Source organism: Scyliorhinus canicula, chromosome 18, assembly GCF_902713615.1.
Source record: "Scyliorhinus canicula chromosome 18, sScyCan1.1, whole genome shotgun sequence".
Lineage (NCBI taxonomy): Eukaryota > Metazoa > Chordata > Chondrichthyes > Carcharhiniformes > Scyliorhinidae > Scyliorhinus > Scyliorhinus canicula.
Genome location: NC_052163.1, coordinates 33580082 through 34156797, shown reverse-complemented (window position 1 = coordinate 34156797; position 576716 = coordinate 33580082). Strand labels below are relative to the sequence as shown.

At 44.8% G+C, this 576716-nt stretch overlaps 3 protein-coding genes across 9 annotated transcripts in view; 2 read left to right on the top strand and 1 right to left on the bottom strand.

Annotated features, from left to right (window-relative positions):
- Positions 1-53110, top strand: part of LOC119953757 (alpha-1,6-mannosylglycoprotein 6-beta-N-acetylglucosaminyltransferase B-like) — a 1231367-nt gene extending 1178257 nt beyond the window's left edge. For all 3 annotated transcript variants that reach the window (XM_038778343.1, XM_038778342.1, XM_038778344.1), the window contains 5 exons: positions 3396-3542; positions 21976-22092; positions 38167-38241; positions 48848-49125; positions 51953-53110. In XM_038778343.1, coding sequence (XP_038634271.1) covers positions 3396-3542; positions 21976-22092; positions 38167-38241; positions 48848-49125; positions 51953-52151 — 816 coding nt within the window. In that variant the 3' untranslated portion in view covers positions 52152-53110. The remainder of the gene's footprint in view (positions 1-3395; positions 3543-21975; positions 22093-38166; positions 38242-48847; positions 49126-51952) is intronic.
- A 46855-nt stretch (positions 53111-99965) lies between these two features.
- Positions 99966-350833, top strand: ntn1a (netrin 1a). Of its 3 annotated transcripts, none has more exons than XM_038777495.1 (7): positions 99966-100065; positions 110594-111658; positions 218883-219071; positions 273177-273326; positions 275400-275453; positions 312432-312506; positions 348517-350833. In XM_038777495.1, the coding sequence occupies exons 2-7, from the start codon at positions 110641-110643 to the stop codon at positions 348843-348845; spliced, it is 1815 nt and encodes a 604-aa protein (XP_038633423.1). In that variant the 5' UTR covers positions 99966-100065; positions 110594-110640; the 3' UTR covers positions 348846-350833. The 3 variants fall into 3 exon arrangements, with proteins under 3 accessions (XP_038633423.1, XP_038633424.1, XP_038633422.1); XM_038777496.1 differs by lacking the exon at positions 99966-100065 and adding an exon at positions 109850-109901; XM_038777494.1 differs by lacking the exon at positions 99966-100065 and adding an exon at positions 110109-110442.
- A 4886-nt stretch (positions 350834-355719) lies between these two features.
- On the bottom strand, positions 355720-536080 carry stx8 (syntaxin 8). 3 transcript variants are annotated; one of them, XM_038776794.1, is made up of 8 exons: positions 535975-536080; positions 524255-524354; positions 506580-506674; positions 505576-505686; positions 494552-494676; positions 491001-491093; positions 402419-402520; positions 355720-356782 (listed from the first exon to the last, which is right to left on the bottom strand). In XM_038776794.1, the coding sequence occupies exons 1-8, from the start codon at positions 535989-535991 to the stop codon at positions 356715-356717; spliced, it is 711 nt and encodes a 236-aa protein (XP_038632722.1). In that variant the 5' UTR covers positions 535992-536080; the 3' UTR covers positions 355720-356714. The 3 variants fall into 3 exon arrangements, with proteins under 3 accessions (XP_038632722.1, XP_038632723.1, XP_038632721.1); XM_038776793.1 differs by lacking the exon at positions 355720-356782 and adding an exon at positions 395898-396013; XM_038776795.1 differs by lacking the exon at positions 402419-402520.
- Positions 536081-576716: the final 40636 nt, after the last annotated feature.

The window sequence follows — 576716 nt, the reverse complement described above, 5'->3', positions numbered from 1 at the left end:
AACCCATCCTCTGCTGGTAGAAACAAGGTTTAATCTAACAAGGTTCCCTTTCCCTTGGATATCTTTTCCAGACTCGATAGAGCCAATTTAACCAGCCTTTCTTGAGTTAAGAGGGAGGGGTTCCATTGTCCCTTAGAGAAACACCCTGCAGCCATTCCTGTTAATTGTAGATTCTCAGCCATCTTCGGAGTTTGTCCATTTTTAAATATAAAACTCAGGTCTTTTTAAAGTCCAATATTTGTATGTATAATTCCATGTTTTCTTTCTCCATCGTCTCAACACCCCCATAACCCTTGGCTCCCTTGTTCATCAAAAATATGTCTATCGCAACCTTAAATATATTCAGTGATCCAGCCTTCTGTGTAAGAACATTTCAAAGACTAACAACACACTTGAGAAAAAAACGCCCCTTTTTAAACTCGGCTCCATGCTTTCAGATTCCCCCATGAGGGGATAAATCCCTCAAGCATCTACCTTATCAAACCATCTCAGAATCCAACATGTTTCCACAAGACCCACCTCTCATTCTACATTTCAATGACTATAGGCCAAACGTGCTCAATGTTTCCTCGTAATTCCAGGAATCCGTCTGGTGAACCTTCACTGAACCCTGTCCAATGCAAGTAAATCCTCCATTAAGTAGAGAGAATAAAACTGCACACAGTTGGCTGCATTCTCTCTCCATTTAAATAATATTCAGTTTTTCTATTGTTCCTGTCAAGGTAGACAACTTCATATTTTTCCACATTGTACTCCATCTGCCAATTTTGTGCCCACTCACTTAACCTATCTTTATCACTTTGCAGACTCAAATTGCATTCTCCATACAACTTGCTTTCCCACCTACTTTTGTAACATCAGCAAACTTGGCTACAACAGATTCTGTCCCTTCATCAAAGTCATGAATATAGAACTTAAATAGTTGGGGCCCCAACACTGATCCCCGTGTCACTCCACCTGTTACAATTTACCAAGTGGAAAATTACCCATTTATCGCCACTCTCTGTTCCTCGCTTGTTAGCAATTCTCTATCCACAATATTATATCACCTCCAACATCATGAACATGGTGTAGTAATCTTAGTGAAATCTTATCAAATGCCTTTTGGAAATCTCAATACACTACAGTTACTGATTTGCAATATCCACCTTCTTGTTTTTTAACATTTGTTCATGGGATGTGAGCATCACTGGCTGGGGCAATTTTTAGTACCCATCCCTAAGGGCATTAAGAGTTAACCACGTCTGCAAGGAATTCTAATAAATTTGTCAAACATTACTTCCCTTTCACAATGCCATGTTGACTCTATCTGTTTGTATTCTAATTTTCTATGTGTCCTCCTTAATAATGGATTCTAAGGACACCATAGTGGCCAGTGGTTAGCACTGCTGCCTACGGCGCTGAGGACCCGGGTTCGATCCCAGCCCCGGGTCACTGTCTGTGTGGAGTTTGCATATTCTCCCCGTGTCTGCGTGGGTTTCACACCCACAACCCAAAGATGTGCAGAGTAGGTGGATTGGCCACACTAAATTGCCCCTTAATTGGAAAAAAAATAATTGGGTTTTATAAAAATAAATAAATTAAGTAATTAATTAATTAATTAATTAATGGATTCTAGTATTTTCCCCAATGGTAAATGTTAGGCTAATTGGCTTATAGTTTCTTAATATATGTCTAGAAATTGTAGCGTGTAATATTGCTAAAACAAAACACACCATCAGGACACCACTCATTGGAGGCAAACCCACAACATTGTTGAGAAGCAAATGGGACAGAAAGGCCTGGCACCACATCCTCAGCATCAAAACATTTTTCTGCCATGTTCCTCTCACAAACTGTCTCCATGACCAGCCATCCACCCGTTGTTCACTCTGCCACAGATGGTAGACAGTGCAGCTTGGAGCTCCAGTAATTTCTCCATTTTGCTGCTTTTGTACCATCGCTGAGAGAAAGATTTATAAATTATCTGAAAGCAGGGACAGAGTGCAACATAGCAACATTTGCAGATTATACTAAAATAGGTGTAAAAACAGGCAGTGAAGAGGAAAGAACGATTTCACAGACTAATATAGATAGACTAGGAGATTGGGCCAAAATTTGGCAGATTGAGTTTAATGTAGATAAGTGTGAGGTTATCCATTTTGGCCAAAAAAATAGGCAAATTACTATCTAAATGGAAAGGAGATTCAAGACCCAGCGGGATCTGGGTTTCTTTGTTTTTGAATCGCAGAAAGTCAGTATGCAGGTACAGCGTGTAATTAAAAAGGCAAATGGATTGTGAGTGCTTATCGCAAAAGGACTGGAGTATAAGAGTAGAGACGTGTTGTTGCAATTGTTTAGGGTGTTGGTGAGGCCACATCTGGAGTATTGTGTCCAGTTTTGGTCTCCTTATTTGAAGAAAGGTGTGGTGGCATTGGAGGCAGTTGTAAGCCTACTTGTGACACTAATAAAGATTATTATTATACATTAACCCTGCAATGAAGTTACTGTGAAAAATCCCCTAGCCGCCACATTCCGGCGCCTGTTTGGGTACACTGAGGGAGAATTCAGTGTGTCCAATTCATCTAACAAGCCCGTTTTTTGGGACTTCCAAGATTTCTGCACTCCTCCAAATCTGGGTCTGAGCATCCCTGATCATAATTCCTCCATCACAATAAATAAATAAATAGATAGGTAGATACTAGGTAGATGATAGATAGATGATAGATAGATAGATGATATAGATAGAATGATATTTAGATAGAATTATAGATAGATAGACAGACAGACACACCACCGGTGGCTGTCCCTTTAGTCTCTGTGGCTCTAAACCCTGGACTTTCCTCCTTTAAGCCACTCCTTAAAACCAACGGCCTAGACAAAACCTTTGATCATCTGCCCTAATATGTCCCTATGTGAAGTAGGTGTTTTGGGAAGTTGTAATGTATTAACGGCAGGGGTGGCGCGGTGGTGCAGTGGTTAGCAAAGCTGCCTCACAGCGCCGAGGACCTCCGTTTGATCCCGGCACCGGGTCACTGTCCGTGTAGAGTTTGCACATTCTCCCCGTGTTTGCATGGGTCTCACCCCCCACAACCCAAAGATGTGCAGGGTAGGCGGTTGGCCAGGCTAAATTGCCCCTTAATTGGGAAAAAAATGAATTGGGTACTTTAAATTTTTTTTAAATACATTAAAGATGCTTTATAAATGCAAAGTGTTGAGGCTAAAGTCAACCACGTTGACCTCAATAGGCTTGGACTAGGACACCTATAGTACCCGAGCCTTCACTACACTACCCCAGTCATTTGCCTGCATGAAACTTGGTCCCTTCTCATCATGGTCTCTTCCGGCTTGAGTACCGTCATGTCAGTCTTTCTTCCTAATTATCTTAATTCTTTACCTTTGATTTTATTCTCCAGCTCTTCATCGGATTGGGATTCCCTTACGAAGGACCAGCCCCTCTGGAAGCCATTGCCAATGGATGTATTTTCTTGCAGCCTCGATTCAACCCGCCCCACAACTCAAAAAACAACGAGTTCTTCAGAGGAAAACCCACATCAAGAGAGGCAAGTTGGAGCATTCAGATCAATCGTATTCCCCTACGTGTGCTAATCGCACAAGCAAAGCTTGTCAAAGAAATTCCTGAAACAAAAGATACTTTTTGGTGCTGTAGGTGCTAAAGAAAGGTCCTTAGCACAAAAATTACTAATCAGCTTTGAATATCTGGCATCTTCCAGCATCGTCAACACAATAGAAAACTGATTGAATGGGTCTTAATTTAAAATGCTTCGGCCTTACAATTATAGATTGGAATGCTAGTTTACGAACAGTTAATGTCAAGTTCTGAAATCACAGTCTCTTAATCTGTTTTTTTAATCCAGATTATACCTACGCTAAAATAGCAGAAAATGTCAAATTGACACATTAGACACTCATATGTTTCATCCCACAACATGGTCCTTTAGGTTTTAAAGTTTACATTCATTTATGAGCTGTTCATTGTTTGAACAGGAATTGAAAGCCTGTTCCGCATGCAGTAAAAGGCAGCTTCACACATGGCTTTGTACTGTTCTCAGTCGGCGAACTGATGTACATTTTGGCCAGAGATTAAATTGTTGGGGAGGAAATCTAATAATAATAATCTTTATTGGTGTCACAAGTTGGCTTACATTAACATTGCAGTGAAGCCACTGTGAAAATCCCCTAGTCACCATACTCTGGCGCCCATTCGGGCATATTGAGAAAACTCAGAACTTCCAATTGACCTAACATTCTCCCCAGTTTTCAACAAGTTAATAATGTATAATAAATCGCAACACTGGACGAACTGACAGAGAAATTTCACCTAGCCAAGGGGAACGAGCTAAGGTATCTGCAGCTTAAAAACCTACGAAAGGAGACAGGGACGTACCCACAACCGCCACGACAGACACTACTGGAAGAACTACTGGACGCAAGCATACTAGACAAGGGAAACTGTAGTGACATGTATGACCAACTGACAGAAAGGGCCGACACCGTACTGGACGCAACAAGAAAGAAATGGGAGGAGGACTGGGGATTGAGATAGGGTGGGGACTCTGGAGCGAAGCACTGCATAGGGTCAACTCCACCGCCACATGCGCAAGGCTCAGCCTGACGCAGCTAAAAGTGGTACATAGAGCCCACTTAACAAGAACCCTTATGAGTAGGTTCTTCCCGGAGGTGGAGGATAGATGCGAACGATGCCTAGTAGGCCCGGCCAACCACGCCCACATGTTCGGGTCTTGCCCCAGACTTGTGGAGAACTGGACAGCCTTCTTTGAGGCAATGTCCAAAGCGGTGGGGGTGAGGGTGGAGCCATGCCCGAAAGTGACGGTCTTCGGGGTCTCGGACCAGCCAGATCTATTCCTGGGGAGGAGGGCGGACGCCCTTGCCTTTGCCTCCCTGATCGCCCGCCGTAGAATCCTGTTTGGCTGGCGGTCAGCAGCACCACCCAGAGCTGCAGACTGGCTGTCCGACCTCTCGGAATCTCTCCAAATGGAGAAAATCAAATTCACCATCCGAGGGTCAGACGACGGCTTCCACAGAACGTGGGAGCCATTCACGCGACTGTTCCGGGACCTGTTTGTGGCCAACGAACAAGAGGAAGAATAGCCAGGTAGCCAAGAATCTGGGGAACATAATCAAGAATCAGGGGAAAGTAGCCAAGGCATGAAGGGGAGAGATAGACTGGGAGGGAGGGAGGGAGGGGGGGGGGGGGGGGGGGGGGGGGGAGAGACAGCTAAACCTGAGGAAAGAAAGTCGAAATGCGGAGGGGGGGATCAAGAGAGGAGAACCAGCGAGGTGGGAGCGGGGCGTGGGGGGGGAGGAATGAGAGCCGGAAGGAAGGCACGGGATACCAAAACATGCATGACATCTCCAGGAGCGGGGAATGAGGAAAATAAAGATGGAGGACGGGAGGAGCAGCAGAAGCAGAGGCGAGCGTGGGACGGTAGCGAGATCCGTCCGGGAGAAGCAGGCGACAAAAATGCGAAACACAGCCAAGTATCGCACATTGTAATTATCTCTCCAGCACCCAGATGTATATTTGCCTCCCCAACACCCCCCCTTCCCCCCCCCCCCCGCAAACAGTCGCCTACTTACGTGGTGTAAATAATTTTGCCAGGTGTACAGAGCTGCCACTGTCGAGCTGGTGCACAATACCCCACCAGTTATTCTATTTCATATTTTATTGGTGTTTTTTTTCTATGTACCATTTCCTTCGCCTTGGTATGTTGGGGTGTGCCCTTCTCTTCTAGATAGGTGTATATATATATATATGTTTCTTATCCTGTGTACATAACGGTAATTATACCTTGTTCAAAAACCCAATAAAAAACATTTATAAAAAAAAACAATGTATAATAAGCCATGCAAGTAAACTGGGTGGAAAGTGTTTTGGCCTGTTTTACATCATCAAAATGCCTTTCCCGGGTTCTCCTGCACTTTTAGTGGTCTCCATACCAAGTTTCCAGTGACCTCTTTGGCCTCTGTGAGAGTGAAGGCCAGTGGTATCGTAGCTGTTTGTTTCATTTGTTTGCTCTCCTGATGTAATCTATATAACCTGGAGCAAGATACATGAAGTGCAGCAACTTCCAGGATCAGTTGGTTATGGCAGAGGTTAAGATTCTCAGTTGGCTGGATGGTTGGTTCATGATGCGGAGTGACACCAAAAGCGAGCGCGGGTTCAAATCCCATACCAGCTGAGGTCATTAATAAAAAACCTTCTCAACCTTGTCCCTCACCTTTGATGTGGTGACCTCAGGTCAAATCACCGCCAATCAGCTCTTGAAGAGAATAGCCTATAGTCCTCTGGGACTGAAGCAACATTTACATACCTCCATTGGAGAAACTGCACCGCAGGTCTTATGAGGAACGTACTGAGGAACTATGCATCGGTAGAAAACAAAACAGCAAAGGCACAATGACAAATCCTTGACCTGTTGCAGAAAGCTATGTTTATCGTCCCACTCTGTTCTGTTAATGGTTATGAAATGTTCTCTGTCCCAAATTTCTATGGCAAGAGGTCATTTCAAGTAGCAACAGTGAACCTATGAGCCAAGCAGGAGTAGAGGCACAAACCCATTGTGCCCTAAAGGGGAGCAGGTCAATTCAACACCTTTGGCATTACAGGAAGGTGGCCATGAAATAAAACCATATTGAGTGAAGTTCTCCATTTGAGAGAGTAAGAGCATGATCTAACTCCCGCCTCGTGCCCGATGTGGATCTGTGCAAGCCGGCTGGATCGCTGGAGAGGCCAAAATCGGGATCCACGCCAAGCTCCAATCAGCTTCTGATTTAACCGGCCCGCTCTTGTTGGCGGTTCCTGATCCTAGAAGTGACAAGAAACCAATTGAGGCCCATCTCCATTCGTTAACAGGGTGGACCCCCTGTCTAATGTCTCCAGTGTTCTAACTGGCTCCCTAGCAAGCGGCCATGGGAGCACCATTTAGCACACCTATTTAAAAATGTGAAGCTAGAATAATGGCTGCTGAGGGTATCGGAGGAAGTGAGTAGCCATCTTCGAAGTCGGACATTCAGACTGGGAGCTCGGGAGCAGCTGTCCCAGTGCTCAGGGGGAGCCTGTTGGCCGGGGGGGGGGGGGGGGGGGGGGGGGGGGGAGACGGCCCAGTTAGAGGCTGGTTTCCATTGGTGAGGTGTTGCCCCTCGGCTGGGGGGCAAGGGGCTCAGTGCCTGCGGGTCCAACAGGCCATCCCCTAGATTGTGTATACCCATAACAGATGCAACTTCAGCTGCTGCCTGTCCGTCCCACCAAATACCCCCAGTACAGAGCCCTGTCCTCTGACTGTGGCAGCCTCTAGCTGCATAGCTGGAGGCTATTGCTGACAGCGAATTGGTATTGTTAGTTACACGAGCACTTCACTGCTCTCAAGTGGATTCCCGTGGATAGAAGTGCCATGTCACAGGCGAGTGTGACTGCCTAGCATTCCAATCATGAGGCCTGGACACTTTGCCTGAACACTGGAAGTGTCAACACCACAGAGGCAGCGGTCAACAATCAAACACAACTGTGCCTCTTCTCTGGGGATATCCCTGAGCCCAGAAGCTGATTGTGTGGATCCGGCAGGGAACTGGGATCTGGGATCTGGGATCTGGGATCCAATACCCACGCGCTCCTGCTGCGGCTGGAGGTGCTTGTGCAACGCAGAGTCCCAAACACAATTGGCTCATTGGATGGCACTCTGAGAGAAGGCGGGGAATGTAAGAGTAGGGAGGCTTGGGGAACTCGATGGTCCCAGGGTGGTAGCCATAACTGACTGTCGGGCTCTCATCCTCTCCAATTCCTTACAGATATCACATTATGGATGGTATTACGGACCCCGCAGCAGCTACCCCCCACATTGCTGATGACATTTCAGGCAGCCAGGCGCTGGAGAAGACAGCAACAGTAGCGCCAACGGAGGCTCGAGGCGGAAGCCCATGCACAGGGGCCCGCCCCACATCCTGAAGGCCCGGCCACCCTTCAGTCTGGAGAGGGACCAGTTGTTGGTCGTTTGAGGAGATGTTGGACTGCATGTGCCGCAGGAGACTCCATCTCGACAAGGGCATGGTGCGGCACTTGTGCCATACCCTTGCGGACTTGGTACACTTGGAGCAAGAGGTACACCTGGACCTGTTTTCCTGGTCCTCCACGTTTGCTTGCAGTGTCTTACACATATCCCCCAGGATCACCATCTCTGCATCCAGAGTCACAATCTAATCACTCTGGTCAGACACCACCTTCTCCACCTCCTGAATCATCACCCACTGCACCTCCAGGCTCTTCTCCACCCATTCCAGAGTCCCATGAAAAGGTGCCACTGCCCCCTCAATTGCCTTCGACCAGCCACTCTGCATTTCCTTACGCTATTGCGAAATTTGTCCTTAATGAAGCTCATCAACTGCTCCATTGGCAGTTTTCTATCAACAACTACCCTTCCCTCTCCACCATTTTAGCAATTGATGCTGCACCTTAAGTCTCCTCCATTTCCTTAGCCAGGACTCTCACTGTCTTCTGTCGAGTTTGCTAACCCACAGACATGCCAATCCGGGCGAGAACTAGTCCCCCTCCACTCTGTGCACAACCTTTCTGCCAAAATTTCCCAAAGTTTGGGTAAAAGGGGACAAAACCAATGCCTTCAAGCCGGAGCCACCCTGTGTGCGACCACTCACTCCATGGCCGCCACCGGACGTCAACCTTCATAAGTATTAAAGACACATGTCTGTTATATACACAAGTTGCAAAGGGAAGCAGGATTAGACTATTGAGTTGGATGATCAGCCATGATTGTGATGAAATGCAGAGCAGGCTTGAACCTGACTCAGCCCATAACAGCCTGATGAATTAGTTCATCATTGGAGTTTAATGACAGCGAAGTATTACCCATTTGGAGCTCTGATTGAATTAATTCTCTATTCTTCTCTGACTTGATGCCAATGGCCCACTGTCTTGTTGGTGCTTAATTTTGTCATTTTAGACAGGCATGCAGAGAAGTTATGAGAGTGAAATTAGAGAGCTTTGGGCTGTTCTTTTCTTACCTGTTTGTCCTTAAGCTGCTGCCAAAGTGTGCAGGTTGGACAATGATTCTAATGTCTATAGATGGGTTCCCATGCACTTCAACTCCTGTTTTACATAGATTGTAAACCATGCTGTTATGGGGCCAGGGTTTAGAGAACCCCAAAGTGTATCATGGAGTTCACCTGACCCACAACTTTCAATAGATTGTGGTATGGGGAGCACACGGCCCACTCTACAGGTCTGGTACAGCAGAAATGGAAAAATATTTTTTAAAGCAAAACAATGTTTATTCTATGAACACAAGTTAACCTTTTTAAAACATACAGTGAACATCTTAGCAACTATCAGTTCAAATACAACTCCCAAAGAAAACAACACTAAGTAATCCTTAATAACTTTCCAAACAACATCCAAAAGACAAAAGAAACACCTTTTAACAGAAGCACATCAGGTTTACAATCACTACTGAGAACAATTATAATTCTGAATTCACCAAATTATCAAGAGATAGTCTTTTCATGGCAGAGAGATCAATAGTACACCTACTTTGTCTGGCTTCAGCTCCAACACTGAAAAAGAAACCAAACAAACACAGACACACCCAAGCTTTTCTCAAAGTGAAACTAAAAAGCAGAGCCAGAGCTCAGCTCCACCCACACTCTGGCATCACTGCAGTAACATGAGCAGCCAAACATTTCTTAAAGCAACATTCTCATGACAATGCAAACAAGCAGACCCAGAAAACCTACGTGTAGCTTTCTCTATGGTTACATCTTCTAAAGCAATATGACTCACCTCGAGGAAACACAAGCCCCCATGTCATCTAAGCAGAAAATTGATCGAAACAATAATCGCAGATTTAAAATGATCACTCGTCACCTCAAAAGGTGATACTTTTCTTGTCTAAAGGCTGCTTCACTGTGGCTCACCTGCCTACTTCTGCTTATGAAATCGTAATCCTCATTCCGTTTAGGAATCGGTATGCATCCTGTGCAAATCACAGTTTCACTGTCAGACCCATTTTTTAATGTTTGCCTGGTCATAAACTCAAATTGATAATGGCCACATTAAAAGGATGATTGTGGCTTGAGTTAGCCATTATTAAAATAATAGGTAATATGCGTTTGTGGTTCTGTTGTCATCACATTTTATAATACAGATCCATTAATGGTAGCATATTTGGGTTTTCATAAATATATTAGCTGTCTGCACAAGATTTCAATGATTGACGAGAAGCTCTACTATGAGTTAGCTCAGTCATTTAGTTTTGATTATAGCACAAGGTACTCTGATATCAGTTTGTGCAGCCAGCAGCTGCAGGGAACAGATTTGCTTTTTATGGGATGCATTACTTTGCAGTAATCTGAAATGGCTCTCAGTGTATAAACTGGGTTTCTGTTTCATTGAGACGCAGAATCACAGGCCTGCAGATTCTCCTGGCTTTCTTTCAAAATAATTGAAGTTAACTTGTTGTCATGGTGTCTTACGGAATACTAGGGGTGAAATTGATCTTGAGCTGTCGGACAAGTCCGGCAATAGCAGATTACTGACCAATTTTACACTGTGACAAGACAAATTGACTGGTAAATTGGCCTTTTTGCGTGAAGGGGGAGGGGGAGGGGAGGCCAATGGTGGGCAAAATCTGTGAATGGGCCAGTTCCTCTTTTCCAATCACTTTTCCTGGTCAACTACATAGGACCAACTACTTTCCTTGCTCTTCTGCTTTTCCCACTTCGTCACTGATGCACTATCAATTACAACGAGACGAGAATAGAATGTAATCGAGGCTTTATTACACAGAGATGTGTGGCCTCCTACAGCAGCTGGCGAAATGGCTGCTGTACGGGGAGCACACACATTTATACTCCGCCTACTGGGTGGAGCCAGCAGGCAGGGATCTACCCCCGTACCTGTAGTACTGGGCCCTTACCGTAATACCAATATATACGGGGCAGCAGGGTAGCATGGTGGTTAGCATAAATGCTTCACAGCTCCAGGGTCCCAGGTTCGATTCCCGGCTGGATCACTGTCTGTGTGGAGTCTGCACGTCCTCCCCCTGTGTGCGTGGGTTTCCTTCGGGTGCTCCGGTTTCCTCCCACAGTCCAAAGATATGCGGGTTAGGTGGATTGGCCATGCTAAATTGCCCGTAGTGTCCTAATAAAAGTAAGGTTATGGGGGGGGGGGGGGGTTGTTGGGTTATGGTATAGGGTGGATATGTGGGTTTGAGTAGGGTGATCATGGCTCGGCACAACATTGAGGGCCGAAGGGCCTGTTCTGTGCTGTACTGTTCTATATACAATATAATACATAAAATCTCATTCCCCTTTGTTTTTCCTTCTTGTTCCTCCAATTCATCTCAATCTATCTCTCTCCCCATGTTGTCTCCCCTCTTTGAATCCCTCCCTCAAATGAGCCGCCCGATGATCTCAGAGCAATGCACTGCGGCAAAATAGCTACTAACTTCAGGTGCTTAGATGCACTCCCTACATGTTGTACAATAGGTTTCATGGCACATCTTCTCTTGCTATTTAACCTTCAGCACCAGCACTGGACCTGCAAGTTAGGATTGCTTTAAAATCTCTGGAAAAAATGATGGACGCACCCGCGCGCTCCTACGCCTCCCCGCCACCTCACCTATCATTGGTTAATGCAAAACTGGAATAACAAAATGCCACTGTTGTTTAATTCTGAATTTGTGACTTTAAGATGGATGTGGTGGTTGAAATCCAAACTGTTAATTGCTTTGCTGCAGCAGAAATATGTGAGACAGTAATTGAGAGGACATAGCAAAGCATATTCCTTCTGTTTAATGAAGCTGATCCAAAAGGTTTACACAAATAAAATAGCAATATTCCTGATGCTTTATTTTACCATGCAGTAAAGAGATCAGATTTTATGCATGATAATGTATTCGGCGGCGCTACAATTAATAAGATGCAGATATTATGTATGATACAGTGACATCCTTGTCACATGCCATCAGTTACTTCATTTCTTTCTGTGAAAAATTAGATAGTTCTGTCTGGAGCACTCAGTCTCTCTTATTATTCAGTTTATAGTGGTTATGCGGCTTTGTGTCTCTGTTATCAGTCTGCTTATATAGGAGACACACTTGGCACGAAGGCAGCTTCAACTGTTAATGTTTCACCAACCTGAAATAAGCTCCAGTATTGTTCGACATACAACATCAGAAAACAGTGCCAGAGGCAGAGTCGGACTAGAAGGAAAGCTGCGTGAATAAACCTTGCCCAATAATATAAAATATACTGCATCAGATGCAAATAGTCCACAAGCCAAATTGTCAGAATACTTTTGTGCCCTCATTTATTTCTCTTAAATCTGCAGTGCAAATATAATGCATTGTTAATAAAAGGGGATTATTAACAGGCAATTTGCTTTGACATTGGAGTACATAAGTAAGGCAAGTGATTTGGTGGCATGTCAATAATTTCTACACTGGCTCTCCTGAGCACAGGTACTGCGATTCTGCCCAGAGGCAGTGAAAATGCGAATTGCTGAGTGAATCTGAACAATAGCAAGTCACTTGGAATGATAGATCCTTTCGGTATCCATGTCCTTGAGTTCAGGTTTGTTGTCAGCACTGGCTTTTATGCTGGTGCAAAAACAAACATAGCAACTGTGGTACCAATCACAAAAAAAAGTGATTAAACGTGCAAAGAGATGGGACTCACGGCTGTAACAATATGTAAGTTGTAGTTTGCATAACTTACAATGCATCTACATATTATCCCTTTCATGTTCTCTCTGGAGCACCGTGTTGGCATGACCACAGATGTATAGGCAAGTACTGTACAAATCCCATCCTAATTTAGTACCATTTTTGCATTTATGTAAAAAGATACATAACCAATGCCATCTGGACCCACTCATCTCTCATCAGAGACCAGGATCCTTTTTTGATGGGCAAAGTGATTTTTTTTTTTGCTCAATGCCATCTCTTAGGCAATAATTGCAGAAAAAGGAATAAGTTCTGTTTTGGATGATTGACAGACCACCCACCATGCGGACCAATTCATTTACATACACTTTACCCAGCATCACTAATCATGAGAGAAGTAGAAGGTAGGCTTTTTGAGACTGATTAAAAAGTTATAAAATCACATATTCCTGTAGAAGTTGTACCTTTTGCACCCAGTCTGTGGTTGTAAATCAGTCACAATTAGGTCCAGCTTTAACTTGACATTGTGTGACCTGAATTTGGGTTTGACCATCTTCCAAGCACTACATTTCTTATTTATGTAACTGAGGAAGGCCAGCACGGTGGTGTAGTGGTTAGCACTGCTGCCTCACGACGCCGACGTCCCAGGTTCAAATCCGGCTCTGGGTCACTGTCCATGTGGAGTTTGCACATTCTCCCTGTGTTTGCGTGGGTTTCGCCCCCACAACCCAAATATGTGCAGGCGAGGTGGATTGGCCACATTAAAATTGCCTCTCAATTGGAAAAAATGAATTGAGTACTCTAAATTTAATTTTAAAAAGTAACTGAGGAGCCTGAAGGCTATTTTAGGTCATCTTACCGAAATCGGTCTGCAATGATTGGAGCAGGCATCAGGTTTGTCCTGATTCAACCACTGCAACCTTAGAACAACAAGAGGCACTGCATGACGGGATGAAGCTAATAAAAAGCCATTTTTTTAATTCTCTTTCCGTGGAACCAAGAGAAGTAGGAGTTCTTCCCTAAAGTCACAGCCTTCACAATCACTCATCACTCTGTTAGCTCCATTTCTTTCCAGAGTAACTTTGGACCAGAGTAGAAATTTGCACACCATTCGAATGGGTAAAGTGGAAGAGTTGCATGTGAGGATGTGATAGGTGGCAGCAGCTCACCCAAATTAGGCAAATGAGGCCCAAGAACCTCAAGAAATATCAAGGACATCTCTTTGGGACAAATGCCATGTACACCCCATTGGTTACAAGCCCCAAAACAGCCCATAACCAATTTAGACACCATTGTATCACTAAATGCACTCTAAATTGAACTGATCGCACAGGAAAACAAAAGGGGAAAGGCAATTAGAGCAATTTGCCTGTTATATCCACCCCCGTGTTCTTCTTTCAGTTTGTGCTCTGGATATGACTTTGGTAATACTGCATTTATTACCCATCCTTAGTTGCCCTTAGAAATGGCACTGGCCTTTCTTTGAAGTGCTCATGGGGATGGTGCTCTTAGTAAATTCCTTAAATCAGAAAATGTTCCAGATGTAAATTGCGTGAATATCCAAGTGTTATAAGAACATAAGAAGTAGGAGCAGAAGTAGGCCAGTGAGCCACTTGAGCTTCCTCTCCCGTTCAATAAGATCATGGTTGATCTGATTGTGACCTTAACTCCACTTACCTACCCGCCTGCCATAACCTTGTACGTCAAAAACCTGTTTACTTCAGCTGAATATATGTAATGACCCAGCCTCCACTGCCCTCTTGGGTAGAGCATTCCAAAGATTAACGAACTTCTGAGAGAGAAAATTCCTTCTCATCTCTGCCTTAAACAGGAGGCCCTTTATTTTGAAACTGTGACCCCTAGTTCAAGATTTCCCCAAAGGGGAAATATTTCTTTAGCATCTACCCTATCAAGACCCCTCAGAATCCTCTACATTTCATTGAGATCACTTCTCGTTGTGCGATCAGACCTGGAATCATATTTGCAAGTCATATGATCGCAATATATGATACAAGTTCTATGGCCCCATGGATGACATTTTCAACTTAAATGTGAATGGCACAAATATCTGTGCCAGAGGGGGAAAAGGTCTAAGTTTGGACAACAATAGTTATGGGGTGCAATTCAACTAAATGGGAACAAAGTCCCATAACGAGTGTATTTAGCTGCACATTTCCTGGCGCTTGAAGCGCTGAGAAATAGATGGCTATACAACACCACTCGCATTAAATAAGGGAACACGTGACCGAGGCCGCACATAGTCCCGTTTTCTACACCGATCCTATTTAACCCTTGTCCCAGAAATAACATAGCTGGAGAAGGGATTCTGGTCAACCCTCTTCAATGTATTAAAGAGTCTGTTAGGTCCGAGTCCAATAGGTTCCACAGTGCCCAACTGAATTTGAATAACTAATACTCAACCTATCAGATCTCCAATATTGTACCCTGATTGAAAGTTCGGATGTATAATTGTGTGTCTAGAAAGAATAATGGCCCAGAAATTGCTCTGATAGGCCATCGAGTGACATCTGCTGACTTAACCTGGACCATTTAATGTCAACAACATTTTGCTCTATACGAGTATGGGGAGAAGGCAAGCCGCATGCTGGCGCACCAGCTGCGGAGCGAGGCTGCGTCCAGGGAAATATTGAAGATCCGACTGAGGCTGGGGATGTGGTGTCAGAGCCAGGGAAGGTAAATGAGGCATTTAGAGAGTATTACCAGGGACTTTATGAGGCAGACCCAGGAGGAGAGGAGGGGGACATGGGGTGGTTCTGAACAAGCTGGAATTTCCCCAGGCGGAGGAAGCAAAGAGGCAGGCATTGGAGAAACCCCTGGGGCTGGGAGAGGTGCTGGATAGTATCAGGGGTATGAAGTCGGGGAACGCCCCTGGGCCGGATGGGTACCCGGCAGAATTTGCAGTGGACCTGGCACCACATCTTCATTTAATGAAGCACTGGAGAAGAGGGAGTTTCCGGAGACGGTGAAGCAGGCAGTAATCACACTAATCCCAAAAAAAGGGAAGGATCCGGTGGTGTTCACTATTGAACAGGGATGTGAAAGTATTGGCTAAGTTGTTGGTGGGGAGGATGGAGGATTGTGTCTCAGGAGTGGATGCAGAAGATCAAACAGGCTTCGTGAAGGGCAGACAGCTCGCGAGTAATATAAGACGGCTGTTGAATGTGGTGATGAATCCATCGAGAGCTGTGGTACCGAAGGTGGTGGTGCCCATGGACGCGGAGAAAGCATTTGATCGGGTGGAGTGGCGGCACTTGTTTGAAGTTTTGGGAAGGTTTGGGTTTGAGTGAGATTTGTGGCATGGGTGCGGTTGCTGTGTGTGGTGCCAAGAGCGAGGGTGAGGACGAATGATATGAGCTGACGAAGCTTTGACTTACACAGGGGTACGAGGCAGGGGTGCCCGCTGTTGCCGCTGCTGTTTGCGCTGGCCATAGAGCCATTGGCAATGGCTCTCAGGGGGTCGGCAGAGTGGCAGGGGATAATGAGGGGACAGAGGGAGCATCGGGTGTCGCTCTATGCCGATGACCTTTTGCTGTATGTTTCGGATCCGTTGGAGAGTATGGGAAGGATTATGGGCCTGTTGGGGAGGTTTGGAGGGTTCTCGGGATACACGCTGAATGTAGGGAAAAGCGAGGTATTCCCGGTGAATGAGCTGGCACAGCAGGCAAATTTAGGGGGGATGCCATTTACGGTAGCGAGTGATAAGTTTAGGTACTTGGGGATTCAGGTAGCGAGGGAATGGACAGGGCTCCATAAGTGGAACTTAACAAAGCTGGTGGAAACAGAACCAGAGAGGATTAACAAAACCTTCAAGGCCTTCTACCAAGAGCTGTACACCTCAGAGCCCCCAACGGGGAAGGCTGGGATGAACCGGTTCCATGATGGACTGGTCATACCAGTCGTGGGAGAGGGAAGGAAACGGGACCTGGAAGCACCACTAGCACTGGGAGAGATCATGGACAGTATCAGCTCCATGCAGACGGGGAAGGCGCCGGGACCGGACGGATTCCCGGCGGACTTCTACAAAAAATTTGCGACAGCGCTGGCCCCGCACCTGCGGGAGATGTTCACAGACTCGCTAGCTAGGGGCACACTGCCACCCACGTTAGCACAGGCCTCAATCTCGATGATACCTAAGAAAGACAAAGACCCAACGGAATGTGGGTCATACAGACCCATATCTCTGCTGAACGCAGACGCCAAAATACTGGCCAAAATCCTAGCCAAAAGGCTAGAAGACTGTGTACCTGAGGTGGTCACAGAGGACCAGACGGGCTTCATCAAAGGTAGACAGCTCACCTCAAACATCAGGCGCCTGCTGAACGTGATAATGAGCCCCTCCGGGGAGAGAACACAAGAGGTGATCGTCTCCCTGGACGCAGAAAAGGCCTTTGACAGAGTCGAATGGAAATACCTCATAGAGGTACTGGAGCGGTTCGGGCTTGGAACAGGGTTCACCGCGTGGGTAAAACTCCTATACAACGCCCCCATGGCGAGTGTACGGACCAACAATACCAACTCCCAATACTTCCAGCTGCACAGGGGCACCAGACAAGGATGCCCACTGTCCCCACTGCTGTTCGCACTAGCAATCGAACCGCTAGCAATTGCGCTCAGGGCAGCAAAAAATTGGAGGGGGATCCGAAGGGGAGGCAGAGAGCACAGAGTCTCACTCTATGCAGACGATCTGCTCCTCTACATCTCGGACCCACAAAGCAGCATGGACGGAATCATCGCGCTCCTGAAAGAGTTTGGAGCCTTCTCGGGCTACAAACTTAACATGAGCAAAAGCGAGATCTTCCCAGTACACCAGCAAGGGGGGGGGGGGGGGGGGGGGGGGGGCAGCACTAAAGGGGCTGCCGTTCAAACAAGCCCGACATAAATTCCGCTACCTGGGGATCCAAATAGCCCATGACTGGAAAGGGATCCACAAATGGAACCTCACCAGCCTGGCGGTGGAAGTAAAAAAGGACCTGCAAAGATGGAACACACTCCCACTCTCCCTCGCAGGAAGAGTCCAGACGATCAAAATGAACGTATTGCCCAGGTTCCTCTTACTGTTTAGATCCATTCCGATCTACATCCCCAAGGCCTTCTTCATAGCGCTGGACAAACTTATCATGGCGTTCGCATGGGGGGGGGGGGTAAAAATGCTAGGATCCCAAAGAAGGTCCTACAGAAAACAAAATCCAGGGGGGGGCTAGCCCTCCCGAATCTACAATTCTACCACTGGGCGGCAACAGCCGAGCGAGTAAGGGGATGGATCCAGGAGCCAGAAGCCGAGTGGGTGCGTGCGGAGGAGGCCTCCTGCATGGGGGCCTCCCTCCGGGCCCTCGCCACGGCAGCACTCCCATCCCCACCCAAAAAACACTCCAGCAGCCCAGTGGTGACAGCCACCCTCCAATCCTGGAACCAACTGCGGCAGCAATTTGGCCTGAACAAAATGTCGGACAAGGCTCCCATCTGCAACAACCATAGGTTCAAACCAGCACTGACTGACGCCACCTTCAAAAGGTGGAGACAGGACGGGGGGACACTGACAGTCAGGGACCTATACACGGACGACAGGATCGCAACACTGGACGAACTGACAGAGAAATTTCAGCTAGCTGGGGGGAACGAGCTACGGTACCTGCAGCTCAAAAACTTCCTACGAAAGGAGACAAGGACGTACCCACAACCGCCACGACAGACACTACTGGAAGACCTACTGGACGCAAGTATCCTAGAGAAAGGGAACTGTAGTGACATGTATGGCCGACTGGTAGATAGGGACGACACCGTACTGGACGCAACAAGAAGGAAATGGGAGGACGACCTGGGGATGGAGATAGGGTGGGGACTCTGGAGCGAAGCACTGCATAGGGTCAACTCCACCTCCACGTGCGCAAGGCTCAGCCTGACGCAACTAAAAGTGGTACATAGAGCCCACTTAACGAGAAACCGTATGAGTAGGTTCTTCCCGGAGGTGGAGGACAGATGTGAGCGGTGCCAAAGAGGCCCGGCCAACCACGCCCACATGTTCTGGTCTTGCCCCAGACTTGTGGAGTACTGGACAGCCTTCTTCGAGGCTATGTCCAAAGTGGTGGGGGTGAGGGTGGAGCCATGCCCGATAGTGGCGGTCTTCGGGGTTTCAGACCAGCCACATCTATTCCTGGGAGGAGGGCGGACGCCCTTGCCTTTGCCTCCCTGATCGCCCGCCGTAGAATCCTGTTTGGCTGGCGGTCAGCAGCACCGCCCAGAGCTGCAGACTGGCTGTCCGACCTCTCGGATTCTCTCCAAATGGAGAAAATCAAATTCGCCATCCGAGGGTCGGACGACGGCTTCCACAGAACGTGGGAGCCATTCATGCAATTGTTCCGGGACCTGTTTGTGGCCAACGTACAAGAGGAAGAATAGTCGGGGGAAGGTAGCCGGCGGGGAGGGGGGGGGGGGCTACGGGCTCGTTACGGGGGTTTGATGGCTAGCTAAGGCCCAAAACCAAACTAAATAAATGCCAATAAACATGCTGGGGAATGTAAAATATGTATGCCGGCAAAGAGGGGGAGGCCACAGTTATTACTACGAAGATGCTCACCTGTAAATATATATGTTAATTTTTGCGTGTTTTTTTTTCACTCTCTAACAATTTGTAATTTGTTCAATATAAAACATGAAAACTGAATAAAAAACATTTATTAAAAAAAACAAAGCTGGTGGAGGAGGCCAGGGAGGACTTTAATAGGTGGGATACACTGCACTTAACGTTAGCGGGAGGGTCCAAGTGGTGAAAATGAATATTTTGCCGAGGTTCTTGTTTATCTTTCAGGCTCTCCCGATCTCTATACCAAAGGCCTTTTTTCGGAAAGTGGACACAATCATCTCTGACTTTGAATGGGCGGGAAAGGTGCCCAGGGTGGGGAGGACCCTGCTACAGAGGCAGAGGCAGCAAGGGGGATTGGCGTTGCCATTCTTGCTTCATTAATATTGGGCAGCGAATGTGGACAAGGTGCGGCGGTGGTGGGTAGGAGAAGGGGTAGAGTGGGTTAGGATGGAGGAGGAATCTTGTAAGGGGTCTAGTTTGAGGGCTATGTGATGGCAGCATTACCAATGGTTCTGAGTAGGTATTCAGGGAGCCCAGTGGTGCAGTCCACAGTGAAGATATAGAATCAGCTGAGGAGGCATTTTAAGGTGGAAGGGATGTCAGTGCTAATGCCGCTATGAGAGAATCATGGGTTTGAGCCGGGGGGGATGAATAGTGTATACAGGAGGTGGAGGGAAGTGGGGCTGGTCAAGGTGATGGATTTATATTTGGAGGAAGGGTTCGTCAGTCTGGAGGAGCTAAGGGAGAGAGTAGAGCTGTCGAGGGGCAGTGAGTTCAGGTATCTACAGGTTAGGGACTTTGCATGAAAGGTCTGGAAGGGGTTCCTAGATTGCCGGGATACACCCTGCTGGAGCGTCTGCTGCTTCCGGATGTGGAAGGGGAGGGAAGAATTGGGGATATATATATATAAGTGGCTGAGGGAGCAGGGAGGCGAGCGGGTGGTGAAGATCAAGGAGAAATGGGAAGCGGAGTTGAAAATGGAGATCAATTGGGGAGTGTGGAGTGAGGCACTGCGAAGGGTAAACAAGCTCTCCTCTTGTGCAAGGATGAGCCTGATACAGTTTAAGGTGGTGCACAGAGTGCATATGACTCGGGGCGAGAATGAGTGGGTTCTTTCAGGGGGTAGCAGGTGAGTGTGAGAGGTGTGGGTGGGGGCCAGAGAATCATGCACCCATGTTTTGGGGTTGTGAAAATTGGGAAGATTCTAGGCGGGAGTGTTCACGATCTTAGCCAGGATAGTGGAGGAGGGAGTGTACCCGGACCCTTTGGTGGCGATATTTGGGGTTTCAGAGAAGCCGGAGCTCATGGAGAGGAGGAAGGCCGAGATCTTGGCCTTCGCCTCTCTGATTGCATGGCGACGAATTTTGCTGGAGTGGTGGTCGGAATCGCCACCGGGGGCAGCAGCATGGTTGGGTGACCTGTATGACTTCCTGCGGTTAGAAAAGATAAAGTATGAGTTAAGGGGCTCAGCAGGGGAGTTTGAGAAAAGGTGGGGGATGTTTGTGACTGTGTTTGAGGAGCTGTTCGTCGCAGGGTGGGGTGGGGGAGTGGGTGATGAGGAGGTGGGGGTGAAAAAGGAGAAAAATCTGTACAAACTGTATAGTTGATTGTTGGGAAGAATGTTTCCTGGGGTGTTTATTTGCTGTAACCTACTTTGATACAAGTTTGAATAAAATGCGTTTTTTTTTTAAAACAAGTTTGCTCTGCAAATCGCTGGAGATGGGATAGTGCAGAGCCCTGTGCAGGGCATCAGGAAATTGAGGGATCAGAGCTAACAACTGTGTGTCTCCTCAGACAATTAGATTGAAGGATTCTCAATTTAACGGCATAGATACTGACAAAGAAATATGGGTCAATTCAATGTCAAATTAAATACAGAAAGAGAAAAAAAGAGAAGGAAAGAATGATTGAATTAAGCGAGTGGAAAAAAGAGATTGTGTCATTTTGTTATTTTATATGTTTCCAATCATTATTAAAACGTGATGGAATGAGATTCCACAATTGTAATAGTTAATCTTCAGTGCCAGGGAGGTTGACAGGTGGTAATTAACACTAATCAAGTTGTTAAAAGGGTGCCTGGCTTAACTGACTGGGACAAGTTTACTTTGTACCTCCTGGGCAAGGACTGGAACTTCAGCTGCTCAATCCAATTGAATGGGAAGCCAGACACCAAATGCCATTTTCATGATGTTATCAGCAGAGAGGCAGACCTTTCACAGCAATTTTCATGGTTAATTGTGTGGTTGCCCTTTGCCTGAAGTTGATATGGTACAGGCGGCACTGTAGCACAGTGGTTATCACTGTTGCTTCACAGCGTCAGAGACCTGGGTTCAATTCCCGGCTTGGGTCAGTCTGTGCGGAGTCTGCACGTTCTCCCCGTGTCTGCGGGGGTCTCCTCCAAGTGCTCCAGTTTCCTCCCAAAAATCCCAAAAGACGTGCTTGTTAGGTGAATTGGACATTCTGAATTCTCCCTCAGTGCACCCAAACAGGGGCCGGAGTGTGGTGACAAGCGGATTTTCACAGTAACTTCATTGCAGTGTTAATGTAAGCCAAGTTGTGACACTAATAAAGATTATTATTATTACTTGCATGTAAGTAATAGGAAGCACTATTAGCTTCATTGTTATTTTGAAATCAATTTTTGGGAAAGCATTTGCTGAATCTATTATTTCCCTTTAGGTCTCTTCACAGCACCCATACACTGAGTATTTCATTGGGAAGCCGCATGTATGGACGGTAGATTTCAACAATACAGAGGAACTGGCGTCGGTTGTCAGGACAATTTCAACAACAAAGGTATGATTATATTCCAGAACAATAGGAAGAAAGAAAATGATTTGCATTTATATAGTGCCTTTTCCAACAACCAGGCATCCCAAACGGCTTTACAGCCAATGACGTACTTTTGAAGTGTGGTCATAAGCGGCAGTGTGATAACGACCAAATAATCTGTTCTTGTGATGGTGATTGAGGGAGAAATATTGGCTTGGGCATCAGGGATACCTCATTTAATGAGGTACTGTGATTAGTGACTCACTCCTGTGGCTTTGTGGTATAGGTCAATTACAGACATAGAGCAATGCTTTGGAGTCGTTGGTTCAAATCCCACTATGGCAGATAGTATAATTGTCCTGTGATAGGCATGGGTGAGCTAAAAGATTTGACATCAACCTGTAATTTGAAAGCAGAAAGGGTAGATGATAAGCAATGCACTTTGAGGTTATGCTTTGCTTTGAAATTGTTAATTAAAATGTGCAGAACTTCATATTTTACATCAAGATCAATAGCAACTCGAAGTCAGTAACTGTGGGGGCAGCATGGTGAATCACTGGTTAGCACTGCTGCCTCACGACGCCGAGGACAAGGGTTCGATCCCGGCCCCGGGTCATTGTCCGTGTGTGGTTTGCACATTGTCCCCGTGTCTGCGTGGGTCTCACCCCCACAACCCAAAGATGTGCAGGATAGGTGAATGGGGCCACGCTAAATTGTCCCTTAATTGGAAAAAAAGAATTGGGTACTCTAAATTCATTTTAAAGTTTGAAAAAAAAGGAAGTAATGTGAGAAAAAATGTCTTTGTTTTGAGGTTTGAAATAAAAGATACACTGAGCAGAATTTACAAAGAACAAAGAAAAGTACAGCACAGGAACAGGCCCTTCGGCCCTCCAAGCCTGTGCCGATTATCATAATATCCACTCATGTATATCAAGAGATGCAGACAGGCAGTGATTGACACACAGGATAACCAATGAACACACACGACACAGAACAACCAATCACCAGACAGGACACCACCACTATAAAGCCCACAGGGCATTAAGACTCTCGCTCTCTCACAGGATACGGTTAGAGAGATAGTCGCAGTGCACAGGCCAATGAACAACATCACCATGTGATAGAGAGCTAGTCTGGTCAAGCCAGTAGGAGGTTATCAATTAGGTTAATAGAGTGTCAACCCACAGCAGATTATGTACAGCAATCAACAGGTTCAATAAAACAGTGTTGGACCATCTCCTGTGTCGGAAACCTGTTTCTCGTTTTACTGCATCCAGTTACAGTCGATGTTAGACCAACACAGATAACACGTCACAGCCCATGCTGCCCGTCTGAACTAAAATCTTCTGCACTTCCTGGGTCCGTATCCCTCTATTCCCATCCTATTCTTGTATTTGTCAAGATGCCCCTTAAATGTCACTATCGTCCCTGCTTCCACGATCTCCTCCGGCAGCGAGTTCCAGGCACCCACTACCCTCTGTGTAAAAAAACTTGCCTCATACATCTCCTCTAAACCTTGCACCTTAAACCTATGTCCCCTAGTAATTGACCCCTCTACCCTGGGGAAAAGCCTCTGACTATCCACTCTGTCTATACCCCTCATAATTTTGTAGACCTCTATCAGGTCGCCCCTCAACCTCCGTCGTTCCAGTGAGAACAAACCGAGTTTATTCAACCTCTCCTCATAGCTGATGCCCTCCATACCAGGCAACATCTTGGTAAATTTAACATGACCCCTTTCCTTTGGTGAAGAGCTCACATCTTTGTCTACCACACGCGCTGTCACTGAAATGCAGCAGAGAAAATCCTACAGGGAGAAATATACCAGAAGGTCATTATTTTACATTTCTAAGTCTCTCTGAGTGGAAAATAGTCATGGAAAACTTCATGAATCAGAGAATGAAAACTAAAAGTGGAATTTTCCACTCCCCGCTACGGCAGCTATAATGGCGGGCAGGGAGGGGCGGAGCAACAAAATCAGTTGCCTAACGCGTTTACATCTTTTCTGAAATAGGGAGACCAGTACGATGCACAGTACTCCAAATCTGGTGTCACCAATGGCCTGTACAACCAAAGCATAAGCTCTCTATTTTTGGAACCAACTCCCCTCACAATAAATAATAATATTCTATTAACTTTCCAAATTACTTTCGAGGTGGCACAGTGGTTAGCACTGCTGTCTCTTGGCGCCAGGGACCCAGGTTCAATTCCAGCCTTGGGTGACTGTGTGGAGTTTGCATGTTCTCCCCGTGTCTGCGAAGGTTTCCTCCGGGTGCTCCAGTTTTCTCCCACAGTCCAAAGATGTGCAGCTTGGATTGATAGGCCATGCTAAATTTCCCTTTGGTGTTCAAAGGTTAGGTGGGGTTACGAGGATTGGGCAGGGGAGTGGGCCTACGTAAGATGCTCTTTCAGGAGGTTGGTGCAAACACGATGGGCCGAATGGCTTCATTCTGCACTGTAAGGATTCTATGATTCTTCTATAATACTTGCTGTACCTGCATACTCACCTTTTGTGATTCATGCACCAGAACATCCAGACCCCTCCGAATCTCAGAGGCCTGCAGTATCTCACCACATAGACTTACATCCTCTATTGTGAAGCAAAATACAAGTTCTACTGATCTCCCATTTCCTTATTTTCCATTATTAATTTCCCAGACTCATTTTCTGCAGGACCAACTTTGTTAGCTCTTTTCTTACTTAAATATCTATAGAAACTCTTTCTGTTTTCACATTTCTAGCTCGCTTTCTCTTTTGCTCTAATTTTCCTTCCTTATCAATCTTTTGGACATTCTTTGTGTTCTTTATATTCTGTCCAATCATCTGACCTGCCACCAATCGTTGCACAATTATATGTGTTTTCTTTACGTTTGATACTACCTGTAAGTTAACCATCTGTTGAACTTACCTGCATCTCCACACACCCCTGAATACCCAACCTCCATGCAGCATCTTGAGATTTCCACCTCGAGGCTCTGCACAGTTTTGAGCAGCCATGGTTATTGTTAGCTTCCATGTTGAGGCTGCGGTTTGATAAATCTTTCTTAAACCTGCATTCCCTACCACTTCTAGGCTTTTGAGTAAACCACGGGTTGTGGATCTGGAATTTTTCTTTACTTTGCAATGTATCTATTCTGGGCACAAAATTCTGAAATATCCCTTCAAATGTCCGCCACTGATTCTCTATTGACCCATCCATTAATCTCATTTGCCAAGATGGATGAATTCTGGGGGGTTTTCGGTGATAGGAAGAGATTATGAAGTTAAAGGGGATAGTGGGAGCCAGTAGAGTGGGGGAATAAGGTGAGAGTTAGATGATGGTGGGTGAAGGTATGCTGAGGGTTGTTGGAAGGGCTATGGAGAGGTGGATTCTGAGGGTCCGCAGAGTGAGGGGACCAGATATTTTGTCACAGGGTGGGCTCTTTGGGAAGGTGGGGATATGGACATTCAACTGCATGAGATAGAGGGTCATGGGGGCGGATTGAAGGTCAAATGCTGCACCTGGGGTCGTCGGTGGTTATTGGGGGGATGGTGTGGGTCATGGGGTAAAGGTATTTGACTCTGTGTGTCATACATTAACAATTATAGTGCACCTGTGCAACCCTAGCAAAAGCAAAACTTTTGTTCCTTCCCACTTTTTCCAGGTGCTCTCTCAATATCTGCAGTAGGGGTGGAGGCAGCCTGTTGTCTTGGATGACCTTGGCAGGCCTCTCGAGATCCAAGGTCTGGAGGGCATTGGCTGACTTTGGCTGTCCTGCTGTGGGTCACAGGGGTTGGAGCTGAAGTTGTCTCAGGCAATGGGAATTCCAAAATGATGGACACCCATCAGAGAGTCCTGACTGGCGATCCTGGGGGTGTTTGACAGCCGCTCCTTCCCCGTTTGGGTGACCGAGATAACCTGCCTGACTCATTGATGAGAAAGGGCATCTGGAGGGAGGTCAAGGAGCCCCATACCCTTCTTGCATAGCCACAGCAATAATTAATTTATGGCAGAAACTGGGCGTTCTCTGAACCAGGTTCTCCATCCCTTCATCAGAGAGCAGGCGGATGAACTCTTCTGCCTCATGTGCCATTCTGTTGAGGGCTGATAAACTGCTGGACAGGGCTTCCTCTTGTTCCCTTTCCATCTTCCTACTGGTACCTGTAAGTGAGAGAGGAGAGAGCAAATGACTGCATGAACTTCCGCCGACATTGAGGAAAGCTTGACCTTTCGGTTTCTATGTGACAGACATGGATCCTTACTGGATAGAAGCCTCTGGCCGACAAAGCTTGGACTGATTCCTCCCCAACCAACTGGGTTGCCTGTTCCTCAAAGTTGGTGAGGTTTTTTTGAGGTCAGGCTGACCCCCTTACCATCTTCTCTCTCTCTCTCCTGTTGTGCCTCAACTTTTCCTGTGCAAAGAGACAAGATGGAGTTAAGAGAAATTGGGTTTCAGCAGGTATCTTTCTCCTGCTTCCACTTTGATAAGTAACCCACTGGATTGGGTGCCATATAATTGGTGCACTGCAGGTTATCCAGACGGTTCTGGGTCAGGACGGTTAGTCCAGAGTTATCAGCCCTTGCACTGCCTCCAGCAACCAACGCCACCAGCTCCCCCACTACCACCCCACCCAAGATCAGACAACCCTTCCTCCCTACCGGAATTGGGAGCAACCCCATCCACCACACACAACAAGACATCCACAGACTCACTAGCTGGGTTCCTGGGAGTGACCGCCTCCAGGGATGTGCCTGCCCAACCAGGAACGCAGCCTGCCAAAAAGGAAAGGTTGTGGAGTTCTTGCTAGATAAAATGCCTCCCCTTTGCTCAAATATCTGCCCAGTAAAATGCTGGGTCATTGAGTCTGAATTCTGAACCGTGAGCATATTTTACACAGTTTTTGCAAAATAAATTCCTTGACCTCAAGCCCAAGATTCTGGGGGGTTTTCAGCAAACCTATGTGTATGTATATCTCTTCTGTGGTTTCTATTACTCTGCTAGGCATAATCTAAGAAATACACATGAAACAATCTTGATTTAAGGCCATTGATTATTTTGTAAAGTGATGGCGGGAAACGATATATCCTGGTTACTGAGAAGTGAAATTCAACTGAAACGGGTGAAATGGGTGATGGCAGATTAGTAGGCAATCTTACAACCTGCTCGATTATCCTGAGCATTCACTTCAATGGAAATCAAATTCAAGCAGGGTGAGGAATGGGCTGCCAATTCATTAACACCCATTTTGCAGTAATGCCAAGTTACATTTCAACTTGGTTCCCTCCGGAGGTCAGTTCTGGGGCATGTTATTCATGTTCCCCTGGGTCTGGAAGCCACGGAACTCATTGTTCATCCTGCATTTGAAGTGTTTCTGGTGAAAGCATGAGGTACATTAATGACATGCGTGTATGCAATTTGTGCTGTTGTTCAGTAATTAGCACAACAAATCATGGGCGCACTTGAACATATTCAGAGGTTGGCACAGAAGCATTGAAATGCAATAAGAGGTGAAGTCAGAAGACAAGCACAGCTTGAGTGTGACTGCACGGGCATAGCACCAACTTTTAGAAAATGGAGTCTGGTGCTGAGAAATTATGCTTTTTACTCTGGGTAACTCTTGTATTACAAACTTGCTGAATTAATGCAAATGCAGCCATGGCCCACTGGTAAATAATGTTAACCAGCTCTTGAATGAAAACCATTGTTTTCCCTGTTGCAGTATCCTTTCTGACATAAGGGCGGGGGATGGGGTGGGTGGGGGGGGTGAGAAAAATTGTCTTGTCAGGATGTTCTTCATCAGGCGTTGTTCATTAGGAGGCTGCTCAAGTAGCAGAGACTGAGGTCAGACGTTGAAAGGATTCTAATGGAAAGAGGAAATTTCATATAAAATGCATCCACCTTCGCGTTAAAAGTGCTAACACGAATTAGCCCTCTCTCAGTTAATGAAGAATAGTGGTTTTCCAAGAAAAAAATAAGTGGCTAGAGATGAGGCTGTATTTGATGTCTTGCAAAACTAGCAACTCCAGTATCCCTGCATCTTCTTTCAGTTGTGTTTAGTTTTCAGAGTGTAAATTAGAGACATGCAGATGTGTTTTTTTAATGACTACGTTATGCAGCATGTAACAGACCAGGGCAATGCCATCTGCTTTCTTCACAGTAGATTGTAGAGCTCACTTAGTGTCTAATTATGTCCCTGCATCTCTGCTAGGAGTTGCGGAGAAGTATCTTAAGTCATTTCTTTTCCTCAGTGGGTCTCTCATATCTCTGAGGAAACAATGATCAGACTTCCCTTTGTCCTGGAATAAGTGGAGATCAATGATTACCGTTCAGAAATAGGAGCATTTCCAAGGAACTGCATTGACAGGTATAATGATTTGGCAGTGGTCACAAGCAATCTGAACATTTGTTATTGTTGAGCACCCTGGGACGTTGCACGAGTGCTTGAATGGCAGTTGTCCTCCATGGGGAGTGCTAAATATTTTGAAAAACCCTGCCAGTATCTCCTGTCACTGCATGCCAGGGGTAATCTTAATGTGTTCACCAACATCCAAAATAGGGCATCTATGTTGTGGGTAAAATCGCCAATGAACCTCAAACTGTCTGATCCAAGGAAAATTTCCTGCCAGCTGGTTGAAACAAAATAATTGTTAGTGTTACTCTTATCACATTGGCAGCATAGGACTATTGTTGCTGTTTCAGTACAGCGAAATGACATTGGATTAATCAGTTGCTTCCTTGATGAGTCAAGTGGGGCGGGGGTTTCTGGTCCCACCCACCTGAGGGCAGAAGATTCCGGCCCAAAGTCAACGGACTTTTTAACGATCTGTTAAATTGTCCTTCCCGCCTGCAAAGATTCTCCTGGCAGGCACAGGATCGGAAACGTTACCCAGTTTGAGTCTGGGCACCACTCTTCAGAAAAGATGTGAAGACAATGGAGAGGTTGCACAAAAGATTTACGGCAATGCTTCCGGGAATGAGAGACTGTTACATGGATAGATTGGCAAAGCTGGGACTGTCCTCCTCAGAGAGTAGAAGGTTGAGAGGAGATTTGATGGAGGTGTTCAAAATCATGAGGTGCCTGGGTTGAGTGGACAGGCAGAAACCATTCCCATTCGCAGCGGGCACCGGTTTAGGTGATTGGCAAAAGAACCAGAGGCAGCATGAGGAAAATATTCTCAGACAGCTAGTGGTTAGGATCTGGAATGCATTGCCTGAGAGTGTGCTGGAGGCAGATTGAGTTGCGAGTTTCGAAAGGGAATTGGACTGTGACTAGCTTGAGTTTCTCGTACAGAGATCTGGCACAATAAGCTAACTGGTCACCTTCTGTGCTGTAACCATGTTTTGATTCTAGCCTATGATTTTGGGGAGCAGCTTGTCATGTTGTTGTGCCTGGGTATATTGAATTGCCTGAGCACTGAACATACAGGAAAATCGGTTCAAGGGGTCACATGCCTTGATTAGAACCTATCCAATTTTCTGTCTTATATTTTTATTCATTCAGGGAATGTGGTTGTCGCTGGCTGGGCCAGCATTTATTACCCACCCCTAATTGCTCCTGAGTGTTTGCTGGACCATTTCAGACAACAGTTAAGAGTCAACTAAATTGCTGTGGGCCTGGAGTCACATGTAGGCCAGACGGGGTCAGGGTAACAGATTTTCTTCCCTGAAACACACTCGGGTTTTTATCATTAACAATCGATGATAATTTCAGCAATTCAAATTGCACCACCTGCCATGGTGGGATTCGAACCCCAGCCCCCACAGCATTGCTCTGGGTCTCTGGATTACTAGTCCAATGACAATACAACTACACCACCACCTCCCCAAAGTGAATCGACAGAAAACCAAGCAGCATCCATTATGACCATGTGAACATCCCACTGCTGATTTTTCTCTTATACGCAGTGCTCTGTTGCAACAGCAGGATCTGCCACACGGTCTCTCCTAGTGCATTCTCATTTATCAAATTGCGAGCTCTGTCATTCCAGATAGGCACGTTGTCTGGGCAGTGAAGACTGATACTGTTATTATACTCTTATATACCATTCACCATGCTCCACTCCTCATGTTTCCTTCTTCTTCTCCTCTCACTCTTCATCACAAAGTATGGTACACGCTGATGAATAAATTTAAAAATTTAAGACACTGGAGTGAAAAGTCGGGATGAAGTTTGATTGGGTGATGGTACTGTAGTCTACTCTGGAGAGCAAACTAACCTGCTTCATTTTGTTCTCTTCTCCCTTCTGGACTCTCCAAATGGTCCCCCATTTCTCCAGTCTCCCATACCCCTCCCTGTTCCTGCATGATGACAGAACATGGGACAGTCAGCGTGAATTCTGTGGAAAGCTGCCCTGATTGATAATGATTGTGGAAGAGATAAATCTATGTCTACATAAAAACACTTTCAGTTTTCTTGGCTAGAAGTAGCGAACCCTTAGATTCGCTAATGCCTCCATACAGCCGTGTGATGTGATGCAGTTGAATCTTCCCTTAGAAGGGGCTGGTTTAGCACACAGCTAAATCGCTGGCTTTGAAAGCAGACCATAGTAGGCCAGCAGCATGGTTCAATTCCCGTACTAGCCTCCCCGGACAGGCGCCGGAATGTGGCGACTAGGGGCTTTTCACAGTAACTTCATTGAAGCCTACTTGTGACAATAAGCGATTTTCATTTTTCATGTCCCTTGCTGAGAGCTCTGTAGGAGGAAGATGTGCACGGGGTAGCTCCCGCTGAAGGACTAAACTTTCAGGGGGTTTTTTTTGTTTTGTTTGTCTGGTCCCGGGGGTATTTTTATTCTTGTTTTTTTTATATATTAAAAAAAAAGAAAGAACCCACGCAGCACTCCCCCAAAGGTACGAACAGGAGGAACAAAACCGCGAGAAATAAGTGTGCGAGAGGAGCCGGGGAATATAAAAAAAAGGTGGAGGAGGAACCAGAGCCGGAGGCTCAGAAGCGGCCGAGGAGAGTCGCGTCCCCGAACAGAACTAGCGCCCAAGAGCGCGAACCTGCGAGCCTGCCCGACCGACCCCCCCCCCCCCCCCCCCCCCCCCGCCACACAGCAGAATGTGGGTGGCAGAAGAGAAGCGGCAGCCCAGACCGTGAAGCCAGAGACTCAAGCGCTCAGGGGCGGAGCCAGCAGGGTCAACAAGCAGGAGAGAGAGAGAGAGAGGGATCCCCCACCCCGCAACGGACCGGCAGCGACCACGTGGTGAGCGGCGAGACAAAGAGGGACTCCGGTCCAGACCAGGAAACATCTCTCCCAAACCCTCCTGACCCAGTGAGAAGGAAGGGAAAAAAAGAGAAGGAGAAGGGGGGAAAATAAAAGTTTATAAATAAATAAATAAAGAGACAAGGAAAGAGAGAAAGGAAGGAACGGAGGAAGGTAACCAACCACAACCCCTCCCCCCCCCCCAACAAAAAAAAGGGAAACCCGTAGCCAGAGGCAGACCCAGCAGGAGCAGAGGAGCGAGGGAAGTGAGAGCAACCCCAGGGTAAGGAACAGCAGCGGGGAAAGAAAGAGAGGCAGACAGCTGGCTGGTGGAAAGAAAAACACCAAAGTGGAGGGACAGCGAGACGCAAGCAGCAGCAGCGAGGGGAAGGTGCCTGAGTGGCGGACGCGCAGGCAGGCGGCCCCACAAGACGAAACGGAGGTACCGGTGAGCCTGGAAGGGAAAGCGATGGCGGACCAAGCAGCGGAGCGTGAGCAGAACGCAGTGACCAGCATAAAGGAGGCGCTCTGGTCGGTGTCCAAGCAATGATGAAGGAGACGACGCACAAAACGCAGCAGACAATCGAAGGCCTGGAAAGGGAAGTGAAGGCGCAGAAAAACTGATTCTGGAGTTGGAGAGAGCCGCCTCGGACCAGAGAGACAGGGTGATAACCCTAGAAGCTGAGGTGAAGAGGTTAGTCACGACCCAGGGGAGCCTAAGAGGGAAAGTGGAGGACCAGGAAAATAGGTCTAGACGGCAGAACATTAAAATAGTGGGTCTGCCAGAGGGGATAGAGGGCAGAGACCCAACAGGCTACATCACCCAAATGATGGGCAAGCTAGTGGGAAAGGAGGTATTCCCAAGCCCACCAGAAATAGACAGGGGGCACAGGTCGCTCCGACCCAAGCCCAAAGCCGGGGACCAGCCCAGGGCAGTTATTGCGAAGCCAATACAAGACCAGGAAAGAATCCTAAAGTGGCAGGGCCGGCTCAAGGCACCGGCAACTCGGGCAGTCGCCCGGGGCGCCATGTGCTAGGGGGCGCCAGAGACTCGGGTCCCGCGCATGCGCAGTTGGGCCGGTGCCAACCAGCGCATGCGCGGTGGCCACCCTCCCCCAGGGGCTCGGTCCGCCCCCCCGCTCGGTCCGCCCCCCCCCCCCGCCCCCCCCTCGTCCGCCCCCCCCGGTCCGCCCCCCCCCGCTCGGTCCGCCCCCCCCCGCGGTCCGCCTCCCCCTCGGCCCCTCCCCCGGCCCCTTCCCCGCCCCCCCGCCCCGCCCCTAGGGGGGGGGAGAACGCAGGGGTGGGGACAAAGAAACAGGGGCTAGGGAAGGGGAGAGGAGTCTGGGGGAGAACACAGAACAAAAGAGAAGCAAAGAGAAGGGTGAGATAGTGAAGCAGTACAGACATAGGCCTCGGCGGGCATGGAGCAGGGTAAGGAACCAAGAGGGCGCCGCAAACAGCCACTCGAGAGGGCATCAGATTGGAGGGAGACCCCGGAGCGAAGAGGCGCACCCCTGTGCCATACACACAGCTGGTGGCATCTTTGGGTGCCCCCTGGGCAAAGGGAAACCCCTGAGCGCTGGGGCCCGACCCCATGGTGAGAGCGGTGACCCTGGCCATTTTGGACGGCCCCCTAGCAAAGGGAAAACCCGGAGTGCAGAGGCACGTCCACCAGGTAAGTATGGGTGATGCCGCAGGACCGGGGGGTCAGAATCCCCCCACCAGGATTGTTACCTGGAATGTAAGGGGATTCAACGGCCCAGTGAAAAGATCCAGAGTGTTCGCCCATCTACGAAGCCTAAAAGCAGACATAATCTACCTACAAGAGACGCACCTGAGGGAGAAGGACTGACTGATGGGCTTTAGATTGGTTTCACAAGTCGGCGCAACATTGAGGGCCGAAGGGCCTGAACTGCACTGTAATGTTCTATGTTCTATGCTGGTAAGGAAGGGCTGGGTGGGACAGATGTACCACTCACGCTACGGGACGAGGGTTAGCAATATTAATTAGCAGAAGGACGAGGTTTATGGGAACTAATGTCCATACAGACCCAGGGGGAAATTACGTCATTGTCAGCGGTGTCCTGGAAGGGGCAACTGTCGTACTGGTAAATGTGTACGCTCCCAACTGGGACGACTCAGAATTCATAAAGAAGAACATGGCGGAAATCCTCGACCTTGACACAGACCGACTGATTATGGGGGGGGCGACTTTAACTGCGTGCAGGACCCACTGACCGACTGATCAAACCCCAGAATGGGGAAAGCGTCTGGCATGGCTAGGGAGCTCGGGACCTTCATGGAGCAGATGGGGGTGGTGGACTCATGGAGGTTCCTGCATCTGGGAGAATAGGAGATCTCATTCTTTTCGCAGGTGCACAAGGTATACACCCGTATTGACTTCTTTGCAGTGAGGAAATCTGTGCTTCCAGGGATCACGGGAACGGACTACTCCGCGATCGTTATCTCCGACCACGCTCCACATTATATGGATGTGAGGTTGGAGACAGGCCGGGCCCACCACCCCACATGGAGGCTGGACACGGACATCCTGGCTGACAAGGCTTTCTGCCAAAAAATATCGCAGGCTATGGGCGATTACGTTAATAACAACCAAAACGGGGAGGTCTCGCCCTCCTCATTTTGGGAGGCACTGAAGGCCGTGATCAGAGGAGAGATCATAGCCTACAAGGCAAGTAGAGATAGGGAAGAGAGGGTGGCCAGGCAACGGCTAGTGGACTCCATTCTGGAAGTCGATAGAAAGTACTCCGAGACCCCGACCGTAGAGCTGCTGGCAGAGAGGAAAAAGCTGCAAATGGACTTTAACCTGCTACTCATTAGGAAAGCAGTGTACCAACTCTGCCAGACACGGGGGACCTTCTACGAACACGGAGACAAGACTGGCCGCCTATTGGCTCACCAGCTGAGAAAGCAGGCAGCCATGAGGGAAATTGCGCAGGTTAAGGATAGCAAAGGCAGACGGGTAACAGAGCCAAAGGAGGTCAATCGGGCATTCAAGACCTTCTACCGGAGTCTGTACACCTCCGAACCCCCGACGGGGATGCGGGAATGAAACAGTTCCTAGACAGATTGGAACTACCAGTGGTGGGGGAAGACAGACGGGTGGGAGCTAGAAGCACCAATCGACCTGGGAGAAATCATGGAAAGCATCAGCCCCCTGCAGGCGGAGACAGGCTTTGTCAAGGCTAGACAGCTCACAACGAACATGAGGCGGCTGCTGAACGTGATAATGACCCCCACTCCCGGGGAGAGAACACCAGAGGTGATCGTCTCCCTGGATGCAGAAAAGGCCTTTGACAGAGCCGAATGGAGCTACTTCCTCGAGGTACTGGAACGGTTTGGGCTAGGAGCGGAATTCACCGCCTGGGTGAGCTCCTGTACAACGCCCCCAAAGCGAGTGTTCGAACTCACACCACCAGCTCTGAATACTTCCAGCGACAGAGAGGAACAAGACAGGGCTGCTCCCTGTCCCCACTCTTGTTCGCACTTGCGCTCGTACCCCTGGCATTAGTCCTGTGGGACGCAAAAAGCTGGAAGGGCATCCGGAGAGGAGACAGAGAGCACAGAGTTTTACTCTATGCAGATGACCTGCTCCTCTATGTCTCAAAGCCACAGGAGGGACTGAAGGCAATACTTCAAATACTGAAAGAGTTTGGAACCTTCTCGGGCTACAAGCTTAACCTGGGCAAAAGCGAGACATTCACAGTGAACACAAAAGTGGGAGGGACAGAGCGGAAGGGGCTCCCGTTCAAAATGGCCCAGAGCATATTCCGTTACCTGGGGATCCAAATAGCTAGAGACTGGACACAGATCCACAAGTGGAAGCTGACCAGCCTGGTGGAGGAAGTAAGAAAAGACCTTCAACGGTGGGGCTCACTCCCACTCTTCCTCACGGGAAGAATACAGATGAGCAAGATGAACGTACTGCCAAGGTTCCTCTTCCTGTTTAGATCCATCCCGCTCTTCATCCCCAAGGCCTTTTTCCAAAACATAGACAGGTTAATCATGGTGTTTGTGTGGGGGGCAAGAACCCGACAATTCCCAAATCGACACTGCAAAGAGGGAAAGTCAGAGGGGGCCTGGCTCTACCGAACCTACAATACTACCACTGGGCAGCAACGGCAGAAAAACTGAGGGGATGGGTACAAGAACCTGACACAGATTGGGCACAAATGGAGGAGGCATCCTGTAAAGGAACCACCCACCGGGCCCTGGCCACAGCAGCACTCCCATCCTCCTCAACAAGGTACACAACGAGCCCAGTAGTAGCGGCCATGCTGAGAATGTGGACCCAGTTGAGACGGCACTTCGGGATAACCAAAATGTCCCTTATGGCCCCCATCTGCGGCAATCACAGATTCCCCCCAGCCATGCTGGATACCACCTTCAAAGGATGGAGGCGGGACGGGGGCACACTGACGGTCGGGGACTTCTACGTAGGGCGCAGAGTGGCGACACTGGATGAACTGACAAGGAGGTGAAAACTAGCACGAGGACAGGAATTGAGACACCTTCAAATAAAGCACTTACTCCACAAAGAGACAATAGGGTACCCCGGGGCTACAGAAAGCACACTACTAGAGGACCTGATCGGCACAAGCAGGGAGAAGCGGGGGCGGCTATGTGGGAAAATATACGGACAGCTACTGGACAGAGCCCGAACACCACTGGACGGGACCAGACAAAAATGGGAGGGTGAACTGGGGACAGAGGTAGGATGGGGTCTCTGGAGCAAAGCACTGAGCAGAGTGAGCTCCACCTCCCCCTGCACACGGGTAAGTCTAATGTAGCTCAAAGTAGTGCACAGAGCGCACCTGACCAGAACCCGAATGAGCAGGTTCTTCCCGGAGGTGGAGGACAAATGTGAGCAGTGCCAGTGGGGCCCGGCCAACCACACCCACATCTTTGGGGCTTGCCCCAAGCTTGCTGGGTTCTGGACAGCCTTCTCCGAAGCAACGTCCAAGGTTGTGGGGGTGAGGGTGAAGCCGAGCCCAATAGTGGCAATCTTCGGGGTATCGGAGCAGCCAGAGCTACACATGGGGAAGGGGGCCGTGGCGACTAAGGGCTTTTCACAGTAACTTCATTTGAAGCCTACTTGTGACAATAAGCGATTTTCATTTCATTTCATTTCATTTCAATGCCCTTGCTTTCGCTTCTCTAATCGCACGCCGGAGAATCCTGCTTGGCTGGCGATCGGCAGCACCACCCAAAGCTGCAGACCGGCTCGCTGACCTCTCGGAATTTCTCCACCTGGAGAAGATTAAGTACGCCATCCGAGGGTCAGAGGAAGGCTTCCTGGATACTTGGGGGCAGTTCGTCGGCCTGTTCCAAAACCTGCTCGAAGCCAGCAGCGAGGAATAAGCCAGGAAAAAAAAAAGATGAAGAACCAAAGGACTGTGCAAATGGGGGGGGGGGGGGGGGGGGGGGGGGGGGAGAGAAGGCGGGGGGGGGGGGGGGGGGGAGAGAAGGCGGGGGGGGGGGGGGGGGGGGAGAGAAGGCGGGGGGGGGGGGAAGGGAAACCACAAGAGAAGGGAAGGGTGCTGAAACCAATGGGGGGGGGGGGGGGGGGGGAGATATCATAGACCAGTCCAGAGGGCAGCAAAATGTACGTACAGTTAATCAAATGAAGGACAAAACAAACCTCTCTGTAAAATAAAGCAAATTAGCGCGGGCAAGAAAAATGTTATGTATATAAGTAACAACTGTTTATAAATATGAGAAAAGCCAATAAAAAGATTTTCAAAAAAAGAATGTGTCCCTTGCTGTGCTTCATTCTGGACTCCTGCTAATTCTCTCCACTACATAAGTGTTACCTTTAAAATAGGTGTCAGTGTTATGAATGTTTGAACCTGAGCTTGAGGAAATTTGCCATTGACCAGGAACTAACCAAAAACAACAACCATTGTCGGAAATGCCTACTTATGTAATTCAGTCATGTTTGACCCCAGGGAAAGTACCTGGAGCCTGGCTACGATGGACTAAGGTGCCATCGCACCAAATTACAGTATGTTAACGCACATTTAATTTGTACGTTAGCTCTCGTGCACAGGGCATTTTATCCCCTGTCAGTCATTAAGAAAAATATACGGTCGCCTTGAAACACTTTTGTCTTAAATATTGGTGAATGGTAATGCAGTCAAGTGAAGAAATAAAGTTGTTTCCTTCTTTACCTGAAAAATATTCTGCAATAAAGGATGGATGAGCGTTACATAAATTGAAGGAATTTCTAATTAAGCGTCTCCAGGAGACTGTAAGAAATTCAAGCATCGTTGGACAGATTTTCAGCAGCAAGCTACAATATCTCAGTGCCAGATCAGCATATTGCCATCGCTTTATAGTCCAAACATTCCTTATTCTTTCTTAATTATAAAAAATACTGATATTTAAAAGATTTGTAGCATATCCTTGCATACTAACTCACCAATAAATATTCAGGTGGTTGTAATAAAGCTACATAATGCCAGCTAAAAGTCAAAGAACTCAAGGCAACCACATTTAATTTAAGGAAATCTAATTCATTCTGGTTTGGCACAGCAGCCATTATGGATCTGTCTGATGGAGTTAGGAAGGAATGATGTGACGAAGCTTGCTGCCTGGAGTATTGAAGTGAAAAGTGTTCATTATATTTCACTCAAATATCCTGTCCATAATTGAGAACTCCCTATTTCAGGATATGCTTCAATTATCAACAAATATCGAAAGCAGACACAGGGAAAAATCTTAATTGCGCCGAGCAAATTCATTCACACATTGCAGTGGAATGTTTATATATGTGGCGCAAGCTGTAAGTTAGGAAATTAATTACATATTGTAGTAATAAATTTAGTGAATGTAAAAATATTATTCATCCCATTGTTTGTATTTGTAATATATTATTTTATGCTCATTAGGTTGAACCTTACCTTCCATATGAATTTACTTGTGAAGGGATGCTGGAGCGTGTCCATGCTTACATCCAACATCAGGTCTGTCAATCAAGTTTTCTCTCTTTCCTGGCAGGTCACTCATCTCATGTTATTTTATCAAGTGCTGTCTTCTTCTAGTCCTGCCAGTGGCTTTGTTTTCAGCTTACACGCAGCCCAGTGTATAATAATGGGAAGGTTTTCTCCACACAAGTAAAATGCTTAGCATGCAAAAAGTACTTTGCCTAACACCTTGAACTAGAAATTACAAAGGAAGGAATTTTTATAAGCATTTGCTAGTGTTCAAAATATCACGAGAAATTTCTGGAACACATCGCAGATTATGCAAGAGAAAAATAATTGTGATATTCGATTTCTTCAAAATCCTTCAAGGAAAAAAAACAAGCATATGTAAATGTGCGTATATAGCTCCCACCATTGCTGACTTGCTTTTTCAGCCCTCCTTAACCTTCCCCCACCCCTTAACCCTCCCCCACCCACTTCCCGTCCATGCCCACACACTTCCCTTCAGAAAGGGCAAAGATGCCAATTGCTGTAGGCCTCTGATAATGCAGTTCTTAATATGACTGCGAGGCGGGTGCATGCATGTGACATAGGCTGGCAGTCAACCACTGCGTCATGTCTCTGGAGCGACTCCCCAATGCACTTCTCTTACCAAAATGTCAAATGAAATTTGGTGAGCATATTGTTTTGCATAAAATGGGGAGGGGGGGGAAGAATGTTGTACAAAAGAAACTCCCCCCAGCTCCCCGCTTCAAACTTGTCTTCTCCTTTAAGTTCTGCTTCTTTGTCATACAGCCCAAGGGAAATAAAACTGTATCATATTGTTCGGGTGCTTGTCCTTCATCCTTTACTTTTCTATTGGAAAATTGCACAAAATGGATATTTATGTTCTAAATAATTTCTCCAAACAAGGTTCCACTGCTTTACTTAACGCAGAGTCAAATGTCTTCTGTGACACCCATAACCTACATCTATATTTGGATTCAGCACAGATGCTTTGTTCAATGCATTGAAAAATGGCAGAAGCATCAGAAGGTGTTAGAATGCCTGGAGCTAAAAACCTGGCAGACTCCAATTCCCGGACGACAGGTTGTTCCATGAAATAGAGCACCACCTTCCTTTCGATTTGGAAAATAGCATTTGTATAAGAGTGACATCTGTCTCGTGTAAGCGGAGTAACCTGCAACTTTCTGAAGCCATGACTGGATTCAGCTGATCCAAGTTTGAATCTCCCTCTGGAAACACCACTCAGGCTGATAGGCAATAAATTTTACAGATGTTGAAACATATATCACATTGGACAGGTCATGGGTTTTATACTGATTGTGTACGTTCAATTGCAGAGAAAATTCAATAAATTTAATTTTAAAAGCATTGCAGGAAAATATAAAGTGACGGGTGAAGTAATTTGTGAAAAGTTACCTGTTCCCTGAAATCAATAAGAATGGTAAACCTGATTAACAACAGATGCAGCAACAACCATTTGCATTCATGCAGCACCTTTAGCATAATAAAATGTCCCAATGTGCTTCACAGAAGTGTTATTGCACAAGATTTGACACCAAGCCACACTAGGAGAAAAATTATGCCAGCTTATTAAAATCTTAGTGTATCTTGTAGGTTTAGGGAGTGAATAGATAGCCAATACTGGACAGACAATTCTGTCAGAGATCAGGGGCCGGATTCTCCATTAGCTGACGACGAAATCGCGAAACGCGATTGGGCAGAGAATAGATTGCGAATCCAAAATCGCGGCGGCCGCAGATTTGACGCCAAATTGCAATTTCTCCGTCACCACAACAGCAGCATCAATGCGGTCCAGAATGTATGTACAGTAAATACCGTTTGCATGTCATTAGCAGGCCCAACCCGGTATTCTCCGGTGCCTCCGCGATGCTCCATCTCCAATGGGCCGGGTTCCCAACGGCACTTGTGCTTTTAAAAACTGTGAAACCGGTATCGTGGCTGCTGAGGGAGAAGAAGGGGATACAGAAAGTGCCCAGCATCGCCATAGTTTGCTGACAGTTGTGCTGCTGGCTGGGGGGCTTCTGCCAGGACCGGAGTGGGAGTAGCCAGGAGGTGGTCTGTGGGATCTGGGTGGATGGGCATGGAACACCATCTCCGCAGCCAGCATGGCAGCCATGCAGCTGCGCCCGCCGCTAACAGCCCACTGTGAACTTAAGGCCATGGATGGAATAGGTGTCCTCCCAGGCCACCCCCTTAGGTGCCCTCTGACCCCAGCCGTCCCATCAGCTGTACGTGTGTGCTCCAGCACAACCAGTGCCATCTTGTTGGCTGGGATGAGTGTGTGTGAGGATTGTAATGTGTATATGCAGCTGCAGCTTGTCAACCTCCCGAGTGCCAATCACGGACCCGGCGAATCCTGCAACATTTTTCAATGGAATCGATTGTGTTCCACATGGCGCTAGTGCTAGCTAACTCCACAGTCGCTGAATCGATCCAGGTTCGGCGCCAGTTTTACTGTTGTGAAAGTCCACGAATTCTGCCCCGACGTTAACATTAGCCTCAGAAACGGAGAATCCCGTCCCAGAACAAAAGGGGCAAGAAATTTTGGAGGGTTGTAGTTTTGGCTGAGGTTACAGAAATTGGAAGGGGGGTATTTGAAAACAACAATAAGACTTATTATTTTTTAAAGGCCTCGCAGGATGGAAGACAATGTAGGCCAAGAGCAGAGGTGATGGGTGAAATAAAGGAACAAGCCAGCATTTATTGCCCATCCCTAATTGCACCTGGGAAGGTGGTAGTAAGCTGCCTTCCTAAACATCTCCAGTCCGTGAAGGGACACCCGCAGTGCTTTCAGGGATTTTGACAATGAATTGGAATGGAGATCAATTTCTGAATCAGGATGGTGTGTGACTAGGAGGGAAACTTGTAGGTGATGGCATTCCCATTGTCTACTACCCTTGTCCTTTTAGGCCATAGAGATAGTGGTTTGGGAGCATCTGGCGAATAAATCTTGGAGAGTTGCTGCAATGCATCTTGTAGGTTATACTCACTGCAGCTATGCTGCACAGGTGGTGTAGGAAATGAATCTTTAAGGTGGTGGATGGGATGCCGATCATGCGGATTGCTTTGTCCTGGATGGTGTTGAGTTTCGTGAGTGTTATTGATCCTGCACTCAACCAAGCATGTGGAGAATATTCCATCACGTTCCTAAATTGTGTCTTGTAGATCGTGGAAAGGGTTTGGGGAGTCAGGAGATGCCACTTGCCACAGAATACCCAGCCCTGGCCTTCTCTTACAGTAACAATGTTTATGTGGTGTGTCCAGTTCACTTTCCGATCAATGGTAACCCAAGATGGTGGGGATTCAGCAGTAGTAATCCATTGAATGTCAAGGCCTCTCTCTGTTGCAGATGAGCATCCATGAAGAGAGGAACATCATGAAGAAAGTTAACTTTTCCAGTCCAATATGATTCTTCTTCAAAACGACCCTTCGGAAGAGTCATGTTGTACTGTAACAGTTAGCTCTGTTTTTCTTTCCGCAGGTGCTGCCTGGCCTGTTGAGTTTTTCCAGCACTTTCTGTTTTTATACCACTTTCATCACTTTGCTTATGATAGAGAGCAGAGAGGTCAAAAAAGACAGTCTGTGTGGCACAGTGGTTAGCATTGCTGCCTACGGCGCTGAGGACCTGGGTTCGAATCCCGACCCTGGATCACTGTCCATGTGGAGTGTGCACATTCTCCTCGTGTCTGTGTGGGTTTCGCCCCCACAACCCAAAGATGTGCAGGTTTGGTGAATTGGCTATGCTAAATTGCCCCTTAATTGGAAAAAATAATTGGGTACTCTAAATTTTAAAAAAAAGACCGTCTGTAAAGAAGAGAAACTGTGAATTATGATTGCATTCTGTGGTGACCCTGGAATAGCGAGCAGTTTTGGCAGAGGAGATGAGGTCTCAATGGAACGTTTTATGTGGTGCATTTCTGGTGATGAATGACTAAACCAGTTCAAGCCTGCAACTCTTGGATTTAAGGGAGCAAAGAAGTGGACCATATCAGAGGAAAAAACAAGGGTTGGTTTTACTGGGGACATGGACGCCACAGGTGGAGAGTGTTATATCAGTAACTGTAGAAGTGCCATGGTACATTGAGGACCAAAAACCAGAACCATTGGGAATTTGTAAATGCAGCTGTAAAGTGAAATTGGGAGGGGAGATATAAGATACATTGATGTGATCAGAGATGACATGGTGGGAGTAGAAAGGAGGATGGGGGGCAGCACGGTGGCTCAGTGGGTTAGCACTGTAGTCTCACGACGCCGAGGTCCCAGGTTCAATCCTGGCTCTGGGTCACTGTCTGTGTGGAGTTTGCACATTCTCCCCATGTTTGCGTGGGTTTCGCCCCCACAACCCAAAGATGTGCAAGGTAGGTGGATTGAACACGCTAAATTGCCCCTTAATTGGAAAAATGAATTGGGTACTCTAAATTTTTTTTTTTTAAAAGAAAGGAGGATGGGTAAGGAAGTTTATATAGGAGAAAATAAAGGAGAATAAGATCCCAGGGAACTTAGGAAAGAGAACATAATGAGCTGACCCAGTTTGAAGTCACTGAGGACGCAAAGTCATTAGTTCAGAGGAGGAAAGTCATGAGGATGTTGCTTGGTGATAAGAGGCAGATGGCAAGGTAATTGATGGAAGGGAATGCCAGGAGCGGAGACTTCATTGGATGGGAAGGTGTCATCAGCACCAGCCTAAGTTTCTAACAAAACCATGATGTCAATGTAGACATCCACCATAAGCTCACGGAGGTCAAAAACTTCTTCACAAGAGAACAGACATTCAGGAGGGAGATGAGGAGAAGGATGGCAATAATCAATCCTCTAGCACAGACCTCTGGGTCTGCACGACTGGCAGGGCTGAGTGGGACAGGTGGGAGAGCGGCAAAATTAACCCCCAGCAGGTGTACCGCATGTACAGGAATCTCAGTCAGGAAATCAGGTGGGGGGGGATTTGGGAATTTTAGCTTGTAAGGATGCAACAACAAATGCCTCAATAGACCCTTTGGAGAATGCCATGAGAGGCACGAGGGAGGCTGCAGGATTAATCAAGAGGGAGTCATAGCAGGCGAATAGGAAGGTTGAGGAGTGCTTGGAATAGGAATTTGGGGGGAGGAGTACCCAAGAGGAGAGAAATGACAGAGGGCATGAGGAGAGGAAAGAAGGGGCTAGAGAGATGAAAGAGAAAAGAAGAAAGCAAGGAGAGGACAAGGGGATGGGCTCAGGATCTGGGATGACTGCCAAAACACACAAACAAATGGATATCGGAAAATCAAGTTATGTAGGTGTGAATAGGATACATATGTCCTGGTATTAAACAAAAATAGAGATGAGACAATAAGGGGGATTCCAGCATTAATGTTGCATGTGGTGAATTCATACTGTATTGTAATTTACACTGTATTGCATTGCATTGTATTATGCCCTTGTGGGCTCTGTATGTGAGCCGTTGCGTGGTTCTGCCCATAGGGGGAGATGAGGAGCTTGTACAGGGCTCCACCCTTGGACCACCCATGACCCTCCCACTACCGGAAGTATAAAGTGCTGCAGCCATGAGCCTGCTCTCAGTTCCTCTGGTCACAGGCAGGCTCAGTTGTAAGACTAGTAAAACCACAGTTTACTTCCAATCGTGTCTCTAGTGAATTGATGGTCACATCAATTTAATAGTCTTAGAAAACTTGAAGAAAACTACTATGGAATCAGCCCTCAAACTTGATCGACTAGAACTCGACTCGCAGGCTGCAGACGCGAAGGAAATCTTCCTACACTGGTTTCGATGTTTCAAGGCCTACCTGGCTAAATCAAGCACATCCGAGACTACAGAGGAGCAGAAACTCAGCCTACTGCACGCACGGGTGAGCCATCGTATCTCTACGCAACTCAATTGTACCACCTCATATACTGAGGCCCTGGCTATGCTCGACCGATTGTATGTGTGGCCGATTAATGAGGTCTACGCGTGGCACATTTTCATGACCCGCTGCCAGCGCCCTGCAGAGTCAGTAGACGACTTTCTGCGCGATTTAAAAGCCCTTGCTCGGGACTGCAATTTTCAGGCTGTAACAGCCTCCCAGCATATGGAACTCGTTGTACGTGATGTATACGTTGCAGGGCTCAGGTCTAACTATGTGCGCCAACGATTACTTGAAAAAGGGGCCCAGAACTTGGAGGACACGGTACAGTTAGCTACGACTATGTAGGTCGCATTCCGCAGTCTGAACTCATTCCCCGCGGACCAAGCAACCCCATCGTGGGCCCCTGACCAGCGACTGTCCCAGGCCTGCGCCGCGCGGCCACCCACCCACTATGGAGCGTCAGCGTGCCATTTTTGTGGCCAGCCCCAACACCCACGGCAGCACTGCCCGGCCCGCAACGCGACCTGCAGCAGCTGCGGTCGCAAAGGACACTATGCCAGAGTATGCCTGGCAAAATCGAAACTTTGTTACTCCCCCGCAGCCCAGAGCATTCGCCTCCCAAACTCACAGGCCCACAGACCCCGTAATGCTGCAGCCTGTCTGCCGACTCCACCTCCACCCGACATGTGCGACTCATGGGGGCCGCCATCTTGGCAATCCTCCTCCACGCAGCCGGCCACGTGCGAGTCATGGGGGCCACCATCTTGAATGCCATCTTCCTCGCTGCCCGCCACGTGCGATCCACGGGGGCCACCATCGTGGATGCCATCTTCGTCGCTGCCCGCCACGTGCGATCCATGGGGGCCACCATCGTGGAAGCCATCTTCCTCGCCGCCCGCCACGTGCGATCAACGGGGCCGCCATCTTGGCCATCAACCAAACCGAACCTCGACGACTACGACCTCAGCGGACAGTCATCACGGGGCCACTCCAGCACAGCTGATCGAGCCGCCGACTACCCGCAACTCAACGCAGTCACGTTGGACCAATCGCGTCCGAAGCACGGGCAGTCATCACAGGGCTACTCCAGCACAACTGATCGAGCCACCGACTACCCGCAACTCAACGCAGTCACGTAGAACCAGTCGCGTCCGAAGCACCTCCAGAGCTCGATGATGTCCGTTAAAATCAACGGGTACAGGACACCGTGCCTCTTCGACTCCGGGAGCACCAAGAGCTTCGTACATCCTGACCTGGTAAGACGCTGTTCGCTCCCTATCTTCCCTGCACGGCAAACTATCTCCCTCGCCTCGGGCTCGCACTCAGTCCACATACAAGGGCGCACCGTCGCGACCCTAATGATTCAGGGCGCCAGCTACTCTAATTTCCAGCTGTACGTACTCCCCGACCTCTGCGCCCCACTCTTACTCGGGCTCAATTTCCAATGTAATCTCAAGACCCTCACACTCAGCTTCGGCGGACCCCTACCTCCACTCACTTCTGCAGTCTAGCGACACTAAAATTCGACCCCTCTCCACTCTTCGCTACTCTCACTGCTAACTGCAAACCCGTAGCCACTCGCAGCAAGCGGTATAGCAGGACAGGGTATTTATCAGAGCCGAAGTCCAGCGACACCTACGTGAGGGAGTCATAGAGGCCAGTAATAGCCCCTGGAGAGCTCAGGTGGTGGTCGTCAAGACCGGGGAAAAGTTCCGAATGGTGGTTGATTATAGCCAAACCATTAACCGGTTCACGCACCTCGATGCGTACCCCCTCCCCAGAATTGCAGACATGTTTAATCAGATCGCCCAGTACCGCATAATCTCCACGGTGGATCTGAAGTCTGCATACCACCAGCTTCTAATCCGCCCGGAGGACCGCCACTACACGGCGTTCGAGGCAGATGGCCGCCTCTTCCATTTCCTCCGGGTCCCCTTTGGCGTCACGAATGGGGTCTCGGTGTTCCAACGAACAATGGACCGAATGGTGGACCAGTACGGGCTGCGGGTCACGTTTCCGTACTTGGACAATGTCACCATCTGCGGCCATGATCAGCAGGACCACGACGCCAATCTCCACCGATTTCTCCAAACCGCCCAGAAACTCAACCTCACCTATAATACGGAAAAATGTGTTTTCCGCACTACCAGACTAGCCATCCTCGGCTATGTCGTGGATAATGGTGTCCTGGGCCCCGACCCGGACCGTATGCCCCCTCTTACAACTCCCTCTCTCTCATTGTCCCAGGGCCCTCAAGAGGTGCCTGGGATTTTACTCTTATTATGCCCAGTGGGTCCCCCAGTATGCGGACAAAGCCCGCCCACTATTTAAGACCACACTCTTCCCACTGTCAGCTGAGACCCGCCAGGCCTTCAACTGCATTAAGGAGGACATCGCCAAAGCCGCCATGCGGGCGGTGGATGAATCCGTCCCCTTTCATGTGGAGAGCGACGCCTCAGAGATCGCTCTCGCCGCCACTCTGTATCAGGCAGGGAGACCAGTCGCCTTCTTCTCCCGAACCCTCTCCGCTTCGGAACTTCGACACTCCTCAGTCGAAAAGGAAACTCAAGCCATTGTGGAAGCCGTATGGCACTGGAGGCACTACCTCGTAGGTAGGAGGTTTACCCTCATCACCGACCAAAGATCGCTTGCCTTCATGTTTGACAACTCGTAAAGGGGCAAAATTTTAAACGATAAAATCTTGCGGTGGAGTATCGAACTCTCCACCTATAATTACGATATCATATATCGACCGGGGAAGCTCAACGAGCCCCCAGATGCCCTGTCCCGCGGCACGTGCACCAGCGCGCAAGACAACCGCCTGAAGGCTATCCACAACGACCTCTGCCACCCAGGGGTCACCCGGCTCGCCCACTACGTCAAAGCCCGAAATCTGCCTTTCTCCACCGAGGAGGTAAAAGCCATCACCAGGGATTGCCCGATCTGCGCGGAGTGCAAGCCGCACTTCTATAGACCAGACAAGGCCCACCTGGTAAAGGCTTCCCGGCCCGTTGAACGCCTGAGCATCGATTGCAAAGGGCCACTCCCCTCGACCAATCGAAATGTGTCCTTTCTTAACGTCATCGATGAATTCTCCCGCTTCCCGTTTGCCATCCCATGCCCCGATATGACCTCACACACGGTTATCAGAGCCCTACACAGTATCTTCACCCTGTTTGGTTTCCCCAGCTACGTACACAGCGACAGGGGTTCGTCCTTCATGAGCGACGAGCTGCGTCAGTACCTGCGCGGCAAGGGCATCGCCTCGAGCAGGACTACCAGCTGCAACCCCAGGGGGAACGGGCAGGTGGAGAGGGAGAACGCGACGGCCTGGAAGACCATCCTGCTGACCCTCCGGTCCAGGAATCTCCCAACCTCCCATTGGCAGGAGGTCCTCCCCGACGCACTCCATGCAATTAGGTCTCTCTTATGCACCGCCACCAACCACACCCCTCACAAACGACTATTTGTTTTCTCTAGGGGCACTACCACGGGGGCTTCGCTCCCATCCTGGTTGAGGACACCGGGCCCGGTTCTCCTCCGGAAGCACGTCTGGACACACAAAACAGACCCGCTAGTAAAGAGAGTGCTACTGCTTCATTCGAACCCCCAATACGCCTTTATTGAATACCCCGACGGCTGTCAGGACACCATTTCCCTCCGGGACCTGGCGCCTGCAGGATTCAACTCCACCACCACTACCGACGAAGTACCCCTCACACTACACCCCACCCAACCCTCCACGCCCTGCGCCCCCGCGCCTATAGGTTCCCTGCCCACGCTCGGCGCCCCCGCGCCTATAGGTTTCCTGCGTCCCCCGTCGCCCCTAGCACCGGTCAGGAATGAAGCTCGGACCGAAACACTCCCAGAGTACACCCTCATACCCACACTGATTGTCACCACCCAGCCACCCGAAGAGGCTGCAACCCCGGTGCTCCGCCGATCCCAAAGGACAACTCGGCCACCGGACCGGCTCAACTTGTAGACCCGTCACTCCCGCCGGATTTGATTTTTTTACAGGGGGTGAATGTGGTGAATTCATACTGTATTGTAATTCACACTGTATTGCATTGCATTGTATTATGTCCTTGTGGGCTCTGTATGTGAGCCGTTGCGCGATTCTGCCCATAGGAGGAGATGAGGAGCTTGTACAGGGCTCCACCCTTGGCTCCACCCATGGCTCCGCCCATGGCCCCTCCCACTACCGGAAGTATAAAGTGCTGCAGCCGTGAGCCTGCTCTCAGTTCCTCTGGTCGCAGGCAGGCTCAGTTGTAAGACTATTAAAACCACAGTTTACTTCCAATCGTGTCTCTAGTGAATTGATGGTCACATCATTGCAGTTCCCACAGTGAGATACAATTGACAGGGAAGGGTGCAGACAGCTTGGAGCATCATTGAATTGATGTTCAGAGTGGGAGACTGAGTGAGTCCAGAAGCTATTCGAAGGGGTGAGTACCGGAGGAAAAAGTGTTGCTTCAGCATCAGTCATTGTCGCTATCATTCAACAAACAACCTACAAAGGGATTTATAATAATATACATGACAGGACTTTATAATGGAATCACTTCAATGTTTATATTGCCTTTTGTGTTTTGTATGTGATGCACAATGTCCCTCCATTTCCTTGACAAGATGTGTATTGCTACCTCAAGCTCCGTCCTCACCAATGCAGAATTTTATGATTACATCTTAACGCCCAGTTTAGTTTTCAAGTGAAAGGTATCAAACTGAAAACACTTGTACCCATGCCATCTTTTTCTTCTGTCTTCTAACAGGATCTCTGTGACACAGTATTTCTGTCATGGCCTCAGAATGATGTGGGGCATTTCCCACCCTCACCTAATGCCACAAACCTATTCCCGTTTCCTCAAAATGTCACTGGGCTTTTCAGGTCTCCAAATGTGACCAAGCTGCTCACTTGGCCTCCCGTAAGCTCGATGCAATTCCAAGTATCAACAACCGCACAATCTTGTACCGATGCCTGTCAAGAGCATGACCTCGTCTGTGAACCAACATTCTTCCAGTTTGTCAACAATAAGGCCATCTTTGAGCAGTAAGATTGTTTTTCCTTTTCCACTAATTAAGTCTGAGATTTAGAATTTTTGATTAATTAAGATTAGTAATGCTTTTCACTGAAAACTTCATCATCGACCTGATGCTAACTATGATGTGGAGATGACGGTATTGGATTGGGGTGGGCACAGTAAGAAGTCTTACACCAGGTTAACGTTCAACAGGTTTGTTTCGAATCACTAGCTTTCGGAGCGCAGCTCTTTCCTCAGGTGAATGAAGAGGTGGGTTCCAGAAACACATATATAGACAAAGTCAATGATGCAAGATTTTTAATGTGAGTCTTTGCAGATAATTAAGTCTTTACAGGTCCAAACGGAGCGACTGGAGAGAGGGGTAATCACAGGTGTGAATTGTCTCAAGCCAGGACAGTTGGTAGGATTTTGCAAGTCCAGGCCAGAAGGTGGGGCGTGAATCTAATGCGACATGAATCCGGTTGAGGCCGTACTCACGTGCGGAACTTGGCTATCAGTTTCTGCTCGGTGATTCTGCGTTGTCGTGCATCCTGAAGGCCGCCTTGGAGAACGCTTACCCAAAGATCAGAGGCTGAATGCCCTTGACTGTTAAAATGTTCCCCGACTGGAAGGGAACATGCCTGCCTGGCGATTCAGCCTCTGATCTTCGGGTAAGCGTTCTCCAAGGCAGCCTTCAGGACCCGCGACAACGCAAAATCGCCAAGTTCCGCAAACGAGTACGGCCTCAACCGGGACCATGGATTCATGTTGCGTTACATTCACCCCCCACCATCTGGCCAGGGCTTGCAAAATCCTACCAACTGTCCTGGCTTGAGACAATTCACACCTCTTTAACCTGGGATTACCCCTCTCCGTTTGGACCTATAAAGACTTAATTACCTGCAAAGACTCACATTCAAAGTATCGTCTTGCGTGATTGACTTTGTCTATATATGTGTTTCTGGAAACCACGTCTTCACTCACCTAACGAAGGAGCTGCGCTCCGAAAGTCAATAATTCGAAACAAACCTGTTGGACTTGAACCTGGTGTTGTAAGACTTCTTACTTATGCTCACTGTTTAGGATTGATTTATAAAAGTAAATGAAAAATGCCAAAGAGGTGAATTATTTTTCTATATTTGTCTGTTTCGGTTTTATCCCCAATGACAGTACGTGAGACAGACCCGGGGCTTGATCTGCAGTTTGGGCTGCGTTAGTTCATCACAGCCAAGGCTTACATTTCAGCTGCTCACCATCTCTGGTGCCCTGCGGCAGAAAGCAGGAAAGTGTTACTTGGTTGCTAGGCTTGCTCACTTTCCAATTGTTCTTGATGGCAAGTGTCCTACTCCCTGCTGTCTGCTCCCACTGTCAACCTCTCGATGATCTGAGTAAGGTACAAAGGGGCTGCTGTTGTCCATAGCACTATACCCCAGCAAGAATCTGCACCTTCTACAGAAGAAAGGAAATTGACTTTGCAATCAATCGATGGATGTGAGCTTTGTGGATATTTTGGAGAGAAATGTAAAGAGTATTTGAAAAATGGTTGAGGGTGTTCAGTACTTGGAGTGTTAAAAGGCTGAGTGGCTTTAGAGCTAAGTATATTTTTTTTAAAGACTTGTATTTATATAGGGCTTATCATAACCGCTGGAATCTTAAAGCACTTTACAGCCAGCGAAGCACTTTTGAATGGGAGTCCTCATAGTTATGTTGGATAACCAGCAGCAAGGGAAAATGGCTAGTGAATAGGTGGGTTAAGGTGTGTTAAAGGGTTTGGAATAGGAATTTGGAGGGGTGGGAGGAGCACCCAAGACGAGATAAATGACACGGGGCATGAGGCGAGGAGAGAAGAGGCTGGAGAGGTTAAAGAGAAAAGAAGAGGGAAAGAGGAGGTCAAAGTGATGCACTTGTGCACAGCAAACTCCTACATCAGTAATGTGACAATGACCACATTTTTTTTCTCTTTGTGCTGTTAATTGAGGGGCAAATATTAGCCAGGATACCTGGGACAACTCCCTGGCTTTTCTTTATAATGGTGGTATGGGGGGATCGTTTGCATCCACCTAAGCAAGCAGATGAGGCCTCAGCTTCATGATCCGCCTGAAAGACGGCACCTCTGCCAGTGCAGCACTCCTCTGGTACGGCGGCAGATCGTCAACCTTGGTTTCATGTTCAAGGTTTGGAGACTTGAACCCAGATCTGGTAACTCAGAGGTAAAATGTACGACCAACTGGGCCACCGCTGACACAATGGAATAAACAAAAAGAAATCAGATGCAGTGTCTGGACCAAAGTGCTAAAGGTGGATGAGAAGTGACCAATGACTGAGTACTAGAACCGAGCTGGGTTGGTAATACGATTGGCAGATGCTTGGCGCACTAGCCAACACTGGAAACATCGCTAGCATGAAGACCTGAGGGAAAATCTTACTGGAGCGTCTGGAAATCTGAGTAGAATAGATTTGCTTTCACCAGATTCATGGCGTACATTTGGAAATAAGAGTGCATTAAGATTGCAGATATTTATAAGTGTAAATAATTAATTATGCAGCGTTCAGCAGATTTCAATATGTTAACTTTTTAATTCTATTTTTATCATGTCAACCAATGTGCCAAGATCAAAATCATTTTCAGAACTTTGTTTTGGTGGGTACTATTCTATTTTATTGGCAATGTCAACACCCTTCAGATGTCCCTCATTGGTCATGAGATGGGAAATCGAATATTTGATACATTAACAGTGATTTTGCTTAAAATAACACTTATGCCTACATGAAATAGATTTTTAAATGAATTATCATGACCGGTGTCAAAATCTTGAACGTGAAGATTGTTTTTTGTTGTTGCTTTGAACTCAATAGATTTAAGTTTGTCTGCGACAGTGTTGAGTCCGAAGCTAACCATCTCTATCCCGCCTTTGAGGAAATCGCTCAGGACTGTTACCTTCAGAAGCAGGTCCTGCTGTTCAGCTGCGCGGGCCATCACCCAAAATACAGACGGTTGTGCCCCTGCCGGGACTTCCGCAAGGAACAAGTGGCACTCTGTAAAGGGTGTTTGTGAGCTTTCAAGCGGAATGGGCATGAAGACTGGTGTGGGGGGGCAAAATAGAAATTCAACTATCCAGATGATGTAGAGGTCCATCAGTGCTTCCACATGATACAAAATCCACATGATGGACACACTGCTTCACCTTCGAGCAAAGTATTGAAGAAACTGAGGAAAACCTCCAAGAATATTCCCACAAGAGCATACTTTGTTGTAAGAAAGGGCAAAGTAACAGGCAATATCCACGCTGTGAACCATTTTACGTTTCTTTAAGTGTTTGCCTTTGTTGCATGCAAATGAGAGATCTTTGTGAACTTGTTTTTAACTTCAGTTTAAATAGTGTTTCAGACCACTCCTGTGACGGTCAGTGATTCAGAATCGATATTTGTATCAAGAATCAACGATCCTGGAATTAATGGACGGATACTTTAATATAAGGATTGAAACTGTAAATTAGAAGGTCCTTCCTATTCAATTTTTGTTATACTTGTTACATGCATAATGTTACAGAACATGATGAGACCAATGGTAACATTTATTTTTTTAGATTGAGTGCAAAAATGCAACTGTGTTCCTCAAGGATCCAGTTCATCGAAATTTGCTTTGTCTTCTGCACATATCTTTCGCTAGGGCAAATGATTGGATGCGGCATACAAATCTTACAAATTCCAAAATTTATGAAGTTCAGAGTGATTTGATGCCCAATTCCTGCAATTTTACAGTAACAGCCCTAGAAGCAGTCAAAAATGCCAGTCTCTGAATAAATCTGAGTGGCAACAAAATACTTTGCACAATCAATCAATTGTTGGAACAAAACGTGAGCGGAAAAATGTTTGGAAGAAGTGATCAAAACTGACGGTTCCAATGAGCTAACTGCAACTTTGTCTGTGCCATGTTCTCACTAAGAATTCCACGGCAAATATTCATAAACATGAAATAAATGTGATAAAAGCTCAAAGATGGGCGGATGTTTATCTCTGACCTGTTTGAAATGCATAAATGCTCTCGCTGAGTGTACGTCATTCATATGTGTCGCCCATGGAAAGAATATCTTTGTGTCAGATTGTGAAGTAGCTTGTTGTATTGAGGTGATAATCTCTGTGAATTTAAAATCGTGCTGTTGAATACATACAAATGGCCATCTGAGGTTCCTAACTCTGTTGTTTTAGTAACAGTGGTAACCCATTTGCCTCAACTAAAATAGCAGACAGAGGTGTTTCAGACAAATGCACAAGGCAATCATATCTATTAGCCCCCAACACAATTTCAAGGCCTGTGATTTTGATCGTTTTTCTCATGGGGGAAGCTCGTTGATTGAGAAGTTTCCATTCAGCTAATCTCGGAAATGGGAATTACAATATTTAATGTCACTCATGTTCCTAATCTAATTAGCAGTAGTAAAGTTAATTTTATGGAAGCATTTTATTTAAATAGGACACAAGATGCGCAAATGTTTGATTTTAAAAATTGCTCCGTTCCTTTGCCAGACGCGGTGTGTGAAACGTTGCTTTTGATGTTAGCTTACTGACGAACAAAGGAGCAATCATTTTGTAAACCGCAGTGAGGTCCTGCTGAAATATCGCTCCCACTCTCAGTCAGTCCGACTCAAGAGAAATAAATCTGTGCACAGCAGAGCCCACTCGTTTTCTTGCATCTGGCGGGAAAGGGAAACACAAATTTTAATGTGATCATACAGAAGTTGTTAAACTAGCCCAAATGATGAAGGATCTGCTTCAATTGAAGTGCAGAATGTTGTCACTGAACCTCACTGTGTTGTCATGTGCTTGGTGCAGCCAAATGCTAGCATATGTTAAACTTTAAAGCTTTTTTTTTAAATTTAGAGTACCCAATTCATTTTTTCCAATTAAGGGGCAATTTAGCATGACCAATCCACCTACTCTGCACATCTTTGGGTTGTGGGGGCGAAACCCACGCAGACACGGGGAGAATGTGCAAACTCCACACGGACAGTGACCCAGAGCCGGGATTGAACCTGGGACCTCGGCGGCGTGAGGCAGCAGTGCTAACCCACTGCGCCACCGTGTTGCCCCAACTTTAAAGCACTTTTAACCCCTTCTGCAGTGAAAACTCTGATGTGCATATCATTTTCAATTATTTCTCAATCAAGGTATCAGCTAATGGCAAAGTTAAGAAGATTTTGGATGACAGTAGATTTATTGCTCAATGTATTAAATGACCTTGACGCAGAGGTAAATGAAACATTGAACTAGTTTAAATAAGTCGAGTGCGATTTAACGGCCTCGTCGCGCCCGACTTGGAATCTTGCGATAGGCCGCTCATGAGATTTGCGATGCTCGAAATGCTTCGCGAGATTTAACGGAGCCTCTCGAGGTGTCACAATCTGGATTTCACCCTCACTGGGCGTGATCGAGATCAACATGTATAAATAAGCCATTAGGCTCATTAAAATATTTGTTTGCAGGATTTTCCCCGTGCCCAGGGCCTAACGGCCATACCTGGGAGACCTCCCAGGGCACTGTTTAATACTGGTTTCCACAAACATGGATCAGTCTTAATGGTACCTGCAGGGGTCTCCTCGGCCATAGGGGACCCCTTGGTGGTCGGGAAAGGGCATGGTGGTATGCTGGCACCCAGGCATTCTGGCACTTCCAGCCTGCCACTTGGGCGCTGGCAGGGTGGTAGTACCAAGTTGGCACTGTCAGGGATCGGGCCTTACCAGGTGGAGTGGGATGGGTTTTCCCAGGGGGATCCCCAAAGTTGGGGGGGGGAGATAGGGGGGGCCAGAAACGGGGGTGGGGGGGGGACTGAAACGGGGGGCGATTAGGCCAGCCAGACAAAATGGCATCGCCATCAGGAAATGACTCTCAGTGCGGCGCCAACGTAAAGAAACTCCCCGAGGCCAAAGGAAACGGCAAAGTGGCGTTGAATAGCGGGGTGTTTCTCACTGCTACTGCTGCCAATAAACACCCCACTAAACGCGCCCAAAACCAGTTAAAGTGTGCCTGTAGTGTGTAAATTGGAAGACATGCTGACATTAAACTGTGGTCTGATCAGAATTTTGTTTCAGGATATAATTTGGTGACCGGATGCACAAAGCCTGTCCCATTGCAAATACTACAGGTTTGTGTTCCACAGTATTTCCAGCAAATGTCACTGGGACGTGGGGAAAACTGGCATCTCAAACAGGTAGGTACTTCATTTCCATATTCATTGGGGTTGTACCAAGCCTCTATCCCAATTTTATCAACAACTTTTACTCAGGCTTTTTTTTCCTTGATAATTTCCAAGATCATATTCATCCATGAATGTAAATTACTTATTTTTCGACCTGACATGTGCAAGTTACATTCACGCCACACAAGTACCAGGCAATGACCATCTCCTACAAGAGAGGATCTAACCATCGCCCTTTGACATTCAATGGCATTATCATCGCTGAATCTCCCACAATCAACATTCTGGGGGTTACCATTGATCAGAAACTGAACTGGACTAGCCACATTAATACTGCAGCTACCAGGGCAGATCAAAGGCTAGGAATCCTATCGCAAGTAACTCACCTCCTGATCCCCCAAAGCCTGTCCACCATCTACAATGCACAAGCCAGGAAATTGAAAAATTGAAAATCGCTTATTGTCACAAGTAGGCTTCAAATTAAGTTACTATGAAAAGCCCCTAGTCGCCACATTCCAGCGCCTGTTCGGGGAGGCTGGTACGGGAACACTCCCGTGTAATGGAATACTCTCCACTTGCCTGGATGAGCTCCAACAACACTCAAGAAGCTTGACTCCATCCAGGGCAAAGCAGCTTACTTGACTGCTCCTCCTTCCACAAACATTCAAACCCTCCACCATCGACGAACAGTGGCAGCCATGTGTATCATCTACAAGATGCACTTCAGTAGCTTACCAAGGTTCCTTAGATAGCACCTTCAAAACCCATGACCTCTAACTCTAGAAGGACAAGAGCAGTAGATACCTGAGAACCCCACGACCCAGAGTTTTCCCTCTAAGTCGCTCACCACCCCGACTTGGAACTATATCGCCGTAACTTCACTGTCGCTAGGGCAAAATCCTGGAACTCCGTCCCTAACAGCATAGTAGGTGTACCTACAGCTGAAGGACTGCAGAGGTTCAAGAAGGCAACTCACCACCACCTTCTGAAGGGCTATTAGGGATGGGCAATAAATGCTGGGCTAACCAGCGATGCGCACATCCCGTAAATGAATAAAAAATAACTACCAGCATCAATGATTTCACAATGGACCTTCCTCTATCCAATATGCCTGCAAAATGCAGATCTATGGAGGGAGGCCAGGCTAATATGTTACATAAATGATGTTCTGTGCCCACTAATTTACTCATTAGATCTCTTCAAATGGCTCCATAATCTGAGCAACACGCTCTATAATCTTGGTATAACTTGCACCATTTTAACATTTACAAGTTTGCATTAGAATAGCTTCTGACTCTCTCACATGCAATAATCTGATGAAATGCTGGGCAGAAACAGCGATTACAATGTAGAAAATCCCACAGATTATTCCTCAGTATCTTTCATTTTTGGCATTTGTTCCTTTCAACAAAAAAACAAATGTTTATTAACCTTTTGTAAAAGCTTTTGAAATGTTAATGTCTTATTTTTAAAATAATGGTTAAATGGGTCCTGTAAGTCTACACGTCATGGAATCTACCCCACAACAACAGGTCCTTCAGCCCAACTGCTTTATGCTGGTGTTCATATTTTACCAGGTCTCCTCTTACTCTCTTTCCTCCCACACTTCCCCACTTCCTTCAAATTCCTTTTCCTTCGTGTAGGAATCAATCCTACCTTTAAATGCCTCAATGCTGTCTACTTCAAACTATCTATTACATTCACACCACTCCTATCTGTATAGAAATTTCTACGAAATAAGTTATTTTATTGCTTAGTGTTTCTATTTAAGCCTGTTGCTGTGGATCCACCGTTGAGTGGAAACAGCACCCACTATGAAAGGCGTCATATGTTGCTGACCTCTATCAAGTCATCACTTGGTCTCTTTTCCAAGGGAAAAGAACCCTGACTGCTGAATCTTTCCCAATTGATACATTCTCTCATTTCTGGTAGCCCTCCTTGGTCAATTTTGTCTGCAATTTCTCCAATGCTTCAATATCCTTTTTGTTGTACAGAAACAAGGGGCGGGATTCATCATCGGCTGATGCCAGAATCGGGAGGATCGTTTCGGAAGCCAAAATCGTGGCCGGCCCCGGTTTCACGCTAAATTGCAATTCTCCGATGCCTCGACCGTGGCGTCAATACATTCACTCCGCACTTACAGTAAATGCCGTTGGCATATCATTAGTGGGCCTGACCCGTTATTCTTTGGGGCCACCGCGATTCTTCGCATCCATTTGGGTGAATTCCCAACAGTGAGGTTCACTTGTGCTTTTAAAAATCGTGAAACAGGTGGCGTGGCTGCTGAGGGAGAGAGGGGGGATACAGAAAGTGTCCGACATCACCATAGTTTACTGACAGTCATGCCACTGCCCCAGCCGTGGAGGGGGCTTCTGCCAGGGCTGGGCGGAGTACCGAGGGGTGGACAGGAGGTAGGCTGTTGGGCTGGGATGCAGCGGCACAGAGTACCATTGCCAAGGCGACAAAGGTTGCGCAAACCGCTGACTGACCACTGTGAACTTAGGGCTACAGATCGAATGGATCTCCCCCCCCCCCCCCCCCCCCCCCCCCCCCAGTGCACCCCCCTAGGTGCCTTCTGGCCCCAACTGAACCACCAGCAGGATGGACGTGCTCTAGTTCAACTAGTGCATCTTATTAGCCGGTATGAGTGTGTGGGGGGATTGTAATGTTTATATGCGGCTCTCAGCTTGTCAGCCTCCCGAGTGCCAATCACGAATCCGGCGAATTCCGCACCGTTTTTCACTGAAATCGATGGCATTCCACATGGCGCCGGTGCTACCCCCTCCACGGTCACTAAATCAGTCCAGAACTGGTGCCAGTTTTGCTGTCGTGGTAGTCCACGAATCCTGCCCCAACGTCAACACTTAGTCTGAGGAACAGAGAACCTCCTGTTAAACTCTGCACAATATTCTAAGTATGTTCTAACCAATATTCAATATAAATGTAACATTACCTCACTGCTTTTGTATTCTATTACTCCAGAAATGAACTGTGGTGCTTTGTCTGTACGCTTTATTGATATATGCTGCTACTTTTCATCATTTGTATATCTGAATTCCCAAATCTCTTTGCTCCTCTCCCCCATTTGGATCCTTACCTTCCAAAGACTAAACCTCCTCCTTATTTCTCCAACCAGAATGAAGGTCCTCATACTTTGTAATATTGAATATCATTTGCCACTTATCCACCCACTTTGCAAACCTGCCTTCCTGTATTCTGTTGCAATCCTCCACATTATTAAACTTTACCCCAGGTTTTGTATGCAGATATTGTTCAACTTTAATACCATACCTCCAGTTCCTGTCCAAATCATTTGCGTAACATGGGAACCAAACAGCAATCCCAGCACAAATACCGAAGGATATCACATCCCGCTTTCTGCCAGTGTGAGACGCTGCCCTTGACACTCTCAGTCTATTCATTTTGTAGCCATCATTCGATCCATGCTCCATGACCCCCAACTCTACATGCCCCCTGACCTTTGATGTTAGTCTCTTAAGTGGCACCTTATCAACATTCTTCCAGAAGTCTATATTTTATCACGTATACCACATTGCTTTTGTCTATTCTATGTTACTTCTTCAAATAATGTAATAATATTGATGAAATATGACCTTCCTTTGAGAAACCCATGCTGGAAATTTTTATTATAATTTCTGTCCTTAGGTGTGTAGTTATCTCATCTTTCAGCAAAGATTTGAGCATTTTCTGATGTTAAACCAGCCAATTCGCAGTTCCCTGAATTAGGCTTATCTCCCTTTTTGAAGTGATTAATTACATTTGTGATCTTCCAGTCTGCTGGCTCTATTAATTTTTCTGCTGCATTTTTACATTTGGATATCAGTGCGTGTGCTCTCTCTTCCATAATCTATTTTAATATCCATGGGTGCAATCCATCTGGACCCAAGTTTTATCAAAGCGAATGCGAGAAAATTAAAACTTGGGACTTGTCAAAATGAAGCATAAATTGATTTAATCGCCTGTTTGGATCTTAACACACATAGACACACAGATTCACACATTCATTTCACTGTCATGTCCTTTAATAAATAATTGAAAATATGTATAAATTGCTTGTGACATGGCTTACAGTCAGTTGCTGAAAGTTTTTTTTTAAAAGTACAAATTGGCGATCTGGTTAGGGGAGACCACCATCTAGTGTTCGTTACAGGGAACTGCATACCCAGGATTTCCGGTCCAAGTCCAGTTTTGATACTAAGCACTGACATAAAAGAATGACTAAAAATTATGAAAACAGGAAATTGATGAATACACAGTTTCTTTGTATGTGTATACATTTCCTGCAAAATGGCTTGTGAGGTTGGTACGGTGGTGCAGTGGTTAGCACTGCTGTCTATGGCGCCGAGGTCCCAGGTTTGATCCCGGCCCTGGATCACTGTCTGTGTGGAGTTTGCACATTCTCCCGTGCCTGCGTGGGTTTCACCCCCGCAACCCAAAGATATGCAGGTTAGGTGGATTGACAATGCAAAATTGTCTCTTAATTGGGAAAAAATAATTGGGTACTCTAAATTTATTTTTTAAAAAGAAAAAAAAATCCTGTTATCACAATCTTTGTTCATTTTGTATATGTAAATGAAATATCAGCAATAAATTCTCGAACACATTGCTTCATATACGTAAGCTCATTTTTTCATGAATGTATAAATTTGATATATTCATGTTATTACAAGGCTTATTTCCAGCACTTGCAACTGAGGGAAACTGCAAGATGAAAAAGTAGTTTCAAAAGATATATGGAGGAAAATTATGGATTCCCAAATTTTGTTTTTTGTTAGCTTTTTTCAAATGGTCATTCAGGGCTGGTTGGTTCCATATGCCCTGAAAGATCTTTTTTGGAAGTTTCTGTATCCACTTTGCAGCCGTTTGACAGATGCTTATCTTTCCAGTTAAGTTGTCATTTGTTGCCATTTCATCCACTTTAAATTTTACTTGTACATTTGCAGACATACAGAAATTTGCATGTGAACAGTAGGGGGTTGGGGAATGGGCTGTTATACCCAAATGCACACTGGGCTTGATGAGAGAGATCTGGAAGACTCCCATGCAAGAGGAACGGCCACAACCAATGCCCAGACCCTGTCATATTTCTGTGAGCCTACCACTGGGAGGCAGGATTCCATCCCTCCACCCCTATCCCCCGCCCCGACCCCATCGACATGTCAGGTCTTGTTCATTCATTTACGGGATGTGGGTGTCACTGGTTAGGCCAGCATTTATTGCCCATACCTAGTTGCACTTAAGAAGGTAGTGATGAGTTGCCTTCTTTTTTTTTATAAATTTAGATTACCCAATTATTTTTTCCAATTAAGGGGCAATTTAGCGTGTCCAATCCACCTTCTCTGCACATTTTTGGGTTGTGGGGGCGAAACCCACGCAGACACGGGGAGAATGTGCAAACTCCACACGGACAGTGACCCAGAGCCGGGATCGAACCTGGGACCTCAGCGCCGTGAGGCGGTTGTGCTAACCAGTAGGCCACCGTGCTGCCACGAGTTGCCTTCTTGAACCGCTGCAGTGCTTGAGGTGTAGGTATACCCACTATGATGTTAGGGAGGGAATTCCAGGATATCGACCCAGCGGCAGTGAAGGAACTGCGTGCAATATATTTCCAAGTCAGGGTGGTGCGTGACTTGGAGGGGAACCTCCAGGTGGTGGAGTTCTCAGGTACCTGCTGCTCTTGTCCATCACAAGATGATAGTGGGTTTCAAAGGTGCTGTCTAAGGAACCTTGGTGAGTTATTGCAGTGCATCTTGTAGATGGTACACATGGCTGCTATTATTTGTTGGTGGTGGAGTTTTTAAATGTTTGTGGAAGGGGGAGAAATCAAGCAGGCTGCTTTGTCCTGGATGGTATCAAGCTTCTTGAGTGTTGTTTGAGCTACACTCATCCAGGCAAGTGGAGAGTATTCCATTACACTCCTGACTTGTGCCTTGTAGATGGTGGACAGGCTTTAGGGGGTCAGGAGGTGAGTTACTCACCATTGGATACCTAGCCTTTGACCTGCCCTGGTACCAGCAGTATTAATATGGCTAATCCAGTTCAGTTTCCGATCAATGGTAACCCCCCAGGATATTGATCGTGGGGGATTCAGCAATGGTAATGCCATTGAATTTCAAGGGGTTATGGTTAGATCCCCTCTTGTTGGAGATGGTCATTGCCTGGCACTTGTGTGGCGTGAATGTAACTTGCCACTTGTCAGCCCAAGCCTGGATATTGCCCAGGTCTTGCTGCATTTGGACATATACTGCTTCATTATCTGAATTGGGACCATATGATCTACAAAGGACCATGATTGTCCTTTTAGGACTCAGCTGGCTGTGGTGCTCTGCATAACTTCCACACAATTCGGTTGGTGCTCCAGACAATGATGAACCCAAAAGAGTACATTTTAATTTGCTTTTCTGAGATCAGGAGGAGCTGGATCAAAACAACATTGGCCGTTGATGCTTCCTTTGTCGAGAAATGGATCCTTTCCCTCAAACCAAACTTTTTCTGGTCCAGGGGCCAGCCAAATATTGCATCGCTTCATTCTAAGAGGCATTTGTCAGCTGTATATGAATGAGACTTGATCTTCAAAATAGACTTGGTCTCCCCTCAGTGACTTTTGGACAGTTGGTTGACACTCTTAGCCAACCGACACCCCAAACACTGCAAAATCGAATCCAACCTTTTTATTTCTCCTTAAAGTTTTAAAGTAATTTTTATTGTCACAAGTAGGCTTAGATTAACACTGCAATTAAGTTACTGTGAAAAGCCCGTAGTCGCCACATTCCAGCGCCTGTTCGGGTACACTGAATGAGAATTCAGAATGTCCAAATTACTTAACAGCACGTCTTTCAGGACTTGTGGGAGGAAACCGGAGCACCCGGAGGAAACCCACGCAGACACGGGGAGAACGTGCAGACTCCACACAGACAGTGACCCAAGCTGGGAATCGAACCTGGTACCCTGGAGCTGTGAAGCCACAGTGTAACCATGCTGCCCATCCTATCACATTGCCTGTGGTAAATGAAAGGATGTTCTGTTCTATAAGAGCAGGAACATTATACCAGCAATCACAATTAATTATTCGGCCGCTAAAGTTTAAGCAAGTGTCCTTTAAGGTTATTAATTCTAATTGATGCTAAGTAAATGCAGCAAAGTTAAATCTAAGGTTAATTGCTTTTCATGTTGCAGACGAGAACCAATTTTTTGTTTTTGGAAAAGTCAATTAAGAACCTGAAGTCATTGAGGCTTTAGTATTTTCTGTTCCTGTAGAATTTCTTTGTACTTTGCATGTGATTACTTTTGTTTCTTTATATTGCTTTGAAGTGCGCGGAGTTTGAGATGTGAGGCAGCCTAAATTATGATGGATAGAGAATGTGCGCTGATGTAAGGCTTTCATGATGTTAGAGATGGATCTTCACTCTCAAAAGAATGCAGCTCTTCAAGTGCAATCTACTTCACAATTGACCTGTACCTCACTTAGTCGGAGTAACTTTCTGACCACGCTGCTGGGAAGGAGATTCTCCCACTTCAACATCCTTTGGAAATGTGGGCATACGCTTCCCGTTAATGAACACAGTGCATTCCCTAGTTTCCACTGGGACAAGCTCCCTAGCAGGAATGCAAGGTTGGAAAAACGCCCCTAATATCACTTCATTTTATGTTTGATTTGATCCTCTGGTCAATTTCCCAGGTCGTAATCTATTTCTGACAGACAAGTCAGCTTGACTGGTAAACAAGCTGTGACACGGGTTTGATTTCAGCAGCAACTAATGACTATCGAGGACCCTCAGAAAATCACAGATGAGCCACCAGAGATTTTCCAAAACTTGCTAGTGTGAAATAAATTACCCTATCACAGGCAAACATTCTCCAAATCCATCCTGAAAGGTAGGAGTCCAGAATCTACTTTTATAATGGCATCTTTGGGATAAAAACTAGCTTAAATATAACTATTTAAATATTAGATATAAGGCTCTGGTCAGACCCCATTTAGAGTATTGTGAGCAGTTTGGGCTCCGTATCGAAGGAAGGATGTGCTGGCCTTGGAAAGGGTCCAGAGGAGGTTCACAAGAATGATCCCTGGAATGAAGAGCTTGTCATGTGAGGAACGGTTGAGGACTCTGGGTCTGTACTCGTTGGAGTTTAGAAGGATGAGGGGGGATCTTATTGAAACTTACCAAGATACTGCGTGACCTGGATAGAGTGGATGTGGAGAGGATGATTCCACTTGTAGGAAAAACTAGAAGCCGAGGACACAATCTCAGACTAAAGGGACGATCCTTTAAAACAGAGATGAGGATGAATTTCTTCAGCCAGAGAGTGGTGAATCTGTGGAACTCTTTGCCGCAGAAGGCTGTGGAGGCCAAATCACGGGGTGTCTTTAAGACACAGATAGATAGGTTTTTGATAAATAAGGGGATCTGGGGTTATGGGGAGAAGACAGGAGAATGGGGATGAGAAAAATATCAGCCATGATTGAATGGCGGGGCAGACTCGATAGGCCGAGTGGCCTAATTCTGCTCCTATGTCTTATGGTCTTAAATAAATAAACCAGACTCAGGGTGACACAGTGGCACAGTGGTTAGCACTGCTGCTTCACAGTGCCGAGGACCTGGGTTTGATCCCGGTTCTGGGTCACTGTCCGCGTGGAGTTTGCACATTCTCCCTTTGCGTGGGTCTCACCCCCAAAACCCAAAGATGTGCAGAGTAGGTGGACTGGTCACGCTAAATTGCCTCTTAATTGGAAAAAAAGAATTGGGTACTCCTAATTAATTTTTTTAATAAATAAACCAGTCTTAGAGCTGCACATCCTATTTTGCCTGAATGAGAGTTCCCTTTCTCAGTTTATTCTCAACTAATTTTAAAGATCTGTTGATCAGTAAGATTCATCTGCTACGTGTAGTATTGACCCACTTGCTGGTTTGTCTCACAAGATCCACTCTGAGGAAGATTGGAGAAAAGTATTTGATCCCAGTATAGTATCCAGTTCACATAATAAGGGGTTTTATTGTTGCAAACCCTAGGTTTTGCTGTTATGGGAACAGATAATAGACTCAAACAGAAAATCCCCACAATTACCTTGACACAAAAAGTTTCTATTTCCTATCTGTACATCCAGGAGGTGGTTGCAGAGTGGATCGTTTTGCCCTCTTACGGAGATGGTTGTAGATATCATGCGTAAGTTGCAAACAGAGACAATCGGAAAATAATTCTGGCATAAACTACTCATGACCTCCTATTTTAAAAATTCTGAAACAACCTTTAAACAACAACAACTGCTTGTATTCATACAGCGCCTTAAACATAGGGGAAAATCCCAGGTCTCTTCGCAGGAGCATTACAAAATAAAATTTGACTCCGAGACACACAGATATTTTGGGCACATGGCCAAAAGAATCATCATAGGGTTAGTTTTCAAGGATGTCATAAAGGAGGCAGAGCGACGGAGCGGTTTAGTCAGAGAATTCCAGGCTGTCAAGGTCCTAGAATCGAAAGAATCTTAGAAAAATTAGCAATCCCCAAATATGTTTTGCCTTAACATTCATGAGGTTTTTTACCTCAAGATGTTGGTTGAAATTCTCTGGTCGTCAGTATTCTCTTTACGCATCGGCGGCACTCCTCCACCTTTGGCGAGGGGTGGTTTCAATGGGAAATCCCATTGACAAGCGGCGGGAATAGAGAAACGGTGCGCCACCAAGAAACACATGGCTGAGGGACGGGAGAATCCAGATTGTTGTCCATGTCAGCAAAATGAATCATAGAATTATCATAGAATTTACAGTGCAGAAGGAGGCCATTCAGCCCATCGAGTCTGCACCGGCTCTTGGAAAGAGCACCCCACTCAAGGTCAACACCTCCACCCTATCCCCATAACCCAGGAACCCCACCCAACACTAAGGGCAATTTTGGACACTAAGGGCAATTTAGCATAGCCAATCCACCTAACCTGCACATCTTTGGACTGTGGGAGGAAACCGGAGCACCCGGAGGAAACCCACTCAGACACAGGGAGGACGTGCAGACTCCGCACAGACAGAGACCCAAGCCAGAATCGAACCTGGGACCCTGGAGCTGTGAAGCAGTTGTGCTATCCACAATGCTACCGTACCGTACCACAATCAAGCGTACAATTCAAAAAAATAAGGTCAGTAAAGTTAGTACCTTTTGTATGGCTCAGTGTAAATAGGTACTTCTTATTGATTTAAGATGGGGTTTTTCTCTCACGCTTCCACTCAATCCAATACACGTCAAGCCCAGTGGCGGTAGCAATGCTCAAAACATAGAACCAGATGAGACAACACTTCGGCTTAACTGAGATGTCCACTATCGCCCCCAATGCGGTAACCACAAATTCCCACCAGCCATGCTTGACAACATTTTTAAGAGGTGGAGACAGGACGGGGGAATGCTAGTGATCAGGGACTTCTACATGGGGGACACACTTGCAACCCTGGACGAGCTGACAGGGAGACTGGAGCTACTGAACGGACGAGAGCTTCGGCATTTACAAATCATAAACTTTCTCCGCAAGGAACCGACGAGGTACCCTCGGGCCCCGAGAAGCATAATGCTGGAGGAACTGCTGGACGCGGACAGTATGGAGAAAGGGAACAGGAGGGACATTTAAGGACAACTTTTAGAAAGGGCGAGAACACCACTAGATGGAGCAAGACAGAAATGGGAAGATGAACTAGGGACAGAAGTAGGGTGGGGACTCTGGAGCAAAGCACTAAGTAGGGCCAACTCCACCTCCTCCAGCACAAAACTAAGCCTCATACGGTTTAAAGTGGTGCACGGAGCGCACCAAACCAGATCCCGAATGAGCAGGTTCTTCCCGGAGGTGGAGGATAAATGTGAACGGTGCCAGGGAGGCTCGGCCAACCACGGCCACATGTTCTGGGCCTACCCCACACTTGTCCGCTTCTGGATAGCCTTGTTTGAGGTGATGTCCAAGGTTGTGTGGGGTGAGGGTGGCGCTGTGCCCGAGAGTGGCAGTCTTCGGGGTATCGGACCAGCCAGAGATACATATGGGGAACAGTTCCGATGCCCTTGCTTTTGCTTCCTTAATCGCAGGCCGGAGAATCCTGCTTGGCTGGCGATCAGCAACACCACCCACAGTTGCGGACTGGCTTGCAGCTCTGTCTGAATTTCTTCACTTGGAGAATATTAAATACACCATCTGAGGGTCGAACGAGTGATTCCACAAAACATGGGGGCTATTCATCATCCTGTTCCAAGACCTGTTCGAGGCCAATAATGGATAGAAAGAGAGGGGGACGCAGGAACCAATAGGTGCCAACAGGACCACACAAAACAGACAGGAGCAAGGGAGGAACCCAGGGACATATCAGGCGGGGACAAGGGAAAAGAGAAAAGACAAATCCATGGGGGCAACAACAACAAATACAAGATGAAAGACAGACTATAACATCAATGGCGGAAGAAAGGGCCTAGGGCGGAGCCCAAATAACAAAAAGGGAGGGGGAAAAGGGGGGAAGGGGGAGCAAGGAAGGGGATCAAGGAAAGGAAGGGAGGGCCGATGAAAGAAAAACATGTAAATTGTACATAATAACCATCTGAATCACCTCCTGTATAGTGTACGAATGTGCAATTCAATAAAAATATTTCACCAAAAAAGTTTCCTCTCAATCCAATCTGCATACACCTGAGCATAAAATCTGCAATTGAATAATGTTTCAAACTTTTTTAAATTAATTGCTGATTTTTTTAATGTTCCTGCTGCATTTAAGGGTGGTAGCTTGGTGAAGCTTTATAAATGCATTTGAAAATCAATTTATACATTTTTTTAATTCTGCATTTTTAACCCAACCTCCAGTTCTCCACCTGGGAGTAACCCGATTTTAAATAAAGTCCCGCCTTTCACTTTGAATCCAAACGACCGGAGAATTCCGACCAACATCTTTACGTTAAAAAGCCTCATGAATGTTAAGGCAAAACATATTCGGGGATTGATCATTTTTCTCAGATGTTTTCATTTCTAGGACGTTGACAGCCTGGAATTCTCTGACTGCACCTTCGCCCACCACATGAGCAATTGTTCACTTATTCGTATTTACTCCCATCCCTCCTCTTTTCCCAAGGAGACCATTTGCTGGTCACGTTAATATACAACAGTCAGTTTCATAGTAAATTATACAGATATATTTATTTCAAAAGCTTTTATTAAGTTCCAATAGAGTGCAATCCTTTTTAAACTAATGCAAAAGATCAGAGAAACTCAATTTGTGCTGTACATTCTGCCAGCTTTTGCACTGCATTGGCCAAATTCAGACAGATTGTGATGAAAAGAGAATAGCGCAACCTAGTGGAAACTCCAGGACTGGGATTCTGGCGGTATTTGTCAAATTTTCTGCAAAGGCTTCACAGGCTAAGTTGAAAACATTGAACTATCTCTGACTTGTGGTTTACTTTGGATTTGAATTGGTGCAATATGCATCTTGTGACATACAGGAATGCATCATTACATCAGAATGGCATCTCTGTAGATACAAAAATACACCCCTCTTCTCCTGCTGCCCCCACTTCAGAGGGGCAAAAGCAGATAAGTGACAAACCACTCAAATATTAAACAGACCAATGATTGGACAATTGTTGTACAATATTATTAGAATGTGAAGAAAGAATTCAATTCTTCCTGCAGTGAAAGGTTTGCCTGAAAGTTTTCTTAGAGCTGTCTCAAGCCCGAATGTATCATTTAACTACCAAACTTCTGAAGTGCACTAATGCTAGCTGCAGATGAAAATTGTCCAATGTGTGCATAAAGTGACATTTTAATAATTTACGAGGTCGGTGTTGCTTATTGACCAAAAATATGGTCACTCTCTCTTTGTGCAATTGTCTGTCTGCTCATTTTTCATTTTTTTATTCTTTGCTCCCTCACTCTTCCTATATTTCTATTTGCTCTATTTTCACTGTTCTCCCATTATCTGACTATGAGACGTTAGTTTAGAGCTTACACTCCTTGCCAACTGTTCTTTCAGCATAAGCAAGAGATCAGGACATAGTTCTATTGTGCTGGAACTCTGCCCCCTTCTTTGTTGCTACTCTTTGATCTGCAGGAAACACGTGATTTATTTTATTCCGTTTCTTTTCTTTCACTAATGAGTTCAGCTTGCTGGACGGTACTTCCCCAAAGTACGATCTCTCCCTCCTCAATATGCCAACATTCCCCCAGTCTTTATTGCTACCACCATTGAAGTAACTTTGCTGTATCTCAGATGTGCGATCTGGCAAAGGGAGAGTTGCAATTGGTCCAGAGAGCAGAGAGTACAGAATAGAGTGGGAGATGGAGATGAAGTTAAATGCGTGGCAGTGATTGGAGTGATCGTGGGGAAAACATAGAACATTACAGCGCAGTACAGGCCCTTCGGCCCTTGATGTTGCGCCGACCTGTGAAACCCCTCTAAAGCCCATCTACACTTTTCCCTTATCGTCGTTATGCCTATCCAATGACCATTTGAATGCATTTAGTGTTGGCGAGTCCACTACTGTTGGAGGCAGGGCATTCTACTCCCTTACTACTCTCTGAGTAAAGAACCTACCTCTGGCATCTGTCCTATATCTATCTCCCCTCAATTTAAAGGTGTATTATTGTTAGCGTGGCAACAGTGTGAGGGAGGGAGTAACTTATTTTTATTCGTTCAGCGGATATGGGTGTCACATTTATTGTCCATCCCTGAGGACATCTAAGAAATGTAATGAAAATCGCTTATTGTCACAAGTAGGCTTCAATGAAATTACTATGAAAAGCCCCTAGTCGCCACATTCCGGCGCCTGTTCGGGGAGGCTGGTACGGGAATTGAACTGTGCTGCTGGCTGCCTTTAAAAGCCAGCGATTTAGCCCAGTGTGCTAAACCAGCCCCTTTGAGTCAACCACATTGCTTTTTTAAAATAAATTTAGAGTACCCAATTCATTTTTCCAATTAAGGGCAATTTAGTGTGGCCAGTCCGCCTAGCCTGCACATCTTCGGGGAGAATGTGCAAACTCCACATGGACAGTGACCAAGAGCCAGGATCAAACCTGGGATCTCGGCGCCATGAGGCAGCAGTGCAAACCACTGTACCACGCCCACCTTAGTCAACCACATTGCTGTGAGTCTGGACTCACATGCAGACCAGGAAAGGATGACAGATTTCCTTCCCTAAAAGGACATTAGTGAACCAGGTAGGTTTTTAACAACATTCAGTGGTTTCATGGTTATCATTAATTCCAGATTTTGTTTTTACACTATCCATGTGGAGTTTGCACATTCTCCTTGAAGATCCGTGGGTCTCATGCCCACAACCCAAAGATGTGCAGGGTAGGCAGATTGGCCACGCTAAATTGGATTTTTTATTTTAAATTAATTCCAGATTTTTATTGAATTCAAATGTCACCATCTGCAGTGATTGGATTTGAACCCAGGTCCCCAGAGAATTACCCTGGGTCTCTGGATTATTAGTCCTGTGACAATACCATTACACCACTGCCTGATGGTGAGAGAATTATTGCCAGGTAATTTACACACTAAGATCAGTGTGCGCCACAAACCCACCTCTACTTTCTCAGCAAATTCTGGGGCAACAGGTGGTGCAAAATGATTTTTGCATCTCTCTTGTGTCTTTTTTCAATTTATTATTGAAGCAATGTGCAACCTGACATGTGCAGGTTATTTTCTTTATAATACCTGAGGTTAAATCATATTGAACAACAGTCAGTTATAACACAGAAAAGAATTCCGATTTTACGCATTATTTACAATACTTGAAGTTAAGATTGGCACAGACCCAACTAACAGAATGCAAGACATGAATAAACCATCTGCATTTAACCAGCGAGTATAGAAATTGTACAGGTGGATAGTAATGTAACGAGAGTAAATAGATCCCCCCTTTCTGGAGGTTTAGCTATAAGAAACAAATAATCAATAAGCTTGCTGGTATAAATGAGACAGTGTTGAATGGCATTTAGAATGTCATAAAATCAATTTTCAGGTGCAGTAGTTCACGATACCTGCTGTCTGACAGAAAGATAGTTCTGGCATTTTAAGTATAATATGAGCATTCACCTGAATTCAAGTGACATTTCCTGTGAGAAATAGCTTAAACTATATCTTATACTCTGTTAAATGCTGGACCAAACCAAATAAGACATCAGTCAAATAAAAAATAGCTGCAGAGTAAAGACACTGCAGTGCTTCTCTCTCGGGATTCTCCCGCAATTGGCGGGATGGCCCGACAGTGACGCCAAGAACGGCGCGAACCACTCCGGCATCGGGCCAAAGGAAGTTGCGGAATCCTCCGCACTTCCGTGGGCTATGCCGGTGCCGGAAGGGTTGGCGCCGCGCCAGCCAGTGCCAAAGGGCTGGCACGAGTTGCCGCATGCGCAGAACCGCCGTCGTGGTTCCTTGCATGCGCAGACCAGCTGGCTTGTTTCCTGCGCATGCGCAAGGGGGTTCTTCTCCGCGTCGGCCATGGCGGAGCTCTACAGAGGCCGGCGGGGAAGGAAGGAGTGCCCCCACGGTACAGGCCCGCCCGCAGATCGGTGGGCCCCGATTGCGGGTCAGGCCACCGTGCCCCCCCCCCCCCCCACCCCCCGGAGCGGCGGGGCAGGATTCACACCGCCCCCCCGGGGATTCTCCGACCCCACGGGGGTTCAGAGAATCCCGCCACTGTAGTGGATAAATATTTGATGCAGAAGTCTACTTGCATTTCAAACTTGTACAATGACCTTACTGCTTCATTTGTGAACTTAAAATTCAAACAAGGTTTTTATGATGATAGACTATAAAATCCAATTACTAATTTTTCACCTCATTTTTTCTTCTACACTAAGTTACGCTTTGAGAAAATATGCCCAGAATGTGCTTCATAAATTTACATTCACAGCTCTTCCTCCCTAACATGGTTGCATCCCCCAACTGACCCCACAATTGGACGCCCTCCTGTGATCACATTCCACCGTCCCCCCACCTCACCACTAACCCAGTCACTCCCACCCATTCACAACTCTTCCCCCACCCATTGGATCGACCAGTTCTCAGCCCAGCTCAGGTGCAACCTTGTGTTGCAGTCTTTCCTGCCGGACTAGCAGGCTGGTGGTGGCTGGGAAACCGACTGAAAGATGTTGGAACAGGGCAGCACGGTGGCGCAGTGGGTTAGCACTGCGGCCTCATGGAGCTGAGGTCCCAGGTTCGATCCCGGCTCTGGGTCACTATCTGTGTGGAGTTTGCACATTCTCCCCGTGTTTGCGTGGGTTTTGCGCCCACAAGGTGCAAGCTAGGTGGATTGGCCATGCTAAATTGCCCCTTAATTGGAAAAAATGAATTGGGAATCTAAATTTTAAAAAAAGAAAGGTGTCGGAAAACCCATGCTACCATGTTTCCCGATCTCAAAACAATCACCCTGACCCATTCCCATCTCGGAACCAATGAGAAACATAGAAACTAGGATCGGGAGTAGGCCATTTTTCCATTCGAGCCTGCCCACCGTTCAATATGATCATGGCTAATCCTCTCTCTCAATGCCATATTCCCGCCTTCTCCCATGCTCCTTGATGCTGTCTCTTTCTCAAAAACATTCAGTGACTTGGCTTCCACAGCCTTCTATGGTAGAGAATTCCGCAGGTTCACTACCATTTGAGTGAAGAATTGTTTCCTCATCTCAGTCCTAAGTGGTTCACCCTGTATCCTGAGTCTGTGTCCCTTCGTTCTAGATTCCCCAACCAGTGAAAACATCCTGCCTGCATCGAGTCCAGAATTTTATGTGTTTCAATCAGATCTCCTCTCATCCTTCTAAACTCGAGTGAATGCAATGGGTAAAAGGAATGGAGGATATACTGACAGGGTTAGATGAAGAGGGATAGGAGGACTCTCATGAGGAGTGTAAACACCAACATAGACCAGTCTCTGCGTTGTATATTCACTTAATTCTATGAATAAGGCAGATTTTAGGGATTGGATGGAAACATGTAAAAGAAAATCAAGGAAACACCCACATAAAATTCTGTTTCTATCACATTCTGTTCCATATTGTACGTGAAGATATATAACATCCAGGTTGAGTGAACAGTGAGTTTATAATTTATCTTCTCCCGCTGGAGATAAATTGCCACTGATTTATGCTCATGCTTGGAGGGGCGCACAGAGATGATTCACTACCCCTTACCATGCAAATTTATGCATGGTGGGGCTTGCGAGGAATTCCCTCACAAATCCCGCTATTGAGCTGCCATTTTGAGCGGGAGGCCAAATAGCGAGATCCGGTGGCTGGCGCCAATCCTACCCACCCCACCCCCCACCCTCCCACCCCCACAATGCAATTCGACCCCCCCCCACAACCACCACAGGATTTGTTGGGTCACACCGCACTCCTCCCCCCCGAAGTACAAGGGTGCCCCAACCACCACCAAAAAAAAACACCCCTCAGTGATCCCCCCCATAACAGCTTCCCCCACCAGAAACCCCCTATATGAGAGCTGCCCCTATTACAGAGACTCCTACCTGGAAGCTGGAGAGCAGTCCAGACAGAGACAGTGAAAATACTCACTCCTTTGAAACTCACCTGTCCCCTACACCTGCTGCTTGCAGCAGAGAAAGCAGCAGCTGTAAATTCCTAGAAAGCGAAAACAACATCTCCAGGATTTAAACCCCCTCAGACCTTTGATCTGCAAGGCTTTCATTCACATGAATGAGAAATTGCTTGAACTGGGTTGTGACTGACAGCTTGCTTCCCATCAGCCAGCTGCCTGAATTGTTTAATTTAATTTCCCTTCGTGCTTCAATGGATCTCAGGGCGGTACTGTGGTGCAGTGGTTAGCACTGCTGCCTCACAGCACCAAGGACCTGGGTTCGATCCCAGCACTAGGTCAATGTCCATGTGGAGTTTGCACATTCTCCCCGTGTCTGTGTAGGCCTCACCTCCACAACCCAAAGGTGTGCAGCGTAGGTGGATTGACCATGCTAAATTGCCCCTTAATTGGATAAAAAAGAATTGGGTACTCTATTTTTTTTTAATGCTTGAATGGATCTCATGTAGCCTGCTGTAAAGCTAATCATAATGTTTATAAACATCAAACTATGATTGACAGCTATTTACCACATCAAAAGCAGTTAAGTGCTTTCTGCAGAGCAAAAGAGAAATTGAGAATATGATGTGGTCTCTGGTGAGGTCTCTGTTATTGGGGATCTCTGATGGGAGCTCTGTTATGGCGGTCCCTGGTTAGGGGTATCTGGTGGAGGTGGGGTGGGCAAGATTTGCATTGTGGGGGGAGGGGGACCCTCTGATGGACTTTGAAGGCACTTATCTTCAGTTTTTATTTTCCTTGCTTTCTTGACTTAAGTAAAATTTGGATATTTACACTTGGCCCACCGCGAGGTCAACCGCACCAAGGCCACAATGTCAAATACCTGCACCAATCCACGCCCATGTGACTCTCCCGTCACCCGGAGTGCCGGGAAACCCCACGCTATTGAATGGGGCTCCGATCCCATTCGGGTAAATTGGGGGCCTCAAAGGACCGGAGAATCATGGAGGTGTGGAGAATCAGTGTCCAGCACGTTAATAGAAGGAAAATGGATCAATTTGACCAATTTGCATCCTCCCGCTGGCACGGGGCATGAACCTCGATTCTGCCTGTGGCGGACCAGAGCATTGAGACTATTTCCTTGGGTGGATGTAGCTGTTACAAGGGGGCATAACTATAAGATTCAGAGTGGGAGATATAGGAGAGATGTCCGAGGTAGGTTCTTTACTTAGAGAGTGGTTAGGGTGTGGAATGGACTGCCTGCTGTGATAGTGGAGTCGGACACTTCAGGAACTTTCAGGCGGTTATTGGATAGGCACATGGAGCACACCAGAATGACAGGGAGCGGGATAGCTTGAACTTGGTTTCGGACAAGGCTCGGCACAATATCGAGGGCCGAAGGGCCTGGTCTGTGCTGTACTGTTCTATGTTCTATCCCCGTTACCCAGTAACTCCACCTAATCGTTTGGACATTGCCAATCCTCCTAATCTGCACATCTTTGGACTGTGGGAGGAAACTGGAGGAAACCACGCAGACATGGGGAGGAAGTGCAAACTCCACACAGACAGTCACCCGAGGCCGGAATTGAACCCGGGACCCTGGAGCTGTGATGCAGCAGTGCTAACCGCTGTGCCATCATGCCGCCCACAATTGTAGTTATTTGTTAAGTACAATTCTTTAGGAGCGACAGGGGAATGATTTCCCTGTGTACTTTTTGTATACCTTTTTAGTCGGACAGATTATGATTTTGTCGTACATAATGTGTGGACAAAATTCTCTCAACATGGTGAGGCAAAATTAGAGAAATGCAACCAGGAAGTAGTACAATACATTATTGATCCCTCATTATATTCCCAATTTCTATCCGCTGGAGGCCAGGCCTTGAAATTACACCCAGAATCACATGAAACTCCGAGAGTCAGTAATTTATTATAGGCATTAACCCATTTGTTTCATCCCATTATTTTTAAATTAAAATGGCAAGCAGAAGAATTTCGCATCAAATGTTTGCTATTCAAATGTTAATATCACAATGCAATTTAAAGGTGTAAGTAACTCTCCAGCGGAAGGGAGACAAATTGAGAAGGCGCGCCATTCCTGGATTACTCTCGCGTGCTCCCTGCCGTCCGCACACCAGGAAATCAGGGAGAAAGGAAATTATCTAAAGAACCTTGTTTTAATGTACAGAAACAAGTAAACGTTATTAGTTCACAGTAATCATAGAATGGTTACAGCACAGAAGTAGGCCATTTGGCCCATCACGTCCCTGCTGTCTCTTTCCTAGTGGCGCTCCCCTTGCCTTTTTCCCCAGAACCCTGCAAATCTTTCCATTTCATATCATTTTGGATTAAAAAGTACTTTGTCCTGAGTTTGAAGAAACAGGTAAGCGGTCCCTGCATCTGGCTTTTCACAACCCTTGACCGTCAGAATTTTGAAATAACCTTAGATTCTCAGACTTTTTCACGGGGCAGAATAATCAATTCGATTTGTCAGAGGCGATTTCATAAAGAAGGGAAACTGGGTGGACTGATCTGAATGTGATTGTAGTAAAGGAATATCCATCGCACAACATCACTTCAATCGTTTATTTCAGTGTCAATATCCAAGTTTTACTTAAGTCAAGAAAGCAGTGAAATTAAAAACTGGCTGGCCCACAACATGCTGGAAGTGTTTGAGGTTTTAACACCTAGATTCCACCACTAGAGGACCTCATTGACATAGCTGGCATAATATGGATGTGTGAAAGCTTTTCATCTTGCTTAGGTCGCAAAGATGTGTACCATAGAGCCTCTGAAGTTCATATATATACTTACCATTATAGAGCACCTTCTACTGTCTCAGAAGATCCCAAATTCTTGCAGCCAACACGATACTTTTGGAGTGAGGCCACTGCTGTGAGGTAGGAAATGCGGCAGACAATTTGTGGGTAAGCACTAATGCTGTCCTGACAAGATTTGTTTCCCTCTCTGGTTGAGGGATGAATGTTAACCAGGACACCGGGGGCGGGGGGCTCACCTTTTCTTCTTCAAAATAGTGCTGCGGGATATTTTATATCCACCTGAGAGGGCGTCTGAAGGTTGGGTTTGATGTCTGATGTGAAAGACGGCACTTCTGACAATGCAGCACTCCCATAATGCTGCACTGATGTGGCAGGTTTTTTTTTTCAAATTTAGAGTACCCAATTCATTTTTTCCAATTAAGGGGCAAATTAGCACGGCCAATCCACCTACCCTGCACATCTTTTGGGTTGTGGGGGCGAAACCCACGCAAACACGGGGAGAATGTACAAACTCCACACGGACAGTTACCCAGAGCGGTGATGGAGCCTGGGACCTCAGCGCCGTGAGGCAGCAATGCTAACCACTGAGCCACCGTGCTGCCCTATGATGTGTCAGCTTTGATCATGTACTCAAATCTCTGGGTTGGGACCAAAATCCCCCCCCCCCCCATCTGACTCAGAGGTGAGAATGCTACCACGGAGCCATGGCTACCAGGTCACAGTTTTCTCATTTATAAACACTTCGCTACAAATTAACAGCAGATCTCAAACCTTCCGACACTTTACATTTCGATAGGAACGCAAACACATTCCTGTTGGATGTGCTGCCTGTGGTATCAAACCAGTTGTACATTTAGGGATTGGAATTATTTTTTATTAGGTGGATTATTTAGGTGGGTAATGAGGTGCACGCAGGGCAATGTAGGTATTTCTTGTTCATTTTTTTATGGGACGTGGACCTTGTTGATTAGGCCAGCATTTTTATTGTCCATCCCTAATTGCCCTTGAGAAGGTGGTGGTGAGCTACCTTCTCGAACCGCTGCAGTCTGTGTGGTGTAGATACACCCACAGTGCTGTTGGGGGGGGGGGGGGGGGGCCAGGATTTTAACCCAGCGTCAGTGACTTAAGTGACACTTTGAGCCCTCAGCAAACTTGTCATCTCCGCCAGGTTTGGTGCTCTCTCATCCTGCTTCACGTGGGGAATGTGTTGCAGGTACTTCTCATGGTGTAGAGTCTCGGTGATCTCCCTGACACAGCAGTGGACTGAGAAGTGTGATACGTTGCTGATCGTACAGCTGCAACCTGAACCCCTGAGTTTGACAACCAGGTGTCTTGTTGTCCGTGCCCCGGTGCAGTACTTGAGCTGTGGCTCTAGCAGGTGACATGGGTCTGTGACACCCTCCCTTGTGAAGTGAAGGTGCCTCATACATTGCTCGGCATAGATGTTCATTATAATATTCACAGTCTTCCCAAGAAGGATTTAAACCTGAAGGTTTATTACTTAAATGCAAGGCCAGAAAGCACTGGGCAGTACATCCAGTCTCATCCGAGACCATCCGAAAATGCTCGTTCCAATCCGGGCCGGCTTTTATCGATTTAATGAGCCTCGTTGTTCGGACTATGCCCCTCAGCGGGGGAGCTCGTATTCCATGAGTCCCACGGGTCTATCAATTGGGTCGTCCCTGTGGGTCTAATGGGGGTTATTACATCACTCCCGAAGTCCACAATTCCCTCTGTCACAGAGGGTGAAGGAGATTTCCTGGGTGCTGTCAATGGTCTCTCCCTGGTTAAACTGTTGACCGAGATTATGGGTGCTTCTGTCTCCATGTCTTCCGTCTCGCGCATCTCTATGCCCTGGGCCTTGGGGATTGTTACCCCTTGGTCACTGGGTGATGGGCAGAAGGGACGGAGAGCTGACTCATCAGTGCATCCGTCTGCTGTGGCATTCTTTCTCAAAATCCTGTCTTCTCTCCACCTTCCCGCCAATATTAGGGAATGTCAAGCGAAGGTGGGTCCTCAGTGTTCGGCCCATCAGTAATTCTGGCAGCGCCACTCCAATAGTTATATGAGATGTGGTCCGATAGCTCATCAGGAATGATGCCAACTCTGTCTCCATGGACCCCCTGGCCTGTTTCTTTATGCCGTTCTGGAAGGTTTGTACCACCTGCTCAGCCAGGCTATTTGAAGAGGAATGGCACCAGGGCAGTCCGAATGTGTTTTACACCGTCCAACTTCATGAAATGCAAGAATTCCTTGCTAGTAAAAGGGCTGCCAGTATCAGTAACAAACACTCAGGGATGCCATGGATACTAAATGAATGATGTAACTTCTCAAATGGTAGCCTTTGAAGTGGTGGATGGCATCCAATAGACACCTAATCATTTTGAATGGGTGTCAACAAGTAGCAGGAACATCGATCCTTGAAAGGGTCCGGCGAAATCGGCATGCAACTGCACCCAGGGTTGCCCTGGCTTCTCACAGGGGTGAAGCGATGTTATTGGTTGAAGCCTTTGATGCTCCTGACAAGCGATGCTTGGCTGCACCAACCTCTCGATGTCACCATCAAGTCCCGGCCACCACACATAGCTTCGGGTAAGCATCTTCATCAGTGGGTGTCCATTGTGCAGGTCCTGCAGTATGGCTTTCCTGCCTTGGCTTGGGTCCAGGACATGAGCTCCCCACAGGACAATGCTGTCCTCCACACTAAGCTCTTGTTGCTTATTTGTGAAAACCCGCAGCTCCTCAGGAGGTTTTACCTGCTATCCCCCATGCAGGACAATGTGGTGTAACTTTGCTAAGGTCGGGTCCTTTTGGGTCCACTCACGAACCTGCGAAGATGTGACCGGAAAGGTGTCCATAAAATTCAGCGCCAACGCGACTTTGTCTGCCACTGAGGGGGACTTGGGGGGGGGGGGGCATGTCGGCAATGGGAGCCGGCTCAAGTCATCTGCGTGCCCAGGCGATACTCATATGCCACGAATAATAGTGCTCAACGCTGTATTCGGGCGGGCGCTATCGGTGGGTCCGTCTTTTCTCCCTGAGTAGGCCAAGCAATGGTTTGTGGTTTGTTATGATCGTAAAGCGCCGCCAATAAATGTACTGGTGGATATGCTTGTCCGCAAAATTACAGCCAGCCCTTTCTTTTCGATCTGAGTGTATCCATGCTCTTCATCGGCCAAATTCCTTGATGGATCGGCTCTTCCCATCGTTCATGATGGGACAACTCCGCCTCAAAGATGGGGAGGCATCACATGTGACCAGCAGTGGTCTGCAAGGGTCGTAGTGCCTTAGCAGCCTGGAGGCGACAGCTATCGCTTTACCTAGGCAAGCACCTCTTCTTGCAGCACCCTCCATGCCCAGTCCTGATGGTGTTTTAGGAGTGCATGTAGCGGTTGCCACATTCGGGATGAATTTGTCACAATAATTTACAAGTCTAAGAAACAACCGTAGTTCAGTTGTAATCTCAGGCATGGGGACCTGTTTGATGGCTCGTACCTTCTCCTCAATCGGGCGCACGCCGTCCTTGTTGATCCTGTACCAATCTCTTTTGCATGAAGTACAGACATGGCTTTTTAGGCGGACGGCTACCTCAGAGAACCGGCGTAGGACTTCCTCTGAATTATCCAGGTGTTCCTTTTCAGTGGCTCTGGTGATGAGCACATCGTCCAAGTAAACTGCCACCTTTGGAATTCCCTGGAGGAAGCTTTCCATGACCTTCTGAAAAGTAACACAGGCGGACGATACCCGAATGGAAGTCTGGTGTATTCGTAAAGACCACTGTGGGTCTCCTATCTCCTGGACCCTGCGCCTAGCTCCAACTAGAGGTCTGCTCGGCTCATGTCTAATGTCGGCCCAGCCATCGTTGCATAGAAATCCTCCATGCATAGCATCGCGTGCCCATCCAACCAAGACGCCTTGTTCACCATCAACTTGTAATCGCCACACAAGCGGAAGATTTTATCCAGCTTCAGCACTGGGACTACAGGAGCTGCCCACTCCACAAACTGCATGAACGGATGGATAATTCACAGGTTTTCCAGCCGGCTGAGTTCGTCGTCCACCTTCAACCAAAGGGGCTGATTTTGCACAGAGGGCTAAATAGCTGGCTTGTAAAGCAGACCAAGGCCAGCAGCGCGGGTTCAATTCCCGTTCCAGCCTCCCCGAACAGGCGCCGGAATGTGGCGACTAGGGGCTTTTCACTGAAACTTAATTTGTAGCCTACTTGTGACAATTAGCGAATTTCATTTCATTTCATTTTCATTACAACAGGGCACAGGAAATTGGATGTGCCCTAAAATAGTTTGCTTGGTTTCTGGAGCTACTTCAATTTTGGTCATGGCTCCCTTTATTTTCCCCAGGCCATGCTGGAAAACATCCGGGTATTTCCCTAGGACCTCGCATAATCCCCCAGTGCAAAAAATCTGCTGCCAGTCCAGGTTGAGCCTCTGCAGTCAGTTGCGGCCCAACAGACTGGGTCCAGTTCCTCGCACTACTATCAATGGAAAACAAACTGATTGCTGCCCGTAGGCAACCGGAGTTGCCAAACGTGCCTTAGGTCCGGGTGTTGGATTCCTATACGGACTTTCCAGTTCATTTACTGCCCAGTGACCGAGATAGCAGCCCCTGTGTCAATTTTCATTCAAGCAGGTAGCCATTAACCGAGACGGTGATTCTGATGGGGGCTATTCTTGGTACTGCAATGCAGTTTAGCTGCATGCACTCGTCCTCATCAGGCTGAGCTAGGTGTAAAGCCCTGGCTCTGAATGGTCATGTCCCCTGACCACGGCGGCGCGCTTGCTGGCAGTTCTGGTGTTCCTGATCCCCATGGTTTCTCCGACTGTAGGTGCAGCATCACTGTGAGTCCTCCTCCTGGGGCTCAGGGGAGATGTCTCACTGGCTAGATAGGCCTTTGGCCAATGGGTCTGGCCCCGAAGTTGCTCGGGCCAGGGCTGGGTTTCACCAGCCTTATTCCGAGGGGCGTTGGTCACCTGAATAGAGGGGGTGTCCAACGTCATTCATCTCCACAGCTAGCTGGCCCTGGAGCTCCTGGACTCCCTCCTTTGCATTTTCATGCAAGAGAGACAACTCAATGGCCCTTTTCAAGTCCAAAGAAGGTGCAGCCAGCAACTTACACTGAGTCGCCATGTTGTTTATGATGCACACAAGGTGGTCCCTCAGCGTCTACAGAAGGATAGCCCATAATGGCAATGCTCAGCCAGCTTGCATAAGCGCATCAAGAATTCCATGACTGACTCGCCGGTGTTCTCCCAGCTATGGTCAACTTGTGTCTTTGTACAATTACTGACGGTTTGGGGTCATAATGGTGTACCACAAGTGCTACCAATTTGTCAAACGTTTTGGAATCAGGGGCCGCAGAGTAGATCAAGCTTTTGATGGTGCTAAAAGTAGGGGCCCCAAAAGCGGTCAGGAGTATGACCTTTTGGCGGTGGTCTCCTATAATGGAATTCAAGTGAAAAAAGTACGCTCAATGTTCTGAGTCCAATCTTCTACGCTCACGTAAATAGCATCGAGCCTCACGAAGAGCAGCATTTTAAAATTTGTTCTGACCTTTCTCCCTTGTAGTGAAATTCAACCATGGTCCGGATCTCCAGAATCGGAGCCTGCTCACGAAGAGCAGCATTTTAAAATTTGTTCTGACCTTTCTCCCTTGTAGTGAAATTCAACCATGATCAACCATGATCTCCAGAATCGGAGCCTGTGTCTCCATTTTTCCTCATCGCCGGTATATTATTCACAGGAGGTTTCTTAAATAAATAAAGGTTAGGTTCAAAGTGGCAGGCAGTACCCCCAGTCCCAGTCGGGACGACCCAAATATGTTGGTTCCTACCCTGGCCGGCTTTCATCAGTGCATTAGAACGAGCCCCGCTGTTAGGCCTCCGCCGCTCAGTGGGGGAGTTTGTTTTCCATGAGCCCCACAGGGAGATCAATCGGGCCATCCCGTGGTCTCCTGGGGGTTGGTTACATTCATGTAGGCTAAGTACACCCTAAACATGTCCACTGCTTCCCAAGCAGAGCTCTCTTCCTCCCTCTTGTTGCAGCTGCTCCTATTCACTGGTGCCTTGCTCGCTCATCCCCATCAATCTTCAGCTCAGAAAACAGGGCATACAACTGCAGTTAAACAATTTAGAAGTCAGCCAGGAAACACAACATCAGCAAAATCCTCTGAGCAGTTAATCGGAACTTTCCAGAGCCAGAATTCAAGCTTAAAACAAATGGCTAGAAGCAATCTGGAATGACAAACCAGAAAGTACAAATGGGATTTCCCAGCCCCTCCCCTGCAATGGCAGAGGCAGCTAGCCATTTGCTGCTGGCAGCATCTTCTGGTCCCGCCAATGTCTGCAGCGTTTTGCACAGCTCGTCTGTCCCGCTGCCTGGGAACTGGCCGCGGGGTTTGCCTTCAGCGGGACCAGGAGCACCGCTGGCAGGAAGAGCCGTAAAGTCTCCCCTGACTTTCAAGTACTACATGAGTCCTCCAACAAGTGTAGCATCCTTATTTACATCACTTAGCCATTGAATTCAATCATGTTGGAATGCACGTTAGATACCTTGACAAGCTCAATCCAATCTGGTGGAAACCCCACTTGTGGCTTCTGATAAGTGCATGCAAAATTAGCACCGCCCAATCAAATCTTTAAGCCAATAAACTGCTCCATTCTGACGTACGAATATTCATTCACCTCTTAAACCCAACATGTTGGCTGACCTTTGTAAAATTACCAGTTGGTGCTTTATATTGGCATAAACATTAAATGCTGCTGTTGGTTTCACATCAGCCACAGTTGCGAGAGCAAGTGATCTGGGTCTGACTAGATCTGCTCTATATCACGTTTTAGAAGGCAGCTCGCCACCATTTTCTCAAGACCATTTAGGGATGGACAATTAATAATGGTCAAACCAACAATGCCCACATCGCATTAATGAATGTTATAAAACACCTGGAGCGCTATGGAGTATTGTTCATCTGCAAGTTCATATTAGCTTTTATGCGGTCATAGATCCAGATGAAGACATAATCTGATTACACAAAGATGAATCTTCTCCACTTGCATTACCTCTCCATCATCCTTTCCATCTCTGTTCCACTGATCATCAACATCCAGCACTCATACGTTACTCATATGACTCCAGTGGTGTCAAAGTATATGGGGGAGGGTGATCTTGTATGGCATTGAGATACAGGATCAGCCATGATAATGGTGAATGGCGGAGCAGGCTCAAAGGGCGAAATGGACTACTCACACTCTTATTTTCTATTTTTCTATATTACACTTTAGAAATGGCCTTTCAAAATGTTGGCTGAAACAACACTACATGTGCTTGACAAATATTTATTCTTGACATGTCCTCTGCAAAGCTCGGGTAACATTGGGATACATTTTCAACTTGCTCTTCAAGTGATGCAAAAGCAATAGAAACCGTCCAACTGTTGTTCCTGCATTTCACCAGGAGTAAAGATTGGATGGTTTTAGAACCAAAGATAGGTTGCAACACAGAAAGAATCCATTGAGCTCACCGTACCTGTGCCGGCCAAAAATTAGAAAGAAAAACAAAGTAGCCGTTCATTTTAATCCCATGCTCCAGCATCTTGCATGTTACAGCACTTCAGGGGCAGATCCAGGTACCTTTTAAGTGATTTGAGTGTTTCTACGTTTTATAATGGGTGGCTGATTCACCACATCCATTTTACTGGGAGGCCAGTTGGAAATTCCCCCCATTGCTTGATTGCAACAATTGACAGCAACAATTCAAATGAGTTTGCATTCTCAGACTTCAACAACCTGCTTTAACAAGGTAGGATGTTTGCTAGTGCACCCATTCTTTTGTTAATACCATTGAGGAATTAATGAAATTTCTCTAAATGCTTTTGTTTTCCTACATAATGTATGGTATGTGTGCTGATACCAAAAGCAGATTGTTGGCTCACTGGCAGCTGATGCTTCATCCAGAGCTGATTTCTTGCCAGTTTTTGTCAGCGTACGGCGCACACAGAATTTTAAAAAAAATAAATTTAGAGTACCCAATTCATTTTTTCCAATCAAGGGGCAATTTAGCATGGCCAATCCAAATAGCTTGCACATCTTTGGGTTGTGGGGACTAAACCCACGCAGACATGGGGAGAATGTGCAAACAGTGACCCAGAGCCAGGATCGAACCTGGGACCTCGGCGCCGTGAGGCAGCAGTGCCAACCACTAAACCACCGTGCTGCCTTACACAAAAGTATTTTGAAACAACATTCTTTCGAGCAGTCTGAGAGCTGCAATGAAACAATATGCAAATGCAAGTCTTCCCTTCTACATTCTTAACGTGTGATAAATTTCCACAAAGTTTAAGATTTTTTTAAACTTGGAGCCTTCAAGAAAGTATTGGCTAATAACAGGAGATTCAGTTTCAAAACTATAGAATCTATCCCACTGTGGTTTCATCACAAAAGTCAGGGAACTATGTTATATGGTACAAAAGGCCTGCTTTTTCTCCCCTCTTTCAGATATAGTCAGCAAATTCTTGACCTCCAAGTCTTCCCAGTTGTCTTGATCCATCTTTTCAAAAGAAATGAAACATGTTACTCTGAAACACTGAACAACTTGAGGGATTTTAGCAGAACAATATAACATGTGGGACTGCTAAACACTCAGGAATTAGTATTTCTAGGGATTACATGGTTTATGAATCAATGACAGAAAACAAAGATTAACAAGTGACCTAGTGTGCATTCCATCCCCATCCTTTGAGTTCTGTCAATAATGTAAATCTGCTTCAAAAGCAGCATGGAATGAGAAGTATAAACTACGGGACAAGAAAGAAAGAGAAACATTGGTGACATTTTTTTAAATTTTAGAATACCCAATTATTTTGGTTTCCAATTAAGGGGCAATTTAGAGTGGTCAATCCACCTATCCTGCACATGTTTTTGATTTGTTGGGATGAAACCCACGCAGACACGAGGAGAATGTGCAAATTCCACACGGACAGTTATCGAGGGCCGCGATGGAACCCGGGTCCTCGGCACCATGAGGCAGCAGTGCTAACCATTGCACCACCGTGCTGCCCTAACATTGGTGAAATTTTTAAGATTTATTCATGGGGGGGTTCACCAATTCTAAAATAAATGTTTCAATTTTACTGCATACTACATATTTTACGAAACACCACGCCTTTGGATTATTTTGAGGTACAAAAAGCACTGGGTCGAGAAACACTGTGTGACATAGCTTCTAAACATCAATGCCTTTGCAAAGCACAAAGCTTCTGTTGGCCAGCAGGATGGGCCAGTTGAATGGATTTTTATCTAACCTCGCTGACTGGTGAGGCACCACAACTCAAACAACAAACATGGTTTTTTTTTAAACAAATGTAGATAATATAATACCACTTGCAAACAGCATAAAATAAGTCAGTTGCCATCGCTTTCAAATCTTGTATAAAATTGAGTTTGTTGAAAGAAAAATTATTATTCCAGTGCAATGACATTCTTTACTTTTTCGAATCACGGGACAAACAAGTCTGCAGTACATCAAAGTAAGTTGAAACAATTAGCTTCCACATAGCTTTATAACTTTTGTGAGCAGCACGGTATCATAGTAGTATCATAGGGGCAGCAGGGTAGCATGGTGGGGCAGCAGGGTAGCATGGTGGTTAGCATAAATGCTTCACAGCTCCAGGGTCCCAGGTTCGATTCCCGGCTGGGTCACTGTCTGTGTGGAGTCTGCACGTCCTCCCCCGTGTGCTTGGGTTTCCTCCGGGTGCTCCGGTTTCCTCCCACAGTCCAAAGATGTGCGGGTTAGGTGGATTGGCCATGCTAAATTGCCCGTAGTGTCCTAATAAAAGTAAGGTTAAGGGGGGGGTTGTTGGGTTACGGGTATAGGGTGGATACGTGGGTTTGAGTAGGGTGATCATGGCTCGGCACAACATTGAGGGCCGAAGGGCCTGTTCTGTGCTGTACTGTTCTATGTTCTATAGTGGTTAATACAGTTGTTTCACCGCTCCAGTGTCCCAGGTTCGATTCCCAGCTGGGTCATTGTCTGTGCGGAGTCTGCACATTCTCTCTGTGTCTGCGTGGGTTTCCTCCCACAGTCCAAAGACGTGCGGGTTAGGTGGATTGACCATGCTAAATTGCCCTTGGTGTCCAAAAAACATGTTAAGTGGGGGTTACTGGGTTATGGGGATAGGGGAGATACGCGGGCTTCAGTAGGGTGCTCTTTGTAAGGGTCAGTGCAGACTCGATGGGCTGAATGGCCTCCTTCTGCACTGTAAATTCTATGATTCTATGATCAGTACAAGTCGTGTGCCCCTACAAATATCTGTGTAATCTTAAGGTTCAGTTCCAACAAAAAGAACTCAACAGCATGAGACAAAATTTGATGATATCACAGGAAAGGCAAACAGACAAGACACAATCAATAATTTGTGTGCATGTGAGTCTGTATATGGAGGGAAGGATAGAGGGAGAGAGAAGTGCCTCTAACTGTAATTAATAAGCTTATTGGAAATCGTATTGGTCATTTTCATTCTAACTTGCCTCAGATCAAACCTGATTTGAATTTTGCAATCTATTTTTCCATAGTCAATTCTGATTAGCAAAACCAGTGAGGTTTTTTGACACCTGCTCCCAACGCTATTACTTTTAATAAGAAGATGAATTCTGCTTCATTGCGATTTTAACAGTCCACGGATTGGTCTGGCTTAATCTATCACTGTGGTTGGAATGTCAGTCTTTATAAGATCATGGCGAGACAGTCACAGGAATTACAAATATTTAAGCCTGACCTCTGTGGTTATGCCAAGAATACTGCAGCTGTTGCAGCTGCACCTCACTCTTCAGTGTCAATCCAAAATGTCCGCGCGGAGCATCAACAGCACCAACACTTCTCACATTTCTCCTGTCTGAGAAGCTCACTCTTAAGTCAGTCTCTTCTAAACCGCTCTCCCGCGTCTCGAGGTACTCAAGCCCAGTTCTCACCATCACTTGCTGAAGGAAGAACCCCGACTTTAACTCAGGGTGAACAGGGGATGAGGCAGGTGCCAATCTGGCCCAGCATGAGGGGCGCAGGTTTTTAACGCTGCGGCCCTCCAGCCAGTTTCCGCAGTGGGAACCAGCAGCAGGCGTGTGGGCTGGAGGACGGTGCCAGGGCGGCTGGAGGTCGCTGCCAGGGCGGAAGCCACTGGCACTCAGGTACGATGCTGGGAGGAAATTTAAGTCAAGGTTCATGATCATGCATGGGAAGTATAAAAGCTCAGGAAGCCCGAGAAGGTAAGTTCAAACAAAGTCTAGTTCAACAGCAAAAGCAAAGGCTACAACACGGTTACAGTCCAATGGTCCCAACCGGGTCTACCAATCACACTGGTCCCAGTCAGGGCCGGCTTTTATGAGGTGATTTTACAAGCCCCAACTGATGAGTCTCCGCCCACTAGCGGGGGGAGCTCATATTCCACTCGAACCTTGGGAGTGTAATTATAGGAAGCTCGGGCAGGGGAGGCCTGCATCACTCCTACACCATGAGGCCCTGGAAGAAAAGTAAAATAAAATAAAAAGGCTTTCCTTTTTTGGGGTTCCTTGTCCTCACTGCTCTTCTCACTATGTAGGCATGGCAGGAAAGCCACCGTGGCTGGACTGCATATTTAAAGAAGGACCCCACTAATTTCTGGTGGGTTGTCCTTCACACCTGCTCAAACATCAGGATGAAATAATGATTTGTGGGATATGTCCAAATGAGTCCCATGGTCAGGTTTAACTGCCCATTCACTCAGTTTGCACAGGATTAGTGGGGCTAAAATTGGCCCTAGGATTTCTAAATGAAGCAACATGCCACGAAAAGGAATTGGGTTAGAACAAACAAAGAACAAAGAAAAGTACAGCATAGGAACAGGCCCTTCGGCCCTCCAAGCCTGTGCCAACCATGCTGCCCGTCTAAACTAAAATATTCTACACTTTGGCAACACATTGAGCATTAATTTAGGCAATAATGCCAAATTAGCATTTTTTGCGCTGCAGGCCTATATCCATTGGGAATTGCAATGAGGCTAAGAAAATTAATTTCACACAGGATAGATAGCTAGCAGACAGATGCTTCTATCCCATCCGCTGATGTGAAACTTAAAGCCAGTGTCTAACCCAGTGCACTGTGCAGTTCCTTTGCAAATATGTTCTTGTCAGAAACAATCCCAGGAATCAACAGCCTATTTTTTCTTCAAATATATCTTGGGTCGTTAACATATTCCTGAGCAGACAGATGGGGTGTCATTTATGATCTTGTATAAATGAAGAAATGCTACCATTTTGTCCTTCATTTTCCTGTTGAAACAGCCAAGGATGATCAGGCCAAGGATATTTCCTTGAGGACGGCTGCGATAATGTCCTGGGCTGCAATGATTGGCCTCTGACAACCATAACCATCTTCCTTTGTGACAGATGTGTCTTTGGCAGCTGGGGATTTTCCCCTTTAACCGTCTTTCTGCAAGAAACACATGATATAATTGGAAACTACTATTGTTAGTATAATGGATATTTAGCTAAAAATTGACTTATTTGATTCTGAACCAGTAAAATCATCTCAAAATTGGCTTCTTCATTTTCAGATACACAATAAGTTACCTTTTTCAAATACTTTAGGTTGCCATTGTCATTGTACAAAGCAGATATCATGACCATTATGGTTTATAATCCAGGACAAAATAGCTCACTTGACTGGTACCCCATCTACCAACATTCACTCCCTCCACCATCGACACAGTAGCAGCCGTGTGTACCATCTACAGATGAACTGCAAGAATTCACCCAGGCTCCTTAGGCCGGACCTTCCAAACCCATGGCTGCTACTATCTACAAGGAGAAGGGCAGCCGTCTCTCCGTCCCTAACAGCACAGTGAGTATACCTACACCACATGGACTGCAGCGGTTCAAGGAGGCAGCTCACCACCAGCTCTCAAGGGTAATTAGTGATGGGCAATAGTGCTGGTCCAGCCAGTGATGCCCACATCCTATGATTTAATAAAAGAAATTCAATGAATGTTACAATAACAAGTCTGAATTTGACTAGCTAAATAAATATTGGGTGTGATTTCCAGGCATCGTTGCTCTCTCGCTCAAGTGGAACAAGGCTGGTGAATAGCGAGAGAGATGAAAATGAGAACAGCGCCAGGCGTCAAACAGTTCGCGATGCAACCGGCCCGCTCACGTGTGTGAAATCGGGATCTCGCCTGCCAAGAAACCAATTATCACCACTTAAGCCCTATTTCCATACAATTAATGGAAGCAACCCTATATCCAACAGCCTCCCGTCATTTACGGCCTCCCAGCAAGTGCTCACCCTGGCGCCGATTAGTACTTCTTTTTTAAAACGTGAACCTGGAGGAAGGGCTTTGAGCGGGGATCTGTGTGGCATCTCATGGGCCGCAGCTCACAGGTCATCCAACAGCTAATGGATGCCCTGTTTGCCTGGGCAGAAAACTACATCAGCTTTGACCAAGCCCAGCTAGGTGCCCAGGCAGCAGGTTTCTCCACCATTGCCAGGTCCAGGGGGTAATATATGGCACGCATGTTGCCTTGTGCTCACCGGGCCAGCTGGGAGTGCCAGACATTAACAGGAAGGGGTTTCACTCCCTTAACATACAGCTTGTGTGCAAGCCCCACACAAAGATAATGCACGTGTGTGCACACTTCCCGGGGAGCGTCCACAACAGCGAGATCCTGGGGCAGCCAGTCATCCCTGGCCTCTTTGACGACCACCCCAGGATGGGCAGTTGACTCTTGATGGGATAAGGGATACCCGCTAAGAACCTGGCTAATGATGCCTGTCCGGAGACCGAAGTGGAAACCCAGTACAATGAGGCCCATGCGACCACGCAGGCTGTGATTGACCGGTGCATCGGACTCCTCAAGGTGGGGTCCAATGCAGAGTAGGAGGCAGCGGCGAGGTTCGGCCAGCCCAGAGGATCAGGGTGGCTCTCATACCCGTCCAATTAACTTAGGATGTGGCTTGGTCCATTATCGCTAACACTAACCCTTACCCACCCTTCACCCCCATTTCCCACCTGGGTCCATGGTGCTGTGAGGCAGAAGTGTTAACCACTGGTCCACCATGGTGCCCCATCAGGCTATTTTTGATCATCAACAAAGTGATGGAAGGTGTCATCAACGGTGTTATCAAGCAATGTCCTCAATAATATTACCATCCTACGAAAAGTGGTACATAGAGCCCACTTAACAAGAAAGCGTATGAGTTGGCTCTTCCAGAGGTGGAGGATAGATGTGAACGGTGCCAAGGAGGCCCGGCCAACCACGTCCACATGTTCTGGTCTTGCCCCAGACTTGTGGAGTACTGGACAGCCTTCTTCGAGGCAATGTCCAAAGTGGTGGGGGTGAGGGTGGTGCCATGCCCGAAAGTAGCGGTCTTCAGGGTTTCAGACCAGCCAAATCTATTCCTGGGGAGGAGAGCCTTTTTGCATCCCTGATCACCCGCCATAGAATCCTGTTCGGCTGGCGGTCAGCAACACCAGCCAAAGCTGCAGACTGGCTGCCACCCTCTCGGAATCTCTCCAAATGGAGAAATGAAATTCGCCATCCGAGTGTCAGACGACGGCTTCCACAGAACGTGGGAACTATTCACCCAATTGTTCCAGGACCTGTTTGTGGCCAACGAACAAGCAGAAGAATAGCCAGGTAGCCAAGAACCAGGGGAAAGTAGCCAACGCATGAGAGGGAGTGATAGGCCGGGAGAGGGGGGGAGGGGGACAGCTAAATCTAAGAGGAAGGAAAGGTGAACCACAGGGGGGGGGGGGGGGGGGGGGGGGGAGAGGGAAGAGACAGGGAACAATAGAGGAGAGCCAGGGAGGTTGGGGGGGATGCAGGGAAACGTTAACAAACTTGGCATCCACAGGAAAGAGAAAAAGGAGAACACAGGCGGAGGACGGGAGGGCCAGCTGAAGCGGAAGTGAGCATGAGTTGACAACGGCAGTGAAATCTGTCCGGGAGAAGCAAGGGACAGCACCAGACCCATTTGAGTATTGCCCTCTGCAATTGTCTCTCCGGCACCCAAATGTATATCTACCCCCCACCCCGCCCCCAGTCTCCGCGCTCCCCCACTACAAACAGATGCCCACTTATGTGTGTAAATAATTTTGCCAAGTGTACACAGTTGCTGTTGTTGGGCGGGTGCATAATACCCTACCAGTTGCACTATTTGTTTTTCTATTTCTCTCATGTTGTTACTTTTTTTTCTCTCCCTTTGTGATTTCTATATGTGTGCCGCTCTCTTCTCTATATTATCTCATGTCCTGTGTACATAACGGCAAATATACTTTGTTCAAAAACCCAATAAAAAACATTTATAAATAAATAAATAACATTACCATCTTTAAAATCCAGGGTGTTATCATTGACTACAAACTTAACTGGACCAGCCATATAAATACTGTGGCTGCAAGAGGAGGTCAGAGGCTGAGAATTCTGCAGCAAATAACTTGCCTCCTGGCTCCCTGTGGCCCAGCCACCATCTACAAGGCACAAATCAGGAGTGTAGAGGAATACCTTTTAATTGCCTGGATGAGTACAGCTCCAACAACACTCAAGAGGTTTGATGGTATCCAGTTCAAAGCAGTCCGCTTGATCGGCACTCTAAATATTCACTGCCTCCACCACCAAAGCGCAGTAACAACAATGTGCACCATCTGCAAGATGCACTGAAGTAACTCACCAAGCCTCCTTCAACAGCACCTTTCAAACCCACAACCCTTGTCTGCAACTTGGAATGACAAGTGCAGCAGGTGCATGGGAACACCATCACCGGCAAGTTCCCCTCCAAGTCACTCACCGTCCTGATTTGGAAATCTATCGCCGTTCCTTCACTGTGGCAGGGTCAAAATCCTGGAACTTCTTCCCTGACAGCTCTGTGGGTGCACCTACACCGCAATGATTCAAGAAGAGAGCTCACCACCACCTTCTCAAGGGCAATTAGGGATGGGCAAACAAATACTGCCTTAACCAGCAATGCCCGCACACCGTGAACTAATTTTTTTTTTAAAAATACAGCCCCACACAATGAGTTCAGGTTGGCAGTACTGAATATTTGCACGCTGGTGGGTTTGTGACTGTTGTTGGTATACTATGCAAGCATTCGGATAAATGTAGAATGTTTCAGCAGTTTTAAGGTGTTTACGGAGATTTGTGTCAGGAATAGCAACTCTTTTGTGTGCTGCACACAGTGTTGTGGAAGACAGAATGAAGCCTAGACACTGTCACCATATAAATCCCAGATACTGAAATTAAAGCTGATGCATCTGCTGCTTAGGGGGGATTGGCATTTCACCCTGTCCTCTCAGGACAGCATGGTGACACAGTGGTTAGCACAACATCAGAGTCCTGGGTTCGATTCCCGCTTGGGTCACTGTCTGCATCTTCTCCCCGTGTGTGCGTGGGTTTCATCCAGGTGCTCTGGTTTCCTCCCACAAGTCCCCAAAGACGTACTTGTTAGGTGAATTGGACATTCTGTATTCTCCCTCAGTGTACCCGAACAGGCGGAGTGTGGCAACTAGGGGATTTTCAGAGTAACTTCATTGTAGTATTACTGTAAGCCTACTTGTGACACTAATTTTTTTTTTAATTTAGTGTACCCAATTCATTTTTTTTTCCAATTAAGGGGCAATTTAGCGTATTCAATCCACCTACCTTGCACATCTTTGGGTTGTGGAGGTGAAACCCATGCAAGCATGGGGAGAATATGCAAACTCCACACGGACAGTGACCCAGAGTCGGGATCGAACCTGGGACCTCGGCGCCATAAGGCAGCAGGGCTAACCCACTGTGCCACCGTGCTGCCCTTTGTGACACTAATAAAGATTATTATTAGGATGAAGTCTAGGGGAGCATTCTTTCTGAGAAAACGGTGTCAGACCCAAATTTACTGAACCTCAATGAAGTGGCTTCTTCAATCCCTCCGTCGGTGCACAAGTACAATAAACGACGTCACCCTAATTTATTCGAGATCTGACAGTGGCGCGTCCCGCAACACCTTTATAAAAACTCGAGCAATTTCAAGTTCGATTGGATTTATTGGGGTTCAAAGGACTTTAAGATGTCGCCTAAAATTTGCTGTCGAACCTTTTCTGACTGTGTGTCTTCCCACTCGTCTGACTTTCAAATTTACCTTTTGGGACAGGTTTTACGACGCGGGCCACAACTTAAAAGAAGTTAAGTTGTCAACAAGCAAAGTAACTGATTCGACTGCATTGACCCCAACAACTAGCGCCAATGTTTATATTTAAATGTATGTGTTGTTTAGAAATCCGCCCGTTTAAAAAAAATTGTTTTCACACCTCCAGAGGGAAATAAATAAGAGAGAGATTGGACACTGCCACCTGGGTAAACACTCACACGTCCCTCTCACAGGGCAATGGGGAGACAGCCAAACAGTGGCACCAACAAATATCGGAGATTGTTACATTTCTCGTTCAAGGGAAAGGAAACGAAGTCGATTGCAAATCTTCTTGTGGGTAATCGATGTGTGAGATGTCTAAACAGACTGTTAAAATGCCAGAGGCTTGTTGATACGCCATATACAACACGATATTAAATTGAAGGCTTGATCCCAGATTAGAGACACGGCTCCTTTCATAGGAAGTATCAAAGTCAACAAAAAAAAGAAACAAGAAAAAAGAGGAAAGGCTCCCGTCCTGCCTTTGTGCTGGTGCCAAACCGCAGATTGAATGGATTTGCGGTTCCCCCGCCCTCCATAAAGCAGCCTAATGAGAGTCTTTGTAGAGAAAGGTAGTTCACAGTCATGCTACTGACATCCATCCAACTCCCAGCACTCCTGCTCCCAACTTTAAACACTTGCTCTGGATGGGAGCTGGTTGATGGCTTGACCAGTTTCTCGCTCACACTAACAGCAAGTGATGTCTCGGCCATGGTTTGAGGACAGTTTAAACAGCGGGGCCGGGAAAAGCTGGTAAAATGAGGGACATGTCAGAAGCGTTTAGTCACACCTTTGACATTCTGCTGTGCGCTCTGTGGTTGAAGATAAAAGTGGCAAAAGATAAAACAAAGTGAACTTTTGATCTTTCCTGTCCAACAAGTAGCTGTTTAAAAGTTTATTCTATAAGCATGACAGCATCTCACAAGCTGACACTTTTCCCGTTTCAACTGCGCCATTTTGGGGAACGGACGATTGTAACACATATTCTGCACATTACAGATTAACACCCTATCAATTTCTGCTGCATTAACTGGACTGTTGTCAATTTATAGACTCGAGAATCTTCCCTCGTTCATTTAGATGCTACTGTGTACCTGAGCTGGCTGTACAGAATTAAATGTGTTTTTTTAATAATTTAATTTCAGAACCCGCATTAAAAGTTTGAGGTCTGGGGCAGCACGGTGGCGCAGTGGTTAGCACTGCTGCCTCAGGGCGCCGAGGTCCCAGGTTCGATCCTGGCTCTGGGCACTGTCCGTGTGGAGTTTGCACATTCTCCCCGTGTTTGCGTGGGTTTCCTCACAACCCAAAGATGCGCGGGTTAGGTGGATTGGCCATGCTAAATTCCCCCTTCATTGGAAAAAATGAATTGGGTACTCTAAATTTATTTTTTTTAAGTCCTAGGTCTGTCCTCTTACCATCCCTGAGGTCTGTCACAGTGCGCACATTTTTTATCCTTACCGAATCGATTTTTGTCACCTTATCTTACATTAAAACTCCTGAAAGGTTTTTCTAACCTGCAATTCTCTCTTTCACTCAATGTGGCTTCAGTTGTAAGTGCAGCACCCACACAACGCACCCACAAACTTTCCATCGCAATAACTTTCACATCTTCTCACATCAGCTCTCAGGACAATAAGGTTCTTTTAATAATTAATTAGCTCTAACGCCACTGCCACTACCTTCACCTGCACATTTAATAAATAGTTCATAGTCCTCGAGGTCAATTAAGTGTCACATAATTAAGGCCACACTGGTGTCTGAAACGTGGGGTTGTTGAGGATTGCGTTTTGGTGACTGGTTCACAAGGAACCCGTGCTCTCTTGCGCTGGGGGTACCTATTTCTCTCGGAAGAGCATCACCCGGGTTTACAAGGGGTCTGGTGCTGTTTGGTATCGGGGCAGTTGGAATAAAACATCTAGAGTGACAGAAACTTCCACTGCAGTTTAGTTGAAAACAATGAGTTTTCAGGTGCTCGTGGGTGTACAGTTTCTCGGAATTAGAAAGGAAAACCAGTGCAATTCTTCCGAAAACGTCGATTTTTTTTGTTGCGGCTCACGAAGTTCCTGGTGTTTATTTTATGAATGGTAATTATGAACGTGAATTTGAGTTTCAGCCCTCGGCCCTGATAGGCAAAGAGACTGAAGCGTTTGCCGCGAGCACCTTCTCCCCAGTTCGCCAAAAGATAACTTAGATTATCAATAACAAAAATACAAGTAAACTGGAATTGATGTTCAGGGAGCTTTCATGTTCTACCTGTCCTGATAAAGCCGGCGCAAACCTTCACCTTTATCTCCTTCTTTTCGGATCTTTTGTTCGCTGAGCTAGACTCAGCGACTAACGAACAGAAATGCATTCTCTGCCCCCCTCAAAGTGTAACCCAGGCCGGCCTGTCAGAAGAAACTTGACCATCTACAATGCTGCCTCTGATCTGCACTGTCAACTTTAGCCTCTCACTCATCTACCCCAACCCACCCCCGCCCGAAACTTGCGGGTTAAAGTTCTCGATTCACAAAGTGAGGTTGGCGGCCGGGGGTATTATTAACCTCTTTCTTCCCCGAGTATACAGCCCCCGGAACAGGCAACACCATCCTTCTCAAACTCCCCCTCTCGTTTATCTGGTCATATCTATGGGGAGCCTTGAGCTGATGTGTTTCGTGTACTAATCGAGCTTAGCATTAACGCCTCCTTGCTGGCGATGTATCTTAAAAATAATGCGAATTGCTCGAGTCTAGAATTTTTACTGAAAAGAGATTGGGATTGAAAATCCGATTGAGGCTGAGGAATGTATCAGGAGGTGGCGCCATTGTGCTCTGCAAACTGCGCAGTGAGGTTTGGAACGATTAGCACCCCTTCCTTCCCAAATCTATGGAGAAAATGCTTTCTCTTGCCCCCAGTGCGTTGCTTGCCACACATTTCCCGCACCCTCAGTTGCTCATAAACTTGGCGTTTGTTATAAAGGGGATAGTCTCCCACTCCCCCGACCCTCGCGATAAGCAACGCCACGGGCGGTGCCTCAGTTCGTTGGCGAATCCTCAGAAGCTCGGAGAGCTTTAGAAAGTTTTCCCCCACGTCAACCTTCTCTTCCCTTCAACGAAATGCTGTAGAAATCAGGCAAATGTGTTTAGCTCCCACAGTGAAACGTGTCGATTTCAGAAGATGTTAATTAAGAGACGCCGTTGAGGGGTTTCTATGTTATTAATCCTCACACCCAAGAGGTTGTGGTTTAGTCGCGCATGAATATTTAAAATGCAGGCTTGGTGCGCAACGTTGCAAAGCGAATTTCGAGTAAATGTGTAGCTTTTATTGCACCGTTTAGTGAAACGCTGATGGTTTGGGTGTAGCTGAGAGAGCGCAGCACAGTCACCCCCATCAGGTCGCCTGGAGCCTGTGTTTGGCCTCGAAAAGCCTTCTGCAGCTAACGGACATCCAGACCTTTAGAGCCGCACCTCACACCTTCTGTTGCTCCTGAGGTGCCAGTGTCATCAGACCATGCAACAGAAAATAACCCCAATATAAACCATTCTTTCAGGATAATGCACACAACATTGGTGCATCGGGTGCTGATGATAGAATCGGTAACAGCACAGACCCCCAGCTCAGTTCAACAGCTGCCCACCATGGATGGAATTGTGATTCGGGATGTCCCAGGTCAAAAAGATTCGCCGGGAGGAATTCCCCGAAGAAAATCCTGAACGGGTCCAGGTTTTATCCTCTGCTCTATGAGGCAGCAAGTCCCACACAATTGTCAATAAGGGATTTGAGCTTTTCTGAGCAGTCGCTTGTTCAGATAGTGGTCACGGGTTTTTTTTATTTGCGTTCCAAAACTTTCAGTGGGACCATTCGGCCCATCGAACCTGCTCCTGGCAACAGGCAGCAACTGGGGAGGAGGAGGAAAGGGTTAACTGTTAACCGTTCAAACGCGGCTCAGCCCTGAGATAAATCGGGTTGACTATTCTTGGTGGTGCGGTGGAGTCCATCTCCAATCAAGGCCACAAGAATTAGGTTCTACCTCAGGCGGTGAAACAGGTCTCACAGGCAGGCCATGTGATGGAAGCGCTCCTTTGTGGAATTGATGCTTGAAATCACAAACGGGGGAAGTAAAATGAAGGGAGTTAATATTCCGAATCGGCATATTCTCTATTTGGGGCGCTTCATTGTATTTTGTTTCTTTCCTTTGTGAAGACAAGGCCAAACAGAGCCTCTGATTCCCTATCAACCTCCTCCCCAACATCCCGCTCTTTAATGTTTCTTTTTCCCTGATTCAAGCTGCCTGTTCTCTACATCGTGCCGAAAGGAACAAAATTAAACTCTGATATTTCCCTGACTCCTGTCGAATGACAACTGCAAGTCTCTGCCTGGCGGACACACACAATAACTACATTTTGAAATGGTCCGCTCAAACTGTTTAAAGGCTGGCCGTGGAGCGTCCGGCTTGCCCGCCCTGGGGTTCATCGGCTGCTCACAAAACATGCCCCCCGTACTTTCATACCGAGGGTTGAAACGTGTGCAGCAACTGGGGAAAATCCTTAACTCTGCGCGTCCCTGGATTCTTTGATTCCCCAGGCCTTTGTCCTGTTGCATCTTTTAAATGACCGAGTTAATGCGTTTCGGCTAATTTGAGATGCCAGGTTATTTACCATCAGTAACTTTTGTTCTTCAAAAACCATAAACCAATGGCAGATATTTGTTCCTGGGCTGGTGAGGCTTGAGCCTTTAAATGTTTTTTTAATGTATTGTAGTGGTTATTTCGTTAAATTAGTTTTACCAGAGGGCGGCACAACCCCCACAACCCAAAGATGTGGAGGGGAGGTGGATTGGACACGCTAAATTGCTCCTTAATTGGGAAAAAAATAATTGGGTACCCTAATTTTTTTTCAAATTAGATTTACCAATGGTTTCTTACCGGTCGCTGAAAATACAAATGAATCATTTTAAACAAAAATTAACAACACAAGCGTGATGTTTTTTTATTTCAAATCTTATTCCCCCAAAAAATGTACAAAACTTATACCTTTCCCCGCCAGAATGGGAGGCATTTTGAGACTGTAAAAGTGGTCCTTATCAATTGAAAAATTCCGACCAAAGACCATCACAAGGTGGAAACAGATGGGGTTGATGGCCAGATAAATTGTCTCAAATAATATTAAATATATAAGTCAATTCGATGTTGGAAAAGTGAGTGGCAATTTTAATATTCTGCATGGCTTTTGTTTTAGGGGATATCGTTTATCAATGCCAATGGTGACTGGTAAGGCAGCAACATTCACGAAAGCAAAGCAGCGCAATTCTTTGGCGTTGTGATTTCTGGAGGTGCACTGATTCTCAGACACACAAATTGCACAGATAGGAAAATTAGACTTGCATTTCTATGGCGCCTTTCACGACGCGGGAAGTCCTAAAGTGCTTTACAACTAATGACGTACATTTAAAGTTTGATCACTAGTGTCGGGAAAAGGGCAGCCAATTTGGGCACAGCAAGCCCCCACACACATGGTGATAATGACCAGAGTGTCTGGATTTCTGATTTTTGATCGAGGGACAAATATTGGACAGAGCGCCTGGATAATCCTCCAGCTCTTAGATTGCACATCACACAATTACCCGCGCATACACAAATTCTCATACATGTACACAATTACCAGCGCATACACAAATTCCCACACATAAACAATTACGCACAGATACACAATTACCTGCGCATATACAAATTCCCACACATACACAATTACACACGCACATATACACAATTACCTGCGCATACGCAAATTTCCACACATACACAATTACACACACTCATATACACAAATACCTGCGCATACACAAATACCTAGACATACCCACATACACAATTACCCACGCATGCACACATACGCAATTACCCGCGCATACCGGCATACACAATTACCTACACACATATACACAATTGCGCACACATACACAATTACGCACACATACACAGTTACACATGCACGGTTACACACACAATTACACCCACACTTACACAATTATACTCACACAATTACACACAGACACAATTACACACACACAATTATACACAGTTACACACATAGGCAGTAACACAACCACAATTTCACCCATACTTACACAACTATACACACAATTAGACATATAATTAGACAAATACACAATTGCACACACACAATTACACCCACACTTACACAATTTTACACAATTACTCGCACACTTGCGCAATTATACACATAATTACACACACAGTTACACCAACACACACAATTATACACACACAATTATATCTACACAATTACACCAACACACAATTACACACACGTGTAATTGTACACACACAAGGACACATACAATTACGCACGCAATCACATACACAATTACACATAAACACAATTTCATACACAATTACGCACACATATAAAATTATACATGCATATATCACACATATGCAATTTCAATTACACACGCACATCACAAATACGTACACACACATCACACATAAACAATCACACGCAGACACAATTCCATTAACACATATGTGTGCTCTTACTGAGGTCCAAACTCAAGATTCATTCACCAGTTAGTTCAGCTTCCAGATGTTATTTTTTTCTTTCTACGCAGGTGCATATGGATTTAACAGAACAAGAACCCCGCTAACGTGGCGCGAGTTGACGTTTTGCTGCTTAAACGGGTTAAGGCAGTCTGCCTTGTCCGTTATTACAAGAGGGGAAACCGTGGTCCCATCTGCTTCTGAAATCATTGCAATAGAGGCGAGGAACCTGCGCGATGCTTTCACTAACTGATTTAAATTCACCCAGCAGGTATTCACGCAGCAGTTTGAATTATTTCTAATGATTATTTTTGAAACGTTGCGGGCAGCAACATCGTACACTCGAGCGAAATATGCATTTGATAAGGACTAAACTTGTTTTGCAACGTTAACGTTTGCGCATTTTCCGCCTGGGAAAAGTTTCAGAGAGGAATAAAGGCTCGAGGAAGTCGAATTGAAGTTTCGTTCCGGTTGATTTCAACTTGTTCCCCGGGATGCAGCCCCTCCCTTCTATTAAAATTAAATTATTAGTAAAAACATCGTGCCTGTTGACTTTGGCAGGGTTTATAAAGGAGCGCGAAACCACACAAAGACTTGTTGCCAACCCTGCTCGAGGAAGGTTACCCCTGTGGTGGGGTTTCTTTTCCCTTTCCAGGGAGGATAGCTGTGGGATTGTGTCCTGAGTATAACTCTGGTGTTGGCTGCACATCTCAGGTCAGTAAAGCGCCTGCTTTTCAATCCGTGTGGGAGGCAGGGTAGAGTTTTTAGCCAAGGTAAGGGGGGCAGTGGATATTGCAAGTCATAAACTGGGGACGATGGTCGGCAGCTTTTAGGAGGTTTTTTTTGGGGGGGGGGGGGGGGGTGTGTGTTGTGTGTGGCCTAACCACAACTTTACCAAGTTTAAAGTGTGAAGAGTGTGCAGCTATCAAAGGACCAGTCGAGAAAAGAATGCAAAAGTGTGTACAATATGGAGCAGAATGCTAAATTATTCAAAGTGCTCAGGCTGTAATCTATGTACCGACTGGTATCTCGACAGCTTTGAAAGTTTAGCAGTGGCTGTTCTTTTTTTTTAGGGTGGCGGGGGCGTGTTTGTTTAAATCTTTCCTCAAACACATGATTTCACACCGAAGCGTTCTCGCAAGGCGGACCCTTGCACAGAAGCAGTCCCTCGTAATTAATTTGGCGTTTCAGAATAGAGACGGGGCTGAATAATGCCCGCATTCATCCCGACAGACTCATCTGAGAGAGAAAAAAATCTCGAAGAAAAGCTTTCACAAAAAAAAGGCCAGAAAATACCATTCCGTTACTGTTCAAAGGAACTGTCAGTCCGCGGAATAAATCGCCGCCGATTACTCGCTGCTTATTTAAACAAGGCCTTGGTGGATTTCCATAACCCTACAATTACTGAGCAGAAGTTTTTTTTGTGTGTGCGTGGGTCGGAGGGAGGGAGGGGGATGTGAGGGGGGGGGGGGGGGGGGAGGGCGGTGGGGGCTGGTTGGGTTTCACACAAGGGTGCATTGCAATGTGGTCGAGATTGGTCTGCAGGGGAAATAGAATGGGGAAACTGACTTTGCATCTGGGTCTTAACTACACATCTCTGGAGAGAAGTAACCCTCCGCCTCCTGGTCCCAGGGGAATGACAACATAGCGGGAGTGCTGATGTCCCAAAGTGCACTCGACTCCACAGCTTGCAATTTCATGCAGATGTTAAACGTATGTTTCAACAGATCTCTTATATTTAAAAAAAAAGATGCCTGGATTTACTCTCACCTCTTACATATTTTATTTTGCAGACTCCTCCTGCTCAGTGTGTGAGAGAGGGGGGAGAGAGAGAAAGAGAAAGAGTGAGATCGCCCCGACACAGAGTGAAATTCACTTCTGACACGATTCACTGCGCATTTTCTGAGATCTAATTCTTAAAATCTGTCTCATCATGTTCTGTGCCGAATTGAAGTTCAGCCTGTCAGGATCAGCTCTTGCTATTTATTCCCTTCGACTGGAAGTTCGCGCTTTTTTTTAAAAAACGAGGTAAAACTTTCCAACAAACTTATCACCGAACACAGATTTCATCCTGATGGCTTCAGCTTTGAAATCTTCAATAATCGCCCCTTAAAACTGATACAGGGAGAGGGGGGGGGGGGGGGGTGCTTACCCCGGAGCCGGTTTATTGCCGTCCAGGGCAGGTCACCTTTGTTTTGCGATTAGCAGCGTCTACTTTGAGGAACACTGCTTGGCCATTCTTCATTTTTGTTTGTAAAAGCGGGGTTGGCATTAATTTCTAGTTAACGCTGAGGCTAAATTCGGGCGAAAAGTAAAGCGGACGAAAAGTAAAAGCGATCGAAAAGTGACGTTAGCATCACTTCCCTCAACCTCTCTCTGTTTTGCGCCCCCCGACCCCATACTGATTTGCATCCAACTTTCCGAGTTTGTCAAAGTGACGATTCCATTCGGAGCTCACACCTGTCCAGAATCCACAACACTGGCAAGAAAACGTACCGAGCAATTTCAATGAGTGTAAAAGTGAAATATGGTTTATTGAACTGTGCCCTGATAGCTTCTCTAACCTATTCACTGACCCGTGAAATGTGATCGCAGATTAGAGTTCACCACAATAGTATCTCTTTAAACATTCTAGAAGAGTCTGACCATCATACTTCCCAAATTCAGGTCAAATCATCTTTCCCAAAGTTCGAGGGAATGAAAACAGCGGAGATTGTTAAAATATTGCTGTCGGCAGTTCGATTAGCTGCGACCTATTAATTAATCGATCATGTTTGTAAGTGTTGTAAACTACAGCGCAATGGACCGGGTGCGGGAAGGTGGGATTGGAAAGGGCATGTGCTTGTCCTTGGGCTGGCATGGATGAGATGGGCCGAACGGCCTCCTTCTGTGTTGTACCGTGTCTATGATTCTATGACAGCCATTTTCAAGGAACGCTTTTCGCTAAAAATATGTTATTACACATTTTGATTAAGTAACAAAACGGTAAGTGATTTACAGGCCGCCTTTTCAAAGGTGGGATCTATGGGGGGGGGGGGGATTTATTGAAAAAAGTGCACCACTCTCTCTCCTCTCTCCCTCCCCCAACCCCCTCTCCCCGCCCGTTACCTTTCCAAAATTGTGGGGAGTTTGCAACCTGGAACCCGGGGTCTTGGCTGCCTCCAACCTGTGGGTTTCAGCGCCCGGGCCAACCAGTGTCCCCCCCCCCCCCCCCCCCCGGGTTCATTTAATGTCCCAAATGGATATGCAACTATTCCATTCTTCTCCATCGTTTTTTCAATCACAACACCGGGAATAAAGGCATTCGGAGGATGAGTTGATTGTTCCGTTTTTAGCCTCAGTGTTAACTAGAAATTAATGCCAACCCCGCTTTTACAAACAAAAATGAAGAATGGCCAAGCAGTGTTTCTCAAAGTAGACGCTGCTAATCGTAAAACAAAGGTGACCCCCCCCCCCCCCCCCCCCTCCCTGTATCAGTTTAAGGAGCGATTATTGAAGATTTCAAAGCTGAAGCCATCAGGATGAAATCTGTGGTCGGTGATAAGTTTGTTGGAAAGTCGTGCTTATTTCTAAAGAACAGGTTGTGTGTTACATAACAGGTACACAGAGATGGCCATGAGTTCGGTAGTAAACTGCCGTTTTAACCAAGTGTAATAAATGAAGTGGGGGAATGATAAGACACGATTGCAGTTTGGTATTAGAGTCAGTGAATGGAACGCTTTTCAGGATCCATATTCTAATTAACTGAAGTTGAATAGAATCACTTCTGTTGTGCTCTTGCTTTTGTTCCGCATAAGATTGGAACATCTTTGAAACTCTTCAGTGGTCTTATCATTTACATTAACTCTGTGCGGTTCCTGGGGCTTTTTTTTAAAGAAAAACACGAGGCTGGCCCGCTTTCTCCAGCAAAGCTAATGTTTTGCTGATTGTCTTCGATTGCAACAACGTGCGAGCCTGGGATAGAGTGCTCCAAATTATTCTGTGTTTGGACAAGCCAAACATTGTTCTTGCCATCAACAAACTGGAGAGGGGTCATCTGGCTCGTTCCCCCTACCCCCACCTCAACCCCAACCCCGTGCTAAACTCACTCTGTGCCTCTGAGACCAGATACAGCTGATGTGAGAAGCATCCGCTTTGACCGACGGATACAAAGTAATAGACACTAGAGAACACATCAACACACCCAGCTACCACATCATTGGGACAGCATTGTCCCAATACCAATGGTGTGAAATGACTTTTCTAATCGCCTGAAAAGATGCCCCCAAACGTCTCCACGCTATTCACAACCCTACCTTAATGAATCCAATAATTCCCAACTGCTGTAACCCATTGACTATCGCAGCCAATCTGATACAGTCGCATAGGAAGATGCCAGCCCTTTGATGAATTGCAGTTCGATTTTTCAGGCCATCCATTTCCTCTGAGGTGAGAACTACTTGTTTGGTAGTAAACAAGGTTCCCTTCCCCCTGACCGGCGTTTAGACTGGAGGTTCACTGAATGTTCAATTAGCGAACACAAGTTCGATTCGTTCTAGCATGGGGCTGAATTTCTACCCGGAGTGGGGACAAATCATTCATAAAGAATTAATTTGTAAAACCTGTGGGGTTTCAAAAAAGGGGGGGGGGGTGAACCGACAAACAAGCTCAGTCAACAGACGCTGAAAGATGGCAACAAGTTTGAGGATTCAACCCCTTTGTTTAAAATGGAACAAGGAGATGAAACTAATTGGAAAGAAATATAGAGTACCCTTTTCTAAATCACGATATGGGCCAGGTTAATCACGCAACTCTTCCCCAGCGAACGGGTTAGCATCTTGAGCATAAGCCTAACCATTTACTTTTAAGTCACTTTAAAGTTCGTTCAAAATGTGTGTATTTAACCCAATAATTAACCAGTGAGTTCCAACAATTGCAAAATGTGTGCTAAAATATGTACGAGATTTTAATATACTTTAAAACGTTTCAACCTTTAACGGAATTGCAAAATCTATAATGCAACTACGGAAGATCGGGACGGCTGAATTCCACCAAATTTAAACAAAGAATTAAAAGGGAGCAATTAATTCAAAATAAGATTTTTTAAATGTCCCATGTGGTCCAGACTCTGCCGGTTTTAATCTTTCCAAGATAGTGTCCAGTTACTTTAAAGCAACAACCGAAGGCTGAGCTCGATATTAATGATTGCTGTGTGTTCGATTACTGTCACAAGAGTATTTTTCAGATTGGCGCAGTTAAATATATATTTTTTAATGTTTTCGCTGATCGCCAAATAACGTCTCGTTTATAAGTTGCTAATTGAAGGTATTGAAGAATACTTGGAATGTTTAAATAATTAACTGCCGATGTTTCCAATCTGAATCTTCTTTTTCCACCCCAGAAATCGAATCCAGAAGTGCCTCGGAAACAGTTTGCCCCGGAGTTTAAACTGGGCTAATCCGTTTCACGAAATGATTAATTTTATCAGATTGGCATTAACGGTTTATAAACTATTCAATACAAAATGCTCTCCTCTAATTGGGATGTGATATAACGATGGTCAAATATGCAGAGATATTGAGTTGGTTAAACTTCTAGCGGGCACAAATTTGACTTGGGTGGAGGGGGGTGGGGGAGAGAACTTTGAAAAGATCAATAGAATGGACGTGTTTATCATGCAAAGCAAATCAACCTCTTCCAAAAAATGCCCCCCAGTCATAGGTGACTATTATTAGTTGCAATGATTTGTCTGCCTCCTAATTGGGATCTAGGTAGCGACCCCAATGAGTCCGGGGTGACGGTGTTGTAAAAACGATTTGGGTTAGGTATTATGGGCTATTTCACGGTGAACAGTTAACAAATCCCACAGCCTGCTGACAGGGAACCGGCCGGGGCTGCTGAGCCGGGCTGTCCTGCCAGGCCAACGGCTGGAATCCCAAAGCCACCCCACTGAGAGAGCAGGACTGAGGCGAGATTAATCAGGGACTAATTCAATTTACAACAGCCCATTTATTCAGCCTCCCTTTTCAAGCAGAAGCATTGTGGAAGCACATTTGCATAGTCTAAATCTGCAGTTGTGCTGAACTGTGATTGCCACTATAACACGTTCTTGATTCCCTACTTTGCAACCACGATCATTAGGTTGACAACAATATACATTCAAACCGGGTTGGCTAGGTTTATTAGATACAGAAAAGCTGCTACTTTTCACACACACACAATTTTCAAACTACAAAGTACGGCTGGATTCGCCCAGCAGATCATTTCTGACACCCTTTTCGAGCCTTTTTTTGTTAAGGGCGGTCTGCCTTGCACATGCCCCTCTAGAAAGAGTTTATTTTTCATGTGTTTTTTTTTTGTCTGGGTGAGCATCTTTTTATCAGCAACTTTTGCGGTGGAGCGGTGGAAGCGAATTTCCATCGGCTCCAAGTTTAAACAATTTCATTTCGGTGTCAATTGTGGTTTACATGTGAATTTGTGGCAGTCATTTGTGTTGTAACAAAACTGCTGCGGAATATCTTCCCCACCATTTACAACACATTCATGAGTGAATTGCACTTTTTTAAAAAGGTGTATCTTGATGTCTGTTTAAATTCTGCACCGACCAATTGTGCTTAAAAATCGCATCGGGTTTCCCCCTATGGCTATTCTGTGCGGCCCCCTCACCACTCGGGAGAGGGGGCGATCCTCGGGCGCTGTTATGTTTCAGGGGAGAAGGACGGTTCAAGCAGCGACAGGTGTCTCCTGGAATCAAACCATTTGTAGCACCTTCCTGTAAAATGCCATGCTCCCCCCTACCCCAAACAGTCCCTCACCCACTCACCCCCCCACTCCACTCACCCCCCCCCCCACCCGCCACTCACACCCCCCCCCACCAGCCATTCCCCCCCCCCCCCCACTAGCCACTCACCCCCCCCCCCCCCCCCCCACCAATCACTCACTCTCCACCACCGGCCACTCACCCCCCACCGGCCACTCACCCCCCCCCCACCAGCCACTCATCGCCCCACCAGCCACTCACCCCTCCCCCCACCAGCCACTCACCCCCCCCCCACTAGCCACTGACCCCCCCACCAATCACTCACCCCCCCACCACCGACCACTCACCCCCCCCCCCACGAGTCACTCACCCCCGCCCACCAGCCACTCACCCCCCACCACTGCGCCCACACCCCACCAGCCACTCACCCCCCCACCAGCCACTCACCCACTCCCCCCCATCAGCCACTCACCCCCTTCCCACCAGCCACTCACACCCCCCCACCAGCCACTCAGTACCACCCGCCAGCCACTCTCCCCGCCCACCAACCACTCACCCACTCACCCCCATCAGCCACTCACCCCACCCCCCCCCCCAGCCACTCACCCCCCTCACCAACCACTCACCCCCCCCCCCACCAGCCACTCACCCCCCTCCTACCACTGGCAATTCACCCACCCCACTAGCCACTCACCCCCCCCCCCCCCCACCAGCCACTCACCCCCCTCCCACCACTGGCAATTCACCCACCCCACTAGCCACTCACCCCGCCCACCAACCACTCACCCCCCTCACCACCGACCAATCACACCCCCCCCCCCACCACCGGCCACTCCCCTCCCCCCCACTAGTCACTCACCCCCCCACCAGCCACTCACCCCCCACCGCTGCACACACACACCACCAGCCACTCACCCCCCTACCTGCTACTCACCCCCCCCCCCCCACCAGCTACTCACACCCAAACCAGGCACTCACCCCCCCATCCCTGCACACACACACCCGACCAGCCACTCACCCCCCCACCAGCCACTCACCCCCCACCAGCTACTCTCCCCACCCCCATCAGCCACTCACCTCCCACGAGCCACTAACCCCACCCCCAACAGCCACTCGCCTCCCACGAGCCACTCACCACCCCCACCAGCCACTCACCCCCCACCACCAGCCATTCGCCTCCCACGAGCCACTCACCCCCCCCCCCCCCACCCCACCAGCCACTCACCACCATCCACCAGCCACTCACCCCGCCCCAACCAGGCACTCACCCCCCCACCAGGCACTCACCCCCCCCCCCACCGGCCATTCACCTCCCCACCAGCCACTCACTCACCCCCCACCATCGGCCACTCACTCCCCCCCACCATCGGCCACTCACCCACCCCACCATCGGCCACTCACCCACCCCACCACCGGCCACCCACCCCCCCCACCAGCCACTCACCCCCACCCACTAGTCATGTACCCCTTCCACTGGCCACTCACCCCCCCCCCAACCAGCCACTCACCCCCCTCCATCACTGCACACAAACCCCACCAGCCACTCACCCCCCTACCTGCTACTCATCCCTCCCACCAGGTACTCATCCCCCCCCAAATCAGGCACCCACCCACCCCATCCCTGCACACACACCACAGCAGCCACTCACCCCCCCCCACCAGTCACTCACCCCCCCCCATGAGCCACCCCCCCCCCCCCCCACCGCCCCACGAGCCACACACCCCCAACCAGCCACTCACTCCCCCCCACCATCGGCCACTCACCCACCCCACCACCGGCCACCCACCCCCCCCCCACCAGCCACTCACCCCCACCCACTAGCCACGTACCCCTTCCACCGGCCACTCACCCCCCCCCCCACCAGCCACTCTCCCCCCTCCATCACTGCACACAAACCCCACCAGCTACTCACCCCCCTACCTGCTACTCATCCCTCCCACCAGGTACTCATCCCCCCCCCCCCCAAATCAGGCACCCACCCACCCTATCCCTGCACACACACCACACCAGCCACTCACCCCCCCCACCAGTCACTCACCCCCCCCCCCCCCACCGCCCCACGAGCCACACACCCCCAACCAGCCACTCACTCCCCACCAGCCTGGGGCTGGGTTAGCTCACTGAGCTAAATCGCTGGCTTTGAAAGCAGAACAAGCAGCACGGTTCGATTCCCGTACCAGCCTCCCCGGACAGGCGCCGGAATGTGGCGACTAGGGGCTTTTCACAGTAACTTCATTGAAGCCTACTCGTGACAATAAGCTAATTTCATTTCATTTAATTTTATTCACCCCCCCCCCACCAGCCACTCATCCCGCCCCCCACCAGCCACTCAACCCCCACCAGCCCCTCACCCCCCCAACAGCCACTCACACCCCCACCAGCAACTCACCCCCACCCACTAGCCACTCACCCCCACCACCAGCCACTCACCTTCTCACCAGTCACTCACCCCGCCACTAAAGACTCACCCCCACTAGCCACTCACCCCCCGCCAACCAATCACCCCCCGCCAACCACTCACACCCCCGCCAGCCACTCACCCCCCACCAGCCACACCACCACCCCCCCCACCAGCCACTCACCCACCCCCCAACAGCCACTCACCCCCCCCCCCACCAGCCACTCACCTCCCCACCAGCCACTCACCCCCCCACCAGCCACACCACCACCACCCCCACCAGCCACTCACCCCCCCGCCAACCACTCACCCCCCGCCAACCACTCACCCCCGCCAACCACTCACACCTCTGCCAGCCACTCACCCCCCACCAGCCACACCACCACCCCCCCACCAGCCACTCACCCCCCCACCAGCCACTCACCCCCCCCACCAGCCACTCACCCCCCCACCAGCCACTCACCTCCCCACCAGTCACTCACCCCCCACCAGACACACCACCGCCCCCCCCCCACCAGCCACTCACCCCGCTAGCCACTCAACCCCCACTAACCACTCACCCCCACCCCTGCACACACACAAACTATCGCAGAGATAATTTGAATATGTATATGTCGTCTGATCCCCTGCAAAGCCATCAAACGGTTGCAAAAAATGAGGACGAATGGCACAGTGGTTAGCACTGCTCCCTCACAGCACCTGGGTTCAGTCCCGGTCTCTGTGTGGAGTTTACACTTTCCCCCGTGTCTGCGTGGGTTTCCTCCGGGTGCACCGGTTTCCTCCAAAGGTGTGCAGGTTAGGGGGATTGGCCATGCTAAATTGTTCCTCCAAAGTTTAGGTGGGGTTACAGATGTGCGGGGGAGTGCTCTTTCAGAGGGTTGGTACAGACTCGGTGGGCCGAATGGCCTCCTTCTGCACTGTGGGGATTCCACGAATTCGAGTTTTCACAAGGTGAGAAAAAGTAGGACAACTGAAAGTGCAAAGTGTACACTCAACAAATGCTGAAGTTGGATGATGCGTTACTGCTAATTGTATATAACCCCCCACCCTCCCCGCACACACACACACACACACAATGTCTCGTCTATACGTTTAGCACCAAGAACAGCATTTTGTTTTTCATGGTATTGTCGACACAGATTTCAGGGCACCCCCCACCCCCCAAAAAAACGCAAATTATGGACGTGGCTATGCGAATAAATGGTAAAAATATGAATTGACCGGCCGTGTTGATGAGAAACTCGAGAGAGAGAGATGAACTCACACAATCCAGCGCAATGAAGCTGGAGGGTGCGGGGAGGAATGACAGGGTTAATTACAGAGCAACTACCTGCCCATTCACTGTTATTTCCCGCCGCACCGAAAAACTCCACTACACCAGAGCTGCACATGTTTGGGAATAGAATTGCACGGTAGTTTATTTAAATATATATTTCATTCCCTCCGTGCAATCCCTGTTGTCGCACATATGGAAGTTCTTTTCTGAAAGATTTCTCTCCTGTGAACCGCGCACTATAGAATCAGGCTGGAAGAGTTTGAAGGGGACCGTGTTAAACGATTGCCGAGGCTGTAAACAGTCTAATTGGGCTCGTTCTGTGGCTGGCCCTCCATGTGAAAGGGTGCCTGCTTGCTATTGATAAACTACCAGTGGATGTCGTTGTTTTGCTCCCTGTGTGTGTGTGGAATGACACTCTCCGTCAGGGCACAGGATGACCTCCAGCTCGCAGGAGTTGTGCACGTCATTCAGTTTCTCCACAGACACAAGGCGCAGAGACAGAGTCCCAAAAGGCAAGGGAGACTCTTCACTGCTGGGGCACAGGAATGACTGATGCACAGTACAGGCAGCGGTCTCCCAGCTAAAGAAAAAAGGGGGCACCGGTTTTTTTTTTGTGTGTGTTTGTTGTTGCATTGTTCTGCATTCAACCCAAGCGGGGGATTTGTTGTCATTCACAGGTAACGCTCTCCATAGGCACGGGGAAAGAATGTCAGGCAGGACGTCTGCAAACTTTATTTTGACCAGGTTTGCTGAAGTTTTTTTTTTGTTCTTTCGCTGCTCTAATTGCTGATCACTCCGTGTGTGTGTGTTTTTTTTTTCACCAACTAGGATCCTTCGTGGTGAGGAGCGAGGCTGCATTGTGAAGGCAGAACAAAATGCTGGTGAGTTTCTGGGAGTTTGTGTGCGTTTTTGTGGGTCTGAGCTGCCTGGTGGAAGGAGTCCGCGGGGGTTACGGCATGAGCATGTTTGCAGCCCAGCAAACCCCGCCAGACCCCTGCTACGACGAGAGTAGCAACCCGCGGCGCTGTATCCCCGACTTCGTCAACTCGGCGTTCGGTAAGGAAGTCAAAGTGTCCAGCACTTGTGGCAGAGCCCCGACCAGGTACTGTGTGGTCACCGAAAAGGCAGAGGAGCGCTTCAGGAGCTGCCAGCTGTGCGATAACATGGACCCCAGGAAAGCTCACCCCCCAGCCTACCTGACCGACCTCAACAACCCCCACAACCTGACCTGCTGGCAATCGGAGAACTACATCCAGTACCCTCAAAACGTCACCCTCACCCTCTCCCTGGGCAAGAAATTCGAAGTCACCTATGTCAGCCTCCAGTTCTGCTCGCCGCGCCCGGAATCGATGGTCATCTACAAATCCATGGACTACGGCAAATCCTGGATGCCCTTTCAGTTCTACTCGACCCAGTGTCGGAAAATGTACAACAAGCCCAGCAAGGCGGTGATCACCAAGCAGAATGAGCAGGAGGCCATCTGCACCGACTCGCACACCGACATGCATCCCTTCACTGGGGGCTTGATCGCTTTCAGCACCTTGGACGGTCGCCCCTCGGCTCACGATTTCGACAACAGCCCTGTCCTCCAGGACTGGGTCACCGCCACAGACATCAAAGTGGCCTTCAGCCGCCTCCACACCTTCGGCGATGAGAACGAAGACGACTCGGAGCTCGCCCGGGAGTCCTATTACTATGCCGTGTCCGACCTGCAGGTCGGGGGCCGCTGTAAATGCAATGGCCACGCGTCCAGGTGCATCAAGGACCGGGACGGCAACCTGGTCTGTGACTGCAAACATAACACCGCCGGCCCCGAGTGTGACCGATGCAAACCTTTCCACTACGACCGACCCTGGCAGAGAGCCACGGCCAGAGAGTCCAACGAGTGTGTGGGTAAGAGGAAACTTCCATCTTTTATTTTTCAAACCGAGATCTTTGTATCGTCCTGGGGGGGGAGGGGGGGGGTAATTTAGCTGGGAGAATCTATGTGCAAAAGGGAAAGCTTAAAGAGTTTGAGCCTTAAGCAGCTGGACTGAAAACTTAACCTAGTCAGGGAAAAAAAAACTGCGAGCATGTGGGTCATCGAGAATCTTTACAGTCTCCCAGTGACATTTAGCTTTGCTCTCTTCACCGGCCCGGGCAGAAGATTGGACCATTTGAAGTACACATTCATTCCTTTTATGTGTCTGCATATTGTGGCGCTACCGTGTTCCTACACCTTGCAGCAACAGTGTGAATGAGAATGTTGTTCATTATCTACTCAGAACTCCACTGTTTGATATTTGTTTTATATTCATTGACTTTATCAGAGGCCCAGATATTTTATGTACCAAAGGCCATTGAGCCTCTCATTGCACGTTGCCCACAATCACCCAGACAGCCGCCGCCTGCTGCTCTCTGTTACCAACAGGTTAACGATCTTGTTGAAAGTCACACGCCGTAGATGTTCAATCGCATTGAAATCCAAGTTAAAGCTGGCGGTTTGTAAGATTTGTGGCCTGCGACAGTAATAATTATTAAGGATTGGTGTAGAGAGTGGCAAATCCCATCACAAATATTTCACAAAGAAAATTGGAAACCGATCTAATAATAAATATGTCAGTTAAACTGAATAATCTCCAGTTAAACTGAATACCAATAAGAGGCATAGATTCAAAGGCCGAACAATCAATATCTATCAGCCACACAGATTATTCTGCACAGCCTTGTTTAGATATAACCTCAATAAACTAATCTATCCCCAAAATGGACCTGTTGCTATTTATAGATTTGTATTCACGTCGCACTTGAGATAATCGGGCCAGATGTTCAGAGGTGAAAGCTTGCAGTGATAAAATCTAACACCGCAGACAAGGAAAGCACTCCACTGCAGCGCAAGCTAATTGCGTTGAGGGTTACTCCCGAGACTGCGGCTCAAATCCTCAACCAGCAATGGCTGGAGAAATTGTTGCTTCACAATCCGTCTGATGGAAAATTCAGCTCCCAGTTTTCAGCCTGTGTGGCGCAGGGTTGATTCAGGGTTGTGCCCCTGCGTGGGGCAACTCTGAAAGAAAAAGCTGTCCAAAATTCAGCAGTCGACCCCCCCCCCCCCCCCCCCCCCCCCTCCAAATTTGCAATCCGGGGAGATTGGAGAGATTCTGCCACCGAGTAGTTCAACTCAAACCGCCACAAATTCTGCCATCCAGAGGGAGATTCAGACCCACCCTGCCATTTACTGCCGCCCTCTATCATGAAAAGGTTTATATTTTTACTGCCACTCTCCAATAAACCTCGCGTCTTTGATGTCTCTTCTAACCCGATCGGTTTTACGGCCCCCAGCCCAATAAAAACGGGCCAATCTCGCTGTTGTTTCCCTGCGATCGTATTGACTTATTTATTTTTGGGGTAGAGAGTTACCCATCGAATTGGAGTTTCGACCTGAATCTGCCAGTTTGTCCCAGGCAATTAAGCTGTATTTTAATTAATTAATGCTGACATGGATTTATCTATCCGAGTAAAAGCGAGACGATAACGTTTTAAAAGTGATTGGGTGGAGGAAGAACCGCGGCTTCGGGCCCTCAAGGAAGCCTCCTAATTCCCAGGAACGTGTCCTTAAACCTCATGAAAGCGGGAAATAGGTAGTGATAATAATATAATAATAATCCTTATTGTCACAAGTAGGCTTATATTAACACTGCAATTAAGTTACTGTGAAAACCCCTAGTCGCCACACTCCGTAGTTATTGAAGTATTTTGAGACGATAACTTCTCAGCCTCTTTGTTTTGCCATTACATTAATTACAAATCATTAATAGATAGTCACTGAGCGCTCCTGACAAAACTGCAAGACACCACAGACGATACCTGTCTGTTAAAAGTGTGCAGGACTGAGAAATCGTCTGCTCGCCTGACTGGTAACCGAAAGGGAATTTGTCCCCAACGCGCCTGGCTATTAGTTTGAAATCATGTGAGGGCCATGGGGTGGCTAAGATGCCATGTCACAAAAAGAGCAAAGCGAACTGGGTTCGTGAAGTAACGGGGTTAGGGGGAGAGATAGCGCCCAGCACAACACTTCACGGTGTTCTTCACAGATGCTGCTAGACCAACTGAACATTCCAACACTTTCTGTTCATATTTCACCTCTCCAGCACTCACGATATTTTGTTTTTTGTTTAATTTAAAGAACACGGGGGACAAAATAAGAGGGTAAAGCATGAATGTGCTTTAAGTGTCAACGTGTCTGCCGGCTGAATGGGTTGAGGTCTGACCTCCTGACCAGTCTGGGGAATATTGGGGAACTGTCCCACTTGTGTGCAATGTGCTTCCTTCACACCAATGCACATTGGCGGCTTTTAGGACAGGCCCTTACTGGGGCGCGGAGCTGTGGGTTCTCTGTGGGGGACACACAAGCGAACAGATCCATCGATCGTGCAGCCAGCCACGTTTAACCTTTAGATCACTCTGCAGCCAGGAATAGTGCTGCCTCTTCCTACGCCACATCATTCCTCTGTGAGTAAGAGGCATGAGACTGTATGTGAGGACATCTTCAATCGGTTAATGTAACAAATACATGCCCCCAACTGCCATCGTTTCAACTCTCCCTCAACCGCTGTTAAAACTATTCATTATGACAAGTGAATCGAGCCGTAAAACCAGGAATCATACCATAATCGTGTTGACTGTAACATTTAATATTTCACATTTATTCTGATTTCAGTCTGGTAGGCTGTGTTCATGAAGAATGTTAACCCGTCCATTTACTGCAGAATGTGTTTAGTGGCTGGAGTGAACACATTTTTTATTTCGACAGATTTAATGGGGGAGGGTGTTTGATGGGGGCTCGTCAAGAGTTTGAATCGAGTTGCTCAAGTGTCCATTCAAAGTCCAGCTGCATAAAAAAGGCAATACTCCGGTTATTCTCAACCTCAGTGGAAGGGATAATCCCACGGCTTTAGCCACAGGCAGAGAGAGAGAGGGGGACCTTGGTGGTTGCATATTAACACCTCTAGTCAGGCTCGGAAAAGTGATTGGAATCTGGAATATCCAGTGCCCAGGTGCAGTGAGCAATGGGTTGAAATGACAGCCCGGCCGAGAATTGAGGAGGGGTTTAAGGCTGGGTTTAAGTTTCGCAGTTCCCGCTGCTGGTTAAAGCTCTTGCGGTGCTCCGTAACAAAGGCGGTGGCGGGCAGAAAATAGCTTCAGCAAAAGGAAAGGGCACTGGAGCACAAAGTGGTGGCTGGTTGCTTTTTACAGCTTTCACTCCCTCCTTTAGTGGCTCTGACAAGTTGCGCACGGTCCACGGGCGAGTGGCTGAAATCTGAGAATAGGAGGAGGGGCAGGGCACACACACACACAGAGAGAGAGAGAGAGATGTGTAAAGTGCCTCGAGTTTGCTTGCCCGCCAGCTTCTTCAATCCTTTTCAGAGGAAGAGAATTACAAAAAAAAGTATTGGCCCAAGAACTGCAATGCCTCTCAGATAGTCAGGGTGAGGGTTCTTGGAGCAGGTGCGCCCACATATCAGCATTCCTGCCAGTGCGTGTGGTCTTCCTGGAACCGGGGCAGATAATCAGAGCTGGGTCTACCAGCCCCACCTCCTCCCCATTTAAATACATCTCTTTTTTTATCGTTCATGGGACGTGGCATCGCAGGCTGTGCCAGCATTTATTGCCCATCCCTAATTGCCCTTGAGGAGGCAGATAAGAGTCAACCACATTTTATGGGTCTGGCGTCACATGTAGGCCAGACCAGACAAGGACAGCAGATTTCCTTCTCTAAAGGACATTCGTGAACCAGATGGGTTTTCCCGACAATGGTTTCATGGTAGGGGCAGCACGGTGGCGCAGTGGATAGCACTGCTGCCTCACGGCGCGGAGGTCCCAGGTTCGATCCCGGCTCAGGTCACTGTCCATGTGGAGTTTGCACATTCTCCCCGTGTTTGCGTGGGTTTCACCCCCACAGGATAGGTGGATTGGCCATGCTAAATTGCCCCTTAATTGGAAAAAATGAATTGGGTACTCTAAATTTATTAAAACAAAGGCAATGGTTTCATGGTCATCGTTAGACTTTTTCATTCTAGATATTTTATTGGGTGTAAATTCCATTACCTTGTTGGGATTCGAACCTTTAAAAAAAAGTGAACAATATAAAAACACAGAAGATTAGCAAGCTGGTTCACTGCCCTGTGTTGCTATCAGGAATCAGCATTTTTTGTCCCCAAATTCAGCATTAACATTTCATAATTCAACATTTCTTTTTTTTTAAATAAATTTAGAGTACCCAATTCATTTTTTCCAATTAAGGGGCAATTTAGCATGGCCAATCCATCTAGCCTGCACATCTTTAGGTTGTGGAGGCGAAACCCATGCAAACACAGGGAGAATGTGCAAACTCCACACAGAGAGTGACCCAGACCGGGATCAAACCTGGGACTCAGCGCCGTGAGACAACAGTGCTAACCACTGCACCATCGTGCTGCCCTAAACCTTTCTATTCATTTATTCACTGGTCGGAGTAGCAGCAGCTACATATTTATTGGAATGTGGGTGTTGCTGCCAAGGCCAGCATTCGATACCCATCCTAATTGCCCTTGAGTGGCTTACAAGACCATTTCAGAGGGCTGTTTAGAATCAACTACATTATTGCAGGTTTTGAGTCACATGTAGGCCAGGCCAGTTAAGTACAGAACATTCATAGAATCCCTAGTCTGTAGAAGGAGGACATTTGGCCTATTGAGTCTGCACCAACCCTCGGAAAGCATGCCCCAACTAGGCCCACACCCCTACCCTATCCCTGCAACCACAGATCTATAGAATTCCTAAAGTGCAGAAGGAGGCCATTTGGCCCATCAGGTCGGCACCGATCCTCTGAATGAGCACCCCACCTAGGCCCACTTCTCCACCCTATCCCCATAACCCCAACTAACCTGCACTTCTTTTGAAACTAAGGGGCAATTTAGCATGGCCAATCCACCTACACCTAACCAGCACATGTTTGGGCAGTGGGCGGAATCCGGAGCACCGGACGAAACCCACGCAGATATGGGAAGAACTTGCTAACCCTAACCCTAGCCCTAACCCTAACCCTGGTTTAGCTCACTCAGCTAAATTGCTGGCTTTTAAAGCAGGCCAGCAGCACGGTTCAATTCCCGTACCAGCCTCCCCGGACAGGCGCCAGAATGTGGCGACTAGGGGCTTTTCACAGTAACTTCATTGAAGCCTACTCGTGACAATAAGCAATTTCCATTTCATAAACTCCACACAGACAGCCACCCAAGGCCGGAATTGAACCGGGTCCCTGGACTTGGGGCAGCAGTGCTAACCACTGTGCCACCGTGCTGCCCAAATTCCTTTCCTCAAGGACATTTGTCACAACTGTGATATTTTCACAGTCACCATTACTGAGACCAGTTTTCAATTCCAATTTTTAAAAAATGAAGTCAAATTCTACCAGATGCCTTTGTGGGATTTGAACCCATGTCCCAGTGCATTAACCAGGGAATCTAGATTACAGGCCAGTGAAATTACCATGACATAATAATTACTGCGAAACATAATAGATGTTAAGTCATCACCAAGTTCCAGTGCATCTAGTTTTAGTGAAAAGGAATTCATTAGATTAACTGGGATTTATCTTTGCCCTTTCAGGATGTGACTCTGGGCAGCTAACCTACACTTCCAAAACGTACTGTCCCCCATGGGGTTAATCATTGATACACAAATGGAATGGAATTCCATTCTGGCGTCCCAGATTCGAGTCAGACCTTGGCAGATGGTGAAATTTGAATTCAATAAAAAATCTTGTATTAGAAGTCTAATTAAGACCGTGAAAGCATTGTCAATTGTCATAAAGATCCATCTGGTTCACTATTGTCCTTTACGTAATGAAAGGAAATGAAATGAAAATCGCTTATTGTCATGAGTAGGCTTCAAATAAAGTTACTGTGAAAAGCCCCTAGTTGCCTATTCTGGACAACATGTAACTCCAGATCCATAGCAATGTGGCTGACTACTAAATGATCTCAAAATTGGTCTAGCAGGCCATTCAGTTCAAGGGCGATCGGGGATAGAACATAGAACAGTACAGCACAGAACAGGCCCTTCGGCCCTCGATGTTGTGCCGAGCCATGATCACCCTACTCAAACCCACGTATCACCCTATGCCCGTAACCCAACAACCCCCCACCCCTTAACCTTACTTTTTAGGACACTACGGGCAATTTATCACGGCCAATCCACCTAACCACGGCCAATCCACCTTGGGCAACAAATGCTGACCCAGCTAACGATACCCACGTTGTATGAGTTGATACATTTTTTAAATGTCAGGACCTAATCTTTCAGTAACATTGAGCATTGCCGTCTTCACTGTAAAAAATGTTACATTTTTGCAGAATTTTACTGCTCAGTAATTGAAGGGATGTTGGCAATTTAAGAAAACTCTGTTTCTAACTGCTTCAACCAAAACTATTGGTAGCTCTTACAGTCCATGAACAGCATGCTTACTTTCCATGCCGCCTTCTGAAATATGTGTTTAATACACTTGTTGAAATAATAGAGAATGTACTATACATAGCGTCTTATCAAGTTCCGCGAGACATCCCATCTATAATTGATGACGTGGATCTGCAGTTCCTGCTGTTAATTGAGCAAATTCAGCAGTCATATTGCACATAGAGGATCACAACAAAACAGAGACACATATGCAGTTAATTGTTTTGCGGGCAGTGATGAGTTTTTCACGGATGAGGAATAAAGTATCTCCTCATGTCACCTCTGGTTCTTCTGCCAATCATTTTAAATTTGTGTCTTATGGTTACCAATGGTTCGGCCACTGAAATCAGTTTCTTGTTAGTTACTTTATACAAATTGTTCATGATTTTTCCCAACTCTACCAAAGTTCGTCTTTCCCTTCTCTGCTCCAAGCAAAGAAACACTAGTCTCTCCACATAACTGAATGCCCATTCTAACAAATCTCTCCTGCACCTTGTGTAAACCCTTCAAATCCTGCCTTAAGTGCATGACACCTGTAAATCAGCTGAATACTCCAGCTGAGGTCCAACCAGTATTTTACAATTTTACCATAAAAAAGCCAAAGGTCCCATATGGTTTTTTAAAGTAGGTTTCTCAACTTGTTCTGCCATCTTCAAAACATTTTTATACATACACCCAAGTTCCCTCCATTTCCACACTCCATTAACATTGCAACATTTAGTTTATATTGCTTTGCCTCATTTTTCCTGCGAAGTGCACCTTTGCATTAAATGTCATCTGCTATATATATGTCCCTTTGTTTCAGGCTATGTACCCCTGGAATCTATTATTGACTGCCTAATTTCCAGGTTTTCTGTCATTTACAATCTTTGAAATTACATACTGCATGGATCTAAGTCCAGATCAATGCTAATATGTTTGGATGGTGGGTGATGTTGTTCTCATCATAACCTGTATGTATGCACATTTAACAATGGAGGTTACCAAAGAACAATCAAGAGGAGTTGCCATGGGTGATTGTTCTCCTTCACCCATGAATGCTCATTATTTTACCCTACACTAGCCTTGCTAAGATAAGCTCAGTTAGGACTGGTGGATGGCACAGTGGTTAGCACTGCTACCTCACAGTGCCAAGGACCCTGGTACAATCCTGGCCCTGGGTCACGGTCCGTGTGGAATTTGCATATTCTCCCCATGTCTGCATGGGTCTCACCCCCAAACACAAAAAGCTGTGCAGGGTAGGTGAATTGGCCATGCTAAATTGTCCCTTAATTGGGGAAAAAAAGAATTGGACACTCTAAGTTTATTTTTTTTAAAGCACTAGTGGGAGATAATATCTGTGACTCTGCTGATACTGTGGGTCGGTACCACAGTAGCTGTTGCATTTACTCAGATTCATCAGGAGTCCTAGATGCATTGCTTTCATAATTAGGTTATGCTAGAATGATTGCAATGGGAAACTAAATAAACTAAAGAATCATGTCCAGGAGGTGCATGCATAATCTCAAGTAGATATTTTCATCTATATGAAATTTTTAAGTATAACATTTATCAAGAATAGTGTGGTCACTACTAACTATTACAGAGTTGTTGCTTCTGATTACAAATATAATGAAAAAGACAAGTGATCATAGTATGATATCAGGCACAGCACTGATGAATCCCAAGTCTGTATTCTTCTCATGAGTAGTCAGAAATCTTAATTTAATGGACATGAAGGTCATTTCGCAGTAGGGTACGAAATGACATTTTACTGTCTGCAGTTAAATTATATCTTTAACGAAATGGCTGCATTAATGTTATGGCAGGTTTCTAATGACACATAAAGTAGCTTTGCTGCTTCAGGTTTTATAATTCGGAACAGAATCTGGTGACCATTTGTTTAGATGCTGACAACATAAACAGAATTTGTAGTAAATAGGTTAGTATTTCACAGGAAAGCTCATGAATCTGCTAATGGTCAATTCTAAGTTCATTCTCATCAATAAAATATAAATAGCCATTTCAGGGTTTTCCGAGGACATTCTTTATGACCATCCTGACCTACTGGGGGAAATAAAGTCATGACCTTGCCACACTTTTCTAAAATGCTAATTAGCTACAAGCTCTCAGCAAGGGCTAAATGACTATACATAATTCAGATTTTAATGATTATCTTGCTTGGGCTATGAATAGAATATGTAAAAAGTGTGCTTAATGATCAATCATAATGACAGATAGTGATGTACAGTGGCAAGAAATGATTCCAATAGTTTACAAATTGAAAAATCCACCGAGCGACTGCTAATTATTGCAGAGTTGCAGAAATTATTTCAGTGGTCCAGGATAGATCCTTGTGACAAAGTTCAGCACTCGTTGCATCCATCATGTTGTCATTGCAGTTGCCTTTGCTATGCATTCCTTTCATGTTATGTGAGCAATGTTACCACACACACATCACAAAACATTTGCTTGCTGTGCTTTCCAATGTAAACAATGATCTAAGGAAGCCCAATTTAGACTGAGTTAATGAGATGCTTCATATGTTTATCAAAGGAAGACATTAATGTTTTACCTGTATTAATCTTGCAGTAAGATTTGAATTTGTAATAGATCATTCCTTTCAATGTTTGGCTGCAGTCTTGTAATTAGTGTCAGTGTGAAAATTTTGACGATGGAATTTCTACGAGTGCGCGAACACAATTGGTCATTAAAATAGAGGCAATGATTTTGACAACTGTTAGTATTTACTAATTGATAGATGTTTATAACCCAAATGATTTCTCAGATAATTTGCTTTAAGGGATTTGAGTTGCTTGAAATTGTGGGGAAGTTTGAACTACACGTGAAATTGTTCAAAGTCTGTCTTTTGAAAGAATTTTGCAGATTTATTCAGTGGCTATTGCGAATGTGGACTAATTGGACCAACATCAAAGATGTCAGCATCTTAGATAACCACAGCCCAGATAACTACAGCAGATTCCAGAGGCTATTAGCATAATTGTCCACATTAATGCAGGCTAATGTATCATCCACTGCCAATCATCACCAGTTGCCACTTGTGGACAGAATGCTTACTGAGGCTCGGTTACCAAAATGGCTGCATTGGTTTCAAACATAAATTGTTGCATATTTTCTGAACTGTAAGTTATTTGAAATGTTACCTCAGGAATTCAAACTGAAGGGCGGCACGGTGATTAGCACTGCTGCCTCACGGCGGCAAGGGCCCGGGTTCGATCCCAGCCCCGGGTCACTGTCCATGTGTACTTTGCACATTTTCCCCATGTCTGTGTGGGTCTCACCCCCACAGTCCAAAGATGTGCAGGGTAGGTGGATTGGCCATGCTAAATTGCCTCTTAATTGGAAAACAATAATAGGTATTCAAACTGAATTACATAGGCAGTGATCTTCCAGCTGTTCGCATTGGCGAGATCTTCCGGAACTGCCAAGCCACACCCCACCATGCGTTTCCCAGCGGTGAGAGGTGGATTCAATGGGAAATCCCACTGACACTGGCAGGAACAGAAGATTCCACCACCGGCCAACAGTGTGCCACCTCCCATCGCTGAGACGCACACCGCGCGTGGAGAGGCCAGAGAACCTCGCCCATAGTGCTTTCAAACCTAGTTATGTAAAATGTAGGCTGGATTTGAATGGATATTTTTCAGGTCATAACAGTGTCAGACTGGCCTGGGATTCTTTGGCATTCTTATGGGGAAAAGGATGGATTAATAATCCAGCATTAGGAAACTTTTCAAGAGGTGGGGTCCTTGGAGAAACCTCTTGTATGGCCAGTCTGCACCATTTGTTAACAGCAAGAACATGAAAATTCTTTACATTGCCACAACACCCAATTGACTTGATCTTCTCATTTTGTTTAACTCTACTGAATGTCCAGTGTAAAAAACATTGATGATGTGACACATGACCATGGGTGGCTCAATGGCAGTAATCTTGCTGCTGAGTCAGATAGTCAATGCCCACCTCCTCACCCTCTCACAGAGGCATGAGTCTAGGCTAATCTAGGCTAATCAAGCAGCACCACTGCAACAACATATTTTTTAGGACATATCTCTCACTATTGTTTAAGAGGCCTTCCTGAGTGCAGGTTGGCTACTGTGTCTGCCTACATGACAGCAGTCACTGAACTTCACAATACCTCGCTGGTTTTGTAGGACTTTGGGACACCCCAAAAATGTGGGAAGGTGTTAAGTACCCGAACAGGTGCCAGAATGTGGCGACTGGGGACTTTTCACAGTAATTTCATTGCAGTGTTAATGTAAACCTACTTGTGACAATCAAAAGATTATATTATATATAAATATACAAACGCATGAAAAATTACATGTTTCTGGATAAAACCTTATGGAGTGGGGTGTTCCTCATTCATGCACTATTTTTCCAGAGACCTCAATTGGGAGACTGGGACAGCTGGGACTCAGTTTTTTTAATCCTCTACAGATTAGATTTTTTTTCCCCCTCAGCTTCGTTGCTCTTCATTTGCCTCCCAGTTGGATTAGAATGCACAGGCAGGACCAGGAACCATTCATGGCACATACATGCCCGTTCACTGATTCATTTCCCTTCTCACAGCTCTCTGTTATTATTGATGCTTAAAACACTTGCCCACTCAGCAGGACGCAATGCAGATTCTCAGTGACATCTTGAAGTGATCAAATGAAAGCTGGCTTGAAGCACACTGTTGGTAAATACTTGAACCCATCCCATCAGCAGCTGAGGAAAGAAATGGCAAGGGCAACTGTGACTTCTCCCAGCTCCTCCCACTGACAATCCTGCTCAGTGAATCCATGAAAAGGTAATTCTCCACACCCTGCAGCCCACCATTGTTAACTACTTTACTGGAAACCTTTGCCCATCTGTTGTCGCTCGCTCCCTCAGCATCTCCCCCTGCCACCTTCCTTCAAAATCTCCTTAAGGTGATCTTTCTCAGCAGTACTTCAGCAACCTCCTTCTCTTTTCCCTCCAATATAAGTTAATCATGTTCTCCCAAGCCAACCTGTGGTTCACTATTAAATAATATACCAAGCAGAAGGGAAAATATATCAAATAAATGTGTCTTCAGTCACAATTCTTATTTGATCCTTCCAAGCATTGTCACTGATGGTCATCTTAAATAGATATAGATTTTAATTTAATTTATTGATACTAACTGTTCAAAGTAATAACAAAAGAATGGAGCTGACGTCCGAACTCATGAGTAGTAAAATCACAGGTTCATTATGCTGCTTGTATTCACTGTATAGTGCATCCTATATCAGTCACGGAGTAATCATTATTAGAACAGCTTTTATAATAAAGGGGCAATTAGGGGCTGGTTTAGCACAATGGGCTAAGACAGCTGGCTTGTAATGCAGAACAAGACCAGCAGCACAAGTTCAATTCCCGTTCCAGCCTCCCTGAACAGGTGCCGGAATGTGGCGACTCGGGGCTTTTCACAGTAACTTCATTGAAGCCTATTTGTGACAATAAGTGATTATTATTATTAATTAGCATGGCCAATCCATCTACCCTGCACATCTTTGGGTTGTGGGGGTGGGACCCACGCAGACAATGTGCAAACTCCTGGGATTGAACCCGGATCCTTGGTGTCATGAAGCAGCAGTGCTAACTACTGCGCCACCATGCCGCCCCAGCTTTTTAATGTTTTAATGAACTGCAGGGGTAATAAAGTTAAAAGGTTTGATACATAATTAGGGGATGTCATCATGAAATGTGTTTGCCTTTAATGAAGGTGGCACATGGTTAGCACTGCTACCTAACAGTTCCAGGATCCCGGGAATGCACAAGTTAGGTGGATTGGCCATGCTAAATTTCTCCTTAGTGTCCAACAGATTAGGTCGGGTTTTGAGTTACAGGGATAGGGTGGAGGCATGGGCTTAAGTAGGATGCTCTGTCCAAGGGCCAGTGCAGACTTGATGGGCCGAATGGCCTCCTTCTGCACTGTAAATTCTATGAAGGTGATGTTATCACACCGAGAGTGGTAGATCTGCACAACTCCATATTTGTGGCAAAAATCTGTATTCTTTATACATTGGTATATGCTTTCTGGCAAAAAAATCCCAAATATTTTTCTTTCTTTTTAAAAAATTTTTTTAAATTTAGAGTATGCAATTTTTTTTTTCCATTTAAGGGGCAATTTCACTTGGCCAATTCACCTAATCTGCACATCTTTGGGTTTTGGGGGTGAAACCCACGCAAGCAGAAGGAGAATGTGCAAACTCCACACAGTGAACCCAGGTCCTCAGTGCTGTAGGCAGCAATGCTAACCATTGTGCCTCCATGCCGCCCAAAACGTCCCAAATATTGACAATTTGATATATTACCCAACAAAAATCAATCATGTAGTGTACCTTTTAGCTAATTTGGCTGGACAGCTGCTTCGTGATGCAGAGCAAAATTAGCAGCGTGGGTTCAATTCTCAAACCGGCTGAGGTTATTCATGAAGGCCCCGCATTCTCAAACTTACCCCTTGCCTGAGGTGTGGTGATCCTCAGATTCAACATCGCGTACCTGTGTAGTGCCTTAAATAATAAAACATTCCAAATTGTTTCACGTGAGCATTATAGAACTAGATCTGACACTTAAGTCACATGAGAAGACATTAGGGCGAATGGTCAAAACAAGACATCTTAAAGAGAGTGCCTTAAAAGAGAATAGAGAGGTGGAGAGTTGTCGGGGGGGAATTCCAGAATTTAGAATCTTGGCAGTGGAAGGTGCAGCCACTAACTGGGGGAACAATTGAAATTGGATTTGTTGAAGAGACCAGTGTTTGAGGAGAGTAGATATTTCTGAGGAGTTTGGGGTTGTAGGTGGTGAGGCCATGGATGTATATGATAACAGAAAGATTAAAATTGAGGAGGTGCACCTAGGAACCAATGTAGGCAGCAAGCACAGGGATCTTGGAATGTGTTGGTGCTTTCCAAATTTGTGCCCATTTTCTCCAGAATTCCATGTTTGAATCTCTCCAAACAGGTTTCAAATACAAATTATCCCACCACAAGAGTCTTTTTTAATAAATTTAGAGTATCCAATTATTTTTTTCCAAATAAGGTGGCCAATCCACCTACCCTGCACATCTTTTGGTTTGTGAGGCGGCGGCGGCGGGGGGGGGGGGGGGGGGGGGGGGGGGGGGGGGACACGGATGGTGAACGGGGGCCGGGATCGAACCCGGGTCATCGGTGGAATCAGGCAGCAGTGCTAACCACTGTGCCGCCCCTCTCCCATCTCAAAGTTTGGCATGATCTCAAGTGTATGAAGATTTTTTGAGGCTGGCCAGGAATATATTGGATAGTCAATTATAGAATAAACAAAGGCCTGGATGAGCTGCTGAGAGGAGGGGGAGGGGGTGGTGGGATAAGTCGGGCAGTGTTACAGAGGTGTGAATAGGCACTCTTAGTGATGCCGCAGAAACTCAGCTTGGGGTCAGACAGGCCACTGAGGTTGTGAGCAGTCTGATTCAGCGTCAGAAAGTTACCAGGACAAGGGAAGGAGTTGATGACTAGGGAACAGGGTTTATGGCAGCAAATAAAGACAATGGCCCAATTTCTGCCAAGCCAAGGCAACTTGGGAGCCCTGTGGCAGCACGGTGGCGCATGCGGTTAGCACTGCTGCCTCATGGCGCCGATGTCCCAGGTTCGATCCCGGCTCTAGGTCACTGTCCGTGTGGAGTTTGCATATTCTCCCCGTGTTTGCGTGGGTTTCGCCCCCACAACCCAAAGATGTACAGGCTAGGTGGATTGACCACGTTAAATTGCTACTTAATTGGAAAAAAATGAATTGGGCAGTCTAAATTTATAAAACAATGGAAGATGGATCCGGATTTGGGTTGTGGGGCGAAACCCACGCAGACACGGGAAGAATGTGTAAACTCCACATGGACAGTGACCCAGGGCCGGGAATCTAACCTGGCTAAGAGTGTGGGTCGCCTGCCTCTGGGCAGAACTTCAACTCTTGCTGGCTCCAATGAAGGGGTGGGCAGTGCAAACTACACTCCATACACCACCCCCTCCTTCACCCCCAACCTGCAAACTGTAATGTTTGTGGAGTTGGGCCTTTTCTCTCAGAATATATGGTTCACAGTTCCTCAGAGAAGTTGTGTATGATGGGGATTTTCTGCCCCAATCAGGGAATCAAACAATCCAGATCCTGGAATTTTTGCATTTGCAACCTTTGAAACACAGAACAAAATCTGTTCTTTCAGTTTCAATAGTTCAAAGCAATATTGTAAGTTAGATGTGGTTTTACTCCAACGATGAGCTCTGTACCCTGTCTTTGCTAGCCCCCATCTACAATAACCGTCTTTTTCTCCCTGCGGGTTTGGACTCGACATTTAAGTCATGGGAGGGGAAGGGCCTGGAGAGGTTTGGAGACCTCTTCATGGAGGGGAGGTTTGCTAGCTTTTAGAGGTTAGCGGAGAAAAATCATCTGCCTGGTTCCAGCCTATTCAGGTATTTTCAGATTGCCGATTTTTCGCACAAGGCTTTCTCCTTCTTTCCCTTGACACCACACTCTTCTTCCCTGTTGAAGAAGATTTTGTCTTTTGTATGTTTTATTGCAAAAGTATATCAAAAACGTTACAACACAAAAAGACCCTGGGAAATATTCTGCCAACAATCAACTATACAGCTTGTGCAATGTTCCCCCCATTTTCACTCACCACCCCCCCCCCCCCTCCCCCCATGACGAACAACTTCTCAAACATGGTCAGAAACCTCCCCACCTTATCTCAAACACCTCAGCTGAGCCCCTTAGCTCATACTCTATCTTTTCCAGCTGCAGGAAGTTGCACAGGTCACTCAACCAGGCTGCCACCTCCCGGTGGTGAAGCTGACCGCCACTCCAGTAAGATTCGTCGCTGGGAAATCAGAGAGGTGAAGGCCACAACATCGGTCTTCCTCCTCTCCATGAGCCCCGACTTTCCCGAAACCCCAAATTTCATCATGAAAGGATCTGGGTCCACCTCATCCCCCACTACCCTGGCTAAGACTGCGAACACTCCCGCCCAGAATTTCTCCAACTTTTTACAACACCAGAACGTGCGCATGTGATTCGCTGGCCCCCGCCCACACCTCTCACACTCATTTGTCACCTCCTGGAAGAACCCACTCATTCTTGCCCCAGTCGTATCTACCTTAAACTGCATCCGGCTCATCCTTGCGTACAAGGAGGTTGCGTTTACCATACACAATGCCTCACTCCATACTCCCCAACTGATCTCCACGCCCAACTCCCCTTCCCATTTTCCTTGATCTTCACCACCCGCTCACCTCCCTGCTCTCCCAGCCACCTATATGTATCTCCAATTCTGCCTTCCCCTTCCACATCCGGAAACAGCAGTCACTCCAGCAGGGTGTATCCCGGCAACCTAGGGAACTCCTTCCAGACCTTTCGCGCAAAGTCCCTAACCTGCAGGTACCTGAACTCCCTCTCGGCAGCTCTACCCTCTCCCTCAGCTGCTCCAGACTGGCAAACCCTTCCCTCAATTACAAATCCCCACCTTGACCAGCCTCACTTCCCGACACATGCTATCCCCCCCCCCCACCGGCTCAAATCCATGATTCTCACACAATGGCGTTAACACCGACATCCGCTCCATCATAAAATGCCACTGCACCTGGTCAAATGCCTTCCCCGCGTCCATGGACACCACGACCTCCAGTACCAGGGCTCCCGACAGATTCATGACTACATTCAACAACCTTCTTATATTCCTCAAGAGCCTTTTATGAAGCTCATTTGATCCTCTGCAATCATCCCCGGGACATAATCCTCCATCCTTCCTGCCAACAACTTAGCCAATACTTTCACATCAGTATTCAACAATGATTTGGGCCTGCACAACTCACATTCCACCGGGTTCTTCCCTGTTTCGGGATTGCCGTAATCACTGCCTGCATCATCGTCTCTGGCAGCTGCCCCCTTCTCCAACGCCTCATTAAACCCCCAAAAGATGTGGTGCCAGGTCCGTCGCAAACACCTTATAAAACTCTGCTGGATATTCATACGGCCCAGGGGCTTTCCCCAACTTCATACCCCTGATACTATCCAGCACCTCATTCAGCCCCTTTGCCATTCGTAGGAGCTCCTCCAGTGCCTGCCTCTTTACTTCCTCCAACTGGGAAAACTCCAGCTCGTCCAAACACCGTTCCATGTCCCCCCCTCTCCCCCAGGCCCGCCTTGTACAATCCCTGGTAATATGCCCTAAACACCTCCTTTATCTTCCCGGCTCCAACACTACATCCCCAGCCCCAGTCCGTATCCTCAATATTTCCCTGGACACAACCTGCCTCCGTAGTTGATGTGCTAATATTCGACGCGCGTTCTCCCCATACTCATATTGACTCCTCTTGCCCAAAGCAGCTGTCCTACCACTGCCCCATTGTCAGTCCGTCAAATTCTCCTGAAACGTTTTCCTCCTCGCCAATTCCTCCATGGTGGGCACCCTCGAATACTCCCTATCCACCTCCTCTATCGCGCTCATTAGGCGGTCATATTCCTCCCGCCTATCCCTACCGCATCAGCCTTGAATGAGATAATTTCCCCCCGCCCACTGCCTTCAGCGCTTCCCAAAAAATGGACGCCGACACCCCCCCATTTTGATTCACCTCCACATAATCCTTAATCGCTGCCCGCACCTTTACACAAAAGCCTCCAACCGCCAACCACCCTGAATAAATATTCCACCTCGGCCTTTGCTCTCATCCCGGTCCGAAATAACTATCCCCACGTACTCTGCCCTCTAACCCCAATCAAAATCTCCCGGTTCACCACAACATAATCAATGCTTGAATACACCTTATAAACATGTGAAAAAAGGAATACTCTTTTCTCCCCAGAGTTCTTAAAGCGCCACAGATCCACCATACCCATCGTTTCCATAAATCCATCCAGCTCCTTTGCCATTCGTGCTCTGCGCATCAACCTGAGGATTGGCCTATCCACCAGCTCTCGGATACGGTTAAAATCCCCTCCCATAATTACCTGCTCCCTGGCCAAGTTCGGGATTGCTGCCAGAAGCCCCCCATAAAACCTACATCATCCCAATTTGAGGCATACACTTTTACAAACAGCACCGGCACCCCTTCCAATACCCGACTCACAATCACATATCTCCCACCCGGTTCCCTCACTTCCTTCGCACTCACAGACCCCGTTCTCTTGCTCATTAGAATTGCCACACCCCGCGAATTTGGATCAAATTCCGAGCGGAAAACTTGCCCGACCCACCCCTTCCTTAACCTAGCCTGGTCCTTTATGCAGAGGTGTGTCTCCTGCAGAAAGACCATCTCCGCTTTCAAGCTCCTGAGGTTCTTTTTGGATGCAAAGTTAAGCAGTTTAGTATTGTGTTTGTAATGAAGATTTGATTTAGAAATATCAAAGCCTTATTTTTTCATGCAATCACTCCTGGAGCGAATTATTCTTTCCACAGTCTTAATATAAACTAAAATATTGGGGTTTCGATCCAGTATCCTGGCCAACGTTGGGGTCTGGTCTGGAATCATAATGCAGGACATTCACTACACAATGATTATGGAAAAAGCAAAATGAATAGAATACTTAATTCAAAACAAGAAGACAGCATTTGAAATGTTTTACATTTGTGTACATCCTTACTACTGCTTTCCAGGGGACAGGCAGACACTAAATAAAGGCGATTGAAATTGCCTGGAGGAAGTAGCCTCATTAAATTTTATTATTTTTTTTAATTTAGAGAACCCAATTATTTTTTCCAATTAAGGGACAACTTAGCATGGCCAACCCACCTACCCTGCACATCTTTTTGGGTTGTGGGGATGAAACCCACGAAGACGCGGGGAGAATGTGCAAACTCCACCCAGACAGTGACCGGGGCCGGGGATCGAACCTGGGTCCTCAGCGCTCTAGGCAGCAGTGCTAACCACTGCGCCATCCTGTCACCCCATTCCATTTTATTCTGACATCAGATTTACACTCCAAGTTTAAAATGGTGAAACAGATTTGTATGACTACTGAAATTGTAGTGTGAGACCAACAGTAAAGGTCCATGGACAGGGCAGCACGGTGGCACAGTGGGTTAGTACTGTGGCCTCACGGCGCCGAGGTTCCAGGTTTGATCCTGGCTCTCGGTCATTGTCCGTGTGGAGTTTGCACATTCTCCCCGTGTTTGCGTGGGTTTCGCCCCCACAACCTAAAAATGTGCAAGCTAGGTGGATTGGCTAAATTGCCCCTTAATTGGAAAAATGAATTAGGTACTCTAAATTTATATTTAAAAAAGTCCATTGGCAACACAGTTAAAATAAGCTGCAGTGGGTAGCACTGCTGCCCCACGGCGCCAAGGTCCCATGCTTATCCCGGCTCTGGGTCACTGTCCGTGTGGAGTTTGCACATTCTCCCCGTGTTTGCATCCAAAGATGAGAAGGCTAGGTGCATTGGCCACACTAAATTACCCCTTAATTGGAAAAAAATAATTGTGTCCTCCAAATTTCTTTTTTTTTAAATAAGCTACATCAATCATTCAGATCAGAACACCAAGGATGTACAATTTAATTTGTGAGACAGTTATGTATTGCTATTATCTATTTCATATGCCATGTATTTAGTGTCTTATTCTATAATGGAGATCAGTGAAATAATACAGTTAACAAAATATATCTGTTATACCTGGCTGGCAATATGTAATTTACTGAACAATAAAAGCCTGGATAATTGGAGAATATTTTATTATTGTATCCGGAGCTGTACACAATGAGGGTTAAGGATTAAATGATAGTTTTGTCCAGAAATCGACCATACTTTCCAATAGAAGATCCCAAATATCTTTGAATTTTGCCCTCAGAAATGCTTCTAACTGTCTGCACAACCGTTGTTAGTCCAATCTAACATTGCATTAACATTACATTTCACAAGGGAGCATTATTGGTGCATTATACAGCAGAGAATTATGGAAACATTTTGACAAGCTGGGTTTCTGGGGTTAATGAGTTAACATGTCGGTTTATTTTGTTTACATGGTGGAATAAATGTTTTACAAGCTGGTTAAAATGATCTAGTTCAGATGCTGATTTTTAATGTTTTTGTAAAATATATTGAAGTTGTGTCATGTGAAAGCGGCAGCGTAACCATTGTCGCACTCAGAATTATTTTTGAAAAGGTACACAAGGTCTGGCTCTTCAACACAAGTTAACATTTAAATCAGAACATGTATTAAACCTGATCAATTTCTGATGAATAGTTTCTCTGGTGGTGAGGTTGTAAATAAAATTCTCAGTGTCAGAAAATGAAACGGGGATTCTTAATCCCGATGATTTCTCAAATTGTGGACATTTGTGTCTTGTGCATCTCAACTTCACGGTTGGATAGACTCAAATGGAAGTTAAAATGGAAAGGAAGTAATAAGAATAAAAACAAAGACCTTTTAAATGACACTGTGTGAATATGAGTATACAAGCACTTCACACATCCATATGACTTCTTGTTGTCTGCCACTTTAATGGATGTGCTAACTCCTTTTAAATAAAATAGTGACAAAGGAATCTCATAGGAATGTGTTAAACATACATGTATATTTGCACAACATAATTTCAAGGTCTAAAAGCAATTAAAGGAGTGAGTAGTTAAAACATAAAACATTTATGTTTTTGAACATTTTAATCCAGTTTTGTAAATTAATTTGCCTTCCCCACATTTTTCCCAAAATGTGACAGGCAACCAACAGCTTGCATTTATATTTTGGTTTCAACACAGTAAAACGTCCCAAGGCACTTAAATAACCTATTTCCAGGTCGTAGGTATTCCAGGGATAAATAGAGATGAAAATGCCATTTAGTATGGGTGCAAATCAGCGACCCCGTTGCACCTGGCATGGACCCATGCACAGCAGGTGAACCGCACACGAGCCCCAAATCAGGCACCGCGCTGGGCACGAAACCTAACTTGCTCTGCCCGGCTCATTTAAAGTCACAGATGCACCGGATTCACCTGGCACCTGGTACTCACCTGCCGTGCCTGAGAGACCTCGCCAGGTGCCGTTTGGTACTGGTCCAGACGTGGACCAGTGTAATGGACCTGCCGCTTGCCAGGGACACTGACATTACAAAGTTTCACTGACTACACTGACACAAGAATCACTAACATTACAAAGTTTGAAGCTGAAAAGCCGGGTTGCTCGTTCAGACACTGAGAACTATCTCCATCCCCTGAATATCTTCTTTGTGCTTCAGTTCCCAGAATTGAACACAGTGCTACTCAAATGACCAGTACACTCACTCTTGCAGCATAATGTCCTCTGACTTGTTTTCCACTGTTTTGGCTGTATAGTTTGGCATTCTATTTGTTTCGCTGATTGCTACTTCAACTGGGGTATGTGCATAAGAGCATGGTGCATATCTTCATTCAAATTTCTCATTTTCCCTCAACAGTGTTTCCGCTTCTTGATGCTTTCAACAGAAAGTTTATCTAATCTGAAAGTTACTATGCCAGAAGTTAAGAGAATAAACCATCTCTGTGGCAGAACATGCTGGCATCTCATCTGTATCATTGGAAGACGAGCTTTATCAAAAATTTCTAATCATATACATAAATAAATAATCTTTTTATTGTCACAAGTAGGCTTACATTAACACTGCAATGAAGTTACTGTGAAAAGCCCCTAGACGCCACATTCCAGCGCCTGTTCGGGTACACAGAGGGAGAATTCAGAATTATTCTGTTTTTAGGGCAGCACGGTGGCGCAGTGGGTTAGCCCTGCTGCCTCATGGCGCCGAGGTCCCAGGTTCGATGCCGGCTCTGGGTCACTGTCTGTGTGGAGTTTGCACATTCTCCCCGTGTTTGCGTGGGTTTCGCCCCCACAACCCAAAGATGTGCAGGCTAGGTGGATTGGCCACACTAAATTGCCCCTTAATTGAAAAAAATTAATTGGATACACTAAATTTATAAAAACAAATTTTAAAAAAATAATTCTTTTTTTTTCCAATTAAGGGGCAATTTAGCATGGCCAATCCACCTAGCCTGCACATCAATCCATGCAAACATGGGGAGAATGTGCAAACTCCACACAGACAGTGACCCAGAGCCGGGATTGAACCTGGGACCTCGGCACCATGAGGCTGCTGTGCTAACCTACTGCGCCACCGTGCTGCCCTGAATTCAGAATTCCCAGCTGGTACGGGAATTAAACCCGTGCTGCTGGCCTTGTTCTGCATCACAAACCAGCTGTCAAGCCCACTGAGCTAAACCAGCCATCTGACATTACTGATGTTTCAGTGGACTGCCATTCAACCTAATATGATTTTATTTATGATCCGACATAGTCCCTTTCCCATTTCATCAGACACATTATTTTTTCTTAAATTTTAGAGTGTCCAATTCTTTTTTTTCCAATGAAGGGGCTAATTAGCGTGGACAATCCACCTACACTGCACATCCTTTTTTGGGCTGTGAAGGTGAGCCCCACACAGACACAGGGAAAATGTGCAAACTCCACACGGACAGTGACCCGGAGCAGGAACCCAGGTCCTTGGCTCTGTGAGGCAGCTGTGCTAACCACCGGTCCACTCTAACAGACACATTTCTTGAGTACAAATCGGAACATCGGTATATAGGAACAGGAGTAGGCCATTCAGCCCCTCGAGTCTGGCACCACCATTCAATGAGATCATGGCTGATCAGTGGCCCAACTCCATTTACCTGCCGCATAATATCTTTGCTTAACGAAAATCTATTAATCTCAGATTTTAAATAATCCACTGTGCCTAACCTCTTTCCATTTAGAAAACACGCTGATCTATCCTTTTTTGGTCCAAAATGGATAACCTCACGCTTGCTTAAATTGAATTCCATCTGCCACAATTGTGCCCATTCACCTTGTCTATCAAATGCATACATTTTCACAACAAAAGCCTAAAGTTGCACTTTGTTGATTAGAAATACTGTATTTCATTAAAATTAAGAGATACCATTTCTGAGCTATTAATTATCGATCTAATAGTAGCTCCCAAAAAATTACATTTAAAAGATAAAACACGGTCAGAAAGTTAAACTATGAGGCAGTTAGCATTAACAATGAGCAGCGTTACCTCATAATTCATTCATGTTCTAAAGGAATGAGGTGATAATTAAATTCCACACCGCCTCTTTGGTGCATAATCTTTTTGGGTGATGGTTGAGTGGCACTTGCATTGATGAGGAAGGACAGGAATCTTATTAGTGAGTTCCTACACAAGGAAATAGGAGAGATTTAATAGACGGAGAGAAGCAAGGCTTCCCAATGTACACTGACAGCACTAAAATATCTGCTCACAAAAATATTGGTCTATAAATATTTGCTTCCAACATGGAACATTGCCTCATACAAACAAAGCGCTGAAAACAAATATTTTACATACACTCCTGTAATCAGTTTCAATAAAACTGCTGAACTGGAACACTAAAATGTAGGCGATTTGTGTTTGGGAAAAATTCCCCAGTCTGTATTTCAGCTAAAAGGTTATTCTGTATTTTTGGAATGTATTTTAAACATTCCAAATTTGTTATCGAAGTATGTAGATAAATACACCAGTCAAGGGAACGATTGCAATGAGTTGTTATTGTCTGCATTTGCAAAAATATGACAATCTATTAGGGACTGAATTTGGAATTATTCCCATGTATATCTAGGCCTGAATGTTGGCACAAGCTGCCTCAGCAAATCTTGAGGTATTGTTTTTGTGTATTTTATTCAGCATGATAAAGTTTCTCCTTATGTTTCTGAACATGGTAAACAGGATTATGATTTTCACTCCACCGTTTGCACTGGTATTCCAGAATTTTAGAAAACCTCAGGGAGGAAATGGCTTTCAACAGAACAGCATTATTCCGGAGACCATTTCCCCTCTTTGATTCAAATTCACTTTGCATAAAACTTAACGAGCTGTTAATTTGAGACTTTTACTTACAACACCGGGCAGATTTAATTTTATTGCAGCGTAAGCACAAAATATTGCACACATGTGTCACTGATAGTAGCGCTCTTTGATGGTTGATTTCAGTGCCCCTGGAATAAGTATGGGGATGCTTAGGCTGATTTACTGTCCAGTGATTCCTGCTGGAAAGTATACATGATGGTATGGGTCAAGGCACAATCAATCTGTTGATATTTTATATCTGGGGCCATACACTTGAATGAAGTATCGATCACCATTGTAGCAGTGGAACTGTATTCTAATGCGTGTCAATGGCTGAATTTTGCGGCCAGTGCTGAGGCAGAGATCAGAGGATTATATAAGGTGGACAGTGAGAGCCTTTTTCCTCGGATGGTGATGTCTGGCACGAGGGGACATAGCTTTAAATTGAGGGGAGATAGATATAGGACAGATGTCAGGGGTAGGTTCTTTACTTAGAGAGTAGTAAGAGCATGGAATGCCCTGCCTGCAACAGTAGTGGACTCGCCAACACTAAGGGCATTCAAATGGTCATTGGATAGACATATGGACGATAAGGGAATAGTGTAGATGGGCTGTAGAGTGGTTTCACAGGTCAGCGCAACATCGAGGGCTGAAGGGCCTGTACTGCGCTGTAATGTTCTCTGTTCTATGTTCTAACACGGTTTACCGCTGACCTCAAAGAAAACTGCCCACAAAGATCTGGCGGTTTCTGTGGCATGGATTTCCGCATTCTTAATGTCTTTTTAAAAAATTTAGTGAACACAATTCATTTTTTCCAATTAAGGGGAAATTTTTTACTTTGGCCAATCCGCCTATCCTGCACATCTTTGGATTGTCGGGGTGAAACCCATGCCAACACGGGGAGAATGTGCAAACTCTACACAGATAGGGAATGTTAACATACATTTTAAAGGGTTTTTCCCCCATGAAAGATTTTGGGTGCATTTATATTCATTGGGATTTCAAAACCAAAGCCCAGCAACATTTTACCATTGTATATAATAGTGCACAATTATTGCTGTTAGGCATTTGGTAATATTGAATTGTGCATTGCTGAAAAAAGGGACACAGCTTTTCATTGTACACTCATCTGGAGAGATGCAAGAATGTCAAATTTCAAAGGAAACAACAATTTATACTGAATGGCTTGACATTCTGGTTGAAAAACTTATGAAAGTGCTCTCTACTACTGTCCACAGCAAACCTACCTTCACTGTCAATATACATGTTGGGATTCCTACATCTCCACATGCTTCAAGATTGGCCTTATAGGCAATTTTTGTAGATAGGGCCCACCCCATTTGCGCATTGTGCAAGCTTGATGCTGAAATAGGATCATTACTCACTGTTTATCGTGCATACTCAAGAATTTTGCCTGAGGACCCAAAAAGTGCCCAGACTACAAAACAGGGTGGCATGATAGCACAGTGGTTAGCACTGCTGCCTCACAGTGTCAGGGACCGAGGTTCAATTCCGGCCTTGGTGACTCTGCAGAGTTTGCACGTTCTCCTTTTGTCTGCATGGGTTTTTTCCGGCAGCTGCAGTTTCCTCCAACAGTCCAAGATGTGCAGGTTAGGTGTATTGTCCATGGTAAATTGCTCCTTAGTGTCCAAAGGTTAGGTGGGTTACGGGGATAGAACGGGGGAGTGGACCGATCTCGGGTGCGCTTTTGGAGGGTCGGTGCAGACTCAATGGGCTGAATGGCCTCCTTCTGCGCCTTAGGGATTCTATGGTTCTATGGTACCTCAAATTACACAGGAAGAGTGAAGTATCACAAAACTCTGAGCAATGGTTGGAGTTTAGCATTTCATGCTGCAACTACACAGCAGCACAACCCAAATCCGGATCCTTCTTCCATAAATTTAGACTGCCCAATTCACTTTTTCCAATTAAGAAGCAATTTAACGTGGTCAATCCACCTACCCTGCACATCTTTGGGTTGTGAGGGCGAAACCCACGCAAACACGGGGAGAATGTGCAAACTCCGCAGGGACAGTGACCCAGAGCCGGGATTGAACCTGGGACCTTGGCGCTGTGAGATTGCAGGGCTAACCCACTGCGCCACTGTGCTGCCCCAACACTTTCGTAATGTCAATTTGAGTGTGCTGACGAGTCAAGGTGATCTCCAGGTGTCCAGCAACAATTAAACTGCATTTGCCTGTAGCTCACTAACAGGAACTGATCATTGCTGTCTTGAACTTATCCCATCTTTGAAACAAAAGGAACTCTTTCTCTCTCTCTCGATCTGCCTCCATTTTTATGTCAAAAGAGCACTTTGCTATTCCTGACTTTACAGCACTGCATTTCATAGGTTTAGAGTGCTGCGATGCCACAGTGTACACACACAGTAAGGATAACAAACATGGGGGCAGCACGGTGGCGCAGTGGTAGCACTGCAGTCTCACTGCGTCGAGGTCGCAGGTTCGATCCCAGCTCTGGGTCACTGTCTGTGTGGAGTTTGCATATTCTCCCCGTGTTTGCATGGGTTTCGCCCCCACAACCCAAAGATGTGCAGGGTAGGTGGATTGAACATGCTAAATTGCCCCTTAATTGGAAAAAATAATGAATTGGGTACTCTAAATTAAAAAAAAAAGGATAAATCCTGTCCAGAGCATTATTAGGATACGGAATAATTGTTCCCCGTGGATGATTGCATGACATTACAGTACTTAAGTTTTTTGTGGGGGGGTAGTTCGAATAATATCTCAGAACACAGGGATGTTCTTGTACTGGGTTTAATCACATGGAACGCACAATTACAGCTTTTCTACATGTACTTTCATATTGATGATTTAAAAATGTCATTTGTTATCATTTCAGAGAATTTATTTGATTTTCCTCGTGTTCTCCTGACTGTTAATATATCACCTTGTCAGTAAATCCCACTTGGTTTTCATGGTAAATTAAGCTTGTTGGTCCACCACCTGTTATTCCGATTGACAGCGATTATCAACTGACCTCTACAGGGCCATATGTGGAGCTTTTTATTTCAGTGTGTGGTTGAGGAGCAGTTTCCATAAGTTCTTCACCTGACCGACTCTTTCTAAAAATAAACCTTGCAATTTTGAGTAGGCCTTGGGGCGACACGGTGGCGCAGTGGTGAGCACTGCTGCCTCGCGGCGCCGAAGACCCAGGTGTGATCCCGGCCCTGGGTCACTGTCCGTGCGGAGTTTGCACATTCTCCCTGTGCCTTCATGTGTCTCACCCCCACAAAACTCAAAAGATGTGCAGGGTAAGTAGATTGGCTGTGCTAAATTGCCCCCTAATTGGTAAAAAAAATGAATTGGGTACTCTAAATTTATATTAAAATAAACTTTGAGTAGGTCTTAACACATTTTCACTTCTTTTGATGTCTGGGATTCTCCAATATTCCCCAACATTACAGACATAACTTTAATTCTAATGCTCAGAGATTCATCTGTGTAATCTCAGAGTCTGTGGAGGTCTTTTCCACCCCCGGTGTCAACAGGATATAGCTGACGATTGCTTCTAAGTTGTAAAGGAATGAACTAAGCTGGTGCTTCTGTTCCTTTGTATGCAGGCCTGATGTTGCTCAATACCAGATGTGTCTTCCAAAACTCCCACTTCTTGTCTTCATGGGGTCCTTGAGACTTTTGAATGGGCAGGGTGGGAGCAATGACTGCTCGCCGGGCACTGACATAATTTAAAAAAATAAATTTAGAGTACCCATTTATTTTTTTTCCAATTAAGGGCAATTCATTGTGGCCAACCCACCTACCCTGCACATCTTTGGGTTGTGGGCGCGAGACCCACGCAAACACAGGGAGAATGTGCAAACTCCACACAGGAAGTGACCCGGGGTGGGATCGAACCCGGGTCCTCGGTGTCATGAGGCAGCAGTGCCAACCATTGTGCCACCATGCCACCCATCATTAACAGTATCCAGTTTGCCCCTTGCTGTGGGTGTTTGTCGATGGCAACAACTATTTTTTGGATTGGTGTCACCACCGCTGCTACCATGTTTTATATGCTGTTTGCATGGCCTATTTTATCCTGGGTCACTGTGGTCTGACTCAAATAGTTAAATAGTTCTTCCAACTGGTCTATTAACATTATATAGAAGATAGGATACAGAGTAAGTATGTCTCTCATGAGTACAGACTGTTCCATCCTCTCCATCGAGTCTGTAACACATGACTACTAAGGTCACCGATATATCATGATCTGACCATTAATACATCATGATCTGATCACTAATACATTAGCAAAGCTATTCTTTTAATCCATTATACTATAGGTCTGTTCCCAAGGTTTGATCCTGCATTGGTCTTGACAACACATGATGTTCACTATGGCCTGGGCTTAGGCAAAAGAAATCCACCCATCATTTAATTCGCCACTGTTCTTTTGTTGCCATACTTTAATGGTACAGCTGGGATCAATAAGTTATGTATGAATTTACAGCCATAAACTCAACTGTAACATTTGGCAATGTACTGATTCACGTACAGGCCCTTTACATAATACATTTTTATCTATGAAATGTTAAATCTACTGCCATGTAACAAGAAGCAAGCAAGTTCAAGATGTTTTGTTTGGCCCTGCGCCTATATCACTAATTTGAAGTTAATGTTGGTTTAATAATGCACAGTGATGTGTGTTATGTATTATGTTGTTTTACTGAGAGTTCCCACAATTAACCAGCTAGGCTCCAAACTAATTAGATTCATTTCATTAATAAAAAATAGATGGTTGTCTGATTATAATAGCTCGCAGTATCTTCTTCTGCTCTCTTTTAAAATGTTTACTACATGCTTCAGCTTTGGATGTCAGTTCTTTCAACAGTTTTATTTATTTTTTGTTTCCACACCCAGGTTCAAGCACAGTGAACCTCAATAGTAAACAGACACACAATCAAACACAGAACAACTAAACACTGCAATGTTGATCCTCAACATCTGTCCTTTATCTGCCCCCACCCCATTCCACTTCCCCAGTTGACTGTTGTCTTATGCCCGAGACTCACACTGATCTGCTGGCCACAAACTTGTGAGAAACACCACACTTACTGCCCTTGGTTGATGAGGATCAACATTGTCGTGTTCAGTTGTTCTGTGTTTGATTGTGTGTCTGTTTACTATTGAGGTTCACTGTGCTTGAACCTGGGTGTGGAAACAAAAAATAAATAAAACTGTTGAAAGAACTGGCATCCAAAGCTGAAGCATGTAGTAAACATTTTAAAAAGCACTCCAAATAAAAGTTATGACATACATAGAAACTAGTGTCATAATTGAATTGATCAAAGATATAAAATATACGACAAATGCCTTGGGTATGTTATGTGATTCTGTGTGGTCACTTATGATTCCTTCATGAGGCACTGTTTATAATGTAAATTGCGACTATGTGAATACACACCGCAACAAAGAGGCTTTTTACTCCTATGTTAAAGCATCCAAAGTTGGAGTGAAAATGTATTACATAATACTATAATGTGAAAATGTTCTATTAAATTCTTCTGGTTGATTTAATGGGGTTGCAAACATGCTAAAAAAAATCCACTAAACAGCGAACAAAATAAACTTCATGCAACTGTATTGGTATCACACAGTGCAATTCCATTCCAACAGTTACTGCAGTGTATTAATTTGAGTATTGTTGAAGAAAGAGACATGCCATTGAAGATTTTTATCTGCACTTACAAGGACAGATGCAAAAATACCAAATTTCAATGGGAACACCCATTTATACTACATGAGAAAAGGGAAGGGGAAAGGTGATTGTTTAATAAGTTGGCTCTGATTGGTAAAATCAGTGTAATGGTGAATACAACAGGGAGCTATTGACCTTCAATCTTTTATTTACTCAAAAAAATGCAATGCCTGGATGCCTGCTTCGGATTATATTTCCTAGAGTTCAGAAGAATGAGTGGGGAGCTCATAGAAACCCATAAAATTCTAACATGACTGGACAGGGTAGACGCAGGAAGGATGTTCCCGATGGCAGGGGAGTCCAGACCCAGGGGTCACTGTCTGAGGATACTGGATAGACCATTTAGGACTAAGATGAGGAGAAATTTCTTCATCCATAGAGTGGTGAGCCAATGGATTTCACTGCAACAGAAAGTAGTTGAGCTCAAAATATTGTATGTTTGCAAGAAGGAGTGAGATATAGCTCTTGGGGCAAAAGGATATGGGGAAGGTCTGAACAGGCGATTTAGTTGGATGAATGGCAGAACAGGCTCAAAGAGCCAAATGGCCTACTCCTGTTCCTATTATCTATGTTTCTATATTCATTTTTTTTAAAATTTAGAATACCCAATTATTTTTTCCAACTAAGGGGCAATTTTTAACGTAGCCAATCCACCTATTCTGCACATCTTTTTAGGTTGTGGGGGTAAAACCCGCAGACACAGGGAGGATGTGCAAACTCCACATGGACAGTGACCCAGGGCTGGGGGTCGAACCCGGATCCTCAGCGCCATAGGCAGCAATGCTGACCACTGTGCCCCCATGCTGCCCTTCTATATTAATTTTAACTGCAGAGGACAGGTCCCTGCATATGAATATATGTAGCAAGCATAAGCGAGAAACATTGTGAGCAGAAATTAATCTTAAATTGGTTGATTGCATGATTCTTAGCACACTTGGGATTGTTCAGCAAGTACTACCCAATTGCAGAATCACATCTAACATTAGACATTACATTCTTAGTTTTGCAAGCAAGCATTGGTCGACTATGGCCAGTACTCTGTCTGTTGTGAAAAGTTGAAGTGATGTGTTGTTTGATACAATCTGCCAGTCATTGGGATGTAAAGCCTATGTACCTGGCTTCATATGGTATTGAATTCATATGCCACGTTACTCATTTGTGTGGCATGCAGAACCTCCTTTTGGTTTAATGGCAGCATCCAGTCAGTGGGAAATATCACTTGTGTTCCTGCTGTGTAGTTGCAGCATGAAATGCTAAACGTCAACCATTGCTCAGATTTTTGTGATACTTCACTCTTCCAGGGTAATTTGAGGCACCATAGAACCATAGAATCCCTACAGCGCAGAAGGAGGCCATTCAGCCCATTGAGTCTGCACCGATCCTCCGAAAGAGCACCCTACCTAGGCCCACTCTCCCGCTCTATCCCCGTAACCTACCTAACCGTTGGACACTAAGGAGCAATTTACCATGGACAATACACCTAACCTGCACATCTTGGACTGTTGGAGGAAACTGCAGCAGCCGGAAAAAACCCATGCAGACAAGAGGAGAACGAGCACTTTCATGTGTTTTTCAACCAGCATGTCTAGCCATTCAGTATAAATTGTTGTTTCCTTTGAAATTTGACATTCTTGCATCTCTCCAGATGAGTGTACAATGAAAAGCTGTGTCCCTTTTTTCAGCAATGCACAAATTCAATATTACCAAGTGCCTAACAGCAATAATTGTGCACTATTATATACAATGGTAAAATGTTGCTGGGCTTTGGTTTTGAAATCCCAATGAATATAAATGCACCCAAAATCTTTCATGGGGGAAAAATCACTTTAAAATGTATGTTAACATTCCCTGTCTGTGTGGAGTTTGCACATTCTCCCCGTGTTGGTGTGGGTTTCACCCCCACATAAGAACATAAGAACATAAGAACTAGGAGCAGGAGTAGGCCATCTGGCCCCTCGAGCCTGCTCCACCATTCAATGAGATCATGGCTGATCTTTTGTGGACTCAGCTCCACTTTCCGGCCTGAACACCATAACCCTTAATCCCTTTATCCTTCAAAAAACTATCTATCTTTACCTTAAAAACATTTAATGAAGGAGCCTCAACTGCTTCACTGGGCAAGGAATTCCATAGATTCACAACCCTTTGGGTGAAGAAGTTCCTCCTAAACTCAGTCCTAAATCTACTTCCCCTTATTTTCAGGCTATGTCCCCTAGTTCTGCTTTCACCCATCAGTGGAAACAACCTGCCCACATCTATCCTATCTATTCCCTTCATAATTTTATATGTTTCTATAAGATTCCCCCTCATCCTTCTAATTTCCAACGAGTACAGTCCCAGCCTACTCAACCTCTCCTCGTAATCGAACCCCTTCAGCTCTGGGATTAACCTAGTGAATCTCCTCTGCACACCCTCCAGTGCCAGTACCCAAACAACCCAAAGATGTGCAGAGTAGGTGGATTGGCCACTCTAAATTGCCCTTCAATTGGAAAAAATAAATAATCGGGTACTTGAATTTTTAAAAAGTATATTAACATAATGACAGATTATTCTACATGTTTGGATCCAGAAATGTTATACTTTGTTGATAACAGCTGCTAAAATGTGAACATTTATTGACAGAAAAGGTATTGGTGTCTAAAGATGCCATGATGGTAACTCAGTTCTTCATTGCTTTCTTAAAATGGTCTTTCCATAATCCATTGTCTGCTCACATAATATTTCACATAGACCACACACTGTCTATACAACAACAATGTGCATTTATAAAACACTTAATATAATAAAACATCCCAAGGTGCATCATAGAATCCCTACAGTGCAGAAGGAGGTCATTCAGCCTATTGAGTCTGCACCGACCCTCAAAGAGCACACTGCCTAGGCCCATTCCCCCCTACCTATCCCTGTACCCCCAGCTAACGTTTGGATACTAAGGGGCAATTTACCATGGCCAATCCAGCCATCTTGCATATCTTTGAACTGTGGGAGGAAACCGGAGCAACCGGAAGAAACACTCGCAAAAACGGGGAGAAAATGCAAACTTCACACAGTCACCCAAGGTTGGAATCAAACCCAGGTCCTTGGTGCTGTGAAGCAACAGTGCTTACCACTATGCCGCTGTGCCATTCTCACGGGAGAGGGAGAAAAATTTTTTTTTAAATGGAGGCAGAAATGAAGTTGTGTTTAACTCACATTCTGTGATTTCTTCCTGGTCTTTATTCATTCTATGGAAAGCCCTCCCTTTTTTTTAAATTTTAGAGTACCCAATTTAATTATTTTGCCAATTAAGGGGCAATTTATCGTGGCCAATCCACCTAGCCTGCACATCTTTGGGTTGTGGGAGCGAAACCCACGCAAACACGGGGAGAATGTGCAAACTCCACACGGACAGTGACCCAGAGCCGGGATCGAACCTGGGACCTCGGCGCCGTGAGGCAACAGTGCTAACCATTGCGCCACCGTGCTGCCCTTATGGGAGAAAATTTGACATTGATCCTCATGAGGAGTTATTGGGACAAGGGTTAAAAAAACCTGAATGAAGGGGTGCGTTTGGTAAGTTTTCAAGAAAATCATGAAGTGGGAGAGTTAATAATGGTTAGGGAGAGAATTCCAGACAACAGAAGCCACCTTCACCAATGGAAGGAACCAAAGTTAAATCAGAGAGACACAAGAGGCTATCATTTGATGAATGCAGAGTTCTTGGTGTAGAGCTGGAGGAGATTTCAGAAATAGGAAGATGTAAGTCCATGAGTTGTTGCTGGACTGGGAGTCAGTGCAGATCAGTGAATACAGAGGTGATGAGTGAACGGGACTTAGTACGAATTAGGGATCATTCATTGGCACAGAAACCTTGGTCCAATGCCTTAGCGGGTTTTATGTTATTATTTATAAAGAGGATGAGAAGGATTATCCTCTCACTTAATTCCCATTTTCTTGCACTTGACTATTTTCTGCTGGAAGACTGGAGAGCCGTGAACTGTTCCTTAATACTATCAATACATCTGAGGAGGGATTCTCCGTTTCTGAGACTAAGTGTTGACAGCAACACAGAATTCGTGGACTTTCACAACAGCAAAACTGGCACCACACCTGGACCGATTCCGCTACTGTCAAGGGGCTAACTTCGGCGCCACGTGGAACATAATCGATTCCAATGGAAAACAGTGCGGGATTCGCCGGGTCCGTGATTCACACTCGGGAGGCTGACAAGCTGCAGCCGCACATACACATTAAACACCCCTCACACAGCCATCCCAGCCAACAAGATGGTACTGATTGTGCTGGAGCACGCCCATACAGCTGATGGGTCGGCTGGGGTCAGAGGGCACACAGAGGGTTGGCCTGAGGGGACATCTATACGCCCCGTGGCCCTAAGTTCGCAGTGGGCTGTCAGCAGCGTGCGCAGCTGCATTCCTGCCTTGCCGGCTGCGGCAATGGTGCTCCATGCTGGTCCACCCCCACCCCACAGCCCAATTTCTGGCCACCCCCCCACCCGGGCTACTCCTCCCAACTCTGGCAGAAGCCCCCCGGCCAACAGCACAACTGTCAGCAAACTATGGCGTTGTCGGGCATGTTGCGTACCCCCTCACTCAGCAGCCACCATGCCGCTTTCACGACTTTTAAAAGCACAAGTGAACCGCGCCGCCGGGAACATGGCCCATCGGAGGCGGAGCATCGCAGAGCCCCCAGAGAATACCGGGTCAGGCCCGCTAATTATATGCGAATGGTGTCCACTGTACGTGCGTTCTGGTATGCATTAACACCGCTGTCGAGGTGATGGAGAATCGCGATTTGGCCTGAAATGGGCACCCGCCGCGGTTTTGGCACCGGAACCTATTCTACGCCCAGTCCCGTTTTGCGATTTTGGCGTCGGCAAACGGAGAATCCCGCTCCGATTTGTATTCAGTCGGAAAGCACTGGTTTCATGGTTAGGTACAATGACCCCTGTTAATTGTCCTGATCTCTTTCAAAAAGTGAAAAGGTTGGTTATTGTTAGTTATTTCATGAAGTAACTTGACCAGCTTGATCATGAACGCACATGGCGGAGGAATTGTCTGGCAGCTCTCTGTCCTAAAATAGCAACCAGTGGCCTATCTGAACCGCTGCATTACTGGCAGACAGAGAGAGCCAATTGCATTGATTCTGTAAACAACACGGAGTAAGTTCAAATTTACCAGAGTCTACAGTATCACCATCTTATCAACAATGACTATTTAAGCAGCAGTAAATTAGAAAGTGCATTATCATCGTTTTATCTTTACATGAAAACTTGGCACAAGATGAAGAAATGCAACTCCATGACCAGGCAATTTTGCTTTTTTTTATTGCAAAGAGATTGCCTCAGCATTCATAGGTCATCTCTTTCATGTACTCAAGATTTCCCATGAAGTTTAAACAAATACAAATGCAGAGTCTTCAAATGGGTTCAGCATAAAACTACCAAAGAAAGAAAATCAAAAGCTGTGTCCTCAAGTCAAGTCAACAAGGCTGAAAGGCCCCAACAAGATGTTGAGTTTGACAATTTTATCAGTGTAGGAAAAGGGTGGGAAATGAGTCACCAACAGAACTCCCAGTCTCAATAATGATATTCCTGTGGAAGTGCGTGCTCAACTGACCACAAATAAATGGCACTAATGACTGAACGCTTTTCTCTCTTTGGTTAGTGTTAATGCACATTCTTGCTATGATATGAACTGAGCTTGAGTCAGATCAAACTGACAAAAGGAATGACATAGGAAGAAACAAGAAATGAACTCTCCGGAAGAACAAGCCACTGGAGCATTCTAATCATTCAACTGTAACAGGGGTACATTATTTTGTCTGAGATCTGAATGGCTGTTTCTATGGAAGTCAGCCAGAAATGTCGCACATAGGTCAGGTTTGCACTGCCTGCTATTGAACACAGTGATGTCTGGTGGTGCCTGGTGATTGCCATGTGAGGGTAAGGCTCCTTGTGCTACCCTTTCACTGATAATGTTTTTGATCAGATCTTTTTCTGTCTGGTTGCATTTTGCAGCATCCATAGTTGGCTTGAGTGGAGGAAAAGATGATGCCAAACCACACCTTCACCCCTTACGCTCAGTTTGAAAAGCCTAGGAATGGAGCTGGGCAAGGTTGGGTGTTTGGGGGAGAGCAGGAACACAACAGCTGGAATACAACAGAGTGCCCAGAATACATCAGTGATCTGGTTTTATTGCATCGCCATGATTTTCCAATTGGACGTACTTCTGCAGAGCACTTAGAAGAAGGTCAATGGGGTTGTGGTGAAGAAGCAACCCTTGAACAAGAGATTAAAATAAAAATCTGGATTGATTTCCTTATACAGGGACCAAAATGCAGATAAAGTCTGGGGGTTGTGGGAATGAGGGTGGGGGGTAATGGGGAACACTGGAGATGGACACAGGTGCTCTCTGGCCCAGTGCAAACTAGATACCCTTGTATTGGCCCTGCAAAATACGGCAAGTCAGTATTGGAGGACATAGGTGGACATGATCCCACAGTAACCTCCGGGCTCATATTTCATGGGATTCAAGCTCTGTATAATTAGACTATCTTGAGATATCTTAGAATACAATAGTAGATGTCCTACAGTCGCAGCTTTTACCAGTGGTATTTCATCAGGCTTGTTCTATAAATGCTATCAGATTTTATATGTGCCCTGTTGTGTTTATTGAAGCAAGCTCAATTCATTGAGCACTGAACTGGAGGCCAATAGATCCTGGAATTAAATTCTGGTGCAGTTCAGTCTTTCATGGTGAATAATACATCTTGGATTAGGGCCGAGAATAGGACACTGGAGGAACTGTGTATGGTCCTTTTCATTCCGTCACAAGTGCTGTTTTCTGACCCCCCCCCACTACCGCTTTGCAAGAAACAGCTATCATGTTGCGTTACCATCAGACTGTGAGATCCGTCCAAGGCTAAATTTTCTACCTCTTGATAGGATAGGGTTGAAATAGAACTTCTACCCTGTCACCCAAACACCACCTTTACCTGATCCCAGTTTCTTGGGATGGGCTGTTCATTATTTACTGAGGCCGAGCTCCTGATGGGCAGAATCTGCCAATGCCAAAGATGGTGCAAGGGAACATATTCTAAACCACCAGAAAAGAGGGCACTGAGCAGTGGCCGAAGATGGATTCTCCAGTTCACCCAGCCACGTTTTCTGGTGCGGCGCGCCACCGCCAGCAGCGGGACTCTCCGGTCCTGCAGCCGGCCAATCAGGTTTCCCATTGTGGCCACTCCATGCCGTTGGGAAATCCGCGGGTGTGGGCGCGCTGCCGATGTAGCAGAGGATCCCGTCGATGGAAAATTCCAGTGCAGTAGTTTTGATGTTTGATTAGGAGCCTTCTCCCCCACTCTTCTCCCTCTTTAAAAAAAAGGGTCTCAGCAATCCTCAATTGACTACTGCATCCTTCTTCTACTAGTCCTCGCCTGGAGGGTAACAGCAACAGATTGCAGAGAGATCAGTTGGATGACTGGGCCCTGCTTCCTTGCCATGATTTACTTGTAGCTAAGGGGTGAAGCGGTGCCCAGCGAACTAACATATGATAATCAACAATAGTTTCATGGTCATCATTACTGAGACTAGTGTCAAAGTCAGATTCCAGAATTTATTAAAGAAATTTGTTAGGAAAATAAAGGTAGTTTTAAGGGAATTAGATTTGTCTTGGTAAACATTGGAAATAAGGTATAGTTTTAAGTGGGTATAATTTAATGTTTCTGTAACTGGAAGAGTAAAACCTATTTTACCCTTAATCATCATCATCGTCATTGATTGGGACAAAGTTGTAGATTCACGTTTACAAAGGTGTTTGTATGTGTGGGGGTTGGTTTCAATTCCAAATCTAATTCTATTGTGCTTAGCGAGGACTACGGTGTGAAAGATTAATAAACCAGAATTTGCTGCTTAGCAACTAGGACCTTGTAAGGCGGAGAAGCTTTTAGGTTTTAGTTTAGCTAAGTTGTTTGCAGCTGGAGATAGGTCGTGAGACAGAAGGCAGCTCTCACAGCTCGATTGGAAGCAGTTGGTTTTAGAAGGCTAAAGAGGGAATATCTCCCTCAACCTTGCAGGAAGAAAAGGTCTTACTATGGAGAAATGGTTAAGAAAGCAGGGGCGGAATTCTCCGAACACCCGCCAGGCCGGAGAATCGCCGGGGGGGGGGGGGGGGGGGGGGGGGCGGCGTGAATCCCGTCCTGCCGCCCTAACGCCGGCTGCCAGATTCTCTGGCGGCGGTTTTTCGGCGGGGGCTGGAATTGCGTTGCGCCGGACGCAGCCCCACCAGCGATTCTCCGCCCCGCGATGGGCCAAATGGATGACCGTTTTTCAGCCGGTCCCACCGCCGTAAATTAGACCAGGTCCTTACCGGTGGGACCTGGCTCTGCGGGCGGCCTGTGGAGTCCTCGGGTGGGCGATCCGGTGGCCTGGCCCACAATCGGGGCTCACCGATCTGCAAGCGGGCCTGTGCCGTGGGGCACTCATTCCCTCCGCGCTGACCGGTGTAACAGTCCGCCATGGCCGGCGCGGAGAAGAACGCCCCTGCGCATGTGCTGGGATCGCTGGTGCTCCAGCGCATGCGCCAGATGCAATCTTTAAAAAAATTAAAATTTAGAGCACCCAATTCATTTTTTCCAATTAAGGGGCAATTTAGCATGTTCAATTCACCTACCTTGCACACCTACCTTGCATATCTTTGGGTTGTGGGGGTGAAACCCATGCAAACACGGGGAGAATGTGCAAGCTCCACACGGACAGTGATCCAGAGCCAGGGTCAAACCTGGGACCTCAGTGTCGTGAGACTGCAGTGCTTCCACTGCACCACCGTGCTGCCCGCTCCTTTTAGATGCAATCCTGACGATTATGTGTGGATTTTGTCCACTGCTGCATCTGATACCATCTTTTGGATTTGGATTTGATTTATTGTCACTTGTACCGAGGTACAGTGAAAAGTATTGTTCAGCGTACAGTGCAGACAGATTGTTTCATGCATGAAAAAGTATAGGACATAAATACACAATGTTAATACATAGCCACAGACATCAGATGAAGAATACAGAGTGTAGTACTGCTCAATAGAGAAGATGTGTGTACTTCAGTCCATAATAGGGTCATTCAGGAGTCTGGTAATAGTGCGGAAGAAACTGTTTTCGAACCTGTTAGTGCGTGTTCTCAGACTTTTGTATCTCCTGCTTGATGAAAGAGGTTGGATGAGACAATAACCCGGGTGGGAGAGGTCTTTGATTATGCTGCCCGCTTTCCCAAGGCAGCGGGAGGTGTGGACAGAGTCAATGGATGGGAGGCAGTTTCACGTGATGGACTGTGCGGTGTTCACAACTCTCTGTAGTTTCTTGCGGTCTTGGGATGTGCAGTTGCCATACCAGGCTGATGCAGGCAGATAGGATACTTTTTTAAATAGAAATTTAGAGTACGCAATTATTTTGTTCCAATTAAGGGCAATTTAGCCGGGTCAATCCACCTAGCATGCAGATCTTTGAATTGTGGGGGTGAGACCCACGCAGACACGGGGAAAATATGCAAACTCCACACCGACAGTGACCTGGGGCCGGGATCTAACCCAGGTCCTCAGCGCTGTGACAGATAGGTGGGCAGTACGGTAGCAGTGGGCAGCACGGTAGCATGGTGGTTAGCATAAATGCCTCACAGCTCCAGGGTCCCAGGTTCGATTCCCGGCTGGGTCACTGTCTGTGCGGAGTCTGCACGTCCTCCCCGTGTGTGCGTGGGTTTCCTCCGGGTGCTCCGGTTTCCTCCCACAGTCCAAAGATGTGCGGGTTAGGTGGATTGGCCATGCTAAATTGCCCGTAGTGTCCTAAAAAGTAAGGTTAAGGGAGGAGTTGTTGGGTTACGGGTATAGGGTAAATACGTGGGTTTGAGTAGGGTGACCATGGCTCGGCACAACATCGAGGGCCGAAGGGCCTGTTCTGTGCTGTACTGTTCTATGTGCTATGTTTTTATGGTGCATCTGTAAAAATTGGTAAGAGTCAATGTGGACATGCCGAATTTCCTGAGTTTCCTCTCCGTCACTGATGAGATCAGTGGGAGAGTATTCCTTTTGCATTGAGCCGGCATGTTAAAGTGCAGCTCGGGCACATCTGGCACCCACCTTTACCATCCAGGCAGAAACTCTGGTAACTATGTGCCAATGGAGGTGAGTTACCCGTGATCCCCCACTACATCAACCATGTCTTCCTCATACATCCCGTTCCTATGTGAGGGGGATTGCTTTTAAAATAAAAAAAAGTTCCTTTTTCATCAGAGGTCTAAGTAATTTTCCTGGTCTGAACGCCACCCCCCCTGCCATGGCTTAATAAGTAGCATGCTCACCTCTGAATCGCAAAGCTCCAGCTTCAAGCCCCACTCCAGGACAAGAGCATAAATATCAAGGCTGGCACTCCAGTGCAATACTAAGCACTGCTCCTTCCTCAGGTGAATGGAGAGGTATGTTCTAGAAAAATTTATATAGACAAAGTCAGAGATGCCAGACAATGCTTGCAATGCGAGCATTTGCGGGTAATTAAATCATTACAGATCCAGAGATAGGGGGTGATCCCAGGTTAAAGAGGTGTGAAATGTCTCAAGCCAGGACAGTTGGTAGGATTTTGCAAGTCCAGGCCAGGTGGTGGGGGGTGAATGTAATGTGACATGAATCCAAGATCCCGGTTGAGGCCGCACTCATGCGTGCGGAACTTAACTATAAATTTTTGCTCGGCAATTCTGCATTGTTCCCTTCTGCAGGAATGTTCCCTTCCAGTCGGGGAACACTTCAGCGGTCAAGGGCATTCAGCCTCTGATCTCCGGTAAGCGTTCTCCAGGGCGGTCTTCAGGACACACAACAACGCAAAATTGCCGAGCAAAACCTTATAGCTAAGTTCCGCACGCATGAGTGCGGCCTCAACCGGGATCTTGGATTCATGTCGCATTACATCCACCCCCCACCACCTGGCCTGGACTTGTAAAATCCTACCAACTGTCCTGGCTTGAGACAATTCACACCTCTTTAACCTGGGATTACCCCCTATCTCTGGATCTGTAATGATTTGATTACCCGTAAATGCTCGCATTCCAAGCATTGTCTGGCATCTTTGACTTTGTCTATATATATGTTTCTAGAACAAAGAACACAGAAAATTACAGCACAGGAACAGGCCCTTCGGCCCTCCCAGCCTGCGCCGATCCAGATCCCTTATCTAAACCTGTTGCCTATTTTCCAAGGTCTACTTCTCTCTGTTCCCCACCCGTTCATATATCTGTCCAGATGCATCTTAAATGATGCGATCGTACCCGCCTCTGGAACATATCTCTCCATTCACCTGAGGAAGGAGCAGTGCTCCGAAAGCTCGTGTTTGAAACAAACCTGTTGGACTTTAACCTGGTGTTGTAAGACTTCTTACTGTGTTCACTTCACAATGTATTTAATTGGCTCTAAAGTGCATTGAAATGGCTGGTGGCTCCATTCCACTCCCACTGGAAATATTACAAGAAACACTGGGTGCGATTTAATGCCCAGATTTTGCAGTGCCTGCAGCACCAAGAATGACTCCGCTATGAATCGGGACTGGGTTTTTTTTTTGCACCGGTGAGGAAATTACCTCATTTTCTGCAGTGACGTACCTCTTAGGAGGACCCCGAACACCCACTCACTCCACCTCTTAAGGGTAGGGCATGCCCCTGGGCCCGGTCCCTGGCACGTGCAATGTGTCACCCTGATACCTTGGCACCGCCAGCCTTGCAGTGCAACCGGGGCAGCCTGGCAGTTCCAGGGAGGCACTGCCAGTGTATCGGGGACACTGCCAGGGTGCCTGGCTGGCAGCACCAAGGTGCCCAGGTGGCAGCGGGAATGCCAGGGTAACACCCTGCCAGAGCCCTACCACACAGATGCCTCCAATGGTCTGGAGGCCTTTGCGGAGAACCAGTGCTCAATAGCACCATGGCAAGGTCTGCCAGGCATGGGCCTTCATTCCCAGGCCTCGGCAGAATTGGGCACAGACATTTAAATGAGCCTAATGGCTGACTTAAATATGTAAATCTGGATCTCGCCCTACGAGGGCGTGATCCAGATCACAACGTCTCTCGAGATCTCTTTAGATCTCACAAGGCGTTCCCAGGATCGCAAATCGTGCAAGAGGGCACTCGTGAGATTTAACAGCCTCGTCACATCACCGAGTTTGGCGTGACGAGGCCATTTGATCGTGTTCACTGTGTCTCCTACCAGTGCAGATGACCACACAGGATGGCCACTGATACCCATCTGTACATGTGCACTCGTTCTCGTCACATGCTGAGAAAGTCAATGGCATCACTCCACTGTGTCCTGATATCTTACCGAGGCATTATTTCCTGTGATAGAAATTCATTCTATCACGTTATTCATTATGTTAAACTGTAAGCGTACTAGATCGCTTTCTATGTATTTCCACAAATCAAGGTGCAGCACCAGTTAAAGCTGCAGCCATTTTCTTTGTTGCTTCACATAAGTTTTAAATCTCTAGCTCATGGCTCGGCACAACATTGAGGGCCGAAGGGCCTGTTCTGTGCTGTACTGTTCTATGTTCTATGTTCTATTACTCAACATCCGCACAAATGTTTCAGTCTTTCTAAAATTAAATTCCTTCAAAGTCATTTTTTATTGTCTCCAAGGAAAAGATGACAGTCAATAAATAGGACTCCATGGTTCCTTCCACTGTTACAAAAATTCTTCTTAACCTGTACAGATTAGGTTGCTGCCTACTCTGTCGCTCGCAATGGTGCATGTAACGGAGTAAAGCATTGGAACTGCGCCTCCGTGGCTTTGACAACAAACAGTTATGGGCGGCACGGTCGCATTACTTCACAATGCCTGGGATCCGGCATTCCCAGCTTGGGTCACTGCCTGTGTGGAGTCTGCACCTTCTCCCCGTGTCTAATGGGTTTCTTCCGAGTGCTCCGGTTTTGTCCACATTCCAAAGATTTGCAGGTTAGGTGGATTGCCCTTCGGAGTGTCCAAAAAAAAGTTAGGTGGGGTTACGGGATAGGCTGAGGTGTGGGCTTAAGTAGGGTGTTCTTTCCAAGGGCCAGTGCAGACTTTATGGGCTGAATGGACTCCTTCCGCACTGTAAATGCTATGGTCTACATCCTACGAGAACTCATGGGTCTGGATTCTCCGCCCCGCTGCGCCACATTTCTGTCTCAGCACGTTGGCGGGATGCTCCGTTAGGCCAGCCAGTCAATGGGGTTTCCCATTGTGGGGCAGCCCCACGCTGTCGGGAAACCCCCGGGCTACCGGCAAAATGGAGCATCCCGCCAGCAGAGAATCCAGCCCATGGAATTTCCAACAAATAATTTATGAGTTCAGATTCTACCATGGTCATTTGAAAACTTGACTTCAGTTTTAACAATCTTGAAATTAAAAGCTGGTTTTAGTAAAAGTGACCTGTTTATTATAAAAGTCCAACTGGTTCACGAATGTACACATAGGGCAGACACTTGCCCTCCTTATCTGGTTGGGCCTGTATACGTATTACATCCCACACCAATGTAGTTGATTCTTAACTACCTGCTGAAATGACCGAGCAAACACTTTGTTCTTTAGGGTTTTGGCCAATGGTGGTATCATGACCAGTACAGGCTTGGAGGGCCGAAGGGCCTGTTCCTCTGCTGTATTGTTCTTTGTTCAAACTGCTCAGCTGTATCAAAAGCGCTAGTGCAAGCAGGGTGGCCATGACTTCCATTTTAGGGAATTAAGTGATGGTCATTGAATGCCCACACACACTGAGCGTCGACTTTTAAAAAACACTCAACCTCCTCAGTTTTACAAAACGTCGTTCAAGAATAACAAAAAACATAAGGAGAAATTCTGTCTAAAGCCGTTCATCATAATCCACTTTTCAGATTGAAATCTTTTCCATTTGACAACATTCCTGTTTAAGTTTGGGCAATGTGCAGTTAGGTCACACCAGACATTTCTCTGGTGCATTTCTGCACCTCCATCTATAATATCATTCACATTGACATTCACCAACCATTAAGAAATATCAGTCTTTGGCAAAAACAAAAGTGAAAATTGGAGGTAAAGTCCAGTTCAACTTTGTCTCCTGAGTATAAACTTAAGAAAATATGGTTGTGTGTGAAGGCAGTAACACCTGCCAAGCTGTCAAAATATTTGACTCCAAACTGAGTTCTTCAACAGCTTTGCAACATTCATTGGGATAAGGCCAGTATAAAAAGCCACATTGATTTAATGCAAAGAAAATGTATTCTGTGATAGCCCAAACTTTAAAATATGTTCATAAAAGCTTTAAAACATTACCAAGACTTGAACAATTTAAGATCCCACCAATCACCTTGGATCTATTGAAGTGTCAACCTTGGCTCACGCTAGCAATCTTATCCCTTGAGGTGGAAATTGATAGGATCAGTCCCACTCCAGGGGTGGAATTTAATGCCCACAGTGACAGGTTTGAAGCGGGGGGGGGGGGGGGGGGGGGGACATTTAACTGAGCAGTGTGTTCGCCTCCACAACCTAAAAGATGTGCAGGGTAGGTGGATTGGCCACGCTAAATTGCCCCTTCATTGGAAAAAATGCATTGGGTACTCTAAATTTATAAAGAAAAACTGGGCAGGGGTGGGGTGCTTTCCCATAACCGGCCGATTAAGTCCAGAGTGGGAAGGCTCATGAATTGTCTTCTCATCCAGAGATTAGTTAAAGCCCTTAAGTGGGCAATTAGCAATGGGAGGGGGAGTTGCCATGTAGGGTACACGAAAGGCAAACCTATCAAGTATGTTGTGGGCTTCTGGTGAATGGGGGTGTTCCTTTTTCAATGACACTCAGTGCCTGATTGAGGGACCCAGCATCGGGAGGTGGAGGGAGAGGAGAGGGGGGGGGGGGGGAGGGGGGGGGGGGGGGGGGGAGGGGGAGGGGGGGGGGGGGGGAGGGGGAGGGGGGGGGGGGGGGGAGGGGGAGGGGGGGGGGGAGGGGGGGGGGGGAGGGGGGGGGGAGGGGGGGGGGGAGGAGGGGGGGCGCTGTGAACCACCCTCCTGATCTTTATTCCAACACCCCACCCCCCAGCCAGCAACCACCTCCCCATGATGCCTAACCCGCCCTCACTCACCTTCAGTGATCCTAACCCTCTGGTTGGTGTATAACCAGCAACAGCCATCATCAGTTACACTGATGGCAACATAGAGTTGACAGCCTCTGATTGGCTGATAGCTGTCAGGGTTTGGGTTTTGCAGCGCAGCCCTCAAATGCTAAATCCTGCGGCAGGCCCCCTAGCTGACCTTCCCAGATGGAGGCTAGGCGGGGCTCCCACAAGGTCTCCAGCTGGCATACGCGAACCCCATTGGCAACATTAAATTCCAAGGGCAGCAGTTGGTCAGCATTGCTGCCTCACAGCCCCGAGGTCCTAGGTTCGATCCCGGCTCTGGACCACTGTCTCTGTAGAGTTTGCACATTCTCCCCGTGTTTGCGTGGGTTTCGCCCCCACAACCTGAAGATGTGCAGGGTAGGTGGATTGGCCAAATTAAACAGCCACTTAATTGGAAAAAATGAATTGGGTACTCTAAATTTTAAAAACAAAACAAAAACATTAAATTCCAACTTACGGGCGGCACGTGGCTCAGTGGTTAGCACTGTTGCCTACGGCACCGAGGACCTGGGTTTGAATTCCGGCCCTGGGAGTCTGTTCGTGTGGAGTTTGCACATTCTCCCCGTGTCTGCGTGAGTTTCGCCCCCACAACCCAAAGATGTGCAGGTTAGGTGGATTGGCCATGCTAAATTGCCCCTTAATTGGAAAATATATATAATTGGGTACTGTAAAAAAAAATTTTTTATTCCAACTCTGGGATTTGAGAATATAATCCAGGTTAAAACCTTCATGCAGTCGATGTCCCAGGTTTGATCCCGGCTCTGGGTCACTGTCCGTGTGGAGTTTGCATTCTCTCCGTGATTGCGTGGGTTTTGGCCCCACAACCCAAAGATGTGCAATGTAGGTGGATTGAAAACGCCAAAATTGCCGCTTAATTGGAAAAAATGAATTGGGTACTCTAAAATTCTTAAAGAAAATCGCTGTGCAATACTGTGGAATTACTGCATTGTCAGAGGTGATGCCTTTTGAGTGAAGCTTTAAGCTGAAGCCCCCTGTCTGGCCATTCAGTTGGACACAAAAGAATTCCATGGCATCATTTTAAAAAGATCAGGGGCCGGATTCTCCGGTCTGCCAGCGTGTTTTCCGGCATTGCAGCCCCCGCTGACAGCGGGATTCTCCATTCCCAGAGCTGGCCAATGGGGTTTTCCACTGTGGACCCCTGACGCCATCAAGAAACACGTGGGCATGGGTGCATTGCAGGCGGACCGACGGAATATTCCGCTGCTGAAGAAATAATGAAAGAGTTGGACTCTGTAGTTAGCGGTAAAGCAATGATGCTCACTTTTGACCTTGAAGAAAGCTGCCAAAAAGATCCAGCAATCTCTGTGGGCAGGATTTCTCCTTTCCTGATGGGAGTTTAAAACTGGTGCCCCAGCAAGAGGAACTCCAGCCATCAAGCAGCAGTGATGGCAGTGAGCAGGATTATCAGGGTAAGTGGAATCCACTTGCCTGGATGAATGCAGCTCCAACAACACTCAAGAAGCTTAACACTGGGCAGCATGGTGGCTTAGGCCTGCACCTCGTGGCGCTGAGGTCCCAGGTTCGGTCCCAGCTCTGGGTCACTGTCCGTCTGGAGTTTGCACATTCTCCCCGTGTTTGTGTGGGTTTTACCCCCACAACCCAAAGATGTGCAGGGTAGCTGGATTGGCCATGCTAAATTGCCCCTTAATTGGAAAAAATTAATTGGGTACTCTAAATTTATAAAAAAACAAAGCTCAACACCATCCACTATATTGCAGCCCACTTAATTGACACCCCATCCACAAACATTCATTCCCTCCACCATCGACACACAGTGGCAGCAATGTGTACCATCTGCAAAATGCACTGCAGGAACTCACTAAGGTTCCTTAGACAGCATCTTCCAAACCAAGACCACTACCATCTAGAAGGACAAGGGCAGCAAGCACCACATGGATGTTCCCTGCGAACCTCTCACCATCCTGACTTGGAAATATATCACCAGCCCTTCACTGTTACTGGGTCAAAATCCTGGAACTCCCTTCCTAACAGCACTGTGGGTGTGTCTACACCACATGCACTGCCGTGGTTCAGGAAGGCGGCAAATCACCACCTCTTCAAGGGCAATTAGGGTTGGGAAATAAGTACTGGTCTATAAGTGTCACCCACATCCCATTAATTAATATATGAAATGCCAGTTACATCGAATTATTTATAAACAGCAAACCAAGAAGTCAAAAATCACTGACTATCCTCCACTTTTAAATCTTCAGGTAACAAAATACACGAACACACGGGTTAAGACAGAAGCTACAATATCATGAATGAACTTTGAAAAGATATTTTAAAAATGTGGATTACTTTTTCATAATGGAGAAAGTTGGCACTCCACAAATGCAGGATTAGATTTTCAGGCCCAATGAGATCATTCAAAAGCAATTATGATGCTAGTTTGCTGGTCAAAAACCCAGTTACACCTTTTTCTTTACATATATTTAGAGTACCCAATTCATTTTTTTTTCAATTAAGGGGCAATTTAGCATGGCCAGTCCACCTAGCCCGCACATTTTTGGGTTGTGGAGGCGAAACCCACGCAAACACCGGGAGAATGTGCAAACTCCACACGGACAGTGACCCAGAGCCAGGATTGAACCTGGGACCTCGGCGCCGTGAGGCAGCAGGGCTAACCCACTGCACCATCATGCTGCACTCATTATACCTTTTTCAAAACCCTACAACTTTTCAAGGATTTTCACAAGACTAGCAGTGTAAAAGGGAAAGTTTTTGTCATTTCACGGATTGCTTAGGGATTGCACCGTGCATTAGCGAACTCCTGAAATATAATATAATAATCTTTATTGTCGCAAGTAAGCTTGAATTAACACTGCAATGAAGTTACTGTGAAAAGCTCCTGGTCGTCACATTCCAGTACACTGAGGGAGAATTCAGAATGTCCAATTTATCAAACAGCATGTCTTTCAGGACTTGTGGGAGGAAACCAGAGCACCTGGAGGAAACCCATACAGAAACAGGGAGAACGTGCAGACTCCGCACAGACAGTGACCCAAGCCAGGAATCGAACCTGGGTCCTTGGCGCTGTGAAGCAACAATGCTAACCATCGTGCTACCGTGCAGTCCAAATCACTGTCAGTTTCAGTGGAGTAATGATCGTGGTCACTGACAGTTTTGCTGTCATTACCAACAAGAGAAAGAAGAGAAATTAGTGATGCCTCACAGTGCCAATGGATTGAAATTACTACACGTATTGGTTGGCATTTTAATGGTGATTTTAAAAAAATCCATGGAAGCACTGGTACAGAAATCACACTCAGATTTTATTTTAGAATCATAAGAACATAAGAACATAAGAACTAGGAGCAGGAGTAGGCCATCTGGCCCCTCGAGCCTGCTCCGCCATTCAATTAGATCATGGCTGATCTTTTGTGGACTCAGCTCCACTTTCCGGCCCGAACACCATAACCCTTAATCCCTTTATTCTTCAAAAAACTATCTATCTTTACCTTAAAAACATGTAATGAAGGATCCTCAACTGCTTCACTGGGCAAGGAATTCCATAGATTCACAACCCTTTGGGTGAAGAAGTTCCTCCTAAACTCAGTCCTAAATCTACTTCCCCTTATTTTGAGGCTATGTCCCCTAGTTCTGCTGTCACCCGCCAGTGGAAACAACCTGCCCGCATCTATCCTATCTATTCCCTTCATAATTTTAAATGTTTCTATAAGATCCCCCCTCATCCTTCTAAATTCCAACGAGTACAGTCCCAGTCTACTCAACCTCTCCTCATAATCCAACCCCTTCAGCTCTGGGATTAACCTAGTGAATCTCCTCTGCACACCCTCCAGCGCCAGTACGTCCTTTCTCAAGTAAGGAGACCAAAACTGAACACAATACTCCAGGTGTGGCCGCACTAACACTTTATACAATTGCAACATAACCTCCCTAGTCTTAAACTCCATCCCTCTAGCAATGAAGGACAAAATTCCATTTGCCTTCTTAATCACCTGTTGCACTTGTAAACCAACCTTCTGTGACTCATGCACTAGCACACCCAAGTCTCTCTGAACAGCGGCATGCTTTAATATTTTATCGTTTAAATAATAGTCCCGTTTGCTGTTATTCCTACCAAAATGGATAACCTCACATTTGTCAACATTGTATTCCATCTGCCAGACCCGAGCCCATTCACTTAACCTATCCAAATCCCTCTGCAGACTTCCAGTATCCTCTGCACTTTTCGCTTTACCACTCATCTTAGTGTCATCTGCAAACTTGGACACATTGCCCTTGGTCCCCAACTCCAAATCATCTATGTAAATTGTGAACAATTGTGGGCCCAACACGGATCCCTGAGGGACACCACTAGCTACTGATTGCCAACCAGAGAAACACCCATTTATCCCAACTCTTTGCTTTCTATTAATTAACCAATCCTCTATCCATGCTACTACTTTACCCTTAATGCCATGCATCTTTATCTTAAGCAGCAACCTTTTGTGTGGCACCTTGTCAAAGGCTTTCTGGAAATCCAGATATACCACATCCATCGGCTCCCCGTTATCTACTGCACTGGTAATGTCCTCAAAAAATTCCACTAAATTAGTTAGGCATGACCTGCCTTTTACAAACCCATGCTGCGTCTGCCCAATGGGACAATTTCTATCCAGATGCCTCGCAATTTCTTCCTCGATGATAGATTCCAGCATCTTCCCTACTACCGAAGTTAAGCTCACTGGCCTATAATTTCCTGCTTTCTGCCTACCTCCTTTTTTAAACAGTGGCGTCATGTTTGCTAATTTCCAATCCACCGGGACCACCCCAGAGTCTAGTGAATTTTGGTAAATTACCACTAGTGCATCTGCAATTTCCCTAGCCATCTCTTTTAGCACTCTGGGGTGCATTCCATCAGGGCCAGGAGACTTGTCTACCTTTAGCCCCATTAGCTTGCCCATCACTCCCTCCTTAGTGATAACAAGACTCTCAAGGTCCTCACCTGTCATAGCCTCATTTCTATCAGTCACTGGCATGTTATTTGTGTCTTCCACTGTGAAGACCAACCCAAAAAACCTGTTCAGTTCCTCAGCCATTTCCTCATCTCCCATTATTAAAACTCCCTTCTCATCCTCTAAAGGACCAATATTTACCTTAGCCACTCTTTTTTGTCTTATATATTTGTAAAAACTTTTACTGTCTGTTTTTATATTCTGAGCAAGTTTACTCTCATACTCTATCTTACTCTTCTTTATAGCTTTTTTAGTAGCTTTCTGTTGCCCCCTAAAGATTTCCCAGTCCTCTAATCTCCCAGTAATCTTTGCCACTTTATGTCGCACTAATTTAAGTAGATTAAGTAGATGAAGAATGCAATAAAAATTCAGTCTCGTTCAGAGCTCCCTTACTGACACGTGACACTCTGGTGATAGCAAACATTTAATTTCACCAAAAAGCATATTGTTGTTGTTCCTCCTGCACCTAAAGGTGCACAAGGCAGATTTTCATCTGTTCCCAAAATGAGGTTTTTCGAGGGGCACAACTCCACATCAAGTGTGGCTAACCAGGGGCGAAATTCTCCCAACGGGAGACAAAGTGCCAACGCCGGAGTGAAAACCGGAGTGTTTCACTCCGGCGTCGGAGACCGCTGATCACCCCCTATTCTCCCACCCCCAGGGGGCTAGGAGCGGCGCCGCGTCAATTTCACGTGCCGGGCCTTGGCGCCGCTTCTGAGCGGTGCTGCGTAAATGTCACAGCCGGCGGCGCTTAAATGACGTCACCCGCGCATGTGCCGGTTGGCGGGCGCCAACCCGCACATGCGCGGTTGCCGTCCTCCCCGCAGGCGCCCCGAAAGACATGTCGGAGTGATCTTGCGGAGGAAAAAGAGTGCGGGCGCGATTCTCCGCCCCCCTCGCCGGGTGGGAGAATAGCGGGAGGGCCTCCCGACATTTTTCACGCCCTCCCACTATTCTCTCCCCCCTCGCCCGACCCACGACACGAATCGCCACTCGCCATTTTTTACGGCGAGCAGCGATTCTCCGCGGCCGATGGGCCGAGCGGCCGGGTCTTTACGCCCGTTTTTTCACGGCAGTAAACACACCTGCTTGCTGCCGCCGTAAAAACGGGTGCTGGATGCCCGTTTGGGGCATCCAGAGGCCCGTTAGGGGCGGGAGCACCACCGTTGTGCTCGGGAGGGGACAGGCCCGCGATCGGTGGCCACCGATCGTCGGGCCTGCGTCCAAAAGGGACGCACTATTTCCCCTCCGCCGCCCGACAAGATCAAGCCGCCACATCTTGTCGGGCGGCGGTGGAGAAATGCGGAACGCGTGCCAATGGCGTGATGATGTCACCCGCGCATGCGCGGGTTGGAACCGGCTTGGCGCGCGGCCTTAACGACGGTCGTTAAGGCCGCGACGCCGTGATTCCCGGGGTTCTGCTCCTAGCCCCGATGGGGGGGGGGAGAATCGGGTCCCGGGAACGGGCGTGAAGGCTGCCGTGAAACACGGCCAGTTTCACGGCAGACTTTACGACTCTCTGCATTTGCGGAGAATCTCGCCCTGCGTCTTTTAGAGACGCCGGCCCGCCGATCAGTGGGCACCGATCGTAGGCCAGACCCCTACTGAGCACCCTCCTAGTGCTCGATCCTCCTTCCCCCCCCCCCCCCACAGGCCGCACACGCAGCGTTTGCGCACTGTTCATGCCGGCAGCGACCAGGTGTGGTTGGCGCCGGCATGAACCCATCGGATTGGGCAGGGTGCTCCGCCCATCTGGGTCGGAGAATCGCCGCCTGACCGTTAAAAACGGCGAGCGGCGATTCTCCGAGCGGCCTGTCGTAAAGCTCGGCACGCCATTTGGGGGTGGGGGGGTGGTGGGAGAATCGCATGTGGGTGCCAGGGCGGCGTAGTGTGAATCGCCCGGCACTCCCGCGATTCTCCCACCCGGCGTGGGGGTCGGAGAATCACGTCCCAGGAGTCTCTCCCATTCTTAACTCCAGCCATTGGCGTGTTGGAAGGATTTGCAGGTTGACACATTCAACTGTTTGACCGTGTTATGAACCCACCTTCCTTGGCCATCAAGTCCCGAGCTGAGACGCGGAATCAGAGTTTTCTGGCTCAGAGTTAAGGATCCAAGACCTCCTTAACAAGCATACTGGCTATATTAAATGTTGTTCATTGGAATTAAAGAAGAGCCTTGAAAAGTTTGTAAATTTGATCGTAAAAGGGAAAGGACTTTAACACCAAGAATATTGAATCTCTACCTTGGGTCACATTAATTGTTTTGCAGTTTTAGTCCAAATTCTCTTTTGCAGTCAATAAATTATTACATTCACATGCCAACATCAGACATCTCATGAAGATTAAAAGGAAACAAAAAGATAAGAAACTGGAAATAAACAAGAAGTCATGTTCCTGAAAACCAAAAATGGATCAATGTTTAAGGCAAGAATTCCACCTCAAAAGTTAAACTATCTTTCAGATGCTGACTGACCTGCTGTGTTTCCACCATTTGCTGTTTTATTTTAAGTTTCAGCACTCTTCATTTTGACAGCTGAGGGAGCACTATTAGAAGCCAAGTGTTCAAAAGTTCACAGTCGTAATTTACACCTAAAATATTATTCCCCCAATTATACTGCTCGCCTTCATTTCATGTGTCACAACTTGTATAAATAATTATGCCTGGCTGAGATTCAGTCATTAGATCATCGGTGGGCCAGTCCATTGGGAACAGGGTAAAACAATGTAACAAAGGATATATTCAGGAATTTAAACCACAGAACACTATAATTTTAATAAAGAATCTTTTACTTGTCAGAATGAGACCTGCCATTAAGAGTTCGAGTTGAGTATTTATTTCAGTATCCATATGAAATGCATTTAACATTTCAAACATTCTAAAATTCAGGTTAATAATGGATTTAATAAAATTAATATTTTGCCAAATAAATAATAGCAATTTGTCAAAGGCAAAAAAAAATTTATGCTGTACAGACAGCTTTTCAATTACTATAACATGCACGTAGATACAGGACTATATACAATTTTTGCCTTTGCCGCCATTCATACAAGATGAATTGGCATTTACATTTTACTTGGTACTCATCCATCTATAGTCCATTGCTTTCATCACAATTTACCTCTCACATTATTTGCATTTGTGCATGCTGTACCAATCAGTATGGTTAACTAATAGGATAAAATATGTTTGCATTTCTTCCATTGATTTGAAATCCAGCAAATCACACTCTGGGCTACTTCCTTCGTGAAGATACATTTCTTTTACATGGCCAAGTCATTAGTATGACCAGGGTACTGGCTAGATGCGACGGGGGCAATGGAACATTTCCACTCCCAGATTTCAATCCAACCAACACTCCACACTCAAATCTGGGATCTGCATGTGTCGGGAGCGTCCTTTGCAAGTGATATGTGCTATCTTGTATATTGCATGTGTGAACGGAAATTATCATGACAAATCTTATGCATACATTTAAATTGATGATAATCATTGTTCCAAAAATGGGCAGTAGTGGTTGTCAAACGCACTAAAAATCTGTTTTTCAATTTCTTCCAGACTGAGATTAAGTGGAGTAGTAGCCAAGTGGCACAGTGCCACCACACAGGCCACAACAGCTTGATATATTACCTATTGCAGTTCATGGCTCGGAATGTGTTGCAAGGTTCAAATATTCTTCGGGCTCAGGCAAATATAATATAATCCCCTGATTGCTACCTCTCAGCATGCTCCCTGCTGTTTACTATTGCGTATGTATTGTTCTGAGTCAGAAATCCGTTCACAAGCATTTGGGTCGCTGGAGAGTGAAGAGTACAGAGCACCAAGTGGATTGGGTAAATTACCGATGAGAGTATAATAGTCACTGTGCTCGAAGAATTTATGGAAAAATAGTTGTTCGATATCACATCACTGTAATCTCCGGAATTTAGATCAAAGATTTTCAACTGGCAAGCTCAGTTGAAGATTTTATTTTGGCATAACGCAGCACGTCAGCGAACTAAATGACAATTACCTGCTGCGTAATCTATAATCACAGGTTCAGGTCAGAATTCTTAACAAAGCAAGTCATGATCTCAACCAAGCTGTCAGAAGGAGGTGTCAGACAGATACCATGCAGCCACTCAACAGGAAAATAAATACATTTGGGAGGTGACTCCCTCAGCTTCGCTCAGGAACCTTCCAGTAACAGATTTAGGACAGGCTTTAAGAAGTGGAAGTGGTGTGTGGCATGGGGAGAGGAGGAAACATCAGAAAGTGAAACCTTCGCTTGATTGCAGCATTATGTGCAGCATGTGGAGCTGTTGGAACCAGCTGGAGTGAATAGATGGGAGTTAGCTGCATTATGTGCAGAAACATATTTGGCCTTCCTAGTTACTCCAGTGGCTTCACACTCTTAGCCACACCACTGTGCGGTGGCATTTCCTATGGTGGGAGAGAGAGAAAAATCAGTCAGCAAGTCAGTGCTAGCTGGTTTTAATGGAGCAATTTGCGGCATTAGAAATAAGAAAACCTCTTCTGCTCTCCCTGTCAACCAAAGGGTGTGAGTGGCCTGGCGTGATCTGTAAATGGATATAGTTGAGAAAATGCCACTGGCACAGTCTGTTTCAACCAAAGACATAGCATTCCGAGCATTAGGTTTTGCATTTAGCAGGCGCAGAGCACATTTTAGACAGGAGGTACACTTTTTCTATTTTCTGGTGAGGGAACTTTTGTTTTTAATTTTTGCCCCTAAATCACCCATTAAATCCTCACTGTTGTCCTTTCACACATACAAGTGTTATCCTGCTTTGTTTGATTTTTCAGCTGCATTGTAAACATGATGGTCTCAAGGGAATTCAAGTTAAACATCTAGAAAAATCCTCCATATACCAGTTTAAATAGAAAATTCAATTAAAATGTTTACCCTTTTGTATTATTATGTGTGCTATATTGATGTCCACAATCATACTGAAATGTATAATTGTGCCTAGTACTGGCAGTACTTTATTATATTGTACGTTTTAATCGGGTGAATATTATGGCAGTGGACGTGGGGGGAGGGACAGTAAGTCCAGCCCTTGCAAGCTGCCAGCGAATCTGGTTGTTACGGCAGTGCCAGGACACAGTAGAGGCCATTTCTGGGACAACAAGCAGCCCAGAGAAGATGATCAATGGATGCTGGACTTAAATCTGGGGATTTCAGGCCAGGGTGGGACCAGGGGCCTGGTTGGGGGGGGGGGGGGGGGGGGGGGGAGGTCTGGGGGTCACTGGCTGTCGGGAGAAGTGTTTTGGAGATTAAGGGAGGCACAGATGAGAGGAATAATCTTGAGAGATGTCTGGGATAGAGAATCCCCCCCCCCCCTTTCTTTCGTGCCTTTTATCCCGAGTTGCAAAATTAGTGGGCTAACCCCCTTCATTCCACCTTTCACAGCCGTCACATTATTGCTGGCCACCTGATTTATTTTGCATGCTGCCCCCACCTGTGAACACGCCAGTGGAAGGCTGTAAGATTCCACCGTCCTTACCCTCCAACCCCCACCCCCAATGTTCTACTGTAAATTGAAAGATAAATAAGCAGCACAATTGCTCTGGTGAATATTATCTGCATAAGGTAATACCCCCCTCCCCCGAAGCACGTATGAAAGATAGTTCATTCTGTCATCATTTTAACATTAATGTCCATGAAACTACTCAGAAAAATAAAAATCAGTACAATGTAAACTAATGCCCAGAATATTTCTTCATATAAAGACGGTTGAGGTTAAACAAACAAAAGTAGGGGGCAGCACGGTGGCGCAGTGGTTAGCACTGGGACTATGGTGCTGAGGATCCGGGTTCAAAACCCGGCCCTGGGTCACTGTCCGTGTGGAGTTTGCACATTCTCCCTGTGTCTGTGTGGGTTTCACCCTCACAACCCAAAGATTTGCTGGTTACGTGAATTGGCGACGCTAAATTGCCCCTTAATTGGAAAAAAAATTGGGCACTCTTAAAAAAAAATTTAAAACATGCAAAAGGAAAATTTAGGACTAAAGTCAGGAAATTCTTCATTGTGCAAATAGTGGCAGGTGGAGGTGGAAATGGACCATTTAAGAACCAGTGACATATAGTAACGGTGAGGTTGGGTTTTTCTTCTGGAAAAGCTGAATGGTCATCTGCACCCATATCATCTGATCCCATCACATGCTGGATGAGGCTGCACATTGGGGGAAATGAATCACTTTATTTCCGTATTGAACTGTACACCAGAGGAACGTAGGAACAGGGGCTTGCCACTCAGTTTCCCAAGCCTGTTCTGCCATTCTAATTAGATCATGGCTGATCTTAACTCCATCGATCTGCCTTGGTTCCTTAAACCTTTTTTAAAAAATTGTTAATAATCTTTATTAGTGTCACAAGTAGGCATACATTAACACTGCAATGAAGTTACTCTGAAAATCCCCTAGTCACCACATTCCAACATCTGTTCGGGTACACTGAGGGAGAATTCAGAATGTCCAATTCACCTAACAAGCGCGTCTTTTGTGACTTGTGGGAGAAAACTGGACCACCCAGAGGAAACCCATGCAGACACGGGGAGAACATGCAGACTCCGCACAGGCAGTGACCCAAGTGGGAATTGAACCGGGGACTCTGGCTGCGAAGCAACAATGCTAACCACTGTGCTACTGTTCCGCCCATTGTTCATTGAGCATTACTACCCTTACCTAACCAAAATCTATCTATCGCAATGTTTAAATTTTAATTGACCTCAAAGTCGTTTGGAGGAGGGTTCTAGGATTTTCACTACTCTTTGTGTGTAGTGCTCTTTGATATCACTTTTGAACAGTCTGGTTCTAATTTTAACTTTGCTCTGGACAAACCCAAATGTGGAAATAGTTTTTTCCTATTATTTTTTTCATTCAAGGGATGTGGACTTCCCTTTCCCACCCCCTATTGTCCTTGAAAAGGTGGCAGTGAGCTGCCTTCTTAGTATATGTGCTGCCAAAACGAGCACGGTGACCTGCCTTCTTGAACCACTGCTATCCCTGTAACGTAGATACACCCACAGTGCTAGTAGGGATGGAGTTGCAGGATTGTGATCGAGCCGTAGTGAACGAACGGCAATATATTCCCAAGTCAGGATGGTGTATGGTTCCCATGTGTCTGCTGCCCTTGTCCTTCTAGATGGGAGCGGTCATGGGTTTGGAAGGTGCTGATTAAGGAGCCTTCTGAGTTCTTGCAGTGCATCTTGTAGATGGTACACATTGCTGCTACTGCTGCTTCTATCTATCCTAACAAATTCTTTAATCATTCTAAATGCCTCAAATAGATGACCTCTTTATCATGTACATTCACGGGAGTACAAGCTTCGTCTGTGCAACCCGTCCTCTTACTTCAATCTTCCAACCTGCTGAAGTTTTCTTTATGAATTTTAAATATCTAATTTTTATTTCCCCAATTAAGGGGCAATTTAGCGTGGCCAATCTATCTAGCCTGCACATCCTTGTGTTGTAGGGGTGAGACCCAGGCAAACATGGGGACAATGTGCAAACTCCAGACAGACAGTGACCCGGAGCCGGGATCGAGCCCAGGTCCTCAGCACCATGAGCCAGCAGTGCTAGCTATCGTGATGCCCGGAGCCTGCTGAATTCTGGTGGGCATGTACTGCACCCCCATCAAAGCCAAGAAAAGCTTCCCACGATATGCTGCCCAGAACTGAATGTGGTCTAACCAGAGTTCAGTACAAGTGTAGCATAAATTCCAGTCCAGAGCATTAGTGATTTGACAGAGTTGGGTACAAAGTCCGAAGCATTCAGGTTTTACACCACTTTCATAGGGCTCCTGCCGTCTTGATCACAGTTTCATAGCCACACTTTTGCAAGTTGACGTGGGGCACTAGAGCAAAAAGAATAGTTGGTTTTGCTAAAGATCCTGTAGGATGAACTGATTCCAGTGATTTAGAACAAGGCCAAAGTATGATTGTATCTGGAGGTCATAATATATACACATTCCGAACCAACAGTTACCTGTTTCCCAAAAATTATGTGGATAAATCTTGCAATCTTTTATGCCTGATCAGAATAGACTGTGCCATCTAATTTCCCAAAGTCCCTGGTGACATCAATTAGATGTTCACATGATTTCTTAAAAGATTGTGACCAGGTGGTTTCAGTCATAGCACAGGGCTAAATAGCTGGCTTTGAAAGCAGACCAAGGCAGGCCTGCAGCATGGTTCAATTCCTGTACCAGCCTCCCCGAACAGGTGCTGGAATGTGGCGACTAGGGGCTTTTCACAGCAACTTCATTTGAAGCCTACTTGTGACAATAAACAATTTTCATTTCATTTTTTCATTTAAAAATAGCCATTCAATTTTGCACTTAGCGAGAGCTATAAGAAGACTTACTGATATATTTTGAAGCTGTCTTCAGATTTCTTTTGGCAATTTCTGTTCCTATTTTCTGTCACTATTTAATTGTGCAGGAGACTTAATGCCAAGTATTTTTCTGTTCCCATTTTTCTGGAACATCCACGATATTGGCACAATGTGCTATAGTTTTTGGAGGTAGAGAGGGAAGATCAACATTAGGCTGCCAGCCAGGCTGGGCTGGACCAGAGGCGGGCTGCACCCTCCCACATTAGCCTCATGCTCATATTTGCTGGCAGCTGAAAATATCTGAATAGGCTGGAAGAGCACACACCACAGATAGTCAAAATTACAGGGAAGGCAATAGCAGAGTTGCAGGAACTCCTGCAGTGATGTCCTGGAACTGAGATGATTTGCCTAGCGTTGGCAAATGCTGTGCCCTCTCATTCCTTGCTCCACCTCCTTCCAGCTTGTGCTGTTCTATCAGGAGGGTGCCCCAGAATAGGGGTGCTCAAAATCGTTATTGTGTTATAAAAAATACATGCATCACCTGTCACCCAAGTGTTTTTTTCCAGATAAGCATTATGAAATGAAATGAAAATCGCTTATTGTCACGAGTAGGCTTCAATGAAGTTACTGTGAAAAGCCCCTAGTCGCCACATTCCGGCGCCTGTCCGGGGAGGCTGGTACGGGAATCGAACCGTGCTGCTGGCCTGCTTGGTCTGCTTGAAAAGCCAGCTATTTAGCTCAGTGAGCTAAACCAGCATTAGTTGTAACCTTTTACATATATATTTATTCTTGTTCCTGTTTCAACGTAATGTGGCATTAGATGTGTGGGCATGTTTTCAAACCGTTCAATACCATACAAAACTAGGTTAAACAACATACGTAATTTCTCTATTCCATTCCCCGAAGGGTTCTTTCACTCCAACCTTCATTTAGACCAGGGTTTTTATACTACACAGGCTCCCCTTGTTCAGGGGACGCCCTGCCCTGTTATCGGGGAGGTTTGTACTCAGCTGAGGTCACGGGGAATCGGATGGCCCACACTATTTTTTAAAAATAAACTTAAGAGTACCCAATTCATTTTTTCCAATTAAGGAGTAATTTAGTGTGGCCAATCCACCTAGCCTGCACATCTTTGGGTTGTGAGGGAGAGATCCACACAAACGCAGAGAGAAAGTGCAAACTCCACACGAACAGTGACCCAGAGCCAGGATCAAACCTGGGAACTCAGCACTTTGAGGCAGCAGGGCTAATCCACTGCGCCACCATGCTGCCTTGGATGGCCCACCCTCTTGACCTCTGTGAGGGTCCGTAACCCCGCTTCAGCCTCTACAAGCCTAATAATCTTTGCAATCCTCCAATTCTGGCATCTGATGCATCCTGGATTTATAAATGCAAGTTGTAAGGGCAGCACAGTGACGCAGTGGATAGCACTGCTGCCTCACGGCGCCAAGGTCCCAGGTTCGATCCCGGATCTGGGTCACTGTCCATGTGGAGTTTGCACATTTTCCCCACATTTGCATGGGTTACGCTGTACAGGCGAGGCGGATTGACCATGCTAAATTGCCCCTTAATTGGAAAAGAAATGAATTAGATACTCTAAATTTATAAAAATAAATAAATGCAGGTTGTTGAGGCTGTGGGCACACAGACATTGTCTGGGAGGAGGTTGGGTCAGTAACAACAGCAGAAAGCCCAAGAATAGACAAAACAATCAGTTCAAAACAGTTTTGTGAATTATTCGGCTGCTGTTATTGGTTAAATTGAGACTTTGTACACAGGGAGTTCTGGACTTTACGACTTTCGAGTGGCACGAACGACGCTTACAATGGTTATAAACGTACATCCCATTTTGACTTTACAACATTGGTTTTGACTACGATGCCACACCAACACGTTCATTCACACGCATCGACATTCTGCACCACCTATCTGTATGACTGGACAGGTCAAACCTCTTTATTAGGTTGGAAGCAAGTGTTTGATTCTGTTAAACATTTTCGGCACAACTGTCATGTTTTTAATGCGTTTAAATGCTTTAATAAGTACTCAGATTCACATAGTTCAATGTTAAACAGGTAACTAACAGTGATCGATGGCTTTTTTATATCTCGTACACTAAACAGGGAATTTGTGCTGAGGCGTGCAGCTATCGACAGTAGCCTCAGCCCCTTGAGAGAGAAAGGGTTGAGAGCATTTATCCCTGCTGGGCTCCCCATGAGTGATTTCCGCCTGTGGTTCAGGAACTAATCCCCCATTTGTGCCATTGATCCTATGGGAAAATCGCTTCCATTTTTCGACCTTTCAACTAAAAATGTGGTTTCCAGGAACCAATTGTGTCGTAGGTCTAAGGTCTGCCTGTACTAAGCACATAATATAATCTCTCATGTTCAGAAATGTCACCGCTTCCTTTTGTTCCATCTGTTTTTGAAAATTTTAAATCTTCTCAATCGCATTTTAAATTCTCTTAAATTTCTCAAAGCTTTTTCTCCATTGACTTCAGAAACCTTCCCTCATTTTCCTGAGATCTCAGTGAGAATCTGGGGAGTTGTGCCAGATATGAGTCCAACCACTGGAGTGTTTTCCCCCTGATTCCCATTGACTCTAGTTTTGCCAGGGTTTCTTGATACCACACTCGGTCAAATGCTGCATTGATGTCAAGGCTCTCATTCTCACCTCGCCCTTGGCATTTACTCTTTTTGCCATGTATGAATAAAGACTAATGAGGTCAGGATCTGAGTGATGCTGGCAGAACCCAAACTGATCATCAGTGAGCAGGTTATTTATGAGTAAGTGCCACTTTATAAAGCTGTTAATGGCCCCTTCCATCACTTTACCTTAATCAAGACTGGATTGATATGGTGGTAATTGGCCGGGTTGGATTTGTCCTGTTTCTTGTGTACAGGACACACCATGGCAACTTTCGGGTAGATGCCAGTGTTGTAGCTGTACTGGAACAGCTTGGCTAGTGGCGTGGCAAGTTCTGGAGCATATGTCTTCAGTATTACTACTGGCATATTGTCACGCCCCATAGCCTTTGCAGCGATAGTGCCGAAGACCTGTGCTCCAGAACAAGTCGCACCCCTAAATAAGCTGTTTCATGACATCTACATCACTGGCATCTACCAAGCCATGTGGAAAGTTTTCCAGGTATGTCCTGTACACAAAAAGCAGGACAAAAAGCAGGGTGGCACGGTGACACAGTGGTTAGCACTGCTGCCTCAAAGCTCCAGGGACCTAGGTTCAATTTTGCCACGGGTGACTGTGTGGAGTTTGCATTTTCCTCCCGTGTCTGCGTGGGTTTCCTCCGGGTGCTCCGTTTTCCTTCCACCGTCCAAAGATGTACAGGTTAGGTGGATTGGCCATGCTAAATTGCACGTTAGTGTCCAAAAGGTTAGGTGGGTTACTGGGTTACGGTGATAAATTGGAGGCGTGGGCTTACGTACGGTGCTCTTTCCAAGGGCTGGTGCAGACTAGATGGGCTAAGTAGCCTCCTTCTGCACTGTAAAGTCTATGAACTCCAACCCAATTACCACCCCATCAGCCTACTTTTGATCATCAGCAAACTGATGAAAGGTGTCGTTGACAGTGCTATCAAGTGGCATTTACACAGCAACAACCTGCTCACTGATGCTCAATTTGGTTCTGCCAGGGTCACTCAGCTCTACCTTTTCAGCCTTGTTTCAAAGAGCTGAACTTAAGATGTGAGCTGAGAATGTCTGTCCTTGACAGAAAGGCAGCGTTTGACTGAGTATGGCATTAAGGAGCCCTGGCAAGACTGAAGTCAATGCGAATTGGGGGAAGTTCTCCTTAACACAAATGAAAATGGTTGTGGTTGTTGGAGGTCAATAATCTCAGTCCCAGGACATCGCTGCAGGAGATCCTCAGGATAGTGTCCTAGGTTCAACCATCATCAGCTGCTTTATCAATGGCCACCCTTCTGTTATAAGGTCAGGAGTGGGAATTTTGGTGATGATTGCACGATGTCCAGTACCATTCACAACTTTTCAGATACTGAAGCAAACTCAGTCCACCTGCAGCAAGACCCGGACAACATTCTAACTTGGGCTGGAAAGTAACATTCGCACCACACAAGTGTCAGGAGATGACCATTTCCAATAGGACAGAATCTAACCCATGACATTAAACTATTCCCCATCTATTAGGCACAAGTCAGGAGTGTGATGGAAAACTCTCCATTTGCCTGGATGAGTGCAACTTCTTTTTAAAAAAAATAAATTTAGAGTACCCAATTCATTTTTTTTCCAATTAGGGGGCAAATTAGCGTGGCCAATCCACCTAGCCTACACATCTTTGGGTTGTGGGGGTGAAACCCACGCAAACACGGGGAGAATGTGCAAACTCCACACAGACAGTGACCCAGAACCAGGATCGAACCTGGGACCTCGGCGCCGTGAGGCACCAGTGCTACTGACTGCTCCATCGTGCTGCCCAGGATGAGTGCACCTTCAAGAACACTCAGAAAGCTTGACACCATTCAGGATAAAGCATCCCGCTCGATTGGCATCCCATCCACCACCTGAAACTTTAACTCCCTCCACCATCAATGCACAATAGCAGCTGTGTGCATCGAATACAAAATGCAATGCAGCAACTAGTCAAGCCCCCTCTGACAGCACCTTCCAAACCTGCAACCTCTACCTCCCAGAAGGATAAGGGCAGCAGGCCGATGGGAACATCACGACCTGCATGTTCCCCTCCAAACCACACACCACCCTGACTTGGAACTACATCACTATTCCTTCACTGTCGCAGGGTCACATTCATGGACCTACTCCCTCCTTAACAGCACTGTGGATGAACCTACACTACATAGACTGCAGCAGTTCAAGAAGGAAGCTCACCACCATCTCCTCAAGGGCAGTTAATAATGGGAAATGAATGCTGACCGAGCCAATGATACCCTCATCCTGTGAAAGAAATAAAGGTTCCAATGGCACTATTTCCAATAAAAGCAAGAGTGTTCTCTCCGATGCTTTTGCCAATAGTTATCCTTCAACCAACATCACTGAAACAGATTACCTGGTCATTAATCTCATCGCTATCTGTGGGTATTTGCTGTGTACAAATTGACTGCCATGTTTCCTCCAAGTAACTAAAAATCAAAAATACTTAATTTGCTTTAAGGCACTTTGGGACATCGGTGTTTGTAAAGGGCACTATAGAAATGCAAGTTCTTTTGTCTTCTTCTCCATGGTTGCAAAGTTTGTAAAATAAATTTAGAGTGCCCAATTCATTTTCTTTTTCCAATTAAGGGGCAATTTAGCATGGCCAGTCCACCTACCCTGCACATCTTTGGGTTGTGGGGGTAAAACCCCCGCAGACACAGGGAGAATGTGCAAACTCCACACAGACAGTGACCCAGAGTCGGGATCCCTCGGCGTCGTGATGCAACAGCGCTAACCACTGCGCCACCGTGCTGCCCAGGGTTCACAATGTTATTACCAGGTTTCAGGTGATTTTTTTTCTCTCTCTTTTTCTTTGTTACCCCAAGGGCATTGTTAACGAAATGGCTTTCGTTACGACTGGGCTACGCTCAGAGTTTTAAGTTTAAAGCTGAACTATTTAGATAGGAACAAAGCTGCTCTGCTGGTTTCACAGACCAGTGTAAACTCAGCACTTGCACTGAGAAACGCTGTTTGGTCTGTTCCCAGTCAATGGGTGAATACTGTTCTATTACTCCTAAGAGGAAACCATTAAAAAGGGAGAGTCAAACTCACTGTAAGTACTGCCTCCTTTCTTTGAACAATGCAACCAATTAATCAGAAGATATGATTACTTGAAGTGAAAGCCTAATGAATTATAGTCAATCAGGCTAATGCATTCTCGGGGGAAACAAAACTGTGGATTCTGTTGTGGAAAAGGTGAGGAGGAGACCAAGTAGGTTTATGTGCTGGGGAGCTGTGAAGGGCAGTGGCAACAAACAGTCACCAAGGACACCAAACCCTCATCACAGGGCATACGTATTGTACTCAGCGTTGCAGTTGGCAGCCCACAGGAAGTCATTCAGTTTATTTTGTTTCCTTCAGCCCCTGAAACTGGGCAGTCCTTTCCCCTACAGGAAAAACACAGCCTTTTCCTCCCTGGCCCAGTTGTATTTGTTTAGATGGAGATCTTCCAGTTTCTTCGAGCTTTGTGCACTCATACCCTATTTCTCACAGTGTCACAGTTGACTTTGTACACAGAGCCTATTGTTGTTCTCCACATACTGGCCAGAATGAGACACAAAATCAACTGGGATTTTTCAAACTCGGAAGAATTTTCTTTTCCAAATTAAGTCATAACCTCAAGGCAGGGACTGAAGTCTGGAACTTGATTTCTATACTGTTTGTTTGGGATATGGGCTCTCAGCAATTGTATTGAATACAAACAACAGGTTGAATCAGGTCCAAATTGTAACTGAATCAGCCAAACCACAGCCTTAGGTAAATATGCAGCCAGGGGGAAAGGAAGCACTGAGTTTCTAACTGGAGGTTTCATCGAGCCATTATAACCAGGCAGAACTCGGAATAACTAGCCATTTACTACCTTAACATTCACTTGTCAATCTCATTTTTTTTTGCCTGCTGTTCTTCCGTCTTTCACTCATGAAGGTGTGAATCCTGTCGAGGCTGCAGTGCCACCAATGCCCATTGCCCTCTGGTGGCCAGTGTTCGTGTATGAGCCCAGAAGTTGATCTTCCACCTGAATTAGTGGCACTAATCTCACAGGTGAGGACAGGGTTCGTTACAATGGACCTCCACTCACACTTGCAAGCACCCTTCTCCTGTGACGAATAAAAGAGGTGGGGCGGGATTCTCCGATCCCACGGTGGGTCGGAGAATCGCTGGGGTGGGGGGGGGGGGGACGCGAATCCAGCGCACGACGGGCCACATGTCTGTGAGTTCAGCCAAGTCCCACCAGCGTTGTTCACGTGTGATCCTACCTGGCGGGACCTCGGCGTTCTGGCTGCGGGGGCCATCCTGGTGGAGGGGGTTGGCGGGGGATCCAACTCCGGGGGAGCCTCAACGGTGGCCAGGCCCGTGATCAGGGGCTCCCGATTGGCGGGCGGGTTAATTCGGGGCAGGGGGGCTATGTTCCTCTGAGCCGGGCCCCTGTAGGGCTCCGCCATGTTGCCCGGGGGCCGGCGCGGAGACGGCAACCCAGGTCCATGCGCGGACATGCGCTGGTCGTGGTGTGCATGCATGGACCCGCGCCGCCTGTGCTGGCACCCGTATCGGCAGCTGGAGCTGTGTGAAGCGCTCCAGTGCTGTGCTGGCCCCTTGTGCGGTACAGGATCGCTGCTCCTAGCTCCAGCGTTTATGACGGTGTCAACACTTAGGCCCATTATCGGAGAATCCCGCTCGTGGTTCTTGCGCGTGTTTCATTTTGCCCATTGCAGCCTACATGACCTCATTCATGCACAGGAGTAGTGGCTCAGTGGGAGGAACTTACAAAATGGCAGTCTACTGTGAGAGATAAGACACAACTTCATCCTTATGAGTTATTTATATAGCTTGGGCTGGATTTTTCGTTCCCACAGCTGTGAGTTCCTCGGCGGCCCGCCGTTCGCTGGCAGCAGGATTCTACACTCCCACCACTTGCCAATGGGATTTCCCATTGAAGCCAAGCTGCCAGCGGGAAAAATGAATCGCAGCGGTCGGAGAATGCCAGCCTTTACCTCTGAGCTTTAAAATGCAACAACTTTATTTGTTCCTTCGTGCAATGTAATTGTTTGTTATTATTTTCCCATCCATTTGCACTGTTCAGACTGAAATTTGATGTTGCAAGGGGTATGACATAAGATTAAGAGATCAATACGAAGGTTTTGTGGTGCAGTGGTAGCATCTCAGCTTCTGTGTGAGAAGCTCCAGGTTCAAATCCCTTGGCAGGGCTTTTTGGCCATAGGATTGCGTATGATGACCATGATACCATCCCTACACTATTCCCCAAAGAGGAAAACAAATGTTTTTGTGAAGATAGGTTTTTAAAAAAAAGATATAAAAGTACCACAATCTCATTAAAAGTACTAATTTCTTAGACTATAGGATTATAAGACGAGGGAGCAGAATTAGGCCATTCAGCCCCTCAAGTCTGCTCTACCATTCAATTATGGCTGAAATAGGGCAGCACGGTGGCCTAGTGGTTAGCACAACCGCCTCACGGCGCTGAGGTCCCAGGTTCGATCCCGGCTCGGGGTCACTGTCCGTGTGGCGTTTGCACATTCTCCCCGTGTCTGCGTGGGTTTCGCCCCCACAACCCAAAAATGTGCAGAGTAGGTGGATTAGCCACACTAAATTGCCCCTTAATTGGAAAAAATAATTGGGTAATCTAAATTTATTTTTTAAAAATTAAAAAAAAAATTATGGCTGAAATGTTTCTCATCCCCAGTCTCCTGCCGTCTCCCCATAACCCCTGATCCCCTTACTAATCAAGAGATTCTTATTCTGTTGTGAAGGCCAGTTGATGATTATCATCTGATGCATTTTGGCATTGTTTTTACAAAGTTCCTGTGATATGTTTTATATATTTCTATGATGTAGGTACATGGCTATGGGTTCCCAACGACTCAGTGGGAAACTGCGCCACGTGGTCTGCAGATCATCAAAGTACCAAGTTCATCACTGTGATTTTGTTTGCTGACCAGCTAACCTCAGCTGGCAGAGAGTCATTACAGCTGGCCACATGAACTAGAATTTCCTCAAATTGCTTATATAAGGGTAGGAAAAAAATCTGGGATGCTAATAGCATCAGAATGGGCACAACTTTCTGATGTAAGCAAATTTTGTTCTCAAATTCAGCGTCCTCCGTGAATCAATTGTAATTGTGACTTCTCCCTTCTTCCCCTCCATCCCTGAAGGAAGGTTCTGACTCAACTTAGAGTACAGGAATGAGTAGCCTTTTAATATTTCACCATTGAGGCAGCACGGTGGCGCAGTGGGTTAGCCCTGCAGCTTCACGGCACTGAGGTCCTAGGTTCGATTCTGGGTCACAGTCCGTGTGGAGTTTGCATATTCTCCCTGTGTTTGCGTGGGTTTCGCCCCCACCACCCAAAAATGTGCAGGCTAGGGGGATTGGCCGCACTAAATTGCCCCGTAATTGGAAAAAAAATGAATTCGGTACACTAAATTTATTTTAAAAAATACTTCGCCATTTCCACACACTACCCAATATTCATTGTTCTTGTATGAACCTAAACAATGAGTACAAGGGTGGCATGTGGCACAGTGGTTAGCACTGGAGCTGTGGCGCTGAGGACTCGGATTTGAATCCTGGCCCTGGGTCACTGTCTGGGTGGAGTTTGCACATTCTCCTCATGTCCGTATGGGTTTCACCCCCACAACCCAAAGATGTGCAGGTTAGGTGGATTGGTCAAGCTAAATTGACCCTTAATTGGAAAAAAAATAATTAGGTACTCTAAATTTATATTTAAAAGATGAGTACTGGCCGCCTTTATACCAGACAAAATCTCTTCGCCGCTGAACTGGATCCTGTTTAACCTGGCATCCATGTGTACCCAGATTCCAGTCCAGGTGCTTTTGTTTTTGCCTACAACATCCCATGCTATGGCTTTGTTTCTTTCTGTTGTCACACAGAGACAACTAAATCCCAAAATATAGATCCTTTGTGTCTGCAAGAAGTGCAAGGAAGGGAAAGAACTCATTCAATTCAATTACAAACATTTTGTGAGCTTTAATGAAAATGAAATGAAAATCGCTTATTGTCACGAGTAGGCTTCAATGAAGTTACTGTGAAAAGCCCCTAGTCGCCACATTCCGGCGCCTGTCTGGGGAGGCTGGTACGGGAATCGAACCGTGCTGCTGGCCTGCTTGGTCTGCTTTAAAAGCCAGCGATTTAGCTGAGTGAGCTAAACCAGCCCCTTTATTGGTACATGACAGCTTTTATGGCATTTTATGGAGTGTCGGGCAGCATGGTAGCACAGTGGTTAGCACTGTTGCTCCACAGTTCCAGGGTCCCAGGTTCGATTCCCGGCTTGGGTCACTGTCTGTGTGGAGTCTGCACATTCTCCCCGTGTCTGCGTGGGTTTTCTCCAGGTGCTCCAGTTTCCTCCCACAGTCCAAAGATGTGCCTGTTGGATGGATTGGCTGTGCTAAATTGCCCTTTGTGTCCAAAAAGGTTAGATGGGGTTACTGGGTTACGGGGATAGAGTGAAGGTGTGGCCTTAATTGAAGGCCGGTGCAGGCTCGATGGGCCGAATGGCCTCCTTCTGCATTGTAAATTCTGTGATATGAATATTGAAAAAATAATACTGGCAAAGGAAATTTTGAAGTTAATTTCTCAGCCTGACTTCTCAAAGCTGAAAACTCGCTTGAAGCAATGAGAAAGAGTTGGGTACGCAACAACAAACAGTCATGTCAAGATTAATATTCAGAGACGTTGTATACAGTATTGTTTATATTGCAGTTCAGTCTAGTCAATGTGACCTATTGTTATTTCTAATCTTCTGAAGAGGGATAATTAAGTCTGTGTCTGCTGTAATTATACTGTAGATTATTGTTATTGTTCAATTATCCAGCGCTATTTAATTAGAGTGGTTGATTCACGCCCAAGCCACTGTTTCGCAAAGTCAAGGAAGATCCAGTTGGAGGCATGTAATATAATCAGTACACTGAAATACAATATTTAATTCCTGGACTCATTACAAGTGATCTAGAAATTAGACTGATTTCAGGTTATATAGATCAGTCTGAGACACTAAACCCAATATCTAAAATGAAGATTGAGCCATCAGAGGGACTTTCTAAAAATAAATTTAAAGTACCCAATTATTTTTTTTCCCAATTAAGAGGAAATTTAGCATGGCCAATCCACCAACCCTTGCACATCTTTATGTTCTGGGGGTGAGACCCACGCAGACACGAGGAGAATGTGCAAACTTCACATGGACAATGACCCAGGGCTGGGATTGAACCCAGGTTCTCAGTGCGTGAGGCAGCAGTGCTAACAACTGCGCCACCATGCCGCCCTGCCAGAGGAACTTAACTGTGTATAATTAACCTTAAATCAGTATCTAAGCAAGATAGTGTTGTTTGACACCTCTTATTTTAGTAACATTTTGCAGAATGTACAGTGCATACTATAATAGCTACCGATGGCCATTCTTTCTTATTCTCTTGCTGTGGCATCTCTGGTATGACTGCCATTTATTGTTCATCCTTGGTGCGTTATTGTTGCAACTAGATACAACTGAGTAGCATGCTAGGCCTCTGGACTTCAGAGTCTAGATTCAACCTTATTGGTGTGGGACTGGAGTCACGTATAAATTAGACTAGATTAGGACGGCAAGTTTCCTTTCTTCAAGATATTAGTGAACCATTGGGGTTTTTTAACAACAAAAGGCAGCTCCATGTTAATTCTTATTGATATCAGTTTACTGGATTACTCACGTAGACTTTTGGATTACTAGTCAGTAACGTAACCGCAAAACTACCATGCCCAGTATAAAACACCAGAAATATCGTTCAGTCACTTCATAGCACGATTTTTAACAAACTAATGCAAAGATTTTCGTAGAGAAAGCATGAAACTGAAAGGATTACTTGTGTCTAGGAACATTTGAATATATTTCAGAAAATAAATGTTACAGTCAACTATTCATATTATTCATGTAACATTCTTTATAACTATCATTAAGTTTAGCAAAAAGTTTCCTGGCAAGTAGCCAATAACAATTGGCAGTGTGGTGCAAGGGGAGAGTGCACTGTGTGCCTGCTCAAAAATAACATTCTGGCTCTTAACGGCTAACCCTCAAAATCCCACCAGTGTACAGATTCTCAACATCCCCATCATTAATTACATGCCTCAAGACACAAATGGAGCAATTTTCTGGGTGTCAGTTATATTCTGATGGTCCAATAACACTTGGAAACAACAGGGTTACAAAATAGTCATCTAAGTGGAAGTTACCAGTTTCTGACTTGAGTTTATGGTGGTCGAATTGATTGTTGGTCTGCTACAAAAACAGCAATTAAGCATATTAGGTAAAGAGAGAGAGATCTAATTAAAGCAGATGATATTGTCCTTCCTGACCATTTCAAAAAGCACACGTCATAAATAAATCCACGCTGAAACTATCATTGATGAGATAAAAACCTCAAATTCAGAAAAATGGTTGTCTTGGCAAGATTTTGCTTCTATCATGTATGATGTTTTGAATGCTTTTAACACCGACTCATTCCAATCAGCTGAGGAGATTTCACAGGCATTTGCGAGAATACATTGTTCCATACATTCAAGCTATGAATTGTTCCAGAGAGGTTCCTGGCTTGTATATTCCCAGACTCATGCCCCAGCAGTTGGAGCAACTCTTGCTTTTCCCAAGTGTGTGATCCACACGTGAAGAGTAGAGTGGCCACAATTAATCCAAGGCAAAGTGTTTTGTTCAGTCTCTGCGTAGGTGGTCCGTGATGCATAACAAAGATTCTTGCATGTGAATGCCCAGTATTTGGGATCAGTGCGTGACTCATTCAACTCCAGCAGAGACTTCTAGCTGAGGAATTTGCATATGATAAGTAACTGCAAACCTAATTATTGGGTCACTTGAGATATGGATTCTGGCTGTGAATCAAATCCCTGATGCACAACTTTGATACACCAACAAATGGAACAGAATAAGTGTACAAGATGACACGCTCCACTATTGAACAATCATCAAATTAGGGCAAGGAGTTTATAATGCAAGACAACTAAAACATACTTAATAAAAGCAATTTACTGCGGATGCTGCAATCTGAAAGGAAAGAGAAAATGCTGAAAAATCTCAACAGGCCTGGCAGCATCTGTAGGGAGAGAAAAGCGCTAACGTTTCGAGTCCGATGACTCTTTGTCAAAGCGTGCTTAATGATTTGTATCTTCCTCATAGTGCACAATCTCCCCATTCAGAATTGGAACTGAATTCAGGGCGGCACGGTGGCGCAGTGGTTAGCACTGCTCCCTCACTGCACTGAGGTTCGATCCCGGCCCCAGGTCACTGTCCGTGTGGCGTTTGCATATACTGCCCATGTCTGCATGGGTCTCACCCCCACAACCCAGTAAGTTGTGCACTAAATTGGGCCGACTTCCCGACGGCATGGATCAGTTGTGGTCTGAAGTTTTCTCAACCTTGCCTGGCAGCTGCGGACTGTATCCAGTGCCGCCACTATCGGGGTGGGGGGTGTGGGGGGTGTGGGGGGGGGGGGGGGGGGGAGCCGCTCCACTGGCCAATTAAAAAAAAATTAATTTAGTGTACCCAATTCATTTTTTCCAATTAAGGGGCAATTTAGCGTAGCCAATCTACCTACCCTCTACCCTGCACATCTTTGGGTTGTGGGGGTGGAACCCACGCAAACACGGGGAGAATGTGCAAACTCCAGACAGACAGTGACCCAGAGCCGGGATCGAACCTGGGACCTCAGCGCCATGAGGCAGCAATGCTAACCACTGTGCCACCGTGCTGCCACCACTGGCCTATTTTGCTCTGTTTTGCCATGTCATGGAGATGTTTGCTCATCCCAGGTAAGGTTTAGGCTGTGAGACAAAATAACATCCTTACTTGTGAGCTGCAGGCAGAAAGACGTAACTAGCAATTTTTAATACCTTGGACTTTTGTTCCTCATCATCACTATGCTTCCTGAGTTCTGTTTTTGTACCTTGTTCGAAGCCTTCGAGGAGGGAAATCTCTATGAAATAATGTGTTTGTTACTGGTTGTGTGGCTTATTTGCACTAAAGCATAAACTGGTGTATTTACTGATTCATTTATGCAAGATAAATATATGAAACTTGACCCCACTGGTCACCTTCTTGTTTTGTGGCATGCAATTACTAGGGTATGTGTATATGCCTAAGCTGAATATTACTGCCCTCTTGCCCAGTGTCTCTTTATACAGTGTTTGACACCTCACTGTCAGTGAAACAGGCTTTCCAAACTGTACCTGATCTAATATGGATAGCATGGTAGCACAATGGTTAGCACTGTTGCTTCACAGCGCCAGGGAACTAGGTTCGATTCCCGGCTTGGGTCACTATCTGTGCGGAGTCTGCACGCTCTCCCTGTCTGCGTGGGTTTCCTCCAGGTGCTCCAGTTTTCTCCCACAAGTCCCGAAAGACGCGCTGTTAGGTGAATTGGACATTCTGAATTCTCCCTCAGTGTACCCTAACAGGCGTCGGACTGTGGCAGCTAAGGGATTTTCACAGTAACTTCATTGCAGTGTTAGTGTAAGCCTACGTGTGACACTAATAAAGATTATTATTACATGCAGTTTCCAATAAACATGTCTAGTCGAGCGCACGGTTCAGTTTTTTAAGGAGCTCTTTATATTAGAAAACCGCTTTCGAAAATGATTCAAAATTGTCATGTTGGGTCAAATCTGAATGCTTGTGCAAGCCCAATTGTTTAATTAGCAGTTTTCTGCTATACGTTTGACTGCTGTACTTTTCTCAGTGTTGGGTAAGATGTGTGGAGGCCAGCGAGTGCAAAACATGCGTGGTCTATAAATGGCAAATCCAATTCCATTTATGTTAATGTGGGGAAACCGCTTCACTTGCTGTTGTCAGCAGTAGTATCGCTTTGTTTGTTTTATTGTGTATTCCCATATTGGTAAAGTGCAGTAGTGATTATCATTGTTTTGTCGTGATTGGTTCATTAAACTTCATAAGCAGTTAGTATTACAGGCGCTGTGTAGGGAACGTTTGCACATGCTGAGAAATATATTGACATTCACAAGCAATTCTTCAGTTAAAGGCCCTAATAGCAGACACCCAGAAAATTGTTTGCCGTGTCATTCGATTTCAAATGACAGGAAGTTTTCAGAGGATATAAATCTTGTATCAACTCTAATAACTCCCCGTAATATAACTTTATAATAGAGTCTGCAATCTTGGGTTGAAAGAACTGATGGAGTATTTCCAGCTGCAAAATAGACATAGAAGTACAGAAAAAGGCCATTCAGCCCATCGTGCGTGCACCAGCCAAAAAAAGAGACTAATCGCCCATTCTAATTTTTAGCACCAAATCTATAGTCACGCAGGTGACAACACTTCAGGTGCAGATCCAGGTACCTTTTAAATGAGTTGAGGGTTTCAGCCTCCAGCACCAAACTAGGCAGCGAATTCCAGCACCTTCTGGGTGAAGGTTTAAAATTCCTAACATAAAGGACGGGATTCTCTGGCCTCCCAGCCACATGTTTCTTTGCAATGGGAGGCGGCGCACCATTCACTGGCAGTGGGATTCTCAGCTTCCGCCGCTGTCAATGGGAATTCCCATTGAAGCCATCCCATGCCGCCGCAAAACCCACGGGCAGGGATGTGCTGCCAGTGAGACCAGAGCATCCCACCACTAGTGAATGGCAGGAGAATTCTGGCCAAAATCATTGTAAACTAATTTTGTACAACTCTGGCTGCCGTTGTTTATTAAAATGAAAACATTCAAGCAAAACATGCAAAAACGTGACACATAATGCTTAATTGTGATACCACACTTTAGCCCCACTGGACTATGCCATTACCCCATAATAAGTTATTTCCTTCAACCATAGTCTCACATTGCGCTCGGACATGTTCCCCAGGCTGAAGTGTTAGTTTAGTTCCATGGTAACCACTAATTCTATTACTAAGTCTGTTACTAAGGGCTTAGAGCTTCAACCAAGGCTTGAGCATATTAGCCTTGCTGATGTCACAGTTCACCAATGCCTTTTAGATGAGCATTCTGCCCTTTCAGGTCAATGTGAAATATCCATTATGCAATTATGTTTAGTAAAAACAATACACCTAAATAAATGGGAGCAGCAGATTTACTTATAGCTTGGATGAAGCACCAGGAAAAATGCTGGTTAAATAAATGCAACACAATTCGACTGTCATATTTTAACAGAAGTTCTAACTTAAATGACACAATTTTAGGCCGCCCTTCCCTTAAAGATGAAACAGCTGTCAGTTCAAAGCTTTCAAGTGGGGTAGTGTGGTGTGCCCCAATTATGTTCCTGCTTTGAATCTATTTATACATTTTTTCTGTGGTTAATGTTTGTGGCTTTAATTACCTATATTGGACAAATACGGCAGCCTTCCAGTAACATTGCATTGAAGTGTTAATAGATTTTAATTCGAAACACTCTTTACAGGATGCACAAAGGGATCGGGCAAAATTGTTAAACTTCTCTATGAAACCTAAAGTCAAACTGCACATGTTGAAGGAAGTGAAGCAACACTGGGGCTTAATTGCAAAGTCTGTGTTGGGACAAAATTAGAAGCTATTGCTTTTGTCTTGTCATTATGGTATCTGTCAATATTGCATTCACCAAAGAAAAGAAAAAGCATTTTCTGGCCTTGGTTGCATTGGGTGCATGAAGGAGGGGAAACAGGCTGTTAACTCCCTTCCTGCAGCTTAAAATCACCTCCTGGAAGGTTGACCAAGAGGTTGTTTTTATTACATCCGTGAAGATGTCAGTGGACTAGCTCTTGCCGGGCTCCTAACTGAGCATAGTAATGTGCAATGTGAAGGGGAAGCAGAAGGGTGGAAAAAAACGTATGATTTCATTCTATTTTCAATGTAATCACAGGTGGGGAAACTCTGACCACTTTTGGTCAAACTCATAATGACTTCTTCCTTTATCACATCAACCACACAGGATAAATGATTGGATGATTCAACAAAAGTATGCTACTGCCTAACATTACACCATATGAACCATTGGTCACACTGAGGAGTCACAGTAGGGAGCATTAGCAAATATAAAATTAGACACGGACATGAGTAAGTTCTGAGGCTCAAGTCATGAGTTGTATATTTCTGCATAACCAGAGCCTCTTCTGAAATGATATACTCAATTCCTTCCACTTTGTTTGTTTTTGTTCTGTTTTATTTTATTGTTAAGCAGTCAAACAGCAGACTGCACTTGCAGGAAAGTTTTAGAATGCCTTTTACATCAAAATCCATGGTGCCGAGCACTTGTGCTAAGGAGAGGGGCAGAATTGCAATTCTGCAGTTTGTTCATGGCAGTCGGGTAGAAAATAGGTTCCCACTTGCAAAGCAACTTCCTGGTGCCACGAGTGGATAAATCTTACTGATCTACTTCAATTACCATCAGACCAAAGTTATGTCTGAGATACAAACTATTTCCTGTGCTTCCAGACTCCAAAATCTGGAAATATTTACATTTGCCAGTATTGTCCTGAAATTGAAATCATATTTCAGTACATAATAAGTAAAATAGATTTATCTATTAAAATTACCTAGCGAGACTTAGTGCATTTATTTTTCCTGATTTAAATGCAGTGCTTTAAGAATTAAAGAGCCCGGATCACTGTTTAGCCGAACTATATCGTATTACACAATATTCTGAAACTATATTAATTGCACAGCTATTTGCATACTCCAATCTTTTCAGAAAAGCTTTGCGTAATCTCATTAAAATAATTAATCTGAAAACAATGACCCATTTCATCAATTGACTGAGTCATACACACTTTCTTCACCACATAAATGTATTTGTAATAGCTCTAATCAACGGAGAAGTTCAGGGTAGGCAACACAAAGGAATGTTCACTGAATTATAAAATAATTGTTGATGAGGAAGTTTGTTTTGCCCAGTTGAATTTATCAATCATGAAAGACCTTGTAGTTTCCCTTTCACTGCCTAATTATATCTTGGATCAGTCCAGGGTTTTCAGCTCTATATGGATGTCCATTTCAGGTGCACTTAAATTAAATTAAAAGCAACGTTCCCAATTTATCTGATCTATCCCCTTTACCCACCTTCTAGAAATAATACAGGAATAATTTAACTCCACATGCACAGTGGAAATCAGCTGGGTATCAGGTGGGTATCCACGTACAAGCTGCTCAGTTCCAGCTGGCTATGATTTTCACTTTGGCTTCCGGGAATAGGGTTAAGCCGCCCATCAACAGTTGGTGAGGTTCCGCTTTAAATGCACAGATCAAGGGGATCGTGTGATGCAGGCGCGGAAATCGCTGCGTTTCCGTGGGCTCTGGTGCTAATCATCCATTAATTCTCTCATCTATCTTGTTTACATGGCACACACTACCTAATCCGGGAGTGAATCCTCCATAGCATGTCGCTGGAAGAGTTTTGGCTGTGCGGTGTCAAGAAAATGCCAAAACAAGAAAGGAGAACAGTCAGATGCAACTGGGGTGGAGCTGACTTTTCACTATGGCGACCTGATCCTCGAGCGGCTCTTGATCCAGCACATTTAAAAAAAAAAATTAGAGTAGGCAATTATTTTTTTCCCCCCAATTAACGGGCAATTTAGCGTGGCCAATTCACCTACCTGCACATCTTTGGGTTGTGGGGGTGAGACCCACGCAGACACGGGGAGAATGTGCAAACTCCACACGGAGAGTGACCCGGTACCAGGATCAACTTCGGGTTCTCAGCGCCATGAGGCAGCAGTGCTAACCACTGAGCCACCATGTCGCCTTGATCCGGCACACTTGAAGGTGTTGCAGATGATGACAACGAACATCATTAAAGACAATTATGATAAACCCAGAACGAGACTGAACTGCAGAATGCTGAAAAGAGGCTCGATGAAACGGAGCAGAGAATGCTGATTATCGAGAGTACATCCTCAGATGAAGCCCGGCTGCAACCCATGGAAAAGCAGCTTCGTGCTATGTCTGAAATCCTGGAAGATCGAGGGAACTGAGGTCAGAAGAAACATTTCCGGGTCATCAGTTTGCCAGAAGGAGTGGAGGATAAGTTCCCTATTAAATCTTTTGAGTGCTGGCTACCACAATTTCTTAAGCTGGATATTAAATCTATATGCATTAAATTGGAAAAGGCTCACCACACTTCTGAGGCCGAGGAACAATCAACACCCCATTTTTATAACTTGGGAGATCGCAGAGAGTGTTGGAGGTGGGGAGGTATGGTGGAAAATCCAGCTAAACGAGGGGGCAAGGGTCTCTTTGTTTAGCACAGTGGGCTAAATAGCTGGCTTTTAAAGCAGACCAAGGCAGGCCAGCAGCCCAGGTTCAATTCCCGTACCGGCCTCCTCGAACAGGTGCCGAATGTGGCGACTAGGGGCTTTTCACAGGAACTTCACTCGAAGCCTACTTGTGACAATAAGCAATATTCATTTTTTTTCATTTCACCTCAGCAATGATGTGCAGCAGAGACACAGAGATTTTGATGAAGTGAGAAAACAACGCAAGGCTGCCGGGTGAATTATGCCCTGATTTATCCTGCGACTGCGGCTGGTATCCAACAACTGCATAAAGGCATTTGACAATCCCACTAAGGCCTTGCCTATGTGAACTCCATGGAAGGCAACAACTTGGAGTAACATTCGGGAGCTCATTGTAAAATCCGGACTCCATCCCTATTATAATGCTTCTTGTCTGATCGGGTGTTGTTATTTATCATGTTAGCAGGGATCTGTTACCAGTTGAGCACTATATTGATCATTTTATCCTTAAGAATCTCAGGGACGCCCATTTATTTTAAGTGGAAAACATCCTTCAGTGTCCTCTTTCTAGATGAGGGGTGCGCTGTGTCAGGGGTTTGGTAGCGGGGATGCATGATAGTGACCTGACTCTTCTTCTTATCTGTACTTTACAATTGCTTTCAGGTCTTCTTACTTTAATCATGCTGAATACGAGTAGCATCACTATCGGGAGGTGGGTGAGTGGTTTATGTCTTCATTGGGGTCCAAAATGACGGAGGGGCATTTGGCACCCATTCTCATTCTGGTTTATCCTTTCTCCTCTGTTCTGAGGAGTATGTCTCCTGAGCGTAATGAAGGAACGGTTATAGGGATAGCCCTACAGGTCGTCACATTTGTTAAGGAATGTCCCTTTCGAATTAGTGTCATTACCATTTTACTTTTGTGTTTTGTTTTGGGGTAAAATGATTTTGAACTGCATCCTGCAATGGTACAGGCAGGTCTCTTATCCGGGAAACAGACGTTATATTATATCTGTTCTGCCGCTGGGTAATGGGGTAGGTATGTTTTGATGCACCCCCTGAAGGTGGCGTGAAAATATAATGTTATATTTTCTCTGGCAGCTCCATTTTTAAAAATGCTCCTGGAACGTACAGGGAATGCATCATCCTGTTAAGAGAAAGAAGGTTATCTTTCCTTAAAAAGGAGAAAGTTGACACAGCTTTGTTGCAGGAAACTCATTTAGATGACAAGGAACACTTAAAGTCGAGGCAGGACTGGGTGGGATGGCTTTTTTCACCTCGTTCTCAACCAGTAGTCATAGCGTGGCAGTATTAGTCAATAAAAATGTTCCTTTCAAAGTACAAAACTGTGTGAAGGACAAGGGGGGTCGATGTCTGATTGTCAAAGGCTTTTTATTTGGGGAAATCTGTCTCGATAATAAATGTGTATGGTCCTCCAAATCATTCCCATGACTTCTGTTGCTAAAGTCATCATGGACTTTGATGATTTGGCGTTGTCCAATTCATTTAAAGGTGGTGACTTCAATTGTCACCTTGACCCTTTGATGGAAAAAGTTCCAGTAACCAGAAACCATCCCACCCAACAGGCAAGGTTGCTAGCATCACGTTACGAGGAGTTGGGGTACTTACATATGTGGAGAACTCTTCATCCAAGGATAAGGAACTCACTTTTTTTTCATTCCTCATCAATGTCATACTAGAATTCTTTTTTTATAAATTTAGAGTATCCAATTATTATTATTTTTTCCAATTAAGGGGCAATTTAGTGTGGCCAATCCACCTACCCTGCACATCTTTTGGGTTGTGGGGATGAAACACATGCAGACATGGGGAGAATGTGCAAACTCCACACGGACAGTGACCCAAAGGCTGGGATCCGAACCCAGATCCTGAGCACCGCGGTCCCAGTGCTAACCACTGCGCCACCGTGCTGCCCAAAATTAGCTATTTTTTCATTCCAAGAGCAACCCTACACTTGGTAACCTCCAGTTCCACAGGCAGTATAGTGATTCTGAACATGCTCCTGTTTTTCCAGAATTTTTAATTCAGGGACTCCACTCCCCCATCCCTCTCTTGGTCTAGGTCGTGGAGGTTCAATACATCTCTGCTCAAGTATAACTCTTCCTCTACATATTTTAAGATGGAATTAGACCTCTTCTACTCAGCCAATTCCCTCTCTGATGTAATATCCTTGATCTTGTGGGAAACCTGTTAGGCTTATGCTTGGAGGCTAGTCATTTCATATACGGCCAACAAAAGGCATACAATGTTGCAGCGGCAATACCAGTTGGAAGTAAAATGGGCTGAAGCAGAGAGGGAGGATCATAGGAAACCAGGGTTAGGATCCTCCCTTCTGGGGACTAAGTCCCCGCCGACAGGAAAACCGGCGCCAACGACACCGGCGTCAACGCCCCCCCCCCCCCCCTCCCCCCAAGGTGAGGAATTCTCACCTGCCTAGGGGCTAGGTTGCCGCCGGAGGGGCTGGTGCCGCTCCAGCCGACGCCGAAGGGACGGCGTGAGTTTGCGCATGCGCCAAAGGGCCGACGTGATCTCACGCATGTGCGGAATGGTTGGCGTAGTTCCGTGCATGTGCAGACCGTCTGGTGTATTTTGGCGCATGCGCGGGTGTGTTCTCTTCTCCGTGCCAGCCATAGCGGAGCCCAACAGGGGCCGGCACGGAAGGAAGAAGTGCCCCCACGGAACAAGCCCACCCGCAGATCGGTGGGCCCCGATCGCGGGCCAGCCCACTGTGGCCCCCCCCCCCCCCGAGTGGGCTCCGCCAGTTCCTCCCCGAGGACCGCCCCCTCCGACTTACCTGCCAGGACCGGCCGGTACGTGAGTTGAGTGATTCACACCGGTGGGACTGGCCAAAAATGGATGACCGCTCGGCTCACCGGGGCCTGGAGAATCGCCGGAGGGGCCGCTAACAACGGCCCGCGACTGGCGTGGCGGGAATCCCTCCCCCGCCCGTAAAATGGCACCGGTGAATACAGCAGCCGGCATCAGGGTGGCGGGACGGGATTAGTGCTGCACCCTCGGGATTCTCCGACCCAGCAGGGGGTCGGAGTATCCGACCCCTCATCATTTATTGCTAAAATAAATTTGTGCAATGCACTGGACTCGTAGCTAACTCAGCGGGCTGAGAGCTGTTTAAAGTTTGCGAAACAGAAGGCATACGAATTTGGAAACAAAGAGCAGGCATATGGACTTGCTGACCAGGAAGAAGGATGATTATAGGGCTATTCCCTCTGTGCTAGATTCCAAGGGTAACAGACTGATCAAAACTGAGGATGTCAATCAAACAGTTCTGGGTTTTTATACACATTTTTATAAATCAGACCAGTTTGGGGATGTGCTGACAAGGATGGAGCACTTCTTTTCTTCTCTTAAGCTCCCGACAATTTCTGAGGACCAAAGGCTGGTCCTAAATGCTTCTATTTTGAAGGGGAAAGTGGCTCATTCATTGAAGGACCTTCAATCTGATAAGGGCCGTGGTCCAGATGGTTTTTCAGGAATTTGAAGAGTCGGTATCAGATCTGCTGTTTGGCATGTATAGTCACTCATTTGGTGCAGGTGTGTTACCGCAGACCCATTGAGAGGCTGATATCTTCCTAATTCTGAAGGCAGGCAAGAGTCCTGAAGAGTGTGCATCCTATAGGCCAATATCGCACCTGAAGGTAGATTTCAGGTTGTTGTCTGAAGTGTTAGTGCGGCGCTTGGAGGGAATTCTCCCATTGATCACCAAGGGAGATCAGATTGGGTTTATAAAGGGTCGGAACGTCCCTGGGTCACTTTCCGTGTGGAGTTTGCACATTCTCCCCGTGTTTGCGGGGTTTTGCCCCCACAACCCAAAGATGTGCAGGCTAGGTGGATTGGCCACCCTAAATTGCCCCTTAATTGAAAAGACAATGCCCACAAACGGGCATTGGATGAATTAGTGATCTCCTTACATGCAGAGAGTGTTTTGTCCGGGAAGAGTGGAATTACTGTTTTAAATGCTGCAGAGATTTGGGCTGGGTGGGGAGTATGTTAAGTGGATACACGTGCTTTGTAAAAGTCCTATGGCAGCAGAATTATAGAATCATAGAATCCCTATAGTTCAGAAGGAGGTCATCTGGCCCGTCAAGTCTACACCAACCCTCTGAAAGAGCACCCAACCTAGACCCAGTCCCCCACCCTATCCCCGTAACCTCAGCTAATCTGCACACCTTTAGACACTAAGAGGCAATTTAGCATGTCCAATCCTCCTAAACTTCGTATTTTTGGACTGTGGGAGTTTGGCCTGTAGTCTGAGAATTTTTGTCTCCGATGAGGGACTAGTTAAGGATGCCCATTATCCCCGTTACTGTTTGAAATAGCCATAGAGCTCCTGGCTGAGGCAATTAGACAGGACCATTAGGTTTTTGGTTGCATAATGGAGGGAAACAACATAAGATCATGTTTACACAGATGATGTTGCTGTTTGTTGCAGACATTTCTGTTCTAGCTATCGACGTGTTGGATAGAGTTTGCTACTAAATTAATCTTACCAAGTCTGAGCCTATGCCATTGGGTGAGCTTAGAGGGAGACCTCTTCCCTTTCCTAACTTTCCATTCAAGTGGTCCCCATTGGGGTTTTACTTACCTGGGTAACCCCCTTCTTTATGCATTCATATGGGGCGAATGTTCCCCCGTTAATTGTGTCTATTAGGTGGGACCGGCTCCATTGGTTACCCTTGCTGATTTCGTGGCTGGGCAGGATAGAGTTGATCAAGGTAAATGTTTTGCCTAGATTTCTGTATCCTTTTCAGATGCTGCCAATCTTCCTTTCTGCGAAGATCCTAATATCTGGAACAAGAAACTAGTCAAACTGCAGCTTCCTAGCTCGGGGTGCTGAATATTAAAATGTATCGATTAGCCTTGCATTTTAGGTTTAGAAGGGATTGGGTCAGAGAGGACCTCTCCTCAATTGGCTCGACATTAAAGCTGGCCAGTCAACATACTCCTTACAAGCCCTGTAGTTTGACAGGGATTTCAAGTGTGAGAATTCTATGATTATCAGTACTCTTAAAGGATGGTCCATCAGCTGGAAGGGAAATTTAAATGAACTTCCACTCCCTCTTCATTCAGGGCAACCCAGCTTTCCCACCAGATCTTATGGACCATGGATTCAATATCTGGCGAGATAGAGACATTTGTTGGCTGGGAGATATGTTCACTGGTGCTTCCTTGTCATCATTTGAGCAGCCGTGTCAACAATTTGACATCCCGAGACACTTTAAAAAAAATCTACAACTTTGAGACTTTATCCTCAACAAGGCTAAGGGCAGCACGGTGGCCTAGTGGTTAGCACAACCGCCTCACGGCGCTGAGGTCCCAGGTTCGATCCCGGCTCTGGGTCACTGTCCGTGTGGAGTATGCACATTCTCCCCGTGTCTGCGTGGGTTTCGCCCCTACAACCCAAAAATGTGCAGAGTAGGTGGATTGGCCACGCTAAATTGCCCCTTAATTGGAAAAAATAATTGGCTAATCTAAATTAAAAAAAAACAAGGCTACAATGAATCTTGATGTCTCAGTCTCCCCTGTGATAACCCCCCCCCCCCCCCCCCCCCCCCCCCCCGGCGGACCGATATGTACGGATTAATTAGCAAGTTTTATGACGCTTTGTGTTCTTGAGCCTGTGTGAGTATAATTGATACACTGTGGTCTTGGGAAAGAGACCTTTCAGTCAATATTGATGAGGGAACCTGCGGTGGTATGTGAGATTATGCCAATAAAATTTCAGTCTGTAATAGAGCGAAGGAAACTCAGTTCAAAATATTACACTGCCTGCTTGTCACAACAAGCTTGAGACACAGGTTTGATCGTACTATATCCTCGATGTGCCTTAAGTGCCAGCTAGTCCAGGGTGACCGCACACACTGTATGTAGACCAGTACTAAATGGTGTCCTAGCTAAGCCTCGCAGGCAGCTGTTGACTCCCGGGCGCTGGGTGAATCCAATGTCCGAATATTTAAAGGAGCTGAATGGCTAATTTAAATATGCTGTTCTGGATCTCGCCCAGCGAGGGCGAGATGCAGATCGCGCCGTGAGGAGCGAATTGGGTGACTCATCATCAGCCCAATTTTGGGCTGTCCCAGGATCACCCAGCGCTCTGGATCCGCTTCGGGTGCAACGCGATCGCTAAATTGCGCCCCCATTTACAGAGCCCGTCACACATTTCAAGCAAATTTCCTGATGTGGACTTGGGGCATGTTAATGATGTTCAGGAGTCAAAGTAACCCAGCTCTCAAATTTTCTCCTAGTTGATGCATTTCGTACTAGAATCAGGATCACTATGTTCCCACACAGCATTAGTATTATTGTCATTTCCAAATTACACTGTCTTGCCTAATATCCCCATCAACTGAAAGGGTTAAATCTCGAGAATTGTGATTCTGCATCTTTAATTGTTTGGAACATTCAGATGCCAGTGCAATGTTGGGTGAGTTGTCAAACTCTCAGCATACAATAGAAGATTTCAGAGTAATAGAGGATCCCTTGGATTCATGTTTTCATCAGCTTTGTAGAGAATTAGTGTAACACCTTGAGCTATGTTAAATCTGCATCTCTTGTAGACTAAGCATTCTAGCGAAAAATGCCACAAACTAGAGACAGTCCAAACCTTTCAGAAGCAGGAATAGGTGCTGCAGGTGCAGCTGTAGTTCTTTTAAAACATTTTTTTTAAGAGTATCCAATTATTTTTTGTTCCAATTATGAGGCAATTTAGTGTGGCCAATCCACCTCCCTTCGCATCTTTTGGGTTGTGGGGGTGAGACCCACGCAAACACATGAAGAATATGCAGACTCCACATGGACAGTGACCCAGAGCCGGGATTGAACCTGGGACCTCGGCGCCGTGAGGCAGCAGGGCTAACCCACTGTGCCACTGTGCTGCCAGCTGTAGTTCTTTTCAATGGCATTTACTCCCAGTGAAATAGGTTACAAATTACATCAATGCATAGGGCTGCAGAATGACAAAAAGATAAAGAGCAAGGTTCTGATGATAGTATTGACAAGATAGTGATTGACTGAAATGATCTCAATGCAAGTGCATTGCATTAAACCAGGACGTGTTCTGTGCTAAGTGCTGCACCTTGGGCGCTAACCAAGATCTTATCAGCATAATTTAATTAGTTTATCACAGACAATTAGCTCTGTCATTTAAACTCCCCCAGGGCCGACACTACATCGACAGCAGGGTTGAATGTCTATATGAGCTGCTTGCTACCAGTGTCAACACTAATTTGAATCAATACTTCAAAAAGTACAAAACAACCTTCTAAGGCCTATTAAAATGAACAATGCAGCGGCTGCTAAGTTTAAGAAAGATCCAAATCCTTACCTTCACTAAGTGATCCATTACTGGAATATTATACGCAGGTAGCTGTCACATCCAATTGCTTTGCTGCCTGTAAGGTATTGCTAATACAATTCTGATCTTGACAATTAATCATCTAAATAAATTATTAACTTTTTAATAAAAACTCTTTAGTTTGTTTTGAATGCCTGTCAATGAAAGTTTATATAAGGCACCATGAAAGGTTAACTGAGGGACGATAAATCACAAATTCAGCTGGATAAACCCACAGCTAATAAGTATGATTCTCTTGAGGAAGGAATGGCATTTTTTGATCTGAAATTATAAATGACATTTAAAAAATCAAGAAAGATGATCCTAGCCTCCTTTCTCGGGGTACAAATTAAATCGAGACAAGAGTGAGTATTTTGTGGGGTCTCGCCCAGGGTGGGGGCAGGGGTGGGGGGGTGGGCTGCCATTCAGTAGGGCAGGGACTCACTTTAGGTGGGATGGTCTCCCTCTGTCACTGGTGGGTCGGGTACAGGCGATTAAAATGAACGTGTTGCTGCCATTTTTGTTTATTTTTCAATGCCTGCCGATCTTTCTGCCAACAGCAATTTTTAGAGAGATTGAAGGAATGATTACCTCGTTCATATGGGGAGGGAAAGTGGGCAGAGTTAGAAAGGTGCTGCTACAGAGGGGAAGGCAGGCAGGGCGGTTGGGTCTTCCAAACCTGATGTGTTATTATTGGGCGGCAAATGTGGAGAAGGTGCGGAGCTGGGTCAGAGAGGTTGATTCCTAGTGGTTCAGAATGGAGGAGAGTTTGTGTAGGGGGTCGGGATTGAACGCGCTAGCAACAGCATCGCTCCCAATAGCCCTGGGGAAATACTCAGGGATTCCGGTAGTAATAGCATAATTGAGAATTTGGAAACAGTTTCGCCAGCACTTTGGGTTGGGGGCAGGGTCAAGGGAAATGCCGATTCAGGGGAATCACAGATTTAATCCAGGGAAGTGGGATGGGAATTTTCAGAGATGGGAGGAGAAAGGAGTTAGAGCACTAAAGGATTTGTTTCCAGGGGCTGGGTTTGCAGGATTGAAGAAGCTGATAGCAAAGTATGGGCTGGAGCAGGGGGAAATGTTTGGATAAATGCAGGTTCGATACTTTGCCAAGAAGGAGATACAGAGCTTCCCGGTGGAGCTGGCCTCCACATTTCTGGAGGAGGTGCTGACGACAGGGGGACTGGAGAAGGGGGTAGGGTCGGTGGTTTACGGGGCTATTTTGGAAGAGGAGAAGGCACCCCTGGAAGGGATCAAAGCAAAGTGGAAGGAAGAATTGGGAGAGGGTATGGGCTGGCAAGTGGCAAGTTACATTTGCGCCACACCAGTGCCAATGATCATCTCCTACAAGAAAGGATCTAACTATTACTCCTTGACATTCAATAGCATTACCATAGCCGAATCCCCCACAATCAACAACCTGGGGGTTACCATTGATCAGAAACTGAACTGGACTAGCCATATTAATACTGTGGCTACCAGGGAAGGTCAAAGGCTAGGAATCCTACAGCAAATAACTCACCTCCTGATCCCCCCCAAAGGCTTCTACAAGGCACAAGTTGGAAGTGTAATGGAATACTCTCCACTTGCCTGGATAAGTACAGACTCAAGAAGCTCAACACCATCCAGGAAAAAGCTGCCCGCTTGATTCTCCCATTCCACTAACATTCAAACCCTCCACCACCGATGAGCAGTGGCAGCATTGTGTATTATTCATAAGATGCACTGTAGTAACTCATCAAGGTTCCTCAGACAATATCTTCCAAACCCACGACCACTAGCATCTAGAAGGACAAAAGCAGCAGATACCTGGGAACCCCAACACCTGGAGGTTCTCCTCCAAGTCACTCACCATCCCAATTTGGAAATATATCGCCGCTCCTTCACTATCGCAGGGTCAAAATCCTGGAACTCCCTTCCCTTTTTTTAAATATAGGTTTTGAGTACCCAATTAATTTTTTCCAATTAAGGGGCAATTTAGCGTGGCCAATCCATTTAAGCTGCACATCTTTGGGTTGTGGGGGCGAAACCCACGCAAGCACAGGAGATTGTGCAAACTCCACACGAACAGTGACCCAGAGCCGGGATCAATCCTGGGACCTCGCGCCGTGAGGCAGCAGGGCTAACCCACTGCACCACTGTGCTGCCTGGAACTCCCTTCCTAACAGCGTAGTGGGTGTACCTACACCTCAGGGACTGCAGCGGTTCAAGAAGGCAACTTACCACCACCTACTGAAGGGCAACTAGGGTTGGGCAATAAATGCTGGTCTAACCAGCAACGCCCACATCTCGTAAATTAATTTTTAAAAATGATCAATATAAACAAAATCAGGGCAGCACGGTGGCCTAGTGGTTAGCACAACCGCCTCACGGCGCTGAGGTCCCAGGTTCGATTCTGGGTCACTGTCCGTGTGGAGTTTGCACATTCTCCCTGTGTCTGCGTGGGTTTCGCCCCCACAACCCAAAAAAAAATGTGCAGAGTAGGTGGATTGGCCATGCTAAATTGCCCCTTAATTGGAAAAAATAATTGGGTAATCTAAATGTATAAAAAAAAAATATAAACAAAATCTGTGCATAAAAACAATTGAGTGTCTATTGCAGATCACTTGGTAGCACAGTCACTTCTGAATCACAAGGGGCGGAATTCTCCGGTCCCCACGCCAGGTGGGAGAATTGCGGGAGGGCCGGGCGACTCATGACACGCCCCCCCCGGCGCCCCCCGGGTTTCTCCCACCGCCCGCTCGGAAGAATCGCGCTCGCCGTTTTTCACGGCGACCGGCGATTCTCCGGCCCGGATGGGCCGAGCGGCCTGACGTTCCTGACCAGTTCACGACGGCGGCAACCACACCTGGCAGCTGCCGTCGTGAACATGGGCACCAAATGCTGGTTTGAGGCTTGTGGGGGGCGGAGAGGGGAGTGAGCACCACGGTCGTGCTCAGGAGGGGACTGGCTCGCGATCGGTGCCCACCGATCGTCGGGCCAGCGTCTCAAAGCGACGCACTCTTTCCCCTCCGCCGCCCCGCAAGATCAAGCTGCCACGTCTTGCGGGGCAGCGGAGGGGAAGACGGCAACCGCGCATGCGCGGGTTGGAGCCGCCCAACCTGCGCATGCGTGGCTGACGTCACTTAGGCGCAGCCATCGCATCATTCTCGGCGCGCCGCCTTGACGCAAGCGTCAAGGCCCGGCGGCCGAGAGTTACGGAGCGCCGCTCCTAGCCCCCCGGGTGGGGGTGAATAAGGTGATAGGAGCGGCCTCCGAGGCCGTCGTGAAACTTGGCCGAGTTCACGACGGCCTTCCCGATTTATCGCGGGAGCGGAGAATTCCGCCCAAGGTTTAAGACATAATCCAGGACTTGAGCACGCAAATCAAGGCAGAGTTTCCAGTACAGTACTGTGGTAGTGCTGCACTGTCAGCAGTAATGTCTTTTGAATGTGATATTAAACATCTACAGCTAGATATAAGCAGTCCCATGGTACAATTTTAAGGGGAAACAGGGGAGCTATCCCAGTGTCCTGGCCTAATTAACATACAAGACACCAGTTAGACCTCAGTTGCAATATTGTTTACAGTTCCAGACACCACACTATCCCATCTTTTCCCGCACAGAGTGGTGCATTCTGGAAGACTTTTGTCTGTTTCCATAGCTAGCAATTCTCGGAAAATGGTTGTTAGTCTGCCACCAGGGGCTTATCGTCACCGCACATCAAACATGGCTGACCGCTCTTATCATCAGCCATTGGCGTGTTGGTGGAAGTATTTGCATTATGGGCACACCTTCCTTGGCCATCAAGTCCTGGGATGGGACTCCAACCCGGAGCTTCTGGCGCAGAGACAGGGACACTACCCACTGTGCCGCAAGACAGAGGGGCGGCAGGTGGCACTGTGGTTAGCACTGCTGCCTCACAGGGACCCGGGTTCAATTCTGGTCTTGGGTCACTGTCTGTGTGGAGTTTGCACTTCCTCCCTGTGTCTGCATAGGTTTCCTCCGGGTGTTCCGGTTTCCTCCCACAGTCCAAATATGTGTGGGTTAGGTGGACTGACCATGATAAATTGCCCCTTCATGTCCAGGGATATGTAGATTAGTTTATGGGATTATGAGGATCGGAGGGAGTGGGCCTGGGTACAGTGCTCCTTCGAATGGTCGGTGCAGAATTGATGGGCCGAATAGCCTCCTTCTGCACTATAGGGATTCTATGATTCTATGAAGATGTCCTACTACACTATAGGAGGGATATGGACGTGTTGGAGAAAGTGCAGAAGAGGTTTACAAGAATAATTCCAGGGATGAGAAACTTCAGTTATGAAGATAGATTGGAGAGGTTGGAAATGTTCTCCTTGGAGAGGAGAAGGCAAAGAGAAGATTTGATGGAGATGCTCAAAACCCTGAGGGGGCTGGACAGAGTAGATAGGGAGAAACTGTTCCCGCTCATTAAAGGATCAAGAACGGGAGGGCACAGAATTTTAAAAAAAAATAAATGTTTTTATTCTCCATTTTCACATTTTCCTCCAAAACTTACACCCCACCCACAAACAGTAAACGGTAACAAATACAAAATCAATCCCCTTAATAATAACAACGATCCCATCATCCCATCACCTCAAACAACGGCCCACCTGTCAATATATGCATCCAATAAAACAAACCCTCACACGGTGGAAACAAAAAGCAAAGGAGAAAAAGAAAAAAGGAGTCTGGGACCGCTCATGGTCACCATAGAGTCCACTCCCCCCCCCTCCCCCCACACACACACACACACACACTCAACGCCGTCCAACCTCTGAAAGAGTACCGTACATGATACCCAAGAGGTGTAAACCCCCCCACTCCTTCCCAACTCCTCCCGTCCACTACCTCTTGTAAAACTCCTTCCCCCAACCTCAGTTCCTTCCCCTCCAACTTTCCACCCCGGCTAGACCACTCGGACGCTGTTCTGCCAGACTCCGATGGCCGCAGCCCCTCCCCCCACCTCACTCCCGTTCACTGGCCGGCTTAGACCGGCCAGCGTGGAGCCCCCCCCCCCCCCCCCCCCCACCACCGCCCGGGTCCCTTTCCCTCTTGCCCGACCCTGGGAAAGCCCAAAAATACCCCTTTTAGCGCACAAACCCCGCATATCCACCTACACCCCAAAGAACCCTCACTTCGAGTGAAAGTCCTATCACTTCCCTTGTCCAGATATATACAACACTGGCTCCTTTAGCCCATACACCCGCACGCAGTGAAACAAACAAACAAAAAAAAAAAGAAAATACAGTCATGAGGTTGCATGGGTACATGGCCATTTCTCCATTTTTCAGTTCTGCCACAATCCTTCTGCCTTCGCAAACTCCTCCGCTGCCTCCGCCGTTCCGAAATAAAAGTCCTTGAGCTTGTAAGTCACCCTCAGCCTCGCTGGATATATTATGCCGCACTGCACCTTGCTAATGTACAGTGCCCTCTTCACCCGGTTGAAAGCAGCCCGCCTCCTCGCCAGCTCCACCGTAAAGTCCTGGTATACACGTATACCAGCTCCAGCCCACTGCACCACCCGCTTCTGCTTGACCCAGCACAGGACCTTCTCCTTTACACTGTACCTACGGAAGCACAGAGTCACTACCCTTGGCAGCTCACTCGCCTTTGGTACAGGCCTCCACGACCGATGAGCCCGATCCAGTTCCTATCGGGAGAGATCCTCCCCCTCCCCCAATAGTTCCGCCAGCATCGCAGCAAAATACTCAGTCGGTCTCGGCCCTTCAACTCCTTCGGGCAGCCCACAATCCTCAAATTCTGTCGCCAGTACCTGTTTTCCAGGTCTTCCATTTTCCCTCGCAGATCCTTGTTAATCTCCATAACCTTCCGCATCTCCTTCTCCATCGACGTAAGTTGATCACCATGCTGCAATAATGTCTCCTCCACTTCCTTCAGCACCTCCCCTTGCTCCCGCACCTCCGCTACTGCACTCGCCACCGCCGTCGTCACCGGGGAAATTGCCTCCTCCACCAGCACACTCAAAACCTCCCTCATCGCCTTCCTCATTGTCTCCATGTATTTTGTAAACTGCCTTTCGAATTCCGCAGCCATTACCTTAGTTATTTCTTCAGCCGTAAGCAATGCGGCCTCCCCTGATGCTCCAGCCTCCATTTTCCTTGGTGACTCCGCGGTGACCTTTCTACTCCCCAACGAACTTTCAGCTGTTTTCACAGCCGTTTTCTTACTGGAGGGAGGGCACAGGATTAAAGCGATTTGCAAAAGAAGCAAATGTGATGTGAGAAAAAACACTTTTCACACAACGAATGGTTCCAGTCTGAAATGCACAGCCTGGAAGTGTTATGGAGGCAGGTTCAATCGAGGCATTCAAGAGGACATTAGATGATTACTTGAAGAGAAACAATGTATAGGGATGCAGGGAAAAGGCAGGCGACGGGCACTAAGTCAAAATGCTCATTTGGAGAGCCTGTGCAGGCACAATGGGCAAAGTGGTCTCCTTCGGCGTTATAACAATTCTGTGATCATTACAAAAGCAGAGTACCTGGTCATTATCACATAGTGGGAGTTTGTGGCAATTAGCTGCCATCTTTCTGCATTACAATGGAAGCTGCACCTAAAAAATTTACTCAATTGACGGTAAAGCACTTTTGAGACTTCCAGTGGTCATGAAAGCTGCTACCCAATTGTAAGTTTTTTAATTTATACATGCAACATTCAAAGAAACATATCTGCAGTTTGGTACTTGACTATCTGCTAGTTTGTAAAGGAGCAATGTTTCTATTTTATGAATAAACTTCTGATCACATTACCCTGGAGAGGTGAGGATCACAATATAACAGCCCAGCCATTTTACAAGGTCTGGATGCGTACAGATTGCCAAGGTCGATTCCAGGGGTAAGATCTGAGATACGAGGAAAGATTGAAGAGATGTGGGCTTTTGTAACTGGAAAGGAAGCATCAGAGGGGTGTTTTATTGATGGACATCAGGTAATAAATGAATATAAGAGGTAAATCTTGAATATTAATTGTAAAATTAGGACACAAGGATCTAGATTCAAACTAGTAAAGGGCTTCTTAAGAGCAACTGTCAGAAATGTATTCTTTATGGAGCAAGTGAACAACACTCAGTATAGATTCCTGGGCAGAGGGGAAGAGGCAGATCCACGGAATTGTTTAAAAAACAATGCCATACAGGTGGGGAAAGATGTGCATGGTGTGGGGGTAGGGGAGAGGTGTCTGTGAGAGGGTTCTTCTGAATGGATTATTAATATAGTATTATTTTAAATTTAGAATACCCAATTCATTTTTTCCAATTAAGGGCAAGGGGCTGGTTTAGCACAGAGCTAAATCGCTGTCTTTGAAAGCAGACCAAGGCAGACCAGCAGCACAGTTCAATTCCCGTACCAGCCTCCCTGAACAGGCGCCGGAATGTGGCGACTAGGGGCTTTTCACAGTAACTTAATTTGAAGCCTACTTGTGACAATAAGTGATTTTCATTCATTTCATTCATTCAATTTAGCGTGGCCAATTCACCTACCCTGCACATCTTTTTGGGTTGTGGGGGCGATAAAATTTCCAACCAGGGCAGCACGGTGGCCCAGTTGGTTAGCTCTGCTGCCTCACGGCGCCGAGGTCCCAGGTTCGATCCCGTCTCTGGGTCACTGTCTGTGTGGAGTTTGCACATTCTCCCTGTGTTTGCGTGGGTTTCGCCCCACAACCCAAAGATGAGCAGGGTAGGTGGATTGGCCACGCTAAATTGCCCCTCAATTGGAAAAAATGAATTGGGTACTCTAAACATATTTTTTAAAAGTTAAAAAAAAAAATCCAACCAATTATTTATTGCAATAGCCAGGAATCGAACCCTTATTTTGAGGCTATGCCCCCTAGTTCTGCTTTCACCCGCCAGTGGAAACAACCTGCTCGCATCTATCCTATCTATTCCCTTCATAATTTTATATGTTTCTATAAGAACCCCCCTCATCCTTCTAAATTCCAAAGAGTACAGTCCCAGTCTACTCAACCTCTCCTCATAATCCAACCCCTTTAACTCTGGGAGTAACCTAGTGAATCTCCTCTGCACACCCTCCAGAGCCAGTACGTCCTTGCTCAGGTAAGGAGACCAAAACTGAACACAATACTTCAGGTGTGGCCTCACTAACACCTTGTACAATTGCAGCATAACCTCACTAGTCTTACACTCCATCCCTCCAGCAATGAAGGACAAAATTCCATTCACTTTCTTAATCACCTATTGCACCTGCAAACCAACTTTTTGCGACTCATGCACTAGCACACCCAGGTCTCTCTGCACAGCGGCATGCTTTAATATTTTATCATTTAAATAATAATCTCTTGGAATCCTGCTTGGAAGGCAGCTATGCTCACCATTATACCACCATCACCCACTATTAATGTAGGTTTAAGTATTCATCCAAATTAACTTGTGCATTAAGAATTGAGCCCCATGTATGAAAAGTGTCCTGTATAGTGCTTCAGACATTTTATCATACCTATTCTGTGCAAGTTCCACAAGAAAAAAGTACAGTTGAGATCAGAGTCAGAGAAAGTTAGTATTTTTCTTTCTGATGTGATCTCAGCTACATTGTATTAACACTCTTGGCATATTACAGATCTGTGACAACTCATATACATGAATGTCAGAAACATAGTTCCACAGTTTATTTGTCGATAATATTTAGAGTGGAGGAAGGTTCATAGTGGGGTGACCCAGAGATTCATGTTAGGACCCCTACCCTTCCCGATATATATGAATGACATAGATCTCAGTGTACAGGGTAGAATTTCAAAATTTTAAAGATGAAACTTCTAAGCATTGTGAAACATTGGGAACATTGGTTGGACAGGTTGGAGAAATGAGCAGACGAGTGGCAAATTAAATTTAATGCAGAGACGTGTGAGGTGATTCATTCTGGTAGGAAGATCGCAGAGAGACAATGGGCGCAATCAAACTAAATTGCAACAGAGTCCCGCGTCGAGCACGTTTAGCCGGGTGTTTCCCGGCGCTCACAGCACTGAGAAAACCACACTATCGAATGGGACTCCTGTTGCAATCCAGGGCCTCGGGGGAGGGAACACCCCATCAAGGCCACACTTAGTCCTATTTCCTGCACTGTGGAGCTGTGCTCCCTAGAACTCCTCACTGCAGGAGGAGATTCAGGCGCCACTTTTAAATGGCATCCCGATCTCGCGAACCCCCGTGCGTCCCCTGGACACCCCCACATCACCTAAAAGGGACCCTGCACCCCACTTTACACAGGCAGGGCAGCCCCGGGCCCAGTCCAATGCCAGCATGGCACCCAGATGACACTGCCAGGGTGCCAGTCTAGTTGTGTCAGGAAGCCAGTGCCAAGGTACCTGGGAGGCACCAGATCCAATCAGCCGGGGGCCTCCGATGCATCAGGGGATCCCCCCCAAGTGCCGTTCTGCTTGATAATAACTCTAAAAATTAATAATAATAATAATCTTTCCCCCCCCCCCCCCTTTGTGGGGAATAGAACTGAACGATGCGCGCCTAAGGTCTCCGAGGCAAAGGTGTTAGATCTCAACGTCTTGGGTAGATCAGACGAGCTGCATTTAGAGTGAGACCAGCTACTCACTCTAATAGGCAGATTTACCAAACACTGATCCAGGCCACAATGGATCATTATTTGAAAGACAGAAAATGTGCAGCACTGCAGGAAAAAGAGATGAATGTTTCTTCAGAGGGCTAGCACAGACACAACAGACTGAATAGCCTACTTCTGTGCTGTAACCATTCTAGATCCTTAGTTTTTTAGTTTAAAAAAAAATTAGAGTACTCAATTCTTTCTTTCCAAAAAAAGGGTCAATATAGCGTGGCCAATTCACCTACCCTACACATCCTTTGGGTTTGACGGGAGTGGGGGGGGGGGGGGGGGGGGGGGGGGGGGAAGAGATTCACACAGACAAGGAGAGAATGTGCAAACTCCACATGGGCAATGACCCGGGGCCAGGGTTGAACACGGCTCCTCGGCACCGTGAGGCAGCAATGCTAACCACAGGGTCACTGTGCTACCCTGAATGCTATGATTCTAAGGGAAAGCGGTAATCAGTCCAATCAACTGCATTTTGGGCGCAGATAATGTTGTTGTCAAGCACACTTTAAATTGGGGAATGGAGAAGATCATTGCAGTCCATCATTTTTTTTTTCTTTCTTTTTTTATAAAGTTAGAGTACCCAATCATATTTTTTTCCAATTAAGGGGCAATTTAGTGTGGCCAATCCCACCTAACCTGCACATCTTTGGGTTGTGGGGGTGAAATCCACGCACACATGGGAAGAACGTGATTGCAGTCCATCATTGCTTGTCCCAAAGTTCAAACAAGATCCACAGTCAGCATATTCAGTTTAATATAAACTACTGTCCTTCTTCTGAACTTAACCTATAATGGGGGGCAACTTTTCATGCCCTCCTCATAGCGTATTCCCCAGCAGCGGGAGGTCGCCTGCCATTGACCAGCTGCAGGATCTTCTGGTCCCACCGCTGTCAATGAGATTTCCCATTGAATCCACCCCCGCTGGGACACCCATGGTGGGGGTTCGCCATTGGCAGGAGCAGACAATCCCGCTTGCGAGAACCGTCAGAACGTTCCGCCGCTGCATGTCTTTCTTCTCCTCTCCTCATATTGAGGCAATGATTAGGTCAAACAATTGATTATGACTCGGTTAATCTGCCTCCTTTCGAATTTGAAAACTTTGACCTGGTCTTCCGAACTTTCCTTTCTCCTCATAACTCAGCTGACTAATTGTCCAACGTTATCCATTTAGTTATTTCCCTTGACCCTCACCACCAAACACTCTCCAAAGTTGGGGTGTCAATCGAAGGTATAATCAGCAGAAATATAGCCAGCATGCCAAGTGGAGCCAAGCCCAGTAGCTTTGAAATCATCCCTCCAGCTATACATCAGAAGATTTGTTTGCCTTCCTGTGGTGAATGTATTTTCCCTAATGCATGAGCTGTCTGTACTATCTGTATAATGATGTGACCCATGACCTAGAAGAGATGATACGGGACCTGTCCTTCTCCGGAGGCACATGAGGAGCCATAAGACCGACCCCCTTTTCGAGAGGGTCCAGCTGCTGCACGCCAACCCCCAGTACGCCTACATCGCACACCAGGACGGACGGCACAATACGGTCTCCCTATGAGATCTGGCGCCAGCTGGTTCCCCTGCCAACGCGCCTCCCTCCCCGCTGCCCACAGCCACCCACTGCGCCCCTTACGCCCCCTGGGTCTCCTGTCTTGGCCCGCGCCGGCACTGCCGCCACCCCCTTGCCTACCTCCACCCCCTAACCATCGCCGACACGCCGGACTGAGGCTCAAACTCCAGACACAATGCTCCCGGAGTCACCATCGGCAGTGACCATGCCCGCCACATCGCCAGAGCTGAGGAGGTCTAAAAGAACGATCCGGCCTCCAGACAGACTGAATCTCTAATGACCCCACGTCACCCCCACTGGACTTGATTTTTTTTAACAGGGGATGAATGTGGTGAATGTATTTCACCTAATGCATGAGCTGTTTGTATAATGATGAGACCCATGACCTGGAAGTGATGATACGGGCTACTTCCAGGTACTGTACTGGAACCCCGGTGGCTCCGCCTCTGGCTCCGCCCTTACCGGGGCCATATATAGACCGGCCACCTGTAGGTGGCATTCATTTGTATAGCCAATTCTGGCAGGCGAGTTCATGGATATTAAAGCCTAATGTTAACTCGTTCTCATGGTCTCACAGTGAATTGACTTCCTCTTCACTGTTACACACTGAACTAGTTTCAATGAGCTATTCATCAATACCTCCAGATCTTTCTCCTATGTTTGATCCTGCATTCTATGCCGTTCACAGAATAGATTCATAGAGTACCTACAGTGCAGAAGGAGGCCATTCGGCCCATCCAGTCTGCACCGACTCTCCGAAAGAGAATCATTCAACCTGATTACCATTGTCTATTTCCGTTCCCCCATTTTACATTGCATTTTCTGCATTAAAAATAGCATCTGCCATTTGTTTATCCAACCGCGCAGTCTATTCAGCTCCTTCAATATTTAGTTTGCTTGCAGCTCCCACCCACTTTTGGCAAACTTGACCAGTTTTATTTCTGTCTGCAAATCACTTCCAGATCATTTATGTACGATGTAAACAATAATGGCCTTAGTCCTAATCCCTGAGGCACCACATAATCACCTCTTCCATTCTGATGCAGCTCCATGTACTCTTTGCTTCCTCTAATTCAGCTAATTTCTGGATGCCCAGATGCTTCCCTTATTCTGTGCTGACTGACCTTGTGTATATTGGTCTGTAATCGTGTGAAGTGTATTTTACAATTCATTGGTAAAGTGAGGAATTAAAAAACTACAAGGAAGGCTACAGCAGGGGTGTAGTAACCCTGTAATAACTTAGAGTTTCTTGTTACAAGTTTGCATTAAAAAATGCGAGAATGTGACATTTTAAAAAACAACAATTCTTTTGACTTACTGAATCACGGAAGACAACACCAGCAGAAATTTCATGGAGGCCTGCGGCTCATTGCCGTTTTAAAAAGTGAAGTGCAGGGACTTGGAGCTACCTGTCGCAATAAGCAGCTTGCCTTGGCTGGAGTGTCTCCTGGGGTCCAGTAAAATGAAGCAAAAAGGGATTTGCTAAAGTAACTAATATGGACGGGAAAAATCCTTTGTAGAAATGTTGAAAACTTGTATTCCATTCAGTATTTGAACATTGAATTGTAACAATGGACAGTGGGGGCAGCACGGTGGTGCAGTGGGTTAGCCCTGCTGCCTCATGGTGCTGAGGTCCCAGGTTCGATCCCAGCTCTGGGTCACTGTCCGTGTGGAGTTTGCACATTCTCCCCGTGTTTGCGTGGGATTTGCCCCCACAACCCAATGATGTGCAGGGTAGGTGAATTGGCCACGCTAAATTGCTCCTTAATTCGAAAAAATTGGGTATTCTAAATTTCTTTGAAAAAAAACAATGGAAAGTGTTTTTGAGATCTGCAGCCTTTTTAATGAGATGTCACAGAAGGATCTCTTGTGACTTTCTGATGCTAAAAGTGATAGAAAAGGCCAGAAGCCTCCGTTGCAACAAAGATAGAACAGGGTCTTATGTGGTGTATATGGATTTCAGTAAGGCGTTTGATAAGGTTCCCCACGGTAGGCTATTGCAGAAAATAAGGAAGTATGGAATTGAAGGTGATTTAGCGGTTTGGATCAGTAATTGGCTAGCTGAAAGAAGACAGAGGGTGGTGGTTGATGGCAAATGTTCATCCTGGAGTTCAGTTACTAGTGGTGTACCGCAAGGATCTGTTTTGGGGCCACTGCTGTTTGTCATTTTTATAAATGACCTGGAAGAGGGTGTAGAAGGATGGGTTAGTAAATTTGCAGATGACACGAAGGTCGGTGGAGTTGTGGATAGTGCTGAAGGATGTTATAGGATACAGAGGGACATAGATAAGCTGCAGAGCTGGGCTGAGAGGTGGCAGATGGAGTTTAATGCGCAAAAGTGTGAGGTGGTTCACTTTGGAAGGAGTAACAGGAATGCAGAGTACTGGGCTAATGGCAAGATTCTTGGTAGTGTAGATGAACAGAGAGATCTCGGCATCCAGGTACATAAATCCCTGAAAGTTGCCACCCAGGTTAATAGGGCTGTTAAGAAGGCATATGGTGTGCTAGCCTTTATAAGCAGGGGGATTGAGTTTCGGAACCACAAGGTCATGCTGCAGATGTACATAACTCTGGTGCGGCCGCACCTGGAGTACTGCGTGCAGTTCTGGTCACCACATTATAGGAAGGATGTGGAAGCTTTGGAAAGGGTTCAGAGGAAATTTACTAGGATGTTGCCTGGTATGGAGGGAAGGTCTTACGAGGAAAGGCTCAGGGAATTGAGGTTGTTTTCGTTAGAGAGGAGAAGGCTGAGAGGTGACTTAATAGAGACATATAAGATAGTCAGAGGGTTAGATAGGGTGGACAGTGAGAGTCTTTTTCCTCGGATGGTGATGACCAACACGAGGGGACATAGCTTTAAATTGAGGGGTGATAGATATAGGACAGATGTCAGAGGCAGTTTCTTTTCTCAGAGAGTAGTAGGGGTGTGGAACGCCCTGCCTGCAACAGTAGTAGACTCGCCAACTTTAAGGGCATTTAAGTGGTCACTGGATAGACATATGGATGAAAATGGAATAGTGTAGGTCAGATAGGCTTCAGATGGTTTCACAGGTCGGCGCAACATTGAGGGCCGAAGGGCCCGTACTGCGCTGTAGTGTTCTATGTTCTATGTTCTAGGGTCACTGCTTAACAATAAGGGGTCGGTCATTTAAGACAGAGAGGAGGAGAATTGTTTTCTCTCAGATGGTCGTGGGTCTCTGGAACTCTCTTCCTCAAAGGGCAGTGGAAGCAGAGGGCAGGATTCTCTCAACCCGGGGCCGGGCTGGAGAATCCTTGCGACCGGCACGAATCGTGCCATGCTGCCCCGACGCCGGCACGCGATTCTCCGCAAAGCAGAGAATCGACGCCATTAGCACCAGCACGGTGCCGGTCGGGGGCCTCTCTACGCGGCCGGCCCGCCGATTCTCGGCCCGGGATTGGCCAAGCGACCGTCGTAAAAACGTCAAGTTCCGCCGGCGCCATCCACAGCTGGAAGGATCAGAGGGCTGCCTGTGGGGCGGGGGGGGGGGGGGGGGGGGGGGGGGAGTTCTGACTCCGGGGGGAGGCCTCCGATGTGGCCTGGCCCGCGATCAGGGCACACCGATCGGCGGGCCGGCCTCTCTGGCTCGCAGCCCCCTTTCACCCGCACCGGCCCCTGTAGTCCTGCGCCATGTTGCATCGAGGCCAGTGCATTGAAGGAAGGCACTGCGCATGCGCCCGTTTGCGATGGTGCCACTGCGCATGCGCCCGTTTGCGATGGTGCCACTGCGCATGCCCGGATCCCGCGATGCCCAATTCGTTCCGGGATCAGCAGCTGGAGCGGCGTGACCCGCTCCAGTGCCGTGCTGGCCCCCTGTAGGGGCCAGAATTGCTGATACTGAGGCTGTGGTGACGGCATCGAGAAACGCGACGGCGTTTCCCACGGCGTCAACACTTAGCCTCAGGATCACAGAATCCCACCACAGAGTCTTTGAATATTTTTAAGGCAGAGCTGGAGAGATTCGTGATTATAAAGGGGGGAAAGGTTATCGGTCGGCAGGATTGTGGTGTTGGAGTTACATGTAGATCAGCCATGACCTTACTGAATGGCGTAGCCAGCTCGAGGGGCCAAATGACCTACTCCTGCTCCTAATTTGTACGTTTGTAGGTTTTTCATGATAGGTTCAACAATCTCTATCATATGATCTCTGTCATATATGCATTTTTTTATTTCTTTGCCAAATTGCATAGTTTGAAATTTGATGCTACAGACCAACATCAGCCACCTAAAGGGAGGCATTTATACAATGCCCGTCACAACCTCATGATATCCCAATGGACTTTACAATCATTGAAATGCACACGATTCAATAATCGTGTGATAAAACCAAGGCATACAACTTTTCATCACAATATGACAGATGTCCAAAACCACACAATGTGCCTTGGTGAAAGTAAATCGTGTTCACACTATCAATTTGAAGCCACAAAGGTTAAAACCTACATTTGGTTTTTTTTCAAATGCTGGAATATTTGACAGCAATGAAATATAATTCACTTTACAGCAGTCAACTCCGTGTCAAACTGAAGAAAACTATTCACTGCCTGGATTACTGAACAATCTGCAAGAATAATATAGGCTGGAATAATTTGACATAATGCATTATCACTTGGCGAAGCATGACAATTCAATACAATCCGGTAAATGCAACACCTGCAAAGAGAATTTTCAGATGTATTTTTAAAAGATACATCATGTTTTAAGATCATAAATTAATACCGAGTTGACAACGCCTTCACATAAAAAGCCTGCATGCATAATAGTGACATGATAGGACTGCAGCTAGCAGCTACCCTCCAGCAACATTTCATTGCTTTCAATCAGTCCAAGGCTCCCACCTGGGAGCAATTTGTCCAGTTAATTGGTAGCACGAGCAAGTGCTGTTAGTGCAGGTACAAATTGCTATGTTGGGAATGTATTGGGAGATACTGGCAGCTCTTGGTGACTAGCAGCTACACAGTTTGACGTGCTTAACAAACAGTCACTTGACAGATGATGGCAATAGATTCAGCTCAGATTGCCTCCCAGCATTGCATGAGGGCCAGAGTTGCTTGAGGAAATGATTGGCAAATCACACTGCTTGTTTTTATCACATAGAGCAGATGAAGTGTTTGTACTGTCAGAAGGAGTTTGGCCCTGAGGTTAGATCTTTATCTCGGCTCTCTCCAGCATAATTTCTCCTCCATGTTGTCAACGGTTTAATCTTGTACCTACACTACTCAGTATAAACTACTGTCACACATCAGTGTCACCAGCTCTCAAATTATTCACTCTTACAAGGATGGGCACTCTTCCTTCATCCATTAAAAGTGGTTCCCACTGAGGATTTCAGATGCAGTATCCCACTTGTTAATCTGAATATCTTGAATTAAAAAGAATTGGGTGTTCTAAAATTGTTTTTTAATTTACACAATGTTCTGCAGCTTTTTTCTGCAGCCCTGTTAAGTTTAGTCAGCATAGCACTCTCCATATATCCCATTTACTGGCCTGATCAAATTCTGCTCGGAGTTATTAATCTGACATAAATTTAATTATGTTCAGTATTGGGAGCAGAGTGACGCAGCGGAAGCGTGCTGGGCCCATAACCCAGAGGTCGATGGATCGAAACATTCTTCTGGGCAACACGGTAGCACAAGTGGATAGCACTGTGGCTTCACAGCGCCAGGGTCCCAGGTTCAATTCCCTGCTGGGTCACTGTGCGGAGTCGGCACGTTCTCCCCGTGTCTGCGTGGGTTTCCTCCAGGTGCTCCGGTTTCCTCCCACAGTCCAAAGATGTGCATGTTAGGTGGACTGGCCATGATAAATTGCCCTTAGTGACCAAAAAGGTTGGGAGGGGTTATTGGGTTGCGGGGATGGGTTGGAAGTGAGGGCTTAGGTGGGTCGGTGCAGACTCGATGGGCCGAATGGCCTCCTTCTGCACTGTACGTTCTATGTATTACCACAAAGCACTGGATGATATCAAATGATTTTCCAACACCGTTACAGTACAGTGTTTTATGGGGAACAGAACTGAATGCGGAGGGGGAACAGCTGCCCGAATTTGAATTCATTTATATTGTTCTGTACTGCTTCAAGTAGAAATCGTTCAATAGTCCCGGTGATGTGCAGTCGGCCTTACCTCTATTAATGTTTTAACATCACAGGTTATTCCATTCTTATCATGTTAACAAAGGAGGTTCATTGAAGCTAAAAATAAGCAAACATTGACAGTGTGCATGGCTAGAGCAACTACGGTGTGAAAAATAAAATCACAATCACATTGCTGCCTGACCCATACTGTCTCCAGAGACCCAGAGATGGTGGTTGTGAGTTGGGGGGAGGGGTACTAAATCCACACTATCAGGCAGATCTTCACATCTCCAGAGTCAGCTGTGTTACAGTGCTGCATTGAATAGCTATTCTGTAACATTAATGCAGTATTAGATTAATTTGATTTCAATCATCGTAGTTTACAACACTTTTAAAATCAGTACTGTGGGATTGAACATCTGCAAACTAAAGATAGCATCAGACAGTTCATTCTGGGCATTTTAGGAGCATGTGTGAAGACAATGACTGATGACCATGGATGCAAATTGATCTGAAAGAATAAAGCTCTAGTACGTGAAATGCATGAGTTGTTCTTTTCCATTGCAAGCAGTTTCAACAGTTGTATTAGCACAGGATTCTTAGCAGAGGTCAGTGACATTATTTAATAGGTAACTGAACTTTGCAATCTGGGAGATCCCAGTTTCTCCTGAGTCTGCAGATTCCAGCAGGGAAGTGTTAGAATTGGTTTTGGTGTTCCTGGATTAAGGAGTGGAGAGGGCAAACTGGGTTCTGCGTCCAAACACAATCCAGCTGGATATGCACTTGTGACCGTCAGGTGAAAAAAAAGTTTGTGATAGAGGAAATTCCTCCAGAGTTGAATCATCTTGCAATTCTCAGCATCAAGTCTTGTCATAAATAGATTTGCCTGAGTCCCTTGAAGGTAACTTGTGCCTCAGGAGGGGGGTCAGTGTTTTCGGGAGAACTGGTGAAGAGGAAAAAGTTGATCAGAAAGAAACAAATTGATCTAGTCCAGGAAACAAAAGTTCTGCAGGTGCAAACACAATAAAAACTTCAGCACCCAGGGCCACGACTAGCTACTTCACCTCAATGTGAAAATTGCAATGTGCTTCCAGAGTCAGGAGACATCGGGTGAGAGCACTGGAGGGTATACTATCTTCCACTGGGATTTGACCACAAAATAAAGTGTAGCTCCAATTTGAGGTTTACAAATTGCTCGATCGCCCTCTCCTCTTTTCAGATCATTCTTAATACCCAGCTATTTGGCAAAGCATTGGTTACACCGTCTAATCTCTCCTCCTCTGGGTTGTCATCTATTTTCCCTTAAGCCTCTGCGAGACGCCGGCCATATTTTTCTACGGTAACCTTGGTATATAAATGCTGTTATTCTCGTTGGGCTTTTTTTGGTCTTATATTTATTGTGAAGCCTGGGTCTTTCCCAGATTTCCCTGAATGCCACCCTTGTACAAACAGCAGCAGTTCGTCATCATAAAGATGCTGTGGGCTGCATGAGGCACAATCTTCAAAATCTGACAGAACTTCCACCCACTGACACCAATGCAGATGCAGTTTAAACAAGCTTTGAATTAACTTAATTACTGAGACACATACTGTAAATATGTGCAAAGTTCTCTTCTGGGCAGATGAATTGCAACTCCAAACAAACAGCAGAAGCAATGTATTGAAGGTATTGGCTGGCTGGAACACTTCAAACTATTTAAATTTGAGATCCCTTGCGAACAAAGGTCTGTTTAAGAGAAAAGATGGAGGCAGGGGAACATGTCGGTTTTGGTCAGACCAAAGCTGCTGTGATTATTGCAATGTTGTTTTAAACAATGAGATTGTCTCGGAAAAACCCATTGGTATGATGGCCATACCATTATGACTGTCCGAAAAGAGAATTTCTCCATATGTTGCCATCTTTGATTCTACCAAATAATCTGCTGTGTAAGCAGTGAGAATTCTTAAGTGAATGCAAACATCCGGTTTAGCTCACTGGGCTAAATCGCTGGCTTTTAAAGCAGACCAAGCAGGCCAGCAGCACGGTTCGATTCCCGTACCAGCCTCCCCGGACAGGCGCCGGAATGTGGCGACTAGGGGCTTTTCACAGTAACTTCATTGAAGCCTAATCGTGACAATAAGCGATTTTCATTTCATTTCATTTCAAACATACCGGGCTGGATTCTCCATCCTGCGGCACCACGTGTCCCCGCCAGCTGTGTGATCCTCCGTTCTGGCAGCCGGCCAATAGGATTTTCCATTGGGTCCATCCCATTCCATCTGGAAACCCACAGGCGTGGGTGCGCTGCAGGTGAAGCAGAGGACCCCGCCGATGGAGAATCCCGCAGACTAATTCTATTTGTTTTAAAAACACACTGCAAAGGTATTTAAAACTCTTCTAGATTCATTTCATGTTAAAAGAGGCTCCAGGACAAGGGTAGCAGATACATGGGAACGTTCACCTCTCGGTTTCTCAACATCCTGTCTTGGAAATATATTCCTTCACTGCCGTCAAGTCCAAATCCTGGAAAACTCTTCCCAATAGCACAGTTGGTGTGCCTGCACCGCATGGACTGCAGTGGGTCAAGAAGGCAGCTCACCTCCACCTTCTCAAGGGCAATTAAGGATGGGCAATAAATGTTGGCCCAGCCAAAGATGCCCCGGTTTCCAAGAATGAATTTTTAAAATTCCCTGCAAGTGCGACCCTATTGGGGTGACAGAGCGTTTGCACATTCTCCCCTTGTCTGTGTGGGTTTCACCCCCACAACCCAAAGATGTGCAGGGTAGGTGGATTGGCCATACTAAATTGCCCCTTAATTGGAAAATAATAATTGGGTACTCTAAAAATTTTTTAAAAGAAATTAGCTCAGGAAGTACCTATAGTTTGGGTATACAATCTTCTGCAGTGAGGGAGGATGTAAACTAGACTCATATGGTGTGATTACCTGTAGGAAGGTTCTATTTTGCTTGCTTTGCTCCGATGAACAACTTCCAGCTATTGTGATAAGCTATTCAATTGTTGAATGCCATTTTCAGTTAATTGGAGACATTTAGCATGTGCACAAGAGCAGCTTAAACAGCTTTGAAAGCATGATCATCTTCCAAAGGAATGTCACTCGTTCAAAAATCTGATCCCAATCAACAGGGACAATCATCGCGGCTTGTGTCATGAAATTTATCATCAATTTCACAGAAGCAAAATTATGGCGGAATTCAGCAATCCTTTCCAAATAACATTGGAGAAAGTGCTAACACCTCAAACGTTCTGTGAGATTTACCAATTCAAATGATTAGACAGTATATTAGAATTTTGACACAATATCATGTCTGCCTTTTGTTATGTAAATTACCGTAGACTTCTACATTGGAATTCTCAAGCCATTGGGATTCTCTGTTCTGGCTGGCAGCACAGTCCCGCCCACAGCATTCCCGGCGGCATGGGGTGGCTACAATGGGAAATTCCATTGACTTTTTCTTTCATAATTTAAAGCTTTCTCCCAATTACGGGGCAATTTAATGTGGCCAATCCACCTACCCTGCACATCTTGGGGTTGTGGGAGTGAGACCCACGCAGACAGGGAGAGAATGTGCAAACTCCACACGGACAGTGACCCGGGGCCCGATCGAACCCGGGTCCTCGGCACTGTGAGGTAGCAGTGCTAACCACTGTGCTGCCCCCGGGAAATCCCATCGACAAGCGGCAGGAAGAGAGAATCCCACTAACAGCGGTGTAGAACATAGAAGAGTACAGCACAGAACAGGCCCTTTGGCCCTCGATGTTGTGCCGAGCTTTGTCCGAAACCAAGATCAAGCTATCCCACTCCCTGCCATTCTGGTGTGCTCCATTGCCTATCCAATAACTCGGTGTGTCACTGAGAAACACGCGGCTGGGGGTCTGGAGAATCCCGCCCTGTATTTTCTCTCTCTGTATAATCCACAATGTTTCAATTCCATTTATTGGTTTAGATGGTTTTGAATTACATTTCAAATAAGCCAATAACAAGTTACCGTTTTAAATTTTCAATGCAATAGATCAATGTGTTCATGCCTCCAATAGTCCAATTTTGGAGACGACAAAAACAACGTGCATTTATGTAGCACCTTCAACATGGTAAAACATCTCAAGAAATTTGTCGACATTGTTGGTAAAGAGCTTGATTGAAGAGGTAGGTTTAACGATTCGCTTAAAGGGAGAGAGAATTAGAATGGAAAAAGTTTAGGGAGGAAACTCCAGAATTTCGGGCGTAGGCAGCTGAAGGCAGGGGCGCCAATGGTGGATTGATGGATATCAAGAGTGGGCAAGAGCCCAGAATAGGAGTGCAGAGATTTTGAAGGGTAATACAACTGGAGGATGTTATTGAGGTCAGTGGGGGTTGGCAGGATGCACTTGGACATGATTATTTTTTAAATTTAGAGTACCCAATTCTTTTTGTCCAATGAAGGGGCAATTTAGCATGGTCAATCCACCTAGCCTGCACATCTTTGGGTTTATGGGGTTGAGACCCACACAAACATGGAGAGAACGTGCAAACTACACAGGGACAGTGACCCGGGGCGGCATCGAACTTAGACATGAAATATCTTAAAATATTTTACTTTGATAAATACATGGAGCATACAGGGTTGAAAAAGGCGATCAGGTTGGGACTCTATTCATTAAAATTTAGGAGAATGAGAGATTATCTCATTGAAACACAAAGGATTCATAAGGAGTGTGGAATGGAAGTCCATGACAGGGGGCTTGACAGGGTAAATGCTGAGAGGATGTTTCTCCTCATGGGAGAGCCGAGGACCAGAGGGCACAGTCTCAAAATAAAGGGATGCCAATTTAAGACTGAGATGAGGAGAAATTTCTTCTCTCAGAGGCTTCAGAGTCTTTGGAACTCCTTGTCATAGAGAGCTGTGAAGGCAGAGCCCTTGTGTGTATTTAAGGCTAAGATAGATTCTTGATCAGTAAGGGAATCAATGGCTATGGAGAAAGGGCAGGAAAGTGGCCATGAGGAATGTTGGATCAGCCATGATCCTAATGAATGGCAGAGCAGGCTTGAGGGGCTGAATGGCCTACTGCCTGTTCCTATTTCTAATGGTCTTATGGACATGAGCTGAGATGCAGGAAGTAGAGTTTTAAATGAGCTCAAATTCACTGATGATAGGAGAACATTGGAATAGTCAAACCTATCAGTAACAGTGATGGATGAGGGTTCCAGGAGCAGAAATGATGAGCTATGGACAGAGTTAAGCAACGTTAAAGAGGTGAAAGTGGTCGTGATGGAGACGATAAGGGATCAGAGCTCAGATTCTGGTCAAATGGAGAGAGTAGGTAAAACGTCCAATACTTAATATGATACACTTTGCTGGTTCCAAATTGTGTTGTGTAGTTGGTGTGCTGATTTGAAGTCTGGGTATTCACAGGAAAATGTTCTCCCCTGTTTCAGCCCAGGGTTTGACTGACACTGTCTTGACTGGTATGAACAGAGGAATGACTTTCCTTGTGACACTAATACTGAGAGTTCACACTTCCAACTTCAATCCATAGCCAATTCTGCTCCAGATTCACTGCAGTATAAACCTACCAATGTAAAAGGAATATGAAACATACATAAAATACAAGAAACCCAGAGAAAATGCAAAGCTATAGTGGTTAACAATGTTGTTTCACAGCGTCAGGGTCCCAGGTTCTACTCCCTGCTTGGGCAACTGCCTGTGCGGAGTCTGCACATTCTCCTCGTGTCTGCGTAGGTTTCCTCCGGGTGCTCTGGTTTCCTCCCACAAGTCACAAAAGACGTGCTTGTTTGGAGAATTGGACATTCTGAATGCTCCCTCTGTGTACCGGAACAGGCGAGTGTGGCGACTAGGGGATTTTCACAGTAACTTTATTGCAGTGTTAATGTAAGCCTACTTGTGACAATAATAAAGATTATTATTATTTTGTATATATCTGCAGTGATATGTAAACTGAATAATTGTACTATCACTAAGCACTTCTCATCGATAAATATATGCTCTTGATTGAGGAGCGTAGAATAAGGGTTCAGAGTTTGTACAAACAATTGTTTATAAAACGATTGACTCCAGCTTCATTTGTATATTCTCTTTCAGCTTGCAACTGCAACCTGCATGCTCGACGGTGCCGTTTCAACATGGAACTCTTCAAACTTTCTGGTCGGAAGAGTGGAGGGGTGTGCCTGAACTGCCGTCACAACACAGCGGGCCGTCACTGCCACTACTGCAAGGAAGGCTACTATCGCGACATGACCAAGCCCATCACTCACAGAAAGGCATGCAAAGGTATGTGGGAAGAGCCTGGGCTCTCACCTGGCAAGAGGATTATTTTCCTTTTGTCTGCCATCGCTGTGGAGCTTCCGCTGGTGGGAGCTCCCTTGTTTGCAGAAACTTTAGCCCACCGCTTTGGCACAGAGGGCTTTTGAGGAGAAGTTCCTTTGGAACACGTGTGACAGGGGAAGGAAAATAAACAAAAGCTGACAACAGAGAAAGACAAAGGTGTGAAAGGATTCTTGGGTTTAGTCGTATGACTGAGCAGGACTGACGGATCAAAACATTATCACAACACAGGTGTGCACACCAGCGCACAGCACCGACATTCAACAGGCTCAGCTACAAGACAAAGACAGCCTCACACAGACATATAGCTTAAAGCAGCATTCTAATCTCCTACAAACTGCTCTAACGCCTCTGAAAACAACATTAGCTCTTTGAAATGGGTCCTCCTACCTTACCTTTCGTAAAGGTACCCCCCCCCCCCCCCCTTCATTCAGAGGATAAACAGAGGATTTTCAGCATTATCTTGTTGTCTTTGATTTAATACTCATAGTTAGAAGGAATGTTTAACGGTAGAATGAAAGAGACTTGTTTTTACACTTCAGATTAATCCAGTGTCTAAACAGTAATTACATCTGCTTGTGGACCCGAAAATGACATTACATTAACTAAGGTACTATGCTTCTTAGGCTGCCAATCCCTAGCATCTGCAGAATTCCAAATTTGCAAATTTCAGTCCAGAAATGATCACTTACGTTAATCAGTTTGGAATTTATTTAGTTTATTTTGTAAAATGGCCAAAGTTTAAAAATCTGAATTAAGATTAAACACTTTTATTTTTAAAATTGGATGAAAGTGCAGCATTGTTTTGAAGAAAATAATTAGTTCATGGGGGAATATCAAGTCTCAAATACCAGCAACTATAAAAGAGAAGCTGAAACTAGTTGAACCAAAATGAAATGTGTCCAGGGTTATTTAAAAATCTAGGTTCTATATTCCATAAAGTGTAACATTTTTATTGATACATGCAAAGGAGGAATATAATTGTTACTGTTATGAAAAGGTGTTCCGATTTCAGTAAAGATAAAGAGGGAATTTTGCATGATATTCTGGTCCACTTTTGCTGGAATTAAAATAGAATCTACTTGTGTACATTATAAAATTCCTTAAACATCTTGACATGTATTGAATATTTCCATTTTAAACATAACTAGTCTATTTATGTTAGAAATAATTGTCTCACAACTATAGGATGTGACATACATTAACGAGAAATAACCATCCATCTACTTAGTAAACTTAATGTTAGGGATCATTTTGTAATGTAAACTGCATAGTTATCGAACTGGTTACAGTTTTTTATATCAAGGACAATTTGAGAGTTTTCGTTTTGTCCAGAAAGAAGGCTATTAATCAAACTAACATTTGCCTATCTATAATAAACAAATGTGACATTTGTATCCAACACCATTGCAGCAAACTTCAACATTCAGCTGACAGCAATGCCGTCCAAAATCAACACATATGTGTTACAATAAAAACACATTTCAACCCATTTAGCGCAGACATTTTGACATATAGAAAATAACTTAAAAAGTAAAGAAACCTAAGTTATGGTACATGTTGTCACCTCAAGGCTTTTAAAAGAAGAATATAGTCAACTCTATTTCAGGGGGGGCAGCAAGGTGGCGCAGTGGTTAGCACTGCTGCCTCACGGCGCTGAGGACCCTGATTCGATTCCAGCCCTGGGTCACTGACGGTGTGGAGTTTGCACATTCTCTCTGTGTCCGTGTGGGTCTCACCCCCACAAGCCAAAGATGTGCAGCGTAGGTGAGTTGCCCACGCTAAATTGCCCCTTAATTGGACAAAAAGAATTGGGTACTCTAAATTTTTAAAAAACTATTTCAGTGAATATTACAATTAAGAGCCGCGAAGAGTTGTTAATTACATTATCGCATTATTTTTGATAAGTGGATAATATTTTAAAGTATGCACATTAACGGGAATTGACTGGGAAGAATTAGATGGCCAACCTGAGCAATCAGACTGACGTCTAGACAGAACTCAGATATTGAGTTAAAGTGAATTCGGGATTCCTGAACAGGTAAGACCACAAATGCACATAAAAACTCAGGTGCTGACTCGTAAGCATACAAACAAAATTAATGAATAGGTTAATTTTCCTGGAGTGCAGATAATTATAACAAATATCAAGTGTCAAGCTAGTAAAAGTCTACCCAATATGAAAGATGGAAAATGGGTAGAAAACATTTTAGTGTCAGTTACATTACTGTGTTACTTAACCTTGTTGGGTAGGATTTAGCGGCCGTGTTAGCCAGGGGAGCAAATTCCACAATGGCCAATAAATCGAGAGGCCAAAAACAGGATTTGCGCCCAGGAGACTTCGGAATGCGATTTTCCTGGGCCCTCCCCGATGACACGATCAGATTCACGCCCAGGAAGGGCGCCAACCAGATTTGCATCCATTATCGTATACATAGCGTGATTAATGTCACATTGTCAGCCCTCAGTGAATCTTCCCACCCACCAGTCGTGACATCTCATTGGCACGAATTACTACTGCTTTTTAAAAAATATATATTTTTATTGAAAGTTTCAAGTTTTAACAATTAGCGCATCAAAACACAAGAAAAAGACAAAAAAGCCACAGGTATTGATGCAAAACAGGTACAGCACATGACAGAAGTCATTGCAAACACAGGAATAAATAAGACCAGATGAGTCAGGGACAATATCCTCAACGTGTTCCCTCCACGGATACAAGGTCCGTCTGCAGCAAAGCAGGATACAGTCAACAGCACACGATTAATCATCATACCTATAGCTTCAAAGAAAAATAACAGAGGAATAAAAAAAAACGAGAGCGCCAGAGCCAAGGGGGAATTACATTGAAAGCCACAATGCAAAATACCCAAGGTTAAGAAGGATATCATCAGATCCCAGCCATAAAGTGGGGGGGGGAGAAATCTCATCTCAGAGAAGAGGGAGCCATCAGGGCACGCCCCAAAGAGAGGGGCGCCCTGCAAGAGGTGGGCAAGGGGCAGACAACCTCCCCCATCAGGAAACCCACCCTGACAACCAGGACCAGTCAGGAAAAAAGGGGGAGGCTGCCTGAGGGAAAAAAGCCCGGATGCTCTGATCCAAATTAAAAGAAAAAAAGTAAGAAGAAAAAAAATAGTAACTGGTTAGCTCTAATTGGGAAAACAATTCCTCCATCACAGCGAGCACAAACTAACCTTACCAACTCCAACCCTCCACTCCTCACCAATTCTGATCATCTTCCTCCCTCCACCGCAAGGATTGTCAGACAATATGAGGCCCCAAAAACGTTTGGGACAAAGACTGCGTTCAAATCTCACATTCAACAACCGGGTTAACATGATATAGACTTGTTAAATCAGGATACTCAACGGTACGGACCATCACACGCACATTATTCACTTCCCTGTAAACGGAAACAATTGATAACCTCAGGCAGACAATAACATGATCAACAGGGAACAAAATCCAGGGTAATAACCGAGATGCAGACATACAAGGCAGTCCTCAGGATAAAGACTTCTTCACTGGGCACAAAGAGCCAAAATCAAGGATGAGACAGGATCAGGATCAATAAACACTCTTCAGGATCTCTCAAGGATTCCAACGATTGAAGCATGAGACACCATTACTTCCACCAGCAGTCTGACCAGGAACCAGGTGCCCAACAACCCAGGCTCCGATTGGGGACATGACTCGACTTGTTTGGCCACCCCAAACTGTCACATCTGACATTCAGAACAGAACAACGCAAGACTAGTGGTTGGAGGACCAAACTAACTCCTGGCCTCGAGGATAGGATTAGATATGCTCGATCGAATTTCGCTAATGCAAGAACTTCCTTATGCACCTCCATAAAAACACCCTGCAACCCTTGAACTTGGGCCTTGACGACCTGAACCTCCGAACCAAGATCTTCAGCCTGAACAGATTCATTGGCAGCCATCGTCCGTCGATGCACGCCAAACCATCAGGGCAGGAGCCTGCTAAAAAGAAACTGTGCCACTAAAGGCAGGGCCCCTCCCCAACCTCCTCCAGCCACCATGAGCAAACGAGGATTTAAACATTCTAACTCGGCATTACCATGCAGAAAGACCGACTAATAGTTCTCAGGACATAGTATAAACCAGGAACACCAAGGAAAGACAAAAAGGAAATGTGCATAAGGTTAAAAAGGCAGATAAAAAGATGAGCATGGCCAGAGCTCGCAAAAACACAGCCGCATCCTACCACTGCTTTTTAAAAATGGACACCTTCACCTTCGAGAGGGAGGAAGGAGGTGAGCACCACTGTCTCCAACTAACAGCAGAGAGCCCAAGGGGAAAGAGCCTGCTGGCTAGCTTCAGGGGGGCAGGGGTGTTTGGAGGTACCCAGGAGGGCATGGGGGTGGTGGGGTGGGGGGTTTCCACAATGGGGTTGCAGCTGGTGTGGGTGGTCCTGAAGTCTGCAGCCTGGGTTGTTTAAAAGTTCTTTGAGGTGTGTGCTAGTCTGATGTCTGTGGCACGGGAGTATGGAGCGGCTGAGGGCCACAAGGTGTGGGGTGGGGAGTGATGAGAGTCAAGGAGGCGGATGTAAGGAGCTGGGTTGATGACACTCTGTCAAACTAGGCAACATGCACCCAGCTTGAATGAGTAAGGGGGGGTGGCAAAAATTATGGAATGACTGTCCAGGAATCTTAAGTGTTGAGGCATCACAGCAATGAGATCTCTGAATGATGCAACCTGAGTAAGAAGGTGCCTGCTTTGTCTATCCCCGAAGCAGAAAGAAATTGTGCCCTCTAACATTCCTGAGACACATGTTCGTTAAACTAATTGACCATCAAGAGTTGACCCTTAACAATGTCAGCTGCCCACAGTCCAAAAGTCAAGGATTGGGACAAATACTCAGGGTTCAAACCTAAACGCTTGGGTACATAGGATTGAGGGACATTGGGCTTGTTTATGTGCTGGACCACAATGCCTGCCAGTGAGGATCCATTAGACCCAAGGCGGGCATCACCGTCCAGTTGACCCTGTCCATTAGGGATGTGCAAGCATATAAACCTCTTACCAGAGCCTCCAGAGATATAGGGGAGGGGATAACCAGACCGGGACCAAAGGAGAGTCTGACTAGGGGAGGTATAGGCTGGGGCCAGTCACGCAATGGAGGTGGGAGGGTACCTGAGCTGTGAGTGAGTGGTAGCCGTCAGATAAGGTGTGGGACTGGCTGCTTCCAGGTCCAGGAGACCAATGGGTCAGGGAAGTACTGATGTTATCAAACCTGACTGCCTCTCTCTCTCATCCCTCGCAGGTAACTAAGCGATATCGCTATGGAGCGAGTGAAACTGGCTATTCTTCCTATTACAGTGCTGGGGGAGCACAGACTCCAGCAGCAAAGTGCGGCGGCACCCAGGGAAGACACAGCGGCAGAAGGCAAGAGGCCCACAGGGCAGGCTCAGGGGCCGGAGGCCTTTTCAGCCATATAGGGGGACACGAAAGCCCAGAAGCAGACCGAGGGTGTACAGGACCTGAGTGTCCTTCATGGGGCTGTTGGATAGCATGTGCCGTAGGAGACTCTGCCTCATCAGGGAGACTGTGCAATACCTGTGTCACATCTTGCCAAATCGGCGCCATGTAGCAGCAGAGTACACCTACTACCTGCGGCCGTAAAGATGATGGCAGCCCTCAACATTCAAGCTATGGGGTGGGCTCCACTTGCGACCTATGTGGCATTTTGCAAGCATTTGCCCATAGTGCAAAGTTGACATGAAGAATGCACGCTATGCAAATACTTTGGACTTTATTCATTGTAGGGACAAGGGATATCCTCAGAGGTATTGGTTGAAGACACCAGTGGTGCCAGAAACCAATAAGGTGGTTTCTGAGGCCTGGAACAACGAGGCTCACAGTCCCACTGACCTGTGATAGAGTGGTGCATCAGCCTCATGGAAATGAGCCTCCACTGCTTTGACAGGTCAGATGGGGCCCTTCAGTACAGCCCCCAGAGGGTCTCCCGCATTATGGTGGTCTGCTGTGCCCCACATAACCTGACTTTGCAGCGGGGCAACAAACTTATGAGGAGTGGTATGTGTCCTCGGATGAGGAGGATGTTCAGGAGGGAGTTGAGCAAGAGGCCGCTGAGGATCCAGAGGATGGAGGCCAGGTGGGGATGATTGTACTCAGGAGAGAGTGGGAAGCCCTCATCTTCTCCCACTTCTTGAATTAGGACCAACAGGTTGTCTGACAGCACAACACTGCCCCTGCACCCCTGGGGATGTCATGACCCCTCTGTGGCCTGGAAATGAAGGTTGCAGAGATCTTATTCATTAGAGTGCTGGGCTAGGGTGTCCTTGAGTGCCTGCTGCCCCATCAATGGTGGAGGGTGATGACAACTTGTAGTGAGGAATGGTCTGTGATGCTCCTCAGCTTATTTCTGACTCCTGTCTGTCTGCCCGCCATTGTCTGCACCATGCAGTTGAACCCCTCAATCCTCAGGGACTGAGCCATGCTTTGGAGTTTTTCTGCCATGAATCTAACCTTTGAGCCCGGCTTTCCACTGTGGATACCACCTTACAGTGTTGGCCTGGGTGCCACACATCGCTGGCAATCTCTCCTGTGACTGAAGATTCTGGGACTCCTCCATTAGGCCTTGTAGTTGCAGGAGTGGCGCTGACAATCCCTTCTGCTATTCGTGGCTCTGTCTTTGCATCTCCAGCAGTTGAGGAATGAATGTGTCCAGAGGCATGGCACCTGGCTGGGGCGCCTGAGTCCTGGGATCCAGCAGACATCTGACTTTCTGATCCCTAGGACGCTCCTGCCTCCACCTGATGTGCATCAAAAGCTGTATGGTTCTCACCAGGCAGTGATCCAGAAGCTTGCCTGCTAAGTTCAGCCACTGAGGTGTGTGTGTCTCTGCAATGGTGGATGGTGCAGGTGATAAGTGTGACACTTCATCCATGTCCTCCCCTGAGATCTCCTCTGAGGTGGGACACTGTTGGTGCACGGGCCAGTCTCTTCGGCTGATGTTCCTGCAAGTAAAGTGACTTGGTTTTAGTACATGGCCTAGTCAAGGATTTGGACTCCATAGAATTAACTTAAGACCGGTCACCCGGATAAAGGTGCAGTGCTTCTCACTTTTCTCTCGTAGGCACACCTTGCTCTCAGCACAGGCCTGCTCCTGCTCATTCGCAGCGAACTCCATGGTTCTCTCCTCGTACGGAGTCAGGATCCTCAGCTCGGGCATCCCACCGCCCATTTTCTCTCGCTCGTGGCGATTGTGGGTGCGTTTCTCCTGCAGCAACACAACTGTGAGCTGGATGCCTGGCAGGTCAGAGGCCAATGACACGTGACATGTGTGGGCAGTGAGCCTGAGCAGGGAGGGCTTCTGATGAGGAGTGCCGGGGGATTTGAGGATACTGGTGGGTCAGTTCCCACGGCCCTGTGAAGTGGCGGTATGCGGAATCAAGGTGACATTCCGGGGGCTGATGGAAGGGTGGAGTGCAGAGAGGAGACAGGGAGCACTTAGCCTGGCTGATTGGAGCCAGTCATTCATCCATTTTCTGCATTGAGACCCGTCCTCTTGTTCAGGCTGTTAATGTTGCCCAGGCAGGATTCGCCACCTTTCTGAAGGGCCTCCTGCCAGCCTCAGGTTATATTATAACCTGCCTCTCCTCCACGGCATGCAGCAAGCAACTTCCTCCGTAAATCTAGTTGCTGGTATCCTAGCTGCCATCATCCTGGCTTGAATGAGAGGAAATGCTGTGGAACTGTTTAAATGCAGCAGCCTCTGCATTGAAATGCTCAGATGACCCCCAGGGCAGGCAAATCAGACGCTTCACACCTCAAGCACTGCATCTTCAGTTCTTTGTAGTCTAAATCCTTGGACTACATGGCCAGAATTGTTTTGCCCAAAGTACCTGAAAATTGCAGTCCAGATCGTGCTGCCCGGTCCGGCAAGGATCAAACCAATTTTCCTGCCAAAAATGACACTTTCGGCGGAATTCTCTGGCCACACCCACCCAGTGACCGGAGAATCCCACCCGAGGTCAATGGATTCTCCATTGTCTACGCCCGCCCGTGGCGTTCTTGCGGCAGGTGGGGCGGAAGAATCCATCCCATTGTCATTCCTTTCGGAAAATTCCACCCAATAGAACATTAAACATACAGTGCAGAAGGAGGCCATTCTGCCCATCGGGTCTGCACCGACCCACTTCAGCCCTCACTTCCACCCTATCCCCGTAACCCAATAACCCCTCCTAACCTTTTTGGTCACTAAGGGCAATTTATCATGGCCAATCCACTTAACCTGCACGTCTTTGGACTGTGGGAGGAAACCGGAGCACCCGGAGGAAACCCACGCAGACACGGGGAGAACGCACAGACAGTGACCCAGCGGGGAATCGAACCTGGGACCCTGGCGCTGTGAAGCCACAGTGCTATCCACTTGTGCTACCGTGCTGCCCATTGTTTAACCAATGGTACAATAGGACAGAGGTCAGTTAGCTCAGTTGGCTGGACAGCTGGTTTGCAATGCGGAAGATGGCAACAGTGCAGGTTCAATTCCCACATCGGCTGAGGTTATTCATGAAGGACCCACCTTCTCAACCTTGCCCCTTGCCTGAGGTGTGGTGATTTGTTTAAATCACCACCAGTCAACTCTCTCTCTCTAAAAGGGGAGAGCAGCCTATAGTCCTCAGGGACTTCAGCGACTTTCAATACAATAGGTTCATAAAGAATGAGAGGGATAGATTTTCAAAACAGCAGACTGGATCTCTTAAAATAAAGGTATTTTAGAATTCTATAAATAATGATAACGGGGGCGATTTCTGGCCGTTCCCATTGGGTGGTATTATGGTCCTGCTGATGCCACACCCTGCCGTGGGCTTCCCGGCGGCGTGAGGTAGATTCAATGGAAAATCCCATTGACAGTGGCAGGACCAGATGATCCTGCCCCCGGCCAACTGTGGGCCACCTTCCGCCACCAAGAAAAACGCCACAGGGCGTAAAAATCACTCCCAATATCTTTGAAACCAGAAGTCAAATTTGACTTCTGAAACCCTTATATCAGATAATAAAATAGGAGAATAATCAGTCATTTTATTATCAATGAGACAGCTACATTTCTGCATCAAACTGTTACGCAGTGAGCCCAAACAGGTGCACTTCCAACTCTGCAGTTTACATTTTAATCTTAACAAAAGACACAATGGCTCGCATTACTTAAAACATTCCTGGACGTTTTTCACCCACAAGGAATGTTTAAAATGTTTATCACTTTGAAAAGCTGAAGCAAGTTGGATTGAAATACTGAATGGTCTTTTCTTAAATCAGATCTAAAACTGAGGCATCAAAACAGATTAATCCAAATAATTGGCAGAATAAATCTTTCTTTCAGCAATGCTGCAGAGAAACTATTATATATAGTCTAGTATAGGTACCAAATTGCAGAAACGCCTTGACTTTCATACGTACACACAACAATATATATCATTCTTCATGATCATACTTAGCCAAATACCTCCGATGTATTGTACCACCAACATTCGGAGAGAATAAGTTTGATGTTGTAAAATTCACATTAAATGAAACCTTGGTTAAAAATTAATTCAACCCATTAGTAAAAAAGTGTTCAACATCCAAAAATGAATTAAACTCCAAGGGATTTTTGAAAAATGATATTTCAGGAAATGGAAGGTTTTTACAGTAATTTAGCAATAAATACAGATTTACAAGATAAAGTATAATAAGTTGTCAAATCAAACGGATTCCCTTCTGAGTTCTTTCACACTGTGTATATCTATTATTTTTAACTTGATAATTGATTCTTCTTTTGAAAGTTTGACAGGGATCAAGAGCATGTTAATGGAGAGCTGCCCATATTGCATGGTGGGTGTATTGGAAGCCAGGTGGTGTAAAATGATGGCAATTTGAGTTACATGGGTTGTTTTGCCAATAACTTCCATTTCTAATTACTCATGATCACCATATCAGTGTTTAACCTTACCAAGAGCAAACTGAGGAATCCTAACAACTCATTAACATTGAATTTGTTTTAATATTTCATTATTCCATCAGGTCTTGTTCATCATCGTTCACCTTGTCCTGTGCTTGTCATCAATTGGTGAAGTAAATAAAATTGACATGGCCTATTTGGACTAATGTTATGCAGCATCTAACAGTCACTGGCACCTATGAACTGCAGTGTTTGTAACCATTTTATAAAAGAAAAGACTTGATTCTTTCACTCATTCCACCTGCATTTTAATTTAATTATGTAGTTTGAATTTAACATATGCTTCAAGTTGTTTTCTGTGTTCTCAGAAGTCTGATATTAACCGTAGCATCAACTTTCTTTGTGCATTATTTATCTAACGCTATCATTTCTATTTTTCACCCAAATTAGAATATGGCTCCCTCTGGACCAAAAGGTCCTAGTTTTGATTCCTGGTGTGTGTTAAATTAGTTTATTTCAGTTGGTGTTGTAGTCTTGACTGCAATGACCCAGGATAGTGAAAGGACACATCAGGCAGTGTTTGTGATTGCAAATCTTTGACCCTCATTGGAAATGGCATGTGTGAATATTGAGTGAGAGAAGGATTGAGGTTTTGACGTTTGCTCATTTCTCCACTTCACCCATTAGCCTAATGAAGAATGACAACTTTGATAAGGTATCTCAGAAGGAGTTTTATTTCTTTTAAAATCTAAGGTGAAAAATGAAAATCGTTTATTGTCACGAGTAGGCTTCAATGATGTTACTGTGAAAAGCCCCTAGTCGCCACATTCCGGCGCCTGTCCAGGGAGGCTGGTACGGGATTGACCCCCTTTCCTCAGAAGATAAATCATGTAATTGGCAAGTTTGTGGTGGGGGGTGGGGTTTGGGAAAAGATTCTCCCATGGATGGGTGGACAATAGAATTGCTGGCACAAATGGGCAAGCATGTACCAGAGTTACGCACAGGCTGTTTGCAGCCATCTAACCTATACACGGACGAAGCACATCAGTGCTGAAGGGCGTTGTTGGGATTGCAACCCAAGGAATTTTGAGGGCCATGTGCTGACAAATTAACAGTCATGAGCTGAAGCTCTTTGACAGATCCTTAAAATCAAACCTTGCGCCTGTGGATAGGTCATTGGTGCTGTGCTGTATTCAATATGTGCAAGTGTCATAAGCATGCTGAACAAAACTGTTGTCCACTTTACATCTTGTCCACTGTTAATCAATGCTCATTTATTCATGATTGCCTTATCTGGTGTAAACAGTTGTGTGACAAATTAATTGAAGCTCAACTCCCACAAACAAATTATATATTATTGATTCAAAATTGGAGCATAGTGAGTTACAAGGCAGCAATTCAATTGAAATGTTCTGAATGGGTTTACAAATGGTTTCAAAAAGACAGTTCAATGTATTACCTTAAACTTCCTTTCCTATTCTTTATATCAAGCTAGTAAATCTCTGGTGACATTAATGAGCAATGGCAGGTCTTCAAGGTGGAGATACTTTGGGTACAACCATGGATATTCCCAGAACGAGAAAGATAGATCATCCAAAGTTAAAAATCTCTGAATGACAAAGGAAATATTGGTTAAAATAGAACAGAAAAGGGAGGTTTGTGACAAATGACAGGTATGCAATGCATTTTTTAAAAAGGCAAAATTCGGGTGGCATAGTGGTTAGCACGGCTGCTTCACAGTGCTAAGGACCCGGGTTCGATCCCGGCTCCGGGTCACTGTCCGTGTGGAGTTTACACATTCTCCCCGTGTCTGCATGGGTCTCACCCCCACAAACCAATGATGTGCAAGTTATGTGGATTGGCCATGCCAAATTGCCCCTTAATTGGAAAAAAAAGCAAAAATAGAGAGTGTCAGAGAAATGGAAAAAGGGTATAAGAAAAGCAAATAGGGAAACAAAATGAAAAAAATTAGCAGGTAACATAAAAGGGAACCCTAAAATATTTTCCAAATGTATAAAAAGTGAAAGGATAATTAAAGGAATGGTGGGGCTGGCTATCAACAAAATTGAAAATCTTCTGACTAAGGTACTGAATGTGTGCTTGGTATCTGCCTTTACAAAAAGAAGAGGATGAAGTTAATGCTGGACCAGAGGATAGGGGAGCAGGAATATTCGATAGGATAAAAAGAGGTAGAATTAGTTACTAGATTGGTATTACTCAACGTTAATGTGCCACCCGATCCAGATGGGATGTATCCTAGGGTTGCTGAAGAAAACGAGGAACGGCGCCAGAGGACTGGAGGAGTGCAAATGTTACAGCACTCTTTTTGAAAGAAAGGAGAGCAATAAACCTGGTAACTACTGGTCAATTAGTTTAATATCATTGGTGGGACAATTACTAAGCAGCATTGTCAGGGCAGAATTGTCAGCATAAAACTAAAAGGAAGGACTTACAAAAATGCAAGACATAGCACAGATCCTGATGAATGGGATAGGTTGAAGGATCAGCAAAGGGTCACAAAGCAGTTTATAAGAGCAACTAAAAGGGATTATGAAAAGAACAAGGGACATCAAAGCAATAAGAAGAAATATTATAGTTATATAAATGGAAAGCAGGTGGTGAAGAGCAATGTAGGCCCAATAAAAGCTGAGTATGGAGATATTGTCAGTGACAATGGGGAAATGGCAGACACATTGAACAATTACTTTGCCTAAGTGTTTACAGTAGAAAAGGAGGATAACTTGCCGGAAGTCCTGAAAAAATTAATACAGTAGTCGATAGAGTACAGGTACTTAATACAATTAACGTAAGTACAGTATCACCACCTAAGAAATTAATGGAACTAAAGAGTGACAAATACCCAGGACCTGATGGTTTCCATCCGAGGGTGTTAAAGAAAATAGGGGGGTACATTGCAGATGCCCTAACTATAATCTTCCAGAGTTCCCTAGATTCAGGAGTAGTCCCTCTGGATTGGAAAATTGCACATGTCACTCCACTTGTTAAGAAGGTGAAAGGTGGAAACCAGGGAATTACAGACTGGTTACCCTAACATCGATGGTGGGGAAATTGCTGGAGTCTATAATCAGGGAAGGGGTAACTGAACATCTTCAAAACGTTTGGTCAATCAGGGTGAGCCAGCATGGATTTGTGAAGGGAGGTCATGCCTGACTAATCTTGTTGAATGTTTTGAGGCCGTGACTAAGATAGTGGACAGGGGAATGCCTGTAGATGTCATTTATATGGACTCCAGAGGTATTTGATAAAGTCCCACACAAGAGACTGTTAACTAAAGTGGAAGAGGGGTTGAGGGAAAATTATTGACATGGTTAGAAAATTGGTTGAGTGGCAGAATGTGGGAGTAATGGGTAATTACTCTAATTGGTAGGTTGTGACGAGCGGTGTAGCACAAGGATCTGTGTTGGAGCCTCAATTATTCACACTATTTATTAATGACTTGGATGATGGCATCGAAAGTCATATCTCCAAATTTGCGGATGATACAATATTAAGTGGCATTGTGAACAGCCTAGATGTTAGCATAAAATTGCAAGGCAACATCGACAGACTAGGTGAATGGGCAAAATTGTGGCAGATGGAATTCAATGTAAGCAGGTGTGAAGTTATCCATTTTGGACCAAAAAAAGAGAAAACAGAGTACTTTCTAAGTGGAAAGAGGTTAGGTACGATTGATGTCCCAAGAGAATTTGGGGTTCAGGTGCATAATTCCTTAAAATGCCAGAGACAAGTGCTGAAAATAATCAAAAAGGCTAATGGAATGCTAACCTTTACATTTAGAGGTTCAGAATATAAAGACACGGGGGTTATGCTGCAGCTATATAAAACATTGGTTAGATCCCACTTGGAGTATTGTGAGCAGTTCTGGGCACTGTCCTTGGTGGGAGTGCAACGTAGGTTTACAAAAATGATACCTGGATTATAGGGGTTGAGATACAAGGGGAGATTACTCAAAATGGAGCTATTTTTGCTGGGGTTTGGAAGGCTATGGGGTGATCTGGTCAAAGTATTCAAGATATTAACAGGGAAAGACAGGGTAGATAAAGATAAATTATTTCCACTAGTTGGAGATTCTAAAACTAGGGGCATAGACTAAAAATCAAGACTAGACCATTCAGGAGAGATGTTAGGAAAAACATCTTCACGCAAAGGGTGGTCGAGGTTTGGAACTCTCTCCCACAAACAGCAGTTGAAGCCAGATTAGTTGTTAATTTTAAATCTGAGATAGATTTTTGTTAAGCAAAAATATTAAGTGATATGGGCCAAAGGCAGTTATATGGAGTTAGGTCACAGATCAGCCATGATCTTGTTGAATGGCAGGCAAGCTTGAGGGGCTGAATGGCCTCGTCCTGTTCTTATAGAACATAGAATATTACAGCGCAGTACAGGCCGTTCAGCCCTCAATGTTGCGCTGACCTGTGAAACCACTCTAAAGCCCATCTACACTATTCCCTTATCATCCATATGTCTATCCAATGATCATTTGAATGCCTTTAGTGTTGGCGAGTCCACTGCTGTTGCAGGCAGGGCATTCCACGCCCTTACTACTCTCTGAGTAAAGAACCTACATCTGACATCTGTCCTATATCTATCTCCCCTCATTTAAAGCTATGTCCCCTCGTGCTAGACATCACCATCCGAGGAAAAATGCTCTCGCTGTCCACCCTATCTAATCCTCTGATCATCTTGGATGCCTCAATTAAGCCACCTCTTAATCTTCTTCCCTCTAACGAAAACAGCCTCAAGTCCCTCAGCCTTCCCTCATAAGGTCTTCCCTCCATACCAGGCAACATTCTGGTAAATCTCCTCTGCATCCTTTCCAATGCTTGCTGGAACATCCTTGCTGTTCCATTTTTTTTCAATTAAGGGGCAATTTAGCATGGCCAATCCACCTACCCTGCACATCTTTGGGTTGTGGGGGTGAGACCCACGCAGACACGGAGAGAATGTGCAAACTCCACAGACAATGACCCGGGCCGGGTTCGAACTCGGATACTCGGTGCCGTCGGGCAGAAGTGCTAAGCACTGTGCCATCATGCCGTCTTCCGTTCATATGTTCCAAGTCTCATTTGGAGATGTATGGGTTAACAAGGGATAGCCAGCAAGGATTTGTTAAAAACAACTCATCTCTAACTAACTTGATTGAGTTATTTCATGAAGTAACGGAAAGTTGTGGAAGATAGTGCAGTAGGTGTTGTGCATATGGGGTACTATTCACCAGAATAATGTCAAAGTCCAGTTTTGGTTGAGTTTGGCAATGGCTACAATGCTGAGATTGAGACCACTATTTAATGGCACTTAGCTGTATTTTGGAGCTCGGGGATTTTCTCCCTGTTGAGTCCACACTTTGAAAGTTTTCCTGCACCGGGGAGCTGAACTCACCAGCAGCACCGGCTCCTCACAGATCAGGGCGGCCTTTCAAAATGGCATCCCAATCTCTAGGCCCCCGCCTTTCAGAAGCCCCACTTTCAGGAACCCCCCTTTCACCCACCCTTTCAAGGGCATGGCCCCCCAGGTCCTGACCCTTGGCAGTGCTAACCTGGAATCCAGGCACCTTGCACTGGCACCCTGGCAGTGCCCTGCCATCATGGCCTGACAGCACCAACCTGGCACATTGGAATTGCCAGGTTTGCCACTGTCAGGTTGCCTGAGTGGTACTGCCAATGTGCCTGGTTACCGGGGGGACGCCAGCGTACTGCCCTGTCTCTAGTCACCCGGATGTGGCCAATCCACCTACCCTGCACAACTTTGAGTTGTGGTGGTGAGACCCATACCTCCGGGACTACCTGAGTTGCCAGCATAGTGAGAAACTATTCCTGTTGGAGGAAGGTTCAAGACTGAAATACATCAATTTGAGTTAAATGGCAAAAAGAGCTGACGACAACACGAGAAACCTTTTTACGCAGTCGGTGATCTGGAATGCAGTGCCTGAGCGTGTGGTGAAAACACATTTAATCATTGCTTTCAAAAGGGGATTGAATAATTATCTGAAGAGAAAACAAATTGCGGGGAAGTGGATGAGCTGAGCTGCTCTTGCAGAGGGCTTCCCGCTATTCAAAAAAAATTCCCACACTTCAAAAAAATGTTTTTATCTCATCCTTAAAGTTACAACGTCAATGTGCAGAGTGGGCAGGACAAACCCTTAATCCATCTCATTGCTTGCTCCAAAAACTAATTCAAATTCAAATTGAAGCAAATTCATGGGGCTGGATTCTCTGCCCTCCGACGCCGAAGATCCGACATTCGGCGATCGGCCGGAGAATCCACGTTGGCACCAAAATCGGGGGTGGGGGGGGGGCAGGTGCTTTTGTGATACTCCACCCCCTCTAAAACGGCATACTCTCGGAGTACCCCACACGCCGTATGGACATTACCTGAGGCCCTCCACCCGATGCTCAACCCCCAACCAGCTGAGTTCCCGACGGCGGGTCTCTCATGCCAGCTTTTGCCGGGAACTTGGCACGGCAGCTGCAAACTAAGTTTAGCGCCAACACAGTCGGGGGGGTGGGGGGGGGGGGTGGGGAAGAGCCGATCCGTGGGCAGGGGCGGCTTTGGCGAGGGTTGGGAGCACTGGTGGGGGGTAGTCTGTGGATGCCGAGCCTGGCCAAAGGCGGCCTGGCCAAAGGCGGGACACTATTTGGCAGACTGGATCAAACGCGCGGCCGGTGCCATGTTGCATGGCGCAGCCGCTGCAGGCCACCGCCGTGCGCATGCGCGGCCACGGACCCGGCAATTCTCCGGCCGTATCAGCAGCTAGAGCTGGGTGCTCCACGCTGCATGCCTGTTAGCTCCCGACCAGACGGAGGATCGGTGGCCGTTTTGTGTCATTTTATTTTCATCGTAAAACACCTCCGTTCCCACGCCAGCATCAGAACATAGCCTCCAAACCAGAGAATCCAGCCCATGGTCTCCACAAGAGAGACCTACGAGATCCAAGCTGACAGGAAAGGCATTGCACCTTATCTTGGGCTTGATCTGATGCTTGATCTTAGCCAAAAGGCTAGGAAGCCATGGGCAAACACAACAGGCCAAATGGTTTCCTTCTGTACTGTAGCTATTCTATGATTCCAAACATGCAGTGGGAACAGGGTTCGGATTTAGACCATTGCTTTTCTTGTTATATATAAATGACCTAGATTTGGGTATACACAGTTTCAAAGCTGGAAACATCGTGAGTGGTGAACAGGATTATAATGGACTTCAGGAGGACATAGATTAGTGAAATGGACAGAGAACATTGCAGATGCAACTTGAAGTGGTAAGTGTGGGGTGAGGAACTTTGAAAGACATAAGATGGAGAAGTAATATAATCTGGATGTTTTGAGAGGGATGCAAAAGCGGATGTCTGGGTTGTATATTCACAAATTCTTGAAGACGGGAAGGTAATTTGACAAGGCAGTTCAGGAAGTGTGTGGGATATTTGACTTTATTTGCAGAGCAAAGACAAGAAGGACATTCAAAACCTTTACAAATCACTGTTAAGGCCTCTGCTGGAATATTGTGGATAGTTCTGGGCACCCTACTTTAGGAAGGATATCAAAGCCCTCAAAAGGATACAGAAGAGGTTTCTCAGGATGTTACAGAGAATAAGGGAATTCAGACATGTCGAGAAGCCGAGATTCTTCTCCTTGCAGCAGAGAAGGTTTAGGAGAGACCTTTTTTTCTTAAAAATAAATTTAGAGTATGCAATTATTTTTTTTTCCAATTAAGGGACAATTTAGTGGGGCCAATCCACCTAACCTACACATCTTTGGGTTCGATTACGGCTCTGGGTCACTGTTCGTGTGGAGTTCGCACATTCTCCCCGTGTTTGCGTGGGTTTCGCCCCCACAACCCAAAAGATGTGCAGGCTAGGTGGATTGGCCATGCTAAATTGTCCCTTAATTGGAAAAAAAACGAATTGGGTACTCTAAATTTATTTTTTAAAAGGTTTCGGAGAGACCTAATGGAGGCATCCAAAATGATGAAGGGTGGGAAGCGGTGGGTGGATGGAGGGGTCAATGTCAATACAGCAAAGGAGGAGAAGAACTATTTTATTTGGCAAGTAGGTGAATAACCCAGCTCCTCAAAGGCAATTAGGAATGGGCAACAAATGCTGGTCTTGCCAGAGATGACTACATCCCACGAAAGAATAAAATAATTGACAAAAAGATTCAAGGAAAAATGAGAAATAATTTCTTCACCAGAAGGTTGAAAATTGGAAGACACTGCCTGAAATTGTGGTGGAATCAGGTTCCAATGTAACTTTATTTTGAAAAAAAATAAATTTAGAGCACCCAATTCTTTTTTATTAAGGGGCAATTTAGCATGACCAGTCCACCTACCCTGCAGATCTTTTTGGGTTGTGGAAGTGAGACCCATGCAGGCACAGGGTGAATGTGCAAACTCCACACGGACAGTGACTCAGGGCTGGGATCGAACCCGTGTTGTCTTTGGCACTGTGAGGCAGCAGTGCTAACCACTGTACAACCGTACTGTCCCTCCAAAGTGACTTTCAAAAGATGGCTGGACATATACTTGAAATTACTAATTTTCAGGGTTATGAAGAATAAGATGAGGTGTGGAACTAGACTGGGCAGGTGTTCTAACGAGCCAGCACAGACTGGACCAAAATTGTTATGACATTTTATGATGTTGTGACAGTTTATGATGTTATGACATTGCTCTGAATATTGAAAAGAATTGAGTCACTTTTTATATTATGTGAAGAAGATAATAGTGATGGTGGAAGGAAAATAAAGATAATAGTGCTATCAGTTACTCGATATCAACATATATTTATACCTTTAACAACTGCAGCACATAATGTTATCACTAGTTTTGGGTCGCAGACAATAATACTGACTGAAATATTTTTTGTCGTAGAAATTGAAATACCTGTTTCCTTTTACTTTCAGTTGATAAAAACAGTGGGCGCGATTCAACTAAAAGGGAACAAAATCCCATGGCGAGTGAATTTAGCGTGTTTCCCGGCACTCACCGTGCAAAGAATCACATGGCTATAAAATGCCACCCGTGTTAGATAAGAGACCTAAGCAGGGAATGCACAACCAAGGCCGCACACAGCCCCGTTTTGTGCATTGAAGAGCTCCACTCGTTGGAACTCCTCAGTGCAGTGAGAGATCAGCGATCTCCGAGGCCCCCGGCATGACCCCCAACCCCCCAAGCCCTAATCCACTATGGGAGGGACCAACCCCCCCCCCCCCCCCAACACCCGCACAGGGCACCTCTGACTCGCTCACCAGTGCACAGAAATGCCAGTTTGGCACATTGGCAGTGCCAACCTGGCACTCAGGCAGTGTCAACTTGGCAGTGCCACCTGGGTACCTTGGCAGTGCCAGGCTGGAACCCAGATGACACTGCCAGGGTGCCAGGCTGGCAGTGCTAGCATGTCCTGGTGGAATCAGCAACGCCAGGGTACCACCCTGCCCAATGTGCATGCACCTGAAGCCTCTGATCTCCTGGGTGACCCCTACAAGTGCCGTTCCATTTGGTCCCTGTTTGTGGAGACCAGCGCTCGCCCATGGTCACCGTGATGAGGGAGACTAGCTGTCTCACTTTAATATGCAGATTTGCTAAAAAGTGATCCCGCCCATAATAGGCAAGATTTACATCACAACGTCTCACAAGATCATGTTAGATCTTGCGTGGTGTTGCGAGCCTGGTAGATCCAGGGAGCAGAGTCGCCTGCGTTCTATCAGCCACAATGGACCACGGCAAACTGCTTTTCAGGCGCAGTGTGGCCGTTGGATCGTGCCCAGTGTTTCGAGTCAAATTGGAGACAGAAGCGTGGCACCAATTTTAAAATGCCACTCTCACTTTATTGAGAAACAGTCATTAGAGCTAAATGTCTGAGCACCCAGCAACAACCCATGATTGCAGATTCTGTCATGAGAATCTTAAGTTGCAGCTGGTGCTGTACGTGCTGTAAGAAACGTTGACAATTTATTTCCGTAATACCCCTTCCCCTAATTTTACCTTGAAGATAAAACATTTTGAAGGGCTGATGCAATCGCTGGCACAATTCTGTTTTTGGCAAGACTCGACACAACGTAATAATGCTCTTCAAAATGTCCTTCAGTTAATAAATGCGAAACGTGGCACTAAGCTATATTGTTCAAAAAAAATCTATGTATTATCTCCTGTGATTATCAAAGGCTCTAATCGACCTCATTATCACAGGATACAGTGCGGGGTGGAGGGGTGGAGGGGTGGGGGGAGGGAGTGAAATATCAGTGTTCCCTCTACTGATCACGAACCGGTAATCTACACTGGAAAGTTTTCATGTGACTTAATATCAAAATACAATATTTTCTTTTGTAAATTTAGAGTACCCAATTATTTTATTTTCCAATTAAGGGTCAATCCACCTAACCTGCACATCTTTGGGTTGTGGGGATGAGACCCATGCAGACACGGGGAGAATGTGAAAACGCCACACAGACAGTGGCCAGGGGCCAGGATCGAATCCGGGTCCTCAGTGCCATAGGCAGCAGTGCTAACCATTGCGCCACTGTGACGCCCCCTATCAAAATATGGTATGACAAGCATTTCCAAAAGGAGAATTGCAATTAAGATTATTTGAAATAAATATTTTCATTGGCTTTTTCAAATTTTTTTACATAATTTACAATATATACATTTAACTAACATTTAACATCCCTCCCTTAATCCGTAAACAATTCACCAACTAACTAACTACACCCCCTTTTAGCTGCTGACTGAAGCTAATTCCTTAAAGTGAGATGTGAACGGACGGCGCCTCTTGTGAAATTACTCCTCATTCCCTCTTAAACTAAACTTAACCTTCTCCAGACTCAGAGCTATTAAGATTTTTAACACACCTCAAGTCTTAACAAGTAATTCCGCATTCACGTATTGATCAAACTTTTCTCTGTGTTTCTACAGTGCCTGGAGTGAATGGAATGTCTGTGGTTGGTGCTTTTATTCCTGCCAATGTAAAGGCTAAGCCACTGAGTCTGTGTCATGTTTATAGTTTAAATATCAAAACCAGCTGACCCATAAAGTGTCAGTTCAGAGGAATCCTGCAATTTGGTACTGTAAGCGTAAGGCATTCAGAAATGCTTGCTTCAGAAGGCGTGTTCCATCAGTTAGATAGACCAATGCAATTAATCGGGCAGGGAGTTAATAGTGTCCTTGGTGGCATTTTTCATAAGGCAAGTTGCTGACTTAGCAGTTCTGCCAACATCACCTAAAAATATGCAAGAATAAAAACGAATTTCCCTCAACTCTTAAGTGCTGGTAGCAGCTGCATGAGGTTTCCTATTAAAATAATATTTCTCGTTCCTTCAAATAATTAAGTGTTTGAAGTGTCTTCATCAAAGGTCATCTTAGGGGCAGCACATGGCGCAGTGGTTAGCACTGGGACTGCGGCATTGAGGAACCGGGTTCGAACCCCGGCCCTGTCTCACAGTCCGTGTGCAGTTTGCACATTCTCCCCGTGTCTGCGTGGGTTTCACCCCCCACAACCCAAAAATGTGCTGGATTGGCCATGCTAAATTGCCCCTTATTTGGAAAGAAAGAAAAATAATTGGGTACTCTAAATTTATTTTTTAAAAATCAAAGATCAGTTTAGGTAGCACAGTGGTTAGAACTGTTGCTTTACAGCGCTAGGTTCCCAGGCTTGATGTCCAGCTTGGGTCACTGTCTGTGTGGAGTCTGCACTTTCTCCCCGTGTCTGCGTGGGTTTCCTCTGGGTGCTCCGGTTTCCTCCCACAAGTCCCAAAAGATGAGCTTGTTGGGTGAATTGTACATTCTAAATTCTCCCTCTGTGTATCCGAACAGGCGCCGGAGTGGCGACTAGGGAATTTTCACAGTAGTTTAATTGCAGTGTTAATGTAAGCCTACTTGAGACACTAATAAAGATTATTATTATTATCTTGAGCCAGAAAACATCTGCCTTTACCTCTGGCTCCTGCATTGTGAATGACAGAAATTTGGACCAGAGCTGAAACAATAACTGTACAAGGACTTGCACCGTGCCTTTCCCGAAAGCTGGTCTTCACAATGAAAACTTGAAAGAACATAGAACATACAGTGCAGAAGGAGGCCATTCGGCCCATTGAGTCTGCACCAACCCATTTAAGCCCTCACTTCCACCTTATCCCAGTAACCCAATAACCCCTCTTAAACTTTTTTGGTCACTAAGGGCAATTTATGATGGCCAATCCACCTAACCTGTATGTCTTTGGACTGTGGGAGGAAACCGGAGGACCCGGAGGAAACCCACGCAGACACAGGGAGAACGTGCATACTCCGCACAGACAGTGACCCAGCGGGGAATCAAACCTGGGACCCTGACGCTGTGACGCCACAGTGCTATCCACTTGTGCTACCGTGCTGCCCATTATGCACCAAAGTTATGCACCCTTTTTATATTATGAGTCTAAAATGTAAAGAAAGTTGTTAGTGACAGTTAGGAAGCTCACAGCCTGTGGTAGTCGGAAGTTTACAGTCTGTGATTGTTCCATATCGGAGAAAAGATCACTTTGTGCATTGTACTTATACATTTACACCATCTCTAATTTAACAGCATTTATTAAAATAGAATAACATTTCAAACAGACGTGCGTGCCACACAGTCACATCATGCAGAGCATGCTAACACAACAGAGCAGAAGCTAACACAATGAAGAGAGCAGACAAATAATGAAAATGACTGATTTCAATGAGCTGTCCATTATGACTCATCATGAAATGTGCAGCTAAAGTGGCAGCAGAGAGCACCACATCTTAACTGTGAATTTTTTAGCCATTGCTGGAATACAGTGCTGTGCAATAATCTAATTGCATCTCTCCAGAGTTAACAGTGATTGTGTTACAGCCTCCATTTACACAGAATCCTATTATTGAGGCTCTTGGTCTTGCAAATGATCAAATTAATGACAAGAGTGAGCGCATTGCGTAAATGAATATAGAGCTGTAGGAGCGACAAAAGTGAGTTAATGAATCATTTATACAGTTGATTAACAGGCTACATCAATTTTGACAAAATCACAAGCATCTAGCTTGGTTGACTTATAGCCATGCAAAATAATGAACCTATTTCAAATTACATTTTCATTAATACGCTAGCCCAAAATATTTATCACAGATGTTTTGTTTCTTGTTCTTCTAACAACATACTTTCCTTGAATTGGCTTAGTTCTTGGTATTTTATCAATAGTGGTTCCCACCGCACACAGACCCTTGGGCTGAATTTTACGGAGGGGGGTGGGGTGGGGGGAGCAGTTGGCTCACACCTTCAACAGTGCAAAGTCGGCGTGGAGTCGATTCCTTCCACGCCAGCCCACCCTGCAGCCATAAAGCACAGCGGTTGGGCTAAACAGGGCCAGTGTGGAACTTCCATCTCTCACTGAGGAGGAACACCCACCCTTGGGAGCTGTCAACAGCTCCATCAGTCCTGGCAGCGCCAAGAGCGCATTAACGGTTGCTACCAGGCCAGCAACAAGGAAGCAGGAAAAGGCCCAATCAATCCTCAGAACCAGGAACGTCCGGGGTCTTAGGCAGGGAGGAATTGGGTGGGGTGTGGTGTGGGTTATGGGTTTAAGGCAACAGGCACATAGGAAGAAAGGGTGTGTTCCATCTTAGGGGGACCGTGCCCACCCGATCTGCAAAGGGCAGCCCCAAAGTTAGAACCTCCCTTCATTACTATCCCTTGAAAAATCTATTTAGAAAATGAGGCTGTCCACTCCCACCTGATTGCCCACACCAAACATTTTATGGTATGGGCAGCATATTCTCAGGATCAATTGGCTTTGCTTCAAGTCTAATTGACCCTTGATTAGCTATTTAAATGTAGCAGGGGGGAAGGCAGCACGGTGGCACAGTGGTAAGCATTGCTGCCTCACGGCGCCGAGGTCCCAGGTTTGGCCCCGGCTCTGAGTCACTGTCTGTGTGAAGTTTGCACATCCTCCCCATATTTGCATGGGTTTTGCCCCCACAACCCAAAGATGTGCAGGGTAGGTGGATTGGCCGCGCTAAATTGCCCTTTAATTGGAAAAAATAAGTGGGTACTCCAAGTTTATATTTTAAAAATATATAACGGGCGGGCTACTAATTTAAGGAGTATTATGGAGGTGAACTGGAGGGTCATTGGCATGGTGTTGAGGTGGGAACTCGTCCCATTTTACACGCCTCCCTGCCAAAAACATGCCCGGTGAAGGCACATAAAATGAAGCCCCTTAAGTGCAGAGCTCAATTAAGTGCTCTTTGGATGAGATGCTCCAAGGCCCTGCCTGCCAGCTTTGGGGATGTTAAAGATCCTTTTCACTTTGTCTTGCCCCACGCTTGATGTGGAGTGGTGTCCCTCAAGTTGTATATAACCAATTGTCTCTCTCTCCAATGAAAAGATATCTATGGTCCTCTGTGGACCCATGAACCTTACCTACCAGATTTGAAGAGCAGGGAGAGTCAACATTTCTGATTATGCCCAGTAAGAAGTCTTACAACACCAGGTTAAAGTCCAACATGTTTGTTTCAAACACTAGCTTTCGGAGCACTGCTCCTTCCTCAGGTGAAACAAGCATGTTGGACTTTAACCTGGTGTTGTAGGACGTCTTACTGTGCTTACCCCAGTCCAACGCCAACATCTCCACATTCTGATTATGCCAACAGCACCCAGCACTGGTGTTTCTCATGGATGGTTGCAGAATCTTGCTGTGCTGAAAATGGCAGCTATGTTTTGTCCAAATAATAACAGTTACTGCATTTCAAAGTGATTTGTTGTGTGTGAAACTCTGAGACACTTACTACATGATAAGGCTCGACAAATCTTCCACGCTACACACATTCTATTTAATCACAAGCATTAGAAGACAAGCATTTATCACATGCCATCAGCGATAACGATAGCTGAATGGTTGTAGCCTTACACTAGGAAAAAACAAGAGCACGAGTTGGAAAAACACTCATTGTCAAACTCTTTCTTGGTGCCATGCCTTGTTAATGTTATTTTAATTAAAAGCGATTTCTCCTCTTGTTGGTATTTAATTATATGCTGGTAGACTCCAGACCAATTTAATTTCATGTAAAATTTTCCTGAAAAGCACAATGACTCACAGTTGAAACATAAATCTTTTTGTCATATTTTTAACCAAATTGGAATTAATGGGGAAGTCAGTCCCCATTTCGAAAATGGTACATTTCAGTTCATTAGTCACAAGATGGTTATCTGCCAAGTGTTCTGCGGCACATGCTGCTGACTAGCAGAACTCCAGCTCATAATTGTGCTCTTAATCAGCTCTATTACTTGTCCTTTCTACAAAATTGCATTCTGGATAAGGTGATATCACAGCTCGTCTACTGCATGTGTCTGGTGCTGTTGTGTTTGCGACTTTCAACGGGAAGTTGGAACTTGGAAATTAATCCTTTTGAAATAAAGGAAACTTTTCTAGTTGATGAATAATGCCAATCGATGCTATTCTTAAATTTGGTTTTTTGAGCAAAGAGAGCTTTACAGTGCATCAGGCTATTCCATCTCTTTTTGTTTTAAATTTAGAATATCCATTTAATTTTTTCCAATTAAGGGGCAATTTAACGTGGCCAATCCACCTAACCTGCACATCTTTAGGTTGTGGGGGTGAAACCCACGCAGACACGGGGAGAATGGATTATTCCATCTCTAACCTGATGGTATTGATGTTGATACTGGGTGCCTGAAATTAGGGGAGCTCCATTCCCTGGCACTTTGCATTAATGAATGCATCTTTATAATGGAGTGCCATTAATTAGACAGCCAGCATTTGGTTTAGATTTGTAAAAAGTCAGAAGATTACATTTCAGTGTAAAACATGAAATCAGTCGATTTCTTTTCATTCTTCCGAAATAAACCAGCTCTGGGCAATACAATGACACAGAGAATGAGAACTGTAAATGAAAAGGACGGCACGGTAGCAAAGTGGTTAACACTGTTGCTTTTTAAAAAAAGATTTCTTTATTCTCCTCCTTTTTCACATTTTCTCCCAAATTTACACCCACCAACAATAAACAATAATCAGTAACAAATATGTCAATCCCCATATCAATGACAACGATCCCATCTTCCCACCAACCCCCAAACGTTAGCCCGCATGTTCACATAAACAAATAACAAAAAGGAATTAGGGATCACCCATAGTCGCCATTAACACACACACTCTCCACAACCCTCCCACCCACACGCCCCAACTAATGTTCGATGTTATCCAGTTCTTGAAAGTGAAGGATGGATAATGCCCATGAATTGTAGAACCCCTCCATCCTTCCCCTCAGTTCAAACTTAACCTTCTCAAGAGTCAAGAGTTTCAACAGGTCCCCCTGCCACGCCAGGGCACAGGGTGGAGAGGCTGCTCTCCATCCCATCAGGATCCACCTTCGGGCGATCATCGAGGCAAAGGCTACAACATCTGCCTCCGCACTCGTTTCCAACCCTGGCTGGTCCGACACCCCGAATATAGCCACCCAGGGGCCCGGGTCCAGTTCCATCACTTTAGAAATTACCCTAAAAACCTCCTTCTAGTAATCCTTTAGCTTTGGACATCACCAAAACATATGAACGTGATTAGCAGCCCCCCACCCACCCACCCCACCCCCGCAACGTTCACACACATCTTCTACTCCTTCAAAGAATCAGCTCATCCTCGCCCTCGTGAGGTGTGCCCTGTATAGCACCTTCAGCTGTATCAGCCCCAACCTCGCGGACCAGGTGAATGCATTCACTCTCCAGCGCACCTCACACCAGAACCCCTCCTCCATATCCTCTCCCAACTCTTCCTCCCACTTTGTTTTGATCCCTTCCAATGGTGCCTTCTCCTCTTCCAAAATAGCTCCGTAAACCGCTGACACTACCCCCTTCTCCAGTCCCCCTGTCGTCACCACCTCCTCCAGCAATGTGGAGGCCGGCTCCTCCGGGAAGTTCTGTATCTCCTTTCTGGCAATATCTCGAATCTGCATGTATCTAAACATTTCCCCTGCTCCAACCCATGCTTCGCTTCAAGCTCATTCAATCCTGCAAACCGACCCCGAAGAAACAAATCTTTTAGTGTCTTAATCTCCTTCTCCTCCCATTTCCGAAAATTTCCATCCCACCTCCCTGGCTCAAATCTGTGGTACCTCCGAATCTGCATTTACCTTGACCCTGCCCCCAACCCGAAGTGTTGGCGAAACTGCCTCCGAATTTTCAATTAAGCGATTATTACCGGACTCCCTGAGTACTTCCCCGGGGCTATCGGGAACGGCGCTGTTGCAAGTGCTTTCAATCCCGACCCCATGCACAAACTCTCCTCCATTCTGACCCACTGGGAATCAACCCCTTTGACCCAGCTCCGCACCTTCTCCACATTCGCCGCTCAGTAGTAATACATCAGGTTCGGAAGACCCAAACCCCCTGCCTGCCTTCCCCTCTGTAGTAGCACCTTTCTAACTCTGGCCACCTTCCCTCCCCATATGAACGATGTAATCCTTCCCTCAATCTCTCTGGAAAAAGCCTTTGGCAGGGAAATCAGCAGGCATTGAAAAATAAACAAACATCGCAGCAACACGTTCATTTTAACCGCCCGTACCCAACCCGCCAGTGACAGAGGGAGACTGTCCCACCTTGCCAGTTCAGCTTTCACTCTCGCCATCAAACTAGAAATGTTGGGCGGGAATCTCGGAACCCCGCCGGGTGGGAGAATCGGCGGGGTCGGCGTGAATCCCGCCCTCGCCGCCCTCCCAATTCTCCCGTCCCCCCAAAATCCAGCCCGGCGTGAGTCACGCCGCCCGCCTCGGAGAATGGCGGGGTCTGGCGCAACTCAATGGGCGCCGGGGCCACCCAAATTCTCCGGCCCGCGATGGGCCGAAGTCCCGCCTGCCTGTAGCCAGTCCCGCTGGCGTAAATTAGAGTAGGTCCCTTACCGGCGGGACCTGGCGGCGCAGACGGGCTCCGGGGTTCCTGGGGGGCCGCGGGGGATCTGGCCCCGGGAGGTGCCCCCACAGTGGCCTGGCCCACGGTGGGGGCCCAACAATCCGCGGGCTGGCCTGTGCCGTGGGGGCACTCTATTTCTCCCCGTCGACCGCTGTGGGCCTCCGCAATGGCCAATGCGGAGACGAACCCTCCCGCGCATGCGCAGGGATGATGCCAGCACGCGCTGGTGCTTCCGCGCATGCGCAAGCCAGCGGAGGCCCTTCGGCGCCGGTTGGCATGGCGCCAAGCCCCTATCCCACCGGTCGACGGGGCACCAACCACTCCGGGGCTGCCCGATGCCAGAGTAGTTCACGCCACTCCATCCCTCCGGGACCCCCCGCCCCGCCGGGTATGGGAGAATCCCGCCCGTTGTACCTGCGGAGCCCCCCCACCCCCGCTCCCGGGCAACCTGCACCCCCAGGTACCTAAAGTGAGTCCCTGCCCTACGGAATGGCATCACCTCCGCCCCTGCCCCCCCCCCCCCGCCATGGTCGAGACACCACTAAATACTCATTCATGTCGAGATTTAGTTTATATCCCGCGAAAGACCCAAACACTCGAAGCAGCTCCAATATTCCCCCTATCGACACACTCGGTTCCAACACATATAACAGCAAGTCATCGGCATACAAGGACACCCTGTGCTCTATTCCCCCCGCACTATTCCTTTCCATACCCCCGAACTTCTTAATGCGATGGCCAATGGCTCAATCGCGAGTGCAAACAGCAGGGGGGACATAGGACATCCCTTCCTCATCCCACGGTGGAGAGAAAAGTATCTCAAGCTGATGTTGTCTGTGCAGACACTTGCCCTCGGCTCCTTATATAATAGCTTTACCCAGTTTACAAATCTTGGTCCAATCCCAAACCACTGCAGAACTGCCATCAAGTACCCCCATTCTACCCGGTCGAATGCCTTCTCACCATCCAATGCCATAACCACCTCTGCTTCCTTCCCCTCTGCCGGTGCCATAACAATGATTAATACTCTTCTAACATTTGAAAAGAGCTGCCTCTCTTTCACCAACCCCGTCTGATCGTCACCTATCACCTTCGGGAGGCACTCCTCCAGCCTACCCGCCAATACTTTTGCGTCCACATTCAGAAGTGATATGGGCCTATACGACCAACACTGTTGCTTTACAGCACCAGGGTCCCAGGTTTGATTCCCGCTTAGGTCACTGTCTGTGCAGAGTCTGCACGTTCTCCCCGTGTCTCCGTGGATTTCCTCCGGGTGCTCGCGTTTCCTTCCACAAGTCCTGAAAGACGTACTTGTTAGGTGAATTGGACATTCTGAATTCTCCCTCAGTGTACCCAATCAGGCGCCAGAATGGCGACTGGGGGATTTTCACAATAACTTCATTGCAGTGTTGATGTAAGTCTACTTGTGACACTAGTAAAGGTTATTATTATTGTCGTCCTGAAGACTGATGGAACCGAGAATCCCCATCATCTTAAAGGTGGCATTATTGGGAGATGCTCTGTGAAGCTTAGATGCTTCCCGAAGGGAGGGAAGTAAAATCAGACCACATTCCTGTGCCATACCCATGCATTTCGAAAAAGGCTGTTATCAACAGTGATTTGATTCAACCCATTTCCTTGGCGAGGGAAGCTAAGCGGCACAAGAAGACACGAGAAAGGAAAGGGTAGAAAACAAATTACTTCTCCCTCATCCCTAATAATAGGCTTTAAACATCTGAAAAGATCTGAAAATAAAACCGCATCAATGGCACAGATTTAAACTTTTAACTGCTCAAAACAACTTGTAAGCAACAGCGCCAGAACTTAATTATTTCACCTGAGGCATTTGTTCAAAAGATGACTATTGAGCTCAAGCATGGAGGTTTGTTAAGCTTCACTGGCAATGAAAACATCTCTTAAAAAAATATGTTTGGTGCACGTGCAGACAGACCATTTGATTCTCACATAAGGACATAACCTATTTGTACAACACGGTATCTGTTAACAGTGAACAAAATCGTTTCGGCATGGAACTGAAAAACAAACTCGTTTTGGGAACTGAAAAGGAATTTGAGTTTGACTATTTTGTGAGCAAGCTAACTGGTCATGGCCTATTGCTTGACAAATGACTTGATGTGATTTACTCTTACACTCTGAAAATTGGACACGAACACCTTCACTTTTAGGAATGAATTTCAAATTTCATTGTATTTTTACCCCCCACCTCCCAAAAATAACTTTACAGTTTCTGAAGGTGTGTTGTCTTGTCATTTTGAGTATTTTCTTGGTCCGGAGCCTAGACGCTCCAATAAATGCACATAACTATGAACGCCATTAATTTTGCTTTTCTGATGCCCCTTGAAGAAGTTGCCTTTGTCAATGGGGGACGGGCTCTTCCACCTCACAACCCCTTTCCCTCCCTTGTGTAGATGTCCAAAGAACTGGGGGGCTAAGGATGGGAAGTATTCCTGACATTAACTTCTGATGGGAAAAGTTGTCAAACGTATAAAACAGGGTTTGCTTTTGATCACAGACTGTAAATTTATTGACTAGAGGAATGTCATCCTATTTGTCTTCAAGGAATACTCTGTGTATAAGTGACTGTTTCCGCATTCCCAGTCTGGAGTTCTTCATACTTTAAAAAAACAATTTTAGAGTACCCAATTATTTTTTCCTATTAAGGGGCAATTCAATGTGGCCAATCCACCTAACCTGCACATCTTTGGGTTGTGGGGGTGAAAGCCACGCAGGCATGGAGAGAACGTGCAAACTCCACACGGACAGCGGGGCTGGGATCGAACCCGGGTTCTCAGCGCCGTAGGCAGCAGTGCTAACCACTATGCCACTGTGCTGCCCTGGAGTCCTTCACCCTAACAGTGAATCCAACAATTGGTTACATTTCAAACATATTGCATGTTCACAGTATCTCAGATAATGGGAGAACTTTATATATGGACCACGACACGGTGGTATTGTGGTCAGCACTACTACCTCACAGCGCCAGGGACCCGGGGGTGTGGAGTTTGCACATTTTCCTCGTGTCTGTGTGGGTTGTCTCTGGGTGCTCTGTGGTTTCCTCCTGCAGTCCAAAGCTGTGTACATTAGGTGGGTTGCCATGCTAAATTGCCCTTAGCGTTCAAAAGGTTAGATGGGGTCACAGGGATAGGGTGGGGGATTGGGCTTAGGTAGGGTGGTCTTTCAAACAGTCAGTGCAGAGTGGCCTCCTTCTGCACTGTAGAGATTCTATGATGCTATGAAATCAAGAGCACTTCTCCCAGACAGGTAGTGTGCCAAGTTATATTGACTAGTTGATTGCAAGTTAGAGAATCCACTTTATCCAGAAATCATGTTAAAATGCATCAATCCTTTACAGAAGGAGGTTGTTAGTGATGTTTTGGACAGTGTAGCTGTCCAGAACTTTATGAGGTTTTAGGGAGTGGCAACATATAGCAAAGACAATGGAAAGACTGCCTCAAAACTGTTCTACTTTTAGTTTATTTCTTTACAGTCTTTCAAATTGTTTGAACATCTGCTTTAAATTTAATGTTCAGCGTGTTATTTATTATAAGTCAAATTATAATGTCAAAATATATTATTACGATCCCAGTTGATGTTATAACTGGACGGGAAGATCCCAGAATGGAACCTTAGTTCAGAAGAACGTGGGCGGGATTCTCCGAAATGGAGGCAGAGTGTCCGCGCCGTCGTGAACACCGTCTCGTTTCACGACAGAGCAAAACGGACACAGGCACTACTGATTTTGGCCCCCACAGAGGGCCAGCACGGCGCTGGAGCGGTTCACGCTGCTCCAGCCTCCCTTCGCCGTGCCAACCCACGCATGCGCAGTGGCGCCGCACCAACCCACGCATGCGCGGGGGACTTCCTCAACGCGCTGGCCCCGACGCAGCATGGCGCCGGGGTTCAGGGCCCGGCCACGTAACAAAATAAGGCCGGGACTGGAGAGGCCAGCCCCCAGCCGGTGGGCCCCGATCGCGGGCCAGACCCCATCGCAAGCCCCCTCGTTAAAGCCCCCCCCCCCCCACAGGCTGCCCCCCGACCCTGCACGCAGAGTTTCCGCCAGCTGCGAGCATGTGTGGACGGCACCGGTGGGACTCTGCCGTTTCCGGGTGGCCGCTCGGCCCATCAAGGCCGGTGAATCGGCAGCATGGCCGCGGACAGTGGGCCGAGACCGGCGCCGCGCCAAATGCGCCGGCGTAAATGGCGCCGATTCTCCGCTCCTCAGAGAATCGCGTGCCGACGTCGGGGCGGCGTGACGCGGTTGTGGCGATTCCCAGGCCCAGCACGGGGCTCGGAGAATCCTGTCCCGTAACTTTTATATTTTTTATAAAACATGGAGGAACAGAGTCACAGGACTGTTAATTAATTTTAACAAGAAAAAGACGTTAATAAACATGAAAAAAATGGATTATGATACAATATGCCTTTACTCCCCACTTAGCTTAACAATTACACACAGGTTTTAGGATTAACAAGGATTACAAAGTGTAACATAATCTACAATGGTCTCATTAACACAAAGTTCCTGTTAAGCACACAAGATGTCCATGGACAAATAAACTCTCCACTCTGAATGCCAAGTGAATGTTCCAACATCCAGACCAGGTTTTGCCAGATGACATTTTAAACAAAGCTTCCACTACACTTCTAAAATCCAGCCCACAATTTTACACCATCATCCCTTAGGTTTCTTTCGTCTTAGCTGCTTTTACACAAACTCTGAGATCCATCCACCGATTTCAATAGTTAATTGAACTCAGGTTCCACTGGCTGTAGTAAAGTCTCACAAGCATGAAAATCACTTCAGATATCTTTTTGGCATCTCACCCTTCTTCTCAGCTTAGTCTGTCTTTACTAAACAGGTCTCTGTTGTAGTACCATTAACTTCAGACTCCTTGGAAACTTCTCTTCATTCTCTAGTTCCATAGCTAGCTGCTCTTCATACCTCTGCACTTGTTTTTTTTAAACCATTACTCCATGTATAACTATTCCTCCAGCAAAGCTGAGAGAGATGTTCCCTCTCTAGCCTTCTCAACTGCTTCTAGCAGTGCTGCCATTTCTCTCCCAACCTATCTTCAACTGCAATCAAACTAAAACTTAAAAGCTTCTCCAGCATACAAGGCCCCAGTTTCTAAGCAACCACAGCTGGTTTATTTATTCTTCATGCCATAGCCCCCTCTAAGCACAACAGAAACACAGTTGGAACGTAACCAAACCCCACACTTACAATCACCTTTGTCAAGTAAGTTTTACAATAAGCTTTACCCTCCCAAGCACATGAACATTAAATTAAACACACTTATAACTATACCTTATTTCTAATGTTTACCAATACAAATAGAAATCCCTGAAAACTACTTTTGTTTTCCTAACGATATGTTTCTGAAGAATCGTTTTGTAACAGACTACTTGGATGCCCATTATACTGACAGCCATGGTATAGAAATTGCCCCCATAAATTAACTCAAATTGGAGAAGAAAAATTGGTATCCCAAGTCCAATAATCTTATTATCAGAGTAGTCATCCTGAACAAGTGGCGTTGAATGAATTAAGGCTTTTGTTATGGTCATTTTGCTTCAGAATGTTGAAGCAGCACTTATTGCCTGCTGGGTTCATGCACTTTCCAATGTATTAGTCGCACAGACCAGCCAACTTATGCTTCTTCAGCGAGTCTCTTGATTGTATGAACAACTAGAAGCATCTCTTTTGGACCCAGACAGTAAATATCAGCTGGATGTATGAACATGGAGAACATCATAGCCAAATCATCTCTGCAACTGAAATGTATAGATGCATACATTCCAGCAGCAGTAATCATGAACAGGAACACTGGATGTCTTCCCTAACTTTATCCCAGGGTGGTTGAGATCAATTTATTTTCTACAAATGCTTAGCCACTCCAAATGAGATCAGCTAATTCAGCACAGACTGAGAATCAAACTGCTAAAGAGGTTTAAGAAAAATGTTTCCTGTCTCAAGCTAACGTTCTACAGTTTCTTTTGTAAAATATTCACTTCATTTCCATATGGCCTGACTGGTATCATTTCAATAAGATTATATGCAGGTTATGTTGCATGAAACACAGGTAAGTATTCTTTATGTCCATGTGTATTGTCAATTGGTATTGCAATGCAGCAAGTGCAATGATGGAAGAGATCATTCCAATTGCACTTGTTGTCGCCTTCACAGATTCTCTCAGCGTACAGCAAAAAAAAAATAACGATCCATTTTGGAAAATATAAAATTCAATTAGAAATCAAATGGCCAGAATAGTCTCTAGGAGGGAAGAAGGGGAGGGCAGAGTCTCGGGTATATATAAGGTGCTCATGAGGGAGGAAGGGTCCCAGACAGAGGAACTGAAACTTAAATGGGAGGAGGAGCTTGGCGGGGAAATGGAGGATGGGCTGTGGGCAGAGGCCCTGAGTAGGGTAAATTCGACCGCGACATGTGCTAGGCTCGGGCTGTTCCAATTTAAGGTCGTTCACCGGGTCCATATGACGGTGGCTCGGATGAGCAAATTTTTCGGGATAGAGGACAAATGCGCTAGGTGCGCGGGAGGACCAGCGAACCATGTTCACATGTTTTGGGCATGCCCTAAGCTGAGGGGGTACTGGGAGGGATTTGCGGGGGTCATGTCCCAGGTGCTAAAAACAAGGGTGGTGATGAGTCCAGGGGTGGCAATTTTTGGGGTTTCGGAAGACCCGGGCATCCAGGGGGAGAAAGAGGCCGATGTGTTGGCCTTTGCTTCCCTGATAGACCGGCGATGAATATTATTGGCGTGGAGGGACTCAAAGCCCCCGAAGACTGAGTGGTGGCTTGCGGACATATCGAGTTTCCTGGGGATGGAAAAAATTAAGTTCGCCTGGAGGGGATCTGTACAGGGGTTCACCCGGAGGTGGCAACCATTTATTGACTTCTTTGCGGGAGAGTGAGCGTCAGCAGGGGGGTGGGGGGAGGGGGGTGGGGGGGGGGGGGTAGAGTAGAGTAGGAGGGAAAATATGGCGGGTAGTACCGGTGGGAGGGGAGCGGGCTTGTGCAATATGTTACGATGGAAGTATTGAAAGTACGTGGATGTTTGCACACTTTTGCCTTTTTTGATTTCTTTCTGATGATGTCTGTAACTGTTTATAAAGCCAAAAACTACCTCAATAAAATTGTTTATTAAAAAAAAAGAAATCAAATGGCAAAACCATAATCATCAAGTTAAGTGGCCAAATTGGTCTTTATGCAAGAGGCATACCAACAGCTGAATAGTATGGGTGGTCCGGTGGCGCTGTGGTTAGCACTGCTGCCTCACAGCACGGAAGGCCTGGGTTCGATCCCGGCCCTGGGTTACTGTCCATTTGGAATTTGCACATTGTCCCCATGTCTGCGTGGGTCTCAGCCCCACAACCCAAAGATGTGTATTGTAGGTGAATTGGCTACGCTAAATTGCCCCTTAATTGGGAAAAAAGAATTGGGTACTTTAGATTTATGTTAAAAAAACAGCTGAAACGCATTTAAAATTTTTAAAAGGTTATAAAGCACAGCAATCCTGTCCAATTACTCTGCCTTCTGTTGAAAAAACATCTTTTTAGAGAGTAGTGAGAGAGTACTAATTCTGAGTCCATTTATACTGAAGAGTTTGTTTAATTGTAAAGTGTTTCTAACATGCTGGTTCTTGTACACATTAAATTCCAGCGGCCTTGGGTGGCACAGTAGCGCAGTGGTTAACACTGGTGTCTCATGGCGCCGAGGACCCAGGTTCGAACCCAGCCCCGGGTCACTATCTGTGTGGAGTTTGCACATTCTCCCCGTGTCTGCATGGCCATATTAATATCTTTGCGGAGCACAGCATTGAACACTTAACAACCTCCCATAACACCAATAATTTTCAATCTGTGCAAATATTTAATCTAGAAAGACGGCAGATGGAGTTTAATCTGAACAAGTCTGAGATAATGCATTTTGGAAGGTCTAATACAGGTGGGAAATATACAGTAAATGGCAGAACCCTTAAGAATATTGACAGGCGGGGCAGCACGGTGGTGCAGAGAATAGCACTGGGACTACGGCACTGAGGACCTGGGTTCGGATCCCAGCCCTGGGTCACTGTCCGTGTGGAGTTTGCACATTCTCCCTGTGTCTGCGTGGGTTTCGCCCCCACAACCCAAAGGTGTGCAGGTTAGCTGGATTGGCCATACTAAATTGCCCCTTAATTGGAAAGAAAAATTGGGTACTCTTAAAAAAAATTTTAAATTAAAAAAAAGAGTATTGACAGGCATTGATCTGGGTGTACAGGTCCACAGATCACTGACAGTGGAAACACAGGTGGTGAAGGTAGTCAAAAAGGCATAAGGCAAGCTTGCTTCATTGGTTTGGGCATTGAGTACAAAAATTGGCAAGTCATGCTGCTACTGTGTAGAAGCTTGGTTAGGCCACACTTGGAATATAGTGTTTAATTCTGTTCGCCACACTACCAGAAGGATATGGAGACTTTGGAGAAGAGGTTTACCAGGATATTCCCTGGTGTGGAGGGCATTAGCTATGAGGAGAGGTTGGACAAACGGAAGTCTACAAAATTATGAAGGGCATAGACAGAGTGAATAGTAGGAAGCTTTTTCCCAGGGTAGAAGAGTCAATTACTCGGGGACATAGTTTTATGGTGTGAGGGGCAAAGTTTAGAGGAGATGTGCAAGTTTTTTACACAGAAGGAACTCGCTACCGGAGGAGGTGGTGGAAGCAGGCATGATAGTAACGTTTAAGTGGCATGTTGATAAATACATGAATAGGAAGGGTATGGAGGGGTACAGGCCCCAGAAGTGTAGAAGGTTTTAGGTTAGACGGGCAGCATGGTCGGCGCAGGCTTGGAGGGTCGAAAGGCCTGTTCCTGTGTTGTACTTTTCTTTGTTTTTAGTTCTTTGTTCTCTATCATGTTTTAGCCTCTGCATGCAGCTTGAGGTAAGACTATAAGACACAGTAGCAGAATCAGACCATTCGGTCCATCAAGACCGCTCCACCAGTCATGGCTGATATGTTTCAGATGAATCAATTATGATGATTTACAAAACAATAAACTACAACTCACAGGTGGGTGGCATGGTGGCATTGTGGTTAGCGCTGCTGCCTCATGGTGCCGAGGACCCGGGTTCAATCCTGGCCCCGGATCGTTGTCCGTGTGGAGTTTGCACATTCTCCCCATGTCTGTTGTTGCATGATGCCACTCGAATAGGGTTAAATGAACAAAACCTGGGGATTGAACTCACTGAAACCATTAAAGATAGTTCCAACATCTGATTTCCCCAGATATTTTTGGTGACATTATGTCCTGATGATGAATGTGGAGAACTTCCACACCAAACCCCTCACCCAATGACTGTCAACAAAGGTAGAGCAGAATTACCTCAGCCATCTGTTTCTGCATTACAATCAGTCATTTGGAATTGAGGAAGAGATTTTCCAATTGCGGCACACACAAATTAGGAAGATAAACTGCATCATTGAGGCAGCACGGTGGCACAGTGGTTAGCACTGCTGCCTCACTACGCCGAGGTCCCAGGTTCAATCCTGACTCTGGGTCACTGTCCGTGTGGAGTTTGCACATTCTCCCCGTGTTTGCGTGGGTTTCGTCCCCACAACCCAAAGATGTGCAGGCTAGGTGAATTGGCCTTGCTAAATTGCCCCTTAATTGGAAAAAATGAATTGGCTAATCTAAATTTATAATAAAAAATTTTTTAAAGTGCATTTCAAAGTTACTAAAGCTGTACAGTAGTGTGCCCATTGAAATTCTTGATCTGATGTGGGCACCTATGGTTTGTAGTTACAGCTGCCCCAGTCCACTTCATGAGGCTAGTCGGAGTCAATGACTAGTGCAACATAAGTGGTCTGGCATCCTTTCCTACAGAGGCATATTTGCCTGGTTGTTAACCAATCTGATAGGAATTTCCTGCGTCACAGCTCCATTTATTTAGGGCATAGCGTTTTGCTCCAGATTACAATAAATTTGCATCAGTAGCATTTGCCACTAATAACCAAATAAGCTGTAAAATTGCAATGAGTTAGAATTTGAAGCCATAATGTCACTCTGGTTTAGAACTGGTGCTGTATTAAGTTTCCCCAGTTAGCATTAATTGGCTTTTGAAGTACGAGCACTTAAATGATAGTGACAGCAAAACAGACTGCACCACATTGGAATTTGCAATCACCTGTTTTTTGTCCCTAAGACTCCTTCTTTGTCACTAAGGCTTTTGCTGCGCTTATGTGAAGATGCAAACACTTTTGAGCCCAGCTAAAGGTTTTCGTTTAATGAAAGCCTTGATTTATTACCAGAGTGTAAAGCTGAAACCTGTAATGGTTCCCATAGTGAAAAGCTATTGATCAGACAGAAACCTCCCCCCACTCTCCCCCAACCCCCACACACACACAACCCCTCAACAAAGTGTGCTGAACCTAACATATAAAAAACATGGGAGTGACTCATTCCCTAAACACTTGTTCAAACACTCAATCATTGAGTTATAATTAATTCTGTACAATGCTCAACTATACGTATACTAATGAGGCTTCAAGTATACCCACCCAAGACTGTGCACTGAAAGAAAGAAGTAAGACAAGAGACAGATCGGAGATCAGTGATAAAGTGGCTTGGATGCTTTGAAGTACCAGGTGACAAAAAACATTTAATGGAGTAACTGATTCATGGAGTAACTGATGCCTGCCCAACAAAGAGAGTTACAACATGGGTAAAACTATCTTGCTTATTTCAGTTATGCAAAAATCACGAAAATAAGCAACGTAAGAAGCAAAAGGTATTGTTATTACACAGAAGGGCCACAACGCAATAAATTCTATTGATTTATTTGGTGCCGTTAACATAATAAAATGCCCCAAGGAGCAGAAGAAGCGTTATAAAGCAAAATAAGACACTACGCCGCATATGGTGATATTAAATCAGATGTCGAAAAGCTTGGTGAAAGAGGTAGATTTTAAGGAAGGAAAAGAGATAGCAAGGTGGAGAGGTGTGAGAAGAAAATTCCAGGTTTGGAATTCTCCGGTCGTTGCGATTCACTTTTCCCACCGGGAGTGCACCCCTGCCAATGGGTTTCGCGGCAGCGTGGGGGTGGTTACAATGTGAACCCCGTTGACAAGGGTAAGATAGAATACGATAGGAGGGAAGATAGAACCCCACCATCAACGATGAGGGCACGGCCGAGGAAGACGTGGCTGGGGAACCAGAGAATTCCGCCTCAGATCTGAAAAGAGGGAAAGAAACGGGTTAATCTTTCAGGTGGAGCTCTTTCAGCATGATTAGAAAATAACTCAAAAAATCTTAACTCTTGCTCCAGTTTATAAATGGAAGAATTGGCGTCTAGACAGACGGAATCACCATCCAAACTCTGTTGGCCTATGATGGTCAGATGCTTGGCATATGTACATAATCATTCTGCAGAGCTGGGCCTTTGTTCCTAAACACATTTCAGATCTGTTGCTATAAAAAAACAAATTTAGAAGTAAAGAAATAGAATTTTACCACCCAGAGCCCACAAGCTATCGGTCTGAATCCCTGTCTTATTCCACTTTCCATCTGAATTTCTATTCCACGCAGAAGACTAACCCATGGCCCCCACCTCTCCTATAGCTATCTTTCTTCCACCACATCCCTCCCCCAACAAAATTGGTACATTTCAGTATTTCATCAGTGTAATCACTTGCATATTGCATGCACCAGGACTTTTCCAGCTGTCATATCACGTCAAAGCCAAAGATAAAATGAAAACCAGCAGATTCAGTCAGAATAGATTAAGATTAAGTTAACAAAAGAAAAGTACCATGTTGAAAAATTCACTTCGTAATGTCAGGCTCAATAGTGGAGCAATACACAATATTGTTTTAATTATACATGGAGATATTAGTCTTTGAAGGATTTTCTGATTATACAATAAAACAATGCTAGTTGTTTTATAAAGGCACACTGTAGGTTGGGTCCCAAGATTAAGCCCAATGTGCATACAATTTTCAATTAAATAAAACCAGCTGTTTGAATAATTACCATTGCTTCATGATGTGTTATGACCATTATAACAATCTGATAAATACTATTCCAATCAGATAGCACGGTCATTTTCTAGTGAAAGTCTAAGGAACAATGTTGTTTTTAATGATACAAATCACCAGCAGTGTCCACTGATAACAGGGAAAGGGCTTCAGGCAAAACCATGAGAGACATGAGCATGGCTCAGAGCTCGACATCTTTTTTACTCTGTGTCCCAAAAAAACAGATTCCATCTTTTTTTAATACTCACTTTTAATGTCCCTGTTAAAAAAATTAACAAGCTGTTTGGATTATTGGAAAAGCTTCAGACCGTTGATGTGGTGGGAGATTTTTTCCTAATGATTTCTTTCATGTTCTGTAAATCTTGGTTTTAATTATAATGATTGAGCAAGGCTGCTGCCAAGATTAAGCATATTGTTTTGTTTATAAAGGTATGCTTCTTTCATGAAAAACTATGCAGGGATAAATAACCCAGAGAAGTTATTGTAATTATTGTTGACTTCACCTTTGTGTGAAACATTTTTTGGGACACGTTGATGGAGTATTTGTCTGCACCATGCATCATCTGATGGTAAAGACAGAAGGGATTCTGAAGAACACTAAAGTTGTCCGATAGCATAGGAGCAAACTTTTGAACCCTTTGTCCACTTAAAAGCTTCTTTAGTTTTCAAAGTGTGCACCTACCTTCTTTTAAAGTCATTTGCAAACCAAATTCCCTGCAAATATTTTATACTGGCTGTTATAAAGATAAATTAGGGAAATGGACCAACACAGTGAATGTTACCCATTCGTATTACTCTGAGAGTTGAGTTAAAATGTTCTTTGTCTAAATTTTTACAATAATCGTTACAATAGTTCTCAAAACATTTAAAACAACAGACATTTGTCTGCTTTTTGCTTTCTTGCGTTTTGCATTGGTGCCTCCTGCAACCATACTTTATTCCTTCTTCTAGCACAGTCCATGTTAAATGTCAGCAATACTCATTTGCTCCATAATCAGATGAAAGAGATTGGCTTCTGGTTGTCTTTGCTTCTTGACTTGGTTCTGGGTGACTTTATGCCTAATATAATTGAAGAGCTCCAAATTCATCCTTAGAAAACATCAGAAAAAGGATTATGCCCTGCTTCAGCTCTTATATAAAAATGCTGCAAGGGAAAAGTTAATAGACTTGTGGTTATCCACACTTTGGAAGCCCCTTCAGACACTTTCAAAACACCCACAAATCTCCATTGCATTACCAGAAGTCAGAGAGCATGAGACTTGAGCCAAATCCACAGCAATAGAACATAGAACAGTACAAAAAATTTGTTCTTACTTTCAAAGAATACACAATTCTACGTCTCCATTAAAATAACAGACAGAGGGGCAGCACGGTGGCCTAGTGGTTAGCACAACCGCCTCACGGCGCTGAGGTCCCAGGTTCGATCCCGGCTCTGGGTCACTGTCCGTGTGGAGTTTGCACATTCTCCCCGTGTCTGCGTGGGTTTCGCCCCCACAACCCAAAAATGTGCAGAGTAGGTGGATTGGCCACGCTAAATTGCCCCTTAATTGGAAAAAATAATTGGGTAATCTAAATTTTAAAAAAAAGAAAAAAAAAATAACAGGCAGAGGAATTTACATGCATCAAACATTACGATCATCTAATCTTTTCTAGCTTTAGCGCACCGACCCACTGCATTTACTCCAATTGTTCAGATGTAGTATTCCATCGGAAAAAGGGAAAATAAGACTAGAAACTAGAGGTTGTTCAACCATATCACCTGCAAAGTGTACAAGGAAGTATTTACAAATATACAAAAATGACAAACAGGAAAATGCAAATCAGTCCATTGGATCTGTGCTATTGTATTGTTTTGCAGCTAGGCAACCTGATCCCAGTGTCCCTTGCCCACCAGCAGCCATATTACCTCCTGGGAGAGACAAAACAGCAGAAAAAAAAAACACACCAGGTCAATTCTGAGAATAAAGAATTTGGGGAAATTCCCGATCCTCAAAGACAATCAAAACAAATTCTTAGGGATGACAATGGCCATGTGTTCTGCTCTGCATCACTTGACAATATAAGTCTTTTCCAAGAACTTATCCCCTTTGAATGTTGGAGTGAATTTTCACTCACTGCACGGGCTGGCAACTTATTTCCAAGGTAATAAATTCCCTTTGGGGAAAGGAAAACCTTTTGACATCTAACCTAGTTCTAAGCTTCAGTAATTCATACGCATGTCTCATCATTCTAATTTATTTCGTTCAAATAATCTGTCTACAGTCTAGTTCCTTTATCCTTTCAGCTACTTCAAGCAAGTATCCCTGGAGTCTCTGCTTTTCTAGAGTAAAGGGGCTGGGTTAGCACAGTGGGCTAAATAGCTGGCTTGCAATGCAGAACAATGCCAGCAGCGCGGGTTCAATTCCCGTACCGGCCTCCCCGAGCAGGCGCCGGAATGTGGCGACTAGGGGCTTTTCACAGTAACTTCATTGAAGCCGACTTGTGACAATAAGCTATTATTATTATTCGAAAGATCCAGCTTCCTGAGTCTATCATGATAACCAAGGGTTGTTAAATTATACATTAAGCTAGTGGCCCTCTTCTGAACCTTTTTCAAGTCTGCTCTATCTCCCTGATCCTTCCCAAAGAAAACAAACACAAACTATAAGTTTGGATCAGGAAAGGGCAAAGCAGCTAATAGTTCACATTTGTGATGCCATATCTGAAATTGTCTCCTTTCAATGAGATAAAGTTTCCTTTGACTCCACGCTATGTTTTGACTGATTGGTCGCTGTTGTTATTCTATGTTGAGTTTACGTGCTTTCCACATTGTCTGAGGAAACGGCTCTTGTTTGGTTGTGTTTTGTCTTTAAAACCTCACATGCACATACGGCAATGGGATCTGTCCACCAAACCTCATTTTTGACTTCCAAAGGCTTTGTGAGCTGGATAGGCTCTCACCCCACAGGGTCTTTCAGGAGTAAGCTATCACCAATCTGATGGAATGTCTTGGAAGACGCCCAATGGGGAAACTACTGATGCTGCTAAATAATCTGCCCAGGAATCTTGTTCATTTCTAACTTTTGCAAAACATCTGGAAGACTCAGATAAGCCGATCAAATTTAATTACATAATTTTCTGTACTTTAAAAGAGCATGGAAACATAATATGAAAAATAAATAAGATCAGATGCTTGTTTTCACGTATAGAGTGTGACTGTAGCCTTTTTAATACAGCTTGAATGCAATTCAAGCTCATGTAAGATACCAGAAGGTCTACATCAATAGCATGGATGTTGCATTGTACAAAATAAACGTGACAAAGTGGAACAGGCTTTGTAATGCTAGATTGGACTTTCACTGTTCTCTGCCAAGGAATGTAACTCCCCGGATAGTGGGTAGTGATCTTATTGGTGGTACGAAGTGTGTGCCAGGAGCTTCTGTATAATGCGTGACAGAAAACCAGTTCTTAATCTTGGAATCCACTCTTCTTTCAGTTTATATTCATACCACTGGGGTGGAAAATGGAGCATAGGTTTGGGGCATTAAAAGTCTCAACTTTAGTACTCATAAAACTTCCTATTGTCATTTCTGGCAGATGGTGAAAGCAACTTTCCTTAAAATAGTGAGATGTATTTGATGGAAAATGTCGCCTACCTTGACTTTCTAGGTGAGGTGGTGGAACTGATGGAGGCTTGGTGAGAGGCTACAGTAAAACAGATGGCACCTATTTCCCATTACCCTAACACCTACAGATATGGGAAAAGCTTTTCTCAGTTGCATTTTCCTGAGAAGGAGCAGCAACTTGAAGAGGAGGAGAGGGACATTTTCCTCGCTGAATTGCACATTCGTGCTGCACAGATATGTGACTTCCCTTGATTGCCATATAGAAATTAGCATGTCCACTTCCGGTGGCGGCAATGAGCAGTTAAGCCGCACATTCGGCGGCTCCCGCGGAGATCGGACTTTGGGGCTCTTTCCAGGGCCCCCAACGGAGCTGTAGCGGCAAATCCCAACGGGGGAAGAGGACAGGGGTCGACCCCAACGGTCCCATGGTCCGGACCAGGAGTGGGGCAGAGAAAAAACCGAAGAAAGCACCTCTGAAAAAACGGGGGCAGGAAGATAAAATGGCGGCCGGCGGAGGCCTCGAGGAGCTGAGGAAGTGGGCCCAGGAGCAGCAGGTGATTCTGCTGCGCTGCTTCCAGGAGCTGAAGTTGGAGCTGCTGGAGTCCCTGAAGGTAACTAACAGGGAACTGATGGAGACCCAGACAGCCCAGGGGGCTGCGATCCGGGAGCTGCAGCAGCAGGCCTCCGAAAGGGAGGATGAGGTCGTGGCCGTGGCGGGGAAGGTGGAGATGCACGAGGCGCTCCATAAAAGATGGCAGGAGCAGTTCGAGGAGCTGGACAACCGGTCGAGGAGGAAGAATTTGCGGATCCTGGACCTCACGGAGGGGCTGGAGGGGTCGGACCTAGCGGCCTATGTGGTGATTATGTTAAACTCGCTGATGGGGGCTGCTGGAGTTAGAGGGGGCCCACAGAATTCTGGCTAGGAGGCCCAAGCCGAACGAGCCGCCGCGGGCGGTGTTGGTGACGTTTCATCGGTTCGTGGATCGTGAGTGTGTGCTCCGGTGGGCCAAGAAGGAGCGGAGCAGCAAGTGGGAGAACACGGAGGTGCGGATCTTCCAGGACTGGAGTGCGGAGGTGGCGAGGCAGAGGGCCGGGTTTAACCGGACGAAGGCGGTGCTCCACAGACGGAGTGTGAAGTTCGGCATGTTGCAGCCGGCGCGTCTGTGGGTCACCTATAAGGATCGGCACCATTATTTTGAGTCCCCGGAGGAGGCGTGGGCCTTTGTGCAAGCCGAGAAATTGGACTCAAACTGAGGGTCTAGGATGGGGGATGTTGTATAATACTGTATTTGCATTTGCTTGGTTTAGTGTAAGAAGTGGGTTGGCCTTAGAGTGGGTGGGGTGATGTCGTACTGTTTTTGCTATATGGGTTTTTAAGCAGGGGTCGGGTAGACGGGTTTGGGCAGAGGGGTAAACGGGGAGTTCGGGGAGCTGGTGGGGGGGACTGACAATGGGAGTGGCCCTGGAGGAGGCGGGGCCCGGCAGGGCGAAAGCGCGGGCTTTCTGCGCTGGGAGATGGTGGGGGCGGGGCCGGGGCTGAGAAGCACGGGTCGTTGCCGGCTGTTTTCTTTTCCCGCGCAAGAGCGGGGGCAGGGTGGACCCGTTGACGGGCACAATGGAGGAGGGGCTGTCCCACGTGGGGAGGAGCCGAAGGTAGGGCGGGAGTCGCCGGGGTCAGCAGACGTTAGCTGGCTCACGGGAGTGCTGTGGAGGGAGGGGCGCGGCTAGGAGGGGTCCTAGCCTGGGGGGGGGGAGGGAAGGGGGGGGTGGTACCGGGTTGCTGCTGAAACGGTCAGGAAGGGGCTGGAGGACGCAGGGGGTGCTGGAGGGGGGGAGTTGCCGCCGTGGGAAACTAGCAGAGCGGGGGACGCTGGCCGGGGGTGGGCAAGGGATGGGGTATGGCTAATCGGCAGGGGGAGGGGGGCAGGGAGCCCTCGGATCCGGCTGATAACCTGGAATGTGAGGGGGCTGAATGGGCCGGTCAAACGGGCCCGGGTATTTGCGCACCTGAAGGGACTGAAGGCGGATGTGGCCATGCTCCAGGAGACACACCTGAGAGTGGCAGACCAGGTTCGGCTGAGGAAGGGATGGGTGGGCCAAGTATTCCACTCAGGGCTGGATGAGAAGAGGAAGGGGGTGGCGATCCTGGTGGGGAAGAAGGTGTCGTTTGAGGCGTTAAATGTGGTGGCTGACAGTGGCGGGAGATATGTGATGGTGAGTGGCAAGCTGCAGGGGGAGCGGGTGGTGTTGGTGAATGTTTATGCCCCAAATTGGGACGATGCGGGGTTTACGCGGTGTATGTTGGGCCGCATTCCGGACCTGGAGGTGGGGGGCCTGATCATGGGAGGGGACTTCAACACAGTACTGGATCCCCCATTGGATCGATCCAAGTCCCGGACGGGTAGGAGGCCGACGGCGGCTAAGGTGCTGAGGGGATTCATGGACCAGATTGGGGTGGGGGTGGACCCCTGGAGGTTTGCGAGGCCAAGGGCCAGGGAATACTCGTTTTTCTCCCACGTACATAAGGCCTACTCGAGGATTGATTTTTTTTGTCCTGAGCAGGGGGTTGGTGTCGAGGGTGGAGGATGTGGAATACTCCGCCATTGCCGTTTCAGATCATGCCCCGCACTGGATGGACCTCGGGCTGGGGGAAGAGAGGGACCAACGTCCGCTCTGGCGCATGGAGGTGGGGTTGTTGGCAGATGAGGAGGTGGCCGAGAGGGTTCGGGGGTGTATCGAGAGGTAGCTTGAGGCCAATAATAACGGGGAGGTTCGAGTGGGGACGGTCTGGGAGGCATTGAAGGCGGTGATGAGGGGGAAATTGATCTCCATCCGAACCCATAGGGAGAGGGGGGAGCAGAGGGAGAGGGAGAGACTGATAGGGGAGATGGTGCAGGTGGATAGGAGATATGTGGAGGCCCCAGAGGAGGGATTGCTGGGGGAGAGGCGTAGCCTTCAGGCCAGATTTGACCTATTGACTACCAGAAAGGCGGAAGCTCAGTGGAGGAAAGCACAGGGGGCGGTGTATGACTACGGGGAGAAGGCGAGCAGGATGCTGGCACACCAGCTCCGAAAGCGGGACGCGGCCAGGGAGATTGGGGGAGTGACGGATAAGGCTGGTGCGGAGGGGAGTAGATGTTAATGGGGTCTTCAGAGACCTCTATGGGGAACTGTACCGGTCGGAGCCCCCGGTGGAGGGGGGTGGAATGGGGCGCTTCTTGGACAAGCTGCGATTCCCGAGGGTGGAGAAGAAGCAGGTGGAGGGACTGGGGGCGCCGATTGAGCTGGAGGAGGTGGTCAAAGGGATAGGGAGCATGCAGTCGGGGAAGGCACCGGGGCCGGACGGGTTTCCGGCGGAATTTTATAAAAGGTATTTGGACCTGTTGGGCCCCCTGTTGGTCCGGACTTTTAACGAGGCAAGGGAGGGGGGGGCATTGCCCCCAACTATGTCACGGGCGCTGATTTCCTTGATCCTGAAGCGGGACAAGGACCCTCTGCAGTGCGGATCATATAGGCCGATTTCGCTGCTGAACGCCGATGCTAAGCTGCTGGCAAAGATCCTGGCCACTAGAATAGAGGATTGCGTGCCCGGGGTCATTCATGAGGACCAGACGGGGTTTGTGAAGGGAAGGCAGCTGAACACAAACGTACGAGTGCCCCTCAATGTTATTATGATGCCGGCTGTGGAAGGGGAGGCGGAGATAGTGGTGGCATTAGATGCGGAGAAGGCCTTCGATAGGGTTGAGTGGGAGTATTTGTGGGAGGTGTTGGAGAGGTTCGGGTTTAGGGAGGGGTTTATCCGGTGGGTGAGGCTGCTTTACGAGGCCCCGATGGCGAGTGTGGCCACAAATAGGAGGAGGTCGGAGTACTTTCGGCTGTACCGGGGGCAATTGAGCCCCTGGCCATGGCATTGAGGGAGTCAGGGAACTGGAGGGGCCTGGTGCGGGGTGGGGAGGAGCATCGAGTGTCGCTGTACGCGGACGACCTGTTGCTGTATGTGGCGGACCCGGTGGGGGGGATGCCGGAGGTGATGAGGATTCTTAGTGAATTTGGGGGTTTCTCGGGGTATAAGTTGAACTTGGGCAAGAGTGAGGTGTTTGTGGTACAGCCGGGGGATCAAGAGGAGGGGATTGGTAGGCTCCCATTGAAGCAGGCAGGTACCTAGGGGTCCAGGTGGCGGGGAGCTGGGGGGCCCTGCACAAGCCCAACCTCACAAGGTTGGTGGAGCAGATGGAGGAGGAGTTTAAGAAGTGGGATATGTTACCGCTGTCACTGGTGGGGAGGGTGCAGTCCGTTAAGATGACGGTGCTCCCGAGGTTTTTGTTCCTGTTCCAGTGCCTTCCCATCCTTATCCCGAAGGCCTTTTTTAGGAGGGTCAACAGGAGTATCACGGGATTTGTATGGGCGCATGGATCTCCGAGGGTTAGAAGAGTGTTCCTGGAACGAGGCAGGGATAGGGGAGGGCTGGTGTTGCCCAACCTCTGTGGGTACTATTGGGCTGCCAACACAGCGATGGTGCGAAAGTGGGTAATGGACGAGGAGGGGGCAGCATGGAAGAGGATGGAGGTGGCGTCTTGTGTGGGCACGAGCTTGGAGGCGCTAGTAACGGCGCCGTTGCTGCTCCCTCCAACGAGGTATACCATGAGCCAGGTGGCGGCGGCTACCCTCAAAATTTGGTGGCAATGGAGACGCCACAGGGGAGAAATGGGGGGCTCGATGGAGGCCCTGATACGGGGGAACCATCGGTTTGTCCCAGGAAGCATTGATTTCGGACATATACCGGGTAATGCAGGAGGTAGACGTGGCCTCGGTGGAGGAACTGAAGGGTAAATGGGAAGAGGAGCTGGGGGAGGAGATGGAGGAGGGGACGTGGGCGGATGCCCTGGAGAGAGTGAATTCCTCCTCTTCCTGTGTGAGGCTCAGCCTCATACAGTTCAAGGTGCTGCATAGGGCCCACATGACTGGGTCGAGGATGAGTAGGTTTTTCGGGGGCGAGGACAGGTGTGCTAGGTGTTCGGGGAGCCCAGCGAACCACACCCATATGTTTTGGGCGTGCCCAGCGTTGGGGGAGTTTTGGAAGGGGGTAGCAAGGACGGTGTCGAGGGTGGTAGGATCCAGGGTTGAGCCAGGCTGGGGACTCGCAATTTTTGGGGTTGCAGTGGAGCCGGGAGTGCAGGAGGCGATAGAGGCCGGTGTTCTGGCCTTTGCGTCCCTAGTAGCCCGGCGGAGGATCTTACTCCAATGGAAGGATGCGAGGCCCCCAAGCATGGAGGCCTGGATCAATGATATGGCGGGGTTCATTAAATTGGAGAGGGTGAAATTTGCCCTGAGAGGATCAGTACAAGGGTTTTTCAGGCGGTGGCAGCCTTTCCTGGACTTCCTGGCGGAATGGTAGGGAAATAGGCCGACAGCAGCAGCAACCCGGGGGGAGGGGGAGGGGGGTTTGGATTGGGGGGAGGGAGAACTGTGTACATGGGTCTGTGGGATGTGGCGGGTGCTATCTCTTTCCCTTTTGTTGTTTGGGTGCTCTTTTGTTTTTTTTCTAATTCCTTTTGTTTGAAGTTGCTCTTGAAGTTGGGGGGGTATTGTTCTTGGGGTGTTATCGCGGTTGTTTGTTAATAGAGTTAAGATGTTTATATTTTGTAAAAATTTCAATAAAAATTATTTTTAAAAAAAGAAATTAGCATGTCTGCCCTTCCCATCCCATAATCCTCAGATTCGTCTGTGTACACACCAACTCACACCCTTCATATCAGCTCATATCAGCTCATCAAAGCCAATTCCAAATCTTGCCGAGAATAATATTTGCACACGCACCATTAGTGCAATAATAATTTTAATCAAACTTGTTGTGAGTTTGAATGTGAATACCTTTTACATAGTGCCACTCCTTGATCTCAACGTTTGAACTCTTAAGCCTAACCTAGTGTTGCTCCTCGGTGCGAGACAGGGAGGTGTGAGGTAGCTGTTGATGTTTGGGAATTAGAGTCTTTTAGGGAATTAGGGGCTGGTTTAGCACAGTGGGCTAAATAGCTGGCTTATAATGCCAAACAAGGCAGCAGCACGGGTTCAATTCCCGTACCAGCCTCCCCGAGCAGGCGCTGGAATGTGGCGACTAGGGGCTTTTCACAGTAACCAGCCTCCCCGGACAGGCGCCGGAATGTGGCGACTAGGGGCTTTTCACAGTAACTTCATTGAAGCCTACTTGTGACAATAAGCGATTTTCATTTTTCATTTCAACTTTATTGAAGCCTCCTTGTGACAATAAGCGATTATTATTATTTTGGGACTGAGGACTCTATTGCCTGATGACAACTATGACTGCATCTGATTACTACGCCTGGCAAACCAGTCCTGCCTCATTCCTGCCACCTGTACAGACATCAGAGAGTGTTGCTATCATGTGAGATTTGTCACTCATACCAAGCATTGTGATAAATCAGTTTTAATGGCATCAAAGAAGACCCATGTAATACCTGATAGTCCCCCACTCCTAACCATTAACAGGGTAGAAGAGACAGTCCTTACCACAACCACTAAAGCAGGAGTATACACAATCCAAGAAAGAGCTGCATACTGCCCTTTCGTCTCTATCATGGGTCAAACCCTGCAGTTGTCCCTTGAAATTATGTTGGTTATTACTCCAAGGTAAGTGGCAGAATTATGAAGACATTCATTTTTTTACCCAATTCTTTTCTTTTCCAATTAAGGGGCAATTTAGTGTGGCCAATCCACCTACCCTATACATCGTTGAGTTTGTGGGGGTGAGGCACACGCAGAAACAGGGAGAATGTGCAAACTCCACACGGCTAGTGACCCGCAGCTGGGATCGAAGTTGGGTCCACAGCGCCATGAGGCAGTAGTGCTAACCACTGCGCCACCATGCCGCCAGTGAACCCATTCGTAAGGGCATCAAAATGATTCATTGAATTTACTTGTCATCTGTTGCACAGTTTTGGACACAACCTAAATGTCTGTACTTAAGTTTAATTCTTTGAAAGCATTCTTCTTTTAAATGTAGGCCTCATGAGATCTGGATCCTTACAATCATAAGTGGGAGAGTGAAACAACCATGTTCACTTGCACTTACTCACCCTCTGCGTATCACCCAGATGACTCCCCTCGACCACATGCTCTAATTCCCCTCAAATAGATGTCTCTTGGCTGTTATTTGAAAGGAGATAGTGATTGATATCTCATATGCTGAAGTTCTGACAGGGATGAATGTACATTGTCATTGCTTATCTGCTCCAGAAACATCAAGGGACATAAATTTGAAAAAGTAAGAATGGTTTTCCTCAGAATGGAGCTCATGCAATATAAGGAGTGGCATGAGAGTTTCACTGATAGGTAACGCAGGGTGTAACAGGAGGAGAAGCAGAACGCCCTGACAAATTCTTTATTGGCACATGCCTTCCTACTTTGTCATCTCTGACATCATCCTTGTCCTCCCTCCCTGGGATCTGCATGGCTTCCTCCTCATTAGGGTGAGAAATGTCAGCTATGGATGTCCACCACCTGTTGCCAATCTCTTCCATCTGTTGTGAGCTGTCTCCTGCTTGAAGAATAAATGCATACAAATGGAAATGACGTTTCATTCCAATGATACAGAAACACCTAGGTATCAACATGCAGACCAAATAAGGTGTTCTCATACATGCATTCCAAACAAAGCATTTGTGGGAAGTATGCTTGTAAGAATGTGGGTGATGGAACATTTCCAGGCCAAGTATAAAAAGACACTTCATTGTCACATAGACATTGATGACAAGTTAGTCAAGCAATTTAACATACTGGAATACGATGCTTAGTCGAGTGGGGTATTGGGAACCTCTTGTTACCTTGCCTAACTTGGTCCATCAATACACCGCATTGACTGAAAGGACATGCAATTGGTTGTTAAATTGTAATTGTAGGTGGCCAAATCCATTCACTTATCTATCGTAGCTGTCCTTGGGGTTGGCCTTTGTCAGTTCCAAAAAGGTTTCTCCAGAGTGTGACCTCTTGAAAGACCATTCCAACATCCTCAAATTTGTGATGTTGTGCACTGCTGCACTGCGCTCCAATATTTTTCCACTTCTCAGTTTCATGAAAAACTAAGTTTTATGAGGCGAGTCCCTTTAGCTGCTGTAGGGCTTTCATGCCTGCTAGGTTTTCATCCGCCAAGAGCGCAAATTCGCAAGCAGAAATATTTAGCATTCTCAGAACGCACTACAATTTTGTAACTTAAAGAGAAACAAGGCTTTATCGCACCAATCCCCAAGGATGGGTGGAGGGTCCACCCCACCATACTTCTGTCAGTAACTCCAAAGCGTAGGAAAATTCAAACTCTAGTTACTGAAGATCACTCTTTCACAATCCTTAGTGATCTAATGGTCTCACCATTATTTCATGTTTCATCATTATTCATAAGGACTTTGGATTAAATCTCTCACCCACCTGCGAAACGTCAGGGAAAAAGGAGGAAAATAAATACTAAGGTGACTTTAATGATAATGTTGAGATGCATTCTTATAATATTTCCATTTGACTTGGATCAATGATATGTAATAGATTAGTAACAGTCTGAAGACTGTTCAGTGCAGTCACACTTACATTCCTGGCCCACTCAGCTTTCAAATTGCAAATCCAAAAAAACGGCTGCAGTATAAAATCCTGATTTACTAAACATCCAGAAAAGAGTATCGGAAGAATAACACCATTCACTCCTCTGCCCTAGGCTTTGTTTCCCACAATCCTCTTGTTACATCCCCATTCCCCCCTCCCCCCCCCCCTCCCCCCCACCCCCAGGCCATTTATCATTTTATTACAAAGTTATAATTAAATAACAATTGATCATTTCAACTGTTCTCATTAAGTAACTTTAAGCATATGTTTAATGTCAAATTCCTCCATCCGTGAGCATTATTTCAAATGAAAAATAATTTGAATGAAACATTTATACATTACATGACAATTTGCCTCTGTTTCAATGATACAGTATATTGCTACTAAATGTAGGTTTATAGTGCAAATAACTTACCGTACATCTGCTGCAGAATGAAACGCTTTTATTTGATATCTCATAATTAAGAAGATTGTTTATTGCAGCAAACATTTTTGTTTTGTACAATTCAAAAGCTGAAAGTAAGTAGCAATTTAGTAGAATGCTCTTCTAGATATTAGAAATTTATACATATATAATATATAGGAAATACTGTGGGGAAGTTAAAAAACAATGTTCACTTCAAGAATGTAAAGATATATATCTGGACATTTTGCTGTGGGAACAGTGAGTTCACATCAAATGTGGTTGTCCACTATTTAAAAGAGGTTGTAATATCTTTAAAATAAACAGATTAAGGGCAGCATGGTGGCGCAGTGGGTTGGCCCTGTTGCCTCACGGCGCCGAGGTCCCAGGTTCGATCCCAGCTCTGGGTCACTGTCCGTGTGGAGTTTGCACATTCTTCCCGTGTATGCGTGGGTTTCACCCGCACAACCCAAAGATGTGCACAGTAGGCGGATTGGCCACGCTAAATTGCCCCTTAATTGAAAAAAATTAATTGGATACACTAAATTAAAAAAATAAAATAAACAGATTAATGTTTCCAGTAAAATATCGGACAGTGACATTTGGTACGCGTAAAGTGGTAATATTGTAACTATCATTTCCAGGCTATTAGTCATATTCCTGTTCACGATAGATTAAAATAAAAATATATTTCATGAATAATAAAGGAAGAGACATCAGCATAGTAATAAGCTGGGCAGCACGGTGGCCTAGTGGTTAGCACAACCGCCTCACGGCGCTGAGGTCCCAGGTTCGATCCCGGCTCTGGGTCACTGTCCGTGTGGAGTTTGCACATTCTCCCCGTGTCTGCGTGGGTTTCGCCCCCACAACCCAAAAATGTGCAGAGTAGGTGGATTGGCCACGCTAAATTGCCCCTTAATTGGAAAAAATAATTGGGTAATCTAAATTTATTTAAAAAAAGCATAGTAATAAGCTGTATTATACAGACATGCGAAATAAAGGACATACAAATAATTTAAAACCTAACATCAATTAATCGGAGAGTTTTGGTGTTTGAAACACTTTCAACTAATCACAGAATTGGTGTTTATTTCACTGTCATTGAGTGCGCCACATTTTCATGGCGTATCTAACCTTGATCATCCATGTATTGACGATTATTTAAATCTGATTGTTGTTTGTCCAGTGACCAGAACATTTTTGAACTTGCATTGAATGAGTTTGGCAAGTAAATCACTGTATAAATGATACATTGTAGCTTTAGTTACTTTTGTCTTTGTGCCAGTGATGACTTTAGGAGATTTTCGTCGATTAAATATTTCACTGAACACAAAATCACGTTCTCTGAGGGAAGGGTTGAGGCAGGTGGCATGATTTAAAAACTGGTTGTGAGCAGCAACTGAAGAGGCTGCACCACTATCTCTGCGAATCTCTGCTCCTTATTCTCCCTGTTTTGTATTCTTATTTACTCTGAAGCTCTATTATTGTTGGTATATGTTGCCTTTCCTTACCCATTGTTGTATGTTCCTCACAGCATGCGATTGCCATCCGGTGGGTGCAGCTGGCAAAACCTGTAACCAAACAACAGGTCAATGTCCCTGTAAAGATGGCGTGACCGGCATCACGTGCAACAGATGCGCGAAAGGTTATCAGCAAAGCCGATCTCCCATTGCCCCTTGCATAAGTACGTGGACTAATCTTTTTGTCCCTCTAGTTTTGTAGCTTGATCTGAATTGAAATTTGTTTAAGTCTGACAATGAGCTTGAAATGATCAGGTCCAAGAAGCAGCCTTCATTTTCCTAAAGAATCCAGAGAAAGCTTGTCTCTCCTTAGAAGCAATAATCATAGATGCAGCAAAGTCTCTCGAGGCCAACAGCTTTGGTGCGTCATAGATATCATGACTGCACATTATCTGGACTAGTTCAGACAGCCACTAAACATTCAAGGATTTAACTATAATTTAGATGGAGCGCTAGGCTCTTGCTGCATTGCCCTGATTCTACACTTTTTCCCTAACCTCAAAAATATGCACCGTGACACAGTTTTACTTGGTCCCTCAGAGCTGAATGACTGCTGAATTAACCACAACTCTCTGGAAAATGTTCTGTCAGAACAGAATGTGGACTATAACTCCCAAGGCTGGTGGTCTGAAAGTGAAGGACATCTTTTACTCTTCACCCCCTCCTCACCCGCCACCTTGGCAGTACTGGCTAGAAGCCAGGACACTCCCAGTTATGCCACAACTACTTTCAGTGCCATTGTGTAATTGGTTTAAACAGTGCTCTGTCGAGTAAATCAGCCATGAACTGAGGAAGCTCCCCCGTCTGACCCCACTATAACCATTCAGTGGGTGAACACACTTCCTGGTGTGTAAGCCTGAACCTTACAAAATGGAAAACTCATCAGGTAGGCTTTGGTCAGAGTACGTTCAGTGCCATAGCCAGAACATCCTGATGGTGTCCTGATAACTCATCCAAGAAAGGTTGATTTGCAGATATTGGGGAAAGACAGATTTAGGGTCAGCTTTGTGACCCTAAGTAAACAACCAATGAATAAATTAAAACCACTGTCTGGGCCCAAACACCAAAACTGGCCATTTGACTGCACGGCCATATCTGTCACACAAAAACTAAACCCAATATAAGTCACTATCGTCAAAGACTAGATGGACAAGCAAAACACTGGATAGAGATATTTCCCCAAATGAAGCAAGTAGTTGGATGAATGGGCATCGGGCCTTAAAACCATGAAATTCTAGTTGGAACCTCAAATACTTGAAAGCCTGAACTACCAGGCCGCCTCCAAATGAAGTCCCTTTATAACCTTTGAAAGGGATCCTTATTCCCTTTCCCTGTGTTGGATTTCCACAAATTTTATAGAGCTGAAACCATTTTGACCCTTTGTCCCTTCATCAAGATTAAGTCATTCAAATTGAAACATTTCAAAGTTTTAATAAAGTTTTGCCCATTTGAATCATTTTAGATTCTGGACCCATCAAGAAATTCATTTCGAACATATCAACTTTGCTCAGCTTTAGAACAGGTTGGATATAAAGCAATTGAAATGCACTTGTGCCCAAGATGTGCACAGTTAAAATAATTAGGATTGATTGAAATTAACTTAAAAGCACAAGTGCGTACAGGGTCAGACAGTGGCAACCATAATGTGGCACTTGTTTCTCTAAGACTTGATTCTTTACTCTCACCTTTCAAGCAGCCTTGCTTTATTTTTTTGGTGAATGACATTATCTGACTGACTTATAATTCTGTGCTTGTTCTGATGTGCTGTGTGCCTCTGACAAAGTCAGAATTTGATCTTGCAACTTTCGGAATTTTATGTGACCCTGTCTCCGGTACTTTATGGTGTCTACTTGTCTTCAACTCTAGAAACACTCAGCTAGAACTAAAATAGATCTTGGAGTTTAATCTCCACTGTTGAGATGAAAGTGTTCCTTCATGCGTGGCCAATCTCAATGCTGACTTTCTGCCAGAAAGGTGTAGGATTGAAAGAATCAAGTCTTGCTGGAGACAATATCCCAATTTGTTGTTACTCAACAGAAACTCCTGAGAATGAAGGAGCCATGATACAATAATTATTATAAATAAACATTTCAGGTTAACAATGCACATGTGCTCTTTGAAGTTATGAAAAGACTCATTGATAAAACAAGTTATGTTTGAAGACATTAAAACGTTTCGTACACTTGTGAATGGTAAATTAATGCTTCATTGCTGTTGCTTTCCCTTCTTTCCCACAGAGATTCCAGTGGTTCCACCTACCACTGCTGCCAGCAGCACAGAGGAATCTGCCGGTAAGATTAGGCATTATCTTTCTCACGTGTAGCCTTCCCAGCTCGACAAACTCCCTTGGTTTCGATATCTCCTCTTTCAAAACTGAAAGCTAACTTTAAATGTAAAAGTTTTGATATCTCCTCTTGTAAACTGAAAGCTAGCAAACCGCAGTAGGTGACTACACGACTATTCCTTTCCACTGGTTAGCCGCTGGCAATTTAAGCTTGGATATTGTGTTTTGTTTAAGTCTTGCTGTGCTCATGAACGTTTGGTACTTCTGGCTAACAAAAAAAAACTTAGAGCAAATATCTGTTTGGAACAGTGCAAGGACACTTGGAATTAACATGCATTCTCTCCATTATTTCCAGCTTAACTAACAAACATTCTGAATTAGGACACTGTTTTGGAACCAAGAAAGTCTAAATAGAGCAGCCAACGTGTGGGGCAGATTTCCACCATCACCATCTGGGTTTAGAAGGTTAAATAATGAGAACAGATGGTAGAAATTTAGATAATAAAAACAGAAAATGTTAGAAAATAGTCAGCAGGTCTGGCAGCCGCTGTGGAGAGAATTTCCATCGGAGGCTGGAAATTCTCAGCCATTCACACCGGCTGGAACATTTGGTCCCTCCGATGGTGCAGCCCCACAGTGTATGTCCCGGCGGCTAGGGTAAACAAAGAACAGTACAGCACAGGAACAGGCCCTTCAGCCCTCCAAGCCTGCGCCTACCATGATGCCTGTCTAAACTAAAATCTTCTGCACTTCCATGGTATGTATCCCTCTATTCCCATCCTATTCATGGATTCGTCAAGATCCTTCTTAACACCGCTAACATATCCGCTTCCACCAATTCCCCCAACAGCGGGTTCCAGGCACTCACTACCCAGCTGTGTAAAAAAAACTGCCTTGCACATCTCCTCTAATTTTCCCCCTTCACACCTTAAACCTATGTCCCTTCATAATTGACTTTTCTACCCTGGGAAAAAGCATCTGACTATGCACTCTCTCCATGCCCCTCGTAATTTTGTAAACCTCTATCAGGTCGCCCCTCAACCTCCGTCGTTCCAGTGAAAACAAACTCAGTTTATCCAACCTCCCCTCATAGCTAATACCCCTCCAGACCAGGTAACATCCCAGTAAACCTCTCCTGTACCCTCTCCAAAACATCCCCATCCTTCTGTTGGTGTGGCGACCATAATGGTACAGAATATTCCAAATGTGGTCGAACTAAGGTTCTGCACAGCTGCAACATGACTTGCCAATGTTTGTACTCAATGCCCCGACCAATGAAGGCACGCATGCTGTATGCCCTCTTGACTACCTTATCCACCTGCGTTGCCAGTTTCATTGATCTGTGGACCTGCACACCAAGATCCCTCTGCCTGTCAATATTTAGAGAATATAGAGAAATACAGCACAGAACAGGCCCTTCGGCCCACGATGTTGCGCCGAACCTTTGTCCTAGGTTAATCATAGAATTTTGGACAATTTGTCATGGCCAATCCACCCAACCTGCACATCTTTGGACTGTGGGAGGAAACCGGAGTACCCGGAGGAAACCCACGCAGTCACGGGGAGGATGTGCAGACTCCGCACAGACAGTGACCCAAGTCGAAATCGAACTTGGGACCCTGGAGCTGTGAAGCAATTGTGCTATCCACAATGCTACCGTGCTGCCCTTAAGAAGTTAACCTACACTCCCTTATTCTACCCTAATCCAAGTACCTATCCAATAGCCGCTTGAAGGTCCATAAATTTTCCGACTCAACTACTACCACAGGCAGTGCATTCCATGCCCCCACTACTCTCTGGGTAAAGAACCTACCTCTGACATCCCCTCTATATCTTCCACCATTTATCTTAAATTTATGTCCCCTTGTAATGGTGTGTTCCACCCGGGGAAAAAGTCTCTGACTGTCTACTCTATCTATTCCCCTGATCATCTTATAAACCTCTATCAAGTCGCCCCTCATCCTTCTCCGTTCTAATGAGAAAAGGCCTAACACCCTCAATCTTTCCTCGTATGACCTACTCTCCATTCCAGGCAACATCCTGGTAAATCTCCTTTGCACCTTTTCCAAAGCTTCCACATCCTTCCTAAAATGAGGTGACCAGAACTGCACACAGTACTCCAAATGTGGCCTGACCAAGGTTTTGTACAGCTGCATCATCACCTCACGGCTCTTAAATTCAATCCCTCTGCTAATGAACGCTAGCACACCATAGGCCTTCTTCACAGCTCTATCCACTTGAGTGGCAACTTTCAAAGAACAATGAACATAGACCCCAAGATCTCTCTGCTCCTCCACATTGCCTTATTCTATGGGTTCTGCCATTTACTGTACAATTCCCACCTGTATTAGACCTTCCAAAATGCATTACCTCACATTTGTCCAGATTAAACTCCAACTCCCTTTTCTCCATCCAATCTCCAACCGATCTATATCCTGTTGTATTCATTCACAATCCTCTTCACTGTCCACAACTCCACAAAGTTGTATGTCATCCACAAACTTACTCATTAGACCAGCTACATTTTCCTCCAAATCATTTATATATACTACCAACAGCAAAGGTTGCACTGACCCCTACAGAAAGCCACTAGTCAGAGCCTTCCATTCAGAAAGGCACCCTTCCACCGTTAACCTCTGTTTTCGATGACTGAGCCAGTTCCATCTTGCCAGCTCACCTCTGATCCTGTGTGACTTCACCTTTTGTATCCAGTCTGCTATGAGGGACCTTGTCAAGGCTTTACTGAAGTCCATGTGACAACATCCACTGTCCTTCCTTCATCAATCATCTTCATCACTTCCTCAAAAAACTTGATCAGGTTAGTGAGACACGACTTCCCCTTCACAAAGCCATGCTTCACCTGAGGAAGGAGCAGTGCTCTGAAAGCTAGTGTTTGAAACAAACATGTTAGACTTTAACCTGGTGTTGTAAGACTTCTTACTGTGCAAAACCATGCTGATTATTGTTATTAAGTCTATTTATTTCCATATGTAAGTAAATCCTGTCCCTAAGAACCTTTTCCAATAATTTCCCAACCACTGATGTAAGGCTTACCAGCCTATAATTTCCTGAATTATCCCTGCTGCCCTTCTTCAACAAAGTAACAACTTTGTCTTTTCTCCAGTCCTCTGGGACCTCACCTGTAGCCAGTGAGGAGACAAAGATTTCTGCCAAGTCCCCAGCAATTTCCTCCCTTGCCTCCCTCAGTATTCTGGGGTAGACCCCATCAGATCCTGGGGACTTGTCTACCTTAATGTTTTTTAAGACGCCCAACACCTCCTTTTTGATATTGACATTGTGCATTCAACGGGAAATCCCATTGACAATGGAGGGTCGAGAAGATCCTGCCACCAGCTAGTGAAGAGCCGCCTCCACTGAATCCCAGGCATGAGGCAAAAATCTCCCTCATTATTTAAAAACAGCCTTAACTCTAGGTGTAAAAGAAGTATTGTAACGCAAATAGGTTATGACATAATTTATCTACCAGCTGGATGGTAGAAAGTATTGACGTGGGAGATGTCAGCACTTCTTGTTTCTGGAACTAAGATAAAGCAATATCTTCTGCAGAGATTTCATGTTCCACTAAAATACTCCTTAAATCCTGGGCATTGAATGTCCTTGCGAAGCGCAACAAGTTTCATTCTCCTCGGTACGTTTGTGATATTTGCTAAATAATTGTGTATGGTCAGGATTCCACAGGCACAGGCCTGTGATTACAGTGCTCACTTACAGCTGAAACTGGAAAGGGTGGCATGGTGGCGCAGTGGTTAGCACTGCTGCCTCACGGAGCCGAGGACCCGGGTTCGATCCCGGTCCCGAGTCACTGTCTGTTTGGAGTTTGCACATTCGCCCTGTGTCTGCGTGGGCCTCCCCCCACAACCCAAAGATGTGCAGGGTAGGTGATTTGGCCACGCTAAATTGCTCCTTAATTCGAAAAAAAGTATTGGGCACTTGAAATTATAATTTTAAAAAATATATAACTGAAGCTGGAAGACATTTTGTACACATATTTAATGATGTGCCAGATGTCTTTCAGCTTGATTTCACACTGAGTATTGCTTTCTATTATGAGTCAACAATTGACACACTGGGGAAAATACCACCAAAAGATGAAAAATAGATACAAACATCTCAGCAAATGGACATTGCTTTCCTAGTTATGCAAAATAAAGTATAGGATTCGACGCCAGCTAGAGGACAACATCTGGTGCAAGGAGGCAGAACAGGGAAATGCTGATGGGGATAAAGCTGGAACCTGGTGCAAGTTAATCTAATAGTGAATCTCATGAGTGAGACATCTACAATGCTGTGTCCCTTAAAGATCACAAGCCCTGTCACTCATTCTCGCTCTCCGTCCCTCACTCAAGCTGCTTACTTGATGTATGCTTTGACAAAGGAAGCTCCAGACTATGAAATGAGTTCAACGTGTTTATTGAACTATTAGCACAGTTCTTAACACAGTTTGACTCTCTGCTAACCTAGTTAGTAACTCAGTCTACCTTTACCAGCCTGCTCTAAGCCACGTGCTGGGTGTGATGCTACTGATCATCCCTGATGTACTCTCCAGATGTCTGTCTGTGGAAAGAGGCAGAACATGTGTGCCCTATCCTTTTATATGGGTTGTGAAGTGCCCCCTTGTGGTAAAGCCACCTCTGGGTGTCCTGATTACCCATTGGTTGTGTCCTGTTGTAATGACCCATTGACTGCATGTCTGCATGTCATGACATCTCTGGTGCTCCCTCTAGTGGTCACTTAGGTGTAGTGTATTTACATTACCCCCTTGTGTATATATAGTGATGCATATCACCACATCCCCCCTTTTTTCGTGTTACATATTTTCTGTACTTGGTTAAAGAAAATTGAACAAAATAGGGAGATAAGTGATGGCATGTACAAGTCGTGATGACAGTGATGGTTATACAATACCAAATAATATTTATGAGTCCAAAGTTCATGAATTTATGCAGTCGCGTGGCTTTCGTGTTTTGTTATTGAAGTGTCGATGTTGATGTTGTCATTTCCTTGTGAACGCCATGAGTGTCCCTTTGCTTAAGGAACCAGGGAGTCATCAGGAGGTGGTCAAATGGTCAAATCACTTCATTGTCTGATTTGGACTCTTTTTTTTATGCTTGTGGGAGCGATTCTTGATGTCATCTTTCCTGTCTGACCTGGACTGGTGTCTGTGTTTGCGGTATTGATGCCATATTTCAGCTGCCTTGAAAGCAGGTCTGCTTGTTTGTAGTGTGGCAAACGTGAATTTGTAAGATGCGTTGTCATGCCATGGTATGTCTGCACACTTGCCATTGTCTTGAGCTGTGCTGTCACAGTGTCCTGCATTTGCAGAGTTGTACCATGTCGTACCAGTGTTGTTCCAGTGTTGTTGGTTTTGTCGTGCTTGTTGTTGACGTTGGTGCCTTTGGTATGCTTCTTTTTGCTGTCTGTGTTGTTTTTGTAGGCTTTGTTGTTGTGTTTGTTGCACTCAATGACCATTCCGAGTGGAGAATTCGAGTCCTTCACAAAGTTACTTGTGTCAGTGTCCTTTGTGGCATCTGCTGTTTCATTGACCGTTTTGTCTTTGATTCCTCGATGCTCCCCACCTGGAGTCATGCCCGGTTCACTTGAATCATCTTTGGCTTGTTGATGCTCCCCGCCTGGAGTCCATTCTGGTTCACCTGAAACATCTTTGGCTTGTTGATGCTCCCCGCCTGGAGTCCATTCTGGTTCACCTGAATCATCTTTGGTTTCTTGATGGTCCTCTGTCGGAGTCATTTCAGGTTCACTTGAATCATCTTTGGTTTCTTGATGCTTCTAGACCGGAGTCAAAATGTTCAAGATTTCATTTTCTTGTGGTGAGGCTCGAGTGGATGAGGCTTCAATTGACGTGGTCCCACTGGACTGACAAGCAGTTTCACTTGGATTGTCGAGTGCCTCTGTGCATACGAGCTGAGATCTGTCAGTCTCGCTGAGATGTTGCACATCTTGTATGGGAATTGTGATGCCTTTGTCACTTGTCTCATATACAGTTGGTAGACCTGCAGTGTCTTCTTGTTGGTTAGATGAGCTGGGTAGACTGCCAGAGTCTTCTTCTGGTGGCTCAAGTAATCTGGGTAGACTGTCATAGTCTTTATGTTGTTCACATGAGCGTGGCAGACTTGCATCGTCTGCTGCTGGTTGCTCAGATTAGGTGGATAGACCTTCATGGTCTTGTTCATGCAAGGACTGCGCTTTGGAGTCTTGAGTTGCTCCCATTGTGGAGTCTGTCAACGCGCTCGCTGTGGAGGCTTGTTTCACTCTCTCTGTGGAGTCTGGCATCGTTCCCTGTGTGGAGTCGTGAAGCGGTCTCGCTGTGGAGTCAACCTGTGCGCTCTCAACGGAGTCGTGCAGTGGTCTCGCTGTGGAGTCTTTCATCGCTCTCTGTGTGGAGTCGGGGACTCTTCGTGGTGCATGGACCACCCTCTGTATGGAGTCGGGGACTCTTTGTGGTGCGTGGACCACCCTCTATGTGGAGTTGGGAACTCTTCGTGGTGCGTGGACCACCCTCTGTATGGAGTCGGGGACTCTTCCTGGTGCGTGGACCACTTTTCGTGTGGCATCAGGCCGCTCTCTATGGGCTTCGTCTTCTTCGTGGGTATTTGGCACATTCATCTACCATGAGTACAGTTGTTTTGAGCTTTTCAACCGTGGCGCTGATGCTTGTATGATCATCATATCTGAATAATGCAGCCACGTCTGAGTAGTATTCTTTGATAAACCAATTATCTTCTTGTGTTTCGGTATTGTCATTGCGGTCTCTGTGTCCAAGGAAGAAATCATCGTCTGATAGTAGTCTTCAAGGACCAAATCATCACTTTGGGCAGTGTTAACTGCTTGTTGCAGATTCTGTGGATGTTGATTTCAACTATTGGTAGAGGTTCAGGCATTGTTCTGTCTTTCGAGGTGAAAGAATGGTGTTTTGGGGCTTTAAAACTCGTCTTTGTAATTTTCGGACATTTCCCCTTTAAGTGGGCATGGCCCGGAGCCTCTGACGTCATGACGCTCGTGACATAAAGCGTAGGAATGGATTGCGCATGCGCAAATCTCTTTTCCTTTACTGTGCGCACTTTTTGCAACTGCGCATGCGCGGCTTCCCGCTCATGCGCAAAACACTGTTTGCCGGTTCGCGTCTTCCGGGAACTGCGCATGTGCAGACTGGGCCGGCTGGATATGCGCAAGATGGCTGCCAATCAAAATTTCCATTTGCAACCCTACCTCTTCCTCGTGGTGAGTATGGGCACCAGTTTTACCGATTTCTTTTGTGTTTACCTCGCAGCAGCTTTCAAATTTGTTCAAGACTGTCTGGAATTGCATTCTGTCTGCCCTTTGGAGTATTTAAAGGAGCGGGAGATCTCTGTTGCATGTTCACCCGCAATGGTGAGTAGAAGAGCAATCTTCTCAGCATCAGCCACGCCAGTTAGGTCAGATGCTGCCATGTAAAGCTGAAATTGTTGCTTGAATGCACGCCAGTTGGCACTGAGATTGCCATGGTACCTGAGTGGATTAGGAACCGGAAACTCGATCATCGTGCCTGGGTTCGGTTTCTGGTTGTCACGGATCTTGCTGAGTTGAACGAAATAGATTGAACAGGCACTCCTGGTATCATGTTGTGTTATGCTGCTTCGTGTTGCATAAGTTGCTTCCTTGATGTATGCTTTGACAAAGGAAGCTCCAGACTATGAAATTAGTTCAACATGTTTATTGAACTATTAACACACTTCTTAAATGAGTTTGACTCTCTGCTAATCTAGCTGTAGTAACTCAGTCTATCTTTGCCAGCCAGCTCTCAGCCACATGCTGGGTGTGATGCTGCTGATCAACCCTGATGTACCCTCTAAATGTCTGTCTGTGGAAAGAGGCAGAGCTTTTATATGGGTTGTGAAGTGCCCCCTTATGGTAATGCCACCTCTGGGTGTCCTGATTACCCATTGGTTGCGTCCTGTTGTAATGACCCATTGGCTGCATGTCTGTATATCATCTCTGGTGCTCCCTCTAGTGGTTACTTAGTTGTAGTGTATTTACATTAACCCCTTGTGTATAATCAGTGATGCATATCACTATACTTTCTATCCAGATATTATCCACTCTCAGTGACACTCTACATGTACCTTTTAAAATAAATTTAGAGGATCCAATTTTTTTTTCCAATTAAGGGGTAATTTAGTGTGGCCTAACCCGCACATCTTTGGGTTCTGGGGGTGAAACCCACAGAGACACGGGCAGAATGTGCACTCTACGTGCACCTGCAATGTCTCCTTAACTGGCACATGTATGCTGCCCAATACTTTTATGCGTGGGAAAAGGAGTTGTCCTTCAAACATAACTGGATAGAAATAAACTGTATTAACCAAATTCAGTCATCTGACCTGAGTACCATTACATACATTTCACCATGCTTCAGACTTATTCAATTCATCTGACCGAGCACCAGAACTCAGAAATTGCTCTGTACAATATTGGGATATTTCATATGAAATCGCATTGTTCATTATCTCAACAGAGGCCTTAGTCCATTTGTCAACAAAAGAATTCTTGCAAACTTATTAAGGGTTCATCTACTTATATCTAATCATTTCAAGGCTTATTATATGAACATGAATTAGTGAATTTATTAATTAACCTCTATTGCAGGGGACTGAGAGAACATATAGAACTTATGGAATATTTATAATAATCACATTACGCAAACCTATCCCACAATTTTACTTTCTGTAAGTTAGGCAGGGGTTAACCTGGATGAAGGTTCAATTTCATAGCTTTTATTCAAGCACAGACTGCTATAAATGGAAATTACCTCTTACACCATATAAAACACTGCTGTATTTATTATGTAATTACTAGATGAATTCATACATTATGAAACAGCTAATCTCAGTAGAAACACTGAGTGATTCTCACGGTCCCTTCTCATAATATCCAGAGGCTAATACAAGTTTCAGCAGACTGTGCAACCAGATACTGAACACTGGAAACAGACTTTGACTACTCAAAGAACCATTTAGAAGAAAGTCGTATTATTAACATTTGCGGGGATAATCGTACTTCTTCCCTCCCCCTCTATCCCTTTCTATACATTACCATTCACACTCAATGTGATTTTTGTTCCCAGTGAGTTATGTGATCACACTGAGATGGGGCAGGATTGTCAATTTATATCCAATGAGGGCATTCGATGCCTGGGGTCAACAAACTTCATTGCGGCATTGGTCAGGGATCAAATTAGAAAGAATCGACAGTGGGAGTGAGAAAGAAACAGAATTCTCTGGAATTACGATGCACAAATGCTGCAACAATGAAAGGACAGTTTAATATTAATTCTGTGTCTAATCAACCAATCCCAACAATCAAGCCCAAATTTCTACTTTGCAAGGACATTTCTCGAAAGCTTGGGCAAATGGACATGACTCCACAATATTGGCTTCAGTGTAAATCAGATTGCTGATGTTTCATGGTTGTTGCAGACGCATTCCGGATGTTGCACAGTTCTCTGCATTAAGGATTCAGATGAGAATTGGATAGTGTGTGTTACATAGAAGGGCAGGAAATGCTGCAGTTTTACTCATTTGAGTTGATCCCTGTCCAGTCCTGGAGACCGGTCACATAGTCTTAAGAGAACGCCTTCTGGTATCGGGGCAGGGAAGAAAAGAATGAAAATAAATAGTAATACAGGGAAAATTAAATGGAAACTTTCTTATGTAGATATACAGTAAATTAAGAACAGAAAGCAGGGACTGATACAGCAAAGCCTGAGGAAAGGAACATAGAGGAGAGCAGAAAAAGCAACATGCTAACATCTGGGAATATAACATCAGTCTCCAGGGCTAACCAACCTCGGCCTGAAATATACTGCTGACATTTTCAAAAAAAATGTCCTTTGTACATTCTTTGGATTTTAGGTGTGAGGTCACTACATCCGAACACTGAGCCAATTACAGTGTGAATCCACTTAACTAAGGGCCCCATTATTTTCCAGGCTGTGCAATTTACTCCAACGAGGACCACATGCTGTGCCATGCTCCGCTCAAACACTAAAGGCTTTCCAGAGGAAGGGTTTTCAAATTAGCAGCAATGGGATCTGGCTTTCATCTGGGATTTAACTAACCCAATACAATTCCAGGCATTCGCTCCTAGTACGACACTCGCATTGCCCAGCAACTGGCCAAATTTAAATTTGGGTGTTCAAACGGGAGAACCAAAGATATGAGAGTGTTTTATTACGTTCGGTGTGCAGACTTGAAAGTCCAGACTCGTTTTAAAATATTTGGATTTACTTCAGCTTTATCCTTCAACTATTCTTTATTCCTGGGAATCATTTTTAGCTATTCAGTGTTTTCACATCAATGAGCTTTTGAATGTAAAGTTAATGTTACTTTCATGTCAGAGCAAATGTTACCGATACATTGCTCCTCCTCATGCAATAGAAAAACTCTAAGTACTTTACAGGCAGAGAAGTCGACATCAAGCAAGAAAGAAGCGGGATTAGGAGAAAGGGAAGGACCTGAAGATAGATTGAAGAGTGTGGGAGATTTTTGAAGATATTGGGGCCGCAAAACTTTCCTCTGCTGTGGCCGGAACTACAGCAGCCTAAAGTCCCAAAAATGATCTGCGTCAGCCCACATGGAGAGCCATGTTTGGAAGGATGTATGTGTGCCGGAAGCATGTAGATGCAGATCTTGACATCACTCAGCATGAAATTATGATTTTCTGCATTTTGGACCTCACAGGTTCCGGTAGTGCCCTCTCCTAAAAACACTCAGCTGAGTATGTGTTCAGCAGCTCATGAGAGCACCAACACCCCCTAGAACTAATGCTATTTTAACGGATCAGCATGGGGCTTTCAACTGAGATGCTTTTGATTTTCCCTTGCACGGCAGAGTGGAAGTCCTGTGGTCAGTGTCAGTGTTAAGTGAATGGGCTAGGGTCTGGCAGATGGAATACAATGTTGACAAATGTGAGGTTATCCATTTTGGTAGGAATAACAGCAAACGGGATTATTATTTAAACGATAAAATATTAAAGCATGCTGCTGTGCAGAGAGACCTGGGTGTGCTCGTGCATGAGTCACAGAAAGTTGGTTTACAGGTGCAACAGGTGATTAAGAAGGCAAATGGAATTTTGTCCTTCATTGCTGGAGGGATGGAGTTTAAGACTTGGGAGGTTATGCTGCAATTGTATAAGGTGTTAGTGAGGCCACACCTGGAGTATTGTGTTCAGTTTTGGTCTCCTTACTTGAGAAAGGACGTACTGGCACTGGAGGGTGTGCAGAGGAGATTCACTAGGTTAATCCCAGAGTTGAAGGGGTTGGATTACGAGGAGAGGTTGAGTAGACTGGGACTGTACTCGTTGGAATTTAGAAGGATGAGGAGGTATCTTATAGAAGCATATAAAATTATGAAGGGAATAGATAGGATAGATGCGAGCAGGTTGTTTCCACTGGCGGGTGAAAACAGAACTAGGGGAAGTAGATTTAGGACTGAGTTTAGGAGGAACTTCTTCACCCAAAGTGTTGTGAATCTATGGAATTCCTTGCCCAGTGAAACAGTTGAGGCTCCTTCATTAAATGTTTTCAAGGTAAAGATAGATAGTTTTTTGAAGAATAAAGGGATTAAGGGTTATGGTCTTCGGGCCGGAAAGTGGAGCTGAGTCCACAAAAGATCAGCCATGATCTCGTTGAATTGTGGAGCAGGCTCGAGGGGCCAGATGGCCTACTCCTGCTCCTAGTTCTTATGTTCTTATGTCACTGAAGGAGTTTGGAAAGGTTGTTGGAAACAGAAAGCTGAAGGCAACCTTTGGCTCCTCACACATGGCTCTGCCAATGGCACATCTTAATAGGGAGATGTAGTGTGTCGGAACAGCAAGGGGTCTCACTTCTTTAACGTGTAGTTCATACACGTCATGCACAAAGCCAGTCAGCCAATCCCATGTTTGAACCACTATGGTTAGCAAGAGGCTGACTGCTTGGTGACGAGGGCCCCACTCTACACATAACTCATGAATCCCCTCCGCCACCTAAACACATATGGGCAGTCCACGTCCACTAGGAGTTATGCTGCTACCAGGAGCAAACCATCAATGTTCTAAACCTATGGCTCCACTGCCTGGATTGCTCACCAGAGCATGTCTCCAAATTTCTGATGATTGCCTGCCTACTACACAACTCGACTCTCATGAGGATGCAGCCCTCAGCTTTTGACAAGGAACTTGAGAGTAGGAAGACAAGAAAGGAGTGGAAAGGAGGAGGCAACTGGAATCGTTTGCTCTCAAGAGGCTGTGGATAAACAATTAATCCGACTCCAATTCCTCTCAACTCATCACCATATCACCAACGTTCCACAATGCTACACCTTCCAATGCCACAGTCTATCACAGTGTCCTCTTGACCAAAATTCGGAAGAACAAGATGCTCTGAAAGAAACATTCCAGAAAAACATTATTCAATTGTCATTACCAATAATGTGGACCCAACTGAACTAATCACCCTTGTGCATTCCCTTAGTCCTGCAGGAATGTTTGCTTTGTCCAGTTCTCCTACACAAAGGCTGCAGTGATGCTGGTGGAAGGCTGAAGACTTTAGGTGGGAGAGGCTGCAGATGGCCTTGCAGGATGCCCTCAAGCAACCAAGGGCCTTGAGGACTTGACTTCAAGCTGTAACACCAGAGCATTGGCAGCACAATCTGGGCTAGCTGGCAGAGTGGCAGAAGTAGGAGGACAAATGCTGTCATTTTGAAAGAGCAACACCAGCTCGTGCACCATGGGATGCTACTCTGCCAGAGCAGCATCTCAGTAATCCTAGTAATCTGTTGGAGGACAGATTGCTGGACTAGAGTGAACCTGCTTTCCTCATTCAATATTGGTATCCAGAGCCACGAGGGCAGCAATCTGCATCTGTACAGCACCAAGCAGGGCTTGCATGGTAACTAACCTGGATCTCAAACATCAGTCTGGGTTTGCACAGCCAGCACTAAAATAGCAATAGATGCTGAGATATTCGCATCACAGCTGAATCTACCAGCACTATTATGCATTTGTCCAACAAGCACAGCAGAAAGATGCTCCAGGCTCTGCACAAAGCCCTGTGCCACATTGAAACAGGACTCACCCATGCTCCTTGACAGGAGCATAGCCCTATAGCAGGCTTCCAAGGCACCAAGCAATTTGATGTGTGTGCCCATCAATCTTTTTCTGTCCACCACTTCATTTAAGTTCTCATCTGAATCCTTTGCAGCAGAGCTCGTCTGCACTGGCGCAACCTTTCCTTGACTTTGCTGCCAGTTACTCGTGCACAATAACTCACCAAGTGCTGATACCACCTCTATACTGTTTTGTTACCTGTGTGGTCGGTAACATGTGCTACTCAATCCTTGGTTACTGATGAGGTCTTCTCAATCTCAATGAAGAAGACTCGAACTCGTCCAGTAGTAGCAGAAGGTTTATTGAGTAACTATAACAATAATTACATGAGTTCTTCACTTTAACTTTGATACTGGTGATAAGGTTAACAAGATCTAACTACAGTAGCTATACGTAACTCCACTAGCCCCTGAACTAATCTAATACTGCCCTGGTCACAGTGAACCCAAGAGAGAGATAGAGTGGCACCATGTGGTTGCTTTTTATACCCCTGTTGGTCCAGCCCTCTAATGATCATGTGGTACTACTGATTACAGATTAACCCCTTGTGTACATGCACATAGAGATCACTACGTCCCATTTTTATTCTTGTGTTCCATATTTTCTGTATGTGGTAAAGAAAATTGAACAAACATAATGGATGCAGTTTGCAACTGCTTTACGTAAAATCAATGGGTTAATCAGTCAAATGTTAATACATTTAGTCTCTTTGGTTTTTCTTCTCGTTTGCTTGAAACAGGTAGACAAATGATGTTATGTACAAGTTGTGATGATATTGATGATTATACAAAGCCAATCAATATTTATGAGTCCAATCTTAATTAAAACATTTGTGAGTCCAAACTTTATGGATTTGTTTGGTTGAGTTGCTTTCTTCTTCTGTTGTTGAAGTGGTGATGTTGATGTCGTCATTTCTTTGTGAGCGTCGTCAGTGTTTTTGCGTTTGAGTCACCATCAAGTCATCATGAAGTGTTCGAATGGTCGAATCACTTTGTTGTCTGATTTAGACTTTCTTTTTTTTTCTCTATGCTTGTGGTAGCGATTCTGTGTTACACCGTTGTCTGACCTGGACTTTTTCCTGTGCTTGCGGTATTGATTCTGTATTTCATCTTTGTTGTCTGACATGGACTTTTTCCTGTGCTTGCAGTATTGATCTAGTGTGTCATCTGCCTTGAAAGCTGGTGTGCTTGCTTGTTCTGGAGCAGATGTCAATTTGTGAGATTTTTTTGTCATGCCATGGCATGTTTGTAGTCTTGTCATTGTTTTACAGTGTGCTGTGGCAGTGTCCTTCATGTGCAGAGTTGTACCATGTTGTACAGGTCGTTGTTTCATTGTTGTTGTTTCTGTCGTTTCAGTCTTTGTTGTTTTCGTTATCGTTCTTGTTGTTGTCGTTCTTGTTGTTTTTGTCGTGCTTGTTGTTTCTGTTTTTGTTGTTTTCGTCGCTGTTCTTGTCGTTTTTCTTGTCGTGCTTGTTGTTTCTGTTATGCTTCTTGTTGTCTTTGTTGTTCTTGTTGCGCTGCATGTTGTTTTTGTTGTTGCTGTTGTTGTTCTTGTTTCCGCTGTGCGTCTTGCGGTGTTTGTTCCTGTTGCGCTCAATGAGTGTTCCGTGTGGATGCTTTGAGTCAGTGTCACAGTTATTGGTGTCAGTGTCCATTGTGGTATCTGTTACATTGAGCGTTTCTTCTTGAGAATTGTGAGAATGATCTGATGTTGCATTAATGTTGGTGAAATCAGTCATTTGTGGTGAATTTGATTCCTCGTCTTTGCTTCCTTAGTACTCCTCTTCTAGAGTCATTTCTGGTTCACTTGACTCATCATGGATTTCGTGGTGCTCCTCTTCTGGAGTCATTTAAGGTTCACTTGAATCATCATTGATTTCTTTGTGCTCCTCGTCTGGAGTTATTTCAGGTTCATTTGAATCACCTTTTGTTTCTTGGTGTTCCTCTTCTGGAGTCAAAATCTTCAAGATTTCATTCTCTTGTGGGTCTTGGTGCTCCTCTTCTGGAGTCAGAATCTTCACGATTTCATTTGACGTGGTCTCTCTGGACTCATGAGTAGCCATCCTCTGATTGTTGAGTGCTTCTGTATAGACGAGCTGAGATCTGTCAGTCTCGCTGTGATCCTGCACATCCTGTATGGGAATTGTCATCACATTGTCACTATTCTCACATACAGTAGGTAGACATTCAGTGTCTTCTTGTTGGTTAAATGAGCTGGGTAGACTTTCATAGTCTGCTTCTGGTTGCTCAGATAAGGTGGATAGACCTTCATAGCCTTGTTCATGCATGGCGTTCGCTATGGAGTGTTTGCTTTCTTCCATTTTAGAGTCTGTCAACGAGCTGTCTGTGGAGGCTTGAGTCGCTCTCTCTGTGGAGTCTTTCATCGCCCTCTCTGTGGAGTCGTGCAGTGTTTTCGCTGTGGAGTCAATCTGTACTCTCTCAACGGAGTTGGTCTGTGCTCTCTCTTTGGCGTTGTCTTCTTCTTGGGTATTTGACAGGTTGCTGTCATCCAATGTATCAACAATCTGCCATGGCATCATGGTATTGGATTCATCTCCCATGAGTAGCGTTGTGTTGAGCTGTGCAACTGTGTTGCTGATGCTGTGATCAGCAGATCCGAATAACTCAGCCATATCTGAGTAGTATTGTGTGTATTGTTCGATAGACAAATCATCTCCTTTTGTTTCAGAGTTCTCATTGTGCTCTTCACTTTGGGTGGTGCAGACTGCTTGTGCCAGGGTGTTGTGAAAGTTATTTTCAACTGCTGGTGTAAGTTCATGATGTGGAGATGCCGGCGTTGGACTGGGTGAGCACAGTAAGAAGTCTTACAGCACCAGGTTAAAGTCCAACAGGTTTGTTTCAAACACTAGCTTTTGGAGCACTGCTCCTTCCTCAGGTGAATGAAGAGGTATGTTCCAGAAACATATATATAGACAAATTCAAAGATGCCAGACAATGCTTAGAATGCGAGCATTTCCAGGTAATTAAACCTTTACAGATCCAGAGATAGGGGTAACCCCAGGTTAAAGAGATGTGAATTGTCTCAAGCCAGGATAGTTGGTTGCCTTTTTAAGTGGGCATGGTCCGGGTCCTCTGACGTTATGCTGCCCGTGATGTCATGCGCAGGGCTTGATTGCGCATGCACAATCTGAATTTCCTTTACTGTGCGCTCTTTTCGCAACTGCGCATGTGCAGAACACTGTTTCGCCGGTTTGCGTCTTTTAGGGTAGGGCGCATGTGCGTACTGGCTGGAACGCTCTCACTCAAGATGGCTGCCAATCAAAAAGTGTTGTTGCATCAAGTGAGATTCTGATTCTGCCTCGTGGTGAGTATTCGCGCCATTTTTATGGATTTTGTTTTCTAGATAATGATTCTGTCTTTGTAAAGACTCAAAGTATTGATTTTGTTTCTGTTCATCAGCAAGGCATTTCTGTATAGCGATTTCTAATGTTAAATACTTTGTTTGTGAAAGTTCTTCCCTCAAATATTTTTCAGATAGTCCATAAATTAATTGATCCAATATCATAGCTCTCTGAAATCAGCATCATTACAGCCTTGTGCTAGTACCTGGAGGTCTGTAATAAATCAGTGATGGGCTCACCGTTTCTCTGGCATCTATGCCAAAAGATGCCAGCATCTCACCAGACTGACTTTTATAGTGTTCTTCAAATTTTGCGATAATTTCTTAAATTTAGTTTTGTATTCACCTTCAAAGAAATTAAAGGAGTAATAGAACTCTATGGCTTCATGTACTGCTCTCCTGAGTAGTATTGCTATTTTCATTTCTACAAAGACCATGTTTGAATTATTAGCTGCCATATATACTTGGAACTTTTGTATGAACATTTTCCAGTTATTTCCTAAGTTACCATCAGTTTTCAGCTGCATTGATACTTGAACGTGGTCCACCGAATCGTTTAGTTGTCGAGGATCTATCTGTTGCGAAGTCTTCCACAGTCGAATATCCGGTCTGAATTTTCTTCTCTTTTTTTTGTCTAACCTAACTAGTTCTGTTAAAGCCAACACGCCTGGTACCATGTTTTGTTACCTGTGTGGTAGGTAACATGTGCTACTCAATCCTTGGTTACTGATGAGGTCTTCTGAATCTCGATGAAGAAGACTCAAACTCGTCCAGTAGTAATGAAAGGTTTAATGAGTAACTATAACAATAATTGCATGAGTTCTTTACTCTAACTACAGTAACTATACGTAACTCCACTAGCCATCTGAACTAATCTGATACTGCCCTGGTCACAGTGCACCCAAGAGAGAGAGACACCATGTGGTTTCTTTTTATACCCCTGTTGGTCCGGCGCTCTAGTGATCATGTGGTGCTACTGATTACAAATTAACCCCTTACGTACATGCACATACAAAGATCACTACATATACCACTCTCACAAAGTACGAGCATTGCCAGTATCTGTCCTGGTAGCTCCCAATGTCAGACAAGTGATGGTGTTGCTTCATCAGGCATCCGCTCTTGCTCACACCTTTGATTGCCAGGCTGCACTGGCAGGTCAGGCACCAAGTCATGGGTATCTGAAAGCTTTCAGCAGTGGAGGAGATTGTGGGGGAAAGTCATTTGAAGATCCATTCACTCATCTTGACTTTGTAAGATCATTGAACTTTCTTGCAGCACCAAAGCCAGGTTCTTGGAGCCAGGTTGAGGCTGCGTGACTCCAAAGTCGTCTGTTCCATTTCCTTCACAGTGTGTGCCTAGGGACAGTGTACCTCTCCCCTTTCCACCAAAGGGGCTAAGGCCTCTAGGCTGACATCAGAGAACGTGGGAGCCCTCTCTCTGACCTGCTGCTCCATTGGTAGTCTACCTCCTTCTCTGAAACCCCTTGGAGGCAGTCCCATCCTGAATGCACCTCCTAGTTAAGAAGTGCAGGCCAGCTAAAACTCACGTTTGCCACCCGTGCATCACGATCCGTGGCTCAGCATGCATCTGGTCAGCAACACATTTCTTGATAGGCTGTACACCAGGATCATTTAAACAAACAATAGCACAGAGTATACATGCTGCCTATGTCACCTCGACCGGACATGAGATACTTGTGCATCCAGTCCCTGTGCCCGCTAACAGGTATTATTGAAATTTTAGCCTTTGGAGATGTAGCAAGTGAGGAGATTTGGAGAAAGACTATCACAGTGATTGAAAAATTGGCATTGGATGTTAGAACTAATAGAGAAGGAACAAGCTGTGGTCCAGAATCAGAAGAGTGGAGAAAAGAGGAAGGTACTTAATACGACCATAAGAACATATAATGTAGGAGCAGAAGGAGGCCATTCGGCCTATTGAGTCTGTCCCGCCATTCAGTGAGATCATGACTGATCTAATGTGATAATCCTCAACTCCACTTTCCTGCCTTATCCCCATAACCCTTGATTTCCTTACTGATTCAAAATCTGTCTATCTCAGCTTTGAACATACTTAACGACCGAGCCACTACATCCTCTGCGGTGAAGAACTTCTCAGATTCATTACCTTCTGAGAGAAGAAATTCCTCATCATCATGATGTAAATGGGTGATCGCTAACTCTGAAATAATGCCCTCTGGTCCTAGACTCTCCCACAAGGGGCAACAACCTCTCAGCATCTATGCTGTCAAGCCCCATGAGAATCCATAATGTCTCAATAAGATTGCCTCACGTTTCTCTAAACTCCAATGAGTACAGACCCAACCTGCTCAACTTTTCCTCATAAGAAAATCCCTTCATACCCGGGATCAACCTAGTGAAACCTTTTTGGACTGCCTCCAGTGTCAGTAAATATAGATGACCTAGACTAGTTGAAGTGTTACAATGGAAAGATGTTAATCCAGCTATGTTCATGAAATCAATTTAATTTACAACCATGGGGTTGATAGGTATGCTGGACTTTTTACTGGATTATTTGAGTTTAGTGAAGAATGGAAGCCGGGACCGTGACAAGGATGGCATTTGAGAAATTGATTCTGAAGGTGATGAATGCACAGAATGAGATTTCAGTAGTAATGGGTGGGAATTAGGGATATAGCAGCTCACATCCAGAGGTGTAAAAATATTCCACCAGATGTGGGACGAAGAAGCTCAGCTGAAGGTGGTCAGAGAGAGGTTGCGCACTACCAGATTCATTCGGAGTGCATAGTGTCATTTTGGGGATTGGGAGAAATGCAATTAAAATTTTGTGAATGGTGTGTGGAAGGAAATATTTTTGTTCTTGATGATGGGCACAGAAAATGCAGCAATTGCCTTTGAGTAGATGTTGATGCCAGATGTATAGAATTGTGTGTTGTTGCCAAATGTATCAGAGGATTCTGTGTTTGCAGATCATACTCAAAGGGGTGGCATGTAAACAGACGTATAGTTCAAAATAGAACAAGAGTGGATCCCAGAGACACACCAAAACTGACCATGCAGATATGGGAGGAGAAACTATGGGAAGAAGTCTCAGGCTAGAAATTGGTCGATGCAAACTTTAGGCAGGATTTGCAATCTGCGCACTCCAGTTGCTGTGTTTCCAGGCAGCAAACAAACTGCGCTGGTTTGACTAGGGGTGCGATTCTCCAGCTGCGCCTGCCTGGCGACCGCAGAATCCCACCTGAGGTCAATGAACTTTTCATTTGCCCGCGTCCCGCCCGTGGCAATCTTGCGGCAGGCAGAGCGGAATAATTCAGCCTTAGACCTGCGCTGCTGACTACTCAAGACTTCAGTAAGGGGCCAAAAAGGGTGCACTGGTGCCATGTCTACTCTTCTTAAAGGCATTCTGTCCCCCTTAAAGTGAACCTGTGCTAAATGATGAGAGGGCTGCTGCTCAATACTATTGCTGTAATTTTTAAAATGGAAAACAGAGCAGGAAAAAATAGAGTTCCAGGTTGACAGATGCAAAGTCCTTAGTCATAAAGGAAATACAGTGGGGGAATAAAACACATAAGGATAGCCAGAGGGATCATTTCCAAGTGTTTGGCCCTGACGACTTGGCAACAATGCCACAAAACGTATCATGACCTCATTGAGTGCTCAAGGTTAGTGAATGAATCTTCATATGACATATCCTGCCCACTAGACCACCAACCTTACATGTTGCTCAGTGCACCACACCCCCGACATTGCCTCAGCAGCTCTTCCTGGCACTCATGCCACAGGCCTAACATCCATATACTCCATCACACTGTCATGTACATGTCAATGAAACCAGCCTCACACCCAGCTCATAACTCCAGCAATTCAACTGTAACAGGAACATCACACAAACACAGTGCAATATGATCACTGACATCATATACTACCTCTTGCAGGAAAGTATGGTCTACAATAGAAGGGAGCCCAATTGGTGGGATACAAGGAATAGCTGCATCTCCTTAACTCTATTGAGGAAACTGCCCTCAGCATCATGAAGTCAATTACGGCAGAACCAATTGGATCCGAGTCCCTGAAGATATTGAGGCTAATAATATGCGCCTTATTCCCCTTCTCAACTCCCAGTTCACCCTCATCCCACATTCTGGAATAAATAAGCTACTAACGTTGTGGCCATGGACTTTCTGCTTTCCATCTCACTCCTCTCTCCTCATCTCAAACTTTGGTTTCCGGCTGTCCGACACCCAAGACCTGCTGCCTGCCCAGCCATGGCGTGGAAGAGAGAGACATACAAATTTGGAGCAGAAGTGGGCCATTAATAGTCCAAAGATGAGCAGGTTAGGTGGATTGGCCATGATAACATTGCCCCTTAGTGTCCACGTGGGGTTACGGGGATCGGGTGGGGAAGTGGGTCTAGGTAGAGTGCTCTTTCAGAGTGTCAATGTAGATGGGTCAAATGGCCTTCTTCTGCCTGTAGGGATTCTGTGATTCTATGATTAGACCTCTCTAGCTTGCTCCACCATTTAATGAGATCATGGCTGATCTATTTATGTTTCAGGTTCCACATTTCCATCTACCCCGAAATACTTTGATTCCCTTGGTGAGTCACTGGACCACTAGTGGGCTACAGCCAGGCCAGGGGGAAGAATGGTGCAGATGCCAGTTCACCAAGGCCACGGTCAAAGATAAGCTCTCCTGTAAGGGAACTGGACAGATGGCATATAGGAGAACACAGCAGAAGAAAAGCTATTTAGCCCATCTTGTCTGCACCGACTCACCAAATGAGAAGGACACTGAGTGCCATTCTTATTTTATTCATTCACGGGATATGGGCATCACTGGAAAGGCCAGCAATTGCTGCCTATCCCTAATTGCCCGTGAATTGAGTGGCTTGGATGACCATTTCAGAGTCAATCACATTGCTGTGGGTCTGGAGTCATATGTAGGCCAGACCAGGTACGGGTGGCAGACTTCCTTCCTTAAAGGACATTAGCGAATGAGGTGGGTTTTTATGGTCATCATTACCATAGAATCACAGAATCCCTACAGTGCAGAAGGAGGCCATTTGGCCCATCGGGTCCACACCCTATCCCCATAACCCTCCCCTTATCCCCATAACCCCATCGAGGGGTAATTTAGCATGGCCAATCCACCTAGCCTGCATATCATTGGACTGTGAGAGGAAACCCACGCAAACACGGGGCGAATGTGCAAACTCCACACAGTCAGTCACCCGAGGTCGGAATCGAACCCGGGTCCCTGACGTTGTGAGGCAGAAGTTAAGGATGGCCAATGGGCAGCACAGTGGCGCAGCGGTTAGCACTGCTGCTTCACGGCGCCGAGGAGAAATATAGACAAAGGGTGGGAGTGTTGCAATTAGCAAAACAATGAAGGGGTTGGACTGCAGAGTTTGCATACAAAAACTTTTGGCAGAGTTAGGATAGGTGCCAGGAAATATATATTTTTCCAGAAAGTCATCCCCTTCTGGAACAGTTTACCAAAATATGTGCTGGACAAGCAGTTGTTTCCAGCCTTTGAAGAGAAGTTTAAATTCCTAAAAGAAGAGCACATTTCAGTCACACTTAGCCTTTTGGCCCTTTGAGCTGTCATGATCTTTCATTTGTCTGGCACCTTGTGTTAGAGAGCAGAAGGTAGGATTTCCCAGCTTTTTCTGAATTGGCAATAAGTTTTTTTCGGCATTTTTGTCTTCATCTCTCCCAGGAGGCATTATTAGGGGCTGACAATCGTGTGAGGTTTCCACCATTACCAAGTGGAGTTGACTTAACGACTGTGATCATATACTTGGGGGTTTTCTTTGGTGTTTGGCGTTTAGAATGGGATGTCATATATCTTCTGTTGGCTTGGCTTTGAAATCAGATTATTAAAAGGGATACATTTGCTCTTGCATTCTTATAAGTGGATGACCACATATCGTCTGCTTTCCATTTTTATCAACAACGAGTGAATTGGCTTTAGATCAGCTACCCGATTAAGTATGACACAACCTAATCAAGTCTCTCCATGCTGGGGCCAGATCCAACCCATTAAAATTGCTTTTCGTCAATAAAACAGATGAAAACCTTGTCTCAACTCCACATTTTTATAGATTCAGATGCAGATGTCCTGTAATGGAAGGTTTTGGTATTTTTTTTCTTCTTTACTTTCAAAATTACTGTCATATGTTCAAGAAAGAAAAATAACTTGCATTTCTATAGCACCTTTCTACAGCCGCAGAATACTCCAAAAAGGTTGTTCCACAAGGTTGGGGGCCTCACGGTAGCATGGTGGTTAGCATCAATGCTTCACAGCTCCAGGGTCCCAGGTTCGATTCCCGGCTGGGTCACTGTCTGTGTGGAGTCTGCACGTCCTCCCCGTGTGTGCGTGGGTTTCCTCCGGGTGCTCCGGTTTCCTCCCACAGTCCAAAGATGTGCGGATTAGGTGGATTGGCCATGCTAAATTGCCCGTAGTGTAAGGTTAATGGGGGGATTGTTGGGTTACGGGTATACGGGTTATGTGGGTTTAAGTAGGGTGATCATTGCTCGGCACAACATCGAGGGCCGAAGGGCCTGTTCTGTGCTGTACTGTTCTATGTTCTATGTTCTAAATAGCTGGAGTATTCCAGTACTAATGTTCACCAACAAGGCCCACCTCAGTGACTCCTTGTTCCTTAATATTTCAAAGTCCTGTTCTTTCCCTTTTGAACAGAAAAGCAACATTTACAAATATTCTGCTTAGTTGTTAATATAAAAACAGCTCATTTTGCTCATCGTATCAGTAGCTGTTTCTTCTCCCACAGCGGTAGTTCATTTTGTCTATCTCTCTTCATCTACATTAATCTGTGTTCACAAAACAAATGTGTCCCTTATTGTCAAGATGTGAAAACTGTTTCTTAAGTTTCAATAGATCTTCATTTTGGATTTTTTCCCCCGTGCCAACCAGATTGCATGGGCCTGTCTCTGGGCAGAGTTAGTATGTCACTATACCCCTATCCAGAGCATTCTATTTCACCTTAAATTGAAGGAATTGTTTTAAAACAGAAACATCTTGTAAAATTCAGCATTTATAACACAAGGCTGACATGAATTTGTGTGGGTGAGGTCAGGGCTGGAACTTCTGACCCACTCCTGCTGCCACCGAGGGATTTAGTGGATTGGGATCAAAAACTTTAGTGATGCTCAATTCACCAACGGATTGCAAAAGATCTATACCCTACATCACCGCACTAAATTCTGTGCTTATAATGTCTTGCCTCAGGCAAGTACTTGCTGGAACGTTTTTGCTGAGATTGAGAGCAGTTTCTATAGAGAATAACAGGAGAAAAGAAACACATGGACTTGCACTGCACTGCCTGTTTTGATTTTCTCCCCAACTGTGCCCAACTTGCCATTGATTAATCAGCAAACTTTTCCTCAGCCCCATCATTTCTCTTCAACCAAACCTGGGAGGAGTTTTAGATTGAAGAAAGTTGACTGACTGATTATTTCTTATTTCCAGGAAAATATTTCACATTCACCAGATACGTCTAGGAGGTTCCAGTTGATTTTGTTTTACAGCGAATCACGAGAAGAAAATCTACCTTTGAAGCAAAGTGCTTGACTTCCTTCTTTCTAACCGCCAAAAGCACATAGCATTGTTGAAGTGGCCAGCAGCTATCAATCAGTTAGGATCATTGGGGAAGGGGGGGCGGGGTACTTCAGATGCATTCAAGCATGAAGGGAAAGATAAATAAACAAACCTCCTGCCTGCTATGTTTAAACCATTAAGCTGTCAATCAATTCTAGTTAAAGGTACTACAATGTGAAATTAAACAAATGCACAGTATGTCAAAGGATCTCAGCCAAGGAAGGCTCTGACACTTCAGAAAGCAACTGTGTTAAAAGCTTAAGGCTGAGGGAGAAGATATGAAGAATGGGAAACTCTATGCGTTTTTCTGACTTGAATCTGATCTGAGGATTCATGGTAAACCATTTCGGACAGAGATAAGGAGACACTTTCTCACACAAAGAGTGGAGAACCTGTGGAATTCATTGCCACAGGAAGTAGTTGATGCAAAAACTTTGAATATATTAAAGCGGTGGCTGGATATAGCACTTGGGGAGAATGGGATCAAAGACTATGGGGAGAAAGCAGGATTTCCCTGGTTCTGGACACACCTATCATTGGTAACATCTTCCCTGCATCTACCCTATCTAGTCCTGTTAGAATTTTATGTCACTATGAGATCCCCCTCATTCTGAACTCCAGCGAGAACAATCCTAACCTAGTCAATCTCTCCTCATATGACAGTCCCGCCATCCCTGGAATCAGTCTAGTCATCAGCTATCAGGCAGAGTGAGACAGTCACTTTAAAATTTAAATAGTTCACAGACAAGGATGATGATTTTAAACAGAGAGCTACCCTTCCAAGTGTCATCTTCAAGTTACCCAGGGCTTGAATGAGCAGTCCATCCAGGGGGAGGGTACATAGATACATAGAAGATAGGAGCAGGCGGAGGCCTTTTGGCCCTTTGAGCTGCTCCGCCATTCATCATGATCATGGCTGATCATCCAACTCAATAGCCTAATCCTGCTTTCTCCCCATAGCCTTTGACCCCATTCTCCCCAAGTGCTATATCCAGCCACCTTTTGAATATATTCAAAGTTTTAGCATCAACTACTTCCTGTGGCAATGAATTCCACAGGCTCTCCACTCTTTGTGTGAAGAAGTGTCTCCTTATCTCTGTCCAAAATGGTTTACCCATAATCCTCATGCTGTGACCCCTGTGACACCTATCATTTGTAACATCTTCCCTGCATCTTCCCTATCTAATCCTGTTAGAATTTTATGTCTCTATGAGATCCACCTCATTCTTCTGAACTCCAGCGAGAACAATCCTAACCTAGTCAATCTCTCGTCATATGACAGTCCCGCCACCCCTGGAATCAGTCTGGTAAACCTTCGCAGTACTCCCTCAAGAGCAAGAACATCCTTCCTCGGAGAAGGAGACCAAAACTGCACACAATACTGCAAGTGTGGCCTCACCAAGGCCCTGTACAATTGCACCAAAACATCCCTGCTTCTATACTCAAAACCTCTTGCAATGAAGGCCAACATACCATTAGCCTTCTTTACTGCCTGTTGCACCTGCATGCTTACCTTCAGCGAATGGTGCACAAGGACACCCAGGTCCCGTTGCACACTCCCCTCTCCCAATTTACAACCATACTGTAGTAATCTACCTTCCTGTTTTTGCTTCCAAAATTAATAATCTCACACTTACCCAAATTATACTGCATCTGCCATTGGTTTGCCCATTTGCCCAACCTGTCCAGACCTTGCCGTAGGATCTTTGCATCCTCGTCACAATTCACCCTCCCACCTAATTTGGTATCATCTGCAAACTTTGAGATGTTACATTTTGTTCCCTCATCCAAATCATTAATATAGATTGTGAATAGCTGGGGTCCAGCACCGATCCCTGCGGTACCCCACTGGTTACTGCCTGCCAATTTGAAAAGGACCCGTTAATCCCTACTCTTTGTTTCCTCTCTGCCTACCAGTTTTCTATCCACCTCCATACATTTCCCCCAATCCCATGCACTTTAATTTTGCACAATAATCTCTCATGCAGGACTTTGTCAAATGCCTTCTGAAAGTCCAAATATACCACATCGACTGGATCCCCCTTGTTGACTGTACTGGTTACCTCTTCAAAGAATTTCAACTGATTTGTCAAGCACGGTTTTCCCTGGGTCCCGAGGTCAATCCCTTTCCCCCAGCATGAGTCAACTCATCCAAAGAAGGACCCTTGGAGGACTCTCCCTCTGCACTCTGGCAGTGGCAGAAGGCACATGAGCAATGGATCTATCTCCTTGACTCCTGATGCACGATCAATCACTACTGAAGTGAGATTGTAGTCCAATTGAAGGCTTTAATGAACAAGCAGCTCCGGTACAGAACGACTGCTGTGGGTGAAACACAGACCCTTATGCTCCGCCTGCTGGGCGGAACCAGCAGGCAGGTTCTACCACTCATACTACAGTATAAGGTACATCCCACCTAGGTACCACGATACCCCTTATATAGCCTACCACATTCATCCCTTGTTTAAAAAAGAGTCCGGCAGGGCTGGTCAGTGGTAGAGGTTATAGCGGTACCCTTCGGTGCCTTTACATGCAATACACATATTTACAGACAATTATTTACAAGTTCCTTTTACAATGATTCTATCAGCCGGTCGGGGACCCTGGTCGTCCTCTGCGATCGTCGCAGTCCCGGCGGTGAAGCTGGCATTGACTCGGGCATCCGTGGCTCTGGGAGCGTGTCGTCTTCAGCTTCATCGCATCCGGATGGGGCCAGTGGGAGGACGGATCCTCCTGAGAAGGGGGCTGCGGTGGTGTGAGCCAGTGAAAAAATGGTTGGGGTTGGTAGGGGGGGGTGATCCAGCGGGGGCCAGATCCTGGAGGGAGACCGTGTCATGTCGGCCATTGGGGTGCGGCACATAGGCGTACTGGGGGTTAGCATGGAGGAGATGTACCCTCTCGACCAGTGGGTCTGACTTGTGGGTCCGTACGTGTTTGCGGAGTAGGACGGGTCCGGCGGCTGCCAGCCATGTTGGGAGCGAGGTCCCCGAGGAGGATTTCTTAGGGAAGGCAAGGAGACGTTCATGAGGTGTTTCGTTGGTAGTAGTGCACAGTAGTGATCGGATGGAGTGAAGTGGATCGGGGAGGACCTCCTGCCATCGGGACACTGGGAGATGTTTGGACCGTAAGGCCAGTAGGACGGCCTTCCAAACCATCCCGTTCTCTCTCTCTCCCTGCCCGTTTCCCGGGGGTTATAACTGGTCGTCCTGCTGGAGGCAATGCCCTTGCTGAGCAGGAATTGACGCAGCTCGTCACTCATGAAGGAGGACCCCCTATCGCTATGGATGTAGGTGGGGAAACCTAACAGGGTAAAGATGCTGTGGAGGGCTTTAATGACGGTGGCAGCCATCATGTCGGGACGGGATGGCGAAAGGGAATCGGGCGTACTCATCAATCACGTTTAAGAAATACGTCTTACGGTCGGTGGAGTGAAGGGGCCTCCACGCTGAAATCCACGCTGAGGCGTTCAAAGGGGCGGGAAGCCTTCAGCAGGTGCGCTTTCTCTGGCATGTAGAAGTGCGGCTTGCACTCTGCCCAGATTTGGCAGTTTCTGGTTACGGCCCTGACCTCCTCGATGGAGTAGGGCAGATTGCGGGTTTTAACAAAGTGGAAGAACCGGGTGACCCCCGGGTGGCAGAGGTTGTCATGGAGGGTCCGGAGTCGGTCTACTTGTACACTGGCACAAGTGCCGCGGGACAGGGCATCAGGAGGCTCGTTGAGCGTCCCGGGAGGATACAAGATCTCGTAATTATAGGTGGAGAGCTCGATCCTCCACCGTAAGATCTTATCATTCTTAATTTTGCCCCACTGTGCATTGTCAAACATGAAGGCTACCGACCGTTGCTCAGCGAGGAGAGTGAATCTCCTGCCGGCCAGGTAATGCCTCCAATGCCGCACAGGTTCGACGATGGCTTGGGCCTCCTTCTCGACGGAGGAATAGCGGATTTCTGAGGAATGGAGGGTGCGTGAAAAGAAGGCCACGGGTCTGCCCGCCTGATTGAGGGTGGCAGCCAGAGCTACGTCTGAGGGGAAGGGGAGGAACTCATCGATTGCCTGCATCGTCGCCCTGGCGATGTCTGCTTTGATGCGACTGAAAGCCTGGCGGGCCTCTGCCGATAGGGAAAAACCATGGACTGGATTAGTGGGCGGGCCTTGTCCGCATAATTGGGGACTCACTGGGTGTAATAAGAAAAGAAGCCCAGGCAACGTTTCAAGGCCTTGGGGCAATGGGGGAGGGGAAGCTCCATGAGGGAGCACATGCATTCGGGATCTGGGCCTATGACTCCATCATGCACTACATAGCTGAGGATGGCTAGGCGATCAGTGCTAAACGCGCATTTATCCTTGTGATAGGTTAAGTTAAGTTAAGGATTTTTGCGGTATGGAGGAATTTTCGGAGGTTGGTGTCGTGTTCCTGCTGGTCGTTGCCGCAGATGGTGACATTGTCGAGGTACGGGAACGTGGCCCGCAGACCGTACCGGTCAACCATTCGGTCCATTTCCCGTTGGAAGACCGAGACCCCATTTGTGACACCAAAGGGAACCCTTAGAAAGTGGTAGAGCCACCCATCTGCTTCGAATGCAGTGTACTTGCGGTCGTCCGGGCGAATGAGGAGCTGGTGGTAGGCTGATTTAAGGTCTACTGTGGAGAAAACCTTGTATTGCACTTTCTGGTTGACCATTTCAGGTATGTGGGGGAGAGGGTACGCGTCGAGCATGCGTATACCTGTTGATGGTCTGACTGTAGTCTATGACTATCCTATGTTTCTCTCCGGTCTTTACAACCACCACTTGAGCTCTCCAGGGGCTGTTGCTGGCCTCGATAATGCCTTCCTTTAGTAACCGTTGGACTTCCAACCTAATGAAGGTCCGGTCCTGGGCACTGTACCGTCTGCTCCTGGTGGCGACAGGTTTGCAATCGGGGGTAAGGTTTGCAAACAGGAAAGGTGGGTTGACCTTGAGGGTCGCGAGGCCGCAGACAGTGAGGGGGGGGGTATGGGGCCGCCGAATTTGAACGTTAAACTTTGCAGATTACACTGGAATTCCAGTCCCAGGAGTGTGGCAGCGCAGAAATGGGGGAGGACGTAGAGTCAGAAGTTATTGAACTCCACGCCCTGGACCGTGAGGTTGGCTATGCAGTACCCCCGGATCTGCACAGAGTGGGACCCAAAGACCAGGGAGATCTTTTGTTTAATCAGGTGTACAGCGAGGGAGCAGTGTCTTACCGTATTGGGATGGATGAAGCTCTCCTTGCTCACAGAGTCGATCAAGCAGGATGTCTTGTGCCCGTTGATGAGTACCGGCGTTGTAGCTTGAAAGCGTTCGGGGCCGAGACTGGTCCGGTGTCACTGAGGCAAGTTGTGGCAGAGCTGAGAGATCTCATCGGGCGATACACGGCCACCCAAGCCGGGGTCCTGACACGTCATCCAAGATGGCTGCCCCCCTGAATCGCACATGGCCGGCTGGGAGATCTCACCAGGCGATAGATACATGGCTAACCGAGTCGGGGTCCTGAGATATCATCCAAGATGGCTGCCCCCATGAATTGTATATGGCCTGTGAGGAGAGGAATAGCAGCGGTCCCGGTTCGCCTGTGGAGACAGCGGCGGCCAACTGGGTCTGGCATACTGCCACAAGGTGCCACTTCTTCCCGCAGCCCTTGCAGATTGGGCCGGGCAGCGTTGCCAGGGGTGTTTATTTTGCCCGCAAAAATAGCATCGCCCCCCCCCCCCCCCCCCCCCCCCAAGGGTTTCCTGGCTGCCGCACTGCACAAGCTTGTGGGGAATTAAGGGGTGCTTTGGAATCGGCCGTGGGTGGAGTCCACCCTGTCCATGTGGGTACCGCACGGTCGGGAACATAAGCCTGGGCGTTGTGGGAGGCTACATCTAGGGAGTGCGCAAGTTTCCGTGCCTCTTTAAGCCCTTTAGGGGACAGCATGCCCGCAACAAAAGCATCCCGCATTAAGAGTTTGGTGTGGTCATTGGCTGAGGCTTGTGGACAGTTACAGTTTCTCCTTAACACTAACAATGCGCGGTAAAAATCGTCCAGTGATTCCCCTGGGATCTGCTGTCAGGTAGCTAAAAGATGCCGAGCGTATACCTGATTCACAGTGCGGATGTAGTGCTCTTTTAACAAAGTCATTGCATCCTCGAATCCGTCCGCGTCTTCGATAAGGATGTAGATTTCTGGGCTCACCCTTCAGTGGAGGTCTTGCATTTTCTGTTCCACCGTGGTGGTAGTCGGGGCCGTCCTGATGTACCGGTTGAAACATGCCAGCCAATGTTTAAAAGTTGTTGCTGCATTTGCCGCGTGGGGGTTGATTTGTAGACACTCTGGCTTGATGCGGAGAGCAGCCATTCTTCAATTTTGTTCATTAAATTGATGCATGAGCAATCATTACTGAAGCGAGATTGCAGTCCAATTGAAGGCTTTAATGAACAAGTAGTTACCCCAGCAGCTCCAGTAGAGTATGACTGCTGTGGGTGAAACACAGACTCTTATGCTCCGCCTGCTGGGCGGAACCAGCAGGCAGGTTCTACCACCTAGGTACCGCGATACCCCTAATATAGCCTACCACAACTCTCTCACGGCCCAATGTGCCAGGCTGAGGTGTCACTGCCAGAGTGTCTGTGCCAGAGTGCGAGAAGCAATGCACCATTGGCAATGCCAGGGGGTGGGGCCTGGGGGGGGGGGGGTGGTGCTGAAGGAGAGTTGTGGCTGAGTGGGGCAGTGGCTGAATGGGGAGGTGGCTGAGGAGGAAGCTGAGAGGGGGCCGGTGGTGGAGGGCAGGTCACCCTATGTGTGTATGGTGTGGGCGGGGTGCTGACCTGTAATTCACATGATGTGGGGGAGAATGCCCCTCCTTGATGAGGTGCTCCCCTTGTCAGCAGAGGGTTCAATATTTGCATTGTGGGCAAGGGGGGGGGTGTCCATCTCTGGATGCTGGGATTCTGGCATCTATTCAAATTCACAGCCTGAGATCGGTAAGTGCAGAGAGACTGGCGTGCTCGCTGCTATGCATAATTTAGCAACGTAAAGGTACAAGAATCCCACCTCGGCAATGCAACCCTGATTCTCCGCTGGCGGGAGCACTTCGGTTTGAAAACGAAGAAACGTTTCTCATCGAGGGGCACCTTTATTACGTAAAAGTTTAGTTACGGTGGTTAATGCAAGTGTTTCAGCTGAGTACAGGATCCCACGGCAAACGCTGCGAATTTCTATGCTTACTCCACAGAGCCCAATTTGCTGTCCAGAAACTGTAATTTTAGATGGCAGTGACGTGAAAAATGCTAATTTCTTAGTGTGGTAGTGGTGTCACTGGCCCCGGGGTGGGGGCACGATATGTCCAAAAAATACTATCCATATTCGGTTGTAAGAAAAGGGTCTGTTGAAATGTATTTGGTTTATAAGCCTTTGTGATCAGGTGCCTCCAAAACAAACCTCTCCAAAACATTCTGTGATACAAACAACCTGGGAAGGAATGCACAGCAGCTGTGTAACAGGTGTGAGGAGCTGGGTCTGATAAATGTCCCAATATCTTGAACGCCCCCTCCGGGGGCCAGCACAGAGTTATGAGGGTAGTTAAATAATCCAGCTAAATATAAAATTTGAAGTCATTTGTTCGGGACAAAACAGACATTGTTATCTGTCATGAATGATGGCATGCGACCCTCTATTCTTTACAGCTGTACTATTATTCACAAGGAGGCAAAAAGAGGCCAGTGTTTATACTTTCACTTCATAACTGAACTGTCACAGCATGCCTAATATTTAATCAACATAGCTCGTGCTTTCATTTTAAAGTTATCCCTTTGCTATTTAATCGGATTCCTCAAGGATGTACTTCAGAAAATGTATTTCTTTAAGTCTTCGGCTTGTGTAGAATGTTCCAGAAGTTGCTTCATGCTGTTGGCAAAGTGCAGAGGACAAAAACATGCAAATTGGACCTTGCCTCCTCAAATGCCAACCATTTGGTTTCAGTCCTGGTAACTTGGGCGAGGGCTTTAATCTAATTACATGCTTTATTTGCAGCAACTTGTTTTTCAATCAATCTTGTTGAACAAGAAGAAAACCCTGCTACTGTGCACTCATTTGCACTCGATTGTCCACAGATAGAGGTTTATGCCCGGGTTCCAGTCTGCACTGCCCCCTCTGCATCTGTTATATGTAATTTTAGAATGAGCAATAAGTAAGGAACCAGGGAAATCTTGGTGCTTTCTTAAAACTTAATTGTAAACACAGTGGAGTTAGCATAGACTTCACTTCCATTTGGATCGGAATTTAGCTTTGTTCGGGGCTAATTCTGTATTACTTGCAATGTTTCTGCTTTTTTCTTTTTTCCCCCTGTTGCCAGGGCGACCGCTTTCACTCAAAACATAAAAGAAAATAAAGCCCTGGCTGAGCTAAGAGAAAAACAATGAAGTTTGTTCATATTCTAGCCCTTAAAAGCTCCCCAAAAAGTTATAACAATGCCTTGGTTGATGCTATGAGTGAAGTTTAATTGGTTTTCTGATTAATTTTGAGTTAGAAGGGAACAAAATAGTCTTTTTTTGTTTCTTTTAGTGAAATTTTGTTTCTAAAATGCTGAAGTTAATTTAAGTTTCTGGTGAGTCATCTATTTCTTTCATAGAAATTTTGCATTGTTGCAATATGATTTTGGCCAAACCAATCTTTTCCAAAAGGAATATTATCCCATTCCCGTTGATGAAAACACTGCCATCAGATTTCTTTCCTCGCTTGTTTCAATTTCATTTTCTGACTTTTAAGCCAGCTCAAGCAAATTGCTGGTTGGCTGATTTTCAATAAAGTGACTGATGCCTCAACAGCTACATTTAGGTCAATTTAACCAACTGAAAGCCAATGATGTGTGTGACTCGAGGATGCTGCAGGAACTATCTTGAAAATAGATCACCATAATACGGGTCAAGACATTTTGTAAGGAAGTTATATGGAATATGGAGATTGTAGCAAGTTAAAGAGGGACAATGAGGCTGTAACCTGAGGGAGAAGCTGGCCAGAGTTGATTGGTAAGGAAGCCTAGCAGGAAAGACAGTGGAACAGCAATGGCAGGTTTTAGGGGGTTATTCGAGAGGCACAACAGAAATTCATCCCATGGAGGAGGAAACATGCTAAGGGTAGATCGAGGCAACCATGGCTGACATGGGAAGTCAGGGACAATATAAAAGCAAATGAAAAGGCATACAAGGTGGTGAGCTTTAGTGGGAAACAAGAGGATTGGGAAGCTTTTAAAAGCAAGCAGAGGACAACTGAAAAAGCAATAAGGGGGGGAGATGAAATACGAGTATAAGTGAGCTAGTAATATGAAAGAAGATTGCAAGAGTTATTTTTAGAAGCATGGTGGCACAGTGGTTAGCACTGCTGCCTCACAGCGCTGAGGACCCGGGTTCGATCCCAGCCCCAGGTCACTGTCCGTGTGGAGTTTGCACATTCTCCCACTGTTTGCGTGGGTCTCACCCCCACAACCCAAAGATGTACAGGGAAGGTGAATTGGCCACGCTAAATTGACCCTTAATTGGGGACAAAAGAACTGGGTACTCTAAATTTATTTTTTTAAATAGTTTTTTTTTGATATATAAAAGGTAAGAGAGAGACAAGATGGACATTAGATCACTGGAAAATGAGGCTGGAGAAGTAGTAATGAGGAACAAAAGAAATGGCAGAGCAACTGAATAGGTACTTTACATCAGTCTTCACAGTGGAAGACACCAGTGGCATACCAGAACTTCAAGAGAGTCAGGGGGCAGAGGTGAGTGCAGTGGTCATCACTAAGGGGAAGGTGCTGGGGAAGCTGAAAGATCTGAAGATGGATAAATCTCCCGGACCAGATGGACTACACCTCAGGGTTCTGAAGGAGATAGCTGAGGAGATTGTGGAGGCATTGATCTTCCAGAAATCACTAGAGTCATCGAGAGGCCCAGTGGACTGAAAAATGGCTAATGTAACACCCCTGTTTAAGAAAGGTGGGAGGCAGAAGACGGGAAATTATAGGCCAGTTAGCCTGACTTCGGTTATTGGTAAGATTTTAGAGTCCATTATTAAGGATGAGATTGCGGAGTACTTGGAAGTGCATTGTAAAGTAGGTCTGAGTCAGTATGGCTTTGTCAAGGGGAGGTCATGTCTGACAATTCTGATAGAATTCTTTGAGAGAACAACAAGGAAGTTAGACAAGGGGCAGCCAGTGGAAATGGTCTATTTAGATTTCCAGGAGGCCTTTGGTAATGTGCCATTTATGAGGCTGTTAAATAGGTTTTAAGAGCTGATGGTGTTTGGGCAATGGATTGGCATGGCAAGAGGATTGACTGACTGACAGATGGCAGAGAGTGGGGATAAAGAGGTCTTTTTCAGGATGGCAGCTGGTGAATAGTGGTGTTCCGCAGAGGTTAGTGTTGGGACCACAACTATTCACAATATACATTTACAATCTGGAAGAACTCATTGAGGACATTGTTACTAAGTTTGAAAATGTTACTAAGATATGTAGTGGGACAGGTAGTGTTGAGGAAGCAGGGGAGCTGCAGAAGGATTTGGACAGGTTAGGCAAGTGGGCAAAGAAGTGGCAGTTCGAAAACAATGTGGTAAATTGTGAGGTTATGCAATTTGGTAGGAAAAATAGAGGCATAGATTATTTTCTAAATAGGCAAAGGCTTCGAAAATTTGAAGTACAAAGGGACTTAGGAGTCCTAGTTCAGAATTCTCTTAAGGTTAACATGCAGCTTAAGTTGGTAGTTAGGTGCAGCACGGTGGCACAGTGGTTAGCATTGCTGCCTACGGCGCTGAGGACCAGTGTTCGAATCCCGGCTCTGGGTCACTGTCCATGAGGAGTTTGCACATTCTCCCCGTGTCTGCGTGGGTTTCACCCCCACAACCCAAAAGATGTGCAGGCTAGGTGGATTGTCTACGCTAAATTGCCCCTTAATTGGAAAAAATAATTGGGTACTCTAAAGTTTTTTTTAAAAAGTTGGTAGTTAGGAAATCAAATGCAATGTTACCATTCATGTTGAGAGGGTGAGAATATAAGAGCAGGGATGTACTTCTGAGGCTGTATACAGCTCTGACCACACTCATTTGGAATATTGTGAGCAGTTTGGGCCCCATATCTAAGGACGTATGTGTTGGCCCTGGAGAAGGTCCACAGGAGGTTCACAAGAATGATACTGGGAATGAAAGGCTTGTCATTTGAGGAGCGGTTGATGTCTCTGAGTTTGTACTCAATGGAGTTTAGAAGGATGAGGGGGCATCTCATTGAAACTTACAGAATACTGAAAAGCCTAGATAGAGTGGATCTGTAGAGGATGTTTCCCCGAGTACGAGAGGCTGGAACCCGAGGGCACAGCCTCAGACTGAAGGGACGATCCTTTAAAACTGAGATGAGGAGGAATTTTTTCAGCAAAAGGGTGGTGAATCTGTGGAACTCATTGCCACAGAAGGCTGTGGAGGCCAAGTCATCGAGTGTCTTTAAGTCAGAGATAGGTTCTTGATTAATAAGGGGATCAGGGGTTACGGGGAGAAGGCAGGAGAATGGGAGTGAGAAATATATCAGCCATGATCGAATGGCCGAGCTGACTAGATGGGCCGAATGGCTTGACTCTGCTCCTATACCTTATGGTCCAATGGTCTCTGGTAAAGTCAGTGTAAAACTGAGTCATCGAGATCAGAAGGTCCCTGGATAAATTCTTGATCGGTGCCAAGTTGAGGGTTTTTACAATCGGCTCTGTCACCATTGGCCTAAAGGAAGATCAGCCATCGTTTTACACTCATATCCTGGCATGTGGATCAATGACAGGACTGGACTTTGATGAGATGTGTTGCCCCTGCCAGGACAGTTAAACACAGTGATCAATGCGTAAGCACAGGTGTGAAAAATGGCTATTTTAATGAAGAACTGGAGAGGGATTCTTATGTGAGTAATTATATACCAGTGAGGACATGACAGCCGGGAATTTCATGGAGCGGCATCTGTACTGCTGCCACTTTTGCCATCAGTGTGTAGAAACCCTATTCTTTACATTGTAGCAACAGGGCAAGAACAGTTCTGAATAAATGCATAGACAATTCCTCTTGAGGCATGACTGAGAAGAGAGAGACACATTCATTTTTATTTTGCAATGCACTTAAATATATATCAGCTCTCACAGGGGCAGCATAACTTTAACAGTCTCTGAAGTCTCTGGATCCAGTCCCAACAAAAGGTTTTATTTGGACGTACACACTTATGTGTATGTTAACTAATATATCAAATGTGTCTTATCAGACAGCCAAGTAGAGGAAAGGCAGGCAGCAACAAAGTAGACGGGAGCAATAGGCTCGATATAAATGAAAAGTGCTTTGTGGAACATTTATTTGTTCACCTATCTTGAGAGGACACCAAAAGCATTGCTAATGCCCAATGGGTTCCTCATTTCCTGCCTGACCTTCTGTTGTTCGAGGATGACCTGTAGTCAGCATCTCCATGGAAAGAAAGCAAAGTTTGACACAAGCCCGGGTTGAGGTGACAATGAGGTATCCATGGGCCTTAATCAGGGGCCAGTGCCACTTTGATAGGAGGGGAATCAGCAGCTTAAAGGAGACCTGGGTGGTGTAAATAGGGGAGGCCTAAAGATCTCAAATAAGGCAAAGACTGCCTGCAGACAGCAAAGTATTTACCAGACAGGGCTCTTTGTGTGACTTTTTCTATAGAAATTAAGGCGTTATGAATGCTCTATAAGACCTATTAGACAACACAATTGGCAGCAGCAGATGGATTCCGTAAGGACTCAGCTATTCTGAGCAATGCGGTTTTTACCATGTCTTTTTGTAGTCTAATGTGTGTGTTTTTATTTCTCCATCCCACAACAGACTGTGACTCATACTGCAAGGCTTCCAAGGGGAAACTGAAAATTAATATGAAAAAGTATTGCAAGAAAGATTATGGTGAGTAGAATTGCAACCATTATATTTACGGAGGATCATAATTCTCCTTTTGTGAAGGGTCTTGGAAACACAGTGGCAGACTTGTCCATTGTCTTTTTTGATGCGTCATCTAATTTGCAAATTGAGTTGTTGACAAAGGAATAAAATTAGTTATTTCTGTTATGTACCTGTCAGGTCCATTGAAAGTGCAATACTTTTGCAGTGAAAAGCATTAAGTATCCTCTCACAAATGCATAGATTTAGTTGTAAAAATAGTCAAGAAATGAAGGGAAGCATAACAGGCTGGAAGGATAATTTGGTGGATAGAGTGAATATTAATAGCATCATAGAATCCCTACAGTGCAGAAGGAGGCCATTCAGCCCATCGGGCCAGTACCGACCCTCTGAATAAATGTTTCAAAGCCAAAATTGAAACGTGGGCCACTGCTTCTTCCATTCAGAATCCAAGATATTTGGGCTAAGAAATAATTTTCTCACTGGCTATGCTGGTTAAAGAATTTTTATTTGTGGATTAGTTCCTCTGTCAAATGATCTGCTTAAATTTCCAATGAGGAGCAATACCAGCTCAGGTGTATCTCTTAATATTTCATCACCCTGGTTAAATATATTACCATTCACAAGATAATAATGGATGAGATCAGCATTGAATCATTTCCTGGACCATTCCAGCCTTTTAACCTCTATTACTTTGCCAGGAAGTCTATTCCCAATGTAGATCACTTTCTCTGGAAAGGATTCTTCTACTGTGCATCCTAAATTTATCTTTTTAAAAGATATTTCAATTCAGAACAGATTTTCATTATAATAAAGTAACAAAAATACAGCAAACCCCAATACAAGCAACACATGCCAAACGTCAGTCCATCCCAACCCGCCCCCCCCCCATAGCCATCCATAAAGAAACATAAAGACAACCCCCCCCCCACCACCCCCCCCCCCTCCCCCCACACCCTAACAGCTGACGGTAGCCAGTTCCCTGAAAAAGGAGATAAAAGGCTGCCACCTCAAGTAGAACCCTCCCACTGACCCTCCTCATGGTACACTTGATCTTCTCAAGATACAAAAATTCTATCAGGTCTCCCAGCCAGGTCGAGGCTATAGGCAGCACCTGGTTCTTCCACCCAAGCAGAACTCGCCTCCGGGATATTAACAAGGTGAAGACTAAGACAACTACCTTTGTCCCTGTCTGCAGCACGGCAAGTCCGATACTCCAAAGATGGCCGCCAATGGGCACGGTTCCAGCTGACTATCCAAAATCCCCAACATAGTGTCAAAACATGTGACCCAAAAGTTTACAAGTTTGGGGCAAGACCAAAACATTTGCGAATGATTTGCCCCCCCCCCCCCCCCCCCCTCCCAGAGCACCATTCATACCTATCCACCACCCCACAAGAAAAATGAAAATGAAAATCGCTTATTGTCACGAGTAGGCTTCAATGAAGTTACTGTGAAAAGCCCCTAGTCGCCACATTCCGGTGCCTGTCCGGGGAGGCTGGTACGGGAAGAACCCATTCACACTCGCCCTGGTCAGTTGCGCCCTGTGTACCACCTTGAACTAGATCAAGCTTAACCTCGCACTTGAGGAGGCGAAGTTGACCCTATGAAGAGCCTCACTCCACACCCTCCCCTCAAAAACCAAACACAGTTGACCTTCCCATTTCACCTTTACTTCTGCCTACTCCGTCGACAGCATCTACCCGTAAATATCCAAAATCTTACCCTACCCTAAACTCAGCCAAGGGCAGGACCCTCCCAATGAGCGAGGGTGGCGGTGCCAAGGGAAATGAAGGAAGCTCCTTACGTAGAATATCGCAAACCTGCAAGTACCTGAATACATTCACTCTTGGGAGCTGAACTTCTCTAAAACCCATTCAAATCGGGGAACCTATTTCAAGAAACATGTCCCTAAACCTCTCCAACCCCTCTCTCTCCCATGCCCTGATTAATGAATCAAAGTCAGATGGCAAATATCTACAAATAAGAGCCAACAGTGACATGGAGCCCAGTTTAAAATACTGCCTAAACTCATTCCAAATGCTCAAGGTGGCTATCACCACCGGGCTCAAGTGAATCCTGCAGGGGAAAATGGGAGTAGGGTAGTAACCAGTGCTCTCAGACTCGACCCTATCCATGGACCCTCCTCCATCCATCTCAGCACCTTATCAATATTTGCCGGCCCGCGGCACCCCAGGGCACAGAGGTTAGCACTCTGCCTCAAGGCACCGAGGTACCAGGTTCGATCCCGGCTCTGGGTCATGTGTGGAGTTTGCGCATTCTCCCCTTGTTTGCATGGGTTTAGCCCCCACAACTCAAAACGAAATGCACGGTAGGTGGATTGGCCATGCTAAATTGGCCCTTAATTTGAAAAAATGAATTGCGTACTCTAAATTTCTATTTAAAAAATTTTTTTAAAGAAATATTTGCCGGCCAGCAGTAACATAACAGATTAAGTAGTGCCAAACCCCCAACCCCCCCCCCCCTCCCCCAACCCCCTCACACACACACACAAGGAAGAAGAAACCTACCCACCAAAAAAGTATCAATCTGGGAGTAGACCCGATGGATGTGGGGGAGAAAACTCCTTATCTGTCAGATACATAAATCTCCACGGACAGTGACCCAGAGTCGGGATAGAACCTGGAACCTCAACGCCGTGAGGCAGCAGTGCTAATCACTGCGCCACCGTACTGCCCTCTAAATTTATCTTTGACTAGTTTAAACCTGCATCTGCTCCAGCAGTTTGGTTTAAAGTATGTTATAGACCTTGCCTGATCATAGCTGAGATTAATCATGCTCTCTTAGGGCAGCACGGTAGCATTGTGGATAGCACAATCGCTTCACAGCTCCAGGGTCCCAGGTTCGATTCCGGCTTGGGTCACTGTATGTGCGGAGTCTGCACATCCTCCCCGTGTGTGCGTGGGTTTCCTCCGGGTGCTCCGGTTTCCTCCCACAGTCAAAAGATGTGCAAGTTAGGTGGATTGGACATGATAAATTGCCCTTAGTGTCCAAAATTGCTCTTGGTGTTGGGTGGGGTTACTGGGTTATGGGGATAGGGTGGAGGTGTTAACCTTGGGTAGGGTGCTCTTTCCAGGAGCCGGTGCAGACTCGATGGGCCGAATGGCCTCCTTCTGCACTGTAAATTCTATAATTCTATAATTCTTACCTGATGCCCATGCATGTACACTTTGTAATGTACATCACAGGTCATGAGGTTCACAAGAATGCCAAGGTCAATGATAATATACCTTTAGCTGAAATCACTATCTTGCAATTGATAATTGATTGGTAATTGATACTAACTTTCTGTCGATGCATAATTCAGTTTGTTATCTTTTTAAACCTACAACCTATTAAGTGTACATCTCTTGACTGTACAGTTTTAAAAGTATATTAATATCGTGGTGATGTCCTCAGATATATATTCTTATTTAAGCATTTAATTTTTTTTTTAAAAAGCTACATGTTTCTCTAATTACTTTCCCAATCATGCCTGTCACCTCAAAAGCATTTATACTTTGGCCATCTATTTGTTACCGCACCATTCTTTGGGTTAACTTGTTGCCAGATTATTTAACTACTAATGTATGGTAACCTAGACTTCAAGCTGTTGTCACTATCCCTAATCTGAGTGTCACACAAATGTTTCTAACCAAAAATTGGTATAGCACTGCAGCAAGCTACAGATATACGTCGAAGAATACACCATGGACTAGTGTGTTGTAGGTGGTGGGAAATGAATTAGCAAGTTGGTAGAAATGTCCTGAATTGCTTCACATCTCTTTAGGCTGTTCCCAGTTAAGCTGTTGCCTAGCGTATGCTCCTACATGGAAAAACTGATTACGCTATCCATGCCACCCCAATGCTGCATGCCTTCTCCCACCACAGCATGTGGCAGCCAAAGAATTTGGATTCAGTCACACTATTGGCTTGAACAGTATGCCCTCAAGCAAGCATTTCGAGATCGAGAGGTTGGAAAACGTTACAGAAAGATGCTCGGGACTGTGTACAAGTTCTATGAACTGTGCCCTACTTCCACTTATAAATACGTGACCATTAACGTTTTCAGGAATCATTAGTCAATAAATCCTCGGAGAAAAAGAAATCTGAATGTGTTTCCCTTTATCACATTACTCATTTCTTGCATTTTTGGCATCTTGTGTTTAAGCCGTGTCTGATAACACTTTGGGATCATTCAGAGTGTTAGTGCAGTGCTGATGGATAAGCAGCCAACAGCACAAAATCATCCACTCTTATCAGTCACAGTTGCCATGCATGAAAGATAAAATGTATACTCTTGGTTGCAGCGTGAAATTTAATCAGCAGATGCAGGATTATTGATGGATGGCTACTGAGAAATTAAAACAGATTTTTGAAATTATGATTATGTCAACAGGCAACTAATGAGACAGTTTCTCTTTCTGCAAGCTGACACAGGCAAGACTGATTATGTTATTTGAAAAAAAATGGTTCAGCAGGACATGAAGTTTCTGAAAAACACAATTTAAGATAGAAATGGCGCTTTGGCACTGCAGCTATGTGTGTAAGCATTTAAAATAATGGGTTAAATTGAAAAGAAGCAGAGGAATTGACGGATCCCACGAGTAGCAGGTTTAACTCCACACAGGACTCTCTGTGACGTTAAACCCAAGTGATCTCAGGCGGCATCCATTAAGGGGGAGTCTCATATCACTTGTATCTGGACTGGGCTGGGATTCAGCTCTGGAATAATGCAGCAAATTTAGCATTGTGGTAGCTGCAGTATAAATGCACACTTAAAATGCTGCACAAGTGCTGTCAGTTCTTAACCTGTCACCTTTTAAAAAGATTTTTCCAATTAAAGGGCAATTTATTGAGGCCAATTCACCCACCCTGCATATCTTTTGGTTGTGGGGGTGAGACCCACACAGACACTGGGAGAATGTGCAAATTCCACAGGGACAGTGACCTGGAGCCGGGTCCTCGCCGCCGTGAGGCAGCAGTGCTAATCATTGCGCCTCAACCATCATCTTAACGGTATTTTGAGCAAAAATTATATCTATTAATACACTGTTTCAGTAATATTAAATAATTCTCCCAAACTCAAAATTTGTTCAATGAGAAATCAGGAAGGTTAAATGTTTTATGTCTAGTCTATGCTATGTTAGATCCCAGCTACTGAAGTGATAGGAATTACAACCACTGGCCTTAGAGACCCTGCCTCAGCTACTAATCAATATCTGAAACCCCTGCTGGAAGTGCATGCCTGTGAGGTTTGGCAGAGGGAAAGATTGGGCATGGTTATGGCGGCATTCCTGTTCAGAGTTTGTGGATGTTCATAATCAAGGCTGACACATGAATGTTTGTCAGTCGGAAGAGATATGAGAGGATGAATAGCACCTTTAAAGTCCAAAGATGTGCAGTTTAGGTGGCTTGGTCATGTTAAATTGCCCCTTAGTATCCAAAAGGTTTGGTGGTGTTAGTGGGTTACGGAGACAGGGTGGAGGTGTGGGCTTAAGTAGGGTGCTCTTACCAAGGGCTGGTGCAGACTCGATGGGCCGAATAGCCTCCTTCTGCACTGTAGATTCTATGATAAAAACATATCCGGGGAATCAAATGGCTTCAGATGAGAAAGAGAGGGAGAAAGTTGACAAACACAACATCATAAAATGAAAGCTGCCAACCTTCTTCTTTCCTTCCCTGAAGCTACATTCCTGGTCTTTCTCCATTGTCTTGTGTAAGTAGCCACTATTTATGTTTCAACTGCAAGAGTGAATATAGGCTACACCATAGGGAGTATTGACACCAAAACCTATTACTTCTTTGCTCAACGTCCTCAGGCATGCACCACTACCAGTGGGAGTTTGCAAGTTAGTCTTCAGGCACAATTTAAGGTCTTGGGCAAGAGGTGCAGATGTGGATGTGAGGAAGAGTGGTAATAATGTGGAGCTCACTGCCCATGAGGGTGGAGATGATGAATGATTTCAGTAGGAAACTGAATGGGCACTTGGGGGAAATAAAAGTATTGAGCTACAGGGTTGGGGGATGGGACAAATTGGATTTCTCTGCCAAGAGCTGGCTTAGGCTTGATCGTCCGGATGATCCCTTTCTGTGGCTGCAGTGTCTCTCTGACTCGAAGAACTCTGGCCAAATTTCCCCATACAGACCAAGGTGCATTGAGGCCCATTGCAGCACATCAACCCGGCTGAAATTAGCAGAAGCGTTAGTGAGCACAGATCAAACCTGACACTGGCCTGTGTGGTTCAGCTGTTCACAAGTTCAATTCATTGAGCCACCGAGGGAAATCATAACTTCCATTTTGCTCTGATTACTTAACTTGCGAAAGGAGTGAAAATTGGTTTAAAATGCAGTCACTCATTTGGCGACAGCATTTACCTCATGTTACAGTAGTTCGGTCTGTTTAAAGTGTGCAGTCAACTTACCACAGGCAGTTCTCTCCTCAGATTAGTGCAGCATTAATGTTGGACTTGATGAATAAGCTCCATGGTGAAATCTCAACAGCATTAATGTACAATGTTGGCAGAATGCAGTCCTCTCAGTGGAAGTTACTTCAACACAATACATTTAGACTCTTTCAACTTTAGTTGATTCTGCTCATTTAACAATCCACCAAAATTAAATTCCCTGGGAACATTTTTTAATGATTTAGCTTTAGATGAAAGCATTGTCAAATGAATATGACAGAAACTGTGACGGGTAAAATCTGTGAAAGTAAAGCAATTTTTAGAGGAGTCACCGACTTGTGCAGGTCTTATGGTGGTATCTGGACCTCCAGGTTCAAGTCCTAGACCAGGACCTGTGGCTATAGAAGAAACTTTTGTGACACGGTTCAATGGGCTGGGAATCCTTCCACCACTTTCTCTACTATTCTCTGAAAGAGGAAAAGTGTGTGAAGATACTAAAACAAAATGACTTTAAGCGCATTTTGTTTAAAATGTCATCTAGGTTAATTCTGTGCAGCAACAAAGCTGAAAAACATATTGAGCCACTTTGTTTCTACCCATCAGCGTTCTGCTAAGTTTGCATCAAATGTTAACGTGCACTCTCAATGCAAAAACAAATCGCCCAACTTCTGTGCATCTCAACCATAACTTGCACTTTGTCTCATTATTTTCATGGGGGCATTTCCTAAGATTAGTTATCACTTATCTAAAAAAAATGTCTATGCGGTTGGAAACTAGCTGGTGCTCTTCAGAGAGGCAGTTACAGGCAGGCAGTACTGAACTACTCTGATATTTGCTTTGTGTTGATAGACACAGGAAGAATTCCTTCATGCGCTATTTGTAACAACTGATAAGTCTGTTTATAAAGAAACTGTTTCCAATTTTTCTACAATTAGTGAACAGTGGGACTCGTTCCACCAAATATCCTCTTTGAAATGTTGTTTGATTCTGTAATAGTTCATGGGGCCTTGTATTCTTTTATTTACCACAGTTGAAGATCGTTATGCACCATGTGATATTTTCAAAGTGCAGTTTTTGATGACGCTCAGCACACATCGGATCTAGAATCAGTAAATTATTGCTGTGTATGTGACCGGTGCTACTTCATGGAGATGGATCACCAAGAAAGCAAAATAAATTTTGCTCAATTTCCCAAATGCTTGAACCTTTGCCATGTCGGCATTGTGGTTTGCGAATCAGCTTTAGTACTCATGCATAATTGGAGTGAACACAGAATTGGATCTCAAGTTATTTTGGATTCAAATTGCCACATGGAACACAGTGCCACCTTCTCAGGGGCAACTAGGGTCGTAGCTCCCACAACTAGGGATGGACAATAAATGCTGGTCTTACCCATAATGCTTACAGCACACAAATATATATTTTTTAAATTGTGGTTTAGAAATATGGGCCAAATCTTCTGGTCTCCCTAGATCGTCGAAGACCGGATGCATCTGATTAGAAATACGCATCCGCAGTCTGTGGAGATCCTGGCTTGCATTCTTCTGTGGGAATTTCACAGGAAATGTGAAGTCTCCTGCTCTCCAGTACCCTCCACGAATGTCTCTGACTCGGAGTTGGTCACGTCAGAGATTTTGGACAGTTCCATGGTACTTAGCTGGGTAGTTACCAAGAATACACTGTGCAAATTAAAGCCTAATCTAAAATCTGGGTAACTACGCAACCTATTCCAGAATCACCAGCACCCCCACCACCCCCCTGAGTACCCACCTCCTCCTCTGACCTCCCAACTACCCTCCTGATCGGACATGACTAGTCCCCCGACCTGATTACATCCACCAACCACCTGACTACCCCAACCCGACTCCCACTAACACACCTCCCCACCTGCCCATTCACTCATTCATTTCCTATCATTGAAAAACATGACCTTTCAACTTACCATACTGCAGCTAATGTCATAAGAGGGCATGTCCTGTTTTCCCCTGACTCTACTCTACCTCGACAGCATTCCCCAAGGGATGCGTTCCTATGACGGCTAGGGCAGGAAGATCCCAGAAGAAATGCGTAAAAGTGTTGGGTGGGAAGAATTTGGTCATCTTATGAGGAAAGGTTAGACAGACTGGGCATGTTCCCAGTGGAGTTTTGAAGATTGAGGGGTGACTTGATTGAAGTACATAAGATCCTGAAGTATACAAGATCCTTGATAAGGTGGACATGGGAAGGATGTTTACACTTGTGGGTGAATCCAGAACTAGGGGGCACTATTTTAAAATTAGTGGGTTCCCTTTTACGACACAGATGAGGAGAATGTTTTTTCCTCTCAGAGGATTGTGCAACTTTGGAGTTTTTTGCCTGAGACGAGGGCCATTGAATATTTTTAACGCAGAGGTAGATAGATTCTTGGTAGGAAAGGGAATCAGAGGTTATCAGGGGTAAATGGAACATGTAATTCGATACACAAACAGTTCTGCCACGATCCTATCAAACAGAGCAGACTCGAATGAGCGAATGGCCTACTTCTGCTTCTAGTTTGTATGAGCACAGTGGCAACGAAACCATCATTGCCGCTGCTCAGAAGATCTGGTCCAATGTCTTTGTTACTAATGCTCTTACTAGGACGGCACGTTGGTGCAGTAGTTAGCACTGCCGCCTCACAGCGCTGAGGACCCGGGTTTGATTCTGGCTCCCGGTCCATGTGGAGTTTGCGCATTCTCCCTGTGTCTACATGGGTCTCACCCATGCTGTGCAGGGTAGGTGGATTGGCCCCTTAATTGGAAAAAAAAAAAATTGGGTACTCTAAATTTATTTGAAAAAAACGAATGCTATTAAGAATCGGTCAAGAATATTTTCAGATGGAAGCAAGTGAAAATGAATTATTTTTTAAGAAGGTAACACTTTGACCTTAGATGGGCTCCCCCATTGAACAGTACAGTCCAATTGACACATCCAAAAGAAGAAACATAAGGTGCTAGCACTTCTTAATGCACGCAAGTATTTTATTTAACCGATTGTCGGAAGGCTGCACTGTGGTTATAACAAGAAAGTTAGGCAGCATGGTAGCATGGTGGTTAGCATAAATGCTTCACAGCTCCAGGGTCCCAGGTTCGATTCCCGGCTGGGTCACTGTCTGTGCGGAGTCTGCACGTCCTCCCCGTGTGTGCGTGGATTTCCTCCGGGTGCTCCGGTTTCCTCCCACAGTCCAAAAGATGTGCGGGTTAGGTGGATTGGCTATGCTAAATTGCCCGTAGTGTCCTAAAAAAAATGTAAGGTTAAGGAGGGGGTTGTTGGGTATAGGGTGGATACGTGGGTTTGAGTAGGGTGATCATTGCTCGGCACAACATCGAGGGCCGAAGGGCCTGTTCTGTGCTGTACTGTTCTATAGAAAGTGTTACTGTTCTCAGTGGGGTTTGCAATGGATACAAGAGTGAGCAAACGATCCAACACACTCGAGGAGAATGACCAATTGGTTTTATCATTTATGAAACCAACAATAATGATGCAGCAGATGGTGTCCATTAACTGATTATTAATGCATGCCAGTAGCAATCTGTGATCAGAGCCAGTTTGACTACACAACCCGGAATGGTTATAAATGGCCATCATTCAAAGAAACAGCCTGAGATGGCATCCGACAATTACTCCTGCCAACATTCTTTTGGCGGTTTTTAAAGCAACTGTATAAGTTTGAACCGTATGTTCCTGTAAATTACAGATTTGTAGCAGTTATTAAAGCAGACATTTCAGGAATTTTTATCCTCTGGATCCCTCTAGTCTCCATTAACCAGTGAAATTCCTTGGGGGTGAAATCGCACAATATTGCAAAATTAATGCACAAGTGCAGTTGTTTTGAAATCCCTTTTTCTGCTTTTCAGTGAAGGCATCATCCATGTTACAATGCCTTCCTTAGAATTGTGAGCAAAGCAATTTTGTGTCCAACATGTGAAGTGTTTGTACAGAAATTGCACAGTTTAATTTAATCCCTTATTAGTTTGCGAAGAAATGTTTTAAAAGCATCCAGCTAGAAGCTGGTCAGACTTATTTTGGATCCCTTGTCACATCACAAATTCAAATCAAATGGAAGAGAAAGGCCAAAAGCCGGTTGGTTGATGGGATGTCCATGGGGAAGCCAGTTCGAATAGCTAACCCTTCAACCCCAGCTGAACGTTGCTGCTGTTACTCCAACTCCACTTTATCTTCCTCACGACATCAGGCACATTTCTAGGTATTAAACAATTGTATGTTGCAAGACTGCACTGAATAAAGTATGCTCATGTAGAGTATAGAGCATACTCTATATGCTTTGAATTGTCAAAGCAGTAAACTCTTCCAGTCATCAAATGGTTAACGGAAGTAATGAGAAAAAAACCCTGAAATCGGGCTTTTTAGATTTGCTCTTGCCGTTTGCCTTCCGGTACGATTAAAGCAAATACAAATGTTAATGCAACAAATTTTTGATCGGTGTGTAACATTGTGATATCACCACAAACCTACAAATGCTTATGCATAGTGAATAAAGCAAGAATCAACTGAGACCACTAATCTTACAGACCACACTGAGTTTACAGACCACAATTTATAACCAGACTTTACATTTGAGAGGTGCGGTATAGAGCTGTGCTTAAAAATTGGCCTCTTCAGATCCTTTGATGATTTTGCAAGTTTATCCAGTGAGTAGCTGGACCATGCAGTCCAAGGCCGTGATTCTCCCCTACCCGGCGGGGCGGGGGGGGGGGGGTCCCTGCGTGTTGGAGTGGCGTGAACCACTCCGGCGTCAGGCCACCCCAAAGGTGCGGAAGTCTCCGCACCTTTAGGGGCCAAGCACTCACATTGAGGGGCTAGGCCCGTGGCGGAGTGGTTCCCACTCCGCCGGCTGGCGTGAACGGCCTTTGGCGCCACGCCAACTGGGGCCGAAAGGACTTCGCCGGCCGGGGTAAGTCCGCACATGCGCCGGAGCGTCGGCGGCTGCTGACGTCATACCGCGCATACGCTGGGGAGGGGGTCTCTTCCGACTCCGCCATGGTGAAGACCATGGCGAAGGTGGAAGAAAAAGAGTGCCCCATGGCACAGGCCCGCCCGCCGATCGGTGGGCCCCGATCACGGGCCAGGCCACCGTGGGGGCACCCCCCCGGGGTCAGATCGCCCCGCCCCGCCCCAGGACCCTGGCTCCCGCCCGCGCCGCCAATCCCACCAGTAAGAGAGGTGGTTTAATCCACACCGGCGGGAGAGGCTTGTCAGCAGCGGGACTTCGGCCCATCGCGGGCCGGAGAATCGCTGCGGGGGGCCCGCCGACCGCCGCGGGGGTCAGAGAATCCCGCCCCAGGTTTCATTCCCCAGTCGAACATGCCCTTGCAGTCCAATAATCTGTGAACAATCATTGAATGAGGAATAGTCACTTGAGTAAAGTAGCGGAGTGTGACGGATGCATACAGAACCATACCGTAGTAAGGAGTCAATGCCATCAGTGCAGGAAATTGGTGGATCAGAAAATAAACAAGCCACTTGAGATGATATTCAAACGGTTTATCCAAATTTTACCAATGTCGAAACTAAAAGTTATATAACTATTAGCCTACGTTTTCCAATCATAAAGCCGACAGCAGTCCATTCATTTTAATGGGTTATCGTTGGCAATGCGATTGGAAAAACTTGACCATGGTTTTCGTTGCCTCACAGTCAAGAGAGATGTGCACATCAATATGGAAGTTCAAATTCAAATAATTCTTTACTCTTGAGAATCAAGGGGCAGCACGGTGGCCTAGTGGTTAGCACAACCGCCTCACGGCGCTGAGGTCCCAGGTTCGATCCCGGCTCTGGGTCACTGTCCGTGTGGAGTTTGCACATTCTCCCCGTGTCTGCGTGGGTTTCGCCCCCACAAACCAAAAATGTGCAGATTAGGTGGATTGGCCACGCTAAATTGCCCCTTAATTGGAAAAAATAATTGGGTAATCTAAATTTATTAAAAAAAACTCTTTAGAATCAAGTTGTATGCAATTTCCATTAAATTGGCAAAGGCATCTCCTCTCAAACTTGCATACAGAAATAACTTTTTCTAAATGATATTTCAATTCCAGTAAAGCAAATTCTGAAGTGAACCATTCTAAAGTAATCCTAATGGGCCTACCATTAAACAAGCTGGCACACTGTGTTTGGTAGCTAATGATATAAAACAATACAGTATGTGAAAGATGACCATATTGGATTGCTGTGATGCAGCCACATTGTGATTCGCTATAGCTTGGAGTCTGTGTACATAATTCAGTGTAATACTGAGCACGTTACTATAAATCTTAATTGCAGACAGGAATATTAGGGGAAATGCAGTATTGTCACCCCCATCCCCCACATAGATACTCCTGGCTTTGAAACTGTTAAGTGTTAACATATGCCCTTTCAAAAGATACAGTGCAGCAGGAAACTTCAAGAGTATGCTGAGGTGAATGGCAATAGAGCGATTGGGTATAAGTTCCAGGAGATTGATGCAAGACTTTTGGCGCTGTTCCAAAATCAAAACTGAAGAGCATTCCAAGGTTGAGACATTTGCAAATGCTCTTCAATTTTAGTTTCTGCTATATATTGTATATATTTGAAATGAAAATGAAATGAAATGAAATGAAAATCGCTTATTGTCACGAGTAGGCTTCAATGAAGTTACTGTGAAAAGCCCCTGGTCGCCACATTCCGGCGCCTGTCTGGGGAGGTTGGTACGGGAATCGAACCGTGCTGCTGGCCTGCTTGGTCTGCTTTAAAAGCCAACGATTTAGCCCAGTGAGCTAAACCAGCCCCTGGTTTGCCTATTTGGTAGGCAAACGGGTTTTGTAATCGTGACAGAAGTTGTGTAGTAACAACTCAAACTAAGGGTGGATTAGAAAACAGCTTTGCCCTTCGATCTATCCTTTTATTCAGTCTGTCTTCGGGTTGCCTCTTCTTCCCAGTGTTTCTTCAGGAATGTGGGGAATATTAAGTAAACTGACCTACAATTTTCAGTGGATCCTTGCAAGCTCCAACCTGATGGCCATAGGTGAGAAATGACAATGATTGTGTTTCACTTTTATACACTGTCTCCCCCAGAGAGAAATGTTAAATCTTATACAGGAACCACATAGAAAAGAGCATTCTTAGTTTGGCTGCTGCAGGTTTGTACCTGATTCCACTGGCAGTTCAAAGGGAGCTGTAAACATTTACACTTGACTGAAAATTGAAGTGCACCATTCTTAGATGCAAGAACATTTTTGTCCTAGAGAAAGCACATTTTCAGATACAAACATGAACAAGGAGCTGCTAAAGGGATGTGATGTTGTGGGGAACAATTGCTAGAGGTAGAAAGTCACACTAAAAGAGATAACAGGATGTTAACAGCAGGCTCACACGGAAACTGATGAATGATTGGGGATTAATCAGATGACCACAGTGTCATTTTACTTTTGTGAAGATGTGTGAGCAACAAAGCTCATGCTTTCCATTTTAGGAGCCCAGGGTCAACATCAAACATCTTTGGGTCAGGTGTAGTATTCAGATGCTGTATAAACTTACCACCTACCTCACCTCGACAATGTAGCTCAATTGTAGTCTCAGAAGAGCATTCCCCACAGAGCTAGAGTATAGGTTTTCCAAGACCAAACTTATGACCCTTTGAGTGAGATTTCTAATTTGGAATCAAACTCAGCCATTTCACTACATCAACTAGGAAATAGGCTGCGAGATTGTCTAAATTCACCTCATTTACAGCCCAGACACTGAAGAGACTTTCATCTTGTTAGTCTGGATCTAATTAAGACCTATATGGCAGAGACACAAGGCCACTGTCTGACCCATTTGTGTCACATAGCCTCCACTTCTGCACTATTTAATTGAGATAATTTGATAAATCTCAGTGATTGAAGATATTAATTCATATATAATCTTGAGGTTTTGGCCTAGATCGTCACTGGGGTGGGATTTCAAAGGGGCATGGCGGTGCAGGAGGGGGGGGGGGGAAAGCAGGGAGGACGGGTTGCTGGGGAGTGATCTGGAAGTCTGGATTCTCTGAATGCTGTGGAGCTGATTGCCAGGCAAGTCTCTCTGTAGGGTGGGAAACACTCCAGAAGATGTTGCAGCAGTGGAGCTGGGGGCTATCCTGCTGTAATGGTACAGTTCGCAAATCAGGGGAGGGTCTGGGTACAGTGTGTCCCATAGCATTGGTGGTGGTAGGGGGATTACCTTGGAGGGTTGGAGGCATATTAGGAACAACGACTGTGGGAGTGATCACTGGGGATGGACGGTTCCATTCATGAGGCAATTCAATCATGAGAGAGATCTTTAATTGCAGGGGAAGCTGATAATCACAGGGTTGGAACCGATTGCAAAAGGGGCTCGATGATACTGTGTGGTGGGGGGGACGATTTGGTGTTCATGGGGTCTGTGATCATGGGGAAGGAGTCAGTGATCACTGCAGTGAGGTCAGATTGCACGGTGGCCAGTGATCCTGAGGGAAGTCCGATCATGGGAAGAGAAGCAGCTTAAGTTGAAGAGGGAGTGGAGGGAGCACTTCTACTCCTCCTGGTCCACAAGCAGTTCTGTAATAGCGCTTACCTCTTCCACATAACAGTCCTCGCCTTCCTTTAGTTGTCAGGTTAAACGTGAAAGAGAGAAAATCGGAGGCATGTCGCTATATTTAAATATTTAAATAGGGTACTGACCCCATGGCAGAAAATCAGTTGGCAGTCCCTTCCATCCTGCCTCTGCTAAAATTGAAATTGGGCAGGTTTGAGGTAGATTGAATGCGGTCTTCAGTTACAAAAAGGACTTACCTGACCTGACGAAAATCCTGCCAATTTTGAGGTTTAAAATTCCTCTCTCCATCACTGCTTGGAAATCAGTTCTTGAACTCAAATAAACTAGTTCAATTCAATGTATGGGTTAAATTATGGTCATTCTTTTGAATTTGTCAAGCTGTCATTGTGGGTTAAGTGTGCTTCACATCCATGACAGATAATTGCATCCATACAGGAATAATGATCCAACATTGTTGCTGCAATTTATTAGTCACCAGCTGTATCCTGGCAAAAGCCATGTCCCCAACAATCTCATGAAACTACAGTGGACTGCTTGAATGACTAACCTTGGATTTAATTTTTAGCCCACAGAGTATTCCTACTCAGCTTTGGCATGCTGACTGGTGGAGCTCAGAAGAATTTCAAAACTTCAAATATCAATATAAAAATGTTTTAGGTTTAGAATAGCTTAACTCATAGAGATTGGAAGTTATAAAGAATAACAACTTCCCAACAAGATTTGGAGCTAACATTAAGATCATTCTGAAATTAATAGTCACTTATTTATGGAGAAGACCAAAAAGGAACTCATACAGAATATATTTTTAATACTTTTCTAATTAAGGGCAATTTTTAGCCTGGCCAATCCACCTACCCTGCACATCTTTGGATTGTGGGGGTGAGACCCACGCAGACGCAGGGAGAAACTCCACATGGACAGTGACCTGGGACCGGGATCAAACCCGGATCCTTGGTGCCGTGAGACAACAGTGCTAACCACTGTGCCATCGTGCCGCTCTTACTCGTACAGAATACAAAGGTTTTTGCACGGGTTCTCAGTGCTGCAAGTAATTGCATTTCAGTTTTTAAAAAGGTATGTTTGTGATACAAGAAAAACACTGGAGTAGTGAATATAAAACAAAAGATGTATATAGTCATAAGGAAGGGGCTGATAACTCAAGTGATTATCACTTAAAATGAGCAAATACATGCATCTCATAGGATGAAATCTTTATTTTGCAACTAAATTTGCACTGAGCAACTTTCATGCATGTAATTATACAATAGAAAGTGAAAATACTTGAAATCGGCAAAGCTAAACTTCTCTTCTGGATGTACTTACAGAAATACTTCTTTCCCATGTGAAAAGTTAAAAGTGTTCCTCTAAATCGTGATAATTATTACAAATTATCCTTGGGATGTGGATGCCTATAGATAACTATGTACATCTGCAGTAAATAAGAGCACAGTCTATAAAAGCCACATTTCACAGAGATCAGACTTTGCTGATAATTTTGATTCAATTAAGTGTATCAACTTAAATGGCAACATTGAATGCATTGTGTCTGTGTCGAATGATATTCTTGAAATGAACAGCAGCCCATTGCCATCGGACCTCATTATTTCAACACTCACCCGAGAATCACAAGGCCAGCTGTAACACTGACTGAAAAAAAATGGTAAATGGGAATCCTTTCAGTGCTAAAAAATATACGCACATTGATATATTTTCTGAACTTGCCACATAAGATGTATGTGTTACTTACCTATACAAGAGATAGACAAGTTAGAATTCTGCAATTCAAACTGTCATAAAATTCAAAAAAAGGGTGATTGGAGATCTACAATTTAAGTCACTTTATAGAAAGGCAGAATGTCTCTGACGATTCTCAAAGACTTTGCTCCATTCTTTACAGATGCAAGTAAATTAGTGGAGTCCTATATATTTATATAATCTGTCAAAACTTCTACAAAGTCTCTCACAAGAAAGGCAATGGTCGATTGGGTAAGGGCCAAGCCTTGCTGATGATTGGTATCTTCACAAGTCACTAAGCATCCAACAGGAATTCAGTGAAAGCTGTGACTCATTTGATTTTCTGCCTCCTCAGGGGGTATTGCTGAAATGTAGATGTGTCACATGGCTGTACAAGGGCTCCTGCTGCTCACTTTAGCAGCTCCCCTCAATTACAAATTACAGGCAATTTCCTCCAATCAGCTCAGTTAGGTTTTGACTGCCACGGCTTAAACTAATCCACTTTGCTTGTGATCATCAGGAGGGCTTTTTGGATTACAGTGAAAGCTTTTCTGCCAATAAACTGGGTTGATGTCTGTTACAGGGCATGTCTCTCCCCTGCTGAAAGAGGCAAGTGGGCAGTCTAGTAGCTGCCTCATAGATTACACACTGTAGAGCGGAATATAAGCGTCAGATTTTCCCAGTTACAGATCCGGATAGTACAGGTCAGAACGTAGCCCAAATTTTTTCACCTTCCTAGTATCACAAGCCTCAGTGTGTTCCTCTGAAAAGTTAAAAGTGTTCCCCTAAATTGTGGTAATTATTACAAAGTATCCTTGGGATGTTTGGTGGATGAATGCTAATTTTAATACTTTACGCCAAATTGAGCTGATTCTTATTGAAATCTTGCTGATTCCATACCAGCATTACTGGCTCAATCTGTGGTTTTAAGAAAACATAGTGGTGTCGCTGTCGAGGTACAATGCTTCCCAGTGCACTTCTGGCTGCATCGTTGTTCATAGGAATTCACAGCATCAAAGGCAGGCATTTGGACCTTTGCACCTTTGTCAGATCTCTAAAAGAGCTGTCCACTTTCCCACATCACAGAAACATCTTCTTGCTCCTGCTATTTGTGTACATTATTTTAAGACCCCAATCTTTACTCCCGCCCAATAACCCATAAACGGTTAAAATGTAATTCTATTTCTTTTGGCGTATTTGGTCTTTCCTTTTCTCTGTCCATTCTAAAATGCCATTCCTCTGTAATATTCTCACTATTTCTTTAACATTTTTATACTGTTGTCCTGCACTTGGTGGAGATGATCTGTTACACCATTCCTCATTATGATTGTCTGGGGTTATCTGATTTTCTCCTATTTGTTATACGTGTATCTATCCAACTATGTGATATATATGATTATGTACCGATGATTGTATTTATAGGTAGGTGGCACGGTGGCGCAGTGGTTAGCACGGCTGCCTATGGCGCTGAGGATCCGGGTTTGATCCCAGCCCTGGGTCACTGTCTGTGTGGAGTTTACACATTCACTGTCTGTGTGGGTTTCAACCCCACAACCCAAAGACGTGAGGTTCGGAGGGTTGGCCATGCTAATTGGAAAGAAATAATTGGGTACTCTAAATTCATTTTTTAAAAAGATTGTATTTATAGGTGTGTCCGCAATATTTTTCAGCTTTAAAAGTAAACCCCACCCAACATCAGTCTGTTCCCTCCACCGAGGCTACTTGACTTGCTGTGTGTTTTCAACATTTGTCGTTTTTTGTGTTTAATTGCTCGCATTTTCAATTTTCCTGTTGCATGTTTAAAAAATGATGCAATTCAACAAATAATAAACTTCAGTCCAAAAGCCTGGCAAATAACTTGGAAAGAACTGCTGAACAATTGAAAAGAGCGACTCTTTCCCAATCTCTCCTCCAATGCCGCCCTGAAGGATAACTGAACTCGCCAAGTTTCAGCGAATTCATTTTTACTGATTCCCTGTCTCTGTGTTTGAGAAACTAGTGCCCACTCCATGATTCTGAGCTTCTCTCCCAGCTCCTCAGACAAAAAGTAAAACTCCCCCAATTTTATTTAACGTGTAGCTGAATTCCACTAACTAAGAAGCTTCCAATTTTGATTAAAGGGAGGGTGTGAGAAAATAGGGAATTATAGATCAGTTAGCCTGACATCAGTCATCAGGAGAATGTCGTTATTTGTTTCAATCTATTATTAAGAAAGCCTTAACAATGCACTTAAGTCGTTAGCACTGCTGCCTCACGGCGCTGAGATCCCAGGTTCGTTCCTGCCTCTGGATCACTGTCTGTGTGGAGTTTGCACATTCTCCCCATGTCTGCGTGGGTTTCACCCCCACAACCCAAAAATGTACAGAGTAGGTGGATTGGCCATGCTAAATTGCCCCTTAATTTGAAAAAATGAATTGGGTACTCTAAATTTATTTTTAAGAAAACAATGCACTTAATAGATGGAGGATTGGTTCATGAAAGGAGCAGAGAGTAAGGATAAATGGACATTTTCAGGTTGCCATGCTATGCAGGATTAGTGTTGGAGGCTCAGCTATTTACAATCTATATCAATTACTTAAATGAAAAGACGGAGAGTAATGTATCTACATTTGCTGATGATACAAAGTTAAGTAGAAATCCAAGGTCTGGAGGAGGACAGAAGGTTGCTGCAAAGAGATATGGACAGGATAAGTGAGTAGGCAGCAAAGTGGCAAATGGGAGTATCACGTGGGGGCAGCACGGTGGCACAGTGGTTCACACTGTTGCCTCACAGCATCAGGGATCCGCTTCATTTTCGGCCTCGGATGACTGTCTGTGTGGAGTTTGCACTTTCTCCCTATCAGAGTGGGTTTCCTCCGGGTGCTCCGGTTTCCACCCACAGTCCAAAGATGTGCAGCTTAGGTGGATTGGTTATGCTAATCTGCCCTTCAGTATCCAAAAAAGGTTAGGTTACGGGGTTAGGGTGGGGGCGTGGGCCTAGGTATTTGCTCTTTCCAAGGATGGTGCTGACTCGATAGGCTGAATGTTCTCCTTTTGCACTGTAGGAATTGTGAGGTTATTCACTTTGGTATTAATACTAGAAACAGAATATTTTTAAAAAGGCATGAAACTTGTAAACAGTGTTCTGAGACACATTTGGGTACAGTCACACAAGAAAGACAGTAAGTTAGCAAGATGGTACAGCAAGCAATTGGGAAGGAAACTTGGAAGTTGGCCTTTATTGCCGAGGGCCTGAATAAGTTAGGGTTTTACTCTCAGAAGGTTGAAAGAATGAGAGGTGATCTCATTGAAACATTCAAGAATTTGAAGGGACCTCACAGGGTAGGTGTCGAGCGGCTGTTTCTCCAGGCTGGGGAATCTAGAAGACAGTGACATAGCCTCAGAAGGAGAGGTTGATCACTTAGCACTAAAATGAGCAGACATTTCTTCAAATGGAGGGTTGTTAATCCTTGGAATTGTCTACCGCAGCGAGCTGGGGATTCTCCATTGTTGAGTACATTCAAGGCTGAGACTGATAGATTTTTAATTTCTCAGGGAAACACGGGAGTGGGGGGGAAAGGTGGAATTGAGGTATAGAAAATAAACCAAGGTCCTACTGAATGGCAGAGAAGGCTTGAGGGGCCATATGGTCTACTCTTGTTCCTATTTATTATATTCTTATGATCGTAAGTTTGGCAGTCAGATCAACCATATAATGACCAAGGCGGAGCTTATTGTCCACAAACGCACTTATACTTTCCTGCTGGAATCATCAGTCTAATCAGGGCCAGGAAATGTGATTGAATTTCTGTTCCCATTAAAAAAAAATTTTTAAGTACCCAATTCATTTTTTCCAATTAAGGGGCAATTTAGCATGGCCATTCCACCGAGTCTGCACATCGAATTTCTGTTCCCTTGACCAAAAACAATTCAAGACCTATAGATCAGGGATAAACCCTGGACTCTATAGCTGAGTAGTACACCATACGGTTCATCAATGCATTAAGCAATGGGACAGGTTAAATAGTTCTAATGAAGGACCACAGCTGAAATCTGAAACTTATTGACTTTCAGATTATACCGATCTGCTGCGATTACATCTACCAGCAAAAAAATTAACTTGGAGATTATTTTCACTTCCAATAAAACTTTGCATTTGTTGTGAAAATGCAAGATAATCATGGCAATTGTACAGCTATAATCAAAGTGGTTTTATTTAATATGATCAGATTTCAGAGTACTTTTGTGGCACTACCCTTCAGATTTATTGAATGCAACAAAGTTGATTAAAAAAAAGTCCTGTTAATTTCAGATGTAATTGAAGTTCTGTGGATATGTTGAACAGATAATTTAATACCTCCTGGAGCAACAATCTGTATAAAATTTAGGGGTCCTGACCCAAACGGAAGGTGATTCAAAGGAAATAAAGGTAGAAGCAGGGTTTAAGTAAAACGTTCCTTTGTAATGCACTGTTTTCTGCATAAAGCTCATTTCTAATGCTGCGCTCAGTTCTGAGAGATCCCCTTTGTAATGCAGTGCTTAGTTTATACTAGCCTGTGGCTAAAACCCTTCCGTGGGCAGCTAAAGGCATTCAAACAGAGACAATAAAACAAAGCTTAAGGTCACTTCAGTGGAAAGACTAGAAGATAACTGAGGGTGATTGAAACTGCCTTTGTTTGGCAGCGTTTTCGTCAATGGGGGACTTCATTAGACTAGACTGGGATAGTAACAGTGTAAAGGGCAAAGACGGGCAGGAATTCCTGAAATGCATACAAGACAAATTCTTGATTTGTGTGTTTACAACCCAGTGAGGAGGAAAGCAGTGCTGGAACTTGTTTTGCAGAAGAAATTGAGGCAAGTGGAGGGTGTTTCAATGAGTTAGCATTTGGGGAACAGTCATCATTATATCACCAATTTTCACATAAGAGAAGGATAAACATCCTCCCTGTGTCTATGACACATCCTCAGCATCACACTCACATGGAAAGAAAAAGTCATCAATGAAGCTGTCCTTTCATGTCAAGCTTGCTAGTTCTAGATCAAGCAAAGAAGGCTTTGCTGACTTGGATGGAGGATACCCACAACCCCAAAGATATGCTTTGTGGGAGGTAGCCTGTGCCAAGAGAACAGATCCAGAGGGTGCCCAAAGCTCTGATCCAAGGATATTAGGAAACGAACACCCTCACGGGCAGCATGGTGGCATAGTGGATAGCACTGCAGTCTCACGGCACCGAGGTCCCAAGTTTGATCCCGGCTCTGGGTCACTTTCCGTGTGGAGTTTACACATTCTCCCCGTGTTTGCGTGGGTTTCACCCCCACAACCCAAAGATGTGCAGGGTAGATGGATTGGCCATGCTAAATTGCCCCTTAATTGGAAAAAATGAATTGGGTACACTAAATTTATAAAAAGAATTTAAAAAAAGAACGCCTCAGCATCAATCACGATAAATGAGAAACTCCAACTGATGATAATGTAAACGGTGATATTAGCTCTGGGCAGGAATCCGCCAACACGACAATGTGGGGTTTCAGTCGCTCCAAAGCAGACACCAAACCTGGAACCAAGGTGTCAGCATAAGTCAGCACAGAGTATTCTGAACCACTGGCAAGGAACAAATTCCCTACTTGGCACGACTTTGCCTTTCCAGAACCAGCTTGTTCAGCTATCTAAGGGAGTGCAACTGACCTCACCAAACTTCTGAGGCTGCCTTCCCATCATCTCTCTCAGATGGAAGGACATCAAAAACAAGAAAACTTAAAAATACTTAACTGGAGGAGGCCCAACTCCTCCAATGAGTCGATAAAGGATCTGGCCCAGGTGAAAAGGAATCAAACATTGGGAGGCAAAATTGAACAATGAGTTGGAATGAGTACTTTGCATCTGTCTTCACTGGAGAAGAGGGCAGCATGATAGCATAGTGGTTAGCACAGTTGCTTCACAGCTCCAGGGTCCCAGGTTTGATTCCTGGCTTGGGTCATTGTCGATGTGGAGTCTGCACGTTCTCCCCATGTGTGCGTGGGTTTTATCCAGGTGTTCTGGTTTCCTCCCACAGTCCAAAGACGTGCAGGTTAGGTGGATTGGCCATGCTAAATTGCCCTTAGTGTCCAAAAAAGTTAGGTAGGGTTACTGGGTTACGGGGATAAAGAGGGATCGGGTGGAGCTGTGGGGCTTAAGTAGGGTGCGCTTTCCAAGGGCTGGTGCGAACCCGATGGGCTGAATGGCCTTTTTCTGCATTGTTGATTCTATTCTATGCATGCAGCAGTTGAGAAGGAGGCAGGAGCAACATTGGACAGGATAAAAATAGAGGGTATACCGAAGGGTTGGTAGTCCTCAAAGTAGAAAAGTAATTTGGTCCAAATGGGAAGCTTTCTAGTTTCCTGAGGGAAGTCAGGGAGGAAATTGCAGAGATTTTAACCACAAACCTCGAATGTTGCTTTTTGGGAGGTGCAGGTGCAATGACTGAAGCAGAGGATTGAAGGATTGCAATTGCAATGTTCTACTAGGGATACAATATATCCAGCTAATACAAGTCAATCAGCCTGGCAGCAGTGATGAGGAATTTTGGGAGACAATCATCTGTGGCAAAAGTAATTAGAATTTGGAAAACGATGGGCTGATAAATGACCGTCAGCACTGATTTGTTGAAACTAAATTGTGTTTGACTAACTTGATTGAGTTGTTTCATGAAGTAATGGACAGGGTTGATAAGGGTAGGGTGGTTGATGTTGTGTATACAGGCTTCCAAAGGGTACCACATATAATAAGCCTGTTAGCAAAATTAAAACTCATGGGATTAAAGGGACAGTTTCAACATGGATACAAAAGCTAAAGAATAAAACAGAGAGGGTATATAGAACATAGAACAGTACAGCACAGAACAGGCCCTTCGGCCCTCGATGTTGTGTCGAGCATTGTCCGAAACCAAGATCAAGCTATCCCACTCCCTGTCATTCTGGTGTGCTCCATGTGCTAGTGGTGAATGGTTATTTTTCAGATGGGAGTGAGTGAAGCATACAGTGGTATTCCTCAGAGGCTGGCGTGTGGACCATTTCTCTTACTGATATATATTAAGAAAAATAAACTGAACTGGCGTATACAGACAATAATTAAAAAATTTGCAATGATATAAAATGTAAATGTAGCAAACAATGAAGAGGATAGTAACAGAGTTCACAAGGACATTAGTTGGTACAATGGGCTGACGCAGGGTAGATTAAATTTAATGCAGCGAAGTAAGAAGTGATACATTTTGGTAGGAAGAATGAAGACAAGTAATATAAACCAAATGGTAACATTTTAAATCAGGTTAAGAACTGAGACACCTGCGTTTTATTTGTAAACTAATCTTTTAACGTGACAGGACAGGTTGAGAAGGCTGTCAAAAATGTTTAAGGGAGCCTTGGCTATATTATTGGAGAAATAGAGTACAAAGAAAACTACACTAAACACCCAGCTGGAGTGTTCTGTTCAATTCTGGGCACCAAGCGTTAGGAAAGATGTCAAGGCCTTGGAAAAGATGTAGAAGAGATGTATTAAATTACTACCAATTGTGGAGAGACTGGAGAAGCTGGAGTTGTTCTCCTTCGAGTAGAGTAGGTTAAGATGGGATTTGATGGAAGAGTTTAAAATCATGAATGGCTCTGATGGAATAAATAGAGGATTTGGATTTGTTTATTGTCACGTGTACCGAGGTACAGTGAAAAGTATTGTTCTGCGGACAGTCCAGACAGATCATTCCGTGCATGAAAAAGAAACATAGGGCATACATAAATACACAGTATAAATACATAGACACAGGTATTCTTTCTACCAAAATGTATCACTTCTCACTTCGCTAGCACAGTGGTTAGCACTGTTGCTTCACAGCTCCAGGGTCCCAGGTTCAATTCCCAGCTGGTCTGTGTGGAGTCTACACGTTCTCCCCGAGTCTGTGTGGGTTTCCTCTAGGTCTTCCAGTTTCCTCTCACAAGTCCCGAAAGACATGCTATTAGGTAATTTGGACATTCTGAATTCTCCCTCTTTGTACCCGAACAAGCGCCGGAATGTGGCGACGAGCGGCTTTTCACAGTAACTTCATTGCAATGTCAATGTAAGCCTACTTGTGACAATGAAGATTATTATTATTACTAAGCTGTGTGAAGAGATCAGATCAGTCCATAAGAGAGTCATTTAGGAGTCTGGTAACAGCGGGGAAGAAGCTGTTTTTGAATCTGTTCGTGTGTGTTCTCAGACTTTTTTATATCCTGCCCGATGGAAGAAGTTGGAACAGTGAGTAAGCCAGGGGGGAGGGTTCTTTTATTATGCTGCCCGCTTTCCCCTGGCAGCGGGAAGAAAAATCAGTAACCAGCGGCACTGGGACTTAAAACCAAACGTGTCGAATAAACTTTTTTTGTATATTGTGTTGATTTGGAACGACATGCATGGTGAAAGCAGATTCAATAGTGCCATTCAAAAGGGAATTGATAAACAATAGAAGGGAAAAAATGCACCACTGTGGGGAAAGAATAGGAGAGAGGGATGAATTGGAAATCTCTGCTAAAGAGACAGCACAGGCACAATGGACTGAATGGTCTCCATCTGTACTTGTGCACTGGCAGTGCCTTACCTATGTGGTGTGAGACTGTACCGTGCTCCAGTGATTCAACAAATGTTCCAGACGCCTTTCTAGCTATGCAAACACTTCCTGAAAGTGTTTTGAATCCACTCTCATGTTTCGAATCCACCCAGGTTTATATATATATATATAGAATTTACAGTGCAGAAGGAGGCCATTCGGCCCATCGAGTCTGCACCGGCTCTTGGAAAGAGCACTCTACCCAAGGTCAACACCTCCACCCTATCCCCATAACCCAGTAACCCCACCCAACACTAAGGGCAATTTTGGACACCCAGGGCAATTTATCATGGCCAATCCACCTAACCTGCACATCTTTGGACTGTGGGAGGAAACCGGAGCACCCGGAGGAAACCCACGCACACACGGGGAGAACGTGCAGACTCCACACAGACAGTGACCCAAGCCGGAATCGAACCTGGGACCCTGGAGCTGTGAAGCAACTGCGCTATCCACAATGCTACCGTGCTGCCCTATATTATATGCACTTCCAGGACATATAACGTATACCTCAGACTCCATGCTCAGTACCATGTGCCACCATATGCACACACTCGATACCTCTCTCCAGCTGTGCCAACTCACCCAATCTCAAAGCTGGTCTTGTCCCCAGTTTCATTTCACTCTTTGCCTCATCCGAATTCCAGCATTCACAGCTCGAGTTAAACAGATACAGGATGGCAACCCTTTGTATGAACACTTGAAAAGGATTAGGTAATATTGTTGTGCCTGAATCATTGCAAGATCACTAGCCAACATCAGATATTCAATTATCTGCTGGTTAAATTGGCCTGATGGCATGACAGAGCACCAATCTTGTGTGAACAAATATCAGATACAAGCCCAACTTGCATCCTGTTTCTGGTCTTCGCACACTGGCAAAAGGTTTTAACTGCTTCCCTACAGAGAGTTCACTAACTCTGCATTACTGGCAGAGGCATGTGAGCAGGACCAAATGCTCAATGGATAAATAACATTGCCCATTAGTTATAGTTAAAGTGGGCAAAAGTACTTTGAAACAGTCTTTTGGATCTTAAGTGGCTTTGTAAACCATAGGGTAGCTTTTTCTCAAGAACCAGGATGTTATTGCAACCAACTTTCACAGATACAGAAAGTTTAAATAATTTTTAAAAACATGCCAGTTTGTTACTCATTGGGACTGACCAAATGGAGAGTTCTTTGTGGAAATGGAAGAACATTGAAGGTATGCCGGAGTGGAAAAACATACAGGAGGAATGAAGAAAAAAGATAGAAGATGGACAACAGGATAGTTAAAAAAAAAATGTTTTTTTAAGTGCCCAATTCTTTTTTTTTCCAATTAAAGGGCAATTTAGCATGGCTAGTCCACCTACCCTGCACATCTTTGGGTTGTGGGGGTGAGACCCACGCAGACACAGGGAGAATGTGCAAACTTCACACGGACAGTGATCTGGGGCCAGGATCAAACCCGGGTCCTCGGCGCCAAGAGGCAGCACTGCTAATCTCTGCGCCACCATGCCGCCTGTGACAACAGGATAGGTTGAGGAATAAAGGCAATTGCTACCACGATTAGCTAAAGAGGGATGCAACTAGGCTGAGGCGATTGGAATTATAAAGTCAACAAGAAAGGAGCTGAGGAAGCAACTCAGGAATTTGAGAAATTAAGTGAAATGCAAGTAGTGGAAGATCAAGATAGGACAACAGGATATCAACCATGGGACAGGACGCGGCTCATCCCCAGGCTCGCATGCCCAAAGTAGTCTGTCAATCAAGGATATTCTAACACATCAAAAGAAAAAATAGTCTTTCAGGAGTCCCTAATAAGTGCCTTCGAGAAGGCACGTCCTAAGCATGAGGGATCAACAGGATACCGACTACAGACCCGGACTTGGCCTTGTCAAGCACACTCTGACACACAGGAGTCAGTACCCCCAGGATATGCAGCATGCACCAAGGCCTACCATTCTCTGGCCCTGCACTTCACCGACCACACCCAGTGCAGTGCCCCAACCCCACTAATGCTAGAAAAATTACACCAGCTTCAACCGGGGAGACACCACCATCAAAGAGAAGAAGAATCGTCAAGGCACCCAATAATTGGGTGAAGAACCCCCGTACAGAGGAACGCCTGAGCTAACGCAGGAACGTTACCCACAGACCAGCACTGTATGCCATTGTAAAGAGGATACTAGGGGACAAGACAGCACTGCTTCCCCATGGAAGACCCAACCACAACAAAGACGACATTTAGGAAACCGCTATAAAAGACCACTTGGAGGAGGGCGCCTCACATCCCCTTCACGTCTACCCCAAACCGAAGAACGGTTCCAACAATGCAGAGGCACAGCATACAGACTGTCACTACAACAATTTGAACAAGGATTAACCAATTCCACCCCGGTGTGCAACCCTATTTGTTTTCCCCCAACTCACATAACTTTAAAATACGCCACCGCCAAGCAAGAATATGGAGGAACTCAGTCCTCTCCGGGATACATGATCTTCCTGGACCTTCAAAAGAGATAAACACAGATTCTCAAAATTCAAAGTAACAAAAGAAAGGAAAATAAAAATCCAAAATAATTAGCTATATCTGGGCAGCACGGTGGCGCAGTGGTAGCACTGCAGTCTCACAGCGCCGAGGTCCCAGGTTCGATCCCGGCTCTGGGTCACTGTCCGTGTGGAGTTTGCACATTCTCCCCGTGTTTGCGTGGGTTTTGCCCCCACAACCCAGAGATGTGCAAAATAGGTGGATTGAACACGCTAAATTGCCCCTTAATTAGAAAAAATTAATTGGGTACTCTAAATTTATATTAAAAAATAATTAGCTATATCTGGGGGACATCCACAATCCTAGTGAGGAGTTAACTAACCCTCTCACCCACCTCCATAGCAACCATCTCCACTCCCGCACCCTCCCCCCTCCCCCCCCCACCTCCCGTGACTCCACTCATCTTCATTATAAACGAGATAAGAGGTGTCTAAAATGCACTCCCCTCTCATGACTGAAAGGATTACAGCACATAAAAAACCAGGAGCAACACGACACAAACCACATATCAATGCACAAACCACATATCACATTACTGACTTAATAAGGCTTCTGCTAAAACAGGATAAAAAGCAACCCACCCTCATGTTCAGACCTTGAACAACCTTGATAGGAGAAACGACAACAACAAGAAATCAACAGCATTATTACAAGGGAGCAAAGTCCAGGATTATTGCTGAACTGCAGGATAATAACACCATTTGTGTTGCTTAGAAAGCGTGACAGGATCTTCAAACAACCCTCAGGATCGTGCAAACATTCCATCGAATGAATGAAGCACCTTCACCTCCGCCATGTCGGTGTCCCAATGCTGGACAACTAGGAACCTAGGCCCCACCCGGTTGGGGGGGGGGGGGGGGGGGAGAGAGAAATAATTCAACATGACCTTCAAACAATCATGACAGGTATCATGAACAGGATAACATAAGATCACCCAGCCCCAGGCTTCAAAGACTGGATACAATGTGCTCCATTTAATTTGACGCGGCCAGTCTCCAAATCGAGATTGCTAAAGCATGGCAGCCAATTTTCAAACTCAATTGCGAACTTATCTCCCACATCTTGCAAGAGACCAGGCTCACGGACACGCCTTGTCCAGCCTCCACTTTCCAAGTCGGTCGGATCGAAGATACACATGCAGCAGGATTTCTACTAAATGAAGGCGGGCCCGACCAGGAAAATTGCTCTATTAAATACCATGATTCTCATCTGCGCTTCCACCATTCTCCCAAGGGTACTTCACAGTTCATCAAAGTGAGCACCAAAGACCTGCACCACGGAGCCGAGAGCATCCGCAATGGCAACCATCACCTCGATGCAAACAGCACTGCCGAGGCGTGGGCCCACTCACCAGCAAAACTGCTGGGCCTCACCCCAGTTACGTCGCACCACCTCAAAGGAGGATTCTGTCTGACTCAACTCAGCTCCTCGTCACCAAACCCTGACCAGGATCATCCTGGGACACAGTGCAAAACATAGATCCCCAAAAAGATTATGGAATGTGCATTAGGATAAAATAAAGAATTAGAAAATTAGTAGAGCCAGAGCTCATGAAACTCCCGCGCTCACATCACGTGACACCCCCCTTCCCCCCGAAGGTGCAAGAAGCAGCAGCTAAGTAAAGGACTTGACTCGAAATAAACTGGATGGTACAATGCTGCAAACATAATGAATGTAATGATTTCTGAATGTAAATTAGGCTGCTTTTCCTGGTAAGAAATAAACAAGAGAATTTCTGCAAACGTGTTTTTAAATTATCCTTCAGAATAAGTCTTGATAATTTGGATCTTAATTTTCTTGGTAAATTCAAAGTAATGCATATTAATGAGCACAATGTTAATTTTGAATACAATATTTGCATAGAATAATGTCTGAAACAATAAAGCAGGCAGTGTTTGAGATGTTTTTAAAAATAAATTTAGAGAACTCAATTCATTTTTCCAATTAAGGTGCAATTTAGCGTGGCCAATCCACCTACCCTGCACATAGAAAATAGAAATAGAAAATCGCTTATTGTCACGAGTAGGTTTCAATGAAGTTACTGTGAAAAGCCCCTAGTCGCCACATTCTGGCACCTGTTCGGGGAGGCTGGTACGGGTATTGAACCGTGTTGCTGGCCTGCCTTGGTCTGCTTTAAAAGCCAGCGATTTAGCCCAGTGTGCTAAACCAGCCCCTTTGGTTTGTGGTCTTTGGGGGCGAAACCCACGCAAACACAGGGAGAATGTGCAAATTCCACACGGACAGTGACCCAGAGTCGGGATCGAACCTGGAACCTTGGCACTGTGAGGCAGTAGGGCTAATCCACTGCGCCACCGTGCTGCCCCGTTTGAGATGTTGTTGACTGGCCTTTAAAGAAAAAAAAACTCATCTTCAATGTGAAATGTTAGACATGACAGCACCTTAATATCAAACAAGTTCCCCTTCAAGCCACATGCTCTGGAACTATATCGCTGTTCTTTCACAGTCATAGAGACAGAATTCTGGAACTCCCTTTCTAAGAGCACTGTGGGTATACCTACACCACATGACTGTAGAGGTTCAAGAAGTTGTCTCACAACCACCTTCTGGAAGACAAATAGGATTGGGCAACAAATGCTGGCCTAGCCAGGAACATCCACGTCCCATGAAAGAATTGAAAAAAAGACATCAGCATGCATTGCTTCACTTGGTTCTTCAATAGTCAGCAGCTGATCCATTAGTCTGTTGGCCAAAATCTTATCTGTATTGTATTAGTCTTATCTTTTTCCTTGGCTTTGTTTATCTCATTCTTACTTCACATCCTCATTTTCCTGATCTACTTTTAACCCTTCCCAAAATCGGGCAGCACGGTGGCACAGTGGTTAGCATTGTTGCCTACGGCGCTGAGGACCCGGGTTCGAATCCCAGCCCTGGGTCACTGTCCGTGTGGAGTTTGCACATTCTCCCCATGTCTGCATGGGTTTCGCCCCCACAACCCAAAAGATGTGCAGGATAGGTGGATTGGCCACACTAAATTGCCCCTTAATTGGAAAAAATAATTGAGTACGCTAAATTTATTTTTAAAAAACCCTTCCCAAAATCTGAACCACCCACCTCCATCGCCTCAACCCCACAAACTCTGATATCTCCCTGCCCCCCCCCCCCCCCCATGCCACCCTCAATACCCACTGGGCTGTGAACAAAGAACGGCTAAAGCACAGGAGGAGGCCATTTGGCCCAGCGCTCTGAAGCAACAATTCACCCATGCCTCTCCCCTGCCTTTGCCCCATTGCTTTGCACATTGTTCCTTTTCAAATAATATCCAATTCCTTTTTGAAAGTTGACCGTGTATTCACTAAACCCTCTGGAAGTGCATTCTGGGCTCTAACCACTTGCTACGTGAAAGAGCTTTTCCTCATGTTGTCATTACTTCTTTCTCAGCTACCTTAGTTTTACTCTGTCTACTTTATCCAAGCTGCCCATGACTTTGAATATCTCTGGCAGGTAACCTCTCAACCTTATCTTCTCTAAGGCGAGAATAAATCAATGCACACTTCTCTGCATCAAATTTCACCTGCAGCCTGTCCTCCCATTTCATTGACGATGCCCTTTCAACATTACATTTTTACACTTGCAATTGACCATTTTCATCAATGTTGTTAACCAATTCTTTCTGTCTTTCATTAAACTTGATACCTTCCACAGAACGATATAGGTATAGCTCTTTGTAAGATGTGAAAATATCTTAACTACAGATTGGAACAGTAATAATATATTGTCTTAAAGTTATCCAGATTTTAGCATTTTTCACGGGGCTGAAAGTGGCTATTAGCCATGTATGAAACAATAACATGTTTAAATCAAATTCCAATGTACTATTAACTTAAAAGATAACTCTTGTTATATTTCCCATTCGGAATCCCAAGAATGCTGATAATTAATTTCCTGTTGAGTTAAATCATAGAGCGAGATTTGTAATTACGTTAAATGTTCCCGATAGCTGTGAAATGGCTACGTGATCGAGAGTGTGGTGAAGGGGGTGGTCTATCAGAATCAAAATTTATTTTTTTATAAATTTAGAGTACCCAATTCATTTTTTACAATTAAGGGGCAATTTAGCGTGGCCAATCCACCTACACTGCACATCTTAGGGTTGTGGGGGCGAACCCACGCAAACACAGGGAGAATGTGCAAACTCCACATTGACAGTGTCCCAGAGCCAGGATCGAACCTGGGACCTCGGTGCCGTGAGGCAGCAATGCTTACCACTGTGCCACCGTGCTGCCCAGAATCGAAATGTTCAGCGTGTAGCTTGAATTATGGGTGGTTCCATCATCATGTTTTATCAGACCCTTTTCCTCCAACGTGCCAAAGAACTCAGCTTAAAGAACTGTTCTGTTTTTTAAAATAAATTTACAGTACCCAATTTTTTTTCCAATTAAGGGGCAATTTAGCGTGGCCAATCCACCTATCCTGCGCATCTTTGGGTTGTGGGGGCGAAACTCATGCAGACATGGGGAGAATGTGCAAACTCCACACAGACAGTGACCCAGAGCCGGGATCGAACCTGGGACCTCAGCGCTGTGAGGCAGCAGCGCTACCCAGTACGTCAGCATGCTGTCCTAAAGAACTGTTCAAAAGGATGGCTAGAAACCTTCCTTTCGGGGGAGGGTCTCGGATATATATAAAGAATTTATGGGAGCAGAGGAGACGCAGACCGAGGAGCTGAAACTTAAGTGGGAAGAGGAGCTCGGAGGCGAGATAGACGAGGGCATATGAGCGGAGGCGTTGTGCAGTGTAAACGCGACCGCATCATGCGCTAGGCTCAACCTGATCCAATTCAAGGTCGTCCACAGACAGTGGCCCAGCTTAGTAAATTCTTTGGATTAGAGGACAGGTGCGTCAGATGTGCGGGAGGACCAGCGAACCATGTCCACATGTTCTGGGCATATCCAAAACTCAGGGGGTACTGGCAGGGATTCGCGGACGTCCGTATACTGAAAACAAGGATGGTGATGAGTCCAGAGGTGGCAATTTTGGGGTTTCGGAGGACCCGGGAGTCCAGGAGGAGAGAGAGGCTGACGTTCTGGCCTTTGCTTCCCTGGTAGCCTGGCGATGAATACTGCTGGCATGGAGGGACTCAAAGCCCCCGAAGTCGGAGGCCTGGCTATTGGACATGGAGAGCTTTCTCGGTCTGGAGAAAATTAAGTTCGCTCCGAGAGGGTCACTGTCAGGGTTCACCTGGAGGTGGCAACCATTTATAGACTTCTTCGTGGAAAATTAATCGTCAGCGGGGAGCGAGAGTGGGGGGGGTTAGGGTAACTTAGATTAGGGGGTTAATTAGGCGGGTCCTTGTGGGATCGGAGCCGGTTTTTGCACTATGTCTATTATTCTTTGCACACTGTTTACTATGCCAAAAATGCCTCAATAAAATTGTTTATTAAAAACAAAACCTTCCTTTCGATAGAAATATTCTTGTTTTCCTAGCAGAATACAGTGTTGGTCATTCCTGCGCCCTGACACTGAATACTTCCAGATCGATGAACTTTCCAAACAGATTTGTAGAAAACGATAGTGATTCTGCCGTTTCAAGATGTTACCTTCCGCTCAGTTCTGCCAAATGCATTTTCCCAGCTTCCTCTGCTCCTTGGTGCATTAGGCCGATTTCCTTTTCTTCTCAGCAGAAAAAGGTCAATTGTTTGAGGAGCTGCTTCCTCGTTGCTTTCCACAACAATGAGTCAAACACTGAGGCACAATTGAATCAGTCAGAAGCAGTTCTGTTTTCATGCCACATATCATAACTAAAAGCAGCGGAAAGGCTCACAGGACTCTTTCAGTAGGATGGCATGTACACTGGTGTGGGGTAGACTTTTACAGCACCAGAGAAACATTCGGGTGTGAATTAACAAAAGCAGTTGGAATGATCTCAAACTCCCACCATTAACCCCCTAGGTCAGTCCATTCTTCCTAGCTGTAACTAGGATTTCCCCAACACCAACTTCTCAATTCAGTGCTGGGGTGAGCTGCTCCTATCACCTTTTACCTCGACTGGAAATTTCCTTCATACACAGTAATACGAACATACATAAAAAGAAATTGGGAAAAGACTATCAGGCTGCTCCGCCCGGCAGCAGTGTATCCACACACCTTGGCCCACTCCCCAAACAGATGGGCGGAGTCACGGATGTCAATAAGGAAGATGCACTGATTTTTGGCTGGTTTACTCAAGAAGAGTGCTTAATGTTATTACCACACATTTCTAATGTCAGACATAAGGGGCTGGTTTAGCACATGGCTCAATCGCTGGCTTTGAAAGCAGACCAAGTCAGGCCAGCAGCACTGTTCAATTCCCGTACCAGCCTTCCCGAACAGGTGCCGGAATGTGGCGACTAGGGGCTTTTCACATTAACTTTATTTGAAGCCGACTTGTGACAATAAGCGATTTAATTTCATTTTCATTTCATTTAATTAGGGCAGGTTTGTACAGAAGACAATGCAAATTTCTTTGTCTTCTCCTTTATTCTTTTTTGAAGAAGTAAACATACTCTCGGCTGTCTAATTCCAATTATCTTAAAGCAAAGATCCTTACAGCTTGATAATGTAGCTATTGGAAAATATGAAATTCTACCTTCTGTGCTTAATGTGTTTAACCAGCAAAGCCAATCCGTACAATGAAGTATACCATTTAAAACATTTATTATAAATTTAGAGTACCCAATTAGTTTTTTCCAATTAAGGGGCAATTTAGCGTGGCCAATCCATCTACCCTGCACATCTTTGGGTTGTGGGGGCGAGACCCACAGATACGGGGAGAACGTGCAAATGTCACACATCCAGTGACCCGGAGTCGGGGTCAGGATTGAACCCGGGTCCTCAGCACCGTGAGCCAGCAGTGTTAACCACTGCGCCACCGTGCCGACCCGTACACCCATCATTTAAAAGGAAAAGTGACAACCTTAATATTAGTGTTTCTGATTGTTATGCGGACATCATTTCAGAAATGGTCTCGAATGAATTGCTACACTAAACAGAGGAATGCTGAAGCAAATTAGGATAGTTACAGTCCCCACTTTAATTAACTGCTCTACAGCCTTAGGTTTTGAAACTCCTCTAGAGCAGCTCTTTAATGAAGATATTGCTGTTGGTTATTTGATATACGTATTCCATAGAAGCAGCCAGAAAAGAAGCAAAGTCAGCAGAAATTAATCAGAATGATTTGAAAATGGAATTTTAAATACATTGCTTCAGAAAATCTTTAAATGAGCAGAATATTAAAAACAAGGCACAGAGCATTGAGATGTCATGAATATTTTCGGCACAAGGTAGAAGTACTCACCAGGCTGGTGCTAAACCAGAAAATATTTGTAACAGTTGGAAAGAACGGATTTAACACTTGGTGCTTCTATGCAGTCAATGAAGTTATAATTTAGTCACAAGGTACAGCTAAACACGTTGCATAGTAACAAGAAACACTGCGTGGCAATTTATAAAGTTTTAATTTAATACTAAGGTTCATTTGCCATAACTCAATGTGAGTGCAATACTCTTAACTGGTATTGTTCAGAAGGGAAGAAAAGCGACTTTAGAATACTGAACGACAGGCAGAGAGAGTAAGAATGTGTGACACAAAAGCAAATGACCAGGGCAGCAGAGTGCATGGACAGTGACAAACTGCCATTGAAATCTGCTTTATGGTTCTCACATGTGCAGCTGAAGGAATGTAAGCGTATTATGAACTACTGTTTGACAACCAACAGCACACAGTAAATTTTCTTAAATATAAACAATCGCTTGTTCTCGGCTTTCTAATTAGCTTCCAGTTTTAACAGTTCTTAACCTTTGGAGCAGCAGCATTGCAGATAGTCTGAAGTATGATCAGTTTCCTCCCCTTTCCTTCTACAATTCAGCATTCTGTTGCTTTAATTGAGAGTCATTCCCTACCATGTCAGATTAAACTTCTTGCACTTGGGCTGGGGGTGAAAATTGGTTTCTACTATATCCTCTGTCAAACATTAATCAGTTTCCCGTGTCAAGTTTATTTCACAGCACCAAGACTCGCTACATCTTCCCTGCCCCATGTACTATGGGAGCTGTTACTATGATAATAATGGGTGGTCATCTAAACAACTGGGGTTAAAGCTCAAGGCTTTAGCTGCATTTGAGGTGTGAATAATTTGCTTGATTCAATGTTTAATGTGTAGGAGAGCTTAAATATTCTGCTGTTCTTTCTGTTATTACAGCTGTCCAGGCTCACATCTTGAAGGCAGAGAAGGCTGGCGAGTGGTGGAAGTTTACAGTGAATATCATATCAGTCTACAAGCAAGGGGTGAAACGGATACGGCGCGGTGACCAATTCCTCTGGGTGCGCTCAAAGGATGTCGCCTGCAAATGCCCAAAAATAAAAACAGGGAAGAAGTACCTCCTCTTGGGCAACGATGAGGACTCTCCTGACCAGAATGGGGTTGTAGCGAACAAAACCAGCTTGGTGATACAATGGAGAGACACGTGGGCAAGGAGGCTGCGAAAGTTCCAACAGAGGGAGAAGAAAGGCAAGTGCAAGAAGGCATAAAGAGAGACTGTGCTGCTTGATTGTGAGCAGGAACCGATGTTAGGATAAAATTAGGAACTTGTGAAGGAACTCATCTAGCAGTTTGGGATTTTGGAATTGCCAAGTTTGCACCTAATGCTGATTTCAAATTCAAAAATAAACAAGAATACAAAAAAAAGGATGGACTACTCTTTACATAACAGCTCCAAACGTCCTGAAATGAAGGACATTTGTTTCACAACCAAAATTCTTTCACAGTTGGTCTGCATAAAGCAGTATGAATTTTGTTAAAGGGGCACAACATCTCAAACTGATGATATTGGACAATTGCTGGGGGTCATGCCAAGAATGGTGTGCTCCCAATTTATGCTGTTAACATTTTTTGCTGCATAGTTAACCCAAAACGTTTCAGTTTGAATCTTCCTCCCCAGCCCAGTTTGCATCCGGCACAATACTTAGTGCTATCTTGCAAGCAGGTCAGCCAAGTCTGCAGCCTTTGGCAATCAAATGTGGAAATTATATTCCATACTACAATATTTTCAGAGACAAGAGAAAAAAAAACTTAAAATGCCTTCAAAGTGCCATAACCACACCCTTGTCTGCTTTCACTCCATACTGATATTCATCTCACACTTGTTAAGTTCACTGGTGTTTTTCTCAATTCTCATTATACAGGATACAACACTCTGCTCCCACGATTAAAGGATTACGCCCCTCTGATAAATTCTCCAAGCATTGTTGAGCACCTATTTTTAGATGAATTGTGATAAGTTGAATTCACTCACGATCTGCAAGGAGACTGGCAGCAAAACAGCTTCAAATCAAATTAATGCTAAAAAAAATCTTTAAATAGAAAAAAGCCCCTTTCAGTATAAAGCTACTGAAATAAAGCTATATTTTCTTTTCAAATGAATTCTGTTACAGGTTCACAGTATCCCCGCACAAGAACAGAACAAGAAGTAAATTCACTGACACTTGGTTCTTGTATCCCTCTTCAAAATCTTAACATATAGTCAAATTCATTGAAGTTTCTTTTTGTATAGTTAGTACTTCGTTGAAAGCCTTGGATAGATTTGAAAGTACTCTCGACTGGAAATATAACTTTTTCGTTAAAACTACAAACTAGGGGATGTGCCCGATTCCTCTTCCCACACCCGACAGGCCTGTTGGTTCATATCCATCACCTACACAGTAAACTTCACACCTACATCTCTTTGCAACTGTGTAGATGATTGCAGGCAATGATTTACTGCTTGTTCCAGTGACCAATTTCAGTTCCATTGGGGCAAGGCGACATCTCAACCTTGCTGATCAGTATCTCCATCAAGCAACCAACTCAGGTCGCACATATGACCCTTGCCTTTGCTGTGACCCTGTTAACAAGTGTGCACGGCTCATTCTCTAATCAATCACAGCAGCAGACTAAAAAAATTATAAAGTAGAAGAAACTAACATTAAACCAGTCACATATTACCACTTTAAGATACTGCATAAAAAATGATTTCTTAGTCTAAAAAATGAGAGGTACTAAAGAAATGAACGAGTTTTGTAACAGGGTAAACATCATCAAGGTACCTCAGTTGCAGTTAGCGTATGATATGACTATAAGACTGACATAATTGGAAGTGTGTTTATATTGATGTAATGTAGTTCTGGATAAAGACTTTTATATCAGTTCAGCCATACTCCAGCTAATTTAGACTATATTCTGACTTCTTCCCCTGTTACACAGACCTGTCGGGCTCTGCTATTACCTGTTAATAAGTTGAACTGTAAATGTTGTTTAGTTATGGTCATTGCATAGTTTGCAATGTTTTCCTACAATGCATACTAATATATTATCATTATTATATATGAATATATTTAATTACACATAAAATTTGTGGATTTTTTTTGGTTGTTAGATGGCTGTAATTGAACCAGATGTGAACATGTACTATAACTGCTGAACACCCACATTTGATAGAATTAAATTCAGAATTCAGTTGAATAAAGTCTTGTAAACAATACCACAAAGTACTTGCTGTGGATTATTCTCGATGTGAATTCTGGACATACAAAGGATGCAAACCATACTGAAAAAGTGAAAGAAATGGAATCCTGTGAGCAACAGAACCAGGCTGCACAATCTACATCTTTTGAAAGGTTAAAATTCTCTCTGTGCTATGTGCATAAGACAATTGATACTCCAGAGTGTGTTAAATGGCAGTGATACGTGAAAAGGTTCCAATGACATCAAAGATATAAGTGCAGCTTGAGTAATTCATGAATACGGTCTGAACCCAGAGATGTGTTGTTGTCCTGTAACACATCCCTATGCAATTCATAAAGGGCAGTACTAGGCAGAATTTACAGGTATTTGCCTTTGATAAAATCCAAAAGAAACACTGAGCACTTAATTTACAGAAATGTTACCTGGGTCAAATTGTGATATTAAAGGGCACAGTGGTTAACACTGCTGCCTCACAGCGCCAGGGTCCCGGGTTCAAGTCTGGCTTTGAGCGACTGTCTGCGTGGAGTTTGTACGTTCTCCCCATGTCTGCGTGGGTTTCAACCGGGTGCTCCGGTTTCCTCCCACAGTCCAAAAATGTACACGTGAGGTGGATTGGCCATACTAATTGTCCTAGTGTCCAGTGATATGTAGGTGAGGTTAAACGGTTGTTGGGATATGGTGGAGTGCTCTTTCAGAGGGTCGGTGCAGACTCGATGGGCCAAATGGCTTACTTCTGCACTGCAGGGATTCTACGATTCTATGAAAAGGTAAATAACACGTATTATTAGAAATAAAGATCAATTGGAAGCGATTTTTTGGGAGATACACAGGACTATGTGTATCCGTTCTGTTGAGAGATACACAGGACTATGGCAGATATGGCTTGGCCTATAATTACTGCTTTTACACCTAGGAATGTATGTAGATTAATAGAAGATGGGAAGTCAAACGATTGTACACTAATAAAACTGCCGCCTAAAGGTGGATTCACAGGTGGAAAAAAAACCCCCCTCTGGTTTCAATTGCTGGTCTGAGGAGAGTTAGCGGTTTTCAGCTGGGAAAACTGCTTCAAAACCAAATAGCTCACTGATGCGTTCACAAGTTGAAAGGGGCCAGCTGAGATTCCAGGGGTCTCTGGCGCTATATCCCAGAAAAAGTTCATGCCTGCAATGAAAGTCGAATAAAATGGGAAGAAAATTGGGAAAAATTAAGAGATCCTAAAAAGAATTCTGAATGGCTTATAAAACATCACGAGTTAAAATTCCACTACAGAATTCAACTAATCCTGCAAAATCCATTACTTTACAAAATATATGACAAGTAAAATTGTGCAGCTGATATTTTACTATTTGAGGTATTTTGGCCTTTTTAACTGGGTCTCACACTCCACAATTTCATCCCTCAACCTTCCATTTCCCATCATCCTTTGAGATTGTCCTTCAGATTGACTAAGATTTTGGACACCCCTCCTTTCTTTGGCTGAGCATCTATTTTTTTCGTCATGCTTTATGAAGTGCTGCAGAACGTTTTCTACATTGAAAGTTCCATACAAACGGTGGTTCTTGGTGATGGAATTTATGTTGTTGATATCCAGTGGCCCCTATTGGAAAGGCATGTGTGTGGGCTAGATTGGGCTGTCATGGTCCACATGATCAAAAAACTTTTTTTTTTAAATTTAGAGTATCCAATTCATTTTTTCCAAGGGACAGTTTTGTGTGGCCAATCTACCTACTCTGCACATCTTTGAGTTGTGGGAGCGAAACCCACGCAAACACGGGAGAATGTGCAAACTCCACACGGACAGTAACCCAAGGCGGCGATTGAACCTGGGACCTCGGCGCCATGAGGCAGCAGTGCAAACCATTGCGCCACCATGCTGCCCTCTCAAAAAACAGTTAACACTTTGGGGGGAGAAATTTATTTGTTTGCTTTGTACAATGACATCGTGACAGCACTCAAACAGGACATGGGTACTACGTTGCTACAAACTGTGACCACAACAATTCTTCCTTTCAGTCTTCGGTATCCAGCCTTGCACACTATCAATAGCTATTTGGCAAAGCTACTGGAGAGCCACCATTGTCCATGGAGCTCTAGCATGAGTTGTTGCCTTCCAGAATAGGTAATTTAGAAGAAACAAAATTAGAAGGATGCACTTTAAAAATGTCCTGTTAATGCCCAATTTGCAGTAAAATTAGTTAGGTTATAAAATTTGAAAACATAGGACAATTATTTGGAACTTCTTTTAATTTTTGTATTCATGGTCTATTCAGCTTCACATGATAGCATGCAACCGAGGGGACAAAAAGGCTGAGTGTATAATCTGACTTGCGTACAATTTATTCTTAGAATCATAGAATCACTACAGTGCAGAATGAGGCCATACAGCCAATCAAGTCTGCACTGACCCCACCTATCCCTGTAACCCCACCTACCCTAACATTTTGGACACTAAAGGACACTTGATCATGGTCAATCCACCTAACCTGCACATCTTTGGACAGTGGGAGAAAACCAGAGTACCCGGAGAGAACCACGCAGACTCAGGGAGAAAGTGCAAAGTCCGCGCAGTCACCTGAGGCCTGAATTGAACCTGGGTCCCTGGCGTTGTGAGGCAGCAGTGCTAGCCACTGTGCCACCACGGTTTCTTTTAGATAAAACCACTAAGCCAATTAGTTTTGGTAATTATACTGAGCACCACATTATCCCCGTGTGTGCGTGGTAGGTGGATTGGCCATGCTAAATTGCCCCTTAATTGGAAAAAATGAATTTTTGAAAATAAAATAAATTTTACTGAGCATATTTTGGTAAAATATGTAAGATTTTAACTTTATTCTCAATTTATATGGTCATATTCTCACAAACCTTTCAAAAAAAGGGGAAAAAAACAGATGAAATAATTTGGGGCGGAACTCATTTCGCATATGAAAAACTGTTGAAAAAGTCCAGGGCTGTACAAAAATTCCGATATGGAACTTTCTATTATGTCAGCTTAATTATTGATCTCAGCAAATCTAATTAACTAATACTTGCTGAAATATCTAATTTACATTGTAGTTTTACAGAGTGTCACCTGATTTTCAGATGATTATTAGTATACTAATTGTTCTCTGGTGACTGCATGTGGTAACAACAGCAATAGATTTTCAGAAATTAGTTTGTAAGGGTATTATTAGCCTCACAGAAGGGAGTGATTGTCATAATTGAAACAGGCAAAATAGTTTTTTTAAAGCCTATTTATGGGGTATCTAACTCATCCCTATGGGGTAGGGATTATCTCCATTTTGAGAAACTCTTAATACGATAATGGACAGGAAAGTAATTTGACAGGTTCCACAATATTTTCAGTTAAGCTTCTCATAGCTTTCAAATGATTTAACAAATGCATGCTTTTCACCCAACGCCAAGAAACAAAGGCAGCACAGTGGCAAGCACTGCTACCTCACAGCTCCACGGACCCAGGTTTGATTCTGACCTCGGGTGATTGAATACGTGGAGTTTGCACTTACTCCTCGTGTCTGCTTGGGTTTCCTCCTGGTTCTGCAGTTTCCTCCCACAGACCAAAGATGTGCCATTTAGATGAATTGGCCATGCTAATATTGCCCCAAAAAGGTTTGGTAGGGTTACGGGGTTAGCAGTGGGTGATTGGGCCTAGGTAGGGTGAAGGGCCAGGGTAGACTCGATGGGCCAAATGGCCTCCTTCTGCACTGTAGGGATCCTATTTTATTCTAAAGGGTTGCATGTCTAAAAAGCGCACCCGAGGGCAACACGGTGGCGCAGTGGTTAGTGCTGCAGCCTCAAGGCGCTGAGGTCCCAGGTTCGATCCCGGCTCTGGGTCACTGTGTGTGGAGTTTGCATATTCTCCCCGTGTCTGCGTGGGTTTCGCCCCCCACAACCCAAAGATGTGCAGGTTAGGTGGATTGGCCACATTAAATTGCCCCTTAATTGGAAAAAACAATAATTGGATACTCTAAATTTATTTTTAAAAATAAATAAAAAGTCACCCATGTAACTGCTAAACTATTTTGCCATCGACGCAAATTGCTCAAAGTGTTCCAACGTGAAGAGTCAATGAATGACCCCAGTTCAGTGATGGTGGTCAGAGTGGCACAGCAGAAGAAAGGAACGACTATTATTTAATTTTTTTTATTACTGAACTAACTTATTGCTGATTTCATGCAACTTATGCAAATAAATATATTCATATCTGTATTATAACAATCAAAACAAGCAGCAAATTAAAATGAAGTAAGTGGGTTTGTTGTGACTGAGGCCAGTTGGTATAATTGAACTGATTTAATCAGGCTGCCTTATCCTCATTTAAAATTTACTCCCTGATAAATCATCCACTGTTGCTATCCTTTCGTATTTTGCCAGGATGATTATTACTCCCCGTCCCCCATTTATTTCAGAAAGCCCAAAGGAGGCATGCTTGTGGGAGCAAAATCTGGTTCAGTTCATAGGGGCTGGTTGGTCTTTCGTAACATTTTCTGGAAAGCTCTTAAATAGGTAAACAGATGGGCCATACTTCTGAGACCACCTTAAATTCACACCGCTGCCCTTAATCCAGGAAAACAGATGAATGTTTGCTTTGCCCGGCAAGAATTTTTGGACACTGTCTGGGTCAGCTTTGAAGAAAAAGAGTTTCGCGAAATGTCACCAAAGTCCCTTTTATCAAAAATCATGCGCCCTAGCAAGAACCGAAGAATCTCAAAAACGGCACTCAGATAAATGGGTGATCCCGGTATCTTTGACAATATGGTGATAAAATTGTCTTTTACAACACACACAAAGAAAATAAGGATTTTAATCAAGAGTTAAAACTGTTGTTCTGCAAATCTTGAATTTGAATAATATAGCAAAGAAAATGATCAACTATACATAAAAGACAGCAAGTCAAAATATTTGAAAAATATTTATTTATTGACCAATATTGCAAATACTTTTACTAAATGCTTATAAAAATTGTATGCATAATAATGTAAGTGAACACAATAGAAAGCCACCAAATTCTAGAGAATTGGTTGGTAATTAGGTTCTGCTAGATTGGAATTTCCACACTGAAAGCAATTTGTTCCAAGTTTCAATTTCATGAAGGCGTGTGAACAGTAACATTGTTTACAGGCAGTGAGATAGCACACACTCCCTGTGCCCGACCAATAGCCCCTTCACTGACCCCGCAAGCAATGAGAAAAGCATTTTCCCTGGGAAAGCGGAGTAATAGTGTGAGGCAGTAGAAGCTGCCTTATTGAACAGGGCTGTTCGTGGATTTTAAATGACCATGTCCACCTTATTTAAACAAAAATAAAATTATAATCAGAAATACAGCAGAAAGAATGGGAGAACAGAAGTAACAAAACAGCTTTGAGCAATGTTCATTTTTTAGAACAAGTCTAAAATGTAAAACAATCTTCTGCAATTAACCTATATACAATGTTTCCCTTGCTGAAGTTAAACCAAAATATAAACTGCTGAAATTTGGAGTGTTCCTCAATCTTTTTAAGAGAAAAGTATATGTACATGCAGATTGAGGAACTTTGAGAGGCAAATGCTCAGAGCTCTAAGATGCGGTTAGGTATCAGCCGCAGATGCTGCATTATCCAGCACTTGGAATTACAACCCTCATTTTTGAATTTAAGGCAGAAAATAAAATCGGAAATAGAAATCATACTGGAGGAAACAAAATAAATGAGTTTTGTTTTGATTTTGATTCATCGAATTGTCAGCTAATAGTAGAACAGCACATTTAACACATTAAAACATATTCTATTGCTTTGTTAGGACGACTTATTTGAATCTCATCCAGTGATCTCAGGAAGAACACGTTGCTCACTTTCCAGTCTGAATGTCCAAGCCATATTCACCAATGACAGTAGTTTTATGCTGGCATTGTTTCATTAACTTGTTGGCCAAACAGCAACCACAACAATGGCAATCAGCAGCAGCACAATGACCACCAGCATTCCTACAATAAAAGAAAATATCACTCTTTTACATTTGATTACACATATTGAACATAAGGCATTATTTTTACAATTAAAAAACATATCACCCAATCCAAATCGTATGAAAGTAGTTGCATCCGACAGTGATCATCACCCCTGCACGGACGTCAAAAAAAAACTCACAAAAAATCTGTACCAGTTCATTGTGACATTGTTGCAACCCGTAAACCAATTTCCAATTTTATACGCAGGCATAACAAGACCTTGACTTCATGATTGCACAAATTGACTTGGAAACTTGTAAATATATTTTACTGCCAACTTTTTCATAGCCGGAACATTAGTGACAGCAACTAATAAGATGGTTCAATTAAACATAAATTGTTTCCTCAGCATGCTCAAACTCCAGTCTCAATGGCATCCAGTTTATAACTTTTGCTCATTTTTTAAGTGACTCTTTCTTGACAATCTGTCATAAACATAATAAATTTAAGTAACTGAGCAAAGTAATCAACTTAGACACTTTCAGGTCAGACAAAATGACTCTTGTAAGAACGAGAGTGATGAACCATAAAATTATGCCATTTGCAGACAAACTTGCACCAGTAATTGGGAAAAAATAATTACATCTGTGCCTTTTCAGTGAAATATCAATGCCATTAAAGCAATATTTATGTTAAGATTTTTGTTTACTATGTTCGGGAATTGTGTAAAAATATTTTATGGTCTTTGAAACATTTATAAATATTGACACGCACATGTCAGAAAAAAGCTTCCCCACCCAATCATCTTCGCAAAATGTTGTGATGGTAATGTTAGTCAATCATTAGGCTATCACCATAAAGATTAAAATTTTAAACTTGAAGGAGAATTGATAAATATAAACCAAAATGTACATTCACATGTGACTAAATGTATTTTAGAAACACAACTGAGGAGGAATCACAAAGAAGTCATTGCAATTGGCTGACGGTGGGTCACCATCATGGTATTTTCTTTGTGAACATGTCTCCTTCATGTGAGGGAGTCAGCAATGCTGTCTATAATGGAGATAAAATTTGAGTACGTCTACCAGAGACACAAACTGAATGGACCAACTGTTCTTTCATGTCTTTGTGATTCAATCCGCAGGTGAATAAGAATGCCAAAGGGGAAAAGCAGACATCATTGCGACCACAAACTTTATGGTGGAAAAGAATCTGCAGGATCTGATTTGCGTGACTCTCGTTTAGATACTGAGATAGTGTCTGGTATGATCTGTATTATAGTCTCTCGGCCCACCCCACACCTATTCACCACATTTCTTTTCTATTCATTCATGGGATGCGGGCGTTGCTAGCCCTTGAACTGTGTGGCTTGCTAGGCCATTCCAGAGGGCTTTCAAGAGTTAACCCATTGCTGTGGGCCTGGAGTCACACGTAGGACAGACCAGGTAAGGATGGCAGATTTCCTTTCGGAAAGAACATTAGCAAACCAGATGGGTTTATTTACAACAATCAATGATAGATTTTAATTCAAGGTTTTTATTGAATTCAAACACCATTTGGCATGGTGGGATTCAAACCCGGGTACCCAGTGAATTACATTGGGAGTGGACAATGCCACTGCCTCACTCTATAAAACTATCTATTCAACCAAAGAGATAAAGCTAGAAAAAGTATCAAATATAGACATCATGAATAAATGTGCAATTTGCAAAAATGTATTTTTCTCCCCAACTCTCTCCTGGAAAAGATAATATCCATTTCTCCCATCCCCAACTTTCTGCAGGAAAATGCTGAAAATCTCCTGGGAATTTAAACAAAAACTGAGTGTGAAAGTGAAAGCCCAGGGCAGCACGGTGGCACATTGGTTAGCATTGCTGCCTAGGGCGCGGAGGATCCGGGTTCGAATCCCGGCCCTGGGTCACTGTCTTTGTGGAGTTTGCACATTCTCCCCGTGTCTGCGTGGGTTTCACCTACACAGCCCAGGTGGATTGGCTATGCTAAATTGCCCCTTAATTGGAAAAAAATAATTGGGTACACTAAATTTATTTTTAAAAAGTGAAAGCTCGATGCAAAAACTGAAGAACCCAAATTACAGTTCACGAGGTCTTGACAAAATGTTTAAAATTTTTTTTTCAATTTCTGTTTTACAAACATGAATCGAGATTCACGGCTATGAGGTGACTGTGCCTAAATATGTGCAAAACTACAAAAAAAAAAGGGGTGCTGGGAGAAGGGTGGCTGTTTCAAGTATTTGAAGGCAGGCATTCAAACATGTAGGCAAAAAACTTAAAAGGTTACACAAGCTCTTCATTCCTCCGAAAAAGACAAGAAAAAGCTAATGAAAATAACTGCACACCTGGTCGCCCTAAATAAACTTGCATACTGAAAAGATGGAAGACAATGATGAAAGCAACGGGTTGGCTGCACACAAACAAAGGGTGAATGTACAAGAATGGCTACCAAAAACATGAAGGTGATTGGATGAACTATCTTTTACACCTTGGCTTGGTTATTTTGTGACCCGCGGCCAGGCTGCTGATAAGTTAAACAATCAAAGGGGACAAAATCTGCAGAAAACAAATAGTGCAGGCATTGAAAGTATTAGCTGTATGGGTTATCAATAGGACAAGGGTTCAGTGATGGAGGACAATTAAATTGCAGCTCACCCATGCCGTATGCCCAGCAAACAAAGGGCGACTGTTGGTGGATCAAACCAGAACCAGGACAAAAAAGAGATGAGGCACTCTAGCAGTGAGGCACAAAGCAAGGGTGAATGGGACGGTGACACTACTTTTTAAGCATAATTATATGTAGAGCATTTAGAATGACTGTTTTATGAAACAAATACAAAGTATTATCTAGGATTCAAGGCTGGAGTATGACTATCCATTTTGATATTTTGTTATCCTCCAATATAATTATTCCCAATAGAAACTGCCTTCTCATCTGTTGCCAAGTCACGAGTACAATGCTTGTTTGACATGCTGCACTTGTACTGTCCCTCACAGTGATTTCAGAATAAATTGGTAGAGATCCAGGAACAGGTCACCTGTCAAACTTCATAGTTACCAAAAGTGTATTGGGCAGGAAGACCCAGTACAGGAAGGAAAGGGGGGGGGAAATACTACCCAAAATACTAATTATTCCAAGAAACATTTTGTTCTCAGTTTAGGATGAATTTAAACTTGTCAAGCAGCTTAAAGCCCACTTAACATTTTATTGTATAATTGACATATCCTATGGACAGAATTCCATAAACTGCTTGAGAAAACTCCACACTAGGCATGGCTGCCCTCCAGTTCATCAACACAACTAATTATATCCACCAGTAAAATGCCAGCCTTTTATTAAATTTCAGCTTCTCTTTAATTCCTCCAAAACATAGCCCTTCGGTGCAGCTCCTTCCAGCTTTTCCAAGGCAATACTGATTTCATAACATCCTCCAGAGTCTGTGGAGTAATTTTTGTAATTTTTAAAAACTGCTATATTTTCTTACTATCTTACACGCCATGAATTTACACTTTGAATCCACGCTACACAAGTAAATAGTTAAGACTTGACAGTGTTGTAAGATAAGGAAATTTTAAAAATGTCATGAAATCCCATAAGCTGTTTACCAATTGAAGCACAGTCTTAGCTTATTCTCAGATGCCAAATAATGCATTGTATTGCTTTGTAGATTTTATATTCCTTGTAGAATATTGGTCCTGAACTCCCGATCTCTGGGTCTCGGTACCCCAGACTACGGGGAGTTTGTAAATGCTGATGGGCAATTACCCTGCACCTTGTACCGCCCAAATCTCTTGAGTTAGATTCGGAAACCTCAGATGGTTTTGACTCACTTAGCAAGATAGTCACTCCGGAAAAGCTAGCAGGATTAAAGTTAGTTTTACATCTGGGTAACTATGTTGCTGAGACCTCAACTCCCCACAGGACACCCCATCTACTACACATGCCCAAGCCACCCCTGAAAAAGAATTCTTCTCATCTCCTGTCCCCATCTATCCCTCCAACTTTTATTACCCAAACTACCCCGACCATCCAAATATCCCTTCGAGCATCACCCAACCTGACCCAACTACCCCTGACCAACTAACTACACTACACCCAATAGCCCTACTCCCCCAACCCCGATCCATCTTAGCCGCTCACCCACCCACTTGTCACGCTATCCTCTCGCCACTTCCTACCCTATCTCACACCCACCCACCTGCCATCCTTCCCCTCACTCACTCACCTGCACCCTACCCCCTTCACCCACTTATCTTACACACTTATCTTCTCTCCGGAGTTTCTCAAAATGGTTTTGGGACCTTTAAGCTCTCTACCTAACGCAATACGGCAGTTAGTGCCACAAAACGTGGCATGTGGTTTGGCCTCCCCTAATGTTCCTGCTCTATGTAAGCCTTTCTGAAGAGGCCTGGTTCAGAATTCTGGGTCAGGAATGCATCTCAGTGCAAGATAGGGCAGAGTGGCAATCTGATGGTGATTGCTATTCCTTGGAAGATTCAATTATTATCTTCTCAACAGCAGTGTTTTTAACATTGCTCTAGAATCATAGAATTTACAGTGCAGAAAGAGGATATTTGGCCTGCTCTCGGAAAGTGCACCCTACTTAAGCCCCTGCATTCAACCTAACCCCGTAACTCCACCTAACCGTTTGGACACTAAGGGACAATTTAGCATGGCCAGTCCACCTAACATGCACATCTTTGGACCGTGGGAGGAAATCAGGGCACCCAGAGGAAACCCAGACAGACACGGGGAGAAAGTGCAAACTCCACACAGAAAGTCATCCAAGGCCGGAATTGAACCCGGGTCCCTGGAGCTGTGAGGCAGCAGTGCTAACCATTGTGCCACCATGCCACTCCTGAAAAAGAATTCTTCTCTTCCTGCCCACATTAATGTGTCACACGGACCAGCAAAACTAAGTAAATCTGCCCACCTACAAATAATAATGTGCTCAACACACTGCATTTGCCCACTTAATATCATTCAAAACAAAGGGTCATTCAGGTCTCTGCTACATAACAATTTTTAAAAATGTGCCACTGTTATAGGGTCCTCATGATTTTCCACAGTTAATTCACCAATACAGTTGAAAGCATTCATGTCTTCTGACATCCTCCCACTCTATCATTTATTCTACGCAAAACAACAGGCCAACTGCTCATCAGAAACCAGCAAAACCTGAAGTGGGTTCCACTTTATAGCACACTTTAAAATAAATGGAGCCTGGTTAGCAACAGAAAACAAATTATAGTTTGAATAATAGTTATAATTTGTATTTATTGACTAAGAGCAAAAAAACAAAATCTAAACTATCCTCTTTCTTCAAGCTAACTGAATACTGAAGTGTTGGACAGAATTTCATGAACCTACAATTGCCCATAACTGTTTCCATCAATTAGACAGGCAGCACTTAAAGTATTAAGCGGGCCAGCTATTTTAGGAAATTCAATATGCCTTCTGCAAGTTTCAGTACAATAACTGTAATTATATAATCATCTATATTTATAGTTAGCCTGGGCATAACCAAAAATTGACACTTCCCAGTATATTCCTTGGACCCCGCACTCTACTAGGGTGGAACGTAGAAAGCAAGCACATTTTGGACACAATCAATGTGCCATAACTCTTAAACAAACCATGCTGAATTAGTTTGAAACTATTATCAGAAAGTTTCAGGCATTTTAATTAATTAATGCTTTGCTTCTGCTCTCTGGAATATCCCCATGTCACTGCAAAGCTGTGTAGACAACCATGACCCTTGGTCTCTCTGTCCATGCTTCACCATTGCTGACAAAACGTTGTGCATCTGTGCTGTACTGTTCTATGTTCTATGAAGGAACTTTGCTGATATTTTTTGATTTACTGATTCTCAACGAAGAAGCCTTTGGGCTTCACTTACCTACTCTATGACAGTGCTATCAAATGAGTAATTCACCATTTGGAGGATTTTGAGCATTTACCATTCAAATAATTCACTTCATGGTCTTTCCTGCGACTTTTTTGCCTTCAAATTTGTTGATTCTTGATGGTTCATTTAACATTTGCTAGAATTCTTTGAAATCTCCAGTATTGTATTTCTTAAAGTAAGAGATTAACACCCTTGACACAGGTTGATCTCTGGTTAATAATCCACAAATTTGATGAACCTGAATGTGCAACCCGGCAAAAAGAAACACAATTTTGTTATGAGGTGTAATTGCATTCACATCAAGTCACACAAATATTTAAGCCCATGTTAGCTGCAAAGTAAATATTTAATACAAGTTAATGGCACATCAACACTTACCACAGTGAATGTATAATGACATGATAGTAACCGTGTTTCAGTCAAGTTGACGCCAAAAATCCCAGTAAATTACAACTTCCAATATATATCAATGTATTATATTTATGCTGATCTGTGCATGACAAAGAGATTGCAGTTTTAAAATGTTGTCCAATTATCTACCAGTATGAGCTGAGGATGGATGCAATCCCTCTCCTGCATTTTACATCCTTGTTTAGTCTACCAATTCCACCTATCCACATTGTAAACTATGTTCACCACTTTACTGCCCAGCACTTGCTGCTTCCAACACCTTGTGTTTCTGCACACAAAAAAGCATCCAACTAAGATTCCTACCAAGCAGTTGAGTGCACAGATTCAAACATTGAAGCTAAATTATACCACCAGAGAGCAGTATAGCAGGATTTAATTCGTAATTGCAAAAGGTAAAGGGTACTTTTCCTTTCATGGCTCTGGGATTTAGTTCAGGGCCTCTGGCAATTCTGCTCTTTAACCATCTCTTATGTATGGCAGCAGTTTTGATGTTGAAAATGTCCCACAGCCCTTCTCTGGGGCAGTGCCTCGTCACTGAACAGCAGCAAGGTAGTGATTGTGAACTCACATGGTCACAATTACAGGCTTGAACCTGCATCTTTCGACTAAGTGTTGCCTGCTGGAGCTCTGAACCAATGTGCTACTATAATATCCAACCATTAACCATACCACTGTAAAATTACACTGGCTTGCCAATCATTATGCTGATTTCTGCAGTCATAAAGTAACACTAAACGATTTTATACTTCAAAATACAGCAGCTAGATAAACGATTTCTGAGATGTGGAAAATCTTTTTTTTTTAATTTACAAAGAATTAAAAATGCGCTTTAATGTAAATATATTTCTAAATAAATACTGAATTAAGTCAGTTTGTTTTAACATTCATTTTGAAAGTTTTGTCTAATATGTTGAAGTGGTACACACATTAAAATATACAGTAACATTGTTTATACTGTCCAAATAGATAGATATATTTCTGATTTAAAAAACGGGTTAAAGGGATATGGGGAACAGGTGGGGAGGTGGATCTGTGACCAGGAAGAGAACAGCCATGATCTGATTGAATTGCGGAGCAGGCTCGAAGAGCTGAATTGCCTACTTCTGCTCCTAATTCCTATGTCTCTAAATAGATCATACATTAAAAAATTTTTTTTTAGATTACCCAATTATTTTTTCCAATTAAGGGGCAATTTACCGTGGCCGATCCACCTACTCTACACATTTAGGGTTGTGGGGGCGAAACCCACGCAGACACGGGGAGAATGTGCAAACTCCACACAGACAGTGACCCAGAGCCGGGATCGAACCTGGGACCTCAGCGCCGTGAGGCGGTTGTGCTAACCACTAGGCCACCGTGCTGCCCTTAAATAGGTCATACATTGATAATTGATGTATTATAGTGGAGGCGGCATTATATATTGCTCAAGAACAAAATTTAGAAAATAATATTTCTGTTTGCATCTTTATATTTGACTTCCATTCTCGAATTATTTCTTTCACTTTCCATCTTTGGTCACCTTTCGCTCTTTGTCTCCCTCTTTTATTCTCTGTTTGCCTTCCAGATATTTCTGTTGTTTCTATATTTTTCTCAGAATTTGTCTGCGACCTGCTCCCAATCGGTGCAACCATTTTCTTGATTTTATTTCATCTTGTCCATGGGATCCACCTTCTGCTCACAACCCCATTCTCAGTAAACTGCTGGCCCTCATGCTAGCTGATATTTATAATGCCTCAGATACAAAACATTTCCTTTCAAAACTGCAGCCATCACCACTCATCAAAAAACCCCGTCACTTCCACGTCCTGGCAAACTAACAATTCCAAACTCCTCTCCCTTTTCAGGTTTTTGAATGTGCTGTTGCCTACTAAATTCATATCAATCTTTACGTTAACTCTCTGTTTGAATCTTTCAAATCAGGTTTGCACCTCTGCTACATCAACATAATCTGTGTTAACCAAATGACATTGACTGTAACTGTGTCCATGGTACCTTAAGAGTTCTTTGCAACTTGTGGCATGTTTTTAATATTAGCACGGGTTTGGTGAATTGGCCATGATAAAGTGCCCTTAGTGACCAAAAAGGTTAGGAGGGGTTATTGGGTTACAGGGACAGTGTGGAAGTGAGGGCTGAAGTGGGTCGGTGCAGACACGATGGGCTGAATGGCTTCCTTCTGCACTGTATGTTCTATGTTATGTGCCCAATTCATTTTTTCGAATTAAGGTGCAATTTAGCGGTGGCCAATCCACCTACCCTACACATCTTTGGGTTGTGGGGGCAAAACCCACGCAAACACAGGGAGAATATGTAAACTCCACATGGACAGTGACCCAGGGCCAGGATCGAACCTGGGACCTCGGCACTGTGAGGCAACAATGCTAACCACTGTGCCACCGTGCTGCTCAACTTGTGACATGGTTGACCACTCCATCGACCTCTAATTTCTCTTCTCCAGTGTCCAGCTCAGTGGAACAGTTTATGGCTCCACTCTTACATAACTCTTCATAGCCAGAGTATCTCCAAGTGATGCCTTCTCATTCAGTCCTTGTACCATTACCTCTGGAGTTCCTCAAGGATCTGTCTCATTTTGCTTCCTCACCTACATGCTGTCCTTTGGCAACATTATCCATAGACTTGGGGGGTCAGCTTCTACATGTAGGCTGACGATATCCAGCTCTGCTTCTTCATTAAATCCCCCTCAACCTCTCCACTGTCAGATTTCTTGTTTGACATCAATTGTGAATGAGCCACAACTTCCCCCGGCAAATATCAAGAAAGTAACGATCGTCATCCCATACCAACAGCTCCATATCCTCATCACTGGTTCCATTCCTGTCCTGACCACTTACTCAGGTTTCTCCAACCCATTTGCAAGTTCAGCATCCTCTCTGACTTTGCGCTGAATGTTTATTGTCTTACCTCTCCATTACAAAGAACATTTATGTTCTCATTGCGACTGAAAACCTCATTCACCGTTTGCCAATTCCAGATTTGGCTTCCTCAATAAAATAAAAGCAAAGTACTGCAGATGCTGGAGACGTGAAATAAAAACAGAAAGCGCTGGCAAAACTCAGGTTTGGCAGGATCTGTGGAGAGAGAAACAGAATTAACATTTTGAGTCCAATAAGACTCTCGGGAACACTTGAGTCATATTGGACTCAAAATGTTAACTGTTTCTCTCTTTCTCTCTCCACAGATACTGCCAGCCCTGCTGATTTTTTTCCAGCACTTAACTGTTTTTATTTCAACTACCTCAATGCAATCCTGGCCAGCTTTTATGTTCAGCCCACTGTAAACGAGTCTGTCCAAAGCTCTGATGCTTGTATTCTTACTGCACCAAGTGCTGCTCACCTATTATTTCTATTCTTGCTGATATGCATTGATGCCTGGTCACATGACTCAAACTTGACATTCTTACTCTTTACTCCTCGCTTTATTTAACTCTTCATGGCATTGCTCTTTATACCTTTGTAACCTTTTCCAATATTTCCCACCTCCCATCGTACCCTCAGTTCCACTAATTCTGGCCTTTTATGAAAGGCTCTCTCTTTGGCCACCACTGGCCCTGGGCAGGGAACCATGCCACAAAGCAATTTAAATCACTAACTTCAGATGGTTCTGCAGCGTTACACTCAGTTACTCTGAAAGAGTCAGAAGAATTAAAAGCACTTCGAACTTCAGCGTAACTATTTTAAAGACCCACACCAAATCCGTAGGGGGCCACGCTTCACATCCCCGACTCCCCACGGGACAGACCCCCCACCCGGAATTCCTCACACTCAACACGACTGACTCCACCCCCAACCAAATGATTCCCCTCTGCAACCAACCCGACCCCTTGCCCTGACCCGCGTCTCCGCCTTACTGATGTCCGACCCCCCCCCCCCCCCCCCCCCCCCACCCACCCACTCCAATAAAAAAGGGGCATGTCCTCCTTCATAGAACACAGAACTGTACACTCCCTCCCTTTATACTTTGCTGCTGGAGCCAGGGATGTGTTTCACTGCCTGAGTCTCACTTGGCCTGAATCACGGAGGTCGGGTGAGATAGCTGCTTTAGGACACAAGGGTAGGTGGGTAGGTAAGTCAATAATCTGCCGCTGATTGCCACTCAGGTCACACTATAGAATGGCATTTACTGCAATATTGTCCGCACATCTCTGTTGTAGAGCATTTGAGCCGGTGATAGTCCAGAGCTCAAAGGTGACGAACGGTATGACAAGAGGGCCAGTGTATGTCGGACTTTGAGTCCGCAGCCTTGCTGATTAGTTGTTTAATAATGTGGACACCTTTCTCCACCCTGCCATTCGATTGCGGAAAGTGTGGACTCGACGTCACATGCTTGAAGTTGTAGTGCTTGGCGAAGTCCATCCGTTCCCAGCTGGCAAAGCAAGGACCATTGTCGGACATGACCGTCCGTGGGATGCCATGCCTGGAGAAGGTTTCTTTGCAGGCCTTGCTGACTGATGCCACTGTGAGATCCGGGAGTTTCAGTACTTCCGGAAAGTTGGAGTAGTAGTCGATGAGCAGAACATAGTTGCGGCCCATGGCGTGGAACAAGTCAATGCCAACTTTGTCCCACGGTGACGTGGCCATCTCATGCTGCTGCAGTGGCTCCTTGCATTGTGCCGGTCGATGTCTTTGACAGGTGTCACAGGTGAGCACCATGTTTGTTATGTCCTCGTTTATCCCTGGCCAGTAAACGGATTGTCGCGCTCTCCTTTTGCACTTTTCGGCACCAAGGTGCCCCTTGTGAATCTTGCGGAGCATGTCCGCCAGGAGCGCCAGTGGGATGACGATTCTGTCATTCCGCAGTATTATGCCATCCACCACGGACAGTTCAGTCCTGACGTTTTGGAACTGTGGGCACCACCCTTTTGGCCAGCCATGCTGAAGGTTGTGCATGACCTGAAGGTTGTGCATGACTTGAAGGAGGGTGGCGTCCTCCTGTGTCGCCTGATGAATTTGCTGCAGCCTCTCGTCCGTTGCTGGGAGTGTCTCCTTGCATCACTGTGCATGAGCTTCCACATCATTGATGGAAGCCAGTGGTGGGTTGTCAGCGTCCACGGCTCGTGATAATGTGTCAGCTATTACAAGGTCCTTGCCAGGGGTGTAGACCAGCGTGAAGTCGTACCTCCACAACTTCATCATCACGCGTTGTAGGCGCGGTGTCATATCATTTAGATCTATGTCGATGATGTTTACCAGCGGCCGATGATCAGTTTCCACGAGAATCGTGGGGACACAGTACACATAGTGGTGAAATTTGGTCACGCCTGTGATCAGCCCTAGGCACTCCTTCTCTATCTGTGCGTACCTGCACTCTGTGGCGGTCATCGCTCGTGAAGCGTAAGCCACTGGGACCCAGTCCGACTGGTCATTCTGTTGCAGTAGCACAGCACCAATTCCATATTGACTGGCATCGGTTGAGATCTTTGTAGGTTTTCCGGGTCAAAAAATGCGAGCGTTGGAGCTGCCATCAATTGGTGTCTCAGATCATCCCATTCATCTTGGTGCTGTTGGGTCCAGGCAAACTCAGTGTCCTTCCTTATCACTTTCCTTAACGCCGTCGTCCGTGCTGCTAGGTTCGGTGTGAATTTGCCGAGGAAGTTGATGAATCCCAGTGTAGCCACCGAAGTTGGCCATTCCCTCAATACAAAATGGAGGAACGCAAAGCTTGCAGGTTAAAATGGACAATGTTTGCAGCACAAGCAGGCTGCACCAAGCCAATGTGTATTCTGTCTGCTAAGAGAGCAGACAGCACCGAAACGAACATTCCGCATACTAATGAGGCAATCTCCGGGATAGTTAACATAGTAATGGAACGATCCCAGGGACAATGGACACAAATAGAGAAGTGATTGCAACAGTGTATGGGAAACCAGACACCCTGGCACCAGTGGGGTTCGAAAACAAAGCACCTGAAGGCCGCCCAGTAGCCGAGAGACAGCCTCAGTATTGGGGGGATTCAAACAAGTCGATTGGGAAGAGACCCAATCGATTCCCAGCAGGTAAAGGGTCCGCCCAAAAGGGCGTGAAGCCCTAGGACCTATAAAAGACAGGTCCCAAACTTAGTTTGTTCTTCTTGACCAGCCCTCCTCTCTGGACCAGCCCCTCGACCAGCCTTTTACCGAAGAAGACCTTGACCGAGAGAAAGGAGAGGTTTGGGATAGCAGCCGCCAGCAAGTAAGTGTCTCACAACGATCGCTACCAGAGATAGACACTCCTGACCCCTTTTTAAACCGTACCAACCTGAAGTCTGCGGACCAGTACAGAGCAAAAGGCCTTGTCCCCTGATCCGGCAGTTCCCTTTAAGATAAGTATTGGTTTATTTAGTGGTAGGAATAGTTTAATCATCTTAGCATGGGCATGGGTAGTATTATAATTGTATTATAATAAACTCAGTTGTTTGAACTTACTAATTGGTGTATGGTTTTATTGCTTTGAACTTGACCTTGAAACTTGTGGCGGTATCTTAAAGATACCTGGCGACTCCAGAGCTAAGTAACAAAACAGAGCCAAATCGAGTGTTAAGCACACTCACCCAGAACGAGCAACACCAGGAACCTGAGCACCGCTTTCTTGTCATGTGGTCTCTGCATGCTCTGAATTGCGGCAATCTTCTCAGAGTCCAGCTTCACCCCGTGCTCTGATATTGTGTCACCCAGGAAGGTCAGAGAGGACCATGCAAAGGTGCACTTGGCCCGGTCGAGCTTCAGTCCAAAGTGGTGGATTCTTTGGAAGACTTGCTTCAACCTCGCAATGTGGTCTTCCTCTGTCGTTGACCATATTATGATGTCATCCACATAGACACGGACGCCTTCAATGCCTTCTATCATCTGCTCCATTATTCTGTGAAATATTTCGGATGCAGATATAATGCCGAAGGGCATCCGATTATAACAGTACCTTCCAAATGGCGTGTTGAAGGTGCACAGCAGGCGGCTGGACTCATCGAGCTGCATTTGCCAGAAGCCCTGTGAGGCATCAAGTTTGGTAAATATGCGAGCTTGTGCCATTTCACTCGTTATCTCCTCTCGCTTGGGGATAGGGTAATATTCCTGCGAATGTTCTTGTTCAAATGCTTGGGATCTAAACAGATCCTGAGTTCACCGGACGGCTTCTTAACAAACACCAGCGAGCTGACCCAGTCATTGGCTGTGTGACTCATGAGATAATGCCTTGAGATTGGAGACGTTGGAGTTCAGCTTTTAGCTTGTCCCGCAATGGAGCCGGCACCCTCCGTGGGGCATGAACAACCGGTATGGCATCCTTTTTGAGCAGGATTTTGTATTTGTAGGGTAGCGTACCCATGCCAGAGAAGACGTCGGGATACTCGCTGAGTAGCGGCTGTATGTCATCGGCCATGCGTGATGAGTCAGCCGCGTGCACGAAGATCCTTTGAATTAGCCGCAAATCCTTGCAGGCTTGAGCACCTAGCATTGAGGTTCTTTTGTCGTCTACAATTTCAAATCGTAGTCCTGTTGTGACTGTCTTGTTGGCAACTTGTAGGTGGCAGGATCCCTTTGAGGTGATCTGGTTTCCATTGTAATCAGTTAACTTGCATGCGGCAGGTAACATCTCGTGCGTCCCTGGGACGGATGCGAGATCTTCACTCGTCATCATGTTTGCGGACGCTCCCGTGTCCAGCTTGAACGTGATGGGGAAGTCATTGACTTGCACTGTAGCACTCCATTCGCTTGTGGAGTCGATGGCATGCACGTGTCGAGGCTTTGTTGTCAGCTCCTGTGGTTCCGCTGTGGCGTTTATGATTCCAATGCCATACGTGTTCTCCCAGGAGTGGAATTCTTCGTGGTCGGAGAAATTTTCTTCGGGTGTCCATTACATCAACTGTGCGTACTTTAAAGTCTCCATGCCTTTGCATTGTGGAGTAATATTTGGCTGTGGACTGACATTGGGAGGCATAATGGTTCATTTTAGAGCATTTTCTGCACCTTTTTCCTTGTGCAGGACATTGCCCTTTTAAATGGGCGGAGCCACAGCGATAACACATCATGACGTCCGTGATGTCATGCGTATGTTGCGCAGCGCGTCTTTCAGTCTGGGGCCGGTATTGCGAGAAGTGCGCATGCGCGTACTGAGTACTTCCGGGGTCGCGTCTTTCGGGATGGCGCGCATGCACAGACGGGCCGGTGACTGGAAGAGAGAGCCTGTGAGGAGAGGTTACCATTCTCACATCTGCCTCGTGGTGAGTTTCCCCCATGTTTTGTTTGTCAAACAGCACCAGTAACTGTTGCTTTTTCTGCTCCTGTAGTAAGCATTTATCTATGGTGGTTTTCAGTGTTAAGTCATTTTTCAGCATTAATGATTCTTTTAGATTTCCGTCGGCAAGACCATAGATTAATTGATCTCTGATGATTGAGTTTGTTAAATCAGTATAGTTGCAGCCTTGTGCTAGCAAGCGCAGATCTGTTACAAAGTGGGAGATAGTCTCCCCGTTTTTTTGGAATCTGTTACGCAGGGTGAAACGTTCCATGATTTCATTGGATTATGATTTATAGTGGTCATCAAATTTTGCCACTATCACTTGATACTTAGTTTTATCTTCAGTATCAGCATTAGTAAAAGAGTTATAGATGTATAGCGCCTGCTGGCCTGCCGTTGAGAGTAAAAGTCCAATTTTCCTGTCATCGGTGGCTGCATTTAAGTCCAGAGCTGACATGTATAGCTGAAACTGCTGTTTAAACATTTTTCAGTTGCTATTTAAATTACCTGTAGTTCTCAGCATCCCTGGAAGTAGGGTGTGATCCATTGCTTCAGAAGGTCGTCTGGAGTCGAGAGGCTGCAAAGTCTTCCACAGTCGGGCGGCCGGCATGTTGCTTTTGCTGGTTGCGTTGGTTCTTTCTGTTCAAAGAAGCCACTCCTGGTACCATGTTATGTTTCTTAAATGAATGCTAGAAGTTGTTCAGCAGTTGAAGGATGGTTTATTGTGCTCCACAATAAATGACTTTGTTAGTTTTTTACTTACAGAATAGCACTTGTAAAGATACTGCTTTTCTATGCTCTGCAACTAGGCCTGACCAAACTCGCAGCCCTGAGCTCAACTTCCGTTCCTGTCTGCTCCAATGTCTCTCCAGCCAAAGTGAGCGAGGGCGGGCCTTCGGCGCCACTCTTATATGTCCCCGTGCTGCCCCCTGGTGGTACTTCCATTTCCCATCAGCCCCTTCTGTACATACTCAGGCGAGGATCACTACAATGTTGACATTAATGGGTAGCTAATTTGGTGAAAAAAAATGAAAAGGGAAAGAGTTCTTCTTGTAAAAAACAGTCACCCATGGTAATAAAATGATTAGAATGACCATAACCTGCCTACCCCACCCCTCACTTTTACAATGTGGGAGCGATTAATAACTTCTTTAACAACAACTATATTGTTCATGTCCATTTGAACTGTTGTCAAGTTTGATGACTGCAGGGAGGTTCTGCCAGAGTGATCTCAAAAGCACAACGTTAGTAATCAGATATACAATTTCACAAAGAAATATACTCAGAAAAGGTACTACTGTGTAAATTGTCAATGCAAATAATATCACTGCTCTTTAAGTTAATAAAGCAAAACCATGCAGTCCATGATGTCGATCTGGACAATAAAATACCACTAGTAGGTTCAACAGTATTCAGACTTCCTCCACTTGGCTTACCACTTTACATCGGCAGCATGCCACCCACTTCCGCCACTGCCAATGTTACAAATCAGTGATATCAATTTGCATATATATGAAACACTCCTAATGCATCTTTGGTTTAAAATCACTTTATTAAATCACAAAGCAATCCTTGACTTCACCTCATTGATTTCTCAGGGTTCATACAAACTGAATGAGATAATTCATGATTGTTTTCTACAGCAGTCTTTTAATAGTCACTTTGTCTCATGGACACTGTTCCCCTATCGACTCAACTGCAGCTGTAGCCTTGGAAAACAATATTGGCATGATGAGTGAAATTAGATATTAAAAAGGTGATCATCAATCAATTTTAATGCTTGCATCTAAGTTTTCCCAAAAAAATGAAAGGTGACTAACGATATGTTTAAGTAAAAGATTAAATTGAAATGAAACAATAAAACTGCACAAAGAAAACACATGTTTCAGCAAACGTCCGAAAGCATTACCACCCATTTTAACTGCAACCACAATGTCTTAATTTCAGGAGTTTGATGTATCTTAACCTTACAGACACTGTTTAAAATCCTCTGCCAGGGACTTCCGGTTGCGGCCATGCTTAGCTAGATCGCACGTTCGGCAGCTCCCGCCACGAACGGACTTTTGGGCCCTTTTGAGGAGCCCCAGCGGCACTTGTACGACGGTTCCCAGTGTGGGATTGTGATAGTAAGGTTCCCCCAGCACGGTAAGGAATGGACCAGGAGTAGAGCGATCAAAAAAGTGGTTTTGCAGCAGCAAAGAGAGCGGGGGAGGAAAAGCAAGATGGCGGCAGGTGGAGATCAAGCAGCGTGGGCGCAGTGGTCGCGGGAGCAGCAGGAGTTCCTCAAAAACTGCTTTGCGGAGCTGAGAGCAGAAATGCTGGCGCCAATGAAGGCGTCGATAGAAAAGCTGGTGAAAACCCAAAAGGCCCAAGGGGCGGTGATTCGAAAGGTGCGGCAGAAGGCCTCAGAGAATGAGGACGAGATTTTGGGCCTGTCGGTGAAAGTGGAGGCGCTACACAAGAAGTGGCAGGAGAAGTTTGAGGACCTGGAAAACAGGTCGAGGAGGAAGAATCTTCGGATTCTGGATCTCCCTGAAGGAGTGGAGGGGTCTGACACTGTGACATATGTAGTTACAATGCTCAACACGCTGATGAGCGCGGGAGCATTCCCAAGGCCCCTGGAGCTGGATGGGGCTCATCGAGTCCTGGCAAGGAGGCCCAAAGCCAACAAGCCACAAAGGGCTGTGGTGGTGAGGTTCCCCCGCTTTATGGACAGGGAGTGCGTTCTGAGATGGGAGAAGAAAGAACGGAGTAGCAGGTGGGAGAATACGGAGATCCGTATCTACCAGGACTGGAGTGCGGAGGTGGCCAAGAAGAGGGCTGGTTTTAAACGGGCCATGGCAGTTCTCCATCGGAGGGGGTGAAGTTTAGAATGCTGCAGCCAGCGCGATTGTGGGTTAAGTTTCAGGACCGTCACCACTATTTTGAGACACCAGATGAGGCATGGACCTTTATTCGGACTGAAAAGTTGGATTCGAACTGAGGGTTTGTTGTGAGGGGGGTGTTTATTGTATTGTGGGGGTGTTCTTCTTCTGGTTTCGGGTTGGGAAGGGGGGACATGGGAAGGGGGGACATGGGAAGGGGGGACATGGGAAGGGGGGACATGGGAAGGGGGGACATGGGAAGGGGGGACATGGGAAGGGGTGAGTGGATATGATGTGGTGGCTGTGTGAGTGTGGGGGCGCCGGTACTGTAGGGGCAGGTCCCCGTTGATGAACGGGGGGTTGGAGGCCCGGGGTCGGGGTTGCAGAAAAAGGAGCTGCGCCATGAGGGGCTGGGCCGGCTCGGAGGGAAAGCGCGGGCTTTTTCCCGCGCTAAGGAAGGGAGGGGCGGGGACTGGGTGGAAGGGCGGTGCTGGAGGAGAGCGCATATTGATCGGCAGGGGGATTCCCACACTCGGGGGTCATTGGAATGGCGGGAGTGGCCGGGGTCAGCAGGAGTCAGCTGACTTACGGGAGCGAAATGGGGGGAGCAGAATGGCTGGACGGTGGTCTGGCTGGGGGGGGGGGGGGGGGGGGGGGGGGGGGGGGGGGAGAGAAGACAACGGAGTTGCTGCTGCATTGGCCAAGGGGGAGCTAGAGGTATAAGAGGGAGTCGGGGCGGGGGTCCGCCGCCTGGGGGACTGGAGGGTGCGGGAGGTGCGAGCACTTGGCTGGCCTAAAAACGGGATGGCTAGTCGGCAGGGGGTGGGGGCGAGTAGCCCCCTGATCCGGCTGATAACATGGAATGTGAGGGGCCTGAATGGGCCGGTCAAGAGGGCCCGGGTGTTCGCGCACTTGAAGGGACTGAAGGCAGACGTGCTCATGCTTCAGGAGACTCACTTGAAGGTGGCAGATCAGGTCAGGTTGAGAAAGGGATGGGTAGGGCAGGTCTTTCACTCATGGCTGGATGCGAAGAATAGAGGGGTTGCGATACTGGTGTGGAAGCGGGTGTCGTTTGAGGCGATGAATATTGTGGCGGATAATGGAGGTCGATACGTGAAGGTGAGTGGTGGGTTGCAGGGGACGCGGGTGGTACTGTTAACGTTTATGCTCCGAATTGGGATGATGCCGGATTTATGAAACGTATGTTGAGTCGGATCCCGAATCTGGAGGCAGGGAGCTTGATAATGGGGGTGGGGGGGACACTTCAACACGGTGCTGGACCCAGCACTGGACCGTTCCAGATCCAGGACGGGTAAGAGGCCGGCTGCGGCCAAGGTACTCAGGGGGTTTATGGACCTGAGTTGATCCGTTGAGGAATGCCAGGCCGGTGGCCAGAGAATTTTCTTTTTTCTCCCACGTCCATAAAGCCTATTCCCGGATATATTTCTTTATATTGAGTAGGGCACTAATCCCGAAAGTGGAGGGAACGGAATATTCGGCTATAGCCATCTCAGACCATGCCCCGCATTGGGTGGAGCTGGAGTTGGGGGAGGAGAGGGACCAGCGCCCGTTATGGCGCCTCGATGTGGGACTGTTGGCAGATGAGGTAGTGTGTGGGCGGATCCGGGGTGTATTCAAAGATGCATGGAGGCCAACATTAATGGGGAGGTGCAGGTGGGGGTAGTCTGGGAAGCTTTGAAGGTGGTTAGGGGAGAGCTAATTTCCATTAGGGCCCATAGGCAGAAGAGAGAGATGAGGGTGAGGGAGAGATTGGTGGGGGAGATATTAAGGGTGGAGAGGAGCTATGCAGAGGCCCCCGAGGAGGGGCTGCTTAGGGAGAGACGAAACCTCCAAATGGAATTTGATCTATTGACCACGGGAAAAGCAGAGGCGCAGTGGAGGAAAATGCAGGGGCCGGTATATGAGTATGGGGAGAAGGCGAGCCGGATGCTGGCACATCAGCTTCGTAAGAGGGAGGCAGCGAGAGAAATTGGTGGAATTATAGATATAGGGGGGAATATGGTGCGGAGTGCAGTGAGAATAAACAAGGTATTTAGGGACTTTTATAGGGATCTGTATAGGTGTGAGCCCCGGGAAGGGGGGGGGGGGGAGGGGGTACGCCGATTCTTGGATCAACTGAGGTTCCCGAGGGTGGAGGAGGAGCAGGTGGCTGGTTTGGGGGCGCCGATTGGGCTGGAGGAGCTGGTTACGGGATAGGGGAGCATGCAGGCGGGGAAGGCTCTGGGACCGGACGGGTTCCCGGTTGAATTTTACAGAAAGTATGTGGACCTACTGGGCCCGTTGCTGGTGAGAACTTTTAATGAGGCGAGGGAGGAGGGGACCCTGCCCCCGACAATGTCCCGGGCACTGATCTTGCTGATTTTGAAGTGGGATAAGTATCAATTGCAATGTGGATCGTATAGGTCGATTTCGCTCCTCAATGTAGACGCTAAGTTATTGGCGAAGGTTCTGGCTACGAGGATTGAGGACTGTGTACCGGGGGTGATCCATGAGGACCAGAAGGGGTTTGTGAGGGGCAGGCAGTTAAACACGAATGTGCGGAGGCTCTTAAATGTGATCATGATGCCCTCGGTGGAGGGGGAAGCGGAGGTAGTGGCGGCCATGGATGCGGAGAAGGCCTTCGATCGGGTGGAGTGGGAGTATCTCTGGGAAGTGCTTAGGAGGTTTGGGTTCGGGGAAGGGCTCATAAGGTGGGTCAGGCTGTCATACAGGGCCCCAGTGGTGAGTGTGGCTACGAACCGGCGGAGGTCGGAGTACTTTAGGTTGTACCGCGGGACGAGGCAGGGGTGTCCCTTATCCCCCTTGTTGTTTGCACTGGCAACTGAGCCGCTGGCCATGCTACTGAGGGAGTCTAGGAACTGGAGGGGATTGGTCCCGGGGGGGGGGGAAGGAACACCGGGTGCCGTTATATGCTGATGACCTGTGTTATATGTTACCGACCCAGTGGGGGGGGGGGGGGGGGGGGAGGTTATGCGGATCCTTGGGGACTTTTCGGGTTATAAGCTCAACGTGGGGAAGAGTGAGTTCTTTGTGGTGCATGCGGGGGACCAGGGAAGGGGGATAGACGAGCTACCGCTGAAGAGGGCGGAGAGGAGCTTTCGATACCTGGGGATCCAGGTAGCTAGGAACTGGGGGGCCCTGCATAAGCTCAATTTCGCACGATTGGTGGAACAGAGGATTTCAAGAGATGCTGCCACTCTCCCTGGCGGGTAGGGTGCAGTCGGTCAAGATGATGGTCCTCCCGAGGTTCCTGTTTGTGTTCCAGTGCCTGCCCATCCTAATCCCCAAGGCTTTCTTTAAACGGGTAAGCAGGAGCATTATGGGATGCGTATGGGCGAATAAGACCCCGAGGGTGAAGAGGGTGTTTTTGGAGTGTAGCAGGGACAGAGGGGGGCTGGCGCTGCCGAATCTATGTGGCTATTATTGGGCAGCTAATGTGGCGATGATCCGTAAGTGGGTAATTGAGGGAGAGGGGGCGGCGTGGAAAGGCTAGAGGTGGCGTCTTGTGTGGGTACAAGTCTGGGGGCGCTGGTGACGGCACCGTTGCCGCTCCCGCCGACAAGGTACACCACGAGTCCAGTGGTGGCGGCGTCCCTGAAGATCTGGGGGCAGTGGAGGCGACATAGGGGCGAGGTGGGAGCCTCGGTCTGGTCCCCAATACGAGAGAACCACAGGTTCGTTCCGGGTAGGATGGATGGGGGTTTTCTGAGCTGGCATTGGGCAGGGATTAAAAGAATGGGGGACCTATTCATCGATGGGTCTTTTGCGAGCCTAGGTGCGCCAGAGGAGAAACTTGGGTTACCTCCTGGGAATGCGTTTAGGTACATGCAAGTGAGGGTGTTTGTGAGACGGCAGGTGAGGGAATTTCTGCTGCTCCCAGCAAGAAGGATTCAGGACAGGGTGATTTCAAGCGTATGGGTTGGAGAAGGCAAGGTCTCGACGATCTATCAGGAACTGCAGGAAGTGGAGGAGGCTTCGGTGGAGGAGTTAAAGGGCAAGTGCGAGGAGGAGCTCGGGGAGGAGATGGATGAGGATCTGTGGGCTGATGCCCCGAGTAGGGGTAATTCCTCCTCCTCTTGCGCCAGGCTCAGCCTAATACAGTTCAAAGTTGTTCATAGGGCGCATATGACGGGGGCGAGGATGAGTAGGTTTTTTGGGGTGGAGGACAGGTGTGAGAGGTGCTCGGGGAGCCCAGCAAATCACACCCATATGTTCTGGACGTGCACGGCACTGGAGGTTTTTCTTTTTTGTTTAGATTAGAGTGGGGCGTTTTCCTTACTGGCATGTTTATTTGTTAAAGGGGGGTTATTGTATTTTGTTGGAAATCCCATGTATAATTTTTGCTTGTTTTGTGTTTTATTCCTTTTTCTGTTTGGAGTGTTTTGTTGAAAATCGTTGAAAATTTGAATAAATATATTTAACAAAAAAAAAATCCTCTGCCATTAAGGCCATGATAAATCTATATATCCTTTTGGGGATTAAAATGACAAGTGGCACATTTTCCCAGACATTGGGAAACTATTTACTTAGATAGTTGGAAGCAGAGTTCCGGAACCTCATTCTGCAATTGGATCATCCAAATCTAAATTTTGCATTTATGAGGTTTAAGATTTGCAACAAGCGTGGCAATTTGCATCCATTCATCAACAAGGTAACAGCAAAACACCAGATTATCCAAAAAAATGACAATGATCCTAATTGGCAATTGTTGAATGAGAAATGCTGGATTGGTACAAGTCTCAGCGTTGTTATTATTGGGGAAATACCAGAAAGAAAAAAAAAATCAGTTGCTCAAGATTTTGCACACAAAATACAAATTGTGTAATGTAGTCCAAAGGAGGGGGAAAAAAAACCCCAGGAATAAATGAGATTATAAATGAACATGATCGTAATGCATTAAAAAAGTGCGTATAGTTTTCATTTCCATGCCCAGTCGATACAAGTAAGGGCCCTTTCTCAGGGAATTGTCCTTTCAGAACAATAGAGGGTAGAAATTGCTTTAAACTAATTTCCAGCCATGTTCAGACAACTAGGGCCCAAAATTGGTCCCTCTGATCTATTTAAATATTTGTTGGTTGCCAGCTCACAATGCAAGCTAAAGGTTCTAAACGGTGACAAAATTCATAATGCTAAAGTGCAAAGGGACTTGGGAGTCCTAGTCCAGGATTCTCTAAAGGTAAACTTGCAGGTTGAGTCCGTAATTAAGAAAGCAAATGTAATGTTGTCATTTATCTCAAGAGGCTTGGAATATAAAAGCAGGGATGTACTTCTGAGGCTTTATAAAGCACTAGTTAGGCCCCATTTAGAATACTGTGAGCAATTTTGGGCCCCACACCTCAGGAAGGACATACTGGCACTGGAGCGGGTCCAGCGGAGATTCACACGGATGATCCCAGGAATGGTAGGCCTAACATACGATGAACGTCTGAGGATCGTGGGATTATATTCATTGGAGTTTAGGAGGTTGAGGGGAGATCTAATAGAAACTTACAAGATAATGAATGGCTTGGATAGGATGGATGTAGGGAAGTTGTTTCCATTAGCAGGGGAGACTAGGACGCGGGGGCACAGCCTTAGAATAAAAGGGAGTCACTTTAGAACAGAGATGAGGAGAAATTTCTTCAGCCAGAGAGTGGTAGGTCTGTGGAATCCATTGCCACAGAGGGCGGTGGAGGCCGGGACATTGAGTGTCTTTAAGACAGAAATTGATAAATTCTTGATTTCTTGAGGAATTAAGGGCTATGGGGGGAGAGCGGGTAAATGGAGTTGAAATCAACCATGATTGAATGGTGGAGTGGACTCCATGGGCCGAATGGCCTTACTTCCGCTCCTATGTCTTATGGTCTTATACTTGGAACATAATGAGGTGGCCTCTTCGAGAGGCAGTCTGAACTAGCAAGGTGAACTTTGACTACAGGTAAAGTAACTGAAGATTGTGAGCAATATACAGCACAGGAAAAGCCATAAGGACACCCAATTTTCTGAAGATGCATTGGAGGAATTAGTGTTAGAGGACAGCTGGACAATGGACACTTTCTATTACCAGATGTCTAGCTTAAGTGGGCAGTGGTGGAACAGATCAGTGCCAGAATCATCATACCCTACCCCAGTACCATCCCCCAGGATATGGGTTGCATTGCAAGTTAAAATTTAATGACCTCAATAGGCCAACATAGATGAGCCTAACCCACATCTCTCATCACTCTCTGCTTAGCCTTGCACTAATTGTTATCTGAGCACTTACAAGGCCTCTCTTTTACAGTTAACCTGACTTTCCTGGAATTACTGCAGCATATTCCACTTACTGCAGAGCTATATGTCAATAGTAACTTCATTGAAGCCTACTTGCGACAATAAGTGATTATTATTACTCCTCCCCTCACTGTTACTTCCTTCACCCTCTTGCACCTCTACAATCTTTCACATAGCGTCATCAGTATTCCATCCTGAAATGTATGTCTTCAAAAATTCTCACGGCTCAAACATTGATGCACTTTCTATCTATCAGGGCAAGCTTCTACACAACAACAGGGTACAGGCAACCTCAGGAAGAGCACTGCAGTTCATTGATGTGTTATCCTCTCTTGAAAGAGAGGCCATAGGCATCAGACAGGCAGGGGACAGGACAAGATGTGTGGCATCTGGTGAGGCTGAACTATCGTTCCCTCATTCACTTCCCACTCAAATATCACCCTCATAACTAAATGTTGAGGCTTTCAGAAGCAGTTCATCTGTCTTTGCTTGCTCATGGATCATAGAATTTACAGTGCAGAAGGAGGCCATTCGGCCCATCGAGTCTGCACCGGCTCTTGGAAATAGCACCCTACCCAAGGTCAACACCTCCACTCGATCCCCATAACCCATTAACCCCACCCAATACTAAGGGCAATTTTGGACACTAAGGGCAATTTATCATGGCCTATCCACCTAACCTGCACATCTTTGGGCCAAATGCTGATGCTTGTCCTTTCTTTTATCCAAGTTGAGGAACTGCACAGCCTTCAGCGAGAAGAGAGCAGCACTGAAGAAGAGACGACACCATTGGAGAAGACACCGAGGAGCAGCAAGGGGTTATGACATCCAGCAAGGGGTTATGACATCCAGAAAGCAACTCATTAGAGGGAAAGGATACACATTAAGTCACTGAAAGCCTATCATACATAAATATGACTAACAACAATTCACAGTGACCGTCCATGAACAATGTCCTATCAGCCAGAAAGTTTATGCATAATGTTGGAAAGCTTGGAGGAATCCAGCTTGGACTTGGGTTTTTCACATGACATCAAAACTGCCTTGGAACAAATGGCCAGCTGACAACTTTAATGGGAATTCAGACTGCTGTCACTTTGGCTCTCAGGTCCAGAATCTTCCAGCTTATAGAGCATGCATTGCAGCTTTGAGAGTCTATTATTACACATGCATTCTCTTCTTGCATGTGACCCGAGGAGCCCATTTTGGCGCAGGACAGCTGGCCCAGACATCCCGAGTCAAAGATAAGGTCCAGCAGTCTGCAGCTGGTCCTCAAGGATCAGAGCTTGTTGAAGCTGCCCATCAAAGTCACATAAAGTGCCCTCAGGGGAAATTCAACAGCCTTCCACTTCCCAAGCTGTAGCTACTGGGGAATCAACTCAGGGGAGCACCTCAATAGATAATGAAGAAAACAAGACCCTACCTGATTGTTCAAGCCATGATTCACAGGATGGGTTAAGGAAGTAACATTTCAGGGGCACATAGATACCAGTTTCATAAAAGAGTCTCCAGTTCAGGTGCTGGACACTGATTAACATATTTAAATGTGCCTGCAGTAGTTTCAGATGACCACCAGGAGACAACTATGAAGGTCCAGCACATGCACAGTGCGGAATGTCAAACTGAAGAATTTGACTTCACAGCACCCATTTTAGATCTGGAAAATGTGCGATCCGCATACTAATTTCTACCCGCACTCATGTGTAACTAATAATGTATTACGCTTTGTTAATGAGTACTCCATAGCTTTCATAAACCACCCATCTTCCTCAGGACGAGAAGACATGCCTAATTTAATTGGCTTGAGCTTGTTTCAATTTGGTACCACCCACTAGGCTGTACTTGCAAGTTAATACAAAGCAGACATCAGTAATTACTGCAGCAATATTACAGAGATAACCCATTGGGCCAACTGCATTTCAGTTCATTATTACAGGTTGAAATGACCTTCAGATGTGATGCTGAATGCAAATTAAATTGATATGTGGTGCAGCATTATCTATTACACAATAATACACATATATAATGATCACGATAAATAATCTAGCAATGGCATTAAATAAAAGAACAGCATATTGCGATACTCAGGCATCAATGTAGAAAATATACAAAGTAAATCTTTGAACATATAATCAAATACCCAAAAATGCACATCTTCAATCATAAAAAAATCATGAACACGTAATTGGTAAATTACTGGAGTATTACAAACAGCGCAGCGAATAGTACTTTTTCTTCACATTTATGAGAGCTCGATTTTCTACTTGATAATGAATTCATGGTCCATTACAACCAAATCAGATGTCTTCTGTTTAAAGTTACTATCACTAGCTTTCTTCAAATGTTACCAATGTACTAGTCATTCAATTAAACCTCATCATGTCTTAACACATGATCAGAGTATATCAATGTTGTACTTGATGACAATTAGACTTGGGCTCATATTTATTGTAAACTGCTCGACTCTAATAAATGCTTCCAGCAATAAGCCTGAGCAGCATTGGGAGATAGGAACAATTTTGCATTTCGCACTTAGTTGAGATACAAAATATGATACTTGTAAATAGGATGATTCTTGTTTTGCTCCATAAAATCAGATTTAAAATGCTCTCCTTTATTGGCAGAGGTATAGAGTATAAAAGTAAGGATATAATGTTAGAATCGTATAAAACACTGGTGAGGCCACAACTGGAATATTGTGTGCAGTTCTGGTTGCCACAGTACAGAAAGGACGTTATTGCCCTGGAGAGAGTGCAGAGGAGGTTTACAAGAATGTTGCCAGGGCTAGAAAAGTGACACTTCGAGGAGAGATTGGATAGGTTGGGGTTATTTTTCTTGGAACAAAGAAGGCTGAGGGGTGATGTAATTGAGGTGTACAAAATTATGAGGGGAAGGGATAGGGTGGACAGGATAAAATTGTTTCCCTTAGTGGAGAATTCTAGAACTATGGGGCATAGATTCAAGGTAAGTGGTATGAGGTGTAGAGGGGACATGAGGAAGAACTTTTTTACGCAGAGGCTAGTGGGAGTTTGGAATTCGCTGCCTGAGTTGGCGGTGGAGGCAGCGACACTTTTAAAAGGTACCTGGATTTGCATCGGAAGTGCTCTAAACTACAGGGCTATGGACCGGATGCAGGAAGATGGGATTAGAAAGGGCACCCGAGTGTCCCCCGGCTAGCATGGACAAGATGGGTTGAATGACCTCCTTCTGTGCTGTAACACTTCTATGATAAGTACCAACCTTAGAAGACTGATCTTTCTACATTGGTCCAGAATTTGATTTGAAAATAACAGCAAGGCAGTCACATGGATCGGTACAGATATTTCAGATGAGGAGCAGATGCATGGTTGAACGTTAATATCCAAAAGCTGCTGTTGCCATCAGTCTCTGGGTAAAAAGATTTTTCCTCAAAACCCTCTAAACACCCTGCCGCTCACCTTAAACTGCTGTCCCCTTGTGACTGACTGTTCAGTCTTATCTGCTCCAACGAAAACAACCCAAGCCTATCCAACCTCTCTTCATAACTTAAATGTTCCATCCCCAGGCAACATCCTAGTGAATCTCCTCTGCACCCTCTCCAGTGCAATCAGTCCTATAAGGTGGCAACCAGAATTGCGTACAACACTCCAGCTGTGGCCTCACCAAAGTTCTATACAACTCTAACATGACCTCCCTGCTTTTGTAATGCCTCGATTGACAAAGGCAAGTGTCCCAACTGCCTTTTTCACCACCCTACTAACCTGCTCACCCGCCTTCAGAGATCTACGGACAAACAAACCAAGGTCCCTTAGTTCCTCGGAACTTCTCAATGTCATGCTGTTCATTGATTATTTCTTTGTCAAATTATTCCTTCCAAAGTGTACCACCCCCACTTTTCAGGGTTAAATTCCATCTACCATTTATATAACTATTTGACCATCCCGTCTATATCTTCCTGTAACCCAAGATACTCAACCTCACTGTTAACCACTTAGCCAATCTTTTTGTCGTCTGCAAGTTTACTGATCCTACCCCGCACATAGTCATCTATATAGTTTATATAAATGATGAATAAAAGGGAACCCAGCACCGATCCCTGTGGTACGCCACTGGACACTGGCTTCCAGTCACGAAAGCAGCCATCTGTCATCACTCTCTGTCTCCTACAATAAGCCAATTTTGAATCCACCGTATCAAGTTACCCTGTATCCCATGTGCATTTTCTTTCTTTCTAAGTCTCTTTATGTGGGACCTTGTCAAAGGCTTTGCTGAAATCCATATAAACTACGTCAACTGCACTCATCTACACACCTGATGCCTCCTCAAAATATTCAATCAAATTTTGTTAGGCATGACCTCCCTCTGACAAAAGCCATGCTGATTATCCCTGATCAAACCTTGCTTCTCCAAGTGGAGATCGATTCTCTCCTTCAGAATGTTGACCAATAGTTTCCTACCACTGACATGAGACTCATATTCCCTGGCTTATTTTTGCAATTCTTCTTAACTAGTGGAAGCACATTATCTGGTCTCCAGTCCTCTGACTCCTCCCCCGTGGCCAGAGAGGAATTAAAAATTTGGGTCAGAGCTCCTGCAATCTGCTCCCTTGCCTCCCACAGCAGCCAGGGACACAATTCATCTGGACCTGGAGATTTATCCGCTTTTAAGCCTGCCAAAACCTCCAATACATTGTCATTCCCTATGTCGATTTGCTCAAGAACCTCACAGACTCTCTTCATGAGCTCCATACCTACCTCCTCATTCTCTTGGGTGAAGACAAATGTGAAGACATTACCATTCAGAGTTTTGAATATCAATGTTTCTGCACCTGACAGATTTTCTGAACATCTGTTTATTCCATAGTCTTTATAACCTTGTGTACCTTGAAAGTGTTCATGGAAGTTGACATTATCAAAAAACCATTCAGGTTTTTATATACTTGAATGGAGCATCACCACACCAGATTGCAAAGCTCATGCTCCTGTCTTTGTTTGTCTCATTTCTCATTCAATTCAGGCCCGAACATTTGTGCTGACCAAATCAGGTCAAATGAGGGATAATCTGCTATCAGAGGTGTATACAATGTCATGAGAAGCAGGATAAATTATAGTTCAATGCCAACTGATGTTATTCAAATATAAGTTTGTACTCAAAATCAACAACTGAGTTTTGATTCAAGATTGCTGGCGCTCCAAAACTTGCTGAAAGATGCTTTTGTTAAGTCACCCTACATGTAATGCTGCTTTCAAATTCATGGTTAACTTTTCCCTTACGACTTAGCTCCGTCACAGCCAAAATTGTTTTTGCCTGTTCAAGCCTGGTTAGGAATCATCAGAGTGATGAGCCTTTAATTTTCCATAACACATAAAAGTAGCTTTTAGAAATTTACACATCCTGTTGCATTACATTAGCCTGTTTTTCTTGCTACTTACAACCCTTATATCTTGTCACATTGTAGTCTCCATTCCACAGCAAATTTAACAATGTAACTTGCCAAATGTATATCTGCCCCCCCCCCCCCCCCCACACAAACAGATGCCTACTTATGAGTGTAAATAATTGATTTTGTATTTCTCTTGTGATGTTACCTTTTTTTGGCTTTCCCTTTGTGATTTGTGTGCGTGTGCCCTTCTCTTCACTATATATATATCTCTCATATCCTGTGTACATAACGGCAAATATACTTTGTTCAAAAATCCAATAAAAAACATTTATAAAAAAAATGCTCAATCAGAGGAAGCAACTCGAGCAAATAATATAAATCGGTTCACAGAAAATCAGGTGCATTTCAGTAGAAAGATGGGATTTGAGCAATATGGTGAAAAGACGGAATTGGATTTTGTTTATTGTCACGTGTACCGAGGTACAGTGAAAAGTATTTTACTGCGAGCAGCTCAACAGATCATTAAGTATATGAAAAGAAAACGAAATAAAAGAAAATACATAATCTGGCAACACAAGGTACACAATGTAACCATATAACACTGTCATTGGGTGAAGCATACAGGGGTGTAGTGTTATTGAGGTCAGTCCATAAGAGGGTTGTTTAGGAGTCTGGTAGCAGCTGGGAAGAAGCTGTTTTTGAGTCTGTTTGTGCGTGTTCTCAGACTATGGTATCTCCTGCCCGATGGAAGAAGTTGAAAGGGTGAATAAGCCCGATGGGAGGGGTCTTTGATTATGCTGCCCGATTTCCCCAGGCAGAATTGAGGGCTAAATCGCAATTTCCTGATTTTAAAGTTGCTTTTCCACTGGCTTTAGAATCATGCCTCTGCTCCTCATTGCCAATGCATGGGTCCCAGACATCCATTGCAATCCCTTTTGTAAATTGACTAGTTATGTTGAGAACAGCTGCTGGTAAAACTCACTTTTGCACTGGAGCTGTTACAGCGTGCGCAAAGCCCATGCATCAGAAATTGACAATGCAAGTATTACTTTCTGGTCAATTTAAAAGCATCTTAAGCAATCCTATGCAACCTGCACTTTTACCATTGTGCAACCTCTCATCCAACACGGGTTTCATACTATGACACAAGTATCAATGCAAGTAGAGTTTTGACCTTACAAAGGACTGAGTTTTCAAAAAAATAAATTTAGAGTACCCAATTCTTTTTTTCCAATTCAGGGCCAATTTAGCGTGGCCAATCCAGCTATCCTGCACATTTTTGGGATGTGGAGGTGAAATCCATGTAGACACGGGAAGAATGTGCAAATTCCATACAGACAGTGACCCAGGGCCGGGATTCGAACCCGGGTCTTCAGCGCCATAGGCAACAATGCTAAGCACTGTACCACTGTGCTGCCCCTCAAAGGACTAAGTTTGTAATTTCCTTCCTTCTACCTTCAGCCAACATTGAACAAAACGTAGAATCGATTTCAAGCTACAGTTGCGACAAATGTAGAAATTGATAGATATTATGTTTAATATTTGTGGCAGTAATGTTATTAAAAACTCTGGTTTAAAATATATACAAGCAGTATGTCTGCTAAAGCTGCAATTAGGGTGTCGTAAAAGGTGAGGTAATTATTCATTCCAGCCACTCACTTAGCTTCAGATAAATGGCTAATGGAATAGTGTTTGTGTAGAATCATAGAATTTACAGTGCAGAAGGAAGCCATTCAGCCCATCGAGTCTGCACCGTCCCTTGGAAAGAGATCCCTACTTAAGCCCACGTCTCCACCCTATCCCTGTAACCCAGTAACCCCACCTAACCTTTTTGGATAATTCCCTGAGGTACAGATAATTTAAGAAGGATTGTATTTAGTCCTAGCTAAGCAGGTCATGGAACTTAGTGTGATACAAGGGCTGCAATTAGTGAGAGGAACCAGGTCTGTCTGTGGTTTTGCAGTCTGTTATAGGATTTTATGTTGAACAGTAGTTTAGCCAAATGCTGTTAGGTTGAGCAGAAGCGTATTGGATCTGCTCTTGAAAGGAACTCTTTCCAAAGGTCTGCACAGTTAAGCAAGTAGCCTGATTTGTTAACTTTCTTTGTAAGTGGCACTTGAACTGTACTGGGTTGCTTAATTCGAATTAGTGGCAGGTGTAGATAGTAAGTTCAAGTTTTTCTTTTTATTTAAGAACTGGTTAACTGTTCATTCTAAAGTTATTTATTTGATGTTATAATGATTAATTCTGTGTTTAAATGACAGTTTGTTTTAACATAAAAGATAGCTGGGCAGCACGGTAGCGCAAGTGGTTAGCACGGCTGCCTCACGGCGCCGAGGTCCCAGGTTTGATCCCGGCTCTGGGTCACTGTCAATGTGGAGTTTGCACATTCTCCCCGTGTTTGCGTGGGTTTCACCCCCACAACCCAAAGATGTGCAGGCTAGGTGGATTGGCTACGTTAAATTGCCCCTTAATTGGAAAAAATGAATTGGATACTCTCAATCTATATTTAAAAAAATAAAAGATACCTAATAGATCAGAGTCATCACTCCTGGGGTGAAGGATCCTTTCCTCACGGTTTTACAAATTTGAAAATTGCTTGGAGCTCTCGTCCGGTATTCTAACAAAAGTTGCGGTCCGGTTTGGTATCCTAACACAATGTTATTTTCCAGGCATCGTAATAAATAGTAAGGCTCAGACTTCCCACAGATAGATGCGGGCTCCTATCTAGATCTGGAATAAGCATTCTGGCATTTACTTTAAAAAAAATAGAATTTACAGTACAGGAGGCCATTCGGCCCATCGAGTCTACACTGGCTCTTTGAAAGAGCACCCTACCCAAGCCCACACCTCCACCCTATCCCCATAACCCAGTAACCCCACCCACCACTAAGGGCGATTTTGGACACTGAGGGCAATTTAGCATGGCCAATCCACCTAACCTGCACATCTTTGGAGTGTGGGAGGACACCGGAGCACCCGGAGGAAACCCACCCACACACGGGGAGAACGTGCAGACTCCACCACAGACAGTGACTCAAGCCGGGAATCGAACCTGGGACCCTGGAGCTGTGAAGCAATTGTGCTAACCACTATGCTACCGTGCTGCCCTTATGCACCATGGAAATTAAATGTTTATTTGGAATGTGGATGGAGAGAAGCAGTTATTTAAGGGAGAACAAATCAAAGGAAATAAATGAACAAAAATGGAGGGATGCTCTGCAATCTTTTATTGCTGTCAAACCTTACTAATTAACCAATTTACATTGAACTAACCACTATGTCAGTGACTTCTATTGGTAAAAGAAAATTAGTCAGACTAACAAATTGATTGAGCTCTACACTGCTGGCCCAAGGGAGATCATGGTTTTATTACTTTCTGGGCGGACATTACACAAGTCATCAACTCTCCCAAACAAACAGCCACATTAAAGCAATATAGAAGTGACTGGAAAGCTGTGCGTGAGATTTTAGATCAGAATCACAGTGATAATTCAGTTCCTGGCTTACAGCTGCTTAATGTTTGGTACCATGAGAACAATTCCCTTCACACTTTGGACGATCTCATGAATGAGGTTCACAAAATATTCTTTGCGATTCACTTTGAGGCGCCACCTTTATTTTGCTAGTTTATTTTTACACCTTTGTTAAGACTAAGATATACTAATAAAATATTTTAAGTCTTTGTAAATAACTTTTACCATTACATGCAACCTTTAAAGCTACATCAAGGCACACATTTTCTTGTTCCTTTGCAAACTTCCATTACTGGGCCCAATCCGAGCAGGGAACAACCATGAATAATTCAGGAGGGACGACCACAGAAAATCTCATGACTTCAGCGCAGCAGGAAGCAACGTGTTCATCATTCTCTGATCCCACCAATTTGACGGAAAATATATGTCATTAAAGAAAATGCAAGGAGCCAACTGTATGATAAAATCTGTCACGTAATTTAATGATAAATCCTCCTTGTCTCTAGAAATAAAGGATCACCTCACCACTGGTGCAACTAAATAAGTTCATAGCTTTTTTGGTTTGAAAGGAAAACTGATCATATATTTACAGATCAATGAGCAGGGCACAGCTTCCAAAGGCAATAATTTGGTTGCGCTCCTATCAGGAAATTTACCACAGCAATGTTCATTTTTGCAGCCTCTGTACTGTGTGCTAAAATAATCATTCATGTGGCAACATTTGAAAATCTGAATGGCTTTTGTTCGCGACTGGCTAAATCAAAAAACTGTACAATTACAGCACGGAAAAGAGGTTAGCTCCTGTTCTGCCAAAATACTGCTTGCATCCCAGAAACTACGACATGGACTTCTGCTGCCTATACTTAAAGAATCATCAGATAATCAAATTTTTGATGACATTTATTCCATTAGCAACGAGACTCATATTAAAATGCAATTCTCGTCAAGTTTAACGCATGTTCCTCCTTTATTGAGATTTGTTATCTCTGAATGCCATTGATAAGCTCAGTAAAATTAATGATTTATATAAATCTTTTGCTTTAGGGTTGTTGAATACTACACTTCTCAAGGTTATTTCAATAAGAAGTCTTTAAATGCTGAATGCAGGGCATTATTAATTATTTAAGAACAGAAATTATGCATTTATCTTGTGTGTAAAATGTCATAATTTAGTTATCAATGAAGCTTTGGACCCATTCTGCACGAATCAATTGTATAAGGTGAAAGCATCACTGAGGAGTTATTAGCTTGATAAAGACCCAATGTTGTTAAGAATGGAGCCGTTATTCAGTAAATTCAGTATTCTGGTTATTTGTGGCAAGTTGATTCATCTCTTGCATGCGAGCAAGCTTGCTATCTACTCCTCCAAGCTACCTTTGCTGATGATGCCTTCAGCATGTATGCACTATTTAAATAACTAATGCACATTGTCTCTTTGTAATTCAATTTTAAAAAACTTTTTAAAAAATGTTGCTGATTTTTCTGAAACTTGATGTTCAGTGACATAATTTTGAGCATAGTTGATAAATATCAAAGCTCAATTGCAATCCTGCCAGGATAAAACCCCCATCCTCGTTAATATTCCTGAAACTACCACAGATGTTCACTCCTGAATCAGCAAGCGCAGTCATCTCATCAGATGAAGGAACTTCTCCAAAAGACAATGGGGGAGAAACAAAGGTCATTCATGGAGCCCACACACATCCATTATGTCACACTTATTGGCGTGTAACCAAATAGAAATATTTAGAACAATTTGTCACCTCTTGACCCAATGCGGTTCATTATTCTCCATCCAAATTGAGAACAGCAGCAAAATATATATGTATGCATCTGTTTCAGGCAAAATTAAAGTTAACCTTTCAAAACCATAAAAAATTTCCAACAATGAGTTCTCAAATAACATGTTCAAACATTTAGTAAATGCATCACAATCCACTTTCCCACGGGTGACAAAGTAGCAATAATTCAGTGTTCATTTCAAATTTTAAAAAGGTCTATTAATACTTTCAATAAAATCCACCTTCTTGATGCATGGCACCCTTAAGGTCTTTGTGAATAAAGTTTAATGAAAAAGGAGACAAGTGTATTGGAATCTGTGGATTCAAAGCTTTTGTTTAAAATTTAGAGTGCCCAATTCATTTTTTTCAATTAAGGGGCAAGTTAGCATGGCCAATCCACCTACCTTGCACATCCTTTTGAATTGTGGGGGCGAACCCACGCAAACACGGGAAGAATGTGCAAACTCCACATGGACAGTGACCCAGAGTCAGGATCGAACCTGGAACCGTGGCGCCGTGAGGCAGAAGTGCTAACCACTGTGCCACCATGCTACCCTGGATACAAAGCTTTTTTGAGGTAGATTCTAACTGAAAATGGAAACTGAAAAGGAAAATAAGGAAAGGAAACTACCCTCCTCCCGCTCCCAGTTTCCAAGGAAACAAAAACTGAAATCGGAAACCAAAACTTCTGGGTAAACTGAAACTGGTTGAAGCTATATAAAGGGACACAGAGCCATTGAAGCTTAGACATACAAGTTATGAGTCAGAGAAGAAGACAGAGGCTAGATCCAGAAGCTAAGAAAAAACAGAAATATAATTGCTGCTGCTGTTTCGACTACTTGACGCTAAAATTGGTGCATTTATGGCATCGAGACCAAGTTGAAAAGGTTCTGCTGACATGTGCCACTTTTGATGAAGACCATGCGCCCACAGAACTTGGTTAGTTGTGCGCTGCTGGTGGCTGGGGGTTATGCAACATCCTCAAAGGATATTCTTCATAAGGAATACAGAGTTTTGAAGAATTTTGTCATCGAGTTTGATGACTCGTATACTGTGTGGACTGCTGAGCCAATTCATAACATCTGTCTTAGTGGTAGGTGCCATTGAAGGTGTAATTTATATTCTTGAAGCAACCACAATTTACCTGTTAATTAATATTTACCGTAAGTAATTCTGGATTCTAGGATATTGGTAGCTAGTTAAGATAGTATTTAGTGTTTACTTTGCATGACTCTTGTATAGTTAATATTCTTCTGTTTTGAAACTGGAATTTTGGGCACTTTAAATTTATTATAAATTTTTGTTTTTATAAGTTTCTGAGACCCTTCCTCATTCTTCTGAATTCCAGCAAATATAATCCGAACGGATTCAATCCCTCTTCATTTTTTTTTTTTATAAATTTAGAGTACCCAATTATTTTTTCCAATTAAGGGGCAATTTAGAGTGGCCAATCTACCTATCCTGCACATCTTTGGGTTGTGGGGGTGGAACCCACGCAGACACGGGGAGAATGTGCAAACTCCACACGGACAGTGACCCAGGGCCGGGATTCGAACCCGGGTCCTCAGCGCCGTAGGCAGCAATGCTAACCACTGCGCCACCGTGCTGCCCCCAATCCCTCTTCATATGTCAGTCCCGCCATCCCAGCAATCAAGCTGGTGGACATTTGCTGCACTTCCTCTATAGCACACCCTTCCTCAGATAAGGAGACCAAAACTCCACAAAAATATTCCAGGCTTGGTCTCACCAAGGCCCTGTTTAATTGCAGCAAGACATCCCTGCTCCTTTACTTGAATCCTCTCGCTGTGATGGCCAAGATCCAAGGTCAGCTCCCAACTGCATTCCTGCGTGGTGAACCACAGAAACATTCAGCCTCTCATTGCTCCCTCCCTCTTGGATCATGTCAGATTATCTTGTCAGTGAGTTTTCAGGGATATCCCGAGAAACCCTTCCCCTCTCAAAATCCATCTTCATGCAACATGAATCACATCAGAAAATCAGAGAACTGTTATGGCGCATAATGAGGCCATTCAGCCCATCATGTCTGCACCGGTTCTTCAAGACTTGGTGCCATTCTCCTGCCTTTTCCGTGTAACCCTGCACATTAAATTTTTATTAAAAAAAGTGTACCCAATTCATTTTTTCCAATTACGGGCCAATTTAGCATAGCCAATTCACCTACATTGCACATCTTTGGGTTGTGGGGGCGAAACCCACGCAAACATGGGGAGAACGTGCAAACACCACACGGAGAGTGACCCAGAGCTGGGATCGAACCTGGGACCTCGGTGCCGTGAGGCAACAGGGCTAACCCACTGCGCCACCGTGCTGCCCACCCTGCACATTGTTTGTTTCTATTCAAATAATTATCTATTGCCCTCTTGAATATCACGATTGAATCCGGCTCAACCACAACTTCTAGGCAGTGCATTCCAGATCCGAATCACTGGATTGTCTCAAATCCAAATTTGCTTCTTGAATCTATGCCCCTGGGGAACCCCACGACAGACCTCCCTCCAGCCCGATAAATATCTATTAACCAATTCTCTCTGTTTCCTATTATTCAGCCAATTTTGTAATCATGTTATTACTGTCTCTTTTCTTCCTTGAGTTATAACTTTGCTCAGAACTTTGTTGTGAGGCACTGCATCAAAAGCCTTTGGATAGTCCATGTGCACCGCATCAACAGCATTGCCCTCATCAACCCTCTCCGTCATCTCATTTAAAAACTTCATCAAGTTAGTAAAACATGATCTTCTCTCAGAAAATCCATACTAGCTCTTCATAATCAACCCATATTTTTCCACGTGTCTACTAATTTTATCCCTAATAAGTGTTTCTAGAAGCTTCGCCACCACCAAAGTTAAGTTGGGCTGGTCCGTAATTGTTGGGTTTACCCTTCCTACCTATTTTGAACAAAGACATAACATTTACAATTCTCCGGTCCTCTGGCACTGCTCCTTCTCTGTCACTATGGCCAGGGTGGGAGGAAACTCTGTTAAGTCACAACTTGGGCCTTATACCCAGGGAGAAATTTTGATTTGCTTGCCTCGACACCAGACTTTCTTTGATCTTGGAAATAAATTAACTGTTTAAGCCATAACTGTTTACAATCCGACATTCTCGACATCTTCCTGGGACTGAAAAGAAGCAGTCTAACCATTATAGACACCGATGGTGCTGCCATTGTTTCCAAATGTGAACGGTTTGCACCTTCTTTCCAGCAAAACAACCTGGGTCTCCCTTTAATCTTTAACAGCCATGTCACTCGGGCTCGTTGTTAGAAAGATTTCAGCACTCACATGACTCGCTTCATTTTAACCTAAATTAAAGGCACAGTCCCGAAACATAACAATCTTATAAATCTCATATTTGTAACACAATGTTCAACATGCCATCTTTCAGAGTACATGTTAAGTGAGGTCATTACTCTGGATGCAAAAGATCCCGTGGAACTGTTTGAATAAAGAACAAGTGAGTTCTCTTTCCAGTGTCCTGGCCAACAATCCTCTTTCAACCAACAAAACTTGACTTATCTGATCACTTTGCTATGTTTGGACCCTTGCTTTTTGGGACTGGCTTATTTGCGTGACAACAATAACCACTTTTCCTGCATAATGCATTGAATGTGAAGTATTTTGGAATACGTTGAGGACGTAAACAAACCTATAAAAATAAAAGTTATTTTTGCCCACCGAGTTAAGGTCATTGTTGTGCTTCTGATGGTTGTTTCATGAACCTATTTTTTATGTATTTAATAACGTAAAGAGATAAGTGCTAGAATACTGTTAGGGAATATATAGAATTGAGGCAAACTCTCAAGTCTGTTCTCAGACAGGCATACGATCTGGCCTATTGGCCATAAGCAGCAGTTTATCTGGGATTAAGATCAATATGATCTTATACGGCAACACGGTAGCATGGTGGTTAGCATAAATGCTTCACAGCTCCAGGGTCCCAGGTTCGATTCCCGGCTGGGTCACTGTCTGTGTGGAGTCTGCACATCCTCCCCGTGTGTGCGTGGGTTTCCTCCGGGTGCTCCGGTTTCCCCCCACAGTCCAAAGATGTGCGGGTTAGGTGGATTGGCCAGGCTAAATTGCCCTTAGTGTCCTAAAAAAAATAAAAAAAATAATAAGGTTAATGGGGGTTGTTGGGTTACTGGTATAGGTATACGTGGGCTTGAGTAGGGTGATCGTTGCTCGGCACAACATCGAGGGCTGAAGGGCCTGTTCTGTGCTGTACTGTTCTTAAAAAAAAAATGATCTCCATTTATTTTTGAGCTTTTAGACTCAGCTGTTTCTATCTTTTACAAGCTGATGAACAAATACCAAGATTCATCAAGAGGAAAATATCCACTGGCTTATTTCTTGTAATATTAGACTGATCGTGGCAAACAGTTGTGGCCTAACATGCAGCAGAATAAGTTAGAAGCACAGAAACGTGGAGCCATTACACGCATGTTTTCCACACATTTCAGCTGAATTAAGGATTTAAAAAAATTAGTTACCACCTCTTGATTGGCAATGGCGACAGCTTAGAAATGAAGAAGAGTTTTAATGCAGGATGATTTTGACTGGCATTTTCCATTTTGTTGGGGGAGATGGTGCCATGATGGTTAGTGTCACTGGACAGGTAAGTCAGAGGCCCAAGCTACTGCTCTGGTGGAATTTGGCTGCTGGTGGGATTTGAATGCAGTTCATACATCTGGAATATAAAGCTAGTCTCAACAATGGTGACCATTGCTGATTGTTGCAAAAAAACCATTTGGTTCACTAATGTCCTTTAGGAAAGGAAATCTGCCATCCTTACCAGATCTGACCTACATGCGACTCCAAACCTTCAGCTGGTTGACTAATAACTAGGCCCGCTGAAATGGCCTAGCAAGCCATTTAGTTTCACTCGGTAATGAAGGACGGGAGACAAATCCTGACCTTGCCAGTGATGTCCACATCCTGTGAATGAACTTAAACAATAACAGAGTTCCTGCAAAATTCAAAAGCATGCATCTGCCATCTTGATTTAAGTCTGCAATTTCTACTAATGAAGAGCCCATTTCCCTACATTGAACAATGTGCATTTTTGTAGTGCCTTTAATATAATAAAACATAGGGGTGGAGAGGTTTAGGCAGAGAATTCCAGAGCTTAGGGCCTAAGCAGCTGAAGGCATAAACACCAATTGGCACAATGAAAAATTGGTGTATGTTCAAGAGGCCTGAATTAGAAGAACTCGGGTACCTCGGAGTGTTTGGGGCTGGAAATGGGGAGAAGCTGGGCCACAGGCGTTGCTTAACCAAAAGCCAGTGTCAGTTAGGTTTGGCTGGCAACAATACATTCATAGGCTTTGCAGAAGAAAGGGCAGCTGGAGATAAGGACGTAGTTGAGGTATGGGTGGTGCTAGCAGATTTGAAGGAGAGAGGGGCAAGATGGGAGGAGAGATAACTTTTTTAAAAATATTTTTATTCTCCTCCTTTTTCACATTTTCTCCCAAATTTACACCCACCAACAATAAACAATAATCAGTAACAAATATGTCAATCCCCATATCAATAACAACAATCCCATCCTCCCACCAAATCCCAAACATTAGCCCGCATTCACACAAACAAATGACAAAAAGGAATTGGGGATCGCCCATAGTCGCCATTAACACACACAGTCCCCTCCCACCAACCCTTCCACCCACACGCCCCAACTAATGTTCGATGTTATCCAGTTCTTGAAAGTGCATAATGAATAATGCCCATGAATTGTAGAACCCCTCCATCGTTCCCCTCAGTTCAAACTTAACCTTCTCAAGAGTCAAGAATTCCAACAGGTCCCCCCGCCAAGCCAGGGCACAGGGTGGAGAGGTTGCTCTCCAACCTATCAGGATCCGCCTTTGGGCGATCAACGAGGCGAAGGCTGCAACATTTGCCTCTGCACCCGTTTCCAACCCTGGCTGGTCCAACACCCCGAATAAGGCCTCCCGGGGCCCTGGTCCAGTTTTACGTGCACCACTTTAGAAATTACCCTAAAAACCTCCTTCCAGTAATCCTCTAGCTTTGGACAAACCAAAACATATGAACGTGATTAGCAGGCCCCTCCCCCGCAACATTCACACATCTTCTACTCCTTCAAAGAATCGGTTCATCCTCGCCCTCGTGAGGTGTGCTCTGTATACCCTCTTCAGCTGCATCAGCCCCAACCTCGCGCACGGGGCGGAGGCATTCACTCTCCGGAGCACCTCACACCAGACCCCCTCCTCCATATCCTCTCCCAACTCTTCATCCCACTTTGCTTTGATCCCTTCCAGTGGTGCCTTCTCCTCTTCCAAAAGAGCTCCGTAAACAGCCGTCACTACCCCCTTCTCCAGTCCCCCTGTTGTCAGCACCTCCTCCAGCAATGTGGAGGCCGGCTCCACCGGGAAGCTCTGTATCTCCTTTCTGGCAAAATCCCGAACCTGCATGTATCTAAACATTTCCCCCTGCTCCAGCCCATACTTTGCTTCCAGCTCCTTCAAACCGACCCCTAAGAAGCAAATCTTTTAGTGTCTTAATCCCTTTCTCCTCCCATTTGCGAAAATTTCCATCCCACCTCCCTGGCTCAAATCTGTGGTTCCCCCGAATCGGCATTTCCCTTGACCCTGCCCCCAACACGAAGTGCTGGCGAAACTGCCTCCAAATTCTCGATGAAGCTGTTATTACCGGACTCCCTGTTAGGAGAGAGAACTGTTAATTAACACTGTCAGCTAACATGGAAGTCAGGAAGGGAAGTTGAGTGGTTAGCACTTCAGTGGGAATAGGATCGAGAGAAAACAATGCAGGATTCACGGACAAGATGAGTTCGTAGGGCATGAGGGTAGATAGGTCAGAAACTAGAGAAAGACGTTGTTCGGGCTAGTCGGGGGCGGGGGGAGAGATTCTGAGGAAGTTTGGCCCGGTGGGCTTGGGGAAGGAGGAAAAATGGCTAAGGTAATGATTGGATGGTCTCAATCTTGAAAAAGAAATCCACGAGCTTGCAGTACATAAAAGCCAGAACCAAGGGGAAAAATATATTCCTAGGGTGGCAAAGTTATTAAATAACATAGCAGACTGTAGACTTAAATACATACAGGATTGTTAAACTGACATCCTGTAAAGCTCAAATGCTTTATACCAGCAATATAAATTTATGATCAGTTTAAACTGAATTACTCAACACATCCATTGACAGGGCAATTATGTACAGAAATCTAAAATACTAAGATACTAAACTGCATGCCTACTTTGGAAAAAATCCTTTACAACTCCATTAAATTTTGAACGCCAAGGCATAAAAATGTTTCAACTGTTCCTCTCCTTCCAATGAGGCTCATCAGTGAAATGCAACTGCATGAACTGAGGCAAGGGATGGAGGGAAACAAAATATATCAATTCATAAGTATTACTAAATCCTCCTGAACCCCCCAAAAGACATTTAATCAAGCAGTTCTAAAAGAAAGCAGTCGTGCAAATATGCAAATAAATTAATCCAAAGTGGAAAATATGGAGGATGCCACAAATAACCAAATCTGTTAACCAATAAAACCTTTGCTTGCACTGAGAAATATCAGCGTTGCTTATGTGCTGTAGCTTTTACATGACCAAAATTTTGCTCAATAACTACATCAACTTTAACAGCATTTCAATGTCTCTGGAATCACCAAATTAAACTATCATGTTTCTCCACCCCACCTAATTTCTCACCTGATTCTCCCTCAAACCCTCACCTATGTCTGAAGGGAAATTTCAGGGCTTGACAGAATTCGACATTTGCAAAATGCAGTTCTAGAAAGAAGATTAAAGTCCTTTCATTCAAGTTTAGAAACTGTCACCTTCACACTAATTAACCAGAGTGGTCTCTGTTGTTAACTCCTGTTTGACTTTTCAGGTCAGTGTACAACAGTCACGTTTGTAGACCAAATAGATCAAAGTCTCATTTCCAAATGTAAGCAACAGCCGCTTCTGATGCCACCTTAAACCGACCACCCAGTACTTTCCTCTGTAACAATTTTGTACGAATCAACCTAATTTTTTGCACTGCAGCACAAGAATATTTAACTCCCTTCACCAGAAAGTAGGTCTCCTGAAAAGGAATTTAATGAATATACAGTTCTAATAGGAAAACATTCAACTAAGGATATCCTGAGAATTACCAGCAGTCTCTGTTGAAATAGAACAGCACTGATAATATTTCATGGTACAATTAATTTAACGGCTATTATTGTTGCAATATTACATTTGATTAGGGCAGATTCCAGGTAACCCTGCCATGAATTCGGACCTGAAATATAAAATTTTTAGGGGGTACTTAGTAATTCAATAAATAAACAATTCTTACTTCTCAGCTCTGTAACAAACTCGTTTTTGTAATTCTATCATAATTACTGCAATGGCATTTTTAAAGCACCAAAATGGTTTACAAAGCAATCTCTGCAAAGCAGTCTTTGTAAAGTAAAATGTCTTGGCTTCATCCACGATTAACCTGCTAATAAATTTGGGAACTATTATTCCGAGTTTTTACAACTGACTTAACAACTCTCCCTTCAAAACAGAATCAATTTAAAACTACTCAAGATGCAAAAACCTGCAAGACTCATTCTCAAGAGGCAGAAGGAGTGGCAAATTACTTGATAAGTAGATTATTGCAGGAGAAATTGCACTCAGCAGGCTTCAAGGCGAATAAGCCCTGGGAAACCCATCCAGAAAACACCACGGCACTGGTGTTCATTTGTTTTCCTACCTTTGGGTAATCAGCAGTTGAAAATGTATCGGGTGCCCTTGGTTATGGTGTTGAAAATGAGATTTCAGTTAACTTTTTACAGCCTAAGAAAGTTTCTTAATGGGAAGAAAAACCTGTATTTGATTTCACAGAGAGCAAGGTCTCTAAAGGGTAACCCTTGACAAATCCCAGATTGTACTTGCCACTGTCTGCAGTTTGGCAACAAAACACAATGGCATCATGTATGTATACACTTTACAGGCTGAACGTCTATTCATGGTAGGAAGAAGCTTCACACATAGAGGGCCTTGTAGAACAAGATTGAAGTTTCTTAATTAAGTCAGCTGAAAGACAGTCCAAGCAGTCTTCCTCTTAGATCCCTTAACCCCTAAAGAGTGATCATCAAATCAAAGCATTAAAATCTAGCGCACAAATCTTTATTTATTGTGCCCCATGCTCAGTAGAACCTCTTCAGCTCTCTCACTGTTTCAGTGATTTTAGGCATGTTTCTGGTTTATAAACAAGGAACAAAGGCTCTTCTTGTGTGTCACGGAAGCCTTCCTGTAGAGCTGAATTTCATTTCTTTGCACTGCAAAATAGCAGAGTCTCTGGAGAGCTATTTAGCGAGATTCATCACATTAACATGTCTATGCAAAATCAAAGAGTATATTAATATCCAAGAATTAATACCATACCAGGATTCAGAAGAGAACAATAAAAAATAACAGTTGAAATGCTTTTCCTTGACCAATTTAATTATCAGATAATTGTCTCTCAACAAGCCATCCTTTATTTCGACTGAAATAGCATTCCATAAATCCTGTGACACTCTCAATAACCACAATCCGTCTTCTACTTTAGCTCCTTCATAATAATGGTTCTCCCAAACAAGGACCAATTGTTTCCTGGCGTTAAGTCACAAGAGTGTGAATTGCTTTAATTTTTCCCCTTCAGCAGCTGTGCAGGGTGGGCCGCAAGGTGCCTGTAATAATGAGGCAAAGGGACACTGAAGAGGCACTGAGGCCTGCCGGTCAGAGTGCTGGCGTTTCAGTCGCCTGGTGTCACAAACGTCGCCTTCTAAAAACTTCCATGTGCTCATCCTGATAGCAAGTTTTGTTGAAGAGGGAGTTCATAAAGACTAAAGTACCTTGCCAACGGGCAACAATCTCACCTTTTGCTGTCCTAACCTGTGTTCACCAATTTCTTTTTACTCCCTATAATTCTTGGCTTTTTTGTGATTTTTCTGGCTACTCATTAGTAATGCCCAGCAACATTCAACAGACAAAGATGTGTGTGTCAAACAAAGAAAAGAGGGAAAAAAGGGGGGGGGGGGGGGGGGGGGGGGGGAGAAGGAATTCTCCATTCACTTCTCTAAAGGATTCATTAATATCCTAAACTGTTGGCACAGCCTAAAACAGTTTTACGGTAACAAAGCGTACACTGACTCAGAGTCTGGGATCTTCAAATAAACCTCGCAGGCTGTCATGGCCACCAGGAAGCAGAATTAGTGCAATATTAGCTGACCTTCATTTTGTTATTTCATCAAACCTGACTGCTGTTCACTGCTTGCTCGTTACTAGGCTCCCTTGTGGAAAAAATGCTAGCATTTCCTAGGCAATTCAACAGCAGGGTTGAAAAGCAAATAAAGCAGTCTTGAAGTAATATTTTTCAATTATTCTTATATTGCTCAATTTTTCATTTGGTATATACTAGTGTTGTCAAAACAATGTTTTAGGTTAATGTTTTCTCCTGAAACAAGGGTGAATTCTATAAAAGGCAGCCTGTACTATCAACCCCGACCACAGTGTTGTGATGCAGCGAGAACAATAAGCTTTCACTTTTCAGTCATGACATGCTGAATTGCAAGTCTCAATAATGCTAATTCAAAGAGTATAGCAATAGTGATCTGCATTTTTGCAGCAGAAAGGACATGTTTGTTGTGAAAATTGCTAATTATCAAACAAAAAAGCCCTTTAAATGTAAAATAGTATAATTACAAGTTGCTAATGAATAAAGGTGAAAGTGGTAACATGGAAACATGGTAAAACAGATCAATTCATTAACTCTTAACAATCTCCAGCACTGGAAGGGACATGGTTTTCTTGATCATTTTAAAGACTTAGCAATGACTAAACTGCAATTGAAGTACAATGTTTTGTGCAAATCTAAATGCAAGAGACTTTGAGGGGGAACTGGAATTTCCCCTTTTAAAAATTTTGCAATGCATAAGAAAGTTGGGAAAACATCACCCTTAAATGACGGACAACTGACAGAAACCTTGTGCTCTAGGGATGTTACACTGCCAGGGTGCAGATCATTTGCTTGCCTACTGGCAACAGCTGCCCGAGAGCTCTTGCAGAGGGCAAAGAGGTGAGAATTACTATCAATGAATCCTCACTTAGTGTTTGAACAGCTGCATATGCAAATCACATCATAAAACCTTCGTCTTTTGTTTTCCTACACAAAAGACTCTGAACAACAGTACATTCACAAACACCAACCACCTCCTAAATACTTGCTCTGATGGACAAGCAGGAAAAGGGTTAAGTAGGCCATGTTCAAGGGGAATCTAGTAAAAACAATGACACCGTAATGCCACCTGGTGGATTGAGGGGACTATATTAAACAGGCTCACATACCACATGAGGCTGACTTCTTATCAACCAATTTGACTCGTCTTGTTTCATTCTGGATTCTAGAATCGGTTTTATCCACTAAATATGTCAAGTCGTCAATGATTTCTGCATGAAAAGGAAGAGAGAAATACAAGATATTAGTTTTCCATTTGCTGTTCAGTCAGAATTTCAGATCGATTAGAAGTGAAATATGATTATGGTAAGAACTGTGAAATACAATACAGTCACATCGGTGTTTTTGAGGGGAATAGTATAGTGGGACACAGCTAAAATATTCTCACACCACTGGAGGAGTACCAAGAGGAACATGGGGTTTCAATAGTATGCTTCAGTTACACTTTCTGCACACATTCTGGAAATGATCAGTGTCTTCTGGTGTTTTGTTCAGTGTGCATTAAGATCAACATTAATCTATTTTGTATAATTTATTGCAGAGACAGTAGCACAAGCTTTTCCATTCAAAGTAAGATACCAGGCAAGATAGTTAGCTTTAATATTACTGGGAATAAGCACCTATAAGTCTCACTATAGGTAGAGTCAACAATTGCCAGAGAACCGCGGGGAAGAGCCTCTAAAGAGCTGTGCTAAATATGAATAGTTGTTTTTTTAACCAATGTATTAACATACCTTACCATAGAATCCCTGCAGTGCAGAAGGAGGCCATTCTTCCCATCGGGTCTGCACCAACCCTCCGAAAGAGCACAGTATGGAGGCCCACTTCCCCACCCTAACCCCACACGTTGATAATGGCCAATTCACTTTGGACAGTAAGGAGCAATTTAGCATGACCAATCCACCTAACCTGCACATCGTTAGACTGTGGGAGGAAACAGTAAGAAGTCTTACAACACCAGGTTAAAGTCACACTAGGTTTCGGAGGAACCCGAGGAAGGAGCTGTGCTCCGAAAGCTAGTGTTTGAAACAAAAATGTTGGACTTTAACCTGGTGTTGTAAGACTTCTTACTGTGCTCACCCCAGTCCAACACCAGCATCTCCACATTGTGGGAGGAAAGTGGAGCACCCAGAGGAAACCCACGCAGACAGGGGGAGAACGTGCAAGCTCCCCACAGTCACCCACAGCCAGAATCGAACTTGGGTCCCTGGCACTGTGTGGCAGCAGTGCTGACCAATGTGCTTAAAGACCAAAATTATTAGCAGAACACCTATCATATATATATATACTGTATATATATATATATATAAAATGCAAAATGCAGCTGGAATCTGCCATAACAATTGTGCACATTATTCCCACTGAAAATTGATGGCATCTAGCAAGATTTAAATACAGAGTGCATCTTTGCCTCAAGTAGAGAGAATTAAATATCATCACGGAGACAACAGTTCAGAGTGAAAAGATCTTGTCCAGAATAAAAAACATTGTCTATGTGAATATGCAGCCTATTCAAAATTTGAAGAATTTGTCCACAAACGTCAAAAGCAAAATTCTTTACAATGATTGTCACCTGAAATAACTTGCTCTACATTCCTCGTTTGCACTATTTACTCTGAATTCAGTATCTTTTGGATGCTTGCTTCGTTAGGTATTTGAAGACAGACAGCGGGTGTCAACATCTCTCAAATGATTCAGGAAGGTCATGAAAATATTTGAACACAAATCACCTACCGGCAAACAACCAGTGAACTAAACTTGCAGACCAACCAGCTGTTGTTGCTGCATGCTTTTTAAAAGTCATTTATAGATATTTTGCCCCGGGGAGCAGACCGACAAGACAATTCCACAATGAAATGCAGACTGATTTCTTGGGTTAGACATTTGTTTTAAATTGATTGCTGTCGAAATCTTCGGCATAAGCTGAGGCTTCACATTTTATCTAATGGTCTAATTGTTAATGAACCAATACTGAAAACAAAATCTTGAATAGAAAAAAGTAACTAAATTCTTCTCAGGCACGTGAACTTTAAGAAGGAAGGTTTATGATAGGGGTTCTGAAGCTGTTAAATCACTGCTCAATATACTGATGATTCAGCAAAGATTTCTTCACTCACCAAGGATGTTTCATTGTAACAGATACAGAATTGTAGGTCATTGGTTTCTGGTATTGCATTTCTAGTAATCTTTCAGAGAAAGAAGTGATTTCTTGCTGACTACAGCGATGTTAGCAAGTATTTTGATACTTATGTTACGACAAAGACAAAAAATAACAACCCCCAGACATTCAACCTTTTCAAATTGCATATTCAGCAGTGGCCTTCACCTGTAACTGCAAGGGAGATAAAATTGTAGGTGCTTATCACGCAAAATTATGAAAGTATATAGCATACAGCTTCCAAAACAATGTGCTTTCTAGAATGGATTTGTAAAAAACGTTCCAGGAAAAGCTGACCCATTTCCTACCATTCCATGTCACTGTGCACAATGAAAGTCATTTTTTAAATCCTGCAGAGTAATGTGGTCAGAACTCAACAAAGTTGTGATGTGGTTGTGCAGAATCTTTTCACAATTACTAAACGTGTACTGGCAAAACATTCCTCACATCCTTTGCAGTGATCCATGCACGGCTGCACACCTTTTTAAATTCTGTTACTGCATAGTCTTTAAAACACACAATGGGTTTAGATGCATGTATTTTTCCTCTTGAGTCCTCCACACAAATCATGGATAGTCCCATCTCCAATGCACATACATAAATAAACCAAGAACTGAAACAAGACATGACGCTGATTATAATTGTTTCTCGAATGCACTTGCATTGATCCTACAATGTAATTATACCAAAACTTTGCTATTGCTTTGCAGTGGCAAAACACAGTGGGGGGGGGGGGTTACAGTGGCTAACACTGATGCCTCACAGCACCAGGGGCCCATGTTAAATTCCGGCCTTTGGTGACTGTGTGTAGTTTGCACTTCTCCCCATATCTGCATGGGATTCCTCCGGGCACACTGGTTTCCTCCCACAGACCAAGTTGTACAGGTTAGGTTGGGTTATGGGGAAAGGGCGAGGAAGTGGGCCAAGGTAAGGTGTTCTTTCAGAGGCTCGGTGCAGACCCGATGGGCTGAATGGCCTCCTTCTGCAATGTAGATATTCTATGTTTCTATCTCCATGGGTGGCCTTATCATGGGATGTGGGCTCAACATGTAGAGTATAAATCAAATGCCGTGCCAAGCTAGAACTCACACTGGATGTCCTAAACTTTTTCGAAATTCTTTTTTTTAAACATCTTGAGAAAACAACAGCCATGCAAGAGTCTTGCTGGTATCCCAAACCTCTGCATTTAAGGAAAGATAAACTTGCACTGGAAGATGTTCAGCGAGGAACCATTAGGTTGATTCCAAGGATGAAGGGTTTGTCTAATAAAAAAAGATTGAGTATTTGGGCCCATACTCATTAGAGTTCCGCAGATTGAGAAAAATTCTTACTGAAACATACAAGATTCTGAGGGTGGGGGGAAGGAGGTGGGAGGGGAGGGGGAGACAGAGTAGATGTTGAGATGTTTCTCTCGTGAGGGAGATCTGGAAGTAGGGGGAAAGAGTGTCAGGCTAAGAAGTTGCCTATTTAAGGCGGAGATGAGGAGGAATATTGACTCTCAGAAAGCCGTCAGGCATTTGAAATGTTCTACCCGAGAGAGCTGTCGAATCTCAGCCAGTGAACACGTTCAAGACCAAGATAAAGAGATTCTTGAACTTTGGGGAGGCCAGGGTTATGAGGAACAGGCAGGAAAATGTAGTTGAGGCCAAGATCAAAGCATCCAAGAACTTATTGAATTGCACAGCAGGCTCGAAGGCCTGTATGGCTTACACCTGCTCCTATTTCGTACTTTCGAAGATCGTAATCAACCTCAGACACCTACAGCAGCCCAAATTTCTTTGAAGAGACCCTTAAGTGACCCTATATTTTAAGTTGAGCAGTTGCCTACTGCTACAAAAACCACAGTAAATGGACAAAAGGAATACAGGAATTAATAAAGTGCCTTCAATTGACTCGATATAGATTTGGATCTCATTAAATTTGTGTTTTCTTATTGAACTGAAAGGACTGAGATCTTTAACAGTTTGCCTGAATGTTTTACAAAGCAGTGCAGCAATTGGAAAAAAAACTTTGAGAGACTGCGACACATGTAGCATGACTAAAACAAAATGTAAGTGCAAGATTAGCAAACTCTTCTAACCTTTTGCAACAACAAACAAGTATGTGAAGCTATGTTTTCTTCTCTCACTGAAGGCCAGACATCTAGGTGACACACAATTTTCAATGAGATTGTTGATCAAAATCCAGATATTTAACAACTAAAGAATCATTAGCTTTTATAAGATGTTGGTTACACTCTATAAACTTACTTGTTTCGTTTCCCTTTCTTCCAAGAGTTTTTCCTGTCCACAGGAATTACACAAACTGCTAAATTTTTTTTACTTGAAAACTGTCCAAGAGAAAAATTCAACGAAAACTATAACCACTGTCCCCCACCCCTCCGAAGTACCAACTCAGCTTTGATTGCACTGGAGGTCTAATGACAAGGAGCTGACAACTTGTGAGGCCCCATCACTCTTATGTGCTTGGACGCACAGGAAATCGCACAATGCCTTGGCTAGTGGAAGGACTAGTCATCTTATGTTTGCATCAGAAAAAATGTGCTAAATGCCCCCATCAAAATTCAGTTTCTCTTCGTTGTCAAGGACAAAGAATGATAAGCACGCTTGGGAAACAGCTTATTTCATTTGGAAACAGCTTATTTCATTTGCCAACAGCATCCAGGCCTTCTAGAAATGGTATAAAAACTCACAGAAGTTAACCACTGCCGTACAAATGCTGCTTTTCAATCACTGCCCTGCTGTCAAGTTAAAATTGTCCTGTTTTCTCAATGAAACAAAATGCAGATTAAGCAAATTGTATTTCTTCAAAATGCGTGACTTGAAGGAACAACGTCCATGTTGAGGATGCACAGTGACTACATATGCATTTGCAACGGATTGAGCAGTCCTCAAGTAAAGGTTATTCAGCTAGTGTTTGGAAAACAAACCATTTAACATGTATAATCAATGCTCATTTTCAACAGGAAACTAGGATTTGTAAAGCAGGAAAGGGATTGGTATTATTTAATTTTTCACATGTTCACATATCATGTCTTCTGATAACTGCTCCTGTCAAGCTCAGGTGCGCATCTCCCTCAAGGGAGAAACCTGTCACGGCTGTACTAACTATGTACTCTTAACACCAGGGTGGGGACTTCCTTCTCTATTGTTCCCATGATGTACAACTAGGCACAAGGCCATTGCAGGATTATTTCTGGCTAAGGAACACTGTCAGCTGTGGCAGCTTATACTTTTCGCTTTCCAGTTCTAATAATATTGTGTGGAATTCCTCTAAAACAGTATGGTGCCACAGCAGCTTTTCATTCTTTGCTATTTGTCCTCTTTTGGACACAGAAATATACAAGTTAATCCCCGGGGAATAATCACATCTGGAATTTGTGGGTTTAAAAAATACATAACGGTCCAGTTCGGGCGGCGGCACGAAGACTCAGTTAAATGACCTGACAGACATGACAATGGTTCCCGCGAGTGACTCCAACTCGGTGTTCTTGCACTTCCGCCCTGAGCTACTTCAACAGCCACACACACAACAATGAGTTGCTGAGTTCATGGAACATCACAGAAAAACTTTTCTGGAACATCCTGTCACAATACAAACAATTTGCATTCAAAAATTGGACCACACCAAAAGTACAATCAAAAGATATGTGAGGTTATATTGGGAAAACTTACCCACCAAGAGAATACATTTGCAACTGCTATTGAACTAAAATCATGCCTCGTTCCAATTCAGCGTATGACCTCTTAACCTTGGTTTACTACTTATAATTTAATACTGGCTTATTGTGTCAATTGAGGTGGCAGATAAAACATTAAATGGAGGAACAAGTTCTCAATTTACAGAGGTTTTCCTGATTGAAACTCAAATATTTTTCAACACTTGGCCTCTGACTTAATTGTTATTCTAACATTTACTGTTTACTGACAGGCCAAAATGAATGTAAGCCACTTGTCTGAAGGTCTGGCCAAGACCAGAAAGGCAAAGCCAGACTCTTGAAACAATTGCACAGCTTAGACCCGACTCATCCACCTCTCTGGCTGCTCATGGCTGGACAAAACCGGACTGTGCAGAACTCCATGTCCTTTTGTTCCGTGACTTGAGATTTAAATTTAAACCACAATATCGACCAAGTATTTTCATCTCTTCAGCATCATTTACCTTTGCTTTGAATCAGTTCACTAACAGTAAAACTGTACCCAGGCTTGATTACTCCAAAGCTCCCCTCCTTTGTCACCAGGTTCCTGTCTTAGAGTCTCTACAGTGCAGGAGGCCATTCGTCCCATCGTGTCTGTACCGACCTTTCAAATGAGTACTCTATCCATTTACGAGTGTCCATCACACCCTAGCCCTGTAATCCCATAACCTAACCTGCACATCCCTGGACATAAGTGGGCAATGTAGCATGGCCAATCCACCTAACCTGCACACCCTTGGACTGTGGGAGGAAACCGGGGCACCTGGAGGAAACCCACGCAAACACGGGAAGAAAGTGCAAACTCCACACAGCCACCCAAGGCCAGAATTGAACCCAGGTCCCTGGCCTGTAAGGCAGCAGTGCTAACCACAGTGCTAGCCAATCCTATCCTTGTTTTGCCCAACTGATTGTCTTTTTTCAATGCATCAACATTAAAATAAGTGTTTACATCTGCATGTTCCTCCGTGCGCCCCTGCCTCCTTCTGTAAACCCTTTCAGTCTCACATTTTTTTTATTTATAAATTTAGAGTACCCAATTAATTTTTTCCAATTAAGGGGCAATTTAGCATGGCCAATCCACCTACCCTGCACATCTTTGGGTTGTGGGGGCAAAACCCATGCAAACACAAGGAGAATGTGCAAATTCCACATGGACAGTGACCCAGAGCCGGGATCGAACCTGGGACCTCGGCGCCGTGAGGCAGCAATGCTAACCACTGCGCCGCCGTGCTGCCCTCCTTTCAGTCTCACATGTCAGAACATGACAAATCTCCTCATTAGAGTCAGAACTTTTCAGACAGAAAACTGCCCACTCACCATTATTCTAAACTTCCGATCCACGACATAGAAAAAGTCCCTAAGCGCAGGAATCTATGAGCAGAGGAGAGAAGGGATTTGATGCAGGAACCACACCCACCTTCTTTTAAGCACCAGCTGCTTTGGTCTGGTAAGTGTTTCAAAGTCCCAAAGCTTATCAGTGTGTTAGTGAATGAATCTTTGAGTGAATGGATGGATATGTGGGTGAGGCAAAGTGAACAGGTTGGTAGGTGGGTCAGGTGGATAGGGTGGCATCAGCTGCACAAGGTCAAAGGGTGCATAAATTGGCAGTGGATGAGGTCATAGAGTCTCTGGTGGGTGAGGTAGTTAGTTGGCAATCGCGGAGGGCAGAAGATAGGGAGGTGGCAGGCGAGTGAGTGGGAAGATGGGTGTTTGGGAAGGGGTAGTCGGGTCAGACCCAAGGGTGGAGTCTGCCCACCAGGTCGGTGTAGGTGCTGGGGTCTAGCCAAGTCAGGTCGAGGGGGGCGGTGGGGGTTAATCAAATCAGGTCGCGGCAGGGGTGGTCGGGGTTAGTCAGGTTCAGGTCAGGAGGGATCAGAGTGGTAAATGGAGTGTTGGAGGGGTAATTGGGAGTCAGGGAGTGTGGGTGTTTGTGGTATCAGTTGTATAGTTACCAGGAAGTCAAGTATTTTTTTTCTGCCTAACATTTCCTGGATAACTATCCAGATAAGTAAGTGGAACTGTCCGATATCTCCGATTCTCCGGATGTTCAATCTTTCTGGGCAATTCCGAGGGAGACCTTGTGTTGGGACATTCAAAGGGTCCCAATGCGCATCGTGGGTTATAAGTTTGGTCTCCAACAATCCAGAAACCTGAAGATCTGGAACAATCTCTGTTCTTCTGACTTTAATCTCAATTTTTCCCTCCACTTCACTGTTTATGTTAGTCATTACTTAAATCTCTTCATCTTTCTACCTCCCATCTTATTCAAAGGCTTCCTCAGAACCTACTTGGTTACTATCTGAGCTTCCTCCCACGACAGTGCACTATTTAGTTACACTTGCCTCTGTGAAGTGCTTTGAATAGATTATTTAGGTTAACTGCAAGTTGTTCAGCATCATTACGCATATCAGATATCATTAAATTTTGTCCAAACATTTGGATTACACTCAGCAAATAAACCATTTTGGTTCCTATATAAGCCTACTTTTCAAGCACTTGCTGTGGCATGTTATTGCAGATATCCTTTCTTGTCCGCACACTATCAACAGCAACAATCTATTGCCATCTCAGCTACTATAAAAAGAATAATCATTGGCTTCTAACATATAGATAACTAAATTTAGCCAATAATCCATGAAGCATTTACTGTGCTGTGATGAACTCTGTACTTTGTAAAAAATATTGTATTTGTGAAATATCCCCTCAACCCAAAGTGAAATGAAGCTCAGCTAGTTCTGGGAAAGGAATCTGTGATGGGAATTCTTAGCTGCGAGGTCAGTTTTGAGAAGTGACCTAGTCACTTGATGTTGCTGAGGAGATGAAAGCTGGGTAACCAAAAACGGCGAACAGAAGCTACTGCAGGGAGTGCTTGGATTTAAGCTTGTGGTGTGCAGAACACAGGCACACAGAACTTGTGGCACTCAGGCAAATAAGCAAAATTCTCGAAGGAAAAGATCAGTTTTCTGTTTGGTAGTAAGAACACACAGAATTCCTGAAGCTCTTGGTGAAACAATGGTAAAAGGGACTGAAACCCAAAATTGGTATGAATAGCTCAGGTTGAGTGTCTGTACTAGAAGCGATACACTGTGAACTGGGGTGTTATTGATTGGTGGGAGTAAAAGGAACTCAGGAAAGCTACTTTCGTGTCCTGAGGGAAAGATTTGCAGGAGTTCGCATTGTTGGTGTGAGTTGTAGGCAGGGGCCTCATATTGAATAAAGCTGCCGATGAAAGCAACTCAAAAGCGGAACAAGTAGGAAAAGTGAAAATCCAGCATTACAGAGCTTGAAAGACTTTGAGACTGCATGTGGTGCTACATATGTGCTTGGAGTTATGACGAGAATTGCATGAGCTTTATCCTTGTCTTATCAGCTATTCAACGTGAAATTTATAGCTTCTATTGAAATACCATTTGTCCTTTAATGCATGCTTAATTTGATGTTGATTTTGGGTTTGACCACTGTAATAACATTTTAAAAAGGTGAAATCTTGTCCATCCTTTCCTTTCATTGGTTGTTTGGAGATTTCTTCTTTTTCAGGTTATTGGTCTCCGTGAGGATCAATACAACAATTCTACTACATAATGACAAAATCAAGCTTGTGTTACAAAAGTGTCTTCCATGGTCAAATAATGTATAAGCCAATCAATGTCAAAAAGGAGGAAACAAAGATTTAATATAATGTGCTGAAAGCAGTACATAAACTAATGATGCAGTGTCACTACTTTGTGCACAGTTTTTTCGTTTGTATTGACATTAATATAGGTTGAGGAGAAGGTAAGAATCACAAAATTAGGTAAAACACAAGAGGTCTGTCAGGGATACAGTGAATGATAAGGCACAAGTTTCTTCTTATTCATTCACAGCATGTGGGCATCATTAGCTGGGCCAGCATTTATTGCCCATCCCTAATTGCCCGTGAGAAGGCCCGCGCACTACCTTCTCAACGTGCTGCAGTCCATGTGGTGTAGGTACACCTATCGTAAGTACAGCTATTGTGCTGTTAGGAAAAGAACTCCAGGAGTGTAGTTGCTCATGTCCTTGAAAATAACAATGTGTAAGCAATATGATACGCAGACTCATTAATATCAACTGACAAATAGCTGGATACAAGAATCATTTACACAAGTCAATACCAATAAACAAGTAAATACACATGGTCCAGTTGGCAGAACAAAACCAAAATTGTTTACACTCTCCAGGCATCTGCACGTGCCAGTATGAAAGCAGTACAGCAATTATGGACAGGACTCAATCAAGCAAGTAATGATGGGAATGAACAGGAACACGTACAAAGGGAGCAATTCTTCAATTTCACACACGCTGCCATTCTATCAAAGCTAATTTGAGTCATTCTGCCACTTTCCTGCCTGTTTCAATCTTGCCTAGTATTTTCTCTTTCACGTGACTACAAATGAACATAATTCATTTCTCTAAGCTTATAAACAGCACAGTCAATTAAATACTGAAACTTAATTACAATATAATTAGATATTAAAAGCAACTTTCAAAAAATGTATTTACTTTCAAAGGAACAGAAATAAAAAGCCTTTATGATAAATGTCGGATCATATCTTTTTTACATACTTTTAACTTTTGAAAATAAAGATTCTACTCTACTTCAAAATTACCATCTGCTACTCTATGAAAGTCGCCAAGGTCTCAGAGGACCGACCATAGGCTGCTTTCCCCTTTCAGAGAGAGAGAGAGCTGACTGGCGATGATTTAACCTGAGGGTCACCACACCTTAGGCGAGGTTGAAAAGGCGAGGCCTTCAGGAATAGCTTCAGCCGGTACAGGAATTGAACACGCACTGTTGCCGTTGCTCTGCATCACAAACCAGCCATCCAGCCAACTGAGTTAACCGACCAAACTCAAGTGGATCCCATGGAAAAGCTAATTATGGCTCAGAAGGAGGTCACTTGGCCACCGTGACTGCACCATCTCTCCAAACAAGCATTATGCCTTTGCCCTGCACATTGTTGCTATTCAAATAATTATCAGTTGCCCTCGTGAATGCCTCGATTGAACCTGCCTCCACCAGAATTCCAGGCAGTGTAGATGTCAGAACAAAGACCTACCAGTTTCCTTTGAGAAACGCTGCCACGTAATGTAAAGCAGCCAGGTTCAGGAAACATAAATGCAGATGATTAGAGATAACAACTTGCAGAAAACATTAGATAAAGGATTATAAATTTATTCTACTCCATGAAGAATGAAGGAACTTCTGAAAGTAAATGTAAGGACAATCCTGACATACTTCTGTAATGTGGTGATGGCCTGACAGAACAATTGGCCACACACTATACACATACACAGCACGTGCACAACCTGCAAAGAATTAGATAGATAATGTTTATTCGTAGTGGAGCCACAATTTTCATCAGCCAGTGTATACATTTAAAATATACATAACATACATCATTGCAACTGAGACTTTGAAGATGGTTACAAGACTGAGGTAATTTATGCAGCTGTCAAAACTATCAACCACGGAGAAAAATCTTTCATTACAAATCACTGGACAAAACAAAGAAATCACATAAATGTTCTTGGTCATTTATGCTTTGTTATGAAGATGAATTAAAAAAGATATTAAGAAAGTTTCTTTCAAATATAACACTATCAGAACCATATTCAAACAACAAGTATAATATTTCAACCCTCCCCACCCCCAAAAACCACCTTGTCAAAAAGAACAAAAACCTCAGTCTCCCAACCCTCTTCAGCCCGCTTTTACCTACTTCCCAAAATCCACAAAAAGGACCATCTCGGCAGGTCCATTGCATCAGCATGCTCCTGCCCCACCGAACCTATTTCCTCTTAGCTTGACTCCATCCACACGCCTCTGGTCCATTCCCTCCCTCCCTACATCCGGGAGTCGTCTGATGCCCTGCATCATATTGACAGCTGCCAGTTTGCAGGCCTAACCACATCCTATTCACCATGGATGTGCAATCTCTTTACACCCCCATCCCACACCAGGATGACCTGTGAGCTCTTTGCTTCTTTCTCGAAAAGTGGCCTGGACAATTACCATCCACCACCACTCTCCTCCTCTTGGCTGATCTCGCTCTATCTCTCAACAACTTCTCCTTTAACTCATTCCATTTTCTACAAATCAAAGGTGTAGCAATGGCTACGCTTGTCTTTTTATGGGGTATGTGGCACATTCCTTGTTCCCAGCCTACCCGGGTCCCCTCCAACAACTCCTTTACCGGTACATTGGTGCCGCTTCATGCTCTCGTATGGATCTGGAAAAATTCATCAACTTTGCTGAGCACCTTCGGAAGGACCCTGACCTTCCCATTGCTTGCCATTTTAACACAAGATCCTGCTCCCATGCCCACATGTCTGTCTTTTGCCTGCTGCAATATTCCAGTGAAGCTCAACGCAAACTGGAAGAACATCTCATCTTCCAGTTAGGCACTGGTCTCAACATCAAATTCAACAAATTCAGATGATTAGCTCTACCCCACCTCCACCCATCTGTTTTCATTCCATTTCATTTTAACTGTCTTTTACCATTTCTTTCTCTCGTCTTTCTTTATATATATTTACCCCCCCCCCCATTTTATCCACTTTTCCTTACCCTTTCTCCCCTTTGCTTCTTGCACCCCCCCCCCCCCCCCCACATCTACATTTGTCACAGTTTACCCTCTGATGTTAGTTTCTCTGCAGTTCGGCCTTTCACACCTTTTGTTCTCTCTGGGGACTGCCGTTAGCACTCTTTCCCCTTGGTTTCTGTGGCTATTAGCACCCCTGGGTTTCTGTGGCTTTGACTACTCTTTTATTCTCACTCCACTCCCACTTTCTCTCTCTTTAGCTTTGACAAAGGGTCATCCGGACTCGAAACATTAGTTCTTTTCTCTCCGTACAGATGTTGCCAGACCTGCTGAGATTTTCCAGCATTTTCTCTTTTGTTTCAGATTCCAGCATCTGCAGTAATTTGCTTTTAGAACAAAAAACACTCTCCCCAATCCACCCCTCACTAACATCTGATGGTTACCAGCTCCCTGAAGTGGAAAAGGAATGGCTGCCATCTCAGGTAGAACCCTTCTGTCGACCCTCTCAGGATATACTTAATCTTTTCTAAGTGGAAGAACTCCATCAGGTCACTTACCACACTCATTGCGTGGGACCGAAGACTTCCATCTAAACAACCGACACCTTCAGGCTATTAGCGAGGCAAATCTGCCTTCACCCCTGTCTGCAGCGCGGGTAAATCTAAAACCCCAAAGATAACCACCAAAGGTCAAGGCTCCAACTCAACCCCGAGAATTCCTGACATGGTACTGAAGAGGGAGACTCGTAAGCACATAAGCTTAGAACAAGACCAGAACATGTGCATATGATGCGCCGGACCCCATGAACATCGCAGAAGAACCCACTCATCTGTGCCCTGGCTAACTGTGCCCTATGAAACACTTTAAACGGAATCAGGCTGTGCCTAGCGCACGAGGAGGTGGAGTTGATTCTGTGTAGAACCTTGCTCCATCCCCCCCTCCCCTGCCAAACAGCTGGCCCAGCTCCCCCTCCCACATCCTCCTGACCTCCACCAGTGGAATCTGTTTCATTGACACGAGCCGTCTATAAATGTCCCCTTCCCTTTCCCTACATCGACCACTGATAGAACTCTATCCATCTATGAAGGCAGAGTCACCCACTCTTCAAAATTAGCAAACTTCCCACCTATAAACAAATCTCCAAACTGCTCCAACACCTCCTCCCTCCGTGTCCCAAACTAGTCTATGGCCGCAGATACAAAAGGATGATTCTCACAGATTGGGGCCAACAATGACATAGCACCCAGCTTAAAATGCTGCCTAAACGGTCTCCATATTCTCAAAATGGCCACCACCACCAGACTGGAAGTCCATTTAGCCAGAGGAAATGGAAGAGGAGCCGGAACCGACCCTCAAGCGACAACGAGTCTCGGCACGCATCACACACCTCCCTCTCCCACACAAGCTCCATCCCCCTAAACCACCACTGCACCCTCTCAATATTTGCTGCCCAGTAATAAAATACTAGATCGGGAAAAGCCAGATCTCTCGACTGCCTATCCCTCTGCAAAAATACCCTGAAAATCCGTGGGGTCTTACCTGCCCAAATAATAGAAGATAGCATTTCACTGACTTTCATAAAGAAAGGTTCACGGAGGAAAATTGGAAGGCACGGAAACAAAAATATAAACCTTGGGAGGATATTCATTTTTACAGAATGAATTCGACCTGGTGAAGTCAGCGGAAAATTTTCCCACCTCCCTAGGTCAGCCTTCACTTCCTTGACCAGATCCCCAAAATTCAATTTATGGAGTGAAGCCCAGTCATATGCCACCTGGGTTCCCACATAACAGAAGCTGGACCTGGCCAGGTTTAACTGGGAGCAACCTCCCCAGATTGGCTCCCCTCCCAGGGAGATTCACCAGAAAGCATTCGCTTTTGCCCAAGTTCAATTTGTACCCCAGGAAGGAGCCAAACCTCCGAGCAGCTTCATTATCTCTTCTGCACTGGCGAGAGGGTCCGTCATTTCATAGAATTTACAGTGCAGAAGGAGGCCATTCGGCCCATCGAGTCCGCACCGGCTCTTGGAAAGAGCGCCCTACCCAAGGTCAACACCGCCGCCCTATCCCCATAACCCAGTAACCCCACCCAACACTAAGGGCTATTTACCGTGGCCAATCCACCTAACCTGCACATCTTTGGACTGTGGGAGGAAACCGGAGCACCCGGAGGAAACCCACGCACACACGGGGAGGATGTGCAGACTCCACACAGACAGTCACACACAACAAACCATCCACATACCCTATGCTCTGCCCCACCCCTCTCTATCGACCTCCACTTCGTGGATGACCCCAACGCTATGACTAGAGGATCAATTGCCAAAGCAAACAAAAGCGGGGACAGTGGACACCCATGACTCGCGCCTCTCATCAGGTGTAAATACTTTGAACTCAAAGCGTTCGTATGAACGCTCGTGGTGGAGCTCCTAAATAAGAGTTGAACCCAAGCTATAAATCTAGGCTCAAAGCCAAACCTCCTGAGAATTTCAAACTAATAACCCAACACCACCCTATCAAACGCCTTTCCTACACCTAATGAAACAATCACCTCCGGCTCAGGGGCTGGAGAGGGGGTATGAAGATTAATTTAAGACAGAAACATTATACTAATTCCCAAAAATGAGGGAATGGCCAAGTGACCAATTATTAGGCTTTTGCTTATGAAGCTTTGTTAGACACAGGTTAGAGAACAGATTTGCCCATTATTTCAATCAGGTAATGGAACACTGCATGGCATGACAAGGCCAAAATCTGGGAAACAGAAGGGGAAAATTATACTTTAGAAAGATAATGTTAAAAATGTCACCATTTCTTTTTGGTCGCAACTACATCCATGTGTGGCAGCTTAAACAAATAAACATCTGGCAACATCAACCACAATTTGCATTTACATAGTGCCTTTAACATAGCAGAACATCTGCCTTTGGAAATCGACTGTTGCATAGTGACTGAATGCAGTAGGGAATCACTCTCCTTTCTAGCCTATTTAGCCCTTCCACCACAATCGCATCCCTACGGTACAGAGGAAGCCATTCAGCCCATCAAGACTGTACCAACCTAGGACCACTACTCCACCCTATCCCCACAACACCATTGGATTCGAAGGGACAATTTAGAATGGTCAATCCACCTAACCTGGACATCTTTGGACTGTGGGAGGAAGCCAGAGCACTCGGAGGAAACCCATGCAGACACGGGGAGAATATGCAAACACCACACAGACAGTTACCCAAGGTCAGAATCGCAACAGGCTCCCTGGCGCTGTGAGGCAGCAGTGCTAACCACTGTACCACCCAACAAAACAACTGATGGCATGATCCCGAGACCTGCGGTATGATGGCCACAAAGCTATGTGTTACTACTCAGTGATGTTGTGTAAAAGATTCCACTTTCACCACCCCAATCCATTAAAAAAAACTGCTTATTTTCTCCTCACATATTTAATGTGAAAATTGAATGAGGCACATATATTTCATACATATGCACTATCCTAAATAACCTAAATCTTTAATTTATGAACATGAGTGGCAGATCGAGTTTAATTTGGATAGAATCACAGAATCATAGAATTTACAGTGCATAGGGAGGCCTTTCGGCTCATCGAGTCTGCACCGGCCCTTACAAAGAGCATCCTACTGAAGCCCACGTGCCTACCCTATCCCCGTAACCCAGTAACCCCTAATTAACATTTTGTGGACACCGAGGGCAATTTAGCATGGCCAATCCGCCTAACCCGCACATCTTTGGACTGTGGGAGGAAACCGGAGCACCCGGAGGAAGCCCACGCAGACACGGGGAGAACGTGCAGACTCCGCACAGACAGTGACCCAGCGAGGAATCGAATCTGGGACCCTGGAATTGTGAAGCAACTGTGCTAACCACTGTGTTACCATGCTACTCTGTGAGGTGATGCATTTTGGTAGATCAAATCAGGGTAGCATCTATTGAGTTAATGGTAAGGAGTTATGGAGAGTTACAGAACAAAGAGATCTGGGAATAAGGTCTACAGCTCCTTGAAGCTGAAGTCACAGGCGGACAGGGTGGTGAAGAAGGCATTCAGCATGCTAGGTTTGTTGATCAGAATATTGAATACAGGATTCGGGACGTCTTGTTGAAATTGTACAAGACATTGGTGAGACCACACATGGAATACTGTGTTCAGTTCTGGTCACTCTTTTCGGAAGGAGATTGGTAAACGAGAGAGAGTGCAGAAGAGATTTACGAGGATGCTACCAGGACTTGATGGTCTGAGTTATATAGAGAGGCTGGATAGGCTGGGACTTTTTTCCCTGGAGTGTAGAAGACTTAGGGGTGAGCTTATAGAGGTTCATGAAATATTGAGGAGCATCGATAAGATAGATAGTTGACATCTTTTCCCAAAGGTAGAGGAGTCTAGAATTGGAGGGCATAGGTTTAAGGTGAGAGGCGAGAGATACAAAAGAGACCAGAGAGGAAACTTCTTCACACAGAGGGTGGTGAGCATCTGGAAAGGGCTCCAGAGGCAACGGTAGAGGTGGGTACAATTTTGTCCCTTAAAAAGTCAGACAGTTACATGGGCAGGGTGAGTATGGGAGGATATGGGCCAAATGCAGGCAAGTGGGATTAGCTCAGTGATAGAAACTGGGTGGCATGGACCAGCTGGGCCTGTTTCCATGCTGTAAACATCTATGATTCTATTGTGTGCTATACCACTCTGATAGAGTCTAAAGTTAAGTGCAAATAACACAGCACAGATAGAGAAAGCACATGGATCGTTTGAATAGCAGGTCGAGCTACAAAACAAATGAAAGATTAAAATAACACAATATTGTATTCAGCTAACATGGCCAAACAGTTTACAAATGGATGAATGAAAGAGTTGAACAAGTTTATTATCTCTCTCTAGATGCACTACTAAACATTCAGCAATTACAATGCAAAAAAAACTTAAAAGCTCCCGGCACCAATAATGAATTATAAATGTTCATGAACTCCAATGAGCAAAAATTTGTTAAATTCAATACCTCTTCTGGGACACATTGAAATGTGGGAGCAGTTGGCAACATGGAGGCAAACATAACCTGCAGCTTAAATGTGGAGATGGCCCGGTGCTCCTTCATGTTCAAATTGAAATTTGAACATAGGAGCTTCAATGCATTCAAAATATTTATTGCATTAGCAAATGTCACTTAAATTATAGGACACATCCATCATAGCTTGCATTATAGAAAGAAAATAATCCCAAGAGTGCTTTTTAACTTTCAGATGACAAAAATCAAAATTCAGCTGCTTTATTTTTAGTAGCATTTACTACAAATAGGGTTGTTTCTGTAGGGAGGGCTACTCTGGAAGCATTTAATCTTTTGAGCACGAAATATCAGCTTCTCTCTAAACAAAATTACAACTCGCTCAGAAATTAAAGTGAGCAATCAAAGTGAGAAAAATGTTTCAGTTTTAAAATAAATTTAGATGGGAATTTGGCAAATATACAATGGAGAGATTTCAGGGAAGCCATGCATGAATTTCAAAGGCTGCAACGGCTGCATAGTAATGATTATCCCTCGCTCACAAGGATGGTTAAAGAGGTCAGCTCAGGAACTGCAGGTTTTATGGCACGTCGGGGATCTGTTGTCATGTGGGGTGTCTGCTGGTGCACCATTAGTTCGGGTCATGGCATATCCTTTTCATTGCCGTCACTTTTCCTCTTCATTTTATCGTCGATGGGTGTCAAAATGTTGGAATCCTTCCTGGAGACTCTACCACAATCTGGTTCGGTCCAGCGTGATGGTGTCCCAGGAATGATGTCAATGGTGCGTCTCTTCATATTGGCTTTAAGCTGAAGTGTTAATGGAAAAAAAATGCTCATCTCCCCAAGTGTGATTTAATATATATCGGATGGACGAAAATAAATAGGAAAATATCACATTGCTTTTAAAAATATTCCTTCAACATCCAAAGTTTACTTCCTGATTTATAATGAGTCAGGTGTGAGAATAGGTTGTCCTAATTGGTCTCAGTGGTTCTTGGGTTTGGCTATTGACTCAGGGCAAGGGCTGCAATATCTCCAGCCCATAATATCAAAATGGGGTGGTGCATAGCTGCTCCCTGCAGGATCAGACCACAGCACAATTTACCACCTTCAAGAAACAGCAGAGAAAATTAAGTCACAAAAAATAATTACAAGCTTCAGGCATTTGAACCAAGGGACCAGACTACTTTCATTTCCAATTTAGATGCGGCCATCTTTATTCTTTGAAAAAGGTAGAAACCAAATCCTAAATGTAAATAGTTGATCAGACATAATGGACTTTGAGGTTCCCAGGGATCAAGAACAAAAGAGAGCCTCCAGCCTTCATTTGTAGGCAGTGAGGATGGCTCAGCAATGTTACAGGAGGTGACCTTCTAATTAGTAGCCTTCATGGTCACTTAGGTCTTAATGTTGCCAGCCCAATTAGAGATCGACAACTCTGGAGCTTCAGTTGCCCCACTGGGAGAGGTGGGCACTGCTACTCAGGGACGCAGGAGACACATCAACACACAGATGCCTTCACTGGCTGGCACAGGAATGCAGAGGTTAATGAGGTCAAAGCCAACAGGCCTATCAGGGAAGTAACGGAAGACCCTCTTTTGGATCGAGGTTGGCTGACATTGTGGCAGTTCATGTTCAAGGACCTAATAATGGGACATGGAACTTCTAGTTCTGAAGCACCATCCCTCTGACCCTCCTGCCCAAGCCTGGGGCAGGGAAGCTGCCTCAATTGAGCTGCCAGCCTCTACAGCCACTCTACGGGTTTCTGTGTGGTGGCCAAATGCTGGGGCAGCAGCAAAATTGTCCCTATTTGGTGTCTCAATTGCCTTGACTGGCTGCATTAGTGAAGGAAACCAATCCCCTCCCAAACGAACCCCTAGGAACCTTGCCCTGCCAAGGGCAGCTGCCAGGGGTCCATCTTGGGTGGCACCCTCTATTTTTATAGCCCCTACACCTGCCACCTCCAAGCCCTGTCTGCATGTGATTCGGAAAATTCAGCCAAAATTTCAATTACTGGTTTTCCTTACGCTTACATCTGAAAAGACTGCTGATTTTTAAAAATGCTAAACTGCTATACAAATGTTATTTAAATAAATAATGTTCTATTGTCACAAGTAGGCTTGCAATGCAATGAAGTTACTGTGAAAAGTCCCTAGTCGCCACATTCCGGCGCCTGTTCGCATACACAGAGGGAGAATTCAGAATTATCAGCTGGTACGGGAATTGAACTTGCGCTGTTGGCCTTGTTCTACATCATAAACCAGCTGTCTAGCCTACTGAGCTAAACCAGCTACTCTGTCATGGTGGCAGAGAACCAAGGGGTTGAATGGCCTACCCCAGTTCCTATGTTCATTTTAATTCAAGTCAGCACTTTCTACCAGACGGGAGGGAAAATAAAAACCAGCTGAATTATTTTAGATGCATTATTACTTCAAGGGAAACACATTTTGTGCAGCCAAAGCCCATAGATTGTTCTGGTAAAGCATTCCTTGAGAAGGCACAACAGCCATTACCAACCCAGAGCTGGGTTGCTCTGTCACTGGGAATCTGCAAGATTTGAGAGCTTAAAATAACTTTGTACTTCTTTCTCATTGCACCTATTTACATGCTTGACCTACATTATGAGAACTGTTGTGTGATAAAAATGAAATCTAAAAGTAATTGGTGCAGATCCCAGGACCAAAACCTGTACTTCTATTATTAGATAAACTATTTATTTGCATTCAAAATCCAACTGATTACAATTTCTACCACATGGAAAAGTACTTAAAACAATATACTCCAACAAAACCTTTTATTTATGTACTAATTTATCACAACGACGGGATACTGAGGAGGGGTTGGTAATTCAGAAAGGCAACGCAAGGTCCCGCAGAAGGAGAGGCTTTGAAAGTGGGGGATGTGGGTACATTTTAAGAAGAGGTAATCAATTATGGTTGCTTCCCCCTAGGCTGCTGCAGGTGGCAGGAGCCAGTTCTACTGCCTGGAGGCAACTTCCCAGCAGTAGACTGTGGGGTGAAGGGTGGGACAGGGCGGGGGGGGGGGGGGGGGAGGGGGGTGCATTTCAGATAGCCCTAGATTCCCTCCTGGGTGCGGAAGCAGCTGCATACCTCCCTGTAGAGGAGCTTTCCCCAGCCATCCTGGTGGCCTGGATATAAAAGCCAACTTTAAATATAATGGCGTTGGCGAGAAGGTGCCTCCATTTTGAAATGCCCTCACCCTCGCTGACCTTTAGTCCAGCTTACTGCTTCCATTAAGCTGCAAAGCATCCGATTGCCCGAACAACTTCAAGAGCCCGCCTCAAGCAAGCTCTTCCCTTCGGCCATTAACTTGCTGCCTATGGAATATCACGGTTGAGAGGCTGTTTCCGATACAGTGCAGGCTTCTAACACACATTTCAGCCCAGTGGTAGGGTTTAAAATCCTGCAGGGAAAATCCGAAGATGGCACGTGGCAATGGAAAGAGTGGAATAAGGATTTCAAAATTAACGTGCTGGCTTGGGGAGCTGAAGTTCTTCAGTTCTTCCACTTCTATCATTTTTATATGGACAGATAAATGAACTAGACCACCCATAAGTTTGGAAGAAATGGAAATTTTATCTTAAAAACACACTTCCACCACAATAGAACAATTGTGCTAACCACAAAAGAAATTACCCTTAATAGCTAGAAAATCGAGCCTTCCAATATCTGCTAATGTTTTGCATTAAGTAACTACCACTGCTTTTAAAGTATTCGTTTACCAGCTTCTGATGTGGAATTTCTTTCCAGAGCTATGCAAAGCCTTAAAATAATCCCAAACTGTTGCTTTCTGCAGAGTACTTGGTCCCATCCCAAGGAAACAATGATAGCTTGAAACTCCTAAATCCCAAGGTTTCTCTCAGGAATATAGGAAGTTAAATTTAATTACAGAAAATCCTGAGAGCACTGAGAACTCCAAAAGCATGCCTTTTCAATTTACTGTTAAGGCCAACTAATAACCATTTAGTTAAGGAAAATACGAATAAATGTCAGTCACAGGAAATTTAAATTTCATGGACAGTTATTTCTGCAAATCTCAAAATATTTTGCAGTAACACATTATTTCTCAGATAAGTTGAAATTCAGTCCCTCTGTGTATAGCAAAGGTCATTCAGCCTTTTATTTGGAAGAGCTTTTGAAAAAAAACAAGAACAATTATTCATTGCAATCTGCAGAATGACTAATAACCATAGATTGTGTCTCATCTGCTGTGGTGCAATGGGCACACGTGTACCATACTTGTGGGAGGCCCAAAGTGCATAACCGAAACTCAGTTGACGCATCTCGGCCTGCGCTATGGACCAGGACTTCTGGTACAACTTTGTATTTAATAAGCTTTGTACGAGAATGGTTTATAGAATCATAGAATCCCTATGGTGCAGGAGGAGGCCATTCGGCCCATTGAGTCTGCACCGACCCTCTGAAAGAGCACCCTACCTAGGCCCAACCCCCCCCACCTAGGGGCAATTTAGTATGGCCAATCCACCTAACCTGTAAATCTTTGGACTGTGGGAGAAAGCCGGAGTACCCAGAGGAAACGCACGCAGACACAGGAAGAATGCGCAAACTCCACGCAAATAGTCACCCAAGGTTGGAATTGAACCCGGGTCTCTGGCGCTGTGAGGCAGCAGTGCTAACCACTGTGCCACCTCTACGGTTCAATCGTAAACTCCCATGCAATTGAAAAGCTGAATAGCTGTCTTGCCATACATGGTGGGTGGAGGAGGTGTGTGGTGTACTATCAGCCACGGAACAATAGCCCTGCACAAATGGAGTGATAACTGGCAAGCTAAGTGCCATTATAAGCAGTCCTATAACAACACTACAAACGTCCACAAATGTCCAGTGTAAGGCACTGCTTTAAATGTTGCCTTGTCATGCATCATGTCAATGACTAAATTTAATCCTGTTTTCATACACTTGTACCAAATGTTGCTCTTATGTCTGAAAGGACAATTGGATTTTTGGCAATGAACCTTAGCGGTTGAGTAAATTGATCTGTTTGCAATGAGCAAGATTTTGTCTGTCCAGATATAGATACTTCTGAGCAGTTAAACATGCAGCAATAACTGTAGATGTATGCAGGGGAAGAATAGATTTGCTTTACATAGATTTACATAGAATTTACAGTGCAGAAGGAGGCCATTCAGCCCATCGAGTCTGCACCGGCTCCTGGCAAGAGCAACCTACCCAAGGTTAACACCTCCACCCTATCCCCATAACCCAGTAACCCCACCCAACACTAAGGGCAATTTTGGACACTAAGGGCAATTTATCATGGCCAATCCACCTAACCTGCATATCTTTGGACTGTGGGAGGAAACCGGAGCACCCAGGGGGAAACCCACGCAGACACGGGGAGGATGTGCAGACTCCGCACAGACAGTGACCCAAGCCGGAATCGAACCTGGGACCCTGGAGCTGTGAAGCGATTGTGCTATCCACAATGCTACCGTGCTGCCCTTTAAACTTAATTCTATTCCAATGTTTTTTGACATAATGTTTTACAATGGAAAATTACCATGAGAAATATTAAAAGCTGTCCAAATTTCAAAAACAGTCAAGTCAAGGAGCCTGGAAGAAAACAGCGTGATGTGGTGAAAGATTCGCAGGCTGATTAACAGAGTCAATAGTCCTGCCATGCCCATGAACTTATTTATACCAGCCACTAGGGCAGTACGTCCAAGATGGCAGGAAACTATGAAGGCCTTCTACACCTACCTGACCTGAACATCCCACAGGCTGCAAAGCCAGAATCCAGAGTCACAACTTCTCCACTTGCCGGAACTGTGAGATCGCGGTTTGAACTCTTTCATTTCTAAATCCAAGGCGGGAATTCTGCCACAACGCCAAAGGCTCACTTCAATTTTACTAACTCAAGATGATAGTATAGCAAACCGACACGGTAAAGTCCAGGCCGCCAGAAGTTTCAGTGTTCCCGAAGTATATTTTTTTGCATTCCAGATTTTACCTTGGGCAAAATCTGCATTCAACATTCTCAGTTAAAATTGCTGTTGAGCTTAAGATGTATTCCTGATGTCTTTGGGGAAAAACGCAGTAGGGGGAAAACAAATCAAATGAAGACTTTAATTTTCAATAGATGCGCTGAATTTGGGTGATTTTCAAGGTTGAAAGTTAAATTGGAGTACTTGAAAATGCTTTACTATTAAATATTTTATCATTTTAAGTAATTACGTAAATTTTAATTTGAAATGAGGTTTATATATCTACTGCAATTTTTCAAATAAGTTTCAGTTATTCGCACTTAATTATTTGAAAACTTTAGAAGGAAAATTGGATAGACCCCAAAAACTGGCCTTGTGATTGCAATGCGGGATTAACCCATGTCCATTCCCTCCAACGCAGGCAGCATGCAAGATTCGTACTGCCTGCTCATTAAAATGATAATAGCATGCAACCCACCGTTAAACATGCTATTGGAGCAAGGGGCCCAAGTTGGTGCAAGGCCAGCACCACTTAAAGCAGGCCCGAATCTCTTTAAGGAGAGGCGCATTCTGGCTGCAACAGGAGCTTGAAATTGCTGGGGAAGTCTTGGTGATTTTCAAGAAGAGTGAATATAATGCATGGAGGGAGCAGCGAGCATGTTACAAGATCTGTGACACAGGACTGGAGGCCTTGATGGAGCAAATGGATAGGAAAACGTTCTAACTCCATGGGGCAGGGGGAGGGGTAGTGGAAAAGTCCACCGGGCAAACTTTGTGAAGGATACCCATCGCTGTTATTCCAAGCCCTGACGATCTGGATGCAGTGGAGGAAGAAGTTTAATGACCAACGTGAATGATCAAGGTCAACAAATATATCTTCAAATGCCATATTCTTATGACTGAACCACTAACTTCACATGCTACACCGTTCACCATCCGTCCCCATCACTCACCTACCAACTGTTCCGTGGTGTGTCCTTCTACCTTAGACTATAGATATGGGATTTGGAAGACAGATTGTGGGCATACTCTGGTGTATGTTTAACACTTGTCTATCAGTACTACTTCTAAACAGGTTACAATATAGGCACATAACTCTGAGGCATGATTCAGACCTCTATCTTGCTCTCTCTTTCCCTCTCAAAAGTAAAAGACATGGCTAACTGATATCAGTACATCACCGTTTAATAATAATAATAATAATAATCTTTATTGTCACAAGTAGGCATACATTAACACTGCAATGAAATTACTGTGAAAAGCCCCGAGTCGTCACATTCCGGTGCCTGTTCGGCTACAGAGGGAGAATTCAGAATGTCCAGTTCACCTAACAAGTACGTCTTTCGGGACTTGTGGGAGGAAACCCACGCAGACACGGGGAGAACGTGCAGACTCCACACAGACAGTGACTCAAGCCGGGAATCTCAAGCTGGGACCCTAGAGCAGTGAAGCAACAGTGCTACCCACTGTGCTACCGTTTACGTTACATATTAGCATATCCCATCTGTGAACCCTTTATACTGCACCAACAATCTCTATCAACCGCCACTCATACCTAACTCATAGTTTCAGCACACCCTCAGACATAACACTGCTGGAAGCCTCGCCCCAACACCTTACAGCTCACACACAATACCAGCCAATCAAGCACTATAGCCATATCACCCAAACACATATCACCCAAGCACACTCTCACTGACGCACTTTCCTCTCTTGCAGAACAAGGTGCCACCTTACCGGTGACAAGAGCTAACAAGCAGAATACCTGAGTGGGTCTGGAGGCCACAAACCGAGTGTCAGTGAGCAGGTTATAGCTGAGCAAGTGCTGTTTGATATCATCGTTGGCAGTACCTTCCATCACTTTGCTAAGGCCATGAAGAAGGTGGAGCTCACCATCACTGGGGTGGCCATGACGGAGGCCATAGCCTAATCCTCCTCCATGCATCTCACTGCCACTTCATCCCACAATCCCTTCTGATTTATGTGTGTTGCTGGCTTTAGGGTGTATCTTTCGCTTTCCCCCTACTTCCCTGACTCTTGTACCTTTCTCCTTTCAGATATCCAAAAACTGCAATCTAACTTGGCAGTGGTGCAGGAGCAATCAGAAGTGGTGGTAGCATCAGAAGAAGAAGAGGCTTATGATAAAGAAATTCACTCTGACGCTGGCAACCACTAGCCACATACTTTCTGGGGGCAGGTTTAGCTCAGTTGGCTAGTCAGCTGGTTCGTGATGCAGAGCGAGGCCAGCAGGACGGGTTCAATTACCGTACCGGCTGAGGTTATTTATGAAGGCCCAACTTCTCAAAACTTGTCCTTCACCTGAGGTGTTGTGATCCTCAGGTTAAACCACCACCAGTCAGCTCTCCCCCCAAAAAGGAAAGCAGCCGAGGTCATCCGGGACTATGGCGACTTTACCTTACGGTACTTTCTTATAAAAAGGATTGACAACAGTAGGTACTTTAGAGAGTAACTTATAGAGGGGGTATCTGCACATGGTGGACACTGGGCATGAGAAGCCTGCAGCCAGGGAAGGGGAAAGGATAGCAGAGATGCCAGTTTGTCAGATTGGATATCCAAGAGTTCCATTGGAAAGAAATCAGATGAGGACTCTGATAAGGAGAATCACAAAAAAAACATTGATGAGCATACACACAGAAATACTTAGTGCATTGACAGGCCTGTGGTCACTGTGAAAGCACACGGAGGAGTCTGGCATTAAACTTGTGCTCAGCTCTGCACAGAGCCTGGAGCTCATTCTTCCCAGTTTAGAAGCCTATCCTGGCAAAGTTACATGTACTTCCTGTTTCTCACAGGAAACATTAATGCCATGAATTCCCTTCTTTGCAAATGTGTCAGTCATCTCCTTCATACAACAATGTGGCGATGCCTGCGTTGGGCTGGGGTGCGCACAGTCACCTGATGAAGGAGCTGCGCTCCAAAAGCTAGTGATTCGAAACAAACCTGTTGGACTTTAACCTGGTGTTGTAAGACTTCTTGCCGTGCCTTTATACAACAGCAGATGGAGAACTGCAAAATGTTGGGAGTATTCCCCTGTTCCAACCTGGACGGAGGCCATGCAAAACAAGTTTATTGCCACAGTCACCTTTACAACCACTGACAATGCTGTTCTTGCTCTGTTCTGAGGCTATGGATCAACCTGTGAACAATGGCATATTTCAGTGGCCACCTTCTTTGTGAAGCAGGGGTGTCAGACACATTTTCCTGGATGAGATTAAGTGGAAGAATTTCTGCCTGAAGGCCCTGGATGGACACAGCCTCATGCCAAGAGCTCCCCTCCCTCTCCTCCTCTCTCTCTCTTTGGGTCTGTTGCCCAGCTTTGAATAACCTCTGCCCTTTCTCCCTCTCATGTGAAAGGCCAGCAGAAACAAACCATGCCATATAGAGGACAAATTGCTCAACTTCGAATCAAAATGTATGGAACAGGATACAAATTGCAAGCAGAGGTAAATAAATAATTTGTAATTGAAGAAGTAAGGAAATACTTGCTACAGATATTTAATCAACTTACTTTCGCTCTTGCCATTGCCAGGTTTATCATGCAATTCTTTTTATTTTTGTAATTTTTATTTTCATTTTACTGCTGTGAAAATAAATTTTTTAACGACCAATATATTTATACTTAGTGACAAGTGCTAGTGTAGAAGAGTGACCTTTCATGCTTGCCTCAGCGGGTCCTTCAAGCATATGATAAGAAAAAGTAAATACCGTGAATAACCCTGCTGTGATTTTTCACAACTTTCTATCCAATTAGAAGCTGGGGGTTTACGATTCTCGATACCCTGATAAGCGAACAAAAGAAGAATTCTTTTCTCATTATAGTCGGCTCAGTGGAAATAAAATTCTGTTAAGTTACAGAGGGAATTATGCCTGTGCCCGTTGTGGGAGTTTCCATGCTGCTTTATTTTAAGTAAGAATGAGGAACTCCACAATGTGAACTTAAAATGCACATACATTCATTATAGTGGGTTAGTAATATTAAGCATGCCCACAGAACAAAGGTGTCAGTATATGGTGCTGCTTAATGGAAAAAAGCTACACAAAGGTATTTCAGTATTTAAGGGGTAAAGACAATCATTAACCATTTCAATAACACATTCAATTAAATAAGACCAAAGCAGCAATAAACCAAAATATTATAAACTTAAAGTACTCAAACGCCAATAAATACGTGACATTCAACTGACAGCCGGATCAACAGAGCCTGATAAATCTGTATTACAGCTCAATATAACTGCATTTTAACCACATGGTGATGATGAAAGGCCTGTCAATCAGGATTAAAGGGGCTCTTAGGCAAAGACATGAACTTTTTCCTTTGACCTTTGTTAGCATCAAATGATGTTAGCACTATCTTGCTAAACAACCTGAAGAAGCCAACCTACTTCCAGATGGCAAAGGCCTTTCCACTTGGGATATACAGAATGAATTCCCAACCACCTTACACGGTCCAATTTGTTGGAACTCAGATGGATTGGGGTAGTCTATTAGTTCCAGCGTTGAGTGATTTAAATCAGTATTACACGACTCATGCTCGAAGGTCTCCTGGGGAAAATTACCCTGAGCCAATATGTCCTTCTTTGATTTGATAATTGATAACATTTCCTTTTTAACAGACTACCTTCTGTAGTTTCCCCACATTTTCACAGGCACATCAAAGTAGAAAATGAAGACAAGAATACATTCCCAAGCGTTTCATGCCATGGAGAAAATCACAACTATTGGTGTAAACTTATCAAAGAGACTTTGTTCCTTCTAACCAGATGAAGGATGGAGAAATATTATCTACCACAATTCAGCTTGTCTTCCCACCACAAGTACCTCAATTCTGGAGGGGGAAGTAATTGAGTGGAAAAATAAAGGCACATCACATAAATGTAAGTAATTTGCTCAGCTTCATGAACAAAATGGGAAAAATAGAAGAGAAATATAGATCCCTGGTAAATGCTCCAATACTTCTTTGAAAATATGTCTTTATTCATGGAAAATAATTCTGCAAATGTGACAATTTGTTTGCAATGTATAATTTGTAAATGTGTGGTGTAATTCTCAGAGCACAGCACAGAATTCTTTTAATTCAAAGATCTCAGAATAGACTAAAAACCATGCAAAAATATCATCAATGCTGAAAACATACTGGGCAATTAGAATTTTGTCAGACAAAAAAAATCAACTTAAAATTAAGAGGAGTAAAATGTTGAGATGTCTTTAAGGGTTAGATTCCTCCACATTAATGAAAAGCTTAGTTAGAATTCTTAATGTGAAACTGAAAATTGTTTCCCAAAAAAAAATGTAACAGCAACACCAAGTTCAATTGCTCCCAGCTCTTTCTCCCCTCCCATTCCACAGTGCTGAAAGCAGCTCAGCAAAACAGAGATTGGAGTTGCACCCCGCACATTCTGGAAACCAAGTTCTGTCAAATGGCCTCCTGGAGAACATCTCGCAACACTTGACTTGGTTAAACTTCCACCTTAAACTATAAGAAATTGGAACTTCTGTAAAATCACAAAGTTTCAATAAATAATTAGCCAGTAAAATGGTTAGATTCAGCTGGAATTATACAAGGCCCAGTTGTGTTTCATGCATGGCCATTAGTTAGCTCAGCCCTTTAAGAATTCAGAAACATCAATAATGTTACAATCTGCAGAAGATGTTTGACCTCAGTAATTTAATTTTCTTAAAATTGTAGCAATTACAAAATTAATTCCCAATGCTCTCTAAATAAGAAATTAAAACTTTCACATAACTAATGAGGGTTAACGTTGGCAGTTTTCCTTTCCGTAATGATGCTTTCCCCTTTGGAGTTATACGGAGGTACAGTTGCATGAACAGCCATCCCTCTGGTAACTCAATTCGATATTCCTGAATGTATGAATCTATGCAATATCATCAGGCTTTTTCACTAATGGGGAATCACAGACAAACCTAATTACCTCCTTTAGCCTTACACACCCTTTCAAGCAGGAGTTATCGGTTGCTAAGCTGAATTATATTCTACTCCCCGCATCTTGCCTTGGACCCTGAAGCCAATCATTGTCCAGACCATGAACAGCTAACTCAGCAGAAAACAAAAATTCAGCCTACAAAATTCTTGGTCAGTTCAGCTCAGCATCATACCAACCCGTCCACCTGCGCATTCAGACAGTTTTCCTTCTCTTACAAGAAAGTAAAATCTCATCTCTTCAAGGACATTTTTAGAAGAATGTGCATTCTGGCATCCCGCTAACAAAGTGCTGATTATTGCAGTAAACGTAACAGCAGCAACTTGTTCAGAACCATCATACCAATAAAGTTAAATGAATCAGTTTGATTTTTAACTACATTATCTGAACGCCATTGAAGGTAAACAGACTTTAGGACATCAAATAATATATTTAGAATCAAATGCTCACACAAGGAGAGCTGTGAATTGACTAAACCCAAATTTGCATTGTGCTCCTTCATCTCAGAAGTCCATTCATATGTAAAGTGGAACTTCATAATGTGCCCACCATAATGGAGAAAAACACTTTGATTCAGAGAGGAAAAAAATATCAAATTGGAAACTGAATTTGGAGTGCTTCCTGAGAGGATGCGTGCACTTTGAACACAGATTTTCACAATAATCAATGCTCTAATGTGACACAGACTGATCTGGAGTTTTAAGGAACAGTCTCTCGGACATAAAACTATGCTTCTGTCTCCATGACTTGTTTTTGAGCAATCAATGCAATTTTACATCTGTGAGTCATTCAGTGAATGAGCTGCACGAAAAACAGATCCAGTTTACCAAATATGTGCAAGATTTATTAAAGCATGAGAAGATTTTGCTGGCACACATACAAGTAAAAGGTACTTTGTTTTTTTTTAAAAGTAAAGCTTTCACACATGTAGATTCACTTTCATGGATTTCAAAAGCAGATGGTCAATGGCCACTGGGTCCATAACGGCGATGGCACAAACTAGCTATAAAATGTGACCTGCAGCATTAGTATAATCACAAACACATGCAAACCTTTCGGTCCAGAGGTTAACATGGATTCTCCAGGTTTCTCTATCATCAATTTTCACATTTAATGCACTTTTCTATAACTAATATGGGGAATGTTTGGAATGGGTTTTTTTCAAGTAGCCTACAATGCACCTAAAAAAAAGCTCAAAATATTAGAAAGATAGCCACATGCTATCAACAGCATGTAGTCACAAGACAACACTGTCACCAACTGAGGCATTGGTGATCTTATGTGCACATCAATGACTGTTTATTCCAAGAAAGTGATTTCTGCCTCTCAAATTACTGAAATAGGAAATCTGCATAACAGTCTTAAATGGCAATATTTTTTGCTGGGAGCCTCAAGGTATTTTTGTCTTCTTAAATATTGGCATATTAAACTAACATTAATATGTGTTACAATGTGCACACCAGTTAGATGACTACCAGTACAAATTTCCATGAATTCGATTTTTGCAACAGATGTGATAATCTCCAAAATAGAGTGGAAGCTGACCTAATTTCTTTCATAGCACATAGTGCATACACTGCATATAGGATTTCCCAGTAACCAGCTGCAGATATTTTCTCAATAAACCTACAATGAAGTCATAATCGCTTATCCTCCTGTGTGATCATCCGTCATTGAGGAAATGAAGTACACTGACAGCTGGTGCTTGCGCCAACAGCTGGATTTGGCACATAAAACAGACTATTAACAAAACAAACCATCACAGTAGATTAAACCCAAAAAGTATAAGGATTTAAGATACAGATACCAGCGATGGGCTAGAATGTAAGCTCTGAGTTTAGAGAATGGCTGTAAATTGACTACAGACTACTAATAATTCAACAATGTGATTGGGTGCGGGTTCAATCATGGCTTGCAAAAGGAATTGAATAAATATTTAAAGGAAGGAGCAAAGGAGTGGAACTAACTGGATTGATCTTTAAAGAGTGAATGCAGATTTTTAAAAAAATATAAATTTAGAGCACTCAATAATTTTTTTCTAATTAAGGGGCAATTTTGGCATGGCCAATCCACCTACTCTGCACATCTTTGGGTTCTGGGGGCGAGACCTAGCCAGACATGGGGAGAATGTGCAAACTCCACACGGACAGTGACCCGGTGCTGGGATCGAACCCGGATCCTCGGCGCCGTGAGGAAGCAGTGCTAACCACTGCGCCACCGTGTCACCTCAGATTTAATGGCTTTCTTTTGCCATTCAGTGTTGTTTTATAGTGGTGACACAGGGTTGGCACTGCTACCTCACAGCGCCAGGGACCCAGGTTCGATTGTAGCCTTGGGTGACTGTGTGGAGTTTGCATGTTCTCCCGTGTCTGTATGGGTTTCCTCTTGGTGCTCTGGTTTCACCCCACAGTCCAAAGATGTGCAGGTTCGGTGGATTGGCTACGCTAAATTGTCTCTTAGTGTCCAAAGATGTGGAAGTTCGGTGGGGTTACAGGGAAAGGGCGGGGTAGTGGGCCTAAGTACAGTGCTCTTCTGGAGGGTCAGTGCAGACTCGTTGGGCTGAATGACCTCCTTCTGCACTGTAGGGAACCGATGGAACTAATCTATGGAAAACCTCAAACCTTTGTGAGGTGCTCGACAAGAATATAAGAAAATAGGATCATATTTCGGCACTGAATAAAATGAATTTTTCAGTAATTTGCATTAAGCAACAAATGGCACAACAAAGAAACTTAGTGTTTAACATATTGAATTAAGCAATATTGAATTTTAAAAAGACTTTTTTCTGGTGATAATTGAACCTCCTTCGATCCGATGTTGCCATGCACCTACAATAGAAACATAGGGTGGAATTCTCCGCAACGGCCGACGCCGTTGTGAAACCCGGAATGTTTCACGACGGCGTCGGAGGCCGCTCCTTGCCCCCTATTCTCCCCCCCCCCCCCCCCCTCCCCTCCCGGGGGGCTAGGAGCGGCGTTTCGTGAAACTCGGCCATCGGGCCTTGACGCTGGCATCAAGGCGGCGCGCCGATAATGACGCGGCCGGCGGCGCCTTAATGAGGTCAGCCGCGAATGCGCAGGTTGGCCGGCTCCAACCCTAGCATGCACGGTGGCCGTCTTCCCTGCAAGACGTGGCAGCTTGATCTTGCGGGGCGGCGGAGGGGAAAGAGTGCGTCTCTTAGAGACGCCAGGCCGACGATCGGTGGGCACCGATCGCAGGCCAGACCCCTCCCGAGCACAGCCGTGGTGCTCGATCCCCTATCCGCCCCCCCCCCATTGCGGCAGCTTCGTTCCCAACCCATACGCTTCATAACATCGAATTCAAAGCAAGGTCTGGCACTGCCGATCATTCTGTGCGATTGACGACATGCAGAGGTAGGCTGAAGGGAGGGAGAGAAGAGCATGCCTTCAAGGGGCCTGGCTGGTGAATGGCAGCAAACTCGTAACTGGTTCATTTGGTTCTCATCATTCTGGTCAAGGGGCAATGGTCTCCACAGCTATGAGTGGATAATCCTACTCTAGTTCTCCAGGAATACCTTTGTCTGGAAGGGATGGGGTGATGATGCCCTGTCTAGATAGAGGCCAGAGCTGAAGGGTTTAGCACTGACCTATTGTCTTGAGATGGAGTGACAAAGGAATTCAATTAGTTCACAAATCCACTGAAGCATCGATGATGCAGGCTGCAGGCAACCCTGGCTTGGTAATGGCTCACACCCAGATGAGAAGAAGGACGATCATTGCCATTTGGCATAGAAGGAGCAAGGACCTGAGCAGCAAGAAGCAGTAGAGCCTAAATAAGATCAAGACACTGCCGAACATGGACCACTGTAATGGTGAGCATAGGTCTGATCATTAGTGCATCGCTCGCGGTGATCTTATCCAGTGATAAGCAGAAAGCAATGATAGAGGTCTTCTCATATGTCTTGGGATATGGTTGCTCAAATCAGCAAGCTTCTCCAGTAGTAGTTGCTGCTGCAAGGACTCTGGTGGGACAGTGCAAAGCTCCTGGCTTGCAATGAGTGAATTTGTGTCCAGGTATCCTGTTGTTGCTTCCTTTTACTCAACTCTCTCCAGCTAGGCACGGTGGCACAGTGGTTAGCACTGCCGCCTCACAGCTCCAGGGACCCAGGGGTTCAATTCCTGCCTCAGGTGACTGTGTGGTGTTTGCACTTCCTGCCTATGCCTGCGTGGGCTTCCTCCAGGAGCTCTGGTTTCCTCCCACAGTCCAAAGATGTGCACGTTAGGTGGATTGGTCATGCTAAATTGCCCCTTAATGTCCAAAAGGTTAGGTGGGGTTACAGGGATAGGGTGGATGTGTGGGTTTAACTAGGGAGTTCTCGATAGGCCTCTTTCTGCACTGTAAAATCTATGGTACTACTCATCCTACTGGTCTTTAAAGGTAGTGTGGAGAGCAGTAGAGAAAGGTTAAAATTGCTCGTTCCCCATTGTCCAGCAATGTTGTCATTTTCAATTGTATGTCCAATTCTTTTTTGAAAGTTATTACTGAATCCGTGTCCACCAGACTTTCAGACAGTGCATGCCAAATCATCTGCTGCAGAAAAACCTTTCCCTTCATTTCCTCGCTGGTTCTTTTGATTATTATCTTCGATCTGTCTCCTCTGGCTACTGACCCTCCTATTAGGGACAACCATTTCTCCCTATCTACTCCAGCAAACCAGCGCACAACTTTGAACGCCTTCATCAAATCTTGCCTAGCCTTCTCTGCTCTAAGGAGAACAATCTCAGTTTATCTAGTCTCTCCACAAAACTGATCCCTGCTATCATGCAAATACATTTCCTCTGCATGCTCTCCAGGTCCTTGACATCTTTCCTGGAGCATGATGTCCCTGAATTGGTCAGGATACGCCAACGAGGGCCTACCCAATGTTTTTTTTAAAGGTTTAATTGGACTTATCAGCCATTTCAGAACCCGTAAAATCAGAAAGCAAGTCATCCTCGATCCTGAGGAACTGCCTGAGCATAAAGGTCTGACATACTTTACTTGCCTTTCTACCGTATCCCTCAACTTATAAAGACAAGGATGACATGTGCTTTAAAAACTATAGCCTCATCAACCTGCCCTGGTGCCCTCAAAGATTTATGTATATGAAACCCCAACAGATAGCTCTGTGCATAACCTTTAAAATTGTACCATTCAGTTGGTTCATAGAGCCAAAGTACAGTCTGTAAGAGAAGTAAAGTGGATGAGTTTGTTAGAAATAGGAGTCTGGGGAATGATGAAAAGACAGGAGGGTTGTGAGCTAGTAAGGAAGAGACTGTAAAACAGACCAATGGGACAAAGAAAGTACACATGGTTAATAATTAACAGAAATAAAGCAAGGAGTAAAACAATGGAAGCAAATAGACAATAAGATGAAAAACATTACAGGGAAAAAAAATTAAAATCAGAGTAAATCAATAAGATGAAAAACATCCTACAGCTTTTTACAATGTTGGGCATAGATGTTAAGCCAGAAAAAGGGACTTTTGATAAGGCAAAAACTTTGGCTGAAGAAGTGCATTCTATGCAGGTTTTTAATAGGGAAAGATAGGCGGAGAGGCAAACAGACTAGAGGAACGAGTTACAGAAACTGTATCTTATGTGACCAATAGTGGATGAAGGGTGTGGGATTTGAATGGAAAGCCAGAATCAGGAACAAGGCATGTAGAAGGCATTTAAGGACTGAAGCAGTTTGCAGAAGTTGAAAGGGGCAAGGAAATGTGGGCTTTACAGCTGAGGATGAAGATTTTAAGTTTCTAAACAAGCATAGTATTTTGCCAAATGATTGGTACAATATATATAATTTATGATCGTGCCTATTCCAAAATGCTGGAATATAGGCCCAGATTTTGAAGCAACAGCACTCAAGATAAACTCAAAGAAACTTGCCCAAAGATCTAGCAATTCTTGAGGCATAGCCATCCCCTTTCCCAATGACAGTTTAAATCTGGTGCCAGGTTAGGGGGAATCTTCAGGTCTGTAGCAGCACAGGAAGCATTCAATCACATTGAAGTATTCTCACAGGAAGTTAAAAGCACTGAATCCCTTTACTTTTAATCATTTTCAATAAAAAAATTCAGATAGCGGGGCAGCACGGTGGCACAGTGCTTAGCATTGCTGCCTACGGAGCTGAGGACCCGGGTTTGAATCCTGGCCCTGGGTCACTATCTGTGTGGAGTTTGCATGTTCTCCCCGTGTTTGCATGGGTTTTGCCCCCACAGCCCAAAGATGTGCAGGCTCGGTGGATTGGCCACGCTAAATTGCCGCTTAATTGGAAAAAATAATTGGTTACTCTAAATTTAAAAAAAAATTCAGATAGCAAAAAAATGAAGATTGGATTAAAATAGGAGGTAAAAATGGAATAAACAGATTTTGGGGAAAAAAAAGCAAATGTGAAAACTCATCATAATGGAGAAATTTGACATTTCAAATAGGATTAGCTTCTCAAGGCAAGTGAGGGTGTTTAGCAAATAGTTAATAAATTACTGTTGAATTTAACTGTTAAAAACTCAATTACACTTTATTCAACGGACTGTAGCATTTCAAGAGTTTTGCAGCCAGATGAAAGGTGTAAGAGTGGAAGTTCAAAGATTCCCCATTGATTGCAGTTTGGGGAGACAGCAACAGTTCATCCCCTGGAGAAGTGTCAAATCACTAACAGCAACTCCGGGATTTCTGCATTATTCCACATGCCTGGACTCCCAATGTTGCGGTCGGTTTTAGTGGAGTAACGACTGCCTATGCAGACAGTTTCATCCTCTTTAATTTTGAGTGAATTTTTCAGGTGCAAATTAAAATCAAAATTTCAGCAAGATGCTCTGGTAGCCATGCCCTCAGAGCAGCCCCCCCACCCCCCACCAGCCACAATAGGATTGTACATCCACTTTCCTGGAGTGTGAAACTTAGACATCTCCAGTCTTACCTCATTACTCATCACCTTTAGGAGCATTATTGTTGTGCTCAACCCTTTCTAGGTATGATCTGGCCCAGTTTAATTGTAAAACCTCAGCATGGCTTCCATAATCTTACGTCTTACAGTTCTATCCATGTATGCTCGCATTCGATGGGTTTTTATAAATAACATCCAAGAATAATTAGGTCAAAGCTCTGAACCGTAACATCTTAGCACGAATGAGCACCAACAACTTTGCCAGAAGTTCCATTGCATAACCATCTATTCCACGCTTAATAAAAATAATCATTCATTGTGGTAGTAATGCACATCTTTCAACAAAGTAATTAGAAATTATTTTCCTTCCGTTGATCTGAAAAAGCCTGCAGAAAAGTAAAAAGCAGCTTAAAAAAAAAATACAAATTAACAACACATGCTGCCTCTACTAGGAATAACCTGGTCTCACAAACTATTTCCCACCCAGAATCCTAATTCTTTAATGTGGCTTTAGATATAAAGCATACGGCGGGGGACGGTGGCGTAGTGGTATTGTCGCTGGACTAGTAATGCAGAGACCCAGGGGAATGCTCTGGTGTCCCGTGTTCAAATCCTTCCATGGCAGATACTGAAATTTGAATTCAATAAAAGTCTGACAATAAAAGTCTAACGATGACTTGATTGTTGTAAAACCCATCTGGCTCACAAATCCCCTTTTAGGGAAGGAAATCTGCCATCCTTAGCTGGTCTGGCCTACATGTGACTCCACACCCAGAGCAATGAGGTTGACTCTGAAATGTATCAGAACTAGTAGGGATGGGCAACAAATTCTGGCCCAGCCAGAAACACCCACATCCCGTGAACAAATAAAAAAGAAAAAGTACTTGATTAAACAACAGATTGTGAAAAAGGGAATATGCCCCCAGGTTATGTAACATTTTTATTGGAAGTTCCCGAGAATCATTCTCATCGCTTTGTCACCACAAGTCTCGAATAGTAGGATCAACTGAACCAACTTCCTCTTTTTATTTCTTTAAAAGGAGCATCGCTTGGTGGTATATGATGATGGTGGGAAACAATGGGTCACAAAAATGAACAAAATTTTGCCCTGAAATCTTTCTTTCTCTTTTCTTGTCAAGATTTACATTATGAAAGTGGCACCCTGCAAAACACATAAGCACCATTCAGATTGGGGTTCTGCCATGTAAATTAGAATCACATATCACCAAAGTATCTAAACCACTAAAAGCGCAAAACAAAGAAGCATGAGAGATGTCAACAGCTGCCATCCGCGGTATGGTTATATTTTAAAAATTGTGCTTCAGCTGCTCATCCGGAAGACTACTGGGAGTGTGCTCACTTTCCCAATTATGATGCTCTGTCTCATCACCAATATTCCGAGGTCAAGTACAGCAGGGTCCAATGCCGAGTAACGTTAGAAAGAATCGAGCATTTATATAGCATTCTATGATGTCCTCAAGATTTCTCAGAAGTGCTTCACAATCAATGCACTGCTTGTGTAATTGTTACAGTTATGTATGGAAACAGCAGCCAATTTGTGCGCAGCTAGATCCCATGATAACAGATGAAAGAATGATCAGCTAATTTTGCGGAGGAAGGAATGCTGACCAGGAGAATCATGTTTTTCTTCAAATATCATAGAATCCCTACAGTGCAAGAGGGGGCAATTCGGCCCAACAAATCTGCACCGACACTCAGACCCACGCTCTAGACCCACGCTCCCATCCTATCCCTGTAACCCAGGAATCCCACCTACCCATTTGAACACTAAGGGGAAATCTAGCATGGTGTTATGGGCCAGGGTTTAGAGAACCTCAAAGTGTATCATGGAGTTCACCTGACCCACAACTTTTAATAGATTGTGGTATGGGGAGCACATGGCCCACTCTACAGGTGCGGTACAGCAGGAATGGAAATGTATTTTTTAAAGTAAAACAATGTTTATTCTATGAACTCAAGTTAACCTTTTTAAAACATAGTGAACATCTTAGCAACCATCAATTCAAATACAACCCCCAAAAAATAAACTAAGTAATTCTTAATAACTTCCCAAACAACATCCAGAGGACAAAAAAAAAACACCTTTTAACAGAAGCACATTAGGTTTACATTCACTACGGAGAACATTTATAATTCTGAATTCACCAAATGATCAAGGGATAGTCTTTTCATGGCAGAGAGAACAGCAGTACACCTGCCTTTTCTGGCTTCAGCTCCAACACTGAAAACAAAACTAAATCACACCTTGCAGCAAACAGCCTAAAGCAAAAGTAAAAAGCTGACAGACAGTCCAGCTCCACCCACACTCTGACATCACTGATAAACACTCATTTCTTAAAGGTACATTTCTTAAACACCCATTTCTTAAAGTTACTCTCACATGACAATGGCTAATCCACTTAAACTGCACATCTTTGCGCTGTGGGAGCAAACCAAAGCACCTGGAGGAAACCCACACATGCAAGGGCAGATATACGAACTCCACACAGTCACCCAAGGCTGAATTTGAACTTGGTCCCTGGTGCTGTGAGGCAGCAGTGCCAACCACTCTGCCACCGTGCTGCCACCTGTGTTTTTTAAAAAACATTATCCAAATAGGTGGACTGGACTTTGAAACATGGCCACTCTAATAATGCGGCAATTACACAGTATTGCAATCAAGTGGTGGTCGCGTTTTTTTCTTTTCTTCATTCGCCCATGGGATGTGGAAGTCGCTGGCTGGGTCAGCATTTATTGCCCATCCCCGAGAGCATTTAAAAGTCAACCACATTGCTGTTGGTCTGGAGTCACATGTAGGCCAGACTAGGTAAGGATGGCAGATATCTTTCCCTAAAGGACATGACTGAACCTGATGGGTTTTTATGACAATCGATAATGGTTTTGTGGTCACCATTACAATTTCTAAAAATAAATTGAATGTACTCAGTTATTTTTTTCCAATTAAGGGGCAATTTAGTTGTGGGGGTGAGACCCACGTAAACACGGGGAGAACGTGCAAACTCCACACGAGCAGTAACCTGGGGCTGGGATCAAATCTGTGTCCTCAGCGCTGTGCGGAAGCAGTGGTTAACCACTGCGCCACTGTGCTGTCTATCATTACACTTTCAATTCCAGATTTTTATTGAAATCACCATCTGCCCTAGTAGGATTCCCCTGGATCTCTGGATTATTAGTCCAGTGACAACACCACTACGTCACTGCCTCCTCCTGTGTGGTCAAGTTTCTGAATTTAGTTTGATAACATTTCTAGTAAACACCTAGGAACATTTTACTAAAGGCACTATATAAGTGCAAGTTCTTGTTGCTGTCGATGTTGAGCCCACAGCTCTTTAGGTCTCTTTAGGCCTAAGCTTACACAAGTAGAAAATGTTTTTAGTGTGAATTTAACTAGAGTGGCATGGGAGCTAACAACTGGGACAAAATGACATTAAAAATATTGGTCTTTATTCTACCCCAGCAGTGACAGATTCTATCCCAGTGACAGATTCTTATGGGTTGACTTACAGTATTTTAAAAGAAAAAAAATATTCTGGAAGCAAACACAAATGTCTTAGCATCCCAGAAACAACCAAGAACTCTCTCTCTCACACACACACACACAAGAAATAGTTTGGAGTCAAACAGTATGAAATCATCTGTCAACAGGCCTGACTACTTTCCTAAATGGGTCTCTTTTGGCCTAACCTTACACTAGTAGAAAATGTTTTTAGTCTGAATTCAACTAGAATGTTGTGGGGACCTTTATTGTGATGTAAAAGGTGTAGATAATAATGTTAGACTTGTATGGCAGCAGTTCAATGTGCCGTCAGGAAAATGCTGATGAGTACTGTTACTTGCAGGGAAGAAGTGCTCAAAGTCAGGCAGGCTGGAACACAAACAGACAATAATAGAAAAATGATGTGCAAAATGAAAGCAGTGTAACATGGTCAGTTGTTTGGAATATTTGCTGGTATATCTTGCCAAGTAGGAGAGAAAAATGGGGGGGGGGGGGGAAGAGGGGGGAGATCAGACTCATGTTTGTGCCAAGGCCAGAGGGTTACATTTGCAGTGATCTGCTGCTGACCCTTGGACGCTGCAGGTGGAGTCAACAAACCAGCTGGACTTTAATGTTAACAACTAGAGAATCAAAATGGGAAAAACCTCAATCCTGCCCTGCTCCTCCAATTACAACCTCAGCAGGAACTGGGTAAAGCAGCTTTGTAAGGTCAGATGGCTGGGAATGGAGAATTTTACGAAAGGATTGCAGAAAGTTGGTAACACGTTTTGTTAAGTGGGACGGAAAGGTTATAGTTGGGAGGCTTACATGTTTGAGACACATCATTCATGTGACAACTGATTCAGTGCATTTTCTACATTCCAGTGAACTGCTGCAGTGTGTAGGCTGCACTGGGAACTACAGTAAAAATTACAAACCGTTCTGCAGGACTGAAAATGCTGGTGAGTAATATCATGGGAAATGGATGTCTATATGTGTTGAGAGATAACCTTAATTAAAGGCTTCAGATCAAGATGTCTTCAATCGCTGTTACAACCTATGACAAGAACAACAATTTCAGATTTACATAAGAGTGGGCCTTGAACAAATAGCAAACAGCTGGTTATGCTTCGAGAAAGTAATATTTTATTTTTGAATTTCCAAACTCAGAACAAGCAGGTTCACCTTGCAATTCTTACTGCTCACCAAGATGCATAGGCCAGTGGTCAAAAGTGGAATTTTATAGCGACTTCTCGTGTTTCAACTAAAGTGCTTTAATGATATTAGTCAGCAACTGTTCTCAGCACTGATATCCTTTCCAAGAAGCCTGACCTATCAAAATCATGTGTGGCTGTAGATCACTTTGAATATGTCCTAAATTGTGGTTTCAGAAAATGCACATGTAATACTTTGCCAAATCACTTCTCCAACATTTTGCTTGCTCAGTCTACTCATTGCAAAGATCTCATCATCCAAAAGCATTTTATTCTGGCTGCTGTGATGTTAGATTCACTACTCAGCTTTGATAACTAACCTCTTATTTTTGATTTCTTAAACTGTTGTTAAGCCACATTTATATGTACTTTACCTTGACAATGTTCAATATCTGGCATACACAAGAATGGACGGAGCTTTTTGAAAGTTTTGTCTGTCAGAAATGGAGCAGCCATAATATTCAAGGCCATTGAATTTATTCTTTAAGTTCAAAGCCCATGACATAGTTTTACTTCCAGCTGTTTTTTGTTAAGTTGAAATTTAACAATGTGAAAGATCAAAAATCCATGTGCTTTTTGTTTAAGGAATTTATGCAAGGACCCTCAAGGAGCATAACTTGGAGGTTGGAATCCACTTGCGAATCAGATCAATTCCTCTTATTGAAAATGCCGATTTATTTAGAATGTCATTAAATCAGTATCAGCATATTTACTAAACATCCAAAATTTTCAGCGGAATCTGGAATTGATGGTGCCTTCTTGCATCCTCTTAAATTCTTCAATATTAGAGGGCTACAACAAGGAACCTACTGTAAAAGCAGCACATAGTGTTCAGACAGGACCACAAGACAGGATTCAATATCAATTGAAAAGTTCAAAATAAAGTAAATAGAGGTGCTGTAAGAAAGAAATTTATTTCATAACATAATTTATGTCAAATGACAAGGTCACAGTCGAATACATAAAGGAAATGAATGTAATATGCAACAACTTCCAATTTTAAAAAATAAATTTAAAGTGCCCAATTTTTTTTTCCAATTAAGGGCCAATTCAGCGTGGCCAATCCACCTATCCTGCACATTTTTGGGTTGTGGGGGCGAGACCCATGCAGTCACGGGGAGAATGTGCAAACTCCTTACGGACAGTGACCCGGGGTTGGGATTAAACCTGGGTCCTCGGCGCCAGGAGATAGCAGTGCTAACCACTGCGCTACCGTGCCACCTGTGCAAAAACTTCCAATGCAGTATTATGTGAGTTCCAGTTTCAAGTATTTTTGCTGAATTTTTTTTCCACTAAGTTTGGCTTTCTGATGATCCTATATTTTTGAGTTTTTAAAAAGTTTGTCAGTTATTATTAGATGCAACTTTTTCTGACCGAGTTAGCTTGGTACTAGGAAGTTTGACTTTTTAAAAAAAAATTCTGATTGCTGTTAGCTGATGAGAAAGTAGTTCCAGTCAGGTTACAATTTCACAAATGTACAATAATGTCAAACATATGTGAGAGATAACCAATTATCACATAATGCCATTGGTCGCATATGCTGCACAAAACCTTCTTACAATTCCTTCAGCCAGAATTTAGCATCCAGTTACAAACTAACCAACTTACCTATCAATAAATCAGTGAAAAAAAAGCAGAAAGTTAAAATTTTAAAAAGTGTTATTAATAACATTAAAATTGTATCTCTTTTCATTCAGGCCTTGCATCGTTCATTAAATGGCAGGGGCAGGCACCCTGTCCCCGCCTATGCTAATGCTCTTCTGCACTGCAACAACTGTCAGGTGCACAAGAGGGCTGAGCTGAGCTTAATCTGTAACCCGGTAGGTGGTTGGTCTGTGGCATTGCTGGCAAAAGCGAGATTTCCCTCCGAGATTAAAACACTTAAATAAAGACAAAAAGATGGAGATAAAAGAAAAACTGACTAAGAAAACGAACCATGGATCGCAAGCTAATGAGACATGATGACAGACAAAACTGGATTAAAAGAAAATGGTGTGATTCAGTGACTTCATTGCGTCCGACTTGGTGTCAGTTTGAGGCTGTTTAATCAGAGAGGCTTGCATAGAGACTCGCGACGCTCAAAGCGATCTGGATCTCACTCTCGCTGGGTGAGATTCAAGTGTGCATATCTAAATGAACCATCAGGCTCATTAAAATATATGTGTTTGGTAGATTTATTTGGGACCCGGGATTCACCAGCCTCGCCAGCAAGGCCTCAACCGGGCGACTTTTGCTTCTGGTTCACAAAGTCGTGATGGCACCTGGGAGGGAGGGAGAGAGAGAGCATCTCATTGACGAGTTGAATCCCCTGGGTGGTTGGGCACTGTACAGGGTGGTACCCTGGCACTCCCAAGGCTGGCAGGGGCATTGCCAGGGTGCCAGGTTGGCAGTGTGATGATGCCCAGGTTGCCCATGCCATGTGTTGAGGGGAGGGGGGGGGGTTTCAGGACCCTGGAAGGAGTAGTTTGGATAAGTAGAGGAGGTTCAGCAGGCTGTGGTGGGGGTACTGGAGGAGGGGGGTCTTTTAAAAATGGCGCCTGAGCTAGTCAGTGCAGCAAATTACTCAAAGAGTCACCTCAATGCAGACTTCCTCACCAAGGACAAAATAACCGACAAAGTGCCATTGAACAGCGGGTTATTTCTCGACCCCAGAAATGGAGTCGCTGAATCACACCCAATGCGTGTAACTGTTCCCATGGGCTAGCATATACATCATGTTCAGCAGACAAGTTATGGTTATTATGTTTATGTTGATGCCAACTGGAACACTAAACATGCTGGTCAAAAGATTTATTTCACTTAGAATGTAAAGCAGAACATGGCAACACAATAAGCATCTAAAATCTAATAAAAAGAGATGGGTAGGAATAGCCAGTATCGTAGGTTAAACTATACATTATCTTCTCCCCATCACCTAATACTGGTAGTCAAAATAAATAAAATGCAATTGTGAGGACTTGAATATACCATGTACTTCTGTGGTGCTATCAGCACATGATGGAACACATGTTCTTTTTACATATAAATTTAAAATTACACTGGCAATGCTTCCAACATTGCACTAATGGACTAACCTCATATCGTAGCTGCCCCAATTTAGAAGATAATTGCTTCAATGTGGATTCTCCACATGTTCCACATTTTGCAAGACCACCTTTGTGCTCTCACCCACTCAATTTTGATAGAAAATGTATCAGAGCATAATAACAATAACAATAAAAAGATGCCAAACAACATGTGACAAAAATAGATTTTGCACTCCAGAATTTAAATACAAATGCCTGGACAAGTGAGGCAGGAATATTTTGAAAAATGTGGCAGCTTCAAAGACTTATACATTTGATAAAATCTCTTTTCTTTCCTTAAGCCTTATTCTGTTCATGCACCTTCTCCAGCAAACAGGAAACTAGTTACCAGGACTCCATCAATGTTAATTGTGCCACCCACCAAGAAGTGTGAGAAGGAAGTCCAATGACTCCCTTTGTAATCTAGGCTGACACTCTAGTTCAGTACTGAGGGAATGTTGCACTGTCAGATATGCCATCTTTCAGGGGGAGAAGCAAAATCAAGTCTCCATCTGCTCTCTCGGGTAGATGTTAAAAATCCTATGGCATAATTTCAAAGAAGAATAATAAAATTATCCCCAATGTCCTGGCCAATTTTCATCCCTCAATCAACTTCATAGAAACAGATTATCTGGTCATTATCACATTGGTGTTTATGAGAGCTTGCAGTGTGAAATTGGCCGCCATGTTTTCTACATTACAACAGTTTTTACTTTTCAAAAGTACTTGATTGGATCCAACATGCATTGGGATGATAGATAGAAGATAGAACAGTACAGCACAGAACAGGCCCTTCAGCCCTCAATGTTGTGCCGAGCCATGATCACCCTACACAAACCCACGTATCCACCCTATACCCGTAACCCAACAACCTCCCCCTTAACCTTACTTTTATTAGGACACTACGGGCAATTTAGCATGGCCAATCCACCTAACCCGCACATCTTTGGACTGTGGGAGGAAACCGGAGCACCCGGAGGAAACCCACGCACACAGGGGGAGGACGTGCAGACTCCACACAGACAGTGACCCAGCCGGGAATCGAACCTGGGACCCTGGAGCTGTGAAGTATTTATGCTAACCACCATGCTACCCTGCTGCCCCTATTCTCAGGTTAAAAATGCTATATAAAATCTTTCTTTTTTTTTCTTCCAATTTCCACTCCTTTCCTGCAAGGAAGTGAAATAATTTCTTAAATAGCCATACAACTCATCAGAAACCAGACATGCAAAGTGTCTCAAGGATGCGCATGTAGTTAAAACAGAAAGTGTCCCAGAAAGTATGCAAATTATGGAATTGTCCATATTTTCTCAAACTCTAAAGAAATATATGCAGTTCATTCAGTTTGAAGTGGCCGAACTGTACTTCCATGAGTGACGCGCGATGTGCATTGTTCCACATATCCTTTAATGTTGGGTTTTTAAAACATTGAAGACGATACTCACAAGTATAAAATCAAGGCCACACCTTCAAATGCAACCACCCACCCCCCATCCCACCATCAATTTCCCTCATGCTCTGTGGCCTCTGTTGTAAAAAGCTAGCTTTCCGCACACATTAGAGCACTAAGTTTCACAACACTGCATTCATTTTTTTCTCAGCATTAACTTTTCAAACTTGCTTCTCATTTTACAAATTCAGTATGTCAGTCCACCTTCCCTCTCCCACTGCAAACACATTTTTCTCCCTTCCTGTAAATATGCCTTTGTCTTTAATCTGCTCCCTCAAAAATGTTCTGCAGTCTTTGTTTGCCAGTTGCCTGCTGCTGACATGGAGACTAACTTCCCATCTATATACCATATGTTCCCAATCGCATGACTACACTGAATGCAGCTCCACTCTTCATTTAAATACATTATCCCACTCAATTCCTGTTAAGGAAACTTGAACATATATTCCAGCTGTGTGCATTTGGAACAGACAATCAGCATTCTGGAGCTACTGCCTACATGTTCGCACTCAACGGCCAAAATCAACACGTACAACCTTCCACAAGGCATTGATGTTGTGCTGAACAACAACAATGGCTTATATTTGGGGGGGGGGGGGGGGGGGGTGCACGTGGTGCAGTGGTTAGCACTGGGGCTGCAGCGCTGAAGATCTAGGTTTGAATCCCGGCCCTGGGTCACTGTCCGAGTGGAGTTTGCACATTCTCCCCATGTGTGCGTGGGTTTCACCCCCACATCCCAAAGATGTGGTTAGGTGGATTAGCCACGCTAAATTGCCCCTTAATTGAAAAAAAAATGTTTAATTCATAAAAAATCCCAAAAAAAAAACAATGACTTATATTATACAGCACTTTTAATTTAATGAAGCATTCCAAGATGCTTTAGAGGAGCTTTAGAAAAGAAGCCAAAGGAGCACAAGCCTGAAAGTAGGATGAGACTTGCTGCAAACTTTAGGTGACCTCTGGCTTATAGTAGGAAAGAATGTGAGGGGAGTAGCAAGGAGTGGTTTTTGAGGTAACAGATATGGACATAGAATTTAAGGTGCAGAAGGAGGCCATTTGGCCAATCGAGTCTACATCGGAAAGACCAACCCACCTAAGCTCACACTTCCACCCTATACCCACAACCCAGTAACCCCACCTAATCTTTTTGAACACTATTAGCAATTTAGTATGGCCAATCCACCTAATCTGCACATCTTTGGACTGTGGGAGGAAACCAGAGCACCCGGAGGAAACCTACGCAGACACAGGGAGAATGTGCAGACTCCGCACAGACAGTGACCCAAGCCGGGAATCGAACCTGGGACCCTGGAGCTGTGAAGCAATTGCGCTAACCACTGTGCTACCCACAATGGCATGATTGACAATTTAAACAGATGAGTGAGACGGGGCGAAGTATGGTAACGTTTTAGAGGTGGAAATAGGTGGTCTTAGAGATGGAACAATACGAAATTGAAGTCTCATCTTGGGATCAAATGTGACAGCAAGGTTATGTGCAAACAGCCTAACTTAATCTCAAGACTGTTGCCAGGGAGTGAGGTAGTTTCAGTAACTAGGGAACAGGTTGGGAGTGGGGATCAAAAACAATGGCTTCAGTCCTCCTAATATTTAATTGGAAGAAATTTCTGCTCCAGGACTTGGTATTTGTGAAGCAGTCTGGTAATTTATAAACAGTAGAGGAGTCAAGAAAGCTGATAGTAAGCTAGAGCTGAGTGTCATCAGCATCCATGTGAAAACTAAAGCTTTGCCTTCAGATGATGTCACTGATTGGTAGCATGTAGATGAAAAATAGGAAGGGAGCAAGTTCTTGACGAGGTCGAGGACAGATATGGGTGGTGTCGGGGTAGCCCGGCTAACCATGTACGTATGTTCTGGGCATGTCCGAAGTTGAGGGGATTCTGGCAGGGATTTGTGGACGTTATGTCAGAAGTGCTGGAACAGAGTCCAGAACTGGCAATATTTAGGGTATCGTATGATCCGGGGGCAAAAGGAGGGGGAGGGAGGCTGATGTCCTGGACTTCTCCTCCCTGGTGGCCCGGAGACGGATTTTGCTGGGGTGGAGGGACTCGGAGCCCCCGAAGTCAGATGTGTGGGTCAGCGATATGGCAGGGTTTCTCACCCTGGAAAAAAATCAAGTTCACCTTGAGAGGATCAATTCAGGGGCTCGCCCGGAGATGGCAACCATTCATCGACTTCTTCAAGGAAAAGTAAGGGGGGGGTGTGGCTACAATTAGATCGTAAGAATGGAACCAGGTGAGAGCAGTTTCACCAGATGGACAGCAGTGGAGAGGCTTTGGAGGAGGATACTGCGGTGCAAAAAACCTTATAGTATGGAAGCAGAGCTGCATTGTCAGAGAAACTGTTTCAGAATGAGTCATTAGATCACAAGCTAATCCACTACCTGGAACTGGATTTGGCTTGCAATATTGGTCAGTCCAGGCAGACTGACTTTTCAAACCAATGTGTTCGGGCTCTGCAGATGAATCACGCCCCCATCCTTGCTGAAGGCAAGGACACCAAGGGGCCATTTTTAGCACGGCCAATCCAGCTAACCTGCACATCTTTGGACTGTGGGAGTGAACCGAAATAGCCAGAGGAAACCCACTCAGACACAGGGAGAAAGTGTAAAGTCCACACAGACAGTCACACAACGCCAGAATTGAACCTGGGCAGCAGCGCTACCCACTGTGCTATTCTTGGTTTTGTGATTTTTCAGTCTCTCCAACCAGCTGTCTCTATCCAAGTGTGCTTATTCTGATGAGCATCAATAGAAAAAAAACTTTGAATAACTTAGAAGTTATGCTCTCATACAGTGTTTAATGACTCCACATGAAGCTCACTATTTAGGCTCGAGAAACTGAAATTCTATTATTTTTCAGCAATCAGAGGAGGAGGGACATCATTGCCAAAACAGGCTGAGCACGATGATTCACTGGGGATCAAAATCAAATCTCTAGTACATTACCTGGAGCCAAAACAATCTGTAGGAATGTTTGTAATGCTAGAAATGCAGTAAGATAACAGAGTCTTTCTGAGCGCACTCCCATTTTATTGACTAACACATTAATTATATCCATCAGCATTGATTAGTTTCCTGCTATGCATTCCACTTTCCAGTCAAAGCCCAAGAAAATTTAATGCATCGAATAATACTAAAGGATCTGTCTGGGCTGAAAAATGAGGAAGAGACAGTTGGGGGAGATAGCAGGATGCTGCCAATGTCTGTGATGCTATCGCACAGCAAGAATTGGTGCACTCAGGAGAGGCAATTTTGATGAAATGGAAGGATGTTTGCTCACAAAACTTCGCAAAGATCTGCAAAGCTTTTTTCAAGAGGGTTCATTCTATCATTTTATTATAGATGGGCAGGTCCACCACTAGTGCTGCTTTATATAAATTGCATATGCTACTGCTGCCTTCGAAGGATTAATCTACCCAGGAATCACTCAAGTAATGTATGCAAAACCGCGAATAGATCAAGCTAGGTTTGCATGTATTGATACTGTTGTATATTTGATACATGGAAAACTTTTTGTCCCTCACCTTTTACAGCAAGTACTTAAAACAGCCGCAGCCAACATTCAATTACACAACGAACAGTTCACAAAGAGGCACAGCACAGTACAAAGTTTAACATTTAACGCTTTAGCAGACTCCTTTTAAAAATAGAACGTGTTTCTTGGTGCTAATAACTCTTCAGTTCCGAGTCTCCCATTAACCACAGCCGCTGTAAAACCACATAACTCTATTGAAACATTAACAAGAAGGATTACCTCCAGTGTCATGTATGATGAATAGCTACTAATGAGTTCCTGCTGTGCGACTGGTCACTTCAATAATATGAAGAGCATCCTCCATCAATAGCTGACATGCAGCAAAATAGCTTTATTCATCCTCTGTAGCCAACAGGATTGCTTCAAGCACATTTTACCCACTGCATTTTAACTAAGTCAGATAAATTAATTTGGGATAATAAGAATTTGTTTATTCTGTTGCATTTTTATTCACCATTACATTAAATTCTCCAAAGACAACAACATGGATGATAGATCTGCGGAGAACCCTATTTGCAGAGTCAGGATTATATGATATGAAGGACACTTTATACAATCTAGACAAACTATTCAAAATCCCTTAACCAACAACAGGGCAAAGAATCCTTCTACTAATTTTACGATGCCGGGCAAGGGTTATTCAATTTGAATTAGTGGGTGACTACATGAATCAGAGATAATTCATGCAGCTCGGGTGTATACTTGTACATTTCCTGGAGATGTGTTAGTCGCTATGATTTAGCGATAGCTAGTGCTATCGATTTATCTACATTTAAACCCATATATTTCAAATCCTGACCTCGGAACAGCTTGGTTAACATGTGTAACAACTCCAGATGGTGTGCGACATGCAAAATCAAGAGCAAGATATTTAGAACTAATGTGGTATCACCCATTTTGTACAAAAATCAAAACTAAGCATGCATTCCCTAGCAACCACTAACCAAAGAAAACACTGATGAATACAAAAAAACAGAAAGCTTTCAGCATTGCTTTGAGAAAATAAAACTACACACCTCATTCAAATTTACAGTATGTCCACCTTTGCGTTATTCCAAATTTCTGATCCAACTTGGGATATAAAACCTGGTAGTATTGTATACGATTATACTTATTGGTCATCATTTGTGTGTCATTAAATTGCAGCTACATGCTGGATTTGGTATTACATTCTAGTGTGCGAACTGCTTTAAAATTCAGTTCGCTCACTAGAATGTAATACCAAATCCAGCATGTAGCTGCAATTTAATGACACACAAATAAAATATTAGTCAAGCAACCAGTTGCTTCTTTCAACCAAATTAAATGGACATGATCATCAGGCTCCCATCTATTTCTGCATCTTGTGTACACAAAATCAATGCAGCACGGTAGCATAGTGGTCAGCATAGTTGCTTCACAGCTCCAGGGTCCCAGGTTCGATTCCTGGCTTGGGTTACTGTATGTGTGGAGTCTGCACATTCTCCGTGTGTGTGCATGGGTTTCCTCCAGGTGCTCTGGTTCCCTCCCACAGTCCAAAGATGTGCAGGTGAGATGAATTGGCCATTCTAAATTGCCCTCAGTGTCCAAGAAGATTAGGTTGGGTTACGGGGATAAAGGGGATAGGATGGAGGTGTGGGGCTTAAGTAGGGTGCTCTTTCCAAGGGCCGGTGCAGACTCGTTGGGCTGAATTGCCTCCTTCTGTACTGTAAATTCTATGAAAAACATCTGCCCAAGTGGAAATTGCCAACTCTGTTGAAGAAGTGAAAGTATCCTCAATTGTGGAAAAATCAGTTCAATATACACATAGAATATAAACCTTCATTTGCCAGGTATTCAGCTGTGGAGTTGCAATACTAAAAGAAATCTCTCAGGTTTGTGCCCCAAACATATTATTCCTCTAAGTTCCAGACCAGGCTTCCCACAATACTGATCAAGTGCAGTATAATATCACCAACAAAAAACATGAGATTGGATTGAAATCACTTACTGCAGTTAACTAATAAATCTAATTATCCTAGTACCTGAACTGAAGGGGTTAGAAGATTTTGAACAATTGTTATATTCTTATGTATTGCCTTCAAAATCTCAAGCACTTGAAGTCAAAGCTCTATACTGCACTGAACCACTGTGGCACCTACTGGTAAAATACTGAATTGGAGCTATAGCAGCGATAGAGAGGGTAAGAAAATGATCAGGTGTATTCTATAAATCATAATGAAAGGGAGAGCTCATTTATAAATTTAATTTATCAAATCTGGAAACTTGATAAAATTCCAGTGCAGTGCACACTCTGCAACATATTAACATAAATATACACCATTCATATCCCTTCATGATTCTACAGAAATCACTCACCACTGCACTATGTTTAATTGCCTTTACAGGTCCTATTCTATTCAGAAGGGGATTAAGGGTGACAGAGATAAGGCAGGAAATTGGACTTAGTAAGCGTTTGATCAGCCATGTTTTATTAAATAGCAGAGCAGGCTCAAAGGGCTGAATGGCCTACTCTGGTTCTTAATTCTTATGGTCTTACAAACATCGTTCTTCAAAAATCACCAAGAAAAGACAAAAGCACACCTGTTACAATGGAAAATACCTAAAACTGCCAGCCACTGAATATGTCTCGCAAGCAGGACATTTGCACCCTAGGTATGTATGCTCTATGCAGTTCAGTAAATGCAAAGGGACTAACAGTATCGGCTTTTTCATTTCTATCCATCAACTAGCATCATACTGAGTGTGGCACCAGACAACCATGTATAACTTTAAAACTTTAATTGATAGGAACGTGCAAAAATGTAACTATTGAAATGAATGTCCTTACTAAGCTGTGCTGGCGAAATATCTTGTTCCTGGTTAAAGCAGAACCTGCAGAATGTGAAGCCACAGTGGCACCAAATGTACAGTTTGATCCACCTGTTTGCCTTGGTTTCATTTTCTACCAGCACTTTACCCAGCATCTTCCAACTTTGCAACAATGGGACACTATCAGTTGCTATCTTCGCCATTATCTGTCAAAGTGACTCCTTTTGTTTTGGTTTATGAATAGTTAAGCACAGGTGAACAGGAAAATTTCAGGTTTTGTTCATGGCTATAATGTTAAATCTTGCCTTATGGCCTCCATAATGAATATGCAGAGTTTTACATCTCAATATTCTCCCAATTCACACAACCTATTCAGACCTTCCCACTTTCTACTCATCATGTGAAATAAACACGGTTTCCCAAACAACTGGTTTTTGAACTCATTCATGGGATGAGGGAGTGACTGGCAAGGTGAAGCATTGCCCATCACTGACATCCTTTGTGGGTTGGCAAGTTACGATCATAAATAGCTGCAGTCCATGTGTTGTATGTACACGCATTGTGCTGTTGGGGAAGGAGTTCCAGGACACGGATCCAGAAACAATGAAGGGACAGCAATGTAGTTCCAATTTGGGATGGTGTGTGGCTTGGAGGGGAACTTGCAGGTGGTTTTGGAAGGTGCAGTCGAAGTTTTATACCCCGACTCTACTAAAACAACTTTGCTTTGTACCTTTGCCAGTTCCGAATGGCCTAAAAATCCATTTGTTTAATCAACCTTGTCTTTGGTTTCCTCCTTCCATCACCAAACTGTCATTTCTGCTCAGCGTTTTACTTGCCTCTCTCGTAAAGTACTCTCATAGTCATAGTGTTACAGCACAGAGAGAGGCCCTTTGGTTCATTGTGTCTGTGCCAGCCATCAAACATCTGTCTATTCTAATCCCATTTTCCAGAATGTGGTCCGTAGCTTTGTAGTCAATAATGTTTCAAGTGCTTACCTGAATGCTTCTTTGTAGCAAGGGTTCTTATCGCTACCGCCTTTTCAAGCAGTGAGTTCCAGATTCCCACCACCCTCTGGTGAAAAAGCTTTCCCTCAAATCCCCTGCTTCTTGCCCTTGAAATCTATGCCCCCTGGTTATTGACCCCTCCACAAAGAGGAAAAGTATCTTCCTTTCTATACCCCTCAATGAGGTTCCTCCCTCAGCCTTCTCTGCTCTAAGGGAAACAACCTCAGCCTATTCAGCTCTATTCATAGTTGAAGTGCTCCAGCCCAGACAACATTTTGGCAAATCTCCTCTGCACCCTCCTTTCTGGAGCAATCACATTCTTCCTAGATTGCAGTGACCAAAACTCCAAACTATACTCTAGCTGTGGCCTAATGAATGTTGTATACAACTCCATCATAGGGGAGGCAGTGGTAAGTGGTATTGTCGCTGGACTAGTAATCCAGAGACACAAGGTGATGATCTGGGGACCCGGATTCGAAACCCATCATGGAACGGTGATGTAATTTTAACTCAATTAAAATATGGAATTAAACGTCTAATGATGACCATGAATCCATTGCTGATTGTCATTAAAAAACCATCTGGTTGGGCAGCACGGTGGCACAGTGGTTAGCATTGCTGCCTACGGCGCTGAGGACCCGTTTCGAATCCCGGCCCTGGGTCACTGTCCGTGTGGAGTTTGCACATTCTCCCCGTGTTTGCGTGGGTTTCACCCCCACAACCCAAAAGATGTGCAGGATAGGTGGATTGGCCTCGCTAAATTGCCCCTTAATTGGAAAAAATAATTGGGTACTCTAAATTTATAAAAAAAAAACATCTGGTTCCTTAATGTCCTTTAGGGAAGGAAATCTGCCATCTTTACCTGGTCTGGCCTACATGTGACTCCAGATCCACAGCAACGTGGTTGCCTCTTAACAATTAGGGATGGATAATAAATGCTGGCACAGCCTGCGATGCCCACATCCCATGAACGAATAAAGATTAGGAATTACTGTCAATTCTCAACATCAGCTACTTATTTCCAAGTAGATGTTCAACAACTTGGTAAAGTCATAAAAATCTGGTAATTTCCACAACAAGGCATTATTTAAATTTCAACTGCAAATTTGAAACCAAAACAAACTCACAACTTTTCAAATGACTTGGTAGCTAAATGTTCAGTGTGAGGCTAATCCATGGAAGAGCAAAGGTGCCAGATTCAGTTCCCAATCTGTACTGAGCCAGGTGGTCTCAGCTAGAGTAGCTACAATTGGCCTCAAAATCCCATGGCTGACAAAAAAGAACAAAACAGCATGTTTTCAAGCCAGAAGACTGTGCTGACCAGTATACATGTGAACATCAGTTAAGAGAAATTGGGCTTTTCAGTGATGCCTTTAATAGTTGAACAGCCTGCTGATACTGCATAGGCTTAAAAATGGCTACTGAGGAGGCTGTCTTAAACTGCCAACACCTGTGAAATTAGACACAAAAATATAGCCAGCACCTTCAGGAGAGAATATTGTGAGGGAAAAACAAATTCACAGCATTAGCTCAGTTTTAAAATAATAATGCTGCTGTGCGAAGTTTAACGAAGCACACCAACTTCACATTTGAAAAGACAAACACAAACTGCAGAAACTTCAAAATTTAGTTACAGGACATGATCTGAGCCTCGATTACAGATTGTAATTCAAGGAGAAATAGCCATTATTCTATGTACAATGTCTCTATAGGCAGTGAATAGAGACCTGACAGATTCCATAATCTGCTAAATCTGCCCCGGCTTCTTGTCCTAACAGGATTCTCAGCTGGAGCCTTTGACCATCAATCAGGAATTTTCAACAGGTCACAAAAAACTCTTGACAAGCTATTGTTAGCAACAGCTGCAATGGATGTACTGCAGATGATCTATCTATCTTTAAAAATATCCTTAACTGCACAAAATCAGCTATAAAAAATGTATGCTTCTTTTCAAATAGTGTCTCCAAATAATCTTTACAAGCAACTACAACCATTTCAAAACGACTTTTGCAGTCATGGATGCCGTTATAGTGTTGCAATGAGCATAGTATTTATACAAAAAAAAGGTGTTAAATTCTGTGGTGAGAGATCTAAATTTCATTTTCATCAATACACATAGGAGTTGGTTTAACATCATCTCAAAATGGTTTTCTAAAAACCTTTGAAATAGTAGTTCAACCAAACAGACTTCCCTACAACATTGCACCACTGTCAAAATTACTCAGCAATTTTGGTTATACATGTATTTTAAATCACATTGGGACAAAAAGCTAGGGAAACACATATTCAGAGAAATAAATGTTTCAGATATTTATCGATTTGAGCAAGTGGCTTCTCATATATCCTTTAGCTTTTCACATTCTCCCCGTGTTTGCGTGGCTTTCGCCTGCACAACCCAAAGATGTGCAGGGTAGATGGATTGGCCATGCTAAAATTGCCCCTTAATTGGAAAAAATGAATTGGGTAATCTAAATTTTAAAAAAATCTATATCCTTTAGCTTAGGTTGTGAAGGTCGGTTGGTGTGGGTCCCGAAGATAGGCCAATTGGTAAATTGGTCCCGGGAAAAAAAGTTTGAAAAACACTGTTCCAGATCCTAACCACTCAGTAGGTAAAAATGTTTCTCATGGCATCTTTGGTCTCTTGCCATTGATCATAAATCAATGTCCTCTAGTTTGTGATCATCCTCCAAGGGGAACAGTTTCTCCTGATATACTCGACCCCTTAATGATTATGACCCCTTCTATCAAATTTCCTCTCCACCTTTGCTTCGAGAAAAGCTGGAGCTTCTCCAATCTATCCACAAAACTTAAGTCCTTCATACCTGAAAAAATACTCCTACGTTTTTTCTACGCCCACTCTTAATGCCTTCATATCCTTAAAAGGTGTAATGCCCAGGATTAGACACAATACTCCAGCTGATGCCGAACTGGTATTATGTAAAGATCATCAGAATTTCCTTCCTTTTGTACTCTATGACTCTGGTTATAAAGCCCAAGATCCCAAATGCCTTTTCAACTACTTTGCGAAACTGTCCTGCCATCTTCAACCATTTGTCAACATATAGCCCAGGTTTCTCTGTTTCAGCGTTCCCTTTAGCATTGTGTCTTTTTTTATATTGGCGGCACGGTAGCACAGTGGTTAGCACAGTTGTTTCACAGCTCCAGGGTCCCAGGTCCAATTCCAGCTTGGGTCACTGTCTGTGCACAGTCTGCACATTCTCCCAGTGTCTGCATGGGTTTCCTCCGGGTGCTCCGGTTTTCTCCCACAGCCCAAAGATGTGCAGGTTAGGTGGATTGGCCAAGCTAAATGCTAATAGTGTCCAAAAAGGTTAGGTGGGGTTCGTGGGTTGCGGGAATAGAGTGGATGTGTGCGCTTGGGTAGGGTGCTGTTTCCAAGGGCTGGTGCAGACTTGACAGGCCGAATGGCCTCCTTCTACACTGTAAATTCTATGATTCTATGATATTGCCTCATTCTTCCTACCAAGATGGATCACTTCACATTCTTTGGCATTAAATTTCCTCTTGAAGTCGATCACTATCCTTCGCAAAGTTCTCAACACTTGCATGTTTTGCATCATCTACAATTTTAAAAATTGTCTCCTGTGCACCAGAGTATAGTTCAAGAACTGCAGTGAACCTTGTAGCCATTGACCTGAAACATCAACTCTTACGTTGTTTTCTCCACACATGCTGCCTGATCAGCTTGTACTTCCAGCATTTCTGTTTTTTATTTCAGCATTCCAGGGTCCATAGAATTTGGCTTTTGTCTGAGTACTGATACCTGAAAACCTTGCTCTATTCAGAAAATCTCTGACTCCTGTCACTCAAGTCAACAGCAAATCCACGCTGTCGCTGTCCCTTTTATTCTTCAGCTACTTCATCAATAACCTTCCCTCCATTATAAGATCAAAAGTGCAGACGTCAATAGATACTTGCACAATTTTCAACATCATTCATGACTCCTCAGATATTGAAGCAGCCTGCGTTCATATGCAGCAATACCTGGACAATATTAAAGCTGAGGCTGATAAAGTGGCACTTAACACAAGTGTTAGGCAATGACCATCTCCAACAAGGGAGAATCTAACCATCTCTCCCTGACATTCAATGGCATTACCATCACTGAATATCCCAGTATTCAAATCCTGGGGTTACCACTGACCAGAAATTGAACTGGGCTAGCCATATAAATACTATGGTGACAACTGCAGGTCTGAGGTTGGGAATTCTGTGGAGAGTAACTCACTCCCGACTCCCCAAAGCCTGTTCACTGTCTACAAGGCACAAGTCAGGAATGTGATGGAACACTCTCTACTTAACCGGATGAGTGCAGCTCCAACAATACTCAAGGAACTTGACAGCATCCAGGACAAAGCAGAATGCTTGATTGGCACCCCATCCACCACATTAAATATTCATTCCCTCCATCACTATCTACAAGTTACTGCAATAACTCACCAAGGCTCCTTAGACAGCACCTTCTAAACTTGCAACCTCTACCATCGAGAAGGAAAAGGGCAGCAGATGCATGGGAACACATCTTCAAGTTCCCCACTAAGACACACAATATCCTGACTTGGAAATATATTGCCTTTTCCTTCACTGTCGCTGGGTGAAAATCCTGGAACCCCCTCCCCAACCGCAATGTGGGTTGCCTACACCACATGGACTATAAAGGTTCAAAGAGGCTGCTCACCACCATCTTCTCAACCTCAGTTACCTCCACAAAATTCTAATCAAATGAATTATATTCCCTTTAACAAGTATGTGCTGGCTTTCCTTAAGGAATCCACATTTATCCAATTGACTGTTAATCCCTTATCATTTCCCGCATTAGTAAAGTTTCCCCACCACAGAGGTTAAACTGCCTGGTCTGTGGTTACTTGGTTTATCCTTGGATTACTTTTGAACAAGGGTGCAACATTTGCAATTCTCTAGTCGCCAGGCACCAACTGTGTATCTCAGAATGGTTTGCCAGTGCCTCCACAATTTCCACCCTCACTACCCTCAGAATTCTTGGATGCATCCCATTTGGTCCTGGTGACTTACTAACTTGATGTATTCACACAGCAAAACAGGAAGTTGAAAGCAGTCAAAATCCTTCGCTTTCTAGTAACATTTTCAGATAGCAAAACAAACGTACGATCTTTTACATCCACCCGAAGTACCAGATGGGGCCTCGGTTTAATGTCTCATCCGAAAGGCAGCACTTCTGATAGCGCAGCATACCCTCAGTACTGTGCTTAAGCATAGGTTTGGATTTTGAGCGCTATCATTTAGCCTCGGATGATGTTGAGAAAATGTTATCTTTATCATCACTGCTAACATTCATACCAAAGTAACAATATACATTGATGTGCATGTAAAAACAAACATAGAAAAACATTGTTCCTACTGTAATATAAAATATTAAATCTGTGCAAAGCTCATGGTACAGAAAAGAGTATCCATCATTTATTGTGCAGCTCTTAACAGCTGGTTTAAAATGGTACTGTCTTCATGGAGCCCAACAACAACTTTTATTTACATCGTGTCTTTGACATAAGAAAATGGTCTGTGTCTTTTCACAGAAGCATTTAAAGCAAAACTTGACACAAATCCAAATAAGGAGATACTAGCATAGATCACTACGGTGGTTAAAGAGGCTGATTTTGAAAGAGCGTCTGAAAGAAGAAAGGACGAGGAGAGGGGAAGCCACTCAGTTGAGAATTCCAGAACTTAGGACTGTGGCAATTGAAGGCACAGCTGCCAATGATGGAGCAACTAAAATTAGGGATGTTCAATGAAGCAGCGGGAGTTCAGAGAGAAAGAGAACCCATAAAGCAGCAGGAGTTTGGAGGAAGAAAAGAAATCCAAAAAGCAGCGCAAGAGAGAGCCCATAAAGGAGTGAATGTTCAGAGATAGAGAGAGCCCGTAAAGCAGCGGGGGTTCAGAGAGAGAGCACCCATAAAAGAGTGGGAGTTGAAGAGAGTGAGAGCCCACAAAGCAGCGAGAGAGAGCCGAAACATCAACGGAGGTTCAGAGCAAGATAGCCCATGAAGCGGCGTGAGTTTGGAAAGGGAGGGGGGGTGAAGCGGGAGGGGAGAGGAAGAAAGAGAAAGCCCATGAAGCAGCAGAGAGAGTGCGAGCCAGGGGTTTACAGGTAAAATCTACAAGTTACTTCACAGCAGTCCCATTAGTTGATAGGTTGGCAAGTATATGCCTTTCTGGAATAAGCACAGAGGAGATGATTAGTGATTGACAGGTGAATTATATTATACCAAACTGTAGTAAACACTCCATATAAAATTTAAGGTACGTCTGTGCAGCTCAGCCATGTGGTATGTGCATCCTGCGGGATGTGGGAAGGCTTAGAGGCACAAAGCATGAAGCATCACCAGCTCCAGGTTTCAGTGGATGGAGTCACTGTGAGGTATCCGCAAGGCTGAAGATTATTTGGAAAGCGTGTTGACAGAGGTGGTCACACCACAGCTACAGGCAGAGAGGGAATAGAGTATCTAAGGGAAACAGACAGGCAGTGCAGAAATTTTGAAGTTATATTGCTCTCTAACTACTTTTCAATTTTGGATACTAGTGAGCAAGATGGCTCCTCAGAGGACTGTAGCAAGAGCCAAGTTCAGGGCATCAGAGGTGATTCAGCTGCACAGGAGGAAAGGAGGATGTGTAGAAGTTCGAGGTGGTAGGGGATACCATAGTGAGTGGAATAGACAGATGTTTCGGTGGCCATAGATGCGACTCCAGGATGGTATGTTGCCTCCCTGGTGCCAGGGTCAAGGACATCGCAGAGCAGCTAAGGATATTCTTTTGGGTAATGGGTGAACAGCCAGAGGTCATAGTCCACATTGGGAATAATTACTTCAGCAGTATAGGGATGAGGTCCCGAAAGCATGGAGTTCAGAAGGGAATTTAAAAAGCAGGACCTCAGGAACAGGAATCTCAGGATTACTCCCAGGAAGCTATGTGGAAATTCAGAGCAGAGAGAAACTGGCTGGACTGGCAATATTGATTAAAGATGGCATTACAGTACTGGAGGGAGGATGTTCCAGAGGGCAAGGAGGGAAAAGCAGGACCTCAATAACATGGATTGGTGTCGTGGAAGAGATGTAAAGAAACAAATTTGCAAAGTCATTTCAGAGCGGTGAAAGAATTATCGAGTGATTATAATGGTGGACTTCAATTATCCAAATATAGACTGGGATAGGATTAGTGCAAAGGGACAAGAGGCCCGAGAGTTCCCTGAATGTATCAGTATGTTTGTGCAGCAGTATGTTTCTGTTCCAACGAGAGGGCAGGTACTGTTGAACCTGGTTCCAGGGAATGAGTTGGCCCAAGTGGATCAAGCATCAGTGGGAGAGCATTCAGGAGGCAGTACCATTGTATCATAAAGTTTAGGTTGTCATGGAAAAGGACAAGGTCTAATCCAGAGTAGTGATAATTAATTGGAGGAAAGTCAACTTTGGTGGGATGAGAATACATCTAGGTCGAGTGAGTTGGAATCAAATGCTGACAGAAAAGGCATGGATGAGGGGTTCAGCAGCAGATAGGCTGAAGCACAGTGGAGTTGGTTGATGTTACGGAGTTGGAAATAGGTGGTCTTAGTGGCGCATGGACATGTGGTCGAAAATGCAACCAGATGTCAAAAACGACACTAAAATTGTGAAGAGTCAGGTTCAACCTCTCAGTGGACAGGAAAAGGGATCAAGTCATAACATATGGTGAAAGGTCATCAACTTGAAACCATTAACACAGTTTCTCTCCACAGATGCTGCCTGAGCTGCTGAGCATTTCCAGCATTTTCTGTTTTTATTTCAGATTTCCAATATTTGGGGTATTTTGCTTTTGCAGAGGGGCCAGATTGGTGCCAAGGGAATAAAGTTTGTCACGAGGACCCAAGGAAATAACAGAAAGATTTTAATCTCCACTCAAAGATATTTGCATATCACAATAGTGAAAGAACAAAGAAAAGAACAAAGAAAAGTACAGCACAGGAACAGGCCCTTCGGCTCCCCAAGCCTGTGCCGACCATGCTGCCCGTCTAAACTAAAATCTTCAACACTTCCTGGGTCTATTTCCATCATGTATTTGTCAAGATGCCCCTTAAATGTCACTATCGTCCCTGCTTCCACCACCTCCTCCAGCAGCGAGTTCCAGGCACCCACTACCCTCTGTGTAAAAAAAAATGCCTCGTACATCTCTAAACCTTGCCCCTCGCACCTTAAACCTATGACCCCTAATAATTGACCCCTCTATCCTGGGAAAAAGCCTTTGATTATCCCTCTGTCTATTCCCCTCATAATTTTGTAGACCTCTATCAGGTCGTCCCTCAACCTCCGTCATTCCAGTGAGAACAAACCGAGTTTATTCAACCGCTCCTCATAGCTGAATTTAGGGGCTGGTTTAGCTCACCAGGCTAAATCGCTGGCTTTTAAAGCAGACCAAGCAGGCCAGCAGCACGGTTCAATTCCCGTACCAGCCTCCCCGAACAGGCACCGGAATGTGGCGACTAGGGGCTTTTCACAGTAACTTCATTGAAGCCTACTCGCGACAATAAGCGATTTTCATTTCATTTCATTTTCATTTCATTTCATTTCATACCAGGCAACATCCTGGTAAATCTCTTCTGTACCCTCTCTAAATCCTCCACATCCTTCTGATAGTGTGACGACCAGAATTGAAAACTATACTGCCAAGTCTAAGAGTTAAATTATTTCAGCTTTAGTAAATAAATTGATCGGCTAAATTAAAAAAAAAGGAATTGCATATGTAGGAGCTTCTTATTTTCTGAATTACCAATTTATAAAATGTTACGAGAAAAAAACGTGTACTTGTGCATTTGCTTTCTCCCTCTTAGGCTGATGTCATGTCTGAGACTTTGGTTCCGTCACCAATTGGATCAAGTTTGATTTTCTCCCCATCTCAGCTCCAATTACTTCTGCTTTCTCAGTCTTCCATTTTAGTAGTTACAATAGAGCATAATTATCGATCAAGGTCACAATTAAAGAGCAAAGTCTGCAATGTTTAAAAAATATATCTTTTGTTCTGTATTAACAAGACAATGATGATCAAAAAATCAAAAGTAAAAATGACAGCAAAACTTTATATCAAAGATCTTTGATTAATCATTTAGAATTAATTATTTAAATATGTTGAAATGTTGATTTAATGGGTATACTTAGATTTCATAGAATTTACAGTGCAGAAGGAGGCATGGTATAAGCAATACTTAGAAGCGTCATCAACAGTCGTGCAAGTAAATACGCATGCTCTTCAAATTCACCCCCCTCATTTACTGGATTGAGCATCTATTGAAGTTATTCCTGGTCTGATGCTAAGGGAATACTATATCTCTTATTGCTAAATTCCACCTGTTGCTTTGCTTATATAAACATAATCCCACATACATATAGCATTCATTACTTCGTGGCCGAGGAAGGTGAGTGGAATAGTCCATATATGCTATGTCTCTGCATATATTTGAGTCTTTCCTAATATCGGTGTCAGTTTATCGGTAGCACAGTGGTTAGCACAGTTGCTTCACAGCTCCAGAACCCCTGGTTCGATTCCAGGCTTCGGTGACTGTCTGTGTGGAGTCTGCACTTTCTCCCCATGCCGGTGTGAGTTTCTTCCGGGTGCTCCGCTTTCCTGCCAAAGATGTGCAGGCTAGGTGGATTGGCCATGCTAAATTGCCATTAGTGTCAAAAAAGGTTTACATAGATTACATAGAATTTACAGTGCAGAAGGAGGCCATTCGGCCCATCGAGTCTGCGCCGGCTCCTGGAAAGTGCACCCTACCCAAGGTTAACACCTCCACCCTATCCCCATAACCCAGTAACCTCACCCAACACAAAGGGCAATTTTGGACACTAAGGGCAATTTATCATGGCCAATCCACCTTTGGATTGTGGGAGGAAACCGGAGCACCCGGAGGAAACCCACACACACATGGGGAGGATGTGCAGACTCCGCACAGACAGTGACCCAAGCCGGAATCGAACCTGGGACCCTGGAGCTGTGAAGCGATTGTGCTATCCACAATGCTACCGTGCTATGTTGGGTGGTCTTTCTGGGTTGTGGGGATGGGATGGAGTGCTCTTGCCAGCAGCCGGTGTGGACTCAATGGGCTGAATGGCCTCCTTCTGCACTGTAAATTCTATGATTCTATGATTATAATTCATTCTGAATTTTTACTGATGGTACACCCAATCTGACTACTCTAATCCAACCATTTCGTAATTGCCAGTTTTCACAGCAATGTACTCAGCTGTTTCTCACTTATAGGCTTCAAATCGCTAAATGAATAATATTTGAAGTTATATGACTAGGACCAAGATAATTCTCCCAGCTTGGTTATGAAAGTTTCCTTGACTGTCCTTCTGAATGCTTTTCTGTTTTTTGGGCTGAAATGTAATTGAAATATATATTGCGGCTTTTTAAAGTCGCTGTTCGGAGCAGAGCAGAAAGAAAATCAGGAATCCGTGGTATCATGTAATTTAGCGATCACTGGAACATTATCACGAATCACAGGCTGCATTCTGATTCCTATTGCCTCTGGTTTCCTTTTATCGAAAACATAAATGATGCAGGGGCACATCAATTCCCACAACATCCACTAAAACCACTGCCAAAAGGCAGCCACCTGGAAACTGTTGATTTTAAGCGTATTTCCTCCAACTCCTGTAGCTAAGCATGAATTTCTTGTGTGCACTGCTGTAAAACAGATTACCAAGAGCTACAAGACCAAACTTGGTTCTTTTTCAGAATGGAATATTTTGAGAGGTGGTGCTTGAAGCACAATCTATGCTTGCGGTTTATGTAATCGACGTTCAATGCATATGCTGCATGGTGAATGACAAATCTTTCAGAGTGCACCATAGATTGCATTGAAATCATACATGACTGAATATTCTCTTAATTTCCTTGGTTAGTGAGGAACTGCTAAATATACCTTATAAAACATTCCATTGTTATTTTCTTCTGCTTACATGCCAAAGAAATGCATTTGAGGCATTTTGTGTTCTCATCCACCATGGGCATTGTTGTTCTTGATTATTTTCATGTGCAGATTCAACAATTTCAAAACAAATTAAACTAAGAACAGCTCTTCAATACAGTCATTAACACATAGTATAAATTCATTACTGGCTACATAAATAAGTGACTTCAAGGTCTGCTTATAAATACTCTCATTTTCAGCAAATCAACAGGGTCCTGAAAATCCAGAATGTACATCTGTCTACAGTTATTACATTTCTGCAGCATAGCTGGCAATAGTTCTGTGCTTATAAGAACTAAAAGTCTAGATAACTATATACAAAAATAAATAAGAAATGCTAGCCTTCTGGTGTCATTTTTTCCCATCATAAAATGTCCACATTCATAATATAATGTAAACTGCAAGGAAAGGTTTGTCAAATTGTTACTTGCATCCTCCAACCAGTGGTAGTAGTAGTAAGAATAATAATCATCTTTATTGTCACAGGTATGCTTACATTAACACTGCAATGAAGTTACGGTGAAAAGCCCCTAGTCGCCACATTCCAGTGCCTGTTCGGGTATACCGAGGAAGAATTCAGAATGTCCAAATTACCTAACAGCAATCTTTCGGGACTTGTGGGAGGAAACCCACGCAGACACAGGGAGAACGCGCAGACTCTGCACAGACAGTGACCCAAGCTGGGAATCGAATCTGGAACCCTGGCACTGTGAAGCAGTAGGGTAGTACTTCAGTATTGTATCTCCCAACTCTTCAGCCTATACTGCAGAGAAACCCCGATGTCCAACCAAACCCTACTCTTTTCCAAATTGCCATACTTTTTCTATACAGTTATAAATAAGAATGTAAGGGCAGCACGGTGGCCTAGTGGTTAGCACAACCGCCTCACGGCGCTGAAGTCCCAGGTTCGATCCCGGCTCTGGGTCACTGTCCGTGTGGAGTTTGCATATTCTCCCCGTGTCTGCGTGGGTTTCGCCCCCACAACCCAAAAATGTGCAGAGTAGGTGGATTGGCCATGCTAAATTGCCCCTTAATTGGAAAAAATAATTGGGTAATCTAAATTTATAAAAAAAATAAATAAATAAGAATGTAAAATGAAATTATATAAAAATAAGGATGAAAAATATGACATATAAATAGGGATTCAATTATCCATGTACCCTGGTCCAATTATCCCCTGTCCTCACCTGAATGCTATGCCTGACCTTGAAGACCAGATTGCTGCAGTGCCATGTGCAATATATGCACATATAAACTAGTTGATCTCTTGCGGCACTGCACATGGTAAATCAGAGAATATAACCACGCTCTTAATTGTCTCATATAAGTTCATAAGACATAGGAGCAGAATTAGGCCATTTGGCCTATCAAGTCTGCTCCGCCATTCGATCATGGCTGATCTATTCCTGGTCTTACCTCCACCGCCCTGCCCATTCTCTGTAACGCTTCAACCCATTACTAATTAAAAATCTGTCTAACTTCTCCTTAAATTAACTCACCTTCCTGAATCCACCGCTCTCTGAGTTAGCGAATTCCACAGAATCACAACCTTGCACCCATGTGAATTCAGTGGTGGTAGCAAATCCCACTGTCCTTTGCACCATCGAGGCCCCAACTGTCTGAAATTATAAATCCCTGCTTTTGCAAATAGTGTTTTAGTGACCTCTGAGATGTAATAATGTGCTGCCCCTTGTGAGACATCATGGGGTGCAAAGTCACAGTGACTTTAACAGTTACTGGCAGGGCATAATGACAGTAGTGTAATATGAGGACTTCCCCAACGAGGGCACAACCTCAGTGGCCATGTGCCTGGATGGGCACAGTCTCCTGTGGCACTTATTCTCGGACATATCTAGGTAGTTGCTTCATCAGCCTTGCATTTGATGTCAAGGGTACACCCTTCGTTACCTTGCAGCCTCTCATTCCTCTCCTCTGTCCCCATGATGCCCAGATCTCTATTCTTACCTCAGAGGATGTTGATCCTCATTGCTACTTGTTCCTATTTCTGAGCACCATAAATACAAGTCCAGTTGTTGCCTTGTTTGTGGTCAGTTACACTCATAATGCTTACTGCATCCGCCTATTATTGCCCCTTGAAAGATTACAATCCCTCAGTGTACACAGAACACTTGCATCCCTAATGCTCCTCACCAAATGGAAACTGTGTGCTAATGGATCATTGCCCTCTTATTTATGCATCCTTTTATGAGCCCATCTCATTGAGTGGCATGGCCATGACTAACTTATCACTGTGTTGTCACCTCCAGTACTTGTGCTGTTCCATGTCCAGTATGGGTCCTTTGGTATTCCCACAAAAATTGCACACTATCCTCCAGAAGCTGATAAGCACATTAATTGTCTGAAGCTTGCAGAGATTTGTGCTCAGCAAAATCACTGACAGTCGGAACAGCGATGGGAAGCCTGAACGATGGTCAGTGTTGGGAAATTATGCATCCATCTACCTCATTCAGCCCCCCTTTGGCCACCAAAGTACTGCCCAAATTATCTCGCTACTCCTGCTTTCTCTTTCTAACTTCTCTGACTTCGTATCTGTGTCTCCCCTAAACCGATTGCACTTCCTTAAGCTTATATATTATTGCACAAAATCAACAAAATGAGCTATTTTTGCCGCATCCTCTAGTAGACAAAAATACAATTAAAATTTTACCTCAAGGAAGCTTTTGACATTTGCCCTCTTTTTTTGAAAATTATTTGAAGTGCTACTGAGTAAAAAAAAATGCTAGAATCTGAAGAAAAATATTCTATTAGTAGAGTTGATTGAACAATATTAATGCACCCGAGGCAATTAAGCAGCCTATACGGCCACTGCCTCGGCTGGGATTTCAGTTCATATAATCACAGCTCTGGGCAAAATTTTAAAGTCCAAACGTCAGCCTTTGGGAAAGTCTGTGAAGCCTTCAAACAAAATCTTCACTGAATATTTTTAAAGCATAATTTAGTCGATATATTCGAATCATATACTTGGGAAACAGACAATTTTAAACATTTCCTTTTTTGCTTATTTTGCAAATGAGAAATTCTGTTGTTGGAGGAGAAATATAGCTAATTTATAAGAGGGCTAGTTCTGCTGTAAAAATCAGGTTACACGATTGTACATTCACAGAGCAAAATATTTCCAGAACACTGAAAAGGCCTATTATGGTGCCATCTACAGGACTATCAAGCACTGCAGGTACTCCTAAATTTTCAATGAAACACTCAGCCAACTATTGAATTTAAAACATGATAAATAGATCAGTTATAAACAGGCTATATGTATGCACATGCAGAAAACGTATGCACATGCAGAAAACGTATGCTCATGTAGAAAATATGTGAATGCTTAAAAGCTTTGACAACGATAGGATAATAATGCTATCCTGTTCACCCATGTGTATTTCAATACTTGAATTACAGCAGACAAAAGAAGAGTCCACAGCTCCAGTACAACAGCTTTCGCGCCATTGCATAGGCAGAGTTCCTTTGGAAATATCTTGGGGGCAGGGTGTTTTGGATGGCAAGATTTCCTGACCCGCCTCCCGAAGAGTCGATGGGGAGCACATCCCTGTCGATCCCAGCTCCCCCGCAGTCATTTAATGCTCTGAGTGCCATTAATTGCCTGAGGTTGAGAGTTCCAACCCCCATCTGGGGAGAATGAAGGGAGACCCCTTCAAGAGCTTCCAGCCAATAAGATTGGTCAGCAGATCTCCAGTCCCAGCAGCATCAGATTAGAGAGGTAGCCACTGGTGGGATCACAGGCAGTCTCCAAGGAGGAGGTGGTTATGGAGGCCATGGTTAATGGCTACATTACATTCTGGTTTGTAGATTTGCCATTTGTAGATTAAATATACATTGCTTGTCAAACTCTAGCAACATTGCTTAACAATTTTAACTCTTGTCAACTATTTCTGTACATTAATTTGAGCAGATTGAGTTGTTTGCTTTGAACAGTTAATTACAGATTGGAGCACAGCCAATGTCAAGGCCTCAAGTAAGTTTGGGGTACTGACAAGTACTGACAGGCCCCAGCGAAAGGGGCTGAGTTTGAGAGAACAAGGTGGTTTGGGGGGGGAGGTGATTACAGGGTATGGTATGGCCTTGTGGGGAGGTATCCTCAAAAGAGGTCCTCACATCCCCTTTGCCTGATACAAACCCCACACAGTAACAGTTGCCAGGCTACCTGCTAGAGTGGACTTCCCTGCCATGGGAAGTATAGCAGTCAGAGTGGGATAAACTAAAGCCCATATAGGACAGAAATTTGAGAAAACTTTTTCCTCACAGATGGTTGTGTGCCTTTGGAACGCTCTTCCTCAGAAGGCGGTGGAAGCAGAGCTTTTGAATATTTTTTTAAGACAGGCAAATAGATTTTTGATAAGCAAAGGGGTGAAAAATTAGATCAGCCATGATTTTGCTGATGGCAGAGCTGGCCCGACACCTCCACTACCCGCTGTACAATGAGAGGCAGGCTGGGACAAGCAGGCAGGCCATGTGCTATATTTTACAAGCCATCTCCACCGTCAAACCCGCCAGCAGGCATCATAAAATTTTGCCCAGGGATTTCCTCAATACTGATACAGGAGAATTGGTACGTGGATATGTACTAAAACGAGTATTTTGAATAGGAATTTGCAATGTATAGAGGCATTTGTGGCTTCTCGTAGCTAAATGTTCAATTAGTTACTCAATTGAAAACAAATCACAAAAAATACACCATTTTGAATTTACCTTTGACTGAGATTCAAATCTCCAATTAACTGTACAAGACAAACAACTCAGTCTGCTCAAATTAATGTGCATAAATAGTTCACAAGAGCTTAAAAATGTAAAAACTATGTTATTTCAGTTTGACAAGCAATGTATATTTAATCTACACATGACAAATCTACAAACCAGAATCTAGTATAACCATTAACTAACAGGGCTTCTAATTCACATATTGAAACAGTCATTGCAGCATATTTTACTAACTATGTAATTAAGATGTTAAAATCAATCACATTATGAAAGATTACACTTTTTATGATTCAGTAGTGGCACACAGTTGGTAAATCATTTATTATATAATTATTGTAAATTATACACAATAAAAGAAGTCAGTTCAATGTATGTTGTCTCAATTGGAAACAGCTGTTTGTGAAGCTCATCCCAGATGAATTATTCCTTCTCACTAGTGTATTTATATTTAAGACATGTCAAATCATCGGCAGAGTTTATTTGTTCTGATGAATGTTCACAAAAAGTAACCAAACTTTACACTGGCCTGACCAATAGAAGGTCTCAAATTAAGTATGATGAAAAAATTCCAGCTTCAAATTCAAAACTTGATAAACAAGATAAGACTCTCGAAGATCTATTTTATCATGCAAATTACACCTGAAAGTGATGATGCATTCAAGTGTGTGATTAATGCAATCAAAGAAATAGGGAGAAGTATGGTTTACAACCGTTCACCATAGTTTTGACAATTCAGCCCCAGGGTTTTTACCTCCCAGGCATTGACAGCAAGCCAAACCGTTATTCTGTATAAATACACATTTCGGAGCCACAATTAACTATACAACTGAATACTAGTGATAAAACTGCCTCTCACCAAAAAAAAAGATATACAGTGTTCAGGAAAATCTCTAGCAATAAATAAGATTATCCCATGGAACAAACGCGAGACTAGGTAACTGTAAACAAGAAATTATGTAAAATATTAGTAACTATTTGCTACAAAGTACTTTCACACATTTCAAAGCGTAATATTCCCATACACTATGACTGTGATACAAACTGAAATTTATAATACACACAGGCAGAATACAAAACATTATTGCCGATCTTCATATTCTACAACAATTATACATGATGTTAAATCCAATGATATTCACACAGAATGCAATTACACTTAATGTTTAAAAAATCTTTCACAAGATGTGGGCATGGCTGGCTAAGCCAGCATTTATTGCCAATTCCTAATTGCCCTTGACGGCGGTGAGCCACTGTCTTGAACCTAAAAGTATCTTGAACTTAAAATTCTGTGTGTTGTGATGAGAGGAGCAATAGGTTTCTACGGAATTTGGGCTACGTGGACTGAGTGGTCACCGTCATCTGTACTTAGAGAGAATTCTACAGCACATAGAGTTTTTCATAAATGCTGGCTGCATCAGCTAGCTGGTTCACTTAGCATAACAAGACGTAGAAAATTAAAGGGTAAGCCTGTTTGTATTCTAATATTTTATAGTAATCGGATTACATAAATAATCATAGGTTAATTGAATGTGATACAAACAGTTACATACAAGTTAGACATTGGAAGCGCTACGACAGGGAAGGGTACAATAGGTGGAGCATAAAAGAAAGAAAGCTAGATAAGAAAGAGGAAGAAAGGAATCGAGCAATATGGTGATAGAGTGAGGTAATGCAAAATGGAAAGAGCTGTGCATGGTGCATACACTTGCAGGTCCTTCGGCTGAATGGCCTTTTTCTGTCATGTATATTTTATGTAATTTTAACAAGGTCCCTGAACAGATCTATATCATTATGTGGGTCATGCTTTAGGGACAAGTGAGGTACAGGAAGTTTAAAATACATGTCAGGAGAGATGCCACAGAACTATCAGTGTTACAAGGCAGAAGCACTTCAGATGTACCCCAGTAGACAAGAATTTTGGAGATTTTCCTTGCTCAAAAAGTGAGTTTCATTGTTATTGAATGTAGAAATGAGTGAGGAAAAGTGTTACATGTAATAGAAAGATCAGGTTAACACAACAAAACAAATGTGCAAAAATGTTTATGAAGAAACAAAGATGACAAACGTGAGATTAAGTAATTCTGGGCACCCCATAAGGCGGTTTCATAATGTCTCCAAAATCCATTCAATTCAAAACCTATGAAACACTTTATAAATAAAGAAATAGATAACTATATATGTTATTCAAAATTATGTTATGTTTGCTATGATTGCATCAAAATGAAAAAACATCACAAAGTTTGAAAGTGAATGGTAGAAGATGAAATGAAACTGAGTCCCACTAAAGCAGAGGGCTTGGCAGTTAATGAGAAACTAAAGTGATTTATCACATCTCTCTCTCTCTCTCTTAAGGCATCATGCCCCAAGAGGGTGTTAGCAACTGTGGATTTACAAGTATTGGTCTATGATTATGCTTGGAAAAATATTGTTGTGGTTTGCCAACGCCTTCTGCAGGTTCTGGTTGACCAGGAGATCTCCTGTTCTTACCACTTGCCATTGGTGTACTGGAAAGATTTACAAGTAATCTGGCCGTGTTCTGAATGTAGCTTCCTTGGCCATAAAGTCCTAATGTGGAACTTGAACCCAGATCTTCTGGCTCAGAGGCCAGGGCACTACCCACTGCACCAATGGGACTCCAGCTTATCATAAATATACTTGTTTAACTTGAATAGTCTTGGATTTTTGGCAGGAAATTGGGTGTTTTGTTTTGAAGAGAACAAGATCTTAACCGTACAGCAATTTGTGTTTAATTATGTGTATGTGGAAGGTGTTAATTGGGGTTTTATTTGAGTATATATAAAGAGACTTACTGAAATTGAGGTCTGGCTGAGTGAGGAGGTGTATGCTTTTAACGTTTAACTTTGTAAATAAATGTAAGGGGCTCTAGGATCATCCTTCACCAAATGGCTTTCCACAATAGAACATAAGGACCCAATATATTCAATTGAGATAGCTGAAGGAAAGTCAGACATAATTCCGAGCTACAGAAAGACATCAGCAGGGAATCTCAAATGGTAATGACTCAATGAAACAGGTCAGGAACCCTAGTTACAGGAAGAGAGAGAGACAATCATACCAGACGTGTATATATATATAAAGAAAGCCACCACAGTACAATGAATACTACTAATGTATTTTCCCCAAATCAAAAACTCTGCTGGCCGCTGAAGCTCAAAATTAATGTAATCTTTTCTCCTAGTTGCAATGAAATCAGTGCTTTTCAAGAAGGAAAATACCATGTTCAATTTTGGTAGATGTTTAGATGACATAGTGAAAATTTTAGATTTCAAACACATGGTGAGACTAATAAAAGAAACCAAAATATGTGCTGGAATTATTTTCTGATGACAATTCAGAGCCAATCTGGTTAATTCTGGAAAACTCTGAAGGTATTCCTCCAGCTCTGGCCTAGGCACCAGAGGTTCTTAATATCTATGGCATGTCATGTCCCTAATACATGGAAGAGATCATAAACGGTTAAATCAAACCAACTGGCTTTGCTTATTTAAAGGTGGACTTTGCTTAACCAAAAAATGACTGCTACAGGACACATGATTCATGAGTTGACTACTGTTTCTGGAAATTACAACAGCAATTACAGGACAAAACTTCATCATCCTTGTGGAATCTCAAAACGTCGAAATCTGAGGGCATATTATAATTGACAAAGCCATGAATCAGCAGATGGCCCATCTCCTAAGCCTGGTTCCATAACAAAGGGAGAGCCACTGACATGCGTTATACCTCCAGAGGTGTTAGTAATCACCATTTCCTTCAAAATTTACACCCCGACAACAAGCTGTGAACGGTAACAGATACAAAGTCAATACCCTTAACATCAACAACGACCCCATCCTCCCATCACCCCAATCAACGGCCCACCTGTCAATATATGCATCAAATAAAACAAACCCTCCCACGGTGGAATAAAAACAAAGGCGAAAAAGAGAAAGGAGTCCGGAATCGCCCATGGTCACCATTAACCGATAGAGCCCGCCCCCCCCCCCCCCCCCCCCCCCCGACGACACTCAATGCCATCCAACCTCCAAAAGAGTACCGTAAATGATACCCAAGAGTTGTAAACCAACCCCCCCCCAACTCCTCCCCTCCACTTCCTCTTGTAAAAATCCTCCCTCCCCCCCCCCAACCTCGGTTCCTTCCCCCCAACTTTCCATCCCGGCTAGACCCCTCGGACCCTGTTTTGCCAGGCTCTGATGGCCGCAGCCCCACCCCCCACCTCACCCCCATTCACTGGCTGGCTGAAACCAGCAAACGTGGAGGCCCCCGCCCGGGTCTCTTTCCCCCTTGCCCAGCCCTGGGAAATACCCAGAAGTCCCCTTTAGCACACAAACCCCGCATACACACCCACACCCCAAAGAACCCTCATTACGACTGAAAGTCCCATTTCTTCCCTTGTCCAAATATATACAACATTGGCTCCTATAGCCCATACACCAGCACGCAGTGAGACATAAAAAAAGAAAAAAATACAGTCATGAGGCTGCATCGGTACATGACCATTTCTCAATTCTGCCACAGTCCTTCTGCCTTCGCAAAGTCCTCCGCTGCTTCCGGTGTCCCAAAATAAAAGTCCTTGAACTTGTAGGTCACCCTCAGCTTCGCTGGATATACAATGCCACACTGCACCGTGTTAATGTACAGTGCCCTCTTCACCCGGTTGAAGGTAGCCCACCTTCTCGTCAGCTCCACCGTAAAGTCCTGGTATATGCGTATACCAGCTCCAGCCCACTGCACCACCCGCTTCTGCTTAGCCCAGCACAGGACCTTCTCCTTTACACTGTACCTACGGAAGCACAGAGTCACTACCCTTGGCGGCTCACTTGCCTTTGGTACAGGCCTCCACGACCAATGAGCCCGATCCAGCTCATATCGGGAGGGATCCTCCCCCTCCCCCAATAGTTTCGCCAACATTGTGGCAAAATACTGTCGGCCTCGGTCCTTCCACTCATTCGGGGAGCCCCACAATCCTCAAATTCTGTCACCTGGATCGGTTTACCAGGTCTTCCATTTTGCCTCGCAGATCCTTGTTGATCTCTATCACCTTCCGCATCTCCTTTCCCATCGAGGTAAGTTGATCACTGTGCTGCAGTAATGTCTCTTCCACTTCCTTCAGCGCGTCACCTTGCTCCCGCACCTCCGTCACTGCGCTCGCCACTGCCGTCCTCACCTGGGTAATCGCCTCCTCCATCAGCGCTTTCAAAACAGCCCCCATCTCCTTCCTCATTGCCTCCAAGTGTTTTGTAAACTGCCTTTCGACTTCCGCGGCCATCACCTTAGTTATTTCTTCAGCCGTAAGCAATGCGGCCTCCCCGGTGCTCCAGCCTCCATTTTCTTTACTGACCCCACGGTGACCTTTCCACTCCCCGACGGACTTTCAGTCGCTTTTTTCACGTCCGTTTGTATGCTGATCTTCGACATTTCCCTTCCCTGTGCTGTCTCCCGACTTTTGCTGCCTCCGCTGCCCTTAGGGCCGGGCATCCTTACCACCCGACAATGCCGTTCCCGAACAGGAGCCTTCCAACGCACGGCTGCCTCCCGCCCGCCGTCACCGGAAGTCATGTCATTATCAACCTTAAAGACATTCTGGGGCAGCACGGTGATGCAGTGGTCAGCACTGCTACCTCACAGCGCTGAGGTCCCAGGTTCGATCCCGGCTCTGGGTCACTGTCTGTGTGGAGTTTGCAAATTCTCCCCGTGTTTATGTGCGTTTCACGCCCACCACCCAAGATGTGCAGGGTAGGTGGATTGGCCACACTAAATTGCCCCCTTAATTGGAAAAAAATGAATTGGGCACCCTAAATTTATTTGAAAATCTTTAAAGACATTCTGCTCGTTGAACCCGTCTGTCCGGTAACTCCCCTGTAAAGGAACCCTCACTGGACTCTTGACTTTCTGGACTCTGGCAATCAGGTGAATTGATATCCATATCTGTGGTTCTTTTTCTTTTAAGTTATCATACCTGTAAATTTTCCCCTCTCCTATCATCTTATTTTGTGCTTGTATGCATGCGTGTGGGGGAAGTGGTGACCATCTCACGGTTTTGCATGCATGACTAAGCTATACTTCTGGTTTGCTGTGAGTCACCATCTGAGGGATTGGAAAACAGGATGCAGTTTATTTCAAAAAATTAAACCCCCCCCCCTGCTAATGGATAGAGAGAGTGAGAAAGTAAAGGGTTCAGGTGTGCCGCCTTCCCTTGTTCATAACAGGGACAAGCCATTTCTTGGCACTGATGACAGTACAACAGAACTCTGCTGTTTATAATCACACTGTAAGGCTTTCCTTTCCAACTATAAAAGAAAAATGACTGGGGCTTGGACCCCAACTCAGCTTTTAAAGTAATGAAAGTAATAAAAAATGTGGATATTGAGCGGCATTTTATATAAAACCAGGCTCTCAAGAGAATGAAAGAATATGAAAGGATTAGGGTATATGCAGAGTCATTGAATCACAGTCCAAGTATTAACTGAAACCAGCAGGTTATGTCAGAAAATAGAAAACACAGAACCACATTTCACATTCCACCCATTAAATCTGAGACATGTGGCATGCCCAGTACAGGCATGAAGATATAACAAATGTTAAAGCTATGTTAAAAAAGTTAACATAAAAACCATTAAGACGGCTGTAGCATACTATGTGATTTTTAGGATTTGGGGAATTTTTTAAAATAAATTTAGTGTATCCAATTAATTAATTTTTTCCAATTAAGGGGCAATTTAGCGTGGCCAATCCACTGAGCCTGCACATCTTTGGTTGTGGGGGCGAAACCCACGCAAACACGTGGAGAATGTGCAAACTCCGCATGGACAGTGACCCAGAGCCGGGATCGAACCTGGGACCTCGGCGCCGTGAGGCTGCAGGGCTAACCCACTGCGCCACCGTGCTGCCAGGATTTGGGGATTCTATTGCAGACAGTAGAATCCTTGGCAAATACCAGATTAAATGTGGACCTGAGTAAAGGACTTTCAGAGTCACCCTGTGAGATTCACACTCATCTCACTGTTTAAAGGATGGACCACAACCTACAGACAACGGGGTTTGCAGACAACTCATCTCCATGTTTCACCAGGGATTCACCAGGGATATCGTTACTCAATGGATGTAAGGTGATGTGAAATGGACCCCACAGACCTCTCATTGCATTGTGATGGCCCTCAGGCAAACAAAGACCTTGGGTGTCTTAAACTCTCAAAGTGTAAAAAGCCACAACACAGGATGTTTATTGGCCTAACCTTATTTGGAAAAGACTTTGATATTGTAACAAGTTAAATGGGTGAGATAGCCATCTTTGTTGTCTGCAAGGCCAGCTCTGCAGAACCAGTTACAGTCAATTAAGCAGCCACGGCAATAAACAGTCATACTTCGACAGTGGAGGACTCTCTCTAACCCAGGGGTGGGCAAACTACGGCCCGCGAGCCGCATGCAGCCCGCCAAAGGTCTTTATGCGGCCCACCAAGTCATTAAAAAAAAAATTTTTTTTAATTTTTTTTTTACATTTTTAAATTATTTTTTTTAAGGTTAATGGGGGGGGGGCTGTTGGGTTACTTACTGGTATAGGGTGGATACGTTGACTTGAGTAGGGTGATCATTTCTTGGCACAACGTCGAGGGCTGAAGGGCCTGTTCTGTGCTGTACTGTTCTATGTTCTATATGAGGCGCCCAGAATCATAACCGGGTGAAGTAATTATTTTACTTAATATACTATGCAGCCCTTTAAAATTGTGAATTTCTGAATGTGGCCCTTGCACGGAAAAGTTTGCCCACCCCTGCTCTAACCTGTTGAGACTTCAAGTTCACCTGAGAACCAACCTCCTAGCAATTCAACGACAAGAGGCTTACTGAGAATCCTCTGATTTCCAAGACCTTCACTCCTGTCAAAAGCATCAAATCGTCGAAGAAACTACAGATAAAAGCAAATTATTGCGGATGCTGGAATGCTTTGACAAAGAGTCATCCAGAGTTGAAACGTTAGCTCCCTTCTCTCTCCACAGATGCTGTCAGGCCTACTGAGATTGTCCAGTATTTTCTGTTTTTGTCTAAGAAACTACAGGACTGTTATGCAAGAAACTGAAATAATCCCATACTGTAACTATATTTTTTCATCATCTGTATCTAATCTTTGTGTGAGGGATGGTGTCTATGAGACATGGCATTTTTAAACCTCCAGGGCAAGTTTGTGACAATAAATAACCTTCCTTATTTTAAAATTCTTGTGGTTGGACTTATTTAAATTGGGACAATCACTCTGGGGTGAAAAAACACACACACCTGACAGACAAACACTTTGATCATGAAGAACATTAAACACATGCCTGTGACACATAGCAAATCAGGTTGACATAGGGAGCCTGGAGGATGAGTTCCTGGTGTTTGAGACAATTTCGAAGCAGCAAGTGCCAGAACAAGCTATTCTAGATCTGGTAACGTGCAATGAGACAGGATTAATTAATAATTTAATAGTAAAGGTGCCTCAGTTGCATTCAGTTTGAGGGATAGATAGAAGTGTGGATCTAAGATTAGTGTTCTGAACTTGATTAAGGGCCATTATGAGGGCATGAAGAAGGCCAAGCTGGCTAAAGTAAAGGCAAAATACTACAGATGCTGGAGTTCTGAAATAAAAACAAAATGAAAGAAAAACTCAGCAGGTCTGACAGCATCTGGTGAGAAAGAAAATGAGTTAATGTTTCCAGTCCAATGTGACTCTAAAGTGAACTGGAACATTGGGTTAAGTCGTATGTCACTAGACATGCAGTTGCAGACATTTAAGGAGATATGTTGTATCCCTCAGCAAAGATACACTCCAGTGAGAAAGCAAGACTCTAGGGTGGGGATTTTCAAATTGTGAATCATGACCCGCGGGTGGGTCGCAGGTTGGTGACAAAGCGATTGGTCGTGCCGTTCCCGCGGTGGTCCCAATTGCAGAAGTGCCTAGCGGCTGCTGCCTTTTAAACAAAAAGAAATGAGGCTGTGTGCAGTTTACCGGCCAGAAGACGCAGCAGTGAGTAGATCATACTTCCGGCACCTACACTTCACGTCAAGTGTACATGCTATGTACATGCTTTTGGCGCCAAATTGTGGAGGACAGCTGCTTTCATTTTTTAGCTGCTGGCAAGCAAGGCAAGAGGACTGTGAAGATGGAATTTTTTCTTACAAGTAAGAGACAGCCAGAGACAAAAATGGGCAGTGTACCTTGTCCTATTGGACAGGATCGCCCAGCAAGATCTGCTGGAGAGAGCCACTCAAGAGACTCCAGAGCAGGACAGAGCAGTGCTGGTGTTAGCTCTGTACAAAGCTCCAGGGCTTCTGATTAACAAGCTACCAAGAAAAAACTTAACTCAGGAACAAAGCAGTATAAAGATGATTTCTTGAGTTATAGTTTTGCCAATGGTGCCCATGAAAATAATGACGCCAAGCACATGTGTGTTGCATGCAGGGAAGTACTGATAAGTTAGAGCAGAAGTTTCAGATTTTAAGAGAGAAGTTCCTTTTGAGGTTGAAACCCCAGAGTCAGTTATTAACTTATAGCTGACTCGAAATTAAAAGACTACTCTGCTGTACCTGACCTGTGATACCATATTAAAACATGCCAAAAGACCACGAGGCTGTCAGCATTCTGAAGCAGCATCTTCCATGAGCATCCAGTGCTGAGTAAAACAAGCATTTTGTTGCCGTTGCCCTTCACGACGACCTACATGCACGAGGTTGGATTTTTCATTTTCATAGAGATGAACATGGCACAAAGGAACTGGCTGAAATCTGCTTCTGATATGCATATTGCCCTCTCCTCCTTTGAACCTGATTGAAGTGAGGTCATGAAGACAAAGCAGGCTCCCCCTTCGCATCAAAGGTAAGCAAATGTAGCATGTGTTGCGAAGGTCGGCCAGTTGGTAAAGGGAAGTCCCAGGAAAAAAAGTTTGAAAAACACAGCTCATGGGGAAGGACATACCATCTGTAGCTAACCAAGGAAGTTACTGGGGAGTTTGGATGGGGGGGGGGGGTTTCAGAGTATGGTGAAGGGCGGGAATTGAGAAGATGGGGGACTTGTTTTTAGAGGGGAGCTTCCTTAGCTTGAGGGCGCTGGAGGAGAAATTTGGGTTGGCAAGGGGGAATGACTTTAGATATTTACAGGTGCGGAACGTTCTGCGCAGGCAGGTATCATCCTTCCCACTCCTGCCACAAAGGGGGATCCAGGATAGAGTAGTGTCTAGAGGATGGGTGGGGGAGGGTAGTGTCTCGGACATCTACAAAGAACTCATGGGGGCGGAGGAGACACAGACCGAGGAGCTGAAGCGTAAGTGGGAGGAGGAGCTTGGTGGTGAGATGGAGGATGGCTTATGGGCGGACGCGTTGAATCTGCTCAACGCGACCGCAACATGCGCCAGGCTCAGCCTGATCCAATTCAAGGTGGCCCACCGGGCTGACATGACAGTGGCCCAAATGAGTAGATTCTTTGGGGTAGAGGACAGATGTTCAAAATGTGCGGGAGGACCAGCGAACCATATTCGCATGTTCTGGACATGTCCAAAACTTAGGGGATATTGGCAGGGGTTTGTGGACGTCATGTCCAGAGTATTGAAAAAAAGGGTGGCAATGAGTCCAGAGGTGGTGATTTTTGGGGTTTCGAAGGACCCCGGAGTCCAGGAGGAGAAAGAGGCTGATGTTTTGGCCTTTGCTTCCCTGGTAGCCCGGATACTACTAGCTTGGAGGGACCTAGCTAACTGACATGGCAAGCTGTCTCGGCCTAGAGAAGATTAAGTTCGCCTTGAGAGGGTGACTGTTAGGGTTCGCCCAGAGGTGGTAACCATTCATCGACTTCTTCGCGGAGAATTAATCGGAAGGGGGTTGGGGGGGGGGGTTTAGGGTAGTGTAGAATAGGGAGTCAATTAGGCAGGTTTTGGCGGAATGGGAGTCGGTGAACAATATGTTTATTGTTCTCTGTACATTGTTGTCTACTGTTGTTGTTTGTAATGCCAAAAATACCTCATTAAAATTGTTTCTAAAAAAACTAAGCAAGTTAAAGATAGCATCAAACTGAAAGAAAAAGCACACAGTTCTGCAAAGATTAACTGCAAGTTAGAAGACTGGACAGAATATTTTAAAAAAACGAAGAATGGCAAAAAATAATGAGAGGTGGCTAGCTAGAAATATGAAAACATTTATTAAGAGTTTCTACAGTTATTTAAAAAGGAAAAAAGGAAAGCGAAAGTTGGTCCTCTAAGTGAGTCCAGGGAATTAATAATAGAAAATAAGGAAACATCAGAAGAACTGAACTGATACCAAAAGAGAACATGCTGGAAAATCTCAGCAGGTCTGGCTGCCAGATGACTTGAAACGTTAGCACTTTTCACTCCTTACAGATGCTGCCTGACCTGTTGAGATTTTCCAGCACTTTTCCTTTTGGTTTCAGATTCCAGCATCCGCAGTAATTTGCTTTAATTAAGAATTGAACAAATACTTTGCATTTGGCTTCACTGTGGAGGATACAAATAATATCCAGAGATAAGTGTACATCAAGAGGTGAAAGGAAGGGAGAAACTTAAAACAATAATATTCACCAGGGAAAGAGTACTGAAAAAAACTGTTAGAGCTAAAAGCTGACAAGTCCCCACGTCCCAAAGGAACTTGCTGATGAGATAGTAGATGCATTGGTTTTAATTTTCCAAAATTCAGTAGATTCTGTAAAGATCTCCCAGATTGGAAAATAGTGAATGTAACTCCTCTACTCAAGGTAGGAGATGGATAGAAAGCAGGAAACTACAAGCTTAACACCTGTCATCGGAAAAATGCTGGAATTTATTATTAAGGTTATAGCGGGACACTTCAAAAATCTCAATGCAATCACGCAGAATCAAAGTAGTTTTGTGAAAGTGAAATCGTATTTGACTAATTTCTTATTTAGAAGTAACAAGCAATGTGGATAAAGGAAAACCCATGGATGTGGTGTACTTAAGATTTCCAAAAGGTATTTGACAAAGTGCCACATCAAAGGTTACTACACAAAATAAAGGTTCATGATGTAACCCGTTACCATGGATAGTGGATTGGTTAGCCAACAGGAAACAAAGTAGGCAAAATTGGGTTATTTTCGGGTTGGCAAGATGCAATGAATGGAGTGTCACAGGGAACAGGTCTGTGACCTCAACCACATATAATCGATATAAATGACTTGGATTACGGGCCTGAACACAAGGTAAATTGTGAAAAGGACACAGAGTCTGCAAAGGGAGTTAGATAGGTTAAGTGAGTGGGCATAAAATTGGCAGATGAAGTATAATGTGGGAAAATGTGAACTCCTCCATTCTGGCAGGAAGAATGAAAAATCAGCATAATACTTAAATGGGGAGAGATTGCAGAATGCTCGAGGTGCAGAGGGACCTGGGTGTCCTGGTACATGAAACACAGAAAGTTAGTATGCCGATACAGGAAGTGGTTAGGAAGGCCACTGGAATGTCGTCATTTATTGCAAGGAAAAAAGAATTTAAAAATTGAGATGTTTTGCTACAGTTGTAGAGGGTATTGGTGAGACTACATCTAGAGTACTGCTTTGGTTTCCTTATTGAAGAAACAACATAATGCATTAGAAGCAGAGCAGAGAAAGTTTCCTCAGCTGATTCCAGGAATGAGGGGATTATCCTTTGAGGAAAGGTTGGGCCTGTAACCAGTAGAATTTAGAAGAATGTCGGGCAATTTTATTGAAACATATAAAGGTCCTGACGGGACGTGACACAGTGAACCCTGAAAGAAAACCTTTAAGGCTGAGTAACATAGATTCTTGATTGACAAGGAAGTCAAAGGGTATGGGGGTAGGAAGGAATGTGGAGTTGAGGCCATGATCTTATTGAATGGCAGAGCAGTTTTAAGGAGCCGAACTGCCTACTCCTCCTCCTAATTCGTATGTTCAAATCTATCAGCAGCTGTAGGCGGTCAATAAGAATTCAGCAGGATTGCTGGCACCTAATACACAAACTACATAAGAAACAACTGCTGAAATGGTCTTTTTAAGAAAGCTGTAGGCGGTCAATAAGAATTCAGCAGGATTGCTGGCACCTAATACACAAACTACATAAGAAACAATTGCTGAAATGGTCTTTTTAAGAAATGGCAAAAATAAATATCGGCTGCCAGTTGTTGAGCAATCTTCCAAATGGAAGTGCAATACAGGCAGAGAATGCTCTTCTGAAGGTGGAAATTTAGCCAACAAAACCAGTTTACTTGGAATTATGGAAAATGCTTTCAATTATACAGACATCATAAATGTCATCCAACTACAGATAAAGGGGACATAGTAATAAACAGGGTATAGCCGATATAAAAACTGAAAATGCTGGAAATACTTGGCAGGCCAGGCAGCATCTGTATTGAGAGAAACAGCATTATTGGGCTAAATTTTACCAGCCCTATGGGAAGCTCTAGGAAGCTAACAAAACGGTGTGAAAAGATGTTGGGTGATGAGTGTGACATCTTACCCCCACCATGTCATTTTGCCAGCACCAGGAAAGGTGACAAACAGCCTGCCTGTCCAGGGCCCAATTGAGCCACTTAAAGTGCGGGAGGCCTTCCTTTTTGGGTACTCTTTGGCCTACAGAGTAGTCTCTGACGGCAATGGTCGTCCCGGCAGCAACCACACTGCCTACCCATAGAAACATTCCTTTCCTTGTTTCTTGGTTGTCTTACTTCAAGGGCTTACGTCCAACAATGTGCCCGCCTCCTCCCTGTGCAACTCCTCCAACAGCTGCTGCTAACTTTGATTGGGCTGTCAGCCCTTGGGAGTAGGCTTCTGTTCTAATAGAAACTATGATGTGGAGATGCCGGTGTTGGACTGTGGTGAGCACAGTAAGAGGTCTTACAACACCAAGTCCAACAAGTTTGTTTCAAATCACTAGCTTTCGGAGCACTTTTCCTTCCTCAACCTGAGGAAGGAGCAGTGCTCTGAAAACTAGTGATTTGAAACAAACCTGTTGGACTTTAACCTGGTGCTATAAGACTTCTTACTAAATAGAAACAGCAGCCCCAGTGGCAAACTGTGGGCCGAGTCCCACTGCCCACACAAGAGCCTCCTCTCTCTTGGCCCTCTCAGCAAGACGTCTGCCGCCTCCACAGAATTCTGACCAATGCCATCTCTCAGGCCTGCATTTTAGTCCAACTGAGTCACTGCCTATAGTAGGTGAAGCAATTTTAAGTAATCTTAACCCAGTTCTTGTGTTGGTGGTGGAGTTCCCAATGGCTGATTAGTGCCAATAATGTTCAAATTCATCAATAAATGTTACTCCTCCATTCAAACGAAGTGGCTTATTTTGGAAAGTACCTGGCTTCATTGACTCGGAGTTGCACAGGCAAATTCTGACTTTATCTGACTTTGTACTACGGGTGAAGCATCAGGTACAAGGAACGAGAGGGGGCTGCACACCCTATCACAACTGTCACTCAACTTATAGACTCACAAAATAAATAAATTGGCATCCTATCAACTGTCAATTGTGTCAAATCAAAAACATAGCAATGTAATTTTACATAACAATTCAAAAGAAGGAAAGAGAGATATGCTAATCTTGAGCCAAAGACTACGATTTCTGGACCGGTGGATCATCTGGCAATTCCGTTTGCTTCCTAAATAGTTATATGTAAAATCCTAATATTGCACTATTGATGCAGTGGCAAAGGAATGGTAGAAATAGAGCTTCAAGATACGGCTTGTGATTTTATTAAGTAATGCTTTCCATGCTTACGGTACTCAGACAGCACAATTCTGCTCAAACCCCACTGAAAATGAAATGGCTTGTGTTTTTTTAATAATTATATGAATCTAATTTTACATCTGTTTTAATGAAACGAGAGGAATTTAAAAAAAAAAACTACTTTTGGCACAAATCTCAAGAAGCAAATTTTCTTTGCAAATTACCTCATTACTTACAAATATTAGGGAAAACGCAGATGGCCTGTTGCTCAGCAACAAAGCAATCATGAACAATGAACAAAGCCTCAGCCCCTAATAGAACACAATAAACAGGTTAATGAAGCAGTGCCAATATGAAATTTCAAGAATGCAACAAAATCAGGTTTATTGCTAAATGGAAGTTGTTCACTGGCCCTGGGTGTTTGTGATCAGCAATGACATCATACTAGGAAACAAAGATTCTGCCAGATTCTGAACCAACTCATTTATTTCCTGAAAGTTAATCTCTACATAGTGTCTCAATGGATTTGGCATTTGCAAATGTCTGGCTGTGTCAATTAGAGTCTTATACATGCAAATGTCTGTCTTTCATTATATTCATTGCATTTGCCCGCAAACAACAATCTTGAACATATTCAAAAGTTTTACTCAACTTGCATATCAAATACTGCCCAAACGGAGTTCTAACTTTGTTGAAAAGGAATACAGGCAGAAATCAAGTAAACAAAGTTCTTAAAAATATCTACACTGGTGTATGTAACGAGTATAATTAATAATAATAATTAAGATGCAGTTCTTGTCACTTGGATTCAAACTGCTCATTAAATTTATTTTGGCATAAATCGTGTTCAAACAAAATTAATAGTGCACAGAAAAGCTCATGATTGAATATTTTCATTTTTAAAACAAATCTTATGTCTAGCAAAAAGAAATATTATATTTTCCACCTGTTGATAGATAATAAACAGGTGAAAATCCAGACTCTGGTCAGTAGGTGGAGAATAAAATCACACCATAGTTATTCTGCGCAATGTTGATGGTGCAGTCGTCTGGAATAGCAACATCACTGAAACACTGACCCTAGGACTTCACTTTTTAATTGACCTTTTACTGTTTCTTTCAATGAGCACTGCAATATTGTTTTTCCTTATTAAAATGACCCTAAACAATTGTGCATCATGGTGTGATTTTATTATTCATGTTATGGTATATGAACATGTAATAGCAAAACATTATTAGGACTAATGAGAATGAAAAAATATGTCATCTTATAATTATGCAATAAATAATATATCTTGAATCCACTAATTTTCTGTGATTAATCACCAAATTGAATTTTTATCCCATTGTATATTGTGGAAGTGACAATATTAGGATTTCAAAGGCTCAAATTAGAGAACTATAGTCATGTTTTTCTCCAAGTTTATTTTTATTTTTGCAGCAATTCTCCAATCTTATTCCTTACTTTTAAAAAAGTGTTGAGAATGCACAGTAAGACGGTAGCAAATAGTCTGATAAATAGGAGAGATCTTTCAGTACGTGGTTGTCAGGAGGACACCGATTGGTTTCACAGTGCTGGGCAAATAGTTTTGCAAGCACTGCAAGGCCTTTGGGAATGGCAGGAGGGGTATTCTGAGATCTGGAAATTGTGGGAGGGTCACAGTGGGATGGCAGAGCACAAGAAGGGGATCCCGGGTTTGATGTAATTGAAAAGGTGTATTGCGGATCGGGACGAATTGGTGTCATGAGATATGGGGGAATTGGAAGGGAGTGCCAAGAGTTTGACAGCACTGAGAATTGTGCTTTGAGTATCTGTGAGTAATGGGAGAATGGTAGGACTTGGACAGAGCATGCTGAAGTCCAGCATCATTGGGTAAGGGGAGGGAAGTAGACTACTGAGTAAAAAGGCTACTGGGGGCATCGTGAAGATTGGGGGCATTGCTAAGGGACCTGGGCTGCACAAGAATTAGGACTGTGGAGATAGTTTCCTCCTCAATCCACAGAAACATATCTGGGGAAGGAAGGTCTGAGAGGGGCTGGTTTAGCACAGTGGGCTAAACAGTTGTCTTGTAATGCAGAACAAGGCCAGCAGCGCGGGTTCAACTCCCGTACCAGCCTCCCCGAACAGGCGGCGGAATGTGGCGACTAGGGGCTTTTCACAGTAACTTCATTGAAGCCTACATGTGACAATAAGCGAATATTATTATTATTTGACAATGTCGCAAGACATAAATTGCACCCACTTCCCCAAGAAATCTTTCTGGATGACAAAGCTGGCTTCAGTGCTGAAGTGAAGAAGAATTCTTCCCTCTTGAACGCTCACAAAGTGGCATGCAACTACATTAAACATTATCTGCACATAAGTACTTTGTTGCCTGCGAAGCACTTTGGGAAAAGCCCAAATTCATGAAAGGACCTAGCGTCTAAGTTTTTCTTTTTTCTTTCAACTGGACCACAGTCAATCCACAACAGCGTCACCTAATGGCAGAACAGATTGCCAGCTGAGGAACCACTGTTTCTCGGGATGTTTGCATGCAGAATAAGTGCCTGCATAGGGATTTTGAATTATGAATGTTTAAAAAAAAAAAATTTTAAATGCCCAATTCTTTTTTCCCCCCAATTATAGGGCAATTTAGCGTGGCCAATTCATATTCAGGGGCTGGTTTAGCACAAAGGTAAAGAGCTGGCTTTTAAAGCAGGCCAAGGAAGGCCAGCAGCACAGTTCAATTCCCGTACCAGCCTCCCCGAACAGGCACCGGAATGTGACGACTAGGGGCTTTTCACAGTAACTTCATTTGAAGCCTACTTGTGACAATAAGCGATTTTAATTTCATTTCATTTTCATATATCCTACACATCTTTGGGTTGTAGGGTGAAACACGCAGACATGGGGAGAATATGCAAATTCCACACACACATAATGAGCTGGCGTCGGGATCGAACCCCGATCCTTGGTGCTGTGAGGCAGCAGTGCTAACCGCTGTGCCACCGTGCCGCCCTTGAATTATGAATGTTGGCATAAAAGATGAGATACAAATTTCTGACCAAGTAAGTTTTTTGGAAACAATGTATACATTTCAATCATTGAATAATATTTAACATATAAATATTTTTATCATCACACACAGTTGTAAGCTTGATGTTCTTAAAAACTTTAAGAATGCCATTATCAAGCCCGACATAAATTCCGCTACCTGGGGATCCAAATAGCCCATGACTGGAAAGGGATCCACAAATGGAACCTCACCAGCCTGACGGAGGAAGTTAAAAAGGACCTGCAAAGATGGAACACACTCCCGCTCTCCCTCGCGGGGAGAGTTCAGACGATCAAAATGAACGTACTGCCCAGGTTCCTCTTCCTGTTTAGATCCATTCCGATCTACATCCCCAAGGCCTTTTTCAAAGCGCTGGACAAACTCATCATGGCGTTCGTATGGGGGGGTAAAAATGCTAGGATCCCAAAGAAGGTCTTACAAAAAACAAAAACCAGGGGAGGGTTAGCCCTCCCGAATCTACAATTCTACCACTGGGCAGCAACAGCCGAGCGAGTAAGGGGATGGATCCAGGAGCCAGAAGCTGAGTGGGTGCGTGCGGAGGAGGCCTCCTGCATGGGAACCTCCCTCCGGGCCCTCGCCACGGCAGCACTCCCATCCCCACCCAAAAAACACTCCAGCAGCCCAGTGGTGACAGCCACCCTCCAATCCTGGAACCAACTGCGGCAGCAACTTGGCCTGACCAAAATGTCGAACAGGGCTCCCATCTGCAACAACCATAGGTTCAAACCAGCACTGACCGACGCCACCTTCAAAAGGTGGAGGCAGGACGGGGGGACACTGACAGTCAGGGACCTATACACGGACGACAGGATCGCAACACTGGACGAACTGACAGAGAAATTTCAGCTAGCTGGGGGGAACGAGCTACGGTACCTGCAGCTCAAAAACTTCCTACGAAAGGAGACAAGGACGTACCCACAACCGCCACGACAGACACTACTGGAAGACCTACTGGACGCAAGTATCCTAGAGAAAGGGAACTGTAGTGACATGTATGACCGACTGGTAGATAGGGACGACACCGTACTGGACGCAACAAGGAGGAAATGGGAGGACGACCTGGGGATGGAGATCGGGTGGGGACTCTGGAGCGAAGCACTGCATAGGGTCAACTCCACCTCCACGTGCGCAAGGCTCAGCCTGACGCAACTAAAAGTGGTACATAGAGCCCACTTAACAAGAACCCGTATGAGTAGGTTCTTCCCGGAGGTGGAAGACAGATGTGAACGGTGCCAAAGAGGCCCGGCCAACCACGCCCACATGTTCTGGTCCTGCCCCAGACTCGTGGAGTACTGGACAGCCTTCTTCGAGGTAATGTCCAAAGTGGTGGGAGTGAGGGTGGAGCCATGCCCGATAGTGGCGGTCTTCGGGGTTTCAGAACAGCCAGATCTATTCCTGGGGAGGAGGGCGGATGCCCTTGCCTTTGCCTCCCTGATCGCCCGCCGTAGAATCCTGTTTGGCTGGCGGTCAGCAGCACCGCCCAGAGCTGCGGACTGGCTGTCCGACCTCTCGGAATCTCTCCAAATGGAGAAAATCAAATTTGCCATCCGAGGGTCGGACGACGGCTTCCACAGAACGTGGGAGCCATTCATGCGACTGTTCCGGGACCTATTTGTGGCCAATGTACAAGAGGAAGAATAGTCGGGGGAAGGTAGCGGGAGGGGGGGGGGGGGCTACAGGTTCGTTACGGGGGTTCGATGGCTAGCTAAGGCCCAAAACCAAGCTAAATAAACATGTTGAGGGGGGGGGGGGGGGGGGGCGCAGTTACTACTACGAAGATGCTTACCTGTAAATATGTGTGTTAATTTTTGCGTGTTTGTTTTTGTTTGTTTTTTTTTTTCTCTCTCCTAACAATTTGTAATTTGTTCAATATAAAATACGAAAACTGAATAAAAACATTTATAAAAAAAAAAAAAAGAATGCCATTATAAACTTTTCTGAGCACCCTCTACCTTTCACATGAACAGGGCTATTTATGCATGTAGGTGTAGCATTCTAGAATTCCAGCATGCTGTGCTACTCAGTGATAAGTCCCTGGAAGATGTCTATGACTCTTAATACAGTATGCTTCCAAATTCAGTCTTAAATGCAGAGACTGGTAGCTATTCCATAAAAAGGAAAGGAACTCAGAAAATTGGATACAACACATTCGAGGCCCTTCTTGTGAACTTCATGGAGAAGATTTCCAGAAAAATCCATGGCATGATGAGACAATGAACAGGTGTTTTAAAAACAATATATTGCATTCTTACTTTTGATACAATGACAACAGACATCATGAATGATAAAACACAACAAGAATGAACTGACTAGAAAGGCAAGCTGGACAGAGTTATCGTACAAGATACATGTTAGAACACTAATAAATACAATCTTTTGCAATAGAAGTGTCTTACCGCTTTGTTCCTCTAATTCATTTCCAATATCTTGACCCATTTGTTTTTGTCTGGCTAACACGGTTGCCAAAGCATCCAAACCAGCATCTTGCTCTGAATTTAGAAAATAGCACACTAAAAGTCAAGTAAATTATCAACAAGGAAATTGATTGAACATTTTATTTCCTAATATTCCGCTGAGTGCTTGGTCTTTTTCGTATTTAACAGCTTTAACAAAAAAATAAAAGTAGAAATTTTAGTTTTTACTTATTCTTGGCCTCCCACACCTAGAACTGTAAAGGCAGTCAACATAGGGGCTGGATTAGCACAGTGGGCTAAACAGCTGGCTTGTAATGCAGAACAATGCCAGCAGCGCGGGTTAGATTCCCGTACAGGTCTCCCCGAACAGGTGGCGGAATGTGGCGACTAGGGGCTTTTCACAGTAACTTCATTGAAGCCTACGTGTGACAGTAAGTGATTATTATTGTTATTACAGATTCACGGTCCAGGTCACTTGTTCTCTAATCTTTTGCGAAATATGACATGTCATGATAGAGCAGGTCTTCTCTCTGCCCTGCACAGCTCTGGGACCCAGAGACTGTCCTGAAATACTATGTTTAATGATCAATCTGGAGGTAATAACATTAAAAAATACCCCAGCTCTGGCACGCAAACTTTGTAAATTCTGCAATCCAAGGCAGAAAACAGAAGATAATTTACACTTAATGCATTGATAACTATCAATACTGTCTTGGTTTAACACTTTCAAAGTATACATCTGATAGAAATTGTGTAGCCATGGCTATTCGAAGTGATATGACTTTTAATTAAAATTCAATAACAAATAATTTGTTTAAAAATAAATGGGGAATATTCATGTTTCATTCCATTGCATCAGCGTCTCAAAACTGACACCCTGGGACTAAAGTCATGCTGGATTTGAGACACTGTACTCGACCAGAATTCTGAAAGTTAGAATTTTTCTGAAGAGGTTTGGTACAACTGTGTGGTTTGCTAGGTCATTTCAGAGAGCAATTAAGAGTCAACCACATTGTCGTTGGTCTGGAGCCATACCATATGAGAACAGTAGATTTCCTTCCTTAAAAGGCATTAGTGAACCAGATGGGAATAGCTTTCAATTTCAGATTTATTAACCAACTGAGTGTATTAGCTAATTGAACTTAAATTCCACCAACTCCCATGGTGGGATTTGAACTTGTATTCCCTGGGCCTCTGGATTACAAATGCTGTGGCATTATAACTATGCCACCGATCCCGGAGGATAAGGGCAGAAGATGCATACGAACAGCACAACCTTCAAGTTCTTCTCCAAGCCCACACCGTGCTGACTTGGAATTATGACACTGTCAGATCAAAACCCTGAACCTCCCTTCTTAACAGCACTGTGAGTGTGCCCACACCAGATGGACTGTAGCAGTTCAAGAGGGCAACTCACTGCCACCTTTTCAAGGGTAATTAGGGATGGACAACAAATGATCGCCTTGCCAACAATGCCTGCATCCCATGAAAGAATAAAAAAAGGGTTCTTCACAATTCTCCACATGTATTGTGTTTTGGACTACATTGATCATGGTTTTCCTTGGTATACATTTTGGCTATATCGTTTCACTTGGTATTTCATATTAAAGACAGGCTTGATGGTGCAATTTGAATTCAATAAAAGTCTGGAATTGGAAGTCTAGTGATGGCCATGAAACCGTTGGCAATTGTCGTAAAAACCCATCTGGTTCACTAATGTCCTTTAAGGAAGGAAATCTGCCATCCTTACCTGGTCTTGCCCACGTGTGACTCCAGATCCACAGCATTGTGGTTGACTCTTAACTGCCCTTTGAAACAGTCCAAGCCACGCAGTTCAACAGCAATTAGGAACGGGCAATAAATGCTGGCCCAGCTAATGATGTCCACATTCCATGTAGAATTTTAAAAAGAGATGCAGCTGGTATAATTATTGAAAAAACTACTACTGCACGAAGCCTCTTCACATTTATTAGCCACACTGCCAGTAAACCTTCAAATGGACATCTCCTACAACAATGCAATCCAAACTGTAAACAACACTGAACAAGAGGGACAAACTAAAGAACTTAGACGGATAAAATTTCGGATAACGGGTCATTGACAACTGCATGGTTGTGAATAATTGTGTAACTCCACTCAAAGTACCACTGTAACACCAGTTTGACCTGAATGTAGCAAACGTTGGCAGACCAACTTAAATTACCTGCCCCACACTAGCTTGAAATCCAAGTACAGCATAGTTCTACACATGCTTATTTAAACACAAGCACAGAATTGTACAGTATCCAACTGTGACTAATATTTAATGCGAGTAAAATTCCATTCATTTTTAACATTAAAATTTTAAATATGGTCCTGTAGAGTGCCGGAACGCATTTTAAGACTTTAATTTTGATATATTCAAGTCGGTTGAAGGTATGCTGCAATTGGTGTGGGACCAAAGCACTGAGACTACCTCAATTACTCTTAGTCCCAACATTAAATTCCAAACTGACATTAGGCTGCAGTTGTACTGTATATTTTGGATTACTGGGCACTATAAATTTTTCTAATGGTCATAACCAGCTCAATTGTTTCATGTATCTACTTAGATGCAAGGCACTTGCACCTACCAGGTAATACAATCCAAATGCATTAGGTCGATGGAAGTCAAATTGGTCAGCTTCTTTGGAACCAGCTGCTATTGAGTAAGCAGTTACTACAGTATGTCAGTATTGAGATCTGCAACAGCTCATCATCATGAATGACTTCATTATTCTTGCAAATGAGTCAAATAGTCTGGAAACTAATTTTCCAAATGGTTTCCTTCAATTGTAATTAGTTTACCTAGAGCAGAAGAAAACCTAAATCGGCTCTGGTAGTTATGAGCAATTATTCTTCTTGGCATACATAGATTTTGCTTTGCATAGTCATGCAGTGACATGTCTACTAAATTAATTTAGAACTCAAGTCAATTCAAAACGCGTAACATTTTGCTATGTATTTATAGTTTACAATCAATATGTGGCTTGAAAGTATGATTGTACAAATTTAATTTAATAATGGATGAAGGAAAAATCATTGTCTTGTACTAATCAATCATGTGTTTCCATGGCCTTATTACTTTCAAAAATAAGAACACAGGTATTGATTCTATAATTATAACAGGAATCAGAAAATGAGTTTTAAATAAATACCATTTTCCCAGTATTAGTAGGATAGTTTATAATTGAACTTAATGTTAATTGTTTAAAACTTATTATCATTTATATTCTTCATTATAGTGCTTGATTTATTGTATTGGACAGCAAAATTGAAAGTAAAAGCCATAAAACATTCAAATTATTGCCTAGATGTATTCTGCTATAAGGTTTACAGTTTCAAAACTCTCTTTCTTTAGGATGTCTTTCCAGTTAAAATTAATGGAGAAGTCCATGCTTATGAATGTCCTTAATAACAGTAACCAAATACGCAAAGGGGCATGGTACATTTTCAGAGCTTTCAAGCGAAACATTCATTATATGAACATGACCTTCCATGAAGATGGGCTTTACCTTGTATGATCCTCTGTTGCTGTTGTTTGATTTCACAAAAATCCAGCCCCTTAGTCTCCTCTGACTCTTCCGCTAACCAAGGATTGGCAGGGCCAGTCCTTTGATCCGCAGTCATAAGACTAGACCTGAAAATCAAATCCAGTTTCAATTAAAGTTTGATTAATTATTTTAACTATCAGCATGGTGGCGCAGTGAGAAAATGTAACCTCACGGTAGCATGGTGGTTAGCATCAATGCTTCACAGCTCCAGGGTCCCAGGTTCGATTCCCGGCTGGGTCACTGTCTGTGTGGAGTCTGCACGTCCTCCCCGTGTGTGCGTGGGTTTCCTCCGGGTGCTCCGGTTTCCTCCCACAGTCCAAAGATGTGCGGGTTAGGTGGATTGGCCATGCTAAATTGCCCGTAGTGTAAGGTTAATGGGGGGATTGTTGGGTTACGGGTATACAGGTTACGTGGGTTTAAGTAGGGTGATCATTGCTCGGCACAACATCGAGGGCCGAAGGGCCTGTTCTGTGCTGTACTGTTCTATGTTCTAAGGAGAATACGAGGACAAACTGCAAAATAGCAAGAAGCAACCAGTTTGTAAATCAAACACTGTTGGTCAATTAATAGATCCAATAGTAATTTCAACTAAGGTATCATCGAATTAATTAACCTAATTTGGCTAAACAAAGAAAACCTGGTCACTAATTAATCATGCTAAGGGTTTTTAACTTATTAAGCAATCAAAAGTGAATCAAGATTCACTGGCAGTAATAGTAGGTATTGTAGAACAATGCATTCAAACAAATATGCTTTAAATTATCCAAAGGGTACTAATAATTTTTAGTGAATGACCTACTTTGGAAATTGAGCTTGTTGACCTGCTCATTCCTGCCCAGCAAAGCTGTTGCTCCTCACTCTGAATGAGCTTGAGCTTTACACGGAGTCTGCACGTCCTCCCCGTGTGTGCGTGGGTTTCCTCCGGGTGCTCCGGTTTCCTCCCACAGCCCAAAGATGTGCGGGTTAGGTGGATTGGCCATGCTAAATTGGCCGTAGTGTCCTAAAAAAGTAAGGTGGTTGGGGGGGGGGGGGGGGGGGGGGGGGGGGGGGGGGGGGGAGGAATGTTGGGTTACGGGTATAGGGTAGATACGTGGGTTTGAGTAGGGTGATCATTGCTCGGCACAACATCGAGGGCCGAAGGGCCTGTTCTGTGCTGTACTGTTCTATGTTCTATTACCAAATGGTCTTAGTTCAAACACACACATCTTCACAGTTTATTATGTACAAAGATTTATAGTGCTTACAAAAAAGAATTTTAACCTCTATCTGTAGCGAAGCCTAGTGGCAATGGAAGCAGAAATTTCCCAGTAACTCAGTCAGCGAATCAATGACTTCTGCTGGTTGTTTATGAATGCAATAACATACCCATAGGCTAGCTAAATGCGAGTATTCACAGCAACTGCAGAATGTGGAAAATGGCTTCTCTGCGATTCATCACAGGCAGACACAGCAAGCAGAATTAGGCTTAATATTTAAAGCAGTTGCCTGTACAAGCGGAATTTGAATATGATGTCCATGCATTACCCAGTGCACAGAAATTTAACGCTACATCACAGCAGAGAGATTTTTTTTCAAACAAGCTTTACTTCATTTTCTGCATTTTGCATTACCACTTGGCATTTCAACAGAAATAAAAAAGGAAAGGCAAAATCCAAAATACACAAACTATGAGCAATTTGAAATGCTGGCAAACATGCATGGTTCCTTGCTCCAGTATGGGTACCATAAATCTTAACAATATTTAGTCAATTTCAAGTTAAGGACTACATCCGATAATAAAAGCAATTAGCAGCAATCTGCATCACTGTCTATATCCGAACAACCTGCTACAAATCCATCGAAAATCACAACAAATATCACCTGATAACAGTAATCCTTATGACATGTTTGGTAACTCTTCTGTAGTAAACACCATTGTACTTCCTTTTTACTCTCTGATCTTACGACGCTTTGCTTTAGTGGTGTAAAGATTAAAGCTTATCCAATTAGCCGCCCGCTGATTTTGCCATGTTAATCACCTAAATCTTTGGAATGGTCACAGAGCAGTGGAGTGTGCAGATGATTTCTGATTTTTTTTGTGATCAGCTTTAACTAATTATAAGGCTTTGAGATTTTCTCAAATAGAAAAGACGAAAGGAATGGAATCAGAGAGCTGTGTCGCTGCCTAATAACCAGAGGCTAATCTTGCATGAACTATTGTTTCACTGCAAATTCTTTCCAGGAAAAAAACGTTCCAAGCGCCTCTGATAACTCAACCGCAGCTTTTTCTGATACAGGCCACACACATTAAGATTCACTGCTCTTTACCGGACAAAAGACAACAAGGGTGCATCACAACTACCTGATCATACGGCTACATTTGGCATAATTACAAAATGGAATTCTTTAGAAAGGTCGCACTACATAAAAATTGTGAATAGCTAGTTTAAGTAAAAATAGGCAAAAATAAGCAACAGCTTTTAGCAAACAGATATAAGCTCAGTGAACAGTAGTAAAATGTAAACTATGAGTCATTATATCACCTCTCGAACTTGCTGATTTTCACAACAGTTGATGCTATATTTGTGATTATTTGAACAAAGGGTTCCACTGAATGAAATATTCGAGGTTCTGCCAAACCTTAAGCAAAATGAATTAATCTCCTAAAGTTCAATTTATTAGTTTAACTTTTGACAGATTTCCAGTTGTTCACCACATTCAGGGACAAACTCCAGATAAATCTTCAAATTCGTGAACTCTGTTTGGCTGCTAAGTTTGGCTGTATTTCTCCAGTTGTCTGTTACTACTGCATAAATTACACAGCACATTAAATAAACAATTCAACCACTTATTAATAATACAGCATCCTTAGCTGAAAGCTGTGTAGGTTCAGGATAAGCATAATTATCCTTCACAATGGTCACTCGATAACAATCTGCAAAGGGATCTCTTCTTGATTAGGCATCAACACAGATGAACAGTCAATCTTAATCAGCAAACAGGATAATAATAATCATCTTTATTAGTGTCACAAGCAGGCTTACATTAACGCTGCAATGAAGTTACTGTCAAAATCCCCTATCGCCACACTATGGCGCTTGTTCGGGTACACAGAGGGAGAATTCAGAATGCCCAATTCACCTAATCTCGTTTTTCGGGACTTGTGGGAGGAAACCAGAGCACCCAAAGGAAACACACGCAGACACGGGGAGAATGTGCAGACTCCGCAGGGATAATACTGTAATGTACTGACTTGAAAATTAAATATTTCACTTATGTCATTTTCAGGACAATAACAGAGACCTTTACTGATTCCAGGTCCATAAGGGTTAACCAATCAAGGCACTGCTACAATAAGGTTAGACCACTTGAATAACTCACTAATATACCATGAAACTAGCTCAGTAAAAACTATTGACCGAGTAGTACGATTGGTTAGATCCAGATCTTTCACCTCAGGGATGTGGGCTCAATCTCAGCCCAGAATGTAGGGATAAGTTTCTTTGCCTTCTTATTTGTAAGGGTAACTGTGAAATGAGTTTGGACAATGTTAATTCAGTCCACATGGGTTTCCGGCACAAAACTGCTCCCTATTTCAGCTAATTGGCCAACACATTTACACAACTGCATGGTTGATAAGACACTTTGGTGCAGTAGGAGGGGTTCATCTGACTAAGGGTCTCAGGCCAATTAGAGGGGCAGAGTATCTTTACTCTGCATCTAAACATATGACATCTGATGTGGAGGTTTTTGATACCAAGACTGGGTATATGAAATTAAAAGTGCTTCATTCATATTTATGAGCATAAAAATAGTTACTATTAACAACCAAGGACTTTTTAAAGAAATACTAATCTGTTGCAATTATAACTTGTTTAAACAAAGCTACCATACAATGACTATTTCTAGTCACTCATACACACTAATCCGTTACTCTAAAATGCTCTTCGTCATTGAACTGGAAGAACTCAGATGCTGCAAGTCCTATTCCACTTTCTTGAAAGTGTGAACATAAACCTTTGTGAACATAAGGGGAAAAGATTTCCCTCGTGCATGTGGAACAAAGTCAAACAAGTTCTTTATAAATACATTATTATTTTGTTGACGTAAATGTCCAAAGCAATTCTTCCCTTAATTCAGCATGACATCCAATGCAGCACTTCTTTCTTATCCTTCTGTCACTAACACAATCAAGAATACTTGAGTTGTTAAATGTCACAACATTCTCATATCTCAATAATCATTCAATAAAAACAACCAACAATTCTTGCTACATGCTCAGATAGAAGAGGGGTGAGTAACAATATGTATATCCATTTTTATAAATTAAAAGCACCTGTCATTAACAATACTGATGGTTGTCACGTTGTCCCCGTGTCTGCGTGGGTCTCACCCACACAACCCAAAGATGTGCAGGGTAGGTGGATTGGCCATGCTAAATTGCCCCTTAATTGGAAAAAAAAGGAATTGGGTTCTTTAAAATGCAAAATAACCATCAGTACTTTTTATTTGTTTTTTAAATAAATGTAAAAGTTAATAGCTAGAAAGGGTATTTAACATTAGCTGGAAGGTTAATTTGAATTATTAGGTTTATCCTGTTTGGCTGTTCTCTATGTCAAACACAGGCCATTCCTCATCAGCTTGCCTTCAAATTTAGCTGAAATGTTTTCACTGTGAAAAAGTGAACTATATTTGGGATTCAAGGAATATTTTGAAAAAACTTTGAAAATTGCATGAACACAGAACATGAAGTATTTGATGAATTTAGTTTGTTCATGGAAATTTATGTTCCTTACAATAGGATTGAAGGGAAGGTTGTTGGTGGGTATCTGCTGAAAGCGCTTGCGAACAGGTCAAAGGGAGCATCACTGGTAGTGTTTGCTCCATTTTCCTTCAAGGTTGCTGGAATCTGTTTCCCATCACTGTCCCGCATCACCCTCCAAATATGTCCCCAGTCCCTCCCTGCCTTTCCCAAGCCTTCCTTGACCACATACTCTACCCCCCAACCAAGACTAAGCAACCAAATTCCTGATTCCAGGTTTGCCCTACTACTGTTTACAATTCCCAAGATTGCCACCCCAATGCTTGCAGAACTTAGGATCCTCCATTTCCAAAGCTCTTAGTTTCCATCTGTCCTCTCCTAGTGATCTTTACATCTAATTGTCACAGTTCCCTAAACGTTGTTTGCATTGCTTCTATATCCCACAACATCCTACCTGGTGCCCTCAGATGCAATGACTTTCCCTTCTCAGTGCTTCCAAATTGTAGTGTGGCCCCAATGGTAAATCAGCATCTCTTATAACACTGCCTGGTGTGACATCTCTGTTATTATAAAGCTTATAACTTAACAAGAGCAACACCATGGCAGGAAAATTTGTGTACCTCTCCCATACCAAAATGTGTCCACTTCCTGTATACAAACATTACTTCATATTGTAATTTTTAGTCACACTTGTTAACGTTTTGCAATATAGATTCCCATTTCCATATTTATAATTGAGGTCACCCACCAATGGAAAAATAATAAAATTATAAAAACTTGCAGAATTACTCACTTCCTGTCTGGTACAATTCGAACAGTTTAAAACATGCAGAATTACTTGCTTCCTGTCTGGTACAATTCGGACAGTTTAATTCAAACTGCTATGTCATATTTTAAAAATTATAAACAAAACATAGGCAGACATTTGCAAGTATAGAAAAGTATTTCACAACAGAAAGCTCTTCAAGAGAACTCGGGTTTGTGCCTCCAGCCTTCAGAGCAACTCACCTTTGAATGAATTCACATAGCGTTGATTTACAAGTAGTCTTCTATGACTTTCAAAGAACACATATTTAGTAGTGGGACAATACACTGTGCTTGATCTGGTATAATGTTTTTCTCGTCATAACAGAGCACATTCTTTGATTTAACAAGATCAGCATCATGGGAGATTAGGTGACAAAAAGAGCCCGTAACTTCCAGCGGAGTGGCAATTGAGTCAAATTGCCACTCTACTCGCAGTTTCTTACCTTGAATTCCAGCTGCTCCTCGCTTGCTTGATCTTCCGACTCAGGCCAGACAAGGTGCAGCACCCTCCAGTCAAAGGAAGCTTAGTTGCGGGTAAGTAAGCCATGCGCCCTTTTTTATGGCACTTGGCTGTAAACCAGCGAAGTTTAAAAGTCTTTGATTTTGGGGGACTGAGTCAAAGAGCTGAGAGTTAGATCTGGACGTAGGGATGAGTCCAGTGTGGGTTTCGGGGGGCGTCCCAGGAGGTCATGGCTATAGTTATCCAGAAGTTAGAGGTGGCTTTAATTTTTCTGTTGATGTAACACAGCTGGAAACATCTGTAGTTTGGGATTTCACATTTTCAGATGGTTCCAAGTGCAGGGAAATTGTCCTCAGAAGTTTGAACTACCCAAGCAATAGCTGTGCAATCCCGACTTGGGAACCTCTGGGATGATTCGCCAGCACATCTGGGTTACCTCCCAGATACAGTGCCCCGGAGCTTGAAGGTGTATTTAGAGCATGTCAATCACATGTCAAATGTTGCATTTCATCAGTACCTAATTGGTTGATATATCATTTACATAAAGTATGCTCAGTTAGAAGTGAAGTAATTAAAAATAAAATCAACAAATATTAAGGAGGAATAAAATTTACCAGCTTGGCTGTTGTCTTCATGTTTTACGAAGCAAAAGCTTCAGATAATGGGATCAAAAATACATATACTCCTGGTGAGGTCTCACCAAGGCTCGAGACAACTGCAGCAAGACATATTTGCTCCTGTACTCAAATTCCTTTGCGATGAAGGCCAACATACTATTTGCCTTCCTATAATTGCTAACCCACATGTTAACTTTTTGTGACTCAGTTTGGATTTGGATCAGTATGGATTTGATTATCTTTATATAAAAACAAGATATAATATGAATTTTTTAACTTTATCTGAAGCAAAAGACATGACAAATCATGTAAATATATTCAATATTCTGCAAATTCAGGTTAGATAAGTTCACTTGCAATGATCCTCTTCACCTCCTCCTTACATCAGTGTAAAGTCTGATTCACTATGAGGTATACCCCAGCAGAACTGTCAGTTATGTAAAACGAGTTCCAATTTAGCACGAGAGCTTTATATATTGTAACGCTTCAAGTACCTTAATATTTATACAATTATCTAGAGTTCACTGAAAATACTGCTGTCCATATCCTATCCCACATCTCGTTTTCTTCATCAATTACTCCATGGTTGCCGATCTACACTGGTCCCCAAAGCCCCAAATGTAAAATTCTCATTTTCATGTTTCCTCACCTCTATCTTTCTCTAAAATCCCCCTCCAGGCCTATAATTATAAGAACTCTGCATTCCCCACTTACTTCATTCTACTTATGGCAGCCAGGCATACGGATGTCTAGGCCAGAGCTTCTCAACTGAGGATCCATGAGATGGTTTCAAGGCATCCTCTGAAACATATCATTTTGTATGCAGGGCAAAGATTATCGCCAATTTAAGAAAAAAGCTTAAACCAGATGATCATTCCAAGTGCAAGCCTCATTCCATGGAACTATAGAATTCCTACAGTGCAGAAGGAGGTCATTCAGCTATTCGAGTATGCATCGACCCTCTGAAAGGGCACCCTACCCAGGCCACTTCCCCACCCTACCCCTGTAATCCCATCTAACCTGCTAAGGGGCAATTTAGCTTGGCCAATCCACTTAAACGGCACATCTTTGGACTGTGGAAGGAAATCGGAACACTCGGAGGAAATCCACGCAGACAGAGGGAGAAAGTGCAAACTCCACACAGTTGCCCAAGCTTGGAATTGAAGACGGGTGAGGCAGCAGTACGAGCCATTGCACCAACATGCCGTCCCCAACTGAAATAATCTCCATATGAGTGGCCAGTTTTTGCCCATTGAGAAGTCCTGAGGAAATGAATTGGCCGCAGCACTTGTAACTCAAAATGATGGAGGCGTATTTTGTTTGTCGATCTGCCATATGTAAGTGGGTTAGCTTGAACACCCATCAGAGTGGCAGAGATAGGCATCTGTTAAGGCTGATCAGATCACCAGATTCACACTGATAAAAAGCAGTGTTTAATCAGGGGTCTCAGATAGCAAAAGGGAAGATTCTAAAAACAATGGAGGAAAACCACTGAGAAACATATTTCTGTTATTCAATTTGTATGTGTGCTGTAAGACAATTCGGCACGAACCATTCTTGTGGATCTTTATAACATGAGATTGAAATTGTGTCAATTCGTGTTTACTTAGGAGCGTTTTTCTTCTGTTGATTAATAGCTTGCTAAAATAGGAATGAAGCTGCATCAACTCATTTGAATTTCACATTAGTGTTGGCTGACTTTGAGCACAAAATAAAAAGATGTAATCTACTCCATGAATCACAATGTTTATTTACATACATGCTCATAAATAAGTTAATGTAGGACAACAAGGATAAGTAGCAAACAGTTGTTATCTTTCTTTCAAAAAGCTAGGCATTATTGGATAATATCCAAACAGCCAGTTTACTATTCCAAATCTATAATCATAATGACTGGGCGAAACATATGATGGCCCATTGAAATCTCTATTTATATGCAGAGGATTTCAGAAAAATAACTTTATAACTACTTTGCACACATTTTTTTAGCACTCCAACTCAGAGTTTGAAGAATTTTGCAGTCAAGCATGAAGTCCATGACCACAACATCCATACCACATTCACAATTTCCAGAGACAAGAGAACTGGAGAGTACATTAAACGTCAGTATAGCTCAATAGGAGTCTGTGGCAATAGGTTGTGGGTTAAGCCCTACTCACGACTTAAGCAAATAATATACACAAACACTTTTTACAGCTCTGAGGGAGTGCTGCATTGTCTGAGGCACCTTCTTTCGGAGTTGTTAACCTGGGGTTACAACTGTTTTTACAAGTGATCATTAAAGACCCCATGTACTATTTGAAGATGGCAGCAATAACTCTCCTGGCTAGCCTTTCTCTCCTTCAACACCACGATAAAAAGATATTTCTGGACCTAGTTGCTGGAAAACTGCCCGTTGCATTTGCATAATTACGTAGAATTAATAACACAGAATGAAGTCATTCAATCTGACACATCTACGTCAGACTATATGCTCCATTTGAGCATCCTCCCACCTCAATTCATTTCAACCTATCAACATATTGTCATGACCAAAATTTGTGGTTTTTCTTACTCTCCGTGACCTATGTATCTTGTCTGTGAGGCGTGTGTATTGTCTTATCATCAGAATTGCCTGGATGAGTGCAGCTCCAACAACACTCAAAAGCTCGACACCATCCAGGACAAAGCAGCCCGCTTGATTGTTCTCCCTTCCACATTCAAACCCTCCACCACCGATGAACCGTGACAGCCGTGTGTACCATCCACAAGATGCACTGCAGTAACTCACCAAAGTTCCATAGATGGCAACTTCCAAACCCACGACCACTACCATCTAGAAGGACAAGAGCAGTAGATGCCTGGGAACCCCACCACCTGTACATTTCCGTCCACGTTACTCACCAACCTGTCTTGGAAATATATCGCCATTCCTTTACTGTTGCTGGGGCAACATCCGGGAACTCCCTCCCTTACAGCACGGTGGGTGTACCTACACCTCAAGGATTGCAGCGGTTCAAGAACGCAACTTACCATCACCTTCTGAAGGGCAACTAGGGATGGGCAATAAATGCTGGCCTAACCAGCGAAACCCACATCCCCTAAATAAATGTTCTAAAAGTTGCTATCCCAATTTAAATAATTCCAGCAGCAAGCGTATTTTGTGAGTTTTAAAAATGAAGAATGGTACTTATTATCATCTTTACCCTGGAGGTTTAAAAAATGCAACGTTGCACTCACTCAACTCATCCACACTATCACTTTGATACAGATGATGAAAAAACAATATGATTACAAGATAAACTCAGTATCTTTTTTGTGGCAGGCCAGTCATCTCTTAGACTAGGTGATGTTTTTAGTTTAAGAGAAGGACTGGTAAGCAGAGGATTCTCAATAGGCACTTAGGCCTCTTGTAGTTTAATTTCCAGCAAGTTGTTTCTCAGATGAATTTGGAAGTCAGAACAGGCTGGGAGCCTCTTTCTCACACTTTCAAGGTATTGCTGATAATTAACATGGCTGCTTAGTTAACTGCATCTGGTTTAATGTTTTTTTGGTAGTGACTCTGTCTCTGCAGAGATCATTCTTGCTGTTTTAAAAACAGGCAACCAACATGGTTGACTCATGTGACCTGTTACAAGTCCAAAGCTCTTTGCCAAATAAGGTGGATGGTCAGGTCAATAAATGTTCTGTTTTTGTTATTTGACACTTTGAAATTTATCCAGTCTGGATTCAGATGAGGAACCATCAGAATATAATGGGAGGCCAATGGGGACCCATTCACATTATCTAATACACATCGAGTTGCAGTGTGTCTTTTGTTCATGGTGAACCACAAAGATGAGTCGCCTGGAGTGCTGTAGTCCTTCTGTTAATGTTCCATCCTTAAACAAAGGGATGTGCAAATTTCCAGGGTGGTTGTAAATGTCCATATTTAATCAGGTATTTGACTAAGTTTCAGGACCTGGAGCTGATACTATTACCAAAGGCCAAATGATTTGCAGCAACATTTTAACATTCTGTTTTGTTCAAATTTTTGAAGTGTTGACTGAAAGTTCATAATATACTGCAAAATGACAACATCCTTCTATTCCTTGCTCTCTCATTGAGCTATATATTCTCCTTAAATCCATCTATGCTATTCACCTTAATGACTCCATGTGGAAGCAGGTTCCACATCCTAACCACTCTCTGAGCAGCAAGCAACAATAACTTCAACTGTAATTCATAGGCTGTTAAGTGGTTTGGGATGTTCTGAGCACATGAGTGGCATTACATAAATTCTAAATCTTCTTTTGATTTCATTCTGAACCAAAGCACTGGTCCCTCTACTTGAACTGAAAATAAATGTTCAAATTAAAAGAAAATTCAATGCAAATCATACCTCATCAGATCAGGCTCTGTGCCATCTTTCTTGAAGGATGCTTGAAGTTGCCGCTCTTTCGTTAACAAATTGTCCACTAAATTTTGACGTCGGTCTGCTTCAAACTGTGTGCTGAACATGAATTATTAAAGAATTTACTTTACTTCAAAGCCTGTATCTCTCTTTATAAAGACAAGGATCCCATTTTGAAAACAGCCATCTCACTTGTCCTGCTCTTTCAAAGATTTGTGTACATATATCCCACAGGTCTTTCCGTTCCGACACCCTCTTAAGTTTAAATGTTGTACTGTGCTGGTTACATGCCCTTCAATTAATGATCAGGATTCTTGTGGCAAGTTTTGAATGTGAACAATGCACTATTAGCAGAGTTTCTCTTTGAGCATGTTAATTTTGTACTCATGTCCTCTAGTTCTGCTTTAAATAACATGGTAATTTTTAATTTGAAATATCTGTATACATCCCATTACATTGTTTTAATAAAAATGAAAGCTAAAACTCAAGCCAATGCACACATCAACAGCACAATGTCAGTTTGCCATGTCTCCTGTGCTTCTCAAGCGCATTTTTCCTATCAGTTATTTTTATATCAACCCACAAACTTAGTTTCGTATTTTAGCTTTATTTGTAAGTTTCCTTAAAGGGATTAGATTTCAACTCGCATGACATATATAAAATTCACTAACTTTCCCAGAGCTTTCTGCCAGCATAAAAGTAAAGACTGCTAGAAAGCATTAGCTTCAATTCCTGCACTCTAAAAACAAGACAGAGACAGTGCACTGCTTTTACGTCTCACTACATTTTTCACAGCATTTTAAGCAACTTTTTTGGTAAAATATCTACACACGTTATTCAGTCACGATCTTTTGCCACTCCTTCAATAAGTGACAGTGGTCATTACATATTTAATGCATGAAATATATCTATTTCAGTTCAACTAATCTTTAACATCATGTAACAAGCCGGACACCCACAGCCATGAAAAAGAATAGGTTTTGAAAGGATACATTTGCCGTGTTGACAAACTTCTCAGCAAAGAATCCTTCAGCTGACTAATCTGTTCTTCAAGCCTCTGCAGAGATGTCCGAATTGTCATATTCAGCTGAAATGGGGGAGAAAAGGACAAAGTAAAATATTAACTTCAACTCCACATTTTAAAACCATTCATCAATACTTCAACAAACACAATCATGTAAAAACAACAGAATATCTGAAAGAAACCTTCAATCAAACCTCGAGTCTTTTGAGCTAAAACATTCAATCTCTCAGTATTTTTTGCCATTTGGCACCTACCAACTAGGAGACCAAAATAAACAAACAAGAAATTTGAATAATCTTTTCAAAATTTAAAGAACCTACACAGCTAGCCAATGCATGCTCAACCTTTCAACTCTTACAGATTTTTTTTGGCAATCAGTAACAAATGATCTCAACATTAATAACCCATCCCCCATTGACTCACAATAGAAGTGCAAATGGGCAGAGATGACATCTTTGCCCAGGCAGAATAACATTCATGTACATATACTCCTATCTTTCCCACAGCAAAAACAAAGTAATCAAGTTAAACACCTAATAAATCAAGTGCCTTCAATCTAAAATCAGAATTTGAGCAAATAAATCAATTTAAGCGGCACATGTAAAATAACTTAAGACACATCATCAAGATGCAATATTCCAGATGAAAATACAAAACTTTTCACTTTATGATGCAACAATTCATCTCCAAAAAATTCAATACATTCAAATCAACAAACTATATATGTATATACTATACATACTTCTTTTTTGATGCATGCTTTTGAGACAAATCAAATATTTTGTGGTTCTTCAATTTGGAAGTTAAACTAAATTTCACTAAAATAACTAAAAGTTAGCAATTTGGAGAACAAAAGCTCACTTCAGAAAAAAATTAAAAATGGAAAGTATTGTACATGATCATCAAGAGTTTAAATGTCCTCTTAACAGGAACAACAGCATATATTATGTAGCGTGTCTCAGGAGTAGTAGAGAATAACTTTTGTGATCATCTAAATAATGTATACAAAATTACTTGAGTTTAGGATGTAGAGCGCCTTCAGAATTAGAAGCAAGTTAAATTGAAAATGGATGGTAACTCCATCAGTTAATAAAAAAAAGTTAAAATTAAAATGGAAGGTAACTGCATCATCAATATTAACAAAGGCAAATCATTACTCGTTCACTTCCTTTGGTTTTCAATTTTTCTTCTCCATAAATTATCCGTTAGTTATTAAATGGATAGCTACTTTCCCCCTTGAATGGTGTCGCACCACCACTTGTTATGAAGTTATACTGACCCCTGGTGTATTTCCTGAATTCAGAATAAAGTTTTTTGATCTTTGTTATCTGTTTCCCAGTTTACAATTTTTCTCCTATTGCTGTAACATTAATTAAATACTATTTTTTCAGGATCATTTAAAAAAGACTTTTCCCTAAAGCTTTTATCTATTTACCAGGTGTCCTGCTATATGTTTAAAGCTCATGACAGAAAAATCAAAATTTTGCACACATGTAAACATCTACTTTCATACCACAAATTTCTGTCCCAAACAGTGGAACATAAAATAAGGCCAGATTTTGCTGTGGCAGGACATTTAATGGCTTTGGTGGGAAAAAAATGTTCTGCGTTAAGTGGCATAAAGTGGCAACAGCACATCGAGGGATCTCAGAACTGAGTAAACATGGCACAAACACAGCACCTCCTTAAGGAATGAGATTTAAGGATTGGGAAACGAGCAGCAAAAGGGCTGAAAAGAAGAATGAATTAAAGGAATTTAGCAAATTTCAATCAAATCAGGTACAGAAGAAGAAATAAATGTAATGTTGCAACAGTAGAGGACCATAGGCTGCCTCAGCCGGTACGGGAATTGAACCAGCACTGGTTGGTGTCACTCCACTTCACGAACCAGACATCCAGCCAACTGAGCTAACCAGCAAGGAACACTGACATGGAATACAGTTAATTATGACTTTAAAGGATACAAGGAACCTTTCTAATGTATTTTCTAGCCTCATTTAAAATGAGAGTGAGCACACTAGCACCTCATAGCCAGTCATCCACGAGCATTCGGACTTGGTGTCTTGCAAAAACTCTCACAGTACACGGAACTGTTTTTTAAATTTTCTACCTTCCAAGGGGGAACAGTGAATACGTTCATAATGACGATGAATCCACAGTGTGTAATTACTTCTGTTCACTTATTCTTTGCCTGTTTAATAAATTATTTGGTAATTTACGTCCTAAGCCACCGATCCAGTTGAAGTTTTATTTTGTTTGTTTCCTAAATAAATTAGTCAAAATTCAGGAAGGTGATAAACGTTTCGGTTGGTTCCAACTACAAATAACCTAAATATTGCAGATAGAAATACAGTTTGGGTGCTGGGAGCAAGGGCTCATTTAAATCCAAGAAAAACAATAGGATAAAAACATCAAACTGTAGTAATTGGAATGATTTACACACCCATAATTAATTTGCCCAAAGAAGTTTAAATAAAAAGGTTTTCAGTGCAAGACCGTCTACCTGTTTCTGAGCAGGTAATCACCATTTTCTTATTGTATCCTAAACTGGTGCGGCACGATGGCACTGCTGCCTCACAGCACCAGGGACCTGGGTTCAATTTCAATCTTGGGTGACTGTTTGTGTGGAGTTTGCACTTGCTCCCCGTGTCTGCGTGGGTTTCCTCCAGGTGGTCCGGTTTCCTCCCACAGTCCAAAAAGGTGCAGGTTCGGCGGATTGGCCATGCTAAATTGCCCCTTAGTGTCCAAAAAGGTTAGGTGGGGTTACTGGGATAGGGTCGGGGAATGGGCCTAGGTAGGGTACTCTTTCCAAGGGTCGGTGCAGACTCGTTGGGTTGAATGGCCTCCTTCTGCACTGTAGAGATTCTATGATTGAGATTCTATGAAACTAAATCACAACTTGAATTGTTAAATTAAATAGTTATTAGGGTCATAGGTGCAGGAGTAAGCCATTCAGTCCCTCGAGCCTGCTCCTGCTACCTTAGGGAGGCATGGTGGCACAGTGGTTAGCCCTGCTGCCTCACAGCACCAAGGTCCAATTCCGGCCTTGGACGACTGTGTGGAGTTTGTACATTCTTCCAATGTCTGCGTGGGTTTCTTCCGGTGCTCCAGTTTCCTCCCACAGCCCAAAGATGCACAGGTTTGGTGGGGTTGCGGGGATAGGGTGGGCCAATATTGCTCCTGACCACTCGCTTTCCCTTCATGCAACTAAAAAAACTTATTGATTTTGATGTCCCTTGCAAGTTTCCTTTCATTATCCCTTTTAGTAGCTCTTACAAGCTCCTTTGTGGCCCTTTGCTGATCTTTGTATCTTTCCCATTCAGTCGGATCTGTACTGTTTCTTTGCATATTTGGAAGCCCTTTCATCTAGTTTTATGCTGTCCTTTATCTCGTTTGTTGTCTTCTCATCCTTATTTATGGCCAAAACACAAAGACAGACTTTTTCAGTTTTTAAAAAATAAATTTTAAAATAAATAACCTAATAAATCAAGTGCCTTCAATCTAAAATCAGAATTTGAGCAAATAAATCAATTTAAGCGGCACATGTAAAATAACTTAAGACACATCATCAAGATGCAATATTCCAGATGAAAATACAAAACTTTTCACTTTATGATGCAACAAATCATCTCCAAAAAATTCAATACATTCAAATCAACAAACTATACATGTAAATACTATACATACTTCTTTTTTGATGCATGCTTTTGAGACAAATCAAATTTTTTGTGGTTCTTCAATTTGGAAGTTAAACTAAATTTCACTAAAATAACTAAAAGTTAGCAATTTGGAGAACAAAAGCTCACTTCAGAAATTTTTTTTAAAATGGAAAGTATTGTACATGATCATCAAGAGTTTAAATGTCCTCTTAACAGGAACAACAGCATATATTATGTAGCGTGTCTCAGGAGTAGTAGAGAATAACTTTTGTGATCATCTAAATAATGTATACAAAATTACTTGAGTTTAGGATGTAGAGCGCCTTCAGACTTAGAAGCAAGTTAAATTGAAAATGGATGGTAACTCCATCAGTTAATAAAAAAAAGTTAAAATTAAAATGGAAGGTAACTCCATCGTCAATATTAATAAATTTAGAGTACCCAATTCATTTTTTCAAATTAAGGGGCAATTTAGCATGGCCAATCCACCTATCCTGCACATCTTTTGGGTTGTGGGGGTGAAACCATGCAAACACGGGGGGAACGTGCACACTCCACACAGACAGTGACCCAAAACCGAGATTCGAACTCGGGTCTTCAGCGCCGTAGGCAACAATGCTAACCATTGTGCCACCGTGCTGCCCCCAGATTTGTTCAGTTGATATCTGTCTGAAAACATAACTTATGAAATCTTGGAAATTTAAATTAGTACCGGTGGGTATGTTCTGGGATGACAATATTGAAACACAACCAGGTTTAATATCAAACTGCGTGACTGGAATGCTGCAGTTTCAGAACATGCCATCAAGTTAACTGCAAAACTAAGTGACTGGATATGATTGTTTAGAAATGTGTATGAGGACATCTAGTGTCCATGACTAGGGAAGACAGGCATGATAAGATTAAGAGAAAAATAGATTTTCACGACTGGAGTGGACATCCCTAAACCAGAAAGTTGGTCTCACAGCAGTAGCGTGGGCACTGTAAATCACAGGGTCGGGGAAAAAATCTTTAGACTGGCATTTTCAGTTACATGCAATGCAAATTAGTCAACCAAAATGTTCCCAATTTTTACTTGAGACTTCAGTACCACTTCAAATTCATACTCTAAGACTTGAGTAAGGCGACTGGCCCATTTTAATCAAAAACAGAACTACAGCATAAGTATCACAAGCACAGCAGAATCAAAGAATAATGGAATGGCTACAGCACAAAATACAATCATTTTTTGGCCCTTCAAGCTGGTGCCAGTAAAGTCAAATGTTTTTAAATATAAATTTTTAAGAGTACCCAATTCATTATTTCCAATTAAGGGGCAATTTAGCGTGGCCAATCCACCAAGCCTGCACATCTTTGGGTTGTGCAAACACAGGGAGAATGTGCAAACTTCACATGGACAGTGACCCAGCAACAGGTTCGAACCTGGGATCTCGGCGCCGTGAGGCAGCTGTGCTAACCACTGCGCCACCGTGCTGCCCTCAGTAAAGTCAAACATATGAATTATATTTCACAGAGGATTTTAACCAAGCAAACCCAAAAGTTAAAAGTCTTTAATTCATCCAACCTGGCATAGTGGCCCCGGATACAAATTTATCTCAATGTATCTTTTTAAATGGATGATCAATATCATATTCTGTTTCACTGAAGTATGTGGATTCTGCTTTTTACAAATTCTCTAAAATTACAAGCCCAGCCATCAGTCACACTTGAGAGCGACTGCAATAAGGTGACAATAGAAAAATTATTTGAATCTAAAACTATCACGTAGTAAACTTTATCCTAGTTTTTAAACAGTAATGAAAATGAAATGAAATGAAAATCGCTTATTGTCACAAGTAGGCTTCAAATGAAGTTACTGTGAAAAGTCCCTAGTCGCCACATTCCGGCGCCTGTTCGGGGAGGCTGGTATGGGAATCCAACAGCACAATATATTTCAGAACTGTGTTATCCTAGCTGGTACAAGTAAAATTAACAGTTAGCCATTAGATTCAAAAATCAATTTGTATTGTTTGGGACTGCGGAGCACAGAGTGACCAGGGAACAGAGCGCTTGGTGAAGAAAGTGCTAAATTGGGAATTTGATGCTAGTGGGATCTCTCTGGTAATTATTTCTCAATCTGTAATTTGGTGTAATATTTAGAGTTTGAATTGGGGTTAGTGTCCTGGCAAATCATTGAACAGGGATACGGCTTTAAACAAAAAGGGGCAGGGAAGGAGTCAGGTGAAGAGAGATTTAGAGATCTGAAACATCAAAGCATTAAAAGAGTATAGTGATTTGAATAAAGACAAGTTGAGTGGGGCAGGAAGGGACAGAATTCAATGGTAATAGCGTATCACAAATTAGCTCCATGCAAAGAACAATAGTGAAAAATAAAATTCAAGGCTCTTTATCTTAATGTGCAGAACATTTGTAATAAGATAGCTGAACCAACAGTACAAATAAAGACAGTAGCTGAGATCCAGTCACCATTAGAAATATGGAGAAAAGGTGTTAGAGATGGATGTGTTTATTGATTATAGAAACAGGTCTCTTTTTCTCTCTCCCTGATTAAGACATATTCTATAGAACCCTGCTGGACTTACTAACACAGGACAGCATTGGCATGTCAGCTCTGCCAAGATGTGGAGATGCCAGCATTGGACTGGGGTGAGCACAGCAAGAAGTCTTACAACACCAGGTTAAAGTCCAACATGTTTGCTTCAAACACTAGCTTTCAGAGCACTGCTCCTTCCTCAGGTGAATGAAGAGGTATGTTCCAGAAACATATATATAGACAAATTCAAAGACGCCAGACAATGCTTAGAATGCGAGCATTTGCAGGTAATTGAATCTTTACAGATCCAGAGATGGGGGTAACCCCAAGTTAAAGAAGTGTGAATTGTCTCAAGCCAGGACAGTTGGTAGCATTTCGCAAGCCCAGGCCAGATGGTGGGGGATGAATGTAATGCAACATGAATCCCAGGTCCCGGTTGAGGCCGTACTCATGTGTGCACAACTTGGCTATAAGTTTCTGCTCAGTGATTCTGCGTTGTTGCGCGTCCTGAAGGCCGCCTTGGAGAACGCTTACCCGGAGATCAGAGGTTGAATGCCCTTGACTGCTGAAGTGTTTCCCGACTGGAAGGAAACATTCCTGCCTTGTGATTGTCGCGCGGTGTCCGTTAATTAATTATCTCTGCCAAGGGCAGGATTCTTGCACAGGTTCTGAAACAAGACATTCTTAAACTTGGTGAGGTTGAATCTCATGGTCCAAATGTAAACTAACTAACTGAATAACTGTTAAACAGGATGTCCTAGCAGGCAATAAGCCATGAAATGACTTAACGGGCTCTGGTCAGAAATAAGAGGGATTCTCTCAAATATCTATTGCTTGTTAAGGGTCCTGAATAAGAGATTGGCATTAAGCCCCTATAATCAGGATCAAGAGGAAAAAATGACTCTGTACAGGAAAGATCTTTTCAAAGTGGAAGCATGCTGGCTTTAGCCAAACACATTTGCTAACTTATGACTGGAGGGGTAGAAGAGACTGCCACCTCCAGCTATGGAGATTAGCTTCACCCGTCTGTTTATCTGAACTGGAACCAGGAGACCATTCTCAGTCACTGTTAACCAATGAGATAAGCATTCTCCTGCTTCCCACAACCGTTTGTCTGTTCTGCGGCCAGTAAACCATTCTCACCTGTTACGGGTCTTATGTCTGTTCTGCCTATTTAATTTGTTTATCACATCTAAGCCATTGGCTCTTAATAAAATTAATTAAAACCTTGTATGGTTTTGGTCCCCTTCCTGGGCAATCTGTGACTCCTGTACCAAATCTTACAACAAGGTTCTGAAATAAATATTCCAGCCAACACATCTTGAAAAGACAGGCACAATTGAAATGGATGAGGAGAAACCCTGATCGAAAAGGACATACAAGGACAGCAAACCAGAAAGGATTGTGGCTAAGATCAGGAAGTAGAATCAGTATGGATGGAAATTAGGAAAAATGAGTGTCAAAAAATGCCAGTGGGTGTAGTTTTTAGGTGCCCTTACAGAGGACACAATAATTAGCAAGTAATAATTGGAATTTGTAACAAAGGCAATGTGATTACCGTGGAGAACTTGCATGTAGGCTGGACCAATCAAATTAGCCAAGGTAATTTGGAGGAATTGTAAAATAAGTTTGTGACAGTTTCCACAAACAATACACTGTGGAACAAACTAAGGATAAAGTATTTATGTCTAGTATTGTGCATTGAGGCTGGTTTCATTTCGTAGTAAAAGATCCTGTGGGGGAAAAAAAGTGATCATAAATACAACTGAATTCCATATTGAGTTAACTCTACTCTAGTCCAAAACAAGAACTTAAAACTTTAATAAAGCTAATTGCGTCGGCATGAGGGGGCAGCTGTTTAAGGTTGATTGGGTAAATAGACTAAGAGATATGGTAGGAAATAAAACAGTGGGAAGCTTTTAAAGAGACAATTCAAAATGTTCATCAAAAAATTATTCCATTGAAAAACAAAAGCTCAACCCATAAAGAGCCATCCATGACACACTGGAGAAATTAAGAATAGTATTAGATTTAATTAGAGGTTTATAATTTTGTGAAATATTGTAGCAAGCCTGAATATTGGGAGAGATATAGAAACCAGCAAAGGGTGACCAATAAGTAATTTTTTTTAGAAAAGCTACCAGGAAGAAAATACAGATTGCAAGTCATTTTGCAGCTACGTAAAAAAGGAGTAGCTGAAGTAAATGTTGGTTCCTTAGAGGCAGAGACAGGAGAGATGATGATGGGGGAATGAGGAAATTGCAGAAACATTGAACAAATATTTTGTACCTGTCTTCACAGTAGAAGACACCAATTACATGTCGGAAACATAGAGCAACGGAAGGGCTAATAAGAGTGAGGAACTTAAATTAATTTTCAGCAGAGAAAAAGCATTGGAGAAACCCCAAGGGATTAAAAGCTGACAAATCCACAGGATCACACCCAGATCTTAGGGTTCTAAAAGGGATATCAGTACAGATAGTGGAAGCACTGGTTATGACTTTTGAAAACAAAGGTTTAAATAAAATACGCACCTTGATTGGGTTGGAATTTGTTTTATGGTGTAGTTACTAAAAAGTGAAAGTAACACCAGCCTTGATCCAATGTGCTGTGTCACCACCCTAACCTGCTTCAGTTATCCGTCCCCTTCAAAATTTTTTTCTTCCCCCTTCAAAATTCTAAGGACAATGACAGATTATATTTTGAACATGAAGCACCATCGTCATTCATATGCATTTGACGTGACCAAACACCCACCATCCTCTAAATGATGATGACAGAGCACTTCCATCTGGAAGAATTTTAAAAATAAAATTGATCACTTGCGTTGTTCTTCTTGAAGTTCCTTTGATACAATTTTACTTAATGGGTTTGAATTGGAAGCTGTGCCAGCAGAACTAACCTATCCAGCAAATGGCTACTTTAGTAAGGCACTTTTCAACATAAAAACTAAATGGATGTGCATTAAGCCTTCAATTAGTTGTAGCACTTTATTAAAGCTCCAGTTTCATTTTGAGCTTATGATGTATATGTAGAAAAAAAAACCATATAGACATAAAATATTTTGAACTAGACAATTAACTGTTTTGACAAGCAACATTGTGACCAGCTGCCCTGATCAATTTAGCCAGTGTGCACACCATGTTGCATGAAACCTGGAACCACTCAGTTGCTATAAATAGTAAAATCCTATGTTATTAAGTTCTAAATTATTTTAATATTTGGCAGCCCTGCTCCAAAGTCTAATACGAGATGGATGTACTTGGAAAGCATCCGTTTGCATTTTCTACCAGATGGATTCAAAGGTCTCTTTTCAAACAAACATAAAATACAATAAATACTTCCAGGTATGGACTAAGCTGTCAATACAGTGACACTGGTGGAACTGAAAGTCTGTTTTCCATATTGTAGAGGTATGACTGCATGAGAACTGAAGAGCAATACAGTTTGTGTGCATGTTTAGTGGTGAAAATATAATCCTTGTGCTCCTTGCCAAGGATTACATATGCATAGGCAAGTAAAAATAGACTGCATTTTCCTAGTACAGGTCCCCAAATCACAACAATCAAACCTCCTGTAAAAATATGAATAAAAAATGTTATTGCTTGTCAAGACAATTATCCATTTGAAAAAACGCAACCAGATGGTAGGGTCACGTGATATGAGCTTGGGAGCAGCTAATGTTTGCAAGCTCTAGCACTGCTCGTCTTCTAATCTTTTATTTTATCCTAATGCACATTCCATAATTATCTTTTTGGGGATATATGTCTTGCACTGTGTCCCTGGATGATCCTCGTCAGAGTTTGGTGACAAGGAACTGAGTTGAATCAGAGAGAATCCTCATTTGATTGAGGTGGTAGGAGGAGGCTCGGATGAGTCCAGCTTGCAATGCCGATTTTGCTGGTGACCGGGCCTATGCCTTGTCGGTGCTTTGCATCGAGATGATGGTTGCCATTGCAAATTATGTTTTGGATGTTGATCTCGCCTCCATGGTGCAGATCTTTGGTGCTCATTATGATGAACTGCGAAGTATTCTGGGAGAATTATGGATGCACAGAAGGGAATCCTGGTATTTGATAAAGCAATTTCCCTGGTAGAAATTCCTTTGGTTCGTAAAACTCCTGCTGCATGGTGTTGTCTTCCTGACCGACTCAGGAAGTGGGGGCTGGACAAGGAGCGTTTGTGAGCCTGGTCTCTTGCAAGATGTGGGAGGTGAGTTCCCAATTGAGTTCGAAAATTGGCTGCCATCCTTTAGCAATCTTGTTTTGGAGGCTGGGCACTTCTGGTTCAATGGAGCACACTGTATCCAGTCTTTGAAGCCGGAGGTAGGTTGAGGCCCCTAACCACTGACCTTACATTATCCTGTTCTCGATGCTGGTCGTGAGGGTTTGGAGGTGGCTGGTCATGTTGAGTCATCCATCTCCCATCCGAAATGCCGGAGGTGAAAGTGCTTCTTTCGATGGAATTTTTGAGAGATCCCGAAGGTCGTTTGACGGTACTGTCACAGCTCCTGTCATAGCTTCCAAGCGACATAAGTGGTGTTATTATCCTACAGTTTGTCAATAATCCTGGATTTTGCTCCCTTGCGATTATGCTGTTGTCTTCTCTCGTAGCAAGGGTGGGCAAGGTATGAGGGTGCGGGTCTTCTGTTACCCTGCCTTAGCAAAAATCAGAATGAGTCGGTAATGTGATATGTGGTTTGTTACTGCTTTTTAAAAATTTGCTATAACCCCTGCAGTCAAAACAAGGGAGTGCATATTTGACACCCCTGATCTCATTTATAATGAAGATGAGTGGAGCCACGGCGGGGTGATGGCTGGATGGGAGGTGTGGAGGAGGGTGAGAGGGTTAGTTAAGTCCTCAATAGGATTGAGGATAGCCCCCAGTTAAAGCTAATCGTATCAGGTTTTCATTTTGCTTTTTTTTATTGTTTTGAATTTAGAGAATCCATGCTCATCTCCTATGAAGGTCCAGGTAGATCATGTATCGTGGAAAAGACTGGATTTCTTCTGATTATTCCTTAGGGTTGGCTTTTTATTAATATGAGCTATTAGAGTAGGGGGAAATGAGTAGAGGCGCACACCGGGATGGGGTTGGTTAATCCTTGTTCAAATTGTTGAAGTGAGAGTCTGCATGCTGTGCCTTTACATTGTTGGATCCCTTCTTCAGTTGGGTATAGGATTGATTTGTGCGTTTGGGGGGAGGAGGAGAAGAGAGCTTGGGCGCTCACCTCGAAGAGATATGGGTGGTTTCCTGAGCGTCCTCCTTGCTGTGGTTGGATCTTCCATGGGGAGGCTGTTCTTTGCCTCTGTTGAGGCAATGCTGTCTTGTCCCCAAGTATTCTCTTTACAAAGGCATACAGTGCTAGTCTGTGGCAAACATTCTTATTCCTGGGCTAGCTTGGGTATTCATCCATTAGGGGACTTATTTTTCTTTTGCCCAGTGAGCAGCATACAGTTATCAGCCCTGGTTGGTTCAATGGGTTGTGGGGCGGGGTTCCATTATTGTTCTGGGGGGGCAAGGGGTTAGTTCCCCCTCCCAAATGATTCTCACCTTCAGTGGTGGGGTCTCCCCAGTTGAGGCTGGTGTGATTTTTCTAGCGTTAGTGGGGTTGGTGCATTGCCCTGGGTGTGGTCAGTGAGGTGCAGGGCCACTGAGTGGTAAGTCTTGGAGTGTGCTGGATGTCCTGTGCTGTGGTTGATATCCTGTGCCCCCTTATGTTTGAGACGTCCCTTCTCCAGGGCACTGATTATGGATGTCCTGAGAGGCTCAATTCTTCTTTTGAGGTGTTTGAATGTGCTTGGTTGACGGACTCCTTTGTGCACAAGGCCTGAGGTTGAGCCAAGTCCTGTACCATGGTTGATATCCTGTTGCCATCCCCCACCCCATTATGGTGGGACATTCCCTTGCCTTAATGAGTAGTTTTTTCTCTTTTTCATCAATAGGTGGTGGAATTTCACAAGAGTAATACAGACCCTTGGCCATGTCCTGGTCCGCTTCCGTCCTGTGAACTTATCCTGTAGTTCCCCCTCATTTAAAAAAAAACCATGTTTCAATTAGGTTGTTGGGAGGCGCTGATGGCACTGACCAAAATCCAAATCTCTAGCTGCTCATCCTCTGCACAAATATAGAATTATAGCATCTCGACAGTGCAGAAGGAGGCCATTTGGCACATCGAGTCTGCAAGGACCCTTGGAAAAAACATCATGCTGAAGCCCACCCCACCAACTCCATCCCTGTAACCCCACCCAACCTTTTGGACACCAAGGCGCAATATAGCCTAGCCAATCCACCTAACCTGCACATCTTTGGACATCTGTGAAATGATTGTTCTATTCTGTGCTGGAGGTTGGAATTACATTGCGTTGTGTGACATTTGTATAACACCCTTTTAGAACTGGCTTCTCTCATATTTTCACAGAATCATAGAATACCTACAGTGCAGAAGGCCATTCGACCCATCGAGTCTGCACCATCCCTCCAAAAAAGCACCCCACCCCAGCCCATTCCCTCACCCTAACCCGACCTAACCGTTGGACATTAAGGGGAAATTTAGCACGGCCAATCCGCTTAACCTGCACATGTTTGTATTCTTCTTTTTTGTTCGGGTGGTTATGAAGAATCCATGTTTGGTTCCTGCAGAGGTACAGATGGGTCTGTTATATGAGAGAGGAGGTTGCGGTGTGTCATTGATGCTTCTAATGCGGCTGGAGTTCAGGGAAATGTATGTTGGCGCGTGCCCAAACATGTCGAAAAATATTTATCCTGAACTCTCATGGGTGTTGCGAGCAATCATCGCATGGGAAGGTGTGCACCACTTTACCACGTTTTCATGACTTTATCCTTTTCTTCCTTCTTCTCTGGTGGTGCGAATTGAGGCACCAAGTTGAGTCTAATGATTGTATTGAGCCAATTATATGCTGTTCTCCTGTGCCATTCTGTATCGATGTATGTCAAAACTTTATTTTCTTGCTGAGCTGTACCAGTACTTTGGTTTTGTTGAGCTATTTGGTAAAAAGTAAAACTTGAATAAATGTACTCTAAAGAAAAGCAGCCAAAATGCATGTATACAAAGGCTTAAAACCTGCATGGAAACAAATCTTTGACATTCACAATAAATCTTCTTGCTGCTTTCAAGTAAAAGATGTAACAATGATATATCAACATTGAAGGAAACATTGAAATATGTTGACAGCACTTGTGATCAATAGTCTTAATCAGCAGGGCAGCATGGTGGCACAGTGGTTAGCATTGCTACCTACGGCGCCGAGGACCCGGGTTCGAATCCCGGCCCTGGGTCACTGTCATTGAGGAGTTTGCACATTCTCCCCATGTCTGCGTGGGTTTTACCCCCACAACTCAAAAAAGAAAAAATGTGCAGGATAGGTGGATTGGCCATGCCAAATTGCCCCTTAATTGGAAAAAATAATTGGGTACTCTAAATTTATATTAAAAAAAGGTCTTAATCAGTAGTTAATTTCAAACTGGAGTCTTCCTATTGGTCTTTGACTTGGCACAGCTTATGCTGTGTTTCGAAGGACCCAGGAAGTGGAACAGTGATATCAAACATATCCCAAACATCAATTTAATGGGATAAGTATTATTATACACATATTGTTACCAGCAATAAATACCTCAGCCATCATTTCCCAGAAATGTTAGTGGCTGAAATCCCAGAAAATGACAAGTATAATTAAACCCTTATCATAACTATTGTCCGGAATAGGGGTGGAGGGGCCACATTTCTCAGAAAATGAAACTTTCCCCAATTTCGTGCCATCATGGTGGTCAATTATATATGGAAGTATTTAAACCACAATAAAACACTTCCAGATGAACTGGTTATTACTGAGCACTTTTTTTCCTTTTACAATGAACTGATGATAACCATTAAGGCACCATAGTATATCAAGTTTACATAATTCTGGCCCATAATTTGCTGTGGTAGGGTATATAATGACATCTGTTGTCTGTTAAACTTGTCTTGCGTGTTTAGGTTTTTAATTTTTTGCATGGAAAGCTGATGAAAGTGTGAGCTCATAAAGTCACAGCAAGAGAAACAGGGCATCTGGGATCTGAGCAAACAGGCCAACAATTGTGCATCTCTTTAACCATACAGACTGAAGGATTGTGAAATCTGTCATCGTTGGCCCCTTGAAAAAAGGATGACATCTGCCAGTCATCATGATTTGTGTGCCCTCAGGTGAGTCAGCAGGCCGATCTTGGATGCACAGGTCTCTGGGTAGAGGAGACAACAGTTGCCCTGCGGTAGGGGGGTTCTCGAGCTGGGTTCCGCTCGCTCTCCTCACACTTTCATTACTTCTCTGCAGCAGAGTTTACATGATTGGTTTCCGACTGGGTTGTGGCTGGTTGGCTGAGACGCCGCCACATGGCAGGTTCCCCCCATGTACCAATGTCAATTTGTCCCCTTTTCAATGAGACTTCAAAGAGTGTCCTTAAAATGTTTTCTCTGCCTTCCTCGAGGTCAGGTGCCACACGTAAGTTATTAAAAGGGGATCTGCTTTGGAAGCTGATTATTTGGCATGTGGATGCAATGTCCAGACCATTAAAGCTGATTTCATTTGATCATGATTGCAATGCTGGAGGAATTAGTTTTGGTGAGGATGCTGCCGTTTGCTCAACTGTCTTCACTCTTGACTTTCACAGTATCCTGTGAAGACATCACTGGTGGAAATTCTCCAGAGTCCAGAGGTGTCTTTGGTATATGACTAAACTCCCATATCGAACGGTGGTGACAACAACTGCATCACAGTCTTTGTCGTCTTCAGGAGATCTCTGTTGTCAAAGACTCGGTTATGCACTTTTTGGAAGGCTGGAATAGCAGATGCTGCGCTGGATCTTTAGAAAGGTAGCTGCCAAGATATAGGAACAGTGCAACAACTTACAAGGAAGCGACCATTTCAGTGGGTGGACTCAATGTCAGCTCAGGTACAGAAAGAGAAGGTGGGGGGGTCAGAGAATGAAAGGTTCGATGAAGCAAAACAGAAAGGAAAAGATAACAAAAAGTAAAATGTCATATCAGATACTCCAATAATTAAAGCCTGAAGGAATGAGTTTCCACACATGTATTAAAGTGAAGTTGATTGCCCAACATTGAATCATATCATAGAATCCCTACAGTACAGAAGGCAGCCATTCGGCCCATCGAGTCTGCACCGACCATCTGAAAGAGCATCCTAACCAGGCTCCCGCCCTATCTTTGCCGCCCTACCCAACATGCACATCCCTGGACACGAAGGGTCAATTTAGCATGGCCAATCCACCTAATCTGCACATCTTTGGACTGCGGGAGGAAACCGGAACACTCGGGAGGAAACCGACGCAGACACAGGAGAATGTGCAAACTCCACACATTCACCCAAAGCTGGCATTGTACTCGGGTCCCTGCTGCTGTGAGCCAGCAGTGCTAATCACTGTGCCACCGTGCCACTCATTAACACTTACCACAGGATAAGGTTATTCAGGGGAGACTTAAAATGACTTAACATTGTCTGACAAATTTACTTCTTATCTACCACACAAATGCAACAACTTCACACCATTCAATACCTTTCAATGGTTAGGGAGAGAGTAGAATGCCGTTTTGGTGAAGCTAATGGCTGGGCGGAGCAACTCAGGCAGCAAATTTTAGAATTTTGAGTTCAACCACACCCGAGTTGCACATGAATAAAGATGATCACAATTAACATCACCATTGTTTTGTTAGAAAAATGTGGACCATTACTAATTGAATTTTGAAACACGGAACAAGTCATTTGGCCTATTTAATTCATTCTTTCCAGAATGATACCATCATCATGCATTGAGGAAAATTGACAGGTGCCCAAGATTAAATTGCCTTATCATCTCTACAATACAGCAGTTCGGATCCAAAAATGAAACTAATAACGGAAATGAAAAACTACAATTGCTTCACGAAGCAAGTCAGATTATGAATTTTAATGTTTGAAGGAAGACGACGTTGCCCTCAATCAGCTCCAGCACAGTGTTGCGCAAATACCTAATTTCATGATTAATATGTTTTAGGAGTATAACATTTGGTTTGAGGATTTAATTTTGTTTATGTGGGGTAAAGGGAAAAACCTGGGTTTGAGAAGCTGGTATATACCCCTAAGGTAATTACAAAGCCAAGAATGGCCTGTATCTTAAAGATATTAGAAGTAGAGGTGTGTAAAACAATAAACTTCAGAATAAAGCCAGTGAGTCCAGTAAGATTGCAGTTGTCTATCTGGGACATCCCAGGGTATGCTTCTGTGAGGATAGGCTGCAGGGAGGTACCCTTTGTTTGGATTTGTCTGTGTTATTTCTTACAGGTACAGGCAGTTGGGGCCTGGAACAGCTTTGAGACAAGCAGAGAGAGAGGATTCTGTCAGGATTAGTACACAAGGAGCAAACAGCTATCGGAAACCAAAAGTGTCCTCTGATTTCAGAAGTCATTGAGAAAGAAAGCAGCGAGACCGATGCTTAAAAAACAGTGTCCACAATAATGAGGTGCTTGAGGAGAATTGGTGGGTTGCCTGCAGGATGCTATTGAGTAATCGCAAGTAATCTCATACCTCGGAAAGCAGCAGGGACACTGAGGAGAATCAAAGTGAATTCCTGGGAACTGTGGCACACCTTTGCTTGGTTCCAGAGGAAGTGAAGGAAGCTGTAATGTCTAGGGAACTCTTGGGTTGAAATAAAAGTAGAACAAAGTGTAATGCTGAGATTTTGGGGTTTTAAGAGAATGTTTTACAAAAATGTTTTAAAGTTAATAGTACCAGCTTTATTCAATTCAAACAACAAAAGTTATTAACTGGGAGTTTAATATTTTTTATGCTTTCCCTTGAAATCATAACAATAGAATTTGCACATCCATAACATGATTACCTATTTAGACACAGTATATAAAGTCCACCCTGTCCTGGTTTTAAATGTGCACCGAGAGTATGCCAGAATGGAAAAAATAGAAAAAAGTGTTGCCTGGGATTGCTGATTTCTGACAAAATATATATTTATCTATAATTAAAGTGGATTTCCTAATTGAATTGTTTCTCTCAACATTATTTCCTCAAACAACACCATAAGAACCATGCTCACATAATAATAATCTTTATTAGTGTCACAAGTAGGCTTACATTAACATTGCAATGATGTTACTGTGAAAATTTCCTAGCCACACTACGACAGCTGTTCGGGTACACGGAGGGAGAATTCAGAAAGATCAATTCACCTAACACACAAGTCTTTTGGGATTTATGGGAGGAAACCAGAGCGTTCCGAGGAAACCCACACAGACACAGAGAGAACGTGCAGACTCGGCACAGATAGTGACCCAAGCGGGATTCGAACCCGGGTCCCTGGCGCTGTGAAGCGACAGAGCTAACCACTGTGCTACCATGCCACCCATAAAAGAAACTGCAAAATAAAAGCAACCACCACTGAACTTACCTTTGAAGCATTACCTCCTGTTCTCATCTGTCTATTACGTTCATGGATAGTTTCAGCAACCTCTTGTGCGAGATGGCAGGTGGAATCATATTTCATTAACCTGAACAGGGAAAAGATTAAACATGTCCAAACGTGAATCAGAATAAAATGCTTATATTGTGATATTTAAAGAAATTTAGTTAGATTACATCAGACATTGGCTCATGACTTATCCTTGCCAGTCAGAGTCCCATTCTAGAACTTAGAAGCACTTGAAGTACTCTACCATTTCCACACAGCCTAGGAGACAGCTGCAGACTTGTATCTACCATCATTGAGATGACATGTCATCCCCAGTGCCTGTTCCTGTGGTTCAAGTCGATGGTAATGGTCCCATTCCTCTATCATAAGAGCAATGAGTTCTCCCAGTGGTCTGGCCAATTCACATGACCAAAACAAATTAACTGATCATTCATCTCATTGTTGTTCATGGGATCTTGCGGTGTTAAATGAGCAATGCCAATTCAGAATGTTTTTAGCCCTTTCAGGCACTTGTGATATGTAGTCTTTCAAGTTGCAGAATAGCAAATGGACAGCAGCAGCAATTATTCTCTGAAATGCCCTACAAACAAGTTGAAATGGCACCAGATTCAAGAAAAAAAACATTAGATCACCTTTTTAGTTGTTTGGACCGCTTTACACAGCAACATAAATCATGCTAGACCTATAAATCTGTTATTTACCTATAAATATTTGCCATTGTGGCAAAAAATGAAACTCTGTTAACAATTCAGCTTGCTGTACGCCTGCTCTGACTGGATCCTCTAAACCAGAGAAACCATTTGATAACCCCAGTAAATTGCAGAGAACATAAAGAGACACATTTAAGAGACATTCCAATCATGCTTTTAGTATTGGAATTGTAAACTAATCATTTTCTATTGTTCAAGCCAACAAGAGTTTAACACCACTGCAAATCTTTCATGGTTCTGACATTATTTATTTGTTCCATTACTGTTTAATAAATACGTTTGGGAGTTAAAGGCAAAACAAGTTGCAATGAAGTGTTATAAAGATAATTCTTTGGAGGCACAGAAACACTGTCAGTGCAGAAGCAATGAGTAAACGAGTTCTCTACTCATTATCCTGGATATGCTACAATATTGTTGCCAAACTAAAGGTTAAATTAAAGAAACTTTCAAGAGCCGTAAGTTCTTAACAATGAGAAACACAGAAACCAAAAATATCTAGACTGGAAAGCAAAAATGAACAAAAACACTTCACAGCCAACATAATTAACATGAGAAGTGCAGGGCATTCTCACTCAACAATGCATTTAAAGTTAATCTACTATGCAGTCATGATTCTGAGAATCTACAATGTTTGTCAGGATGTTAAATGCTCTTCATAGATACTAAAAATCTGAGAGTGATTAATGGATTAAAATCTGATCGGGGTGGCTCAGTGGCTAGCACTGCTGCCTCATGGAGCCAATGGATGTGGTATATCTGGATTTCCAGAAAGCCTTTGACATGGTGTCACACAAAAGGTTGCTGCATAAGATAAAGATGCATGGCGTAACGGGTAAAGTAGTAGCATGGATAGACGATTGGTTAATAGAAAGCAAAGAGTGGGGATTAATGGGTGTTTCTCTGGTTGGCAAACAGTAGCTAGTGGTGCCCCTCAGGGATCAGTGTTGGGCCCACAATTGTTCACAATTTACATAGATGACTTGGAGTTGGGGACCAAGTGCAAGGTGTCCAAGTTTGCAGACGATACTAAGATGAGTGGTGAAGCAAAAAGTGCAGAGGATACCAGAAGTCTGCAGAGGGATTTGGATAGGTTAAGTGAATGGGCTAGGGTCTGGCAGATGGAATACAAATGTTGACAAATGTGAGGTTATCCATTTTGGTAGGAATAACAGCAAAAGGATTATTATTTAAATGATAAAATATTAAAACATGCTGCTGTGCAGAGAGACCTGGGTGTGCTAGTGCACGAGTCGCAAAAAGTTGGTTTACAGGTGCAACAGGTGATTAAGAAGGCAAATGGAATTTTGTCCTTCATTGCTAGAGGGATGGAGTTTAAGATCAGGGCGGTTATGCTACAATTGTATAAGGAGTTAGTGAGGCCACACCTGAAGTATTGTGTTCAGTTTTGGTCTCCTTACCTGAAAAAGGACGTACTGGCGCTGGAGGGTGTGCAGAGGAGATGCACTAGGTTAATCCCAGCGCTGAAGGGGTTGGATTACGAGGAGAGGTTGAGTAGACTGGGACTGTACTCGTTGGAATTTAGAAGGATGCAGGGGATCTTATAGAAACATATAAAATTATGACGGGAATAGATAGGATACATGCGGGCAGGTTGTTTCCACTGGCGGGTGAAATCAGAACTAGGGGGCATAGCCTCAAAATAAAGGGAAGTAGATTTAGGACTGAGTTTAGGAGGAACGTCTTCACCCAAAGGGTTGTGAATCTATGGAATGCCTTGCCCCGTGAAGCAGTTGAGGCTCCTTCATTAAATGTTTTTAAGATAAAGATAGTTAGTTTTTTGAAGAATAAAGGGATCAAGGGTTATGGTGTTCGGGCCGGAAATTGGAGCTGAGTCCACAAAAGATCAGCCATGATCTCATTGAATGGCAGAGCAGGCTTGAGGGGCCATATGGCCTACTCGTGATCCTAGTTCTTATGGCGCTTGGACCGGGTTCGATACCGGCACCGGGTCACTGTTCGTGTAGAATCTTTCACATTCTCCCAGTGTGCATGTGTTTCACCCCGCCAACCCAAAGATGTGCAGGTTAAGTTGATTGGCCACACTAAATTGCCCCTTAATTGGAAAAAAGAAATCTGATCTAGGACCTCAAGATGGCAGCAAGAATTTGTAATTCTTGTATGGACCTAGAGATTAATCACCCTCAGATGTGATATACAAGTCTGTAACAACGTTCAGAAACACTGCTCATGAACAAGAATGTTATGTTAATGTTATCTGGGGCACTGATTTATTTTATATATATATATATATATATATATATATATATATATATTATATACACACACACGTATGTGCAGTCAATCAAACAATCAGTGTGGTTAAATAATTACAGTTTCAATTCTGAGTTAAGCATTGTGGAACATCAACTTTTTCTTAACAGATTCCCCCTCTTACAGAAAATAAATATTTGACGTAAATTACCATAACACAAATGTATTTGCTTTCTTTTCTACAATATATGCACCCTATTCCCCCTCTTTTTTATGGTAATATCCACCCTTAAATTCTCTTCCTTATTGGAAAAGACACCCCTCTTTCACAATTTCTAATAACTTCTTCAAGCTTGCCCCTTTTTTTCGTCAGTCAGAGCCTTGGTAATTGCTGTCAATCCACCTGATCTTGTCAATCTCCCTGTTCTCTCGCATTTGTTTTAGACCCGCTATGTCAATCCGCAGTGTCTATGTGACACTATCGGTACTGTTCCCAAGTGCCCTGTACCATTTAAAATTTCATTCGGGATCCTGGATATTTTAAAAAAATGCCACACCTACTGCCTCCACTAAGGCCAGTGTCTGCTGCCAATGTATTTTTTTTAACCACTCTTATCTTTTTAGTTTTCCATGACAAAGAGCAACATTTTCCTTTCTCCCCTAGGAGAAAAAATGATAAAACCTCCCGCACTCCAAAAAGCCATCACAGAGATTAGCATAAGATGTGTTACTATAAACAATCAGTTTCAGTTGTCTAATATCACCGAAAAGTAGGAATTTCAAAACACAATTCTCCAATTTTAATTTTGCCAATGTTCGGTTTGCTTCGAACAATTACTTCAACTTTGGAATAGTTCACTTTAGTGCTTAGTTCTAAAATATCAAATTGGCGCCTGTCTGGTTTGTGTGGCTAACCAATTCACCTGCCCGATTAAACGTCAAAGTTTCTCTTTTCCCATTTCAGAAGCCACCATATCCTTTTGTGGGGCCCTACCATGAGTAATTGCTATGGGGTTGATAATTTCCAAGTACAATGACATGCGAACCACTCTGCCCGATTTCTAACCCAATATAGTTGAATGTATCAGAGGCCTGACTTCCAATTTTGAACTCGGTTTTAAGCCAGTTAATCGTAACATTTTAAAATTCGCCACTACCACTCCACAAAAAAAATCATCCACATGCATCATGAAGATGCCTGATGGTTTCCCTCCATAGTGCCAATAAAAAACATCCCAGGGCCTGCTTTCAACTGAAGACAGCCCAACTTTAATAAAACAGACCTCACTAAGGAATACCAAAATCTGGAGGTGTCAATCAACCCGAATAGACATTTATTTAACTTCCAGAGTACCCTGTTTTTGGCGCCTTTCAGAGGATGAAGGAAAATTTCTCTTTGAAGCTAATGTCCCTGTAAGAAAGCAGCTTCATTATCTATCGACGTGTATTCCCAAGAATTTGTGGCTAACAGAGCCAAGGTGATCTTCAACATAACCTTTCCTGCCATAGGTGAATCTACTCTATTTTTGAATAAATAAGGGGCTGGTTTAACACAGGGCTAAATCGCCAGCTTTGAAAGCAGGCAAGGAAAGGCTAGCAGCACGGTTCAATTCCCGTGCCAGCCTCCCCGAACAGGCGCCGGAATGTGGCGACTAGGGGCTTTTCACAGTAACTTCATTTGAAGCCTACTTGTGACAATAAGCGCTTTTCATTCATTTTTTTTTCATTCTTATATCTTGGTCACTCAGGTTTTCTTCAAAACTTCGTGCCACCAGCCTGGATTTGGACAAGTCCCACCAGGAAGCACCTTTTTCATCCATATCCACCTATGATAGAATTCATTTTCCTCTATCAGGGACCTCGGTGTACACCCCAAATTATTTTAAATTTCGCAGTCCTTGTCGTTTTGCACCTTTTATTAATTTATCATCTAATTTTTTGGAAGTCATTAAGACCTCTCGATCATATGGTCTTCTGTTTCTTGCCGCGTTCCTAATCTGTACAATATTTCTTGCCCTTGTTAAGTTGTGCCCTCTATCCTGCTACTACTTATTCTGCCCCTCCTATTATGAGATGTTCTTTGAACAGTTCTTGATCTCTCCCTATGGGCGCGTTCGCTGCCAGACCTGTCCAAACTGACACCATGGTCTGTGCTCTCCATTTTTGTACTTCATGTTCCCAATCCATAGGCCTAGCCTCCTCCCCTTTAACTTGTACATTCACCCAGTTTTTATCTTTTCTAGTGGCCTTCCGTGCTCTGCCAAGGACAGTTGAATTCTTCCACTGACTAGCCCCTTCTGACAAGTTTGTCACTTCCACACCAGAAGGTGGTGACGCTCTGGAATGCACTGCCTGGATGGTGGGCCTGGAGGGTTGCCTCACAGCCTTTAAAAAGTACCTGGATGAGTACTTGTCATAACGTTCAAGGCTACGGGCCAAGTGCTGGCAAATGGGATTAGGTAGTCATCAGGTGTTGTTTATGTGTCAATGCAGACATGGAGGGCCGAAGGGCTTCAACTGCACTGGATTATTCTGTGATAGTGCCTGGATTATTCTGTGATAGTGCCAACATTTGGCAGTTGTCCTTTTAGACAAATATCCTCATCCGGTTCATCAGGATTACTATGTGCTTATTCAGACACCCTGTAAATTTTCACCATCTGGTCCTCATAATTCTGTAACATATGTGTATGAGAAATCCTTAGCACTTTCAATAAACCTCTTCGAATCTACAAACTTGTAATCTGTGCCCACTAATTTTGACAAGTGTACCCTAACAATTTGGTTTCCATGCTGCAAAATTATTGTTTTACTATTTGTACCCATAACCTTTCCTTATCCTTTCCACTCGCTAAATCCATCTCTTTTATAGTTTGCCATTTCTCCCTGTTGAAAAATAGTTTCAAACGGCCGAACATTGTGCCCCAAAAGCTTTCAGAATTCTTTGAGATTTCTGCTTTCAGGAATGCTCTCCTGCCCACGTGCAGTGCATTCAATTTCTCAGAAAAGATAATCGTAGTCCCCTCCCAAGCTAGAGGATGATCATTCATAACGGACGGAATTGGGGAAAATTTGGGGGGAAACCAACTGATATGGACTGCAGCCCCTAACCATCTGTCATGAATTCTTTGCATGGATGGTCCATGCTAAAGCTGAAGTTAATTTGCAACTTGGGTATCTGCCAAAAGTTTAAAAGCATTTCATCATTCACAGCATGATTTCTCTCACACACTCCGTTACTAAGTGGACTTTCTGCAGCTGTATTCATAACTATGTTCATGTTCTCACACATATGCCAAAATTCATAATTAGCAAACAACCCCCCCCCCCCCCCCCCCCCCCCCCAAATTATCAGGGAGAAACTTTGCGGCTGGCCCCATTACAGTCCCTAACTATTTTTCAATATCCGTTTCACAACTATTTTATTTGCTTTACTACTAACAATCGTCGATTGACTAAACCTAATTCCCAAGTCTACGAAGTGTAAAATGAAAATGTTCTTTTCTTTACTACGAACACCTTAAGATCCATAACATAACTAAAATCTCTCGTAAAGGCATACTCGCTATGGGTCACGACGGTCTTCTATATTTGTTACATCTATCACTTAGCTGTTATATAAGTTTGGTATATTCTTCATCTCTTATGCCTGCATCCCTGAGCAACGTTTTTACTCATTGGGAAGACGGATGGGTGTATCGCCAGTGTAACTTTAACAAAATCAACTTTTTGTTTGCTAGACTCCTGTTCTCTGATGCTAACAGTATTTCCTTAATTTCTTTACAAGAAAAATTAGGATTCATTAACTGAATACAATAGTGTCCAGACTGTGTAGATTTAGGTCTACAATTTTTCCAAATACAATGGCCTTTTTTTTAATATCAGGTTTCATATGTGCTTTAGTCATTGATGGTCGGCTCAATAGTAAAGGTTTTGCGCTGGGTAAGACATCCGTGCTAATAAAATTCTTTCTCGCGATTTGACAAGGAATCACAACCATTTTCAGTGATTTAAGGGTATTCTCATCCCCAATCTGAAACTTGTGGAACTTCAAAATTCCTTAACATTGTTTCGATCTTTGTCACTTGAGTCCAGGTAATATTTCAACTAGTCTATTCCACATGTTGTACATGCACATCCACTGTCTAATAAGGTACAATTGAAGGACTCTGCAACCAGCACATTCATTAATGGACTAAAACTTCTCATTACGAAGACAATGCCCTCTCTTTGGTCAATATCTCCCTCTTCTTCTTGAGTCTTCTATCTAGTGTTTGGTTTCACACCATATTATTTCTTCAGGAGTTTATTGCATAATAGAATTTTGAATCACACCTAAAACACCAATTAACCACACCCTAGGCTTTCTGGGATTAATTTTGCTGTTGAAATTTACAAATTCATTTTTCCTGCCAGAATTGTTAAAGCTGTTTCTCTGCATTCAAAAATGTGCAGGGCAGGTGGATTGGCCATGCCAAATTGCCCCTTGTTGGGTGTAAATATTCACATATAGATCTTTCTGGTAAGCAAGAGAAGCAATTTATTGTTACAGAGCTCTGGGAGAAGAGTCCTAGACCCCACCTGCGGTCTGTGGGAACACCTTCTCAGTCAAGCCAGGGCTTACGCTGGTTTAATGTTTTCAATGATTTAAGGGTATTCTCATCCCCAATCTGAAACTTGTGGAACTTCAAAATTCCTTAACATTGTTTCGATCTTTGTCACTTGAGTCCAGGTAATATTTCAACTAGTCTATCCCACATGTTGTACATGCACATCTAATGTCTAATAAGGCACAATTGAAGGACTCTGCAACCAGCATTGTTAAACTGCAAACCAGTTTAGTTTATGTACTCATTTACATGTAGCCAATCGATTCCCTTATTAACACATTTAGATCACATTTCTCCAATCAATTCGTTATACATTAGGTTACATTGTTCCAATCAGCTCTTTACATTTGTGATTACATATTGGTCATGGTGTCGCAGGTAATGACGCACAGGATCTAGAGCCTCTTCCTCTTTTGGTTGCTGTCTCGACAGTTTGGTCACCCGCTCCTGTGGTTGTGGAGCAAGGGTCAGTCACATACACAGGATGCACCTGGTCAGGAGCCACTTGTTTCCCCCATAGTTTGTGTTCAGCAGAATTCAGTCTTCGTACAATAGTCAAGTATCCCGGCGTGCACCGCCAAGTCTAAAAATTGACTCCAACACCCCATAATTGGAAATAAAATGGAGTACTCCTAAATTTATCTTTTTTAAAAGTGGTTTCTGTCCTCATTATTTTTAGTTATAGAACTTGTTTCGTATTGGCGCTTGCAGCCTATTTCTAGACCATCTCGCCATTCCATTAACATAGAGTCTTCCATAGTCTGTCTTATCACCAATCAGCCTCTTTTCTAACATGAATGTTGCCGAGAAAGAATGTTTGCCCAGAAACCTTTTAGAGCCTCTGACATTTGTTCGAGCAGGTTGTGTCTTTCTGCAAATTTAACTCCCGTCAAAACCAGAAGCCGATCCATATTTGTAACATTAACAGTCTCATAACTTCAACGTCAGTACGGATTGAGGAATTTCTTGTGGTAATTTTTGCAGCCTTGTCTAAATTTACTAAATTCCATTATATACTCTTTGATGGGAGGCATCCTCCAACTTTCTAAATTTGTCAAAATTGACTTGGCCTCATAAGTAGTTAATAAGTCATCCTTTTTGTAAATCTTATCCATGAAAGTTAATAATGTATCCAAACTTCCAGCTGAGTTGAAATGTTCCGGCTCCAATTCCGAGAGTACCTTGCATCTTATTTTGTTTTTGTAAAGCAGTGAAAGTGCAGGGCCATTCCTTGTTTTTCCTTGAACAAGGACGTAACAATTGTCCACATGGTAACTTCTTTCTTCCATTGGTCATAGGGTTGACACTCAGAAAATAATGGCGGGTAGTCATACCTCAACACTCTACCCTTGGATTCAGCCATTTTTTTCCCATGTTAATCCCAATCACTCTTCAAGAATGGAATTCTGAATGCAGTTTGTCGTCCGAAGAAATCTTAGTCTGCAATCCTTTTATTTTACTTACTTGCAGAAACCATCCTCTGCTACCATTGTTAAATTCCGATGACGTCTCAGCAATAAAAACTGGAAAGCAAGTCTCGACTTCTTCAATTCCAATTTTGTGTTCTCCAATCACTTCCCACCCAACACCACAGTGCCAACTGTATCCCGTTTATATACATGTGCTGACTATCAAACAATCAACGTGGTCTATTAAGCAATTGCAGCTCCAACTTCAATTATGACTTAAGCATTGTGGAACATGAACATTTTACTAACAACTAGACGTAATTTGAAGATTAATACAAAGATTAGTAGCAACAGAAAGAGGAGTTCTGGCAACTGGTTTAGATCAGTGGGCTAGACAGCTGGTTTGTGATGCAGAACAAGGCCAGCAGCGCGGGTTCAATACCCGTCCAAGCTGACCCGAACAGGCGCCGGAATGTGCGACATGGGGCTTTTCACAGTAACTTCATACTTGTGACAATAAAAGATTATTATTAAATAGAAACCCAATTTTTTTTACATCAAAACAACAGGAGAATGATGTCCAAAATATTAAGAATAATATGGAAGGAACATTAGTCGAGCTATGCTTTCAATCAATTGACTTCCAGTGGCGGCTATGAGGGAGTAGGTCGCATACTTGGTGGCTCCCTCTCTGGCCGGGCTTTTGGACCTTTTTCCCCGACTTGTTCGTGGTTTTGAGTCTTGATTTGGAAAGTGCGGGCAGTTAAGTACTGGATCCACACAGTGATGCATGGAACGGAGAACCCCAAGGGACCGTATGGGAAGAAACAGAAAGATGCTTTCAATCAATCACTGAACAGCAACTTGTACGTTGGCAGATATGTTTCGAGATCAATATGTATGCCACAATTACCACAGGAACAGGAATAGGCCATTCAATCCATCGAGCCTGCTCTACCATGTAATATGATCATGGCTGATCAGATACTTCAATACCTTTAACACCCACTATCCCCATAACCCTTTATCTTATTGTTAATCAGAAATCTTTCAAACTCTGCTGTAAACACACCCAATGGCTGAGCTTCCACAGCCCTCTGGGGTAGAGAATTCCAAAGATTCACAACCCTGTGTAAAGAAGTGTCTCCTCATTTTGGTCCGAAGTGACATCCCCCTAACTTTGAAATTGTGCTCCCTGGTTCTAGACTCCCCAACCAAGGAAAACATCTTACCTGTACTGCCCTACCTATTCCTTTAAGTATTTTGTAGGATTCAATGAGGTCACCTCTCATTGAAATCAGAAGAGGATAGAAGGATGTAGGATTCACAGGAGTGAAAGTTCTGAACATTTTAAATAGACCCTAATGTTACTTTGCCTAACTGTATGTCAAGGAACATTGCTTCAATCTAGTTAAAAAACAAATTTCAGGCAAATGTCAGGAAGCTTCTCTTTTCATGCTGATGAACTCAAATAATGAACTTCTGGGTAAAATGTTGGAGCAAAAGCTGTGGGAGACAAACAAAGCAACCCTTCTCAATTACGATGGGAGCTTTCCTCATCAATGTCTATCTGTGCACAGAGGACCGTTATCCCATTGTCGCCACTGCCACTTGCTTTCATTATCACCCTCATAAGACCAAGAATGAAGAACACTTCCAAATATAGGGCAGTGCACAACAAAGGTGAAGGCATGAAAATAAAGAGAGACAGGTAAAACAAAATAAGAGAAAAGAAAATACGTGAATGGTATCCAACCGTTCCTTAAACCCACGCATCTGTCCAAATTGCCACGTAATTAATTGAACATTTCTCTCAATATTTACAGTTGTGATATGTATCCATCAAAAGATGTACACATACAAGTTATCTCTGTATAACCACAGATGCACAATATTTCATGCATGTAATTACTGAACTTTGTGCCTTCCTGGTAAGGTATGGGAGATACACAGACTGTTCACTACTATAAATATATCTCCACACACACACCGGAGATAAGAAATCTGTCACACTTGGCAGCACATATATATTTCAAGGACTTGCATTTATTTAGCACCTTTAATGAAGCAACATGCAAAGGCACTCCACAGAGGAATTGTCAAAATGAAATGTGACACAGAGGCACATAAGGAGATGTAATCAAAATATTATGTCAAAAGATAATCAAAAGAAAGTGCAGTACAAAGGAAGAGACATTTAGAGAGGAAATTGCAGAGCTGACATATAGGCAGCTGAAGGCAAGACAGTGAAGGGCGAGAGGGTGATTAAAATCAGAGATATGCAAGTGGCCAGAATTGGAAGGAGGTTGTAAGTTACGGAAATACAAAAGGTGTGAGGTCAAAGCAGGATTTGAAAAGGAGGGAAATTTTACAATCAAGGCGATGCTTAACCCCAAACCAGTGTAGGTCAGTGCACACTCCATACACCCCTTGCAAAGGATCTGTCCTATCATAGCAGCTTATAGATCACCTATATATCACACGCACCCTGCACTGTAATATCCCTTATCAACAATATCTCACACCTTTCACTGAAAATATCTGATATAAAAGGATATCTCACAAACCCTGCAAAGTAAGTACCCCATATAAACAGGCTGGGCACTGTAAATATCTCTTATAAACGATACATCTGGTGGCACAGTGGGTTAGCATTACTGTCTGACAGCGCTGAGGACCCGGGTTCGATCCAGGTGAACCTCTCTTCCCCACCCCCGCGACGCCCATTCCACCCTCACCAGGGCTCTCGAGCCATCGCTCCCGTCCGGCTGTTGTCCGCTTCCGGTTATCTGTCCGGCTCTCATTTCGGTCAGGCGGGCGACAAGTTTCCGGCGCATTGGTTCCGGACGGCACATTGGTTCCGGCCGGGGCGTGGGTTCCACCGGAATGTTTCACAGCGGCAGCAGCAGAGGGCGTGACCCAGAGTCCGGGCCCCTTGGGTTACTCAACAACAAAAACAAACAAATCACGGGTGGACAATTCAAACTGAGAAACAGTTTCTCAGGGATCCGCAATTCACTCGTTTCCAAACTTGACACCGAAAGCACGAGGTCGTTATCGAGTTGCCAACCATGCGCTCCAGCCTGGAGGAATTAAACGCTAATATTTTCTGCCCACCCTGACGAGGAGTAAAAGTCAGAATAATAAATATGTTCTTTGGTTTATTGGCTGCAACGGTGTTGCAGAATAGAAAAGCAACAGTTCAGACCAATATTCTTATTTCCCCATTTTACTACTTTTCCCCCCTTCTGGTCCAGGTAAGCCATCAATAAATAAAACTCATCCAGGAATACCTCCGAACAGAACTGCCAATCCCAGATATCACAGAACATACAGGGTTAATACCTATCAAATCCAGAATAGTGCGAGACAACCAGCGGCAGGGTGGCACACTGGTTAGCACTGCTGCCTCAGCGGCAGCGACCCGGGTTCAATTCCGACCTCGGGTGACTGGAGCCTGAACGTTCTCCCCTTGTCTGCGTGGGTTTCCCCCGGGTGCTCTGGTTTCCTCCCACAGTTCAAAGATGAGCAGGTTAGGTGGATTGGCCATGCTAAATTGACCCTTAGTATCGAAAAGGTTAGGTGGGGCTACTGCGTTACGGAGATAGGGTGGGGCCTGACGTTAGGTAGGGTGCTCTTTCAGAGGGTCGGTTCAGACTCGATGGGCTGAATGGATTCCTTCTGCCCTGCAGGGATTCTATTCTAACCACAAGACTGATGTAAACTTTGTTTATTCTGCCTATTATATAATTTAGTGTCCCAACTGTGCAACATATTGCAATCGTTTCAAACTTACCTGTTGTATAAATTAGTAACAAGTCTTACAACACCAGGTTAAAGTCCAACAGGTTTGTTTCAAACACGAGCACTGCTCCGAAAGCTCGTGTTTGAAACAAACCTGTTGGACTTTAACCTGGTGTTGTAAGACTTCTTACTGTGCTCACCCCAGTCCAACACCGGCATCTCCACATCAGGGTATAAATTAGGAACTGACCATGGTTCTATCTCAATGGCCAAGTTTTAAATTCTATATATTGGTTTGTAAGATAATAAATGTAATATCCTGACAGCTGGGCAACCACCAAGATAATTAACAAATAACGGTTTATTAAAGTATGTGGTGAATGTATCGATACTGTTAATTCACCAGTAAACTGTATTACGTTATACTATGTTATTAACCCCGTGGGCTCCATCTATGGGCCATTGTGTGGTTTCATCCACAGGGGGAGATGTTGGAGCATGTACGGGCTCTGCCCATGGCTGCACCCTTTAGACGATGTATAAGAGCAACAGACCTGCGGGACCGCCTTCAGTATTGTACTGGTCGCAGGCAGGCAAAGTTGTAAGTTGATTAAAACCACTGTTTACTTTGACACGTGTCTTCGAGTGAATTGATGGTCGCATCAATTTAATCAACTTAAAGAACTACTATGGAGTCAGCCCTCAAACCTGACAGACTGGAGCTCGATCCACAAGCCGCGGAGGTGTAAGAATTTTTTCACATTGGCTTCGGTGTTTCAAGGCCTACCTTGCCACGTCATCCGTCACAGATGAACAGAAATCGAGTCTCCTCCACCCACAGGTGAGCCATCGCATTTCTGCCCAGCTCGACGAAGCCACCTCCTATACAGAGGCCCTCGCAATACTCGAACGCATCTATGGGTGGCCTGTGAACGAGGTCTACTCGTGACATACCTTCACCACTCGCCGCCAGCGCCCCGTGGAGTCGCTGGATGACAATCTGCGCGACCTCAAAGCCCTCACATACAACTGTAACTATCAGGCCGTTACGGCCACTCTGCACATAGAGCTCGCTGTCCGAGACTTTTACGTTGTAGTCAGATCGAACTATGTGAGGCAGCGCCTGCTCGAAAACGGGGCCCAGGACCTGGATGATACGGTAAAACTGGCGACCTCACTGGAGGTCGCTTTTCAGAGTCTCACTGCGTTCCCAGCCGACCACGCGACTCCCTCGTGGGCCCCCGACCAGAGACTACCCCAGGCCTGTGCCGCGCGGCCGCTCGCTCATCATGGGGGGCTACCTTGCTATTTTTGCGGCCAGCCTCAACACCCCCGGCAACACTGCCCGGCCCACAACGCGAACTGCAGCAGCTGTGGGCAAAATGGACACTTGGCCAAGGTCTGCCTGGCCAAGCCTAAACACTCAAACTCACAGACCCGATCCACCGACTCTCAGGCCCGCAGACCCCGTAATGTGGCAGCGTGTCTGCCGACTCCGCACAACACGTGCGACTCACGGGGGACGCCATCTTGGCCACCCTCCCCCACGCGGCCGGCCACGTGCGATCCATGGGGCCACCACCTTGGGTGCCATCTTCCTCACCGCCCGCCACGCTCGATCAATGGGGGCCGCCATCTTGGCCACCATCTGCTACGCCACTCGACGCATACGACCTACACGGACAGTCATCGCGGGGCCGCCCCAGCACCGCCGATCACGCCGCCGATTACCCTCAACTCAGTGCACTCATCTTGGACCAGTCGCGACCCAAACACCTCAGGAGCTCCATGGTGGCCGTCCGGGTTAACGGGTCCGAGACACCTTGCCTGTTCGACACCGGGAGCACCGAGAGTTTTATGTACCTGGATCTGGTAAGACACTGCCCACTCCCGATATTCCCGACGCAACAAACAATCTCCCTTGCCTCTGGGTCGCACTCAGTACAAATCCAAGGGTGCACTATTGCACGCCCCTCTCCTTTTAGGACTCAACTCTCAGTGCAATAACAGGAGCCTAACTCTTAGTTTTGGTGGACCCCTGCCGCCGCTCACCATATGCAGCCTCGCGACCCTAAAAGTTGACCCTCCTCCCCTCTTCGCTAACCTCACCGCTGATTGCAAGGCAGAAGCCACTCGAAGCAGGCGTTATAGTATGCAGGACAGGACATTTAATAGGTCCGAGGTCCAGCGTCTCTTGCGGGAAAGAGTCATAGAAGCCAGCAATAGCCCCTGGAGAGCTCAGGTGGTGGTCGTCAAGACCGAGGAAAAGTTCCGGATGGTGGTTGATTACAGCAAGACCATTAATCAGTTTACGCAACTTGATGCGTTCCCTCTTCCCCGGATTGCAGACATGGTGAATCAGATCGCGCACTACCGCGTGTTCTCCACGGTGGATCTGAAGTCTGCGTACCACCAGCTCCCAATCCACCTGGAGGATCGCCACTGCACGCCGTTTGGGGCAGACGGCCGCCTTTTTCATTTCCTCCGGGTCCCCTTTGTCGTCACGAACGGGGTTTCTGTGTTCCAACGAGCGATGGACTGAATGGTGGACCAGTACGGGCTGCAGGCCACGTTTCCGTACTTGGACAACGTCACCATCTGCGGCCATGATCAGCAGGACCACGACGCCAACCTCCACCGATTTCTCCAAACCAGTCAAAAACTTAACCTCACTTTTTTCGCATAACCAGGCTAGCCATCCTCGGCTACGTCGTGGATAACGGGGTCCTAGGGCCCGACCCTGACCGTATGCGCCCAGGGCCGGCTCAAGGCACCGGCAACTCGGGCAGTCGCCCGGGGCGCCATGTGCTAGGGGGCGCCAGAGACTCGGGTTCCGCGCATGCGCAGTTGGGCCGGTGCCAACCAGCGCATGCGTGGTGGCCGCCCTCCCCCAGGGCGGCGCCCCCTCCCCCTCGGTCCGCCTCCCGCTCGGTCTGCCCCCCCCCCCCCCCACTCGGTCCGCTCCCCCCCGCTCGTTCCGCTCCCCCCGGCTCGGTCCGCTCCCCCCCCGCTCGGTCCGGCCCCCCCCCCCCCCCCGCTCGGTCCGCTCCCGTCAACTCTCGTCTTTGTGCAATTGCTCGTGCATCAAACATTTTTGCGATTTGTTAGGTGTTCCTCCTCGGACGCACCTTTAATCAGTATATCATCTCGATAGACAAACATCTTAGGGCGTTTCCTGTATTAAACTTACAATCGTGCTTTGGGAAATCGCACATGCAGAAGAGACGCCGAAAGATATTCAGGCAGACTCGTTTAAGCCTTTTTGCTACTAATAGTGACAAATTCCCTGGAGATTTCGTCTAACTCTCATTTTTGGTATACAGGACTCATATCAATTTTAGTATAAATTAAGCCAATTTAGGAAAGAAATCAATTCTTGGTGTCAGTCCAAATTAGGCTGCAGGTTAGTTTGTAGTCCACACATATCTTGATGGTTCCATCTGACTTCACCACTGGTATGATTGGAGCTGTCTACTCCGAAAACTAGAGAGGTTTGATAATACCTCATTCTTCTAGTCGCTTATATATTTTTAAAAATGTCATGACGACCTCCTTCGTCAATTTGGAAGATTTCTAACCAATTTGATCTAATTTGGTAAAGCCAGCCCCAGCCCATCAGTCTTTGTCCTTGTCCTCCACTACTATTGAAGGCAGTGAGCTGACTGGTGCCTGTCGCTTATGGGCATTGTAGTTGTTCCTCAGATTCTTTTAAGCTTTCCCAGTACACGTGGCTAACCTGGCTTTGGTGCTTTTTAACTTCAGTGGCTGAACGCCACCTTGCAAATAATGATACGTTTGTTCACCGACATCTGAAATGGAAGCCCCCGTGTTCACCTCCATCCTAAGTTGCTGACTGTTTACCATCAGTACAATTGTAATTGGGGGGGGGGTCTCGCCCACCTCAATGTTGTTTAAACTAGATACTTCAGATCCATTGTCAGGGTTGTTATCAACACTGTGTACTGGAGTCTGAGGTTTTTTTTGATAGCCCTGTGTGGACTCTACCTAGTCTTGCATTTCCTTCTAATGTGCCCCCTGCTATTGCAGGCATAACATGCATTTTCCTGAATTTACATCTTCCCTGGGATGATCTCCCCCACACCGGTAGCATTCTTCAAAACTCCTGGTCTGAGGAACAAATTCCCTACATCTCTGCACTCTCTTTTGATCCGAGCCATTTTGCTGTTTACTTTCTGCACATTTATCTTTGGTGCCATGACTGTCAGTGGCTTCCCATCAACCGTGGTGGACCTCCTCTGCTTGCACGCGCTGTAACTCCAATGCCCTCTCCCCCCCCCCCCCCCCCCCCCCCCCCACCAGTACTTTCCATAGCCTGGGCAATCTTTAATGCCTTCATTAAGGTAATCTCTGCCTCTACTAACAATTTAACACCATAGGCCAGCCTGCCCCTCATCATGTCATTGAATGCAGGCCCGAACTCGCATTGTTGAGCCACTTGTTTTAGGCATGCCACAAACACCGCAATCATCTCCCTGAGGGCTCTCCTCGTCAAATTTAACTTGTATCATTGCCATGAATGCCGCAATCATCTTCCCGGGGGCCCTTCTCATCAAATTATACTTGTATCATTGCATTGTCAAGAACTTCAGGTGATAATGTCCCTAATCCCACAAGCTCCTTGAAAGGTTTTGAGTCAGGCACATATGGGAAATTTAGACTCCTAGTCAGGTTATATGTGGGAGCTCCACAGGACGTCAATAAGATTATCCACTGCTTATGTGACCCCCACCCTCCCCACGATTTTGTTGGCCTTAAAGAAAGAGCGGAGGCATTACAGTCCCCGTTTCTCCAGAGTGGGGTCACATTGTTCTAGTTTGCCAAAAAGAGGCATTTTGACTCTTCCAGACTGCTGAACGAGTTTGTTTCAAGGAAAGACTTTCACCCATAGGTCTGCTCACCTGGTTCCTGGAACAGTTGGAAGGCACTCTGATTCCTCCTCATCAATACCCTGACAGACAATGGTTCCTCCTCATCACCAATGTAATACCTAACAGACAGGTAACCACCAAGTTGATTAACGAATAACGGTTTATTAAAGTAATTACTATATACACAGAGTGAGGTAAAGGGCTACCATACTCCGAGACTCTAAACCCCTAACTAACTGGGAAACAGCCCCCCAGGGTTCACACACTCAGGTCCCAATGGTCATTCATGCACATGACACTCTGGGACCTTGCCCACTTAAAGGGGCATGCTACCACAATAAAGGAACTACATTTAGGGTGCTAAACCTCCATTATAGTTTACACACGGTGAAAAGACAAGGCATAAAATGGGGGGAGGGTGTGCATGGTGGCACAGTGGTTAATACTGCTACCTGACAGCACCAGGGACCCAGGTTCAATTCTGGCCTTGGGTTACTGTATGGAGTTTGCACATTCTCTCAGTGCCTGCGAGGGTTTCCTCCGGGTGTTCTAGATTCCTCCCACAGTCCGAAGAAGTGCAGGTCAGGTGGATTGGCCGTGCTAAATTGCCCCTTAGTGTCTAGGGATATGCAAGTTATATGTGGAGTTATGGGATTACGGGGATAGGGCAGGGGAGTGGGCCTAGGTAGGATGCTCTTTCAGAGGGTCGGTGCAGACCCGATGGGCCGAGTCTCCTTCTGTACAGTAGGAATTCTATGGTTCCATAATGGTCGGGATTTTTAATGGGCTGCAGTAACAGCATCAAGCTGTCCAAGTAGCCAATCACACATAAGAATTCTCACAGCCAACCAGGCAATAGAAAGCACTAAAACCAAATTATTTTTAAAAAGTTACACGCAGCAAAATCAAGATTGGGACATACGAGTTAAAGGTGGAAGATGAAACATCACAAGTAGCTTAAAAATATATTTGAAACATAGTTTAAAGAAATCTATTAATTAATCTGAACAGGGACATTTAACAACACAAAAATAAAACTAGTTTTTCAGGACCAGTTGAGTTGCTTAGCAGTCATAGACATAGAACATACAGTGCAGAAGGAGGCCATTCAGCCCATCAAGTCTGCACCGACCCACTTAAGCCCTCACTTCCACCATAATCCCGTGATGCACTATCAATTACCACAAAGACAAGAGTAGTGGAATAATCAAGGCTTTATTTTTATTTTATAAAAAAATTTAGAGTACCCAATTATTTTTTCCAATTAAGGGGCAATTTAGCGTGGCCAATTCACCTAACCTGCACATCTTTGGGTTGTGGGGGCGAACCCCATGCAGATACGGGGAGAATGTGGAAACTCCACATGGACAGTGACCCAGGGCCGGGATTCGAACCCGGGTCCTCAGCGCCGTAGGCAGCAATGCTAACCACTGTGCTGCCCATCAACGCTTTATTGAGCAAAGATGTTGTGCCTCCTGTAGCTGGAACCAGAATGGCTGCAGCACCGGCGAGCACACACATTTATATGCCGCCTACTGGGCAGAGCCAGCAGGCAGGGATTTACCCATGTACCTCGAGTAAATGAGTCTTACCGTACTACATATAATACAGCTAGTGGTGACTACCACATTCACCCCCTTTTTTTTAAGAAAAAAGAGTCCGGCGGGGGTGGTGGAAAATTTTACAAGCACAGTCTGTTGGGGGCCTTGATCCTCCTCTTTTATCGCCTCAGTCCTGGTGGTGATGCGGGCGCCGACTTGGTCACCTGTGACTCCGGGAACGTGTTGTCCTCGTCTTCGTCACCCGAGTGGAACCAGTGGGAGGACGGATCCTCCTGGGGTGGGGGCGGCGGGGAGGGTCGCTGGGGGGAGGGTGAGTGGCGCATGGGTGAATGAGGCAACCGGAGGGGGGGTTGGGGGGGAGGTGTCGGGTCGGGGGCCGAGGGTGGGGATCCAGCGGGTGCCAGGTCCCGGAGGGAGACTGTGTCCTGGCGCTCGTCGGGGTGCCCTACGTAGGCGTACTGCGGATTTGCATGTAGGAGGTGGACCCTTTCAACCAAAGAGTCCGACTTATGGTCCGCACATGCTTCCGAAGGAGGACGGGTCCAGGAACTGTCAGCCATGTTGGGAGCGAGACCCCGGAGGTGGACCTCCTGGGGAAGGCAAGGAGACATTCATGGGGAGTTTCGTTAGTCGCGGTGCAGAGGAGCGATTGAATGGAGTGGAGCGCGTCGGGGAGGACCTCCTGCCAGTGGGAGACTGGGAGATTTTTAGACCGCAGGGTCAGCAGGACGGCCTTCCAGACGGTCCCGTTCTCCCTCTACACCGTTTCCCCGGGGGTTATAGCTGGTCGTCCTGCTCGAGACGATGCTCTTGCTGAGCAGGAACTGACGCAGCTCGTCACACATAAAGGAGAATGTGGACATAGTTGGGGAAACCGAACAGGGTGAAGATACTGTGGAGGGCTTTAATGACCGTGACAGAAGTCATAACGGGGCATGGGATAGCGAAAGGAAACCGGGAGTACTCATCGACCACGTTCAGAAAGTATGTGTTGCGGTTGGTGGAGGGGAGGGGCCCTTTGAAGTCCATGCTGGGGCGCTCAAAGGGCGGGAGGCCTTCACCAGGTGCACTCAATCTGGCCGGTAGAAGTGCGGCTTGCACTCCGCACATACCTGGCAGTCTCTGGTTAAAGTCCTGACCGCCTCAATGGAGTAGGACAGGTTACGGGCATTGATGTGGTGGAGAAGCCGGATGACCCCCGGGTGGCAGAGGTCATCGTGGATGGCCCGGAGTCAGTCATCTTGCGCGCTGGCGCACGTGCCGTGGGACAGGGCATCTGGGGTGTCGTTGAGCTTCCCAGAACAATACACCATATCGTGATTATTGGTGAAGAGTTCGATCCTCCACCTCCAGATCTTATCGTTCTTGATCTTGCCCCGCTGTGTATTATCAAACATGAGGGCTACCAGCTGTTGGTCGGTGACGAGGGTAAACCTCCCACCAGCGAGGTAGTGCGAGGTAGTTGGGGCAGCACGGTAGCATGCTGGTTAGCATAAATGCTTCACAGCTCCAGGGTCCCAGGTTCGATTCCCGGCTGGGTCACTGTCTGTGTGGAGTCTGCATGTCCTCCCCGTGTGTTTCCTCCGGGTGCTCCGGTTTCCTCCCACAGTCCAAAGATGTGCGGGTTAGGTGGATTGGCCATGCTAAATTGCCCGTAGTGACCTAAAATGTAAGGTTAGGGGGGGGGGTTGTTGGGTTACGGGTATAGGGTGGATACGTGGGTTTGAGTAGGGTGATCATGGCTCGGCACAACATCGAGGGCCGAAAGGCCTGTTCTGTGCTGTACTGTTCTATGTTCTATGCCTCCAGTGCCGTACAGCTTCCACGATGGCTTGGGCTTCTTTTTCGACTGAGGAGTATCAAATTTCGGAGACGTTGAGGGTACGGGAAAAAAATGCTTCTGGCCTGCCTGCCTGATTGAGGGTGGCGGCGAGGGCGACTTCTGATGCGTCGCTCTCCGCCTGGAAGGGGACGGACTCATACACCGCGCGCATTGCGGCTTTGGCAATATCTGCCTTGACGCGGCTGAAGGCCTGGTGGGCCTCAGCCGCCAGTGGTAAGATGGCAGCTTTGATCAGTAGGTGGGCTTTGTCCGCATAGTTGGGGACCCACTAGGCATAATAGGAAAAGAACCCTGTCTTGTTATGCTCTTGGCGTAGCATAAGCTGTTTCCTTGATGTTCACTCTGACAAAGGAAGTTTCAGACGTGGAGATAACTTCAACACGTTTATTAAATTATTAACAATTCTCCTACTCAGATTCGACTCTACTGTTAATCCTTCTATAGCTACTCAGACTGACGAACCAGTCTGCTACAATCCACGTGGTGGGTGTGATGTTCAATCAACCCTGTGTCTGTACTCACTGAGTGTCTCCACTGGAAAGAGAAAGATCATATGTGCTGTGTCCTTTATATATGGGTTGGTGTAATGCCCCCCTGTGGTAGTGTCACCTCTGTGTGTATCGTGAATGCCTATTGGTCGTGTCCTATCTTACTGACCTATTGGTTGAGTGTCTGTGTGTCATGTCTCTGGTGCTCCCTCTAGTGTCTAACTAGTCTACGTGTGCTTACATTAACCCTTTGTGTATCCACAGTAATGCATATCACCACAAACCCGAGGCATCTTTTCAGGGCCTTGGGGCAGTGGGGAAGAGGGAGTTGCAGGAGGGGTCAGGCCCTAGGACGCCGTTTTCCATGACATAGCCGAGGTTGGCTAGTCTGGTTGTGCGGAAAACAAATTTCTCCTTGTTATAAGTGAGGTTGAGGGTTTGGGTGGTTTGGAGAAATTTCGGGAGGCTGGCTTCGTGGTCCTGCTCGTCACGGCCGCAGGTGGCGACGTTGTCCAGGTACGGAAATGTGGCCCGCAGCCCGTAATGGTCCACCATTCGGTCGTTCTTCAGAAGACCGAGACCCCGTTTGTGACACTGAAGGAGACCCGGAGGAAGTGGAAGAGGCAGCCGTCTGCCTCAAAGGCCGTGTAGTGGCAGTCCTCCAGGCGGATTGGGAGCTGGTGGTGTGCGGACTTCAGATCCACCGTGGAGAATACTCGATAGTGTGCGATCTGATTCACCATGTCCGCTATCCGGGGGAGAGGGTACGCATCGAAGTGCGTGTACCGGTTTATGGTTTGGCTGTAGTCTACAACCATCCAGTTCTTTTCCCCGGTCCTGACGACCACCACCTGAGCGCTCCAGGAGCTATTACTGGCCTCGATAATCCCTTCCCGCAAGAGTCGCTGGACCTCGGACCTGATAAATGGCCTGTCCTGGATACTGTACCACCTGCTTCTGTTGGCAACCGGCTTACAGTCCGCGGTGAGATTTGCGAAGAGCAGGGGAGGGTCGACCTTCAGGGTCGCAAGGCTACATATGGTGAGAGGAGGTAGGGGCCCGCCGAACTTCAGGGTCAGCCTCCTGAGGTTGCACTGGAAGTCCAGTCCCAACAGGAGAGGACCGCAGAGATCAAGAAGTATGTATAGCTTAAAGTTTGCATATTCAACGCCTTGTATCGCGAGATTTGCGACAGTGTACCCCTGGATCTGCACTAAGTGCGATCCGGAAGTGAGGGAGATTGTTTGAAGTGGAGCGATCAGCGCCTTACCGTGTCCGGGTGAATGAAGCTCTCCATGCTCTCGGAGTCAAACAGGCAAGGCGTTTCGTGTCCATTGACCCGGACGGTCATCATGGAGTTCCGGAGGTGTTTTGGTCATGACTGGTCGTGGGTGACTGCGATGAGTTCTGGTAGCTGGCATGGTCGGAGGTGATGGGTTGGTCCCAAGATGGCTGCTCCCGTCGGTCGCATATGTCGGGCGGTGTTGCAGATGACGGCTCCCGTGAGTCGCACGTGTTGTGTGGAGTTGAAGATGGCTGCCCCCACGGACAACACGAGGCAGATGATGCGTCTGGAGAGGGCGGACCAGCAGGCACGCAGCCACACTGCGGGGTCTGGGGCCTGTGAGTCCGAGAGTCGGGCCTGCGATTTGGAGGATTTGGACCTGGCCAGGCAAACTTTGGCAAAGTGCCCTTTTTTGCCGCAGTCGCTGCAGTTCGCGTTCCGAGCCGGGCACGTTGCCTGGGGTGCTGGTGCTGGCCGCAGAAATAGCAGGGTAGCCCCCCCCCACCCACCGTTGGGAGGTTAGCCGCGTGGCACAGGCCTGGGGTACTCTCTGGTCGGGGCCTGGTCGCATGATGGGACGGGAAAGCATTGAGGCTTTGGAACGCTACTCCTAGGGAGGTGGCTAGTTTTATCGTCTCTTCTAGGTGGAGGGCGCCCTTCTCAAGCAGGCGCCGCCTGACGTAGTTGGAAAGGACCCCAGCCACTTCGGCTTCCCGGACGGTGAGTTCCATGTTTTGGGAGGCCATGTTGGCCTTGTAGTTGCAGCTTCGTGCGAGGACTTTGAGATCGCGTAGGTACTCCTCCAGCGATTCCCCGGGGCATTGGCGGCGAGTCGTGAGGAGATGCCACGCGTACACTTCATTCACCGGCCTCACATATAAGCGCTTCAGCATCGCGAGGGCATCTGCGTATGTAGAGGCTTCCTCGCGTTGTTCAGAGACTTGATGGCTCAGCCGGGCGTGGAGGAGGCTCAGCTTCTGTTCGTCGATGACGGTAGGCGAGGAGGAGGCAGCGAGGTAGGCCTCGAAACATCGGAGCCAGTGTGAAAAAATCCCTTTGGCTTCCGCGGCTTGTGGGGTGGCCACTTCCCGATTCCAAAATGGATGCCCACAAAGAATGCAGGGAAATTTAGCCAGGCACAAGAAAGCAAGGTTTCCTGTGTATTAAGACTTGCAAAAACCCAGACAGAACCGAAACCAGCAACCATCTACATATTAATGAGCAATCCCCAGGAACAATTAGATACATTGAAACGATCGGGACCAAACCAGACTCCCCGGCGCCAGCGGGAGCCAGGACAAAGGAAGGCCAACGGACACATAGGAACCGCCCAGCGATCAGGGAACAGCTCCAGTATTGGAGAAATCGATTCAAACGATTGGGACATGGTCCAGTTGATTGGGACCAGGTCCGGGGTCCGCCCACAAGGGCGTAAAACCCCTGGGGACTATAAAACGGAGTCCCCAAGTTCAATTTGTTCTTCTTGGCAGGGTCTCTCAGCAGCTCGAAACAACTCTTGACCGTGACTCTCAACAAGGAGAGACCTGCCTAGCAGCTGCACCAACCAAGTAAGTCTCCAGTCAACGCACACTACGAGATAGGCGCTCGTAGCCACTAGTCCATACCACATTGAAGCCCGCAGCCTCAGAATCGAACGAAAGGCCATTGTTCCCCTGACCTGATGGGCCATTTCCAAAGCTAAGTATAGGCCTTTTAGTGTTAGAGATAGTCTAGTAAGTAGAGTTTTATGCATGAGTAGTGATTGACTGTGTATAATAAATGTGTTTTGATTTGAAACTTACTAACTGGTGTATTGAGTTATTGATCAGCACTTGGCTTTGAACCTCGTGGTGGTATCAGAAAGATACCTGGCGACTCTAGAGCAAAGGTTATTAAACAGAGCAATTAAGTAAAATCACAATTAGCAACACAGTCGGTCAGGTTTGAGGGCTGCTTCCATAGCAATGTTGTAGTCGATTAAATTGATACGACCATCAATTCACGCGAGACAGAGAGTTGAAGTGAACAGTGGCTTTAATCGACGAGAACATTGCCTGCCTGCGACTGCTCTGCAAGAGAGAGCCGCCTACAGGGCAGCTGCTCTTTATACCTCCCCTCAAGGGGGCGGAGCCCACAAAGGCACCAACATGATACATTCCGTGTAGTACAGTACAATGGTCCATAGGTGGAGCCCACATGGGCAACAGCGTGATACAATGTAGTACAGTGCTGAATGGTTAGTACAATATGTTCACCACATGAATGAGTGGACGGGCCTTGTCTGCATAGTTAGGGCCCCACGGGCACAGTAGGAGAAAAACTCCAGGCATCGTTTCAGGGCCTTGGACCAGTGGGGCAGGGGGAGTTCCATGAGGGGTGCATGCGGTCGGGGTCGGCCCCTAGGATTCCATTTTCCATGACATAGCCAAGGATGGCTAAGCTGTTGGTGCGGAACACGCATTTCTCCTTATTGTACGTGAGATTAAGGAGTTTGGGAAAATTTTAGGAAGTTAGCGTCATGGTTCTGCTGATCGTGGCCGCAGATGGTGACGTTGTCTAGGTACGGGAAGGTGACCCGCAGTCCGTAGCGGTCAACCATTCGGTCCATCTCACGTTGGAAGACCGAGACCCCATTAGTGACGCCGAAGGGAACCCTAAAGAAGTGATAGAGGCGGCCATCTGCTTCGAACGCAGTGTATTGGCGGTCCTCCGGGTGGATAGGGAGCTGGTGGTAGGCGGACTTCAGGTCCACTGTGGAAAAGACCCGATACTGTGCAATCTGGTTGACCATGTCAGATATGCGTGGGAGGGGGTACGTGTCGAGCTGCATGTACCGATTAATGGTCTGACTGTAGTCAATGATCATCCTGTGCTTCTCCCCAGTCTTTACTACTACCACTTAGTCTGTCCAGGGGCTGTTGCTGGCTTCAATGATGCCTTCCCGCAGAAGCCGTTGGACCTCCGACCTGATGAAGGTTCTGTCCTGGGCACTGTACCGTCTGCTCCTGGTGGCAACGGGTTTGCAATCCGGGGTGAGGTTCGCAAACAAGGAAGGTGGATCGACCCGACCTTAAGGGTCGTGAGGCCGCATACGGTGAGGGGTGGGGGGGGGGGGGGGGTGGGGGGTAGGGGTCTGCCAAATTTTAAGGTTAAGCTTTGGAGGTGACACTGGAAGTCCAGGCCGAGTAACAGGGCAGCGAAAAGGTGGGGGAGGACGTAGAGACAGAAACTCTACGCCTTGGACGAGGGAGGGTCGCGATGCAGTACCCCCGGATTTCCACGGAATGGAATCCAGAGGCCAGGGAGATATTCTGGGATAACGGGGTGTACCGTGAGGGAGCAGCACCTTACCGTCGTGAGGTGGATGAAGATCTCTGTGGTCCTGGAGTCAAAAAGGCACGACGTCTTGTGCCCATCGATTTTTACAGTTGTCGTTGCGGTCGCGAGGTTGTAGGGCCGGGACTGGTCCAGGGTGATCGAGGCGAGCTGCAGCCGATGCTGGGAGGCCCACGCTTGTGAGCGGTGGTGGCAGGCAATTAACGGCCAGACGAACTTCCCGACAAGCAGGGGTCCTGAGGCGCCGTCCAAAATGGCGCCGAAGATGGCGGCGCCCACAGGGCACACATGGCCTGCGGAGAAGAAGATGGCGGTGCCCACGGGCGGCATGTGGCTTGCGAGGAGGAAAATGGCGGTGCCCCTGGGTCGCACGTGGTGGGTGCAGGAATGCTGGGCCTGGAAACAGCGACGACTGACCGGGCCTGGCACACAGAAACAAAGTGTCCCTGCTTCCCACAGCCGTTGCAGGTCACGCTCCGCGCCAGACAGTGCTGCCGGGGGTTGGCTGGCTGCCACGCGGCGCAGGCTTGCAGTGAGCTGGAGGCGGTAGCTGGTGGGGCCCACGATGCCCATGAGAGTGCCGTGCGGTCGGGGGCATATGACTGGATGTTACGTTAACGAGTTTGCGAGCTGCCTAGTTCCCGCAAGATCAAGCGTACCCCATTCCGATGGCAGACGTACGCAGACCTCATGCCCGTAACAAAGGCATCTCAGATTAAAAGTTGTGTGTGCTGTGTCATAATATATACCAGTATATCATGGTGCAGACACACACTGATGGACACACACAGGGACCAATCAACATGTACAAACACCGCAGCCAATCACCAGTTAGAATACACACACTATAAAGGCAGAGGGCACCACGGTTCCCTCTCATTCTGGGTGCTGCCTCTGAGTGTAACAGGAACTTATTCAGCCCAGCATGGATTCACAACACGTGCTGAGAGAATCAACTGGTTCGGACAAGGCTTAGGTCTCTAGTTCAAGTTAGCATTATTTAGACCTACAGTCATGGTGTGCTAGTTAGTTAGAAGCAGTTAATAAAATTGAGTTGAAACTTCATCTGTGTTGGATGTGTCTGTTCATCGCTCAAGCCTACACAAGCCAACACATCATGTTGGATTGCCGAAACTGCCTGGCAGTGACAGTTCCTCCCAGGATGTGCAGGGCACGCTAGAAATCGTCTAGGGACTCACCGAGTTGCTGTCTCGTGGACAGGAGGTGCCTGGCGTATAGTTGGTTGACTGGCCGAATGTAATGTCCCTTCAGGAGCTCCATTGCTTCGGAGTAAGTGGGTGCATCCCGGATGATAGAAAAAATGTCAGGGCTCACCCGTGAATAAAGGACTTGGAACTTCTATGCGTCCGAGGGTTCCGCAGCGGATGTTCGGAGGTAGCTTTCGAAGCAGGCTAGCCGTGGTCAAAAGCGGACGTAGCATTGGCTGCTTGAGGGCTCAGCTGCAGGCGATCAGGCTTGATGCGAAGTCCCGCCGTTTTAAAAATCTTTGCTCAATAAATTGATGCACTATCAATTACCATAAAGACGAGAGTAGTGGAATAGACGAGGCTTTATTGAGCAAAGATGTTGTGCCTCCTGCAGCTGCTAACAAAATGGCTGCAGCTCCGGCGAGCACACACATTTATACACCGCCTACTGGGCGGAGCCAGTAGGCAGGGATTTACCCATTTACCTCTAGTATACGAGTCTTACCGTACTTCATATAATAGTGACTACCACACCCCGTAACCCAATAACCCCTCCTAACCTTTTTGGTCACTGAGGCCAATTTTGCACAGCCAAACCACCTAATCTGGACGTTTTTGGACTGTGGGAGGAAACTGGAGCACCCGGAGGAAAACCCACGCAGACAAGGTGAGAATGTGCAAACTCTGCACAGACAGTGACCCGGCAGGGAATCGAACCTGGGACCCTGGCATGTGAAGCCACACTGCTATCCACTTGTGCTACCGTGCTGCCAGATAGTGCTTTCCTTCACAGTTGCCACTCAGATCATTGTTAAAATCTCAATTGAGCAAAGCCTCATTTTTGTGATTTCTAACAGCAGTGAGATTGGAAAAGGAGTTCTCACAACATCAACTGATTTCAATAATAAATAAAAACAGAATATGCTGGAAAATCTCAGTTAGCAGGTCTGGCAGCATATGTGAAGAGGGAAAGAGTCAGCATGACATTCCTCCTATATCTTCCACCATGAATCTTATAGTTATGCCCCCTTGTAACAGCTACATCCACCCGAGGAAAAAGTCGCTGAACGCCCACTCTATCTATCCCTCTCATCATCTTATACACCTCAATTAAGTCACCTCTCATCCTCCTTCGCTCCAATGAGAAAAGCCCTAGCTCCCTCAACCTTTCCTCATAAGACCTACCCTCCACTCCAGGTATTGGATAGGCATATGGAGTGCACTAGAATGATTGGGAGTAGGTTGATTTGATCTTAGTTTCAGACTAGTTCAGCACAACATTGTGGGCCGAAGGACCTGTACTGTGCTGTACAGTTCTATGTGAGTCCAATATGACAACTCTTCAGAATGGATTTCAACTAGTCCAGGTGGTGACAGGGGTGGCGGTCGTGTGGCGTGGCGAGTTATAGACCACAACGTCAGGATTCCCACGCTAATCTGCATTTGCTCGAAATCCTTAAATGGCGGTCGGTTTCAGCAGGCTAACAAAATGAAAGCTGACAGTTCACTGACAAGGCCTCCTTGCAAAATCAAGGCCAATGCCACCAATGCTCCTCAGTGTCAAAAGTAACATGCATTGGAAGCTGTGGTCCAATATAGTTACTCCTACATGTTTTTATTCCAAATGAGCAAACACATCAACATAGCACGTACCACTACATGGTTAATCAAATGGAACTGCAGAACGTGGCTCTATTTAATGAAGAAAATTTTCAATTTAGCAATGATGTCAGCCACGGCTCACTTCTGAATTTGAAGGCTGTGTTCAAGAATCATTCCGGGACTTCAGCACGTAATCCAGGTAGAAACTTCAGTGCGGCGGTGGGTGGCTACCAGTGCAACGCTGAGGGATTACTGCAGTTAGAGGTGTCATCCCGGGTTGAGATATTAAATCGAGGCCCTGCCTTCTCTCTCAGGTGGATGCAAAAGATGCATTGGTACGATGTCAAAGAAGAACAGTGGACACCCAGGTGCCCTGGCCAATATTTTTGCCACAAGGACATCATTAAAAATGGATTTTTCTGATCATTGTCATATTGCTGTTTGTGGGACTGTGCTTTGAGCAAATTGGCAGTCATCTTTCCTATGTTACACAGCAACTACATTTCAAAAGCACTTAATTGGCTGCAATGTACTTTGGTACATCCTGAGCTCATGAAAGGCAATTTATAAATACCTTTTCTAATCATCTGTGATAAAGTTATCACTACATACACGTCAAATCAAATGCATGTAAATATATGCTGGAGCATACTCCGGCAGTATGCAAGGTCCCACAAACTTAAACAGGAATTACAGCACTGAAACAACTTCCCGAGTTACCCCAGTTTCACCAAGCTGCATAATCTCCTGAATTGTACAATCTATTACAATCTTGATTCCATACACAAAATCTTTCCATTAAGGAAAAATGCAGCACAATTTTCTGAAAAACTGATCTTGTGTCGAAGCTGATACTGGGCTGCTCTCATCAGGCTTGAGTTGATATTCACTGCTGGAATAACGATCCTGGCCCAATATTCCTCCCTGCCATGTAAGAGCAATGGTCATTTGACATTTTTGATTCACAGTGGAGAGGAAAATGCTTGCCATTGTGTGTCGGGGTGGACGCGGCGGCTGTCAGTTGCGGGCTGAAAGGCCACCCCTTTTTATTTTGCCTATGGGGATTTCTCAAAGGCCTGGAGCTGGTCAAGCGGCACAGATTCAACATGGCATGTAAATGAGGCACTGTAAAATTTCCACGCGGTGATATGTTGTACAGTCTAGATAAACAAACAAATCCGGATGCCAAAACTTTGAAACTATCAGACAAAGGTCATGTGGTGAATGTGATTCACACTATATATAGTTGCCAATATCACTCCATGTATATATGTTCGTTATCTACCCATTGTAAGTGCAGTTGCACTATCCGACCACCAGGGGGGAGTCGCTCTGGGAGTACGCGAGAGTTTGTACTGGGCTCCTCCCTTGGCTCTGCCCAGGACTCCTCCCCCTGGGACCGATGTATAAAGATCAGTGCCTTAGAGCCAGCCTGCCATTTCACCTGAAGTTCAACAACGAATAGGCTGGCTCTATTGTAAGTGTATTAAAGCCTCTGTTCAGATCCAACTACACGTGTTCGCTGAATTGATGGTTCCATCAGGTCATTGACAAATGTTAACTCTGTTCCTTTCTCCACACAGACACTGCCAGAGCTGCTGTGTTTTTCTCTCATTTTCTGTTTTTTCACTTTGGATTTCCAGCATCTGCAGTATTTGACTTTCTTCGTCGAGTCCACTGCTTTCCCTGGGGACTGACCATGTAATTCCCCTTAGATGAATACATTCAGATTTCACATTAGGGAATACAGTTTACATATTTCTTTGTTTTGTTTCATACTGTAGGATAGATTGTCAAATTGTGATGCATCTACAGTCCCATTATTCTTGATCTCTATTACTGAAAAATAAAAATCAAGTTGTGCAATTATCATAAAAATTAAAAATTAAAATATTAAAACCAATTGGCAGCAATGATGTTCGGATCCTCTATTTCTCTGCTAGAATTCCAGTTACCGCACTCTCCCAGTAGGTGGTGCATTTGGTGCATGGGGAGAAATACACAGGCAAACAGTGGAACATTACAAAATTCTGTATCAGTATAAACTTCAACTATTTTAGTTTCTATGTGGAAATCAACCACTTGAAATGCTCAGATTAGCCTACTGAGTTTGTAAGATTTTGGTCAAGATCATAAACTGAGAAAATAAATCTGAAATCCCAGTTATTTAGTGAAAGAATTAAGCCACAATTGTCCACGCTTAAAATAAAATAATTTTTACAAAAGTCAATCAAAACAAACACTAAATACTATCTTGAGTAACCACCCGTACTCTCAAACCTAGAATCAATACATGTTAAACATGAATTAACAGGCAAATTGTGGTCAATTATAAACTATAAATTACGCAAATAAAACTAAGGCAGATCTTACAAATTGGCTGCAAATCCAGTCAACAGGTATGTAAATCTCAGTCCCAAAATATTTCAAATCTCTCGCCTTCCTCATGAAGAATTTAGCGGCATGGTAGCAGAATGTTCAGCACTGTTGCTTCACAGCACCCGGGTTCCAGGTTCGATTCCCGGCTTGGGTCACTGTCTGTGCAGAGTCTGCATGTTCTCCCCGTGTCTGCATGGGTTTCCTCCGAGTACTCCGGTTTCGCCCACAAGTCCCGAAAGAAGTGTTTGTTAGGTGAATTGGACATTCTGAATTCTCCCTCAGTGTACCCGAACAGGCACTGGAGTGTGGCGACTAAGGACTTTTCACAATAACTTCATTGCAGTGTTAATGTAAGCCTACTTGTTGCAATAATAAAGATTATTATTTAATTTCAAATTCTCTTTTTCTGGAATTTTGCCTGATCTCCAGCCAATAGCAGCGCACAACCTATGTTTCACGGGCATGGTCTTCACCAAAAATGGCACACATCTGCAGAACGTCATCAACTCTGCTTCCAGCGGTCTGGGTGGCATAGATCCACCAATGTTAACTTCCAAGTACCAGAAACAGCTGCACCAATTGTATATTTGTCTATTCTCAGCTTCTGGGTCTACCCTCTGTATTCTTCAAACTGCCTGTACTGTACCATTGGAATCATCTGATCTCTGATGGCTCTGTATCCTGTTTCCCTTTTCAATTCGGGCCTGTCTCAAAAAATACAAGCATTGAAACCACAAATTCTGTCACAGTTGCCCCACCTTGGAAAAAAAGATAACTTTACTTCTGTAACATTTTTAACACGATACGGCCAACTAAACCCAATCGCCAATGGTTAACCTGGCCGAGGTAGCAGAACTGGTACTTTATTCCCAGGTTTGAGTTTCAGCTGTCGTATCCACTCAGTTTTTTTATTACTTATTGGAAAACTGCAAGATGTTCCTGAGTTACGGCACAAGCCTTTAGCAGTCTTCATCAAAACTTGGACACAATCTAAGAATAATTTCTTTTTCCTGGGCCATAACATTTTCTGTAATGAATTTAAGTGGTCCCCTTACTTCATGCCCATAGAGTAACCCAAAGGGACTGAAACCAGTTGAGTCATTCAGTGCATCTCTAATGGCAAAAAGTTCTCTTAATCCAGTCCCCAAAATATTCAAGGCAATAAGCTCTAATCGTAGTTTTTAAGGTTCTATGATACCATTCTAATGCCTCCTGAGACTATAGGTGACAGGCAGATAATTTCAATTTTCTTTACTCCGAGACTACATATTATCTGCTGAAATACTTTGTGACATGAAATTTGATTCCTGATTAGATTGAATCTCTCTGGATAATCCCTACCAGGTGAATCTGTCTGGGTAATCCCTACCAAATGAAAAACAGAATTAACCCATCAGTGATCACCTTTACAATATTTTTTCTTAATGCTGTAGGAATCGAATAGATAAATCCTTGACGATTAAAAGATATTGAACAGGGCAACGCCCACTATGGAGGCTGGATGTGCGGTTGTTAGCGGACAAAGCGATCTGTGGGCGGGTGAACAAGTTTATCCAAAACTACCTGGAAACAAATGATACGGGGGAGGTCTCTGCAGCAACAGTTTGGAAAGCTTTGAAGGCAGTGGTCAGAGGGGGACTAATCTCGATATGGGCCCACAGAGAAAAGGTGAAACGGGCTGAAAGGGATAGATTAGTTGAGGAGATACTCCAGGTGGACAGGAGATACTCAGAGGCCCCGGACGCGGGGCTACTGAGGGAGCGGCGGAGGTTACAGGCGGAGTTTGGGCTGTTGACTACAGGGAAAGTGGTGGAACAGCTGAGGAAGGCAAGGGGTGGGGGGGGGGGGGGGGGGGGGGATCTGTGAGTATGAGGAAAGGCTAGCAGAATATTAGCGCACCAGCTCAGAAAAAGGGAGGTGGCTAGGGAGATAGGGAGAGTAAAAAATAAAGGTGGGATCACGGTCCTGGACCCAGTGGGGGTGAATGAGGTATTTAAGGACTTTTACAGCAAATGATATGAGTCGAAACCCCCGGCTGGGGTGGAGGGAATGAGGCAGTGTTTGGGTCAGTTGAGGTTCCTGAAGGTGGATGAGGATCTGGTGGAAGGGCTGGGAGCCCCAATTGAAATTGAGGAAATAATTGAGGGGCTGGAGGGCATGCAGTTGGACAAGTCCTTGGGGCCGGACAGCTACCCGGTGGAATTCTATAAGAAGTTTTCAGAGATATTGAGCCCACTGCTGATGAGGACATTTAATAAAACAAGAGAGAAGGGAGTCCTCCCCCCAACAATGTCGCAGGCCTTGATTTCATTGATCCTGAAACGGGAGAAGGATCCGAAGCAATGCGGGTCAAATAGGCCAGTTTCTCTACTAAGTGTGGACGGCAAACTGCTGGCTAAGATACTGGCCACAAGGATAGAGGATTGTGTCCGGGGGTGATAGGGGAAGACCAGACGGGATTTGTAAAGGGCAGGCAACTCAAGGCCAATGTTGTGTTATTGTTATTATTATAAAAACTTGCAAATACCCTAATAAAAATATATTTTAAAATAATATAGTGAACTCCATCCATCCATCCACTTTTGTTTTGGGCAGCAGTCCAATAAAATACACTTAAATGTTACTAAATGTTTCATTGGGCATTGGGATCAGTGGAGCTGGTAAATCAATGGCTGGAACTTCCCAACCAGTTAACATATGACATCTTGCAGAATTTCTAAATGAAATGCCATTGGAATCTCATGGGCGATTCTGTAACAACACCCTGGGCTAATGCGCGATCAATTCCAGCTTGACTCGGAGTCGCAACATGGGTGAAATTAGATTTTATTTAAAATACCCAAGTTTCTTGGTTAAGTCCAATAAACTAGTCACCAGGTTTGTAACTTTAAAAACAATTAACCTTTTACCATGTACATTATTTCATTAAATCGACAGAAAATGTATCTACTACCCCTTTGCCAACCCCACCACCCCGCTTCTTAACTCAGCCCACTCACCACACACGCAGAGACAAACAACAGAGGGGAAAGAGCCGTGGAAAGGGAAAAATAAATAAAAGGATAAGTATTTTGATGCACTGGGATGACTTACAGTCAATGTCTTTCTGATGTTCAGGCTTTCGTTTTGGTATTTATTCCTTCTAAGCTCGTGGTGATTTTCTCTGCAAGATTGTCTAATTTCTCTGCAGACTCAGCATCATTTTAGGTTCACAGCAAAGGATGTGCCAGGCACTCTCTGCTTTCAGAACAATAGAGCAGTTCTTTTCACTTCAACAAGCAGGAGAGAATGTCCCTTTCTCTTCCAAGGTCTAAACACATCTGCTAAGTTTGCTCACAAAGCATCACACAGGAAGCAATCACCGACCATTGTTAGGCAGAAGTGTCCTTGGCCAACCACAGGTTGCCAGTTAACCAATCGAACTGACTCCCTCCAAAGCTGGTTCCTAAGGTCCCCTCGATGCCAAGGAGTCTGGTTTCTCCTCCCCAAAATACAAACTCTGGGAATACAGTGTCTTGGCATGCAGGCTGTTTCACTTTGAATCTTTTGCTTCAAAGCACATCCCGTTATTGGCCCACGCACCAAAATAATAAAATAAAATAAATGGGAACAAAGCAAACAAGAAGGACTCTTATAATTCTTATTTTTGTTTCTGTGGTAACTAGGGAAACAACAATTTGATTGAGTACTGCCTATTCATCTGCTGGTTTCTCAGGTCGCCTCCACTTCCTCAATGCCGTAGTGTATTTTCACAGTAACTTAATTGCAGTGTTAATGTAAGCCTACCTGTGGCATTAATAAAGATTAAGTAATTCTTTCGTTAAAAATTACATGATTAACTTCAGTGACATTCTTCTTCAGAATATGCAGTCTTGAGACAACCAGGTTCTTCCTGCTGGGCGCTCGATCAAGGAAACTTGACCAAATTATTCAGCCTCACCATTTTCAGGCTCTTTAACCTCATTCAAATTGCCAAAAAGAATTAGAAGTCAATTTATGCACAAATACAAAGTGGAGTACTGCACAAGCAAAGAATTTGGTTAGTTGATAAATATTATAAAATTTATATTTTAGTGGATTAAAAATGTCCTATTTACAGGCAGAGGTTTATTACAATTAAAAATGACACATTAAAAAAAAAAGAGACATAGCAAGTGGTCAAGTCCAAATGGCTTATTACATAAAATAAATGTAAATATTGCACACGGTGATACTGAATGCCACAACATTACCCTTGGAGATTTGCTGTTGTTATAATCCACCCACCAAGAAACATTTTTCAAAGCAATCTTAAGGGCAGAATTTTAGTTACTCTTGGCAATGGATTCTTCCGTTCCCACCAAAGTCAATGGAGGTTTGAACAACTGGCCCCATTTTACAGCCCAGTCCCGCTGCAATAGTGCTGGGAAATTCTGCCCTCAGTCTCAGTGTTTCAGAAAGATAAGGCAACAAATTCAATTTCTCACAAAAATTTGAAAATAGAAGAGTGCAAAGGCATCACAATCAAAATAAACACATTACAACATGGTACAAATTTTAAGTTGCTGCAAAATATGAAAGTTCCCAAATATCACTGAACGAAAGATGTAACAAATCAAAGTCTTAAAGTCCAAAGAAATTGGTCTTAAAATAGCAGGATTTTAAATACCTGCACCAGACAACATTCCAACTGAGCATTGTTCAAGAACAGTTTGTGTTGCAAAATATTGGTCCAACTGGGGCAAATGAGCCCCATTTTCAAAATCTTCAAAGTGAAGCTCAGACAGCCATTTTCCCTCATTGAATTGAATCCCACTGTTTGAAAGGAGCGTGGTAATGCATTCCCACTCTCCCCATCTCTGTCAGAGACAATCCTGCTTTACCCAAACTTAAAATCATCTGAGTAGTCTGCAGAGTGAATATAGTTCTTGTCGAAGTCCAGAGCAAACAGAAATCTGGCATTTTAATTTAATGCAAGATAAACCAAACCAGCAGGAAACGCTTGTAAAATAAAAGACAGGTTCCTGAGCTGTTTCAATGTTACTATCAACAATCTAATTTGAGGAACTTCCGGTGACGGCTATGAAGGAGTAAGTCGCACATTTGGTGGCCCCCGCTCTGGTAAGACTTTTGGACCTTTTCTCCCGATTTTCTACCGGACTTGAATTATAAAACTGATGACAGAGGCAATTGTGTACTGAATTCCCACATCGGTGCGTGGAGAGAAGGACTAGAAGTGCTCGTAAAGGCAGAAACAAAAAGACAGAGAAGGCTTGGGCTGAAGCTGCAGCGGGAGACAGCATGGCAGAGGACCAGACCTCTGGTTTGTCGACCCTGCAGTCTATGGAGCAGCTGATGCAAGTTATTCAGGAAGGCTCTGCTAAGCAGAAACGGGACTGCTTGGACCCGATAAAAGAGTCAATTGAGTGGCTGGAGCTTAGATTAGACGTCCAAGATCGGGCAATCCAGGAGGTAGATAAGGCGCTGGCTGAGCAGTAGGAACATCAAACTGCGATGGAGTTGGAGGTGGGGATGCTGAGAGACCAGCAGAAGCCCCTGGAGAAGGTGGAGGACCTAGAGAATCAGTCCTGCTGGCAGAACTCGAGAATTGTTGGGCCCCCGGAGGGGTCCGAAGGAGCAGACGCTGAGGCATACATCGCAGACATGTTTGAGAAGCTGCTGGGGGATGGGCATTCCCCCGGCCCTTGGAGGTGGACAGGGCTCACAGAGCACTCACGAGTTTCCCTGGTGGTCTAGTGGTTAGAATTGGGCACTCTCACCACCACGGCCCGTGTTTGATTCTCGGTCAGGGAATGACGCTTTATTGGTGTCCACGAAACCGTTGAAGCTGAATCGCAGTTTAACAGAAAAGAGCTCTGCCGGAATCAGTGAAGTGACATTTGTTGTTTCACATCAGAGCCGCAAAGGTCACAAGTGCAGGGGCTGGTTTAGCACACTGGGCTAAATCGCTGGCTTTTAAAGCAGACCAAGGCAGGCCAGCAGCACGGTTCAATTCCTGTACCAGCCTCCCCGAACAGGCGCCGGAATATGGCGAGTAGGGGCTTTTCACAGTAACTTCATTGAAGCCTACCTGTGACAATAAGCGATTTTCATTTCATTTTAATTTCATTTAATTTCATTTTACAACCAGATTAGATTGATCCTTTTTAAGAAAAAGGTGAAGTTCGGACTGTTGTATCCAGCCCATCTCTGGGTCACGCACGAGGAATAGCACTTTTATTTCGAGTTGCCTGATGACGCGCTGGACTACGCGAAAAGGAAAGGACTGGTGGTGGACTGAGAACTTTTGAACTTTGCTGCAACGTTCTTGTTTTTTTTTCTTGTTTTTGTTTTTCTGTTTTTTTTTAATAAAAGTTTCTCGTTTTGTGGAAGCTGTTTGTAATGCCTTTTGCATTGATTTGGGACCAGCAGTAGAGCTGAGTGAGTTAAGGTTTTCATTTGCACTATTGGGGGATGGAGGTGTGCTTGTTTAGATCTTGGTGTTTTTCTGTTGGCCAATTGTGTGGGGATTGTTTGATCTTGGAGTATGTTTGTATGGGGGTGGGGAGGGGGGGAGGGAACAATAGATGGGAGACTATCCGGCGCCAGGGATGGGGGTCACCAAGCTAGCTGGGCGGGATAGCTCACGGAAGCACAGTGGGGGGGTGCATATGTTCGGTTTATTAAAGGGGTTGGGTTACAGAGTGTTGTTACTAAGGGGGGTTAAATGTTCTGCTGACGAGGAGGGACTTGGGCTAAGGGACAGAGAGGAGGTTGGGGGCGGAGGCTGCCTGGGGGCGGACCGGTGGAGGTGCGGAGCATGGGCTGGAGGTGGGCCCAAAAAAGGGGATGGCTGATCGGCAAGGGGGGGGGGGGGGTGGGCAATGAGCCCCCCAACAAGGCTGATCACATGGAATGTTTGAGGGTTAAATGGGCCAGTCAAGAGGGCACGTGTGTTCGCGCATCTTAGGGGACCGAAGGCGGATGTGGTAATTTTGCAGGACACGCACCTTAGAGTAACTGACCAGATTAGATTGCGGAAAGGCTGGGTCAGTCAGGTCTTTCACTCGGGACTAGGCTCAAAGACTAGAGGAGTCGTGATCCTGATCAATAAGCAGGTGCTATTTGAGGCGGGTAGAATAGTCTCGGATGTGGGAGGTCGGTACATTATGGTCAGTGGGAAACTGGAGGTGGTACAGGTGGTATTAGTAAATGTGCATGCGCCAAATTGGGATGATGTGGAGTTTATAAAGAGGATGCTGGGGAAGATACCGGACCTGGACACGCACAGGTTGGTCATGGGAGGGGACTTCAACACAGTTATTGACCCTGGCTTGGACCGGTCAAGCTCGAAAACAGGCAGGGTGCCAGCAATGGCAAAGGAACCAAAAGCGTTCATGGAGCAGATGGGGGGGGGGATCCATGGAGATTTGGGCAGCCGAGGGTGAAGGAGTTCTCCTTCTACTCACACGTGCATAAAGTGGACTCCTGTGGTAAACCACTGTTGTACCTTGATTAGAGGATGTATGGTAGTACCTGTACTACAGGTACGTTGGTAGTCTCTGCCTGCTGGCTCCGCCCAGTAGGCGGAGTATAAATATGTGTGTCCTCCATGCAGCAGCCATTTTGCCAGCTGCTGTGGGAGGCCACACATTTTAGAGCAATAAAGCCTCAGTTGTATCCAACTCAAGTCTTTGTGCAATTGATCGTGCATCAATTCCCAGATTGATTTCTTTATTTTGAGCAGGGGCTTACTGACAGGGATCATGGACACCCGTGCACGGCGATCACAATCTCAGACCATGCTCCGCACTGGGTTGACCTGCAGATTAGTAAAGACAGTAACCAGCGCCCGCAATGGAGGTTAGATGTGGGACTTTTGGTGGACGATGGAGTGTCGTTGCAGGTCAATGACACAGGGGAAATTTCAGCAGCAGTGGTCTTGGAAGCACCGAAGGCGGTGGTCAGATTGGGAGCTGATCTCTATACGGACTCATAAGGGAGAAGGTGGACAGGGCAGAGATGGACTGACTGGTAAAGGAGATACTACAGATCGATAGGAGGTATGCGGAGACCCCAGAGGCAGGGCTTTTAAGGGAACAGTCGAGGCTACAGGCGGAGTTTGGCTTGTTAACCACAGGGAGGGCGGTGGAGCAACTGAGAAAGGTGAGGGGGGGGCGATCTATGAGCACGGAGAGAAGGCCAGCAGGATGCTTGCACAGTAGCTTAGAAACAGGGAGGCGGCCAGGGCGATAGGGATAGTAAATGACGGAGATGGGAAACTGGTTGGAGATTCAGCAGGGATGAATAAGGCATTTAGGGATTTCTACAATAGGCTGTACAGGTCGGAACCCCCTATGGGGCCGGGGCACTTCTTGGAGGGGCTGAATTTAGGGGCTGGTTTAGCTCACTGGGCTAAATCGTTGGCTTTTAAAGCAGACCAAGCAGGCCAGTAGCACGGTTCGATTTCCCGTACCAGCCTCCCCAGGCAGGCGCTGGAATGTGGCGACTAGGGGCTTTTCACAGTAACTTCATTGAAGCCTACTCGTGACAATAAGCGATTTTCATTTCAATTTCCCGAAGGTGGACGGGGAGCTGGTAGAAGGGCTGGGGGGCCCGATCGGGTTGGAAGAGATAGCAGAGGGTCTGAAGGCCATGCAGTCGGGTAAAACCCCGGGGCCAGACGGGTACCCAATGGAGTTTTATAAAAGGTTCTCTGGGGTATTGGGGGCCGGTGTTGATGAGGATGTTCAATGAGGCAAGAGAAAGAGGGGTCCTACCCCCAACGATGTCACAGGCCACGATTTTGTTGATTCTGAAGCGGGACAAGAACCCGGAATTGTGTGGGTCCTACAGGCCGATATCCCTGTTGAATGTGGATGCTAAATTGCTGGCCAAAATGTTGTCCTCTAGGATTGAGGATTGTGTTCCGGACGTTATTGGGGAGGACCAGACGGGGTTTGTTAGGTAGGTAGTGGGTGGTCAATGTAAGAAGGTTGTTAAACGTGATCATGATGCCCCCGGAAGGGAGGGAGGTGGAGGTAGTGATCGCAATGGATGCAGAAAAGGCTATTGATTGGGTAGAACGGGATTATCTGTGGGAGGTACTGGGACGGTTTGGATTTGGGCGGGGTTTTATTGACTGGGTCAGGTTGCTGTATCAGACTCCTGTGGCATGTGTACGGATGAATAGGACACCATCGGACTATTTTTAGGCTGCACCGTAGGACGAGACAGGGATGCCCCCTCTCCCCACTGTTGTTCGCGCTAGCGATAGAGCCGTTGGCAATTGCTCTGAGAGCCTCAAGGGGCTGGTCCGGGGCGGGGGGGGGGGGGGGGGGGGGGGGGGGGGGTGGTATGTATCGGACCCGATAAGAGGCGTTGGAAGAAATCATGAAGAATCTAGGGGAATTCGGCCAGTTTTCGGGGTATAAGCTAAATATGGGGAAACGTGAGATGTTTGCGGTCCAGGCGAGAGGATAAGAGTGGCGATTGGGGAAGCTGCCGTTTAGATTGGTAGGGGGAAGCTTTAGGTACATAGGCATTCAAGTGGCGCAGGAATGGGACCGGCTGCATAAATTAAATCTGGCCCGACTAGTATACCAAATGAAGGACGATTTTCCGAGGTTGGATGTGCTTCCGTTGTCACTGGCTGGGAGGGTGCAGACAGTGAAGGTGACGGTCCTTCCGAGATTCCTGTTCGTGTTTCAGAGTCTTCCCATCTTTATTCCGCGGTCTTTTTTAAAATGGGTCAACAAAGTGATCACCGGCTTCGTTTGGGCAGGCAAGACCCCGCGAGTAAGAAATGTAATGCTTGAGCGGAGTTGGGGAGAGGGCTGCCAAATTTGAGTAACTATTACTGTGCGGCGAATATAGCCATGATCAGGAAGTGGGTGGTGGGGGAGGGGTCGGCTTGGGAGCATATGGAGGCGGCTTCACGCAAGGGCACCAGTCTGGGGACATTGGTAACTGAGACTCTGCCGTTCCCGCCGGCACGGTACTCCACCAGTCCCTTGGTGGTGGCAGCCCTAGAGTCTGGGAGAAATGGAGGGGATATGTGGGAGCAGAGGGAGCATCAGTCTGGTCCCCAATCTGTAATAATCACCGGTTTGCCCCGGGAAGTATGGATGGGGGGTTCCGGATATGGTGGAGAGCAGGGATTGAGAGGATGGGGTATATGTTTATACAATGGAGCTTTCTTGAGTATGAGCGCGCTGGAGTAGAAGTTTGGGTTGGCGAGGGGAAACAAATTCAGGTGCCTGCAGGTGTGGGACTTCCTACGTAAACAGGTGCCAACCTTCCCGCTCCTACTGTTAAGGGGATTTCAGGACAGGCTAGTTTCCAGAGGGTGGATAGGAGAAGGGAGCATCTCTGACTTTTACAAGGAACTTATGGAGTCTGAGGAGACACAGACCGAGAAGCTGAAGCGCAAGTGGGAGGAAGAGCTGGGAGGAGAGATAGACGATGGTCTATGGGCGGAAGCGTTGAGTAGAGTCAACGCGTCCGCAACACGTGCCAAGCTCGGCCTGATACAACTCAAAGTCGTTCATCGGGCTCACATGACAGTGGCCCGGATGAGCAGATTCTTTGGGGTGGAAGACAGGTGTGCAAAATGTGCGGGAGGACCAGCGAACCATGTCCACATGTTCTGGACATGTCCAAAGCTTAGGGGATTTTGGCAGGGGTTTGCAGATGTCATGTCCACGGTGTTAAAGACAAGGGTGGCGCTGAGTCGAGAGGCGACGATTTTCGGGGTGTCGGAAGGCCCGGGAATTCAGGAGGAGAAAGGGGTTACTATTTTGAAAAAAAGGGGGCAGTACGGGCATAACGGTTAGCACAATTGCTTCACAGCTCCAGGGTTCCAGGTTTGATTCCTGGCTTGGGTCACTGTCTGTGCGGAGTCTGCACGTCCTCCCCGTGTGTGCATGGGTTTCCTCCGGGTGCTCCGGTTTCCTCCTACAGTCCAAAGATGTGCAGGTTAAGTGGATTGGCCATGCTAAATTGCCCTTAGTATCCAAAATTGCCCTTAGTGTTTGGTGGGATTACTGAGTTATGGGTAGAGGTGTGGGCTTGGATAGGGTGCTCTTTCCAAGGTCCGGTGCAGATTCGATGGGCCCAATGGCCTCCTTCTGCACTGTAAATGCTATGTTTATTCTAGCCTTTGCTTCCCTGGTAGCCTGGAGCAGGATACTATTAGCTTGGAGGGACTCAAAGCCTCCGAAGCTGGAGACCTGGCTATCGGACATGGCTAGCTTTCTGTTTGGAGAAAATCAAGTTCGCCTTGAGAGGGTTACTGTTAGGGTTCGCCCGGAGGTGGCAACCATTCGGCGACTTCTTCGCGGAAATTAATCATCAGCAGAACGGGGGAGGGGCAGGGGGGGGGGGGGGGGGGTAGTTTAGCTTAGAGTAGGGAGTTAATTAAGGTGGGACCTGTAAGGAAGGGAGATGGCTTTTGCACTATGTTTATAGTTTCATGTACATTGTTTATTTTGTTGTTGTTGTTACAATACCAAAAATACTTCAACAAAATGTTTGTTTGTTTTAATAATCTAATTTGAGAACAGTTTCAAATTGATACATTAGATTGATAATGGGTAGGATTTTGGAATTTAAGGATCTTTAAACACTAAATTGTTCCTTGTTCCATTTTCTTTGCAGTGATTTAAATAGCAATTTTACAACAAGCATGTGCCATTGCCAAAAAGGCATATCATGTTATGAACTTTCAACCAATACACTTAAAAACTGGACACAAAAAACTGTTAAGATGGCTGCCAAATCTAATTAAATATGGACGCAGGTAAGGGTACCTCCGAGCCATTTGTGGAATTCACATATATAATTAAAAAATGGGCCAACATCTAAAAACTATGGAGTTTCCAGGCTGCCTGTGTTCTTATTTTATGCAGGACAAAACAATGAAAACTCAATGGCATCTAGGCGGCAGGTAGCACAGTGATTAGCACTGCTGCCTATGGCGCTGAGGATCCGGGTTCGAATCACAGCCCTGGGTCACTTTCCGTATGGAGTATGCACATTCTCCTCGTGTCTGCGTGGGTTTCGCCCCCACAACCCAAAAGATATGCAGGTTAAGTGGATTGGCCATGCTAAATAAGAAAAAAAAATATTAGGTACTCTAAATTTTTTAAAATAGAACTTAATGGCATCTAGCGATTTCCCTACGCTTTATAATGGCACACCATTCCCCCATCCAAATTAGACTCGCTGGGCCTCGGAAGCATCATGTGATGAAAGCTGGTTCCTGGGCCTGCATCCTAATTACTCCAGGACCTGGTAGATCCATCATAACCAGTCGTCAGCCAGTTGGACAACCAGACTCTGAAACCTGCTGCAAGTCATCAAGCAGCCAAAGTACTTAACCTGTACCAGTTTCTAAGTTCACCTGAGAACCAACCTACCAGATATTCAACTACAAGACACCTTGAAATCCTACTGTGATACTAAGACTCCGATTTCAAATTTAAATAATCAGAGGCATTGAAGAGACCACAGGCCTGCCACATGGGAGACCAGAAATTGTAAATCAGAGACTGAAGAAACTGTAATTTGTAAAAGAGCATTATTTTTAAAACTGGATCCAACATTTGGTGTGTGTGTGTACATGTATGCACGCATGCTGCATGAGACTGAATGTGTAACACTCTTAAGTCAGGCCAATGTGTGAGAATACCCTTTTGTTGTAAAATTCACAAAAGCTTGCTGCTGAATTATTGAATTGGCATACACAATCTAAGGGTCTTGCCATACAAAATAGATTGATTACAGGTAGTAAGAAAGCACATACCTTCAGTTAATGATACAGGTCAGTTTAAGCTCAATTAGTTCACATATTTGCTCAGTCACAGGTTCCACTTCAGCACAGGCCTGGAATTTCCATAGTAGACACAATCTACATCCATTCCACATATCTCATGTTACACTTAAATTATTTTGCCAATCTCATCAAAATACATCTCCTTAATTTAATCTAATTAAAATGTAAAAGTTGAGATAAATCAACACAGGCAATCAAGGCCTAAGGAAAGCACTAACTTAATTTCTTATATACCTTCTTCAAACATGAAAATTCCAACGATTCAACCAAATTTACGCATATTAGACACAAATTTATAAACAGAGTCAGGAAAGATTCTCAATTTTTAATGTAGTTACATTGTGTGCCATTAAATACATTATAAGAAACAAAATAATATTTAGGTATCCAAGAGGATAAATGTAAAAAGCTCAAAACATTTCGATCAAATAAAAATATTCATCTCCTGCTGTACCTGAAAATCTTGCAATTTAAAAAATAGCTTTTGAGTAAGAAACTAACACAGGAGGGTCTGCACATCAGGAATTTGGTCAGTTGTATCAGCAGAAATATTAATTAAGTCACAAATGGAGATTTGGGAGTGGTGTTGGTACGAATTTAACCCATTTATGGCCAACGGTCTTGATCTTCGAGTCCTGGATAGGTTTGTTTCTGGACATAAATAGGGAGAAAATTCCAGGCCATAATCTGGGATAATATTACAGGGTAGTATCGAGGAGATGTTGGATGAAAGGTCAAACAAGGCCCTCGTCTGTCTGTTTCAGTGGTTTAGGAACATATGATCCTATAGTACGATTCAAAAGAGGCAGAGATTCTCCCAATATCCTCTTTCAAACACAGAATAAAATAACCATTCATTCCAGACACACTAATTTGTGGAACCTTTGTACATTTGCCTACACAGTGGAATACCTTGGATTTTTGAGAGAAATTATACGACCACCACGCCTATATATAACTATCTGATTTTCAGTTTTAAAATAGATTGAATTACCAAAGCTAGTAAAAAAAACCACAATTAAACTTAAGTCAGATATTAAATCAGTGGCTCCCTTGATTACTTCTGGAGTTTACAATTATGAAAGTTGCCATGTAGATAGCAATAGGCCAAGTGTGACAAACATCAAAGGAACTAATCAATGTGTATGGTCTTCGGATTTTTTATGCCTATTTGTAGTTTGAGATAAAATAGACAAAATTATATTGATTGTTGCATTGCTTTGGTGTAGAACATGAAAGAATCTTTAAGACAAACAGAGAAAGCGATATGGTGGTGCAGTGGTCAGCACCGGGTCACCGTCCATGTGGAGTTTGCACATTCTTCCCATGTCTGCGTGTGCCCACAACCCAAAGATGTGCAGGGTAGGTGGATGGATCACGTTAAACTGCCCTTAATTGGAAAAATATTTTTACAAGACAAACAGGGAAATTATTTCAAGTCAAATTAATTTTTGCGAATTCTAAATAAAGTTAACAAGGGTACTAAACGACAAAAAATGGTTTCAAATGTGGAAGTTCCTTCTCTAATTAAATGAAAATTGATACAATTGAAAATGGCTCAATTTGACAATATTCTGGTTTCATACTACACTAAGGTGCAGAAAAATAAAACCAGCTGAAATTTCCCTCCCTTGTCCTGTTTTATTAGTCCAGTATGACCAAATTTGAAAGTCTAAAGGTGCTATGAATACCTGCAGAATATACAATATCAATTAATAATTAATCAACCACTGACAATGACCAACATAGAACATACAGTGCAGAAGGAGACGATTCGGCCCATCGAGTCTGCGCCTACCTTCTTTTTTTTGTAAATGTTTTTTATTCAGTTTTCATGTTTTATATTGAACAAATTACAAATTGTTAGAGAGAGAAAAAAAAACACGCAAAAATTAACATATATATTTACAGGTGAGCATCTTCGTAGTAATAACTGTGGCCTCCCCCTCTTCGCCGGCATACATATTTTACATTCCCCAACATGTTTATTGGCATTTATTTAGTTTGGTTTTGGGCCTTAGCTAGCCATCAAACCCCCGTAACGAGCCCGTAGCTCCCCCCCCCTCCCCGCCGGCTACCTTCCCCCGACTATTCTTCCTCTTGTACGTTGGCCACAAACAGGTCCCGGAACAATTGCATGAATGGCTCCCACGTTCTGTGGAAGCCGTCGTCCGACCCTCGGATGGCGAATTTGATTTTCTCCATTTGGAGAGAATCCGAGAGGTTGGACAGCCAGTCTGCAGCTCTGGGCGGTGCTGTTGACCGCCAGCCAAACAGGATTCTACGGCGGGCGATCAGGGAGGCAAAGGCAAGGGCATCTGCCCTCCTCCCAAGGAATAGATCTGGCTGGTCTGAAACCCCGAAGACCGCCACTATCGGGCATGGCTCCACCCTCACCCCCACCACTTTGGACATAGCCTCGAAGAAGGCTGTCCAGTACTCCACAAGTCTGGGGCAAGACCAGAACATGTGGGCGTGGTTGGCCGGGCCTCTTTGGCACCGCTCACATCTGTCCTCCACCTCCGGGAAGAACCTACTCATACGGTTTCTCGTTAAATGGTCTATGTACCACTTTTAGTTGCGTCAGGCTGAGCCTTGCGCACATGGAGGTGGAGTTGACCCTATGCAGTGCTTCGCTCCAGAGTCCCTACCCTATCTCCATCCCCAGGTCGTCCTCCCATTTCCTTCTTGTTGCGTCCAGTACGGTGTCGTCCCTATCTACCAGTCAGCCATACATGTCACTACAGTTCCCTTTCTCTAGGATACTTGCGTCCAGTAGGTCTTCCAGTAGTGTCTGTCGTGGCGGTTGTGGGTACGTCCTTGTCTCCTTTCGTAGGAAGTTTTTGAGCTGCAGGTACCGTAGCTCGTTCCCCCCAGCTAGCTGAAATTTCTCTGTCAGTTCGTCCAGTGTTGCGATCCTGTCGTCCGTGTATAGGTCCCTGACTGTCAGTGTCCCCCCGTCCTGCCTCCACCTTTTGAAGGTGGCGTCGGTCAGTGCTGGTTTGAACCTATGGTTGTTGCAGATGGGAGCCCTGTTCGACATTTTGGTCAGGCCAAGTTGCTGCCGCAGTTGGTTCCAGGATTGGAGGGTGGCTGTCACCACTGGGCTGCTGGAGTGTTTTTTGGGTGGGGATGGGAGTGCTGCCGTGGCGAGGGCCCGGAGGGAGGTCCCCATGCAGGAGGCCTCCTCCGCACGCACCCACTCGGCTTCTGGCTCCTGGATCCATCCCCTTACTCGCTCGGCTGTTGCCGCCCAGTGGTAGAATTGTAGATTCGGGAGGGCTAGCCCCCCCCCCCCGGATTTTGTTTTCTGTAGGACCTTCTTTGGGATCCTAGCATTTTTACCCCCCCATACGAACGCCATGATAAGTTTGTCCAGCGCTATGAAGAAGGCCTTGGGGATGTAGATCGGCATGGATCTAAACAGGAAGAGGAACCTGGGCAATACGTTCATTTTGATCGTCTGGACTCTTCCTGCGAGGGAGAGTGGGAGTGTGTTCCATCTTTGCAGGTCCTTTTTTACTTCCTCCGCCAGGCTGGTGAGGTTCCATTTGTGGATCCCTTTCCAGTCATGGGCTATTTGGATCCCCAGGTAGCGGAATTTATGTTGGGCTTGTTTGAACGGCAGCCCCTTTAGTGCTGCCCCCCCCCCCCCCCCCTCGCTGGTGTACTGGGAAGATCTCGCTTTTGCTCATGTTGAGTTTGTAGCCCGAGAAGGCTCCAAACTCTTTCAGGAGCGCGGTGATTCCGTCCATGCTGCTTTGTGGGTCCGAGATGTAGAGGAGCAGATCGTCTGCATAGAGTGAGACTCTGTGCTCTCTGCCTCCCCTTCGGATCCCCCTCCAATTTTTTGCTGCCCTGAGCGCAATTGCTAGCGGTTCGATTGCTAGTGCGAACAGCAGTTGGGACAGTGGGCATCCTTGTCTGGTGCCCCTGTGCAGCTGGAAGTATTGGGAGTTGGTATTGTTGGTCCGTACACTCGCCATGGGGGCGTTGTATAGGAGTTTTACCCACGCGGTGAACCCTGTTCCAAGCCCGAACCGCTCCAGTACCTCTATCAGGTATTTCCATTCGACTCTGTCGAAGGCCTTTTCTGCGTCCAGGGAGACGATCACCTCTTGTGTTCTCTCCCCGGAGGGGGTCATTATCACGTTCAGCAGGCGCCTGATGTTCGAGGTGAGCTGTCTACCTTTGACGAAGCCCGTCTGGTCCTCTGTGACCACCTCAGGTACACAGTCTTCTAGCCTTTTGGCTAGGATTTTGGCCAGTATTTTGGCGTCTGCGTTCAGCAGAGATATGGGTCTGTATGACCCACATTCCGTTGGGTCTTTGTCTTTCTTAGGTATCAGCGAGATTGAGGCCTGTGCTAACGTGGGTGGCAGTGTGCCCCTAGCTAGCGAGTCTGTGAACATCTCCCGCAGGTGCGGGGCCAGCGCTGTCGCAAATGTTTTGTAGAAGTCCGCCGGGAATCCGTCCGGTCCCGGCGCCTTCCCCATCTGCATGGAGCTGATACTGTACATGATCTCTCCCAGTGCTAGTGGTGCTTCCAGGTCCCGTTTCCTTCCCTCTCCCACGACTGGTATGACCAGTCCATCAAGGAACCGGTTCATCCCAGCCTTCCCCGTTGGGGGCTCTGAGGTGTACAGCTCTTGGTAGAAGGCCTTGAAGGTTTTGTTAATCCTCTCTGGTTCTGTTTCCAACATGCCTCTGGTACCCCTGATTTGCCCAATTTCTCTGGTGGCTGCCTGCTTTCTCAGCTGGTGTGCCAACAGGCGGCTGGCTTTGTCTCCGTGTTCGTACAGGGTCCCGCGCGCCTGGCGGAGTTGGTGCACTGCTTTCCTGGTGGAGAGCAGGTCAAAGTTCCTTTGTAGTTCTTTTCTCTCCGCCAGGAGCTCTACGGTCGGGGCCTCGGAGTATTTACGGTCTACCTCCAGTATGGAGTCGACCAGCTTCTGCCCAGCCACCCTTTCCTCCCTATCTCTTTGCGCTTTGAAGGCAATGATTTCCCCTCTTATTACAGCCTTAAGCTCTTCCCAGAACGTGGAGGATGATACCTCCCCGTTTTGGTTGTTCTCCGTGTACTCCGCTATGGCCCGCGCTATCCTTTCGCTGAAGGCCTTGTCAGCTAGTAAGGCACCATCCAACCTCCATGTGGGGCGCTGGGCCCTTCCCGTCTCCAGCCGCATGTCCATGTAGTGTGGGGCGTGGTCTGATATGTCTACCTTCTTAAGCCCTCACATCCACCCTAACCCTGTACCCCAATGACCCCTCCTAACCTTTTTTGGTCACTCAGGGCAATTTATCATGGCCAATCCACCTAACTTGCACATCTTTGGACTGAGAGAGGAAACCGGAACACCCGGAGGAAACACACGCAGACACAGGGAGAATGTGCAGACTCCACACAGACAGTGACCCAGCGGGGAATCAAACCTGGGACCCAGGCGCTGTGAAGCCACAGTGCTATCCACTTGTGCTACCACGCTGCCCAGTTTCAACAATCCCAACAGCTTTATAAAATTTTAAAGGCTTGCATTTTTATCACTATTTTAACAATGCCACATTATCTCACTGTGCTTTCCAGCCAATCACACAGACGGGATCATCCAGTCTCGCCGACGGCGCACCCCTGGTTTCCCAGCAGCAAATGGTGCATTCAACAGGAAACATGGTTGACAATGGTGGGACCAGAAGATCCCGCCATTGGCCAAGGGCAGGCTGCAACCACCACCATGAAACATCTGGTGGGGCGCATAGACAGTCCTGCCCACTGTTGTAGAGCAGAAATAATATACAAGCTTTGTATCAATATCAAAATTAATGTGCCATGGCTTTAAGTTAGTGAATGCTCATTCCTAATTTGTTTTTATTGTTCCACCTACACAGTGCATAAAAGATTAGACAAAACTACTCCTCCGAAAACATATTTTCATTTGAACGCTTGCCCCTTGTGATAGACATCATAAATAATTTAGAATGTTTTAATGTCATAAAGCATATTAATATTGTTTAAAATACAAAAGGAAAAAACATATTAATCTCAGTGATTAAGACAGAAAAGTTCATATGTTCACCAGTCTACATGTCAAAAGCAAAACTATACACACTTCAGTTGAGGTCATGTTACATTTTCCAACATTACAGCACTAATTTCTTGCTTTAAAAGCCTAATATCTATTTAGAGCAGTCAGTGACTTCTAAGTAAATAGAAAGTGAATAAAACATTCAGCATGCTTTTGCACTTGTTAAAAGAATAGCATCAAGAGCATTCTGAAATAAACAGACCTTTTTAGTCCCAATTAAATGTTTCCCTTTTTCTTTAACAACTTGGTTCTTCTCATCAAGAAGAAATAACCTCAGCCACTTCACATTGGTCTGATCTCGACAAATGTGGGAGCGAGAAAGTTAACTGCTACTTTCATACCAAGAGGATTTTGCAAAACAAAATTGTATAGTCTCAAGACTCAAATTGAAATGGTACCTGAAGACAATGGTACCTGGGAATATGATGTTATTGGTATTACTGAGACTTGGTTGAGGGAAGGGCAAGACTGGCAACTAAATATCCCAGGTATAGATGCTTCAGGAGGGATAGAGAGGGAGGTAAAAGGGATGGAGGAGTTGCATTACTGGTCAGAGATGGTATCACAGCAGTGATTAAGGAGGGCACGATGGAGGATTCGAGCACTGAGGCAATATGGGTAGAGCTAAGAAATAGGAAGGGTGCAGTAACATTGTTGGGACTTTACTACTGGCCTCCCAAAAGCGAGCGTGAAGTAGAGGTACAAATATGTAGACAGATTATAGAAAAATGTAGGAGCAATAGGGTGGTCGTGATGGGAGATTTTAACTTCCCCAACATTGAATTGGACTCATGTAGTGTTGGAGGCGTAGATGGAGCAGAATTTGTAAGGAACATCCAGGAGAGTTTTTTTTAGAGCAGTATGTAAATAGTTCACTCGGGAAGGGGCCATACTGGACCTGGTATTGGGGAATGATCCCGGCCGGGTGGTTGAAGTTTCAGTCGGTGATTACTTTGGGAATAGCGATCACAATTCTGTAAGTTTTAGAATACTCATGGACGAAGACGAGAGTGGTCCTAAAGGAAGAGTGCTAAATTGGGGAAAGGCCAAGTATAACAAAATTCGGCAGGAGCTAGGGAATGTGGATTGGGAGCAGCTGTTTAAGGGTATATCCACATTTGAAATGTGGGAGTCTTTTCAGGAAAGGTTGATTAGAATGCAGGACAAACATGTCCCTGTGAAAATGAGGGATAGAAATGGCAAGATTAGGGAACCATGGGCGCCGGATGGAATTGTGAGACTAGCTAAGATGATAAAGGAAACATACACGAGACCTAGGCGACTTAAAACTGATGAACCTTTGGAGGAATATCGGGAAAGTAGGACAAATTTCAAACGCGCAATAAAGAAGGCTAAAAGGGGTCATGAAATATCTTTGGCTAACAGGGTTAAGGAAAATCCCAAAGCCTTCTGTTCGTACATAAGGAGCAAGAGGGTAACTAGAGAAAGGATTGGCGCACTCAAAGACAAAAAAGAGGGAATTTATGCGTGGAGTCAGAGGAAATGGGTGAGATTCTTAATGAGTACTCTTCATCAGTATTCACCAAGGAGAGGGACATGACGGATGTTGAGGCTAGGGATGGATGTTTAAATACTCTAGGTCAAGTCTGCATAAGGAAGGGGGAAGTTTTTAGTATTCTAAAAGGCATTAAGGTGGACAAGTCCCCAGGTCCGGATGGGATCTATCCCAGGTTACTGAGGGAAGCGAGGGATGAAATAGCTGGGGCCTTAACAGATATATTTGCAGCATCCTTGAGCACGGGTGAGGTCCTGGAGGACTGGAGAATTGCTAATGTTGTCCCTTTGTTTAAGAAGGGTAGCAGGGATAATCCAGGGAATTATAGACCTGTGAGCTTGACGTCAGTGGTAGGCAAACTGTTGGAGAAGATACTGAGGGATAGGATCTATTCACATCTGGAAGAAAATAGACTTATCAGTGATAGGCAGCATGGTTTTGTGCAGGGAAGGTCATGTCTTACAAACCTAATAGAATTCTTTGAGGACGTGACAAAGTTAATTGATGAGGGAAGGGCTGTAGATGTCATATACATGGACTTCAGTAAGGCGTTTGATAAAGTTTCTCATGGCAGGTTGATGGAAAAAGTGAAGTCGTATGGGGTTCAGGGTGTACTAGCTAGATGGATAAAGAACTGGCTGGGCAACAGAAGACAGAGAGTAGTGGTGGAAGGGAGTGTCTCAAAATGGAGAAAGGTGACTAGTGGTGTTCCACAGGGATCCGTGCTCGGA

Coding starts and splice junctions, on each gene's coding strand:
- stx8 (XM_038776793.1), bottom strand. Junction 505,687..506,579: donor AGTTTGTCAACACGGCAAAT/GTATCCTTTCAA, acceptor ATTCATGTTCAG/CACACAGTTTGAAGCAGACC. Junction 402,521..491,000: donor TGAATTAGAGGAACAAAGCG/GTAAGACACTTC, acceptor CTTTTCATGCAG/AAATCATTGACGACTTGACA.
- ntn1a (XM_038777495.1), top strand. CDS start 110,641: ATGCTGGTGAGTTTCTGGGAGTTTGTGTGCGTTTTTGTGGGTCTGAGC. Junction 111,659..218,882: donor AGAGTCCAACGAGTGTGTGG/GTAAGAGGAAAC, acceptor ATTCTCTTTCAG/CTTGCAACTGCAACCTGCAT. Junction 273,327..275,399: donor TCCCATTGCCCCTTGCATAA/GTACGTGGACTA, acceptor TCTTTCCCACAG/AGATTCCAGTGGTTCCACCT.